General features: G+C 41.4%; 1 protein-coding gene across 5 annotated transcripts; it reads right to left on the bottom strand.

Moving 5' to 3' along the window:
• Positions 1–120,710: 120,710 nt before the first annotated feature.
• On the bottom strand, positions 120,711–489,921 carry NFIA (nuclear factor I A). 5 transcript variants are annotated; one of them, XM_044238346.1, is made up of 12 exons: positions 485,032–485,324; positions 484,298–484,355; positions 478,388–478,919; positions 297,263–297,328; positions 246,260–246,334; positions 228,698–228,815; positions 222,255–222,382; positions 199,376–199,504; positions 179,436–179,599; positions 176,875–177,040; positions 157,969–158,060; positions 120,711–128,205 (listed from the first exon to the last, which is right to left on the bottom strand). In XM_044238346.1, the coding sequence occupies exons 1-12, from the start codon at positions 485,133–485,135 to the stop codon at positions 128,188–128,190; spliced, it is 1,650 nt and encodes a 549-aa protein (XP_044094281.1). In that variant the 5' UTR covers positions 485,136–485,324; the 3' UTR covers positions 120,711–128,187. The 5 variants fall into 5 exon arrangements, with proteins under 5 accessions (XP_044094281.1, XP_044094280.1, XP_044094283.1 ...); XM_044238345.1 differs by having other exon boundaries at positions 179,421–179,599; positions 485,032–485,322; XM_044238348.1 differs by having other exon boundaries at positions 179,421–179,599; positions 485,022–485,101.
• Between the last annotated feature and the right edge of the window lie 86,795 nt (positions 489,922–576,716).

Genomic DNA, 576,716 nt, shown 5'->3' with positions numbered 1-576,716 from the left:
ATATCTGTTGCTCTATTCTACTCAGATGTAAGGCTACCAGCAGCAGTTTCTCCTGTGGAGGTGTGTCTGGAGTTCAAGGGAATTAGACAACTCCAGACCCTTTTAAGCCTTACTCCTGACTCCTTACCCTCCCCTGCTAGTGGAGTTTCTGCTCCTTTCTCAAACAGACTAGCTGTACTTTTGGTCAGTTTCTGTTGCCTTTTTGAGGAGGCTTCTACCCATCACTTGCATTGTTATATTTCTCTGAGTTCTCCAACCCAAATGACAATAACACATAGTTCATATTACTGTTCCCTGCACTCCCTATTTGTATTTTGGGGTTTGTTGGATATCTTATCACCTAGTTTTGTTGTAAATATTTGTCATATAGAAATTTTTCTGTATATTTTTAAGTGAGAATTCACAAGATTCTAAACTATGCTGTCCCCTGCTACTACCATCTACTTTTTTCAGTTTTTACAATTTTCCTTCCTGAATTACCAGAAGTTGAATTTTTTTTTTTTTTTTCAGGAATAGCAGAGGGATCGCAACTCAAGAAATGTAAACTGTGGTAAGCTACAGGTGAGACTCTCAAGTCTTTGATGGTGGTATTAATGTGTAATTCCCTCAGGGATGTGATACTGTTTTTGATTCGCTATTTGGTTTACTTCACTAGTCCCATCCCTTCATGACAAGAGAATGAATGTGAATACTCTCCTACTTGATGAAATGTTACTACAACGTTGTCTTCTGGAATGGGACAATAACTGCAGAATGGGTTTGTGGACTTTCTTGGCCCATTGCAAGATGGATTCTGGCCAAAATTGCATGTATTGCTTGATCTTCCTAAGCCCTTACTCTTACTAGTGGGTCACGTTTGTCTTTTTTGTCCTTAAGGATTAATGCTAAGAACCAGTGTCCAGTTAAACCCTAAAGGATGGGTATTTCCCTTTCCCAGTGCACAGTTACTCTGGCAATTGGCTGAAGTTTATGTAAGGAAACAAAGAAGAAATTTATAATTCATGCTTGAGACAATGCCACAGCATCCTTGCTCAGGGATACCTGGCTTCTATATTCAATAAGCTCAAACTGTGAACTGGATCCATTTCTGGGACTTGAGTAAGGTAATCTGACTTTTCACTGAGGCAACTCAAAACCAGTGCTCACATATCCCAGATTATTTTTTCTCGACTTTTTTGTTGCTCTTTGGTTCAGTCCTAGGAATCCAGCCATAAATAATCTCATTCTTGAAGGTCATTCTGATTACAGCTGTATTCTTGCTGCTTATATGGTAACTAGTTAGTACTACCACTTAACCTCTGCCACTCCAGAATTGTATTATGACCACTGAACTTAAGAAACCTATTTTATTTTATTTTTTTTTTAAAGATTTTATTTTATTTATTTGAGAGAGAGAGACAGTGAGAGAGAGAATGAGCGAGGAGAAGGTCAGAGAGCGAAGCAGACTCCCCATGGAGCTGGGAGCCTGATGTGGGGCTCGATCCCGGGACTCCAGGATCACGCCCTGAGCCAGAGGCAGTCGTCCAACCAACTGCGCCACCCAGGCGTCCCAAGAAACCTATTTTAATACCAGCATCTCCTGCATAAAGCAGCCACTGTAGTGTTTTAAAGGATATGGGTGCTTCAACCAGATCTATTTCTCTGTGTCTTAGTTAGGGAGCATCCTTTGGGTTCTCTTGGCAAACATAGTTAGATGGTCATAAATAGTAATTCCATTTTAACACTGTTATCTCCCTAAGACTTTGTATTTCCTCCTCCCTTTACATTCTGTCAAGGAATTTTGACATTTCAATCTCACTTGGGGTAGGTCTCTATTGAAACCAGATTTAAATTGATCAGCGGAGCAAACAGGTGCATTCTCTTGAATTAGTTTATTGAATTAAAAATCTCTAGTAAATGTATCCATGTTGATAATTACTTCTCATCGATCTACTCCTTTCCCCCTCTGAATCCATTATCACACATATTCATTCCCCAGGTTGTTTCTACAGATATAAGTAAGCAGGAAATTGTGATATTAAATGGTAAACTCTCTTTACTGGTCTCCTTGAGACATAATGGGATCTTTTTTTATGGGGCTAGCAGGAAACGATGAAAACGGTGGAACATAGCCATGGCTACGGTAAAACACAAGGTTAACTGACATCCCTTTGAAGGTAGATGCCTCTGGTAAGGTAAGCACAGGCTTTCCACAAAAGGTGGAGCTAACTTTCTCATGTGGGAAGGAAGGACTGCTTCTTCTACCAAGTAAGGCTCAGTGTATACTGAGGCTCCAGAGACTCATATTCATCTGAATTTATCCAGATGTTCTCATCTCAGTCCTCAGGGTTCCATTCCTTCCTTAATCAAAGTCAGTCTTGACTATAAAAGAGTGGGGGAAGCTGTGAATTTGATTTCATTTGTAAATCAAGAGTCACATGACCAGTCTTGGCATCTTACTTTTGGACATGTCATCTTGTTGGCTTGAAGAGATTAAAGATTGTTTGATGGCAGTTACAGAAATTTTCCAATCCTCTAATTTTGCCTAGAGTGTAGCATTTTAAAAAATATACATTGGCTCCTTTCCGTAAGCTCTCCAGGGCTTCAGAAGTGTTCAGGTTCCCCATAGTCCTTCTTTGCCTCATTCAAACCATACGAATCCACCGAAGACTTGCCTTCAATAGGCTCTTAATTTAAGTCCTCCAAAAAATGTGATGATTTAAGTAGTTCTATTTATGACTGTGCCATGGACTTTTTCAGTGGGAGCCAAATCATCTCTACCTTCAAAGCCAACCAAATCAGATAACCACTTTCAAATCTTTTTTTTTTTTTTAAAGATTTTATTTATTTATTTGTCAGAGAGAGAGGGAGAGAGAGCGAGCACAGGCAGACAGAGAGGCAGGCAGAGGCAGAGGGAGAAGCAGGCTCCCTGCCGAGCAAGGATGTGGGACTCGATCCCAGGACGCTGGGATCATGACCTGAGCCGAAGGCAGCTGCTTAACCAACTGAGCCACCCAGGCGTCCCTTTTTTTTTTTTTTTTTTAAAGACACTTTCAAATCTTTGTTGAGAGTCTGTTGTCTTTAAATACTTCTAATTTCACAAACTATATATTATTCAAGGCTCAATATAGGCAATGGAAAATATCCCAGGTATTTTAAACACTAAAGGATTTTGTATAAGAAATTGGATGCTTTAAGAAATAGCTAGAAATGTTATAGTAGTATGAATCAGGAGATCTATTAAGTTCAAAACTTATCATAGATGCTAATCAGAGATCAGGTAGCTGGGGTTAGAAAGCCACTTCCTCTGTCACCATCAAAACTTTCTTGACACCTTAGGTGTTAACAAGGCACTGAATCTGGTCATCATTCCCTCTGACCTGCTTTTTGACACTTGTGTTTTTATGAGCTTGCTTGTTAGCAATGAGAAGAAAATGTCTTCCATGTTTTTCTTCCAAAACTTTTATGAGAGTCTTAATTGGCAGAACCCAATTTGCATATAGAACACTAGCTGCAAGAGAGTCTGGAAAACACCATTTTAAACTTTCTAGGCTCTTTTTTTTTAATTTAAAGATTTCATTTATTTATCAGAGAGAAAGAGAGATCACAAATAGGCAGAGAGGCAGGCAAAGGAAGTGGGGGAAACAGGGAGCCTGCTTCCCTCCCAGGATGCCAAGATCATGACCTGAGCTGAAGGCAGAAGCTTAACCCACTGAACCACCCAGGTGCCCCACTTTCTAGGCTCTTTAAAGTAGGAATGGATGCTATCCAGTATATCAAAAAACCAAATTTTTCTCCCCCTTTGGCTTATGTAGATCAGTTGCTGTTGCTTTATGCAAAATGGGAGATAAACTATAGTGAGGTGAAGAGTTAATGTAAATGAAGCCCTGTAAACAGCAAAAATAGTATATTCTTTAAAAATTTGTATATGAAGAGAGAGATGAGATGGTAATTAGTGGGAGAATTCAGAGGAAAGAGACAATTTCTACTTAGATGTAAGAGATTTAAGCATTGTTATGGGTTGAAGGGGAGCAAAGAATAGAGAAGAGTTTGGTTGAGGACTTAGAATAGGACACAAGGGACAATGGATCATACAAGTTCTGCAGGAGGTGGGAAGGTAGGGGTCAGGGTTACAGGCATCAAGGTTGGCCTTAGAGAAGTAAGAGGATCAGCTTTACTCTATGGGGGTCCTGCCAGAACTTTGACCATGCAAGGACCCTGCCAGATGTGAAAAATCAGGGAGCATGATCATAGGCAACCTCATATCTAGATCAGCCATACAAGAGTAGTTTGTGTAAAATAGATGACTAGATGTGTATGTAGTTCCAGCTGTTTTCACATGAAGAACTTATTTGGGGGCATTTTATCTTTCAAATACTTTAAACCGCTTGCTGTCAGATATTTACTTAAGACAGATTATGTCCAACATATATTGTGTTAAAGAGGAGCACTGTGAAGCAGCATTCTTTGTTTTTGTAAATGTGTGAAACCAACCAACATGAGGTCAGTGTGTTGCTCAGGCCTCCACACTGCTCTGCTCAAGCCTATACAGAGTCTTCCATTTCTGCTCACCAGCCCACATCTCCATAACTTAACTCTAGCCATGGTTGTTAGCCTATGGTAAGCCCCAACCAAAGGAAGTTAGCTTTGTTTGGGGAAAAATAATGCAACAGTGAAGTTACATCCGCAGTAAAAATGTCTACCCTTAGAAGTCAATATGATTAGAATGGATATTTTGAAGTAGGTTATGCAAAAAGAGCAAAAGTAGGGGATTAGGACAGAATGAGATCTGCCTCTACTTTTATCTTCTGCTAGGGTTATTACATCTAAAACATTCCAGGCAGGAGGCTTTTGTGTGTAAGGGCAAATGGAAAGCAGAGAGAGTCAGCTCTCATGAGGTGATGTGATTGGGTCTTCCCAGGTGGCCAATAAGTAGGTGAAGGTTGAGAGGACTTCTTGAGAGGAGTGCTGATTTGGAGGCAGCTTTCTGAGAGAAAGTAACCTCTCTCCTCGTTTTCTTCAGTCAGTCTTGGGTCAAGAGGTCAGTTGGGTGACTCTAAACTGTCCCATACATTCTCACTCCTCACTTTCCCTCTACATCCATCATCCTAAATAAATCTACAATCTAATTAAAAGTGGTTTGTGCAAATGTAATGCAAATGTGCCCTGAAGAGAGTCCCCAAGCAACCCTTTCCCACCAGCAGAGACCCGAAGCCCTTGTGGCAGAGCTGGTCTGGAGCTGCTACCAGCTTTTGTTCCAGATGCGTGTTCTAATGTTTATTAGGAACACAAAGTGGAAAAACACTTTTCTATAATGTGTTAAAAATTCTGCCTGTGATTCTCCTTTCTCCCGGACACACCCACTGGAGGCTGAATGCCTTGTACTACCTTGTTGGCCTAGCTATCCTCTTCTCTGACCCACCCAAATCTAGGGCCCTTCCTCCCATTTTTGAGATGAATCCTACCTGTGTCCCTTTCTCTCAGGGCTCTGCAAGGTGACTGGTTAGTAGATTTAATTAACTAGTGCACAAGAAAGTCTCACCAGTTTCATGCATCACTCTTGGAGGATAACATTTGCATTTTAAATGAAGCTTCTTAGACTGTCAACTCAGCGAGTAGCTTATAGATCATCAGGACAAATGCTCTGATTGTACAGAGGAGGCTGCCCATGTTCCCAGACCCCACGGGACTTGCTAGAGGTCTGAGGGCGAGGGTAGGATAGAGCCGGCACTGAAACCCATTTAGGTTCTAGTCTACCATCATGACCCACAAGCTCTCACAAATGAGGAGGTTAAAAACAGAATTTTGAGGTACTAAGGGAAAAGATGTATTTTGAATTGTGTATTTACTTAACAGTCAACATACATTTACACACAAAGTGATCCCTCCTTACCTAGAATTCCTATTCTCTCTGTGGCCACTTAGCATAGAAAACTGCCATTGTTCCTTACTTGTATGTCGTCCCAACTGGATTCTGAGCTCCTAAGGACAGGGACTGGATTTTATTGGTCACTGCATCCTAGGACCCAAGGCAAGGTAGGGCAGAGTGGGGATTCAATATACATGGCTGAAGGAATGATTTTTTTTAAGAATTTTTAAAAAATTTAATTTATTTGACAGAGAGAGAGAGAGAGAGAGAGCGAGCGCACAGCAGGGGAGCAGCAGACAGAGGGAGAGGGAGAAGTGGGCGTCCTGCCAAGCAGGGAGCCTGATGCGGGGCTCAATGCCAGGACGCTGGGATCATGACCTGAGCCAAAGGCAGATGCTTAGCTGACTGAGCCACCCAGGTGCCCCTGAAGGAATGACTGAACAAATGGATGATTTAATTGACCAGGCAGAGCGGATATAGTCTTAGGTACTGTGCTTCCATGGTTCTGACAAAGTTATCCTAATGGTGAGGCATCTTTTCTAATATTCTTCAAATTATATGAATTACTCACTCTCCTCTTCTATCTCCTTGTACAGCTGATTGCTGTCTTTAACTTTTACTTTTGTGCCTTACACTGATGTGATTACGTCTCGAGTTGCTTCTACCTGTAAGATTTCTTTTCCTCATATGGTTATCATCGCCCTTTTGCAAGATTAAGAAATGACATGCTTAAAGAATACCAGGTTAGGGGCGCCTGGGTGGCTCAGTGGGTTAAAGCCTCTGCCTTCGGCTCAGGTCATGATCCCAGCGTCCTGGGATCGAGCCCCGCATCGGGCTCTCTGTTCAGCAGGGAGCCTGCTTCCTCCTTTCCCTCTGCCTGCTTGTGATCTCTGTCTGTCAAATAAATAAATAAAATCTTTAAAAAAAAAAAAAAAAGAATAGCAGATTAATCTGTTCTGATTTTTTTTTTCTCAGCTAGGGATAAAAAAAAGAGCCTTTTGAAGAGCCTTCAAATCAACAGTAATTTCAAATTTTCACAACATAAAGAGGCAGAGCACAAAGTGAATTTGACACTTTGAAAAATGCTGTAAGCCTCCCAGTAGAAGGATGAACATGCTTCCACTTCATGAATGCTTGTTTCATAAGTATTCCATAAATATCGATGTCAGGGTTGTTAAGTAATTAATATTAACCTATTGAGAAAGCGTTTCTTTTCGAGGTGGTTGATTTCCAGTGGGGAGACTAATGAAATATTAAAGACTGTGTGAGATGTTTTCTATAATTACAGTTTCTAGCTGTATTTACAAATGATGTGTCTACATGCAGTGAAATAATAACGAGGTTTTAACCTGTTTTTATTCCTATACAGAGTATATAGATTTTTTTTTTCAATCTGAACCTTCTCTGCCCAAGTTTGTTTATATTTATTACTCTTCACAATTGCCCTCATAGACTCTTTCCTGTTTCTACCACAATTTGAGAGGCTACCATTCCACATTTTTATACCTCTCTGTTTTCTGGTTCTTGACTCATCATGAGTTGTTTCTGTGGATTCCTATACTTATCTTATTTATAAAATAAACTCCTTTTGAGTCATCAATATGCCCTAGTTGAGTACTTAGATCTAGAGGTTTGGGGTAAATCATATCAGGTAAATGTTAACATAATTTGAGTGTTTTCTGGGATACTCCTGCCCCTTAACTTCTTTGTAGGATTAACCTGAACCACATTCTACACCCTGTAGGAAAGTCTAATGCCCTCTCTAGCATTTGTGCAGATTCTCAGGGACCTTAATTTCTTTCTTTCTTTTCTTTTTTTAAAAGATTTTTTTTGTTTATTCATGAGAGAGAGTGTGCATGAGCTGGGGGGTGGGGAAGGGATAGAAGGAGAGGGAGAAGCAGACTCCCTGCTGAGCAGGGAGCTGGACATGGGGTTTGATCCCAGGACCCCTGGATCAGGGATCATGACCTGAGCTGAAAGAAGATGCATAACCAACTGAGCCGCCCAGGTGCTGCTCTTTATTTCTTTCTTATTTATTTATTTATTTGACACTCCCCGCTCAGCAGAGAGTCCGAGGTGGGACTCTGAGATCATGATCTGAGCCGAAGGCAGAGCTTTAACCCACTGAGCCACCCAGGCGCCCCCGGCTTTTTATTTCTTATAGTCATCTCTGAGTCTTGTATTTCTAGTCTTTTTTTTTTTCCCATTCTGTCTTTTTGTGGTTGGTCATTTCTCTTTTTCACTTTGACCCCCAAAGAACTCAAATACACTCCCCCTTCCCAGATGCATATCTATCTACCTACCTACCTATCCATACATGTACATATACATATACATGTGTTTGTACATAATACATATATATGTGTGTATATAATACATATACGTATGTGTGTGTTAATCACCAAAGGCCTCTGTATATGTGGCAAACCGGGGTTCGGTTAAACAAGTGGGAGATTCAGCAGTATAGACAAATTAAAAGAAGACCTAGATGGATGTGTTCTTGAAAGTTCTTCTAGTCTTCCAGCTGCTTGCCCATTATTTCCCACCTCTGGTCTCTTCTCTCTTCTGCACCCCTTTTCTCTCAGAAACAAAAGGTCTTCCTCAAATTCTTCCCACTAACTCTCTCCACCCTATTCCAAGTCCCCATAATCCCTGGCTTTTCTTTGTAAATACAAGAACTCTGTCCAAGCTTCAGAATCTCTATGTGCAAGAGCTCACGCCACTGTATTTTTTGATAATCCTCCTCATTCTCTGTTGGGGCATGGGTCATGCCTGTTTTTGGCTCTTCCATTACACCTAATTTTCGAGCATGAAACTATTGGATTCCTTTCAGATTTTTCTCACTCCTCAAGAGCACATGAATAAGGCAGTTCTAATTTTTGCTTTTATTTTTATGTATTTATTTTTTGCTATAAAAAATATATCGCACTGACCATGATTTTAGATTTTTGACCTTAAGAAATAATTGAAAGGAAGAATTTCAGAAGCATCCTTGCTGACCTTGCTAAATATTTATATGACTTAAGTGGATTCAAGAGGGATTGTTTCTGATGCAAAGAACCTTGAATTGTTTTAGTATATGAAATGCTATGACTTTCACATCTATGTTGAAAGAGGATTAGATTTGCTGTGTTTAAGAAGGGAGAAATAAATTTGAATAGGACATTTACCTTATACAGTATGAAGAAAATGTTTTAAAAATCAAATAAAATTATGCTTATTAAAAGAAAAAAAAAAACTCCTGCTTTTTATTTTCCAAAAACCAAGGAAGAGGATTAATCTCTTAATGGTTTAGAAGCTCTACTTTCTTCCCTTCAAGGCAGAGTCTTCAGTAGCTACACATTTGAGGACTTACCCAATCAGCACCTGCAAGAAGGAAAATCAATCCTTAGACTCGTTCCCCGTAATCACGAGGCTCAAGCACACTTAAGTCAAGGCTCCTTTCACAAAGTCCGATGTCGGATGGAGAGCTCCTACATCTTTTGTTCAGTGAATTGGACTGGGCATGATGGCTCTTCTGGTAAGAGCTTTCTTTTCTTTTTTTTTTTTTTTTTTCTTTTAAAGATTTTATTTATTTGACAGACGGAGATCACAGGTAGGCAGAGAGGCAGGCAGAAAGAAAGAGGGGGAAGCAGGCTCCTCGCTGAGCAGGGAGCCCAATGCGGGGCTTGATCCCAGGATGCTGGGATCATGACCTGAGCCGAAGGCAGAGGCTTTTAACCCACTGAGCCACCCAGGAGCCCCTGGTAAGAGCTTTCTTAACTTTAGGTTCATTTAGTACTTTAAACTCGGAAAATAAGAATATAAACTGGAGTCTTGACAAGTGTTTACAGATTAATAAACATTCTAGGCACTGGCTAACTAGGCAAATATTGTTTAAGGAGAAACCACGTGTAGACACAGGGACTGTGGCCTCCGGATGTGAGAAGTGGGTATAGGGTTGATGAACAGTGGACACTATGCAGGTTTGGGGTTAGAAGGATTTCAGTTTATACAGAGGTAACTCCTAAACCTTTTGCTAAGTTATTTGTTTCTCTAGGTAAGATGTTTTTTATTGGGTCTTATATTCCAGTTATTGCGATTCTGAGGGGACACAAATTCCAAAGACGTATGAGCCAGGCTTCTCGGTTCAAGTATCAGAATGTAACTCAAATGCATTATGTTCAAAAGGGAATTTATTGGCTTATATAACATGGAAAGGCAGAATGTACTTGCCTCTCAGATACTGATCCAGAAGCTAAATTATTTGGGCTTTATTTCCATATTTTAACTGTGCCTCTCTAGGGTTGGCTTAACTTCATGGACATGTTCTCCTTTTGAGACGGGAAAGGAGAATGGTGGTGGTTCAAGGCCTCTATCATTATAACACTCAATCCAAAAGAAAAAGAGGGGTCTTCTCTTTCCAAGAGCCATATATTGATATCATGGAAAGGGTATCATAGAAAGGGCTAAGTAAGCATAGCCCTTACAATGCTTAAGGGCTATGCTTACTTCTTACTTGCATACTTACATAGAAGGGCTATGCTTACTTCTATCATTGTTGTCAAGAGGATATGGTACCAGAGGTTGCCATGCCTGGGTTACTGGGCTGAGCCTGCTGGAAACAGGTAGACAGAGCACTGTGAGGCCCAGTCTCAGCAGAATCACATAGAACAAAGCAGTGGCACTTCCACAATGGAAAGAATGGTTCTGAGCACACAAATGCAACTGATGCCCACAACAAAAGGCTGAGCCCATTCCTCAAGAAACTCCGAGTATGGTATAGGAGAGGGACATATGAAGAGCTGCAGTAGTCAGATGAAAGCTAATACAATTCAGACAAGCCCGGTGCACTATGTGACCACAGAGTGGGGGCCCTTAACTCAGGTTTGGACTCTGAGTGATGGTTCCTTGCTTGAATCTTTTTTTTTTTTAAAGATTTTATTATTTATTTGACAGAGAGAAATCACAAGTAGATGGAGAGGCAGGCAGAGAGAGAGAGGGAAGCAAGCTCCCTGCTGAGCAGAGAGCCCGATGCGGGACTCGATCCCAGGACCCTGAGATCATGACCTGAGCCGAAGGCAGCGGCTTAACCCACTGAGCCACCCAGGCGTCCCTGCTTGAATCTTGATAGACAAATAAATAGGGATTGTCAGTGAATGGGAGGTGCAGAATAGATTTTTTTTGGCATTAGACATAGCACAAACAAAAGCAGAGAGATGAGACTGCATAAAGGCTGTTTGAGGAACTCTACATATTTGGAAAAGGCTCCGGGGCAACATGTTTTGGGGGATTTTCAGGAGAAAAGGCTGAAGAGTATGAGGATCTACAGGACTTGCAAAGCGTCCAATGTAGTTAAAGTAGGAAAGTAGGAAAGTTACTTGATGAAGCTTGTGTTTTATGGCAGCAGGTGGAGAATAGATTGGAAGGCATGTGGACTAGAGGGGGAGAGCTTATGCAGTAAAATGAGGGAGAAATGGTAAAGACCTAATTGAAATAATGCAATTTTGGAGACGTTCTTGATAGGACTTGATAACAGATAGGATGTTGCCAGTGAGTGAAAGGGAGAGTCTGAGATGACTCCACGTTTTCCAGCTTTGGTAACTTGGCAGATGGTAATGTAAATCACCAACAGAAAGAACCAGAAGTTTTTGGTAGATCAAGAACTTTGGTTTGGAAACTCATCTTTATAAAGCAAACCTGAAGTGACTCCAGAAGCTAACTGGACTCATGAGAGAGACGGCAGAGAACATTGTTGTCTGCAGTAGAGAAAGGGACCAGGTGACTTCTCAGGACCCTTTGTGCCCACCCCAGGAAAAAGTCCATCCTAATTTTAACCATATTTACTTTCCCACAGTCAGAAGTTCCTGTGACCTTTGTTATATCTGTACAGCTTTGATACAGCTTATTCCTGTATCTGTGGACCTTGTACAGAAGGAGAAATTTTAATATTATGTTTTATTGATTTAGTCTTCATAATTTAGGGTTAGCAGCCTACTGATATGGAAAGTGGAGTGGTGCTTAATCATTCCATTCTACAGGATGGAATTAAAGGTTATCTTTAGGTTTTTTCCAGCAGGCAATTGCTACATTTATAGTTTTTCTTCATACTGATTACCTTTGACACTTCAAACCATAGAAGATAGCGTCACAGCTCTCTTGTCTGACCTACAAGGCAACAACCTGATCTAACCCATCTTTCCAGTCCCATTTTCTGTCACTCTTTCCTGTAGATAGTTATCTCTGATCAAGGTGGTCTGAACTTCAAATGAAACTGTGACAAAATGTCTGGCACATACCCGCTCTTAAAGACTTACTGAATTTTTTTTTTTTTTTTTAAGATTTTACTTATTTATTTGACACAGAGAGAGAGTGTGTGAGCACGAGCAGGGGGAGGAGGAAGGGCAGGCAGAGGGAGAAGCAGACTCCTGGCTGAGCAGGGACCCCGACTCGGGACTAGATCCCAGGGCGCTGGGATCATGACCTAAGCTAAAGGCAGCCACTTAACCAACTGAGCCACCCAGGTGCCCCGACACTTATTGAATTTTTGAAAGAAGAATTAGAGAAAATCAAGTGGCTCTCTTTCCCTCTTTTTGAAATGCTTGTTCTTTTTCTGATTAAATAACATTTCCATGGCAAAAATTAAAACACACAAAAATAAAAATAAAAAGTTAAATAGGGGCGCCTGGGTGGCTCAGTGGGTTAAGCCTCTGCCTTCAGCTCAGGTCATGGTCTCAGGGTCCTGGGATCGAACCCCATGTCGGGCTCTCTGCTCGGCAGGGAGCCTGCTTCTTCCTCTCTCTGCCTGCCTCTCTGCCTACTTTAACCCACTGAGCCACCCAGGTGCCCCATCATTGTATTTTTTCATTAGCTGCCTCTGTCACACAAGAAAACAGTTGATATTAAAACTTTCTTTTTTTTAGTCTCCTTCCTATCTTGTAAAGGAAAGAAAGAAAAAAAAAAGGGAGGAGATGCTCTGACTACTTTCCAAACACACTTTGCTTTTTATTCTCCTCTAAATTTTGTTCATATGGTCTGGCTCTCTTAGAAAGCCCTTCTAATGCTTTTCCACCTTGGAAAATCTTAACAATGAGGAAGAGACTGTGGTGGTCCACCTGAACCTCTCTGCATAGAGAATGCAGGTTCTGGGACCCCCAAGGGGCCTCTGCCAGAATTACTCAGCATGGTCACCAGTGCTGTTTCTCATTCGAGTCAGGCTCTGTGGCTTCCCTGCAGCTGCCAATACCAACCAAAGAAGGAGACAAGGAGACAGAATGCCTGGTCCTACCACCCGCCCCCAACAGGCGCCCTGTGAGCTACAAGCACTTATGCTTGCTGGCCCTCCAGCCATGGTACACCCATCTCCTTGTTTCAGCCCAAAGTTAAGCCCCTCTAGTCATCCATGTCCTCTGATACGTTTCTGGTGTTTATTTTCCTCTTGCTTGTCAGTTCCAAAACAACTCTTCTACGTTCTGCTCTGTGATGCTGAGCTCAGGGTCTGCAGAAGTGTATTTCTCAGAAACTCTTGCCAGTTGGCTTCCTATTAGTTGATGGACTGCCAGTGGGAAGAACCGGAGGGGGATTGGGAGATGGAAGGGAGGGGACAGGACTTGCTATTTCTAGTGTCCGTTGTCTACAGCAAAGCAGCAACAAGGTGCGGCTTCTTCATCTGGGGCTCCCCAAACCAGCTGTGCCCTTCCCCCTTAGAAGTGCCAACACCGCCAGCCTTACCCTTCCTCGAGGTCTGAGCCTACTCTCTTCCCCTCGCCTTGTTTCCTTCCATCCCTTTCTCCCCACTTCGTTCTCCTAGTTAGTGCTTAATCCTTCAGATCTCAGCTTAAGCATTGACTTCTCAGATCGTGATGCTTATTCAAGGCTCATCTGCTGAGGGTAGGGAAGCTGGCCCCTCTCACATGAAAACCAGCTGAGAACTAGTCAGGAGGTACTTCTTGGGCTTTATGAGTATGTGAATATGGGGCTTGGTGTGGGCTTTCGGTTCTAATTGTGCGCATTTTTTTTCTACCATCTCCAAACCTTAAGTCATAAATACCAGCTGATTTCATTTCCTTTCCCATTATTTATTTCACCCAACCTGGTTTTTCTCTACTGTCCACTAGACTATCCATTTTCATGGATGAAGGGATCATATCTATTTCACTCACCTATTAGCAGTAGATAACATGCGGTGAATATTTTTTAAAGGAATGAGTGAATGATTTGGCTAGAATTACCATTTCTGAGGCCACTAGTGACGTGCCATTTACGAAATGGACAATGGACACCTTCAGACTTTAAAAAAATTTTTTTTTTTTAATCTTCAGACCTTCTTATCTTACTCTGCTAGTATTCATGCTTTGATCCCTTGCATTTTGTGGCACCGTTCTTTCCTGATTCTTTTCGTACCTCTCTTGCTATTATTCCTCCATTAACCTGGTAACCTCTTCATGAAGGTCCCACCTTATCTTCATTTAATTCTCCAGTTTAGCCCCTTCAGAGACCAGGGGTTTCCCAGGTGATAACAATAGATTACTCCACTAATTTGGCCATCTTTCTGGAATGTGATATGATTTCATTATTTACTCTTTTGGCTGTACTGGAGGTAGGGCATTTTCAGAGACTTCCATTTGACTTTACCCATTATGGTAGCTTTTATCCTACAGGACAAGAACCCAATATAGGAGTTGGACCAAGTATATCAAACCCAAGTGAACATTCAGGAATGGGGAAATGACCACTGGGTGGGTTCATGCATCTAATGTAAACTGGATGTTGGTCAGGATTCCATTCATTACATGGTCCCTGTAGTTCCCTACTCGAAGAGACAGGCCAATGATGATTGTTCAGATCTCTGAGTATTCATGCCAAGTGTGTCCAAAATGAAATGTTTGAGTATTTCCTTTTCCTAAACATATAGCTCCTCAAGTACATGGCCATAAGTCCCTTTTGGAGAAGGAATGGGGAAGTCATTACCATGTGTATTTGCTTTGGTGTTAGAGGGTCCTTCCTCCTGGAGACCTAGCCTCCTGTTGAGTTAGTGAGTCTGGGTCTGAAAACAGATCAAAGTCCAGAAACTAGGGATTGTTACTTTTTTTGGGGGTGGAGGGTGTAACTGCTTTTGGTCTCCTATCATCCATACTTGATTTCTTAAGAGATAGAAGCTGATTAGGACCCTTTTTACCTGAGGAATGCCATGTTCCATTAGGTATCTTAATAAATCTTTATGGCTCAAACCTTTTCAACTGCCATATCAACCATGGTCTTAGGATACTTATGTCCTTTTGACTTCTGTAGTTAACACTACCCTCAACTTCTACTCTTATGTGTTTTTTGTTTTGTTTTGTTTTTTTTTTTTAAAGATTTTATTTATTTATCAGAGAGAGAGGGAGAGCAAGCGAGCATAGGCAGACAGAGTGGCAGGCAGAGGCAGAGGGAGAGGCAGGCTCCCTGCTGAGCAAGGAGCCAGATGTGGGACTCGATCCCAGGACGCTGGGATCATGACCTGAGCCGAAGGCAGCTGCTTAACCAACTGAGCCACCCAGGCGTCCCTGTTTTGTTTTGTTTTAATGCCCATTGCTATCTGATTCTATTTCTGAAATGGCCTACTCCTACTAATAGCCCTGGCCTACTGTATGGCTCTGGAACATTTTGATGATGCCCAGAAGAATGGGGAGTCACTGAAGTGTTTTTAAACAGAGGTAATAAGTTCAGATATATGTTTTAGAGAGGTTAGTTTGGTAGCTTTCTGACATCCTCACCACAACATTCTTTCTGATCTTTATAAATGGTGTATCTTGGCGTTTTCATGGAGCACAATCATTGGGTGCGTCTTCAGGCCTTACTTATTTTTTTTTTTAAAGATTTTATTTATTTATTTGACAGAGAGAAATCACAAGTAGATGGAGAGGCAGGCAGAGAGAGAGAGAGGGAAGCAGGCTCCCCGCTGAGCAGAGAGCCCGATGCGGGACTCGATCCCAGGACCCTGAGATCATGACCTGAGCCAAAGGCAGCGGCTTAACCCACTGAGCCACCCAGGTGCCCCAGGCCTTACTTATTATATCCATTCCCGAGTGCCTACTTCTGTGAACCTTCTAATCACTTTCTCAACCATCTGGCATAGCAATTCTGAAATTTTGATTTCACTTAATGTGGTCCACTGCTTTCCCCAATATATTTTTTAATTTTTTAAAAAATATTTTATTTATTTATTTGACAGATAGAGATCACAAGTAGTCAGAGAGGCAGGCAGAGAGAGGAGGAAACAGGCTCTCTGCCAAGCAGAGAGCCCGACGTGGGGTTCGATACCAGGACCTGGGATCATGACCCGAGACGAAGGCAGAGGCTAAACCACTGAGCCACCCAGGTGCCCCCCCCCCATATTTTTAGGAGCTGTCCTAGTGGCAAGTTTGTGTTATCTCTTGGATTTCTTGCTGGGATGTTAAATCCTACATTTTGGCAGAGTGCTCCAGAATAAATAAACTCATCCCTACCTATCTCGTGTTCTAGACATCTCGATCATGAACCCTCAGAATCTAGCCCACACCTACTCTCCATCTAGCTCCTGCTGGTACATATTGGTTATGTCTTGAACCCCTTTGAGGAATAGTGGGAACAGTTCCTTTCCTCCCTTATTAGACCTAGTATATCTCCAGCTGGATTACATGGTGACCTACTTCTGGTTATAGCATAATAACAAGGATGGGGGAGGAAGTGGGCAAAGATACTGCAAGGGGCATGTGTTGTCTTTCAGGGCAGAGATCTCTGCATTGCCTTCCAGCAAGAGAGGTTCTCACCCTTACTAAGGAGGCTGGGACATTTCTGAAGGCCGAGAGAATTCAGAGGAGTCTAAGAGCTCAACATTTGAGAGGACATTCAGCTGGATAATTCTGGGTCAGGTCTCTCCCACCCCCCAGTGCTCTGCCAAACAGAGCTTATCCCTGTGTAACAGATGTAGTTTGGTTAGTCATTTAACCTTTTCCAGAATTCAGCCACTTTGACTTAAGTCCTGGATCTGGGTCTCAACTTTCTCTGCCCTCCTGCTGTAGCAGATGGGAGAATTGTTAGAAGATACCAAGAGGAGACCCTCCAGCTTTCACACTTGGTTTTCAAAATACCTGTTGATCTCTCATTGTTCTTCAGTATCTTTTCCTAAGTCATCAGTAACACTTACCAAGAAGTATCGAATCCTATTTTCCTTATAATTCGTAATTACCCCGTACTTCTCAAATGTCTGATGCATTATACCCACTGGCACAATCCCCTTCTCTGATACACCATTCTAATTTCCCCTACAGGAGCATGTTCACGACTAGATCACTACCTGCTGCCAAGGTCCGTCTGTATTCCACCTGTCATGAGTGATGGAGTCCTTCTTGCCAGCCAGATGATGAATGATTCAGCTCCCAGTTTCCAAACTACATTCTACTCTTTTAGTCCATTCCTGGTGCCAGCTGTCACAGGCTGGGCTCTCAGAGAGCAGATGTTGAGGCAGAGATTGCCAATGCAGCATGTTTAGTAGGAGTCAACACCTGTGGAAGGCAGGCGAGGTAGTAGGATTAGGCAGAGAAACAATTCAACAGCAGTGCACGCCTGATAAAGCCTCAGCCAATTCTATCGGGAGTTCCAGAGTGTACATGATCTGTTGAGAGTTATCCCACCATGGGATGGACTAGCTGGGCCTTTATACCCCATGGGATTAAATATTGAACATGGACTTTCTAGGAAGGGCATGACCTTGGATGAAGTGGTTCTCTGCAGCTGAGGCAAACCTTGAAGGGACTGACATCTGGAGGCTGCCTGTTGATAGCACTCCTGGTTGCTGGGGCAAAAAGTTCTACCTTGAAGTAGGATTGGGGTGGCACACTTGCATGTCCACCACAGCATTCAATAGCAAACTCAACATCTGTATTCATTAGGGTGCTCCAGAGAAAACAGAACGTATGTGTGTATGTGTGTGTGTGTGTGTACACACACACACACTTACATCTATCTATGTCTATATAGAAGGTAGATAGATAGATAGATATAGACATAAAAGATTGGCTCATGCAGTTATGAAAGCTGAAAAGTCTCATGATCTGCTGCCTGTAAGCTGGAAAACCAGGAAATCTGGTAGAGTAGCTTTAGACCAAACCTGACGACCCGAGAACCATGTGAGTCAATGGTATAAGGAATCTGGGTCCAAAAGTCCAAGAGCCAGGAGCAGTGATATCTGAAGGCAGGAGAAGATGGATGTTCCAGCTCGAATAGAGAACAAACTCAGCTTTCCTCCACCTTTTTGTTACATTCAGGCCTTCAGTATATTGGATTGATGCTTACCTGCATTGGTGAGGGTAATCTTTACTCTATCTGTAGGTTCAAATGCTAATCTCTTCTGAAATCTGCAAAAGTAATATATTACCAGCTATCCGGGCATCCCTTCAGTTGACATATAAAATTAGACATCACAACTTCTATCTTCTTTTTTTCCTCCTTCACACCTTTTTTCTTCCATGTTCTTCATCAGTGGGGGGTGGAACTACTCCTCACCCAGGCATCTGGAAGCCATTCTGTTTCTCATCCCTCACAATTATCACATCACCACATTTTAATAATTTGGTATCTTGAATATTTTCCACATCTTTCCCTTTCTTTCCATGCTTCCCACAAGAGCTCAGAGTCTCAACGTCTTTCCCCTGGACTGTCTCAGTAGCTTCCAACTTCTCTTTCGAACTTCAGTCCTCAAGCTCAATCCATCTTTTAATAAACTGCAAGAGTGAGCTTTCTGAAATGTAAATCTGATCTTATATGATCTTAACTCCTCATTTATTCACTCATTTTCTCAGTAATAAATTCATTCACTCAAAGAACTGCTCAGGTCAAAGGTTTTGTATCAAATAAGTCTCTTCTTTTCCCCTCACATGCATTAAGTCTTGTGGGCACCAGCTTCAAAATATATTCTGAATTCAATCACTTCTCCACAAGTCTACCTCTGTGGTCCTGGTCCAGAGCTTCCTTACATTTCATGGGGACCAGTGAAATAGCCTTGAATTTGGTCTTCTTGTTTCTTCTATTGCCTCTTTATTGTGATTTTTCCACAAGAGAGTCAAAATAATTTTTTAAATGTAAATAAGATCATGTTTCTATAGCAAATGAAATCTGCCAACAATTTGACAAACCAGAGGAAGAATATTTCAGATAGAGGGATGCCTGGGTGGCTCAGTGGGTTGTATCTGCATTCAGCTCAGAGCATGATTTCATTGTCCTAGGATGGAGTCCCGCATCAAGCTCCTTGCTCAGCGGGGAGCCTGCTTCTCCCTCTGCCTGTTCCCCTGCTTGTGTACTCTCTCTGACAAATAAATAAAACCTTAAAAAAAGAGAATATTTCAGATAGAGGGAACCACAAGTACAAAGGCCATGGGTTGGAAGCAAATTTGGGGTGTTTGAGTAACAGAGGAGAGGTCAGAAGGACTGTTACAGTGAGCAAGGGAGACTATGGTGGGCATGGATTCTGGGAGGCCTTGCATATTTCTTTCTCCTGGCCTTCCCTTCCCTTCCCCTACCTCTCAGCTTGCTCTCCAGTTTCCAACTCTTGCTGTGAGTAAGTGGGGGAGAATGGAGGAGGAGATAAAGGTCAGGAATAACTGTATTTGAATTCCTTCTATCATAGCCTGGCCTCCTATTCTTGGGCTAGACAGGTGTTTAAAGTTGGAGTGTTTTCCAGGCTCTTCTAGAGGTTGCCAGCCCAGCCCTCCAACTGCAATTTCAACGTGCATCTCTCTTTGGCTTGACTATTCTCTTTCTGTAGACCCTAGCTTAACAGGAGCTGCTTTCTATGTGCTCACTCTTAGCCAGGAGGTCCAGTTGGACAGAACTTAACAGGTCTGTGGCTCAGCGCTCTCTTTAGCATTGCTATGTCTTTTCCATGGGAAATACTCTCACTGTGTCCCCCCAGACTAAGAGTGTGCAGGACTTTCCCCAACTCAACAGCCCTCTCCTGACTCCACCATCAAAGTGACCAGTAATTCCATTGCTCAGCTTCTAGATATCCCAGCGGAAGTCAGAATATAGGCCATGGTTGTACCGGCCACCATATTGCTTTCACCATGTAGCCCAATGGAAGCCCTCTTCATCTGGCTTGAAATGAAGGAGATAGATGCTTCCACCACCAGCTTCCCATCTTTCTCTCACTCACATATACCCCCTTTAGAGGTAGGTGTGGAAACTTAAAGCACTGTCAAGAAAATTCTAGATTATACATGCCAATTAGAAAAGGAGAGGCTTTTTAAAGTCACTCGGTATATTTTCTACTTAGTTGTTTCAAGGTTAGGAAGAATCACTTATCCGATTAGAGGGGATGTGAGACAGTGACAGCTCTTTCCTAAAATAGATGAAATGGGTGATGCTGGTAAAAGAATTCTGACCCTACGTTAAGAAACGGGCTATTAAAATAATGAGTCAGTATTTCAAACGACACACCTGAGGAGATGTCCCAGCCACTCATATACCTTTTGTTCTTAAGAGCGACCTCTTTAACACAGATCAACCGGGGGGGGGGGGGGGGGGGGGGGGAGGGAAATGCAAGAATGGAGAGGTTTTCTTGCTTCCAATCACCTCTATCTTAGAACTTTCTACTCTTCAGAGAAATTTCTTTGTCAGAAAAGTGTTAGATGAAAGAATGGTGGAGGTTACTAAGGCAGTAGTAGTTGTTTTTCTCCCCCTGTATAAATAAAAGAACGCTTATTTCCTCAACAAATATCTTTTGAGCAGCCCCATGTGTCAGGAGCTGAAAGGGGACTAGTAGAGAACTACATATTTACTATGATAAAAGGGGATTATCATCCAGAAGAATGTTGATTTTTACCTTGCTGTTAGAATTAGCGAAACCAGACGGTAAAAGAAATCTATAGCATGACCTATAGGGGAGATTTGCCTTGAGGAAGCAATTTTATATTTTACTACTTAATATACCAGATATTCTGAATTCAAAGGCAGTGAAAAAATGGAAAAAAAATAGAAAGAAATGGATAGGATTCATTAGAAAACAAAGATTTAGTAATAACGCCATAAATTATAATTGTTACAACAATTTTTATAAGTAACATTAATTGGGCACTTACTATATGTCAGATCCTATGCCAAGCACTTTCCTGGATTTTGGTATTTTTCATAACAAAACTTTTACTTTTTTAAAGATTTATTTATTTGAGAGAGAGAAAGAGAGAGCTAGTGTGTGTGTGTGTGTGTGTGTGTGTACGCAAGTGCAGGGAGGGAAAGCGGGAGAGGGGGAGGGGAAGCAGACTCCCCACTGAGCATGAAGCCCCATGAAAGGGAGATCATGACCTGAGCCTGAAAACAAGTTTAAGCGACTGAGCCTCTCAGGCACCCCCATAACAACTACTTTGGAATATGTATATTATCATCCCCATTTAGTAGATTTAGAATTTGAGACACAGGGAGGAGGTGACAGATTCAGATTTGAAAATGGCTGTTTGAGTCTTAACCATGGCTTCATGCAATCTGGGATGAGAACTCGACACCAATTCCCTCAGCTGTACACGCTCTGTTGGAGTCAGCTGTAAACGGGATCCATGCTTAGGGGATTACTGCAGATGAGCCCATAGTTTCTTGGTCCCAGGGGAAAGGCTCCTGGCAGTCATCTCTATTTTGTGATTTGTCATGTGTGTAATAAGAAGAATCTGCTAGATTTTCTCCTAAAACCTATTTATTCCATTAATATTATCACCCTCGCCTTCTTTGTGTTTGAAAACCAGGAATGTCCTATTGTAAAGCTTTCGTCTTACTTGTCATAAATGAAATTGTACTGAAAGGAGTAAGGCATTTGGAAGGGATGAGCTTCAGGGAATGAGTCGGGCATCTGAGAACATCAGAGCCTTCTCGAAGTCTTCGCAGTGCCTGTGGGATATGCGAGCCCAGAATGCCAGACACTAAACAACCGAGTCTCTCCCTTCCCCTGCAGAGCTGAGATCCTCTCTGAGAACATTTCCTCAACACTCGCCATCTCCTCTGGGTGCTCTGAGAGGATTCTGAAACCGTCTCTGTCAGAAGCTGGAAGAAGCCCATGGTTCCAAGAAGAGGTGCTGAGAACCCACTGCTGTGCTCTTGACCATGTGGAGTCGGATTTTTAGACTATCTGCTAGAAAAGAAGAACAGGACCTCCTGCTGAGAGAAAGTCTCCTCAGCTGAGCTGACTTTTTGGAAAACAACTGGATATGGTATTGGTCTTTATTACAGTTTCCACAGACTAAAAAAAAAAAAAGTTGTTTATAAAACAAAAGCCGCATACAATTTGGTATGGTAACATTTTTTAGAATTTTGTTTTTGCACTGCGGAAACCAGGGCTGATGTGGTCATGGTGGAAATGGAGCCAGTTCTGTTACCCCAAAGCACCTCTCCTAAAACATGAAACTGAGTAAGCCAGGCCTGGCCTTGCCAGGAACAGCCGGCATTGTTTGGCTCTTTGGAGAGTTCCGGGACACAGTGCTCCGAGAGGGCCCCGCGGAGCCCCAGGCAGCGCAGCAGCGAGGGCTCCGCACGCCTCAGCCCCCAGCGGTCGCGTTCTCAGGAGTAGAGAACACCGCTGTCCCCGCCTGTGACCTTCTTTCTTCCAGGCCGGGGGAACGGTCACGGTCACGGTCACGGCTGCCCGGCTGCCGGGTGGGCGCTGTGCTACGCATGGTTCTCGCCTTTTCTCTCCACCGCGAAGGCTTCCTGGGCAAACCGAGACACCTCTCTTGTTCCCTTGTTTGCAGTTCTTCAGTTCTCGGGCAGTGAAAGATGCCAAACGAAACATCCAAGTTTCCTGATGTTTCGAGCCAGATCATGTGAAAACGAAAGAAAATCCATGTTTGCTGGCTTTGAGAACAGGAGTTAACAAACTACTTTTTAAGCTCAAAGGAAGCGACTTACAACAGAGCCAGACTCACGATGAGAAAGTAGAACGTGAAGGAATTCTATTAAAATTTGGGCATCGAGAGACCTCCTATAGTGGTTGTGTCTCTACTTTCCAGACAACCAGAATAATTTATTTTCCCTCTTGCTGCCATTCTCTGGTGAAAAACTAAATTCAGGGCTGCAAACAAAAAAAAAAAAATTTTTTTTTGGAGGGGGGAGTTTCTTTTGGAAATTTTGGAGGTCACTGTACTATGGAAACTATTTGGATAGTTTTTATATGTATATTTTCCTAGGAAAATGAGAAATGGATACTTCATTTGTTTGATTCATTCAGTGGCTCGGAGACTCAGGGCTGGACAGGAACAGACGAGGCTCCTGCCCTGAGGAGCTCATGGGTGATAAGTGGGGGAAATAGATAGTAAATCTGTAAACTCTGAAATGTATCATGTAATTTTTAAAAGTGATAATGCTCTGAAAAATAAAGCAGGGTAAGGAGAGAGAAAATGAATGGTCAGGGTGGTCTGAGAAGGCCCCGGGGGAAGAGAATATACTTAAATTAGGACTAAAGGACTGGCAGGAGTGAGCCATGCACAGTTCTCAGGGAAGGGTGCTGCAGGCAAGGCTGGTGGCTGGAGCGGAATACAGGAGGAAAGTGGGGAGGCTGAAGTTGGAAGCTGGGCGGAGGCCAGGTAAGCAGGCTCCTGTTTACCATGATAGGGGATACAGATTTCATTCCATCAGTTTGGGGAAGTCATTGAGTGACTTTGCTTATTGTCATTTTTTTCCCCCTACCAGTTCCCAAAAGAGAAAGAATTTCATTCATTCATTCGATAGTTATTTATCAAACACCAACCATATATCCAGTTGGGTCCAGTGCTTAAAAAGTTGTGACCTTTAGGGGTGCCTGGGTGGCTCAGTGGGTTAAAGCCTCTGCCTTTATCTCGGGTCATGATCCCAGGGTCATGGGATCAAGTCCTGCATCGGGCTCTCTGCTCAGCAGGGAGACTGCTTCCTCCTCTCTCTGTGCCTGCCTCTCTGCCTACTTGTGATCTCTGTCTGTCAAATAAATAAAGAAAATCTTAAAAAAAAAAAAAAGTTGTGACCTTTGGGGGTCCAGGTACCCACAGCCACTCATGTCCTCTCTGCCTGTGTCCTCTGGCCGCCTATGGCCTTTGCACCCCTGCCCTGGGCAGCATGCTGGCCACGACCGAGCTGCCCAGCACCACCCTGTGCTCCACGAGGTGAGAACAGGCCTGGGCTAGGCAGCCGACCGTGGGGCTTGCATGGGTTCTAGGTAGAGTGACACAGTTGTGCCTCCAGCAGAGTCATACTACCCCTCTGATGTTAGAGGACATCAATTATACATTCTTTGCCCTTGAGACTCTGTGGCAAGATCGACCCAGGAAAACTTGGTAAATTCCCACTTTATGAAAGACGTGGGAGGATTAGAAGCTTTGGATCGAGTGAAGATTACCATGGCAGTGGAAGATGAATTTGGGTTTGAAATTCCTGATGGGGAAGCAGAGAAGTTCATGTGACCACAAGAAACTGTAGATTACATTGTGGATACGAAGGGTGCACATGAATAAAATATCAGGCTCCTTTTCTTCATCAAGGGAAGCCTCAGAAGGTGCTGGCGAGTGTCTGCAAGGGAGAACGTGTTTTTATTGCTGACTTTAACAGTGTAATTCTGCTTAGGCTTTTATTTAAATTGTCTAAGTGTTTTTGCCCTTTGAATATAAATCTAGAAAACGAAAAGGAAAAAAATAAGGTTGGGATCTCTGTCATCAAAGGAGGGGATAATAAAATGATGTGGAGGGGCGCCTGGGTGGCTCAGTGGGTTAAGCCGCTGCCTTTGGCTCAGGTCATGATGCCAGGGTCCTGGGATCGAGTCCCACATCAGGCTCTCTGCTCAGCAGGGGGCCTGCTTCCCTTCCTCTCTCTCTGCCTGCCTCTCTGCCTACTTGTGATCTCTTTCTGTCAAATAAATAAATAAAATCTTAAAAAAAATAGAATAAAATGATGTGGACAACCAGAACAAAAGTGAAATGAAGAAAATTCCAGAAGAGAGATAAAATACTACCATTAATATTAATGAAATAGGAACACAAATTACAAATATTAATGCTGGTTAATAGTAATACTATGCCCTAGGTGCCATTCATGTATTTTTTTCCCACAATGATGCAATGTCTTATGTACTATTATTATTATCCCCTGTAAATAGGAAACGGAGGTCACAAAAGCAAAGTAATAGCACAAGGTCAGAAATCAATTAGGCTCAGAAGCTAAGATTGGAATTCATGTTTGTTTGATTCTAAAGCACAGGGTTTACTGACAGGAAGGAGCTAACTGTGACAGGTCAAGTTTGGATAACTCAACAGTTATCTCCCAGACTTGGATCAGATTGGTTTCTGATCTATATCCCAAAGTTAAATAAGTAGGGCACCATAAATTTGGGTCTGAAGATCTTTAAAAAGCATTCCAAAAGATTGCAAAGAGGACAGCCCACAAATGACTTTTTCCTTCATAAAACATGTTACAATCCATCTGTAATCATAGTGTTCCATTCGTTCCTCATTTTTTTTCCTGTCTTCCCGCCACATCTCCTGCAGCCATCAGGGCAAAAACCACATCTGACTGTTCACCATATTATCTGCAGAGCCTAGCACAGCTCCTAGGACGCAGTAGGGCTCAATGAATATTTGTCGAATGAATGAATGAATGAATGAATGAATTAGACTTCATTTCATTTCTTTCCAGGGTCTGCCTTGACTGCCGTGTACCCCTCCAGACAGCCCACAGAGACGGCGGAGAGTATAATAAACAGCGGAGGTATTTTGCAATTCATGGCTGACCCACACTGACCCTTTATTTAATTAAATCTTTCACTTGTGAATGAATCATTTCTTCCATTAATTAAAATAGGATACACATATGTCTCTGTAAAGTATGTGTCAAAAGAAGGCATTCCACCTAAAATATACAGGAGTCGCTGACCACTGTGGCGAGTCATCCATCATAATCTGCTAAAAAGATCGGCTCTGGAATGGGAACTAGCACAATCATCTCTTACGCCCTCAAAAATATTAGTCGCAGCGTCGCGACCCATCTGTCAGCTCCTGTGTTCATGTGAGGAGGACGGCGGATTGCGAAGCCTGAGAGAAGCCTTTATTTTGGAGGGCGGCTCAAGCGGTCCCAGCACTCCAGGGATGCCATCATTCTCCAGTAATTGCTTGGAGCCGGGCTCTCTGGAGACCTGTATCTCGATTGTTGGAGCTGGGATGCAGCTTGGATTGCAAGGATCCCCATTCGCTCCTTCCGTTCCTCTGGTAGCCAGAGTGAGAGCCGCAAGGAAGCGGACCGTGCTTTTCAAGGGGCAAAAGCCAGTTTGTGTTTCCCTGCACCCTCTGGTCTCCTGTTGGAAGAAATGGGAGGCAAAATTCTATTTGCGATCTTTGGCTCCAGGAAACAGTGAGCATGTCCGGCTATTGTTGCAAATATTTAGCCTCGGAGCAAAGTCTGCGCAGCCTGAACCCCTAAGGGCCTCGATGGAGTACCTAGATGTACTTAATCCTCACCACGGATGATTTTCAGAGCCAGGTGAGAAGAAAGGAGGGATATGAGCAGGAACTCAGCTTAAAAGGGCCTCTGGTCTTCTAAAACAAGTTTTAAATATTTTGCAAGAATTCAGATGCAACGGTGTTTGAAGGAGTAAGGAATTGCAAAGCCGATTCCCTTAGTGTAGTGTCAGGCTCCGCGGGAGCAGAAATGACAAACACTCTCCCCGCATATTTAGGAACTTGTTTCAGAGGCCAAGTGATTGCTAAACCAGTCGTGGCCATCCGATGTGTTTTATTACCATACTTTAATGTTGAATATTAACTGCGCTTTTATTTTTTTCCTTCGCGTGAATCCTGGGAGGCAGGCGCAGAAATGTTGTAGGAATGGTAAGGACCTTTGCAATCACTGGGGTGACTTCCTGTGGTACAAAGGCCCCTTCCGGGGAAGTGACTTGTCCAAGGCCACAGGGCAGGGGAGCGGCCGAGCCAGGACTCCGAGGTGTGTCTCCTGTCTCATAGTCTCGGGCTCTCTCTCCTGCGTCTGTGCGGAGGGCCTAGTCACAGGTGGCGGTGTTCCCCAGCATGTGCTAGGTCGCTGCCGTGGATTGCTTAATGCACTGATTCCAATGGCGCAAGAGAGTCAGGATTACTTGACAAATCTCTCAGGCGCTCAAGAAAAGAATCAATAGCATTTCTTAGACTTCAAGTCCAAGTGATCTGGATTATCTCAGAGGTTAGTCTTAGTCTCTGTTATCTTTAAATTTTTAGTACTTTCTCCCGTTTTCCACACTGCTTTGATAATCTTTGGTTTATCTTCTGGATCACGATACAGAAAACTGAAAAGAAGCGGAAGGTGAGAGAATTAGCATGTACTGGAAATGGACAACAGCCCAGGACAATGTTTCTGTGTCACAGAGAAGTTATTAAGAGCATAGACTCCAGACTCATGTCCCCTGGGGTTCAAATGTAATCTTTGCCATTTAGAAGATGTATAATCCAAGATCACTGATCTTGGGCTTTTTCAATGGCTGAGGCTCGGTTTTCTTCTCTGCAAAATGGGTATTATGGTATCTACTTTGTAGGGATGCTGCAAGGACATCTATTTAGAAAATCTCTTGGAAGTCCCCTTGCTATGTGTCATTTTTGTGACACATATACATATTCAAACAGTAATAGTGGAACATGAGCAATGAAAAAGACCATTGATTTGCCTTATGTTGATGGAAGCCCTGATTACAGGTTATTTTTGAGAGAAGAGCATCCTCGTGCCGCGTGACAATGCTGGGTCCTCTCTCTCTGCCCCCCCATGCCGCCTCAGTTTAGATGCCCTGTGTCCCTTGTCTACATGGCTGTAGCAGCTCCTGCTCTCAGACTAGTTCTTCTCGAGTAACTTCTATAAAGCACATATTTGGTCATACCGTGCTCTGGCTTCCAAACCTTCCATGAGTCTTGTGACTCATAGGATAAAGCAGGACCATCTGGTCCCAACCTATTATTACAATTCATTTGACCAGCATCATCCCTACACCCTGCGTTCTTTTTTTTTTTTTTTAAGAATTTATTTATTCATTTGACAGAGAGAGATCACAAGCAGGCAGAAAGGCAGGCAGAGAGTGAGAGAGAGGGAAGCAGTCTCCCTGCTGAGCAGAGAGCCCGACGCGGGACTCGATCCCAGGACCCTGAGATCATGACCCGAGCCGAAGGCAGTGGCTCAACCCACTGAGCCACCCAGGCGCCCCCTTACACCCTGCGTTCTAACCAAGCAGGGCTTCCCACCGTTCCCTGAATACCCCTCGCATTTATTCACCTCTGTGCCTTCACTCACAATGTGTTCTTGGTCTGAGTTCTACTTTCCCCACTTCAGCACCTACTAAATTCCTGGTGATCCATCAAGGCCCAGCCTCAATTTCACCTCTCCAGTTAAGCCTTTCCTTACTCCACGCCCCTTTTGGCAAAATTAATTACTCCTCGCTTTGTGTTCGATGCTCCTTTGTTCTTATCTCACAAACAGCACTTACTCTATTAAGTTATATTTTGTTGTGTATATTTCTGTCCCCGGCTAAACCTGGATTAGCAAACATTCAAAACCACTCCTTCTTTCCATGCCTCCGGTTCTTTTCCCTGCTAAGATCAGTGCTGCTTTCTCTTGGGTTTAACCAGTGCTCTGGGCAGCCGTCTATATCCATGAGAGTTGGTTCCAGTGTGAAACATACTTGCCAGTCTGCTGCTCAACTCTGACCTGTCCTGAGTTCAAGGCCATGTCTTACTTATCTCTCTACCTCTAGTACCTGGTCCAGTACCTAGTATTTAATAAATGTCTGTTAAGTCTATGAAGAAGAAGAAGTATGACAGCACTGAATTATAGGATGTGAACTTGAAGGAACAATGCTGGGCACCTAGAACGTGGAAAGGAGGCATAGGCTGTTCATACTCGACACCACACTTAATGTCCCGGGCCCTGGGACATGGAGATGGCAATTCTGATTGTGAAAGGAGCTCAGACGTGGGAAAGTGTTGCAGAGGAACTCAAAACTGTCTTCTACACACATACACACACAGATAGTCTTGCTTGGTAGAAAATATGCCTCCCATCCACAAGAAAATTGAATACCATACAGAACTTATCAGCCATGTGGTAAGATATTTATCTTCTTCCTTCTTCACCAAGTATTTCCAACTAAGTCTTTGTATCCATTTTTACAGAAAAAATATATCTAGTGTTATAACATAGGTTAATTGGAAAGTGAGATCCATTTTACAGAAATTAAAATTATTATTATTGTCAATAACAGCAAACATTTACTGAATCTTTGCTCTGTACCAGGCACTGTCTTAACTGCTTAATAGATATTGTCTCATTTGGTCTATACAACAGTGCTGTGAGGTTGGTACTATGATTATTCCCATTTTGCTGATGAGGAAATTGAGTCTCAGAGAGGTAAAGTAAATTGCATAACATTTCACATCAAGTAAATAACAGCAGCGTGAGTCAACACAAGATGTGCTAAATTTCAGAAACCATGCTCTTAACCCTCAGGTCGTATCTCATGAGAATACGCATTTCATCCTGCAATAGTCAGCTTTTTCACAAGAATGTTGTGTAACAACCACTTTAAAACTCAGGGGCTTAAAATGGCAAGCATTTGTCTCTTGCTCAAAGGTCTGCAGATCAACTGTGATTCAGCTGAGTTAGGCTGAGCTCAGCTGGAAGGGCCCGTGGGTTCCGTTTATATCGGCTCCACATTTTTATTTTGAGGTCAAGGCTAAAGGGACAGTAGTTACTCAGGGCATCTTGTGGCGGGCAGCTCACCAGTGCACGAGATCAAAGAGAAACTGAGAAAGCACATTCAAGCCAAGTGTCATGTCTGCAGACATGTCATCTGCTAATTGCAGGACCAAACCCAACAGGAGAGGAGGAAGAAGGTGAAGGCCCATGGTGGGATGCACAGGGGAGTAGATATTTACTGAATAAGAACACAATGAGTCGCACAGTATTTTTTAAAAGAAATTTTAATTTTTTTTACATTTTTAAAAATTAACATATAATGTATTATTTGTTTCAGGAGTACAGATTTGAATCACACAGTACATATATTTATTTATTTATTTATTTACTTACTTAGAGAGAGCAAGTGAGAAAGAGAGCGTGAGAGGGGAGAGGGAGAGAGGGAGAAGCAGACTGTGCTGAGCAGGGAGCCAGGATTCCAGGATTGTGACCTGAGCCGAAGGTAGTCGCTTAACCAACTGAGCCACCCAGGTGCCCCTTATTTATTTATTTTTAAAACAAAGTCGAGGATACATAATCCTTTGCATTTGAGCAGGTATTATTTCATTTTTGTCCCTGTGCAAAGGCATAAAATTCTAAAGCTACTATTGAAGATGTTAGCCCCTCTATCCCTTAGGCAGTTCTATGCTGAACACTAAAATGTGGACTCTTGACCTGTTTGGAACGGAACCATTGTTGGCAGATCACAGACTCACACTATTCTTCACCTGATTGTTTGCCAACTTCATAAAGGTGTTTATATTTTTTAATTAAACACCTTACGATAAAGCTTTGATTTTTCTCAAGAGCGGTGTATTTTCAGAAATGCAGAAGTTCTTATGAACAGCTCTTAGAAAGCATCATAGAATAAGGTCAGAGAGTTTTAGAGCAGCCTTTGAGGGCCCTTAGTTCAACCTCCTCATTTTACAGATGAAGAAACAAATAGTTTCAGTTTCAAACTTCCAATTATTGTGCATACTGGGCTACATTTATTTTCTCCTGTAAGAAAAGCAATGATAGAAAAAAAAAAACAAAAACGAGGGTAACATTTACATGTCTTACTGCAACTGTAATTCTGTAATGGGGACCTCCCATCAGTTTCTTTTATGAGAACTCTCCTAGGACCTACTAACTTTATCACTATAATCAAACTTCCCCAAATGCCTATGAAAAACAAAAATCAAGTCTTTCCCTTTCTCTTTATAATTTTTATAATCTCTACTTTCAGAGCCAGCAGAACAGGCTGAGAGACACCTGGTACCCAGCTCCAGGGTCCTGAGGATATCTAAGCCTGTTTTCCACAAGGGAGAGAAAAAGAGAGGTACCAGGCCTAGTTTTCCAGAAAGAGAATTATGGGTATCTTTCCCGGCCAAACATGTTCGATCTTGAGCTCATGTTCTCCCTGATTAAAACTGTAGGATCAGAATGGAGAGTATGCTGGCATGAGGGTGGGAGCAAGATTAGAAAAATCAGAGAGAAAAGTATAATTAATTACTTTCTAGGAGACTGGCCTGGTGTGAATTTCCAGGGTTATGACGTGACCAAGGCAAAAAAGGATCCTATGTTCCTAATGCTTCTGGTCTAGCCTGGACATGTGAAAGAGTTAACAAAGCAAAAGAGCTGGGCGTCAGGAGAGTGTGTAAGGTAGAACGTAACCTATAGTATATGGGGAGGGCTGAGAGGTAGTCGGGAAGGTTTCCCTGGGAACAGGATGTTTTCCCATTAGGGTCATTGGGGGGCTGAGGTCGAGAGTGTTCCAGGCAGAGGCAAGAATATGTGCAAAGAAAGGCCTGATGGAACTGAGAAGCAGTCAAAGAAGCCGATGCTTTATCAGGGAGGGAAGTCTAATGGAAACCTGGGCAGGTAGTCAGGGCCCAGACTGTGGGCCTCTTCTAACACAAAAGTAGACCGTGGGACTTTATCACAAGGGCAAAGCTTTTGTAGTAGGGGAATGACATCTTAGTACGATTTGCATTTGTCAAAGGAACACTTTGGCTGTATTTTCAAGAACAAATGAGAAAGGGGGAGAAAAAGAAAATTGGAGAATGTAAGAAAAAGACACAAAGAACGAAATAAGAGTCTAGATCTAGTGAATCCCGATCTTCAGCCCAGGTTGGCCGCAGATGATGCAGAGTGGACGGTCGGCACGCGTGGGTACCTGCGTGGGCACGTGCACATGTTTGTGGATCCTCTCTTCTCCCTATACTCACCCACAGCTTCCAGATAGCCCACCAATAGGATCCCTCCTTTGAGATTTGAAAATATTTCCAGAATGTGATGGTTAAAGGACAAGAACAGCTTTAGTTAGAGCTGACCGACTGGACCCATACGCTTAGCTCCCTTTTGCCTGGTAACCTACTAACACAGAAACAAAGAGGATGGAAAAGGGGAAAACAGCAAAACCTGGGGATGGGAATGCAGTCAGAGTGGCATCTGATCTAGCAGACTCAGTCAACAAAGCCACGTGTTAAGCCTGCAGCGGGGAAACTTCAAAAGGGAAGCAGGAATTAGTGGCATCTGTTATGCCTGGATGGGAGAGTGAAGGTGGGGCAGAAACAGGAGGGTTAGGGAAGAGGGTCTAGAAGCAGGTAGGTGTCAGCTGAGTTCTCCACCCGCTCCCCAACCCTGGCTCCTATGCCAGGAAGTCGCTCCACTCGTTCTTCACTGCAGAAAGTGACAGGAGAGATTTATTTTCAAGAGTCAGTGAAGAGGGCATTTCTGAAGTGGAGATGCTGGACAGATTTGAGGGATGGGAGGGTGCTGTACTGACAACAGAGATACTCAAGGAATATTGATGGCCTGACTGAATATTTGGGCTCCAGTCTTCTTCCCACACTCGGCTCCCAGAACATAGTGGTCAGGCATATACTTGCCAAGTAGGGGCCTGCAGTGTCTTCTCTGGACATCTGACCAGTCCAAGAGGAGAGGCCTAAATTGAGGGTTCCCTAGGAAACCGTCTGGTCATGTGACATCCCCCCCCTCCCAGGCCAGGTTGGGCAGGTCCGAGGGCTCTGGAAGGGACCTCGAGAGGATGAAATCAATAGTTACTAATGTGTTTGAATGTCTTGAGAGGCAATGGGGCAGAATTTGGGTTTGCTAAGTGTTAAGTATATCAAAAACCAAGCAAGTGAAAACAAAACAAAACAAAACAAAACAAAAACCAAGTCATTTATTCCCTCTCAGTGGGAAGAGTTTTGCTCAGGAAAGGAAAAGTACCCTTTGTCTCCCACATGACTTTGCTGTCTACGGCATTTACAGTCATGGTGATGTTCACGTTGAATATCACCCTAACGGAATCACGACACCACTCCATTGGGTGGACGCAACACTAGAAGTGTGTGTATGTGTTAGTGGTGGAGTATATCTACAGAGAGCAGAGTCGCCATCTTCCATGTTGCAAAAACCAATAGATAATATTTGTAATTGAAAAATCGTGTAGTTACATAAATCTGTTACTTGGAAATTTACGTTAAATATTAACAGAAACAGAAGAGTGGAAAAAGCCTGCCTCTGAGAGCATGAAATGGAGGTGGGGAGCATTGCATGGCTTGTTGACTTGTATTTTTCATAATAAGCCTTATAAAACTACTTGACTCTTTCATATATATGTGTGTGTATAATGTTCATAAATATGAACATTAAATTTAAAAAGGAAAAGAAGAAAGTAGGCATGTTGATATATCCCATTATTGGCTTTTTAAAAAAGCTCTCTTCTGAGTACGACCACAATACCAAGTACTTGGTATTATGGGTTAAATTGTGTTCCTCAAAGATGTTGAAGACCTAACCCAAACTACCTAAGAATGGGATTGTGTTTGGATACAGGGTCTTTATGGAGATAACCAAGTTATAGTAAGGGAGGAACCTAATCCAATATGACTGGCATCCTTACATAAAGGGGACATTTGGACACAGAGAGAGACACGCACAAGGAGAATGCCATGTGAAGATGAAGGTGGAGATCAAGCGATGATAAGCCAAGGAGGATGAGAAACTGACAGCAAACCATCAGAAGCTGGACACCTTGATCTTGGACTTCCAGCCTCCAGTACTGAGCAGCAACATATTTCTGTTGTCCCAGACTTCGAGTCTGTGATGTGTTGTTACGGTGGCCCTCGGAAATGCACACACATGGTGTGCAATGGCTCACTTATGTGCACTCTGTAAGGGAAGGGACCATGTCTCAGACTCTTCCTCTGAAGGAAGAAGAAAAGGAAGAGAGGAAAGAAAAGGAGGAGGAAGGAAAGTAGAGAAGGACCAAAATGTGCCTCGATTGACCTTGACTCCGGTGGGAAAAATTGCTTTTGTGTAAGAGGGGTTTTACTTTTGTGTCTTTAATTCTTTTATAACTGGAACATATGTAGGTACTATGTTTGTAGTTGAAAAGAAAGTAGATAAAACACACACATATACCCACAAAAAATGGAAAAGAAAACTCTTCCTCAATTCTTCAAAATCTCCAAATGTGAGAAGAGCTAATTGATGATGTTGAAATTAATCAGTGGCATTGAGGTTAATAAGGAATAAAAATATTGTATTTTAATCTGTTCCTTTTCCCTACCAATGTAGGGTAACTGCATTTGGGCAGGCTGGGCTCTGTCTGACTTCTCCCTGGGAATGCACAGAGTCAGGGAGACACTGACTTGGGGCAGTCCTTCTTGGACTTGCTTGGGAACATTTAGGAAAATTTCCAACATTGACCCTTGATGGATACAGGAAGTAAGGTAATAGCTACCACTTCTACCCCTTGTCTAGGTTCCAGTATATGATACATAAACCACACACAGCCGCTCTGGTTCACAAGGTTAAAAGTTATTAATTGAAATCAATTGAAATAAAAAAGTCACATCTGCCATGGTACACAATTCACTTCTCCAGACGGCTTTGGCCTGCACTACAGGGGACACACACACACACACACACACACACACAAACCTTGGGGGAGAGCAGAGGCAGCTGCAGAAGCCAAAAACCTCCCCAGTCCTAATTAAACTCTCCCAAGTTTCCAGGCAACACAGCCAAGGAAAAAATCATTTCCAAGCTGAAGACCCCCAGCCCCAGCCCCCAGCCTCCACCCCAGCAAAGGAAACGGGTCATTTGGTTTAATCAGCCCACGTGCACATTCTCTCTCCCCAGGTTGCCAAGAAGGGGCCTGTACCTAGCAGAGGTATTTGTGTAATCAAAGCTTCTGGAACTTTCCCTGCCAAGGCTACCAATGTGAATAGGCTCCTGAGGTAAAAATGTTCCCCCTGCTGGGGACGGCGCCCTTGAAGTCTACATCAAAATCAAGTCAGGGTCACAGCTGTTGCGGCACCCCACAGTGGAAAACTTGCAAGAAATCCTAGCCTGTACTACTGTTTTGCCTCAGGTCTAGAGGAAACAGGCCGCAGTTGCAAGTGAGAAAGAGAGGAGGGATTGAGAGTGGGGGTTGGCGGGGAGAGAAAGAAAGAGAAGAAAGAGAGAGAGGCAGAGGGAGGAAAGAGAAAAGAGAGTCTGCTTTAGAAAAGGCAACACTTCTCACTAGTACTTTGGGGTGGAAAGACAAAGCCACTCAGGAACCTTGCCCCCTTCACCAAGGCAACCTCACCCCAGTCACAGCTCCCTCATTCCTCCTCTGTGGGCCGGGGGTCGCAGGTTGGCTGAGAGCCACTAGATGGCAGCAGATTAACTCTTCCAATGCCAGAATGGGCACAGAGCCGTCAGGAATTGGGTCGGAAAACTTCGCATCTGGTCATTTCCCTCAAAGGAAAGGAAACACAAATGGCTTTCTCTGTACTTACGGATCCTTGGCGTGCAGCGTAGATATCGCAGGAAATCCTATGAAGGGAAGATGGCTGCCTGGTCACCCATTCACGTGGAGGCTTGAGGCGGGGTGAAACGCAATTGTGTACGCTCCGGGTTTCATGACTTCAATGGCGCTTGGTTCAGAATTGGTTCAAGAGACTAAAAGATTCTTTGAGAAATTTATACTCACCTTCAATTCACTTCAACAAATACTAAATACGGTGAGAATTGAGTGCATTCCAATTTCCAGGGTTATTTTCCCTGCTGACGGCCGGGGCGCCTGCCCTTGAGGATTGGGGGGACGACAGGCACTAGAGAGTGGTCTTCTCATAGTTAACCACCGTGGATGAGTAAAGGAAAGGAGACTCAGATTTGCTATCCACAAAAGGGAACGACTTAAGTAAGTCTTAAGGGAGGAAGGGAGGAAGATAGACTCCTGAAGATCATTTTACACCGCATTTCTCTGATAGGGGAAGCCTTACGTTTTTAGGGTGAATAAGGCCTGAGATATGGGATCCATCAGAAAGAAACCTAGCCAGCGGGGGTTCAGAATGCTTGCTGTTCAGATGACAAGGAAAACAAATCATTCTCCTGAGTATTCTAGCCTCTGTAATGCAGCCCCCAATTCTGCCTATTAAACGTTTGCCACAAATATAAAAATACTGTGGTGTTGATTGGAGGAGCAGGGCTGGAAGGTGAAATTGATTTACTTGAGGAAGCGGAGAGAGAGGCACCAGCCACAGGAGAAATCAATTCAGAAAGGGGGAGGAGAGCTGGGGGTGAAGGACAAGGACTCTTGCAGTTGGGTTTAGGAGAGATTGGAGGCATACAGGGAGAAGGGGGAAAGAATGAGGAGGAGGGAACCATAAATGTATGATATATATGACTAGAGAGGGATGGGGAAAGGCAATTTTAAGATGTTTTGCTGTGCATTTGGGATTCTCTTTGAGAGGCTTCAAGAAAGCCCGGTGAAGATTAAAGTGCCTTTCAATGATTCTTAGTTCTTGGACTGGAGGGCTGCCGAGGCCCTAGCAAAGAACCATCCGGGTTACCAACCCTTCCCTTTCCTACCTAAGTGGTAGGACAGCATCCAGGTTGTAACTTCTTTCAGGAAAAGTCATCCCAGGATCTCCAATAGATTATACAAAGTTGCAGTGTTTATCATGTTAATCCTAATATGCAAATTCTCATTCTCAAATGGGCAGCCTCAGCATTTAAATTTCACCAAAAGGACAGGAAGTGTACTGTAAGACAAATCTCTAATTGTCAAGTGATTTTTGGATGGTGCTGTCATGCTGTTTTCTTGAATCATTACCATACTTATGCTGCGTACATGGCAGGGCAAGTAGGTGTTTGATGGACTTGGGGTTTACAGTGGTTCCCTAGCCTAGCTTCTCATCTGGGGTAAGAACTGTCACATCTTGGAGAACATTAAATGAGTTAGGTCCCAGGACACTGGTCATGCTCTCATCTTTTCCCTCTGCTGGATTCTCCTTGCCTCTACCCACCCCTTTCCCACCCACCCCTTTCTGGTCTGCTTCATGAATTCCTACTTGGAAGTGAAGACTGTTGCAATGTCCTGGCCCTTAAGACACCTGCTCTGACCATTCATCCATACCCTCTTGGATATAAGCCACCATCTGGTACTGCTGTAACTTTTTCATATCTACCCTCCTAAGTAGAGTGAAGACACAAACTGTCTTTGTATCTTCAATGCCCAGAACAGTGCCGGGCACACAGTTGTTGCTCAGTAAACCATCGGACAAAGAACCGTCATATACCTCGTCATCCCGTGCTGAGAAAGCCCAGGAAAGCTATCCTTTTCATGTACTTAACCTAGAACTCAAATTGCAGTCCATGCTAGGGAATCCAATTACTCATCCCTCTACTAATAAACTCTTTAAAAAAAAGTTTACTTTTTTTTTTTAAATATAAAAGGACTCCATGCTCATTAAAGAAAACATGCAAAAGAGAGAAAAGCAGAAAAGCACAAAACAGTTCTCAATCAGAGTCTATGTAAATAGTGAGTCTGTAACATTTTAGAGTATGAATGACTCTCTTACTTATGGAATTTAATAAAAACCAGATGACAGCCCACACTGTCTACTAAAATCCAGAGGCGGCTTCCATGGAAAATACATAGGTGGAATTCGTTGCTGGCTCCCGCAGCACACATTGGGGGAGCGAGTGCCTGCAGGCATGTTTTGGTGAGCAGCGCTGGGGGGATGGGGAGATGAGTTAATGGAAAGGGCGAACTTGCACACTTGGGGTCCTTTGACTTGAGCCAATGGAGCTTCCTACCTTGCCAACGTCTTTTTTTTTCTCTTCATATCTCCTGGAGTCATGACAAGCCTCAGGCTGTGGTTCCTTCTAGCTCACATTTGTGCATTACTGGTCAATTCTTCCAAGCAGCAGTGACAGTCACCGAGCCTTCCCAACAGCCCCGGGACCTTCCCTGCTGTTGCCTTGACTGAACCTGCCTGGAGCTGCCGTCATACTTGAACCAGCATGACACTCTTCCTTGGACCCTTAGTGGTCACCTTAGCGCCGTCCCTTGAGAGTGTAGTGGGACAAACATCTACCCAGAATTGAAAGGTCCTGGGAGAAAGGGGACACCTTGTTGATGTAAATAAACTGGTAGAGGCAGTTTTCCGACTGAGGACAGACAGTCCACCATCTGGATGCCTCGGCAGAGAGCCGGCAAGCCCTCATCTACATGGAACGACCAGCCCCTAGAAGAGCATTATGCTGACTTCTTGACTCAGGAATGGATTTTTGCATGTGCACATATATTTGTTTTATTTAATGTACAAAATGTTTCTAGGCCCGGAGTAATGAATCAGCGCTGTAACTAAACAAGATTAATTTGTACTCTTTGCCCTGTACCGAGTTAATTGCCGGGGACAAAAAGATTCACATGACAGTCCAGCTAGGGAGACAACTGTACACCTGTATGGAGGGAAGGGAATTAAATATTTATTGAGCGTTTCTCTGTGCTTGGCATTATGCTAGATATGTATCTAGATATGTTAGATATATGCCATACACACACACACACACACACACACACACATTTAATCTCAACTAAAAGTGAATTGGGTAGTATTTCTTTTCATTTAATGTTAGAAGAAACTGCGGGAGGGAGCTGTTTACTTCCCTAAGTGAAGTTGTTGGAATTTTGAACAAAAACTCAAAACCAATGTCTAGGTCAGTGTGATACGGTGGCAGGGAGCAGGGGTCTGGAGCGGCTGGCTGAGGCTGGGGGGTATGGCCACCTCGCAGCCTGCTTTGCTTTGCGCTCTGGGTGACTCGGGAAGTGACACTGTCACAGAGAAGCTGTTCACGTCAGCTGCAGCCGGACTGCCTTGCAGGCAGCTGGGACTATTCCTCGGTTTCGCAAACCACTAGTTTTGAAGGAGGCATTTAAATTCTCTCCATCCTTCCAGCTAAGCCTCAGTCTTCCCCCTCCTTCCCTGACAGTCCTGAGGAGGGACCAGCTGCCTGACTCTGGTGTGTAGATAAAGATGAATTTGTGCAGCAACCAGTGGTGTGGCCTCAGGCCCGTGTCTGGAGATTTTTGAGCTCTGGTGCCCCATCCATATGATGGTACAATCACTAGCTTACAGGGTTATAGTTCTGTTTCTTGAGTTATAAGAAGTGGTGGTTCACAGAGCACATGGAACATTTCGAAGCTCAAGAAACATTAGCTCTTGTCTCCTCACTGCTTTCTAAGCTCCACTATTAGGGATCTATATGGCCAGCACTGGTTCATGTCCTAAAATACTTTCCATTTTCCCCATATGTGGTAATCTTTTTTTTTTTTTTTAACATTTTATTTATTTATTTGCCAGAGAGAGAGAGGGAGAGAGTGTGAGCACAGGCAGACAGATTGGCAGGCAGAGGCAGAGGGAGAAGCGGGCTCCTTTCCCTGCTGAGCAAGGAGCCGGATGTGGGATTCGATCCCAGGAGGCTGGGATCATGACCTGAGCCGAAAGCAGCTGCTTAACCAACTGAGCCACCCAGGCGTCCCCATATGTGTTAATCTTTGTCCCCCAAACCATTTCCCTCTCTGCCAGCTGGCCTTAAGTTCTTTGAGGGAAAATACCATATCATATATTAACAAATTTCAGGGTATATGACCCAAAGCAAACATTTTTAAAAAAATTGATTGACTGATTGATTGATTGATTCTGTCTCGTTGACACCATGTTCTGACTGCTAAGTGATGTGTGAGCAGTGGAGTATTGGAGCCCGGTCACACTGGCTTGTGCAAGTCTTGTTAAATTCTTAGGAAATTTGCAGATCGGTTGTTAAACTGTGGCTACTTTAAATTTTGCTATGATAGGAGTATTTACACCACAGAAATTGGCAACCCCTACGCTTTGCTCCCTCTTTACCCCTAAACACACACAGAGAGCCTGTGGTGTGCTGGATGTCTTGATAGACTAATTTTTGGTGCATCATCATTTTTAAGAAGACTCCAGGGGATATTTAGCTTGGTTTTATCAGAGCAGAAGCCTGCAGAGCATCTTAGACTAACCATACTGATAGCAGGATTTCTAGCCTTAGAATTGGAAACTTAAAAGATGTCACTTACTTTAACCTCCTTTCCCATGTAGAAATATCTTATTTGACATTCCTGATGAATTCCAAATGGCCTCTTCAGAACAGCCCTCTAAAGGATAGGGAGCTCATTTGTTATCTTCCAGGCAGTCTTTCTCGTGGAGAGTGCCACAGTTATTCAAAAATTCTCCTTTGTAATGATCTGTTCCTGCCTTTCCTGTAACTTCCACCAATTGTTCTTGGGTCTGCCTGTTTTCTGTAGCAAAGCAGAATGTCTCACTCTCCAAGTGATAGCACTGAGCATACTCTCAAAGCTCCTCTTTGTCAGGCTGTATGGTCTTCATCTTCCAGCTGTTAAGACGTGCTTACCATGTCATTATCCAAGAACGGAACAAAATATTATAGAGTTGGCCAGTTCAGTACAATCAAGTGAGACTCCTATTTCCTGTGATATTTTCCCACAAGCATATGACACCTTTAGTTCGTGTTGTACTTAAAAAAAATTAATTCTTTGCATGGGCATCATTTTCAAGCTGGACCCTCTCTATGAGGTACCTAACACAATTCATTTTATGAACTTGACACTTCACATTTATGGACGTTACATGTCATAGTCCCATGACCGATGCATTATTTATTTTTTGAGTCCTTATTTTGGTATCCATCATGTTAAATTAATTTTTTAGTTTTGTGGTTTCTGTCCCAAAGGCCTTACTATAGATAGATTTTTCAAGACTAAATACAAATATTCAGCTAGTTGTAGTTTTACTCAATTACTATTATCCAATGGAAATTTCTGAAATTTGGCTAAAAGGGTGCCATGAGAAGTTTTATCCAATAGTTTGCTGAAATCAGGCATGCTTATATAATTCCCTATGTTTATAAGTCCAGTCACTGAATAAAATGTGGTAGTGAATTTAATGTAGTATGCCTCATTTTTAGTGAACTCAGCCAGTTTCTTGTAATTATCTACTTGTTTCCTAATCTGCTTATGAATCTTGTATTTAATCATTGATTCTAGAATTCTATCTTGAGAAAAAACTTACCAATCAGTTCTTTCATTTTCTTTCTTTCTTTTTTTCGAGAGAGTGCACATGCACTCAGGGGTGGAGGGTACAGGGGGAGAGAGAATCTTAAGTAGCCTCCATGCCCAGAGCCCGTTGTGGGGTTCGATCTCACATCTCTGAGGTCATGACCTGTCAAGGGTCAGATGCTTAACCGACTGAGCCACCCAGGCACCCCTTACCAATTGGTAGTTTCTGATAGTTATCTTTTTCTGCTTATTAAAATTCAGGGTATTTTCTTAACACTCCTTTCGATACCTATCCTAGTCATCCTGCCATCCTGTGGATTCCATCAAGGGAATCTTGCTAGTCCTACTCATATCCTGTTAAATAATTTGTCTGGTTCTTTAGTGCACTGCTGTCTAATAGAAACATGATGCAGACCACAGAGGTGAGTGGCTTATATAATTAAAATTTTTCTGATAGCAACATTAAAAAAATGAACAAAACCCTCAGGTAAAATTAATTTGAACCTTTTATCTCCAAATTATTATCATTTCAATATATAATCTGTGTAAAATCATTAATGAGATATTTTGCATTTTTTATACTGTCTTCCAAATCTAGTGTGTGATTTCCTAACAGTAAATCTGTGCTAGACATGTTTTAAGTGCTCACAGACCACACAGGGCTAGCAGTGATCAGAAAGAATCATGCAGGTATAGACGGGCTCATTTCCAGGGCTCGACATTATTGTTATTATTAGGCGTTATTTTATCTTGTACTGCGTTCCCATTTTCAAAATAGTTCTTCTTTCCTTTTCAGCACAAAGTTTTCGCTCACAGTCAAAAAGGGAGGGAGTGGCCTTGCTTTCTCTTTGTCTGTTAATATTAACGAGGGTCCCCTTTACAGTTAAAAACCATAAAGAAAGCTCGTTAAGGGCAACAACATCCCCTAGCCCACAACTCTCTCTAGAACCACAAAATGGGTATGTTACAGAGGCCTGGGAGCTAATTCTCTCCAGATGTTTGCAAAGCGAGCAAGACCAAAAGGTGGAAACTGAAATGACTACACACTTAATAAGGAGCTGATGGAACCAAGGCCCCAGGGTTGGCTCAGCAAGAAGTGAAACACAGAGACCCTGTTTGTTCAGAGGAACTTCAAAGCCCCCTATAAACTCCTAGGAAAGGTGAGAGGCAAAAACGCTACAGCGAATCCAGCATTCCTACAAAGTCAAACTGGGACTCAGTTGAGATGCTTTTCCTGGTGCTTCAGAAGAAGACCGAGGGGCAGGTCTGGTAAGCAGATGTTTGAATTTTGTTTATGCCCATTTTTACATACAGTATGTGCATGTTGGATGGAGGCATTTCTCTAGCTAGCCCAAAGGGAATAAAACAATTAAACATTCAGTTAAAAACAAATAGAAAGGGAAAATGCCTTTTCTGTACTAAGTATTCTCTACACTACAACCATTAAATTGCTAATGAGACGTAATCCATCCAAATAACGTTGGTTATATTTATCTTCATTTTATTCTTTCTTCCCTCCCTCTAACAGAGGGACAAACAACATGGAGTTTGTGCTGAGATTATATATAATTAAAGAGGAAGAAGAGAGACTAATTAATCAAATATGGCATCAATTGAAAGTCTGATACGTTCTCTTTCTGGTCACCAGTTACCCCGCAAGAGAAAGGCTTGTGGGATCCAATCCTGTCACTGTCTTTTTTGGTTTTGTTTTTGTTTTTTCATTGCTAATCACTGTGACCTGCCAGGTGTAGGCTGTTTGCTTTTTGTATCTTCCTTTGGGATTCAAAGAAAGAATGAAACAATGATAGCTCAAAAGGAAGACCAAAAAAAAAAAAAAAAAAAAATCGTCAGTGACCCCATGGAGGAAGCAGAAGAGCCACCACGGAGGTGGGTGGAGAATGGCTCTCAGGAAATAGTTGCTAAGAGAGAGCAAAACTGTTCTTGTAGTGTTAGCAACTGAGGCAAAAATCCCATCATCTCCTTGGAGAATCAACGAAGTGGGTCCACAAACTTTTTTTTTTTTTTTTTAAAGAACAGAATTATATAGCATTACATTGAGAATATAATGTTTAGTTAAATGCATAGTCTCTTTGGACGGAGGGACACCTAGGTCAGATTCCCAGCTCAGCTGCTCACTAGGTATGTAAACTTCTAGGTTTTTAACCTTTCTTGGATTTTAATTCCCTCATCTATAAACAGGGCATAAAAATAGTACATTCCTTTTTTTTTTTTTAAAGGTTTATTTATTATTTTAGAGAGAGAGTGGGGGAAGGGGCAGGGGAGAGAGAGAGAATCTCCAGCAAACTCCTTGCTGAGCATGGAACCCAAAGCAGGACTCGATCTCATGACCCTGAAATCATGACCTGAGCGAAGTCAAGAGTGGGACGCTTAATGGACTTCACCCAGGCAGCCCAGTACCTTCTCCTTAGGAGTGTGTTGAGGACATATTGAGTATGCATGCAAATACTTACCTTTATAGCCCAGATCCTGGCAAAAGGTGAGATAACTAACAATACCTGAGGTGATAGCCTATTTATTACTCTCCCTTCTAGGCTTTTGTTCAGTTTTCTTCCTGCAGAAATATAGTCTTTTGGTCTTCACAGCTTTTGGTAGATTCCATGATTTGCAGGCAGATCATTTTCCTTCATAATCTCCAGAGGGTGGGTTCATCAAGGTCTGCTCCTTGTTTTTGCTCCTAGCTTTCCTGATACAGAAAAAAGGCAGTCCCAATCGAGTCTTGTACTTGGTGAATTTCTTCACTCTGAGCATTTGCTGGAAGTATGGTTTTCTGAGATGGATCATGAGCTAAGGAGCCACATGACCCCCGGTACCCATGTTTCCCTCAGTTCCCCTTCTTAGTTCTTTTGTGCAAATGATCACTCAGCATAATAAAGCATTTCATAAAGTCACAATTTGACAAGAGAAAGATCAATGTAAATACCACACAGACAAATACCGTGAGGAGAAACATCTGGATGTCCACGGCTTGTTTCCTGTTGAGAGAGTTTGGGAATTTGGGGATTTTAACAGTTGGACAGGGCTAATTTTGGAAACTACTTCACATTTGTCCAAAATAAAAAAAAATTTAAAAAAAAGCACACATTTATGGCACTTCACTCATCAGATGAGGGAACTTGGCGGTCAATTTCCCAGGCCTCCCTGAGAACAAAAAGAGATTGGATTGGACAGGGAGCAGACAGTTTTCCTTCTCTTTCCACTCCTCACTGCTAGGACATCCCCTCTCCTTCATCACGGTTCAGGTGTCCTTGATTTACTCCTTTCCTGCTTGCATTCCATTTCCTCATGAGTTTCCAGAAATCTCAGCTTGGAATTCTGGCTTTGGCCTTGACTGGCTAGTTAATCTTACATAATCTCTTACTCTGTCTATACCTCAGTTTCCTCTTTTGAAAATAAAATTAATAATACTAACAGGGCACCTGGGTGGCTCAGTTGGTTAAGCGACTGCTTTTGGCTCAGGTCATGATCCTGGAATCCCGGGTTTGAGTCCCACATCGGGCTCCCTGCTTGGCAGGGAGTTTGCTTCTCCTGCTGACCTCTATCCTCTCATGTTCTCTTTCTCTCATTCTCTCTCTCTCAAATAAACAAAACCTTTTAAAAAATTAATACTAATAGTAATAATAATTACACTCTACACTCAAATTTCACAGATTTGTATAGCTCAAACCTCCTCCCTCTCTTTCTGTTCCCGGAATATTTAATGTTCTCTCTTGCTTCTGTTATTCTTTTAATACAAGTCTTTCCTTTCTGTCTCCCTAGAAAACTGTGACTCAGCCTTTTACACATAGCCCAGACAATCTGTGAGAGATTCCTGGTCTCCCTCTCACAGGTGATAGCGTTGTATGGGGACAGATGGCAGCTACACTTGTGGTGAGCCTAGTGTGATGTATAAACTTGTTGAATCACTATGTTGTACATCCAAAACTCATGTCACATTGTGTGTCAACAGAACTCCAATCAAAAAAAAAAAATTCAAAGCACTTTTAGTAAGACGGGATATTTTACTACACATCTTTAGTAAGAAGAAATGAGTTATAAAATAATGCAATCCATATCCGATAAAATATGGTATGTGTACATAATTAAATTTCTTTAACAGGATGATAAATGGGACTCTTCTTTTCTTGGACTCCAGGCTACAGCTGCACAGCTGAAAGAACCCTCACGTTCTAAAGAGGAGATGCTCGTACATGACTGCAGATGCTGTTAAAGGGTAGACCAGATAGTCGTGTAACATCCCACCACCTCAGTCAGTCTACATAAGCAAAGACACTCACAGTCCATCTGCTTAGGTGGGAACTGCATACCCATGAGCTATCAGTTGAATAGTGATTCTTGTGTCGTCTTCCTCTCCATTCCCCACAGGTTACCCACTTTTCAGGCTAGATGGGACTAGTTATAAGAGAACAATTCCTAGAAATTAGGGCTGCCTACAGGAGGGGAGCCTGGCTTTTTGCTCCTTGCTGGATGCTGGCGGAGGGATAGACATTTCCAGGTTCGTGGAGGTGCTGCTTCCCAGGCAGAGAAGAGTGAGAGGGTTCTGGAGCTTGACACAATACTTCCTTTCCTAGAGGTGGGGGTCCTATGTGAACCCCGAGAGTTGTGCTACATCCTGTCTGAGCACCCTGAAGGTACGAGGCCAGAGGAACAGTTTGCAATAGGAGACGCAGCAGCAGAGGGGGTGTGTGACTCCACTATTTAGCATGAAGGGATGCCTTCGTTTTCCACAGGGTAAGAGAGTATTTTGGAAGGTAACTGGATTTAAAGCTCCACGAAGTTCACCCCAGTAGACAATGGTTTAGGGTAGCTGCCAATGCTTGGTGTGGAAGATGGTAAGACATCACTCCCACTAACGTCAGGGAGCTGTGTACTGCTCGTGGTGCTCAGGGTGCATTCCAGTAACCCACATGCCCAGTGCTCCAAAGACCCAGGGGTGGGAGCCTCCAATCACAGAAAGGCCCTTATTAGCCAAGGGAGACCTAAGACCAAAGCAGGGGCAATGGCAGTGAGGAGAGGATGTTTCTCTCTCTCCCTCTTTCCCTTTCTTCCACCCCGATTCTGGAGAGCCAGTGGTGAGTGAACAGACCCAGACACACAACTCCTGCTTCTCACTTGGAGGGGCTGACCGTGACTCAGGCCTATGGGTTATACGTTGGAGGGTGCTGCGGAGAGCAGAAGTTCTCACTGAAAGCAAGAGAGAGACTTTGATTTAGACTCAGTGAAACTCACCGTTACAGTTGAAAGTGACATTTTCCTTGTGGATCCAGTTGGCTCTCAAGATCCCATTCCTGATGTTGGAGGGGGAACACATCAGAGTGGCCAATGAAAAATAACACAGCTTTCAAGGGAAGCTTTCACATTGTTCAGAGCCTCAGATCCTCTAGTATATGGCCAGTGTGCTGTCCTAAATTTAGCTCCTGCCTGTGCAGCCACTCCTCCTGCTGGGTGCATCACTCCCAGAACCTTCACTAACCAGATCCAGGCATCCCTCCAGGAGCCACATCTTCTGGTGGCTACTGACCCCGGGGTTGACCACCAGCCTCCCACAGAGGCATCTTAGGGTTACCTGCCAACCGCTGCTCTGTAGAACACAGACTCTCCTCTGTGCTATGTGAACACCGTCACCGTGTGCAACAACAATTGAGCTCAGTGGGTCTAACGTGCTATGTGATGACCGGGAAAGTTCTGTGCGTGTGTGCCAACTTCCCTCATGGACACCCATGGGAGCTCATGCCTGATCCATTCTGACGGAGACAGACTGAAAAGGAAGAGCAGGCCACTGCTGAAAAGGCCACAACCAAGGAGGAATTCAGGGTGAATTGACTTCTCCAGCCCAAGTAAATGGCTTGAGTTGACGGCTATTGATCCCAGGTTGCAGACGGGACTAAAACTACACAAGGTGGTCTCTGTGCCTATCCAGCAGTCCCCTACTGAAGACCAGAGCCCCTGGCCTGCCATTGAAGACTGGTCTGCAACTCCCATTGCTCAGGCCACTGAATGGGTAAGAACAACACTGAGTGGTCTTAAGCTGTTTTTCCACATGTTCTTAAACTGAACACAGAAATAAGGTTGATAAAAAATTAACAACTTATTGGGGCACCTGGGTGGTCCAGTGGGTTAAGCTTCTGCCTTCGGCTCAAGTCATGATCTCAGGGTCCTAGGATCGAGCCCTGCATCGAGCTCTATGCTCAGCGGGGAGCCTGCTCCACCCACCACTCTCTGCCTGTCTGTCTGCCTGCTTGTGATCTCTCTCTCTGTCAAATAAATCAATAAAATCTTAAAAAAAAAAATTAACAATTTCTTAAAAAAAAAAAAAGAGGGGTGCCTGGGTGGCTCAGTTGGTTAAGTGTCCAACTCTTGATTTCTTGTCAGGTCATGATCTCTGGGCCATGGAGTCAAGCCCCTTTTCTGGCTCTGCTCTCAGCAGGAAGTCTGCTTGAGATTCTTCCTCTCCCTCTGCCCTCCCCCACCTCCCCCACTCAAATAAATAAATAAATCTGGAGAGGGAGAGAGAAAGAGAGAAAGAAAGAGGGAGTGAGAAAAAGAAAGGAAAAGAAAAGTAAAGAAAAAAGAAAGGAAAGGAAAGAAAAGGTAATGCAGTCTCTAGATCTACAACAGTCCCCAGTAAATATTCAGTGGATTCCGTTAGTAGGAGTTCACAACTGTATCTCCTTCTCAGGTTGTTTTCTCTTTTCCTTGTTATTTCTGTGATGGTGTTTGAGTTTAGGCAGAACCTCACACGTCCTCTTCACAGTGGGAGGAGAAGTCTCTAATTCACGTACTCTGCCCTCATTTTGCAGAGGAGAATATAGATGTTCAGGAGCCTGTAAGGGTCCATAGCTCCAGCGGCAGAACTCCTTCTGTGGCTGGGCAGAGGTTGTGACACGGCAGTGTAAGATGGCCAGGTGAGAGGATTAAGCCATTGACCTGTAGGAAGAATGGGAGGCATGCTGTCTGAGTTGGGGGGCTGAGGTATCAGATCTTGATAACACTTGTCAGGACACACCAGCCTGACACAACTGAGTCACTTCCCTATTTCTGAAAGAAGAACATGGCCCAATAAAGGATATAGGATTTCACATGGCTCAAAGTACAATTTGCACTGTTTGTCCCATTCCCTTATTTCCCATTCATTTGTTACGTATGTATTTCATGTGTTTTACAAATAAGGTCATGTTTTAGGCACTAGAGATAAAGAACATAAACAAGACAGACCGCCCCTGCACCTACAGAGCTTTTATTCTAAAGAGGAAAGAAGAGAAATAAAAACTGATTACACTATTCATGCCTTATTATCATTTTTGATAAATACGATGATAGAGAAATTTTGGGTCCCATGAGACCATAAAATAAGGACATGGACTATTTGGTGGATCAGAGAATCTTTTCTTGAGGGAATGGCATTTGAGCAAAACTATGAAAGATGAACAGACTCTAGCGTAGGGGAAGGGAAGAGTTATAAGAAAGTTCCAGACCATATGTGTGTTATCCTATCGAGACAGAGTGTGGCTCACTCACAGACCTGAAAAAGGGCCGGGACGACGGGACAGTAGTGAAATCATCTGTACAAGATTTTTGACTAAGTAGCTGTTGGATTCAGTTCATGGTCCACAAGGCAGTGTATGGAGGAATATCCATGATCTCACTGGGAGTTTCCCGGCAGAATCCAGGAGTTGGAGGAGTTAGCTGAAATGTAGCCGTATCATTTTGGCATGCTTTCAAAAGATGTAACAGAAAACCCATCCAATAGTACTTAAAACTGAGGTTAGCAAACCTTCTCTGTAGAGGCCCAAAATGTAAATACCTGAGGCTTTGCAGGTTGTGCTGTCTTGGTTGCAATTACTCAACTTTGCAGGGGTAGCCCAAAAGTAGCCAAAGACAATATCTGAACAAGGGAGCATGGCTGTGCTGTGTTCCAATAAAGCTTTATTTATTGGCCCCTGGGCTGGGATTTGTGTGGTGGTGGTTGTTACAGGGCTGGTCCAGCAACGTCATGGGGTAAGGAAGCTGGAAAATCAGCTTGTGATCCCCTTATAGTCATGTGAGCAAATACAACAAAGATACCAGGTTACTATTTTTAGGTTTAGTATTAGGTTTACTATTTTTTTAAAAATACAAGTTTATTAAATTAATAACATTTCTTGAGGGGGAAATGTCAGGGGCTTTAAGTACTAGATGAAGAGTGAATCGTGCCGGTTAGGTTAACTAAGGATTGAAAGCTAGTGCTCTGGCTAAAGTGGGGTAAACCTGTTAGTTTGTCCAGGATTTGTCAAAACCAGTCTCAATGTTCAGCAGCCTGCAAAAGGTCTTCAGTTCAGTCCGGCAGAAATCTGATTCCTGGGGTCCCTCCACATTCACTGTCCTTCCTGAAGTTCCACTGCTTAGAATCAGTTGTGATGAAACACAACAGTAAGTTTTGATCTCTCCAGGCAAGTGCTGATGTGGATGGAAAATTTTATCTTATCTGGATCCAAGATGGCTACTGAAATCTCAGTCATTGCCTGTTTATTTTTTTTCTTTTAAGATTTTATTTATTTATTTGACAGAGATCACAAGTAGGCAGAGAGGCAGGTAGAGAGAGAGAAAGGAGGAAGCAGGCTCCCCGCTGAGCAGAGAGCCCTCTTTGGGGTTCAATCTCAGGACCCTGAGATCAGGGCCTGAGCTGAAGGTAGAGGCTTAACCCACTGAGCCACCCAGGTGCCCCAGTCATCCCCTATATAAAGGACAACATCCCATTGGAAGGGAGGGCATAGCCAGAGGAGCTTTGGCTCACAGCACTCCGTTTTCTATCAGGGAAGAAATTGTTCTCAGAAGTCTCCTATCCACAACTGCAGTCTTACCCTCTTGTTTCATTGGCTACAACTAAGACCCACGTCCGCCTGTCCTTCCGTCACTGGCAAAGACAATTGGGATCATCACAGCCCTTGCGGGGGGCTGCCTGATACCTGAGCAGCACTGGGGATGTTAGCAAGGAGGAAGGGCTTGCTGGCTATTGGGAAAGCCACCAACTGTGTTCCTCAGTAACCATTACCGCTTTCCTTCTCGTCAGCAGAAAAGGAAGTGACCGTGGAAGACCGGTGCTGCTGAAGAAGAGAAGCCATGGACAGAGTGATCGACAACAGTTCTACAAAAATGAGCTGCATCTTTGGAGCGCAGTTCCCAGGAACAGGCTGAGGGCTCTGACTGGATGGAGCTTTAGCCTCACTAGCTGCTTAGGAGAATAATCCTATCTTAACTGCTTGGAGATTTGGATTTTGTTTTTCTGGCAAATGCTCCACAGGGAACCCCGCCCTCCATGCAATCCCGCTTCCTAGGGACACACAGAACCAATCCCAGGAAAAACCTTGAGGACAGGAAACTCCAGTTTATCTATAAAACAAACATATTTATGGTTTAAATAATCAACCATAGGTTATTGGATTCCTTTTCTCTATTTATACACTACTTTTATGAGAAACCAGCAAAGTATATACACACACACCAACGTTAGGGATTTAGTGAGAAAAGCCGTTTCCAGGGTATGTTATAATTAAAGTCATACTAATTCAGCCCAACCCTTAAACACCTATTCCGCCTCAGTCTGCACTGTGGGGTAATGATATAATTATAACCCTGAGGCATTGCAGGACATGGGAGAAAGAATGAAGTCTTCTTGTCAAGTTTCTATGTTAATTGCATGTTACTGTTGTCTAATTATTTGTCGGGGAAAGGCAATGAATAATGATGAGAAAGCATGGGTTTTGCAGCTGGTGGACTTGGGATTAAATCCCAGCTCTGCCACTTAGTAACTGCCTCAGTTCCCGCATATTTGTTGGTAAGAGATTCGGGGTGTCTTCAAGAGCAGTTTTAGTGCACAGAAAGATTAATCAGAGGCTTAGTGTGGCTTTATAAATTCTGTCCTTTTCTTAAAGCTACAAATAGAAAACTTGAGTACTTCCTTAAGCTTTTAAGTTTGGCTTCAAATCTTATTAATCCATTTGTAAGTCTGGCAAATTTTCACCATCACTTTTGGGGTGGCTGTGACTAATGTTGGTTTCACTGACGAACTGGGTTAATTGAACATCTTCAAATAGTTTAGAAGTCCGGTTATACATTTAATGTATTTGCTCCCTTCTTTAAGGATTTCAATTTCCTGACAACAAACCAAATTTCCTTATTTAAAAAAAAAAAAAGAACCCTTACACGTCTCATAAATGAACCTTCTAAATATGGGAAATTACAGTTCTCTTAAATAAACTTAGTGAGACTTCAGATTTAAAAATCACATACTTAATTAGGTATTTGATTACATAATTTAAGTTGCAGTTCTAAGACTGTCACTCTCCTGGTCAAATTCGCATAGCATGAGAAATATAAAACACTTGCATAGATTCCTTAGCCTGACATCATAATATTAAACCCTTCTGTATTTGTCTATATAAACATCACTGAAAGTCCCCAAGGTCTACCTGCAGTGACCCCTCTCATACCTCACTTAGAAAACCATCGTATCTTCCTGTGTGATACAAGGGTTGGCTTTCTTAAGTCGCTTCTTGTGTTACTAGAGATTTCAGCCAGGATGCTATTGGACTCTTGCCATGGATGCTGCTTGGCTGTGTTGAACTTTGTAATTGCAGATCTACTTCAAGTTGAGGCTGTTTATGTTGCTCTCGTCCCCGGAGTCCATTTCTACACATTCCCATGTGTATAAAGGAAGCCTGTAACTGCCGCCCCCAGTAGTCTCTTGATTGAGTTTTGCATTTCGTTGGCAAAACCTTAAGATCTGTAAGTGCCTCCTTCCTTCTTCCATGTTCCTAGAGTCCCATAACACTTGTTATTGATATTGAATATATGCAATGGATACTGAAATGATAGCTGATTGAATTTCAGAGATCTCTCCTGGCTTCACTCATGGTCACAATATGGCAGGTCCACCTATACGCAATCTACACATTTGGAATTTTCATACCTGCCTGGTAGGGTTGTTGTGAAGTAGTATCAATTAATAAGAAGGCCCTACCCTAGTGATGGGCCATTACAAGCACTCAGTCAGCCATAGCCACGGCTACTGTTTTTACAACCCATTGATCCTAATTCATTTCCTTAACTCAGCCTGCTCATTTCCTCACTTCCCTCACTGGCCAGCTCCCCTGCCATCACTATGATAATTATAGTATCTTCACACCCCTGCGTCAACCTGTAACTGTCTTGCCCCTTCCTTTCCTTGTCCTAATGTGGTCCAGTACCCACCTGTGTAAACCCATCTCTCCTCCGCTCTATGCCTGCTCCCACCCAGCTGAATGTGGCTTGACAAAACCACACTACCGTGTTAATGGGTTTCCTTTTAATTCTTGTTCACTTACCTCAATGCTGCCTAGTAATCACCATATCATTTCCTAATCCACTCACTTTCTCTCTCTCTTCAATGACTATTCCATGCCTTCTCATCTCTCCTCAAATTGCCACACTTACTCTGAACCCATTTGCTTTCATCCAGGGTCACTAAAAAAATATCAGCTCTCAAATGATAGCTTCCACATACTCTCATCTCCACAAACAGCCACCTCCCTGCATCTACCCCTGCTTCTCCTGTGCAAACCCCTCGCAACGGCCATTCATGCACTAGGTCTTATCTTCTTTCGTCCATTTGAGGACATTGCTCTAGCAATCTTCCCACTCTCTCCAGCGTTATCAAATTTTCCTTTTTAAGGGCTCTGTCCCATTTCCCTACAAACTTGCCAGTAATTATCCCATTTGTTTCCCATCCTTCTCTTGACTTCATTTTTTTGCCCAGTACAGCTCCATTTCTTTACTTCCTTTTACAACAAAACTCCTTAAATGAGTTGTCTCCATTTATTTCTCCCACTAGCCCTTGAGCCGCTGTCCCCCCAGGCTATTGGCACATCACTCCAGGGAAATTCTTACCAAGGTTACAAATGACCTCCATCTTCTAAATCCCCCGATCCATTTTAGGCCTCATTTTTCTTGACATATCTGCAGAATTTAATGCTCTCTCTTCAACGTATTTTCATGTTTCTGTTTTTTTGTTGTTGTTTTTTTGTCTTTTTTTTTTGCTACCGTATTGGCAGCTCCTTCTCAGCCTAGTTAGCTGTTCCTTCTTTTTTCCCTGATCTCTTAGCATCCAATTAAGAAGCTCATTTCTTAGACTTTTACACCTTTCTTTTTGTACTTTTCCCCTTGGTGCTATCATTGAGTCTCATGATCTCAAATACTATCTATACATCAAAGGCTCCCAAATTTATGTCTCCATTATCAACCTGTCTGCCCTATATCCCTACTTGGAAATCTAATAGACAGCCCAAATTTAACACTGTTCAAAATCAGGGTCCTGTGCTCTCCCCAATGAATTTAATGGTTTTCTCCATTTCAAGAAATAGCAGCTTTATCCTTCCATTTACCTATGGGAAAAACTTTGAAGTCATCCTTGACTCCATTCTTTTTCTTCCATCCCATATCTAATCCATTGGCAAACCTTATCATCTTTCTATGATAATAATATTCAGCATTTGTCACTGCCCCCACTGCTACTGCTATAATCCAAGCGCCTCTCTTCTCTTACTTGGATTTAGAGCAATAGCCTCCCTGCTCCTATCTTTCGAAACCCCACCTCAGTCTATTCCCAACAACCAAGTAGAAGGTTTATTGAAGTCAGATAATGTGACTCCTCTTCTAATGACTGATCTCTCATCTAGAGAAAGTCAAAGTCCTGGGGCGCCTGGGTGGCTCAGTGGGTTAAGCCTCTGCCTTCAGCTCAGGTCATGATCTCAGGGTCCTGAGATTGAATCTTGCATCAGGCTCTCTGCTCAGCGGGGAGCCTGCTTCCCCCCTTCTCTCTCTGCCTGCCTCTGCCTACTTGTGATCGCTGTCTGTCAAATAAATAAATAAAATCTTTAAAAAAAAAAAAAGTCAAAGTCCTTACGATGGGACACAAAACCTTAAACGATCTGGAAGTCCATTCTGCTTTGGATTGCATTGTCTACTACTGTTGTCCTCATTCATTTGACTCTAAAATTCTTTAGGCCACTTTGAGGCCTTGGCACTATGACCCTTGCTGGGAGTGCTCCTCCCTAGCTATCCACACTTCTCAGTCCCCTACTCCCTTCAGGTCTTCAGTCAATTGTCCCCGTGTCCGACAGGATGGGCTATGTTATCCCACAGTAACAACCAACCTCAACACCTCACTCAGCTGCTGGAAACCAGTCATAATGTATGTCCATGTTGGGGTTGGCTGGGCTCTCTCCATGTTGTCCTCACTCCAGTTTTCAAGCTGAGAGAAAGGTCACTGCTGAAATATGGCTGGTGAAGGGAAAGAAAGAGCATGAAGAATCATAAACTAGCTCTTTTTTTTTTTTTTTTAAGATTTTATTTATTTATTTGACAGAGAGAAATCACAAGTAGATGGAGAGGCAGGCAGAGAGAGAGAGAGAGGGAAGCAGGCTCCCTGCTGAGCAGAGAGTCCGATGCGGGACTCGATCCCAGGACCCTGAGATCATGACCTGAGCCGAAGGCAGCGGCTTAACCCACTGAGCCACCCAGGCGCCCCCATAAACTAGCTCTTACTGCTCCCACACCAAAATAGCATAACTTACTTCTACTACCATTTCATCAACAATAGCAAGTCATTAGACTTCTCTAACTCCAATGTAGCAAAGAAATACAACCCTAGCACATGCCCGGAAGAAGAACCAGAAATACTGACTCCCAGTACCGTAACATTAATGGTTATCACAGTTCATCATCTGAGACCTTCTGTGGCCATGTAATAAAAAATTACATGCCTTCCCAAGTACTTTCTCTTTCCCCTAATCTCCTTACTTACTTTATTTATCTCTTTAGTATCTTTCGCTTTCTACACATACTCCATACATTGCTTGTTTATCTTGTGTGTTTTGTATCAGTCCCCATTAGAATGTCAACTTCAAGGAAAAAGAGATTTTAGCCTGTTTTATTCAGTCCTGTGTTCCCAGTGTCTAGAATAGTAACGGCTGTATAGAAGTGTTAGATAAAAATTTGTTGAATAAATGAGCAAATGACAAGAAAGATACAAGCAGTGATCGAAGTAAAATATACAGTGATTTTCAGTTGCCCAGGCCTGGGATTTGGCTTAAACCACAGTTGGTACTCTCAATTTATTCAATAAATTTGAGTATATAACAACTTCTGCGAGTCTCTATGCTCAAAAGAAGATCCCTATCCTCAAACATACCAGATACATGGGAACTTATTACCTTTCTTATTTTACAGTATTTTTGTCCACAGAGGAGGAACAACTTGACTTTCATGGAAATAAAATAATCTTCCTTTTTTCAACTAAGATCTGGCTGAAATCAAGGTTTTTTGGTTCAAAAATACTAGAAAGTCCCATATGTGACGAGCACACTCTCTCATTTCTCCTTCCTGATCCGTGTGTATTTCATCACAGGTGCGGACCTGTCCCCCATTGCCACCCCCACCCCCACCCAGCCCGCCGGTAAACAAAACTTATGTCAATAATGAAGCTCCCAGGATCTTAATTTGAAAAGTTTCATCAGCTTGAGGTCAGCCTCTTTGCATCATGGTCTTCTTTAATGAATCAAATAATGCATTTCTTATTTGTAATTAAATAATACCTTAAATGGCTCTGCCTTCCTCAAAAGCTTCATGTGGAATTCATTTTCACAGAGGGATAATTACACTGGGCACTGAGGCTAGACACTGTGGTGAGGAATATGGATATTCACCAGCTCCTTGAAGGCAAATTACAAAGGAACTTAGTGCAGAAGCTAAAAAAAGGTCGTAGTAGAAAACAAAGTTGCAGGATGTAAATATTGAATCCCAGACTATTTTGCTTCCCCCCTTAGAGAGATTATTGCTGAGTCAATTATTTCCACCAAGATTTGCTTCTTTTTTTTTCTTCCTTGCACAGACCACATCTCATTGTGTAAATATCTGAGGGAGCAGAAAGTACATTTGCATATGATATGTGCATAATTTGCATGAAATTATACCATCCTCGGAAGAATTCCAAGTTAAAATGAAATTAGTGATATTTTCCCTAATTATGCTTTTCCTAGCTTTTGGGCCTCCGTCTTCATGGCTCCTGTTGCCTACAGGAAAAACTGCAGTGTCCCCTGCCTGGTGCATCACAGTCTTATCCCATCTGTCCTACTGTTGCCATCTCTTTACCTGTTCCCCACAATATATGATGCAGTAGCCACACGGAGCTACTCACCATTTCCTAACACGCCATGAGAAGTCACTATCAATCGACGGTCTGTTAGGCACTTTCTCACTTTCCTCCTCCCTAACAAAACCATGATTTTCTTCCTGCTGGCATTCACAGAGCTTCTGCTTCAGGGGCCCTTACGCAGCCCCAGGGTAGATGTTTTCACGAGGGCTATAGCCAAACAGGTGGATCGCTTTCCTGGTAAGTGAGTGGTTTCGGCACCAGTACGGGATGGCATCCTGGCCACTGAGAAGTAAAGGGAAGGTTGCTAGGAGATTTCTTGCAAAGTTTCCTGCATCTTAAAAGAAGACACACACTGAAAGGCGGAGACCCATCTTTTCGGCTTTTGGACAGGGCTATGTGGGCAGTGATGCCTAGCGTCAGCATCACAGAACCCAGAGAGCGGGGGGCACTCATGAGACGTCCGGTGGGAGGAAGCTGAGAGCTTGAAGGTGGCATTGTGCCCTTGGCTTAAGCCATCGTAATAATAATTACAACTGTGACTTACATGTCAGGCCCTGTTACGAGCATCTTATATACGTAACCTCACTCAATCACCACAACCACCATGTGAAGTGGGCGTTTTAATTATTTTCACTTTATCCTTGAGGCACCTGAACCAGAGAGGGGTTAATGGGCCAAGGTCACTCTCCTTATTTATTTGTTTTCCCAGCTTTTTATTATCGAACATTGAAAGTATATGCTCAAGTAGAGACTAGGGTAATGAATCCCCACATAGCCATCAATCACCTAGTTTAAACAATTAGCAACTTCTGGCCAGCCTTGCCTCATTTGTGCCCCTGTCCACTTTTCCTCTGCCCCACATTATTTTGAAGCAAATCCCAGGCCTCATATTATTTCATTCTGGATTACATCATGCATGACAAAAACTGAAAGCTACTTTTATTTGGGTCTTCTGTTACAACTAAAACTAGTCTCTAAATATTAATAACTTTCTCCTCATAAAAATTTGAAAATGTCGATAAGCTGAGGGCAAAATGTAAAAACCACCAATATGATCGCTTAGCAACAACAACTAAGAATAATTTAGTAGCGCATTTCCTTTCAGTATTTTATATAAGTTTGCTTTGAATATAAGATTATATTTTTCTGCTTGTCCTGACCTGAGCACTTTCCATCCTCCTTCCAGCTCCCCCGATCTCTGGGTACTGGGCTCCCTCTATCCTTTTCTCTAGAAACTTGTAGAAGGGCTCCCTTTGCACTTTCTACCACACCCTCACTGTGGTACGTTAATAACATATGGCTATTGTATGTTTACCTGTGTTCCTGGTTAGACCAGGTCATAGCAAGAGCAGGGGCTGTTTCTGAGTTGTTCTTTTTATCTCTGGTGCCCATATTTTTACAAGAACTACCTGACAAATTTCACGATACGTATGATGTCGAACATGGGGTAGCCTGCATTACGGGACGTCTCCACTAGGATCCAGTGGAGAAACTTTCCTCTCATCCCATGGACAGGTAGAACCTTGTTACTCCTGAAAAACAGGTATACTTTCCTTAGTTCCTTAGTGGAAACCATAACAGTTGTACTATTAGTTTATGTGTCCATTTTTGTTTTAGTCTCTCGATTGCTCAGAGCTGAAGTCATGGTTCTAATTTTGGAAAGAGTTTCAAGTTTTCAAAACATTAATTCTCTCATGGGTTTTTTCTTTTCTTTTCTTTTCCCTTCACCATGAAGTATTTATGTTTGAAATAATCATATGGTTTGTTTTTTTTTTTTTTTGATTTGAGAGTTTTTTTGATTTGACAAGAACATTTTTGACAAGAGCATTTTTGATTTGAGAGTTTTCTCTTCCCTTTTCTGTGAAAGTAGCTTACAGGTTCTGTGTCTTCTTGCTTCAGGCGTGGTAGACTAATGGTTTACTTCCCTTTCTGGATTTGTTTAGAAAAGTCTAAAGTTTTTAGGGAGGATGAGCTAAGTGGCTTGCCTGGAGAGAAACGGCTTCTGGGGAGCCCTTTCTGGAAAGAGGAGGATCTCCCCAAGAATGACAAAAAGACTCTCAGAGTCTATTTGGATCTGTGGGTTTAGAACAAAGAGAGGGAAGCAGAGCTCACAAAGGTGGCAAGAACCCAGGTGGTAGGGTCGCAGCCCCCCTACCTAGCAGAAGTCAGTTTATATTAGAAATTAAATTTGATATATGTAAATTTGATATATATATGTGTGTGTATATATATATATATATATAAAGACAATATTTCTTCAATATTGCTTGTCTACCTACATTCAGAGACTAGGATTCATATTCACAACACTACTTTAATGAATTTGTGAAAGTCATTCCAAACCCTTTTTGGAATGAGAGTGTGTCCAAACAAACAAACAAGCAAACAGAAGAAAACCATCATTATCATGGAAAGAATGTGAGCTCCGGAGGCAGAACTGTCATTATTCTACTTCAGGCCCTTAATTTTGTCCCTTGGATCTGTCCAACTGTCTCCCAACTGTTCCAGCAGTACTGGGCCTTGCCTGCTTCAATGCACCCTTCACCCAGCTGTCAGAGATGTCTTCTGCAAATGCAGATTGGTTTGGGTCATTTCTCTGCTTTAAGTTCTCCGTTAAATCCCATTTGCCCTCAAGATGAAGTTCAAGTCAACAACGGCTTTCATCATTTTGCTTCCTGTCTGCTTCTGTAAGCCTCATCTTCTAAAAACATCTCCCATTCCCACTGAAACTTGACCGTCAAGCAGTTGTGGGCTACTTGCTATTCGACAAACATAGCGCTTCTCTTCTGGTTCATGCATGTGCTCTTCTGGCTCACATTCCACTGACTCACTCTTCCTCTTTCAGAACTCTGCCCAGGCGTTACTATCATCCAAACAACCTTCTCCAACTCTTTCCTTTCCATATTGTTTATGTGCGGTGTTTCAGCTCTGTGTTCCCAGAGCATCCTTAGGTTACTCCTAGGTCACTTAATACTGTGATTCCAACTGCCTGTATCACAGTAAGAAAGAACATGGACCCTTGTTTAACTGGCATTCTAGTATCTACAGATGTGCCTGATGCCTGGTAAGATGGGAGCAGGAAGACATTGCCGGCAGGATCACTGGGAGTCTAGAGAAAATCAGGAAGAAGTCTAGTACTGAGACCCATACGCAACAATGGGGCCTGAAGGCAAAATGGTTTGGAGTAAAGTGTGAGGACATACCCCAAAATGCCTGGGTAGAGATTGCTAAGCTCTGTCCCAGGATCCATTGTCTGTTTATCTTTGAGTAATAAAAACTCCAGGTTTTCAGGTGGTTACATGGCCACCCAGCCAAAGAGTATGTGTTCCCAGCCTCCTTAGCAACTAGGTATGGTCATGTGACTAAGTTCAGGCCAATAGGATCAAAGTGGAATGAAGTATTTTAAACAAAGAGTTTTTAAAGAAAAAAAAAATTGCTTATGCTGACTACTCTTTCTCCTTCCGGCAGGTGCAGGTGCAGACACAGAGGAGGAGACCTGCATTCCTCAACGATCCTGTGGGGGTGGGGCTTCCCATCCAGGCCAGAGAGCTCTCCTGGCTCCATTCTGTTGGTTAGAATGAAACAAACTTCTGTTGTGTTTGGGGTAGGGTGACATATAAGGCTTAAGCTCTTTTATAGGTATTCCATCCAGAAAAACATTTACCAGCGGGAGTGGAAACTCAGGGTAGGGTGGGGGATTGTAAGGAATCATGCCAGAGTGCATGTCCCCCAGCAAGACGTGTGCGGTGGGAAGATCTCAGGAGGGACTGGCCGTGAGCTCAGGAGAGATTCAGTATTTAGACTTTAATTGTTTATGGGCATTGACTGCCAAGGAAGGAGGGGCCAGACAACACTGAAATAGAAGAATTTTCTTTCCTCCCTTCCCCACCCTTCTTTAAAGTCCCAAAACACTGGAGAAGAAAGAGGAGGGAGGAAGAGAAGTGAAAGGGAAAAAGCATGTTCCCTTTCACAGTAGACAATAAGTCTCTTGAGTTAGGAGGGAGATAATTAAATTGGAGATGAGTTTGAACCTTTAAGCTGGATTGATTGTATTACATTGCATTTTTTAATATCTGAAAAATGGTGACAAGTTTTACCTAATATGTCATTTAGGGAAAAGAGAATGAGCTTTAACAGAGCTTTTTTAGGGGCAGCCACTGGAAGAAATAATATTTTTCATGTTTGAGTCTACCGAATTCAATAAACTGGCTACCAACTGGAAAAAGAAAAAATCAAAACGAAAATAGCTAGAGCAATAACTCTGACCCTCCTCTCCCCCTGCTTTGGCAGTGGCCCTCTTCCTTACGAATAGGGCAGGAGAAACAGAGAGAGGTGAATGCCAGAGGAACTTAGGAATGCCAGAGGAACTTAGGCCACTTAGGAACCCCAGTGGCCTGACAGGCCAAGGGCATTCCCAGTATTACCCCATAACCAATGGGGGCTCTCAGCCAAACACTGCAGGGCATTTGAGGGTAAATTCTTCCCCGCCACTCCTGATGTTTTCTTCTTTGTGGAATGAACCCAATGAGAGTAACACTCTTGGCCTTTTTCCGTTACTTTATTCACTCCCTCCCAGGACAGTTGGAAAAACTTAACTGATTAGTAATTTGGGGAAGAATAAATGGAAAGTCAGAGGACTCCTCCCTCATTCTCTCTTGAGAGTAAGCCGTCCCAAGGGCTATGTGTTCTATTCTGCCTCTCTGTGCCACAAGGGACACAGGAAACTGGTCCCACCTGTTCATAGGACTGGGTGGTGAAGGAAGGGATTAGCATTATTGGCCCACCCAACCCAATCCAGAGGACAGCGATGTGGTTGAGTAGAAAAACAACATACTAGACAAGAAAAACAACAGTCTGACATCAGGACTGGAGAGGTGACCACAGAGTGGCTCCAGCTGTATGTGCAACATTCCAACCTCACCTTGGAACTCCCAGAGAGATGCAAAAAAAGAAGGTCTGAGTAAGCCACCTGGCAGGTGAGGACTGGTAATAGAGCAGATTCAGGGGCCAACTCTTGAAGTGACTCAACCTGGTCCCATCAGTTAGAGCAGTGAAGGGAAGATGTGGGCTGCAGACATCATCAGCTACTTGATGGGTAAATAATACTGATAGGTAAATGATACTCTGGCAGGTGTTTTATGGAACTTAAGGGAGAAGCAATCTAACATCTACTAAGTTTAGAGTCTAATACAATTTATTGAAATGTCAATGTTTCTTCCTGCCATGGAAGGAAAAATCTCCACATTTTCCTCAGAGGGTTTCACTCAGATTCTTTCCAGTTTTACCCCTCCTTGTTTTATTGATTCTGCAGCTTGGTGGAGAAGGTATGAGTTTAGATTAGTTTAACGGAACCAACCAGTGAGATCCAACTGAAACACTCAAATCCCATTGTAGGGTTATAAGTGTCTCAGGAGGCAGGGTTTTGAATTTTTAAATCCATTTTTAAAAAAGTAGAGGTGTAACTGTGCTTCACCATCCCAGACTGCCCTTTTTCCCCCCATAGGAGAAAATTCTGAATTCAGCACAATTCTTGTCCTAAGTAAGTGTTTCATAATGATATTCATACAAGTAGTGCTTGTTACAACACAGCTAACAAGGGCCAGATTGGTTGTGGTTGAGTTATATTTGCCATTTTGTGGGCTACATCTTTGTAAATCAGCCAGATCATTGCCTTAATTAGGGTCATTTGGGGGTTTGAGGGTGGCGCAACAAGGTCACTCCTTTCACTCCCACAGTTCTTCATTAGTCACTTTGTGTGCCAAAGCACAGCACGCACCCAGAGGCCAGATCGCGTATTTGCTTTGGGAAAAGCAGCAGGCTTCCAAGTATGCAATGCTGTAGATGACTCAAGGTGTTGAAAACAATTTTTCTTGAACTCACTGCCATTCTCCTCTCTCAGAAGTGGAGAGGACTGACCTCAGGAAGGGCTGGTCTGGAGGAAAGAGAAATGGCCTTGGAGGCAGGCGGTTCTATGCTCAGAGAGCACAGAAAAAAGCCCTGCCACTTTACTTGCTCTAATGTTGGATAAATCCATTAACTTTTCTGAGCCTCAGGTTTCTCATCTGCAAAATGGGATAAGAATATTTTAGGGGCGCCTGGGTGGTTCAGTCAGCTGGATGTCTGCTTTCCACTCAGGTCATGATCTCAGGGTCCTAGAATGAAGCCCCATGTTGGGCTTCCTGCTCAGTGGGGAGTCTGCTTCTCCCTCTCCCTCTGCCCCCCTGAACCCCGCACTTGTGTGCTCACTCTCTCTCTCTAATTATAAATAAAATCTAAAAAAAAGAAGAATATTTTAACCATGGGGTTGAGGCTAGCATTAATGAGTTTGCATATATAAACGCCTCATGGACATTCGGTGCTGAGAAATCACTTTGATATCACTTTGAAATCACTTTGATAAATAAAAGAAAATCCAGCATGATTTGCTACATAAAGCCTCAAGGAAATGAGCACTTCAGAAAAATACATAGTTTTGCAAATGTGATGTTAGTCGAGTAGGGACATTAGGAAGGAAGGAATTAAACACCACTGTTAACTCCACAACCCACTTTTTGCCCAGGGCTGCGGAGATTAACAAGCACCAGATAGACGTGGCTTCTTCCAGTGAGGCTCTCTTCATCCTGTTGGAGGTGTGAGTGTTAAATACGTGTAAACCTGAAACAGTAGCTTAACAACGGAGGCCAGCCACCAGCAAAATCATTGCCTGCCACCTGACTGATACTATATAAATATTTGTCAAATGCATAACCAAATGAATAAACATCTCTAACCAAATGATTGATTGGATTTGAACCCTTCAGAATGGACAAGGAGCAAGTTGGGTACACCCTCTCCCCAGAAAAACAAGTTCTTTGGTGAAAATGATAAGCAACCATTCTCTAAAGTCTCTGAAAATCATCCTAAGGGGATACAGCAAATGGAGAAAGATTCTAAATCTTGGTAAGAATGAGTCTGTGGTGTTTGAGCTGGAACCTGCTCCTGGACCCCTCCAGGAGTCAATGCTGAACTCAGGAGAAATGTACCCATGTGCCAAGCTGCACCTGCTCCAGACAACTTGAGGTGCTGTGTGGGAGCTGTTAGCATGGGGGCAGAGAGTGCATTAGCACTAGTGCTTAAACACAACCTCTGACTGATTAGGGACAGAGCAGTAAGTGCCTCTGACCCCAGTGGGCGTGGGGGGAGTGCGGGGATCGGAGAGGAGTGGATCCCAAGAAGCCAGGTTTAAAAATAAAATCACACTCATCCTGGGCCATCTGGAAGGGTATGTGGACGCCCCAAACTGCACCTTCACAAGAGTGACCAGAGGGGGAACTTCCATACTACAGTACCTCACTGCATGTGGGGCAAAAAAAATGTACACTGCCTGAATTGTAATAGAAATCTCCAAGCCACATATACGTCCATCGTTAGAGGACAACCATCTAACTAGTGTCCTGGTTTTCTATTCCAGTGTTCTGTACTCTATTGTCACCTTTCTGGCAATCCCTTTGGATTGAGGATTTATTGGGATTTTGTCCCAGGACACTCTCCTTGGGATCTCGCTGGACTTTACACCTTATAAGTGTGGGAAGTTCCTTTCTTCCCGTGGTCCCAGACACTGAGGGTAAGCCTAGGTGTTACTTCCTGGAATGGGACCCACATGAGGGGAGCTCCTTCTCCTCTTCAAGTAGTGTGCTTCCATCTGACAAGGGAGAGGGAGCTTGTCTCTGAAGTCCCTTGGGCTGTGATGGCATCGACCATCTCAGTTTGAAGCTTGCAGTCAACCAGGAATGGGTGGTGGGAAAGGGAACAAGTTAGGAGAGAGACCAAAGCAAAAACAGGACCAATGAAATGCCGAAACCTTCTTTGGAATGTCTCTAAGGGTAGTGAGCTTTCAGTGCCAAGCCACCAGGAGCAAAGCATAGAGGATGCCAGTGTAACAATGGTCTCTGCAGTTGCAAGGTTCTGTCAATACAAACATGGTGGTCAGCTTGGGGAGAAACCCCTAGGCTCTCTCTGGGGCAAGGGGGTTCCCCAGGAGGGGATGGACAGGGGTAAGGATTAACACGTGGACATGGACCGAGATAGGGGTACCGTACCTCGACTGAAAACCAATTCTGATCTGAATGGTTACTTTTACTTTTCAGAGAATAGCAGATTAGAATTAAAAGAAACAAAAAGAAGAAAGTTGGGAGTGGACACACTGAAATCAGCACAAATGATATCTTGCATCAAGACAGCAAGAAGTTAAGAAAAACTGGAGTTCATTTACTCAACAAATATTTTTGAGCACCCGTTGTATACCAGCCTCTATTCTAGGTACCAAGAATATATTCAGTGAGCAAATCAGAGAAAGATCTCTGTCCTCATAAGTCTTACATTCTAGCAAGTCCCGGGTTGATACAGAAAATCCATGGGTACATCTAGAATGTTGGCATATCCCTGACAGATTTTCGTAGTTGTTTCAGGCTTCAATACCTCCCAGGTCACCCAGCACATTAATAACGATGATAATCATGAAGGGCTAATGGACACTTTCTGTTCATTAGCTTCTTTAACCCATACTGAAACCCTAGTGTTATTTTTTCCCCCCTGAAACCAACTGTCCCTGTGGTCAAGTTGCATAGTGTGCTCTGATTGGTCAGGCCCCTGGGACTGCCCGCCTTCCCCTTCCCCTCCCCCTGCCTCAGCCTCCTCACCTCCCCATGTCATGGGTCCCCTCAGAGCCATGTGGATTGGGCAGGATAACTAGAATGGGGCGAGGGCTGGCTCACCAAAGGAAGTGATGCTGGGCAGACAAGCCTGTATCTATTAATCAAGTAATAGGCCATTCTAGAAAGGCAATGGCTTCAGCGTTCAAAGTCCAATACTCAGGAATGATGCAGGACAAAGCAGAGTAGGGCTAAATGCCCCATTTTCTAAATGAGGAGCCAAGGCACCGAGAAGGGATGTAATTTGCGCAGGTTCACAAACCTAAAAAACACTTGAAGGCAGGATTTTGGTCTGACTGCAGAGCCCATGCTTTATTACTGCATTATTCTGATAAAATCAGAAAGGCAATTTTAGTTACTATAGTTCATGGATTCTGAGAAGCTTATCTTTCCCATTTTAATATCTCTGCAGTTGAGATGTGCTATATAATAGATATGAATGTGGAAATTAAGAAACAAAACAAATGAACAAAGGAAAAAAAGAGAGACCAAAAAAAATTCCTGGTTCTTAAATACAGAGAACAAACTGGCAGTTGCTAGCGTAGAGGTAGGGGAGGAGCGGTGAAACAGATAAAGGGGAGCAGGAGTATACATACCTTGAGGATCCTGAGTAATGTGTAGAATTGTTGAATCATTATATTGTACGCCTAAAATTAAGGCAAGACTGTATGCTAGGCATGCCTCAAGAAAAATAGGGGAAAAATAGATATGGTAAGAATATGTAGGATCAGTTTCATTGGTAGCATTTTTTCTTCCTTGGCGGTATTTGAAGTAATAGTGTGTCTTGCAAAAGGAGTCCTATTAGGGTTGATGAAGTGCTATATTCTTTCAACAGATATTGCTAAGCTCCGACTCTGCGCCAGGCACCCTGCTGGGCTCACTGTGCGCTGTGGTGCAAAGGGATACGGAGAATTAATAATTGCCCATGATGCGAAGTTGTGTGTGCGAGAAAGAGTCATGCATGGGAGGGTGCGGGAATACAAGTGAGGGGCCCTGGCCAGAAGGGGGAGTTTGGGGGGTGCTTCCCAGAGGGATGGAATATAGGTGGTAGAGGGAGGGGAGGAGTACAGTGGGGATAGAAGTGGCCCCCTCTTGATGGAGGCTAAAATATGAGACCGGGAGGGGATCAGGTTGAAGTTTGAGGTGTGGACCACGATTTGATGTGATGATGCCTGTTTTGGCCGGACTACGAATGTCATGCAGTATACAGCAAGCAGTAAGGATCCACTGAAAGGCCTGTGAGGAGGCCACGGCCAGATTGCATTTTGGAAAGTTCCGTCTAGCAGCTAGGTGCCTGATGGTTTACCTGGAGCCTGGCTCAGGGGCTCGGCAGGCACACAGAAGGGTACCGTCAAGCAAGGGCTTGCACTCCCAAAGTCAGTGTCAGCATGCAAAAGAGGAGGTAGGTCTGAAAATCTTTTGGAGAGAAAATTGAAAAGGCTTGTGATTGGATTTAGGGGGTGAGGGGGAGGGAGAAGGTTTAGGGATGATTTCCAGTTTCTGGGCATGGAGCCCAATCTCACCATCCTGAGATCATGATCTGAGTTGAAATCAAGAATCAGACGCTTAAACAACTGAGCCACCCAGGCACCTCTAGTTACTATCCTCTTTAAATGCTGGGCACTGTTCTCAGATGTTTATAGGTATTAACTCTCATTTATTTCTCAAAATAATATATGTGTTATGTACTATTGCTACCCCATTGTAAAGACTAGAAAACTGAGGCACAGAAAGGGTGACTCACTGGTTTCCAGAGCAAGGATGTGATAGAGCTAGGATTTAAAACTAGGTAGTCTGTCTTCGGGATTTTTCTCTGCGCCTTTGGTACAGTTATTTTGTCGTGGTTTTTGCTGTTGTTGTTTGTTTGTTTTAAGTAACATTTTCTTTCTTTTAACCACTGGTAAAAAATAAGAGTTCAGCACACAAAAAGTTAAGTTCCAGGTATTTAGAAATTTTATCTTTTTACTTGGCAAACACATTCATCTGGCAAGACTAAACCTCAGCCCAAACACTGCCATCTTTGTGATCCTTTCCCTGCCCCATGGCTTTTCTCCCAGAGTTAAGCTTACCTTCCTTTGGGCTCTCCTGAGATCTTCAGGATGCTGCTCTGAAATTATTTGCCTCCTTGGTTGAATTTTCTTTTTTTCTCTTTTCAACTTGTACTGTTCCTGAGGGCAGAGATGTATCAGACCTTTCCATATCCTCAAATAGTTAACATCACACAGGGCAGACAGTTAAGTTTGCTAGGAAGGAAGGAAGCAAGGGAGGAAGAAGGAAGGAAGGAAGGAAGGGAGAAAGGAAGGAAGGAAGGAAGGAAGGAAGGAAGGAAGGAAGGAAGGAAGGAAGGAAGGAAGGAAAAAAATTATTCCTTACTTCACTAACACTTGACACATCAGGGGTTACTGTAGACTACACAGGGTCCCGTTCTCTCTGAGCTTTCAGGGTCCCTGCAAGGAAAATCACACCAGGTCCATCTGCCCCCTGGGGACAGACCTTCTCTTAGGATATGTGGGCCAAGGTCCTTCAGTGGTGACCCCTCCCTGCCCGTAGCAAGAGCAGGGCCTAGTGTCCCAGTGCCTCCAAATCTCACGAGCTGCCGGGGAGAAATGCAGAGCCACCCACCCGCCACATGTGTGGAGGAGCAGCCCACGTGCTTTCCCCAGAGTGGGAGACAATTTGGATGCCAGGTTCAGGCTTCTGGTGCCCATGCCCATACGGCAAATACCCTGGGAGTTCCTTTACTGTCCAGGATCCTAATTTCTTCTTTCCATGTAATGGGACCTAGGAATGCCTCGGCACATCCCCTTTCCTCGCTGTTTTCTGAAGACCTATGTCTCTGAGTTCTTGCTGTGTATTTCTCGAGGAACACAATCATGGTTTGGAACCACGGCGGCATATGGTTAGTGTTTTGTGGGAGGGGTGGGGTATCCATTTCTCTGTCATGTGGCGGAAGTGAAGCAGCTGTAATATCTCATAACAGGACATCACTTTGTTTAATAAAAAAAAAAAAAGAAAGAAAGAAAGAAAAGAGTATTGCTCTACTTAACCAAATTATCCTCATGCCTCCACCCATCCCCAAAAACCTGATCTGTGGTTTCGGTGCCTCCTGCCGTAATAGCTTTAGATGGTTTGCATGTGATAGGAGTTAGCTTCAGAATCTGCTTTCAATTCGGTCGTTTCAGATTGTATTTTCCCTGTGAGCCATTAGTCACCAAATGTTGACAAGCATTTGTAAGGATGCCATCTCCCCCTTTGTTTATATGCAAGTGCGGCAACCGAAATGATTTATTTATGCTTTAATTAAAATTTGTGGAGAGACCAGTGATTTTTAGCAGTGGCTTTTCTAATTTGTGGGCTCCAGGAAGAAAAAAAATCAATAACCTGATACCATTTATGTTTTTATAGTTACCCCAGGCATTTATAACGTGGACCTGCCTGTCACCTGCAGTCTTACTCTGAGTGGAGTGATGCTCGCCACATAAATCTTCCCCAGAGGCCGAGAGGGCCTATATTTCAGTCACTTCCCTTCTGTGTCAGCTGTAAGTGAGATGTTACATGCTTTCCATTCTCATGATTTTCATGGCAAGGCACAAGGCTAAAATTAATATTGAAAGTAAATTGATGGACTGTAAGTTTTATAATACCTGACCCAATCCGTAACGACTGCTTAGAATTTTAATAATTTAGGCCCATTGGTTTTGGTTTCTGCCTATCCCTCTGCACACTGAAATGTACCCATAGCGTCTTCGAAAAGAACATACCCCAAATACCGAGCTTTTAGGGGAACCTAATACATTCGGCATTGCAGGTGCATAAATCTCCATGAAATTGCACCAAGTTAACATATTTACTGGTGCACACAATTTAGTAAGTACTTTATAAAAGTCTAAATAAAGATAGATAAGACAGGTAGATATGGAGAAATAATGAGTCAATGTTCCCGTGTATATTAACACGGTGAGTTCATTGCCTTCACAGGGCTATCAGCCTGACTGGAAAAGAATTAATTAATTTTCAAGGTGTTCGGGATGGTTTTAATTGCCTTTTTTCAAAGTCTGGAGAAAATGAACTGTTTTTGCCTCTTCTGCCAAACCAAATGATCTTCTCTCCAATAGTCAGGGTTGGCGGGGGGCGGTGGAGACAGTGATGACAAGGAGGGTGGGAAGAGAAACACTTGGTTTCATGTACCATTTTGGTCCCTGAGATAAAGGCCCGAGGAACAAGGAGAAGCTCATTGGTTCATTCAGGAAGTCCTCTTAAGAAGGATCTCTTTGTAGTTTCTGCAGCTTCTCTTCCTTCTTTCGGAATACATATCTTCTAAGGTCTGTGCAAGCATCCCTACTCACATGTCTGACTTTTCCCCCTTGCTCTCGTTCCTCCTCCTTCCCTGAATGTTGGCAGTTCAGCTCTGGGAACATTCAAGTCAGGTTTACAGTGCAGCATGTTGGAAACATCTGGTCGTTCTACCAAGAAGACCCCCCCGACACACACACACCCCTGCCTACCTTAGGAGGACAGAGTCTGTGTCCTTTCCTCGGGGCAGATATTCTAGTTTGTGAAGATAATAGCTCATTTCTTGGGAACTGGATAACTCAAATATGTCTCTATTTAATTTGGTGAAATCTTTCGCGGGAGTTCATTTTATAAATCAAGGAAATGTGAAACCACTGCTCTGGGGGAAATGGTGGTTTTCAGATGGATACCGAGGATGCAGGGTTCCAGTCTCGCATGGTCCATGGGCATCTCTCCGGAACTCCTGGGGCTGCTTGGAGCAGAGGTGGGGAAATCACAATTAATGCTACTTCAGTATCAGTCATAGGGTTAAAGTAAGTGAACAAGAAGTGAAAAGGTCAACCAAAGAAATCTCCATGTGGCCCTCCACCTTCCTCAGCTGGTCTCCCTTCCTCCACTCTTGGGACCACTGCTCCTGCCTTGTCGTTCAGACGTCCTGGATGTCTTTCTCCGCCTGCAGTACACATAGTTCTTTCTTACCTCTAGGCCTTTGAACATATTCTTTACTCAACTTGGAAAACACTGTATCCTCTATCTATCTCACCATCAAGCAGCTTAGTCCACCAACTCTTTAACTTTGAACTCTCAGCCCCCATGAAGCCTTCCCGGTCTCAAAGAACACGGCTGGGTACGTCCTCCTATAAAACTGACTTCTTTCACTGTCAGCACAGGACTCTGTGGTTTTATAATCTTACTTAGTCTCTCTCTAGTCTATGAACCTGAACACCCAATTCACAAATGAAATATGAGCAAAACCAAAGTTGGATTTATTCCACTAAAAATGTTGATAAAAATCCTATACCCGTTGATGATAATGATGAACAAAAACTTAGCAAATTAGAATTAAGAACATCCTCATGCATATAAATTCTTTTTAAAAAACCCAAAACAACTGAAAGGAGGTATACTTACAGGTACAATATTAAAAGCTTCTTCCTAAAAATGGGAATAAAAGGCCTGCTATCAATGGCTTTTTCAACATCACACTGGAGGTCCTAGTCTGTGCAATAAAACAAAAATATAAGAGGAAAATCCTTTTCTTCCTGTAAAGGAAGAAAACTGTCATTATTCACAGACAACCTGGATATATACATAAGCAAAACATTCTTGGATAAGAGCAAGTGTTGGCAAGAGTGTGGAGAAATTGGAAGCCTCACACGTTGCTGGTGGGCATGCAAAATAAGCTAGTTCATACAGAGACTTGTATAGAAATAGGACCTAGGACCATTATTCATAAAACCCCCAATTAGAAAGAGCCCAAATGTTTGTCAACTGATGAATGAATAAAGTGTGGTATATCCTTACAAGGGAATATTATTTAACCACAAAAAGGAATGAATTAATGATACATACTAAAGCACAAAGGCACATTGAAAACATTTATGCTAAATAGAAGCCAGACACAGAAGGCCACATGTTGTATGATTCTTTTTATATGAAGAAATATCTGGAACTGGCAAACCCACTCAGACAGGAGGCAAATTAATGGTGGTCAGAAGCTGGACAGAGAGGGAGGAAGGGAATGAATGTGAATATGTATTTGTATTTTTTGAGGGGATAAAGCTGTTCTAAATTTAGGTAGAGGTGATGGTTGCTTAGTTCTGCAAATATATGAAAAGTTCCCGAATTGTATACTTTAAAAGAGTGAATTTCATATGTGAATTATATCTCAATCTTTTATTTTAAACATCTCCCACTATGGCTATGCATTTGTCTATTTCTCCTTTTTTTGGTCAAATTTTGCTTTGCTATATATACATTGAAAGTATGTTATTAGGAACAAAAAATTGAATTTTTAGGTCTTCCTGGCAGAATGATAGCTTTATTATTATGAAATATCACTTTTTATCTTCAGCAATACTTCTTACCTTAAAATCTATTTTGCCTGGAGGTGGTCTATCTACATCCAGTTTACTTTTATTAAGTTTGACTTGCATTTCTTTTTCTACACTTTTATTTTCAATCCTCCTCTCTGCTTATCTTTACATTATATCTCTTGTAAGCAGCATACAGTATTTTCTTTATTTTACCTAGTCCTTAATTTGAATTTAGTTTGATTTATCCAGTCTTTGTATTTTAATGAGACTATTTAGTCCATTTAAATGTAATGTAATTACTGATTTACTTGGTTGAAATCTATTATTGTGTTATTTGTTTTTAATTTGTTCTACCTTTTCTATGTTGCTTTTTCTCTCCTTTCTTTTCTTCTTTTGGCTTAAGATTTTTATTGTTTCATTTTCCACTCTATTATCTCATTTGTTAAACATTCTTTTATTATAATGTTTACCTTAGAGATCACAAAGTGCATACTATATTTTGATATAAATAAAACCCTATATTTTATAAATAATATAAAATTTGACCTCACTGTAATTACATTATATGTTATATATAATTACATATACTATAATACAAAAAATGCAAGAGCCTTAGAACATCCTTATGCCATTTAATACCCTGGCAAATTTTGTGCTTTATTGTCATGTATTTTATTTCTTTCTGTGTTTTATACCTCACAAGACAGTATTGTTATTATTTACACAGTCGATATTAATATAAGATTTTCTAGAGTTTATCTTTTCTGGTCTTTCCTTCTCATATCTCTACAACTTGGGTGTGATATTGTTTTCATTCTGCCTGAAGAACATATTTAGCATTGTCTTCAGTGTGCATCTGTTGTCTCAAAATGTCTTTATTTTGCCTTTGTTTTTGCAATACATTTTTGATTCTAGGTTCCCAGTTATAGCTTCTATTATAATACAGTTTATTTTAAAAAGCTGTATGTGACCCGTATTGATTTCACAAACCATTACATTGAAGTGGCTTGAAGTCTGCCACAAACCATTGCAAATCCACAGATTGAAAAATGTTGCTACAGAATGTTCCCTGTGATCATCCAGCTATTGCAACCATCCTGAGAAGTGGGTGGTTCCCATAATGAAGAATGTCCAACAAGCTTGCTGAAGCACTAACCGTTCATACAGAGAAGGCCTTTGAAATAGTCATTCAGTCTTCAGCTTCTCAGACTCCACAGCCTGGGTCTGAGCCAGGCTTGATGAGTTACAGGACAGTTTCTATCCAATAAAGGGACCAGAAATCAGACTGCAAATGTTGCTACTCCATGCCCAGGACTGAAAAGATACATACTTAAGAAATAATAACTTGTAGAATCATTGGCCAAACTTAGCTCTCAGAACTTGAGTAGAACCATCTGGAGGCAGGCTGAGGCAACTATAAAATTCTAGAATTCACTAATACTTTAAGTATTCGTTGAATGCCTTCTCTATGCCAGGTACTCAACATAAAAAGATAAGCTATTGACCTCCATAACTGACAAAACTCCCATCAAAGGTGTGGCTTAAACAGGACTTGCTCTTCCCTAAGCTCTGGTAGGAAAACACCAACTTCAATTCCATACCTTTCCGGTTCTTCCATTGTCCACCAATAACCCAAGCCACTTTCTCCATGACCCCATATGTTTTAGTTACTCTAATACTCTCAGGTTTTAGTCAAGGTTTGGAGTATTGGGGGCCGTTTTACCATTCAACCCATATTCTTCCATTCCATATTAATTGTATGTCTGGTACTGTTCTAGGTTCTGGGATTCTACCATTGTAGAACTCTGTGGAGTAAGGATGACAAATAACAAAAGGATCTCTAATCTATATTGTGTAGTGGTAAGACTATGAATAAAAGTAATGGAAAAGAGAAATGGAGTGATGGGAATATCTAAGAGAGTGTGCTCAATGAAATTCTCTCTTAGGAGGTAAGATCTGAGCAAAATCTCCATGAAGTGAGAAAGCAAGTCAAGAAAAAACTTCTAGACAGAGGAACACTAGTACCAAAAAAATCTCATGGTTGGAGCTTGTCTGGTCTATTCAGAGAATAACAAAGAGGCCAGTGTGGCTGAAGAGAAGTGAGCGGGAGGGGAACTGCTAGGAAATTAGGTCAGGCAGGTGGTCAGGAGTCTGAGCATGGCGCAGGTGTCAATTCCTTGACTTTAAGGTGATTTGAGTAGATGGATTATTAATTTAATCGTTGTGAGTAAATGTTTATCTTTCTTTTTACACAACCAACATAGTTTTGTTTTTAAGGGTTTCTTACTCATTACTTCACAAGTCTGGACATAAGCAAATTTAATTCAAACTACAGACCTAGGAATAGCATGGGTGTTAAGGTCAAATTGCCTTGACTTTTAGACCCACCTGTGAAATGAGGATATGTAGCTCTGTCCCACCTGGTGGTTGTGAGGGCTAAAGGACATAATGCTTAAAACAAAAACGTTCAGTACAGTGCCTAGCACACAGACGGCACCCAATGGTTAGTTTTGTGTCATTCGAATACAAGCTGGGTGAGATGTGGGAGATGAGGCCTTCAGGGCCTCATCATGGCATCAGCTATCATGCTGAATAGATTAGATTTTACCCTGATGAGGAGGCCCCTTTAAGGGAGAATGGGATTACTCAAGAGAGGAGGGATTTGAGAGGGTGGCAGCAGAAGTGGGAAGATTATGGGAGAGGCGGGAGAGAGCCCTCTGGGTGAGAAGGTCACTGCAGGATTCGAGGTGAGAAAGGGGGAGAGGTAGGGTGGAATTGGTGAGAAATGGATTGAAGAAATGCTTGCAGTTCCCAAAGTTTTTCATGCATTGGTGCCACTGAGAGAACTTCTTCCTTCATCAAAATTGCTCTTCTCCTTCTGCCCTCTTCTCCCCTCCTCCTACCCCTCCTCTTGAGACTCTTCAGCTCACGGCAGCTCTCGCTTGCCCTCCAGCTGGCTCTGGATGCCCTTCTCTCCTATCATAGCTCCTTGACCCTCCTGGAAAGATGCTTTTCTTGTATCTCTCCCCACCTCCCTTCTGGGAGGACAGCATAGATTCTTTTTTTTTTTTTTTTTAAGATTTTATTTATTTATTCGAAGAGAAAGAGAGAGAGATCACAAGTAGGCAGAGAGGCAGGCAGAGAGTCAGGGGAAAGCAGGCGCCCTGCTGAGCAGAGAGTCCAATGCGGGGCTCGATCCCAGGACCCTGAGATCATGACCTGAGCCAAAGGCAGAGGCTTAACCCACTGAGCCACCCAGGGCCACCGCCCCCCCACCCCGCCCCCGACAGCATGGATTCTGATCCCCCCAACCCCCCTTTACCTTTAGCACCTTTAGGGATGCTTAGTCAGCTTTTGTTGTTCATATTCCCTCTGGCATTGTGATTTCAAAACCAAAGTTAGTTAAGCCCTGGGAATTCTTCTGTTTTCATTAAGACCCATTCATCCCTTCTAATTACAAGGTTCCAGGTTTTAAGACCAATCTACATTCTTTTAATTTTAGAACAGCATGTGCCCCATAACAAGAGTATGTCCTACTGCCCAGCCTTCTGGTTGGAGGATTACGGTTTCTAAGGAGAAGTTGGCTCTGGGGCCCAGTATCCAGGTTACTGTTTGGCCTTCATCCTTGAAAACTTGTAATTTATTGCTTCCGATATTTCCATTGTGTCCCATCATAAGATGGGCAGATAACAGAGGCAGAACCGTGATAAAAAATGGCCAGCAGAACCATGCTAATAATTAAATCGGCTCCTTAAGGAGCACAGTGGGCCCATTTGCACTGGGAGCCTATTGTATATAAATATACTTTAACAAATTACCAAACAGGAGCGCCTTTCAGGTTGTTCCAAGAAGACAATTACTTATAGCCAAGCCAGTGAGTAGGGAGGAGACAGTACATCAAACCTGCAACAAAGAAAAATGGGAAGGTCAGAAAAGAGGGGCCCTGTCAGCAGAGCTGCTGCGGTGGTTCCCTTTCACTAGAGATATGTGGCTCTCTGTTCCGGTTCCAGCATTCTGAGAGCAAGATGGGCTGGAGAAACGTCAGAAGGTGGGTTCTCATGTGGAGAAGATAGTAGACATGCAGGCATAGGCTTTGGAATTAGTATGGAATCCGTATTAATACCATTACTACTCATGGGGCACCTGGGTGGCTCAGTTAAGTTGAGCCTCTGACTCAATTTCAGCTCATGTCTTGATCTCAGTGTTACAGGATGGAGCCCTACATCAGGCTCCACACTCAGCACGGAGCCTGTTTGAGATTCAATCACTCTCCCTCTGCCTCTGCTGCTTCTCTCTCTCTCTGTCTCAAATAAATAAATAATTTTAAAAATACCATTTCTACTACTAATGCTAACATCAACTAGCAAACACTTCTGTAAAGTTACTATTTGTCAGTCACTGTTCTAAAGATTTTATGTATGTTACCTTAGGTTATTCTCACAGCAATTCTGTGAGATAGATATGTTGATTGTCCTCCTGTTACAGAGGAGGAAACTGAGGCATAATAGAGAGATTAAGTAACGATAAAGGCAGGAATCAGACCTGGGCAGCTTGGCTCCAATGTCAATTTTCTTAACTCCTCTGTTTATCTGCTATTCACCTTGGACAGTTCATTAAAGGTTTTTGAGTTAAAGTTACCTCCATTGTAAAATGGCGATATGGGAGGGTTATCTTGAGGAGTCAAACAGCAGTAATGCGAGAAAATAATTACAAAATAGTATAGTGGAAAGAATCCTGAACTAAAATATATCATAACCATTTTAAATTAATTAATTAATTAATCATTTTAGATTAAAAAATTTTTTATTTGACAAACAGAGATCACAAGTTAGCAGAGAGGCAGGCAGAGAGAGGGGAGGAAGCAGGCTCCCTGCTGACCAGAGAGCCCGATGCGGGGCTCCATCCCAGGACCTTGAGATCATGATGTGAGTTGAAGGCAGAGGCTTAACCCACTAGCCACCCAGGTGCCCCCTTTTTATTTATTTTTATAACAGTTTTTTAACTGAAGTATAGTCAACATATAATATTATACTAGTTTCAAGTGTACAACATAGGATTTGACAATTCTATAGGTTACGTGATGCTTACCATCATAAGTGTAGTTGCCGTCTGTCACCATACAAAATTATTACAATGTTATTGACTATATTCTCTGTGCTGTACCTTTTATCTCCACGACTATTTACTTTACAACTGGATGTTTATACTTCTTAATCCACTTCACTTATTTCACCCATCTTCCAACCACCTCCTCTCTGGCAACCACTGGCTTGTTCTTTATATTTATGAATCTGTTTTGTTAATGTCATCCGTTTTTGTTCATTCATCTCAGAACAGACGGATGACCTCTGAAATATCCTCAGAGAGAACCTCAGAGAGCTAAAATCTCTTTAGGTCCTGAGTTACTGAACTACCGTCACGTGAGGTTGGGAAAGTGATGATGGTGCTGATGGGGCTCTTTTAGATGATCAGTGAAACATAGGCTAAAGACCACAGAATAGTCCACAGAAGGCAAGGACACATAACTATGCCCTCTTCCCATGGTTACGATAACCTTCTGCACCATTCCATTCCCTGGGGATGCGGATTATGAATGCTTTCTTCCAGCCTGGGTTTTGTCATTCGAATCGGGACCTCCTTTCCTGTACATCTGCTTTTCCTTAACTGAAGGCAAGGGTGCAGAGTTGGGGAGGCAGTTAATCTCAGATTCCTCGCCACATCCAAATCCAAACCAGCCGTTATTTTTCAAATGAGGTCTGTGGCCCAGAATGAGCTGGTATGTGTGCGTGCATGTGGTTTTTTAGTTAGCTAATTAGTGGACTTTTTCAGTTTTCCAAGTCTTAGTAATAATTTTTTAGTTCTTGCAACATTTATTGGAAGCACATTATGCACCATGCATTATATCAGCTGCTTTCATGCACGTTACCTTACGATTATCCCCGTTTTCCAAATGAGGAAAAGGAGGCTCAGAGGAAGTGTGTAGCTTTTCCAAGGCCACGGAGCAAGTAAGTGGCAGACGTGAAACCAGTACCGAGGTTTTGAAGTCCCATTTAAGTATTCTTTGTCCTGTTGTGAGCAACCAACCAAACCAGGGACTTCTGCCTGGACTATGAGATCACTCCTATAGAAATATGGGAGTTTTGAGTCCACCAAGTAGAAGCAACGGATACCTAAAGGGAAAGAGAGCTTATCACCGATATCTGAGATATTGACATTATTACAAAATGGAACCATAGCTTGTGTTTGATAATATACATAGTCGATTTCATGTGGAAAATAAAGCTTTGTGTTTTATCAGGTCCCAAAAGCTACCTATATGCTTATACTTGAATGACTCAATCTCAAAGGGACACAGATCTCCTGAAGCCTGTTGATTTCAAAAGAATTCGGGGCTAATGTTTAGGTGGCAGGTACCAGAATAGGTATATTGGCTGTCAAATGTGGCAATAATTCCAGAGTTTGCCGAATGCTCTTGCCCTGAGCCTTCGGAATACTCACATACCCCTTCCCTAGCTCAGCAATCCTACACCCTCATCTGGGACCCTACACCCCCACCCCCGTGATCTAGCAACTCAAAGTTGAACAACGGGCCCACTAGGGCCTCTGGTAGCTGGCTCTCCACTGCTGGGGGACACTCTCTGTTGGCCCTCAACGCCGAGTGCTAACATTTCTCTAACATTACTTTTCTCTGCTTAATACAACTTGGCACTTTTGAAAGGGCTCTGATGGGGCTAGACCTGAGGATGGGCCGTGCGTGGCAAAGATGGGTGCACTTGGAGTTCTGTGTTCTGAAACTTTTTCTGTCTTTTTCCATGACTCTCAAAATCTACCTGTCTCATGTCTTTCCCGTTTAGCTCTCATGGTCTGTTTTCCATGGGGATAGGACCCATCCCCAGCAGAACACTAATCTTCTGAACAAAAAGATTCTGTGGTCATGGGAGTTGGTGAATGTTGGGAGCCACACCCTCATTTGACAGCTTCACATATTTACATAGCAAAGGCACTTAAAAGACCTTTTTGAAGAGATCTACCTTGTTTAATCCAACATTTCCTAACCATGGAACCCCATCTGCCCCTCCTCCATTATTCTCATTGAACTTCCACTTTCTCACGGGGTAGACCAGGGATGTATAAAAGCCTCGAGAAGGACGAATGAGGGGGCATGGAGGGGGAAGGGAGGATGGAACACGTTACTGACTTTGTACTTGGTGGACCAGAGAGGGATGGGAGGTGAGGTAGGGAGGGTGGGGGTGGGAGAACTAAGTGTGCAGGGGAGCATGGCCTGGGCCTTCCTGCCACCCCACTCTGAATCCTGGGCCAGCTCAGAGGAAGAAGAGGGCCAGCCTGCAGTTGGACTTTCCCAAGAAAATCTGGAAGGCCTCCAGGCAGATTCCGCTGTGCTGGTTGAGAGCTGGGTTCATGTTCCAGCTCGGTAATTTTCCAGCTGTGTAACTTGGAGCATATTATTTAAATTCCCTGGACTTCTATTCAGTTCTAAAGATTAAGTTAGAGAAATACATGAAAGTGACTTCAAACTTGAACATGCATGGGAATCAACTGGAGGACTTGTTAAAACACAGAGTCCTGGGCCCTACCCACAGGGTTTGATTAAGTAGGTCTGGCGTGGGCTGATGAATTCACACCTGAGACTAGTTTCCGGGTCCAACTGCTGCAGGTGGTGGGGACCACACTTTGAGTGGCATGGCTAGAAGCCGAAGTACTTTGCAATTTGTAAAGTCTATGTCTTAATTAATTTAAATTAATTCATCCATTCTGTGTAAAAATAATGTTGTGTTCACAGGATAAGGTTTATCTCTTATGACCTCTGTGCTTTGGGGAGGAAATGCTTTTATCTCTTTGCCAGAGGGGCAATTCCCATGATGGAAGTTTTAGGAAAACATCTGGGCACCCGGCAGCCTCTGTGACGCTTCATGGGCAAGCATCTGCTCTGACTGTGGAATGTCAGTCCCCCAGACATTCCCCTGATGGGACAGAGGTCATCTGTCATCTCCAGAGAGCAGACACTGACTGTCACACCCTGTTAGTGACTGTATTCTGTGGAACTCTGGTCCCTCAACATGTTCTATAAGAAAGCTTTTTTGTGGTGATATCCCCTCAGGCATGTTCTATTTCTTCTTTGCTTCACAATATTCATTAATGCATAAAGGTCTGTGAAGTCTTGCAGGAAAGAAACCTAGTCAACATTCCTCTGGTGGTGTAGTGGTTAGTAGCACAGGGCCTAGACCTGGGCAGTCCAATACATTTGCCACTAGCCACATGTGGGTATTTCAATTTAAGTAATAAAATGTACATAAAATAAAAAAAATCAGTTTCCCAGTCCCACTAGCCACATTTCCAGTATTCAATGGCCACATGTGGCTAGTGTCTACCATTTGGATCACACAGATAGAGCGTGTTTCCTTCACTGCAGAAAGTTCTATTGGACCCAGATGCAGGACTTCAAAATCCAACTCCACCACTTAGTACCTGCATGAACTTGGACAAGTTCCTTAAATTCTTGGTGCCTGGGCGCCTGGGTGGCTCAGTGGGTTAAGCCGCTGCCTTCGGCTCAGGTCATGATCTCAGGGTCCTGGGATCGAGTCCCGCATCGGGCTCTCTGCTCAGCAGGGAGCCTGCTTCCCTCTCTCTCTCTGCCTGCCTCTCTGTCTACTTGTGATTTCTCTCTGTCAAAATGAATAAACAAAATCTTTAAAAAAAAAAATTCTTGGTGCCTTAGTTTTTATTCTATAAAATGGGCCTAGTAAATTATACATACCTCAAAGTGTCGTTACAAGAATTAAAATCTTATATAGCTAGCTAAGTGTTTGGCACAAAGCAAGCCCTCCATAAATGTTGCCCTTTATCATAATTTATTTAACTTACTGTTCTTAAACCAATTTTGGAATCCTTTGTCTTTGTAGTACTATTCATTTCATGGAACTTGTGTTCTATGGGAACACAGTTCGGAAAATACTGCCCTAAATTTTAAAGCAGGTTTCAAGGACTCAGGGAGGTTCTTTACACTGTAGTTCTCAATATAGTCACAAAAAATCCCAAGGAAGAAAATGGCTACCTAGGAGATAGTTGAGACTCTTAAGACTGCAAGAAACAGAGCCCACTGAAACTTTCAAATAATACAGAGCCCACTTTCAGATAAACAAGGACATTTTTGGAAGGATTCATTGGTTTCTTGTGGAGTCCCAAAACAGTTGAACACCTATGCCTCAGGCAGGGAAAGAATAGTGGTAACTTCAGGAATGTAACAGCAGGAGTTGGATGCCTTATATTCCAGAGTTCTTCCGATGGTAATTCTCAGCCAATTCCACGATCTGTCTTTCAGATATATTTTTTATAAAGAGAATTTTGCAGGGCTAGCTTAGGTCAGTTTCCAAATGTAGTCTAAAAGATTTTATTTATTTATTGACAGGCAGAGATCACAAATAGGCAGAGAGGCAGGCAGAGAGAGAGAGAGCAGGGGAGAAACAGGCTCCCTGATGAGCAGAGAGCCCGATGTGGGGCTCGATCCCAGGACCCTGAGATCATGACCTCAGCCAAAGGCAGAGTCTTAACCCACTGAGCCACTCAAGTGTCCCTCTCTTACTGTAGTCTAATCAACTATGGCTGAGGCTTAGCCAGATGACAGAAATATGATTCCTTCTATGTGATGGGGAGCATATCTCTGGATATTTCCAGAGAAAGGGTGTCATCAAGCAACTCAGAGAAGTGACTTGCCCAAGATTCCTCCAGCTCTCTCTGACACTAAAAGCCTTCATTCTTAATTGCTGGGCAATAAAGAAATAATTGCTGAACTAGAAGATTCACATCTGGGGTTCATTTTGGCTTTCAAGCAGCATAATCCAGAAGCAACAGGCCTCTTGTATTGCTTGACAAAGTGCTCATCCATCTTTGGTATACCAAGCAAGGCCACAGAGATCAGACAGAGTGTTAGCAGACTGGAGGAGAATAATAACCCTATGCAATGTTTGATGATTTATAGGCCTTCCAAGTATGACATGTACCTTGCTTCCCTAGAGCCTCACACCAAGTCTGAAGTAAAGTAAGATGGCAGTTGTGTCTCCTATTCCACAGATGGACAAATTGAGGCACAGAAAGAATGAGTTCGTTGGTCGAGAAATTCAAGTTTTTTTAAAAAAGATTTTATTTTTTAATTTATTTGTCAGAGAGAGAGAGAGAGAGAGAGCAAGCACAAGCAGTCAGAGTGGCAGGCAGAGGCAGAGAGAGAAGCAGGCTCCCTGCCGAGCAAAGAGCCTGATGTGGGACTCGATCCCAGGGCCCTGGGATCATGACCTGAGCCAAAGGCAGTGGCTTAACCGACTGAGCCACCCAGGCACCCCAAGAAACTCAAGTTTTTTAACACACCTCAGCTCTCACACACTTCTACCTCTCAAAGAATACTTTCGCCATGAGTATCTCAAGTGATCCTGTGTTACAGGCACAATGGAGATTATTATTTCTCTTTTTCCAGTGCAATAGCATTTTGGAGCAGGAAGAGACAAATGGCCTCATTTTCTTATTTCACAGATGAGAAAATCAAAGTTCAGAGAGAAGGGGCTTGCCCTGAATCACAGTTAACATACACCAGTTCACTCACTGGGAGAGAAAGTTTGCTGGAAGATGTGTGTCTAAAGCTGTAATGGGTAGGGTGGTAGGTTCACTTGACAGATATTTATTGAAGAATTGCTATGTGCCGGGTATAGCAGATACAGTACCTCCCTACCTCTCATCTTCCATTATACCTCCTTACCCGCTCTGTTAGCCTCTGTTATGCCTCCAACAGCTCGGTGCAATTACACAGGGGGGTCTTTGCTCAGGTCCTTCTTTCTCTCTGGAAGACTTTTCCCAGATATTTGCATGGTGCCCTCTCTCACCTTCTACAACTCTTGCTCAGATTGGACCTTCTCTGTGAGACCTACCCTGACCACTTTGTTTATTACTGCAACCTGGACCCCCTTCCGTTATCTCTCCTGACCCCCTCACCTCTCCTTACTGTTCACCTGAGCCCCTCATGCTAAATATGTCCTGTGCCTTGTTATGCTGAAAGAGTCTGTCCTTTCTTCATCTTCACTTGAATTGCTGCTTTCCCTTGTCCTACCTTTGATAAGATCCAGGCATGAAGAAAGAGGTGAACATGGGCTAGGTTCCAAGAAAGGAGGTAGGGATAGAAAAGAAAAGAGCAGATCCTACCCTATCTTCTGCTCCTTTAGGCAGTAGGAAGTCTGGCATATTGGGAAGAGCTCTGTGTGACCAGAGCATGGAGGACAGAAGACCAAAGGGGAAAAGGGGAACAGATGGACTTGGAGGTGAAGATCATCAAGGGCAGGAAACTCACTCTCACCTCAGGTGAGACCAGGTGCCACAGGACAGTGCTCTCTGCACAAGGTCATGGTTAGATCTACATTTTAGAAGAACACATTTTGGCTGTGCTATGGAGAATAGATTAAGAGTTACAGAGAGATCTGCGAACTCTGGACTCAGGAGGCCTATTAGGAGGAGGCTGGGTAAGAAGTGATGATGGGTACCAGTGGAGTTTTTAAGTGGAGTGGAGTTTTTAAGTGGTTTTAAGTGGAGTATTTAAGAGATAAAATAGGCAGGACTTGGGGGTGATGTTGAGGGTGCATGAGAAGATGAGAGGAAGTTTGAGAGGGTGTTTTTTTTTTTTTAATAAATAGAAACTACACCACTTATTTTTTTATAACAAATAACAAATTGAAGGACGTAACTCAAGAAGGTCCCAGAAAACTTTTCCATCCACAGAAGAACAGAAAGGATAAGCACCTTCACCACCCCAATCTTCGGTTAATTTTTCCTTTTGATTTTTTTTCTTGCCTATGGCCACATTACCCTGAATGTGTCTGATCTCTTCCGATTTCTGTTCTCTACCCCCATAAAGCATGCTATTTCCAGAATGGAACTCTGCCTTCCAATTTTACGCTAGCCAGGAGGCTGGTCCATCATATCAGTCAGGAGAAGATGATGAGCTCAATTTTAGGGACCACTCAATGGGAAGATCCAGAAAACAACTGGATATATAAGACTTGATATCCTAATGGATTGACTTCTTCATACCTTGTTGTGGGTGAGGTGGGGAAGAGTCAGACAGGTTACAGTGGTTCTCAGGTGAGGAAATAGTGCCTCCCTCTACCACCAGGGGACACTTCACAATGTCTGGAAGCATTTTGTGTGGGGAGGGTCCAGCGACGCTAGTAGTCAGGAATGCCACTCATCTACGGCGCACAGAACAGTTTTCCGCTGTAAAGAATTATCTGGCCCAAAATGTCAGCGGTGCTAAGGTTGAGAAATCTTGGATTAGAAGTAGCTAGAGCACCAGGAGGTAGATGTGTAGTTGCTGCAAAGAGCACAAGCTAGAGTCTGAGAGTCAAGGTTTGAACTCTGGGCCATACTACTCACCACATACTCACCACATCGGAGTATTGCTTACAGTTCTGGAACCTCAGTTTCCTCATGCGTGGGACAGGGCTGGGAATCTCACAGAGGGGGAGGGGCACCGTGCCTGGATCATAGAGAGCCCTAACTTCATAGTAACTGTGCTGGTTGGGGGAAGACCCAGAATCCATGTATCCAGTAAAGAATTGTTGAGGTTCTGCTATGTGCTAGACACTGCGTTCAAGCACAGGGATACAATGGTGAATAAAGAAGAGTTCTGGTCTTCATGGTTTCCACTCGAAACATCACACACACACACACACACACACATGCACACACACACCCCATCCCCACCTCTATCAGAAAACATAATAGCTCTTGCTTAGTTCCTCCTCCTGGACCTCGTTGACAAACAGCCTCATCCCAAAGCAGCTCCTCATCCCTCTCTGCCAGCTGGGCATTTCTCTTCAGGAAAGAGAGAACAATGTTGATGTTTTGACCACAGACAGCCTAGAGAAGGAAGGAAGGAAGGCTTTCTTTCCCTGAGGACTTCAAGGCCCTTTCCTTCCTGGGCCCCCAATTTTGTCCCATCCTTGCAGTCTCCATGAGCATGACAAACTGGCACTTACCTTCTCTCCTGCTGGTTTGGGGGAGCTTGCTGAAATTTTGAGACTTTGGCTGTGAAACTGTAAGGGGAGAGAAACCTCAGACTTCTCTGGGGATAAGTGAGGGCCTCCTTGAAGACAGGGCTTGCCTTTCTACATCTGATCACTTAGCCATGGGGCTCAGAAACCTTCAAAGAGATCTGAGCACTCACTGTAGCAACACCGGGAAAATGACTCAACCTCATTCCCATGGCCAGATCTAAAAAAATGGTAAAACTTGCCTTATAGGGTTGTCACAAAATTCAATGGCAAAGGGCACAGTGTCTAGAACATGGAATGTGCTCATTTATTAATTCAACAAATATTTATTTTCTTCTCTATATCAGGCACTATTCTAGGCAGGGTGATCACTGGTGTGTAAACAGGACTATAACCTCTCCCTTCATGGAGTTTATGTTTTATTGCTCAAGAATTGTGGCTTTTTGTTATTCTTTGATAGGTATTATACCCCAGCTTGACCTCAGCCTCTATCTACACACACATATTACGTGTCTATATAAGGATAGACTGACATTTATCTCCTCTGTTTCTTACTCTTCCCTTTTATTTAGATCAAGAAATTGAGATTTAGAGGAACAAAATAAATTATTCAGATTCACAGAATCAGAAAGCAGGAGAGTAAGAACTGAGGTCCAGGTCCATCTGCTTCCCAGAAGATGCTCTCCCAGCTCTGCTGAAGTCATACGGTCAGACCCGACGACACCTCCAACAGGGGCAGCGATGATCCGGTCGTGACTGGTCCTTTCCTTTTTCATTTCAGTAGCTCTCGCACCACAAACTTTCTTTAAAGGAGTATTAGAGACACTGACTTCAGTGCTGCAGTGAGCCCAACAGAGCCCCACCGTGGGGGCCGTAATTAATAGAGATGCCAACTGCCAACTAACCAGAAAAACTCCAGCATCGTAAATCTGTCCCCTGGCTTCTCACGAGAACTGATGAATGAGGAATTTAGCTTAAATATTTAACAATCAATAATTCAAATACCTATCCAACCATTTGCAAGTTGGCATGTTTATAAATATAAAGGCTACACTTTCTTGCATTTTACATGAAACTTACTGAGAGTTGAATGGAGGGGGTGGAAACCTCCCCTGACTTTATGGGAAAGAATCTGGGGGAGGAGATGGAAATATCCTCCAGTCTTGGCTCGGCTCGAATCTACAAACTGTCCGGCTACAATCCCGTACCATTGTTTACGCCCTCGTGTTGCTGGTGAGCAAATCAACCACAAATAATGTGTTGGAAGGCCCAGTTGTGCAGCTCGAGTGAGATGCCAGAGGCTGATTTCCTTTACTTCAGCAGCTCTTGGGATGAAACCTAACGCACAGCCGACAGAACCATGAATTATTCACTTTGAACTTCCATGATCTCTCTGTCACTAGAATGGGTCATCTCTCAGGCTGTAATTCAACCTCCTTCCTCCTTTCCCACTTGCCCACAGATGGCCAGGAATGAGACCCGACTCTGGGAAGACATTTTAGCCCAGTGGGTGGGGGGCTGCGAGCCGCGTGCGTCTGCAGCCTGGATAGGAGTATTGCTGTTAGGGTTTAACTCTTTTGAATGAATGAAGTCTAAGTCAGCATTGACAGCTGTGATTTATTGGCCCTAATGGATAGACACTTTGGAGACACTTAGGGAAGCCATTGTTGGTAAGACTTAGTACCTCAAAGAGTACTCTGTCTCATGGTGTCTCTGCATGGAAACAGCCTCCATTATTCCCATCTTATTTCTTCACAGTCAATAACTCATCCTTTCCAAAGAAGGGTGGGGCGATTGGCAAAGGCCTCTGACATCGTCAGGGTTGAAGTGTCAGGCCTGAGCCGTGAGCTGCCTGCCACATTTGCCTCTCTTTACCCACACATCCCAGTTGTGTCTAGTCCTAGGTCGCCCAGGTCAAAGAAAGGTTTGAAGCCCCAACTACTTATTATACTCCTCTGTTCACAGGTTCTACCTTCCCTTGGCTGCCCCTAGAAATCATTGCAGCCAAGACCTTGACCCTGAGCCCCTTCTCAATACACTGCAGATTCTGACACCCACCTGTGGGGATGGAGAGGAGGGAGGGAAATGAATCCAGGCCTGGTATGCTCACCACCCTCCTCATTGGGGAAGGACTGTGGCTTCTCTATGCCACTAGTAATTGATGATTCCTAGTGTCGGATGGCCCGTTAGTGAAATGAATCCCAGGCAGCAGCATTTCCGGTGTGGAAGTCTGGCTCTACCCTGGGGAAAACAAAGCTAGCTGGTAATAGCGGGGAGAAAAGGACAGAGCAACGAAAGCCAAATTCTCCTTGCAGAGGCACGAGTTATGGGTCTGTCTTAGATTTAGGTTTCAAGGCCTGTAGAGGAATGGGTGAGGTATAGGTCAGTGATGTTTGAAAGAAGACTAAGGAGAAGCCAAGCTGATTGAAGCTGATGAATGCCATTGGCTTGTCATGTCCGAAGGTATGGGATGTAGAATTTCTGGAGACTCGTATAAAAGAACAATAATAGTAACTAACATGCGAACAGCTTGTGACAATTTTGAAGCCTGTTCCCAATTGTTCTTCTTGGGTGGGGGCGGTACGATCGGAAAAAAATTCTGGAGAAAGTCTCTGTTATGGGAAGAGGGAAAGATAAAATTTACTGATTAGAAGCAAAGTACGCTATTAATACTTTTAGGAGAAAGTGGGACTAGTCAGTAAGACCTTATGGAGAACATCTGCGGTCCTGTGGTTTCTCTCACTGACAGGAAGAAGTCAGTATGGATCATAAATCTTATGGCTGCGTGTCCAAGATTTCAGTCTGTTTTTCTATCTGTCCATGCTGCTGCCTAGAAGGAGCCCCAGGCAGAAATTCCTTCTCACCTGTGTACCTTGGCTTGGAGTGAGAGCAGTTGTAATGGCTGCCTTTTTACTCTTGCCCAGGAAACCTGAGTCTGCTTGGAGCGGAGTGTTTGAAGCACGACACAGAGCCAAACTTCTCCTGTGAGGCTCATGATCGTTCTAGGAAGTAAATATTATTGGTTCTATCTCTAAAACAAGCAACAGAGGCAGAGAGGGGCTGAGTCCCCTTCTCAAAGTCACACACATTCTTATCATTTCTTGCAGAGTAGAGATTTTAGTCTCTGTGTTTCAATCTCTACTCCTCCCTGCCCCCGCCACATCCTTCTCTCTTCCTGTGTTCTGCAGAGGAGACAATTAGGACCTGGGGGGAAAGAAGGCTAAGTAGGTTGGACCCAGGGCTCCTGCCTCTATATTAATTAGAACATTTTCCTCTTTTACACATAGTGTTTCACGTACAGTCTTTGACAAAAGATCCTGTGCCATTGAAAGGCTCTGAAGACCATAACAACAGACAACCTCATTTTCCTTTCATTGGCCACTGGATATGAAGACACGAAAAATCGGAACGTTATCTGAAGACCTGGTTCTTATATATTAGCCATTTTCCACATAAATAATGCCTTTCACTAACTCAATACTAACATAAATTGAAACATTTGGCTCAAACAGACTACCAAATTCTGTGCATGGTAAGGTTTCAGAAATATTGATTAAGCTTAATTGGAAGTCTCAAATACATTGGCAAAGGTGTTTTTTTTTTTTTTCTTTTTTAAAATTTTATTTATTTATTTGATGGAGAGAGTGACAAGAGAGGGAACACAAGCAGGGGTTGTGGGAGAGGGAGAAGCAGGCTTCCCGCTGAGCAGGGATCCCGATGCGGGGCTCCATCCCAGGACCCTGGGACCATGACCTGAGCCAAAGGCAGATGCTTAACGACTGAGCCACTCAGGCATCCCACAAATGTGGTTCTTGAGTGAAGGTCTGCCTGCCTCTCTCTCGGGGTCAGCAAAGACCAGCCAGACACTCACCTGGAATTCAATAGGAGGCACAAAAGGGCCTGATTTAGATTGCTACTTCTCGAAGGACAAAAACCTTTCAGCATTTTGGCAATTATGATTGAGAAACCACCCAGGGAGAAGGTAGTTTTAAACACAATTAGGATTCTATTTTAAGGAGAAATCAGAAACTGGCCATTTAACACTAATGTTTGATCTTCTGTGAAAGGGAGAAGGGAGAAGCTATTACAAATTTGCTAATACCATCAAAACTTATAAAGTGATAAAATGAGGCTACATGAAGAAAAGGCAGTCATCCCGAGCAGGAGGCATGCTAATAGCTGTGACTATATACGAGAGCAGAGAATTATTCTGAAAATCAGTGAGGAGATCCGGCTGTTTTATGGGAATGCATCACGGTGACCAGAGGACACTCCTGGTTCTTGACCTGTTGGAGTGATCTCCAAAGTAGAGGCCCACACGATGATTAGAACCTCTATTTGCATTTATTTTTATTTCTTCTATTAAAAAGGACTGTTTTTGTGTGATTTTTATAATGTCCATAATTATTAATGGAGAAGTAATGAATATAATTTAAAATAAATATATAGCTATCTATACCACTCAAACTCTTGCATTCTGAACACAAGAGTTGAATCAATTAAGCTAAATTTTAGGATGCTTTTTTTTTTTTCCCTCTATCCAAACTCAGACTACTTGCTGTTGGAAACTGGGGGCCAAATAGGTTTGGATAAGCTTGTATCCCTTGCTATTCAAATATGCTATCCCAACTCAGGAACCAATATTTGGATAGTGAAGGACTGTTGTGTCTAATCATACAGGTGTCGGGTTGTTTTTTAACTGAGATTTACTATGAAAAGAAGTTAGGAGAATCCATTGCCAGTGACCCTGTTGCTAGGTCTGACTTTAAGTCACAGGCCGACAGGTCTTTGCAAAACCCTGAGGTCATCTCTGATAATCCCAGACCAAACAAAATGCTCCTTTTGTGCCTCTGTGTAGAGTGAAGCTGTATCTTTCTAGAGCACTAAGTTTTGATATCAGAGTGTAAGGTGAAAGTTTCACGTAGTCAAAATTGCCCTTGAAAATAGATAGGAAAATACTGTTTTTGGAGGTTGAGCTACCGTCTAATAGTAAGTCCGATGTGGTCAGGATTTGCTTCAGTTTGGAGGCAGGGGGGAAATCAGTATTTCTTAATGGAACCCCCGTGAAATACTGAGTTGCACTTTGTGTACATGTGGTACCAGAAATTCCCATCTCTAAACATTAGAATCAAACTCAGTGCAGCTACAAATTCTGCAAGAGGCTGTGGAGAAGACAGGTCTTTGAGAACAAGCCAACTCCAGGCCCCCTCTCACACTCCCACTGGGTTAGACGTGTTGAGTACAATGAGTGCAGTTCCCCACCCCCCACTGCTGCAATGGAAGTCAACTGAGTGTGGTGATGGTTGCCTAACTCTGAATATACCAAAAGCCATTGAATTATATACTTTAAATGGGTGAATTGTACATACATAAATTATATCTCAATAAAGCTGTTCCTTTTTTTAAAAAGGCATAGATCCCTAGGCACTCATTTCTAGAGAATAAATTTCCAAGAGATGAGCTTGGTACTACTCTCAGACCCAAGCTCCTCTCCTGGGCGCCATGCATTAGAGGTCTCTTTCTTTGGCCTTCCTATAGCTACACCCTCCCCACAGACTGAGTGTTCCATAGGGTTAAAGGGACCTGCTCACCAGTCTCTCAGTACCCCGTATAACCCATGCTATTTGTTCTAGGCACCCTGGAATTCCTGCTCAAAAGGCCCAGTCTGCTCTCATGGCCTGTATAGACTATTCATCTGTCCATCTCCCAGTGACACCGGTAGACTTCATCACGGGTATGTGTACTCCTAATTTTGAGAGCGTAGATGAGAACTTCTCTTTGTATTTGGATGGGAGTATAGGCAGAGCTTGGGTATTCAGGCTGGGATGCTCAAACATGTGCACAAGACTCCTCAGTGCAAGGTTGAGTTGAGGATAGGAAAAGAAAGGGGCTAGCCATGAATCAGGGTCCCCTAGATGGACTCTTGTTCCAGAACCCTCAAATATTGAGACAGACCAGCCATGATGGAAGAAGTTCTAAAATCAGAGTAAATATCAACCTATCCTGGTGCTTTTCCAATACAATAAACACATCCCTTCTTTGTCAGAAATTCAAAAACAGCAATGGCTAACATGTATTAAATCTGCCAGGCTCTCTTTTATGCATTTAACAGGCATTATCTCACTTATTTCTTACAATGAAGTGGGTGATATTATCACCCCAATTTCTCCAATGAGAACACTGAGAATTGCAGAGGTTAAGAAAACAGTTGAGTCAGAATTTGGTAACAGGACAATCTGACAAAATCCCACTGAGCCATTCGGCCTCCCCAGCAATGGCTGACTCATAGATAAGATTGTGTTAGCAAGAAACAGGCTCCATTTTAGCTTCTAACAATTCCAAGAGTGATACAAAGGAAAAAAGAAAAAAAGTGTGTGTCTTCCAACAGAAGAGTGGGCTAAGTTTCTTTTGTTCGAATAAGACCGCATAGCATAGAATGTGCATAAGCATTGTAATACGAATCACATTTGTGAGGGACGTTTTCATCTTCTCTGCAGCCTGAAGCCATGGGTTGTCAGTTATTCCTTCTAAGATTAATCTTTCTGCTTCAGAGATATGGAGATTAAGGATTCAGGGCATGATGACTTATGCACACATGAGTATGATTTTCTATATGTTACTAAAAATTTGGTTCACAAAGCATTCCTTCCATCTGAGGTCTCAGTCCCATGGTTACTTGAAACTTATTGATGTGCCTAGCGTTGGTTTTCTCAAGGTTGTAAAGCAGGACCTCCGAATGTACCAGCCCGAACTCATTTTACAACAGCTGATTCAATTCTAGCATGGATTCAATTAACAACAATTTATAATACATGAATATTTGTGAACATGTCTCATTATTTGGTGGCACCACTCCTATTCTACAGATGGGGAAAACAAGTCTCAAAAAGTTGTATACATTGTCCAAAGTGGTAAGTTGGGCCAAAAATCAAATCATCCCCCTGAGGGCACTTTGCTTGTTGGAATGTGGAATTTTTTACAGGTATAAGATATGGCCTCTTTCACAATTTCATATGACTTATATTTATTTTCAAAGATTTAATTTATTTATTTAGAGAAAAGAGCAGGGGGAGGGTCAGAGGGAAAGGGAGACACAGAATCTCAAGCAGACTCCATGCTGATGGAGCCTGACATGGGGCTTGACTGCATGACCTTGAGATCACAGCCTGGGTTGAGACCAAGAGTTGGATGCTCAACCAACTGAGCCACCAAGGTGCCTCTGATATGACTTTTAAATTAACCTACAGAGTTGTGTAGGAATAAGAATCATTTGGTGGATGCTCCTCAAGTCCTCATTTTTCCATGTCTTTCTCCCAGAAAATGCATCCAAATCTTCATTTGGAGGGGAAGTTCCTTTCTAGACTTAGCTTCCTAATCTGGAGAGGATGGTATCTACCTCATCTCATAGGGGGCTTGGATTGACTTGGGTTCTTTGGCTCAGCCCACTCTAGGCCACAAGGATTTGTCAGGGTGGGTATGGGACCCAGTTTGGCTGCTGAGATGAGAGAAAATAGCAATGGGGACTTCCAGGAAAGAAGTTTCCTTTTTGATCCATGGTAACTACTGCAAGAGACCAACCTTCTTCCTCTGGAGCATAGAGCATGTGCAGGAGGGGACTGAAAATAGCACTGTCATTTTTTGCTACTGTAGGATGAAGCAGCGAGGGGAGGGGGTTAGGAGGAGGGAAATTGAGCCCTAGAGGAAGGTGGGTGAAGAGAATGGCAGAGAAATAGAGATGAAGCCATGATATTATGACCTCTAGATCATATCACACCTGGACATCTCATTTTTACTTAATTTTGATTGAGGTGTTGCAGTAGAGATTGTCTTTCTCAACTTTGTATCTGAGAAACTGAGGCTCAGATAGGCAAGTACTTCTCAGGCTCCCACAGCATGAGAGCTGTGTCTAGGGTGGAAATACATGTCCCTTCACTTCAAGTCTGAGGCTTCTTCAGTGTTTTCAAGGATGCTTTCCCCACACTTGGGTCAGAGCAATACTTTCTCCTCTTTAACCAGGAAAAATAAGCAAACACCCACTCCATAGAAGATTTATGGAGAAAAGGCCAGAGGAATTGAAAAGAACAATAAAGCCATTGTAACAGAAAAAGTTGTACCAAGGCCAATAGACCCAAGAGAATTGGAAATAGCCAATCTTGGGCATTCAGAACAAGCTCTATTAAAAATGTTGACTGATTTATTAGAAACCAGGGAGACCATTTAAAATTTTTATAATTAGTAGGAACCTCAAAATAGTCCTATTAAGATGCCAAAATGTGTGGAGCAAATAAGAAATGTAATAAAAAATAAATTAAAGCATAAAATATTAACTTTAGAACTGACCTTAGACATTATTTTATCCTACCTCCCACCAGTGGAGAACTTCCTTTTACTACACCCCTAACAGATGGTCATCCTGCCTCTGTTTGAATACCTCCATTGATGGAGATCTTACTATCTCATAAGGTAGACAATTTTGTTTTTAAATTATACTGTAATCTAGTCTAATTAATGAAAAAATTAAAAATATAGATAAGCCCAAAGAGTAATGTTGCAGAATATTTTGTACTATTATTTTAACTTGTATTTATTATGTTTTCACTTTCTTTTTCTTTTTTTGCCTCTCAGTATTTCCTGTTATTCTATAAACTTTCCCCTGGTTTGGCAAGCAGCTTGAATGTTCTATGGTTTCTGCCTTGGAAGAGGGAAGGCCATAAGTAAGACATAAGGAGGACATAAGTAAGAGAGTCAGGAATATAGATGTAAAGCCAGAATATCCAGTCTTTAGAACAAAACAACAACAACAACAACAACAACAAGAGACTCTCAGGATGGAGACATTCGGACAGTCACAGGAGAAACATGGGGAGTTTGGACATAGTGGGGTGTTGAGAAACATACCCTGCATCACACCTTTAATCAAGCCCTGGTGAGAAGGGACAGAAGATATTCCAGACAGGTTTGAGGAAGACAAGAGTCCTCTTTCCTTTTCTGAGGAGAATCTGTGAAAGGGGGAAATATACCAGAGTAGAAACAGATAGTTGTATTGTGTGGGAAAATAGATCTGTCATGTCCCCACAGACTTTCCCATAGCACAGCATGATAGTGGGAGGAAGGTAACCAAACACAGAGAGTGGAAGGGGCACAGAGCTCTTGTCTGTAGGAGGATGTGGATTCCATGGTGCCTGCATGGGCTCATAACATAAAGTCACATACAGGTGGCACCATCTCAGTGAGCCAATGGAGACGAATAATGACCAAGAGTCAAGTGCCCCCTGCATGCCCCCAACATTATGCCATGTAACACCATCCCACAATACTGACCCTTTGTCATTTTTTGGCTTTGAAACCAAACCCCTTTTTGGGATTTTGGTAGAAACCTTAGGAAGAAGTGTTCCCTCTCTCTACTACCTTCTCTCCCACTAAGAGAGAGGGTATGTGACCTGTGGTCACTAATTATATGCTTCTGCCCAGATATCTGACTCTTGAGTGAGTGAAGCAAAGGCAGAAGGATGATGGGACCAACCACAGGATGGCTGTTGTAACTGGTTGTGACCACATCCTGGCCAATTTTTCTTGCTGCCTAGTCTCGCTTGGTTCCTGACAAATTTCCAGACTGGTGAGTTACCCAATGCCTTCCAGTGAATTCCTCTTTTGTGAAAGGTAGTTAGACTCTCTTTCTGTTCCCTGCAGTTTCCTGATACAGGAATTTGTACCAGGAAGTGTGCCACAGTCTCTTCAAGTCAGAAGGCCTTAGGGGAGAAATCTGGGATTGATTATAATACCTCAGTGAGGAGTTGATGACTATGATCGATTTTTTTTAGAATTCAGAGATAGGAACCTGGAAGCCATGGTTCACAGCAACAGAGCAACTTAACTATCATCTGCAGTCATTTGTTTGAAGGGTTCATGAAAAGCAGGGTTTCAAGAGCCCCTAACCACTGTCCTGGGACAGTGTGAAAGACAGAAGGAGTTCAAGGGATGTGGGTTGGAGTGGCTGCTCCTACTGGCACTGGTTAGCTCTGGTTAGCTTGTTAAAAGAGAGTGATAGATTTAAACCCCAGAATTCTCAATTTAAGGCATATATTAATACCCAGGAACTTACTATGGGGATGCGCTGAATGGATTTCCATCCTCCAAAAGCCACACAGCTGAGAGACTGGTAAACAAATTTAAGTTGGATTCTGAGGTTTGTAGAATTACATCAGTTAAGTTTTCAACCTTGTCACGCCTCTTAGAAGATAATTAAGGCATGGCAGGGACAAGACTCGAGATGAGGGTATGCGTGATGACCCAGAGAACTCACCGACCGCCCCCCCCCATGCCGCCCAAAACAGGTTAACTCCCTTAACTGTTCCCTCTTTTTATTTTTTGCCTAAAGGTACTATAACTTTCTTATCCTGAAGAGTTAGACTGAAATAAAAGTCTATTTTTATGATCTGCATTGCAGCAACCCTCCCTTGTCTTTGGGATCAGACCTAGAAGACCCATGGGGGATGTGGGTAGTAAAAAGTCAAACCTGGGAGCAGAAGGCATAGGTAACAAGTAATTTGCAAAACCTTGCTAATTTACACCTTCAAAGATCTAGGGAGTATGTGTGGGAATGAATTCCGTGGGCTCTAGACCAAAGACAAGATGAGTATCATTTTAGACCAAGTTAAAGTCATTGATATGGATGCACTTAGCAGAGACCCCAGATTCTGTTGCAAGTTCGAGCAGCTGGGAGTAGACACCATTGTTTGTTCAGTTGGTTGACAGAAATCTGGACTCAGTGGTGGCCAACATTAAACAGAGTTGAGATGTCATAAATTCCTTGATATCAAGTAAAGGAAAGAATCCAAAGACTCTGAGAGATAGGAATGCTGGAGTGAATTTATCATGTGCAACTTGCCTCTCACTCCCCGACTCTGTCTCCCAGGAGAGTACAGAGGACATCCTCCTTGCCAAAGTCTTGAGAAATACCTTGAGGAGGGAAACACCAATGTCTTCACCATGGCCACTGTTATCTGGAGGTTGGAGATTATGAAGGGAGCTGCAGTTGACATGGGCTTCCTGGATTCAGTAGGGATGGGAGGAACCCGGGTCAGCCAAGGACACATGGTACCTTTTCAATGGTAGAGATGAAAGCTGAAGGGGGAATCCTTCCTGTTCTCTCTCTGGGGACACATGGCTTTAATTCAGCCAGTGAGATTTTCCAATCCAGAGCTCTGAATCTTTTATCAGGTGTTTCTTTTGCAAATATTTTCTCCCAGTTCATGGTTCACCTTCTTATTCTTTTGACATTGTCTTTTGCAGAGCAGAAGTTTTTAATTTTAATGAAGCCCAGCTTATCAATTATTTCTTTCATGGATCCTGCCTTTGGTGCTGTATTTAAAAAGTCATCATCGCTGCCAAGGTCATCTGGATTTTCTCCTATGTTTTCTTCTAGGAATTTTATAGTTTTGCATTTTACATTTAAGTTTATGATTCACTTTGAGTTAATTTTTGTGAAGGTCTGTGTAGAGATTCATCTTTTTTGTGTGTATAGACATCCAGTTTTCCAGCAATATTTGTTGAGAAGGCTATTTTTGCTCCCTTGTTTTGCCTTTGTTCCTTTGTCAAAGGTCAGTTGCCTATATTTACATGAGTTTATTTCTGGGCTCTCTGTTCTGTTTCATTTATCTTTTTGCCTACTCTTGTGCCAATACCACACTGCCTTGGTCACTGTGGCTTTATAGTTGCATCTTGAATTCGGGTAGCATCAATCTTCCAACTTTGTTCTTTTTCAAGACTCGGGACCTTGAGCAAGAAAAGCAACAGTCTGGATGATGAGATTGTATTGGAGGACCTAAGGATATAGACCCAACGACTCAATCCTACCTAATTTGACTGTTGATATTTTACAAAGCTCAACAGGAACCAGCTCCTACTTCTTCTCCAGTTTCATTCTGCTCCATTCTCCCGCTGGGCTCCAACCACACTGGACTTGTTCCAGTTCCTTAAACTTGTCTGATTTTCCTTTCCTCACAGCTTTCACACACACCGTTTCTTTTGCTTAAAATATTCTTCTTCCAGCCCTGTCCTGGAACTTCACTCATCCTTCCGATTTCAGGTAAAATAGCCCTTTCTTATTAGGTCTTTCCTATTACATGCTGTTGTATATTTTCCTCTCTTGCTCTCATCTGAATGTTAATTTTCTTTTAATTTGTATGCATTTTCTGTAATGTCTGTTCACAAACCTTTGGTTTTATACATTTCTGCTTTGGTCTTTGCTGAGTCTGCTGCTGCTAACTTCCAATGGTGGGTCCAACAGGGATGGTGCTCAAAAATTATTTGCTAAATGGATGCTTTACTTATGCTGTCTTGATTGCATTTCCTCACTTGTAAAATGGGAACACCTCATGTCAATAAATAAAACCTATAAAGTCTTTTTTAAAGGTACCATGGTGTTCTACAACAGGAATGATGATGATCATAATAGTAATGGCTATCTTTATCTGAACATTGTGGTCTATCAGGCCTTATTGCAAGGGCAGAACATATATTAATCATTTAGCTTTCCAAACTGATGAGGTAGACATTTGTATTATTCCTATTTACAAATGTATACACTGAGGCATGGAAAAATTAAGCAGCCTTTCTTAGCATTTTAGAACCAGTATTCTATGCAGTCAGGATTTGAATCCAGGCATTCTGACTCTAGATCTTATGCTCTTAATCTCAATGTTGCATTGCATATAAAATCCTGTTTCATAGGGTGCCTGACTGGCTCAGTTGACAGAGCGTTTGACTCTTGATCTTGGGGTCATGAGTTTGAGCCTCATAGTTGGGCATACAGCCTACTTAAGAAAATAATAATATAAAAAATTCTATTTCATTTAACCAATCCCCTTAATGATGTACATTTAAATTGTTTCTAACTTTAAGTCATTGCAAATGCCAGAATTAATTCCTATTATCTTCATACAACTATCCAATTATATTTGAAAATATTTGCTAAATTGCTTACCAGATTGAACATTTTTTCCATAATCATCATGAACAGGCTCTTGCTCACATCCTTTGTGCTTTTTAGTATTTATAAGTTTAACAGAAGAACTAGGGCTACCTGATTTAGCAAATAAAAATATAGGGCGCTCAGTTAAATTTGAATTTCAGATAAATAATGAATAAGTTTTTTGTGTATGTCCCATGAAATATTAGGACACATGCTACTTAGTATAAGTATGTAGCATGTAACATTTGGGATATACTTATAAAAAGTTTTTGTTGCTTAACTGAGACTCAAAATTAAATTCAAATTCCAACTTAACTAGGAGTCCTATGTTGATCTGAGAACTGTAAGGAGAAAAGAAGTATTTAATTTAAATGTGTCAGTCTACCTTCAGTAACTAATCAATACCAAAAGTATTTATTACAATAACCAAATTATAGAAGCAACCCAAGTGTGTGGATAAGAAGATGTGGTACCCCCCCACACACGGAATACTACTCAAACGTAAAAAAGAATGAAATCTTGCCATTTGCAATGACATGAGTGGAGCTAGAGAATATAATGCTAAGTGAAATAAGCCAGACGGAGAAAGGAAAATACCATATGATTTCATTCATATGCAGAATTTAAGTAACAAAACAAATTAGCAAAGGAAGAAAAAGAGAGAGAGAGACAAACCAAGAAATAGACTCATTTTTAACTCAAGGTTGTCAGAGGGGAGGGGGTTGGGGATGGGTTAAAGAGGGGATGGGAATTAAGGAGGGCACTTGTTTTGATGGGCACCAGGTGATATATGGAAGTGTTGAGTCTCTTTATTGTACGCCTGAAACTAATAGAACACTGTATGCTAACCATACTGGAATTAAAGTGCGATACAACACAATACAAGTATTTACCAAGTAGTAGCTAAGTGCTGGGTGTTTTGACTATAAGAAAGAATACATAGTTCCTGACATCAGCTAGCACACTGTCTAGTGAGGATAAGACACATAGTTAAATCTAATACAAGACCATAAGCACAGTGATGGCAATACACACAGGGGTGTTCATTAGGGACATCTAAGACCAGATGGGGAAGCAGAATTGTTAAAAGACTCCTGAAGGCTTGGCCACCCCCTAAGGGATGATGTGGGATTTCAGGTAGAGAGAAGTGTAGAGTCTAAAGCCAAAGCTGGCAAGTAGCATGAGTGTGTAGGCAACACAGCAGCTAATGTTGCTGTAGCCAAAGGCGTGAGGCAGGGAGTGACGAGGAACGAGCCTGGGAATTTGGGGGTAGGAGGTAAATCGTGAAGGTGGTTCATTGTAAATGCCACACTGCTAAATGGAACAAGATTTTGAGCAGGACAGACTTATTGCTCAGGCAAGCTTCTCCGTGAACCTTTTCCAGGGACCTTTTCTCCCTGAAGCTTTTCCTCGCAGCTCAGGAGGCTCTCCTCAACGTTGTTCTGGGAACAGAAACTAATTATGTTGTGTCGCAAATGCCTATTTACTATCTTCCCCATGGGACTTATTGAGGGCAGGAATCTTTATTTTCCCCCTCTCGGTACCCCCATCTTCCAATTCCACATTGGCTGTGCTGAATCCTAAATAGCTGGTCGAGTGGGTGCTGTATCAGTGACCTCCAGCCAGCCCACATTCTTACTGCTCAATCGCATCCGGTCTCCAAATGGTTGCCGGTGCTCTCCCTCTACTGCCAGGAGCTTCCGCACCACTTAGAGCCCTGTCCATTCTACTGCCTGGAAAGGAACTTCCTCTCCTAGGTCTTTGTCATGGTCCCCACCCATCTTCCTGAGACAGGATGACTTCTGCTTTAGAAAATGTCCAGCGAGAGTGACTTCTGCTCATGATGTCCTACGGCAGCCTCATGTGGCTGACGGTGGCCTGCTCACCCCCAGGAAACTCAATTTGGGATATCCCATGTTCACCCACTTTGCCTTTCTATCACCCTTTACCTTCCTTCCTCTCTGAGAGTATTAGGTTTCAGATGTGTATTTGTCAGACCTTTGAACTCGCTCAGGTTCAAGTTAGGGCTGTTGCTGTATGTAGTTTAATCCCAGGAACCATCCTTACTCGCCTGATTCTTAATTTGTGTGTGTGTGTTGGGAGGGGGCTTTTCTAACATTCCCATATGGCAGAGGCATACTAGTCTACCTTTAAGGACACCTGGTGGCTGACCTTGCTGTCACTTTTCTGCAGCAGCAACAGTTGCTCTGGCTTCGCTCCTGGACGAATCTGAGTCCCCACAGGGCTCCTGAGTGGGCCCTACCCTCAGTTCCCTGTTTACCCCCTTAAGGCCTCTGGATTGGGACCCTGCCTTGGCCTCTGTGTCTCTCCAGGATCCCAAGTTCCTATGGGTCGGTTACGGGAGCTCCAGAATCTGAGGAACCATCCCAGTTGGCTTTCATTATGTAATTTCACGTGCCTGAGAACCCCAGCATCCCTGTACTTTCATCTTTGGTGACAGACAAAAGACAAAATCAAAGACAAAGAAATGATGGGCATAGAAAAGTTAATTTTTTTTTTTTTAATTATCCAGCTAGTGAGTGGCCTACCTGGGATTCGAACTCTCGCTCTGTGATTCTAACACCCACATTCTCCCTGTCATTTGGTCTCTCCAGAAGCCTGATGCATGGGCCCCAGGGCAAGCCATTTAGGTTTATGAGTTTCAGCTTTCTCCTTTCCAAAACCGAGTTCATAACAGGTTAATTAGAACTACCTCTCAAGATGGTTGTAGAGATTAACAGGAATTATGTAAATTAGGCACCCTGCCCAGAGCCTGACAACAGCCAACCAAGAACCATCTCCTCCCTTCCTTGCTGTGTCCATCTGGGTGGACTTTTTCCATTGTCTTAGCAAGGGAGCAGCTCCGAGGAAGTACCAATGTCAGCCAAGAAGGCCTGGGAGGACCTGCTTTCCAGAAGCCCAGGTGCGTGAAGGAAGGCTCTTCCCCAGCTGACCAAAGTGGGCGGAGTCATCCTGATGGACGCCCAGATGCTCACGCCCCCTCACAGGTAAGGAGGCAGGACCGGCCGGAAGCCCCCTGCTCCCAGCACCGGAGAGGCCAGGTCTGCACCGACCTGGGGCATCCCAGAAAGATAAGGCTGGTTCAGCAGGGATTTGGGGGAAATGCTCTTTTGCACAAAGCTACTTTTTGGTATTTCTTATCTCCCCACCCCATCTGAGCATGCCCATAGCCCGGCTCTGAGTTACGAGCACATAAATCTCCATCACAAATTTATTGCCATCATTTATCAGCTCCTATTGCTCAATGGCCAAGCAGTTAATTTTAAAATGAAGTGGGGCTGTTTTCATTAATACCCTCACGCTAACTACCTATCAAAACACTCAAAGACAATTAATACCATGTTGCTGAAGTACTGAACCAATAAATATCTCCAGTCTTGGCTTGTCTCTGGCAGATAAAAGACATTAGACTCATCCCCTATTTCAATAATATTCTTCCATTCTCTTCCCCTCCATAGCATCCGAAACATTTACATTGAAGAGCGAGATTAAATCGCCAGATCAGTCCATAACATGAATTTAAAAGGCTGTTTTTTCATGACATCTCAGTAATGCCTTCAGGATAGAGTGGTAATAACAACGTGCCTGAAAAGAAGATGGTACATTTCTGAGGAAGCTACATCATCAATACCAAAGCCTTTTGACCTCAGAGGCTTTCTGGAAAGCAAATGCCTCGCCTTGGATGGGGGCTGGAATCCAGTTTGAGCAGCAGTCTGAGCAGTGGGCGGGAATTGGAATCCACATTCTCACAGGCTCACAGCCTTGACAGACAGAATATTCTAGATGCTGACAACTCTGGAGCCACATCAAGGATGGATGGCATGTGGTCATTTGTTATTTACTAAGGCATGAGTTTACCCCTCACATGGAGGGCTGGCCTGACGGTGATTTTCTAACAACCTTTTCTGCCCCTAGCACCGTATTCAGTCATTCTTTTTTAGCATATATTTGTGGGCCTACTGTCTGCAAAATGCTGCCCTAGGCCCCAGGGATGCTGCATGGGCATCTCGGTCTGCAGGATGCATGTTCCCATCTTCTTTATTATTTGCCATGAGCCAGCATCATTTATACAACAACTCTTCAGTAATAAAAAATTGGTGTCTTTGTAGAAATAGCCCTGGAAAAGAAATCTGGGTGTTGCCTTAAAAAAATTTTTTTTTATTGCCCCCCCCCACCCCATGTTGCTTAAATAATGTGTTCACTGTGGAAAAATTAGAAACTAGAGGTGAGCGGAAAGAAAATAATTAGCTCCCTAAATCCTACCATACAGAGATAACCACAGCTAACCTTTGCTTCCCACACACATGAGCTCTCTTTCTTCTTTTTGTATATCTACTGCCTTTTTAAAAGCATAATTATTCTTTGTGTAATTTCCTGCCCCTCATCTCCTTCTATAGAAGGCTATACTGTCCCATCATTCCATCTTAATAGGCATATTTGTATAGTTAATGGCTGCCGACACTCTCTGGGTCCTACTACCCTGTGTATTATATCAAAAAAAAAAAAAAAAGAATGTATACTAGCATGTTTAAATGTTCCTCCCTGTCTGAATGTTGAGGTGGTTTTCTGCACTTTTTAAGTCATAAACAACACATAAACATAAACAACTTGTCTAGTCTTTATTACTAGATCTTGGTGCACACCTCTAATTATTTCCTTGGGATCAACTCACTGAATTTCTAGGTCAATTTGTAGGCACATTTTTTTTTTAAAGATTTTATTTATTTATTTGACAGAGATCACAAGTAGGCAGAGAGGCAGAGAGAGAGAGAGGAGGAAGCAGGCTCCCTGCTGAGCAGAGAGCCCGATGTGGGACTCGATTCCAGGACCCCGAGATCATGACCCGAGCTGATGGCAGCGGCTTAACCCACTGAGCCACCCAGGCGCCCTGTAGGCACATTTTTAAACCCTTTGCTTTACGTGGCCAGACTGCCCTCAAAATGTTTCCAGTTTATGTTCCCAGATAAGCTTGTCCTCTGCCAGGTGAGGACTTCCCGGCTTCTCACAATCAAATTATAGAGAAACAGACTGTGCCTGCTCCTCCCTAATCTCTCCTTCCATTTAGAGTGGCAGGAGTCTCCCTTCTCCTGCCAACAGCACCCCCCCCCACAACCCTGCCACTGTATGTGACAGGGGGGGCTCTGCAACTCACCTGTCCCTCCCTTGGCCTCAGGGCTTTACTTCTGGGAGTTGTACTCTCTTTGCCTATGAGCTCTTTCCACAACACTTAAAAATACTGTTTCTTGGGGCACCTGGGTGGCTCAGTGAGTTAAAGCCTCTGCCTTCGGCTTAGGTCATGATCCCAGGGTCCTGGGATCGAGCCCTGCATAGGGCTCTCTGCTCAGCAGGGAGCTTCCTTCCTTCCCTTCCTCTCTCTCTGCCGGCCTCTCTGCCTACTTGTGATCTCTGTCTGTCACATAAAGAAATAAAATATATATATTAAAAAATACTGTTTCTTGGGTGCCTGGGTGGCTCAGTTGGTTAAGCATCTGCAGTCAGCTCAGGTCATGATCATGGGGTCTTGGGATTGAGTCTTGCATCTGACTCCCTTCTTCTCCCTCTGTCACTGCCCCACTCGTGGTCTCTCCCCCTCACCTCTCTCTGTCAAATAAATAAATAAACTCTTAAAAAAAATACTGTCCTTTTTTTTTCTTTAAAAGAAAAAATGTGCTTGACCTCTGGTATGGGCTGAATTGTGTGCTCCCCACTCAAAGTCCTATGTTGAAGCCCTAATTCCCAGTACTTCAGAATGTGCCTGTATTTGGAGATAAGAGCTTTAAAGAAGTGATTTAATTGTCATGAAGCATTTAAGGTAGACCACGACCCACTCTGTCCGGTGTCCTTCTAGAAGAAGAGGAACTTTGGACACACAATGAGGTGTGTGGGCACTTAGGAAAGATCGTGTGAGGACAAGGTGAGAAGGTAGCTCTCTGCAAGTCCAAGGGAGAGGCCTCCAAAAACACCAAAACTGCTGACCCTGGATCTCAGACTTCTAGCCTATAGAACAATGAGAAAACGAATTTCTGTTATTTAAGCCCCATAGCCTGTGGTGTTCTGTTACCCCAGCAAACCAATGCAACCTCAGTATAGAAAACCTTTCCTACAGCTGCCCTTATAAAAGCAAATTCCCGAGCAAATTTGCTCTTACCTTTTATTCTCTTGTCCCTTCTCACAGTGCAGCCCACTACCTTCTGGCTTCTGCCCCCAATTCTGCTCCTACCAAAGTTATAAACAACCTCCGCATTATTGACCCAATGAACACCGCGCCTGGCACATAGAGACACTGAATTCCCCTCGTAGGAGTTGCTGTTATAATGGTCTTGATAAGGGGAAAAAAGTCTACTCTAAGATGGTTGACCAAACCATAAGCGAATTCCAGTCCCTGTCTCAAAGCCCTTCTGGGTTCTTCTTTCCTACCCTGTTTCCCGCGCGTGCCAAAAGTACCAAGGATGAGGAAGTAGAAGGATATAAATTACCCTCCCTGCTCGTGCTCAGGCTCAGACCTTTGGAGAATGGTCTCCTCTGAGCCCACCGGCATTACATAAACCTCCGATCCTTCAAAGTCTCCGCGTGCCGCTTGGTTCTTCCATCAGGACCCAGTTCAGGTTCTGTAACAGTTTGAGTAAGAGGCGCCAACTCAGTCTGCCAAATTAGAGTACGGGATAATAAAGATGTCCATATTATTTCTTTATAGAATGTGCATTGGCCGTCCCCCCTGCCCAGGCCTAAAGGAACCAGAAGCAGCCGGAAAAGGGTCGGAGAAAGGACCTTTTAACACCTGAAAAGGATCTGTAAGTATGGAGAACATGTTCATAACAGAAAAGCTAAGGCATGTTTCCAAAATATCGCAGGGACAGGGAAGGGAGATTCAACAGAATATGTCTGAAGTGAGTCGTTGGCCAAAAGTAAGCCATTTTCTTTTTGAACCCCATTAATTTCGGACTGTTCCATTACAAAATGAATCTATGCACATACACATATTAGAAGGACTGCTGTTTTCATTTAATACTCCATCGTGAATATTTCTTATGGCATTAAACATTCTACATCAAAAGAAATATGCACTGGTAATTTTTAAAATATGGGTAGAAGAGGCATAGGGTCATAGATTTCTTTGGAAAATAGAGCAGGCATACACATTCTAGAATTTGGAAGATACAATGCGCTCTGGGTCAGTTTCCTCCAGGGTTGTTTTCGCTTACTTGTTTGTTTTTCTATGCAGAAGTTGTCTGCCTGCTACAGTCGGGCCTCCAACTCTATTTGAGTTATTGAAAAGGCGCATGTACTTAGTCACTGATCTTTCTGCTTCTCCTTTCAGTTTCTAAGAGTCAGGCTTGGAAGATTTTCTGATGGTGCTTTGGCCTCCATGCAAATGAAAAGTAAGTAGATAATCAAGAAGCAGCCTTTGGAAGGTAAGCCTGGTGTGTGCCCCTCCCTCCCCACCCCACCACTCCCCGCCCCCCGCCGCCCCCCACCCTGCCTGCTCCCAGATGTCCAGGTGTGCGTCTAAGTGCTCCTCAGGATGACTTGGCAATGATACCAAATGCCATTCAGAAGGGAGGGTAAGCCAGGCAAGAGCTCTTGTAGCAAGCACCTGGCACGGGGAAGGGCTCTGCTTGCCGTGATGTTTCTTTCATCAGCCGGCGGTTGTTTGCTTCTGGAAAGAGAGCTGTTAAGCCCTCTTTCACAGACTGGGAGAGAGGTGGCCCAAAGCATTTGAAAGCCCAGATTTATGGACTCATGGTGCAGAGACTCCCTGATTTGCTCCAGGAGAGAAGATGCAGCAGCTCCGATGAGAAAAGAGGCAGGATTTTGGGTCCTCCCTTAGGCTTGCTCGGATTGTTGATCTCACACCCTCCATGGGCACAGAGGGCCAGAGTGCTGGAGGCTGGGGTGGTAGGAGGTGGAGGGACTGTCCTAATCATCCATTGCTCCAGCTGTACCTCCTGGGAGCCAGACCCTGGAAGCAAGAGGCCTGTCTTGGACCTGATGATACCAACCTCCTCTTCTCTGAAGCCACCTCCAAGGTCCTTGTATTCCTCCTTCCTCAGAGGCTCCCCAGTTGACTCTTGCAAGGGCCCGTCTGTCTCTCCCTTAGCATATCCTGCCTGCTTTCCTAGGTTCACCTGCTTTTCCAGTCCTAGAGCCCGATGCCTCCCCTGGCTTCCCGCCCTTTGCCACTGTCACCAATTGTTTGATAGCTTGTTTGTAGAAATTTTTTTCTTGAGGATACAGAAATATTTCCTGCCCTGAGTTTAGACGGAAAGATGATCTAGATGCTGAAAATGCATTATTAATGGGGAGAGTGCTACAGTGGAGGGAGGCATAGCGTGCTGAGGGGTTCAAGCCTCTGAAGACAGTCTTTAAAACCCATTCAACAAGCCAGATTCCCCAGTTTCTGTCTCTAGGTTACTTTGTTTCCCCTGCGTTGCCCACATTTCACAACAAACTGCCTCCTAGACCTCAGTGTCTTACATGCATCTGTAGCTTAAAATTGAGTTCCTGATCTCCTGCAAACCCTAAACTAGCATGAGCAGTAACACCCAAGCCCTTGAACTTGTATGGGCATGAAGGTCCCCAATCTCCACCTGCCGGGCTCCCTGAGATTCGTTAGATGCTACTACTATGTTCTCAGTTTCTGCTGTTTCTAGAACAGGAGGATTTCTCTTTCTTCCTTGCAAGCTTAGCCCCTTTAAAAAATTTCATATTGACCAGTATCTCTAGTTGTAAAAGATGTACAAATTTTAAAGTAGCATCCTCTGTCTTGAAGGTCTTCATTATAATATTTTTTAACTTATGAAATATAACACAAATACAGATAAATGCACAAAATAAAAATCTGTAGCTCAATGATTTATCCCAACCAAACCTCCTTTATTCTTTTTTTTTTTTTTAAAGATTTTTTTATTTATTTGACAGAGAGAGATTACAAGTAGGCAGAGAGGCAGGCAGAGAGAGAGAGGAGGAAGCAGGCTTCCCGCTGAGCAGAGAGCCCGATGCGGGACTCGATCCTAGGACCCTGAGATCATGACCCGAGCCGAAGGCAGCGGCCCAACCCACTGAGCCACCCAGGCGCCCCCCAAACCTCCTTTATTCTGTTGATAAGGTAAATTACTTTGATTTTGAGATGCTAAGTTAACCTTGCCTTATGGGAATAAAACCAGACCAGTTGTACTGTATATCTTTTTACTTTCAGGCTGGATTCTGTGTTAAGGTTTTGTTTAAAGTTTTTGCATCTTTGTTCATGTGTGAAAATCACCTGTAACTTTTTTTCTTCCATAATATCCTTGTCAGGTTTGTTATCAAAGTGAAATAGTTAGATAGGTTTCTCTTTTTCTATTTTCTAAAAGAGTTATGAACTATTAGCATCCTTTCTTCCTTACATGTTTAACAGAAATCACTGTTGGAGACATTAGGGCCAGGAGTTTTCTTGGGAAGGTTTTTGATATCTTTCATTTTGATAGGACGGTTCAGATTTCAATTTCTTCTAATGATAGGATTTTTAAGGAATTTGTCCAACATCCATTTGGCTAATATATTTTAGTCATTGGGATAAAAGTATTCAATGAATTTCTCTTGTTTTTTTTTTAAGGTTTTATTTATTTGAGAGAGAGACAATGAGACATAGTGTGAGAGGGGAGAAGGTCAGAGGGAGCAGCAGACTCCCCATGGAGCTGGGAGCCCGAGGAGGGACTTGATACCGGGACTCTAGGATCATGACCTGAGCCAAAGGCAGTTGCTTAACCAACTGAGCCACCCAAGCGTCCCCTCTTATTATATTATTTTTAAATGATTATTTTATAGTCATACCCCTTTTTCAACCCTGACATTGCTTAGATGTATATCTAAGTTCCCCTTTTATGGGTCATTCTCTTCACAGTATTCAATTTTAATGTTCGTTTCAAGTGCCAATTTATGGCTGTGTTGACATCTATTGCACGTTTGCTTTGTCTTTCATGATTTGTCTTTCTGTTTATCTTTCCCTTTCTACTTTCTTTGGGCATAATTTAGCGGTTTAAAACTAGTTATTGAGTTGGATCCTTAGTCCACTGATTTCGTCCTTTTTTATTTGCTAACATACATATTCAAAGCTCACATATGTTATGTGAATATGGGCTAGCTAAATCCCTTAAGTTTTTTAAAATTCTATTTTAAATTTACAAATAGTAAAATTAACTGTTCTTTGTTGATGAAATGCCTGTTCAAATCTTTTGCCTATTTTTAATTGGATCGTTTGCTTTATTATTGTTGATTTTTGAAAGTTGTTTATATATTTTGGTCATAAGTTCCTTGTCAGATACATGCTTTAAAAATGTTTTCCACCTCCCTCCACCCTTCCACCACACTGGGCCTTCTGGGTGGCTCAGTTGGTTGAGCATCTGACTCTTGATTTTGGCTCAGGTCACGATCATGGATGGGCTCCACACTCAGCAGGGAGTCTGCTTGAGATTCTCTCCATCTCCCTCTTCCCCACTGCCCACTGCCCATGTTCTCTCTCTCTCTCTGTGTACAATAAATTAAAAAAATATAAAAAAATTAGTAAATAAAAAATATATTTTTCCCAGTCTGTGGCCTGCCTTTTCATTCTCTTAACAGTGTCTTTTGATAAGCAAAATATTTTAATTTTAATTTTAATGAAGATGAATATATTTTTTTCCATGGATCATGCTTTTGTTTCTGTATTTTAGAACTGTCCACAAAACTCAAGGTTGCAAATAGTTTCTAGTATATCTTATTCTGAATTTTTATAAATTTAGGTTGTACATTTAGTTTTACTTCATTTTGACTTAAATTTTGTACAAAGTGTGAAGTAGACATTGAGGTTGTTCTCCCTCTTCTCATTTTTTGCATGTGGATGTTCAGTCTTCTAGCATCATGTGTGGAAAGACTATACTTTCTTCACTGAGTTGCTTCTACACTGTTGTCAAAAATCAGCTCACTGTATTTGTATGAATCTATTTCTAGACTATATTCTGTTCCATTGATCTATGTATCTATTCTTTTGCCAATACTGTGCTGTCTTTTTTACTGTAGCTTCATAGCCTTGAAATCACATAGTGTGAAACCTTCTGTTTGTCTGTCTTTCAAAACTGTTTTACCTTTTCTAGCCAGATTGCCTTTCCATGAAAAAATCTGAAATCAGTTTGTTGCTATCTACAAAACATTGTGCTGGGATTTTTGTTGAGATCGAATTGACTCTATAGATCAATATGAAGAGATTTAATATTTCAACAACATTGAGTCTTTCCGCCCAACAGCATGCTATCTCTTTGCATTTAGATTTTATCTAATCTCTTCACCAGTGTTTTTTAGTTTTCAGCATATAGATTCTGAACATATTTGATTAGATTTATATCTAAGTTTTTTTGGGGAATTACTATTGTAAATGGTACTTTAAAAACTGAATTCTAATTGTTCATTACTATTCCATAGAAATATAATTGATTTTTATATATTGATCATATTGATATATGATATTGATCATATATCCTGTGACCCCCCCCAACCCCCATTCCAGTTCATATGTTGAAGCCCTAATTCCCGATGTGATGGTGTTTGGAGATGGGGCATTTGGGCAGTGATTAGGGTTAAATGAGGTCATGAGATTGGGGCTATCATGATGCGATTGGTGTTCTGATAACAATAAAAGACACCAGAGATCTTCTTCTTCTTCTCTCTCTCTCTCTCAAGGCTGCGCAAAGAAGAAGTCATGTGTGCACACAGAGAGAAGGTGGCTGCCTACAAGCCAAGATGAGAGACCTCAGAATAAAACTGACCTTGCTGGTACCTTGATTATGGACTTCTTAGCCTCTAGAACTGTGAGAAATAAATTTCTGTTATTTCAGCCATCTAGCCTATGGTATTTTGTTATAGCAGATTTATATTTATATTATAACAAATTTGTTGTAGGCAATTTTTTGGTGGATTCTCTGGATTTACCTCATAGACAATCATGCAGCCTGTGAATATAGTTTTCTTTCTTCTTTTTAACATCAGTAACAATGATATGCTGAACCATACTGAAGCCTGAAGCAAAAAGAAAAATCAGGAATACTGACTCTGTCTTCATTAAAAAAACTGATATTTTGTTCATTGTGACTATTTTTGTATTCATTTTTATTTAAAATGTATTTGCACTGAAGTATTACTTATCTTCATGACTGAATGTTTTGGCCTCTTCAGTTTTGTACCTTAGTAAGTACCCTAGCTCGCTGTGCCTGCCCCCGGCCCTTGGTGTGCTCTGTTTCAACGGGGAGCCAGAGTTCAGGGGTCTGTTTGTCAGACGCGCAGAGTAAGGGAGATGGGGCCGTACTCACATTAGGAATCTTTTACCCGCACACACTGGTGTCCAGCCGTGACCTTTTCTCCTCTCTTTAGCTGACGGGGACCATGAGCAACGAGGCTTTACCAGGAAAGAACAAGTGCATGGCAGAACTCCTGCTCCCACCTGAGCCACACAGGCCACCACCTCCCGTGCAACGTGGGCAGTGTTTGTGTCAGGTCAATAAAATAACACTGGTAATTGACTGGCACATCGTTCTCAATTTTGATAATAGTTGTTGCTATTATCTTTGTTATTTTTACAGGACGGTTCACTCGGATACAATCCATGGTTTGTCCTTGCTGCTACAGGAAAGCTGAAACAAGGAGAAGTTTCGGGGTTTTCTCTTCTCCCATCCTGCCAAGTTAGTCAGCCTCCGTGTTCAGGGTTGGAGCTCCCTAGACTCATGCTTCCTAGTAGCTGGAAGGTTCTGCGATGTCCCAGACCTCATTCTGGTGTGTACAAAATGTTAACTTATTTCGGATTCTTAACTTCCAAGCTGTCTTTCATCAGGCAACTCAATTTGAGCACCTTTGGGTAAATCCAGGCCAGCCAGTGATTTGTCTCACATTTACAATTATTAGATTCATGTCCAGTTTAAAACCATTTCTGGGGGTACCTGGGTGGCTCAGTCAGTTAAGCATCTGCCTTTGGCTCAGGTCATGATCCTGGAGACCCAGGAACAAGCTCTGCCTCAGACTATCAGACTCCCTGCTCAGTGGGGAGTCTGCTTCTCCCTCTCCGCTCGTGCCCTCTCTCAAATAAATAAATAATGAAATATTAAAAAAAAAAAAAACACCAAACTAAACCATTTCTTGTTTCTTCTCTCTCCTGCTCTGGAGTCTGTGCCAATGCCAGGGGGCACTGGGGCCACTACAGTGGGGCAAAATGGGTAAAGGGGGACAAGTTCCGGTCTCTCCTGTGTCTTGTTCTTACATTGCCAGAGATGCAGCTGTCCCCATGGTCTCACCTCCCATCACTAGGGATTGCTCTGTTCAGGGGCACCTCTGGTTCCTGGGAAGTCCCTGCATGAGTGATTCCCATGGAGGACACCTTTTTTTCCCTCATGCCTGTGACCCATTCATGGGCATCTCTTGTTGTGCCTCCTTTTTGGCCCAGAAGGCAGTTTCTTGTAGATGGCACAGGGGGACTACTGTTCCTGTGTCTGTGTCTCCTGCAGGGAAGCCTGGGGGTGCCACATTCAAATTTCTCTCCCCCTTCCCTTAGGACTTTCTTGTGTTTATTTTCCTTCTCCGCCTCCCCAGCAGGACAAGGGGGACAAACTCTCATCACCACTACTCTCTCTTCTAACATTGTTTCTGCCTCTCCCTTCCCAGAGCCCATTGACTATTTCTTCCTGGGACAAGGGAGGAAGATAGTTCAGTCTCTTCAAAAGTCTATACAAATTAGTTAAGTCAGATAATAGGGATGGTGCTCTTTGAGCTTTGAGGTCTTGGCTTTGGTAATGGGCCCTGTTCAGAGCAAACAGTTCACTTCCAGCATAAACCATGGATGTTTGTTTGAGGGCTGGGGGAAGTGACAAGAAATGATTGGCCCCAAGGACAAGATGGGAGCTTGTCATTGATACTTCCGTGGGATCTCTTTGTTTTCTGTTTTTTGTTTTTTAAGATTTTTGTTTATTGGGACGCCTGGGTGGCTCAGTTGGTTAAGCAGCTGCCTTCGGCTTAGGTCATGATCCCAGCGTCCTGGGATCGAGTCCCACATCGGGCTCCTTGCTCGGCAGGGAGCCTGCTTCTCCCTCTGCCTCTGCCTGTCATTCTGTCTGCCTGTGCTTGCTCTCTCCCCCTCTCTCTCTCTGACAAATAAATAAAATCTTAAAAAAAAAAGATTTTTATTTATTTATTCAACAGACAGAGATCACAAGTAGGCAGAAAGGCGGTCAGAGAGAGGGGAGAAGCAGGCTCCTCGTTGTGCAGAAAGCCTGATGCGGGGCTCGATCCCAGGACCCTGAGATCATGACCTGAGCCGAAGGCAGAGGCTTAACCCACTGAGCCACCCAGGCACCCCACGTGGGATCTCTTTGGATGCAAGGGTTATTTTATTATCTTCAATTCCAATGAGATAATAGTTGCAAATTAAGCCCATAGCACAGTGCTTGGCATTTGGTCTTCACGAATGCAGCCTAATTTATAGAAATAATAATTTGAAGTTCTCTCTTATTATTACATCACATCTGGAAATAAGGGAGTTTAGATTCGCTCATTCCAAGAAGCTAGCAGAGCCTCCATGATCTGAGCTCCTTTCCCTCAGAGAGTCATTACTATCTTTTGTGCTTTGAGGCCAAGTAACAACTTGGTAGGGATCCAGGAAAAAGCCCTCCATTCAACTAATTATTGGGAATCCACTTTCAGTAAGATGCAGTAAGGCAGGAAGGTGAGGAGGTGGAAGGGCCAAGGTAACTTTTTGTTCTATTACACTTGGGTGTTTTGCACAGAACTGTAAGATGGGGGAGGTTCTACCTGTGGTGCAGAGGGGCCTGGACTCTGTGCATCACAGCTCTGAAGTCTAAGCCAGGAGCCCCAGGACTAGGTTGGTCTGGAAGCAATGGAGATGCCCGCTTTCTGAAGGGACTTAATAGATATTAGCTGGGCTTGGCCAGTTAATATCTCAGTAGAAGTGAGCCAGATATAACAAAGAACAGGGCACTTGTTCTTGTTTTTTTTGGACTGAGTGAGCTGTGTCATTAGATGGGAGGGAGAGGGAACGAGGACCCTAACGGTGTCCTTCCCCCAAACAGAGCCTGACTAAGGGACATCACTTTATGTTCCATTTCTCATGGCCCTTAAAATCCAGTGGTCAACACTTTATGGTCTTCCTTTGTTTATCAAAAACTTTTCTCACTTTTGCGAAACCCCTACTTCACAAATGAGGGGTGCTGAGGTTCAAAGGTGGGATGGTGAAGATGAGTCCGCATCTGAGGCAATCAGAGGAGAGACTCAACCCCAGACCTGCTGAGCCTGGTAGCGATGCACTCCCCCTTGTCTCTGAACTGGATCCAGATCCCAGGAGAACACAAGGCTGGGTCGCTCAAGGGACAGTGGGCCACAGAATGTGACTCTCTGACTCCCTCTTGCTGTGCATTGGCAAACACCCCGCTTTCTGTGTCATTTGACTGAGGATTCACCCTGACTTAACTTCTACAGCTTGTGAGGATTAGGACTCCATTCAGCCTTGTAGTGGTGCTGCATGTCCTCAGGAGACCAGCTCCCCACTCTGCCCTCTGCAGACCCCAGCTACCTGGAAATGGTGCTCAGGGAAACCAATGGCTTCCTTGATGGTTCCTGTATTAACTGCCCACTCTGAATAACAAGACTTGTTAAAGAAGAATTTAGCATACTCAAGGGGGGCTAAAATCATTCAGAGCTCTCTTTGACTATTTTGGAAAAAAGTTAAGGTCTGTGAGACTCGCACAAGTCCCAAGTAAGAGCACTGTTGGGGTGTAACCATTCCTCAGTATTTGTTGCTGGCATTTGTCTTTGTCTAAATTGATTTGACTCCGGTTTCAGGGCTCAGAGATGAATGCTCACTAACTGGGTGATTTTAATCTTTCTGGGGCTTATCATTTCATCACTTATTAAATGGGACTAATCACACCTATCTTGCTGGGTCACTGGGAGAATGGAATGATGACATGGGATGGCAAAAGTCAAGCACCCACTTCCGCGTTGACGTTACAGTTTCATGGCTGGGCATCTAATTGAAGTAGGAATAAGTACGGACCAATATATCCATCATTTATGTCTTCGTGGGTTCAGTTCAGTTAGTAAAATTTATTTTTAAACCATGGTCTTTGGGCTTTGAGGTTTATCAGATCCTGGGGTGTGTTGCTGATCCGGGTTCCCGGCTGGCCCAGTTCAAGTGCAGGGAAAGCCCAGCTGGGTGGAGACTGACAGAGGGAAGCATCAGAGGCCTGAAGGCTAACAGCGGATTTCTGTTTACAAAGCAGCTGCTCTGTCAGAGCCCATAACTACCAGAAACTCAGCACCCTCCAGAATTCAGGGTCAGGATAACAGGCAGGGAAAAATGGCCAAGTGGATAAGTATATCAAAGGAGACGAAGAATTCCCTGTCACTCCTGTCAGGAACCCTGTCAGTGGTCTTTCAGCAGACGCTGGGACTCCATCTTCCCTCCCCTCCCTTGACAAAACTTTTAAAACTTATCCTTGTAAAAGTTGGTTATGGCGAAGTGTTTTCCTAGAACATCTAGGCTGATGACCTGAGACTTGCATGGGCAGATGATCGGCTTTCATTGATCTGCACTTTGGAACTCGAGGAGGGTAAAGACGATTTAATGCCTATTTTCAAAGAATGAAGGATCTTTTGTTCAGTTCTTGCCGGGGAGCAGACAAAGGAAATAGGCTTCACCTGTAACAGGAGGGGTTCGTGTTAGACAGGAGAGAGATTTATCAGGCTGGGAGTATGAAGACAATAAAATGAGTTATGGTATCTCCTTACCTGGAGATCTTCAAAGTAAGATATACTTCCCTCTGACAGGAGCAGTCGGGGGTGGTGGTGGGGAGGTGGCATTCCTAGCTGGAGGCAGGGAAATGGACTTCAGCGACCTTTGAAGGTTGAGTCTAGCCATCTGAATCTGGGATAAACTAAGATGGGAAAATTTATGGTTTTGACATCCATCAGGTGAATAAATCTGAGGCTCTGCTGGAATTTGAGGAAAAAGAAGATTCCAGAAGCCTGTGCTGGCGTGACCACTCTATCAGTCAGGGGTCCAGTGGGAAACAGATGGTACATTCAACTTGAAATTATTTGAGAGGGGTTTAGTAAAGAGGCTATTTACAAAGGCATGGGTAAGATGTAGAGAAATGACAAAGGACAGAGCAGTAACCCAAAGCTCTTACTATCCTTGTGCCTAAAGGGGTTCAGGGAGGGAGCTCTTAATCAGGACACAGAAGGAGAAATTAAGGTCTCGAGAGCCATGTTGAGAGGGACTGTGACCTCCTGTTGAGGTACATCACCAGTCAGAGAGGACCTGGGGAGGGAGCCAGGGAAGTAAATACTCTGCCATCACTTCTTCCCGATAATCTACTGCCACGGCTTCTGATGGGCTGATCCCAGCTGATAACCCCAGGCCAAGGAAGCCCGTTGACATGGTCCACATAGGTCAGCCTCCTGAGCACAGAACATCTTCGAGAAGGTGGGAGAGAGTAGATCTGGAAGGGCAAATTAAAGCTGACACAACTGTGGCTCATCCTCTGACAGTACGAAGTGACTTTCAGGTGCCTAGCACTATTCCAGGCACTGAGAAGAGGACAGTGAATCAGACTTATATTCAGACAAATTGTGATTTAGAAATGTATCTACCCCTTACACCCCTGACTGTTAGGGCCCCACACAGGTAGTTATTAATATGAGTAATAAGGAAAATTATTGAAACTCCCTGTGCCTCAATATCCTCATCTGCAAAATGGAAATAACAACTGCTTCTCTTTGGGGTTGGATTATATGTGATCATGCTTATAAAGTGCTTAGAATAATGTGTGTTGTGAAGGGCTCACTCGGTACCTGCTAGCTGTTATTATTACTATCATGACTATTGATATTTGTGTCTTCTCGCCAGTCTCTAGAACTCTTCCTCATCCTTGAAGTCCTAGATGGTGCATCTCCTCCCTGTGGCTCTCTCTCCCTTGGGCATAGTTGGTCCCCAAATTATCTGGCCCATGATGTCTTCCTGGTTTTTACAAAGCCATGGGGCAATGATTTGGTTTGCATGTCTGTTTTCCCTGCTAGATGCTATACTCTTCTGGAGTGATCTCAGATCCATCTCCTTTGCCAGCCCCAAGTTCTGGCACATGGGAGGTACTCAATAATATTGGTCTGGTTTGTTTTGAATGAGATTTTATATTTCTGTGGAAGGAATGTGGCTCAGGGCAGTGTTTAGGGTCCATGAAAGTGGATGTGGAAGTAGAAGATGAGCTAGATGAAGTGATCTTATGGCCCCCACAGTTGCTCCATAGAGCTTGATGGGGAAGCTCTTTTTCCCTGCCCTGGACTTTCTTTTGCCCCCCAAAGCCATGTATTCATAAGGGAAGAGGATGCCTATTGAATAAGGAGGCAAGAGCAGAAAGAGTTTTATCTGATCAGAAGACTTTTTACTGACCAGAATTATTCATCTTGCTCTCCTTTAAAGTGGAAGCTGGCTTTCCTTTTGTGTGTGTGTGTGTGGGGGGATTTTTTTGTTCTGTTTGTTTGTTTGTTTTTTGTTGTTGTTGTTGTTGCTGCTGTTGTCTGCACTAGGTAGTAAAGGAGATAGTATTCTTCACTCCCTTGACCCCATGGTTCCTGGAAGCGAAAAAGGCCAGCTAGGGGTGGAGTTGGTGAACAGCTCCCAAAACCTCTTCCACTTTGGTTCTGTTATTTTGCTTCCAGCTACCAGAGTCAGGGCACAAACACAAGGTGAATTCCTTGGTCCTTCCCATGACAGTGTGTGAGGGCAGTTTTGGGATTACATGCCATGGGTCAACTCCCAAGGTCAGGAATATGGTTCCAGTTTAATGGCAGAACAGGACTTATGCCACAGGGATGCAATCCACAAAACTGAGCCTGAATAACTCTTTAGGACATAGAGCCCAGTTTCTTTGCAAATAATTGCAAGGAAAATAAAAGAGAAGGAAGGGGACCCTATAGATTTAAAGGCTTAAGATACATAAAGATCAGTTAGTATATGAACTTTATTTGGATTCTTAGGTGGAAAGCTATTAAAAAAATCATATGATGGTTGGGAATACTTGAACACTAAGTTATTTGGTTATTTGATGATATTCAGGAATTATTGTTAATATTTTGGGGTAAGAAATAGTACTTTGAATATGTTTAATAAAAGTCTTTGTCTTTTAGAGATGTGTTCTGAAAAGTCACAGATGAAGTATAAGATGCCTGAGATTTTCTTCAAAACAATCTGGAGATGGCCAGGAAGTGGATGGGGTATAGTGGGCATAGGGGTTAGTTGTAAGTGATGAGTAGGAGGTGTAATGGGAGTTCATTAATCAATTCTATTCTGTACATACATGGTATTTTTCCATAATAAAAAAATTTTATACATGACAGTATAAATAAATGTACTTTTTATTAGTTTTACTAGGTGGGGCTCCCCGTAATGAACTTGAAATCCAAACTGAGTGTGATAGATGGAAAGCAAACGTAGAATATAGGCTTAGGTGTTTCAGAGAGGAATAGAAACTAGTTCATTCCTCTGAGGTCAAGGGAGGCCCTGTGTCTCCCTAAACGTCAACAAGACTGCTCTAATGTAGCCATGTTCTTTTACCAAAGAGCCAGAACTGGAGAGGTTAAAATGATGACTAGTACCACTTCCTTTGGCCAGCCTTCTCTGTCTGAAGAGAGTGGATTTCCCTGGCAGTAGCACTGTTGAGGGAAATAAGAACCAGAGCCAGGTGGGACCTTCCAGCTGGGTTCTATTCAATCGAGCCTATTGCCCAATGCTTGGAATTGTGCTTCCCAACACAACCTCATCCGTATTCACTGAGCCATTTGGGCCTTTCTCTCAAGTGACTCAGAGAGAGGTGTAATAACTTACTAATATCATACAGCCAATCAATGGTGGACTCACACATGAGTCCTCTGGTTTCAAACCCGAGCTCCTTTCCACCATGTATTACCTTCCCAGGTGTCAGCATTCTTCTTAAGGATGCACCAGCCCAGGGTTGCAAATGATAATAGCTGTCATCTGGTTGATACTGTGTCAGGTGTTCTACATACATTAATTCATTTGGCCTTCTTCATGATCTCGTAAGATAGGTACTCTCCTTATTCCCGTTTTATGAACAAAAAAACTGAGGCCCCAAATGTCAAGATTTAAACCCAAGTGTGCCTGTCCTCAAACCTACAACTATATTTTTTAAGCTCCCTCTTCCTGCTTCATTGAGGCAGATGTGGAATGGAAGTTTTTTCAGAGTTTATTCAAATAGAGGTCTGGAAATCACAAGAAGGCTTATGCCATCAAGGCACCGAAAGAATGCCATATTTTGGAACCACTTATCTACTGCTCAGTTACAGCACTCACACAGCACTTATGATGTACCAGGACACACCACTGACCCCTTTATGAACAGCAACGCAACAAATATCCAGCTCAGTCCTAGGAGGAAGATAGGGGCCGTTTTTATTATTCCCACCTTACCAATAGGGAAACTGGGGCACTTGCCAACACCACAGAGGTAATATGATGCACAGCCAGGATTAAGCCCAGGCAGTCCTGTACCTGAGTCTGTGCCTTTGACCTCTCCATTGTCTTCACCCCAAGCCCTATTATTTATATGCTACATACGGCCTGTTGATAACAGTCATTGAATGACTTTAATTCCATTTTCTTAACTCTGAATAATGAAGACCAAAGTGCCTACTATTGGCCAGAGTCCTCACCGAAAGGTAAAATGACTGATTCCATCAAACTTAAACCCCAAGCCATGTGTGTGTGAAATTGCTCTATTCACTTTGGTCGGGAATGTGTTTTGAGGACCGACTCTACCTTTTTGAGCTGCAGTAATAAGAGAGAAAATATGAAACTTAATGGGATAAATCACATTAAAGAGCTCAATACCCAGTAGCTATTAGCAGCCTTATTACTATCTCTGACCCGGCCGCTCTTTCGCAGGCCCCACAGCCCCAGCCACCATTTGCCACCGTTCTGTCCTGTCTCTTGCTGACCTTCCCCACTCAGCACCTTTCCCTCCTCTCCTCAAGTTAATCTATAAAATGCCTGGCCAACAAGCCAGTGGTTCCCAGAGGGGTGGCGGGCTCGCGGATGGTGAAAGAAGTGAAGGGAACCAAGAGTTCACCCATCACGATGAACACCGGGTGAGGAACGGAATGGTTGAATCACTGTGTTGTACACTTGAAACTAGTATAACACTGTATGTTAACTTTACTGGAATTTAAAAAAAAAAAAAGCATTCTCTAGGCTTCCTTGCGGGAGGAGTTTCCTTCCTGGTCCTGTCGGACCAAGGCACAGCCTTGGGACATGCTCTGGCTAATGAACCATGAGTGGAAGTGGTGTGGGTCATTCTAGATGGAACTGTTGAAAGCTAGGCCGGCCTTGCCATGCTCCTTCTCCCCCATCCACTCATCAGCAATGGTTGAGATGGTTGCTGCTTTGCACCCTGGGTCCTAGAATGGGGACAGTCTCACTGGGATCCCACACAACGCTTTGACAGACGTGCAAAGTAAGATGCAAGCCTTTATTGTTGGAGGCCGCTGAGGGTTTGGACTTGTGCGGATCACAGCATAGATCTAGCCTCGTCTGACTGACACATGTTTTATGATGCTCTTAGAGGACAGGACAAAGTTCCCTAATATGCCTGCAAGGTCTTGCACGGTCTTGACCGACCTCAGTGTCAAGCTTCATCTTGAACTGAATTTCCTCTCCACTTCACCCCTTCATCTAAAAAGGCCTTACTCCCCTCCCTCAAAGGTGCTCTCCTCAAGCCTGCTATGGGCTCTTGGTACGTACATGCTGTCCCTCTGCCCAGAACCTTCTCCTTCCCGCCTGCTCCATTTGCCTAGTGAACTTCTATCTATCCTACTAGTCTCAATGGGCTTTTACAGCAATAATATACCCTTTATAATCCTCATCACAACTACACGCTTACCTTGGCTGCTGTGTTTACTTGGATAGTGCTTATTCTGCCCACTGGACTGTATACTTCGTAAGAACACTGGCTCAGTTTTTACTTATTTTCTATCCCTAGCCCCTGGTATAGTCTCTGGCACATAATGGGTACTCAGTTTTTATTGAATAAGCAATTGAGTTGAGGGGAGCCTGGGTGGCTCAATTGGTTGAGCATCTGACTTCAGCTTGGGTCATGATCTCAGTGTGCTGGGATCGAGTCCCATGTTGGGCTTTGTACTCAGCAGGGAGTCTGCATGTCTCCTCTGTCCCTCTCCCACTAGTATGCTCTCTCTCTCAAATAAATAAAATCTAAAAAAACAAAAAAAATTGAGTTGATGTATTATAGGATGGAAGTTAGAAGAGACTTCTTGGATTTGAAACCCACCCTGCTACTTGGTTTTTGTATGACCTTGGGTACCTTACTGAGTCTCTTTCTGCCTCAGTTTCCTCGTCGGTAAATGGAGGTAAAAATAGTTCCTACAGAGACGGCTGTGAGGAATACGCGGATGAAGATGCATGTGTTGTATGTTTACTCCCGGGTCTGGTCTCCGGGCTCACCTTTCTATTCCCTGTGGGGCTGGCAGTTCTCTCGCTGTGTTTTCCATACTCCCTACCCAGATGCCTACGCTTTGATCAAGCCACTGAAAGACACCAGCGGGAGTCTCAGAATAGGAGGGCAGGGAAAGAGGGGGCTTCTTTCCGGTTTCTGCTCCCGTCCACATGGGACAGCACAGAGGATGGATGCGCCAACGGCCTCTGGCTCCTTTCAGTGCCCCAGGGAGGCACTGGATGGACCCTCAAGTTGAAGGAGCCAGTGGACCTTGGACCGGATGCAGCCTGTATATAGAGTGAGGGATTACCTGAGAGCTGGGTACTATTCCTCCTTTTCCTGGAGCCAATAAACCCGCTTTTACTCTCAAACAAACAAACAAAAAAACAAAAACAAAACCAAAACCCAAAAAAACTGATACAGCTGGCTGGGTTCCCCTCTGCAGTGCCAGCACCTGCCACCCCCCCCCCACCCCTCACTGCCCCACCCCGTCCTCTCAGAGGTCTGTGACCACCCATGTGGGGCCCCCTACCCCCCCTTCCTGGTGACCCCTCTCCATACACATCCAGGTCTCAGCTGTGTGGAGTTCCTCCCTGGAGCCCCGAGCTTCTGGTAGCCCAGCCTTTGCCTTCTGTGTCCCCAGCTCCAGCGCCGCCGGTGGCTATAATCCTACAGGTCCTCATCACGAGGCCACGGCAGAGCCCCCTCTTAGCAAACCTATCGGACCCTCTTCCTGACTTGACTGGGTCCCAGTACAACATCTAAAGCTCCTCGGACAGTATCAGGCACACAGGAAGCACAGGGGACTGTTAGGATCCGCATGGGTTGAAGTCGCTGAGAAAACCAGCAGCGCCCACCAGAACCGCTTGAAGGGCGCCAAGGGGCTTGGCATCTTTCAGGGATAAATGATGCAAATTCCACGGGGCAGAAAGGCCGATCCATCCCCTTCACTGTCACCCAAATACAACCACCCGGGTGTGATTTGAAGCAAATGATGACACGACTTCCAGAGCATTAGCAATTTTTTATTTTTCCTTTTTTTGTTGCATAGGAAATGCAGTACTTGCTTCCAGTAATTGTATCGTAATGTGAGAAGGTGGTAGCACTAATGGTTGAATACAGAGTTAAACTAATCCACACCAGCTCAAAAAACCTGTGGAGATTTCGTTGAATAAGAATGGACGCCCACAGTGATTCTCAACCAATTACAAATTTTCACAGAACACAGTAAAACTAAAAGGGTAGCTATGAGAGTCAATACAAGTATACGAGAGGCACAGGGGGCCCGGCTCATAGAAACCAATGTCAAACCAAGTTATTAACACGGGGGGGTATTTAGTTTCACAACAGATCTCTTTTCATCTCGGGAAGTGTTCGGTCCCCTCCCCCTGCAATTTGAAATGAAAAACCCGAGGTATCTTGAGCGGACAGACTGCCAAGGGTGGTGGGGAAAGGTCCCCAGGGAACTAACTTGGTTCTGCGTAAGAGGTCAGGGTGTAGGGAAGGGGAATCGTGTATTTGCCTTGAAAATTCTTTCTTGAGGACCTCCTAGAACCCGAGAAAGCTCCAGCTCTAGGTCTAGTATCTCGGGGTGACACCACCCAATGCCTTCACAGTGCAGACAGGCTGGTCTGAGACCAGGAAGAAAAAAAAATATGAAGCTGGCAGCGCTCTTAATACTCCCTCCCCACGCTGCATGGGGCCTCGTGACCTTCGGGGGAGATGTTAAAAAAAAATGCTGATTTATATAGACTGTTACTCAAAAAATAAAATAAAATGGAAAATAAGAATAACACAGATAGAATCAAAGGCGGGAAGAGCTTCTGTCATTTTGAGAAGTGGAGCAGAACAGCAGGAAAAAGAGCCCAATTCATGGGACACTACTTGTCCTTAAAAGCACTGTGGAGATAAAAAAAAAGTTCACATTGCATGACCTGGTGAGTGTTTTCTACCATAAAGGTGTTCTGGTTGGACTCAAGGTGGCACTTCCACCATGTATAGAAATATATATAGAAATATATATTGCTGTGGTCCAGACACATTTTGGAAATTAGTTTTTTTTTTTTTTAAATTAAATTGCATAAGGAGCCCACATGTGAAACTCGGGATGCCTGGCACACAGGCGAGGTCCTGCCCCCACACACAGCTGCCTCCCCGCTCCGGTGCGCTCAATGGCAGGTGGTCCCCTATCTTTCTGAGCATTTCCGATACCTACTCCCCATCTCCCCGTTCCCCTCATCTGGTTATGTAATCTTCTGGGGGCATAAAAGGCAGATGAGTGCTGGTTTAGGGGGGAAAAAAAAAGTGAGATGAAGCTGATTTAATTTGGGAAGCAAGTTGTTTCAAATTTAGACCAAAAAAGAGTAGATTTAAAAAATCCCGTGTTAATAGCAAACTCCTTTTTCTTATGAATCGGGCCCAAAGTTTGTACAGAGTTTTATTTTTGAAGAAAATATTGCAACTGTGCATGAAACTAAATAGCCATGTGATTTCTTAAAGATTTTTTTTCATTATTTTTTTCTTTTAATATGAGGAAGTCTGGTGTGAAGACGGATCAAGCATGGGTACCTGGCGGAACATTGTCCATTAAGAAAACGCTTCAGGGTCAGCATAGCTTCAGTCAAAGGTTAAGGAAAATGTCCCTCGCTTGGAAATGTCCTCAGAGTGTCCTTGTAGCACAGTTCTTGAAACCCAAATGGTCGTTTTGAGACAAAAGTCTTGCCAGGGACTGATTTCTGAAATCAACCACCCATGCTTGTCCCCTAGGAGAAAGAAAACAAAACAAAACAAAAAAACAAAACGAAAACAAAAACACAAGTAATACTGAATTTAAGTAAATGTATACCTCCAAAATACTGAAAACAGCCGAAATCAAGAAAGACAGAATTTGCGTTCTCAGTGAAATACCTTTAAACCTAGCTGACAAGAACCAAGTCAGAAAAAAAGACTAACATAACTTTGAGTAATATTCATACAGTTCACTAAGCATTATGGAATAGCATGCATTAATATTGTAGGGTTATTTTACATCGCCTATACCAGAAGGTCCTGACTGACAGACAGCGAAGGCTACCGGTGTAGAAAAATCTTACTTCAGAAGAGCAATATAATACAGATTTCACAGGCACTACATTTTAATATATCAGGTATTATGCTGGTTTTCTTATAATTCTTTCTGTCCTAAAGCTGGCATTTTAACAATGACCAAAAAGGCAAGGATTGAAGTAAACGGAAAGTAGATACCAAAGTTGATATAGGTTTTTTTTTTTTCTTCAGATAGATTAGTGCATAGTTCTCATGCAGATAAACACTGCTATGCATTTACACTGTTGGAAAGCAGAGTGAATTGAGCCCAAGTTGTCACATTGGTGTAAATCATTTTGTCAGCCTGTAATAGCACCATGTAATGGATTTGCATTAAACATTAAATTGATTTCAGAATTGGTGACACAGTATTCACTACAGTTAAGTGCTATGGAATAGCTTCAATGTTACCTGCTATCTATCAAAGCAATTTTCATCCCACTGCTTTTTTTATTGGAAAAAATAAAAGGAAAACATACACGACACTAATTAGGCAAATGCACAGCCTTGGACGTGGAGAAGGCAGAGCGGGTTTACTGTCAAACAGTAAATACATGCATTGACTTCAGGACGAACTTGGCCTTGGAAGCCGATTCGAATGAAAGCTCTGCCGGTGGGCAGTGCAGCTTTCTGAGACCGTCCTAGGACAGATCTCGGAGGGCGGGTGGTGAGGTGCCACTGAAGCTCTCCTTACATTACCATGCCAGTTGTGTTTGAAATTTGTTCTATGGAGGCCTGCTACCGGGGGGAAAAACACTGAAAGAAAGGAAAGAAAGAAAGAAGGATGGGGAGACAGAGAGAGACAGAGAGAGAGACAACCACAACTATGGACAAAAAGATATATCCAGAGACATGACGCAAAGTACATTAAATGACATTCCTAGAAATCCCTCCCCTCCCCCCAAAAAAAAATCACAAGGAAAAAACTGTTTTTCTTAATCCGGATTTCGTAAATACTTTTTGACAGAATTCAACATATACGGGGATAAGGGGTTGAAAAAGTAAAAGGCAAACTTCTTTGAGATGGGTTTTGCATATTCCTGTGGGCTGACTGAACACCGTGACTCTGGAAAATTTGGGTTCCCTTACACTTCGACTGTCAGAGAACGAAGACTGCAAGTGTGGGGAGGTGTACCTGTTGGCTTGTGGGGGAGGGGCGCCCACACCTGACTGTGGGGTGGGGGTGGGGAGGGGCTGACACCAATAACTGCCATGCCAGGGTGTGAAGAAACTTCTAGAAAAAGTTCGCTCGAACCTCAGAGGAAAGTAACAGGCTCTGGGATGGAGAGAGAGGGGCCTCCGCCCATGAATGATCAGAAAAGGAGCATTTTAGTGGCAAGGGGATGGGTCAGAAAAAAAAAAAAAAGCATATAGAAAAATGATCAGATTTAGTGTTTGTGCCTCTGACTTCAGTTCCCAAAGAAAAACCACAGAGAGTGAGTTGAGGGACTTCTCTTTGTCAATATTGTTAATGCCATTTGATGGGAGAGAAAAAATTCCAATGTGTCTCAGAATCAAGGGCAGGGCCTTTAATTGGCCAGCCCTCAGCCTGTCAGTCTACACACCCCAGGTAGCAAAGTCTTCCTCAAACATCTTCGCTTGGCTTTCATCTAAAAAGGTAAACACTCGGATTGTTGGTGTTTCTTTTTTCCTGCTTGATCACAACTGAACTACAGTTTCCTGCTGCTTTCTGGACAATGAAACATGAACAAAAATGTAACTTAGTGTATTTAATACTTGACCCCTGTTCGTTATCACCCTAGACTGCTTCCTTAATGTTTTAAAGCCTTTAAAACATTTTTTTTTCCTGCAAATCTGTTCAGAGTTCCCTAATTTTAGCTTCATCAAACTTAATACAACAAAATACCTTCAAAAATACAGCATACCTGTAACGTCCATTTACAATGGTTTTTCAGTAGACCTATACTTCTCAAGCATAGGAATATGCTATACCATTGAGAGAAAAAAAAATAACTGTATTTAAATACTTACAAAAAAAAAGGAAACAGGAAAGTTTTAAACTTAAATCCAGTTCCCAAAAGGGGGAGGGGCGGGAAAGAAAGAAAAGCAATTCTATGAACGCTGCCTTTATAATGGACAATCAGAAATTTCACTAGGCTAATTTGACAGAAATTTTTCCTCATTTAAACAACATTACAAAAGTCCTGCATTATAAAATAGGGTAGAATAAATCAGTGTAATCAATAAAACTATACAACAATACAAATTACATATCTTCTGAGTGGGCAGTTTATTCTCTCTCTTTGCAGTCATGACTACAACATGCTCACTAAAAACAACTAAAACTGCCCAAACTATTGCTTAGTTTGTTTTGTTTTAAAAAAAGGGTGCAATTTTATTGTATATACAACCAATTTACTGGTAATACCTTGGCTTATCGCAAGGTTCTGACAAAATGTTTGTCTAGGCTTTTTTCCCTTCACTGTGAAGCACTGAAAGCTGCTATTTTTTTTTGAGTTTTTTTTTTTGTTTTTGTTTTTTTTACTTTTTCTTTTTTTTAGTGCACATATGTCATAATAAAGTAATGCCCAGCTAAGTGCTATAGGGGAAGGCAAAGTATGCTGGCTGGCTATAGGAAGTGACACCATATACTGACAATCACACCATACAACAGCGCCAAACGACTATTCAACCACTTATCAGACACATATGAAAATCCAAAATGTTTTATTTTATTTTTTTTTCCTTAAATAGAGATAACCAGTAAACAATTTTCAGAACTTGGAAGTTTAAAAACGTGCATATAAAAATGGGCATTATATACTTTTTATTGAATGTGGATTGACTGCAGTCTGCTAAGAAAAATGGGGTGTGGGAGCTGAAGAAAAAGGAAGTTGTCTTTTTTTTTTTTTTTAAGGCTTGCTTGTGAAAGGAACAGTTGTAAAAACAAAATTGCTTGAAGCAGGGTCAGCTTAGTGCTTCACAGTTTGACTGCTTCTCTAAGAGGAGCCCTTCCTGCGCACGTGCATTCAAAAATCACAAAAAAAGTACAAAGACAAACACCTAAAACACACTGCGTCAAGTGCAGCACCGACTTTGGTCAAATAAAAAAAATAAAAGAAAAATTAATAATCGCTAAGCTTTTCTACACGATATAAGCAGGTATTGCATATTTTCATATATCTGGGGGGGAATAAAGGAAGACTCCAAATAAATTGTAAAATGCAGCAACATCCAAAATACTGATATTCTAAGCCATCTACAGATCTCAGAATAGCACTGCCACTGACCACAGAGGACAATAAAGACTACTCCTATCTGCGGAACAACTAACTCTCTATTTAGTTCTAGATGTTGAAACTGACGATGGCTGACATAAAAGTCACATTTACAAAAAGTGTCTCCAAATGCTTGACTAGGGAAAAACCCCTTTCAATAGAGGAGCATGTGCAACAATTCCACAAATAATCGCTATCCAGGGCAAGGCACATTGATATGGAATTTTTGTTTTCGTGCAAATTAAGGAAAAAAAACAAAACAAAACAACATTGTTTCGGGGGGAAAGATGAGGAGCAAAGTGTCTTCCCAAGAATTTCAGTTACTTGATTGTATAGGACAGTAGTAGAACCCTTCTGAAGGGCTGAAAAACATAGTTTAAAGGCAAGTGCCTAGAGTAGGGATTACAATATTGTGTCTTAATGCACTCTACTTTATCCTACATTAACTATATAAAAATTAGTTACTAACACTAGAACATGCAGAGACTTTCTCTGATCAGCAGGGCTTGCCAACCAGAACGTATATATATGTATAGTATAGGAAACCTTCTTGAAGTTGCATGGGAAGCAAAGGGGTGCTTCGCTGTCTGGTAGAAAAATCACTTGCACTTTTTTTTGTTTTTTTTGTTTTTTGTTTTTTGTTTTGTGTGTGTGTGTGTGTGTGTGTGTGTGTGTGTATTTTTTTTTTTTTTTTACATAAGCTACAGGACATTTGGGGGTGCAAACTTTTTTTTTTTCCCTAACAGGTACCCTTGATCTGAATGGGCACCCACCAGCATTTGTGTCAGTATTGGTTTATTATTATTATTGTTATTTTTTTTTCCCCATAGCCCAGTTCAGGGGCGCAAAGGTCTTGAAAAGTTCTGGACAATCTCTGGTACAATGAAGTGTCTGATAACTGATAAATCCTATGTTGCTGGATACATGTAAAAATTTTCAGAATTGGCATAATCCATTATAGTGACTTCTAGCTTATAAAATTAACAGATACCATGATTTCATTTTAGTTATGTGCTTTGATAACAGAAAATAATTAATTAGCATTTAATGTAGTTAACATATCGTGGTAAAAGCACCATTAGATTTGTTTTTTGTTTTTTTTTTTTTTAAATTTTCCTTCAGTTTTTAAAGGGATACAAGTTTAACAATAAAAAACATAAAAAGCAAAAATAGCTCCCCTTTTTCTTGCAAGGCTGTTTTTTACCCCGATAATTTAGAGTCCCGGGGTGGAAGGACTTGAAAAACAAAAATAGAATTTTCAACAATCTCTATCTTACAAAGATATTTAGCTATCCAATGAAATTGCACTTTACTCATTTCAAAATTCGATTGTTTTGATTGATTCCTGTCAGTTTCTGTCAAAACAGACCATCTTCCCCATTTCCATGTGAATTTGTGTGTCATTGTTGAAATTGTTGAAAAAAATGTTTTTTTTTTTTTTTAAATGTAAGTGCAGCATTTCACAACTTTTAAAAAACTGAATAGTAGTAGTAGTAGTTTGTCATTTCGGAATTGTTCTGCAATGTGAGTGGATTCACTGTCCTTGTGGGCCATGTTATATATTTAACTGCTGACTGCTGAACCAAACCAAACTAAAAGAAAAAATAAAAAAGGAACATAACTGCATTTTCTTTTTCCAATATGTTACAGAAAAACATTGCCCTTTGACTGTCCCATAAGTTACATATTGCAGATCTCAGCTACTACAAAAGATTTAGTTCTCCATGTGCCTCCTGATGACTCAAGGAGGCTCACACCTGTGTGGGTAAATTCATGAAATACTGTGAAACAGCCAGGCTCCGTAAGGAAAGTGTGTTACAATGGGAAGTCAGTGAGCAAGGGTAGACCTCCACTAACCACGTCACCTAATGCTCACGCTACCACAGAAAACACTCCAAATGTTACAAAGCCCAACCATTTCCAGCACCATATGAGAAAATTACAACAGTCCCTAAAGTATTTAAAAAAAAAAATCCCAAAAGGTTATGGCCTTTGCTGTTTGACCATAATGCTTGCTGTTTCCATGTACAAGTTGATTTGATTCTCCCCTTCCACTGACAGTGAAGTTGTAACCGCGCTGGGTTGAGGATGCGTCCATGTTACAGTGTTGAGAAGGGGTCAGGTGGTCTGTCTGGTGGATGGTGGGACGCTGCGACTTTTATCCCAGGTACCAGGACTGGAAGACAAAAGGAAAAGAGCGATTAGGGGTACAATTTGGAAAGTGACATATTTTAGAAGTTCCTCTCCCGACTGTGAAATTGGGATCTATATTAGGAATGAAGTGGGGGAGGGGAGAGGGTTTTCTGGGACTGGAAGAGAGGAGTGATAGACAGTAGTAAATCCTGAGTCACTGAAGCTGATCTTAATCCTCCGAAGTTGAACCTCAGTGTCTTCATTGGGATTTGCCAACATTCAGAGTGTGTCTCAGAAATGAAGTATTTATGTCCACTTGAAATACGCATATGGGTTTCACAGTCGGGCGGGGCAGCTACAGGAGGGTGAGAAGCTTGATCATCCTGTCACTGAATCCTCAGTGTCCAGCACAGTGCTTGGAGTAGAAGGTTCTCCACAAAGAAGTATTGAATGAATGGACAAAGGGTGAGGGAAGAGGCTTCTTGTGCTGATCAATGTCTACTTGGAGGTTTTTCACATCTCCTTTTCCATGAGATGGAGGCACTGAAATCAGTGTCATCACATTCTTTGAATGTGCACAGATGATCAACATTGATATTAAAATAAGTGGAGGTGAAGTATGAAAAAGTGCTGCACGCAGAGTCCTGGGTGACTTGGGCAAGTCCCAGTACCTCTTTGATACCCAGTTTCCTTGATGTGTGCCTGAAGTGGATTTCATGAGGTAAAATGCTCCTTTCGGTTCAATATTTGTAAGATAATTTTTCACAAATGACATAGAGGAACCCAGTGGGATTAAGATTTCACTCTATTGGGCTGCCATGATGTCCAAAGGATAAAAATGAGGCCATTGCATAGTCCTTATCTTGCTTTTGTTCATTTAGTGCTTACTGAGAGCATTCCATATGCCTGCTGGGCCCAGTCACAAGTCACCTTTTCCTTTCAAAAATCCTTAGGGACTGGCTTTGGACAACAGTCTGGTGATACATCACTTTATGGGCCAGCACTGCTTTCTCTGTTAGCTAAACAAAGTGACCACTTATGGTCTAATCTCAGAGTCGGTTTCTCAAGTGAAATGGGGAAGTGTTTGGCTTTCACCAACTTTTCCCTAGAGAGACCCTGTCAAATTCACCACATTCATCATCATTTACAGAAAAATCGTCAACTTCCAGCAAAAGTGAATGTCTCTGAAATCTCTGAGTTGGCAATGTCAGAAAGGGGCACCTTCCAGTGGATTCAGTCAGATGAAGGCTCACCGGTGCTCAAGAAATTCAATTAGGTAAAGGACGGCCTATGATCCCAGGGGTGAATGGCGAAATGATAGCTACGTGGATACCTACCAGGTATGAAATTTCCTGGTCACACAAGCTACCTTTGATTTCCAGAGGACTTGAAAAACCCAAGCCTAGCCTGAAAAACTACTCATCCTGTGGACTTTTAGATGTTCTTCTTTGACCACATGCTCTAGGGAACACAATAAAGCCTCTTGTGTCCCGAAAGGAAATCATCCTGGCAAAGACACGCGGCCTAAATCTAACTGGACAAAAGGAAGAAGACGGGAAAGAGAGGAGAGGGGAGGCAAGGCCTGAACTGTATTTCCAGGAGGCCTCTCCTCACAGCTAAGGGATCCAGGCGCGCCTCAGCTGGGATCTCTCACTCACAAAACAGTCTCCAAGTTTGGGTGCATAGAATAATGCTTACAGGATTTCTGTTCTCACACTTTCTAAGTCAGTTGTGAAATTCCAGCCTTCTTCAATCTGACGCTGCATAGTAGCTCTCGAAGCAAACACTGGGGACCCAGGGAGACGGCAGGGGGAGCAGTTTTCCATACCACAGTTTCTGGACACAACCTCAGCGCACTACAAAAATCTGCAGTGGCTCTGCACTTCTCTTAAAACGCAAAGCCAAAAAAAAAAAAAAGTTTCTTCACACATCTTACTATTCAGTGTGTGCCTTGCCGACAAGGTTACCCCAGAGCAGCTCTGTAATCCTTCACTGAAATAGGCTTTATTGATTGCTCTGGTCTATTGTTCTCTTTTCAAGTCCCCCAAGTTCAAGTTCATCCTGGTGTTACATCATGTCTGGTTGCTAAGAGCAACCAGACAGACCCAGACGTGACTATCATTAGCAAGAAACCCTCCGCTCTCCTCCCACCAACCTTCCAGTGGCTCTGACGTAGCAGGCCCACTGCAAACACATTGAAGTATTTATTCTGCCTAATTTATGACCTACACAGCAAGCAAGACCCCCACTCCAAAAACCAACACTGTTGTATATTTAATTAATCTGTCTTTCTCTGGCACTTGGGAAAGTTAGACAAAGGACTAATTATTGTGTTTCACTCTCCACACTTTTCTTTGGGGGGGGGTGAGTATTTGCATGGGAAAGAAAACTACAAGGCCTAGCATTGCCCCCCCCCTTTTTCTTTTTGCCCTATTGACATTTCATGAAATACTTTAGCTGCTTAAGGGAATTAGAAAAAAAATGCAATGTGAATGTTACTCCTTCTGAGTTGGTATTCAGTAACACAAATCAACTCATGACATGTTTAAATTTAAATGCTAACCACACACTCTCAGAGTTACTTTAAAGGTTAGTTTTTAATCAATAGAAGTTGCTGACTCTGGGTTTTTGAGCTGTGCACTGCAGCTCTTGGGCTTTTGTCTACCGTTAGAGCTTTCAAACTTTTTTTTTCTCCTTGAGATGATTTTAGCAATGATTTTCAGACACAGAAGGCTATTGTGCTCTGACCAGCAACATGTCAATAGAGAAGCGAGTTGCCCTGTGGTGTGGTGTCAATATGACTCCTGAAGGCATGGGTTGGGGGTCTTTAATAACCCGTGAAAAAAACTTAATTAACCCTTTCAGGCCCAAACCAAAACCTATTCTTAAACTTTTTCACTCCTGTAATTTGACCATTAGTACTTATTTCAACATCACACTAATCTTCATGACAATTAACCCAGCTACTTGACCAAGGCTTTCCCCAGAATGGGAAATCAATCGGTTAAGGGAAACCACACAGGGAATTTGTTTTTTGTTTTTTGCGGTTTTTTGGGAGGTGGGGGGGGGGATGTGGTCTCTTTGATGAAATCATTTATTTGCTGAGATGGCAGATAAACAGAATAATAATAATCCAAAAACTCATCCATTTCACTGCAACATCTTCTCACAATCAGTGTGTAGCTGAAGATGCTCCTAATTTCTTTATGATGAATGTGAGAGTTACACATGTAATATGCCACTGGATTTCTAGAAACTTCCATGAACTACTAGTAACATCAAATGGACAAGACAGTGTTTGGAAAAGCCCACTTTTCTCTTGTGATGTTTTCTTAGAAAATCTATTAAGCAAGCAGTGCTAGTTTCAAAACGTCACTTGAAGAGTGACTCTGGGCATTTTTTTTGCCTTGGGTCATACAAGAGAAATATAAAAATACTCCTGAGGTTGTTAAATTATTGGGGTTGAGTAGCAAATCACTGGGAAAATGATGCCATACTAAACAAAATTCATTTATGGAGAGTCAAAAAATTGTCTTCAGACATTTACTGACACAAGCTGACATTTCATATGGTTTCTGCCTTCGTATTTTATAAACCCCTTAATCTAACCTACTGTATCCAGATGGACTACAAAGGAATCTCTGTCGCTTATCTGCAGAGAGTTCCAATATTACAATACAATATAGGACGATGTTATCTTGATACATTTACATTAAGGAAGTAAACACAGAGCTTTGATCTATTTTTTCCCTCAGAGACTTCCAGCTATCGTTGTTTCGGAGATCCATAAATCCACACTCCCACAGAGGCTCCAGTTCAGTAAAATTACTCTGTTACAGTCACGGTTTCTACAGTTTGGGATGTGCTGGGGGGAGCAGTGGGGGGAGGTGGTAATTGTCCTCTCTCAGTGTTCAAGGTGAAACATCAAAAGAAACCTGCAGTCCAGGACCAGAGCTCAGCTTTCCTTTTCTCCAGTCAAATGAAGAAGTAATCTCATCAGGTTGGAAAGTGCTGACTAAGGATTTAATAAAGTGCCTGCAGATGTGGCGTCTCTAAGGTATTCAACTCATGTAATGCAAAACAGCTCCACACTGAATGTGCTTATAAAATTTCATTTAACCATTGCAGCGCGAAATTTTTTTTTGCACCGTTCTCTAAGGAGTTTTATCACACTTCCCGCCCCTTAATTTACAGCTCCATGAAAGTTCGAATCCCCTTCTGCGGGGATTCTGGAATCCTCACAGTAGTCAGGTTTTACGAACCATAAACAATATCCATCCGGCTGCATCCTAAACAGGAAGGCTGGGATGGCAGCAGGCACCTCTGACAGTGCCAGGCTCTTTCCTTTCTTATGCCCTACAGAAAGCAATTAGGAAACTTTTCCAAAATTTGGTCATGAGGTGGGCCCAAGACATGGTCGATGACGAAGATGGGATTCCTTCGTCAACAACAAATGTTCTACTGTGAATAACAACTTTTTTTTTAAGGGTCTTTTATATACTCTTCTCACTAAGAGGGCAGGATGTATATTTGAACAACCAAAGGAAATGCAAGTCTGTTTGAGATAGCTGTATTTTACTTTAACCAAAAAAAAAAAAGAGGGTGCAGGGGGTGGGGATGGGGAGGGTGGTACAGCCTGAGACGCAGCAGTATCTGTTTTTCAGATTAAAAAGTTAAACAAAAGGCCTCAAGGGCAAAGTTGAACACTGCGGAAGGAGGCTGTTAATGTGGAATCCAGAACTGGGTGTGACGCTTCGCTTTCTTCTCCAGGCAAGGTGGGTTATTTAAGGACATTCGCACAGATGAAACAGAGACGGGCACATACTGGAAGGCCTCTGTCCCCAGCAGGCCCAACTCCTCATCAGCCTGGAAGAGGATGCTACACACCAGGACTGCGTGAGCTGTGGCCACCATTTTGACTCTTCTCTTGAGGAGACGCTGTCTCTACTGGGTCGCGCTCTTCCAGTTCGTTGTTTTTGGATTCCCGCTCTTGTTTGGATGAGCTAAAGCCCACTGTTGAGCCCAAATGAGTTGCCCTTGGCAAATCAGCCCAAAGCTTGGTAGCTCCCCTGCACCCTTTCAATACAACAGAAATGGACAGCCCTTCCAGGTTTCTCACAGCAGTAGACACCATTCTAGAGCATTTCTTCACTCATTCTACAAGCACCAGGGGCCTAATGTGTGCTCAGTGCTATGTATGCTAGGCCCTGGGGATAGAATGGGGACGACAGACAGGTCCTGCCCTTAAGGAGCCATTGGGCAGAAAGATGGCAGTGAACTGCAGCCTTCTATAGCTTTCAAGATACGAGGTAGCCTGTTGTCCTCACAGTAGGATCAACCTAATGCTGACTGATGAGGCTGAGCATCTAATGTCCAAGGGACCCAGGACTGAGTCCTGCCTTTTCCCTTAACTAGTTGTGTGACTTGAAGTAAGCAGGTCTTTGTCCTCGGGGCCCTAGAGGACTGCCATGAGGACTGCTCTGCATGACAGGAGAGGAGAACAGGTTCTCATACACCGGTTTCTTCTGAGAAAGGTGGGCTGCTATCCACAGGTGTCAGTTACTGGTATTGCCAGCCACAGGCTTTGATCTCTGCCATCATTTTTCTTGTCTGATTTTGTTAATTAAAGAAAGCCTGTTTTCAATAATGCTAAACCAAGACTTGTTTATTGTACAGGAAACTATTAAAACATTAATGGGCCATGATTGGCCCCACTTACCTTGTGGCCTTATCTTTTCACTGCTTGTACTCAACACTTATGCTGTGTTAAACTTCTTCCAGATCCCCCAAAGCCAAATGCTTTCCCCCTGCTGGGCCTTGGCATGGGTGATCCCATTCTCCTTGGCTTTGCTAACACTTGCTAGCTCTTGTGTTCTCAGGTTAGCATCCCTTCTTCCAAGGGGTCTTTCTCCAGGCCTTTTGTCCTGGGGTTTACCTCTGTCACAGTCTCTGAACTGTAATTAACCTCTGTTTTCCCCAAGAAAATGGGTATCTTGTTGAATGTGGCATCCCCAGTGGCTGGGGCAGAGTAGGCACCTACTAAATACAGTTGAAGGAAGGAAGGAAGGGAGGGAGAAAAGAAGGGAGGGAGGGGCTGTCTCTAAGTTTCTTGAAGCCTGGTGTCAGTTACCCCAATAGGGTATTTAGATGGATGACTTCTAGAATAGCTGTGCTACATCCTCCTTCATGCCATGTGGCAACCCCCCCAACCCCCGCCATGACAGACACTCTCTTGAGAGACACACACAGGTCTCCACGAGCTGCCACAGGCAGTTCTGATGGAAGAGCTGCTGCAGTGGGGCCAACTGTGGCCAACTGCGTCAGTAGCACGTGCAACAGTTTTGTAACATGGACGGCTGCCTATTTACTACAAGCACAGAGGATTTGTCCAAACCACCGCTCCCTGGAGAGTGACTGGGCTGCTCCTGGCCAAGACCTCCGTTTGGTTCAAACCTCAAGACAGGAAAACACTAATCTTTTTACCCAATAAGCCATCCAGCACCTCCAAACCTTGAGCTACACACACAATCCAATTATTCCTACTGTAGTTCCAAAGTCTGAATCTTTACCGTCTTCTGACTTGCCCTAGTGTCTGCCTCCCCGTCAAATACGTTTTTCTTTTTTTATCTCCCTTTACATTTTCATCTGAGTAACCTTTTACCTCATGAAACTCTGGCCCGCTCAAGTTCGCTCTGCAGATTTCCAAGAGGGCTCTGTGCATCCTGGTGGAGCTCAGGTCCCAGAGGCCGAGTTAGCAGAATCCCATCGTTTAACCAGTACACAGCATTCTGTACTAGTTAAGTCATCTTAGGCAAGTTAGTTAGCACTCCCGAGTCTTAGTATGAGGCTCCATGAAATGGAAATAAAAACTTGATCAGTTTTTATGGGGCTTAGATGAGCTAATGCCGAGGTAGAGGCAAGCACAGAAAACCAGAAGGCCCAGATAAAGGGACTCTCTAACTCTAACATGTGTACGGGTCCTACGGTCCACGTAAGACCCTAGGAGGACCAGTTCCCTTGGAAAGTCATCGCTCAACAAGGCGGCTCTCTCTTACTTAATGATATAATTTCTTAGTTAAAAGTAGCAGCTGCATCAGTTCCATTCCCCCAGTTGTAAGAGAAAGTTCTTGAGAAAATAAAAATCTGTCTTTAATTGCGGTATTAAAATCAGAGCAGCGAAACCAACCACACAAAAGGAATTGGCTCAAGTTTATGAAAGGCATTTGGGCCCTTGCCTTGCAAGGCTAAACTGCACGCCTTGGAAGTTGGGGGTGAGGGGGGGAAGTGGGGGAAAGGGGAGGCAGGGAGTGAGGGGGGGAGTCGTCAGGCAACCAAGTGGGACAGAAACAATCCTATTTTGGTTTTTGTTAGCGAACGGCATACTACATAGATCAGAGACTTCTTATAAAATACAAACCCCCACTGTACACAAAGCACAGGAAAATGTGAGGAAAAAAGGGAAAAACTAAAAGCAGCTTAGGGTGTGTTAACGCTGCTATTCTGTCAGCTTAAAGAGTATTTTATGCTTGATCAACAGCTCTTTTTTATTGTGCTTTTCTTTCATTCATTCAAGACATCAAAGCCGGGCACCACCAGCGTACCTGCCCTTCTGGAGCCGCTTGTGACGGGGTTCTAATGAAGCACGACTCTGGGAGCCGGAGACCCCCGTGGACACGGCAGTTCAAAGGGAATATTTCAACAATGATTACATTTTGTAAATCTTTTTATGAAAGAGACAGCTTATTTCCTGCTTTTTCATGAAAAATAGATTCTATCCATTAAAGTGAGCCCGCGCCACGGAAGCTGCTTGAGATCTGAGGTGCAGCGTGGAGATTAAGGGGACAACAGCCCCAATGAAATTGTCCAGAGTTCCTATCTGTTTGGCTAGGATGGCACTGCCGGATTTTCCGGGTGGAGCCTCGACCGTGCGCTGGACGGCTCTGCTCTAGCGGAAATGCGGTGACAATGGCGCTTCGAGCTTGATTTTCAGCCGGGGGGCCTGCTGTTTATTATTTGTTCCTTTTTATTCTTTTTGATTCCACAAAGTCCAAACCAAATATCGGAAGGCATCAGGCCACCCCTTTTATGGCGCAGGGAAAAAAGATGAAAGATTTGAGTTACAGATTCATTAAATGCTGTTATTTTTAATGCCCCAAAATGGGACAGACCCTTTTTGCACGTGGGAAGTTAGCCATTAAAAAGCTGGCTCTGGCCTGAAGATACAATACCGTCTTTATTATTGGCTAATGTCTGCCCCAGGGGCAAAACTAAAGAAGGCAGGCTACCCTTTTGTAATTTTTGATTTCAGTATTAAGATAATCTTTCCTTGGGTCTTTCTTTTTTCTTTCTTTCTTTCCTTTTTTTTTTTTTTTTTTTTTGGTGGTGGGGAGAGTTGAGTACAGTAGGGACGGAGGAGAATGATTTTCTAGGGAGCTATGAAATGAAAAAAAAAAAAAGTATGTTTTCTGCACATCAGATTCCAACCATAATTAAATGCCTGTTGTCTAACAAGTGCAGACAGTCACACTTGGGGCTGGCCCAATGGTGGTCCAGGGAGGTAACCTTTCTTGTTTAAAAAGAGAGGCGTGGGAGTGGAGGTCAGAGCTCAGCAGAGCGTGGCCACATTGTAATAATCATTCCACCCAGTGCTTCTCTCCGGCTCCTACTCTTCCCCCCAAGCTAAGAAGCCCTTCCCAAACACCACTCAGGTTCACAGCACATCTATCATGTAGATGTAGTGTTTGGATTGTACAGGTAGAGAAACTCTGGAAAGGGGAAAAAAAAGAACATTAGAGTGAAAAGTCCAGTTATTACAAAAAGTCTCCCAGAGACATTCTGCAATAGAATGACGGAGGATCTGGTAGTTTGCCAGAAATCAATTCCCAAACTAACCTTTTTAGCCAAAGAGCCCTTTAGGCACCGGATGGCATCTGCCACCTTTGGACCTTTCCACCACAGCTGGCGCCTATTGGCATGGCCCAGAGCACAGGTCTTTGCTTCTGTCCCCTTTATTCACCCTCTGGTCACAGTCCGGGTTCCTTCCTCCTGTCCTTTTCAAGCCCCGTTTCCTGCCGCACCCCCCCCCCAGTCTCTTTCTCTCCCTCTCCACCTGGGTTTGAGCTCCCCCTCCCCCAGGATTTAGAGCAGACCCCTCCTCTCCCAAAGGCCACAGAAACCAACAGCCCTTCCTCCTCCATTCACCAGATTAAGAAAGGAAGCACAGACCACACTCAGCCACAGCCACAAGCACCCCCCACACCCCCAGCAGCAGGAATGGAGGGCTTCTTAGTAAGCTGAAGAGCCAAAGAAATGAGGCTTAGAGGCAGAATTGGGGCAGAAGGTGGAGGAGGCTGTAGCATCTCAGTTCTTGAAACCCATGAGAAAAGAGACAATAGTGAGGTGCACCTCAGCATGGGACTATGAATTGGGAGTCCCAGTTCAGTCACTGGCTGCCCTAGGAGTGTAGGAGTGGCATCCCAGGAGGCCACTCTGATTCTGCTTACAAAGATCCCATTCCTAAACTTCTTTACTTTCTGGCAACATCTGCTTTTCCATTTCACTAGTTCCAGGAGTCATCTTTTCCTTGTTCACAGCGTGGATGGGCTACTGGGGTAAGACTGTTCATATTCTACTTTCTGTGTCTTCGTGGGTCTGACCTGACTTATCTGCAAGGCAGGACTGGGTATACCAGTCATCATGGCATTGGCGGGAGGAGATAACAAACACAAAACACAAAACTTTCAAATAGTGGCCTAAATGACTTCGAAATACCAGCCAGGAGGGTAAGCATTATGGTCATGGGAGGCAAGGCGTTGCTGTCATCTTGATGGCTTGGGGTGGGGTCAAGGTCTCCCTACCCTGGATAGAAATGGAATGATTTCCCCAAACCCAGGCCAAGCTCCATGTGACATCCTTAAAAGCACAAACCAGGAATCAGTGAACAATGCTTTCCTCCTCCTTCTGAAAATGTGGTAGGATTTAGGGTTTTATGGCAACACAACTTGTCTTTGTTAAGACGTGACTTGCAAAACAAACCCACATGGGGGAGTTGGCAGTTTCAAATGACAGTACTTTTTTTTTTTTTAATGCTGAAACAGCAAATGCTTTTTATGTTCAGATTTATTTCCTTCTAAATTTGTAGATTAAATTTACAACTAAGCAATATTCATTACTACAAACGATTTGATTCTTCCTGAATATTTCTAGGGGAGGTGAGTGGGAAGCTTCTCTGTGGGGTCGGGTGGAGACCCCATAATGATCCCATAATATTAGCACTCTGTAGGAAGGGTCTTACCAACGGTTTGGCCATACACATCATACATAGGACCAGCAGAGCTGTTTGGTTTCCCTGTCAGGAATCCGTGCTTTTTAGAGAGAGGCAGTATCATTCTAACACAGAAAATTTAATTAATTCATTTTTACCTTTCCAGTCATGCCTTTAGAGATGGTAGAGATCTCCCAAGCAAAGATTACTGAAGACGGATTTAAGAACGTGTTTTATAAATTCAAGCACGGTAACAAAATCATCTACTTTGTTGTCCGATAAATCCTACCAGGTACGGCTTCCCTAGTAACTGACATTTCGGAACAAACTCAGAACTCACACACACACAGTGCTGATCTGGAACAGTTAACGCATCCTGCTATCGCTTTATTATATTTTAATGAGACCAATTACACATTGGACTGTTATACGTTCATTGACTCTTTAAATATCCTTTTCTCTTGTTAAATCACCATAGGGATGGGAGATCCTAGCGTTCATTTTGTAAGAATGGTGCTAAGTTCAAATGACACCTGTTAACTTTCACTGGAGTCTGCAATCACAGAACTCTTGCTGCTCTACCACCTTGTGCTATCTTAAAGGTGTTGAGTTAAAAAAACAACAACAACAACAAAAAAAACTGATGATTTTTCTTTCTCTTCGAGGAGTGACTTTTCTGAGCTAAAATATTGCTTCCTGTTGTATTCCATCAGCCTTTCTGTGTTGTTCTTCAAGAACCCGTTTACGAGTTCAAGTTCAGGTTTAAACTAAATAAAACACTCCTCAGGAGTTTAAAACTGAGCCTCATTTACATGTGTTCCCTCTGAGCTCTCTGCCTGCCTCAGTGTGTGAGTTTCCAAGGCTTGGTGAAGGAATGTTTTACAGTTGGAATCTGCACCACTTTCTCAGGCATTTCAGACTCCGAGGCTGGGCTCACAAGCTTCAGTTAGTATTCAAAGTTTCCTCAGATCTGCTATAAAGTCAAAGAAAGAGAAAGAAAGACAAGGCAGGGGCCAACCGTATCTTCTTAATTTTCCCTATCGGGCTTTCAAGTTAACATTCCAGTTGAAAAGTGAGTAACAGATTCTAGAAGTATGTTCTAGAATTTCACAGCCATGACTCTGAATTTCTCTGCAATCGTTTTCAGCATTTTGTGAAAATGGTTGGTATGTATTTAATCTCTTCAGATATAAAAACTATGGCTTCCCAAGCTGTTTTTTCTGCCTTGAAAACGTAAATGAAGAGTATTATGAAAATAAATGTCTTGCTCCCACACACACACACACAAAAAAAGGGATCCCATATTGCATTTATGAAAAAACCTAAGGGATTTTTTTTAGGTCAGAAAGAACTCAGGGATTTTCCCGACAACCAAGGTACAATGGAGAGGAAGAAATAGCTATTTTGGGTTGGGAACCAGGAAGAGTTAAAGTAGGGATTCTAAATGCTATTATAGGGAACCAATCTGGAGAGAGCTGACTCTCTCCAGTGACTCACTAAGGTTAAGGCTAAGCAAGAGAAAGACCAAGACTAAGCCAGAGAAAGCGGCTATGATCTTCATGGACAGAAACGGAAAGAAAACCAGAGAAACAGTATCATGGACTCTACCCCTCAGCTTCTCTCTGAAATTTGAGTTTATCTAGCGAGAAAGTAGGTAGAGGAGTAATACACCAGTGATGCCCGGCCTGAGAGCTACTTTCCGGCATCTCTTCACCCTGGGATGCTTCTCTCCTGATAGGTGAGCACATCCAGCATCACCTCAGGCTGTGGCATTCCCCACTTTGGTGGCTGCCTCCCTGCAGAGGCAAGTGATGAGGCAAGTAGTCCCAGAGACAGTAAGCACCGCTATTGGGTTAGACAAGACTCTGCCTGGCCCAGGGTGGATGGACAGAGTCCACGATGAATCTGTGTCTCAGTTAAGAAGGAATGAAGACCACCTTCTTAGCATGGTGGTTGCGAGGATAAAATGAAATAATATATGGAAGTGTTTTCTGTCTTAACGAGACTATGCAGAACTGAGGCTTGTTTCATGGTATTCTTTTCTGACATGGGGAAGACAGAAACCACATCTTTCTAGGCCAGGTCACACCTCTTCTTGGCCTAGTACAGTGAGGGGCAGTCCTATCTCTTGAATCAATACAGTAACAGCGTGTGTATGCTCGCCATATGCTTTTTTCCTCAATCCCCTGAACTTAGGTTAGCTCAAATGCTGAGAAACATCAAGGATTTTCTAGAAACAAATTAAATGTGAATACGCTTCCAACTAAAACTCTTCCCTGTGAAAATAAGAAGTTTCTTCTACTGCATAAGGACATGAATAAAAAGTGGAATCTTTAGATGATATTCTGAAGAAAGGGATGGTAAAAGGAGTATCTTTTCGGGTGGTGGTTTTCTTACGGTGATCGAGGAGAACCTGGGCTCTTAGGGAACCCTAAGAGTTCCTCAGCCTTTGGCCAGGAATGATTGGCCAATGTGGCAGAAAGATGAGACTCTGCATATGAGAGTCTCTGCTCATCTCACTGGTCAGTCAACCGCAGATTACTGAGAAGCATGTTCGTATGCCTAGGTTTTTTTTTTTTTTTTTTTTTCATTTTCATCTAATTTTGACTCATTCTCCACTGCCCTTTGGATTCTGCTGTTCAAGGCTCTTACAGGAAACAAATTAAAAAAAAATACTTTTTTTTGGTAAGTTCCTCTGGCAAAATGGTGGCTGGGAGGAATGTGAAACTCAAGACGGTCTGCAGAGTTTCCTGGGGATTTAATGTACCAATGTGTACCTTAATTGTTTTGAAGATGAAATAATTTCACAGTCGACCTTATAGTACAAAGGCTGTACATTGGTTAGTGTGTTGGGAGAGAGAGGCAGGCCTCATGTTTCTAATCTGAGGCTGAATCCTTTGGTAAAACAGTAGCCTTATTCTTCTATGATTTTCTTTAAGAGGCAGAGAGCCCCAAATGTGGACACACGCTTGCTTGACAAGGCTCCATGGAAGGCAGGGGCTGAACAGGACAAGCAATTTCCTAGAAGCTGATCGGACACTTGGAGAAACTGCCTTCTCTCTTCCACTCCCTTAGAGTTCGTTACTCAGGGCATCAATCCCTTACTTTACCATGTAGCTTAATTTGTGCCTGGTTCTTATTCCAAGCGAGCAGCCAGGAAGGGGTGCAAAGGGGCAGTCCAGATTTGACAGCACTGACCCCATGGCTGAGGAGCATTAGCGAATTCCATAAGGAGTATCAAGCAGCAGTTCTTAGTTTACAAAGGTCATTGTGATGCAAGGCCCAGGGGAAGAGCCAAGTGAGCAAGCAGCCTTCCTGGAAGATGGTGGGGGTGGGGGAAAGGGGAAGAATGATGTTTTTAGGAGGATGGGGGTGAACAGAACTTGGTCCATCTTTAGACCTTGACAGGAAAAAATATTTGGGAAAAGGCCAACTGTGAGATACAGCATGGCCCTAGCTGGATGGTAATGATGTAACAAATAGCAACATTCAGAGCTATCCAGATACCAGGGAGAACAACTGGCAGATATTACAATCATTATAAGATGTGAAATTATACCTCTCACTGCTTCATTATCACTATATTTCATAATATTTGTCTAGAAAGGCACACAAAGCCTATCAGGTTAAATTAATCCTAATGATCAATTTTAGTTTTATTCTAATTAAACAATTTCAATTTAATTAATGCGAGCACAGAAATTAGTCAAAATTACAAATGTAAATGTTGAACTTTAAATCAAAGGTCCTCCCTGCTCTCTGCCTCCCGTAGAAGCACTTTAAAGGGTTTGCCTGTGAAAGTGGATGGGAATTTTAACCTTTGTCTATACTGTGAAGGACAAAAGTTAGAAAACTGTGCAAGCAAAAGCTCCCCAGAACACTCACTGGCCCACGCCCACATCCACACAACACACACACACACACAAGCACGCACGCACACACACACATGGCACTCTCTGAAGAGAAATTCCCTGAGGTAGACTTTTGAATTATGTGCTTTTGTTCCTGAGGATTCCAATGCACTTGGGCCAGTCTAATGGATATTGGGCTTTTATAAAACACCTTTGTAAAATAGAAACCATGCATCCATTTTCTAAGGTACCTAAGGAAACCACCGGTCCCTTTTCTTTCTGGTGTCAGATACCTCGTGTTTCAGTTAAGCTTTGCCTCTGTTTACCCATGCACCCTTGGAAGTCATTCCACCTTCCCTGGGCTTTGGGTCTCTCATTTGGAGGTGCTGTTTTATCAGAACCATGCACACTTTATTTCAGAATGCACTTAAAGGTGAATCTGGAAAATGATGGCATCTAGAGTAGATAATCTTTAAGGAAATTATCAGCTTCAATATTCTATATTTCTATAACTTCAAAAAATTCTACCATCTTAAAATGGATTTTTGAAAATGGTATGAGGGATATGTGCCTGAATCATCCTGTAAAGACATTCAAATAACCTTTCTTCTCCCTTAATAAAAATCCAAAGGAGATGGGATCCAGAGTTCCAAAAATCTGAGGCAGGAAAAGATGCGGCAAATGAATTTTTTTCCTAAATGGAAAAAAAAGGCTGAGGGGGTGGCGGCAGGTACAAAAAAAAAAAAAAAAAAAAAGTGAAATAGGAAAAAAACTCGATGAAAAGAAATGCATTTCATTTTTTGTATTTAAACACTTCTGTACTGGTGAATCATATCTAAGAACAGGTCTGTAGTGTCACAGAGTCTTGGTCTTAGAAGAATGTTATATGTGACCTAAGATTCTATGTTACTGCTCTTATATTCATAAGATAGCCGCAACTTCTTTTCCCACAAGGAACCCTTCATACATGATCTTCCATCTTCCCAAATGCATATGAGAATTATTTGATAGCATTCAATCCACTATCACTGTTCGGGGACATTACAGGAGAACAGCAGAGTAATTTAACAATATAGTTGATTAGTGTAATAATCATCATTAAATGGTAGTAATGATAGTGGGATTCCCCTTACCTTGGTTAATGACCATAGACAATTCATTTCTTGACTGCCAGTGGTAGAAATGGTTTTTGAAATATTAACTTCTGCCCCATGGGAATGACACTTAGCCCACCACATTTAATTTTTGACCTTCACTGAACAGCATGATCCTAATCCCTTGATTTTATAATCTTAACTAGGAAACATTAAAATATGGATTGACTCCAGTTGGCAGGAATCTTTATGTTCTTTTCACTAAAAAAGCTATAAATCCAATGGTTGACCTTTTATTTCCAGGTCACAAATGACACCCACTCACTTTTGTCCATTCACATAGGATTTATGTTAGGGTCTACAGGTATAAGCCATGAAAGTTGAACTTTAATGAAATGTCTTTCAAAGATATGCACTTAACCAAAAATTTCCCACAAAAAAAATGAGCAGATAGCTTTTTAAAAATAGCTATTATATCCTTAGGTTCATGGCTGGCCCAAACTAAGTCTATTTTTCACTTGCAGTAAGTTTTCTCTAATACTGTTATTTTTCCGAGGGTAAAAATTAGGCGTGTGTTTGCGATGATAATAGGACCTTCATTCTCAATTTATATTTCTAAACCGAAAGATTTCTGAAGTGTTCTCTCTTGCCATCACCATAATTCATCTATCTCCAGCTGAAAAACATTCCCTGTCCTTTTTCACAAAATCAATTGTATTGATGGGAGGCGTTCTGTGTTGTCAATCAGGGAAATGCGAGTTGATGGGACCCCAAAGCAGTGAGTGAAGGTACGGAATACCAAACCTGCTCAGGTCCACACCATCTGAGGAAGATCAATGCTTCCCATAACACTCTTCCTGTCATGTAGCACCCTAACTGTCACAATTAATAATGTAGAAGGGGCTGATTAACTTAAGTAAAGTGCTCTCTGCTGTGTAAACACATAAAGATCTATGAGGCAATATGTAAATAAATACATAAATATAAAATAAAAAAGGAAAAAGGAAAAGGGGAAAGGAAGGAACAAAACACCACTTTTATTTTTCATGTGGATGCGTTCTCACTTTCCATTCTTCTCTTGTAACAATTACTGTACCAGCCTCTCTGACAGAGTCAATAAATTGATCTGGGTCTTGATGCAGCAGCAAAGCAGACTGATCTGATATGCCATTATATGCAGTGGAGGGGGAGGGGGGAACGGCCACTTGGGTGGCCGAGGGCAACGGGGAGAAATCAGCAAGGGCAAGCCAGCATTGCTCTGGATAGGTAATTAATGCTCTACGTGGAGTTTCTGGAAGAGATGATCGCATCCCTGGTGTGCTTGTGTGCCTGAGCATGTGCATGTGTGCATGCATGTGTGTGTGTTGAGAAGGGACAGAGAAAAAGACACCTTCAACTTGGCTAAAGGATGCAGCCTAAGTAATACCGTATGCATCACTTATTGAGGTCCCTGCGGTATTTCAGTCACTCAAACCGATCTGCAATTCAATGAGGATCACCACCCCATTAGAACTAATCATGTCAGCTGTGTATCTGACAAAATAAACATTCAGAAACTGTGCTCCTAGGTTCATAACTTGTTTTTGCACTGGGATTTTTTTTTTCTTCTCTCCCTCATCCAGCATAAAGTTTAATAGTTTTTTAATATGAAATTATAACATCCATACAAACTCTCCGTATGCATTCCTCAGTGTATTTTGCTTCCCAACCAGAAACTGCAGCTGTTAGCGGAGCTTTAACTTGCTCCTTGGGAGTATGCTAAGTATGTTCTTAATAAATAAATATCATTCCACTAGCTAATGAGAGAATTAATGGCACAACTTATGGAAAACGGACGTGGGAGGATGGTAGGGGTAGGGGGGAAGGGACTCAGCTTAGGGGGAAAATGACCAGATTACCTCTGGGGTTTTCGCCATATTAACATTTCTGGGTTTCTACTGGCAATCACAGGTCCCTGGTCCGAAAGATGAATGAGATGCTTCCTGCCTGACCTGGTGCTTTATAAAAGTTCAATTCTAAGGGGTGAACAAAGCAGCAGCACACACCAGCTCTCCATGCACCAGGGATGGGGGCCCAGGGCTTTCTAATTTGGCTGTATTGAATCTTCCTAAAGCTCTAAGTGGAATCCATGAATTGACTTATAATTTTATAAATATGACATCTGAGGTTCAGAAAGGCTAAAAACTACCCCTAAGATCACTGTACTTGTCTCCAACTGTCATAACAAAACATACTAAAGTAGGTGCCTTAAACAACAGATAAATATCCTAAAATCCTTATTTTCTCACAGTCCCAGAGGCTGGAAAGTCCAATATCAAGGTCCCAGCAGATCTGTACCTGATTTGTACCTGAGGGTGCTCTTCCTGGCTTGCAGATGGCTGCCTTCTCACTGAATCCTCACATGGCAAGACGGAACTCTCTGGTGTGTCTTCTGATGCAGGCACTAATCCCCCTGTGAGGTGCTGCCCTCACCTAATCCTATCTCCCAAAGTCCCAAAGTCTTCAAATACCATTGCAGTGGGAGCCAGGGTTTCTGAGTATGAACTTTGACAGGACGGGGGTGGCGTTGGGAGGAAAGGGGGAACAACACGATTCCACTGACATCAGTCGCATACAGAGATAAATCAAAATCAAGTTTGTCTGGCTCCAAGGCTGATGTCTTCTCTACTCTATTACACTGCCCAAAAGAGGAGGGTACCTGACGATCATGGGTCTCCAAACCACTACTGTCTGTAAAATCCTGTACCTACAGAGTGTTAATGCAAACATGTTTGAAGTTTCTTCACATAGAGAGGTCCCACTGCGTCCTTCATCTGCTTCCCACCTTCTGCAGAATAAAGTCCAACTGCCTTACCATTGTCTGAAGTCATGTATTTATTCATGACTAGACCCTAACTTCCAAGCCTCATTATTCAGCATCCTCCTCCATTTACATTAACAGATATACCAAACAGAGTAAAGTTCTTCAAACACACACTGCTACTCTTCTGGGTGTGCTCTTCCTCTTGCCTGGAGTGGAATGTTGTACCCACCAGGTAGGTCTGTCTCCTTTGCAACCAGCTCATGTGTCATTCTACTCTAGGATGTCTTCCATGAGTCCCCTGCTTCTCTCCAGACTTAATGACCTACTCTCTGTACTCCTTATAGATTAGGCATACTTCAATTGTTTCATTTATCACATCTTGCTACACTTTATTTACATTTTTCCCAGAAGTCTGTGAGCAAGGTATAGCAGGGATTGGATACAGATACACACACACACACACACACACACACACACACTCCCCTCTTCCAGCCCAGTGTGGTTCCAAGAATATAGTAGGTGCTCAGTAAATTCTGTTTGTTTTTTTTTAAAATCCTATCTCCACGATCAATCACATTGCTGATGAGTGGGGTAGATAAGCTAGGTATTCAAATATTTTGACTCCTAGTCTAGTGCTGCTTATAGCCTACCAAGATGCACAGATCCCTACTACGGTCAGTTCCCTTACTAGAATTTTCTATCATATTGTCCTTCCATCCCCCCTGACTATGCAATGCCTTCCCCATATGCACACAAAATGGCCAGGGATTTGTGGAAGGGGGATCGTACTTGAGAGGGGCAGAGGCTGTGTGCCATGAGAACTGGCCTTAAGTTTTCCCCAACTACTCAGGGCAACAGGAGACACTCAGCATATCCTGCCTTTTGGAAGGGAGCATTGAACACTTTCCACATTATTAAGGCAGCACAGAGGGGGTCTGAGGTTGCCCTTCAAGTTCAAGTCTGGGCTGCAGCTCCATTATCCCAACACATTCAGAGTGTGGGAGGGAGGCGGGAGGGCCAGGAACACAGGCCAGGACAGCCTGTCCTAACCCAGTGTCCCAGCCCCAACACAGGGATCCAGCTTATCACAAGCTCCTGTGATTCATTAGTTAATGTGTAAAGCATTTGGAAAGTGGAAAGCTAATTAGAAGTGCTAAGTTATTTCATCTCTGCTGTAAAAGAAGCAATGTGAAGCCTAAGGAAAAATTCTCATGCAAATATTTTGGGGAGGCGTGTGCTACGGAATGTAACTCAATGAATAGGCTCCATTGAGTGGCTATATCTCAAAAAGAGAGGCCCCAGATAAAAGAATGTGCCTCCATCCTCAATAAACAAACAGGAAGGTAAACAAGTGGGTGTGAGAAAAGTGGGCAGGAAGAGTCACTGAGAACTCACGTGAGAGCTTTGAAAAATCTCACTTTAGACAATAGGTCCTAGCCTTGAAACTGACCGTGGGACCTTCAAGGTCTTAGGCTCATGAGAAAGCCTGGGAAAGCCTGTGCCCCAAAGGAACCCCCTCCTAATGCGAATGGTTATTTTTTAGAGCACAGGAACATTCTGGAAAGTGAATTCCTCAGGCAGGGGAGTTTCCCAGGCAGGGGCTTTGTGGAAAGGGGGACAGTTGGCCACCTGTACTGCCTCTCTCCTCACAGTTCACGGAGCGGGGCCAATCAACTCATTTTCCTGTTCTCTGAACTCTGTTGACTCAAGCTCAGCAAAACCAGGCTCTTTTCTTTTGCAAAGGAAGCATCTGGTTCCAAGTCATAAAAGAGAAACCCAGAACCCATTGCTGACTGTTTGATAAGCACCCGGGAGGGCACGCGGAGGGCACTGTTTCACTGGGTTCCCTTGAAATTATAAAGGGACATGTCCTCCAACTCAGTCTTTTCAGAGTTCCAGTTTATCAGGAGAAAGTTGACCCAGCTTGTGGGAGCTGGTCAGCACAAAACTCCCATATGTCTGCCTGGATCCTGGACTCGGACGGAGGGCTGAAATGATCATACCTAGTGTGTGATCGCTACACACACATGCACTCACACTCACACGTGCATGTGCACGCATGGTATACATGTTTCTTAGACACACAGGGAGCACTGAGTGTAGAGGAAAGGCACTGTAAGAAAGCAGGCATTGAGGGATGAAGGGAGTCAAGTGCAGCAAAGGGAGTTAAAAGCACATGACACCTATCAGAGAGTGCGAATGAAGAACATGGCAAATACTGCTATCAGTTTGCCCACGATCTATGGCCCCTACTTTCTTGGGGCAGGTTTGTTTAGGGAGGACAACAAAACCATCCCAGGGTAATAAATCACTATTTTAGCCCATCAAGATAGTTCTGTGCTAGCTTTCCCAGCATTTTTTGCAGCTAAAAATTCAATGTAATCTAGTTTTAGTCAGTGAGACTAAAGAGAAATTTGCCAGCAGGAAGCAGGGGAATAGTATGGCACGGCTTTTGTTTCCCCAATGTAAGAGGAATAATGGAGTAGAATATGGGCATGATGTCTGGAGCTGCAACAGCCATTTTGCAACCAGAGGCACCAAGCATGAGGATGAACAGACAGCATGCTGAGGGTGGTAGAGCGAATCGTCTGCAAGAGCATGGGTTCCTGCCGGCATCAATAGCAGATGAGAGAAGACCAACAACCACACAGATTTCATGGGAGGAAAAGAACCCTGATTGGCTTAAGTCACACTTAATTAGTTCTCTTCTATCAGGTAGATGATACTGTGGCCTTCATTTCATAGATGAAGGGACTGAATTTTAAAGGGTAACATCCAGGATCACTCTGATGAAAGGCACAGCTACGATGTGAAAATAGGTCTTACTCTTTAATTCATGACTTTTCTCTTGTTTCCCCCAAAGAAATCAGGCTGTGAGTACCAAATATATTTTCCTTAGTATCCTGGAACATTCCCTGATCAGAAGCATCATTATCAAGATCCATCCTAGGACTGGAAATTTTGACAGCAATTCTGCAATTAATGCTGGGGTTTTCTGGCTTCATTGCACGGCTGTCATCAAACTCTGACCTCACTCCTCTTACTTCTCTACACAAATTCTCACCTTCTGTTTCCAAGCTTTCCTCCCACTTCATTTTCAGCCTCCTTTTCCCCACAGTCCCAAAGGTTAATTAAATGGATACCAGATTTTTTTTTTATCCTTCTTCCATAAGATCTAAAATTTCAGGTGCAAGCTCCCTCTTATCTTCCCCTTGTCCCTGGCCACTGATCTCATTTTAATACTGAGAAGTGGCAAGTGAGGAAGGAGACAGGATTATGGAGCACCTACTGTGTTGTCAAATTCCAAGTAGGCACCTCATTCTTTCACTAATCATCCATTTGCTTTAACTAAGAAACTTCCCCAAATCTTTTTAAAGCAAGGCAAAACCCAAACAAAATGGCTAAAACCAAACTAAAACATGTGACTTAAAGGTAATAGGGTTACAGAAGTATCAGAACGGAGGGAGAAGGCATCTGGGTGGCTCAGTAGGTTAAGCATCTGCCTTCAGCTCAGGTCCTGATCTCAGGGTCCTGGGATCAAGCCTCATGGCAGGCTCCATTATCAGCTGGGAGTCTGCTTCTCCATCTCCCTCTGCAACTCTCCTCTTGCTCTCTCAAATAGATAAATAAATAAAATCCCACTTAAAAACAACAACAACAACAAAAACCCCAAAATGTGCTACTGAATTAAAAACTGAAGGATGAAGTTTTTGATTATTGAAAAGTATATCTTAATTGTGTCTCATAACCTATCAGTGAGGCAGCTATCAAGTGTACCAGAAGAGAATGTATAGGTTGGTACGGGAGATGGGAGGCTGGGGGGGATTCACTCTAGCTCACACTAGTACGGAGGGAGGGGACGCACACTGCATGAGTAACTCATCCTGGTGAGGTGTTGCTGACTATGCAACACCCAGGACTGAAGTTGAGAGCAAATGAAAAAAATGACCAGGCACTGCCTGTCCCTTCAGGGTCCTGCCAGGGAGGTGTATGCATCTGCTGCCAGTCCTTATGACACACAGAGACGGTTTCCTCTTGGGGAGTCTCTTCTTCCTTGGGGCACAATTGAGCTGAATAGGAGAAATGGTGTGCAGAGGAATAGATGTGCCCAATCAATCAGGCTTTGAGGGTACCTTTCAGCCAGACGCTCAACAGAAGGATCTATGGGGTTATAATCTTTAGGGGAGGGGTTGTCCAAATTTGCTAGATGGTTGTTTGAGATCCAGAGTTTGGCAGGTAGGTTCTGGCCATAACCACATAGCAGCACAAGAGGATGTGCTGAAAGGTTCACCCAAGACCTTGCCTAATGGGGCACATTGAAGGGAGCCAGGGCTTGGGAATCAGAAGTGGGTTTGTGTTCTGGCTCTACAGATCCCTGGCTAGGTGGTTCCAGGGAAGTCATGTCTTCTCTCCAGTCTCAGTTTTTAAATCTGTATAATGGGATAACAATAATAATGGTTCTGCTTACTTCAGTGGGTTGCTCTTAAGATCAAGTGAGAAAATACTTTGTAATCCAGAAACTACTGTTTAAATATGAGTTTAATTACAAACTGAACAATAAAAGCTATCATTTGTTGAATGTTTAGTTGGAGCCAAGCATTTATTTTCTTTATACCAGTAGAATTTAAGACTTAAAACAACCATCAGAGATGATATGACTATTCTACAGTTAATAAGCCAAACCAGAAAATTGAAACACCAAGAAAAAAGAAAAGGAAAGGAAAGGAACACATACATGTTTCTAAGTGATGGAATAAAGCTCCACCCAAGATCTGAAAAGGAAGCCCACAATCCCAGCTGCTCTGCTATCTGGTCTCTGGGCAGAGGCTAGCTGTTCTCACAGATGCCGACTAACATCATTAGTAAAGGTCCTTTTTCCCAGGCAGGATGAGAGAATGAGCTCAGTCTTATTTTACAGATGCATGAACTAATCGGAAACTGCGGCAGGTCTTCAGAAGGACCAAACACAACATCAGTCCTATCCCACGGGACCCAATTTCTGGGCTTCTGATTCCTTGATGTAAGAGCATGAGTCAACCCTAGACCATCTTAAAGAGAAAATGGTCATTAACATTTCACTAACACTAACTAAGCATGCAGTTGCCATTTGGGAAAAAGAAATTTGAGAGACAAACTGGTTCAAATCCCGGCTACCTCTTTTGCTCGGGGTGATGTATTCTTCTGAAACTTCTGTTTCCTCACCTGTAAAATGGGGATAATAGCACCAGCCTCAGAGGACTCTGAGTACTATAAGCAAAGCAGGCAGAGTATCATTTTGACCAATAAGATTTGCTACTATTTCCAAAGTCAGGAGGAGATGAAAATTTCCTGTCATTGTGTGGGCTTGTAACCGAAATGCTCAAATCCAACTCTAACTAGAGGGGGAGGTTAATCTTTTTTTTTTTTCTTTTTCTTTTTTCATTTAAGGAAATCTCAGTTTGTTGCCTTTGCAATTCTCTAGCTGGTTCCCTGAACTTCTGTGGGTATCTAACTTCCTCCAGGCAGACAGCACAGGGCAGGGTGGGGAAGAGGCGGGGGATGGCTTCTGCTCATTGGAATGTGATCGCAGGTGAGCTTGGTGCTGAGGGTGAGGATGTTACACAAGGAGGGGGAGATTCTTGGAAATGAGGGGTGAGGGAGCTACCAGCTGACATGACTGCAGCAGGAAAGGATTCTAATTTTATCTCCTCGGTCCAGAGAAGATAGAACCCAACAAAAATGTCACTCTTCTTAGGCTGGGCTCAATAAAACCCTATTTACCAGCTCATGGATAAATGGGAGGACATTAAAGTTAGGAAGAAAAAAGGTAAGTGACATAAGAATCAGAACCACATCATCAGACCAGAGTTAGACATGGACAGAAAAAGGTCTAGCCTTTCTGCCCCTTTCATTCTTTGGAAAGTTCTTTAACCCAACTCTGTGGTCTCAAAACCTCTTAGACAAATCCCTTATTATAACTGGTATCACCCCACATTATTAATGTTGTTGTTGTCATTACTATTATTATGATTTGTTACATCAGTGTCCTCTACTAATCTCTGAACAACTTGGGAATTGTTACTCCTCATTCTGTAGGTATTGGCAATACTGTAAGAAATGATGAGAAAGCGAAGAAAGAAACTTATGAAGAATTTCATAGATTGCCTTTGCAGCTGAAGCTGAGCTTCAGGAATATGACACAGAATGACAACAGATTGAAATGCCTCCCATATCTGCCACCTCCCCACATTCCTATGATCCCCAACAAAGGCAGACAATGGGGCATATGTCTCTAATTTAGCCATGCAGGGACCTCTCCAGATCAGCCGATTTTCGGCATTGCGAGAAGTGTGTGGCTTGTGCCTACATGTGTGAATTTCATAAAGCAAAGTCAGTCACACTGCTCACAAGTTGGGCAGCTAAATGATTTATTAAGCAAAGGTTACAGCACCTGTGCCTTTTTTGTCAACAAATCAGGCCCATGCCATGCCAAGCGATTCTTCTAATAACCTAAATGGTAATTTGGTTTTAAATAGCATTTCAGATACCACGATTCAGTTGATGCAGAACAGTGATAGATTTGGGTGGCGGGGAAGAAATGCCTATTTTTAATATTGTTTGCACTCATTTTTCATTTTAAAGAATTAGTTCTCATTGGAGTTCTGCAGGTTAAGCATTTTATTTGAACATTCTGATTAAACTAGAACCTGAATCAAAATGAGTTCTTTGCTCAGTCCTTCTGTGTGGGAATTGGTATTTCTATTTATTACCTGGTGATGAAATATTAACTTTTTTTCTCTAAATAAATGCCTCCTCTTAATGGCTCTTGTTTTCTGGGATCAGATTAAATTATGGGATGCAATTGAAATGGCCATTGGCTTTCTGCTATTTGAGATGATAGCATGTCCTCTATTATATTATATCATTCAGTGGGTGTGCAGGGGACATTAATAGTGTCCAAAGTGAAGTACACACTCTATGCCCCAGAGACTTCTCTATATGTTAATATCAACCATCCTGGGACAAATTTGAAAAGGAAGAGATTCGGGGTCGGGCCAGGGGATCATGGTTTCTCAAAACACACAGGTGTTCTGTAAGCTATAGGGAGGTGGTCACCCCCCATTTCAATGGTGAGTTACCAAGTAGAGGATGCAGAGAGATAGGAGGCAAATGATGAGAGTGGCAGAGAGAGCAGAAAAGCAGGAAAAATAACTGGGCAGGAATGTTCAAGCACAGTCAACGCTGGGGTGAAATATACAATGCAATCGCAAGGCTAGCTTGGAAAGAAAGCTAGCTCAGGGCAAGGCTAAAAAGAAGGCAATTCTGTCTCAGTGAAGGGAGGAACTCTCTGGAGAAAAAAAACCAGACTGGAAGGGAAGGAGGAGAAAAAAATGGCTTTCAATTATCCACGTTATCTTTCCCTACCAATCATTACCGATGATGAATTGGTGCAATAAAAGCCAATATTCAATTTTTCCAATTTACATGGAAAGAAGGCTGTAATATATTGTTAAAGGGAAGAAACAGCAGGTTATCCAACAGTGTATATAATATGATCTCATTTTTGCAGTACACTTGTATGTGTAGCAACAGTCTGGATGGATTTATATGGAAATGTTAACAGTAGGACTACAAGTGATTTTTATTATTTCTCCCATCTGTATTTTCCCCAATTAACATGTATCATGACTGTAATAAGAAAAAGTCATTATTTTTAAACTTCCTTATGAATCATTTAGCTTCAAGCAATACAGTCTGACTACCTTCTATGGGGAGGGCATGAGAAACAATATTTTCGGAGAAGTCAGCACACACTCACAGTGGATTTTGTTGATAAACTGTCTACTTGTCCTGTCTGTTTTATAGAATTTTATGCTCTTAAGAGGGGAAAGGGCCATGAGAGTTTATCTAATGATTACATTTTAAAAGTTGTGGTGAAATTCACATAGCATAAAATGTACCATTCTTAACCATTTTTAAGTGACTTTGGAAGAGCAACTACCACTACACCAAGCATCTCCAGAACTCTTTCCATCTTGCAAAACTGGAACTCCATAGCCATGAAATAATGAGTCTCCATTCTGCCATCCCCACCTTCCATACCCCTCACCTTCTGCCCCCTCCCTGCCGCCAGGTAACCACCATTCTCCTTTTCCTCTCTATGAATCTCCAGGGACCTCAGGGAGTGGACTCATACAGTAGGTGTCCTTTTGTGACTGGCCTGTTTGACTTAGCACCAGATCTTCAAGTTTCACCCACACAGCATACTGCGGAATTTCCCTCATTTTTAAGGCCAAATAATATGTGCTATATATTGCAGTCACATGTGTAGGCCACATTTGGTTTATGCCATTTGCCTGTTAACGGAGACCTGGGTTACTTCCACCTTCTGGTTGTTGTGAATAGTGCTGCTAAGAATATGGACTCTGAAAAACAATCTGAGGGGTTTGAAGTGGCGGGGGGGGGGGGAGGTTGGGGTACCAGGTGGTGGGTATTATAGAGGGCACGGATTGCATGGAGCACTGGGTGTGGTGAAAAAATAATGAATACTGTTTTTCTGAAAATAAATAAATTGAAAAAATTAAAAAAAAAAAAAAGAATACGGATGTACCAATACCTCTTCAAGACCTTGCTTTCAATTCTCCCGGGTATAACAAGGATTAGATTTTAATGCAGTCTCTGGCTTTTTTTTTTTTTTTTTTTTAAGATTTATTTATTTGACAGATAGAGATCATAAGCAGGCAGAGAGGCAAGCATAGAGAGACAGAGGAGGAAGCAGGCTCCCCACAGAGCAGAGAGCCCGATTCGGGGCTTGATCCCAGGACCGGAGCCAAAGGCAGAGGTTTTAACCCACTGAGCCACCCAGGCACCCCTGCATTCTCCAATTTAAAAGCAGGGAGTAGCCCAGTAGTACTGCTGAGAGCTGAGCATCACCAGTCAGGGTTTGAATACCTGCAGGGAAAGGTGTTCACCAGTTCATGGGGCTGTGCAGCATAGTTAGAGAACGCACGCCCCGGAGTCAGGCAAACTAGGTACAAATTCTTGCTCCACGTCTCACTGCTTATGGTCATGGGAAAATGAACAATCTCTTTAGGTCTCAGTTTCTACACCTACAAAGTGGAGATAATTAGATCTACCCTATTGGGTGCCTGAAAAGATTAGTTGGGTAATGCACTTCAGGTACTTGGTACACAGAATTGTGCTCAATGAATAGACACTATATATCATTAAAGAATACTTCGTAGAAAGTAAGGTCTTGTGATATTAAAAAGTCTATGCAGTAGTTCAAATTCTATCTGCTAGAAAAAATAGAGACCATGTCTAATCTGTCTCCCAGAGGTTGATATTTAGGCATTTGAACAGACTTCCACTGGGAACTGGCCTTTTGGAAAAAGGGACACCATTTTACTTTGCATTTGTTTATGGATTTATGTGCAGGTTACTTCTTCTGCATTTGTAAAGCTCAAGTACCTGCTTGGGTGACTCTTCAATTTTTATTTCTCTAAAGGTAGAGAGCAAATGTTGTCCTCCCAATTAATACAAATTTCATGCTTTAGTAACAAAAGTATCAATATAGAATAAATGCAAGCTTGCTTAGAAAATTACTAATCTGCAGGCCATGCTTAAATTAAGTCTTAGACTCCTGTGGGGGAGAAAACCTCTTAAGAACTAAGGTCTTCTCAAAAAGGAGATTATTTTTTAAGTATATGACCATTTTTATCTATATCTATATATGTCTAACACTCTGAATGGTTCCAGAAAGTAGTTCCTTTTTTAAAAAAATAAGAGTTAATATATACACCTTAAAACTAAGATATTTTGAGCACATAATTTTTATCTCAGGATATATATGGTGCTGTTTTTTTTTTTTTTAAAATGACAATTCCATTAGCACAGTTTCTCCCAAGATAATTGTGGATGGCTTTGTTCAAGACAAATGTGGCAGGTGTCACTGTGATAAGAAACATTTAAGCTGTTGTCCCTATGATGCCAAATATTTAACAGAAACCAAAAAATTTTAGTTCCAGATGACAAAATTGGGTCTAAATGACATCATTCATCCAGATGCGTGGAAAATCTGGATTTTCAAGAATTGAATTTTTGTGGTCAACATCATGAAGACTCAGTTTCTGGGTTAAATAAGGCATTTGTGAAACAAAGCCATTTTGGAATAGAACACGTTTTCATTATAGAGAAACAAATTGAAAGGAACACGGGGTACCGTTTCAGTGCTGTGAATCACAGATTACATAAAAAAAAAAATACAATGTAAAAAACAAACAGGACATTTCCAAGCTGCATTTTTGAGGTTCTTCCTGAAGTAACCCGACCACACTGGGGCTTTGAGAAAAGCAATCATTCAACATAGAGGCCCCGTCCCCAGTTCTCCCTTCCCACTGAACTTGAACACATGCGCCGAAAGTACAAAATGGAATGACCGTGCCTTTGAGGTAATTATTCAACTTCAAACTCACCAGTTAAGCATTTGGAGGTATGGGAACATAAGCAATACGCTGGAACAACTTTACAGGAGGTCCTGAATAGATGTTCATCCCAGAAGCCACGGACACGCCAGTTTCAGGAGAAACAGCAGAAGTGGGAAACTCAAGAGTTAACCTTCTGCCCCCCGCCCCCCTTCTTTATCCCCTTCTCCCAGCTGCCTCCTCCCAGGCTGTACTTTCCGTGACCCTGCTTCCCGGTAAGGAAGGTTTCAGAAGCAGCGCAGTTTCACCTGCGCTGTCGACACAGCAATAAACTAAAATCCTTTACTGAGAGAGAGCCAGTGGACCCAGGAAGGCAAATCTATCCCGTTGATAAGCATCTGGTCCTACTCTTATAAACAAAGACGAGTAGTTACCAATACACACCCGGGCATATGCACAAAATATCTCAGAGAATTTATTTTCAAACCACATGCTGAGAACCTCACAAAGAAAATACTCTCTTTATGTTGATTATGATGGTACATGGTTACCGTCTAATTAGGAAATCAGTGAGTCGTTCCTCTCAAAACCTGAATCTAATTCCATTTCGCAAACTTCTAAACATCACCACACCCACTACCTTTGAACTCCAAAAGTCTCTTACTGTGTCTAACAGCAGCCATTTCAAAACCTTGGAAAGAGATTTTTTCTCTTTGACCGATACTAGCACAAAACACAACTGTCTACTGAGAAACAAGCTCTAGAGGAGCAGGAGAATCCCCTTTTCTCAATCGCCTAGCTCAACGTATGACATTATATTCTTATACCTCCCCTCTCCTCCGCTGCACTTGCTCCCTCGTGGCCAGTGTACCCAGTGACAAATACCACCTACTTCTGTGCCAACACCAGCAACTTAATAGGACTCACGAACCCTTTCTTTCCGGTTCCTGAGGACCCGATAACGAAAACAGAAGAGGGGCTGGTTCCCCATTCCTAGGATGCACTCTGCTTTCATGGGCAGCCCAAGCTGACTTTTCCAGGCAGGGGTGGACTTCTGTCTGGTTGCAAGTGGAGAGACATGAATTCCCAGATGAGGAAACACACTATCTAGCCCTGGGAAACCTTTCTTGCCACAGCAAAAGCAGTTCTGGCACAGAAGCCTTCCTCCTCTACCCCCTCAGTAGGTAACACAAAAATCGCAGACAGCATTTTTCCACGATTTCTGAGGACACAGGGAAATGTGGCTGAAGGGCCGGGAAGGTGGGGGTTGGGAGGAAAAGGGACCGAACAGGGGCTGGGAAATGCAGCCTGTTGTGCCAAAAGACAAGTTACAATGCACCTGGCGAATAAAACAAGCTGCACCACATACAGAAAAGATGAGAGCGGCCCACCTGTGTCTGTTGAGGGATATTTACAAAGCTTGGATCCCGTGGTCCAACACTGACGAATCGGTTTGCGGGGGAGGTGCTGGGTGTCGAGTAGGCTGTGAAGGGAAGGGACACATGCGTTCAGGAAGCAGCACGAGATTGCACACACAAACAACACCAAAACACACAGTCTCTGAGCCTACGCAGCTGATTAACAAGGAAATGTGCAAACATTGGAGCTAGCAAAGGGATTCGGCTAGCGGGGGCATTTTAGACAGTCATAAAAGGGAAGGGGTGTTGGGTTCTCAAGACTGTTGGAATAAAACGACGTCAAATTGGGTCTCAGATGAGTTCTTTTCTCTTTCCAGCATACAAATTTGCAAAATATACTTTTTGAGTAAAACATGAGCTCTGGGGCCAGAAAGAGATATCCTAGTCCTTAGAGCACAAGGGAGAAAGAAATGAGGTAGGAAGGGGAGGAGAGCAGTTCATTTTATAACCTTGCTTTTCACACTATGGCACTTCCAAAAATCACGAGATATTCCTGCACCTCTATAGCTAAATATCAAAGAGGAGTCTTTAGAGAAGGAATTAATGGCTTCTCCAGAAAGGAGGTGGAAAACCATTGAGAACCAGCTGACTTTATAGGCTTCGGGAAAGTATCTAGAATCTCTAGAAAGCAGCAGATGTGCTTAAAATATTAACACCTGTAGTCTTCCCGTCCTAGAACATTTCTGTTAAGGCACAAACTATCAAGAACCCATGAAAACCAAGATACCACACTAAAATCACAGTTCAGTTTACCATCCTTTCACAGTTCATGAAAGTTTGGTCGTTGGTTTTTATAGTTTCAGTTTTTATATTTATATTTGAGAGCTTCACTCCAGTGAGAAAAAAACTCGGTGGCTTTGCTGTTTCATCGGCTGATACATCCAAATGTGTATTTGGTCTTTTGGTGACCTGCAATTCACCTCTTTACCACAAACTCCCAATATTTATTCATATTCCTTCTTGGTACCAGAACTTTCAGATAGACTCTTGCTTAATTTCCAATTAAACAACACACTTGCAAAAGGCCCAATTTTTCTGGATTAACCTTAGACACAAGCCATCTAAAAGATAAAAAGGATCTGCAATTTTTAAAAACACAGATAACTAAGGGAATAATACCAAATTCCTTTTGCCAGATTTCTTTGTTTTCCTTTTTGGCATCATCTGCTTGTCTTTGATTTTCTGTCTTACAGAAAACAGCTCAGACTTCTTGCTTCCTTTGTTGAGCACATCTAGAGATAAAATTTCAACCAATCTAGCCCAAGTCCTGTTGGTCATCTTTGGTAAGAGCTAAGTCATCCACACAGATCTGTGATGGTCATGTGGTGTAGCTGTGTTAAACCAGCATGGAACAGAGGATGAACGTGAGGATCCTCTGACATCTATTAGTAAGAAAGTGTTGTCGTAGTGTTTGTTTTAGAAGGATCTGTCTGGGAATAGTTTTATATAAAACAATGTATATATAAATGTCTATATATAAAAATGCATGATGTAACGTATGGTCTAGCTACTTGAATACACTGATTTCCTCCCCACCCCATTCTATGTTAGACTAAGTTGAACAGATTTGAGAAATACCTCTGCACAAACACATTCTGTACGTGCCTCTCACTCACTGGTATGGAAGAAACATAAATTTTTAAAAATTCCGTAAAATACTCTTTGTTAATTGCTCTAGTCAGTCTATTGCTTTAGTTTAATATGGTTTAAAAAGTCTCCATAGAAAGTTAGGTATTGAAAATGATGGACCATAATTACCCAGTAGTGAATTTACCCGCTCCTAGGGCACAAAGAGGATGTGGGAGAGATAAGGAGGAAGCAAGTAGATGAAATAACCTGTCAAACCTCTCAATGGTTAGGTGGGAAGAGTGTTCTGTCACATGGGAATAGGTAGGTATGTCGGAAGGAACAGAAAAAGGCATGAAGAGTATGCTAAGGTACTAAGACTAAGTGATGAATGACAGATGCTGAAATGTGGGTCCTGGTGGAACTGTGCGCTTCGGGCTACACTAGTCATCACAGACACATAGCAGGATTTCCTATGATGCTTTTACCATACTGGGGATATCAGAAACATGCATGCTGAGTGAGCCTAGGGATCATGGCATTTTTGTTTGTTTGTTTTCTTTCTATGTGAAGATCGTTCTCCATTGACCATAGCAAGTTTACTAAGACCGAGAAGATCTGTAATATGTTCTGTTCTCTATTGTTTAGCAGACCTAAATTTTGCCATTTTAAAGGTGTAGCGTACAAATCATGTAGTCACCCAAAACTGCTAAGAGGCTAACATCTGGATATTTTGCCTTTCTTGGGCACAAGACAAACTCTGCCATCTTGATTTCAAAATATCCTAGGAGGCCTTTCATGCTTTCATAGGCTCCTGAAACTGCTTCAAAGTTCAGTCTGGTTTTTAAAACAAGGGCAACAGTATGTTAGCATTTAAAAAAGAGAGAAAGAAAAAGATAAAAGAAAAAAGGGATATTAAAACTACAAAATCCTGGGAGTCTTGTGAATACCCAAGTCATCAAATGGAAGAAATGGTACCTGGGGAAATTTATTCGATAGAAATGTAGCTTCTGGGAAAATTCAAGGACACAGGGAAAACAAGGGAAGGAAGAAAGAAAGTCTGACTCATCTTCCATTATGGTAGTTACAATAGGCACAGTGTTCACCTATAACAGGATGTAGTTCCAGAAATGATGTGACATTAGTTAAATTTTATTTTCCCAAAGAAAAAGTGGAATAAGGGAGTTATACTGTTGAACAAAAACCTCAACTGCAACTTTTTATTAAAACAACCACATATACCATAGCGAATCAATTATACATGCACAGTTAAGAGCTTTCAACATGAATATAAAATCAAGTAAAGGGGGAAATGTGGTAATTAATTATATACAACTGTATTTACTATGCTATTATATCATATTCATATCTTTCTTAATTATAATTCTGGCGTTATTTACAGCAGCAATAATCAAATGCCTCAGGAAAAACTTAGGAAATCATGAAATCCAGAAAATAATTTTCTGGGAAGATTATTATAGGCATTTTTTTGAGGATTCTGGAGGGGGAGATTCAGGGGCATATAATGATTTTTCTGATAATGTCAACAGGGAAATCATTTTGCTTATATAATCTCACTGTAAAAGTCCTCATGGCAAACACAACTATTAGAAATCAAATTATTGATTATTTGACTGCCTCTGAAGTGGAAACTTTTTCTTTTCTTTCTTTCTTTTTTTTTTTTTAACCAGGCATCTTACCTACATGAGCAATACCACTCTTGACTATTTTCCTAATGTTATGGATGAACTATTAGAACTACTAGAAGCTTCCACCATTTTATTTGTACTAATCTGATATTTTTTCCTCTTTCTACTTTTATGTCTCGCCATTATCCCATAGTCTTAGTATGGCCTTAGCTACAGTGATAACTATGAAGATCCCAGATCAGAATTTGATCCCATATCCAGAAAATCCCATTCTTTTGTGTTACCCACTTACCATATGCATGGCTAATCATAAAATCCTTTACTTAGACTGTGTAAGTCCTGCCCCAGTATGATCAGTTGGGAGATGGCTCAAGAACAGTTCTTGCTTTATAAGCAAGACTTTTAAAGGGCCTCTGACAATGCTAGAATCTATCTCTAGCAGGGACTCTCGGAGGAGCATGAGGGAGTCATCAGGGACAGTGGCAGAGATCACCCATTAAGTCTGCTCTTCACCACTATGCAGGTAGGTGTCCCCTGGGAAAACCTAGATTTTTTTTGTTTGTTTGTTTGGTTTCCAGAAATACATGTAACTAACCTCCTACAAGCCAAACAGAATTTCCACTTTTGTTGTCCCCAAGGTGTCACGTTTTGTTTTGTTTCTTTTTCTTGAAAGGAAGGAATAAGGGATGTGTCTGGATAAAGGAATCATGTTATTTTCCTATAATCCATTTTGAGTCTGTAATAGCCCTCACCTATAAAATCAAATCTGACCATGGTATTAACAAGGTGGTCACACTGTTTTGAGCAGAATGCTTGGAGCATTCCTTGTTTTAGGAAAAAGATGGAACTGAAGAAAAAAGATACTAAGATATTAAAATATGTGTACCATTGTCAGTTGATGTTTCTTTAAGCTGAAAACCATATCATTAAAATCACCCACATCTGACAAACTAGAAAATTAAAAGTAGGCAGACAGATTCAAGATCTAGTTCAAATGTAGTAACCACTAAAATATATGTAATCACCAAAGGGGAGGAAAGGGAGAACATTCAGACAGATGTTTTTGTGGGGAGTGAGTATGAAGGGAGAGCTGCCTTTTGGATGACGCCCCTCTGGGACTCACAGTGCCCTCAGGGAGGCTGAGGGGCTGGTTCCCAGTGCAGCTCCACTGCCGGAGGAGAGCGATGGCCATCCTCTACCCTGGCTAGGGGTCAGTGACACAGTGAGGCACCTTGGCAGAAAAGAAAATGTGAGAGACCTGATGACCTTTGAGGTTCTGCATTTACTTCCACATACAGGAAGCCATGAAGTCCCCTGAACCCGGGCAGCCTGACCTACATGCTGACAGGAAGCTTGAAGAGAGATCTGTGCTCTGTTTTGTCAGACTCCAGATGCATGAAGAGTGAACATCCCTTTCTTCATTCCCTTGAACTCTATCGAGTCTAACCTCTAGAGTGCATCATAGAGAGGTATTTCCATTATTTAACAGATTCGTATTCATTCTCTCACTCCTTCTGTCTGTCTCTGTCTCTCAGGAACGCTTGCTCTGTGCCAGGCTCTGGGCTGAGCACGACGGGAGATTCAAAGGTGAGGCAAGACACATTGCCATCCTAGAAATGATAGCATCTAATGATGGGAGATGGGTGTAGAAAAATGAAAATATGGGTGCTTAAAGGTGACATAAATAAGAATCCACGAGATGTTAACGGACAGAAAAGGGACATCCGGCAGGAGAGCAAGAAAAGCTGCACAGAGGAAATGAGGACAGGGTGGCTTTTGCGACAGTGCTGTAAAAGATGCGTGGACCGGCAGGTTCGGAGGGAACGGGGGTGCGGGGGGGGGGGGCGGGGTGTCACAAAGGAAGCAGCAGGAGCAAAGGCGTGGAGGCCGGAAGTGGAGGCATCAATCAGAGAGCGCAGGGAGAAAAGACAGAACACCGCTAATTATGTTTTGTCATACAGCACGGGAAGGCAAAATGTTGAGCCAGAGACCTGAATGTTTGAAAACGAAGGGGAAAAAGTCTATTGAAATTATTTTTCTTTTAAGAAGAAGAAGTAATTTATAAAATAAAGATATCGAATTTCCATTCCCAACACCTCTAAGACAACGAAGACTTCCTCACTCACGTTCTAAACCGCTCCCTTCATATCTTAAATATTAACATGAATACTATAAGTTCCCCCCTCGTTTTCAGAAACTCAGGCGTACTCACATGTGGGGATTTCCCTTCTAAAAAATATCTAGTTGAAAATTCAGTTTCATTCCAAATAGACTTACTGTGATTCTACCACCTGCCCAGGAATGTGCTAGTTACTGGACAGAGGTAATCCAAGCAAGTTCAGGAATGCAGACTTGAACAGATCTCTGTGTGTTCAAGTTGCAACTTTATTAAATGTTTATCAGTGACACCTGACAGTGAAGGAAAAGTGCATAAAAAAGCATTCAGTTGCAAACTTGGAATAGTGAGATGATTAAATATCTAACTGAAATAGTTTCTAGAATCTTCTCTTAACTGCACTATCACATTATTAAAAAAAAAAAAAAAAACCCAAACCAAAAAGCTCCGAGAAAACTTTCATCTCCAAAAAAAAAAAAAAGGCAGAAACTTTCAGGAAGTAGATTGGCTAATTTCTAAAGGAAACTCATTATAGTTGTTGAACTCATTTAGGAACTTGAACAGCATTATCTTCTTGCAAGGTCACAAAGAAAATGCTGGAGAATACTGTGGAGTGTTTTTCCTTTAGCGAAATCTATCAGTATCGACAAGTTATGGGGCCTGGGTTAGTGTTATTAAGATCATTATATAGCCAAGGAAACAGACAGCCTTTCTTTACACATGATCCAGTACTCAGAGATTTAGAAATTCCCACATGACTGAACGGATATTGTTGTCATCCAGATGTTTGGAATCTCTAAGATAACCACACTGAATTTCCATTATTTTGATCACATCTGTGCAGTCAGTTACCTCATTCTGTTATCTCTGTAAATCTTTTGTCTCTACAAACAAGTTACCAACAAAAAAAGACAGTCCTCAGGGCATGAAATTAAAACCTACTTATTACTAGTAAATTATTACAGAACAACATACCCATAAGCTTTCTCCCTGAAAAGCTAATGAATTCTAACTTTAATATATTAGCATTACTTAACATGTATGGTAGCAATTTGCATGACATGGCTAATGTGCCAGTAGTTCACAAAAATCTTGAGAAGAGGCAATTTAGCCAGATGGTTTTGCTCTGCTGGTATTTCTGTTTGTATTAAGGATGCTCACAGGGAGGTAGGGGCTCTAGCTACATCATGATTTGGGGTAAAATATGCAGAAAGGAAAGTATAAGACCATTCATGGTGCACACAGAAAGAAGGGGATCAGAACAACTTATAAACTTATAAACTTTGGCCTTATGTTACCCAGATCTGTGCCATAAGCAGGCACTTTGGACTGTTTCCTGTAGACAGGCTATTTAAACTGACTATAACATTGCTGTGAAGGATAAGAATAGAGGCTTATTTCAGTTCATTTAAATTTATTCCAAATTCTGTAACTGTCATTTATTTTTATGTAAATGCTGTGTGTTGTATGATTGGTAGAACATATATATTGATCAGAAGCAACAATGTATATGGGTAGGCACAGGTGAAAGTTATATTTGATAGCCACAGGGAATAAACCCATGGATTCAGCTGGGGTTTACTAAAAAAAACTTAGATCAATATATTGGATTGCTCCCTTTTGAAAGGCTTCTGCGGCCTCTCAAAAGGCAGTGTAACTCTGGAAACCTACTCCTGGGAATTTATCCTCAACCAATACTTAAAGGTACAGATAAAGATTTATGCTCCAAGATGTTCATTACAGCATTACTTATAAAGAGGAACAAACCCGAGCCATCTTATAAGCTAATGCTTATTTGTATGTTGAAATATTTTGCAGTCATTAGGCACATTTTTTTTTTAAGGCACATTTTCAAATAATAATGACATCACAGACATGCTGCTAGTGGGAGATAAAATTAATAAAATCAATTTATAAAACTGTATATATACACATAGACACATATGCACACATCATGATCAATTTTGTTTAAAATATGCATAGAAAATGACTGGAAAATAGGCACATAAAATGATTACCTCTGAAGAATGGCATTATGAATGATTTTTAAATACATTCCAGTAATTTTTAATCTTAAAAAAACATAAACAGAACCTGAAAACCCCCAAGTCATATTTTTGTTTTTACAGCACTGCAAGGTAATCAGTAGAAAATGAATTTTAGAACCAGGAAACCCTGGATTGAATCCATTTGATTGTAATCCTACTTGAAATGTGATCTTGGCAAGCCAACTAACATCTCTGAGCTTCTATATATAAAAAGTCCACCATAATAAATATTATGTAGTTGAATATGCATAGCCCTTTAAGGCTTCATCCCTCAGTGAATGTCTATGATTACACTCTCTACCAGAGCAGTCCAGAAAGTAAGCCCTAAGAGAGGCTTAGCCAACAAGATGGGAAATTCCCCCAAATTCCATTATATGTTATATTTAAACAATTGAAGAAAAATGCCAAAATCATCCAATCAGGGACTATTGATTGCAATATCTGATTGAGAGCATTATACTCCAAGACATCTGCCTTCCAACACTTACAAAAAATAAAAACTTAAACCTCTCCAGCGTTAATGTTGTGATCAGACTCATGTAAGTAATGTGTAAATTGGTGCAACCTTTCTGAAAAGCAGTTTGGTAATATGTATCAGAATGAATATTTTGGTTGGTACTAGTAATTCTGATTCTAGGAATCCAGCCTAATGAAATTATTTAAGCTGGGAACAAAATGTATTTTCAAAAATATGCTGGAGTATATTTCACAGATTGGGGCAAAGTTAATATCCAATAGAGGAATAGGTACAAATTGTTTAAAATCACATTTCCCAATTTTTTATGAAATGGGAAAAGTTATAAAATACTAATTAAGAAAATGGCATGCAAAATATTATTTTCAGCATGGTCACAATCATCTTATATGTGTCTGTGTACATATATACATGAATATACACATCAACATGTACTAAGGGAAAAATAGGCCAAAATGTTAATAGTAATTAATTATAGGAGCACATAATTTCATTTTTTATACTCTATATTTTCCAAGTTTACTACACTGTCATATATTACTTTTATGAAGAAAATCTTAAAACTCACTGGTTATTTCTGTCATCTTGAAAAAGTAACAAACAGAGGCAAAAACAAGACTCAAATGGGTTAGGAAACCTAAATGAGTGGAATCATCTATTGTCTGTTCTTTTCTGTTCCTCCTTTATAATGTCCATCTCTTACTGTGCTCTTGTTCCTCTGCTTTTCATCCAATGCAAGGTATGCAAACATATGTTATTCTTGGAATAATGTAAAAGTTCTTTATGGAGTGTCTTGGGATTTTCAGAGGATAAGTGTATGCACAAAATCCTATCTCTAAACGCGGGATGTGTCTTGGTAGAGTACAAAGCACAGGAGTCCAACAGACCTGAGTTTGAAGCCTGACTCAGTTTCAGTGTTCTATTTTTTAAAAGAGGGCTGACAATTCTAATTTTGTAGATGTATAATCATAATCAGATGAAATTAAGGTAATGCATATGAACATACCTATCAAAGTGACTGAGTTTCAATAATCCTTTTTCTTTTTCCCTTGCAAATGTAAACATAACAAAATTGGATTATATGCAGAGTAGTAATACTCTGCAAAAAGCATTTGTGAAAAATTATGATTTAAGACATATGTATTCAGTGGGTTCCTAAAGCAGAAATTGGGACCAAATACTGGCTGTGGAGAATGAAAATGCTAACCTTACACTAAGCTCCATGCTGTCTGTGAGGGAAAAAGAATATTATTCCTTACCAGAAAGATCACACATTTTCTGCTATGATATCCAAAATTTGGGTTAGTATAGCCAAAATCTAGATGCATAAAAACTGCCAAGAATTTTATGGGGACCCCCTCCAACCACAAATGAATTTTGGTCACTGTAGTAATTGAAGCTATATAAAGAAGAATTTTTAGATAATTACACACATATTTTTGAAAATAATTACATTTGTTATAAAAGGAGACTTAAAACTCTGTATTATTTTTCATTTTCAGTGGATAAGGTACCAAAGGGAGATTCTATGACAGACCAGTTTCTATCTTTCAACACACAAGCAAATGTGTATGTACATCCCCCAACTCTATGGTAGTGGTTTGTTTGTTTTTTAAAGATTTTATTTATTTGACAGATAGATCACAAGTAGGCAGAGAGGCAGGCAGAGAGGCAAGCAGAGAGAAAGGGGGAAGCAGGCTCCCTGCTGAGCAGAGAGCCCGATGAGGGGCTCTATTCCAGGACCCTGAGATCATGACCTGAGCTGAAGGCAGAGGCTTAACCCACTGAGCCACCCAGGAGCCCTTTTTTTTTTTTTTTTAAGATTTTATTTACTTATTTGACAGAGATCACAAGTGGGCAGAGAGACGGGCAGAGAGAGAGAGGAGGAAGCAGGCTCCCTGCTGAGCAGAGAGCCCCATGAGGAGCTCAATCCCAGGACCCTGAGATCATGACCTGAGCGGAATGCAGAGGCTTAACCCACGGAGCCACCCAGGCGCCTCTATGGTTGATAGTGTTCCATACACACTCCTAGGACTCTCCTTTGCTGACTTAACATAACTTGTATAGACTTGTCTCTATTTTTAAGGGGTACCTAATGTATATACTCTTGTTACATATTTAGGTTATTACTAATCTTTTATTATAATCGATGAATACTTGATAAGCATCTGTGTTTACACTTCCAACTATATTTATTACTTACATCTAAAATTTATATACATAAAGATATATAATATTCATATATATTTTTATATACTTGAAAAATTAAACTGTCTTCTAAGAGGTTGGACCAATTCACAGTCCTCTAACAGTGCAGATGAGTATGTCTTCCACACACTTGCCAAGAGTATGTGAAGTATTCTCTGATTTTTGCTGATCTGGTATGTAAAAATACCATGCTAGTCTTAATCTGTATTGTTTTTATGCTACATAAACAAGACATCTTTCAAATGTTCTCTATTTCTCTTTGTTTATGACCCTTTTCTGTCTTTTTATTGGTCTTTATATATTAGATAATTTAACCCCATGTTACATGTGTGACAAATATTTTTCCCACTTTCATTTTTTTTTTTTTACTTTATGATGGTTTTTTTTTTCATGCATAAATTTTTGATACTCTTCGAGTAGAATTGGTCAGTCTTTCCTTTCATGGTGTCTGAGTTTGTGTGTGTGTGTTATTTAGAAAAATCTTCCTCAGTCCAATATTATTTTAAAAAGTTATCCTATATTTTTATGTGGTATTTAAAGCTTCACCTTTGTATGTTTTTTTTTCCCCCCCTCCAGCTGGAATTTATTTTGGTGTAAGGAGTCTTCTTTTTTTCTGGACAGTTACACAGTTGTTCCAATAGACTTCACTGAATAATCCCTTCCCCTCCTCTAATACGAAATGCCACTCTTATCACATATTAAAATATTGCATGTATATAGGTCTCTTTCTAATTCAGAAGAGTATAAAACATTGAAATAGAATGGAGACAGCAGCAGAGGTGGTAGAGAAATTAAAACCAATGTGGAAAAAAACAAAAACAAGAACAACAAAAAATGATAGTAGTGTGGAAACAGATCAGCATAAAATGAGTTCTCAGGCACTAAGTGACATCAGACACTAACTTAAGACTGAGAAAGAACAAGAAGGGAGTTCTTTGGAATTGTTTTCCATCCTACCTGTGGAATTGGTTGCAAGGGAGGCAAACCATACAAGACTCTTAACTACAGGGGACAAACAGAGGGTTGCTGGAGGGGAGGCGGGGGTACCAGGTTGATGGACATTAAGGAGGGTACTTGATGGAATGAGCACTGGGTGTTATATCCAGCTGATGAATCACTAAATTCTACCCCTGAAACTAATACTACACTGTATGTTAACTAAATTGAATTTAAATAAAAAAATTTAAAAATCTATGATGTTATAAAAACTCAAAGAAGTGTACAGCAAAGAATGATTTTATTGTAATTTTAATGTAATTTTTAAAATGTAAAGAAAAAGAATAATGCAATAGTTCGGACATCAGTAATGAAAAAGTGTTTTGTGAAAGGAAGCCACTAACTTCTTTCTTTTCCCATTCTCTCTTGTAGTTATCCACTGCTTCTTCTCTGAAAGAGGAAACATAGTCCTTACGTCATCTAAAAATTGTGAAAAGTGACATATCATTCACTGGCTTGCTCTAAATCCAATTACTGATTCAACAATGTGTTATACATTTTAAGGAAAAGTGTTGGTGAAAGGGAGATGTGTCATTATTAGGATGATAACTCGGAAAATAATTCTTTGAAGCATTCATCAACAGTCCAAGTTCTCAGGAGTCTTGGCGAATAAAGGAAGTCTGCCTTTATCAACATTTCCTATTTTTTGCCTTTTTTGCTGTTTTTGTTTAATCTCCCTCCAAATCTTCTGTTCTCTTCCTTTCCCTGACAACCAGAGTTACTCTCAGCAACAGAAACCAATTCATACTAAGGTACAGATGACCCACTAACATCTTCTTCTGTATTTCTTGCATAGGGTTTTCACAGCAAAAACACGGAACCTTTGGGCTAATGCAAAGCTAGCCATAGGACGCGATGGCTAAGTGTATGAAATACAGGTTCAAGGTGGCTGGGTGTGAATCATGGTGCCATTACATGTGGCTGAGAAGCCTTGGAAATTAACTTAATTGGGTGACAAAGGTACTTGCTTCATAGGATTACTGGGAAAATTAAAACAAGATAATATATAGAAAAATACTTCTGAAGTGCCTGGTACATAAATAAAAGCTCAGTGCTTTGTTATGCTATTATTAATTTCAGATAAGCAGACAGTTGTGGCTTCCCAGCAACCAGAAATCGTGTCCGATTGCTCTGTAATTTGTATGAGGTAGGTATGGGGTAGTAGAAAGAGCATGGGAAGGCCTGCATTTGAGTCCCTACCAGGCTTCTATGGCAGTATTATCTTGGGAAAATCATCTGCACTTTCTAATGTCAGTTTCCTTGTCTATAAAATCCTGACCACACAGGACTCCTAGGAAGACAGAACAAGATAATGTATTCATGTAAAGAGTTTTGCTAACTGAAAAGCACTGAACATACGTTAATTATTATACTACAAAATTTCCATCCTGGTCATAGATTATTGCTATTTTCTTGGTTAACAGGTTCATATTCATTCATACAATGAATGTATGTAAGATTCATGGGAGATGTAAAAATAAATAATAAAGGAAACTTGTTATTGCGTGCTTCTACTTTAATACAGTTCTAGTTTTAAAAAATCAAAATTTCATGGCTAAGAAGGCATGGAGAAAAATGTTTATAAGCCTTTTATGCATTCTTAAATTAAGTTTTTATGTTCTTAATTAATTAAAAAAAGAAAATACACTTGTTTTATCTTCCATCATAATCCCAAAGCATTCTTTCTCTCCATTATAATTCTAGGCTAGGATGCCAATCTGTAATTTCTTTTCTGGAAAAGTCCATATTTATACTGTGATCTTGGTACTAACCTGTTATAAGAATTGGATGTTACAGTACAATTAAGAAAAACAATAGTGCATTTTGAATCCTCACACCACAAATAGGCCCAAACATAATGAGATATTTCTCCTATTCTTCAGCTGTTGTTCTTAGGACACCAAGGAATAACCACTCAGTGTATTACATGTTTGAAAAGGAGTCCCTCCCCAATTAATGCATGATGCACATAGAAAAAATCAGCAAGTTGCAAAGAGCTTTCATAGGTAGGATGCTGTCATAATTAGTATCACTGGTAAGATACCTAATGGGCATGTCAAACATAATTTGGTCAAACCAAACTCTGGGCCCTGCCCCTTGCCCAGAATGGCTCTTTCTGGAATCTTCCCATCTCAGTTCATGGGAGCTCCATTCTCCCAGTTGGGCAGGTCAAAAACCTGGGAATCATTGATGTCTCACTCTCTTTTCTCAACCCATATCTAATGCATCAGCAAATCCCATCAGCTCTCCCTTTCAAATAATTCTCATCACTGGCACTGCCCCATGTTGGTGTCTGGATCCCTCCAACGGGCGTGTCACCTCCCTCCCTGCTCTAGCCTTCTCCGTTGGACCTCCTGGTCCCTAACTTACTAATTTACTTCAACATGGATGACTATTTGTCCACAGGGAAGGGGACTGTGCCCTTTTGCATTCCTTCTACCTGAAATAGCAGCTAGCAGGTAGAAGACACTCATTATATTATTGATTTTAAGGGGAAAAAAAACCCAGCCTCTTAACTGGTCTCTCTGCTTTAATTCTTGCCCCTAGCAATCTGTTTTCAGCAAAGCCTTCAAAGTGTTTCTGTTCAAAACTAGGGAGTTATCACTTCTCTGCTAGCTGGTCTCACTCAGAGCAAATGCCCAAGTCCTTACAGTGGCCTGTTGAGAGCCTACGTAGATAACGTACTACTCCTCACTCCCAGCTCCCAGATTCTGCCCACCTTACCTCCAGCCTCATCTCCTCCTTTTGCCTACACATTCTGTTCTCACCACCCTGGCCAGGCATGCTGGCTGTTCCTTCTGCTTGGAAAGCACTTCCCCTACAGTCTCAGGAAGAGACTCACCTTCCCACTTCCATCAGGTCTTTGTTCAAATTTCCTCTTCTCAGACAGGACTTCTCTGGCCACCCTAGGGACAGTCACACCCCACCTCCAGGATCCGCTTACATGTCACCATCTTACATCATCTCTGTCTTTCACACTCACTGTTTTGTGGGTTGATTTTCTTCCTTCTCTACAACATGAGCTCCATGAGATCAGGGAATTATTGAAACCTCTTTCATTTCTTGCTGCATCCTAGCACCCAGAACATGACTTGGCATATAGTTCATGGTCAATTAGTATCTACTGAATGAATGAAAGAAGTGATAATCTCTCAGTGGGTATCTAAACTTACAAAGGCATTAGTCAGTGGGAACAGGATACATCCATTGTGAATTACTCTTACAGGTTATCTCTATTTATCACCATATCCTAAACAGACCTGGCATAGTAGTGTATCAATCTCTCTCCAAACAAATCACAGTCTAAAAGTACTTAACAGAGAGAGAACTGCTAACTCCACCCACCTCCTGTTGTTGTTGTTGTTGTTTTATGGCACTAGTACGGATTTTTCCCATTAAAATGTATTTATTTCACAGGCAAACTCTTTCCCAAATCTGCCTTACCCATGTTTTTCTGGCCACAGCTGCAAAGTGGGGTATTTGGTGCCAAAGGCAACTGATTAGGTTAAAAATACATCCTCTGCTGTAGGCTGGCATCCATTTGTATTTCATTATAAGATGGTATTAAAAATTACGCCTTGGACTCTTAACTGTCTACAGCATAGTGCATCTGTCACCCCAGTTTGTCCTGACAATCTGCCCGAGAGAGTGGGTATAGCAGTCAGTGGTGGTCCCGTTAACAGATAAGGGTATTTGAGGCCCAGAAATGTCGGTTATAGAGAAGACCCTTGGCAGGATTTCCTACTTTTATTTTTTAAAATCTTATTTTACTGCCAGTCATCTCAAATCCAAAATAGAAAAGGCTGTCCTAGGTTCCACAATTAGTGTTTTTGAAAAAAAAAAAAGGCCTCAATTTCCGCCTTACCATGGGGATGCTGTACATCGGTACTTAATACCTGATACTTCTTGCTAAAGTTGAGCTCTAATAAACTGTCAAAGATAAACAGGACCCAACCCCCCTGTGGTTTTAATTTCTAAGAAAGCACATAAATTATGAAACTGTATTTTTTGCCCTAAATTTTTATTCAGCGGTAATCTAATTTTAGACATCCCCTTCCCCCTCTAGGCTGGTTTCTGGAGAAAAGTTCTACCTTCTTTCTCAGATTTAAAATGCCAGAATATTATCCCTACTAAACAGCATAGAAGTCGCCATCTCCAAAATCATCTTTAGCTGAGTTTCCAGGCCTGGACCAAACTCCCTTCCAAGTGCTCTTGTAGAACCCATGCCTGTGTCCCAGTGTTGCCTCCTATGAGTTACTCATTTCCCAGCTCTGTCTCCCCCCACAGATCCCACATTTCTGATGAACAGGGATTAATCACCTCTGTATCCCAAGCAGCTAACACAGTCCTTGGCACATCACGGGTGCTCACTATATGAGAGCTGAATATGCAAACGGAAGAAGGTAGTCATCAAGATGAATGGGAAGAGAGGGGGAGGCGATTTCAGTCTATTTGTACCCTTCCACATCCTCTTGTCCCTTTCCCATGCTCACTTTCTATTCTTTAGACTGCAGAGTTTGGAAGTAGAAACCAGTGGTGACTTGTCCTATTCTTGCCATACAGCCATCTGGACCTCCATGCTATGGTCTCTAAACAGGAGAGTAGACCCCACCCCTGGGAAGGCCTGTGGTGGGGCGGTCCAGCACTGCCAGTGACTGGAGATGTGACTGTGTAATTTGGGGATTCAGCATTAGGAAGCAAATTTGTCTACAGTTATAAACTAAATTCTCTGATAACAGAAGTGATCATCTGGTCTTCCAACCTTGAGTTTTGCTTTTATTTTATTTATTAACTGGTTCAGAAATCAGGGCATGGAAGAGGATTTTGTGTTGGGGGGAGGCGTGGAAGGGAGGGTTTTTAAATCTCTTCCCAGTGTGGACCAGTGGGCTTTGAGATTTTTAATATGAACGGCTTTTCCTACGCTATAACTTATGGGTCCCCCAGCCTACCACTCTTATTAATAAAGGAAAAGACAATAAGGCAAGATATTGCTGTGAAATGACACATTATTGTGATTTCAGCAAACTCCAAAAAGCCCAGAAACAAGGGTTAGACTTTATGATGATAAAAGTATTTCTATGCCACAGCAGAACATTTTGTTTTGCCCTACATTCCTAGAATCATATGGTTCAAAAGTAAGTATCAGGGGTGTCTGGGTGGCTCAGTCGGTTAAGCATCTGCCTTCCGCTCAGGTCATAATCCCTGAGTCCTGTTTCCAGCCCTGTGCCCCTGCTTCCTGCTCAGCAGGGAGTCTGCTTCTCCCTCTGCTCCCCACGTGCTTGTGCTAGCTCACATGTGCTCCTTGCTCTCTCAAATAAATAAATAAAATCTTAAAAAAAAAAAAAAGGTAAGTATCAAATTACCTTATCAAACTTTTGGGCCTCTCTCTCCTGATATTCTCCTTCTCCCCAAAATCTTCAAACCTGTTCTAATGGACATGCAACCACATCAACTGGATCTGCCAGGACCCCTTCCAGACTTCTTCCCATAATGCTGAAGGAATGCTTGAGTCTGGTCATGACAGATGACAGACACCTTCTCATACAAGGCACTTGATTCAATCTAAGGCATGGAATCCAGATGTAGGGACCCAAAGCCAACAATATTATTTAGAGGCTGAGTCGCTCTCTGTGTCCTACAGACCTATTTCATCGTTACCCAAGCCTGGGGACCCTACTAGGCCAGAGTTTTGGCAGATAATAAGATGTTCCAATTTATTTGGTGGTGGTGCTTATCATGGCTGATTTCATACAACCCTGCCAGGCAGGGATCATCACTCACATTCTACGGATGAGGACACTGATCGGAAGAGAAGCACAGCTAGTGATGGGAAAGGTGGGGATCTGGGTCCTTATATTTCAGTCTTCCATAACTGCACACGGTATCCCTAGTCTTAAATGGTGCCTGAGGGGCCCCATCCCTTACTGGAAAATGCACTCCAGATGCAGGAGACAGTGGTAGTGGAGGGCAATGTGTAAACAGGATAGCTAAAGTATTACCACAAGGCTTTGAAAGAACTGTGTCATTGTCCTGCACAGATAGGCAGACGATGAACAGAAGAGTGGGACATGGAGGTAATTAGGTGGCTACCAAACTGTAGGCCGGTATTCCCCAGTGGCCAGATTTAAATAGAGTTTGGGGACAGTGATTTCTCTAACTTGCTGGAAGATATTACATTAAAGCACAATAAGCAGGATGCACCTATGAGCCTCTGTTTCTCAGAAGCTTCTTTTTCAAGCTGAGCTTCTAAGATCCACAGACCAGGCCTTCTTTGTTTCCTAAGTCGCTAGATGTTCGGTTTTCTCCTTTGTTGGAAAGGGCTGAACCACCTCTTATCAAGAGAAGTGGATTCCCATAAAACTGCCCCTGGACCCTCAATCTTTTTGTTGTGATACCAGAATCCAAGCACAATGCCACTCACTTCCATATGTGTTATCCAAATGAGTAAATACTAGATAACCCAAAGCTCACCCTCAAAGACATGTCCACGAGGAGCTCCATTTTGGAGTTTAGTGTCTCCAGAATTAAATCCAATGAACACAGTGTCAACAGAAGCTTATCTTTCCTCTTTGGCTCTCTACCTCTTACACCCAAAACCATCATGTCCCCTAAACTGAAAGTAAGGAACCTAAGAGGCCTAGAATCATCCTTCATTATAGTCAATGAAATGACTGTCCAATCTCAGAGCTTATGTCTGCAAAGCAACCCTCCTTGTGCTCTCGTCCATTCAACTTCTGTAATTGCTCTTCAAGTTCTTAACACTTCCTCCCTGGTCTACTCCAATCTTTTCTTCAGTACATTCCTTGCCTCCAGTCTCACTTTTGAAGAACTCCTTGGAGACCTGCTCTCGTTAGGATTACTGTCACATTTCCTACCCTTTCCTACACTTTGATCCTTCAGTAAAGCTTTAGGGAGGTGCTTATCACACCTTCTGTCAAGGTTAGGTCATCCATCCATCACTTCAAAACTCTGCCTCTGGCCATCACTCTTTTTGACATTGTTCCAGGTACTAATAAAAGTCAAATTTGTGTGTTTGAGCTATTTCTATTCCTTTGTCATCTCTGAAATATTGGGAACTATCCCTCTAATTCAGCAAGTCATCATTCCTATCATATAAAAAAGTTTGGAAATCTCATATTGTCTGATCCCATGTTCCCATACTATTTAGAGAAGAGCCAAGAATTCTTTTCTGTTTCCATCCAATTATACTTTCTACCTCCTCCCCACCCCCAGACCCCTCCCCCCTACCACACCTGGCCAAGCAAATTCCATGGCTACCAGCTCTGATCTTCTGCCAGACTCTTACTCTCGGTGGGCGGTGGGTGTTCAAGGTACGCACCTTTGAATTGTTACTTTGATTTAAACTTTTTTTTTTTTTTTTTTTTACCTATTTGATGTATAAAGTGAACAGCCTTTATAGCTCATCAAGTACATTTTTCTTGGATTGTAAGTTATGGCCGGGCTACACAAAAGGAACTTTTTGCTACTGGGAATTCATGCAAGTAGATGCCGTGTGATTATCAGGAGGAGAGCATTCAAAGCCACTCAAATAAGGTGCAAAATTTAATAAGTCACATCTTGAGTTTAGTCTTGGGCATGTAGCCACACCAAACACCCGGTCATTTCCACATGTGTTGTCACTGATACTACCCACTAGTGGGGTCCACTGTGATCTGGTCTTGGCTCTGCAGACTCAGGCTGTCACCATCCCTGGGGATCTGTCTATCGCTAGAGCCTATGCAGTTAGGGACCAGACTTAAAAGAGGATTCCAGTAAATAGAGCTTGAAAAGCGACCGGCGTCTCGGCTCATCCATACTTACTTGGTGAGGTTGGGGAGGCTGCACCTCCTTCTGTTGACGTGGTTGGAGGCTTTGTGTCTGGCACCGGCAGAGGCACAGGCCTGGCCATCGGTGGTGGCGGCGGCGGTGGCAACATTGGGGTGGGAAGGAATGGGTTGTGCACTTTGCCTTGGCTACTCCCATTGGGCTGTGAAGGCAGGAGCAAAAGAAAACACGCAGAGGGAAAAGAAACAGATATCAACAGTTAGCTGCTTCTGAAAACGAAAGACAATGCATTAGTCACCTCTTACGTAAAATTACCAAGTATTCTAGCTGCTTGAGTTCTTCCTTCAGAGTACAGAGATTAAAAAAACCGTTGGGTTGTTCCTGAGGCATTTCACAAAAGCATAGCGTTGGGCACACATGCTCAATGTATCCCAAACTTATCTCTCAATTACTTTGATAAGAGATCTCTTATCTCTCAGTTACTTTGACCTTCTATACACCCTGCTTCCCTAATACGACCTGCTAGCATTTGCCTGGAATGCTTCACTTCTGTATGAACTGCTACCTTCATCATCATTCTCACGATTAGTATTTATTTAATACACAAGTGTTTTGTTCGTTGTGGAATTATTCCATACTGTCTACTTACACAGATATAATGATGTTGCCCAAATACGCATTTGAAATTAAAAATAATATTTTATTTTCACTCCTCAAAGTTGATATTATATAACATTTAATAAATATGTTAAGTGAACATAAAAAATTTCTTTCACATATTGTATAACATCAGGCACAGAAACTTTAGAATTGAGCTGTCAAAATTCTGCTAGGGAAAAATATCACTTCTAATTTTGATTTAAATTATAGAAGCATATGCCATAACAGTCATATTTATTTGGCTGCCTGATGTTAGAACAACCAAATCACATCTCTTTGACAAAAGAAAGTTCCCCTCTGAAGAAAGCAATAAAATCCAGTTTATTTTCAAGTTTTTCAAAATAGTCCCACAAAGAGAGACCTGCCTTAAACCCTATAAAATTTTGATCAAAATGCAAAACCGGGAGTTTGACACTTATATAGGATAATGTCAGGACTATTTTAAAAAAAGTTAGAAACTTAAAAGTCAGATGCCTGATGCTGGTGATCACTTCAGATCTTTCATGGTCTCCCGTGTGGCCTTTCTGACTCTGGACTTTAGTGACACTCTACATGACCAATAATCACAGCTGGTATTTGGGCTGTCATCCCAAATCAAAATTCAGGTGAAGGAGAACCAGTTGTCCCAGGCTCTTAAGTGTAAGCCTAATAACTCTGCAGAGGCGGCCTCAGCCAGCCCCTCACTCACGTTCTCATGTGTGTATATATATACATATATATGTGTGTGTGTGTGTATATATATATATAAATATATATATATATTTAGTATTGTTCTTCAAAGACTATCTCGTCTGACAGTCAGAATGCTACTCTTTTTTGCCAGCAAACCTGCTCGCGTGTTATTCTGAGTAGGCTAAAAGTCCGTAAGTGAATGCTTTACAATAAGCCAAGCAAATGAATACACAAGCAAAAAGAAAAAAGGCCCCATATTGATTTGTTGTCTAGACAGAAATGTATCTGCTAACACATCACCAGACATTAGTCAAAGCTGCCGGTTCTGTCTCAGATATGCAGAATCAGGTATTTCTGCAAGGGAAGAAAAATCAGTGACAGGGCCGTGTGATATAATATTCTCAATTAGGCAGTAATAATGACAGCTGATCTGCAGCTTCAAGTGTAGCCCTTAGGAGAAAAGGAAGATCACATTTGGCTTTATGCTGGTCATTATTTTCTAGTCTTTATTATTATTAGTGGCCTTGGGACACCACTATCCAACTGTAAACACTTAGTTCAGCTTTGAAATAAAATTTGCCATTTTTAAAAATCACTTTTGCGTTTGGAATATCGTCTCAAGTTGTGATTATTTGGTTTACTAGAGAAAAGATGAAAACATTCATTTGACGCTGTTGAATGCTGTTTAGCTTTATACAAAGATAAGTGGGAGAGATAACTACTTGCAGAGATAACAAACCATAATAAACTGTGCTTCCAGCATCTTGAGTTCAAGTACTGGTCAACTTGATCTAAAGTGTTAGAAGACTATATTTTTAAAAAATATCAACTTAGTTGATCTGAAACATCTGTGCCCCCCTCGTCCCCCTGCCTCTCCCTACCACCCCAAACCATTATTTAAAATTATTTGGTCTTTCTATTTGGTTCACTGCGTGAGCCCGAGGGTTAGTGTACATGAGGTGGAATTATCAGCCCACAGACCTTAGAAGGTTATATGGTTCACCCTTGAGATGATTTATACCCATAAACTTGACAGTTGCGAACTTAACACAAACACTTTTTAAACCCTGGCCAATCACTCTTAGAGCAAGTTAACTTTCCCACAATCTAGAATAAATATGACATTTGTCTACAGTCCGTCAGCACAACATTAGAGCGCCCTGTCACATGGTCAGAAGGTCTCCCCTTGCTATTTTTACATTCGGGTACTATTTCTAAAGAAATCGGAAAAAATAAAGAGGTCTCCTTACATTGAGGAACCCCACCTGTCCAGCCTGCTGACCAGCATCAGGGCAGACAAGTTGGACAAACTCTTTCAGCGTCTCCTGAGGGTGATAGCGGATGGCTGGGTGAGAGAAGTAAGGCCCGGGCTGCTGGATAATGGGCGATGTCGGGAAATGAAGAGTCGACGGTGTTGCGTGCGGGCTTGCTGTAGGAAGAGAAAACGTCAGAGTCATGAAGAGAGAGTCCCCCCTTGCGACAGCGTCTACGCCCGATCCAACCTCCTCCTTCCTTTCCTTCCTGACCCAACTCACAGCACTGCTCACCTGGCTGAATTTAACATTGCCTAGGTCTGATGGATTTTCTTCCTTAAGGCTCTAAGACAAACATGGAGGTTAGATTAGCATAGGGTTTCAGGCTGTCTTTCCATTTTCAGGGGACATGAGTTATACAGGCATTAATAATCCTTGGTGAAGCTGAAGATTATTCATTACCTTAAGAGCCTTTTTAATGAAGCAAGCAATAAAAAATGTATTTGGTAGATTAGACCTGATTTAACTGACATTACATATGACAAATTCTAGTTTGCACGTATGGTTCCTCTTTCATGCTGAGCTAACCCATAGACAATAATTCATTGTTAAAGCTCTTATACCCCTTTCAAGGAAATTTCTAGGGACTCATACAGGATGAATTTTTTTTGAAGTATGTAGTAAATGATCACCTAATGAATCTGTGCAATTTGGATGCCTCGCTTTACATGGAAGGTTTACGCAACACCCCCTCCCATATTTTTTTTTTTTTTTGTCATTTCAAAGCCAAACTCAGAAATGCACAAATATTAGAGCAGGGGAACCCACAGGCTGAGTAGGCAGTGACCCTTGCTCAACTGTGAGCCTTCTGCCCATAAAAATTGATAAAAGAACTCAGACAACGATGACTCCTTTTTATTTGAGCCCTGCTAAATTTTATTTGTACAAGAAGATTACATTACATTAAAAAACTTATGTGAGCCGCTTGATAATGTCTCTGAGAGAACTTTTGCCCTTGAACTGGAAGGGTGATTGATGAAATCTGCTGGAGAAGGAGAGCAGCCTAGGGGAAGGGTTGGGGATACTCAAACCGAGGAACACCAAGGTAGCAGCTCTCACTTCTCACTGAGGGCCGGGGAAACAGCTCTCAAATAAAAGCAGATGAGAATATTTATCTTGCCTTACTCTTTGCAGTTAAGTCTTCAAACTCAGGGAATCCCTGCAAAGACCAAACAAAGGAATGGCCCAGTTTTTGGAGAGCAAGACTTTCCTAATACCAAAAGGGTCTTGTAGAGCAGACTAAGCAAGAGAAGCCACACTCCCTATCACACACCATAAGCGTGGCTGAGGACTATACAAATAATCCAGCCCCACTGACCACTGGGCATGGGTTCTTTGTTCCCTACTGGGATGGCTTTGGTTCTGGGGCACTTTCTGACTATTGAAATGGCTTGGACTTTCAGGTTCAGAATAGCATCTAGTTTTTAAAGAGTGAAAATGGGGGTTTGGAGTAGAAGCAATAGCCTAGTCCATGTCTTGCATCTGACGGGACGGGACCCCTTCATTCATAAAATGTTTAATCTATCCAATAAACACTTATGGGCTTCTACTCTGGTCAGGGGATACCACGGTGGGCCAACACAGACTAAATTTTTATCTTCAGTCATACAATTGAGGGCATCTTGAACACAGCCTATTGAAACCAGAATTCTCGTCCTCTTCCATCCTTTATACCTGTTCTCTTCCAATCTTTCCTGTCTTAGAAAATAGCTTTTCCATCTATATAATTATTCACTGTCATATCCCCAGAACACTGTTTGATAGTCAACAAATATTAGTTGAATGTTCAATCATTGATTGAATGCAAGAGTGGTACAGAAATCAAGAACCACACAAGACAACTTAAAACTTTGGTTTTGTTTTTTTTTTTCACCTGGCAAAAAGCCAGAGAGTTTAGGGATCTGTTATTTTCACTGAGTTAAACAACCCACAAGCGAAGAAGTTAAATGGCTCTGGTCATTTCTTACTTTGCAAGTGGTGCTTTAAGGAACCAAAGTTGTTTTGTTCATCTAATGTGGTATGGTTGTCTTTGCTGGTAGCAAGAACATTTGACCCGGCACCCTGCATTTGACCAAATAGTTTCTAGTCAGGGAGGGAATGTGGCATTTCCCAAACAAGGCTGGGAATGTACTTAAGCATAACAAAATACTACACTCCACTTGGGCAGCATGTCAAACACAAAGGTGGGAACTCCACTGTCAAGAGTCCCCAGCAAGCAGACCTTAATGATAAAGAGACAAGTGCTTCAGGTGCTCAATGGAAGGTGATAAATGATTGTTTGATTATGAAAAACTGTGGTGGCCAATAGAGAATGCAAGGGAACATATTCACTTGAGTAAAGATCAGGTGGATAAAAGTTAAAGTTGATAGAGGGAAGAATTCAACGGATCTTGGAATCTCTCCCTTTGACTGCTAATAAACAGCCTTTGTTACTAAACAGCTCTTTGTTACTAAAAGGATATCATTAGCAACTTAACTTTAGACCTTCGTTTCTTTATTATATTTTACTAAAACAATTCACCTTTTCCACCTTTTCCTTGTGGCAAAGAATTTAACACAAACCTAAGAACACATGGTACTATATGAAATTAATTCTGCAATGACTGACTTATAAGGACCAATTAATTCTTAATTAGTACCAGGAAATCATTTAGCCTGTAGTTTTAAATTAGGTAACCGTTGAGTCTGCATTTCCAAGGGTTATCCCTCACAACCCTTACTTTCTCATGTCTTGGACTTTCTGGTGTTCAGCCATTAGCTCATTGTGGAACTGGGTATATCAATCATTCAAGATCTTGAGCTTTAATTTCTTCAAACAGAAAATAGTTGTATTACAGACATTACACAGACATCTTAAAAATTATTAAATACATGCTATTTCTCTAGATAAACTGCTAGAATCACTCTTTTACTGGACGAGACCCATGTTCGTCCGTTCTCTAAAGCTCAGACTTCAGGAACAACTAAATTTGGATTTTCTTCTTTCCTAGTTCTTTCTTTTCTCTCTTTTAGCTTGACTTAGATGTTTTCATCGTGCCTACGTTTTTGCCGAAGTCGTCTCCAATCATTTTAGAAAGTTCCATTGGGGTCAAATCAGTCCATCACTCAATCTGTAAAATTCACTAAACGTACATTGAGATCTTCAGATCAGGGTCCCACAGAAGAGACACTACCACGTGGGAGAATTCTACCATTGCGAATCTGGCGTGGTGCTAATGCAATCCACAAAGAAGGGTCTCCGTCCAAATTTTTGACAGAGAAAAACATCTCTTATGGATGTGTGTGCTGTGAGTAGTTGACACAATAAAAAATTATAGCACATTATGTCAATGCATATTTAGCTCCTTTAAAATGTGCATTATTTACTTGAGAGTCAATAAAGGCTTTTCTCAAGTGGTTAGTTTATTGCGGTGCATCCATCTGTATCCATGTTGATGTTAATACAATTTTGTGTATTAAAAGGCACTACAAAATTGGCTGCTTCTGGGGTCTAATACTCTGAGTACCCTAGGCCAGGAGCAGCGGAGAGTGTCAGAAACACTCTGCTCTGGGTGGATCTCACTACCAGCTTAGACTTTAACCAGAGGCCAGACTTATTTAAAACAGCCGCTGGGCTTTTTCACAAACAATGCAAATGAGAAGGAAGGAAATTGGATCTGGTTTCTCTGGCTAGAATGGCACCGCCTACACCTTCTGAACAAAGTAGCCACAATTCAAGAAACAGGGAGCCAGAATTTCCCAAAGGGGGTAGAAGCTCAGTTATTTATTACAAAATGATCATATTACTGGATGCTTAAAAAGAAGAAAGCAGGTCAGGCAGGTTGGTTTACTTGTTTGTACTCTGCTCCTGTCCCTCGCCCCGCTTCTTTAAAAAGATTTTCTTGGTTTCAGTTTGAAAGAGAAAAAGCTAAAAATTCAACACAATATGTGTTTTTATTTTTAACTTAAAAATGCTTTCTCCCTTACAGCAGAATGAGGACTGGGGAAGGAGAAGGTCAAGGTCATTACTGTATTATTGTGTATTTGGGGAGACTTATTTGATCCAAGTGACTCTTGGTCTGAGTCCTCCGTAGGGAGGAGGACTTACAGACAAATATTCTAGCTCAAAAAAGATAGTATCTGGGAGCCATAGCCACATAGGTTCGGAAGCTCATACTTCATTCTTTTATAAATCTTGGGAAAGAAAAAGAGAGAGGAGAATAATCCTGCCTTATCATTTTTAGCAGTTTTGCCCAAACTCAACCTCCAAGAATTCTAATAGCCTTCCCGCATATTTCCTCAAACCAGAATTCATGGGTCGAAATATGTTCTAGTATTTAACCTGCGTATTGCTTTAATTGCTTTATTCCTTGTCCACGAACCATCACAGATTTCTCCCAGATTGGACAGAGACTTGGGTCCATTTCACGTGGCTTTCTGGCAATCCTAGAGTCTCTTGTCTGGGAAGCTCCAAAGAAAAGCCGTCAAGAGAGCAGCGCAAATAAAACCTAATCCCCTTCAGGTGCAGTGTGCTCTTAAGACAGCGTGACACACAGCCTTCTTCCCTCACAGGGGGAACCATCACTCCCAAGCCTTGGCTTTTGTAAAACTTCAGTCTTACATTCATCGACCCTAAGTCAGGGGCAACAAGTGAGAGTCCAAACTGTTTCTGTGTTAGTGCTGTTACCAGAAAAAGCCGCTTGTCCCTTCAGCGGTAAGATGTTCTTTAGACAAAAATAACCATTTCTGTAGAGCAATGGGTGGCATTAAGAACTCCTGACTACTCATATTTAGAAGTAAAGATTTTAATAAGGCAGAACTCTAAGAGGAGAAGTAAGTAGGGAAGAAAAAAAAAAAGAAAGAAAGAAAACCTGTACTAAGGGAAAAAAGCCTTCCACAAAAGCAAATGGAATTTGAATTATTTGGGTCGTCAACTACTATGTACTTGGCTTCTTCAGAAATTTAAAACCACCGTATATGACACCACTGTAGCTTACTTAAAGCTGAGAAATGTATCTTAATGGTCCATAGCTATAATTTATAAATCATACGTAAGTCAGACATGCCACTTACCAAAGTCCAGGAGTCTGGAGTTATGGGATTTTATTTTAACAGAGACACAAGGAAAGGGGAATTGGCAAAGGTTTTTCAACCTTGAGGAGGTGGAGCCTTCTCTAAATAACCAGACTTTGACTTGAGGCAAGCCAAGGTTTTCAAAACATATAGCACATATCTTCAACATTGCTGAGATGCACATCAAAGACCTAGATGTCATATGAGAGAACCATATCTGACATTGCATGACACCTGGTAAAGCACTTCGTATTTTTATTACTGCTAACTGAAGTAACTTTATGCTCCACTGCATTTCCAAGACAGTTGGTATATTCTATCCCATTTGAATTAAGGGGATCCTCAGGTTGGAGATCAAATTCCAATGTATCCTGGAAACACAGACAAAAAGGTGGAGGAGTGGGAGGGCAAGGTCTTTTATAGTTTTTATTTAGATCAATTTTATCTATTGAAAGACCCTTCCTGTGCTGGGGTCCTGTCTTAGAATCTAGACCCAGGGTTGGCATACATCTTTTGAAAGGGCCAGAGAGCAAAGAGTTTTCAGCTTTGCATGCAGTCTCTGCTGTGATTATTTGACTTTACTGCTATGGGACAGAAGTAGCCACAGATATCACACAAATAAACAAGTGTCGCCATATCCCAATAAAATTTTATTTTCAAAAATAGGCAGAGGACTGGATTTGACTTGTGCGCCATAGTTCGTGGGCCCCTGGCATAGACACACATAACTCCTGTTCACCCTCCAGACACTTGCCATGCTGTGCTCTTGAGCCTCTGGTGATCCCTGCTCTTTCCACTTCTTCCCTACCAAACCCCATCCTTGTCCCGGTCTGTTTTCTGCTGAAGACTCACCTTTTTGAAGCTTTCAAGGCAATCTGCTTGCCTTCTGTATTTCCACCAACTATCCATTGTCACTCTTTTTTTCTCTTTGATGGGAGTTTGTACTTTTGGACTACCTTCACCCACTCCTGGTCCCATCCCCCACTATAGCCCTTTGATTATCCCTCTTCACCATTATTTAACCTGCTTCATTCTGGGCTGGTTTCTCACACCTGTGTGTGTACAATTTTGAGTTAAACATACAAGTCCAAAAAAAGTAGAGATATAATATGAGGACTGTGGGCTTTAGAGTCCTACAGGTACAGATTTAAATTCTAGGTCTTTCTTACTTACCAGCTATGCTTTAAGTTTCTGAGCTTCTCTATGACTCAGTTTTGCTATCTGTACAGTGGGGCTAATAATACCTCAAGATTTTTCTTAGGATCCAGTGAGACAAAGTATGTAAGACACACGGTATAGTTCCTGACCATGTGGGTTAGTGATCCATAAATAGCTTCTTTTATTGGTAAAACTATCATAAGTAAGGATGGGGATGAAATAAATTGAAATTTGTTCCTATTTGCTAAGACCTGTTTGGATTACATAATACACAAGGGAAAAGGAATATTAAGTAAGAGTAAGAGGGGCCTACTGCTTATCTGTCACTTGGACAAATGGATACTAAATATTATTGAAAGAATAGATACTATCAGTATGGATATGACATAAGGGTCTTGAAAAAAAATCCCTTAAGTACCAAATGTAAAACAGCAACAGTAGCAACTACTTTGATCTAATGGTCATAGATACAATGACCTATAAAGACTGTTTTTGACTAAGTATACTTTGACCCCATATCTTTGCTTAAATCTCAAACTCTGACAATCCAGAAACTTAGAACTATGGGACTATCTCCCTCTAGACTCTATTTTTCACATAGATCTACAGTTTTTGAGTGTCCATACTGGCCTCCCCCTTAACCATGTGGACCCCTGCTACCCAGGCACACATCCAACCTAACCCAGAATCTAAGCATGTCTTCTTCTAGCCCCCTCAAACCCAGATACAATGGAAATTTCTATCATTCTATCTGTTTCTGGGAGTTCTTTATCGGAGATCTCATACTTGTTAATGCTAAAAAAAAAAAAGTTTTTAAAGACGATCTGGGGTACTTTAAAGAAAAAAATTTCTAATTATTATTAATTTTGGGGGGGGAAAATTTCTAACTAGATTAAAGGACCTTAGCTTTGTTTCTGCCACTACTTGGCTTATAAATACGGGCAACTTCTTTCTCTTCTAGTTTTCTCCTCTACAAACGTAGTTTGTACTCAAATGTTGATGCTCACCTAGCTTTGCATTCCAGTGGAACTCTGTCTCTGGGATTACAGTTACAAATACTCAGTAAAATTGATCCATAGTAGTAACACTGAAATCTAAAATACCTGAAACAAGGGGGCATGTACCCCTTAAAAGAAATTATTTTTAAAATGTTTCTGAGATACGAAGTTATTATTTCTGGACACAGTCTTTAAGACATCCTGGCTTTGGGAAGGCTCTGATTTTTAGAGTTTTAAAATCCCCGAGTGAGCCTGTTCAAGGTTCCCTGACACAGAGCTCCTGTCTTCGGATCCTGACAGGACCGCCGCTCTGAATATGCCACGCTTGCACACCACTTGCCTAGGCCGCCATGATGGCCGGTGTGAATTATGTTCAAGTACCACACAGCAGCAGTGATGATTGGAAATACAAAGAGGGACTGTTTAAGAAGCAAAGTGGACAAGAACCCCATTCCATGAAGAAAACCTGAGCTTCTATGTTACGGGCAAGCAATACTAAGAAATAAGAGATGAAGAATAAGAAACCTGGCAAAACGCTTGAGGGAAAACACAACCCCACAGACTGGGTGATCACAGAGGAAAACAGAAATAGGCAGGGAGTCCTCTCACAGCCTGCTGGAAGTGTACTGGAATTACAAACGCAGTCCTGCAAAAGAGAATTTCCAAAGTCAAGTCCGTGGAGATGCTCCAGCCTGTCAGAGAATTACTGGTAGTTTGTGAGCGTTTGCCGACATGCACAAAAAAAAAAAGGCAAAAAACCAAGCAAATAAACAACCACAAAACCCATGATAAACATAAAAGCACGGGCTGATTGGCAGCCATTCCCCCACCAAATCATCAGGTTTATGGTGCAGTGTAAGCCCCTATTTCTGAGAGACAGGATTACTGAGGCAGAGGTTATTTTCAAAGCACCCTTCTGAACTCCAAGTTATTTTCCTGAATACACCCCGTAGGATTGGAGCATTTATTCCTACTGTGGTAGATTTCACACAAGGGGAGGAAGAAAGAGAAGAATTAGTCCAGTGTCTGAAGCCAGGGGTTCAAGCTTTTATCCCAAGTTGGGTATCAGATAGCTCTGTGTGTCAGCCTCCTGGCTTCCTCTACTGCAAAATGGAAATCATATGTCACGTTTGGGTTTTAGAGCTCAACTCTTCTGTGCTTGAAATCATCAATCCCTATCCTAATCCATGCAAAGTCACTTAATATTTCTGAGTCCACATCTCCTTATCTATAAATTGGATAAAATAGCCCAGAAAAAAAATAAAGATTTTTCTCAGAATCAGAATTAATTCTACTTCCATGGCAGTGCTCGTTCTTTTAAAAAGTATGTGTTGAGAATCAGCTATGTGCTAGACATTATATTAGACTGTGGGTTATTTACTATTCCTAGACTTTTTTTTTTTAGGACAAATTAAGGTATGTGAAAAATAATCAGGATCATATAATGTAATGTGGCAGCATGAGGTAACTAGGAGTCAAAGGTTGACTGTTTTCATGGACCTGGAAGCCTATGCATGGGCTAACAGTCACTTTCTAGTACCTGATTTACCTGTGCTCTGCAAGTCCTAACTGCAGGAATCAGTCACTGCAGAAAGGGAGAAAGCTGAGCCCATTGCCCCAAGTTCAGGACAGCTTTGTTTTTATCTCCTGCAGTGTACAGCTAGTAGTTCTGTCTGTCCAGCAGTTCTTCACCATTCCCTCTGGAAACAGAGCTCTCATGGTTTTTGGGGGCACCTATCCTTCCCTCAGCCCCAGCCTAGGTAGTTAGAGTGGCCTCAACCCTATCCCTGGCTCGGCAGGTAGGTATGTAACCCAGGCCACATGAGTGAGAAACCCCTTTATCTTTTAAACATAAGGATTTAGAGACCCAAGCAAAGGACCCAGACCAGGACAATCAGAGCCATAAGCATCCAGTAGTAGAGCCCTACCCAGATCTACTGGGAAAAAGCTATTCTCTTTCACCCTTGGGGTTGTTACATTGGTGGAAATGAAGCCTGGAGCTGCCCACATCATTAATGCCACAGTCTGAGGGGATTCAGCCTAAGAATGAAGTTCACAGAGAAGAGAGCAGAGCTGAGGGAGAGAACAAGACATACAGATTTCTGAGGGTATCACCTGGATCCAGCTCTAACTGAAGCCATCCACCCTCAAACTTTCTAGTTATAAGCACCAGTCCATGATTTTCTTTTGGAGGAATAGAGGGATGGTGAAGGAATTTGGTTGGGTTTCTTTTACTCGTAAGAATATTTCACTTGAAAGAGTCTATAAGAACATATCTTCAAAGCATTCATGACCAGCTATGCAACAAGTTTGTAACTTTTACTGTAGTGTTCAGGAACTGGGAGATTTGGGAAGATTTGGAGATATCCCTCAGAGATGCCAAGGTTTTCTAAGTTTATATCGCATGCCAGTGGAAAGGACTGACACAAACTGACACACATAAATCCAACCCCCCACAAATACTTCAAATACTTGTGCTGGGTTATCCCTTTCTTGACTTCACTGTTCATTAATCTCATCATAGTGATAATGATTTATTTCCTATCTACCTGTTTGGCTAGACTGCAGGGGCAAGACTCATCTGGTTTGTTCATTAGGGCCTAGCACCATGCTTGGCAGATGGTAAATGCTCAATAATTACCTGCTGAATCAATTTTTATAAACAACAGACTCTTGTTAACCAAAGAGGTGCTTATCTTAATTTTAGCAAGACCATACCTGAATGAAGACAAAGCCAAGAGAAGTCTCTACCATGGCTGAAGGGCTATCTATCAGGGAAGGGAGCTATTTACTTGCCTCACTGAGCAGATGCCCCTGTTCTCCAACCAGGCAAGAGCAGTGAGATGGGGTAACCAGGCTGTCTCACTTCCCTGAGACCACATGTCCTGCTCTGGGCATCTGTGGCTCCTCCCAGAGAGGAGAAACACGCATTCCTTCCCGACCCACAGGAGCAGTTGGGAAGAGTAGGCGGGGGATGAGGATAGAGGAATGAAGGAAATGAGAACTCTCTCCCGAGAATCACATGCAAAGAAAGCACATGCAGGTATGAGGATAAAAGAAGTCATTGCAGAGGTAGGGAACATTTAGTCATTGTACTTATGACAGTTCCCAGCCCTTTCCATATGCCATTTCACTTCCTCTGCCTCTCATGTTTTAACGTTTTATACAGGTGGGAAAACAAAGGCAGGTAGAAGGTAAGTGAGTCGCGCAAGCATATGCAGAGCCCAAGTGGCTAGCCAGAACCCAAATTCTCTGCTGGCTGACCCTACAGCCCACACACTGTGCACGGTGCTCCATGGCTCCCCTCTGAATTCTTTCTCAGAGGTCAAACGGTTTACTTCCCCTCTGAAGTTTTTGTTCACAGGTCCCTTATTATTGTATCAGAACCTGGCAACTCTGAGGTTGTCCACGTTGTGTTTTGCACATCAGAAAAAGGAAGTGTTTGACTGGGGCCGGGGGTGGGGGGCCGTGGGGAGAGAAAGCAACCGCCATTTCTTATGAAGAAGTGGCACTTGACAACTGGAAATGTACCCTGGAAATACACATTTTAAACAACCTTCTCTATGTGTGATTAAGTACACTAATTTCAACAATACAAAGGAGGCGGCATGAAATGGGTGACTCTCTGGGATACTGCGACCACATTAATAGGGCTGTCCATTCCCATTTCAAGTGTCTATGCTCACCCTCCCTGTAAACCCCCCACCTACACAGATGATAAGCTGATACTACATAAACATTGTTAAAGCCACAGTTCTATGCTACAGTAATTCACTTAACTTTAACATGATTTATGGTTCTGTCAATAGGGGAGGTTGAAAACCCTGCCCTGAAGCTTCAATGTGAGCCTCATATTTAAAACAGCAATTGTTGAGTGCCTGTGTGTGTATGTGTGTGTGTGTGTGTGTTTGTGACGGAAGAAAATATTCCACATAAAGAGGAGATAACAAGTCCAATACTGACTTTTTTACTCCATTCCGAAAAGAGGAAAATAAAGAAGGAGTCCAAACATGGAATCCACATGATATTAAGTTAGACCAAGAAGAACGAACGGCGAGGGATTTATCTGATTATGTGATTTATAGGACAAGCCATACCGGGAAGTCTCATCAATGAGGCAATTTTAAAGAAGACTTGCTGGGAACCCTGCCTTCATCATATGTGCGTATGTTGGGTCTGTGGTGGGGGAGCTGGGGAAGGAGGAGAGGAAGAGAGGGAGGGAGAGACAGACGGAGAGAAAGAGGCCAGGAATTCCAAGGGAGAGCAGCTTCTTTTGTCAAGATGAGTTTAAATCTCGGCCCACGGCCCAAGTGGTGAATCACCCTATCTCTCTCTCTGGCACTCACCCTGGGTCATTTCGCGTCTTTAAGAGATTAAGGAGCCAACTGGACTTGTGGCTCTAACCTGTCCTCCTTGGGACCACATATTAGCACCATTCCCCTGCAGAAGAGCTCTCTTTAGAAGTTTGCTGCGGGGATGACAAATTAACCCAGCAGGGTGTCCCACACATCTATCTCGGTACAAATTATTAGTGTAATAGAGCTTTTAGTTATGCATTTATCTAGTAATTATTGAACGGTTACACAAAACCAAGCTGAGCAGCCACGGCCTTTATGAGGTTCGCTCAGTGGGTGGCCTTACAGTTAATTTAGGATAGTTTTCCACTAAGCAGTTCACTTGCAGACAAATTAGCTCAACAGCCTTCTCCTTTAAATATTTTCCATGTCATAGTGAAACTCTTTACAATACAATAAAGGTACAGTTTTAATTACACGCTTCCTGACTTTTGTTTAGTTGTAGTTTTAAAACATTTGCTGGCACTGTTTTTTCCTTTGGCTGGGCAGTAATAGCTGGTTATAAGTATCTGGCTAATGAATTTAATAATTTCCTGAACTGGGACTTAAAGGATCTTTGCTCAAAAGCTGCCTTTCCTCTTTGCCATCCAGCTCCTTCAAATCCCCATCGACAGCGTTTCCCACTGGGCTGGACACCAGCACCCGGGCTGACCCTGACCAACGTTCACAAGCCCTACTGGCTTGTCTTTCAATGCCTCTCAAAGGTGGTACTTGTTAGGTCTACGATGCCCGCACTTGGGAATCAATTCTGGCATTTCTTATTGTAGAGTGACAACGTAATGTTGTCTCAAATGACATACTCCAATAATAAATAAACACCTTGTGTCTGCTGGCAGATTCTTTCCGCACCTTGTTAGCAACAGGTACTTAATTGCTTCTCATTTCCCTGAGATGATTCAATTGCACTAAACCAGGAGAGACAAATTAGATTCAGCTCCTTGGAAAGGAGTGCCGGCGGGTTCTACAACTATGTTAAAAGCTTTCCTAAGAGGCAAAGAAGTTTGCAGACACCATGCGAGAAAGCTGCACACACCTATCACTTAGATGGAGGGGGGCCCGTGCCAAGGGAGGGGTGCCGTGGTGATGGTGGCGATGGAGGACTTCTTCTTGCAGGTCCTTAATGTTGACAACCAACTTTGTAACGCTACAGCAAATATTCTACAAAAAGGGGATCACATCCCCTCAAGCTTGGTATTTCTCCTAATGCCTGGCAAGGTAGAAGCTCTTCCTTAAGGCAAAGTGAGTATGTACTGAGCATTTATTCACGAGGTGGTGCGTCTCCCTAAATCCCACTGAAGACATGCACTTGGATATTATATTACCATTCCACACGGAGGATGGAAACAACTCCCTGTTATTCCCAGACTTTCAATCCAATCCATGAAGCCACTCATGTATTCAACAAATGTTTGGCGAGTGCTTCCCTTATGGCAGGCACGATGCTGAGGGATGCAGGTAGGAAGAAAATAACCATGGTTCCTGCTCCAGGGGGCCCTGCCATCTAGTGATAACTGCTGCCTTCATATTTTGCCTCTCCTCTCCTTCCTCCTCTATTATTGTCTATGAATCCACACTCCTCCAACCTTTCCTCGTGACCTCCACTTCCTGGAAGGTGATCTTAATTCTCATAATTCTCTAAAGTATGTTTTTCTTGGCCAAACTTGGAGATATTGTTAACCGCAGACCCTTAGATGTTTCATCACTAAGAGCAGTATCCCCGCCTGAATCACAAGGATCTTGGACTTAGAGAGGTTTATAGAGCATATAAACTTCTGACTACCTCTCCAAACAGAAAGGGGCATGACTCTTGGAAAGCCACACAATAAATCTTTGGTTTATGTGGCTATTGTTTCAGCTTATCTTATGTATATTTTTGGTACCGGGGCAATTTTACTTCTAAACTCCCTTCAAGGGTATATGTTTTTTGAGTTATAAAGAAATGGGTGGTTTAGCTTCGTGCTCACATGGTGTACATCTTTAATTCCGCAGTACCTAGTTATCAAAAAGCACAATTTGTTGCTGTTGCTTTGTTTTCCAGGCTTACAATGAGAAGGCACTCTGTGGGAGAAGAGGGGTTGAGTCATTATTATTATTATTATTATTTTTTAAAGATTTGATTTATTTATTTGAGAGAGAGGGAGAAAGAGACAGAGACTGAGAGAACGAGTTGGGGGAGGGGCAGAGGGAGAAGCAGACTCCCTGCAGAGCAGGGAGCCTGACGTGGGACTTGATCCCAGGACCCTGGGATCATGACCTGAGCTGAAGGCAGACGCTTAACAGACTGAGCCACCCAGGAGCCCAAGGCATTAAGTCTTATGCTTATTTGGACTCTTCGCGATGCCAAATGCCAAATGCTACGGGGGTTCTATATCAGGATGCCCTTGTCCCCAAAAGCACCCTAAGCTTCCCCTATCACAGCAATACACCTGCTGGCTTTCTTGCTCCAGCATCCACCAGGAGGTAAGCACTCTGAGGCCAAAGTCCCAGATCCTCTTGGTCATTCTATTGGGCAACTAATAGAGCACGTTGTACCGCTGTAGTGCTCCATAAATACTGGTAGAAAAAAGGAATGGATCCCTAGAGAGATGGGAGTGTGCAAATCAATTTTAATATCAAGTAAGTCACACTGACCTCAAAAATTATGCATTGAAGTGACTTGCATATAACAGAAAGCCTGCATTACTAGTAGCAAGGATTCACAGGCTAATAAAAAGAGGTCAAGTGATTTGTTTATGGCTGTTATTAAAAAACTCAGTTGGATAACATGGGTTATGTCATGCTTATCAAAAGATCTAAATGGCTATGTTATGTCTTCGACTAATAAAAAATGTGAAAACAAATTAATTGTTTAGATAAATACAGTTTATTTCTCCCAATGGGGGAGAAAAAGGTAGAACCTCGTGATATAATGGAAGAGGCACTGAATTGGAGACTTGATTTCTGGTCTCGGCTGAGCTCACTCATCTGCAGGAGTAATGCGGAATACATTGCTGACTGTTAACCCGCATATTCCCCTCCCACTTACCTGCTTATAAAGCCCTAATTTTATACAGAGTAGCTGTGTGTTCAGCTAAAAAAATAATGTAGACTTCCTCGCCTCTCTTGCAGCTAGAGGTGATCATGTGGTGTAGTTCAGACCATGCTGCACAACATTCTACAAAAGGTGTCAGAATGAGCAGGCCTTCCTTTCTGCTTGGAATGCAGATGTGAGGCAGGTGTACAGTGGCCACATTGTGATCAGGAGGTCAGAGCAGGAGGATGAACACAACGCACTAAAGCAAGGCTAAGAGATAAAATCTCAGCCCTTGGACTATCACAGTTCTGAATCACATACTTGTTTTTATTTGAGAAAAACACGACCTGTTTAGTCGATCTTCTGTTACTTGCAGTCAAACACATGCTTAGCTGATACAGGAAATGGATTAGACCAGATTTCCAGAGCACTATTCTCAAATTCTGTGGTTCTAGATGAGGCTCAGTGAGTGCTTACTTGCTAATTATTTTCAACCTCTGTCTTGCAATGTGTACCATTGTAGGCGCTTCCCCACTTCTAAATTCCTAAAGCAGAGTTGCTTTCCTTAGTGTAGAGCATTAAATTAAATGAAATGCTTAAATTAAGTATCATTCATTATCTTGTTTTTGAAAATAGCAAAGATTTCAGGCAGACACCTAAGTTTCAAGAAGACGAAATTCCAAGAGACCCTAAAATACCATGATTGCTCCAAATAATTCCAGTAAAAGGAATTAGACCTTCAAATCATCCAACAACCTTGTCACTTAAAAAAGCAAAGGGAAGAACAAAGATTTCTTTCAATTATCATGAATAAAGCAAACTGTTGTGATTAAATACTTTATTATGGTTGACATTTTAAGTGCTGATAAAAGAAAGTCTTCGAAAGCCTAATCTTTCAGCTTAGAGTACACAGTAATTTTAATAATGTATACTGACATACATGCTTTTATGGAAACATTATGTCTCCTCCACTCCCCAGGATATTCCAAAATGCTTTCACCCCTTTACCTAATTTTAACTATATAGATGGCCAAGGATTATCCCCATGATACAGATGGCCAAACTGAGGCCACAGGGTTAAGTGACTTATCAAAGCCTCAAAGAAAGCCAGTATCCAAGAGGGGATTTGTTTTAAGAAAGCAACTACCTTCACAAGGTACATAGAGAAGTGATAGAATAGCAGAAACTAAGAAAAAGCGTAACTTTTATATGAAAGTTTTACTTATATAATCTTAACAAAAGCTTTCTTTGGCTGGAAGGCCATTGTTCTTCCCCATCTTGGACATTCTTTGTAAAGAAGTCCTGCCTTACCTATTATACATTTATCACTCTTTAGTTTTTCTGAAGCAATACAATCTTGTCAATGTCAGGGAAGGGATGAATGCTTTCTGTGTACATTGATGTGCAATGTGGATACATTTTATTTATTCAACCAATATTTGAGCATAAAATTCATTGCATGATACACAATGAAGATAACAAGAAGTGTAAGTTATAGATCCTCCCTTTCAAAGGTTCCATTCTAGGACAGCGACAAGACACATATATTAACTTGCAAAGCAAGATGCTGGGTCTTGTGTGAAAGACTTTGGGACTTCGAGGAGTGTGAGGTGATGGCAGCCTGCATGGAGCTAAGGGGTCTTTGTGTAGAAAATCATACTTGAGCTGATCCATTGGGATGGACAAAATGTTGTAGGGACAGCAGGATATTTTCAAATCCTGGGTGAAAATGGATGATTCACTTGTTTGCATGATTTGAGTACATATTCTATTTCCAGGCACTGTGCAAACAGCTGCAAATACATGATTTCATTAGCTTAGATAAAATGAATCTCTTGAGGTAGAGATTATGATCTCCAATTTATAGATGAGGAACTTATGACTTAGAGAAGTAAAGCAATGTACAAGGTTCACACAGCCGGTAACAGTGGTGGAGACAGAGTTCCAACACTGGTCCGTTTGACCATGAGCTTCTATCCTTACCCATGGTGTAATGCTGCCTCCCTAAAAGGCCCTATTTCTTTTTTTTTTTTTTTTTTTTTTTGCATTTGCTTTGCAATTTCAAAGAGAGGTTTCTTTTGTAACAAGTGACCTCTGGCCTGGGTTTTGAGATCTATTACACAGTTACTGCTTACAAACTGGTGTTTGTCTGGTCAAGGTATTCCCAAAAGAAATTTTAAGAAGTTTTTAAAGGAGGCAGCAGAAGTCTTGTAATGTGGATACTATGCAGAGGTGAGCAACGGTGTAGTAAACAGCTTCCCCTGTCCCTGTGCCCCAGGACCCTGATAAAGGACACAACTTTCTCTTCTTCCAGGCCCTTTGAAGTTCGACGTCTATATGGATTCTCTAATGATTTACTGATTTGGGTTATAGCAACTCTTTACAATAAAAGGAGCATCGAGGTTGAATTCTCCTTTATGTACACATCACATTTACTCCACACTGGCTCATTCAGTCAGACTCGCTCTCCTTCAGTTTGGATCATCTTCCTAAAACATCAGCTTAACCTGTGATCTCATTCCAAGCATTAGCTTTCCATCTGGTTCAGAGAAGAATAAAGAGCAATATGGTGTCTGCAGCAAATATTTCTTAGAGAGGCTCAGTACCAACCTTAAAAAGTATCTTAGCCCCAAGATGTCTCGTGTTAGCCCATCTCCACTCTGTGATTCTTGCCACAAAGACACCAATGAAGAGTTTCATCTAAATTACTCCAACTCCCTTTACTGGACCACTAAGGGGGGGCAGGGTGCAGTAAGAATGGGTACCTGAGTAGATTTTCCAGAAAGGAGAACCGAGGATGCTGGGAACCATCTTGAATTCTGGTGAAAACAAAGAATCTTTGGTATTCCATAATTCTTAAACTAGGCACCTTTCTCTTTTCCTCACAAACATTTTTTTTTTTATGGTATGAATAGGAGATCAAAGCTCATTGATCTGAAGGCTAAGGAGGTCCACTCTGGTTCAACCCAGCACGGGTCATTTTGGCAAACGTGTTTAAGGATCCAGCATGAGGAAGCTCCCAATCTTGGCCCTCACAGGTAAATGCTAGAATTGCTATAATAATGTGCAGAACTGTGGTTTTAAGGCAAGACACCTAGAGGGCACTCAGTATTTATTGAATTAAATGATAATATATGCACATTGCTTTATGCTCCTCAAAGAGTCTGTATAAATATTGTTTTATCGTGTGTCTATGTAAGCATAGGATGTTGGGAGGAAAAGTTCATTCAGCAACAGTACTGTCCCATTTTATTGGTGAGGATATTAAAAAAATCCACAAGATAAATGGGAAGGCAAAGAGGCAGCTCACCCAGCTATCCTGACTGCTAACACCCAGCTATCCTGACTGCTAACATCCTTCCCAATCCTTATCACCTCATTACCCTGTGAACCTTTCTTCTGCTTGGAATGCCCTCTATTCATGTAAGTGACTTCTTAAGATTTCATGTCAATGCTGTCTAAACTTTGAAGTCTATATGATAAAAAGTAGTAACAGCACATTCCACATCATCTTCTGAATGCATCTTTTCTTGCATCTCTCTTCTGCCCTAGACTGTATGCTTGATGAGGACAGGAACCACTGAATTCCCAGTGACAGGCACTCAGGAAATTGTCATTTAATGAACAAATGAAACTTATGGTTCCCTCCTCTGAGTTCCCGTAGAAATTTCTATTTTTAACGCTCATTTTGCATTTAAAATGTTAACCTGACCATAGAAAGATGAGAAACATTACCTGCCTTATCTCCCTGAGACGAAAATCTTCTGACTAAAAGGACTTCATGTCTTTTATTTTCCACTACAGTTTAAGATGCTTAATGAATGCTGACCCTAAGGATAATATCAGAATACTACCCCACTGAAAGAGACTCATTCATAATCCAATTCAGATGCAAGGTTTCAAGTTAGAAAAAAATATATGAGTTGCCTTTCTGATTATAAGACACACACACACACACACACACACACACACACACGTACACACCACAGAAGTGAAATAATAAGGGGACGCCTGGGTGGCGCAGTTGGTTAAACGACTGCCTCTGGCTCAGGGCGTGATCCTGGAGTCCCGGGATCGAGTCCCACATCAGGCTCCCAGCTCCATGGGGAGTCTGCTTCGCTCTCTGACCTTCTCCTCGCTCATTCTCTCTCTCACTGTCTCTCTCTCTCAAATAAATAAAATAAAATCTTTAAAAAGAAGTGAAATAATAAGGAACCTTGAGAAAATTCTGTCAGCGATCACAAGATGTTTAAAGATGGAGGAAGTAATTCTTCATAAATGTGGATATAGTAATCGCTTCAAAAAATAGTCCAAATACTTATTTTCATCAGTCTGATTTCTGCATGTGTGCACTGGGTGCCCCTTCAACGGCCATTTTTCCCTGAGATGCTCAAGAGCATTCACAAAGGGATTCAGATTTTTGGGTCTCACATTCAGATCAATCAGTTCAGATTCAGATGATTCAAGAAATATTAGTTTCCCCAGGCGTATGTCAAAGTAGACAAGAGATCATAACTTTCTAGGATGTTTTATAATACCAGCTGGTAGATCACAGACCTACCTAAGCAACAATCTGATGGAAGAAAGTAAACATGGTTACAATTATTCATACTCCTACTGTGGGAGTTTCATAAACAAACTAATAAATATTTTCATCTTGCAGTAAGATCAAGTTAAGTGATTTGCTGACATTCTCTTGAGGTTTAAAGCTTGTATTTAATGTGAAATACAAATCATATTTCTTGTGGACACATTTTAATAATAAACTTAAAAGCACACGAGACAAAAATAATGAAAACATTGCAATGAAAACCAGACAAACTATCTACCACTTCAAAAAGAGTGAGTGAAAACTGCTCGTCAACACTGTGATGCAAACAGCCTCAGTGCAAAACGCCACATATTGAAATCAGGTTTCAAGGAAAGGGAATCAGCAGGGATGAGAGAATGAAAAACAGCTCTTACCTGAAAACAGGTAACTAGCTACAGGAAAATATACTCACCTAACACACACACACACACACACACACACACACACTCCTTTTGCCCAACTTGTAGGACAGACTTGATTTGGGTTCAGTTCAAATTACCTCCCACCTCTTTGCAACATCCCACAAGGAATGAGGGGTTTGGTCCCTCTTCTGGCCTGAGGTAGGGATTCAGGGTTTGATACCAAAGCTGTCCCCAGGGAGGAGAAACTGGAGCACTTACTGCCTTTAGGAGCATTCTAGGAGGGGCCTCCTTGTCTCTCCTTCTGCTACGCTGCTCCCAAGGCCATGATCTAAGCCCAAGCCAGGGTGCTGGGGAGTGGCTCACCTCTGGGTCCTGTGATGACAGGTCGGTGGTGCTGTGTGAATGCGGTTCCCAGGGAGGAGGTCTGCGAAGGGGAGGGGCTGCTGAAACCAGACTTCTCCGACTTCTTCAGTGTGGTTGGAGATGGCATTCCTGGCAAGAAGGATGGAGTGATAAGCACATTTTAATTCAGGGCACGGCAGCTTGTACTAAAAGATAAAACTGGAAGAATTAAAAAAAGAAATCCACCTGGGAGCGCAGAATTTGTTTGGAATCACTTTGAATTTGTCACAGGAACCAACAGGGGACAAAATGGCCCCTTGGTAAGTCCACCTAGAATTGACTTCAACTTACTCTACTCAGTCACAGTGCCTTTCGGCATGATTGAGCTTGTCTAATTATGGAGGGCTCCTGCCCAGAGTTTCCTGCAAGTTGTGTGTGCCTGTGGCCCATGGGAGCCTTCAGAAAGGAGGCTCTCGAAGGCACATGAAGACCCCATCTGCAACCATTTCATCTTGCCAGCTACCTTGCTGAAGCACGAAAGCACCTTCTCCACATTTTAAATAATTTAGCTATTTTCACATAAAAAAAAAAAACAAAAAACCCTCAACAAGGACAACTCAGTTGCTCATCCAATGAATTATTTATAATAGAAAAAAGAAATAAAAGGTCAAAGTAAAAAAAAGAAATCCTTAAATGCTCAACAATTGAAACTGGTTAAATAAATATGATTGAACCCATCCAAATCATACTGCTAGAGAATAAGGACATTCCATTTAATGACATGGAATAAAGACATGGAAAGTGATTATAAAATAGGACGTTGTGCTGGGAGGCCACTTAAAAATATAGGTCTCTGTGCAGAGAAAGAACTGGAAGGGAATGCATATAAACTTGAATGGGGGTTCTCTCTGTGTGATGGATTTGGGTGGTTTTCATTGCCTCTTTTTGCTTGCTTGTTTCTCCTGTGATGAACATATATTACTTTTATGTTAAGAAAATACAATAAAAACTTGTTTTTAAAAATAGTATTTTTATCATAGTTTCTGAGGTTTTCATAACATTTCCAGCATAGAAAATGCTTTGGGAGGAAAATAATGGGAAAATGGTCTCTTGTAATTACTGAGTTAGTATGTTCTCGGCAGCCACGCTGACACACACAACTGGAGGCATCGATCAGTTTGGTAGGGTGCCAATTAAAACAATGAAAACTTGGATATAGAAATAACAGAAATGACTCCTTATTCTCCACATCACAGGACAAATTTGGGCTCTCTTAAATTTGCAGCACAAAACTGGTCTGTATGCATGTCAAAAGAATCAGCTCTCTTTTACTCACATAGGTCTACATATGTTGTATTCTATGACCAGAGAATTTTTGGGGTGAGCTGGAAAACTAAGTAATAAAAATAATAATGATATTAGCAGGTACCTGTTATTGAGTAGTTACTAACTCGCAAGCACTGTGCCAAGCACTTTACAGGTATAGATCTGTCCCCAAACTTAGTTTGGCTTGTATCTAAATACGTCCTTGTTATTTATGTCCACAGATTTCCTTCATAGGTTCTACAACACAAGTTTTGAGTGCGACTTCAGGTTCTATATGGATAGAGTCTGTTTTGTGTTTCTATTTTCAGAATATCCAACAAAGGGTCTACAATGCAGTCAGTGGCCTGAAAAGATATTTAAACTAGGTGTCACAGTATCAACTTTATCTGTGGCTTTACTAACCGACATAGTAAAACTTGAGAGTTTGACCCCACGAAAGAAACAAATTGCAAGCTGGTAGGCATATCTGCAGGGTACCATGTAAAGACATTAGGAAGTGCTGTGTGATTTCACACCAACTGGACAGATCTAGATTCCAGCCATTCCAGATCAATATCTACACGATTTGAATGAAAAAGCACGTCACTCAGCAACTTAGCTATGTTTCCTTGCTCTTTGAATCAGTAACCAAAGTCACACCATACCAATATCCTAACACCAGTAGGATAGATTGGGGTTTGGGACCAACATTCGTTGCAAGTAACTTAGCCTAAGGTATAATCACAGAACTACATTAGAGAGAGGATTTCCAATTTAAAAATTAAAGGGAAGAAATAAACGTTAACCAAAATGTAAACAAACCTCTCAATTCATTCAAACCTCTCCTGCGCAAAACACATTTTTAGGCTGCCAACCAGTCCACTGATTTAAGCTCAGTCAAATGCCTGAATTATGTGTCATGAAACAGAAATAGAACAGAAGATGAAAATGTCAAAACTTTTAAGATGGCAGAATTTTTTTCAGACAATGGAATCACCGAAGAAATGCAGCATCTGAACTAACCTTATTAAAGAAAGCAAATGGTTGCCTTCACAGAAAAGGAAGCATTTCTTTGAAAAGTTCATGAGTTCCAACCCATGCCGTTCTAAATACGGCAGAGACAGTGACATGACTTAAATCCACCATTTACATTTACCCTTTTAAGAGGGGGAATGGAGAGGTAAGATTCAGGTAATCATGAACATGAAGAATGATGAAGTTGGTAAACAAATTCAAAAACAGCAAAATTCAAATCCTCTTTGAATTCAAACCCTCTAAGGGGTTAAAGAGAAAAGAAATACTGTCTGCATTCAAGAACAACAAGCCGAACTATGTATAATCTTCTAAATTTATCACAGTCAAGTAAGATGAACCCTAAGGCTGTCATGAATCTCAAAACTACTTTGTGTTTTCAATTTTTAAAGACTTACATTGAGCACATTTCCTTATTATATACTTTAATATTTTCTCCATATGCATAATGTATGTTTTGATTAATTTGCTTCATATACTTAATTGACAGGATAAAATTTCAAAATGGTAGTAAACTACTTTATGTTAAAAGTGAGAGAACATTAATCTTGACTTTTATTTTTGAAATCAAATTTGGATTTTGCCTGTTAGATTAAAAGTAAGCTTCTTGTTACAATTTCTCTTACCAATTATCCATGCACAACTGTTATACCATGGTTGTACAGATTAATGAACGATTGGCTTTTTAATAAAGCAAAACTTTGATTTCAATGTATTTTTCAGAAGCATCAGATTTTTTTTAAAAAAAGATTATAAAGTAATGCTGCTTTTTTTTTTCCAGAACAAATTATTACTCCAAAGTTCTTTTCCTTATGTAAAAATAAAGAATTTTATAGAACAAGAAGCAGAAATTTAGCAGGATGCTGTGTTTCAATGGGACATTTTCTCCTATTGATTGCTCTAAAAAAATCCCAATGGTGGTCAAGAAAATAGAAGATGGATTTCTTTTTTTTTTTTTTTCCTTTTTCAACCTTTTTTCAGAGAGAATTGAGAGAGAACGAGCACGTATGAGTTGGGGGGGGCGCAGAGGGAGAGGGAGAGAGAGAATATTAAGCAGTTCCTCAATGTTTGAAATAGTGTCCAGGGGACACAGGCAAACATGAAATTCTAGTCATTCAATGAATCTGTTCCTTAAAGGCAGTTATAAGTGAGAGGCCCAATAGGAAAACCCTGAAAGCACAGGCCAGAAACAGTACTCACAAATATTCCATTATAGTCATCATTAATATTTGTGGTAGCCAGAATTCTAAGATGGCCCCAGGGCTCCTGGTCCCTGGGGTACCTACTTTACAAAATCTCCAGTTGAATGTGGGCAGTATCTGTGAATATGATGGATGTTCTTCTCATGATTAGGTTGCTGGATTGCAAAGGTGAAGGGACTTTTGCAGATGTAATTTAGGTCCCTATCAGATGATTCTGAATTAATTAAAAGGTTATTATCCTGGGCGGGCCTGACCTAATCAGGCAAACCTTTTAAAAGAGAGACTAGAAGTCAGAGAGATTCTCCTGCTGCCTTTGAAGAAGTAAGCTGCCATGATGTAAAGGGGTCTATGAGAGGGCCATATGGCAAGGAAATGAAGGGACCCGTAGGAGCTAAGCAGGGCCCCTGGCTGACAGCTAGCCTTAAGAAAGCCAGAACCTTGGTCTTAAAGCTATAAGGAACTCAATTCTGCCAATAATCACGACAGTTTGCAAGAAGACTCAGAGCTTCAGAAGACTCAGAGCTGCAGTCCAGGACTACAAAATGCAGCCTGGACGAAATGCTGATTATAGCCTGGTGGGACCCCGAGAAGAGGGGCTACCTAAGTTGTGCCCAGACTCTTGACCCATGGAAACTGGTGATAAGGTAATAAGGTAATAAATGTGTTTCGTTTTAGGCTATGTTGTGGTAATCCGTTATACAGCAATAGCAAACTAAGGTGTTACTCAAATATGAGACTACTGTCCATGCTAGAAATGTATGCATTTAAAGATGTTTACTGGGAACTAATTATTCTCTAGAATTCCAGAAGCTTCTATCATTTTTAGCAAATACATGCTAGATAGCGAAGTTTGCCTCTAGCCTATACTCACTCAGAGAAAACAGTAAGACATCTTTTTGGAAAAGAGGCAAATAAGTGGTTATTTCTAATGGCATAAATTTTATTTCCAAATAAATTTGGAAACTTTCTATTTCCCCCTGATTCTTTTAAGAAATACCAATAACAAAATCAGATCCAATGACATGAAAAACCTCAAAAATAATTCTTGGGGTCTCCTATAATAAATCAAGGTGTGTTTGGTAAGTTTTTCTACAACCTGATATTACAGAAAGTGAAAAAGAAGATAGAGGGGAAAAATGCATAATTAATTTCAACTCCATCTGTCTCCTAAATTTTGAGACTTAACCAAATACTTTGACTAAGAACTTTATAGGGACAGTTATAAATCAAGTCCTACAGGAATGAGAAGAAAGTACAATGCTATACTTTGCTTAAGGAAGCTTCTTAAAGGGGATTTTTGGGAGTCAAGGAGGTACAATATTAATGGGAAGGGGGGGAAAGGGAGAGATCACAATAAACTGTAATTATTCCAGAAACAATGGCATAACATGCTGGATTTTTAAAAAGGCAAAACTGTAACAAGTCAGTGTGAGTGCTTCCTCAAAAACTCACTGTCCTGTTCACAGCGGGATCTTATCTTGTCTGTTGTAGAGTTTGGGTGGTTGTTCTCCAAACTGTTGGAAAAAATTTAACTGGTATATATTTCTTTCTTCAAAGTAGCAAAGTCAAGAACAGGAAGTTTTCAGTAATGCGCATTTAGAGTTGCAATCTGTTTGGGAAAAATTCTGGAAACAAGCAAACTCTGCACTTTTGTTTTAAAATCCAATATATAAGCAAGTTAGAGAGGACTACAAAATGCTGCCAGTTTGGCTTTACGTATTCTCCAGACCATTGCCCTCATCTAATTCCCAGTGACCTATCGTTACTACTGCTTTAGCAGAACAACTATTATACCAAATCTGAAGGCTGCTGCAAGGCTTCATCCATCCAGTGGCCTCAAGAGAGCTCGGAGGCCGCTAAAGAGATGGTCATCAAACCTTTATATATTGATCATTCCCAAACACAGACTGAGAAGAATAAAATGTATAAATTATGGAATACCTACTATGTGCCAAGTACTTACAAATATCTCAAATGCTTATATTTTCATTCTCCAATAGGTAGGTATTAATATCCTTATAACTAAATATAACTTATATTTAACTTACATATATATAACTTAATATAACTTATAACTAAATATTGTAGAAACGTGACACCAAGAGATGTCGAGCAACTTGCTTAAGACCACACAGCAATGAAGCAGTATTTCAGACCCTGGTCTCTGGTCCTAAAGCTTGTAGGTTCTGTTACATATCACACTGCCTCATGTAGTTTCCCTTATATATTATACAAACTGTGTCCTATTTAAGTCAATAAAGTGTATTTATAGTTGAAGTTTCTAATTTGGTTATCCAAAGAAAAAATTCAAAGAAAGGTTAAATCAGCTGCAAAAGAACATGCAAAAAATAAAAACAACTCTACAGTATACTAAGAAGCCTCTCATCTTATACAGCAAAGGTTTTTCTTGGCACTTGGAGAGATTAGTTAGGATTTTATTAAACATACCGCATTTATTATCAGTAGTTTTAAGACGGAACCTCCAAGGAGTAAGTATCGCCTAGACTTAGAAGAACATAATGACCCAAAGATCTTAAATTGTTTAACAGCAAATACGTACATTTAATATTCACAAGAGGTCTCTTGCCTGCTTAACAAGTTACTTCCTCTATAAAGCCTCAGGCAAACATAAGCAGGATCAAAACTCTTTTTTTTTTTAAGACCCACTGATATCTCCCAAGTCTTGTCTATGTCATAAGGCAGTCATACCTCACGCAGAGGTAAAGTCTAACACACACAATTATCTAGAATTCAGTAAGTCTTGACATCAAGAGAGGCCTCTGAGCTGCTAAAGTCCGTGTCAAAACAAGCAACTCAGCTGAGTCACCAAACTCATAGGAAAGCATCGTTTTACCGACTCTCCAAGTATTTCAAGGAGGAGGCTGTGATGGTGGGAGTCGAATGCTATTGAGGGGTCACGTATAATGAGAATAAATGAGCTCCAGGAGGGCAAGGCACAGGGAAGATAGGTGAGAACGGTTTACAAAATCAGGAAGGAAGAAGGGAAAACGGGCATAGTCCGCTCCTCCTGAAATGAGTCTGCAGAGGGAAGCAGACGGTAGGGTGGTAAGCTTTGGGCACTGGGGGGAAGCAAGGCAGAGCTTCTGGAAGATGGGAGGCAGTAAAGCACGCTTGCCCGCGAGGTGGGCAGGAAGCAAAGACTCAGGGAGGGGATCACAGGAAAGTCCCGAAGAAGGCCAGGGCCACACAAGCACCGCTTGGAGGGACGGGGCTGGAATCCAGCAGGCCGGAGCTCTTCCCGTTTCCACTGTAACGCCTTGCGGACATGCTTCTTCCTGAAAAAAGTTCCGATTACTTCTCTATCCTACTAACACGGACGGATCACGAGCTGGTTTAAAATCGAGCTCACTCATGATACCGCCATAGTTTTCTACAGCCTAAGTGGCGCGCTGACTGCCACTGTGGTTCTTCTCTTTCCATCCCGGCATTCCGATTCCCCTACACCCCGAGATCTAGGTGCAGGCAGTGGGTGCCCCAGCCACGTCTCTCAGACGAATGGAGTCAGCATCCATTTCCGCACCGTTTTTCAAGCTCAGGATGAAAGTGGGTAAGTCCCCGTACCATATTTTGCAACTCATCTACCGCCAGCAAAAAAAAAAAAAAAAAATTTTTTGAGGGTATAGAGAAATTGGAACTCTTTTTTTTTTTTTAAAGATTTTATTTATTCATTTGACAGACAGAGATCACAAGTAGGCAGAGAGGCAGGCAGAGAGAGAGAGGAGGAAGCAGGCTCCCTGCCGAGCAGAGAGCCCGATGCAGGGCTCGATCTGGACCCTGAGATCATGACCTGAGCCCAAGGCAGAGGCTTAACCTACTGAGCCACCCAGGTGCCCCCCACCAACAAATTTATGCTCAGACTCAACTCTTCCCGATGGAGAGAACCCAGCACTCCCTGGCAGCTGCTGAACAGGCAAGAAAGGACCTTCCTAGGACCATCTCCTCTGCACCTTGTGATGAGAGAATCACTAACCGTGATGCTAAATAAAGGCTGTGATTGCATAGATTAATCCCACAGTTAAAGCGCCATTCTGTTCCTCTGGGTAGAAACACACACTGTGTGATAGGAGGAGGTAGTTCAAGATCCTGCACTCATCTTTAAGATTTGTGTCCTAACGATAAAATCCATTATGGTTCATTCCAATGTGATTTATGATGATTAACGCACTCAACAATAATAAAAAAAAAAAGGTAAAACATTCAGACTATTTTGACTTTTAACCTTTTTCGGTGAATAGAAATGTTTTAAAATCATTTTTATGATGGGAGAATAAAATGGAAGTTAATATAGCTTCTGAGGTTTATCCTTCTTACTCTATAGGCAACCATTTAAGATGAGCTGAAAGGACCCCCCAAAGAATTAGCACATCATAAAGACGTTCAGGTAATTTAAAAGGCTTGCATACAAGTGATTTCTTTAATTTTTAAAAATGGGAGAATGGAGCGAAAATTATATGGATTATTCAGGAGAAAAGAAATGATGAGTTCTCTAATGTATTCCAAATGTTCGTTTGTGAGTGAAAATTTACAACCCGGGAGAATAAAGAATAGACACAAGAAAAATGTCATATAAAGATCTGGTTCCTGGGCCAACAATAAAGTTTCCTGAGTTCTAAGGGGATTTCCTCTCCTTTTAGGGCAAATACAGACACCCCAGTGTCAGAACTGAAGTTTAAAATGCTGTATTTCATCCTCCTCCTACTTATAAGTTGGAGACTCCTACCCATTCCAATCCTTCCCCTATCCATCCCATCCTCCCTTGTGTTTAGGGAAGGATTGATTTTGGCTCGACATAGCAATCACACAGCATTCACAGAGGACTGAGAATAAACAAAAAATTACTGAGAAAATCAAATAATTTCCTTTGCATGAAAAATAAATTCAGTATAGTACAGCATAATGTTTTATTCATCCTGCCTAGATACCCAGCTGAAAAGTAAAAAACTCAATCATACATATGTTTGGTTCCTATCTGCCCTATCCAATATGGTAGCTACTAGCCACATGTGGCTACTTACATTTAAATTAATTAAAATTAAATGAATTTAAAAATTCAGTTGCTCCAGCAAAGTCATATTTCAAGTGCTCAATAGCCATATTTGGCTAGTTGTTACAATGCTGGACAGTGCAGATATAGAACATTTGCCTCACTGCAGAAAGTTCTATAAGACAGCTCTCGTCTATACGCCACCAAGTAATTTTTCATGCTTTTGGTCCTACTATTATACAGCAGGTAAACCGCACTTCATTTTTTCAGCACGTATAGCTCTTTTGTAAGTTACGAAGCAAAGCAGACACACTATACAAATTAAAAATTATATATAGCCTGGGGGGGCAGCGGGGACAATAACACTTTCCTCCCCATTTCCAACAGGCTAGGGATAATCCAGTGCTCAAACCTGGTAAACATTTTCCTTAGATATGTTTCTCTATCTAGAATACCAGTTTCAGTGATGCGAAGTTAAGTGTTTATTAAAATATGCTCGCTTCTGTCAGAACGTGATCGAAAGCTTGGCGTTTACAGGTCTTATTGGTGAAATTTAATTTTAGAGATGTCGTCTGTGATGTTCCATGGTTGGGATATGCCTGCACTGGGGATCTATCCATCCCGGTGTTCCTTGGATACAAGCAGAAGGGCCATCACTTTACTTAAGGTAAAATCTGAAACTGACTGGAACATTTCATAGGGGAAAAAAAGAAATATAATTTTAGGCCTCTTCAAATTGCTTGAACTGTGAAATCAAGTAATGAACACTAGAAAAGGTTCTGTCAGCTAGAATCTGAGCTTAGCGTAGTCAGCATTTTCTTGCTAAACCTTATTATGGGAAAGCATTTGATTTTTCATCTCTGTACTGTGTTCATCCCCACAAATAAACTACTTTGACCTCCACCTGTTACTTAGTGAAATCTGCCCACCAACCTTCAATAACCCTATTCTTTGTCATCAAAGGCCTTTGAGTCTCTGAGAAAGTGGGAAGATAGAGCTGTGCAAGGAGCTGAACTGATACGACTTTATAACTATGCAGTAGTTCATAGTTCAAGCTGGACGCTACACGGCCAAAGAGAAAAAAAAAATTTTTTTTTTTTTTAAAAGGCTGGAAGGGGGCAACACGTTTCATCACTTTAACATGAAATTTTTCACAGAAAGAGAATCTCTCTTGAGTTCTTATTGAATGCCAAAAAAAAAAAAAAACAAAAAAAAAACCTCCTGGCCCTTTCTTTATAAGGGAAACCTCTCTCTACGAGAGTTCCGCCTTCATTTTCGATAGATGAGCCAACAGGTCCTCCTTTCAAAGCCTGAGAACACTTCAAGTTATGTTCATTATGCAGAACAAAATGAACCACGGACTTCCAAGGCAGCCTCGTGGATGCAGAAGGACCACACTGTTCTTCAACGCTGCTAAAACACAAAATAAAAATTTATAAGGGCAGTAGCTGTGCATAGCTACATAGATCATGTTCTGAAGCAGTATCTGACAAAACAGTTTCTTTTTTTAACAATGACATACCAGAAAAGAAGAAATTTCTGTGTAAAGTTGCACTTTGCCTGATTAACGCTACACTCAGCACTAGAGACAGTGTCTGTCTAATTACACTGTATAGTTATCTGAGAGGGATTAGCACCATGTTTTTGCTCACTGTCATTCTTTGTGACAACGTAATGATAGATCCGTTTACTTACGAGTGCCATGATTAAAAACCGTGCTGTTTTCTTAACTGTCTTCATATCCTGGAAATATTTTATTAAAAATTACTTATCTGACATGAAGGGTAAATACTTGGCAAAAGTTCTTCATATCAATTAAGTCAACAAGTTGGTTCCATTCAGTCACAGTCTTGGTTGAGTGTCTTCCCTTAGGTTTGGTGACACTTGATCACCAATCCAATATAAAAGCAAGTGCTTTTATGGCGTTAATGATTCACGCTTTTTTCTCCTTGTCTTATTTGTCCAAATCCTAAAGTTTGGTTTTCACTTAGACTAAAAACTGCTCGTGGCCGACATTTTCTCTGGAGTCATGATTTAGCACTTCTTCTTCATATTCACACCTTTTTTTTTGGAACCCAACACAAGGATCCAATTTTATACCGACAACTCCCCACAGGCCAATCAGGATGGGTTGCTAGCAATATACCATCTTTTGCAGCTTTTTCTACTTGTATAATTAACTTTATCCAGCATCTATTAGGAAAAGGTCTTTACACAAGATAAAAACTGAAAAGCAAACCATGTTGGGCTCTACAAGTGGGCTGGCTACCCTCAAACCGAATGACTATTTCCATATGTGTCTAAACAGACACAACTAGGGTCCTCTCCTTTTTTTCCCCTTCCACTCACCAATCTCAAATGACAGTTTTCACCAACTGGGTCCCTGAATGTAAAGAACAACCAAAGACGTATACTGAATGTAAGCGGCTACACTCCTCCCACAAGGCAGAGTTTATGTCTATGGTTTTAGTCAACTTCAGACAACTGCCAAGTAGTCCAAGTGGCAAATAATGACATTTATAACAAACTATATCTCTCAAAAAGTCTCCAAATGTGTGGTGAGGACATAAATTTAGGTAACCCGATATAATGATTATGTGTTATAAAGATTTTTTTTTAAAGCTAAAGCCATGTTAAGGCTTCAATGTTGATGGACAAACTCATAAAAATATCAAGCACATCAAAAGGAGAAAAATTGCCAGTTAAGTCTTTTGAGGATAAGATTTCTTTTCTGAAAAGGAAAAAAAAAGCACGCACTGAAAAAGAACTCTTAAAATTAGAAGCAGGTGTCACCACTACGAAGTGATAAATATCAAAGAATTACTGGCCCCGAAAAGCACTCTTATGCAACCCATACTACTTTTAATCCTTACATATGTATTTTGACATAAGAACATGAAGAGCTGCTTGTATCAGTCCCTACAGAGTGTTAGAACAGAAGAGATGTTGCACGGCCATTTTGATAAAGCCTCTCTTCCGTTGGGTTCACGAAATGGCTGAAAGGCAGATGGCAAATTCGGACTGGCATTGAGTCGTAAGTAATCTTGATATCCTAGAATTCATTCATCTTGGAGGCTAATCACGGTGGAGTGACTTCTGGGTTGGGATAACCTAACAAGGCAGAGTAATCTGCTATTCCAGAGGACATTTCCAATTAGAAATGTTTACTGGGCTGTCGTTCCTTGAATTTCTAATGCCTTGAGTGCATTTCCAACAACGCACACGAAAACTTTACCTCTCATTACATACGATCACAAAAAATTGGCACATTGCTTCAGAATGAAGGGCAGTGAGATGTGTGGACCACGTGAAAACCTGGGAGGGCTGGCGTAGCCTCTGGAAGAACACCGAGCATTCACAGCTGTCTGGAAAGCCTATTCTCCACAGCAGGCTGAAGGCACCGATCACAACCCAGTTCCTCACTCCAAACAGACCACAAAACCAGGAGCCAGAGTGAACCCGAGTAATCTGGCAATTTCAGAGGGTTTTAAACTGTCAAGGAAGGGAGGTCGGTAATTCTTGACTCTGAGGAGGCAAGCCCGTTCACTGTATTTCGACAGATTCAGTTTCTCCATCACGGTTTAATTTTTCATCAAGGTTAAGTGATGCTGTGACATAAAGTGACAAAATTTTTTATTCCTGACGTCTTCTCCTATTTAAGAGACACACTTTGTGATTCAGTGCTGGAGAGAACCCTCTCCATTTTAGGACTTGTGCTGTTCAGGAATCTATCAGGAAACAGTCCCTGATTTACTATGCCAATGTGAGCATTTCTCGTAATCTTGTAGGATGTAATTCACCCATCATCTTGAAATGGGTGCCATGTCTTTGATTAATGATGAGTTTATGATGTATTTGAAGGCCTTGGATGGATACAGTAGGATAAATAGGCATTATTGTAATCCTCTGCTGAGCAGGAAAGCGATTGGGATGTTCACAATCGCAACAGAAATGAACACATAGCACAGGCAGAAAAGCTACTGACCCTTGAGTTCTGCACAGGCAGGGAGGTTTCTGTCTTCTTCTTTCCCCATTCCTCATATAAAGCCCCTATTCTGGAGTATTAAAAAAGCTACTTTATTGAAGACATTGATGGACAAAAAAAGAGAAAACTTTATTCCAAACTTTATTCCTATATAGCTGATGGTGTTGTATTTTGTTGTTTCACATTTAAATAGAACAATCAGTATGTGGGAAAAATATAAAAACCTATGAGAGAGGGAAGTAAGTCTGAAAATAGATTTACTGTTGACCTGTATCATTTTTTACAAATTAGATCTCTCCCCCCCAACTCTCTCTTAGAACTATGTCTGGCCCATAGTAAGTGCTTAATAAATATTAGCTATCAGTTTTAAACACTTACATGTTTAAAATTTCAGCAGCATTCCAATGACAAAATATAGGTTAAATTGTCTTTCATTGTTAGTCAAATTGTGGTTATTATTTGAGTCTATGAAATATCTACATTTTGTTTACAGAAGAGAGGAAGTAAGAACGCTAAAGACTTTTTTTTTCCTTATATGAGGTTAAAATTGCCTTCTGTTTGAGTTCTACAAATATCTAATAATGCTAGATAAATAAAATTTATTAGATACAGGAAAACCAGCATAGCCAACTCTTAGGTAAGTCTGATCTGCCTGCCCATCTACCTGTCTCTTTTGTTTCTTCTCTTCCAACTATAACTTCTGGTTATTTTTCCCTTTGGTGAATTTAATGTAAATTCAGAGTAATTGTATTTCCTCTAAGTAAACATTTGCTTAGATTCTGCCCAATTTCATTCATTACCCACAGATCAGAACACTCTGTTTCGGGAAGGGGGATTTGAATCCATGGGTGCAGAAAGATCTTTGGCCGGAGTCAGATGACACTGCTTTGCACACTTCCTCAGAGTTTTCTAGCATACTGACTGGTTTTCTACAGGCTTTTTAGAGATAAAGAAAGAGAAGGCTGGTATTATGAAGGGAAGGAAATAGGGACTAGCCTTTACTAATGTTCCTTTAATAATGGAATGTTTGATGCACCAGTTTTTTTAAGCAGATACGGTGGAGGGCAGTGGTACAAGCCAATGAATAAACTCCTGACCTGGATGAATCCTAGTACTCATGTCTTTTTTGTGGCCACTAGGTGCTTGTTTGAGCAGTTAGCCCTCCTTCCTTTGCTGCCTGTAAACACTTTGAGGGCAGAGTCTGTCTTGGCTTATTTACTTATTTTTCCCTCTTTCACCTTGCACAGTGCTTAGCATGTAATAGACACAGATTCGTAACTATGTTTTCCATTTAACTTCATGTACAGGCGTACCTCAGAGATAAGGCAGGTTCAGTTCCAGACCACCACAACAAAGTGAATATTGCAAAAAAGGCAAGACAAGTGAATTTTTTGGTTTCCCAGTACACATCAAAGTTACACAATAGTCTACTCAGTGTACAATGCCATTATGTCTAAAAAAAAAAGAAGAGTATGTACTTTAATTTAAAAATACTTTATTACTATGCTAACCATCATCTGAACTTCTTGCAACTTATAACCACTGATCACAGAACACCACATCAAATATAATAATGATGAAAAAGCTTACAGTGTTGCAAGAATTACCAAAATATGACACAAGACAGGAAGTGAGCAAATGCTGTTGGAAAAATGATGCCAAGACACTTGCTTGATGCAGGGTTGCAACAAACCTTCATTAAGAACACAGTATCTGGGAAGGGGGAGAAATCAAAGCACCATAAAATGAGGTAAGCTTATATCTTAAACTCATATAGCACTTCAGAGTTTTCAAATATTTACCAAAACATAAAGATACATAGTACTTGTATAACGCTTTATGGTTTACAAAGTATACTTTACCTTTAAAAAAAAAAGATTTTATTTATTTGACAGGCAGAGATCACAAGTAGGCAGAGAGGCAGGCAGAGAGAGGCGGGGGGAAGCACTGAACAGAGAGCCTGATGCGGGGCTTGATCCCAGAACCCTGAGATCATGACCTGAGCAGAAGGCAGAAGCTTTAACCCACTGAGCGACCCAGGTGACCCTACTTTATCTATTTTAAAAATACCCTATGTTTGGGGCTATGCATAGTACCTTGCACACAGCTGGTACTTAAGAAATAGCAGCTCCTACTTTTATATACCTCTATTTGATCATGTCAGAGCTATACCATACACAGCCTGGGCTATTTTACTGTCCCCAGCCTTTACGTATGAGGAGATAAAAATTCAGAGAAGTAGTCTGCTCAAGTCCCCAGGCAGGCTGGGGTTCACGGCAGAATATAAGAATTATAGAGCTGTGATTCTTAATTTGTACTTTTCCCTCTTTATGATATGTTCTATTTCACTCCTATTTTCTCCCTCCTCAAGCGAGCCCGTAAGATTGGTGTGGCCGGAATAAACCTTGCCGTAGGGTTCCTCCCTACGACATGCTACACTCGGTCACGCGATGAGCCAGCACTTAGCTAACCGAGGCCGCTGGGGCTGGGCTGAAGACGGAGATGCGGACAGGGGAGGGCAGATTCCCCATCTCCATCCAAGGTATAAGCTCCATCTCTTTCTTTCTCCTTTCTGGAATATTTACACAGCCTCAATTTCAAACATGAAATTAACAATTTGGAGATGTGGATAATTTCTGCACTCAGACGAGCCCAGCTGAAATGCAGCATCTGTTTTCCGGGGCGCTTCTGTATTCACGAGACTGTGCATCTGGGTTCTGATGCAAGAGGGCTGCACTCATTCACACAGCAAATGTACGCAGCGCTCCGCTTCCTGAACACTTCGCCCCCCTCACGGGGCGCGCGCAGACATGTGTGGTCTCCAGCTTATTATTTATTTATTTATTCAACAAATATTGATTGAACGGAGAGCCTGTGCCAGGTACTAGACTAGGCTGCAGGAATATAACAGTCATTTTCTGGACGATGCTTTCTCGTATATAATATATGTATATATAGGTGAGAGGAGTATTTCTTTCTTTCTTTTTTTTAATAGGGAACCTTTTGGACTCCCAATTACAATTGGTTATTTTAGGCCCTTTATTTGGCCTGATGAAAACAGCTTTGATAAAGAAAGTAAGGACATTTGGGAAGGGTGGTTAGAGGGCTCGCTGTGTGACACAGCTTTCCTGCCATAAACCCTTGTTGGGATGAAATGTCTCTGAGGAAGGAGGGTCCCTAAACCACAGCACCCCGTCCCTCCCCCCTGCCTGCTACTGTACCAGTGTTCCCTGGTAGACCAGTCTCTAATGAGCTGGTGCCAATACTAAAGGGATAATGGAAGAGAATGTGGTCGCAGAATGATGCTTTCCCACTGCTCCATAAATGCAGAAGAAAAGCCAAGACATTGATCCTACGGCAGTGTTCTGTAACAGCGACTATTCCTATTACAGCGGGAGACTGTGGGAGATTTAATCATTGTCCCTAATATATGCTAGTGCAGCAGAGTGTCTGTGATCAATGTACTATTGTTACCAGTCTGCTGCCTTTTTATTGGCATTGATAATGGGCCTCCTCCTTTGAGTCGCAGCTACAAGTTTAAGTTGGTAAACTTCCCCCACTCTTACAATTGATGAATGACGGTTGGCAGGTCAAATTAGGACCAGCAGAGTTGGGAATCCAAGTGAACCTAATATGTGGTATTTAAAATGACAATGAATGAACAGAAGCCTGCAAAATCCAACTGTGTTCTCAGGAGTGGTGACATTGAACTCTGAGTCTGCAGGTCCCAGGCCAGTGGTTGACCAGATGTTTACAAAGATATTCTTTTCTTTACTTAATAATCATGAGAAGAACAGACCGCATGTTACTGCACTGCTTAATCTTGACCTTCAAAAATGAAGACCACTTAGTCTTTGGGAAGAAGTTTATCTCCGAAAGAAGTTTATCACTGAAAGTTTTTAAAAGAGAGAACTATAACTAAACTTACTATTTATCAAATCTGACTTTAAAAGCTCTTCATTGAACTGTTTAGAACTCCTGACATCTTGGCTGATGTAATGGTGTCTGCTCAGAAGGTCTGACAATCGTGGTGTGAAGGAAGGCATGCTATTTCTGAATATTTTTTTTTCTTCAGAAGAAAATTTCAGGAGTCTTTGCCTCCTGTTTTCAAGGAGAGTATTGAATCTCACCAAAAGTCCTACAATTTCATGCTTTTTCTTTTCTTTTCTTTCTTTCTTTCTTTTTTTTTTTTTTTTAAGATTTTGTTCATTTGTTTGACAGAGACAGTGAGAGAGGGAACACAAGCAGGGGGAGTGGGAGAGAGAGAAGCAGGTTCCCCACTGAGCAGGGAGCTGGATGCGGGGCTCGATCCCAGGACCCTGGGTTCATGACCTGAGTCAAAGGCAGACACTTAATGACTGAGCCACCCAGGTGCCCCAATTTCATGCTTTTTTACAATTAAAAAAAATGATCTGAGCCTCTTGTGGAACTTCACGGAAACATACTTGCTTGGTGCAGCTGTGCTCTCAAATGTAGTAAGTGGTGCCACTCGGTAATGTGTGAAGCGGGATGGACCCTTAACAGAGTCCACAGGGCAACCACAAAGCTGCCTTGCAACTCAGGAAGAAAGATACAGGAAGAACACTTGAATTTATATATACTAATAATTAAAAGACCAAGAAATATCAAGTTTCACTTTCAAGTCAGTGACTGTTTCTCCTCTGGGTTCCAGGTGACACCTCATTCCATGGCTGCCTTTGGAGGAAAGTGTCCTGAATTCTCCAGTTAGACAGAACAACTCTCCTCTTTTACTTCTAAGGGATTTAAACCTGTCTTCTTTCAACCACCATTAGCTGAATATAATCTTAATGCTACCTCACACGATTAGAGAACATTCACTTTAGAAAAGGACTTTGGCACTTGGAATGGAAGTTCAAATTCATTACCTCATTTAATTGTGACAACTCTGTGACAGAGAGGGACTGGAAACAACAGTTCCCACTTTCAGAGAGTGGCTGACAACTGAGGAAATGTGATTTGCCCTTGGAAGATAGGGACCTAATAAAGTCCTCTTTGTACATATCTCATACTGCACTCAGTCAGCGCTTAATAAAGATTCAGTGAGTTGGTCTGACTTGAGGTATACTGATCAGCACTTAGAGTGGAGGAAGATGAGGAAGAGAGATGGAGAACAAGCATTCTTTCATGCAGTGAAACTCAACACTGCACAAGTCAATGAGTGAATGTGCTACCACCTCTGATCTGTTTTAAAATAGGTTAGGGTTTCTAAAGATACAAATGTAGTGATCCAAAGGGGCACGTGCACCCGAATGTTTATAGCAGCAATGTCCACAATAGCCAAACTATGGAAAGAACCTAGATGTCCATCAACAGATGAATGGATAAAGAAGATGTGGTATATATATATACAATGGAATACTATGCAGCCATCAAAAGAAATGAAATCTTGCCATTTGCGACGATGTGGATAGAACTAGAGGGTATTATGCGTAGCGAAATAAGTCAATTGGAAAAAGACAACTATCATATGATCTCCCTGATATGAGGAAGTGGAGATGCAACGTGGGGGGTTTGGGAGGTAGGAAAAGAATAAATGAAACAAGATGGGATCAGGAGGGAGAGAAACCATAAGAGACTCTTAATGTCACAAAACAAACTGAGGGTGGCCGGGGGAGGGGGGTAGGGAGAGGATGGTGGGGTTATGGACATTGGGGAGGGTATGTGCTATGGTGAGTGCTGTGAAGTGTGTAAACCTGATAATTCACAGACCTGTACCCCTGGGGCTAATAATATATGTTTATAAAAAATGAATAAAAAATTAAAAAATAGGGTTTTATCTCTCTAGAAAAACATTAAAGGCATTCCTATATAAAGTTGGGGGAAATAAATAAATAAAATAAAATAAATAAATAAAATCTTTTAAAAATAAATTAATTAATTTAAAAAATTAAAAATAAGTATTATCTCAAAAAAAAAAGGGTTGATTAACTTAAAGGCATACCCTTTAAGGCGAACAATACTTGTAATAAAGTTTGGTACACCATTATTTGTCAATGGGGCCCATGGTCGAGCCTGAGCTGTCGTTGGCTTACTACTTGTTAATAATTAGATTTGACTAAGTAAGAGTCTACGGATTGAAAATACAGCAAACATCAATTCTGGGAGGATTACTGCTGGCAAATTTTGTTTAGGTTTATTGAAAACACCCCCAATTCCCTGCTTTGTAGGCTCCACTCAATCAATCAATATTTCTTGAGTAATATTATGTACCAGATGCTGATATGGATGCTGGGGATAAGCAGTGAAAAAGACAGACTAAGTCCCACTGCCCACGGAGTGTACATTCTCTAGAGAGAACACAGACGAGAGCAGTAGACAGGCGTATGAAGAAAGAAAAGCAAGGTTACGAATTATTGAATGATGGAAGAAAAACACCAAGTCTTTAGATCACTGGGAGCCTCTCTGACTGACATCTTATTTGAACAAAGATCGGAATGCTGAAGATTATTTGATTTTATGGGGGAAAAAAATTAACATTTTACTCAGTTAAAAGTTAACACTATTTGCTCATATATTGTGTCCTATGTGTGTTTAATAACCCACACTCCTTCTCTGGCTTTCGATTATACGACAAGGCTTTGGGATAAAGAAAAGTTGGGGGATTTTTCAGGTCTTTCTGTTGAGTTATTTTTTCATTTTTATTATTGTGTTTTTAATTTCAATACAAACCCAGGACATGAGATCTTCAATTATAAGCATAAGCATTATGGTAAAGAGGTTACTGAGAATAGAAGACAAAACTTAACCTCTGAACTCAGACTCAGGTTCAAGTTTGGACCCTGGATCCACAGGTTTACTATCTGTGTGGCCTGAGACAAGTCACCTAACCTTTTACAATTCTGTTTTCTTCTCTAATGAGGCAAGATCATTCCATTCTGTCTTGCACAATTCAGGGTAATTAAAAACCAAAACAAAACAAAACACAAAATCCTGGTATGCAGAAGGTACTCCAACAATCGTAACTGCAGTTTTTACCATGTGTATGGAAGCACCGTGCGCAGCGTCTGAGCCCACGTAGGCGCCTCTTGGCTTCCTATTTACTTGCATTATGAGTTTCTCTGTAATTATTCATTTGTACAGATAAACAAGAGTTGATGGTATGTGAGTTTTTCCTTGATAGAATTTCACAGAACTCATTTCATCAGTGCGTGATTAGCTTCAAAGCTTCGAATCTAACCCAGTTTTGAGATAACTGGGAAATGAAACTAAGTGGAGGGAACAAATGCAGCATTGTAAGAGAAGCAAAAGTCAGCTTGAGGTTGTCTGATGTTCTTAAACGAACATCATCTTTCATCTCCTATGCCCTTCTTCCCAGATAATAAGAGCTCGGCACCGAGGCTGCTGAGATAAACTAATGGGGAACAGGATACTACAAAAGACATTTGAAAGAGCCCATGTAATTTACTGCATGTCTGGTTTGTTTTACTTTCCAAAGCCTTCCTGTTGCTCAAGGAAATTTGTCTCCTCTGGCCACCTTCGGCCCTCTTTTGGCAGGGAGTCCTGAAAAAGCATTTGAGGGCAGGTAAACAGATGCAAAGCTCTCTGAGTGAGGAGTCGGGACAGGCCGTGCTTCCTGTGTCACATCGAGGCATGGACAAAGTATCCTTTCGCATTTGTTTGAGAGAATTATCCCCTCTGTCGGCAACCAAGAGGCTGCTGGTGCATTCAGTATAAGTAACTCCCAACATGTTCTGAAGGTAATTTACATGAGGGAACCACTAAAAGCCTCCTACTCAATGAACTGTACCCCCAGGGAAAAGCTACGCAGGCCCGGATCAGTGTGGGAACAACATAAGGGTGTTCTCTGTGCCAAAAAGGGGATTGGGCTAGATGGAAAATCCCCAAAAAGGACCATCTGGCAGCATAAATTATCCATTTAAAATGGCTGGTGTGAGTTAATGACACCAAAGTCACCAGGCACATGTACAACATCCTTCGGTTGAGTTTTAATGTCCCCTCAGGCCCTGTTTCAATTATGACTTTCTATGCTGAATATGGCCAAGTGTAAATGTATCCACTGTCCTCCTCCAACCCCAAACACGTACACCATGAAACTGCATTTTTCTGTGATGCAATAGAGAGAGCGGATGGACAGTCAATCCAAGAATACAGTATAATTGTGGGGGATTTCTCTATTATGCCACATATATAGTATCATTACCCAAAAAGAATTCGGCCATTAAACTTTCATTATTTAATGACTGCAAAGGATCTAGGCATTCAGATGTTAAAATTTATGATCATTTGACTCATAGGGTGCAAACTGGAAAAGAATTATTCTGAAAAAAAAGAGTCACTAGGTCAAAGTACCCTATATTCAACCTGCCTCCCTCTGCCTCCAATATGCCTCCCACCCCCACCAAAATACCTACTTAAGGACCTGGAGAAGAGTCTGGGGGGTGGGCGTGGGGCTTCATGTACATCAACACAGTAAAGCTTCACTGTGTATAAAACCTCATTAACACAATACTCAAGCACCATGTCCCAAACCTATATATCTCGATTCCGAGTTTCACTGAAGCAGGTAAACTGGCTAGAACTCTAATTAGCCTTTTAAAAAGGGTTCAAAGAAGTTTAATTTTTTAATAGCACATAAACTTTTCATTGGCACTATCCTGAGATCTTGCTGATGATGCCGTTGGCGGCAGTGGGGAGTCAGCATTTTCATCTGCATGTAGGCCTGGCTTTATTTCTTAGGCACTCTCAGGGAACCGGCGTGAGCTAAGACTGTTGCGAAGCAGATGTGTATGACCTTTCTAGAAGATCCACCACACCTTGACTGCTGTGACACATTCTAATGTGTAATCATTAGAAATAATGAGAAGACGGAGGCCAAGGTCCTCATCTCTGTACTTTCGCAACTATCACCGTGTAATGTTCTCCTGATACATCTGTGTCCCACCCCCAACTGTGAATTCCTTGAAAGCCAAAGCCAGAGCCTTCCCACTCACCCTTCGGATCCCAGGACCAGGCAGAAAGTTCCCAGTGAGGATGGCTGAATGAGTGAGTGAGAAAATTAAGTACAAGCAAGACAAAATGAAACTTGTGCATTTTAGTAGAAGGAGCAAGATAAAGGACTCGGCCTGTGGGGCCCGAGGTTCCTTTGTTTTTAATTATCATGCAATAAAACTGCTGGGGGATGGAAGGTATCCACTTCTGTGAATGTTAACACATGTATAGATTCTTGTCCCCACCGCCACAATCAGGATACACAACAGTTCCATCACCCCAAAAATCTCTCTCATGCCATTCCCTGTGAGGATTGTGTTTTGATATGTCAGGGAGGAGAGAGAGGTATTAAGATCTGAAGACAAAAGGGTTAGTTCCGAAATCTCTTTGGTGCTTGTCTGTTCTTGCAAGGAATCCCTCTGAGGCCTAGGTGGGGGCAGAAGGATCAGAAAGCATTTTGTTTCAAAGTTCCTCAGAGCTAGGTAGGTATAACTCTTAAATGGGTTGTGTATGTTACCTTACTTCATTCTCAAGAGCACTGAAACAGTTATTAGTATTGACAGATTATGAACACGGAGACACTTAGGCTCAGAGAAGTTGGGTCATTTGCCTATAACCCCACAGCCAGTAGCAGCAGCAGCAGCAAGAGCCAGGATTACACTCTGACTCTCTGTTCCAAAGCCCACACCCCATCCTCTCTACCCATGTGACTTTGCAGGTTGAAGAAGGCGCACGAGAAGATGCTCCCTTGTCCATGCAGAGGTTAGACACGGAGAAAGGTTTCCAAAAACTTCTGCTAGCTGAATTGCTCACATTCCTCTCAAGACTCAGAGCCAAGGCTAGACTATCCTGGGAGGTCAGGCTAGCCGTCAACATTTGCTTAGTTCACTAGAGATGGACAGAAAGATGGTTGCTCCGTTTCAACAGAAAAGCGCTCACGGGGATACCCAGTAACCCGAAAACACATTTAAGCACCTCCTCATTTTCTAAAAGTCCAAGTCTACACTGTAACACGGGGACCCTCCTCTCCTTTCTAAGATTAGCCATCCGGCTGAAAGAGTGGACAGATTTTTCTCCAAGATTATGAAAAGATAATTCCAAAATCCAATCCCCAGAGGCCCTTAGGGGAAATGCAAAAGCAAAGGCACATGCATCTGGGACTGTAGCGTAGGTGAGGATATGTAAGAGTCAAGCGCCTCGGCCCATTCTGACAGCCTCAGTTCAGCTGTATGTGCTCCAGGCCCCCCCTTTGGTGGAAGCAGCCGTCAGAGAGGAACAGGTGTTCGTGTGGAAGGCTCGGCCGCCGTGAGCCGGCTTCCTTCCGTCGAGGCGCACACGGCCCCCACGCGTGTTTTAGACGTGGGCGCGCTGGCCACACGCCCGCGCGCCCGCCCCGCTCACCTGGCTCCACTTCGTGCCATCCGCTGGACTGACTGCCGCTGCCCGGGGAGCGCCCTTGGCCTGTGTAAAATGGCTCTTCACCAGGACTGTCCATTTCATCCTCCACAGACTTGAGGCGCTTTGTGGAGCTGAAATAACAAATGGGGACATGTTTTAAAGCCATCCAAACCACCTCTCTTGGATAGCGCATCTCTGGTGGAAAGAAAGCCAAAGGAGGAAGCAATTGGGCAACTCGGGTGTAGCTCTAGGACTCTTTTTAGGCTCTTGTTCAGTTGAGTGAGTCACTGGATGTGGAACAAAGTCTTGGGTCTGTGTTGTTCCAAGTGTCTGGGATTTTGATTTTTATTGTCCCTCAAGTTGCTGCTGCCACATCCTGTTCCTTTCTCCTTTGAGGAACTGGGGGCCTGGCTCCTGCTCCCGTCTCCACCTGGAAATGTCTGCAGGAAGACTGCATTTCATGTCTCCTCAGGCAGCAGTGGGGACCTAGCCAGCAGCAATGTCCCAACACATCACTCAATCCCTCTGGCACCCCAGGAAGAATAGAGGTCTGGGTTCACAGCCCTCCAGAAGAGCTTGGATTGCTTCTCTCTCTCTTTCTCTCTCTCTCTCTCTCTTTTTTTCCCGAAGTTTTCTCACCTTCCACTTGGATCTGTTCGTTCAAAAAATATTTGCTGTGTAGCTGCCCTAGTCCAGATTCTGATGGAGATGCTAGAGACAAATACAATGATCCAAAGAGATAAAAATAGGGGGAAGGAGTACATTTCCCTCTGAGGAAGAATGGCCCAATCCTTTTTAGGCCCTTCCTCTTTTGATGGCTACACAGAGGTCACCAAAATGAAGTTCTGGGTATTTTTTTTTTTGGAGAGGTATGGCTGGGAAATTCCAGCGTTTCCTCTAGTTGAAGGACTGAGTTTTCCTCCCAAGTTGAGGCTTCAGGAGTGAAAAGACAGTGAAATGCCATGTTGCTAATATGTTCTAATTGTCTTAATTGATTATGTCACTAACATGCTACCAGAATGAATAGATTTCATACCTAGTGGGAGTGCCCACTGGGAAATCTCTTCCTCGTGTGTCAGGGTACAGACTTTTTAATATGTTTTCATTTATCAAACACCGTGCTGTGTCCCTTCTATGTGTTAGGTGCTGTGCTAAATGCTGGGATATAGAGATGCATCCGACATGATCCCTGTCTCCATGGAGTTCACGGTCCAGCAGATAGAGATGCAGAGGCAAATAAAATTGTGCAAAAGAGAAATATAGGTATTATGATGAAAGCACATACAGGACACAGTAGATTTCGTGATGAAAGAAGGAAACAATGATATGCCTGGGAGGTTGGGAAAAGCTTCCTGACCGACAGAGTTCCTGAGCTGTCTGTATGGGTGAGTGTCCAGAAGACAGGCGTAAGGAAAAAGAGGGCACGTAAGGAAAAAGAGAGGCTGGCTTTTGGTTGAGGCACCACTCAGGCAGCCATTTTTATTTCAAGATTCTAAAATACTTCTTTATCAATTGGCAAAGTGTCACTATCTCACGTTTCCCCACCCTTGCCATACCCTTGCCACGCCCTCACGATGCACAAACTAAGGACTAACGTTGTGTGCATCTGGGGCGTTCCAGGACTCAGCCTGAGCCCGGCGGCCGGGCCGCACCCGTTCTAATCGAACGCTCGTGCCGCACGGGTTGTCAGATACTCTGAACATGGCTCCCAGGAGGGAGGTGCGTATCAGGCAGAAGCAACATCATGAGGAAGGTACGAAACATGCAGAGAATTGCCAGCTGTGTCAGAGTGAAAGAAGGGGGCGGAGGTGATAGAAGATGATACAAATCCGGATTTTATCCTGTCGGTCACGGAGACTCCCTGAGAAAGTGTCAACAGGGAGTGACATCAGAGCTGATTTCAGGAAGGCCACTCTTGTAGGCGTGCAGGTGATGGCTTTGGAAAAGCAAAGCAAAAAGGAGGAGATGGATCCCAGGAGCAGTGAGACAGTGAAGAGGCGATGGCTGCAATTCGAATAAGCAAATGTGGAGGGCCCAATCTAATGCAAGAAATTCTATTATTAAAGTTGGTATTCCAGTATGCTTTGCCTTTAAGTTCTGGTCTCATTAAAGCCAGACCACAGGAAAGCAACATATCTGTAGCATGCTAGCTTAGTGCCCAAAGGAAAACCTTTAATAGTGTATTTTATGTTCTTTGCTTGGCTTTCCTTGAAGTTCAATGAAAAATAGCCACTTGGAGAACTTTTCTATAATTTATGAAACTACTTCGAATAGAATTTTTTTTAAGATTTTATTTATTTATTTGACAGAGATCACAAGTAGGCAGAGAGGCAGGCAGAGAGAGAGAGAGAGAGAGGAAGAAGGCTCCCTGCTGAGCAGAGAGCCCGATGTGGGGCTTGATCCCAGAACCCTGGGATCATGCCCTGAGCCGAAGGCAGAGGCTTTAACCCACTGAGCCACAGGCACTCCCTAGAAATTTTTTTTAACAGTAGGATGTTCACAAAAATTCCTTCCAATACATAAAATCAGAAAAAAATACGATCTCTTTGCATGAAGTTCCATTCTTTCCTTTTATCAGAAAATGCTGCTTCTATAACCTCATGCTTCCCCTTCTTGCCTTGGCAACCAGGAATCTCAGGATTAAATGTAAGGTACAACTCTTGGGTCAGGCTCCTGATAAAACAATCTCTCCCATTTTCCCATATGGTTTCTGGCTTCTCTATCTATATTTAATATAGTACCTGATGTATTTAAAACTTGAAAGCCACTTTAAACCATTTTGGAAGTTGGTAGAATACATGTTAAAACGAATATAAATATTTCCCTTATGTTTCCTGGCAAATAAAAGGCAAGACCTCTATGTTCTGATGGGACTGTGAGCTCTGTAGGGAAATCACCTTCTTCTTCTTCTTCTTTTTTAAAAATCTGTAGTGCCTACCACAATGTTTGGCAAATAGCAGATACTCAAAAACTGCTGAACTGGGCTATTGACTTAGAAACAGCCATATGAGTACTTGCGACAGGCATTAGCCCAAGTGTCATGATTCACTGAGATCCAGCACAAAAGGCCAACTCCGTGGCCTGTAATTCTTCTGTTATTAATTTTTTTTTGAGTTTCTAAAGTTTTTGATTTCCTTGGTGTCCTCTAATAAAACACAAATATTCCATGAACTTGCTAATCCTCAAGGTGAGAGTCTGTAGATATTAACTCCCATCTTTATTTGAAAGCAAGGACTTTCCTGAGGTTGATACCGGATAAATGTCTGGAGGGTGGAGGTACAGTGTGGAGGAGAGAAAAAGATCCAGGAGTGAAGGAAGTTAGAAGTGCCAGGATGGACATGTGAAGGCTTCTAAGACAAAGTTTACCTCACAAACCTGACAGGTGATTTATCTTGATCAAATTCTTTGGGATAAAAAAGTCTAACTTTATCCCAATTTTTACACAACCCCCTCTGTGATTTTAGAGATGTTTACCATCAAGGGGAACAGCACTGAAGTTAATGACTATCCATCTCCTTTATTTTTTTTTTCTTTTAACTTAGAAATGAATCAGTCATTGATTATGGTTTCTTGCTCTTGACTTTCTAACACACTGATTCCATTCTCCCAGAAACCCTGGAGGAAAATAAGAAAGTACTAGTAAGATCTCTACCTAAGAGAAAGCGAAGTACTCTTTTGAGGAGAGACACACCATCTCTTCCTGCATGTGGAATTGGTTGTATTCCTAGCAATTGTACCCAGAAATTAAGGTAAACTATCACCTCCATTCTAAATACTTGTTTAATTCTGATGATAGGCAAGGCATGGAAGCCTTACCTTGCACCCACAAATCTGCAAAATGGCTCTTTCCTGAGTGTTTGTAGTACCCTGAACTGAAAACTTCTATTTACATGTCAGTCTCTACCATTAGACTGTAAGGCTCATCTTACCTGATGTTATACTCACAGTGCCTAGGACAATGTCCCTGTTAAGAAATGTCTGTTGTGGGAGGGGAGGGGGGTGGGGGGTTAGGTGAGCCTGGTAGTGGGTATTATGGAGGGCGCGTATTGCATGGAGCACTGGTGTCATGCATAAATAACGAATTTTGGAACACTGAAAAGAAATAACATAAAATAAAATACAACGGAAAAAAAAAAAAAAGAAATGTCTGTTGCCAAATTGGAGCATTTACGCACTGTCCTCTATGGGAATTACCGTCCAGATGGGGAGGCAGGACATGTGCAAATCTTAAAGATGGTAACAGTAATTCAAGGTAGCACACCCTAAGAACCGAGGAAAAATAGGGATAATAGATATTCCTTTTAGGGGGCTTCATGTTCTATCATTCCTTACTGAAAGAGTAAGCCCCATTCCTAAGAGGATTGAATGCGAAAATATCATGTTTTTAAAGCCCCAGCACACCTGAATTTGAATGTAGACTGTGCCATTTACTAGCTCTGTGACCTTGGGCAAGTCACTCAACTTCTCTGGCCCCTGGGTTGATCCACTGTTAACTGGTGACACCGTCTACATGGTAAAAGTATTGTGAAGATTAAATCATATCCGGGATATAAAGCAGCTAATACAGTGTCTGCTACAGACCACGTGACCGATTAATATTGGCCCGGCATGAACAAATATTGATTAGTTGATGAACTTTTCTATATGTAAATCTGCAGTATTCTTCTGGGCACATTTTCTAACCTGTACACAGATAATTCTGCTGAGTCTATATATTTAGAGAATAATTAAAAAAAAATAAAACCCATCCTAGGAGAGCCTAATGAGAGTAAAACAAACATATTACCAAGTTATTAACTACTGCTGCTGTTTATAATTAGCTCCTTATCAAGATTAGTTATTTGCAGAATATGAGAATGACAGTAGCCTTTTAAATGACATTAAAAACCAGGTTTCCACTCACAGAATCACAACACAAGGCAACAAAACAGCTGGAGAAGTCAAAAGGATGGGGATGGGGGGTTGGGAGAGGAGGGGGGAGACATGGACTGTTTGGGATGTCCATGGTACATGCGCAGCACACATATGAAAAACAAACAGCCCATCAACTTTTAAATTAATCACTGCCCACAAGTATTTGCAAAGCTTTTTCATGTTGACTGAGTGCAGTTACGCACAATGTCCCCTCCATCAGCAAACATTAAAAATCCTCAAAATGTATTAACACCTGAATGTGTTCACAATCTCATTCTTTCATTATAAATGTACTTTGGATTTCAGACTTTTTTTTTCCCTGAGGATCCGATACTATAAGGAACTAAGGGGAACCCTTAAACAACGTGAAAGATAAGCGTATGATCTGGCGGTTATATTTAGGGAATAACTGGTATTTAACTGTTTTCAAGGTATTCGTCATGACGAAGTGGATTCTCTCTTTCTGTAATGCTGGTTAAAATATATAAAGTCAAGGTAAGACGGAGTCGCCACCAAGGAAAATTTCTATAATCTGGTCATTGTTTTAAATCATAAAACTCCAGGGCTTGCTTGAAAGGAGAATATACCTTTGTGAAACGTTTTTCTGCAAAGTACACAAACATTAAAGATCGTTCTGCACCATTCTTTTCTTTGTTGTCACAGTCCAGTGCTAAAGCCAATTTGTAAAAGAATACTGTGGGTTTAATGCCTAATCCCTTTCCTTCTGGTACCGGTTATCTAGAGGCAACAGGATCTTGCAAAATGCTTCATTTTGATTTGGGCTTTGTGACCTCAAGGGGATCCAGAACCCCGGAATCCTTATCTGGTTGTGCTTTTCCAGCTTTACTTTTTTTAAAGGTCTCCTGGGGCAACAGACTTTATGAGCCAGCCCCGCCCTGCCGCAGGACTGCATTCACTTTTGTGACCACACACCTAGATATCAAGTATGTTTCGTGTCGAAGGACAGCTCCAATAGCCTGGATTTTGAGATCTGCGGGGGCAAACGCCCTGGGACTGCACTGTAACGTCTGCTGTAGGCACCGGGACCGGAACCGGTGTTGCCAGTGTCGACGTTTTGCCACACAAGCCAAAACACATGCTTCCTCCCCAGTCAAACTTGTCCTTAATGTGCTGAGAACAGGCTGTGTTTATCATGCATCCTTTCTCTAGGCTTTGCTCCTGGCTTCACCCCACGCAGACACTATTCCTTTTCCTTCCCACCTTGCCAACTTGAAACCAACCTTTACAGCTGAATGCAAGTCAATATTTTTTGATAAAGCCTTCCTTAACTATTTGTGGCCTATGCCATACAATTTAGCCCCTTGTTTTCTACTGTCCAACACACACACACACACACACACATATATTTCTGCAGCAGGTGCATTTGCTTTCTCTTCCCAATAAGACTAAAAGTCTGCTGGGGTTGAACACACTTCTCTAGTAACTGCTACCAGTACACTCACATTGCAAGTGCCTCCAGGCTCAGAGTCAAAATGAAGGTGTGGAACTATAAGAGCCACCCATCAAATTACCTGGTAGAGGATGTGCTGGGTAAAGACCTCCTCATTGCTCCCGGACTCATGCTGTAGTAGGAAGAACTTTCCAAATCTGAGAGAGAAAAATTTGGGCCAGTTCCTGCAGCTATTGGTGCTAGGGAAAAAAAAAAAAAAGTTCTGTGAATAAAAGATCAATGACAGCACACATTAGTGTTGCATATAACACATTTTATTTCTGAATTTATACAGGAAGCTTGTCCAAAATAATCAGTAATGAACTCTGACCTCCAAAGAATGTTGAGAACAAAAACTGTCTATGCCAGAAAGACTCTGTTTTATAATGCACCTTTCGTCTTTTCTCTTTTTGTAATGGCAAACTGTCACCAAGGTTGCAACACTCCCGGAGGCTTTTAACGAAAAGACCTCCGAGTTTTGCTCTGAAACTTTTCTTGCACGACCAGCCAGAACATTCTCTGGGCTTTCCTAACTTTGCTTGATCCTGACTGCTTTTGCTCATTGGTATTTTGGAATTCATTCTGAACTGCAAATTCATCTTTCCGGGCTACCCATTCCCAATCTCCTGCGATGAGAAATGTGCGATCTCTCCTTACTCTGAACTGCCTTGGTGCCTACACACACCTCCACTTTATTTGGGAGGCAGGGTCCTCAAACCAGGGTTCCTGAGCCACACGTCTTCTAAGTAAACTTTTACTGTAACATGGCCATGCCCACTTATTTCTAGATGGTCTCTGCTTCCACACTGTCAAGGCAGAGACTCGCAGCCACACAGACACTGTAAGGCTCACCAAGAAGATACTTATACACAGGAATTTTCCAATGTCTGGCTTAAGAGACTATTAAAGATAATTGATTATATGTGATTTTCAGAGGTGACTATTGTATGAGATGTCATTCCCTGTATTATTTTTTTTAAGGCCTGGACCCTCCAGAGACCTTGTTGACTATAGCAGCTTCACAGATATTTTTGAGTGAATAAATAACACCTACCAATCTGATAAAACAATGCTGTGTAAAGTTAGTGGTACAGCTGTAGGAGTGGAAATAACCTCGTCCTTTGAAAGGTTATGCAAAAGCAGGAGCAACAGATTCATATATTATATTAAGGCACTGGTTTCTGAGTTAAGCCCATATAAGTGGATATATAAATAAATTAAATAGAGGCTAATATCCATAAGAAGAAAGGATAATTAGGAATCTCAAGAACCAGGGATTTTCATTCTTTCAGCAAATGATCACTGCTATTGCCAAGAACTGTGCTGGGTGCGGAAGACGCTTAGATGGAAGACATGGTCCCTGCCCTGGACAGCTCTGGAGGGAAGGTTGGCAGGTTATTTTCAATACAATGTGATAAGTCCTTTGCTGGAGTTATTCTTAAATTGATATGGCCACATAGAAGTGGGTATCTAACCCAGCTGGGGAGTGAGAGATTCTGGGAGCAAGAGGACCTCAGAAAACATGATGCCTGAGAAGATGTTAAAGGGACAAGTTGGAATCACCCAACGGAGAGGAACAGAGGCATGCTAGGTAGGGGGGACAGCATTTATAAAGGAGAGAGAAGATAAAATGAAAACTGGATTCCTGATAACTCGGTGTGCTGAAATATACAGTACATGGAGAAAAGATGGGAGGGCTCAGGTCAGGTTATAAAGGGTCTTTAGGAACATGAATTTCTTTAAGGAACCTGACTTTAAGTCCAGCAGATTCCCAAGTTTGTGAGCTACTGAAGTGCTTGTCACACTGTACTAACTGCAGACCATGGGGGTTATACTGCCAGCACCTACTATAACCCCTGACACCAAGAGGCAGGCAGTAAGTACTGGTCACATGGAATGATTGGTAGTTGAAGGAGAAGCAGCAAAACCTAAGAACGTATTACCAAACTTGCCTTCATAACCTAGAAACATCATCCTCTCATGAAGATAGGCATGGGGGACAAAGGAGTGGCCGTTGAAGAATATAATCAGTAAAACCACAGAGACCAGTGGAGTCAATTTAAAAAAGGTAAGCGGGGGATGGGTCTGAACTCAAGGGTTGCAAAGGGAGAGCCTAGTGTAAGCAACTTAGGAGATAAACTCAGGGAAATGTGTTGACTTCTTGAGTGTAGTAATAACAGAAAAGGAAGCGTATGGGATGATTCTCAGGATTACTGCTTGGGCAAGTGGGTGAATTGTGGTACCATAATAAGAGTCTGGAATTGAGGAAAGGTAGGAAGGGATACGTAATACCTAAGAATAAACACTTAGTTGTTTGATTACTAGCAACAGCTAAACCTTAATCATAGCTGTCATTGTATAAAAACAGTCACTGCTAAGAAATGGAAAGCTCTGAAATTCACAGACACTTTCTGAAATTCAAACCTATCTCTTAATGATAGGCTGTAATGGAAGAAGGGCCTTTAGGTCAAAAACAAATGGTTGAGCTTGACGAAAAGTGTAAACAGAATTCCAGTGAATGATTTTGCTAGTCCTTCCCTAATTTACTTTTTCTACAAAGTTTATTTGCATAGTTTCCCCCTTTTATTTCATAGTATTTTATGGATGCAATAGGCTGGGGTGGGTGGGAAGGACACGTCAGCCCGCATCCCTCTCCGCAGCCAGCGTAGAGGAGGCACCTATTAATGTTACAGACTGATGTTTGTGCCTTCATGGAGTGTACAGAGTCACACCCCTCGTTAACTGAGGAAGAGGGATGAGGCTGATAGGAGTCGAGGGTCTGGATTTAGATGTTCTTTCTAAGTTCTAGGATGAGGTTCGGGCCTCAGCGAAATGGCACAGCGGCTTCATTCCCGAGCACCAGCAGAAGTGCACAGGCCTTCCTCACCCCCTTGGAAGAAAAGATAAAGGCAGGTGTGAGTGCACGACCTGGCTGCACTGAGAGGACAAGTCTAGGGCCCTGTGCCCAGCTGCACTCACACCTCACATTCTCCTGACCACGTTGTACCACGGAAAAATGCCTTCTGCCTTAATTATCTTATTAAAATGTCAAAGGGGCCAGAACCAGTGAAGAAAGGAAAATACAGAGTAAGTGCAGTGTGCACATCTCTCAGAGAGATTGAAAAACGTAGTGATCCGAAGGGGCACGTGCACCCGAATGTTTATAGCAGCAATGTCCACAATAGCCAAACTATGCAAAGAACCTAGATGCCCATCAACGGATGAATGGATAAAGAAGATGTGGTATATATACAATGGAATACTATGCAGCCATCAAAAGAAATGAAATCTTGCCATTTGTGATGACGTGGATAAAACTAGAGGGTATCATGCTTAGTGAAATAAGTCAATTGGAGAAAGACAACTATCATATGATCTCCCTGATATGAGGAAGTGGAGATGTAACATGGGGGGTTTGGGGGGTAGGAGAAGAATAAATGAAACAAGATGGGATTGGGAGGGAGACAAACTGTAAGTGACTCTTAATCTCACAAAACAAACTGAGAGGAGGAGGGAGGTGGAGTTATGGACATTGGGGAAGGTATGTGCTATGGTGAGTGCTGTGAAGTGTGTAAACCTGGCAATTCACAGACCTGCACCCCTGGGGATAAAAATACATTATATGTTTATAAAAAAAATAAAGATAAAAAAAACACCAAAAAACAAAACCCAACCCACAGAAATGTTCCTTCGTTTGCCCCTATGTTTACTTCCTATGAAGTTCTTAGCACCCTGGGCTTGTAATCTAGCAAAATGCTTATCGGGTGGGCCGGCGTTATTGTTCTGCTTTCTTCTCCAAGTGTCCATTGAAGTTATACTGAGTAACTTCAGGGCTTCACAAACTGCTTATGTGCGTCTCCGATTTTAGGACATTGTTAAATTTCTGAGATGAGAAGGGGTCTCACAACCTGGGTTAAAAAATCCTAATAAACCACTGACCCAAACTCCGCATTCTTCCAAATGTTCTTGTCAGGAAGCACTCCCCGGTACTGTCCATGTGTATGCATCGTATGAAGGTCAGCCGATTGCAATGGAATCGGAGTCAGTGATTCTGTGACAGTTACAGAGAAAGCCCCATGCCTGTGGGGAGGGGTCACTGTCAAGTGTCCCCGCAGTGGCCCGGGTATTCTCAGGCTCTCTCATCTGGAGAACTGGAAGAGCCTGAGGGAGATATCTGAGAAAGATGGGCTTTCAGCAGATTTTCTTGAGCATCAAGGAGCATTTAATTTCTTATATCTAACTTCATCCTCAAAACAACCTCAAAAGTACCTCTCCTAAATGAGAAAAACGAATCAGTCCCCAGATGAGGTTAAATGGCTTGCCATGGACTGCAGAGAGGCAAAAAGAGGGAGGGTCAGCATTAAAAGTCAAGGGTGTCTGTCTCACCCCAAAACCTGTTGCTTTTCTTATCCTACTAACCTGCCTCTTGTATTCAATATATTTGCCTTAAACGTCAGATGATAAAAAGGTAGAGTGTCTCTGTCTCACAGGGTTTACTACAGAGTGGAAGGATAAAATAATACTTGAAATTCTAATTCGATGCTGAATGTGTTCACTCTCATAGGCAGAATGCAAAGGGTGTACTAGAAAAGTTTAAAGGAATGAGAAATCCTATTGGCTTGTGGGATCAGAAAAACATCTGATTCCCAGGAGGGGTTGGGCAATGACGCGAAGGCTTCCAGGATGGGAGGATTTAAAGAGGCGGGGAAGAGGAGGAGGGTTTCTACGCAAATGACAGAGTATGTTCATAAGTTTGGAGGCAGGAAGTACAGTTAGGGATCTGTGGGCTCCATGACGGTTTCTGAGGAGGGAAGTGATCATTGCTGAACCGGAGCAACATTAGTATGACAACAGGCTACAGAACGCACTAAAGGGAACAAAGGTGGGGAAATCAGTTGGTAGGTTGATGGTGGAGTTTAGAGAAAAGGGAGGCCTCCACCATGGTGTCTGGAAAGAAAAAGGCATTTTCATGGTGGGTATCTGTCACCTTCGGAAACAGGTCCCAAAGATCTATGTCCGGTTGTCCAAACAAAGGGCATACACAAGCAAATATTTCCTACCATCCCAACAAATACGAAATACCCATAAGATACATAACCCGATGTATAGAACCCAAGGTGCTTCTTAGCTAATAATGGTAGGAAGTCCTTTTTGCAAACGAAGGAACTAAACGTTGTCAAGGGTTAAATGATTTAACAACATCTGCCCAGGACATCACGCTGGGCTTCTGAAGCCAGACTAACAGCCTGCCCGTGTGTTCCAGAGGTTGCGTAGCCACTGCCCAAGGTGGTGATGTTAAGGAAGGACTGGACCAACCAGGCTTCCTGTCTATTCCATATACTGCAAAATCTGATTTTGTTCCACTTGTACTTGACTCTAGGCTCTATCGTTCTTAAATTATCTCATCCATGACATATTCTCCCCCACCAGATTGAGTGTGTTTTGAGGACTGTAAAGACAGACAAGACATCCCAGGGCACAGAAAACGTGCTGGTATGGGCCTGGGCATGACCATCTAGGGTTTCAGCCTTGCCAATAACCCCCATGTAGCTAAACTCTTTGGGCCTCAAAATTCCCATAATAGTTGTCATAGAAACGCAAACTCACCACCAATGCCAGGGCCATCACCACCACAGTAACAAGGACCAACATTTATTAAGCACCATTTATGGACCAGATGCTGGCCTGAGTCCCCTAAACACATCACCTCATGTAATCCTCACTATGCTACCAGGGAGGAATTGAGGCACCAAGAGGCAGAGTAACGCCTTTAGGCCACAAAGTCAGACAGTCATAACAGATGACCTTTAGTCCTCCAGATCTGACAGCCTTTTGTGTGTTCCTAAATAGCTGTGCGGTTTTGTATGATGATCAGTACAACACAACAGCTGATGATCCATAAATATGCTCTGAATGAAGGAGAATCTGTAATCGCCTTCTCCGCTTGCCCTCGGCCCCCCAACTTCACACAATGCAAAATGTTACTCAGAAATCAACAACTCTGCATGGGCAGTGAGGACTGGTACCTGGCGTTTCTTAAGCAGTATTACAGGGAGGTACACCTGACGTTTTTGTGGCTCTTGTTTCGCGGAGGAGTTTTTCCTCAAAGGATAAACTTTGGGGAATGGTCTTGGTGGATATGATTTCTAAGCCATTTGTCCTCCCACTCCCTTCTTTCCTGTCATGAGTAGAATGCAGTCTTTGTGTCATTTCTTAATAAATGGTTTGCTATTAAGGCATCATTATTGTAATGTGGGCTATTGGAAGAAAGGGGTTACTGCAGTAGCCAACCCTCTTAATGACCTGCTCTTCTGTACACATTAGTAGTTGGATAAGGTTGTGGTTATTGAACTTCTGCCATCCACCAGAGACAATCTGCTCAGGCCTGTGTTGTTGGAAAGAGAGGGTGATGGAAAAAAAAAAAATCTGTCCAAAATTTCAAGCTACTCTGCCTGGGAAATGACAGTATACCGAGTTTACAACTTGTCCAACAGGAACCAGCAGGGAGCATTAACTGAATGACTAGTGTGGCCAGCCTTCCGCCAATGGCACATATTCTCTGAGAGCCTACGTCCAGTGGAATCCGGCAAATATTCACGGAGCACTTTTCATGAGCCAGGTGCTGGAGATCCATCAATGAACAAGACAGATGAGGCCCCGTGCTCTCGTGGGGCCCCCATTTGAGAGAGTAGGGATCTGTGGGCTCCATGATGGTTTCTGAGGAGGGAAACCTCCCTCAAATTCCACGGCAGCTGAGGAATATGACCACATGGCCAACGGGTATCCCTCAAAAAAGACGACTGGGATTTACTACTTTGTTTTCAGTTTATAAAGTGACTATGAAAAAATAAGAGAAGAATATTTCTCTCCAATTATGTAATCTAATGCACTCACTGAGACTTTGGGAACTTGTACTTTCAGGCTTGGGCAAAAAAAAAAAAAAAAAAAAAAAAAATCCAACAACAAGCACACAGTTCTAGGGGCCCAGCACAATTTAGTGTTGTTTTGCATTCTGGTGGCAAAGATCTCATAAGAAAGTCCATGTCACTGGCACAAAAGGAGTGAACATGGGAAAATACTTGGTCTTCTTTCTATCAAAGGCACAGTTGTAAAACGCACAATGCTATGAAAACTCAAGCAAATCTGGAATCATCGTTAAAGGGAATTAACTTGGAAAGTAATTTATGGCAAGAAAATTCAACTCCTTTGTTATCTTCCTTTTACTGTAACATGCTTCCTGAACACTGCCTATGAGAGAGGGCTTTTAGGAAGAAAAAAAAAATAAGTATAGTAAAATGAACTCATTTTATCAATTTGTGCTGTTGGCCAGAGTTTCCTGACTGTGGCTACGAGGGGCTGTAAACTGATGAATTTGCATGGGAAAAGAAACCAGTGTAAGTAATTTGTGTAAGAGGTACCGCGGACATACACTGCTATAATTCAGACACCCTGCAGATAGCAGCCTGCTGCAGCATGAGCAGTTATGGGTTAGAAAAATGACCACACTGCAGTCAGTCTGACTTGAATGGAAATCAATCATAAAGGTACTTTCTCTGCAGCTCCCACACCACAGTCTTCAGCAACTCCTTTGCCAAGCAGATTTCTGGTCTGTAAACCGCGTGCTGATCTCCTTTCTCTACCCTTCCTTTCTAAAAGGTCTGACCTAGTGCAGGCGAGGAGTCTGGTTTTCCAAAATGGAACATAAAAGAAAGGCACTGGACCAAGACGAGGATTTCCCTCTATGTGGAAATGAACTTCCCCGCTATTATGAGATTTAAGCAATGCTTTTTATGAAACGTAGTATTAGGTGCCAAAAGCCCAGCACAATGTTTTAACCCCATCAACGGCATCTGCTAATGCAGACACGGCACCGTTTTCGCACATCCACGTTTGTGGACACGAGTTAAGAAATACGTGGGTTTGTGGTGCCAGGAGGGGGAGGAGGATGTGAATATAGAAACTGTGATTTCTGAAGAAATGTTTTCTTTTATTAAAACAAGAACAGTTCACTGATACCCTCCTCCTTCCCACTCTGAGTCTTAAAGATGGTTTACCTTTGATAATAATTGTAAATGCAGTTTGTGCGGTGAGTCTATTCAGGCATTTTCCTGCCTCGAAGAGAACTCAGTCTTGGATATCAAGAAACTTTGATTATCTCCTCTATAAAGGAAGGAACCTTTTCCACTTATCTTTGCATTCTCAACACAGCGTGAGATGCTTCGTCTAGTACACGTGCAACACATGTTTACTGAGTTGAACTAAAATTCTACGAGTTTGTTAGTGAAAAATAGCAAAGAACTAATATTTAATGATTATTTATTATATGTCAGGCTGAGACGCTATGTGTTTTACCCAAATTATCTCATGTCATCCTTGCAGTATCCCCACAGAACATGCATTTGTTTATTCTCATCTACGAATGGGAAACTGAGCTGCAAAGTTAAGTCACGTGTTCAAGATCACACGGCTGGGTAAGTGACAGAGCAAGGATTTGAACCCGAGTATCTCCGGGTACCAGCCCAAGGAAACAGAGGTGAAACGCACATTTCCAGACTCCCGGTCCTTCCTTCATCGTCAGTTATTACAGGGACGGATTCAACAAGATTTATACAGAAAAATAACTGTCACCCATCCATGACGTGGGAAAACTTCTGTCCGCTTCCTTCTCCCTTTGTGTTCTCAGGTCTTTGGGGTTGGAGTGTGAGTCCGTGTTTCCCTGGACAGAGCGCCTGATACTCGGTCGAGCACAGCCATCCGCGGTGGTGTCGGCAGTGCGGACTGGTCTCCTACATTAGTGGCTTCTGCCTTGGGGACCGAAATTGATTTTCTGCATTTTAGAGTATCATCTCATCTCAGCTTTTGGTTGAGGTCAAATGTGGCACCCGTTTAGGACCTGATACAGTGTCGGCCTGGGGATTAAGTCTTCCGTGACAGGGGACGGAGTTGATGGCCTGAGGCGTCTTTTTACCACAGTGATCTCTAAACCAGGTAAGGGCTTCGAAACAGAAGCCCCTTCACCAAGAGGGCACTGGGACTGGACCATTAGCTGTCAGGAGACCGAACTGTATGAGCAGAGTCTCGTCGCAAACACCTACACGTCCCGCTGTCTGGGTCCGTCCTAGTAAATCTCCATAGTTTCACGAAGAACTGTTTATTTATTTTTTTCCCCTTCTTCATTCTCTGAAAGATCCTGGATGTTAATGATGTACTCGTATCAATTACATACCGCACTGACTCAGTTCCCGTATTGGGCTCAGTTCCCGTATTGAGTGTGGACTCCACTGATTTCATCCTGGACCTGTCTACTGTGTCACCGACAGCAGTCTTTCTAATCAGCAGGAGTTAGCTAGGATGAGATATACCAGCCAAGATCTCAATAATATTTGTGGTCTTATTGTGGGAGTAATATTGAATTTCCGTCAGGCTTCTGAAAAGCCCAAAAATACCTTTTAGTTTTCTAATCTTACCCATCAGATAGGAATATCTCCTCTTAGGAAAAAAACAAAACAAAACAAAACTGAGGCTTATGAGTGTATAAATAAAAGTTTACTAAAAATCACACTGCTGGTAATGACCTCTAGCATATACCTGCTACTCCGAGGAATTTTTATGCCCATAATATAAAAGAAAGGATCAAATAGTAGAAAACTAAGTGCTGATTTAAAGCAGTCTGATTAAAAAATAATCAAGGTGTGGCTTTTAATGTGTCAGTGTTAGACTGAGAACTTTTTAAATGTCTCACTAGCCATTAGATATCCTGAAGAGAAACTTCTGGAATAATGCAGACATATATAGGCTTTGGCTGCAAACTTGAGGAATAAGAATTTTCTGGTTTCTTAAAGCAGATGAATTAGCTCTAGTATTGGCATGCTCTTATTCTATCAGAATTATTAACTTTGAAGGGGTCACGAAAATAGTCCTCCTACTAAATTGACTTCTAGAAAAGAACTTGAATCTCAAATCAGTCCTTCTTAATTTATAAATGCACACAGAGTACATACAGACACATACACACACATTCTAATAAATTTGTGTGGCCACCTCAAGGATCAGCTCTGAACACAGAATGAAAGACCAGGGACGGAGGCTTTGTTCAATGATGAGCATAGTAGTTAACCATTGCTAAGCATTTACTATACACTAGACATGTGCCATTCTCTCACTGTATCCTCAAAGCACTCCTGAGAGCTATTACTATTTCCAGCACTCTGATGCAGGCCCGGCACACAGATGGTATTTAATAAATATTAGTTGATTGAACAAATGATGGTTACCTATGAGAAAAAACATGGCTGGGAGGGGTTCAGTATTGCCCAAAGCCCTTCAGTTGGAAAGGGGCAGAGCCGGATCCCCAATTCTATATCCTGGACTCTGCTACCATGCCGCCATCTTAAATACGGGTTTTATAGAATGTTTTACCCTTAGGAAACATAACCCACGAATTAGCTAGAAAAGATGACAAATAGATGAAGATGTGAATAGAGATCATGACAACAAATTAGTATGGACATCAAGGAGTTGTTTTGCTTCTCCCCGAGTCAAAAGCCCCATCCCGCTGCCCCAGAAGCTGCCACAAGAACTCTTTCCACCGACTCCAACCAGGAAGGTTGTAGAAGATGAGTGTAAAAGAAAAAACAGGACTTTCAAGCATCAGGCTGACTAGTGCATCTGCTGATATAATAAGCCTCTTGTCACCAGAGTTTTAATTTCAGTTGGCACGGTGGTCATAAGGCCACTGCCAGGGCCCATGCTGAACACGGGGTATACTGTCCATTCAGTTTGTAAGTAAGAATGGGGACACCTTTCCCTTTATGTGGCTCCTTCTCTACCGGGTGAGGAGAACAGAATGGGGAAAATCACACGTGGCCACCCATACTGTGAGCTGGGATTCAGGAGAAAGAGTACGTTTGGTGAAAATTTCTCTTACCGCCAGCCCATCCCATTTGCCGCTGGCTTTAGTGTCCAAATCGTGATCCCCGCATATGTCCAGAAAATTAAAAGAAAAAAACCACTAGGCAACAAAACATCCTTCTGAACTAATTCAATTTCAAGATTTATTTTGAAAATTTATCGAATTATAGTAGAGGAAACCCACTCAATTAAGCCAACCAGACTGATATTTTTCTTCCTAAGAGTATGGCAATATTTATTATTTTATCTCTGTACGAGGAGCTGATTAAAACTAGGAAACATGTGTGATGTCATCATATATTCAGAATAAGGTGGCTGAGGCAGGCAAAACAGAAAAAGATTACAGTATTTGCTAGTCTATAACTAGCTAGCCGATCAGTATTTGCTAGTCTATAACTTAACAGATTTCCTTTAAAAACTGCATTTTAAGGACAGGCATTATGATTTTTTTTTTTAAAGGGTCTCCCGCTCTTTTGTCTGCAGCACACCGTACCCTCCGTCTGGAAGAGGTGCCATTGACTTCTACAGACAGAAAATGTGTGATGTTCATTTTAAAATTACTAGTAGGGCCTGCTATTGACCATCTAATTATGCTGAGTTCCATTTATAAACATAGCTAACCACTAAGTTTATGGAGACTTTTTGTGCTGCCTTAATAGGATATTGATCGAGAGCATAGTTTGAGTGGACTGCCATTGAATTGTGTAATGGCAAACAAAAGGCAAGGTCACAGCCACTGTTCCTGTGAGGGCTGCAGTCTATTTTTTATTATAATCTTTTTGTTTCTTCCTTTAATGCTCAAGCCCAAATGGTTTCTTTCGAAAGAAGGGCTTGCTTAAGAATATTAATTTTACAGTTAATGTCCACACCACGATCACAGACAGCTCTCACGTTCCTTCGCCGAGGAGCAGGAACAGGCCACTTGCTCAGAACAGCAAGTTTCAGACCTCCTGTCCTGTAACCGAGATCTACACATCCTGCAACCAGTCTCAAAGGCACCCCAAGGGACCGGACGTCTGGCCTCCCTCACCCTATACCAATTTCCTCGTGAGTCCGTCTTTGCGAGACCCTCTTGTCATTTCCAAGTTTGGGCTTGTTCCGATCAAAGAGCTTCATCTCCTTGTTTTATACCCTGGAGCCGAGTTAACTCTGTTGTCCTTGCTCCCACGTGTCAGGAGAGACGATCTGCCAGTTCTTCAGACTGTCTGGAGGGCCCAGAAAGCCCAGTGCGTGGCCGTGGGTACTCGAAGTCCCACAAAGGGGCCTAGAGACTTCAAAAAGAGGTCGAAAAACGAACCGTGCTTTGGATCCTAATGGTGACTCCTGTGTGAAAATACAGAAAGCGTGCGCATGTCGAAGGCAGAGAACAGCCACTAGGGTGCCACCTCATGCCAGGCAGAGGCAGACGCCTGGCTCCATTCACTGTCCCCCCCCACCCCCCACCCCCTTCTCCATTGACAAACAACTCGGGAATCCTGGAGCCACCCAGCAGCCCGGCTCTGTGGTACAGCCAGGACAATTCAGCTGCTGGATTTAATAGCTCCTGCAGCAGGGTGACGGGAACCAAAAATTCAGTCTGGGTAACTGAGAGTGGTTTTTACACCCAAAGACGCTGAGCGAACTGGGAACCCTGGCTTTTCAAAATTCCAGGGCCATGAAGTCATCCCAAGCCACAAAGTTTACTTAACCCTTGCAGCCCGCTCGGGTGTACAAGCCACTGCTCGAAAATTAGAACCCGCCAGGCCAGAGTCACAATGGCCCGTGTGTATCTGCGGTTTTCCTCTCTCCCAGCGAAGTATTTAAGGTTTCAGAGTCACCCCACCAACTTCAAGTAAAACAGTCAGCACTTTAGAAGGAAATGGACACAAGGAGTGCATTTTTCGGGAGGATTTTTCTGGGTTCATCCCAGGAAGGATATCGGACAGCCTCAGAGCACACACTTTGAGGAAAACACTGGAGCCAGATCAACAGGCAGTGGGTGCCGACGGCGATGACCGTCGAAGAGGGTCATGGAGCAGCCGGTCGTGGGGGCTCTCTCTTTGCGGCGGCTTCATGGGAAAGAGCCCCATCTGAAAATGCTTCTTGAAGGCTTTGTTTGAAAATGCAGCATCATGTAAGAACCCTTCCAGCAGATGGTTCCTGTCTTTTGCCTCACAGTATTATGCGAACACAACTTCAGGGATTCTGAACCGCATTGTTAGCACTTGGAAACCCCCTCCCCCAGAGCAGAGAAGACCTCGCTTTCCCTCTGGCACAGTGTCTAGTGGTTTGTGTTCCCCCTTCCCGACCCTCTCCTGGAACAAAGTAATAAATAACAAGAACGACTTTCAGATGGCCCTGTCAGTGGGGGTGAGGGGGGAGGTAGGAGGAGCCAGAACAGATATCGACTCTTAGGCTATGGGACTTTTTTTGCAGTGAGGACAGACAGACCTTTCGTGGACTCTAGATAATGCAAAAAAAAAAAAAAAAAAAAGAAAAGGTAGGTAGGCAGGGGACCAGGGTGAGAGGGGAATTAGTGAGACTGCAGCAGAAGCCCTTGTTTCTAACAGCTCCATGCATCTGATCAGTATAATTTAATGACAAGCAACCTTGCCGCCTGACCCTGACCTCCGAACGTGTGAAGCTAAGCCAGCAGCTTTCTCTTGAGTTTCTCTGCCATTGCCACCCTGTAGTAACACGATTATAAACAACAAACTTAGCACGGAGTTAGTTCAGTGAATCCTCATGAGGAAATGCTGAAATCGCACCTCCCTCCTCTATTAAATTTAAAAGGAGGAAAACGAAAAACAGAAACTAACTGGAAACCCGAGGAAAGTAAATATTTATATTAGCAAATTTTCAAATTGCATACTAAAGATTCAGGAAGAGGGAAAATGTTCAGACTACGGCCACCATGCATTTGACATTTCCAGGCCAGATATGTGGTCGTCAGTGTGACTGGGGGAACTGGGTGGGGCTGAGATAAATGAGCGGGGGGTTAAGAAGAAATGTGCAACAGAGTGGGAGAAATTCAAAGACGCTGGGGCCATTAAAAACAACCTGATGGGGCGCCTGGGTGGCTCAGTGGGTTGAGCCGCTGCCTTCGGCTCAGGTCATGATCTCAGGGTCCTGGGATCGAGTCCCGCATCGGGCTCTCTGCTCAGCAGGGAGCCTGCTTCCTCCTCTCTCTCTCTTCCTGCCTCTCTGCCTACTTGTAATCTCTCTCTGTCAAATAAATGAATAAAATCTTAAAAAAAAAAAAAAAAAAAAACAACCTGATGAAGGCTGAACTCTTCAGAGAACGAGTAAGAATTTGGGGGAGTGGGCAGACGACCGGCGGCTGTGCAGGTTGATTTTTCAGGAAGCGAGCCTGTTCTGTGAGGCACAGCAATCTGGATACATTTGTCCACACACACAGAAGCTACAACACAAAGGATGAACCCAAAGTAAACTGTGGACTTCGGGTAACCATAATGAGTCAGTGTCCATGCCTTCCTTGTAACAACCGTACCACAGTAACAAAAGAGGTTAATGAGTAGACGAAACTATATTGGGGAAAATGTTAAAATTCTGTACCTTTTGTTAACCTAACGCTAAGAACATAGAGTTGCTCTAAATCATAAAGCCTATTCATTTAAAAAAAAAATCGTAACTGAAGACAAATCCAGGGGGAAAACATTTAATTAAGTACTTTTGGTTGTTTTGATTTATAGAAAAATAGTTTTAACCTTTTTTTATTTTAACACACAGATTAATAATCTAAAAGTTTATCAGCTCTAACAAGAAATGATTTTTAAGAATCTTTGGATTCTTTTAGTTCTGTAATGCAGTTATAGGAGAGGTCATGACAAAAATGTCTGCAGTCAGCTAGCTGAGCACAGCCAAGCAAAAAGAGCAAGTTTCTTAACCTTTTTGAGCCTCCACAGTCTCCTTCTTCTATAAAAAGTGAAGATAACAGCAACCGTGGGAGGACTGAATGAGATTATGGTTACCAAGTGCCTAGTACAGTGCCTGATACATAGTATATGCTTGAGAAAGGCTAGCTAGTGTAATTTTTCATATGAGTGTTGTGCTCCTAACAGGGCTAACTTTATGCATTTAATCAAATTATGTGCCAGTTAGCTTACTGCTACTTTAAAGTTGCTGAACGCACCCCCTGGCCCCACTCATTTGTAAAAAGTGTCCACTGCACCTCTAACATGAACACTTAGCTCTTCCAATTAGGGGAATGGGGCAGGGCTATAAGAAATGGTTAAGGATTTTGACTCCTCCCGTGGCTTGAGCGGTCAGTCTTTCGGAGAGGTGTGCAAGTGAGGAGACCTGAGCTGGGAGATGGACCCTTAACCCCCGGCAGCCAAGGCGGTCCTGTGACATGGACCCCAATAAACCTGGATTAAAGATCGGCAAGGGGGGGCTGCTCTGGACAGCAGTTTGGCTTGAAGCCATGATTTAGCTGACACAGCCTAGTCCCACTCGTGCCAAACAGTTTTAGTCAGCACGAGGCCATGTGTGAGTGAGTCCTACAGCGATTACGCAGCAGTGTGCAGAGTCGAAAAGCATTCAAGAGCCGAAGGACGCTCATGATGCCAGGCATCAGCAACATAAGCCCCTAAACGGGGACAGGAAACAAAACCAGGTCCCTCTGCAAATTCAATCTGTGGTCTGCCTGTACCCTCTGGCAGTCTTGAAGGCAGGTTTAGAATTCGCTTGGCAACTGTGCTATGTAGACTGAATGAAGGTCTAATCTAGCTTGGAACTGATAGGCCTTGGGGTAGAAAAGACCTTAAAGGGACATACGGAAAGTGGAAGAGGGACATGATTCTGGGGATGGTCCTGAGAGCAGCGTGGGCCTTCTCTACACACCCATGCCTAGGGACAGCGATGGTAATGAAGACAAAATATAAGCATTACAGCGGCCAGGGCAGAATAAAAAAGGTCTGGTGCTCCCACCTTAGAGCTAAAAGGATTTTATTTTTACTCTTTAAGGCTATCTATGTTTAGTAAGGGCTCAATGAGCGTATTTCCCTGTAATGCCATTATGACAAATGTATATATAAAATCTATATCCTATTACTTTTATTAAAATGACAAGAAAAGTGTGGGATAGCAATCCTTTTAAAAAGTCTTACAAAGTGAAAACAATTTTTTAAATCTATAAATGTATTATTTGTCCCTGCGTGGCAAATGACTGGCTAGCTAGCTGTGCAGTGGCAGGCGGCATATATCCTCCAAGGGAACAAGGTCATCTCATCTCTTCTTCCCTGGTTGGAACTTTAAGCCCACTTGTTAACATACCAGCAACTTCTCCATTCCAGCTCACACCCTCCAGCTCCTAATGCCTCAACCCTTATGTTTCCGCCTCCCTAACACCAGAACACCCTGGCATCAACGAAGGATCCCTGATCCCGGAATTCCCGCACTCAGAGTTACTTTCCCCTCGTTTCCCTGCCTCATCCCACATTGTACATTTCGTCGAGTCCCCTGGAGCCCGTGGAAGAGTACGCTTGCTAGCACTATACAGGCTTAGCTTTACAATCTACCCACTGTTGGACTTTGGGTGGATGACTTAAATAGATCCACAGTTTAACTCATTGGTAAAAAATGAGACTAATTACTTATCTGACAAGTTTATTGCAAAGATTAATTTATGCAACATACATGAAAACATAGCACAGTGTCTGGCAGATAGTAAATGCTCAACAGGCATTAGATTTTTTTGTCTATCCCTCAGACTCCAGATCCTTGGCCCCTACCTTATATCCCACTTTCTGGATTCTTAATAGTCTTCCGGCTTTAAGAAATAAGAACAACCAGAAGGTGAGCCTGTGAGACTCGGATGGCTTGGCTTGCTTGACCGGACACCTTGTCAGAGATGGACTGGTGTACTCAGTCCATCTTGCAAGACTGTAATGCAGTGAAAGGGGGGTATGAACTTGAAATGAAAATATTTATTTTTACTCCACCTCATTCCACAAAGGATTTGATGCAGCTTGAAACCAATGTTAACCATATTAAGTTTATCTACAAGTAGTCTTTTGAAGTGGGAGGAGAGTAAGAAGTAAAATTTAATATCTGCTATTTATATTTCCTTCTTGTTCTTGGCACCTGTAACACCATAGTCATTGTAGGTATGCATTTAAATTTAAAAAGAGAAAGAGATGTTTTTGAGGGAAGGCAAGTGTGTGTGTGTGTGTGTGTGAGAAAGAGAGAGAGAGAGAGACTGAGAGAGAGAGGAGGGGAGAATCGTATACCTTCTCCTTGGACTGCTGGACTATGTCATAGCAAAAATACAATCGATGACTCCTTTGATCAATGCAACAGGGTGGTGACAGGTACTTTTAATTCATTGTTGCTGGTGATTATTGACAAGCTGGTAATGATCAGGCTGTACTATGTCACTCAGACTGAGGGCATTAGCATTCTTTAAAGGTCAAAAACAAATTCTTTTAAAATGCAGAATTTCTCAGGAACCAGGGAAGCCTCAGAAATGTTTTCAACCAGGTTCACACTACAAAGTAGGGAATATGTGAGACAGTCAGGATTTCAGTTCTTTCCCTGTGTCTCACATTAAAATGATATTTAATTTTTCCTGATTTAAATTCTTGGCTGTCAAACAAACTGCGTGGCGAAATTCTTCCAATGGGTGAATGGAGAAGGGATTCTGAAAGCTATTTATGTCTCTCGGAGGCCTAGGCAGACAGTCAGCACAAACCTAAGGCAAATCTGTACCAAATCAAAGCAAAATTATACTTACTCTGTGACACTCTTACAAGCTCAGTCACACTAAAAACACCTGATGTGACAAAACTGTCTTGGAAGCCCAAATGTCCTGGGGAAACAAAAACAAAAGAAAACAGCGTCATAAACAGAAGACATCTGACAACAGAATTCTAAATATTAGTTTCATTGTGATTATAAAGAGCAATGTCTAATTTCCTAATCTGCTCTATTAAGAGTTGACGTGGGTGGGGACAGTCATCTGGTTACATAGCTGGTTTTCTGGTTTGAATCTGGGGGCTACGGAAAGCTCTGACACAACTGGGTGATTTCTGATATGGCTTTAAAAAAAAAAAAAAAAAACTCAACAGGAAATCTGAAACAAAAGAAGATTTAAAATAAATGGTTACCTTGGCTGACCTCTGAGACCTTAACAGCTGAGCTGAAAACAGCCTACCTAGGAATCAGCCAGGGTACCCAAATTCCCTAACAGTTTTTCACCATTATTCTCTAAAGAAACATCTGATCAGGATTAGCTCTCCATCCATTCAAATCAAACAAGATTTAAAGATGTTCTCTTCATTTTCAGAGGCACCACAGGATGAAATCTTGAAAAAGCCAAACCAGAAAAGCCAAGCCCCATACCTTAGAACATGAAAACAAATACTTTCGAGCACAAATAAAAATTTAGATTTGTTTTGAGAACAAGAGGGTTTTTTGTGTGTGAGTGGGTAGATTGACTCTTTGCTTTTTTTTTTTTTTTTCCTGAGAGAAGATAATAAACCAATGCTTCTACATGACTCTCTCTGAATTTTGCATCTGCTTTATTTTTGCTGGATATAATTAATTCCTTTAATATACCTACTACTATCTCTCTTACCATTTGCTTTTTTATTTTTATGGTACATTCAGGAACATAAAACTTATAAATAGCAAGGAATACATAGTTTATGACATGCTGTTTCCTTCTCAGCTTCTCAAGTTTTCTGATTCTGAATCTCAGATAGATAAAATCTAGTTGAGACGCATCTACAGGGTTAGCACAGTCACCTCCTTTAAAAGAAGGCCAAAGGAGAAGCTGGCCAAAGGAATTTTTTAAATATAAACTCTCCTTTGAAACGAGAAACATACTTTTAAGAAATGCAAAATCAGAAAACAGGTCCATCTGAATCTATAACAAACAGCCTACATATAAGATTAATGTTATTGACAAAAAATAGATTTTGCCCAGTACTAAGGGGAGGCAAGTTTACCTATGGTACAGTCTACCCACCAATAGATTCATTAAATGTCATGAACATAAACACATGTAACAAATCACTATGTTTTGGAGACTTACAAAAGTACCTAAAATTATTCTTTTTCTGGTAGCATTAGAATTAAGAAAGGTTTTTTGGGGTATAATTTTTTGGGTAAAATTTTTATACCCAACACAATCTATGATGTTTTAGATAAAACAGCTCTAATTTTTAGAACATGCAGTAACTATAAATTGCTTTTTTAAAAAAGGCATTTTATTTATTTGTCAGAGAGAGAGAGAGAGAGTGCATGTGAGCGCAAGCGAGCACAAGCAGGGGGAGCAACAAGCTCCCCGCTGAGCAGAGAGCTGGATATGGGACTCGATCCCAGGACCCTGGGATCATGACCTGAACCAAAGGCAGATCCTTAACCAACGGAGACCCCCAGGCATCCCTAAAAATTGCTTTTAAAAGTAAAATGGCAAACTTTCATTTGAAGACGTGCTTAAGAAATTTCACCTGTTAAAACAACCCCCACCCGGGTCTCTGGTTGACTCTAATTTGGTAAGTGCCTAAGGTGTTGTCTCTTGGATAAAGAGACCTGAGAAATAAAAATAAGCAAATAAATAAAAATTCTCTAAAGTGGTATTGGCAAAACTGACTGGAACATCTCTTTCTATTGTGACGTTGACATCACATCAATCCCACAGACTATAACAAAGGAAATCCAACCACAACATACATTAAGTTTGACTTAAAACACATCTAGTGAGAGCAAGAAAATGCACATTGAATGGGAAACTCGGGGCTGATTTCCAACTCTTATTCATTGCTGTCTGCAGTCTTGCTTGCGGGCTGACACTTGCTTCGGTTCCAACCTTTGACATTCTTTACTTTAAGGACAACTTCACAGGAATTTCTATACAGAGTGAACGGGAACACGTGTACTTTAATCTCGCCACCAAAAAAGCAAGCACCGTATTTTGAAAACTAAGTTTAGTATGGCACAAAGACTCAGGAGGGGAAAACACTGCACACATTCACTCCAGTATCTCCTCTGGATTGCCCCTTCTTGTGTGTCCACCTTCTAGTGGCGTCTCCAGGGTTTGTGCTCAAGAGCACAGATTTCCTAGTTATTTCCTCTGCTTCTATGATCAGTTACCAGTCTTGACTCTGATGTCTGTGAAAACCACAATAATGTTTGTTTCATTCACCATTGTATTTAATGGCTGGGACTAAGTAAGAGAATATTTGTTGAATGAGTGGATGGATGATGCTATAGGCCAATGACTCTCAAATCTTTGTCTTTTGCCAAGAGTGCTCTCAAAATATTTATTGGATATTTCTATCCAGTTAGCCATGGGAATCCTCACACCCAACGTGTCCAATGCCAAGCTCATTTTCTTCTCCTCCCCAAACCTGTTTTGATGCTATGGAATTCCCTATTTCAGTGAACCATCCACGACCAGCTTGTTTTCTATGTTTTGGTGCCATCCTTAACTCCTGATTCTTACAAAAACCCACATCCAACCAATCTTGACTCCAAGTATATCTCCATTCCCCCTCCCTGCCTTTTCTCCTCAAGTCTGTGGCTCAGGCTCTTCCTAATTCTTGCCAGTCTGGTGGGGCAGCCTTCTAGCCATGTTCTCAATTGTCAGTCCTGGCTTATCCTTAGTCCACTGTCTACTCTGTGGCCAGAGCTGTCTCACTAACAGGCAAATCTGAGGGCTCATTCATTTATTCAACAAATATTTACTGAGCACCTACCATGAGCCAGGCATTGTGCTACGGGTTCAAGATACAGTCTCTACATTCAGGAAATTTACAGTCTAGGATTAGAGATAGCTGACAACATAAAACAAATGAATTATCTTAAAAATTATAAATGTTATAAATGAAATGAAGAAAATAATTAGGAAACACTTTAGAAAGGGTGGTTAGTGAAGGTGTCTCTTAAGAACTGACATCTGAAAGATACTAAGGAGAGAGCTAGGAGAAGAAGGGGAAATAATTCTTCATGTAGTGGGATTAGCATATGCAAAGGCACTGGCTAGGAAAGAATGAGATGCTGGAGAATCTGCGATAAATCCAATGTGTTCAGAGTTCACTGCCCTGTCAGAAATCTTGCAAGAGCCCCACAGACAGCTTGGGGAATAGTACAAATTCCATCACATGACATACCACCTTGATGTAGCCTCTATTTTCCTATCTCATTTTTTTTAAAGAGTTTATTTATTTGTCAGAGAAAGAGAGAGAGCACAAACAGGGGGAGAGGCAGGCAGAGGGAGAAACAGACTCCCCACTAGGCAAGGAGCCCAGTGCAGGACTCGATCCTAGGACCCTGAGGTCAGACCCAAGCTGAAGGCAGATGCCCAACTGACTGAGCCACCCAGGCATTCCTGCTCATTGGTCCTGGTTCTCTCCTCTCTCCACACTGTTCCCTCTTCCTGGAATGTCTCTGTCCTCCTGGCTCTTTGCTTGGCCAACCTCCTACTTGTCCTTTAGGACTCAGCATTGCTGTCATTCAATCAAAAGTCTTCTCTGGTTGCCTGCCCTGCTTGCAAAGACTCCTTTTCTCTTTATTCAACACTGACCAAGTATACAGAGTATACCTCTACTCTAGGACCCAGCACCGTAACTCTGTCTTTTTCTCACATTAGACTGTGAACCCTTTGAGAAAGAACATCTTCTGTGCCTCCAGGTCTTAACACAGTGCCTGGTCTGCAGTAAGCACTCCAGGGGTGTCTGTAAGGGAACACAACCCAATTTGGGCTCAAGGATGTTTATTTTTCTTTTTATAGAAATGTTGACAGAACTTTATTTTTGTCTCTCCCTCTCTCTCTCATCTCTAGCAATATAGTTTGAACTAAAATGGAGCCAATGTACATCTGAAAACTATTAAAGTGAACAATCCCAATAGTCCCTCCAGACTAAACAGGACAAGGACCGAAGAGACAATCCGTTTAGAATGCAGCTTCCAATCAAGAAGGTGACATCAGGGGTGCCTGGGTGGCTCAGTGGGTTGAGCCTCTGCCTTCAGTTCGGGTCGTGATCTCAGGGTCCTGGGATTGAGCCCCACGTTGGCCGTTGGCCGGGCTCTCTGCTCAGCAGGGAGTCTGCTCCCCCCGCCACCACCTGCCTGCCTCTCTGCCTACTTGTGATCTCTGTCTCTCAAATAAATAAATAAAATCTTAAAAGGAAAAAAAAAAAAAAAAAGAAGAAAAGAAAAGAAGGTGACATCATGTTCTCTGATGAGAAATGCCCGAGGGGTTGTCCTATTGTTGTGACTGTGGTTCAAATGTTGGGGGACTGAGTTAAAACAGAATTAAAGGGCAGCATAATTTAATGGGCAAAAGGGGCCAAAAAAACCCCAAAGAGTCCAGTCCCAAACTTAAACTAGGACCTTCTGTGATCCCAAGAAAGTCTCTGTAAAAAATCATGACTGGATCCTCCTTGTCCTCTGGGCAACCTGCTCCCTCAGGCTGATTTTAATAGAATGTGTTTAATTTAGAAGGTAAACTATATGTGACTGTATAATAATCAGAAAAGTTAAAATAAAAAGTAGAATGGTTTCACAAGTCCTGATGTGGCCATCTCAGCTGTAATATGGCCCCAGGGAAAGGTACATGTAAACATTCCATGTAACTTTAAGGGACTATGAAACTGGTTTTGTTCCTTCAACAATTATTTGGAAACCCAGTGGTGAACTCTAGAGGAAGAAAGCAATGAGAAATGAAACTTGAGAAATGATGGAAAAAGTGACACATCTAATGTAATTACTAAGCAAACTCGAGCAGATTAATATTTCATTCTCGCTAACACAAACCAAATCATAAAAATGACTTTCAGGGAAATAACACTAATCTGGGTGTTCTACTTTATTGCAAGATGAGAGAAAAATGGAAAAGAAAATAGAAAGGTCAATTTCAGTAATTCTGAACTTCGATGTTCACATTAAAAGATCCACAGTTGGAAAGCTGATTAAAGGTCTCTGAAAGGTCCCAAGATTTACATTTTGAATACAGCCTCTCAGAAATGAGTGCAAAACAGACTTTCTTGTTAAGTAGGCCTTAGCTGAAAACCCAGATTTCATAGAGATCTCTCTCTCTCTCTCTTCAGTTCTGAACTACTTCAGGAGCAACTGCATCATAGCTCAAAAGGAAGAGCAGATCCTTTCTTGTTTTATGGAAAATGGCTAGAAAAGTTCCTTCATTGAAATTGTGTTCAATGAATTGCCAATTAGAGTACAGATTTCAATACCCGTGAGTCCGTCGTACTCACAGTGGGGAGATGAGGCTTTCTAAGAGAGGCAGAAATATAAAAAGCCAAATTCTTTTACGGGTGGTTAGGAAAAGCAGTTCTCTTTACCTCAATGATATCAGCAGTTATTATGGAAAATGCCATTATATGGGAACCCAATCTTATCTCACGAAGGGACTGAACATCTATCTACCTCTTAACAAGCAGAGAAGAAAAAAAAAAGTTCGATTTCCAGAGAGACAGGTAACCTTGCAGAGGTGTTCAGAGGTCGAGGGGAAGTAATAGCTCGGGATAAACCATCCAGAGGGTTGGCCTTGAGAGGAAGCTGGAGTGTCCATGGAGCAGAGAACATAGAAGAGGAGGCACACTGACACACTGGATGGTATTTTTGTTTGTCTTTTTGGGATAGCCAAGGGGTCTCAGCTCTAAATGATTAAATCTCATCTGGTTCATGTAACAAACTGCAACACACAGGTCATTTCGTCAAAAAGAATGCATCTCTATCCTATTCTCTCCTTGGCAACTATGGTTCCATTACCAGGACAAGCCAAGCTAATGACCAGGCCTTTCCATGCTGGTGCGTCTGGGTGACTCAAAAGGAAAAGGGGCCCCTTGTTCTCGTGTACTTATATTCCATAAGCCCTGGAACCTGCCGTGATGTGCAGGCCGCATGCTAAGTCCTGCGGACGCTGCTCTCCCAGAATTTACATGCTCATCCTTCTAAAGAAAAGTCTACCCTAACCGCACCTCTCCTCCCTGGAACTTTAATTTCTCCTTGAGAAAACTCCCCACTGGCGGATGTGGCCCCAGGAAAGGGAATGTGGCTCCTTCGCCTTTCCCTTTGGCCACAGTCAACACGTTAGGTGTGCTCAGTCAATACTGCTGAGCAGAACTTCTCCGTCTACCTCTATCTACCTGATGGGGGAGTTCTTTGTTTATCTGTCTTAGCTCTGCCCCCTACGACACACCCAGCAAGGGCACGATTGTATCTCACGATCTTACACTGTCCAGAGCCCAGCACAATCACTTGGTCTATGTGTGTAATAAATATTTATTTAGTGATCTAGATGAGTGACTTGAGATCCCCGGGATTTAGTAGACTTCTACCGCACGATGGGAACGATTATTAGCTTACCTCCAGGAATGCCTTACTTCCGTCATCTTAATTTGGAATATCTTGGAAAACAGGTTTTTAAAAGATGGGGTGGGGCGCCTGGGTGGTTCAGTGGGGTAAAGCCTCTGCCTTCGGCTCAGGTCATGATCTCAGGGTCCTGGGATGGAGCCCCACATGGGGCTGTCTGCTCAGCGGGGAGCCTGCTTCTCTCCTCTCTCTGCCTGCCTCTCTGCCTACTTGTGATCTCTCTCTGTTTCAAATAAATCAAAACTTTAAAAAAAAAAAAAAGATGGGGTAGCCCATTAAGCCCACATTCTAAAATTTTGGTCCCATTTTTTCATGACTATACATTGACTATTTACTCTGTCACTCATTGACAATGAGATAACATGTGTTCTTAGAATAATTCCTACTATTACAGCAAATGCCCCAAATTCCGGCCGCTACTAAAAAGAATGCAGTAGCAATGAAAATAACATAGTTGTTCCATCCGTGTGATTAATCTTTACCATAGTGGAGTTTCATTCAGTAGTCTGCTTATAGTAAACATTAAAAGACTGACATACGTTGCCGGACTGGCAGTGAATGAGGCTGTAATACTCCTGTATCTAGAAAGTTGAGTCTGAGAATCTGTCAAACCAAGAAATGATATTTGTCAAGCAATAATATGAAAGAGGTGTTTTGAGATTCTCAGATGAAAAGGGTTGTTACCAATGCATTTCGACTATGGTTATGAATGTCATCCTGGGTTTTCACAACACATCAAGGAATGGTGTCTAGTATGGGAATAATGTAGTCTTAGCTGAAAAGGAGGATAAGTCAAGAAGAGCTTTTAGAAGTATGTGTCATGGGACTCATGACCTCTTGATTTCTTCTTTTTGTTGCCCCTAATTTCCCTGCCTAGCTCAGGTATTTATTATGGAATACAGGCACCTAATCTATGTTTGTAGTTTGTTTGTCCTGCCATAGCCATTAACTCAACGTTTGGTTTACTGCTTTCATTCATCAGATGCTTACTGGATGCCTCTTTTTTTTTTTTTTTTTTTTAAAGATTTGTGGCAAGCACAGTCCTAGGCCCTGGGGATTTGGCAAAAAACAGCACAAAGTCTTTACTGCTGCAGGGGAAGGGGGGCAAGACATTCTCAGTTAAGAAAGATGTTTACACCAAGATTTCTGGTAATGAATTTATCTAAAATTGGGTCTTTATAAGACCTTTCTAGGAAAAACTACAGTGGAGACTACAGCAATGTCCTGTGCCAACTCTGCTGGTTGTCCCTATGTATTCACGATTGGCAGCTACAGACCAGAATTCCCAGCCTCTTTCAGGAGTGAACGGAAGTGCTGTGATCAACTTTCACCCGACCTGCCTGAAAAGAAATTCCTGCCTGAGGCATCCTTCTTCCTCTTTTTATGGACTAGAGCAGTTTCCACCATGAAGACAAAGACAGTGCCCACGGGATGGCAGAGCAGGAGGACAGAGGGAGCGTGGGACCCTGAATGGCAGTGGAAAGAAGAACCACCTGGCCAACTTAGCCTGCTTATCTGTAAGAGTTATCAAAAAGAAAGAGATCTTAGTGTACTTAAACCACTGTGTTTTTTCTGTCTCTTTGTTATAGCAGCCCACCACTTACCTTAACCAACATAAGAGCCAACCTTTCTCTTTAGAATCTAAAATGTCACAAATTAGTAGTCCACAGACCAATTGTAGTCTGCCAACATATTTTGCTTGGCAGGCAAGGTACTAATTTTTTTTTTAAACATACGGATGTTTTTAAACTGGACATGAGCTAAAAAAATGTGCCACACTCCCTAGTACTCTTTATTATATTTCATTTATGTAATGATCTGTAAGACCCCGGTAGGCACATAAATCTGTGATGCCTGCTAGGCATTTTCTCTCCACGTTAATCTACCAGCATGGTAGGGAGAAAATAGATGGATGGTCGGTGTCTTTTGTCTGATAAAAAAAAGCCAAGAGTATTTCATGATTTCTTTGAGAATTAAGTTTAGACTTCTTTGCTAGGTATTTACAGCCCTTCGAAGTCTGTCCTCTAGTACACCTTTCCAGCGTTCAAGGCATATTTCCAATACTACCTAAATATATACATTACATGGGGCAGCTAGGAGGTCCCAACTGCTCTTCTCCAAATTTTGATATGCTCTCTCCTCCACATTAGAATTCGTATCAGTGCTTCCCAAAATGTGTTATGTAAACAGTCCCCCCCAAATGCCCCGCAACAAACAAATAAAAAAAAGATAAAAATATATGTAAAATAAATTAGAAAACACCATCACACCCACCCTTGGAGAATGACAAGAAATATTTACACGTTAAAGCCTCTGAGAGTTCCTGCAACAAAGAGAGTTTCTTAATATTTTTTAAAATTTTTTGAATATCTGTTTGAGAGAAGGCATGAGAGGGAGCATGAGAGAGAGCAAGAGAGAGAGAGAGAACATGAGCGCACAAGCAGGGGAGGGGGTCAAGGGAGATGCAGGCTCTCTGCGGAGCAGTGAATCCAATGCAGGGCTCCATCCCACTACCTGAGCTAAAGACAGACGCTTAACCAACTGAACCACCAGGCACCCCAAAGTTTCTTACTATTAAGATTTCCCAAATAATTCGACAATGATGCCATCTGTTTTTGGCACATATTCTTCTTCAGATAGATTGTTCTGCTCCTTTTCCTATTTTCCCTACTTGGTTTACATGAGAATGTGCTGAGGGGAAAGTAGAATCTGAACCCTTCAAGGTAATTCACATGTTCATGCAAGGCCCAAGGGCACTCCACATCTTTACTTGCGATTATTCTAACACATGTACATTAGGAAAACGGATCAAGCCAGTAACAGGTGTTACAAAGGCAGGCTACCTATCTGAAAAATTTGTCCCCAGAACCTCTCTAGTATTAATTTTCATCAAAAGTGTAGCTTTCATTCATCCGCATTTATGTGTTTGGCACTATGTTATGCACTTTAGACATACTAGCTCTAATTCCTGCTGTAACTCTGTGGTTGGCAATAGTCTGATTTTGTAGACAAGTAAGCTTACACTCAGAGAGGTTAAGTGACTTGCTGAAGGTCACACAGCTAGTGGCAGAATTCAGGATTCGAACATAGGTTCGTTTAGTTCTCTTTATAAATGTTATTGCATGTTTATCCATCATATTTAATACCAGAGACTTGATTTATTCAGTCTAACCCAAAGACTCTATCGCATCTTTTCACCAAGTCCTGCACTTAATAAGGGAAGAGTAGTATTTCATTAAATTAAATTTGATTGCTCAATGACTTTACATAAAGAGGGTTTATGAATTTGAGTTACAAGGATTAAGCACTTAATTAAAGGATGATGCCTAAAAGATAGCAAAACATCTAAATAAAAAGTGAAAAACTATTTTTACTTATTTGCATGTTTAGAAACACTGAATGCACGACAATATGGAATGAACTGGAAGCTAAGAGATCTTAAAGATCATCTAGTAACACACTAATCATCATTGTGTTGTAACAAAGGATTTTAATAAAGTAATGAAGCTTGATTTAAAAAATAACAATTCCTTTAATATGCTTGCCTTCCTGTAACTTCTCTTCTTTACCTCAATTTTACCCTCTGGAACAGGTCAGAATAAATCTAATCTCTCTTTGCTACACTTCAAGTATTCGAAGATAGTCCCTCAGCCCCTAATTTTTTCTCCTCTAGACTAAATATCCTTTCTTTCATAGTTCTGTCCTGTCCACGAAGTAATTTTCCCACTGTCTCTAAACATATAGAATCATACGTTTATAAGGGCTCACATAAGCAGAAACAGACACTGTGCAAGTGGACCCAATTACAAATTAGTTTTGTGTCCAAGAACACAGAAATACTTGCTTCACAGAATGTTTTTTTTGAAGCACTATAAAAAAAACTTCAAAAAAAAGAAAGAAAATTTTGCTTCATATTAGCGAAAGTAAATTCCAGTATCACTAGCATAATAAAATTAGTATTTTATAAATATTTTAAGATTAATTTTGTTGTTTTTTAATGGACTTAGGAATGCTTTTTTAAGGGATTTTTAAAATTAATCTGATTTTTAACTAACGGGGTTTTTAAGCACCTTGATTGTTTTTATGTTCTCAATCAAAGTTTTCTCTAAACTCGGACAGTAATAACTGGTCATCTACAAATAGATCACACTACTTATAACAGCTTCAGTTTCTATTTACGAACTTACACATGCTGGAGAAAAAAATAAGGAAATTTATTCTCCGAATACATCGGAAACCGATTACCTTAACTGAAACAGACAGGAAACTGGATCACCCGAAGGCCACCCTGGATTATGGATGTAAAACAGCAAAAAAACCTTAATGTGCGCTGTCCTGTTCTTCATTTTTAGGTTTAATTCACCTGGCTCTGAAACATTACTGAAAGTCCTGGTTGCTAAACCACCTGAGGACACATGCAATGACAAGGAAAGAAGATGACCAGGAGCCATGTGCTAATTTTAAGACACTGATGCTGGTTCGCCAAACGTGGAAAGGAAATCACCGAGGAGTTGAAGCAATGTATTCTAAAAGAATCCTTGCATTCCTTGCCCAAGACCATAAAAAGCGAAAGAAAACTACAAACAGGTAGATGTCATTTTCCAAATACATAATAAAAGTAGTTAATGTTTAGAACCACAAAATACAAAGAGCTTTCATCTTTTAAAAAGCCATTTGCTTCAATGCAATTCTTGTTCTCTTATCCGACAATTACTTAATTACCAATGCCATAATTCGCAGCGTTTATTAAATTATAGACTCTATATTATACATTTCTGCAGATACTACAGCATGCCACAAATCATGTGGGCCACTATACTTTGAAGTTTGCTGGCTTAGCACAAACACAAAGTATTTTAGAAGTACCAGAAAATTCTTTGTGAATATAACAGAATGAATTACACTGTTCAGGCCATGTCATGTTAGCACAATGGAGAAACACTTTTAAGACTTTAAAGTCATGTAATACAATTCTAGGCTGGATTTTTCTTGTTAAAAAAAGTAGAATGGGAGTGATTGGAAGAGAAAAGGGCCAATATTTGACAACAGAAATCAGCATAACCTTTTAACTGCAGCAGCCATGGGTGACTGCCCTTTGACCTTGAAAGATTATGTGGGATTTCAATGACAACAGCTGGAAGTGAGCATGTGTGAATAGAGAACACAGATCTGAGGCCTGATACAAAAGACTGCACAATCTCTGCCCAGATCCGAGTGCTGATTAGAAATTGTTTCCTGGTCCTGGCTTAATAGGGTGTGATAATGAAAGTTCGGGTTTTTTTTTTTTTTTTTTTTTTTCCTTTTAATTCTTCCAGCAAGAAATCATAGGTAGATTTCTTCCATAGCCACTATCCCTTTTAGCCCCTCCAATCTTCTGGGCTTTCATATGTTAACAGATCCATCCTTAAAAACCAAACTTTGTTTTACAACCTACTCTTCACAGGCAAAACTTCAAGCTCTTGAGTTCCTCTCCTGAGTTGCAAAATCACTTTGGTGGCATTACACACCCGGTATGATTATTTTTTTGCTTAAGGACGTGTCATACACAGACACACACGTGCACACAGACACACAGCTTAAATGAGAGCTCGGTAAGAGTGGGAACTGTCTCTCTCATCTTTTTAATTCCACCATTTGTAGGGTGCATACCACATGGTGGGTCCACACCCCATGTAGGACAAATAGACATAGAGATGAAATACTGATTCTTATCCACTCGTTCTTTTTGTTCCTTTCGAGAGGCACAGGGAGACTCTTACACGCACATTCAATAATTTCAGCTTTTCCATCATCCAGTCTCATATATTCATTAGCAATTTTTTTAGGGAAGACGACAGGTGTGTTTCCCCAACAAGAGCCTATGAGGAAGGTAAGTTAATTATTTCCTTTCGCAGATAAGGTAACTCAACCCAGTGGCTAGAGAGATTGGACTGCTTGCTGAACGTGGCCATTTCAATCCAAAAGACTCTCAATGAATGACCTTCATTGAGCTGACATGCACCTACACGGACACAGATGCAATCTCCAATTCCTACGTACAATACTCATTACTTGCTGACATTGCTCTTGAAACCACCAGGATGATGCCACATGATTACTGAAAGGACACTGGGTTATGACTCATAGGCGTTGTTTTGGTTTTACCATACACGCTGTCTGAACTTCTATTGCTCCAGATTTTGCTAACTCCTCTAGCTCTGGATTTTGCTAACTACTCTAGTTTCTGTATCAATTTAGCAACTCCTTAGCTTCAGTAGGAGGTGGCCTTTCTTTTAAATGCAAATAACACCTTGAGTCAGGCAGAAAACCAACCTGGCTGCGTGGTGTGGGACAAACAGAGGCTGGTGAAAACTGGCTTCCAAATCAGACATGGGTTGTCTACTCACATCCTTCTATAGCAACTTGAGATGTTATTCCAAACAAGCCATGGGACAGATTGTTTTTCAGAACAGAGCAAATCCATTTGCCGTTTCAAAATTCTATAAACAGAGTATTAAGGAATTCAATTCCCACAGCAACTATATGAGTGTTGGCTTTGGCTTTACGGGAGTTTCTGCCAAGCTGAGATATTTGTAGAACTATTGGTTTAGGGTGTCCTTTGCAACTCTGAGCAGAAGGGACCATGGCTTGTGATCTCAGTTCACTTTAAGGACTGGGTCTTGCTGGTGACAGGTATACATGATAAATGTTCCAGAAGGCTGACCTAATTTCCGTTGAAGTGAGTGTTTTGCTAAGAACATTCCCTCAAAGTGTCAGCTTGCAACCAAGGATTCAGCCTGCCAGTGTCCATTCTTTTCAGCGAGTTATTACCATTGCTTATGAAAGTTTGCTCAAAATGAAGCTACTTCTGCCTCACTGAGCAAGCTTCTCCAGACTCATATTGAACTTAAATAAGTTACATATCTAATTTTAAAATAAGAAATTATCAAACACATTCAGTTTCATAGTTTTTAGTCATTTGTGATCAGAAAAAACAAACACTCTAGGCTTAGTACAAATTGAGGCAAACCAGCAATGTATTTCTTTTCTCTTACAAAGGAATTGGTATCTCTACATGTTCATTTATCTTGTCCTTCAAAAATTATATTTGCAAGATATTATTTACATACAATACAGCAGGAGGGACAGTAATAAGGAAATTAGGGACCTAGATATCTTAAGTCTCAGTTTTCTCATCTGTAAAATGGCACTGATGATTGCATGTACCCCAAGTTTATTAGGAATAATGGGATGATGCACTTAGAATGCTTAGCAAAGAACCTAAGACACAGAATGTGTTAAAAAAAAAATGTAGCTACTCTTACAAATAATAAATATATTCTTCATATCTTAGATCTTGAATTCTGCAGGAAACCTTAAGAAGATATAAGAGGTAGAAATAACTACATTCTTCTGTCATGGAGTAGCCAATAATGTAACTGTTCACAGAGAAGTTGTGTAGATAAATAACAAAAGTTGATAACATAATTTTGAGCAGATTTTTGAGTAAAAATAAAAGTATTTTCTAAAGCAAGTAACACAAATTAAAAACAAGTCCTCTGGCATTTCTTAGGTTTTTCTAAAGTGAGCTGTAACAGTACTTAAGATCTATTATTTTAATAGAGTTAAATTTTAGAAATCAAGTTCTATATTTATTTACAAATATGTTAATAAAAACACAATTATTTATAATTCACAACATAATTTTAAATATACGTCTATTTTTTAACTCTAGATCTACCTGGCCAAGCATCAGCCTACAGATGGAGACACAAATTTTGGCCTTATATTTTTGCGGTAATAACTATAGATACTCAACCTAGGTCAATCTGTTTTTCAGCAGATCAAGTTTTACCTCGTTTCTCAAACAATGTACAGGCATATTTAGAGAATGGGGAAATTTTTAAATGGCAGTGTTTTTTTGTTTGTGGGTTTTTTTGTTTGTTTGTTTTGGGCCTTTATTAGTCAAAGAATTTCGTGGGCTAAAAAATCTAAATGCATGCTGCCTGTTCTAGAAAATAGATATTTAGAGGTCTGATTTTTTTCAGTATTTTTCAAATGAAAACTATTTAAATTTTTTTAAATGTGAAAATATTTGGGGTGGTATAAAAAACACATACAACATAAGCAATATTAACATTAAATATAGAAACACCTCCTTGAAATGAACTACTCTTGAGTCCAGAGTCTCCCCATTTTAGCTCCTTGCTTCGATATAAACAGAGAGCCATCAGCAAACATCATGAAAGAAAGGGTCTTGATTCCTCACTGCTTTAAATCAATGCTAAAAGAATTTGCCCTTTTAGGCAGAAGAATGATTGACATGTTTCACTTTACTGACTTTGATCACTGAAGCCCTTTATCGTGCAGGCCATTTCTTTCAGTTTAGGGAATGGAATCTTTGTTTGACTCACAGAATGGACCAAGTACATCTTACACTCAGCGTTAGCTAACTCAGAGCACTGGAGTTCTCGGAATTTCTTCTGTGTTTCTCAACAGAGTCATCAGCATTTTGAGGGGGGACTCCTTCCTGTGCTCAGACCTCCCTTGTACGCTGTAGGACACTCAGCATCCCTGGTCTCCAACCACTGACTGCCAGCCAAGATCCCCTCCTTGTCCAAGAGCGTCCTCACACATTCTGAACACCCCTCCAGAAGGGGTCCCTTGGTGAAAAACACGTTAGAGTAGAACACTGTCTTACGGATCTCCTTAGGTATTTAATAACACGCAATTCTGCCCACAACTGAACTGGCTTATTGTCTCTGTAATTAGAATGCAAACTCTTACAAGCTGGATTATTACAATTCTTTCCAAATTCCTACTTGGCCCCAGTCACGCCCTCTGTCCTTCACTCTTACCCAAGTATCAAGTTCAGATATTACAGCTAGATGTTGATGTTTAAAAGTTAATTCTATCTGAACTACTCTCTGTTTGGTTTTGTTTGAAGGAGCGGGGAGCGGGACTCATACATATATGTCTATGGTCCATAAAAACAAAATACACCTTTTGGACTTTCTGAAAAAGTCTTGGTTTCCAGTATTGGCCCATCAGTCTATACACGTACGTGAACATATTGGCCTCTTGTTGCTGAGAAGATATGTTCACTGTCAATAAACTCTTGGGACTCGCGAAATAGGACTTTGTTTTTTCACAACATTATTGTGGATCTAAAGGTCCACAGTCTAGGCAGAAGTAGAAAATAACATGGAAAGCTTGAACAGAAATATCCATTCTGCTCTCTGTTCTCATCGAAAGGACAGAGGTGAAATAAGAAAAGACTCAGGGCCCACACGACCCAGGTCCTTATTGCCAAAACCAGACCAACAACACTCCAAAAATAAACAGGAAACAAAACTAAGCAACAAGAGGCAGCACACTGTCAACCAACCAGGAATTCAAATGAACGCCTTTGTCTCAACTGCTTGTTCAGAAGGAGGGCCGCTCCTCCAGCTCGCTCTCATTTTTTTTTTCCCTCTAATCACTCTGATGCTTTATTGAATACCTGTCATTTTTCCAAAAGTAAGAGACAAGGGCTGCTCCCTGTTGCACCAAAGTCCTTCTGCTTTGTGATCACCAATTGCTCCGTTTCTATCCTTCCCAGTAGGAGATCTTCCAAGGTTGTAGAATGGGCCCAGACCAGGTGAGAACCCCGTGTGTACACATACGTGTAGGTATGTTAATTTCGTTTACTTGCTCAAAGACTGAGACAGAGGAAAGCACTATTTCGTCAGATGTGAACAGTCAGGAGCACTTGAAATAAAATATTTTTCATGAACATAGGCATTTCTGGCCTTCGGTGTTGCCATTAACAACAATACCACGAGGGGCATGATTTGCAGCTAATTTGGACACGGAGCCCTTCTGGACACAGCTGGCAAAGCCAATAGCATTCTGCTCTATTCTACAGTAAATCGTCTAAAAATGTCAGTAAGCTCAATGGGCAATTCTGTGGCTCCAACCACCATCAAGAAGGTGAGGGAGAAGCTAAATGTGTTTTTTTAAGGTGCTCTAACTATAAAGTTCAAGTTTTGCTCTCCAGCCTGATTTATTCATTCAACAAACATCTGTTGATGCCAGTCTATGAGCTAAGTAGGTATAGATGACAAGCTTGGAACAAACTGTGACATATCCCCTGTCCTCAAGGGCTCACAGTCTAGCAAAAACATCCTTTAAGGAACTAGTGAGAAGACTTGCTTCACCCCTGCAAGAGCCAATTCAAATGTCACCACCTTTTGATTTCATTTCCATATCCTCAGAGCATCACAGACCTCTAGGCTGTAGGCTCAATAAATATTGATGACTGCCTGAGAGAAGATGAAAGTGAGAGACGCACTTACCGGGATCAACAAGGATAATCCTATCTCCGGGAAGCCAAGTGCATGTGTTGGGGGAGGGGAGAGAGCAAGTACTTGTGCTAGATGATAGCAATAATGGATGACGGGGCCAAACGGGATTCAATAAATTTGGACAATACTTGGTAAGAAACAGTCAGTCCTGAGTCATAATTTAATCTGTTATTATTAGGGGAGTACTTTCTATAGCTTATTATTTATTTTTGTAAATTAGTCATGGCTCTCGTTCAATTTTATGATCTTGAGTAAGTTAACTTAAACTTTTTCACTAATTTATCCAAAAAATAGCTGTTGAACACCTATTCTGTTCCAGGCACAATGGGAGGCATCAGGGTGCACCTCTTTGACCTCCAGGTACTTATAGTCTAGTTGGGGAGGAAGGTCAAGCATAGGGACAATTATTATCCAACATGATAAAGCTCTGTAGTGGAAGCAGGCTCCTAGGGCACAAAGTCTAGGAGGGTTAGGGAAGGCTTCCTGGAAGAGCAGTGATGGCAGGTATAGTCCCCAGTGACCAGCAGGATTAGCACTGAGAAGTGGAGGAAAGTGGTGGTTTCTTTGTGGGTATAAGCATAACAACAAAGTGACAACAGCTAATATTTGCTGAGTCCTTACTGTGTGCCAGCTACTCTTCTCAGCCTTTTCATGTTTTATGTTCCTCTAACCTTTGAAGTGCTATGAAGTTGGTACTATGATCTCCTCTTCTGACACATGAAGCAACCAAAGCACAAACAGTCTGAGCAACTAAGTCAAGATCATACAATGACGGGTGCTTGGTGGCTCAGTCGGTGAAGCATCTGCCCTCGGCTCAGGTCATGATCCCAGGGTCCTGGGATCAAGTCCCATGTCAGGCTCCCTGTTCAGCAGGGAGCCTGCTTCTCCCCTGCCTGCTGCTCCCCCTCTCCCCCGCTTGTGCTTGTTCTATCCTGCTCTCTCTCTCTCTGTGTCAAATAAATACATAAAATCTTAAAAAAAAAAAAAAAAGAGGATCATACAATGAGTCATTGGTAGAGACGGGATTTCAAATCAAACAATCTAACTGAAGAAGCCATGCTCTTAACTATGGCAATGTCTCTAATGGCACGGTAAAGAATATCTATTCCAGTGGCCCGGGCACAGAGGAAGGGCTCAGGAGATGATGATAAGATCACGAGAACCAGTATTGACCTCATTATATATATACAAATCCCTGATTTGCAGATCTAACTACAGTACACTATTTTCCCCCACCAGAGGATGAACCCAGTGGATTCTACCCAAACTGAAATTCAGTTTTATAACTCAAAGGGAAGTATCCTCACCAAACACCCTGGGGAAGGTTATTTCTTCCATATCAATGCCACTAAAACTACAATGTATCAAAAACAATCTGTATCCTTCAACACTACTTCTCTTCCACCTCTTCCTCATACATATGGTTTCGATCCATCCCTGCCTTCTACTTGATCTGCAATATTTTTTTTCATATGTGCAAACTTAAAGCTGTACCAACTAAACAGTGGAAGCTGTGACTGAAAACTTGGGGAACAGAATTACTGAAAAGGTTTTATTTTTTGTTCATCAAGTGAAATTCTGTGTAGAATTAATCTTATTATAAAGAAATCGCAATTTGAATTTTCTTTTTTCAAAGCCAAATGTTGGCCCTACCTCCGTGAACTCTACTTCCCAACACCCAAAGTCTAAGCCAGTTGTGTGCCCACGGTTGGGCTGCATCGGTAAACTCACAAATCCACATAACTGGGCTAATTATAGGATATTTATTAGCTCACCAGTGATATAAGGAGTACAGATATTGCTGCACGGAAGAGTTAACAGATGTCTCTCCGCACCTTGATGGCAGCCAACCTCTAGACAGAAGTGGGCGACTTCTATTCCCCACTGGGTAAAAAAAAATTTATCTACGATGCGGGCAACATGAAAGAGCCCAGGTCTTGTGGCCAGGCAGATATTCACTGGCCACAAGATCCCAATTCTTGCTCCTTAATGGCTGAGGACCTTGGGCAAACGATGTAACCACGTTGGTCCTCAATTTCTTATTCTATTGCTGAAGTAGAGAATTCAATAAAATCACGCACAAACCCAAGCACGGTATCTGGCAAAGGCTGTGGATATGGAAGACCAATGTAGTGGGCACCATTTCCTAACATTTCTGGTGCTGTGTTTAGGTCCCCAAGAGGTTCGTGATGACTCCAAAGGGCTCTTTGCCACGTACAGAGGGGATACAAGCATCAGAGAAATTGCTCTGTGATATTATCATACTCAAATTCTGCCAGTAGTGGATGTTCATAGAATACTCAAGCATTAACCGTTAAGACCACACACCCCAATAATTTGGAGAGAGCTCCCTATGTGTTTACTAAATGGGTTAATGAACTACTGATGCCAGGAGATACAGACACTTTGCTTATTAAATGGAATATAATGCACATTAGTTCTTCCTTTACCTTAATTCAGTGGTTCTCAGTTGGGAGTGATTCTGCCTTAAGGTTGATACTTGGCAATGTTTGGGTATGTTTCTGGTTGTCACAACCAGGGAGGGGGGCTCCTGGCATCTAGTGGTAGAGGCCACGGTGCTGCTCAGTATCTCCCAATATACAAGACAGCGGCCCAGATGAACCAAGCATCTTGCCCCAAGTATACATAGACCTGATGCTGAGAAGCAGTGACCAAATTCTTACTCCACTCCAGCACAGTATGCATATTTTTAATTACTTTCAGAAAGTGTAATGCAATACTAACCGAACACCTCCTATTCATTCATTCCTTCCTTCCACGGAAGCTTACCGAGAGCCTGGCCAGGACCATGTTAGGACTGGCAACACAGATGGGAAGACACAGAGGGGAAGACAGTGGACACATGACCCAGCAAGCAGAGCCCTCCAACTACTGGAGGCCTGTTTCATAAAGGGCAATGCAAAGCACAGAGGAAGTAGTCCCTAAGAATAGGTGGGGGTGTCTGGAAGGCCTCACAAAGAGATGGGGAGACACCTGTCTCTCCCAAAAGAGGTATATGAGATTCAGGGGAAGGAAGGAAAAAAGAGAGGACAGCAGGGAGGAGAAGAGGCGAGCAGGGGAGGGAAGAGGAGGGGAAAGAGGCAAGAAGGAGAAAAAAGAGGAAGGGAATAAAGAAGGTCGGTCAGTGCTGGGGAGGGCTGGAGCTACGAGCTGGGAACACTGATGTGACTGCAGAGTCTGGTGGCACCCTACTTGATGGGGACTCTCCTGGCATTTTGGGCAAGATCAATTTCTATCAAGCAGGACTATCCAGAGCATCACAAGATATCTAGCATCTCTAACTCACCCTTCCTTTGTCCCCCATACACTAAAGGGTAGTAAGACACGTCCTCACTGGGCATGTTGACAAGGAGGGGAGCCTCTACTGACTTCCAATACCCCAAAGCAGCAACACTACCCCTGAACTTGGCTGGAGCATTGCAGGGCGCCTGAAGGGTAGCAGGCTTACAGTAATGGGGCCGGACAGAAGGTGAAAATGACAATCCTAACCAGAAGCAGGCTGAGCCACTCCATTTCCAATGGTCTTTTCCTATTGTTGCACCACGATCTTACACTTGCCAAGACAGACCTGTTGAAGTCTAATACCACATCTGCACTACCCGGGACTGCGGCCTCCAGCCCAGCACACAAAAGAGGTTGCCGAAACACAAAAATGCACTCGGCTGATTAACATTTCACCCGAGACACATCTCGAAGGAGCAATTCCAACTCGGTCTTACTCTGTAAAAGATCTCGGCTGCAGTAAAACTCTCCAGGTATTCTTCCGTATTCCCAGCAAACAGATTGCAAAATAGGTTTCCACTTTATTAGAAAGTAAAGGGGAAGCAATTGCTTCTATTTTGTACCATCACCCTACCAAACAGAAAAAGAGAAGGAGAACGAAACTCCTTTACTCCTTGAACCGAGAGGGACCTTCTAACCAAGTCTTTACATACAGGAGTGCTCATGTGAATTACCCTGTTTTTCTCCCTTTGTTGAAAGCGAGATGAAAAAAACAAAACAAAACAAAACAACAAAACAAAACAAAACTGGGAGAAAAGAAAGAGAGAAGCTTGCCCAGACACATGAGAAAACTTAAGTAAGGAAGAATCGTATATAGACTTGCAGGGTCAGGGATCTTTTCCTGGTGAGGTGATAGGGAGGAAGTGCTCACATTTTTCCAAAAATGAAAGATAATGGATATTGATACTGAAGGAAGAGATCAAGATTGCAAGATTCACCGGAAAAAGTGTAGGGAACATGGCTCAGCAGCCTCTTTGCTTTCAACTCTGGCAAAGCCCCTCTATGTGGATTGTTTGGTGCTGGGCTCTAAAGAGTTAACATGATGTACAGAGTACTAGAGCTCAGGTGAAAATTACAGGAAAGAAGAGGAAGAGGAGGAAAACTCCACAGAGCATTGGTCTCTGTCTCTTCTGATGATTGGGCCAATGGCAAACGGTCTGAGAGTTCGGCCCTGCCGTGGAGATTGCTAAAGCAATGGGATGGATTCTTTGCGGCTCGCGTAGCTATGCTGGGTTGGAGGAGCTTTACGTCAATATTGATTTTCAATCATTCAAAATAATTAGGTTTGGGTCCTACTTGGAATCTAGCATAGAGTATCACTGCCAGGGCTCCTGAATCCAGAGGGTCATGGCATCAACAACAATGGCAGGAATGCCAACAAGGACCATTTACTGAAGACTCCTTAGGTACTTGGTGCTAAAGCATACAGAAAAATGTGAGTCAGGTGTCGCCCTCTTTGCTTCCTAACTGGGAAAACTAAGATAGAAAGTTGAAGTGATTTACTTGAGGTCAAACCCTAAGGAAAGGGCAAAGTCAGGATGTAGACCGAAATGATTTTAAGCCTACCTTTGTCCCATCGGGACGCCTGTCTCATTATACCACAACTTGCCTCTATGCAAAACTACAACTTACGAGCCCCAACAGCTCACCAATACCCGACGGCCCTGTGTTTCATACTGCCTTTAGAGCATGACCTCAGATTATACACACTGGGACGGGAACCTCATCTCACTCATTTTAAAAATAAATCTCTGCTCTTTTCCTATAGTGTAACACTCAGTGAGACTGCCAATAATTTTTATTCCCAATGATGATGATGATGTCCTACGTTTTTTCCCCACTCATTTAATCCTTTGACTCGAGCCCTAAAATGGCAAAGCATATGAGAAACTGCATTCATTGTTTTGTTAAAGAGTGTGACTACCACCTGCTTTCTACCATTACCGGCAAGAAAATGTGAATGCCTTCCTCTCTGTCCCCCTCTGCAACATTCATACAGAGATAACCTGGCTGCTATTGCATTTTTCCAGCTTAAAAATTTAAAGCCAATAAATTCCAAGTACTACTAGGTTATTCTGCTAGACTTGTCCTTCATCCAGTTCAGCTCCAGAAGGGGATAATGATCTGTCATAAAGGTAAATTCATTACCCCGAGATAATATCATCCTACTGCTACTGCCCATTTCCACTACAAGGCGCACTCTGTCTGCGATGCTGTATCTCAGTTCTCCAGGGAGCCCTTCACCGCTGACATAAGAACAACAACAACAACAACAACTTACATTTATAGGGAAGACAAGACTGCCTATATTTTCTAACTCTTGACAAAGAATAGCTCCCAGTTCTGCTTCCGACGCATCAGCTATTACCACAAAAGGCTCAGGAAAATCTGGAGTCTTTAAAAGATGCCCGCAAATGGATCTGCTAAGGGGTTCATAAAGGCTTGGCGATCGCAAGCAGGTGACTCAACTGCCAAATTCGTTGTGCTGGGGAAATGCTCCCACTGGTGTCACTCCAGAGCAGCTTCATAGGAACACAAAAAGGAACCGCGACCATCCCCGGATACAGGAAATGATTCTTTAGAGTCATGGCCGATTCACTTGATCACCCAACACACTTCTCCAGGCGACTGATTTTCATCATGGGTTTGAAAAAAAAAAAAATCACATTTTCTGGTGTTCGATTGCGGCACGGTTATTGCGGAATGCACAAAACCTCTGGGGGCAGACCCCACCAGAGGTTTTTCCTAAAGCGCTGCTTTCGTCTACAGCGGGTAATCCACTCTCTGGAAACACCCTAATACTTTTCTGAACTTCCGTGTGTATGGTAGCATGCCCGATATGGTAGGTGAAGATAAGATGAGCTAGAAAAGGATGATACCCAGAAAGACACCTGAGGGGTGGAGTGTTTCCTGAACATTGGCATCAGAGGACTTTTCTCACAACCTAGGAGTTCTGCAAAGCTTGATGTGACACGACAGACAACGCTGGGCTGTGCCTGGCCTTGCCCATCCTACGGGACAACTCCTCCGGGACGCCCAGGCCAGAACGTGGGCATTCCGTGTGTGTGAGGCTGCACGGGGCCAGGGAAGAACCTCCCCAAACCCAGAGATTCAGGGGCCAAGGTCACTGTGTGGGTAACCTAAGTAATCAATAATGGGAAGTGGTGGAGAAGAGGTTGGGTAATGGGGAGAAAGTGCTCAAGAAACAACAGGTGAGGGGAAAAAAGAAACTCGGCACCAAATCCTACAGTTTCTATTCAAGAACAATTCCAGGGTGTAAGAGTGAAAGAGCCAAAAGGCAGGCAGGCAGAGAGCCAGAGAACAGAGAGAAGCTAAAAGGCTGAGTAACGAGTTCCTGAAAACCATTGGAAGACCATTTCTTGCTAAGAGAAAGATAGTCCTTAAGAGCCAGGCTCCAGGTTTGAACTCCCGCCCTCTACAAACCAACCTACTGCAACTAACACTGCCCCTCTGAGCATTAAATAAGAAGGTGGGCCCCGAAGGCATGGTGGTGGTTGTCTCTGTCATTTCCATCCATGGGAGGCCCAGCTCTAGGATGTGCAGAAGAAGGAGCCCTGGTCCTCATGTGCTCACATGGAGACCGGTAAAAAGTGCTGGGTTCTCAGCTAATCTGCCCAAGAGGTCTGCATAGATACCAGATGTCATGAGTCTACACGTCACAGACACCACACCTAAGGAGTCTCCAAAGTCTAACCTGACTTTCTGATCCTTGTCTTGCTGTTTTCCGCTGCCCCTCCATACTGCACAGACTTCCACAGCACCAGCCGATGGCCATCCTGTGTGTTATGGAGGCTCCCGAAGGGACATCTGCCTTGACGCCAGGAGGGGCACGGTACTGACTTGCCTCAGGGTTATGCCCTGCCCTGCTAAGCAGTTTCATGACCATCTGATGCTTCCCACCTTGCCATTCTTTCTCATTCCCCTCTTTTTGGATGTTGCCTCTTCTGGTTCTCTACCTTACCACTGCTTCTTCCCATTTTCCACCGTATCTCCACTTTCCACCTCTTTTTTCCTCCGCCCTTCTCCTTCATGGGGGTTACAGTTCCTCCCTCTCCTGGGAACACCACACATTTTAATATCTATGGCATTTCCACTGTTTTCCCCTCTGTCCCTAGTTTTACGTTACTCTGTGCCATTTTTGTGTATAGTGTGAATCTTGGTAAGGAACCATGAAATGAAGTGTCGGATATGAAAAGCCAATGGAAATCTCCTTAAATTTCATGGTGATAAGGATAGCTGCAGCTAACATTTGATGAGATAACATAATGTCGACCTCTCACCTGGATATCTATGGCCGCTGCTGTAATCGGTTTCCCTTCTTTCACCCTGGTCTGCTACACTGTGCCCTCAGTAGCACACAGACCTGTCTCTCTTGTTCTCACAACCTGCTCACGACATTCACGCAACTTACAGGAAAAGCCAGACTCTTACAACAGCCCCAGTGGATTTCAGAGTGTGAGCCCTGGACTAGCAGCATTGGCATCACCTGGAGCCTTGGGAGAAATGCAAACTTCTCAATCAGAAACTCCAGGACGAGTGCTCAGCAATGTGTGCTTTAATAAGATTTCCAAGGGCCGCCAGGGTAGCTCAGTTGGCTGAGCTTCCCACTCTTGATTTTGGCTCAGGTCACCATCTTGGGGACATGAGATCAAGCCCCTTGTTGGGTTCCATGATGAGCGCTGAGTCTGCTTGAGATTCTCTCTCTCTGCCCCTTACCCTTGTCGTGCTCTCCAGCTCTCTTTCAATAAATAAATAAGCAAGCAAGTAACTAGCTAACTAAATAAAAAAAATCCTTAACAGGGCTTTTAAGTAATCCTGGTGCTGTTCAAGTCTGAGAACCACTGTCTTCCATGACCTGCGTCTTCCCCACAGCCCTTCTAGGTCCCTCCTTACTCACTGCACCCCATCTACTCCTCCCCCACAAGTCCGCATGTCTCACTCCCTCACCTCCTTCAGGGCTTTGTTCAAATGTCAACTTCCCAGTTAACCTATCTGCGGCCATCTTTTTCAGAACACAAATGATCCTTAACTCCTTTTTTCTCTTCTTTTTGTTCATTGTTCTCCACAGCACTTCTCACCATCTGGCACACTACCTTGTATTTTGATTTTCCGTCTTCCTCAACAAGACTGTAAGCTCTTTGGTGGGCAGGGAGGTTAGGTACTTTATGCGCGCTGATGTAGCCTATGTAACTAGAAGGTCTCTGGCACCAAGTAGGTGCTCAATAAATATTTGTTGCATGTTGAAGGAAGGAGTGTTTCTGTTCTGCTGCTTAGTAACCATTGATTTATGTAATATATTGGATATCTCTGAGCCTCAATCTCCTCATTGATGAAAAGAGGATTAAGGAAGATAAAAAGCATACCCTGTGCTCAGCTCATTTTAGTCACTCAATTAATGGTAGCAGTTGTGATCATCATAATAAAAAAAAAACCATTTCTTTCCTTTAAAGATTTATTTATTTATTTATTTTAGAGAAAGAGTAAGAGTGCATCGGTGGGGGAGGTGCAGAGGGAGAGGACAGAGAGAATCTCAAGCAGACTCCCCACTAGTGTGGAGTCTGACACAGGGCTCTGTCTCATGACCCTGAGATCAAAACCTGAGCAGAAAATCAAGAGTTGTACACTTAACCAATTGTACCATCCAGGCACCACAGAAGAAACTTATCTCAATAACACTAGAACCAAATGAAGAGTAATGGTTGGAACTTCTAAAAGTGTTTTAAAGTTGAGAGAAATTTGGGGGTAGGTAGCAAGGGTGGCAAAGATACACCCCCCTTTCTAGGAACACACTGTTGGGGAAAAGGATAATCTTCCTATGCTGACATGGTTTTCCCAAAAGGCAGCATTTTGATGAATTAAGAACTAAAGAATTATAAGCATTCGCTTAATTAAACCTTCAAAAACGAAATATGAATTGAATAGGAAACACATTGAAAACTTAGCTTTGTTTGTAGATGTTTTTTCCAAAATATTGCAATAAAATGTTTGGGAACATCTAATAAAACTAATATGCAGCCAGATTTTCCTGCCCCAAAACTAATTTGTGCTGATTACAAGATAGGTCACAAGGTCCACATACTTTATTTTTGATGCATCCATTCTAATTGTTACTATGGACAAAGACTAAACACAAAAAATAAAACATCCTGTTGGGGAATGATCTACCCAACACACACCACATGTTTTCTCTTCTATCATTAGTCTAAGGGGGATTTCCACAAAAACAAAATTCTTAGAAACTAAGTTTTCACTCGTCATTGCTGCATATTCCCACTTAGTCACTGTCCTGGGACCTCCCAGCTGCTCTCCAGTGACATCAGTCTGAGCTTGCGTATTAAAAAATAACCATAGTGAGGAGTTAAGATATTTGGAGAACAAAACCCTCTTTTTGTTCTGCTATGCTTACCAATACAATATCACGTTACTCAGCTCAACAACTTAACACTGCTGCGTTCCCTATGGTTTTTACTATGAACAAAGACTTTTGTAGCTTCCCATCCCTAGGGATCCAGGACTACGTGAGGGTCCGGGCACCAGCATTCCTCCCTGCAATGGATGGACAAGGTCAAAAGAGAAGCTGATCACTGCATGGAGACATGGCAGTTGTTGAATCACATGCCTTCACACCTACCACACTTTACCGTTTGTAAATGACCCTTGGGGTCCTTAGCAACAGTAGCACATTCACGTAACGCTATAAATGGGAAAGTTCTTTTTTGGAGGAACATTACAGATGGAACTCAAAAAAAAAGGTCACCAGGCCAGGAGAGTCTGAGAGCTGGCAGCAAGCACCTTTGAAAGCAGCACTGGTGTTTGCTTTTGTAGGTGAACTGGCTTGGACAGAACCTACCTTTTCACCCGCCTTGAAGAACCCGAAGTTCTTTCCACTTGGGGAAAGTGCTTTCAGACAACAATCTGCTATCAATCATTTCTATTTGGAGAAGAATTAAATCAGCATGTTCTCACCCTCTCTCAAAAGGCTCTGCATTCTGAATAATGTTTCTCTTTAGCCAACAATAGACTTTAGTCACTGCGAAGGGGATCTTCAAGCAATTGGGAAGATACTTCAGAGATGGAATTTTTAAAAATAATCACAAGGGCAAACACCTGTTCTCCCCATGCTCCAGCAAGACCCTTCCTAAAAAGCCACACAGTTTCCACCTTGTGAGGCCAACTCTGCTTGTCTACATTCTAAAGTATATGGATCCAGTCTCTAAGCAAGTATTGGTTATTTAAAAAAAAAAATCAATGGGAATTGTTTATGGCTTAGCTTTAATCAAAAGTCTAGCTGTGAGAAATATTTAAAATCATTTGAAGACTATGAGCTCTACTACATGTATAGACTTTGTAAAGATCACGATGTAAATTTCTCTAGCTCTTACAAATTTCTTGATGGATTAGGAGCAAATCACCTTCATGGGTCACTCAAGATTATTTTCATTGAGCTACACATTTGCATCAGGTTCTCAGCTTCTTGTTAGTGGCCCTAAAAAGACCTATTTTACCAAATCCTTTACTGCATTAGCCTCAACAGCTTTGAATGCCACTAGACCCCTTGGTGTTCTCCTGTTGAAGTTCTATATGAAAATATCAGAACTGCGTGCCAGAAAACATTTTCTTTCCTGGAGGAATTGCTATGTATCACCTTATGGTAATAAGAATCACATAAATAGTCATGTAGATTTCTCTTTTTCCTTTGGCTGCTGGGAAATTCAGAACCAAACATGCCTCAATGTTATTAATCAGGTAGATCCATATGGTAGAATCTTTGTTCAAGTCTTTCCTCTGATTTCACCTTTCTATGTTAATTTATATATTTCCCAACCCTCATTTTTAAAAACGTGTTTGCATTTTCCATTCTGCTTTCCTTATTCCTTTTTTTCTTTAAAGATTTTATTTATTTATTTGACAGACAGAGATCACAAGTAGGCAGAGAGGCAGGCAGAGAGAGAGGGGGAAGCAGGCTCCCCACTGAGCAGAGAGCCTGATGTGGGGCTCGATCCCAGGACCCTGGGATCATGACCTGAGTCAAAGGCAGAGGCTTTAACCCGCTGAGCCACCCAGTCGCCCCTCTCCTTATTCTTTATAAGCCATCTGATCTTTATGAAATGGAGCTGTTATATTATACACACACAAACAGATCATATACATATGAACTACACATAACACACACCTTTAAGTAAACTTGGTAATCAGAAGGGTTACCATTTGTTTTTAATTTTGTTTAAAGACTTGTCATGTATTTATTTGAGAGAGAGTACATAAGCAGGGGAAAAGGCAGAGGGAGAGAATCTCAAGCAGACTCCATCCTGAGTGCAGAGCCCTACATGGGGCTCGACACAGGGCTCCATCTCACAACCCTAAGACCATGACCCAAGCCGAAATCAAGAGCCAGATATTTAATGGACTGAGGAACCCAGGCACCCCATAAAGATCACAACTTAATAGTATATTTCTTTTCATGGGAAAGAACTACTATGAAACAGAAATAAAATTGGTTGTACTGGATTATTCCTTGTAGAGAATTATTTTAACAAGTTCCATAAATCCCTGTGGGCTATCTACCAATATATAGAAATAGCTGTATCCCACTTCAATAGCATTTTCTGTAATATTATTTCATCTAATTCAAATGAAGATTTAGACTTCACGGAATCTAATTTTTAATGGACTTGTTCTCAAAATTTCAGATGTGTTGATTGTTTACAATTCACTATGTTTATTCCTCATGCTCCAGTGAAGTGGGGAGAGATCTATTTGAATATCATATAATTACACTTAGAAGAAGATAGGCACAAAGATAATGCATAGGGAAGTGTTTTGTAAAACTCCACGGTATAATACAAATGTTAGCTATTATTCCCACTGCCTGTAATACAAAACATGATTATCAGAGATGCACTGGATCTGCTCATGAATTCAAATTTTCCTGTGAGTTCCTTTAACGGATCTCCACAAAGCAGGGATAAACTCAAGAATCCTCAGATATCTGAACACTCTTTGGTCTCATGAGATTAGGACTCAATATCTAACTTTAAAATATTTTTCCTATAAAACAGAAGTAAAAGCCTAAGAGATGAGAGATATTTTTAGTGGAGTTATTTGCCTGTTTATTTTTTTTTCTTTTCTTTCTGGTTATTAAACACAAAGGAGCTATTCCCTAATAATCCAGGAAGCACAGAACTAAGACATTAACCAGCTTGTGTTCCAAACTAAAAGGAGGTTAAAAACACAGCATTGTAATACAAACACAGCTTATAAGTACAGCGTGTGTACCTACTGTTCTGCCATTTAAACTTTGAGTAGCTGAACAAACAAGTCTATCTTGAGGAAACAGACTCGGTAATTTTCCATTTGGACTGTTTGAAATTTCACCAAGAGCCTCAAACTAGCCGAACTCTGTACTGCCAGACATTTTCTTCCAATTTGTTCTCTCTTCTTCTCCCCATCAAGATTTCCCTTTAACAGAAATGCTTTTCTTAAAGGTTGTACTTGGTGGCTCAGTGGTTTAAGCCTCTGCCTTCAGCTCAGGTCATGATCTCAGGGTCCTGGGATCGAGCCCCACATTGGGCTCTCTGCTCAGTGGGGAGCCTGCTTCCCCCCTCACTCTCTGCCTGCCTCTCTGCCTACTTGTGATCTCTCTGTGTCTGTCAAATAAATAAATAAAAATATTTAAAATAATTAAAAAAAACAAAACAAAACTTCAGTTTCACAGACACAGAGATTAAATTTAAAAGAGAAATTATAGAGGTGGTACCCCAGTTTTAGGACCTACGTTGATACTCTTCCCCGTGGCCTAAGAGAGATCCAGGTCAAGCTTTTATACTCTCGTGTCTTTTCAAAGTTCAGAAAAGAATTAAAAAGTTCTCAAAGGAAGGCAAAACATAAATCAATGAAAAGATCCATATGCAACACTGCTGCAGGAGAGGCAGTGAACCCTAACAGTGATGTGAGGGGGTCTTTAGAGCCCTTCGACACAGGATGGGAATAAGCACGAGGAGGAAAACTTCAGCACGGGGCACCTGGGTGGCTCAGTGGGTTAAAGCCTCTGCCTTTGGCTCGGGTCATGATCCCAGGGTGCTGGGATTGAGCCCCACATCGGGCTCTCTGCTCATCAGGGAGCCTGCTTCCTCCTCTCTGCCTACTTATGATCTCTATCAAATAAATAAATAAAATCTTAAAAAACACACACACACACAAAAACTTCAGCACTTAGTATTGAACTAGAGAAGACTATCTTCTCATAGCTTTCGTACACTCACCGGAATACTCTGGAGCAAGTGTCAGGCAATGAGAAAGAGCTCTATTATATGATTATCTTGAATATGCACAAAAGCCCAATTTCCAAAGCCTCGGATCTCAAAATATGCAAAATGCTTGTTCTACAAATATACCCTTCTAGGGTGCTTTTTATAGAAAAAGAAAGAAATAGGATCTTATTTCCACATTAATGCAACCACTCTGAACAGAGGGATTCCCCCACCCCAACAGTGTGTTATAAGTTATCCATAGCAAAAATAAAGTCCAGTTCATTTAAGATGGAAGATGAGGTGTCAAAATATTATTTAAAACTAGTAGTTTCCATTTTGGGGGGCACCGGCTATATGCTCAGCATACAGCTGAGTGCTAAAATGCCTTTTATGCATGATCTCATTTAAGCTCTTAACAGCCACGAGGTAGGCACTATCACTACTCTGATTTAAAGAAAAGGAAATAAAGGCTCATCAGAGAACGGTCACTTTCCTGAGATCACAGCTACTTCACAGCTGAGCCAGCAGTGAAACCCAGTTTTCTGGGTTTCTAATCCAGTGCTTTTCCTACACTCTGGTTGAATGATGGGGTGGGCTCAGTACTTGAACTCTGAAGACAGTGACTTTACCACGTGTGTGAACTGACAGCATCTTTGATTTATGTTGCAAGGAGAACCTAACAGGGAAGGCTAAAACATGAAGGCCCTCCTCGTGGACACTATGCTTTCCTGTTATTCCCCCAATGTCCCCTTGCACAAGTCATACAGCTCACTTGGCTATTTTCTAAGCACACCATGAACTTTCAGATCCCACAGAGCCTTTGGGGGCTATTTCTACTGATTTGGGATGTGCTTCCTCCTCCACTGTCCTCATTCCTCTCAGCTGGGCTGAAATCTAACTCTCCGTTCCCTGTCCCTGAAGTCTGAATTAAAGCGTTCTCTCTTCTCCCTTCTCAGGGAGCTCTGTCTGTTTCACTCTTGGAGTAAGCACTTAGCACATTCATCCTGCGTTATTATTAGGACCACAGCTGCCCATCACCTGCAGGAAAAAGTATGTCTCTTAAAGGACTGCCCCCAAACCATTTTGGTACCAGCCATGGACCTCACGCAGCATCCTGAATGTAGCAGGGTCTCGATAAATGTTTCATGTGTAGTTAAAAGAGGAAACTCGGGGTCTACTACTGCAACATTTATATCGAAGAAAGGACTATTCCCAAAGGAAGAAGGAAGTATTTTTGCTCACTCTTCTTTCTGAAAGGATTTTTCAGACAGGCTATTGCCATTCTAAGGAAGGTAATGGGGCTATTTTTCTGTTTAGGAACCAGTGGTTTAAGTAATGTAAGCTATGGATCAGTGGTTTGCAATGATGGGGCTGATCGAAAGACAATCATACTCAGCATTGCTAAGGTTAATGGCATTGCCTCTGATAGGGGAAATTTAAAAGTGGAAGATAGGGAAGAAACCAATAAAAACATTTACACACACCTTTAATGGTATGCAGCGTAGAACCCACTTAAATGAATCCCAACTAATGAAAACATCTTGAAAAGAGAGTGATTTTTAGAGAAACCTTTTATCTACAGGTCTTATATTTATAGAGCAAACCTTTTAAATGAATACAGGGTAAAAAAAGAATTAAACGAGTAATTGTTGTGATTCATTGTGGCTCATGTAACTTTCATCAGGCCAGTGAAATGAATGAACCATTTAACGAAGAAGGCTGTTCTCCACCAATTTCTGTCATATATGTCAGATTATACATAGCCTTCTCGGCAGGCACCACAAAGCAGAAACAAGGTCTGGGGAATGACTGAATCTTGCTTGTCCGCTGTACCCAGAGGTGGGCACAGTCAAAGACGTTTCTGTGAAGGAGAGGTGAAAGAATTTGGTTCAACCAGAAGAATGCATAAAAAGGCAACTGTGGGGGGGAAAAAAAGGCAATTGTGCCATAGTCCTCCCAATATATATATTCGACATTTTCTTTGAAACTTACTATCTTTTTCTTTTTCAAAATGAGCTTTGATGCTTGAATACACAAGTGTTTGGTGAACAGAGATGCTCCCCCCCTTTTTAAAAGATTTTATTTATGTATTTATTTGAGAGAGACAGAGAGTGCGCTGCACATGCGCTGGGTGAGGGGCAGAGGGAGAAGTAGACTCCCTGCTGAGCAGGAAGCCTGGAGCCAGAAGCAGGGACTCCATCCTCGAACTCCAGAATTATGACCCGAGCCGCAGGCAAACACTTTGACTGAACCAGCCAGGCGCCCCTGGTGGGCAGAGACTCTAATGGGTAGAATTGGAGGCTCAAAAGCAGAAATAAGAGCTGGAACCAAAAGGTGCTCAAAATTTCTAAAACCGTAGATATGATTTCCCAAAGATTCAAATTCTCACTTCACAGTTCTTTCAAACCAGTGGCATAGAAAAGAAGACACTAATATTTCCATTTAAAACCACTAAATACACGTAAGAATTACTGGAAACTGTATTCCTATAACCCTCACCATCTAGTGAAATATATCTTCTTGCCAAAACAATAAACGTGCTGGGTTCGAGCCTATTTTGTCTCTAAGCTGATTGTCCCAGAGAAAGAAAAGCTTAAGAAAAAGTCAACTAAAAGCGGATCTAAATGTCACTGGCGTATATTCGGTACAAACAAGAAAAAAGGCTGTGGATTTAAGGGAGTTTAAGAATCAAGTCATACACTCATATGCTAACGTCTTCTAAAGATTCCTTACATACATCCTGAATCAACTGGAATATCATTATTAGAAACTGTGGGTTTCATTCATTTATTTGTTTGGGCTATTTGAGGTCATTCTAGGTGCTTACATTTTTAAAAAATTATCTTGGAAAATTTTAGAATTCTAGGTCAGTTTGGAATAAAGGGCAAAAGTGATAAATATGGAAAGAATACCTTTCAGTATCCTAGGGACTCTGTGGGCAGGCGGGTGATGTTGTGGGCCAAATGGTAAAAGATGCTGCCCCAAAGAGAGCAGCATTCACTTCCCATGAAACAGCTTTGTAATCCTATCCACCTGAAAATGAGTACTAATAGGTTGAATGAAAAAGAAAGAGAGAGAGAGACAGAGAGAGAGATACAGAATATCCTCATTTTGCCTCCTAGCATTTGTCAGGAGACCAGGGCTGGAAATGAAGGAATTCCTGACACCCTGAAATTATTGCAATAGCTCACTCTAGTTCTTCAAAAGTGCTTTCAGATATCTCATTGTATCTTAACTAAATTCTTGGGAGGAAGAATGGCAAGAATCAGCAGTCCCACTTCATAGACGAAGAAGCTACGGCACAGGGAGGGGAAGTACCTTCTCCAAGGTCAGTTATAGTTACTGGCTCTGAATGTTTTAAAAGCATTTCACAGCCAGGCAAGTGACAAAGTCACAGTTCTGGCCCGGGTTTCCCACTCCTCTTCTACCTGTGTACCAGTCGAAGATCAAATACTTTTATTTATTTGAGAGAGACACAGAGAGAGACAGAGAGAGAGAGAGCGAGAGCGCACACAAATGAGTATAGAGAGGGAGAGCCAGAAGTAGACCTGACGCAGGGCTTGATCCCAGGACCCTGGGGTAATGACCTGAGCTGAAGGCAGACACTTAACGGACTGAGCCACCTGGGCACCCTCTCAAAGTTCAAATTAGAGGACTATCCACTCTTCCTTTCAAGAAACAGTTCCTCCAGTAAGAAAAGTTATCAAATTCATCACTTCAAATTTCACCCACTTTCTGGACCCTACAAGATCATGAAAACGAAGAGTGAGCAAGAAAGATACCATGTCTTACATTTATGCTTTCCCATAAAGTACAGGTTGAGTTCCTTGTTGAAATAACATGGGTTGGCCTTTCTTTTCACACGTGTATTTGCTTAAATGCTTGCACAGAGTCCACTTCTATTTATTCTTGTGTTCCTTTCTACTGCTCAGCCTCTTACCGTGCAAAGATCTTTTTACGTCCAAGTCAGCTCTGCCACAGAGCATGCGTCTTCTCACGCTTGGACGAGTTATACCTGGCTCTGCCCCACACACCGTCTTCTGGCAGAGCGTTGTACTTGGGAAAGCCGGTGATCATGGGCAGATGAGGACAGAGGTGGTGGCAAAAATGAAAGGCTATCAAATATGCAGCTTAAATTCCTGCCAGTCCCAGCCAAGACCTAAGGAAAGCCTTTCCTCCCTGATTGGCAGCAAACTTCTTATGCCTGGCCCCAAAAACCTCCTTGCTGGGCTGCCTGCTGACCTCCAGTTAGCACAGGCACCCCACAATCCAGTAAAGAAGACTACAAGTGGCTGGACTGGCCATCTAGGCGCTGAATAAAGGAAAAGATGGGCCGGGAAATTCAGCTCCTAGCAGAGGCCCACTCAATGTGGACGACATCATTTATGATCTCTCTTGCAGCAGGGCTTTATGGAAAGCTCATTCTGCATACACACTACCCCAGATCAATAGAGATCCCACAAGGCACAAGAGATGCATTTCACTCTGCATGGACAACAGAAGATCGTTGACCCAGACTACATGACGGGCAGAGTGCTACAGAAAAAAAATAGCAAGTAAGAAAGAACAGCCCTTACCTTCACAGAGTTTACTTTCTACTTTATGATAACCTTGGCCTTTGCAGACACTATTCGGAGAATCACACACAAGAAGATGTCATATTAAAATGGCAATTGTTCTATTCAAGATTCTAAGTAAGTGACTTTCCAATCAACTTGTTGGCAAACTGAGGGAAGGATTTCGGTAGCCTTTCAAGTAACTTTCCCATTTCAGGTTATTTGGGGTGGAGGATATATTGTTTGAGTGAGTGAATATAATGTGTTAAGATTCAGTGTGAATATTTCTGTAGTTCACAGTAAACATGAAGAAATTAGAGATAAGAACAGTCAAGTCACAGAAATTCATGTAATGTGCTTATGCCCCAAATGAAACTGTACTAGTAAATAGGGTCAGGGTGGCTGTGTGCCAACAGGAAAATGTGGGACTGTGTCTGCCCAGTGTGCTTCTCACTGCGTCCCTCAGGCTTGAATTCTGTAACAATTTAAACTCAACAAATGGATTTTCTCTGATTCCAACCCAGCAGGCTAGTACCTTGGCTAGCAAATTCACCAGTGCCATGCTAAGCCTTCTTTTCAATATTTACAGAATAAAAGGCAATTTCGGTTTTAGCCTTGAGCACATCAGATTTTGACAGCTTGGAAATGTCATCCTTAGAGCAAGGACTTTTCACATTCACAGAGTTCTGGCTCTAACTATGCTCTAAATGCAAATGCAAATATCCTTGACCAGAAAACCTTGAGCATCATGTTCTAAGAATGTTAGTGAGATTACATGAAGTTCTTTTTAACTGTATTAGTTTCCCTCCAACATCTCCTAAATTGAATTAGAGTAAAGTAGGGAAGGCCTGGGTTCGAAAGGTGGATGCCAAAGAAGTCACATTTTAATTTTGTCTCCATCTCTCCCTTCTGGATGTTTTCTATCTACCAGCCAGTCAGTCAGCAAGCTTCATTCCAAGGAAGGCTTGCTGGATGACTGGCCATTCAAGAATGAGACAGGATACAACTGGTGTGTTGGAGGCTCTTCAGAAACGCCATGCCTCACCCAAACGGAGCTGTACGCAATGGGTCCAATGCTCTTTTTGCTTAACAAGGACCTTGTGTTTTCCCCTCGCACCCATAGAGAACCTGTGAATCCCATTTATTAATCAAGGGATGCCTGGGTGGCTCAGTGGGTTAAAGCCTCTGCCTTCGGCTTAGGCCATGATCGAGCCCCACATCTGGCTCTCTGCTCAGCAGGGACCCTGCTTCCCTTCCTCTCTCTCTGCCTACTTGTGATCTCTGTCAAATAAATAAATAAATAAAATCTTTTTAAAAAAAGAGAGAGTACTAGAACTCACTGATCAGGAAAGTACATCAATGGTACTTTTTTTTTACTGACAAAGCAAACTCCCAAGAAGATAAATGCGCAAAATCGAAGGAAATAAAAGATGGTGAAACTCCTGCATTTGCAACTTAACAAGAGCAAGAAGACGCTCAGAAAGGAGAGGGTAGGAGAGAGAACGGACAACTGAGGTAACATGGCACAGTGGCCCAAGTGGTTTTTAAGAACATGATTGTTTAAAATCAATGTCGAGTGGTTCGTGTTCTGACACATAAGCTAGGTGCTCCCTCCCCAACCCTGTTACCCTACAACTTCACCAAAATCAACTACCCACATAATTTCTCTGTGGATACAGTACAAGCCTGTAAGAGAGGGACTGAGCCCAGCACTGAGGGCATGGGGCCTGGAAGAGAGCAGCTGTGGAGAAGATCTATCACTTAAACTAACTCAGCAAATGCAGGAACCTAGGGCTACAAGGGAACTTTAGCCTGAAAGCCCTCTCGGAAATATGCAAAAATCCTGCCATAGACTGTAGATATATTTCTTCTGAGTCTGGGATGGGGGTTCTGAGCTCATTCTAAGGGGCCAGGAGACTGTAGGTACCATCTGGGAATCTTCATACACTTCAATATTTAGATTAAATATCTAATAAATCACTTCCACGAACACCGAAGACTTAACTACTGCTGTCTCTTGCACGGCCTCCAATCACTCGCACCTGCCTTCATCATGGGCTCTACACACTGTCCAAACACCTTCAGGAAAACACAGTCCACTTTTGAAGGCAGATATCTGTTTAAATATCTGTCTTCCTTGCTAGAACGTGTACCCAGTGAGGACTGCGTCTGCACCTCATTTATCTTCATATCCCCATCACCTGACACAAGGATTAGCACACCTATTAACAAACACAAGTATGATTGGGCAAGGATGACCTGGAAGGAAGAGAAATTACCTATAGTTACGTATTCTTTTTCCCTTAAAAGACATTCAAATCCGAAGTTGGTGGTTACCAGGATGGGGGCTGGGTAGGAGAGATGCTATTTGAGTGTGCATCTTTGCAATTAGTAGGTAAGGAAGTTCTGAAGACCTAGCACACAATATGGTGATTATAGATAACAAAACTGAATTATGAACATTATTAGGGACTAATTTTAATTGTTCCCAACACTAGAAAACATGGCAATTATGCCACGAGGTAGAGATGTTAGCTAAGGCTATCTCATAGCCGTAAGAAATGTGACATGGGAATGTAGTGGCCTGCAAGTAATCACTGTGTCGCATACAGTAAAACTTACACAATGTTGTATGTCAAATATATCTCAATTTTAAAAAAAAGACTCTGAACTCCCAAGGACAAGATCTATTCATTCACTCATTTACTCACTTATTCACTCACTCTAAAAAGACTTCTCGAGTGCCAGGCATATGTTTGGAATACAACACAAAGATGAGTTTCTGCGCTCATGGAGCATCCAGTTAAAATCGTGATCTCCTTGAAACACGTTAGGGGTACCTAAAGAAAACCCTGGGGCTTCTATTCGGATTTATTTTGCATCCTTTAAGAAACACTCATGAACTGGTGATTAATAATGCCACCTCTGTCACTTGGTACCTAGGTCAGATGGTGACGCGTCATCTATAGCACTCAAGGTGCAGGAAAATTCTGCACACCCACTCTCACTGGTTTCACTTTCGGCACACTCTGACACATTACTGTTTTCAGGGGCCAAGATTTGGTGGGAGGGACTGACAGGTCATCTCATTTTAACTAGTTAACCACCATCACTAACCGCCATCGGTATGTCATCACTGTTGTCACTCCCTAACCTCAGGTTTGTTATTTCCCTGGGAAGAGTGGAGAGAACAGATAGAAAACACACTGAAAACCTTATGGTGCAAGTGATTGGAGATTCTGATGATTGCTCCAAAACATTTCAGGGCACCTCACTATCCACTCATTATCTCTGTTTCATCTCAGACCCTCCCTGGGAAGATGGAGTAGCACTTTCTTTACCCTTACTTGCTGTTGACCATGGACTTGTGCCTCAACATCCCTGAACCTTATTTCCCTTGTCCTCTCAGAACTATTATGCCAAATTAAGATATCCAAATGATTTAAAGTTTCTAGTACCTAATATTATTCAATGATGGTCGGTTCTCCTGCCTCTCCTATCGAGGCATAGGAACAATCCATATGGAGAGATCTGAGGCTGGAACTCAAATGTTCTGCACAATTATGGATGATGTGGCTACCCAAACTTTCTCTAGCTCCTGTATTCCAAAAGTGTGCTTTCCTGACCACTTTATGAAGAGAAGTGCCGTCTCAGTCTCCTGCTTTGAACTGCTTTCACCCTTGACCCTCACGATCAATTCTGCTCAGGTAGAACTGAATTCGACAATATTTATTGAAAAAAAAATGAGCAGAGGAATACATTATAAGGGATGATGGGCAGCCCATCTAGACTGACTCTTACTGGCATCTGCTTTTCTCTTCTTCTCTCTCCTTCCATAAGACAAAGGTTAAGGGCTATTATTCAACCACTGGTCTATAACTGAGGCTTCTGTATCTTTTTTCCACTAGGGACATCTTATACATAATATTTTCCCATCATGGAGCCTATTTCTCAAAGTATTTAACTTGCTATCTTTATTAAATAATGAATAATTCATCTCTCCCCCACCTTTTATCTAATGAATCTAAACTATGAATCTCTGTATGTGTAAGATAACCAGTAGGTTCACAAACGGTGTCAAAAGCAACAACCTTCAGCCTGCCAAGCTTTTTCAGGCGGGGGGAGGGGGCATAATTTCTTTGAAGATTTTTCTTTTTGCCCCCTTCAGGGACCACCAGTTGGCAACCACTGGTAAAGAGTATGTTGGTGTGTGCTGAGTTTTACTTATATGGATTTCGTGATATCAATTTGCAAATCCACTAGAACTCAAAGGACATGCATGTTCTGAACACTGCTACTCTTAGAACTGGCTGGTGCTTTGACAACAAGGTACTTCATTGTCCCCTTCTCTGTCGTTAAGGATCTTACAGTCCAAAGCTGCAAGAATGCATTTAATGGAAAAGCTTTCACTTTGGGCAGCATTTGCAATTTTAAGAGAAGATAAACCTCTCTATGGAGTTAACATGATCTGTGGATACGGGACATACTAGGAATCAGATATCCTAATGAACTTGGTTTTACTCACTCGAAATGGAGAATTAACTGATTCCTTTAAATAATTCAGAAATCTAAAATCAAAGGGATGAGGTACAAGTTTCGATTGTACTGCATAAAAAACAGGGAACAGAAATAAACATTTTATGTTTCAATAAATAGATTCCTACATCTATTGCCACTGAAATACCTTCAAATTTATTGGCAACCATAATGGTTTTATGCATTCGACAAACATGATGGCATCTGGTATTAATACCTTACAACTCATCTCATTTTATACTCTCCATCTCCAGCAGAAAAACCAAGTGAAAATTTAGTCCACTGCTGAGAACTCTGCCTTATAGAATCAAGGACTTGTAAGACTTGAGATGGTAAGGCAAAAGAGTAAAGAACCTTCATAAGAAAAATAAGAATGTCATTTTGTCCCCCAAATATCTGAAGCAAGGGAAAAAAAAAAAAGTGTGTTCTGGATTGCCCCCTGGCATATGGCTCACGTCTATGAGGCAATGAGGTAGATGAAAGAGAAGACGGGCTGCACTTGATTCTACTACGGATTGCGACGAGTCCTGGGTACTTCACATCCCTGCATAGATGCATACATAAAATCTCCACAGGAACAGTCATGCTAGTTCTGAGGACATAATTGAACCTGTGGGAGCCTGGGCAAGGCTGAGGCAGATACCTGGGAGGATGAGATAAGGAATAAAGGAAGAGATGACAATCCCAGATGAAAGAAAAACAGGAGGAAGGAAAAGGAACCAACATTGTGTAAGCTCAAAACAAAACAGCGGCGAAAACACATTTCCTGGGAAGGTGATGACATCCCACCTTACAAAGGAGGAAACACAAGTCCGAGACTTCAAATTACTCGCCCAGACTGACATAATCAGTAAGTTATGGAACCAGTGGTTGAATACCGTTCTTTCTATGATACAATGTAATGGATAAGCAATGAGACTCAGCAGTTGGGAGTAAGTTTGGATACACTTTCCACCTTCTGGACGGTGGACACACTATTTAAATTCTTTGTGTCTCTGTTTCCTCCCATGTAAAATGGGCACGCCAACAGTACCTTTTTCCATAGGCTTGTGGTAGGATTAAATATGGAAGAGAGAACTTCCAGCGCAATGCCTTGCTGTGGTGTCCATGAAAATGACCCATCAGATCACGTGCTACAAGGAGCATGATTGCCTGATGACCCCAGCTGCCATCCCTCTGTTCGAAGGCCACCCTTCCTCCAGGATATCCTAGCCAATGACTAGGGGGGAGAATACTAATGCAGACCCATTCCAATGGGACACAGAACTTTTTTTGAGAGAGAGAGCAAGCACATGTGTGTGAAGGGGGAGGGGGAGGGGCAGAGGGAGAAGGAGAGAGAGAATCTTAAGCAGGTTCCACGTTCAGTGCTGAGCCCATTGTGTAGGGCTCAATCCCATGACCCTGAGATTGTGACCTGAGCCCAAACTGAGAGTCAGACACTCAACTGACTGAGGTATCCAAGCCCTGCATGGGACACGGAACCCTTAAAATAGGTGCCTTTGGCTCAAAGACTCTCCACTGGCCTGTACAAAACTTTCTTGGAAGTTTAGTGCTATGTGAGATTCTTTCTACAAAATCCTCCTTCCTTTCCCATCTCCTTCCACAGGTATCATGTCAATACTGTGGTGTGAAAGCTCTCCCAGCTGACTCTTGTTCCCTCTCTTTATATTTAATAGGCTTTACCCCCAAATAAATCCGAGCACCAGTAATTCTGTCAGGGGATATTCTTCTTGGAAGATCCAAAATAAAGTAACAAGTGAGCACACAGCAAGTCCACAATGAATGTAAGCTATAATCATGATTATTATCACCAAAACCATTATTTTTATCATCGTCTCGCTCAAAAGCCCAGTAGAGTTTAATCCTAACTTTGGAAACTGTTTTCCTTGAACCTGTGAGCATTATTCTATATTTTGAATGGGAAGATTCAAAGATGCCTCATGTTTTTATAACATATTCTGACAGTGTTTTGTCACACCTTGCAAAACAGTCCTCAATTACAAATGAAAACATATATTTTTCATTTCCCGTAGAGCCCATGAAAAATATGGTACCTTCTATTTTCAAGTCTGTCTGAAATGCCTTTTGTCTATTTCACCTTTGAATGTGGAATTTCCCGGTACTTTATTATTTGACTGATTTTCTCCTTTCATCATCTTTCATGAAGCAAAGAATCTGCTGATAACGAAATCTTGTAACAAAGTATACTTCCTCCGCGTTTGTTCTGAAGAAGTGACTCACAGACTGTCCAATGGCTTACTCAATTGCTATCCCACTAATTAAACTTAACAAATTTACTTGCTTCGGTTGAATGGCTCTCAACTACCATTCTCTACGTAGTAACTGTGCCTTACAAGAGGTTTAGTGTTCCAAGATAACTAACTACAGGACCAGGGACCAGCAGATGCAGAAAGAATGGAATTTAAGTAGTCAGCTCGTTAGAACTTTGTGGTCCTCTTCCCCCGGGGTTCATTTTCAGGGGCTGAAATTCCAGTGATTTGACCCTTCATGATCAGTGACATTACCATCGACTACTCAGACCTTTCCACGTGCTGCTGTTAGGACCGCACACCAGGCTGTGTGGGGAATCAGGACCGGTGGCCAGATAAAATATAGGAGTGAATTTAGATAAACAAATACTTTTAAAAATGTTAAGTATACCTATTTAATACTACAAAATTAGTCATTGTTGATTTATATGAAATTCAGATTTAAGCTGGTGTCTTCTATTTTTATTGCTCAATCTGGTAACTATTAGGGAGAAAAAGAAAGCTTCATGGTAAATGTACTCAAGACCTGGGGGCTTATGATCTAAATGGTGTCATGAGATAAGGGATAAGCTGGAAGCCCGCAGATTTAGATTTCCATTAAATGAAAAAGGAATCGTTTGCATGAGTGGGTATGTGAAGTCAAGTATCCCATGTAAGTAACTCAGCTTTTAGTATTACATGCATAAGGAAAAAACCTTTGGGGATACTAAAGGATGTTGCCATGGTAGATGAGAGAGTCTCTCTTTGGCAACGTTACAAATCAGGCCTTTGTCTACAACTCCACGCTAGACGCTATGCTTGCTCTGCTCTGAACATTAAATACATTAAGTATCTCACAGATTGTAGGGGCTGGGGATATATTTATTGTATCAAGAAATGAATGGATCTGGTACGTGCATTCCGCTGTAGAGCATATCACAGCTTACCAAGGAGTCTGCCAAGTCCTTTCCTTGGCCTCGAACGCCCAGTACCATTTCATTTCCTGCTTCCCCCATCTCCAATTGCTCTTTCCTTCCTTCATGCCCCTTAAGCCACACTGACCCTCTCACTGTTCCCCCAACCTCCCTCAAAGCCTTGACATTTACTGACCTCTCTTTCTAGGCAAAGGCCATAATGACTGCATCATTCTCTTCTTCACCTTCTTCAGGTCTGAACTCAAACGTTGACAGTTAAAGGCCTTCCCTGACCACACTATGTAAAATAGCTCCCATGTCCTCCACTGTTCATCTCCTTATCTGTCCCTGTTTTTCGTTGTAATATTTACTATCACTGGGCACACTGCGTATGTATTAGTTAGTTCATCGTCTGTCTCCTCCCACCAGACGGTAAGGTTTTCTCTGTTTTTGTTCAATGTAGTGACCAGTTCTTAAGATGCACTAGATAAATGTTTGTTGAATGGAAGGATGAATTAAGCCTTTTCCCCCTCACTAGACTATCGAGTCTTCAAGAACAGGATGTCTCATCCATTGCTATATTCCCTCCAAGCATCCAGTACATTGTCCAAAGGCACCTAGCAGATTCTTAGTAACTATCTGTTGAATTACATATGAGAAAATTGAAGTACAAAGTCTTTAAGTGACTTGGACAACTGATTTTCTCCTAACAGATGCTCCGTGTCAGGCCTGTTGTGGCAACTCTCCTTTGCTAATGGGACCTATTCAGAAGCCGTGATTTGGCTTCTCCTTGCTCATCTCTAGAGTTCATAAATGCTGCTTGCTGAGAAGCTCTCTGGTTGCAAAAGATCTACAGAGATCTAAGAAAACACTGACTATCCTTCATGGAGAGACTGTGGGAAGCCTACTGCTACTTGGTTGGGCCTTGCCACAACATCCTTTCCACCCCTCTCTTTTGCTATGTACCATCTGATGCCTGCAGACAAGGCATATGAGATTCTCCTGCTCCCTTTGGGTGAAAATCAACCATGGAGAGCAGTGCACAACTGAGATGGGGCCGAGTACTCTGCAGTAAATATTACCCCTCCCCTCGCCTCTATTTGAGCTATCCCAGTAGATTTCCTTAACGACAAGCTAATGCCAAGGGAACAGAGTTGCCTGGAGCTGAGTAAAACCTGAAGAAGAGAAAAAGAGTGGGGAACCTGTAGGGAAGAAAAGGTGCCAAAAATCCTTGTGGCCACATGCATTTTTCTAGCAGACAACTAATCAATCTGGATTAGTGACTCCAAATCCCCAAATAAATTATTTATATTACATTCAGTTTTCTAATATTATCCACAAATGGATAATTCCTTCCAAAAAAAATAATGTACAAGCTTTAAATCAACAAATTCACACTCCAGTGTCAAATCAGACCCTATTATTTATGGCAAGGAAAGCTCATACACTATTCCTGACCCGAACAAGCCTCCCTTATAGTTCACTGTGCTGATTTTTAATTGATGGAGAGGTATGCTAAAGTGACCATTAAAAGTACCCTGCAGGTCCTTCTAAGGTCCTCCTCTGTCAAAGGGTTCTCTCCGAGTTGTTGGGGCTCAGATCACAGGGAAAACCGAGCAACAGCAGATGGGACCACAGATAAACACCAGGTGTACCTTCTACCACACTGTGACTTGATGACGGCTCCTCATTTGCTTTCTTTTCTGAGCCCAATTCAAATACTACATGAGTTCTATTGCTTCCCATTTTTGGACTCAAGATCTATGGACAGCTTTATAGAATCCCATATAAATTATAAATAAACACTTAAAAATGCCTTTCTACTTAGAATGTGACATCCAATAGGCACTCAAATGGTTGTGTCTCCTGGGATTAGAGTTACAGGCACAAATGATTTTGAGGACCAGAAAGAAATCCCTTTATTTCTTCTTTCTTCTGTAACTATTTGTGTGTGAGGAACAGGGTGGGGAGGGCAGGTGGCGGAGAGAAGATGTCTAAACTAGACCACCCATCCAGTCCATTTGAGAATTTAGACATCAGGGAACGTGGTCTAAAACACTCCCTATTTTGGCCACTAGCCAACCACTTAAAGTCTATTCAGCTAGTTATCCTCTATATGTAGACAATAAAATACCCATAATGTGTGAGGTAAACTACTTTTTAAGAACGACTACAAATTTCCTCTTTATTTTTCAGTTGAAAGAGCTCCTTATTGACAGTGGGTCCTGTGGTAAAGTTTAACCTGGTCTACACTGTGGGATGCACGTGGGGGTGGGGGTGGGGTGAAGCCTGCAAACCTCACTGGGTACCTCATCTTTCAAAAGCCAAGATCCAAGAATTTCCTTTGTCTGGAGGCATTTCTAAAGAGCCTGTGCAAATAATGATGGGTCACATCTGCTACCAATATTTAAGAAAGCACGATTCACCTGGACTCAGAATGACATTTTAGATCAAACCAAATTCTGGTTCTCCAGTCTCTTAAAGGAGAGAGACCGGGTTCGTCGCATTGCTGAAAATTCATCAGTCTGAATTTAATTATTCAGATCTGGAAACCAGAGGCATTTAGGTTGGAATAGCTCCCTAAGTTGGGACCTTTACATGGTTTAGAATATTGATCATTACTCATCTACTGCTATTCTGGGGGTCACTCCACTGAGTCTGTCCCTGCAGTGTTTTTGGAACAAACACTGTGGAGAATAACTGTTGCTAGGTAATTGTCAAAGAAATTCATGCAAATGATGAAATACTGATAAATTATATTTATAAGTCAATGGTGCTACAGTGCTCCTGCTTTCCCAGGAAAGTGCGAATTATAAGGCTGTATTGCCTCCAAAATTCCTAAAACGATCCCATTAATCAAAACGGTTCCTAAAATGGGCAATCCAACCAGTAGTAAGTAAGAAAAAATGCTTACAGTTTGGAATTATGACTCTTATTTTGCCTTTCTGCTACATATTAATATTGTAAAATGGCAAGATACCCCCTTTTTATTTTAGGAGGTAGTGAAAAAAACGTGAAAGGACAGGGCCTCCAAGGTGTTAAGAGCATATTATCAGACAAAACAGTGTTTATCCGTAAGAGAAGCAGAAATTTACAGTTCTCTTCTCTCACCCCCAAATTACAAAGTGGATCCCACACATAAAATCTAAAGCCAGCAAGTTAGTAGTTTTGACAGTTATTTCATAAGTATTGAAATATTCAAAATACTCACAGAAATGGGTTAATGGATAACTAGGGAGATGTGATTGTGGTTGGAGTACATTCCTTGTTCATCTAGCAACATTTAGCAACAATATCTAGCATGGCAATACAAGATGGAAATGACACAAATGACGCTGGTGACCAGGAGAGCCACACTCAACCAATTCTCTAGGGTGATTTTCAAATTGGCAGGTAGAGCTGGAAATTTTCAAAATCTGGGGCAAGCATCATGATTAATGGCTTTCCACTGACTGCAAAGGCCCATCTGAGGGTTTATGCCATCAACATATGGGTGACCACCAGACAAATGAGGAAGAACAAACATGATTAAGTCTGAAGGAAATAATCCAAATACCAACACTGCTTTCCTGTTATAAATATCACATTTTAAAAACCACGAAGATGAGGTTATTAATAGTAGTTGGTGCAGGTGATGAGACAAAGTAAATGGGGGCGGGGGGACGGGGACATGTGAATGTAGCTTTCCTTTTTCTGGCAAGGGAATCCCATATTTTCTTCTTTTTTTCAGTGGAGGGTGTTTTCAAAGCAAGTCCCAGCAGGGAGTGTGCTTTGAGCGCCAAAGCTGGACGATGCCATTCCCTCAGACAGGGACTCGGTGTGGCCCTAGAGATGCATGACTTGAATTTAGGAGGGTTATCACATGAGATTTTTCCCTCCTTAATGACTGACCTGAAGAACCACAGAACCCAAGCTTTAGGGGACTGTTCACAGGTCCCATAAATACTGTCATTTCAAATGTTCTGTTCCTATAAAAACTGTTAACAGCAGCCAAAGTACCTGTCGGGAATTCGTGAAGGTGGCTTGAGTCAATGTTCTAAGCTGAAGCCTAACCAATAAGGCTCACCGCCTTCAGAGTCTCTTGCAAAGCCAGAGAGGGAGTTTCGGCAAGAAGCAGAAGAACTAAATGTATAATTCCCGTCAGAGCTGAGAACTCTGTCAGAATTTCATCGCCTATGGTAAGCAAGCATAAGCGAACAGTATAGTACTTCATAGCCTCACCTGCTCACGCGGGAGGGGCAGAGGTACCACCTGATCTACTGTGGACATCAGCAAAGCCTCTGGCTTTGGCTTCCTAGCACCATCGGTCCTATCTGCGCATGTGCGCCCACATGTCCGTGTGCGATTCTCCCCCACAGCCAAGTTATATTTTTTGCATCTCCATTTTTCTTTGCTTTTTCTTTTTCTTTTCTTTTTTTTTTTAATTTTTGATATTTGTTTCTTTAAGAACGTTTTGGTCAATCAACAGTGAGCAGACACTCACATAATATTTGGGGATAATGAGAACATATTCATCTACTTATTAATTCTATTCATTAAGCAAATAAATACCAGGTACCTGCTGAGGTCAAGGCACAGAGCTATATGCTCTGCAAGATTGTTTTAAAAGGAACTGGTCATGAACCCAACCCTTAATCAGCTTATAGCTTTTAATAAGCCAGATTCTACGTGGTTGGTGCCAAGGAAAGACAGCTAAAATTAAAGCCATCTAGGGGGGGGCCCTTCTTTCCAGAATCACCTTCTCTGGGAGCACTCATTCTGAAGGTCCTGGCAACTCTGTGACTTCTGTGTTAGTCAACCAGGAGATGAACAGACCGTGAGGAACAGTCCACACAATAAAATAGATGTGGCACTGTGGGGACTGTAGACAGATAAAGGAGACTCATATCTGACACTTCAGAACAGAGTAGGTACCTACAAAAGGTACCTCTCTAATAAAAGTCTTGGTTTCTTTCTGACACTATTCCCCTTCTGTTCCAAACCTCCCAGCTTTTGGCCTCTCCAATATGCATGCTCTTCACAGATATGAGCTTTAACTAAGAGTAATAATGGCTACTTTTCTTTGAGTCCTTACTAGGAACCAGACATGATCCTGTTTCATGTACATATTCTCCCTTTTAATACGAAGTATGTTCTTTTAATATTCCTATTTTATTGATAAGAAAACTGAGTTTGGAGCAGGAGTTGATTCCAAGTCACCCAGCCATTATTTCATCTGAACTCAGGTCTGTCCGACTCTAGAGGCAGAGTTTTTAATCATGATATTATACCCATTTTGAGTTTCAGAGATTCTGATATTTTATCTCTGGGCTTCAAATAATTCCTTCAAAATTCCCATCTAATACTCTAATTGGACAAAGATTTGTTTCCTTTTACAGTTGAATCTTAAGGGAGTACAAGAAAAGAAAGCAAAAATTCCACAGAAAGAAACAGACTAGCTGGACCGGGAAAAAACAGCTGCATCCACTTTAGGTAAAGTTACATGGCCTAGTTTATGGCTTTGGATGAAACGGCATGTTGCCATTTGTCTATTCTTTCTCCATGGTTTACTAGGAAAATACCATTCGTTTCCCATTACCTTTCTCCTCAAGAGCCAGGATAAAAAGAATATAATTTCCCCTAGCATATATACATAAAGATGTAATACATTCCCACTTTAATTGAAGACCAGAGTCTGTCACTTCTTCACCCACCAAGATTCCCAAAGTTCTTAGATGTTGGTTGCTAAATTTATGAGAGTTGCCTTTTTAAAAACAATAACAAACAAACAAACAAAAACCTTTTAGGAACTCATCATCCATAACCTGGGTAATGAAAAAGAAAAATCACTCTTGGAAGTTGTAGAAAGTTCTAGTTTATGGATTTGGAAAGTTCTCCTCTAATGCACTAGAAAGTTCTCTAACGCACTTAAATACCTGGTCCTGAACTCTTCATTTCTCTTCCTTTAGGGATTATATGTCTTTAGAAAAGAGGTAAAAATCATGTTTCCTCCAATCACTTCATCTGAGATCGACAAAAGGCAGGTAGAGGAAACTGAGTGGGCTGCCGTTCCTCTAGTCTAAGCTGCAATCAGAGTCATCCAAGACTAAGCAGTCTCTACGTCTTTTTCTTGGAAATAAAGAGAAGTTTGAAACATAGAAACCTATTTCTTTCTCTCCCAGATATTAATACTTTTTTTGAACTTACACAATCTTACCCACCCCTTCTTTACCCTCAAATAGTATCGTGAATCCTTGAAGTAGCACCAAGTAATCTGGGGTTAAAAGTGAACTTGGCTAATAGCTCTGCCTTTGGCCAAGAAATCCAGGCTCCATCCTGGTTGCTTTTTGGAATGGGAAATGCACAATATCGGTATTACAGGCAGCTCCAGAAAGGCATGCCAGGCCTCTCTCTTGCTCTCGATTTATATTTGCATGTGAACAGCTTGTCGGCCATTTTATGAAGACAGATGAATCGCAGGCCTGCTAGAGGGACGGCCAGCCCTAAATACACGAACCACATACCCGTACCACCATGAAGTTTTAAAAATGAAACGAGAGTAAAATGAGTATCTCTAGACACAACTTCAGGCAGATTATATAGAAGTATGATCGATAAATGAAACATGTAAGGTATCACCTATAAGGTGGAAATGAAGGATGAAACCAATGTATAAATATATCCCTTTAAAATTTCAACAAATAATAAGATGGAGCTATTTATGACACTAAAGACAAGACTTCGGGGGGGGTCTCTCTTTTCTTATGCTGGCTTTGAAGAGACACCTTTGATGAGGAAATTACCATTAAAACACTAGAATAAGAAGAGGGATAGCCAGAGAGTCCATATTTAATGTCAGAATCCAGCAATGAAATCAAGAATTTCCCAGGCTTGGGAAATGAAACAAAGTCTGTAGTGAGAGGATATCTAGTGTGGTAAATATCCTCCATCCCACAGCACTGACATAATTCAGTTTACCTTATCTGTTTCAAAAGATCAGACGGAGATCAAAATGGAAAAATATATAGCACAACAAAGGAGCGACTAGAGGAATGAGATCATTCTAAGTAGATGAAAAACCAATATGGGAACGGATGATACGGACAAGAAAAATAATAAGTAATATTGAAGAGCTAACCATTCTTTATAAGCTACATGAATATGTGCATCTTATTTAGCTCTTCAACAGTTAGGCTCTTATTATATATTATTACTGTACTATTTTAAAGATGAAAAATAACTTTAAACTTTAAAGAGTTTGAAGTTTAAAGAATAACTTAAAATTTTAAAGATAAGAGGTTAAATAACCTGATCAATGTTACAAAGGTAAGAAATAGCAGAGGCAGAATTTGAACGCAGGCCTGATGCCACAGCCTGAGCTTTTAACTACGATGCCATGCGTCCTTCACATGCCCCTGAAGGTCAAGCCTTCCCATTAGAGCCTTTAGTTCTATCACTGAGGAAGAGCACTTTGGAATTTTATGAGATGGTATCCGGGAAAGTACATAGTACAATGTTCAGTGTATGATAGGGACTGCCAGTTCACTTTTCAGTTTTTACTGAAACTGATAGTTTTACTCCATCTTAAATTCCAACGTATAACAATCTATTCTGTACTTGGAGCACATACCACAGATCCAGTACTTCACTGGATACTCACAAGAGTATACATAAGAGTATATATAAATTTGTATATAAAATGCGCTTTCTATGTTAATCAAGTTTCTGCAACTGAAAATTTATATAATTATACAATTTAGAAATTTAATACTGTCATGTACCCTTACAATTTTATTTCAGACAATTTAAAGTGGAAAATCCTTCAAAGGTGGCAATCATTTTCTGAAAGCAATTAGGAAAGGGCTGAGCTCTGAAAGGCTACGAAAGTATTTGTCAGTTGATGACCTTAAATCACCAGTGAAGAAGGTGGTGGGGCATTTGCCACCTTAGAAGGAACTAGAAATCAAACAGAGGCGGCGGCTCCTCACTTGTGCTGTAGAAGATTCGGATTTGGTAAATCAACCCTACCTCTCACAGCCATCAATGTTCCTGGAAACTAAGGTTCTCATGAGTACCCTGATGGTGTTTGGGAGAGGAATGGAGGAGGGCTCGGGGCTGCTAGAAGGATCCAGAGAACGCCTGGAGTCATCAAAGTTATTCCTAACTATGAGCTGCCCATAGGGCACACCCCACAACCCTTGTACTTGGTTGGCTCCTGGCTACAGCTGGACTCGGAAAGCAGCAGCTTGAGTCCCCAACTAAACTTACCGTTTTCTGGCTGGTCCTTAATGTCAGCGTCACTTGGCTGGCTGGGACTTTCAGACTGACTTGAATCTGAAAAACATAAAAATACAGCCAAAAATTACAGGGTCTGTGAGGGAAAGTGGATCAGAGGTGCCAGACTTTCTCAAAAGGTTCAGCATGTAAACTAGGAATGAGAACGCTATTGGAATGACAAGATGAATGAGGGGGGAAAAAGTGGGGGAGGGGGAAAGAGAAGAAAGGGGGAGAAAAGCAGCGGCGGCCGCAGCCCTGTGTCTTTGGAGAGGAGGCTCCGTTCTGGGTACACCTCCACGGCGTCTGGCTTGCACCAGATCAGAACTTGAAACACTTCAGAAACCATTCTCTTACAGAGAAACCATTTCCAAAACTGCTCTTCTTCATTATTTATACACTAGAGTCTGATAAAGACTTCATCCTTCATTACACACATCTGAAGCTTGATTCAGAACATAATAAAGTGTCAAAACATATTTTGAAGCTGGTATATAAAAGCAACCCAAACAACAGTAACAAGTTCTGTTGATATTTAGCTCTGTACTACAGCAACACACTAGGCAGACTAACGCCACGAAATACGAGAGTCCTAATACTCTAGCACGTTCACTTGAAATCACAGGATCACTCAAAGGCATCTTTCCGAAAGAGATGTGTTGCCTCCACTTTACAAGTATGATTTTCCTCTGGTGCTGATGCCTTTGGGAGCTCCTAAGAGGACTCGTTTGCAAAAACAGATTCTTGCACACCTTCGTTGAATTCCATTAATTTTTTACTTAAAAAAATATAAGCATTTCCAAACTAAAAAAAAAAAAAAAAAAAGCTAAACGGGACCATTTTTGGCAAAATAACATTTAATTTTAAAAATGAGATCAAATTAAGTGAGAGCAAAAGAATCTTACAGAATTAGAAGTAAACATACTTAGACATTTTTTGGAGGGAGGGTACAAAAATCGGACAAAATATTTCAAGGGTAAATTTTTGGGCTGTGAAGCATATTCTGAGACTTTAAATGGTATAGAACACTATCTAAACACAAACAGAAATTTTTCTTTTAAATAACCTCTATATCTGTGTAAAGTCTGGCTAGTAACCTTACCTTGGCTTCACAGGGTTAGAACTGGCTGTCTAAAACTTGACCACATTTCAGCAAGAAGTTCAGAGCAAGATCAAAAGGTCATGACACTTAACTGTGATTAAACTGAAAATATTACTTCTATTTCAACAGAGTTATAGCATTATTATTCTCTTTCTTGGAGATATTGCAAAAAGAAGTAGCACTCCTAGTGACCCTGGGTCGAGAAATGCTAATTTATTACTTTAGAAAGGCTCTCTGCTTTTAAGCAAATGAGGATTTTAATTATAGGGAAGTGTTACAAGGAAACTGTCTATCTCTAAGTTTTCAGATGATCTTAACCTGGTGACTATAGCAAACATTCTACGCCGATCCCAAAGTGCAAATAACAAAAGATGTGAAAAGTGAATTTTTATTTAAGTCTGGCAAAAGCGGTAGCTTTGATCGTTTTGTAACAATCACCATAGTGAAAACATAAACAAAAGCATGATAGCTCAAAAATAACTTGAGAGAAATCCTTCAGAATGATCCCTGAAATCAAATACGGAGCCGGCACTGAAAATTGGAAATGCAAATTCATACTGGTCCATATTTGAAATTTTAACTCCATAAATTAACATTACTTTTATAGCAAGCAATTAAAAAAATACGGCATGACTACCTTCTCTTTTTCTACAAAAAGATCCTCTAATTTTGCCTTTAAAAATTATAAATTAAATAGTCTGAGAAGCATTTCAATATGTTTTATGAGAACGGCATACTTTATTATTTTTGTCCTGGAAAATTTTAAACCATTGATATTTATAACTAAAATTTTTAAAATACTTAATTTTGTTTTAGGGGAAGTTAAAATTCTTCCTGATCACATCCCAAAAAGGATACATAAAATTCTGCCAAACAGAACATTTATGCTGCAGTAATACCAGCAAACCTAACTGGTGGAAATATGAGAGCTTAGCTGATGTGCTTCCTCTAGGTATAGTATCTTCAGGATTAATCACCTCATGAACAAACGGAAAAACATTTTTCATCTCAATTAATCTAAATATACAAAAGCCATTGCGCTTCTGATATTTATCCACTAACAGTAAGGCAAGAAGGATAATGATATCAAACCAATGTCTTTAATAATGTAAAAGTGGACTTCGTTCTCTTGACTTTTCTTTTACACTTGCTTCACCACCTTCCCTTCATGGAAGCATGAACAGCAACAGAAGATGGCCGTAGGTGTATCAAAGAAAGTTTAAAATTCCAAGCCACAGAAAGAGAAACAAGTAAACAGTAAATGACTGAGAGGCAAGAAAAGACTCAGAGTTGGTGTGAAAGGGGCCACAGAGTTCTTCTGAAAGCTCAGATACTTCCAGCCAAATTGAAAACGGAATTTAATTTCTCCAGTTTTATTCAAAAGCTGGAGACACTGTTAACTATTGAGGACAGCATACTAAAACATACTATCCTGGTTAGGGGTAGGCGGAGCCAAAGACCTACAAGAAAATTTAAATGATCTAAAAATTTCCGTAGTTACTTTCAAACTTGGGCTGTTGAATGCCGTTTTGTTTTTGAACCAACAAGGAGCAGAACTACCCTATCCCGGGCCTATGTTCTCTGCTGAAGATTCATGGACACTTTCCCTGGCAATGCAAATGGTCACCCATGCTGTTAAGTATGGAGCCAACCAGATGACCAGAATTGCAAATTAATTTCTACCCATATATAATTGACGTAAGTAAATGATTGCTTTCTTAAGCATGTACACTGAAATACTATCATAAAGGTTACCAACTAATTTACTTTTCTCTTTGATACTTGGTATAGAAACCTAGGTGAACCTCATAGTTTACTTTTTTTTTTTTTTTTAAGATTTTATTTATTTATTTGACAGAGAGAGATCACAAGTAGGCAGAGAGGCAGGCAGAGCGAGAGGGGAGAAGCAGTCTCGCCGCTGAGCTGAGAGCCCGATGTGGGGCTCGATCCCAGGACCCTGGGACCATGACCCGAGCTGAAGGCAGAGGCTTTAATCCACTGAGCCACCCAGGCACCCCGCTTACTTTTTTTTTTTTTTTTGAACAAATATAAAATGGTCAGTTGATTGTCACCACCTGCAAGAATTAGATGCCCCAGAAAACAAACCCAACAGCATGGAATCGGATGCTGTATCTCATAGCTTCTATCTAATATCTGGCATGACTTCCTCTGGTTCCCTGGTTGAAAGCCAGAAGATCTGTATATTACAATGAAGAGAATATTATTTAAAATGTGTTTAAATGATGGAGTTGGAAATGCTATTGTGAGGAAGTACATTAGGGTCATCAATTTTTTTTCCCATCTAGGGACTTGCTTTTTGTTTAAGGAATCTCAGACTTCAATGTAACCTTGAAAAGCAATGTTTCTTTTGGCTTCTAAAAAATTTATGAGCAGAAATTTAAACCTAAAATAGACAGGGTTTGCATATAGGAGGCTGGGTTGAGACCTCTTAATTGAACTGGCAGCCATCTATCTATGCATTTTTATGGCGCCTACAGATATATTGCTGGAGTCCTCAGACAAAGATATTTCACTATCAATACAATCACTGGGGAAAGGAATAAAATAAATCCTAATGCCTACATCTCAGTCTCTGCTTCCATAAGCTTGTGCAATGCAGGAACAGAAGCCTTGTGCTAGATTTGCTACTTAGGCACACATTCAGTTGCCCCAACCTCAGTTCTGCTCCCCCCCAAGCATGGACTTTCGGAGAACACTCCCTTTGGGAAGGGAAGAATGAGAAAAACATGTCAACAAGGCAAATAGCAGGCAAAAAACACAGAGATCACCTTCACGAAGTTTATGTTCTTTAGATATGAAGCAAAGATGGAACATTGCTAAATCTTCCTCGTGCTCAACTTTCTCCTCTCGGGTCCCTTCATTGTACATCCATCTCTTACGGTGTGATTTATACTACGTTATACTAAGGGGCTCTTAAATGATGTTCTATGAGAATCTGAATTCCATAAGAAAAGAGTTCCTTTCTCACTCTTTTCTTGTCCCCAGTACCTTCCAAGGGTGCCTGGCCTGGCCAAGGATTCACTAAGTGCTGAATTCAAGACATGAATTTTCAATACGAGTAACTTGTCATTTCAGCTTTCTAACACTGGGCCACTGCCAGCGACTGGAAAACATACTAAAGTCATACCTAAAGGGGACCGAGACTCACAAACCGAGGAAGGAGGGCAAATAAAAGGCCTTTATTTCTGCCTGATGTTCCCCTTCGTGGGGCCTGGCAAGGCAGAGACAGGTTCATTGGCTGGGAAATCTTGCTCCGTGGTTAGCAGTCGCAGACAACCACCTTCCATGACGCCCTGGCCGGCACACACCACAAGAGGCTCCCTGGAGGAACAAGAGCTGAGGACAGTGTCTGACCCAGAGGAGGCCCCCCAGAAATGTGTGCAGTCTTCAATGATGGATGGCGGAGGGCCTTTCCACACATTCAAAATATACAAAGCTGAGAGAAATATGCCATATTCTGACACCTGAGGAGTGCCTCAAAATCCCAACAGCTGCTGTGGTGAAAAATTGATAAAGGAAGAACAGACATGACGTGGTAAAGAACTCTTCTCACCCTGACACGAATCAGTGTAATTCCTATTTGATTATCATGATATCAACAAAAGTCTGTGGACCATAAAGGGACAAATTCTGGTTCCACCAGAAAAATAATTCCATCTAAGTTTCAACCTCCCTCCCTGCATTATGATTTGGCTAAAAATGAAGATTCAAAAGCCTCTGTTGAACTTCCATGTCCAGTTCTACATCTCCCCAATGGAAAGGGAGATAATGAAGAAGCCAAAGGCATCCAGGAACATAAATGAGTTAGTCAGCTGAGAGAAAAAAAAGTGAAAATTCCACCAAAAAAGAGTTTCCAGTTGTTTGTGGTGTGAAAAGAAAAGGCAAAGACAGGAATGAATACTCTGGTGCAAATAAATGAAGAGTTAGGAGTACTTCTGGAAGAAAAGAAAATAAGGACTAGGGGTAATTATACTCTGAGTATAATAAACAGTCACACTCCACAATTGTAGCCCTTAAGGATACTCAAAATTCAGGTAAGTTTTGTTTCTCATGGTTCAGGAAGACAGAGTTCTTTGCAAAAGAGGCCAAAACACACCAAGATTCATTTTTTCAACATCCATGAAGTTATGACGGAAAAACAGTTCTCCCTGTGATTGCTAGTATAAGGTTTAGAATTACTCTACTGGGACCCTCCAGTATCACAACATGTTATGATAGTAAAGAAATCTGGAAGGGCAAACGGTTATGATAGTCACATTTGTTTATTAGTCATTAGAGCTTAGTTACAAAAGAAATATTCTAAAACTTTAAATGTTTAAGGCGATTATCTATTTTTCCCCAGTATCACCATGACCTGAAAGACTGAGGTGTGAGGAAATTATCTGAAATACCTTTGTCTGAGAAGGCAGAATGTCAGTGTCTAGGTGCACAAATGTATACAGTTTGTAGCTTACATGTGAACACTGATGAATACAATACCATCAGCTAACCCTAACATTATCCATCATGGTCCGGTGAAGAGCAAACAGATTTATAATACCATCATTCAATCTGGGGCCACTAAATGTATTCAATTATTATTAGCTTTTCAGAGAATAGATAAAATCCTTTAAGCTCAGTGAATAACCAAACCAATATTTAATGTCAATTAATGTGCACAGTTGTGACCCACTTAATAAAAAATTAACATACAATAACCTAATTTTTAACACAGATAAATCACGAGGTGACTCCCACCAACCAAGTTTTCTTAGCTTCCAAAATGGAAACACTCCACAGGTCTTTAAATGGAAGTCTTCTCTTGATTGGCTATAAAATACAAACTTTGATCTCCGTAACTTTCCCAGTAAGCTAGAAGGGAGTGTTTATATGGATAAGTGTGTGCTTAAGATAATCGCAGTCACGAAGTTCTTCACCAGAAGGGAGATGGGGAGATGTAGCAGAGGAAAAGCCCTTGTTCCAAAAGAACGAGGCTAGCGTGCACATGTGGGTCTTCCTCCCCTCTAATCCGGACTCGGACAGAGGAGGAAGGCTGTGTTCATGCAGCAGGAACTTGGAAGGACTCCACCAGACCACCCCGGGGGCTGCCAGCTGCTCGGGAGTTCTACCTCTTAGCCATTCCCCTGGATTGTATTTTCAGGGCATACTTAAAAGAGTGTTACATAATCTAGGTTACTACCATTTTTTTTTTCTTGAAAAAAAATTTTTTTTTTAAATGTCTTCCTGAAGAAGAATTTGTGAAATATTAAATTTGCAGGAATTAGAGTTTTTGGCATTAGTGCTGGTATTCAGAGCCCATCTGTTTAGTCGGGACTGTGTATGATGATGAGACCGTTTAGGTTGAAGAGTGAGTCAACTGTCTTATCACCTACTCATAAATGTGTTATTTTTCTGTGTGCACAAGGAGGTTGTGGAATGATATAGTCTTAACACGTTGAGAAAAAAAATAAAATGGCGTAACTATTGTGTTATGACAGTGAGGGGGAATCATATCTAAGCTTTAAAAATGACAAATTCAGTCACTCTGAAAGTAACCACGAAATGACTCAATCGTAAGCCTTCAATCTTTGAACGAGGCTGATTTCAAGTAATGATCAGGTTTTTTAGTGAAGTTCTACATGAAGTCAAGGGCAAGAAGGTGGAGAGTATAAAAGATCTGCAAGCACGATGCTAAATTTATAATTTCTTACATCTTCTTTGACAAGGGTCTGTGACTAAAATAAACTATAGTATTCAGGTAATCATTTTGAGTTTTGTTTTTCCCACAACAGGAAATATGATGGTAACCTGTTGATCAATTCAGAACTCCAAAGTTACTGAGTCAACCTGGTCACCTACCCACTCGTGTATAAACAAAGATGTGCTTTAAAAGTGATCACATCTGGGGCGCCTGGGTGGCTCAGTGGGTTAAGCCGCTGCCTTCGACTCAGGTCATGATCCCAGGGTTCTGGGATCGAGTCCTGCATCGGGCTCTCTGCTCAGCAGGGAGCCTGCTTCCTCCTCTCTCTCTCTGCCTGCCTCTCTGTCTACTTGTAATCTCTGTCTGTTAAATAAACAAATAAAATCTTAAAAAAAAAAAAGTGATCACATCCCCTTTTTAGTCACTTTTTTCACAAAAAAATTTTAAATAGAACAGTAAGTTGTTAGAGTTCTTAAACAGAAGTATACTTGACGATTACTCAAATAATCATCTACACAAATTAAAATAGAAAACTTCTCTGTATACTTTCATGTTATAAAAACAAATGTGTCAATTGAAAATGATGCACAGTTGAGTTGTAGTCTATATGCATTATTTTCTTGTGTCTGAATATCTATAAATTTATTACAATAACAAAGTGACCCCTGTTATAGGGGACATGTAAGCTCAGGATATACACTAAATATTAGCTTCTCTTGCATTCATATTTTACTACTGATAGGAGTATGAAATGACCAAAAAAAAAAAAAAAGGTGTTAAAAAAATCTCAACTATGTAACTGCTCTGGAGCTCAGTTTCCTCATCTGTAAAATGGGGACAGTAATCATCATGTTACCTAACTTAACAGGACTGTTGTAGAGATCAACTAAAATAATACAAGAAAACCTGGTTTTAAAACTATAAGGTCCCCCCCCAAAAGAAATGTACATTTACCACAGCAATATAAATCTTTTCATCCAAATGCAGTTTTTTGTTTCTTTTTTAAAAATCAGACCCAACCCATATATGATGTGATTCTGGTATAAAACATTAGTATCATAGCCCTGATTTAAAAGTAAAGGTTCTTAATTCCCATATACTGGGCAAGAGATTATCTCTGATAATGGAAATGTAAATCTCAGCTTGCCGTTGTTTATTCCAGACAGACATTTGTGTGTTAAGTTTATCAGGCAACACTTTGTCTAAGCCAGGAAGTAGTCAGTCTTTGTAACAAGATGTATGCAAATGAATTTCCCATGAGTCTCTGCAGCAAATTGTAGCAGGGGAAAAAAAAATTCCTTGTTACTTTACCAGCAAGAAGCTACCTCAAAAGTAGACTAGAGACAGAACTATGAGCTAGACTATGCTGATTAGTTTAAATGAGTCCTAAACATGTGCTCACAGTCTGTTGCTCTTTATTCTAAGCAGACTGGTGCATTACATCTGTTTATCAGACAACACTCTGTCTGGGTATTCAGGCTTTGTAACCTGTGTGAAAATGAACGGTGACCATAATCCCATGAAATAACCTGTCTGTGAAACTCCAAACCTCCTTTCGCTTTAAGAATCCCCACCAACAGAGTTCCCATGAAACCTTTGTAACTTTACGGGAGGGGGGCGGAATTCATAGAGCTCTAACTTTTTGCCCACCTTCTATCTTAAATAACTTTTCTACATTCATTGGTTCTCCTAAGGGCATGACAGACTCAAGGCAGAATGGTGAATTTTATCATTTTATCATGCAAATTGGACTGATAAACTGAAAAAACTGCTAAATATGCCCTACCTAACCATCAAAAAACAGGTATTTTTTTAAAAAAGAAAATACTTTTCTATCATAATAAAAAAGTAGTCTTTAATCTTACTATTATTTATCCTTATCCTGGGATTTTTTTTTTTTTAATCCTACTATAACCAACTCTTTAAAAAAAACTCTGTACAGGAAGAATGCAACAGTGTATTTCTTTTTTTTCCGTTTTTTCTTGTTGGTTTTCTACAGGGTTTGAAGAATCTTACCAGAGGAATCGAATTGGTTTAAGCTTGTCTTCCTAGACAAAATAAACACTTTAGGACTCTACTTGTTTGTATTCTCCTCAGCAGTGCTGTATGCATCAGCAGCTAAAAACAAAGAAACTTTTTAGCTGCTCAGACAAAATGCAGAAGCTTCCCAAACAAGGAGGCAAGGGGGGCGGGGGCGGGCTGGAGAGGAGGGTGTGGGTGGAGAAGTGTGTGGAAAGTCTGACAGTCCATTCAATATAGGGATGATGGCTATAATGCATCCAGAGTCCCCTTGCTAATTAAATATGCACTGGCACAGTTTTGATCGATGCAGGCCATGGATCAGGTGACACACCTGTAAAATCTTGAGTCCAGAGCTCCCAGGAAAAGGGAAAATACAGTCTTGTCTCCTTATCTTTGTTTTCAAAGGCTCTCAATTTCTGTGCTTAGATATCTAATTTAATTCTCTCACCCCTCAGCAAACTGGATTAGGGAAGTCAATACTGCCTTTGTGCATCGACAGGAAAACACAGCTTTCCTTTTATTCAATTTAGCTATGACCTTTAGACAAAGATAATGACAACTGTCTAAAAGTAAGGGTAAGGCCTCAAGAAGACCCCCAGAGCTCGGGCTCCCACGGAATTTGGGATGACAAGGTGGTGGGGTGTGCCGTGACTGCTTCCCACTTGAAGAGGCAAAAGGGAGGAAAGGGGACTCATAGGGGAGGCCAGGGACGAGGGGCACGGAGGAAACACAAGTGGAAGAGATTCGAATCCACTGACTACACAACCGAACTCTCAAAACTCAAACGACTGGACCCGTGTCACATCCATAACCAGAAAACAATTCTGTGAAAGAACAGGAGTGAGAATGGCCTAGTAATAATTTGCCTAAGAAATGAGAAGGTTAAAGATTCTGTGGCTGGGTAAATTAGGATATTGGGGGAGGGGGGTTGTTTGTTTGTTTCTTTTTGGTCTTTATCCTGAAGCATTTGAGAAAACAGGACCATCCAGTCAGTGTATTATGAATTAAACCCCTGGTGAGGACTAGAACTAGATATTTTGGACAAGTCTGGGTTTCTGCAGTGTTAGCAGTGTTCACACCACTACTCCTAACCGAAGGGGAAAATGACCCAGGAACATTTTGCCGAAACAGTTAACTGCTTTCTTTTTAATTCCTTAACCTTGGGCCTACTCATTCCATTCATGAAGTCATTGCATTCATTAATGCACCTACTGTGTGCCTCTGGCATTGTGTACCTAGAAACACAAAAGTTTAAAAGGTAAGGTCTCTGTTCTCAGGGAGCTCTCCATCTATGCGGCTAATAATAAATGATCAAGATTCTGGGGCATCTCCTCTTGATTGAGTCCTATCTCCTGGTAAAATCAAAGTACAGCAGCACAATATTGTACACACACACCTAGTTGCTTTTACTCTCTGTTAGCAGGAATCAGTGCCACTAAATGTAGCCTCGTAACAAAATTTACAGGAGCTGGGATGCTAACTGCTGGCGGTAATGGCGGGGAGCCACTTTTCTAGGGAGCTATAGGAGGCTGAGACAGAGTCCTTTTAAGAGATATGGGGCACTGTTATTGTATAACTGGCATTGTTGGGCATGGGGGAAAACTATCAAAATAGCTTTTTTGAATCAGATTTTCCCCACAGAAACAATTTCACATATAGTGCCGAACGGTATTGCTGGTCAGGCCTGGTGTCCTCCCTGTGAACAGAAAGGACAGTTCTAACAGAAGCAGCTGAGGTACAAGCCAAGGAGGCAAAGGTATTATTAGCAAGCCTGGGTCTGAGGCCTCACTTGGCCACTGGGCAAGGCCCGTTGCTTCTTCTCATCTTCTAAACGCCTGAGTTTCAAGATTATGAGGACTGAGTGGCGTGATTTTAAATGCCTTGTAAATTATAAGAGCAATAATTCTCTAACAGCCCACTGCACAGAAGCAGGTTTTCAGAAGTATATAAACTGGGGAAAGAACTGCACTGACTACCTCCTTTTATTTCCTGCCTCATTATTTTTATTGCCAGATAGCACAGTATCTGGAACATATAGGTACTAATAGATGTTTGTTGAAATGGAATGGAAATCAAAAAGTGAAAAAATACCTCTCTTAGGGTCATGAAATACAACAGGGCCCACCTTGGGAGAGGTTAACGGATATTTTGGGTGGATTCTCTGGCTTTGGGGACACTGGAAGACAGGATAGTGGTCTACTCTACATGGTAAGGGAAGACCCTACAGAGGTCAGAAGGCCTGTTTTCTGGACCAGAATGAGGGGCATGTTAGGTAGCTTTAAAGATTCTTCGTAGCCCTAGAAGTCTAATTTGAAATAGATTATGGGCAATTCAGTGGTTGGTCTTTTGGGTGCATTCAAGCCCAGGACCCTATCCCATCCAAAGGGACTGGTTGATATTTTATTTACTGCCAATTTTAAGTGCAATTAGTAAAACATGAGTGCAATAATCATTATAAGTCAAAGACTGTCTCTTCTTTATAAATGACCGCAAATAGCCCACTAAGAGTCACAAATGTTTCTCTTCGGTGACTTGGCCAACACTGACCACTGAAGGCAACAAGCAATGTTTTCTCTTTAGACCTTGATCCACATGTATCCTTAAAGAATTTAGTCTAGGTCCAAAGTCCTAGGATTTAAAACAATACTTGTTAAAAAAAAAAATATATATATATATATATATATGCATACACACACATATATATATTATAGATACATGATAGCTATATAATATATATTTTATATATATAGGATTTATATATACATATATAGAGTCTTTTTTTTTAAAAAAAGCTTCTACCCTTACATTTAAAAAAGATTCTATTTATTTATTTGAGAGAGGAGAAAGGAGAGAGAGAAAGCACAAGCACATGAGCCAGGGCGAGGGGCAGAGGAAGAGCCAGAAGTAGGCTCCCTGAGGGACAGGGGACTCCAACCCAGGATCCTCAGATCTGGCCTCAGCTGAAGGCAGATACTTAACCGACTGAGCCACCTAGGTGCCCTTTATAATCCTTACACACTGACAATAACTTTTCCGTAATAACTTGGTTTTGAACCTATAACAAACATGCATGAATATGGAAAGTTATCATTTGCCCAACTGAAAAATGATTCTCAGACTTCCCAAGGGATCATCACAAAGCTCAAGTGATATCTGATTCTCTACCAATTCACCCAAGCCTTTTGCAAGTAAAAATAATCATGTATGTTTTGCTTCTATGTCTTTATGATAGATAAAATGATTTAAATGTACTGAATCATTTCACTTTCAGGAGTTTCCATTTGGATCCTATCATGGCTTTCTCCTTGACATATGCAGTGCTAAGTTATTTAAAATTAATTGCAGTACAATATTTTAAAATTTCTTCACATGGTGCTAATCTCAAGTGCTTTGGATGTTTGAACCACACTTGGAAGCCATCAGGTTCTGTGTATCTCTCATGGAGCAGTCGAACATGCTAAAAAGATTAGTCAGTGAACTTTAATCTATAACCAAAACTATACTGAATTATAAAATTTCAAAAATGTGTGAGTTGATACAAATGAGAAAACTCCAAACATTCTACATAACAAGAAAAAAAACAAACCTAGATAATTAAAATGCATGAATTGACTCATATTGCTTTGAAAACCAGAAAAGCTTTCAGAAATCCACCTGAGTGTGGGGTCCTGCTACTTGAACACAATTAGGGACAAGTTGGGCTCATGTATTCATTTAAAGTTCATTTGTCTGCATTTCGGTTTTCATTTTAGGACACAGTCTACATTCTTTTCTGTGGTGACACTGGTGTAAGGGATACGTATTTCCCACTTTAGGAACTCAGTATGGACAGATAATTTGCTTAGTAATGATCCTACAATTCAACTGTCTTCCATACAATGCCTAGTGGTAGTTTGGGTCAGAGTAGCCAAACGAATTCTCTTCAGGATGTGTTTTTATTTGCTTATTTATTTTTAAAGATTTTAGTTATTCATTTGAGATAGGCTAGCGAGCAGGGGTCAGGGGTTGGGGGAGCAGACAGAAAGAGACAGAGCAGCAGACTCCTGCCGGAGCTCAGAGCCCCACAAAGAGGACAACATGGGGCTTGATCCCAGGTCCCTGGGATCACAACCCGAGCCAAAGGCAAATGCTTAACTGACTGGGCCACACTGGTGTCTCCAGGATGTGCTCTTAAAATAAGAGTTTCTTGTCACCTGGATTTATTTTGATTTAAAAAATCATGTGTTCTGAGAAGTCTAATATAAGGTGCTATTTCGACAGCTACTCCTCGTCAAAAATTCTAAGTGGATGATTCGATCTTTACTCTGATCCTTTTTAAGGCTCCTTTATAAAAAAAAAAAATCATTGGTACTCTATGCAATGACTGGTAATCAGTCATTCTTAGGAAGAAGAAGCTTGCTTATTTCAGTCCATCAAACTTTTACCGATCACCTACTGTGTGCAAAAGCACTGTGAGTTTTTTATTCAGTCCCAAGGTAACTCACAATGTTGACTAAGAATTCCACTCATTTAGAAAAGTGTACATTGCTTGTTTTTTAAAAGTAGCTACTTTCCCCATCTCCACGGGTGGTAGTAACCCAGAGTTAGAACCCCTTCCAAAGTTTATCAGGGGAGGATGGGAGGAGGTGGATGTTTCTATAAATAAGAAAGGGCTTATCTGTTTGTTTTCTAGTCAACAAAAATGACAAATCCTTGGGATACATGATTTTTCCAATTTTTTGTTCATGGTGGAAAGCCTATAGGGAGGTGCAGGGACCAGTGAATACAACAAAAACCAGCAGTTCTCCCTGCCAATCATGCCCCCACGTTCACACATCCTCACCTCTCCTCCCTACCTCAGCTGGGCTTCACGGGGCACCATTTCAACCCCTGCAACATTCCCACAGCCAAGGCCCTAACCTATGGTTCTCAGTGACTTCAATATTGCCACCATTTTTCAGATGTACAGTCTTACAAAAAGCAAAGAATAAATAGTGGCTAGACCATTTTTGGTTGAAACCTATGACTGTCCTTTCCAAACTCTGTCCTGTTGTATTTTTTGGTTACCAAAATAGAAAACACAATGAGTGGGGAGAACAAAGAAAAAGAAGAAACAATAGAAAAAAAAAAGAAAGAAAAGAAAGAAAGATTAAAAAAAAGCGGTAACAAAATTGATATCATTTGAACCGGGGTCAGAAATAGCAGTTCTTCCAGTGGGATAGGAAATTTTAGTTGGAACAGACAGAGGGAAAGTTACAAGTAAAAATCAGTTTTTTTTAGCGGTGAAAGGTAAAATAAGTCCCCGCAGAGCATCTCTGAAATTGTCAGGTTAGTCCTGGGGAACGGATGGAACGGTCTCGGCATCCCCTTAACATGGGGATGATGTTTTTCTTTCTTTTCCTTGGATGCTGGCTATCATCTTCACAAGCAGCACATCATTTCGTAAGACTTTTCCATTTAGTAACTTGGGGACAATTCTTTCTTGTTAACATCTCACCCAAATGATTTCAACAATATCACTGGGTTGGTTTCCATTTTCCACTTTTATTTTCTACTTTAACAACTAACCTAATGATGTAATGATTTCCTTTTCCCCTCTAAATGGAAATCCTGTAGAAAGGGAAAAAATGTCTTGAGTCTTAGTCAACAAAGCTGTGAGTCTTTACCATACAAAACTGCTTCGTGTCTACCCCCTCGCTGCAACCGCGTATTCTCCCAACTGGCCTGAAAAAATCAGAGAGCATTTTGTTTTAATACCTGCTATTGTGGTATTGTACGGACATGCCTTGACTTCACAGGGGAAGACTTTACACGAACATATTTGGAAGGAATTGCATTTGAAAAACAGGCCAAAAGAAAATTCTACGTTAATGGAGAGTAACATCGCACCAGTAGTAGATAGGGAAATGAATTATTCAAAACGATACAAACACTGATGTCATAATGAATAGAGGCAGGCTCTCAGGAACCTTCCCGAGAAAAGCTGGTATTTACACAGTAATTGGAAGCAAAACACAACAAAATAAAAAAGATTTCCACATAAAGAAAATCTTATACATTGCTTTTCATAACCCCATCAAAACTCATTCTGTGGCACTCTCCAGGTGCACACTCTTGATTTCCGGGAGGGGAGAGAGTACAGAACAACAAGACGCCCGGAGAAAAAATTCATACAGAACATCCAACGTTACTCAACATTTTCAAGTAACCATGGTATGTCACACAGGCCACATGATGCAAGTACGTTTAAATATAAGTTTCTATATCTGTGGAAAAATAAAAAAGATCAGAAGTCTGAATCTGGAAAAAGCAAAATCTCTTGCAGGTTTAGAAAGCATATACAAAACCTGGCAAAGGAAAACACTGTTCACTGCCACCATCTGCTTTCTGGCACACTGAGGAAACTTTTACTAACAGCAACATTTTCTTACATTAGAAAATCCACTAATTAGTTTTGTTGTAATAAGAGAAATAACCTTTGCATGGAAGGCAGATCACCAGCCTGGTGGTTTGTTGTTTGTTTTTTTTTTTTTTTTTTGTCATTGGCTGCCCCTTCCAGTATGGCCTGGCCTGTAACATTTCCACGTGCCGTTCACCTCTGAGTTCTCCTCTACTGGAGTACTTTATTAGTCCCTGTTTGGTATAAAGAAAGTATTCACAAATGAGAGATCAAAAGTGAGAGCAACAGAGGGGAAAAGCTTTCAGGTATTTGACTTAATATTAAAAAAATAATAATAAAAAAATAAAAGAACACTAAGTTCAAAATCAGGAAATCTGGGATGCAGAATCAATTGTGAAAAGCTTGGTCCACCTGAATCCCACTGACCTTATCTTTAAGGCTATTAAAGACAAGGAGACCTAGTTTTTCCCTAAAATTTCTTAATTAAGTCTACATCATGTTTTCCTCAGAACTGGGTGTCCCCAGAAACTACTGATTGCAGAAGACTAGATAGGGCTTCGGATGTCACTGATAAGTCTGATCTAATTTATGAAATGTCATCCACGGGATTAAAATACTACCAAGGCCGCAACCAACGAAATGAAAGAGCAACTAAAATTCCTCAATGATACAGTCTAAGCATTCTGTCAGCTTATCATTCCATGAATAAAAGCAAGTATGTATTGAGCACTTGCTGTGGGCTAAACACTCTTGGGAACCCTGGCGACAGAAGAGTGAGGAGAAGGCTCGCAAAGGCCTGTGCGCCTCATCTCTGCGCTACGCCAACCCTACAGTCTACACAGTTAGGAACGTGCCTCCGCGGCAGAATTCAACAGCAAATCACCATGCCGCTCCAAACCGGACAGCACGAGTGCAGAAAGAAACATGGCACCTGGGGCGCACAACACTGAAAAACCTTTTTTAAAAAGTTTCTTGAGAAAATAAAATAAGTGGGCACAAATCTTTACTGAAAAATCATATGGGAAAATAGGCTGCATGCCTTTAGAATGAGGAAAAGCAAAGCAGAACACTGGGGCGATGACCATGAAAGTGTAGATGCGGCCTTTCCGGTGAAAGATGACTCTGGCTTAAATTGTTCAAACTGGGGTGCCTGGGTGCCTCAGTGGGTTAAGCCACTGCCTTCGGCTCAGGTCATGATCTCAGGGTCCTGGGATCGAGTCCCACATCGGGCTCTCTGCTCAGCAGGGAGCCTGCTTCCCTCTCTCACTCTCTCTCTGCCTGCCTCTCTGCCTACTTGTGATCTCTCTCTGTCAAATAAATAAATAAAATCTTTAAAAAAAAATAAAATAAATTGTTCAAACTGGACCTCTGCCCTGATGGAACAATTCCATTTTTTAAAAGATTTTGTTTGTTTATTTATTGATCTATTTATTTATTTGGAGAGCATGAGTGGGGGGAGGGGCAGAGAGAGAGAGAGAGGGAGAGAGAACCTCAAGCAGACTCCTTACGAAGTAAGAGGAGCCCGGTGCGGGGCTCTGTCCCATCACCCCTGAGATCACAACCTGAGCAGAAATGAAGAGTCTCCCTCACTTATCAGTCTGAGCCACCTAGGCGCCCCACACTCCTCCCATTTTTTATACAATTTTTTCAGTAGGCTCCATTTTATCTAAATTTAAAACCAAAACTGCAACACCAGATGATCTATTGCAAACTCGAAAGTTCTTCTGCCTCAGGAATGAGTGACAGCCTTGCAAAGTTTAATGAGCCCACCCATATCGCACAAACAAGCCCATACTGCTGTTTTCAACTGTATGGCCACAACACGTTGATAAGTAGAACAATGTCCATCGGGTTCATTAAACTTCAGTTGCCATTAAAATACATTAATTAAAAATGTAGCACTTAACCCAAGGCCTTCTATCAAATATTTGAAAAGATTTCAGTCAGTTTGTACAGTTCTGACTTTGCTTTTACCCTGTTTTGGCCAACACCCTACTTAGGCACAGAAAGCAGCCACATTCTTTCCCGAGCCCTGTTAGTCACATTTGTACAGTGAAGATCTCTGTCCTGAATTTAGAAGGTAATTCAGTACAGAAGAGGATGAAGACGGAATCCTCTCCCTTCCTCTTGGCAGAACTAATCACTCCCTTCCTCTGGCTCCCTACAGCCTGGTTACTAAGAACAGGGCTCGGCTCCTATTTCATTTCTCTGTGTGTATAATCCCCCATCTGCCTTCCCAACAAGCTGTAAACCCTTGAGGGCACAAGGCTGCTACTTGCCTAAAGAAAGTGTGCACATAGTAAATGCTCAGTAAGTGACCCTGAACAGAGGAATAAAGGGGAGGGGCCAGACTAGGTAAGACTTTTAAGCAAGGACTATCCCAGAGATGGCTTATAGACCTTTCTATAGCAGAAACAAAATCCAGTTAGAAAACATACTAGGTTGTTGTTGCCTTTTTTTTTTCAATTAAGGCTATAATTCATGAAACAGTTACATATGAGATAGCAACTTCCCCATCTCTACCAGCAATGGCCAAATGTCTCCCCTCGTGCTCACAATAATCCTATCAATGCAATATTTGAAACACAAACCAACAAAAATAGGACTCTAAAAGGGAAGTAGATTACTCAAATCATGAGACACTTCTGACAATTCTTTGCAAATATCTTGGGACCAGCCTTTAAAAACATTTCCTGTTATCTGTAGTAGAAGGAATAAAGTTAAGTTTAAAATGTTATTTAATGTGAATCCTTTAAGATCAATCCTATAGAAAATTTCTGTAGTATACAATGATGGGCTTCTGCATTTCTGGTTTCATAATTACTGATGACTCTTTGATAAATACTGAAGGCAGTTAACACTTTACTAAGTATATGAAGGCGTAACATAGCTATGTTTGGACTGGTGTATTAGTAAAGCTGCTGTCAATGAAAATAGCAACAGCATCAAAAGGACATCTTAGGTTACATTTAGATCATTAAAAATAAGATATGAGAAATTCCTTTTTAGTTTTCATAGTATGCATTTTAGGAGATGGATATAGAAACCATGTTGAACAAGTTGTGAGATAAGAGACCAATTCCAGTGTGTAGCCTGTTTGCCGTGCCCTATTTCCACTCAACAGAACAACTTTTACCTTTGACTTGATGTAGACAGAATCTCAGATACTCTTAAAAGTCTTCTTTTTTTTTCCCCAAAAACCTGGCCTGAGGTTGAGAATGCTATATCTAAAATCAGCCAAAAGTTGTGAAAATGGCCTATTATACACACACACACGTGTGTGTGTATTGAGCTTTTATTAGGTGCTATTTACTACCAGACTATATTTAGAATATCCATGAAGTGATGTGATTTTGTACACATGATCAAACAATATATTGCATACTTTCAAGGGAGGTAAGGGCATATAATGAAGGATGCTGAACTGAGAATTAAGATTAAGTACTTAAATAATACAATGAGAGGGAAAGAAAGCTTCACATAAGAGGCTAAGTAAAAAATGGAAAATTCATGAGCTGGGACAATTATCTGCGTGCTTATATTGCTACAGAAATTGATGATTAGCTAGCTAACCTTAGGCAGCACAGACAGACCAATTTCTGTCACATCCCTCTGACCTGTTCTTCTCTTATCTCTCTGGGTAACTGAGGTAAAATTCTGCTAAGGATAAAATTCTGCTAAGGTTTCCCTCTGGCTGAATAAAGAAATGACCTTGAAAAATATAAAGAAAATAATTATTTTGCAATTTGCCAAAAATGGGTGGACAGTAAGCAACAACTGGTAGGCCCTTAATAACAATACTTGAATGCTGCACTGAAGTTGGACAGTTTTCACTTATTTACCACATTTATAAAAATGGTGCATCCTTTTCTCTCAAGCCTTGCAATTCCCTTCCTAGGCTAGCATGAGCATACACATGCACTCACACACAAGCATATAAATGGTAACTATTCCCCTTCTTGACCAAATAAATAAATAAATAAAGCACACAGAAACCAGAGTCTGTGTTCAGAGAATTCTTATTTTCTGCTTTAAATTGAACAACACTTAGGGAGTAAAAGGTATGGTAGATAGATACATAGGGCTAGAAATACTTGCTGTGGGGCTTAAATTCTGGTCTTCCTAAAGGCAGACTAGCAGAAACCACGTCAAATTCATGTGGGGAACTTGAGTCTCAAATTCGAAATCAACTACCAAAGGATCTGCATTACCACAGTTCAGCAGCAGAGTCCCATAGTTTCCACTTCTGTGATGGTAAGAAGCCGATGATCCCATCTGAGGTGCCAAGAAAAAAAGATCCCCCTTTTCTACTCATTCCAGCTACTTCCAGTCAGGTTCCAAGGTGACTAAAGACCAAAACCTTCCACCAAAACAAAAACCTTAAGGGAGGGTCTGTACTCACTGAGGGATACAACAAAGAGCTAGTCTGAAAAGGTTCTGGGCCCCTACAGTAACATACCTTTAATGGGACCACATTTCAGATGGTTTACCCAGCACAGTAAGATTTGAAATACATATGGCATGTCTCCTTGGTCTGTTTCCTTCATTATTCATGGGGTTTCATCTTTTTAAATTTGGATTTCTATCCCATTCTAGAAGGTGAGGAGAATGTATTCCATAATGTGAAAGTAAAGAAAATCATATGATATCTGTACTTGATAATTTTTCATGGTTTGATACCAAAATAATCACTGCCTGTGGAAGATGAGACACTTTTTAAATGCTAGAACACTGAGCCTTCCTTTCATACGATTCAAAGCAAGGGGCATATTGCTGACACAGCAACACTGTGGTCTCAGAGAGACTGTGGGAAATGTCAAATTTATGGTCCTGGGGGTGATTGGTGGATGGTTTTGTGGTGTGTATGGTGTTTTGTTTTGTTTTGTGTGTGCTTTTTCTTTTCTCTTTTGAGCCTCTGACAGAAACAGAGCTCTACAAACTTTCTGGCGACCTCCCAGGAAAACAGAAGGAAGCTCTATCCTGTACTTCCCCTGGGATCTAATGAAATATACAGCCTCTGGGCTTCTTTCAATTTGGACTTTCAGATTGCTAAGCCAGTGAAAAGGGGATCCTAGCTGTCACCAACGTCACATGCCCGGGGTCACCTGCTGCTCGGGAGTTCTCATGCCAGTTGTTGACATAATAAGCACCCCTTACACTTTAATTACAATTCACAGTGTGCAAACTATGCAATCTGCTTTAAGGCAGACTGTCTTTGAAATCAACACTAAAATTCTATTACTAATATGGCAATGAAAAGTAGCAGGGGAAGGGTGTGTCCAGATGACTAACTCTATGCAGATATGTGCCATTTGAAGAAGATACCGGCAATGTTTACCAAAAAGACAAAATGGTGCTGCTGTTCTTAATCCTGGAAGATGGGACTTTACCCTAACTCTGATCTGAGATTTCCTAGGCACGAACCACAAAAATGCAATGCAATACGCTTCATATGTAGCATTCTGACATTTGTGTAACTAGTATGTGGGGGCTTAGCTATTCCATGTGATCTCTTTTTTTAAGATTTTATTTTAAGATTTTATTTATTTATATGAGAGTGTATAAGTGCATAAACGCGGGAGGGACAGAGGGAAAGAGAGAAAGCAGACTCTCCACTGAGTGCTGGCCCAAATGATGGAGGGGACGATCCCACAATCCTCGGACCATGATCTGAGCCGAAGGCAGACGCTTAACCAACTGAACCATCCAGGAGCCCCTGTTCTATGTAATATCTTGCCTGTCCAACAGAACCAACCAATTGTTAAAGAACAAGGGATTTCTACTATCCCCCTATCTTCCCCTCAAACCTAGAGATGTTAAACCAATGCTCTTGGGAGTTGTGTGGATGCTCTATCATTTACTAGATCCTTGTATTTTGTTAACTACAGACCCGTGTAAGCTATAGTCTTGCAATCAAAACATGAAAGGTTATTTTAAAACAGAGCCTGTTTGAAATAATATGACAATGCAGGGAGCTGTTTAAAAATTGCTAACACATAATTATAGTCTACTGTTTTCTCCAAAAACAACAGTGGAAATTAGTTACAATTATATTACAGAAAACTACTATAAACATAGGTGGGCTGGCCTTTGAATGAACTGTCCCAACCCTCTGGTTGAGATTGTAATTACAATCTCACTTGCAGTGCCACAAATGATGTGAAAAGAAGGACACGGAATAAACTCATGCAAAGTACATTGATTATGCAATCTGACTCAAACATCTTAGCTGAGCCCCAGGTATGCCCCATTGTAAAACACCAGCAGCTTCAGCAACAGCAAGAATAGAATAGTCAAACAAAATAGAAACCCAAGTTTACAGAAATAGTAAATGAATTTTTTTTTAAAATTGCCTATACTTATTTTAAGGAAGGCTACCAGGATAAAAATCAACAGCAGCAACAGTAAAAGACAAAGAGTTTATCCCATTTAGACATGGTTAGTCTAACACAGGAAGCAGACACATCTTCTGCTGTCCTTTCAAAACTACTAGTTTCTTTGAGAAAGCTTTCAGTCATTCGGCTATTGAATTTTTTCTTCATAAGGCAATTTTGTCTTCTTCCCTATTGGAACACTTAAGTCAACTGGTTCTCCCCAGATACCATTTGGTATCTAGCTGCAGAAAAGTCCCAATCTTTTTTTTTTTTTTTTAAGATTTTATTTATTTATTTGAGAGAGAAAGTGAGAGAGAGCATGAGCAGGGGGAGTGGGAGAGGAAGCAGACTCCCTGCTGAGCAGGAAGGGCAATGCAGGGCTCCATCCCAGGACTCTGGGATCATGACCCGAGCCCAAAGCAGATGCTTCACCAGCTGAGCCACCCAGGTGCCCCAAGAGTCCCAAACTTTAAGCACATCCATTCTCTGCAGACAGGAGGGGCTATGAGAAACTTAATTTCCCTAGAATTCAGCCACCCCTAGCCTCTGAACTGACTCCAATTTTGATTCCAGTAAATTTGAGCCATGCTCTCCAACCAGTAAGCTCCATTTTAAGGGACAACTCCTTCCTGTACCTGTGTTTGGTCAAGTTCCCTGCCTCATCTGGAACTGGAGACACTGACCTGGTCTTCCTTACCTCCTTCCCAAGGACAAGATTCTGACACTAAAACTCAGGCAAGCCCTGGAACCCCCACCACCTGCTGACAGACTTCTCTGATGCTAGCTTCCTGCCTGGATTAGTGTCACCTGCCCATGTGTTCTATTTCTTGGGTCTGCCCAACGTTTGGAATGCTCACTGTCCGCCAGCCAGACCTCCATGTTGTCCGCTGCTCCACTAAACTAGCAATCCATTTCTACAATCCGACCATCTGAAATCTCTTTTGGCTGCACTGAACTTTTTTTTACAGAACCCCAAAACTAGACCAACTTCAGAATATCAACTCCCACTAATAATTTCAAGTCTTGGTCCTTTACAAATCTAATATGCCAAGGGACAAACTCCCTCTGTCAATTCCCTCTACTTTTCCTTAGTAGGAAGGAAACAGAACATCTCTAAAACTCTGAAAAAAATATAAACAAAAAAGTAGAAGCATTCTTATCCAATATTGGTGGGACTAGTATTTGGTTAGCTTAAAAAACGGGATAAAGACAATTTTTTATGAGACATACACACTATAGGCATTTTAACTTTGGACATACATATAGACACATTCCTTAGTTGATCTTTTTATGCAGAGAGGCCTTGACTTTAATGTCTATTAATTGCAGCATCTTTTTTTTTTTTAAGATTTTTATTTATTTGTCAGAGAGAGAGCACAAGCAGGAGGAGGAATATGAAGAGAGAGAAGCAGGCTCCCTGCTGAGCAAGGAGCCCCATGTGGGACTTAATCCTAGGACTCTGGGATCATGACCCCAGCTGAGGGCAGATGCTTAACCGACTGAGCCACCCAGGCATTCCTGCAGCAACTTTCTTAAATAAAACACATCCATAATGCATCATATACGATTTCTAGTTTTATTTTTAAAGTACTAAGACAATCTAAAAACACTTCTAAAATAATCTGAGTATAAAATCCTTCTATAGGGGCACCTGGGTGACTCAGTGGGTTGAGGCCTCTGCCTTCGGCTCAGGTCATGATCTCAGGGTCTTGGGATGGAGCTCCGCATTGGGCTCTCTGCTGGGCAGGGAGCCTGTTTCCTCCCCTCCTTCTCTCTGCCTGCCTCTCTGCCTACTTGTGATCTCTGTCAAATAAATGAATAAAATCTTTTAAAAAAATAAATAAAATCCATTTATATTTTCCTAATTTCCCTTTACAGTTGAGACTTCTCAACCACACATAATCTGACAGAAATTTTTGTAACTCATCTTTAATGAGTCACTTCCAAAGCACTGACTTCATTCCATAGAAATAAAACTTCCTTTTTCGTTTTTGAAATTGCATGTCACCAGTTCATAATACATTTAATTGAATTACATAATAACAATACCAATATAGTAGTATAAACAGGTCTGGTGGTAACTGACTTTTGTTAAGCACACAACCAGTAAAAACAATGTTCTAGGATGTGCTGGTAGGTAACTATTGGCCATGAGTAATAACATGCTATAGGCATCAGTTAGTATCTGATAAAGAAAGTAAAAAGATTTAGTTAATCTTGCAAGTTGCTCTTTTTAAAAAGATTTTATTTATTTTGAGAGAGAGAGATAGCATGAGTGGGAGGGGTAAAGAGGGAGGGAGAAAGAGAGACTCCACACCGAGCACAGAGCCTGATGTGGGGCTCATCCCAAGACCCTGAGATCATGATCTGAGCTGAAACCAAGAGTTGGACGCTTAACCGACTATGCCACCCAGGTGACCCTTGCAAGCTGATTAATACAAAGCTTCTCCTATGAGAGTCTACCTAAAGAGAATAAAATTCAAGCAGTCATAGAGTAGATAACAGGACCAGGCACTAATGCTATATCCATGATGCCTGATGGCGGGACACATTGCTGAAAAAGACATCTTTCCTAGCATTCTCACATACCCCTAATTTCTAGCAGCATAAGAGATAACTAGAAGAACATCTCAGAGTTACTGTATTTAAAATGGTAACAAAATTATTACTCGTTACAGAAGACAGTATGTAAATTGATCTGAATGTATTTAAAAACAGCAACAAACTTACTTGGACAGCTTAGCTCCTAATACAGTATTTTTGAATTGTAGATTATATTTGTATTTTTGTTATTTTATACAAATAACAGATATCATTACTTCTGTTTTTGACTTAAAATTGTGATTGGTAGGACATTTTTAAAAAAAATTATAGATGTGATAATGGAAACCTTTAATTCCCACTTTAACATCATTTGGTTTGACACCTGAAAATAGTCACAAAGACAATACTGTCATAACTGTCACTTTTCATGTAATTGTACTCAGATAAATTTTTTACCAGCAAAAAGCCTAATCTCAACTTTCTGCTTATTATTAGTTAACTTGTTATTATCAGTTTATTAACACCTTTAAAATAAATGGATCACTTGTGTCCATACATGATGACAGTGATCATAACAGCAAGTATTTATTAACTGCTTAAAAATAATAAAAATGGCCAGCACCGTGAGCTAAGTGACTTACATACATGTAACTTTCCCAGCAACTTTTGCAAGGCAAATATTGTTATTCTTATTTCAGGTTGAGGAAACTGAGACAGCCCTAAGGAAAAAATCAGGATCTCAAAACCGGATTGACTCCAAGCTTGGGCTTCTCACTTCAACAAGTTCTGCGTGTGTGTGTGTGTGTGTGTGTGTGTGTTTAAAGTAAACCAGAGATCACAGACTTTCCTTTCCAGTGAAATTTTTATTTGCACAGATGTGTGTGTGCATGTTGGCATGTACACACACACACACACACACACACACACACACACTTTAGTAAATCAATTTCATATGCAAAAGAAAAGTGAGCCAGGGCTAAGTTATTAAAAGAAGCCTTTGAAGCAAGGAGCGATGATGTGTGAAAGACATGCCACAAAAGTTTATTTAAACAAAGAACAAGCACAGAGGGATGGAACAAAAGTGAAAATAAGGGAAATGAAAGCTCTCCATCTTTTCCGTCTTTTTTTTCTGTTGTGTATGGATTTCTCATACATGGGAAAGACAGGAAAAGACATCTGGAATTTATGGAATATCCAAAAGGAAAATAAGTTCAACCAACTTACAATTCAGATGAACCAAATCGACATATTTTCAATGGTTTTTCCTATGTTAAACACAATTACATTATCCTCTAGCAAAATCCATAATTTTAAACATAATTCTTACTTGTAAGAGAAAATTTTCGAGGTAAGATGTTATAAAATATTTTTATAGTATCTTTTGCAATGGTATGCTATGAAAACAAAATCTTTGACTTGGCTTTAGAAAAGAGATAGAGACACTTTTCACTTTACATTTTCTCCTCTCCATTTCAATATCCCAGGGTACATTTCAATAGCACACTGAATCATTTTCTTAAAATTTCAAATTTTGTCTGGTATGTATATATAGCATCATAAAAGTTTAAATTAAAATCTTAAAAAGAAATATATTATATGGTATAGGCTGTTTAATTTCTAAACCTATTTCATGTATACACCTATAAACAGATGATGGAACTTTATAATTGAACTGTTAAATCTGTATTATCAGAGGCACTCTTAAAAGTAATGCAAACATTCCCAAGTATTAGCCTAGAGAAGACATCGCAATATAAAGGTGAAAAATTTGACCAATCATACATACATTGTTTTTATGACACACACCATCCAGAGCAAAGAAACTGACTGACAAGGTACTTGTAGAAACAAATATTCCCTTTTTGGCAAAATAAAGAGTGACTTTTAAATTGCTTTTGAGACTAGAAATAGAAAGAGTGGCCGAAACATTGCAAAGGAGAAAGATGAACTTGGTCCTCTAATCTAAAGTTAAAAATAATTTTTGTTTGCTTGCATTTAAATAAACACTAAAATAAAAGTCTTATAGAGACTCTATGTTTATGGAAGGCACTTTTGCCTTTACATATAGGTGGAAGAACATTTCTAGCACTTAAATTATTGCAAATATTGAAAATGGCCTCCAAAAGCTTTTAGCAATGTACTCTTTGTCTTGTTTCCAAAGAAGCAATCCAATTAAAATGCTCATTTTCAGCATAAAGAGTTAGGACAAGGACCCATACACCATACCCAGCATCTTACAAACTCTGTGGAAAATAGATTGAAAACTTCCATATGCTTTCCTGTGTGCTTGCACGAACCAAGCATAATTTACGAATATTTTCCTAGAAAAGGAATTCCATTTTTTTTTCTGTCTCTTCTAGTAAGTATCCATTCATGGTGATTCTAACCTATATTATGCTTGCTTCCTTGAATTCACAATTTCACAAGCATATGTTATGTGTTCAAACATGTCAATAGGAACATGGTAATGAATGTTTTTCAGTTTTGAAACATTTCCTCCATATCCTCCAGTCATACTTCCCATATCAAGCATACAGAAGACACTTAATAAGTGTGTTGACTGAATTCATTTTCTTACAGTGGGGTTATTTCATGGCTTGTCCTAACAATAACATTTGTTTTCCTTCTAAGAAGAATTTACTTATTTATTTATCATGGTCTTATGTTCTTTTTCCCTCACTTAATTTCATAAAGTTAATTCTTGTGGCCATTTTCTTTCAATCAAAAAAATAGTTATTGAGAATCTTTTATAAGTTGTACTTTTAAATGGGTTGCACTATAAACAATATTAGTGAAGTTTTTAAATAAAAATGTGTTTTATATCTTTCAGTATGTCTGTCACATAAAAGATGGATGCCTTCCTTTCAAGATATTTGAACGGATCACCAAATGATTGCCTACTTCTCTTTCATAGCTCCAATAAATAATTAAAAGGAGATATACACAGATTGGTTGCATACTTAAGAGTCAGAATCAATTAAAACAAAATTGTATGAACGCTCTTCCAATAATATATCACTTCAGGGACTACGAAATGCTACCTTTACATTTGTGAAATCACTACAGTTAGATTAGAGCCTTAATGTTATTTCTCCATGAGCACTGAGAGTGCGTATGCACAGAGACTGGCGGGAAGGGCGGGGTTTTAACTGGTAATTTTTTAGTTACTAATATCTTTATAATTAAGTGTTTTAAAAGTGCCTTATAGTACCCTAGAAATGGTCACTGAATATTTATTGAGCACACCTAGAGTCGAGTTTCTTGTTTAAGCTGGTATTTAAGTTAGGACGGCACTGTGGGCATCTTCTGTTGCGAAGAACTTCATGGTGGGTTTTAAATAAACATCCAAATCCTCTTCAATCACTGTCTCAGAGCTTTCCTATGCAATTTAACCACTTTCAGCTCCGCTCTAAATAAAAGAGCACAGACACCAGGAAGATGGTACTTTTTTTGAGAAACAAAAGATCCCAAGGAGAGGTACTCACTTTCAATTTAGTTTTGTGGGCAAACTCCAATCTAGGGATTCCAGACAGTGGCAAAAACTCCCTCTGAAGAGTGTATGAATATTGGGGCACTGTCTCGCTTGTGCATGCAAAGTTTTCATGAAGTTTTCTAAAATCCGTCTCACCAAAGCTTTTACAAAATTACAAGCACTGTGTTGCCCTGCTGTGCACAAAGACTAATTGTCCTCACACTGTTACACATTTTATTTTATTTTTAATTGAATCACAGTCTGCCTAATGTTACGGTTCATCACACACAGGTCTGTCTCTCCAGAGGGACTGAGAGCCGGTTGAGGTCTGGACTTTAATTTCCCTGCACCTAGTTCAGTGGCTGATACAAAACAACTTAGCAAGTGCTGGCTGAGTAAGATTTTTCAGAACTTCCTCTGATCGAGGTTTGCTTATCACCCTACCTACATACAAGAACTATTTGGAATTCTTCGAGAGGAAATCTAGTCCTTTACGGTTTTGATAATCATGACTTAAGATAACACTCTCGCCAACAACCCAAAAGTTCAAAACCAGGAAACACTTAATAAAGGAGGTCCTGAGGATATGAATCTCTCATTTAATAAATGTTAAGAAAGTTCTCAGGGTCCTGTTGGCAGTAGATTGTTTCTGGCCATAAGATAAATGCCCCTTTTCCACACTAAAATCATTGCCCAGCTTTGAAAAAAGATGGCTGCCAGGAATCCAGTGGTGGCAGCAAACTCAACTCAGAGGTCCAATATTTGTAGGCACCGCACGGACACCGCAGTGAAACAGCAGTGGTGACCAGATGTCAGTAATGGCCTGAGGGCATCCTTCTGCCTCCCTTCACCCATGATGCTGCCTTCTTCCCCCACCCATTAAGGGTGGCATCAAGAGCAATTACAGCATACCCCCAATGGGCTGGCAGCCGTTACACCTGTCACAAGGTCTGCATGACATTAACAAAGACCCGGAAAGTAGCTCTAATGAGCTGACCCTCCACCAGACAGAGCCCCATGTGGTCGTGTGTATACTGCTCGCTGCTTGACAGAGAGGACCATTTCAGCAGCTAGGCACTCTCTCCAGCACCGAGGACTGGGCTCAACACAAGCATTCGCAAAGCCCAGTGCTTCCCAGCACCACCTCTTATCTGGCTATGGAACGTGAAAATCTGCAAAGCACACACTTTGCTCCATGCCAGCTCCACGTTTTGCCCACCCGAAAACATTTATCAGTGCCATTTAGGTGATGAATTTATGCATGGAGGTGATGAACTTTAGGTGTGACGTGACGCTCTTTGTGTGGTGAACCTGTAACTTTGGGAATTGGAAGCTCTCAAAGATAGACAGCATTTCTCTCTCATCTCGCTTTCTCCAGGGAGCACAAGGCTGCGTGAACTCAAGCGGATGGCTAAGCAGATCAATGTAGGAAAGGTACTGAATCCTCCCAAAACTGATAGGGTACAAACAGTGAAAAAAGTGAAATGGGTATGAGATTGAAAGACAGTCCTCAGGGGTGCCGGGGGCGGGGCAGGGAGTGGGCTCAGTTGGTTGAATGTGCAACCCTTGATTTTGGCTCAAGTCACGCACGATCTCTGGGTTGCAGGACAGGGCCCTGCATCAGGCTCCGTGCTCAGTGTGGAGTCTGCTTGAGACTCTCTCCCTGTTTGCACTCACACTCTGCCTCTTTCTCTCTCTCTGTCTCAAAATAAATAAACTCTTAAAAGAAAAAAAAAAAAGAAAGAAAGAGAGAATTCATTTTAGTCAAGTATTAACATTTACAGACAAAGGGAATGATTTCAGGTTACCAGTATCCTCGAGGACACTGGGCTATAACGACAGTCAGACACGAGGTGCATGGATCGCTCAGCTTACAGACCCTCTCATCTTTGATTGTGGCTCAGGTCATGAGAGCCAGTCCTGCTTTGGGCTCCACGCTCAGCAGGGAGTCTAGCTGAGATTCTCGCTCTCCCTCTCCTTCTACCCCCCAAAACAGTCATACAAAATGCTTAGTCCAGTCAGTAAAATCACTGATACACCATGAAACTAAAGCGACTAATGAATAACCACAGAAGGACCAGTAAGCTCATTCATGGAAAGAGCCCAGCACACAAGGTCTAAGACAGAGGAAGCTCGGTATGTGGTAGCTATGATTATACTTCTGATTATGGTGATTAGTAAGTGAAGGCTAGTGATTTATAATGAGTCCTCCACGAATCAGTCACCTCATCTTCAAAAGGGATATAAGGAACAATGACACAAAAATGGTTGGCTTTCGTAACCAACAGCAACAGTATTTCCAGATCTTTTTTAAGAGTTGAAAGGAATCTAAGAAGTCATTTTAGTCCAATCTCCCCATTTTTAAAAAATTATTTTTATGAACAGATAATGCAATCTCCTCATTTTTCAGAAGAGGAAACCACTCTACTACCACCCCCCCCACCCCTGCCAATCCATGCATCTATATCTGAAGTCATGTAACCAGGTGGAAGCCAAGTGACTTACTGATCAGTGCTTCTGTTTCTCTTTCTGTCTACAGGGAAAAAAAAATACCTAGTGCCTATCAACTCCTACTATCATAATAAATGATATATCAAGAGTTTTATTTTAAGTATCTGGCACAAAGGTCCAGTATGAATTTAAAAAAAAAAACACACAAAATAATATCAGTGAAGATCTCTACTGTTAATCCTATTGCTAACACCCCCACTACGACTACTCTATTTAAGTCTTGCTGATTTTGTAAGAGATGCTGGGAATATTAATCCTTGTAAAGAGGTTCCCATTCTTTCTCTGAAACAGCATTCTGATCTGAGCTTCACAACAACATAGCTATGGCTAAATACTTGGTCGCTTGTGATTCATATCTTCCAAAATAAAACAGCTCACTTCCAAATTCAAATTTTGTCTTCAAATTTCAAACACATAAAGCAGCCACGAGAAAACAGTGGGTTTTAATTGGATGTACTAGGTTTAGTGATTTTCATTCTTTGGGGTTCACACAGGGTTTATGGGACTTCATTCCATTTATGGGGTTCAGACAAGGCTCAAAGTCAACTTCACCTGGAACTTCTCACATGGTTTGAGCATTAACCAGGGATTGAGTGGTTTATAGATCATCCAAAAGAATTTCTATCCTGGAGTCTTGCCGTGAACTCTAAGTATTTAAATTCCAAATGAGTTTACATCACAAAATGACTGTACATTTTTAGTATCTGTTTCTGTTTTCTTATTTTTGCTCTTCTAAAATGAAAACTGTAAGGCAGATAAGCGTCTGATAGATAAGGAGAGAAGTGTCTGATAATTCGAAGTTTAAGAAAACAAAAAAATAAAAATGTAATGTCTTAAAATGTATACAGTATTTTACACTTTACAAAGGGCTTCCACATGTATTAATTTGTCTGAACGCTAAGCACTGACCTTTGTAGGACGTGACTGGATCAACTTTACCCCTAATATTCTCTCAGACTCTTCACCTATGTAATTATAATTCTCTAACTGAAATATTTATAAGGAATAATAATCAATTATTAATAGCATTTATTTTATAAACAAAGTGTTAAATTAAGTCAGTTTATAGCATTTTTCCTCCCTGAGGAACAAAAGCTTGGACCATAATATATGGAAAATATTTTGGTGCCCCACAGTCAGGACTCTTTGAACTTTGAAAAATATACTTTATATTTACAGAAATGTTTTCAGGGGATGTTATAATGAAGCTGTACTATGTATACCACGGTTAAAGATCTAACACAATGAATGGGTTCTTTTTTTTTTTTTTTTTTTAAAGATTTTATTTATTTATTTGAGAGAGAGAGACAGTGAGAGAGAGCATGAGCGAGGAGAAGGTCGGAGAGCGAAGCAGACTCCCCATGGAGCTGGGAGCCCGATGTGGGACTCGATCCCGGGACTCCAGGATCACGCCCTGAGCCGAAGGCAGTCGTCCAACCAACTGCGCCACCCAGGCGTCCCTGAATGGGTTCTTAAGAAAACAAAAGCCTCAACCCTTAATTTAATTCTGCACACACTGTTTGTTAGATTTTAGGACGGTGTCATAACTTTGGTCAAGAAAAGGCCATCTGAATTTATGAAGCTGAAATCATCAGCGGTCTAAGTACTCCTCACAGGAACGTATGAAATGCTATCTTTGCTTACATTTTGAAGATCCTAGTTTATTATATATTATATATATGTATATAATGTATACTTGAGTTAGAAGAACCTGGCACAAGAAGACTTTTAATACAAATTATTTCAATCTATGGAAAGTATCTGATGATGCAAAAGTATTCAAATTTCTACTCTATCTTAAGTAACAGACTAGCAATTCATATGTCTGAGTCTACTTCAGTGACAATTTACATCAAGACAGGTAGAAAATAAAATCTTTTAGGACTAGTCCTTGAAAACCATTAGGGGTACGTAGAAAACAGTTTATGTGAGGCAAAATACCAGGACATTTTAAAGGAGGAGACGGGTACTCTTTTGTTTGAGGAAAAATTCAAGATTTGGGCCTATAGCCAGAACTCATGAATTATCTAAGGTTTCTAAACAATCAATTACAAAAAGCCCTAAAACACTGTCACATTATCCGAGTGCTACTTAAAAGTAAGTAATAACTACTCTTCTGAGAATTTCTGATCCAAACCCAGGTGACTACGGTATACTAGATTACCCGAGTCTGTCATTTTATTTATAATTCATAACTGTATAATTAAACTCACATTGATTCAAGGTGCACCACAGCCAAACCCCTAGCCCTTCAGCCTCACTGCACACTGGCGTGTAATGAAGGGTGGCCAACTTCTCTCACCTATCCTGGCAGACCCAGGCCTCTGGCTGTGAAGAAAACCACAATGTGGGGAGGAAAGCCTACAAAAGAATGAAAACAGAAAGTGTCTAAGGCCTTGGCAGAAGGACACTAAATAAAATAGAGAGTGGTGACTCATTTTGGCAGTGAATCCACCTCAACCCCTTCAAAGCCTTTGGCAAGAGTCCTCAGAGGAGACCCCAGCCTTTTGCCAAGCCACAAAACACCACAATTATTATCACAGCAGCCATCAACAAAACAGATTTTGTAAACTGACTTGTTGGCACATAGATTAAAGAAGCTATAAAAAGGAATAACAGCTGTTTGGGTTGCCCTATGCAGAAAGCTACTATATAGAAAGTAAAATTTATATCTCTATACATACTCGGGTAGACACGAGCACACACATACACCCCATGTACTAATTATATACATATACTATGTACGAAAGGGTACACCGCCAAACACGCCGCGGCATAAATTTAAAACACAAACAGCTCTTTTGAATTAAAATACTCACTTTGGAAGGACAAATAGATAAACTTCCTGAAGAGAAGATTTTATAATTCACCAATTTAAAATATGGACTACATCAAACAATGGCAAAATAAATAGAAGTTTTTCTGAAAATACTGAAAAAGTCATTGGCCTTTCATGTAAGCAAGAATGCTGATGAATTCTTTGAGAAATTCCAAAAATATCCCTTTCTCTACCTCCCTAGACATTGCCTGATTGGCATTTCATACTATAAAATTTAGAATTATCTCATGTTTCCAGCAATTTGAAACAATTCCACTTGCTTATATATTCATAGATATAATTCATCAAGAACAAGGTAAAAAAAAATAAAATGATTTAATTTTTACCTTAGCTACAATAACATTACTCACCTAAATAAACTGCCAATGAATAACATGTAATAGGATAGGAAAAAAAGGACAGGTTATAATCACTACTACTTACATGTTCCTAACTTGAAGATTAAAAAGGTACTTTGAGGGGACGCCTGGGTGGCTCAGTGGGTTAAGCCACTGCCTTCGGCTCAGGTCATGATCTCAGAGTCCTGGGATCGAGCCCCGCATCGGGCTCTCTGCTCAGCAGGGAGCCTGCTTCCTCCTCTCTCTCTGCCTGCCTCTCTGCCTGCTTGTGATCTCTGTCTGTCAAATAAATAAATAAAATCTTTAAAAAAAAAAAAAAAGGTACTTTGATTTACTACTATAAAGAGGCATGGTCTCCTGATTTTTAATTTAAAAAGAAATATTCGAGGGTGCCTGGGTGGCTCAGTGGGTTAAGCCGCTGCCTTCGGCTCAGGTCATGATCTCAGGGTCCTGGGATCGAGTCCCGCATCGGGCTCTCTGCTCAGCAGGGAGCCTGCTTCCTCCTCTCTCTCTCTGCCTGCCTCTCCATCTACTTGTGATTTCTCTCTGTCAAATAAATAAATAAAATCTTTAAAAAAAAAAAAAAAAGAAATATTCGAGGGGCCCCTGGGTGGCTCTGTTGTTAAGCATCTGCCTTAGGTCCTGGGATCGAGCACTGCGATCGACGCCCTGCTTGGTGGGAAGCCTGCTTCTCCCTCTCCCACCCCCCAACAGCTTGTGTTCCCTCTTTATTTAAAAATAAATAAATAAATAAATAAGTAGAAAAAGAAATAATTCACATTCCTTGTCACCAAATCACAGTAAGAGGTAGAAGAATCATCAAGACTCTTAATCAAATTACCTGACATTTGTAATATCACACAGCATTATGAATGCACTCTATAAATATGCACTGAAAGATTTGCCACACAGCTTCCATCACACACGTTTGCCCAGCTCACCTCTAAATGCCTATGTAGCTCTATGTTGAAATTTCCAGAGTGAAAGCATCTTAATGGCATTGATCTTTTACACTGAAGGATGCAGAGTTCAGATTTCAGCATGGCCAGTAACGTGTTTTCACCTACTGAATGAGCAAGTCTTGATTGATAACTGTCTACCACGAGAGAAAGGACTAGAAATGAACTTACAAGAGTCTTAGCTGCAAACACTGCCGACTAAACGGTAAGGGAAAATAGGTTAAAAAAAAAAAAAAAGTGGGGGGTATTGAAAAGTGACATTTCTTGGCTACCTCTTACTATAGATTATACGCCAAGGTACGTCTCATTGCCTGAGGGCTCCATAACTGAACCCATCCTAAAACTACAGATTTCCAAGAGCTCCAACTATAGACACTATGTTCTACAATAATCTCACTAGCTGGTTCTCCAAAGGGACATAAAATCGCCACCTTCCTGACAACCAGCTTTTTTGAAGGACTACTTAAGAATTAAATAAAATACTCTTCCAGTTCAAAACCCTCATTAGGAATTCAGGTTTCGGTCAGAATGGAAGACCTAGTCCACAGCTCATATGAAACAGAAGACCTATGCCAGGCATTCACTGAGAAAACCACCTGCCTGGAAAAGTTACCTCACCAGTATATTTTTTTAAGTGTCACACGGAGAAAAATTTTAACGAGTTGCAGAAATATATTCTCTTCTAGAGCATTCTTCAAATTACCACAAACTCTACAATTCTTCAACTAAGTTTGGCATTAGTTGTTTGCGCCTAATAACCAAAACACACCGTAAAAACTGCAGGGAGTTTAATTAAAATCCCTTTCTTCAGGCTTTGTTTTTAAGTGCAAACTACTTTCCTTTATTATCATTTCCCCAGCTTCTCTATCTACCTCAGAACCCAAGCACATTATGCAGCCAGCACAATGAACTAACACGCCAGCAGAAGTAGTATGCTCCACCTATCCAAGAATTTTAAAAGCATCCAAGTACACACACACTGTCTCCTGTGTAGCCTGGAGATCCCTATTGAGCTCATGCCAAGTGTCTGAAAAGTTGGACCCTGCATCCGGTATTTACACTAAGCTAAAATTCTAATCAGCACTAACAGCAGTATGTTTTAATTCACCCTTATGATTTTATTTCAATCTGCTAAGTAGCACAACTGCCAGAAAGCAATTGCTATAAACTTAAGTAAACAAATGCAAAACTAAAATAAATCTTAAACCTGTTGTATATAAAGTTTGTGCCACTTTAGGCAAGCAGTACAAAAAGGCACAGCCTGAAGTCTTGGTTAACGCTCTCTCCGATCTCATTTAGAAAGCTCTTTGAAAGTATTGCGTTGTCTAGTCTTCCCCCAGACCCCTGTCTAAGTAAGGATTTGGTGCATATTAGATCAGGTAGAGAAAATGGCCATGCTATTTGATGGTGGTGTTTTCACCTCACGTATTCCCCTGAATAGTCTTCTGCCAAGCATGTGAAACAAGTAGTACACGGTGACTACTTGAATCTCTGGATGACACTATAACCACTCGTGCCAAGGAGTTGGTGCCAAGTCTTGCATCTTCGGGTTTTTTTTCCCCCCTTCCTTTTTGGGTGGTATTTGGGTGGGGGGAGAAGGGGGACAGTAGGGGAATGTGACCAACAAACCCTAAGAAGTTGGTCACCATTTTGAACCTGTTCAGTGTGCTCAGACCTTGGCAGCCATCTTACAGCTTGGCAACCATTTTGAGAATTTGCTTGGCAAGCTCTCAGAATTCGCTGACACTGTTTAAATAGAATGCTAGTTAAAAATAGTCCACGTTAAACAATACAATGTGATATCAGGTAGAATAACCCTCAATAAACCTTGCCAACAAAACAATTTATAACATCTTCACCAAGGTAAATGACATTCGAATTTTCTTAAATACCTCGCGCTAAAGCAGCTTAAAAGCTGACTCTTTAACCCTTTAGCAGACAGTTTCTTAAAAATCAATACAAGAGGGGCACCAGTGACTAGGAAAGTGGAAACTATCAAGAATGAAAGAGGTGGCCGAACACATAGTCATAGCTGACATCAAAACATTCACAAATCCATTCAAATTAAAGATAGAAAACAGAAGGGAGAAGTGCTGTCATCCTGCTGCATGGAGTATAATTCTAGAAAGTGATTCCACAACTTCAGACTATGTCCCAGTTAATGTTTTATGAGTTCATGGAAACTATCTTAAGGAGTCCTGTAGTACGGGACTCTCCCTTAGACAAGGAAATGATGTGTTTTTTTTAAAAAAAAAAAAAAAAAAAAAAAAAAAGGACCCTTAAGAACTTGTATAAAAGAAAACAAAAAGAAAAATTTGTACATAATGACACTTTTCCAAAATCATATAATATGATGCTGTTATATTTATATAATAAATAATAATAATGCTGTTATATTTAACCTCACCTCAGTTTCAATGGTTATAACTTGATCAAAAATAAGTTCTGTCCCTGAAAACACTTTTTGATGACTACAAGTGTGAAATACAAATGATAATTTTGCATTGGTGTAACTTTGGCATCATCACCAGATTATATAGTTTTGTAGAAGGTCAAATTAACTAAAATGATATTGGATGATGATCTCCCCACTGAATGGAAAAAGAAAATGATAATCTAATAATGGGAAATACCTTTTCCTTACTGAAATAAATAGCATTTTAATATACAATTTAGTATCTTCCCTTCAGCATCATGAATATTTAACATATTAGTATGGGGGAATGGTTTATGGTCAAAGGCCATATTGTTTATGGCTTTATGAAAAGAAATCTAAATGAACTAACCTTTCTATGAATCCACTATTATAATTAAATCATAAATATGAAGATAAAGCCTAAATAATTTTGAATATTGTGATGATAAAAGACAAAAATTTGAAGCCATTAAATAATATCCCTAGCCAAACATATGTCATTTAAATTTAAATGCATCTTGGGGCAAGAGGGATACCCAGCTTGTATTCTATTCCAACTATGACATAATTCATAATACACCTAAAAACGCTAAATCCATGCACTATTTCCAATGTTTATAATGTTGCAGTGTTTTTTGAATTTGAAGACTGAATTTCTAAATTTCTACTGAAATTTAAGTCAGCAAATATTTCCCTTCACATAATATCATACAACTGAAACAATTCACTAATCCATGATCAAAACTAGAACATGACATGGGAAAACATTATGCTGAAATGGATCAGTCTTAAGTCTTGATACTATTAGATGTCTCTTTATTGAATGACAGTATCTGCAGTAGGTGACGTAAACGATGCTAGCACACTTTAGAATGCATTGATAAATTGCTCTATTGATTCCGTTCTGCTTCACTTACCATAATTATAGCACAGTAATGGAAGACATGAATGATATATTCTTACTAGAGAGGAAAGCCCAGAGTTTGCCTGTTTCTTTATGAGATTATACCAAATCCTTTCAATTAATACAGCATGATGGACATCTAACACGGTCTGAGAGGAAGAGGCCTGATTCTAGTATTCTTGCTTAAATATTTTTGTTCAAATATTTGACAATATTTCAAATAAATGAATTTAGTATTATAAAGACCTAGCATTTGCACATCTGAAATGCTGTTTCAACACAATTTTACAGAAACATTTTCATTCCATTTAGGCATTGATCTTTCAAAACTTGAAGACATTTTACAGATGCAACTTGATTATCTTGTATTCACTGAATAGACTAAAGGTTACCTTAAAGCTTTTCAAGAACAATTTTGATAAGAGTTACAGTGTTGAAGAAGAATAAATATTGGAAGGTGAGAGAAAATAGGTGACCAATTTAAAATATTATTTTCAGAAGAGAAAATTTAATGATTTGCTAACCCAGAGAACAAGACGTTTAACAGAAAGGACTCTAATGAAAATTGAAACTTTGTGGCAGACATCATTTATAACAATTCTTCACCATCCATAATTATTCAGTATCCACAAAGGCTACCATATTTTTTCAAAGAAACCCAAACCTGCATTAGAACCACACAAGTGTTATAGTTGACACTGTGACATTTCTTCCTGATATCACCATTCCAGAGTATTGCTAAGAAAAGGACACCAGGTTTTCCCAAATGGATACATTTAAAATTAAAAGTGTCATTCCAAGTCATGCAAAGAGATCTGAGAAATTCTGAACAGGACACAACTGGGCCTTAACAATTTCACTAAAGGTTTGAATTGCTATATGTATTTTAAAATATTCTTTAACGAAAAAGCATTTTTAGTAGTTTCCGCTGTTTAGAAGAAAAATACATAAATATGGTGAATTTGTAAAAGAATAATCAATTCATGGAAGAAAAAAATTTCCCCCAACAACTAAGTGGTGTAAAAATTGATCCGTACTTCCCCTTTCACATTACAAAGGCTGTCACAGGGAATAAAATGTAACCCAGGAGGGCTGTGGCAGCTATCAAGCCTTCCCTGATACATTATAATGTCTGAAGCCCAGACACCAAAGGTTTACATCAGAAAAACTCCATCACATAGTGAACAACTCAAAACCAACTATCGACCGCGCTATTGATTTTTAGTGGGGAAACCAGGAGGGGAAAAGCACCAAAAAAGATAGAATTTCCCTTTTCCTTTCTCTTCCCTAACTTAGTGGGCTGCCAACGTTGGGTCTTCCTGGGCATCAGCCCTCTGAGTTTTGCACTGCAGCTAGCCAGGATGTCTGCCTGCGAGAATTCAAGGTAAAGGCGTACATTCTTGCAGTAGAGGCCAATTCTTCATTGACCCGCAACATAACCTAACTCAAACCCAAATGGGTTTCTTGACAGAAGAGTAAAGAAGGAGACAGGGAACTGCCAGAAAAATAAGACCAGGATGATCTTTTTCAGGTGTTATTTGAAGATCTCTGACTTCAAGAGTTCACAAATTAAATTTGACTCAACAACTGATAAGAAGCGAAGCCAATCATATTTGAAACAACTTATATGTACATTATAGACCAGGTGTGACAGATAGACTTATCTGACCCACCCACTCCCAAATTCCCAACTAATTACACAGAAAAGCTCCAAGTTAATAATTTCAAAAAGCTAATTTTTCCCTTTCACATAAATTAACACAAAATGGGTTATTCGAGAAGCTAAAAGGTAACAAAGCAAAGTGCTTGCTTTAGCTCCTTGGGGTCTTAATCACATAATTTTGAATTGGTTGAGGATCATTTACTTGGATCATTATAATCAGATCCTACAAGTATTCTGCCATTTAATTTGTGAAATGCATGACCACAGATCATGTACATGGAAAGAATTATTAGATGCATTCATTTTACTATTAAATTTAGAGATGGCTCTGAGCCATTTAAAAATAATAACAATAATAATAATGATTAATCACAATGCACTTACATTCTGACTCCCAGAGCTATCTCAAGGGGTTTTCCAGCTGTTTGCTAATTAAGTCTCATACCCCCCTTGCTAGTAGATGAGCACTGTCAGGCCAGTTTTACACCTGGGAAAGCTGAGGCATAACAAAGTGATAATGGTAAACGGAGATCCTACGGCAAACACAAGAATGAAAAGAAGAATGTGGGAAACTTACAGAATATTCCACCCTTTGAATTTATATTGGACAACAGTGGTAGGAAAGAAAATAAAAACTTGTATAACTAACAAAAGAGTGATCTGGCTTACTTCCTGTTGATTTTGTTACTTAAAAAAAAAAAAAAAAAGATCAAACAATGAATCTTATTTATTTGGTAGCTTTTACCCGTTCTGCCTATAAGACATTTCTGAATTTTCTGAACTCCATTTCTAATATATTTAAGCATAATATTTTGCTCATTATAGAGACTTAGGAATTTATTAGCTGATTGTCAAAATAATTGATGCTATCACTAGTAAAATCCAACAAAGATAAGTTTCTTTTATTAGCTATGGCTTAATAAAATCACTTAGAAATTATAAAAGTAAGTATACATATTTTGTAGAATTATGTAAATGTTTTTACTTGAAATGTGGCTATGTGAGTCTGAGGTTCTCAATAATCTGGATTAGGAATGACCACATCATTGATTGTTTTGAGGGTGAAGGAATGCTTTTAACTCATTCATTCATTCATTCATTCACACTGGGGATGGTGAGGAAATGAGCATTTACCACACCACGCACCATGCAGTATTCTGGGTACTATGGGACTAGCAGTAAACCAGAAAAAACTCTTTGCCCTATGTGATCTTATATTAGACTGGAGCTGAAAACGAAGACTTTAGATATATATTATCTATATGATAATTAGTAAACATCTTGGACACCGGGATACAAACATGAAAAAGTCACTGGCTATGGCTTCAAAGATGTGGATTTTTGTTTTCTTTTTTTAAGACTGAAGGTTCTTTAGGTTTTCTCCCCGGTGAAAAGCAGGAGTGACTGACATTGCTCACTGAGCTGGACCCCATGAGAGAGACAGACACTAGCTACCTGTAGACTAAAAAGCAGAGTCTTGGGCTGTGCCCTTCACACATCAACACAGTAAATGAATCCACAGAGTCACTGTCAACTAACCAACAACAGGGAAAAGAAAGGAGTTACAAAAATAATGAAACTGAATGATGAGAAACAAGATATAGGTCCTTTCTAGGAAAATTCCTTTCTGGGAACAGTTAAAAGGCATCCAAGTTTGACTAGTAGACCAAGGGATGGCATAAAGGTGTTTGTGAGCCCTAGAACTTCTGGCTTTTCTATGCCTTTGTCTAGATGACATTTTTGTAGGTAAGGATCACAGCTCATGGCTTAGATGTGATAACTCACATCAAAGAAAGAATATATCACATTTTTATGATAACTCACATCAAAGGACGAACATAGATATTATATATAACAGCTGCCTTAAAAGCAGCACACACTGTTATTTTGTTCCAGGATCTCTTGTGCCACATGTCTGGGGACCCTACCTGGAGGCACACTCAAGATACACCCTCCACTTCACTCCTGTTTAACCAAAGAACTGTCTCAGATGATGATCGAGTCTGAGTCTGTCCGTTCTAAGCAGAAGAGCTTTTATCATGTTGACATTGACCTAAAGACAATTACTTCTCTTCCCCCTTTTCCTACCTTTTTCTTAAAGGTGGATCTTTTCTGAAATGGTAAGTATACCCTGCATTGGAGGCAGATGAACTGGCCATTTCAGGATGTTTTTAATGTTTTCGGAATCAGCATTAGAATGTAAGAGCAGCCCCAGGGTTCTGTCCCAAGGCAGGGAGAGGCTCAAGGGAGGGAAGGGTTCCTGGGTGGCTCAGTGGGTAAAGCCCCTGCCTTCGGCTCAGGTCATGATCTCAGGGTCCTGAGATCAAGTCCTGCACTGGGCTCTCTGCTCTGCAGGGAGCCTGCTTCCTCCTCTCCCTCTCTCTGCCTGCCTGTCTGCCTGGTTGTGATCTCTGTCTGTCAAATAAATAAATAAAATCTTTAAAAAAAACAAAAAAAGAAAGAAAGTTCAGCAGCCGTATGTGTAAGAGAACATCCTTCCCCACTGATCTATCATTTACAACATCAGAAACTAATCCTAAAAAAGACAATGACTCTACATAACTGTGAAGCAATCTTCAATTGAGTGGGGGTACCCAGTCCCCTTCTGTTCTTACAAATGAAATTACAAGCTGATAAATGGACTTTTTTCACCGTTTTTAAATCACTGGTCATGGAGTTGTTCTATCCCTTTATTCACTCAACAGACACTGGTCCTCCTGTCTACCATATCGCTAGCACGAGTTGTGACTTCCGTTAGTAGGAATAGCTTCTTTCTTGTGAGTAGAGTCTTATAAAGAGTATAAAGGCTTGACTCTGTTTAAGAGCGGACCCACCAGGGGGAGGGAGGGACTCAAATCCTAAGCCAGGGAAGCCAGAGACAGATGTCATAGCCTTCACAGGTTTGCAGGAACCTAGTGTGGCTGTCCCTGTTAGGGCTCTATGTCCAGGAAACAACCCTGTTGTGGTCATCTTTAAAGACACGGAAAGTACAAATATTTTAACAGAAATGTGTTTCTTCTTGTCTTTTAGTGAAAATCTCATTCTGGAAGTACCGGCAGTCAAAATACATAGTCAGTCTTCTTGAATAACTGGTAATTCACCAGCTCTCTGACTATTTTTTAAAAGATTTTATTTTTATACACTTATTTGAGAGAGAATGAGAAGGGAGAGGTCAGAGGGAGAAGCAGACTCCCTGCTGAGCAGGGAGCCTGATCTGGAACTCCAGGATCATGACCTGAGCTGGAGGCAGTTGCTTAACCAATCTGAGCCACCCAAGCACCCCTCGCTCACTCACCATTAAAGCAGCACAGCTAAAGACGCAGGAACAGTGACAGCTCTCTGGTAAAATGAAAAGCACAAACACTGTGGTTTTTTTGTTTTGTTTTGTTTTTCATTTTTTTGTTTTTTATACTAAAGTGATTAGATACTGCTTCTATGGCGGGGACAGCAGCCAGCAATCAGAGGTCTCTCTGAGGGATGAGTTTTGTTTATCTGCCAGTATTTTGAAGGGATCATGAAGGGCAAAGCACCATGATAGATGTGTAGAGACAGAAGGGAACAAACATTCTAGCTCACAGAAGAGAACAGGGAACAGAGAGCGCACACATGTCCCCACAGAATGGATCAGCATCAAGTCCTCAAAACAGCAGAACGAGGACTCGAATCTGAGAAATCCCTTTTTCTGCTAGGTTTCTGTGGAATTAGCCCTTCAAAACACTAGGAACAAGGGCAGACTCTTCTTCCCCTTCTGCCCACATTGCTTAAAATGAGAAAAAGTTCGGAGCACAAAGACTGCTTCACAGCTCCCTGTGCATCTACCTATGGATTCTCAGAAGAAAACAATCCATTATGCCAAGCAACTACGGAAACCAATTTAACGGAAATGGCACTGGGGATACACCACCCTACGGTCACTTGGGCTTAGGAAAGTCAAGCCCCACGATTTCAACCACTTCCGTCGAATTCTAAATTCCAGTGTTCCTTCATTTACTTACAGAGCAAGTATTATGACATTGCTCCTCTGACTTCTCCAGGTCCCACAGATGTCCCTCCACTGGGCTCCTTCAAGAGCCGGGCCACGTTGTTATCACAGGACTTTTTAAAGAGTAGGGCACTATGAGGGTCTGTGTACGGAACTTTCTCCCATCACCTGTACACTGGGGTTTCTCCAAGTCTGTGGTCTGCCTGCATCTGAATCTCCTGTTCTTGACAAGTACAGATCTTTGTTTCCCTGGCCAAAACCTCTGGGCATGAGGATTGAAAATATATCTGCTTAAAAATTCCCTCCAAGGGACTGTTATGCACACAATAGTTTGAGAATCATGTCTATATGCTCTTTCCTCGATGGTCTTTCATCTCCAGTATCCAGCATGTATATAGCTTAGACATGAAAATGGTAGGCACTCAACTGACATGTGTGGAAGGAAGGGAGAAAATGAAAAGAGAAAGTAAAAATTAACAAATAAAACAACTGCCTTAGAGCCCAGGGACAACATAAAAGCATAGAATATTATAAGAGCTAAGAATTTATTTAGGAAGATAGTATGCATTCAACACTGTAATAATGGTAAGTTGTAAATTAATCATTTAACAATAAACTACAACTAAAAGTGGTTAAAAAGCAATTAAAAATTTTTGCCAAAGGAATTTACCAACAATAAGTGAAAGCAAGCATTCAGAAAAATGAGATTAAGCAATCAGACTCAGGGGTAACACTAGCTACAGAGAGCTCCTCGGACACAGGGCTTCAGGTGCTTTTTGAAAAGAGGAAAGGATTTACATAAAAAGGGAAGAGAGAAGAAAGCATTTATACCTAAACCCAGAAGAACTGGACTAAGACATTAAAAAAAAAAAAAAAAAAAGACCCCTATCGTGAATGTTTTTTAAAAATCTGTGCATTAATTTTTGCCACAATTAATGGAACTAATATTTACGGGCCAGCAGTTTGAAATATAGTGCCAATAAAAACTTTTACAACTCTGGAAATTTCTAAAATTGGTTCCCTTTAAATTTGTAGCATAGGCAGAATACCAGATGATGTGGTACAGTAAAAACATTTTATTGGCATTTAGTTGAGATGACCGGCATAACTCACTTGTGGCTTTCCCACTTACAGCATGTCATCCAAACTCCCGGCCATAAAACGTTGATGTAATAGTGCTCGACTATTCTTTACATAAATATGTACATATATAATATATATGGATTAATTTCCCTCTTAGTTAAAATGGGTCTAGCCCAATCATTCAGAGGAATATTTTTGAACTGAGATTAATTAGTGTTTCTGGAATGCCTACAAAATGAAGAGCCACCCAAATGCTGTGCTGCATGATTCAGATATAACCTACTCAATATTCACTCCTGTAAATGCATAAATAAAATAGGGGAGAACAATTAAAAAAATCATGAACTGCTATTCTGTTCCTTGATCTTTGTGGACTTGCTTTACATGTTCCTAATTCACTAAATTAATTTTTAGCACATAAATTGTTTTGAGTCCTTCATGAGGCGACTGAGAACCCAGGTCCCAGCCTCAAGCCCATCATTAACAGCTGGGTGTAATGCTAGTAAAATCACCAAACTTCTTTGAAACTCAGTTTCCTTATCAGTAAAATGGGGATGACGATTTTTGGCTTCTCAGGCGGCAATACCCTTTTGGTTTTGTCTTGGTTTAGCTGGCATGTAAGCAAGTCTTACTTCTGTACAACCTTCTTAACGATGGAGCTGTTTCATACCACTCTGAAATGTAACAGCACCAAATTCAGTCCAAAGTGCAAAAAAGAATTGGAATATTTTAAATGGATCCAAATTTTACATATCTATGATTTTGTGTCATTTATTAGCTTAAATAAAACATTATTATATGATTACAGCAAATGAGCTAATGACCTCAATCTAGGCATCTAATAAAGAAATGATTAGCACTGACAATATAAAGACAAATTGCAGCCTAACGTATAAAACTTTATTATTTATTCCTGAAAAAACATTAAATATCTGTCAACTTTAGCTGTGATACAAAATGTGTGTACTTGTATTTTAGGTCCAGTTATTATTTAGTTCCCAGATGTTAAAAAACTAAGAAATTTTAAAGCAATTGTCCCAGAAAACAATTATGTAACTATAAAATTATGTCAGAAACCTAGAACTTCGCGAATTTCAAAGGTAAGGGATTTTTTTTTTTTTTCATTTCAGCAAATAATACGGGAGTGCCCATGTTTCAGCCACTGTGCCAGATGTTAGAGACACAAAGAGCTTCGTACTCTAGTACACTAGCGGGGGTTCCTAGCTACTCATGGCTACTGTATAGTGTGGTAAGTGCAATGACAGAAGCATGTAAAGACACTAAGGAACAAAGAAAGTCAGTCTCTTAACTTTGTAAGAAGATATCTGCCATGGTTTTCCAAATGATACAATTCTTACAATGAGTGTTGCAAGAGGACCTGGAGTTTTACAGGCTGTAGAACCATCGGATGGAGAGAATTCTCAGCAGAGGAACTAGAATATTCAATGGCACCATACCACTACTGCTACACTGAGGCACCGATGAGCACAGAGCCTTAGAAAACCACAGCCATTTCAACACAGGTGGATCAGAGAGTTGGATAGTGAATCCAGGTGTGAAAGGTGGGGTGGCAGTCATGACACCGGAAGGGTGAGGAGAAGCCAGACCATAAAGCACCCCGTACAGAATGCTGAATTTATACAGCAGGTGATGGAAGCCATTGGAGGGACTTTGGTAAAAAAGGGTAAATTTTTTTTTTTTTTTGAAAAATTATTCTGGCAGTGGCATCATGAATGGGTGGGAGGGATGGTTGATAAAGAAAGAATAGGAGCAAAGAGAGGAAGCTACAGAGAATAGTGTGGGTTAGACATAATACGGGTCTAAAACTAAAGGGATCGCAGGGCAAGATGAGAACCGATTTGCATGCTAATAAGACTGCCTTGGCCGAACTTTGTGGCTGATTAGACATGAGGCATGATGAAAGAGGAGTAAGAGATAATTTCCAGGTTGCAATAAGGGAGTGATCCATAAGAGGTAACACCATCAGATGTCACTCCTTCCCATTCCTTTAATCTTCATAATTCAGAACACTAACTTCACATAGCTGGCTTTTTCATTAAATCACCACCAAATTATTTTAAGACTATTCCTCGATATTTTGTACTCTTTTTATTCCTCTCCTGAACAAGATCTTTTTCCCACCCTAACTTCTTAGTGGAGGCAGCTGAATGATGAAAATACATGGCTTTATATTTTACCCAGAGGTATTTATGTTTTAACCAGATATTCTACTAAATTTATATTTATGTTTTAACCAGATATTCTAAATTTTCTTATTAATTCCACATGGTTTTGGTTGAACCATTTTGTTGGTCTAAGTAGATAATTCTATCATTTGCAAATAGTGATGTTTGTCTTCTCAAACCATTCTCTTATTTCTGATTCATATCTTATTATATTTGCCTCAACTTCTAGAAGAACATTAAATAATAATCTTGATAGTGGTCATCTTTGGTTTGTTCCTGCTTTTAGCAGGGATAGACTCCAATGTTTCATAATTCAGTAGGATTCCCTCTGTTGATATTATAGATAATTTTATCATGTTAAGGATACTGTTTTTTGTTGCTGGTTAGCAAAGAGTTTCTAAAGGTTTGGAATCACTGTTGAATTTTATCAAATCCTTTTTGTCTAAAATTATCACTTACTTTTTAAAGATTTATTTACTTATTTTAGGGGGAGGGACGGGGGGAGAGAGAGAGAATCTCAAGCAGACTCCATGCTGAGCTCAGAGCCCTACGTGAGGCTCAATCCCACAACCCTGAGATCATGACCTGAGCCAACATCAAGGGTCTGATGCTTAACGGACTGTGCCACTGAGGTGCCCCTGTCCAAAATTATTTTTAATAAGGTTTTTGCACCTGTATCCTAGATTTCAATAGAAAATTCAGCATTGAAGAATTTTTTAAGGAAATTAGATTGAAGGGCTAATAAATCAATGTTGGGGGGTAGGGAAAGACATGTGGCTCTCAACTCAGTCATACACTCCACAGAACAAGGGTGGGGTTTATCACACCTAACATAGTAGCACTCAATAGATAAATCCATAAAATGTTTCCTCATTGAGATGAGGTTGGTTTAAATTCCACTTCTGCTGGATAAGCTCATGTACTTCAGTGAAATCAAATAAAGGAAATTTTTAAAAAAATGCTGCCCATAGATCTTGCCTAGGACAGCAATGGTGTTTTGGGGCTCACTGAGTATGGGAAAATATTTAAGATATGGGGTCTAAATTTCACTGTACTGTAAATACATAACAAAATTTTTAAGCATAAACATAAAAGAATATATGGCTGTGTAACTGGTTTGGGAATTTGTACTGGGGAAAGAGCATAGTACAGTTGACCCCTGAACAACATGGGGCTTAGAGGTGCCAACTCCCAAGCGCAGTCAAAAATGCATGTATAACCTGACTCCCCCAAGCTTTACTAAAATAGCCTCCTTTTGCGAAGCCTTACTGATAACCCACACAATATGTTGCACCTTATATACTTTATGTTTTATATACTTTTTTCCTATAATAAAGTAAGCGACAAGAAAGATCATAAGGAAGAGAAAAATATATTTATAGTACTTGATTTATTACAAAAAAATCCACAGGTGAGTGGATCAGTAAAGTCAAAACCTGTGTTGTTCAAGGATCAACTGTAATTTATATTTCCAAGAATACTTTCAAGTGATATGCTCTTGAATTCAGTCTAATTTGTATATTGGGATTAACAATTTTTTTATCCAATAAGAGATAGAATCCTGCCAGGTTTGCTTTTTATTTGACTCTGACCATTTTAATAATTTATTTTAGACAATTTCAGATGAAACTATCCATACCTGTCTACATCAAACATAAATATAATATAAATGATAGGTATCATTTACCTATACAAAAAAAAGGAGGGAATTTAATATTATTTGGAAGGAATATTGCACTCTTGGTTATTCATGCATTCTTATGAGGTTCTTTTAAGGTTTTTATAAAGAACCTTAAAATATACAAATAATCAACAACCTTTTCTTTGTCCAGAATCACAGAGCTCACTGTGTTGTACACAAGGGCTTTGAAAAGAAAAATGGGTATTTCAAAATGAATGAAGAAATAATAAATGCTCAGGAGCGAAGATCTGTACGATGACTACCTAATACAGAAAGCTTAACTCATAAGCTAAAAACACGAATCAGGGAAGTCAGTATGAATATGGCCATTGGGATTCTTTTGGATTGAACATTATGCCGGAAATCTTCATGTACATGTGAAAAAATAAACCGAAAGCCCACTCTTTCTTTTTGGTGGGATCCAGGAAAATAACCAAAGGAATAACTATTGCAGAAATTTCAAAATTTTAGAGATGCCAAAGGGCTGAATCGTACAGTGTGCGGAATATAATAGTTTTCCTCTTTAAATGTTACCCTTGTCCCATTTTGGTCATTATTATCTGAACCATACCATCCGTTCTTTTTGAACATCTTTCTACAGGCTAAGTGTTCAATGCTGAAGCCCAGTCTAAGCCAAGGATGCACAGATGGGTGGTTACAGCTGCAGTCCTCTGACAGACTGCAAAAACCCGCTGGGACACGTCCCCCAGCTCTGTCTATCCATCTTGTGAGCTGGTGTAACTCCACCTTGCTCAGGCCTTTGTTGAGTGTGTCACAGGACTTTGGCCAAAATGTACCATCCTAAAGGGTCTTATTAATGGAATGAAAAATGGGCTCCCCAAACACACACACACACACACACACACACAGATCACATGTGTCTCCTGAAATGACTGACAATTCTAATCAAAAAGAACATTATAATAGTTTTTTTTAAACCCTCAGAAATAGTGTATTCAGACTCTCTTCAGCAGGGTGAATGAGTCAAGTTTCTCAATAGGATCCATTCAGGCTGATTAAATTGGAGCCAGGCCAAAACAGATCTTCAAGATCTGAGAGATAGTGGTCATTGAGCCAGGAAGAGGGAAACGGCACCAAGTGAGAATATACAGACCATGACACTGATGGAAAATAATAAATTGGCCAGTCCAAAAGCTAGCATGGAAATTTATAATGATGAAAGTTCTAGGCCTAAATCATCACAACCCTCCTTATTTAAGACATGGGATAATTAACCTGAGGCAGCTGCTTAATACACCAGAAAAGTCCATGTAAAGATTTTAATCAGGAATAGACTAAAGTTTCTATACTAAATTGATATTTGCTTCTCAGTTTTCACACCCACCTTACGAAAATTATCTGAGATGGTTCACAAACATATATTCAATGCACACATACATACACAAACACAGGTAAATTTCAGGCCGTAAAAGAAAAACATAGGAACAAAAAACAACAGGGGTTAAAGAAGAGAAGTCACCAAGGCAAAAACCTAGGCTGATGTATTTACTGAGGTTACTCATGAAATTTATTGTGGAGTTTCTTGCAAGCCAAGGCAAAAAGGGACAACATATTATATGTTCCTTACGGTCTGCTAGAAGGAAGAATACCAACTTCTAGGAATAAAACGTTCTCTATTGTGCCTTTTGAAAAGAACCAATCAGTCTTCAAGATTCCATCGACAATTTTAAGGCTGCACAATTCCTGGTCTACACTGCCAAAGATTATGAAATCAGCCTTGATAAATAAATTATGAGACAGCACAACCCATTTCTAAACTAAACAAAAAGGGAAAACCAAATGAACAAATGTTTCCAAACACTTAAAAGTTAGAAGCCACCCAAAATAAAAATCGAAACCAGTGGCAAATAAAGTCAACCTAAATCTCAGCAAAGCAGAATCACAAAACCCTGTCACTGCAGGCTTGGGAAAAAATACTGCTTGTCACTCAAAGTGTCTGTCTATGGCATATGCGTAAAGGTTTCAGTCTGCTATCTCCAGACTCATCTTATGGCACCGGTTCAACACCAGTGAATGGTGCTTTAAACAAAAGGAGAGCTCATTCAAAATGGGCGTTTGTGAGTTCCTGGTCAGTGTGGCTGTGCAGTTTGTCTGAGCGAACACTATTGGCATGGGAGAAATGAAGTGCAGCTCCCAGGCCTTTGGAGTTTCCTACGCGCTGAAAAGCAGCCGGGAGGTTAAAAAGCTGGCTGGTCGGAATGGCACACTCGGCTGAGTGCACAGCCAGGTGGCTTGGGCATATTGGCAAACAACTGGCAACCTGCCCAATGCATATGGCTCAGATTGCTTCGCTCTTCCCATGAAGCCTTCTTAGACTCTTGAGCAAGCATTCGTTTTAGAACAAAATGCATGTGAGTGTTAAATAAAATCTTTTAATAATATCTGCCTGATGTAAAAATCCTTTTACCAAAAATAAAAATAAAAAGTTGGGAGGGGAGGCGGTTGCCAAATGCATAAATTAAGCCTTTCTTTTTTGGGGGGAAGACTTTGCAGATCCCTTCCCAACTGTCTTTTGGACTCCATTATTTGGAACTTTCGGTGTCACAAGGGTGAAAACGACCCCTGCCGTCCCTGGGGAGCAGGGTTCACGTCGGGTGTTCGGAAGGCTGCCGAGAGGTCAAGGTGACCGTGGATTCTTAACGAATACATAAAAATATCAACTAAGGAGGGTAACTCAATGGAAATGAACACCAGATACATTTTATCAAGGAGTGTTATTAAATCTTGATTGACAGATAACACTAAAAGGTGTTAGTATGGTCTATCATGTAAATACATATCTGGAAACTTGTTAAAACCGTCTCTAAGTGCTAACTGTTGAGGTACATGTTACTCTCCAGGCTTTACCAAGTGGCAGCCTACTGTCAATAGCATGAGGCAGCCTTGAGGTTTAATAACTCCAGCTGGTCACTAATCTTCCTGTAATACTACTAGAGCACCACATGAAACATGCCACAAATACTCTTTTCCTGCTGGAGTTGGATTCTCTTCTGTCACACGTGTTTGCTGGTGTCCAACATTTCATTTCAGTTTACTGGATATCTTAAAAGTCTTAGCAACTGGTACATTTGCTAATTAGATTATATGACTTATTATCAAGGTCTTGTTTCACTTGTAAGAATTCTTGAATGTATGCTAACCGTCTCTTATAATTACAAGTATTTATCTAATAAAAGGTGTTAAATCCTCTGGAATTAGTATAGTCTACTTGGTAAGAAGATTACAGAGTTGGTGTTGTATATATGTGGTTGCTTTTGTGCATGGAAGTGTGCGTACCAGTGTGTGTGTGCGTGTGTGTCTTCAAGATTGTTTAGCTGGTAACAGCTCAAACACTGACAAAAACTCATCTCTCATACTGGTGAGGCCTCGGATGTTAACAAATCTAAGATCCTTCAGATAGATGCAAACATACACATTATGATATAAAAAAAAAAAATCACTGGTGCTTATTCAGCACACTAAAGATGAGGACAGTCTAGATGAGGACAGCAAACTTCTTTCTGGTGTTAAAAAAAAAACAACAACCCAGAATTTCCAAGTATAGTTGCTCCTTATCTTTCCCACATAAAAAGATACTAAGTAGCTAAAATTTCATATCTGGGCTTTATATTAAACATTTACTGAGTTTTATGTTAAAATCTTCAAATCAATTTCCTTCTTAGAGACTTTTGCCCCCCTCCCCAAAATTAAGGTGGTAAAAACATTTTTTGAGGAATGGGGCAAATTAAAGCACAAGTGCTTAATGGATTCCTATGTCATGAATCCTGAAAATAATGTTTTTTAAAAGTCTTTTTCTTGGTAGGCGTAACAATAAGAGAGCGTCATTAACAAATCTTTGCAATACTCAAAATTATGGGGTGAGAGGAAAGGAGACCTTTCAAAATGGACTTTAGAGTCCTATGAAATGACCTCTGTGCCATCAGACTGTCACCACCCTTACCCTCTCCTCTTGATCAGCAAATAGTACCACTTAGAGCTTTATTAGAACATCCCACTGCCAACTTGGAACAGCTCCAGGCAAATCTGTCTTCCAAGGACACAGTCTGAAAGTACTTCAAGTAAATTGTAATGGACTAGATGAGTAGCAGAGGTGGGACAACTGAAGCCAGTAGCCTTGTTTCTGAGATGAAGTCCCCCTCCAGGGGGCACTTTGGTACCCAAATGGAGGCTGGAACATATTCATTTTTAAGGGCTCTTGCGGAACAGAAGGGTCAGCAGGAAGATAATTTTAATACCAAAAGGGACTGAAATCCTGGGTTTCCTCACTTAAACGCAGAGGAAAGGTGAAAGGCTTAATTTCGCAAAGTGTGTTTTGGGGGGTTAACAAGGGTTACAAGCAAAAAGGGCTCTCCTGACAGATAAATTTGGGAACTGCTAGGTTAAACTAAGTTCTCAGATCTTTTAATATACTAATACACACTATGACTTTTCAAGAGGGACAACAGTATACATTTATATTTTAAAAGTATTTCACACACACACACACACGCACACGCACACACAATCCTTTTTTCCACAGAGCATGTCATAAGATGCAGATATTGAAAAATGGATTTTGGTTAGTATAAACTTGAGGATTTTAATTGGAATAAGTATATTTTCTTTTACTTAAACCTATTTAATTTTACTTACATTTATTAAGTGAAATTGTTTAAAATTAAAATTAAAAGCTGAATTCAAGGTAATAAAATAATTTAAACATTTCTTAAACTAATTGAAATTCTTTAATAATTTCCATATTTTAAGTACATCCTCTAACTAATTTTACTGTTTTACACCTCAATTAATAAAATGCCATTCTGCTTAGCAGCAGTAAAAATCCCTCCACCTCCCCACTAATGTCCAACTCAAGCCTTCCTCCTCCTATTAGGCAAGAACCATCTGGTAATTTGTAAGTGGAGAGGCCAGTTTTCAAACAGGCTGGTTTCTGAATATAGGCTTTAAATTATTTATAAAAAAATTTAAGGTTAATGTGACTGGAAGGTTCCTCTGATAAAGATTTAGTTGATACCCTCAGAAAACCTCAGAGTAAATGTTTAATACAGTTTAGCATCCCCGATTCCCTTGATTTTGACCACAGGGTTGTCTGATAAAAAATGTAAATTTGAATAAATGGAAATACAGAGGAAGGGGTAAGGGATAATAACCATCTTTCTAAATAAAATTACAGCTTACTATCAAATAAGAAATCCACACTTTCAGACACACAGACAAAAAAAAAAATTACAACAAACAATTCTGGCGTTATGTGGAATCTCAAAAAAAAAAAGAACCATCAAAGAGTGATGATAGAGACTTTTTAAAAATACAATTTGAAATGTTGATCATACATTTTAAAAATAAGTTAAATTTTATGGAGCTTCCAACCAAACATCTCATTTTATATTCTTAATTCCCACAAACTTAAAAAAGCATAAGCTTGTAACAGGTCAAAATTCAAATTGTGTTTCCTTACAGAAGTATGGGGAGAGGCTCTTCTGCTTATGGCTGTATTGGGCTCCTTGCATAAAAGCTACTTTTAAAAAGAGATACAAGAATCTGCCTGGATCACATCACACTTTCTTGGTAAACATTTGTTTCTGCTTTATTTTTGCTTCTGGACTCTGCCTAGTTCCTGCCCAAAGTCTCACCTAATGGTAACGGGATTTATTTCTTGGTTCAAACTCCTGATGAAAATGTCCTTTAAATGGTGTAATTTTATTTAACTTAATTTTAAAAGAACTGTAGTTTAAAAATTCCAGTTAAGAAGAAAATCAAACAGTTCTAAAAATAAACAATATTTGGTTAAACAAATACACAGATTTAAAGCATATGGGTAAAAATGAATGTTAGTATAAACATACGGCAACATTTTTTTCCCTTCAAAAAATCTCAGAGAAGAAACACCCGCCCCCCAAAAAAAAGTTATTTTGGTTTAAATTATGAAGCCATTTTTAATAAGTAATCTTTTTTACTCAAGAAAAAACATTTGTATAGCCCCAGAAATCTGTTTCATTTCAGTCCTTGTGTAAAACTGCACATGGGAAGTATATTTATAAAAGAAATACCAGACTGTGAATTATTTATGTCATTGTAGCACGTATACAATAAATGAGGGCTCACTGGAAATCGACTTATCTTACATACATAAAGGTTGAATTCTGTCCCAAAACTTACTCTAAAACTTTTCTAATTGAATCAGATTTTAGTCTCAAAAAGCATTATTTCGATGTAATAACACTGTATTACCTCTACTTTGGCAAAACGGAATCTAGCTCTTTACCAGATGTGCGACCGACTCTAAGAACCTACCCGGAAAGTTAGTTTTAAAATACACTGCTCTTGGACTGGGGATCAGTTATCTTCTATTCAAGTTAAAGGAAGGCTATGAGGACTCAAATATTAAGCTTCTGGTAATGTTCACCCCAAAATGGGAAACTAGAGCTGTATAAATCTGCAATTCTCAGATGTTTCAAGAACAAAAACAAACAGGTTGAAAATATACTAATGAGGAGAAAAGCCAAGGTACATAGAAACCCAGCTGCAAGGCTCTTGAGGGTGTACTGGAAACCTTAGGAACAAAATGCAAATTACTTCACTTTCTTCGCAATCTGACACTCTTGGTTTTATATTTAATATTTTACGTCATTGCTCTGTACGGGAGTGTTCTTTGAAGGTGTTGCGTCTGCCAACAAAATTGAAAAGATGTGTAAAGAAGAAACACGTGAAAGTTTTAAACGTCTCTGTAACGAAAAAGAGCCCAAGCTATCGATTTCTAGAGTGAAAATTAAACAAGCAGATCATTTTAAAAACTTCTTACAGTGATGGTGTTCGATGTAACTTTCAAAAAAGTATCTTGTTTTAGGAAAAATTTTGATTAAAAATGTTGTACTGAGTTCAGAGTGCTTTTGAAGCCCAAAGACCAACTGTTCAGTTTTAACAAACCAACAATGTCTGTTCATTTTGCCCAAATCTTTTCAGCTTAAATATTCACAATGTGCCATTATTACTGAATCATTATCTGCCTTTAGCTCTGACAACAGCATCATACGGGCTATGAAAGGCTCCTTTCTTCTCATGATTAGGCCCTAAAACATTTCCTCATCTTACAGTGCTTTTCGACTTCCCAGAATGCATTGCTCAATCACAGTGCTGAAATTAACTGTATGCCACTCTTATTTATCGAGAAAAGAATAATCAAGTACTCCAAACCATGTCATGGGTCGCCCACAATTTTATATCAAATTTCAAGTAATAAAAATATTAACCCTTTCTGGGCACTAATTTTTTCAAAATCTCCTGTTTCTCTTCACTTTTTAGGCTGTGTCTCACATACAAAAAAAATCAAGTTTGGATTTCTGATGTTCTCTATAATATACAGCTTTCACAATGAATTCTAAATGTCCACGGAAGGGCTATTCTTAAAGACCTGTCTGAATTTTTAAAGTAAGTTTTTAGCAGAACCCTCTTCAAACTTAAATTCCTCTCTTCTTTGCCTAGGAAAGTAGGCTTTCCTTCCACTTCCAGAAATGTGCAGTGTGGAACTACTGCAAATTGTCTTTCTGAAAGCAGGAAAGAGAAAGAAATAAAAGCCTCAGGATTAAAACATAGAAATGTTCCAATCCCAAAGTAATTTTGCTTATACCACTAGATAGCACTTCGTCCTCAATAATAATTGTAATCTTATTAAACAGAGAACGTGAGTAATCTTTTTACATATGCTCTTCAAATAAGTGTGATTCCAATAGGTATTCTTTGAGAACACAACATTATAAATTGAACTGGCCAATCCTCAAATATTATTAAATTGATTATTTTTATATTTGGGGGAAGCTATATTCCAAGCACTTTGTGAATTTAAAAACGGATTACATATCAAATACTACAGTTACAATATAATTAAGGGATATACATCGGGTAAACAAAAACAGAAAGCACAGAAAATAAGGAAAAAGCTATGATTGTACTCACATTGCAAATACTTCTATGAAAAGGGATGGGGATATTTAACACATGTGGATTTGTATTTATTTATTTTATACCTTCAGCCAGCAGAAGAATGTAAATAAAAACACTTTTTAAACCTCAAAGATACTTACTAACCCATGCATACATTAATCATTCATACTGCATGATTATTGTTCAGTATTTTCTGCAATAACAAATTGGAGGGTGTGGGGGTTATTGTGGGTTTCAGCAAACCACATTCTATTTAGGCAAAGCCAAGTATTAAAGAAAGGCCTAACTTGCCAAACCAAGATAAATACATGCCATTATTATGATTACATAAAAGCCACTGTTCTCAGCGTTACAATTTCTCTTATAATTGGCACTATTATAATTAAATGGATTCATATGTTTACAATTCTTCTTTGAATTGTTAAGTGATTTAGCAATGATAGTGTCTCTAATTTCTTTTAACTATACTGACAGACTTCACTTAATCAGTGGTCTAAAGACCGCATTGCCACAATAAATTAGGTAAATACCCAGTAAGGCCTGAATTGCTATTGAGTTTAAGTATGTTATAATAAGGTAGCAAGTAACTTCTCCAAAGCCTGCTGCTGGACTAGCCCACAAACCCACAAATTGGAGGGGACAGGGTAAAGTATTCCAATGGCATTTAAGATACCCTATGAGGGATAGAGAGGCACAGGAGCCGGGAAAAACACACACATACAGTTAAAGCCTCATAGGTTTTAAAAACAAACAGCAAGTAAAAGATGATTTTAAAAATATAAACACAATTATTGTGAATTTCGTGGTCCCTCTTCTTCCCTAAGACCCAGAAATTCACACTTCTCTCCAGGGAAACAGTGGCATAAACATGCTCCCATATACTGATGGAAATGCCAATGGGATATCCCTAGTTTACCTGCCGTCCCAAAACGGACACTATTATACTTTGTTCTATTAGTGAAAATAATGTGAAATCATTGGTATTTCTTTAACTATAAGATAACCATAAGCTTAAAAACTAGATTACTCACGCAACACATCAAAACTATATAGCTAATAAATGTTTTTAAATTGCTTTAATTAAAATAACTGAGGCTAGTGGGGCACCTGGGTGGCTCAGTGGGTTAAAAGCCTCTGGTTTCGGCTCAGGTCATGATCCCGGGGTCCTGGGATCGAGCCCCTCATCGGGCTCTCTGCTCAGCAGGGAGCCTGCTTCCAGCTCTCTCTCCCTCTCTCTCTGCCAGCCTCTCTGCCTACTTGTGATCTCTGCCTGTCAAATAAGTGAATAAAATCTAAAAAATAAAAAAAAATAAAAAAAATAACTGAGGCTAGTAGTTTGTAAAATTGTTTTTACAAAGTGTATAAACGATAAGAAAGTATAAAAGGGGAGAACTGACCGATTCCATACCCCTCAGTTTTGTCTAAAAGAAAAAAACCTTCAATCACAAGTAAATATTGCTTTTTTATAAAGATGATCTATAAATACAAAATTGGGATTGTGCTCTGTTGATATTAATTGCCATGTTAGTTATAACAGCAAAACCCAGCAAACAAACTCAGCCTCCAATGCAAAACTGATTTCAAAAATAAAGGTGTATCTATATTATGAAACATAATGCAACCATTAAACACAATGTTGTGGGGAAATGTATGCTGACAGGAAAAGGTGTTTGTGGTATAGTATTACATTTTTAAGAAGGATTTTTAAAGACACACACGTATATCTGGAAGCCTAAACCCCAAAATAGCAAAATTTTAATAATGGTTTTCCCTAGGTGATCTTTACATTATTTTCCCCTAGGTGATTCCATTTTCTTCTCTTTACTGGATGTATGATGCAAATTATGACAATGGCAGATAAATCTTGTAATAATAAACAGAAGTAAGTTTTTCTTGTTCTTTAAAAAGATACCATGATACAAGGCATTTGTGCCTTAGGCATTTAAATCACTCCTGTCAAATTCAATCCTAATAGTAGGTGCATTTAGGAAATGTTCATAAGTTTTTTGGTGTGTGTTAGTGCTAATCACTACTTACTAAATTGTGCTACATTTCTAAAAGAAACAAGGAAGAAAAGTTCAGAGACAAAGTAAATGCAGACTATTATTAGATTAGTACCATGAAATTCTCTTATAGAAAAATTAAGTAAAAAATGACTCTCAGAATTTAAAAACTGCCAAGAAGTAGACTGAGAGCCATAGCGCTTATGTTACTTCGTTCAAGGATACATAATTTAGATAAAACACCTAGTTGAAAAGTATACGATTTTTGGGCTCGGGTTTTCAACTGCTAGTTGAAAAGTATAGAGTAAGTGGACTCCGTTCATAAGAAGCAAGCGAAATCAGTCTTATTCAGTAAAAACTGAAAATAAAATATAATGTATATGCAGAATTAAAACAAAATTGGCTTTTTCACTTTTACATTCTTTGACATTCTAAATGATGAATGAGAACCCAAAGCTGTCTGGTTTGGTTTCCAGGTTTCAGTGGAGACACCAAATTTCCAGCCAAAATGAAGTAAAATTCTTCTCTATCTCCTAAAAATTCAAAATCCTTTGAGAAAATCTTCTAAAGATGGCTTTAGAAAAACAATTCTACTACACATACTTCATAATGCAGATTAGATGTAAAACTGTGGGGGATCATGTGGTGAGGAAACAGAATGCCCAGACCTGTATTTCTATTTGACAGTCATCATTTTTGATGCTTGAACACTGACAAAATTACTGAATTTCCTTGTTCTCTCTCACCTCTTACTCTGGACAAAACACAGCTAATCATTCTAAAACAATGTCCAGATGTGTACTCTTAAAAGCAATGAACTAATACTTGGAACACAGAACAGTATCTTAGACAGACTAGCTGTTCAACACTTACACACTGGATAAATAACGTGAGGGAATGAAGTTTGAGGGCAAGTTTACAGAAACCATAAGAAATGCACAAGAGATGAAAAGAATTGCACCAGACATCTGAATTGAGCTCAATAAAAAGCAACCAGGTAACCACTCAAACCAACCGTGCAGCAGTACTAGGACTGACTGTATTTTTAAACAATGTTTAAAATACAATAGAGATAAACCCCCGATACAAAAGAGCTATTGCACAAGAGGTCCAGTAAGGCTGACAAGTCTAATAAAGGCAAACACAATCTTATGTCCAACTCACAAGCCTTGATAATTTCAAGCTATGTATGTGATGGATCAGTTCAATGACAGACTAAGAATTTGCTAAATCTCTATATTTAAGATTTTCTCAAACTGGCCAGTGTCCAAATATTTGGCAGTATGTGTTATTCCCAATTTTCCCAGCTTTAACTGGGAACTTCACAGCAAAAGACTCCTTGCTGTGGGTTTTCTAACCCATGTGAATCTCCCATAGGTTATCCCCCCTCTCCTCTCCCATAGAGGGAATGAAAGACAAGTGGAGCTAATCTTTTGGGCAATGGCATTCCTCATGCCTAGGTATATAGATTGATTACTTAATTAGTTAATTAATCAATTCCAAATAAACAGAGGTATATTCCACACACCACAATTCATGAAATGATCATTTTGACATCACACCCTTTTAATGCTTTTAAAAAACCTCTAATATCTTTTACACATAGTATGAAAACATAACACTGTTATTATATCATTATAGTCACATATTTTAGAAATTATATGTAATGTGAACAGTGGAATTAGGTGTCCCTCCCTGGTTTGGGTCTTTCATAGTGTCATGGCAAAGCGTGCCTTGGCTTCCCATTCCTGAATGTGCTAAGGAGTCTCTGAGAGCTTGTGGTTCATAAAGGCCCAGTTTCCATTAGCATAAAATAAATAACAATAAATCTCCCAACAGATACCAATAGCAATATGTATACTCTTGGACCAAAAAATGCAAACAGAAGGTTATCATTAAAATCAATATTAAACTTCTTGTATCTCTTTTGGAAATGATGAAAGTCAAAGTCATGGCCCCTCTTCCCAAGAAAACATGTACATTCACAGAGTTCTCAGATATTCTTTTTTTTTTTTTTTAAGATTTTTATTTATTCACCTGACAGACAGATAGAGAGCACAAGTAGGCAGAATGGCAGGCAGAGAGAGAGAGAGGAAGAAGCAGGCTCTCTGCTTAACAGGGAGCCTGACGTGGGGCTCGATCCCAGAACCCTGGATCATGACCTGAGCCCAAGGCAGAGGCTTAATCGACTGAGCCACCCAGGTGCCCCAAGTTCTCGGATGTTCTGAACGCGGTACACAAATGGAGGTAAAGAAGCCCCATTTCAATCAGAAGGCTGCCAGATGAGGTTATAAACATATCCTAAAATTGTAAAATATTCAGAGGGGCAGAGGTAATGTAAGACTCCAAATGTGCTACCAGAAATGAGTGGTCCCTTAATTACAGAATATGTATTTGTAGAGTTAGATATGTGTTTTTCTGTTTTAATTACTTAAGCAACAGTGAGGTAAATATGTTTGGCAAATGCTACTGAAATAATGAAATCCATAAACATCCCCACCAGCTTTCTCCTTAAGCTTTTGCTGAACAAGAAAGAAACCAACCTTTATTAATATCTTCTATGTGCCAGTGACTGTGTTAAACACTTTCAGACATTACCTCATTTCTTCTTGGTAACAATACCATGATATAGATATTATCATTACCCTTTGCAGAGTTTGAAGAAATTGAGGTTAACAGAAAATAAGAAGCATGCCTGAAGTCCCAAAGTTCTTAAGTGGTAGAGCTCGGATTGAAAGCAATGTTTGATCTTAAGCCTTTATTCTGTTACATTTATGAGTTTATAAACCACTGAAGTCAGGTTTGTTCTGATCTAACGCTATTTCAGTAAGCCTGAGAAACCTTTCCTCTCCAAAATAAAGGTTAGTCATGTATGGGGTTGTGGGGCAAATATTTCATATCCCCCTTTGACCTGTGTCTCCAAAGTTCTATTTCCCAATCTTGAGTTTTTCCCAGCAAGATCTAGCTCAGGTCCTATGGGACCATTCCTTCCTGACTTCAGCTCTGTCATGGATTATTAACCAAAGCTTGTCCTCCAGAACAGCTCTTAAAACACGGCTAAAAGAAAGCCAAAGAGAAAAAAAAAATGTATAGATCACCTGTTCTGACCATAAGTTTTATAATTACTTATAATTCTCTTCCAGGCATAATTATGCATATTAATAAAGTTCATACAATAGATACAAGCTACTTCATAGTTTAATCAACCTCCTTTAAGAGAATATATACAGACAATTAAACAAAATAGGACAGTGAAGATTCTTGCTACACACTGATACCAGTGATAGTACCTGAATAATTATTCCAAACATTTGTCTCTGAAGCAATTAATTTGCCTGAGCAATCAATCATGTCTTGTTGAATTGATCAATTTTTTAAAAACTAAACCGAGTATCCAACTCAGCTGAAACCGTGAAACTTTTTCAAGTTTCAAGAACCAACTGGAATAACTTCCATGTTCCGCCATGACATTTTATCTACTCCTGGTCACCAGAATAAGAAGTAAACGTCTTTCTTTGAAGGTCCTATACTCATCTTAATTTTTTTTTTTTAACTTGGAGGTTGTGGGGGTGGTAGGGAAAAAAAAAAAAAAACCTGGAACCCACAGTACTGAATTTGGCATCCCAAGAAGTTAAAAGTTATCGAGGCTATGTAGATGTATCTTTTACCCAGAAAAGATTATACGATGACAGCACAGGATTACTACTCAAACCTCCGAGCCCTACTAGAAATGAAGGCTATGTATCACCAAGAACTGCATACAGTGATGCTCACTAAAGGCCTAAAGGCTGATGGAATGAAGGGACAATAAACCATGAAGGTTTAATGATGCCAAATAGCACTATCAGAGTGCAGCAGCACTGTGCAAACCATCAATATTTCTCCTTGCACTTGGCAACACTAACACTCTGGGGGGGGGAGATTATCAAGTTCTCAGTAAATAAACAATCAAGTATAGCAAAAGGTCCCTTTAACCAAAGCAAGGAACATTCGTGATGACCACACGCGCCTAACCCCACATGTCCTCCTGTTTATTCTATCCGTTTAGGGTGGGAATGAGCCTGGCCAAGCACAGGGCAGAAATCTGATTCTGAGTCACATGGAAAAGGGACGGGCAAGTCGGGAAACACTACAGACCATCACATTATTGAAATAAGGTAATAAATAGCTGTTTTTGTATGTAGTGACCTGATTTGCACAGGGAATAAAAAAAAAGTCATATATAAGTCAGATGTTATCATCCTCATTTGCTTACGGCTTGATAGAAGGGGAGTTGGTTCATCTCACCTACTTGAGAAAGTTGCACTTCTACACTGATGGTGAGATGTACTTTAAAAGCCTGCTATGTTCAGTAGTCACTATTGGAAAGCACCTCCTATTGACCAGCTAGAGTAACTGAATTTTTATCAGTGGGGTTATCTTCTGATTTCTGATCTAGTTTTGATGTGTTACTCATTCTAAATGTATCTAATAATATCTCCTAAAGAAAAGTTATAGTCTTTTCAGCGGGTGATTTTCATGCTTTTAACAGAGGAAAATTTGGAACATGCTTATCAAAAATTTATAGCATTACACAATCAGTAGTTGCAGGGACATGGTCCCATTAGAATTTCCCAGCTGTGTTACAAATAATGGAAACATTTGTATGTGATAGGAAAGATTTTATACCTCAAATAATGGTATAATCGCTTGTAGAAGTTTGGCATTGTGGAAGAACCTATCAAATGTAATTTGTAATTCTTTGCATTAAAAACACGTTTTAAAGCAATGCTATATATTCTGTCTAGATACCATTTTTTTCAATTTTAAAAGAAATTTACTCACTGAAAAACACTAAATTTTAATAAATACATTACTGCAGGTCCAGTCTTTTGCTGAAGACTCCAGACATGTCATAGTACTATCTGGTGTTAGGAAAGATGAAAAGTATGTCTCTTAGTATTTGCAGTGCTTTGCAAACTTTATAATATAGAAGTTAAGCCTTAAGGAGCTAAGAAAATTAAATGGAGTTTAGGTCAATTTCACAGGTGTGCTGATTTTAGCAAGCAAAGTATATAACTTGGGTGTCATTTCCTAAAGTGGCTACAGAAGAATTAAATAAAATATGCATTAACAAAACATCTTAAGCTCTGCTAGAATGCCAAATATGAGATAATAAAAGACAGGGAAGTCCTCAGAAAGCTAGGCTTAGCAAAAGTATACTTCACAGATGACAACACAGGGTCTGGGGACAGAGATCACATTGTATGTCCAGATTCAGAAGTGACAGTTTAGAAATCTGGGGAAAATCTCTTGAATTCTCAGAGCCTCAGTTTTATCATCTGTAAAATGGATTATGATGCTGGTGATCATGATAAAAGTACTAATAACAGCTTATTTTCCTCTGTGAGCAATTATAACACTCAGATAAGATATGTGAGCCAGTTTACAAGCTGTTAACTGATATACAAATGTAACTTATTATTAGCCCAACTTCTAACTTCTATCAGCCACACACCACTCCCTGGCTCCTGGTCCCAATTCCCATCACTGAGATCCTACACAAGATATTAGCATAACTCTTACTTTACAGGATTTTTTTTTTTTTCACTTGCAAAGCTAAGGGTGGGGCTCCGATTAACTCAAGTGGTTCAATCCAAACAGAAAAACAACTTCCAGCAAGAAATGTCCTGATCAGCTCTAGTAGAATACAGGAGTGGGCCCCACTTCTGACCACAAGGTAGAATTCTTTCTCTGATGCCATCCACAAATTTGTCTCTTTTAATCACCTGTCCACTCAGGCCCGGGTAGAGTCAGGAAATGATGCCCTCTGTACACCTGAAGAAAAAAGCCCAATCATGCTTGACCACCTGCAGGCTGAGGTTTGACCTCCAAACTCCCTCCCATACTTCCGATGAAATGTAGTGGTGCCATCTTCTAATCAGTAGTTTGATTCTTACTTTTCCGGCCTATATCCTTCCCCGCTCAAGTTATGAAACATATAATCAAGCCCTACCCACGCCTGACACATCAGATAGCCTTAGGCTGTTTGACTGGCAGGGGGCAGGGGGCATCATCTGTGGGCAGTGTGAAAGAGCAGGGGCAGCTGGGAGAAATTGAGTAATGTGCACTCTGACCGTGTTTCAAGCCACCCAAATTGCGAAGCTCTTGGTAAATGCTAAAAGGAAAAGTGGACTTTACGGCCCCTTTATGAAACCCCTGATGTCCTTTCCAAGAAACTATACTCAAGCAATAATAAATATTCAGCATACAGTTATTTGGTTTCAAGGGCATTTTATCCAAGAAAAACAATAAAATAAGATCACCACGGAGCTGAGGTCCTTCGAACTCAGGATCGACTTGGGTAGAAAACAATACCCAGATGACAGTGAAGATTTAAATGACATATCATCAACTTGAGATGAAAATGGAAAAAGGACACATAAATAAATAAATAAAACCAGAGGCCCATCAGGAACAAGGTTATGTACACTGACTCGTCCTTGGAGATCTGGATTTGCAGTCCATCCCACGGGAACACCTATCTTCACAGCCTTCCTCTCCTGATGACATTGAAACATTCACACGTCATCTGTGGCAGGCAGGCTGGGTCTCGAAACAAATTGGTCTCTGAGTCTGGAGCATCAGGACCGACACCTCAGTGGACTCAAATATCAACTGCCCACCTAAAATTTCTAAGGGTCTGTAATAAAGTACGTGAAACGCCTAGAGGAACCAGAAGCATTTTCACCTGTGGTAAACATCTGCATACAGCCATGCTCACACCATGTTAAATTTAAAATTTCATTACTGTTGTTCTTGAGATTATGCTTTCCTGAGTTTTTTTCTTTCTTTACCTTCTTTTGCACTCACTGAAACTGATCAAACTCCCCTATACCAGAGAGCATAGCAAAGTCAGGGAAAATGCTGGAAAGGGGGAAACCATTGGGGAAGAGCCGTGGCGAGCCTCCCCAGATGCCTCTGCCAGGTTACAAATGGTGAGCAGGCCACAGTGTGAAGACAGCCAGGGAACACTGCACACTTGAGGAAAAAGCTAATGCAGCTGCCAAATTGAAAATAAGTATGGTCGACTTTCAATTATCCCAAGTGGTTTAACCACACAGCTTCCTTCTTCCCACTGCCCAACCTCAGTCTGGGCTACGACCCAGACACTGAGCAGGGTGGGGGTCTGCAAGTCTGAATGGAGTGTCTGTGTCTGAAGGTGTGGTCCCAACTCTTTGGAATTGTGAATTTTCTTTCATGAACCAAGCCACAAAGTTCTCTTTTAACAATAGGGACACATCGCAGTATCTATGAATGGATAGTGTTAATAAAAGCTATGTTACATACCTTCTCTCAAATGTTAAATAAAATTAAGTTCTGTAACATGACAGGCAGATGCTTAGTACATGAAAGAAGAAAACTGTAAATTTTGTTCATTCATTCCTTCACTCATTCATGTACTCAAAAAGTTGTATTAGATCCTTACATGCTATATGTTGGACAGTCTCAGGCACTCAAGACATAGAGATGAAGACAATTCAGTACTTCCTCATGGCTCACAGTCCACACTGGGGATGAAACACTGAGAATTCAAAAATCATGATTCCTAAATCTAAAACATCCTTTTCAACCAATATTTTACTGTCCTTGAAGGAAATATAATTTATCTGGTAGCTCTAGAGGACAAGAAGTTTTACTGTGTGTGTCTCAAAGGTGATATTTAAAAAAAATTTTTCATTGGGGTAAAAGGGCACATTTTAGCAGTAGTGGAGTCTGTGTTTGACGTTCTACCTCACCTATGCCCTTGAATGCAGAAAGCCAATTTGCTTGCGTGTCCCTCTTTTGAAAACCGACTTCTATGTTAAAACGATCACCCCTCCTTTAAATCTCTCACAACCAACCCCCATTCTCCTACAACATATCCAACAGCCCAATTTGCTCTTTCAAATTCACACCTGAAGTGTGTATGATTAACAAAGACTAAAATCCCCACTGGGGTTTTCTTTTTTTAAAAACAGGCCCCTTTGGGCACCTGGGTGGTTCAGTGGGTTAAGCTGTTGCCTTCGGCTCAGGTCATGATCTCAGGGTCCTGGGATCGAGTCCCACGTCGGGCTCTCTGCTCGGCAGGGAGCCTGCTTCCTCCTCTCTCTCTCTCTGCCTGCCTCTATGCCTACTTGTGATCTCTCTCTGTCAAATAAATAAATAAAATCTTTTAAAAAAATAATAAAATAAAAACAGGCCCCTTTTCCAAAAAATCTCTACCTTATGGAATAAGTAGGAGAAAACATGCTTAGTGGGGGGAATATTTCCTGGTGTCACTCACTTACTCTGGATATTTATAACCTACATTCTAAAAGAAGTTAATTTAGGCTCTCAAAAAATTGGATTTTGGGCACCTAGGTTAACCACCCAACTCTTGATTTTAGCTCAGGTCATGATCTCAGGGTTGGGAGATCGAACCCCATGCTGGGGTCCATGCTGGGTGTGGAGCCTGCTTAGGAGTCTCTCTCCTCTTCCTCTGCTCCTCACTCTACCCTCTGCTTGCACAGTCTATCTCCCTCTCTTGAAAAAAAAAAATTGGGGTTTCTTCGTTTATACAATGGGAATAATGATAATAAGACTTCAAAGGTTGTTGAGCAAGTTACATGAGCTCATTCATCATGAAAGCATTTAGCTTGGTATCTGTCTTTTTAAAAAATAAGCTGTTACTATTTATCATCATTTAAATATTATTGCTGTTAAATAGTAATTTGGCAATTTCTTCTTTAAAAAAAAAGAAAGATTTTATTTTTAAGTAATCTCTACACCCACCATGGGGCTTGAACTCACAAACCCGAGATCAAGAGTCACATGCTATATCAACTGAGCCAGCTGGATGCCCCTTGGCAATTTTTTCTAAACTGTAACTAACCGCTGACTCAAAGAGCGAGACATACATGGAACCAAAATTTTCTCAATATTATTAAAGCTTCTCAATGACTGGGAAACACAATTTTACTACACCACTGTAAGCTTCTCATCAATAAATGGGTACTGTTTGTTTTTTTCAGTTAACATACGCAGTTTACTGCAAAACCTTAGAACCTCCATGTTCTAAGCGTGGAGGCAGCATTCAGGAAAGGAGATCTTCAGGCTCTAGAATGAGAGGAGTGAGAAGGGTTGTGATGGTGAGTGTGTGCGTGTGTGTGTGTGTGAGAGAGAGAGAGAGAGAGAGAGAGAGAGTGAGTGTGTGTTATGGAGTAAGTTGCTTACAGGAAGTCACAAATAACCAAGCACAATAATTCTGGGACCCCAGTTTAGTGAAGAGGTTAAAAAAAAGTCTATCCCTTAACCAGCCGGACATGCAAAGAACCAAAAAGTCTCTGAACTTATCTGTTTCAGTTCACTCAGCCAGGGAAGTGGGAAGAAGGTTCTACTAAGACACCAATAAGCCACAAAAGTGTACAAACTTCCTTCCTAATACAGCATACTCCTTGCAATCTATTTCCTTGCTTGAAATTTATTGCTATAAATACAGAGCATGAAAAATGTGAAATGATGCCAGTTCAGCCATCACTTTGGCCCCAATCCTTTACTAAATTTATGCATCTCTCTAGCTTGTTTAAATGCCAAAGAGCTAGGCAAACTAGAAGAATATTATGTTCTTCTCTTCGGTAAAGAAGTCCACCTGAGTAACGCATGCAGATGGAGAAAGGGAGCCCAGGGAAAAGGAATAAAAACATACACGTTGCAGACAAGAATAACAGGGTTGTTATAACAGGAAGGATTACAATAAAATCATCTCTTACTACAATCTTTGGAAACCTTGCACATTTTCCAATGTCGTATCCATTCTTCCAGTCTTTGTACAATAAGGGATATATATATATACACACACACACGTACGTAACAGAATAAGGTATGATTCAGCAGCAGAAAAGCCAGGGATGCACGGACCACACGAGAAAGCATCTATATATAAAGACAGAACTCAATAAAAAAATGGTTTTTCATGATTCAGGACTGTGATAGATGCTACAAAAAATTGTATATGCTATTAATTTGCAATTTTCTCATGTTTATGTGCCTCTCTTCACATTTAAAGTTAATGATAATAACTTAAGCCCTAATGAGAAATGCTCAGGAGGAAAACTTACATGCAGAACTTAGGCTTGTGCAAACTAATCTTTTTCCTGAATACAGGAACATCACAATACAGCACGACTGGGTTGTTTTCTTGTCCTTGTTACCTGCCTGTTACGGCAATTGGGAGATTTCTTTTCAGTTTGCCTACCTTCCTTCTACAATCTTATTCCACAGGAGAAACCACATTTCCCACTGCAGAAAGGAGGGGGCCCTGGGCTGAGGAAACCAGAGGTAGTCCAACCTTCCCTGTGATTCTGTCATCCTTATTATCATGTCTATATGCTTTGCCTGGCTACCATCAGTTTCTGTCCAACAACAGCTGGCATCAGCCTGAGAAGGGCTTTGAGGATCCTATATATATATTTATAATTGGGAGTATCTACCATAGTGCTCTGTACAAATAGAAAAGATCTGGAAGGAAATACATCAAGGTATTAATGATAACTGTTTTTAGCTGACGTAACTGTGTATGATTTCTCTTCCTTCTATTTTTCTATGTTTTCCAAATGATCTATAATAAGCTCATAGTACTTTTTATAATGAAAGTACTTAAAAATAAAGACATTAATTTTGAGCCTAGGTATGTACTATCCCTATACTTTGAAGGCTCCTTGATTCTTGCTCTCGAAGAGATTCTATGGAAAAATGAATTTTTAAAAAAACGACTAATATACAAAGACCTCTGAGGTGAGAGAAAACTATTTAATCCTAAATGAGTAATGATGGATTCCAGAAGAGGAAATCTGGACACAAATATCTACTTGTATAGAATAAACAGGTTTCAGTTTCACCAAATCAGATATATAAATCTGACAGACAATGCAACTCTCTCAAGAGAGAGCTATTTTCCTCTGGAAAAACAACTTCTACTTAATATCTTTAGAATGCAATATGTCAATTTCTGAAAAGAAAAGAAATACTTGTGTTTTTAGTTTCCAAGCTCTCTTAACTCAGGAATATTCTGGGGTCCTTTACCCAGGGCTACTCCAAATGCAGCAGGAAATTCACCCCATTCCTGGACAGCACTGGGAATGACCTTTCTATCTGGCCATCTAATTAAGGGACTGTTATCATTACGAATCTCATTCAGTAGTTTCTCATAAACATCTCATAAAATAAGCAGCCTTCCACTGTCCACGACTAATCACCAAGAAACCAATCATATAGGAACCCTTTTAAAAGTCTTAAATCTTTGACTTTAGACATGTTTATTAAAATTTTTACATCATATTCAATCATAAACTTACTATGTATTTTATGAAAATGAATAATGGGAAGAAAAACCAGGGCAGCTTTGTTAACACAAGAATAATAGCAAGCCACCTATCACATGCGATAGACCCTCCATGCAATGTCTTATTTAATCCTCCTACCAACCCTACGATAGACTTCTATTAATTTACAGACAGCCAACTTGTCTAGGGTCACAAAGCACAGCTCCCACTCAGATCTTCTTGACTCCAAAGACCATGCTTCTCATATGTCAAACTGCTTCCCTCTGAATAAAAGAGTGGGAGTCAATTGTCATATGGTTTCACTTATTTTGTGGAACATAAGGAATAGCATAGAGGACATTAGGAGAAAGAAGGGAAAAATGAAGGGGGAGAAATGCCAGGGGGAGACAAACCATGAGAGACTATGGACTCCAGGAAACAGAGGGTTTTAGAGGGGAGGCGGGGTGGCAGGAGGGGTTAGCCCCGTGATGGGAATTAAGGAGGGCACGAATTGCATGGAGCACTGGGTGTTATATGCAAACAATGAATCGTGGAACACTACAACAAAAACTAACGGTGTGGGGCGCCTGGGTGGCTCAGTCGTTAAGCGTCTGCCTTCGGCTCAGGTCATCATCCCAGGATCCTGGGATCAAGCCCCACGTCGGGCTCCCTGCTCTGTGGGAAGCCTGCTTCTCCCTCTTCCGCTCCCCCTGCTTGTGTTCCATCTCTCGCTGTCTTTCTCTGTCAAATAAATAAATAAATAATCTTAAAAAAAAAACAAAAACAACTATTGATGTATTGTATGGTGACTTATATAACATTAAAAAAAAAAAGAGTGGGAGTTTGGATCTTCTTAAAACTAAAACATAAAGCAAACATGAAGACAGAAAAGCCACCAGAATACTCTTTTCCTTTTCATGCTTTTAAACCACTACCTATTTCTCCTTCTTCTGCTGAGCTCATTCTTAGTCTGGCATGGAGCAAGCTGCACGCGGGCAGAGCATGGCAGAAAGAACAAGATGGTCAGAATGTGCAGGCCACAGGGTCTTCAGATGCAAGATCTTATTGATGTATAAGAACAGGAGTTTGATCAAAATGTGGTGAATAAAAGAAGAAAAAGGGGTTATCAGTTGTAAGGAAACCTTCAGAATAGCTAAGTGGTCTCCCTTGGCTAACTATTAGAGAAAAGAAGCATTTGACCTGCTCCTGCCATACCATGATTCTATGAGAACGCTCACGTTTTAGAAAGAACTTCACGCACTGGAGATGGTGCCTTAACTTATCCTTTTGTGAAAAGCTGAGTCAAGGGCACCTTGGTGGCTCAGTCAGTTAAATGTCTACCTTTGGCTCAGGTTATGATCACAGGGTCCTGGGATCGAGTCCAGCATTGGGCTCCCTGCTCAGTGGGGAGCCTGCTTCTCTCTCTCCCTCTGCCCCTCCCCCACTGCTTGTGCGTGCACGCTCTCTCTCTCTCTCTCTCTCACACGCTCTCTCAAATAAATCTTTAAAAAAGAGTCCAAAAAAAAAAAGGTTTAGTAATTTACAAGGCATACCACCTACCCAATATACTGAGTGAAACTTTGCTCAATTCTGTTTTCCTCAGCAAAACCCCACACCAAGATGAAATGTGCACCTTTTGCCCAAAAATGGCAACTCAAAAACTAGGATTACCATGGAAGTATACTCTAATCTCTGAAAAACTCGTGTGTGAATCAATAAAAGGCCTATGCCTAGCAAAAGCAAAGGGCCGCAGGACAGAGAATGCAGTGGGGACACCAGAGAATGCTTTTCATTCATGAATCACTTTGCTGTCGGTGCCACAAAAGTCCCACTTCACAGAAGAGAGAGTCACAGGAATTCCATCTGGGCACATCTTAACAGCGTCTCTGTGGCCAAACATGAGCGCTCACGGCTACACAATTCCCTGGGCTCTCTCCGTACTTCGAGGCAATCAACCGAGCTTTCCAGGGCATAGGAGCACCCAGACTGCTTTTCAAGGACAGTTGTCAGGTTGGGAGGGGAGTCACAGGTAAGTGGAATGAGTAAGTTTTCCAGGACAAACTCATGATGCTGGAAAGGAAAGACATCACAGCTCAACAGTTTAAGTTGTGGTCCTGTTTTTAAATTTTCATGGGAAATGGGGATGCCTGGGTGGCTCAGTTGGTTAAGCTGCTGCCTTCAGCTCAGGCTATGATCCCAGAGTCCTGGGATCGAGTCCTGTATCTGCTCCTTGCTCAGCAGGGAGCCTGCTTCTCTCTCCGCCTCTGCTGGTCTGCCTGCTTGTGTTCTCCCTCTCTCTCTCTGACAAATAAATTAAAATCTTAAAAAAAAAATCATGGAAAAAGAACACATTAAAAATTGCACAAAATTTTGAAGGTCATCTTAACCAACTCTGCAGTCCATTTCAGCTACAAAATCTCTAAACCACTTTACCAGATATATGGTCCCCGGCTTATCCACAAGTCTAGTCCACTGTTGGATTCCTTTGGTTATTACAATGAGCTTCTTCATACTGACTTGATTTCTGTCTGCCCCTAACTCCCAGGCATTAATACTAAATATATACCTGCAGCAAACAAGAATTCACTTATCTTTTATAGGACAGCGCCTCAAAACAACCGGGATTCTGGTCTCAACACAAAGATTTGCAAGAGCAACAATAGTGTGTGTGTGTGTGTGTGCGTGTGTGTGCACGCGCGTGCATGTGTTTTGCCATAGGTTTGGTTTGGGAGTATCATAATGGACAGAAAATAATAGTTTTGAAAGACAAAGAGGAAAAGAACCACTCTGTGATTGCCTTCGTTCTTTGCAAAAGTTAGTATCTAGTTAACTTGTATTTATCTAGAACACACCTTTCTAGTAACATCCAAAGTAGGAGAGAGGTCAGAGCACACACAGCAAAGGAGGAAATACTTGTCTCCGAGGTCACCCTGACAAGAATGATCAAAATGGGGGAAAGAAAATCTTCAGACTGGCTTCTAATCACACTTAGGACTGGAAGAGATAACATGCCAGTCACTGGCTTCAGTTTAAAGCCCACAGAAGCCCAACCAGTTTTCTCTCCTGTCAACAGAATGAAATTGGGCTGATCTCAAGTCCTGCTAGCTGCCAAGGTAGTATCCGCAGCTTTTCTTCCTAATAATGGCTGATGCCGAACTCTGAAAGTCTCAGCAAGAAACTGTGCATCTACTAGGATAAGATTCCATGTGTTGACAAAAAGACTGCTTTCAAATGAATACAAAATAGTGAAAAATAAAAAACTTTCTCCCATGAAAGTCTTACATATATTATGAATTTGGAGCCTAAAAAAATCCTAAAAAATAAAGAGTAAATACTTGTTGTAGGATGTTCATTGAATATTGTAAAACTGTGAATTGATATAAAATATTGAGACCCATGTCACCAGTGAAACAAACACTGGACCACTGAACTTCTCAGTTCATTTGCCAAACCTCTTGGTCCCACCTTTCTAATAACCGAAGGTTTGAGCTGTGCCTGTCTCACAACTTCCTGACCTTCAACTCCCACATTTTTAGAATAAAGAATCCAGTGGACACATCTTCTGGGGCTGTACATTTGCGTGATTCTAAAATTTTCTGTATTTTGATATCATCACCGCCATACCTATGAGAAAGCCTCCTTTCTGAGAGCTAGCTTTTCAGAAAATCTGTTAAATGAACTTTCAGAGAAACTGAAATGCTGCATTACATTTAGGACAAGTCTTCTGAAAAGCCTTAGACAACTTGGCATAACAGTAAGAGTACCAAAAAAAAAAAAAAAAAAATAGAAGAGTATAGACTCGGAGTTGAAGACTAGCTAGGTTCCAATCCAGTTCTCTGACTTCTGTACTGGCAGCATGACCCGGAGTAAATGGGTTCAGCTGTTGTGTTCCAGTTTCCTCAACCATTGAACAGGGATAATAATGGTGTGACTTCATGGGGTAGCCACTAAGGACATAACCGAACCGACAGCAAAATCAATTTATTTTTTTTTTAAAGATTTTATTTTATTTATTTGAGAGAGAGAGACAGTGAGAGAGAGCATGGGCGAGGAGAAGGTCAGAGGGAGAAGCAGACTCCCCATGGAGCTGGGAGCCTGATGTGGGACTCGATCCCGGGACTCCAGGATCACGCCCTGAGCCGGAGGCAGTCGTTCAACCAACTGCGCCACCCAGGCGTCCCAGCAAAATCAATTTATGACTGATTGGCAATAGCCTTGAAACCAATCAATGTGTCCCAGCACTAAGCAAAATGTGTTTGAGCTAGTAAATACCACCTCAGTGCCTAGGATAGTGGGTATAGAGTACACAACTGCTGAGTGAATGAATGAGCAGACTCTGAGAGAAAACAGCTCTACATAAATGTTTTCAGTCTCATCCAGTATACACCAGAGGAACGCCAATCACAGAATCACGGGCTGCAGCTGTCCACAACTCACCACTCCTGGTAGGTAAGAACAGCAGCTGAGTTTGTTCTACTAAAGGGAAGGTCAACATCCATTCTCCACATAGCTTCACTATCTTCAATATCTGCATCAACCCAAGGGGGCCCTGAGGTGGACTAAGGCAGACACAGTACAGTCAAATATCCACAACTAGAAATTAAATAAAATATTAGTGCTTTTTTGCTTCTTTGTCTTTTTAAGAAATGAAGATAGATACAAATAAAAGAAAAGTCACTTAACACATCACCTAGAATTACACTGTGAGGGCACTTTTTTAAAAAGATGGTCCTCCTGCTACGTCTTATATCAGGTATGATCCTTTAGGGTCCTTTCCACACATGCTCCAAATCCAAATTGATGCACGGGTCAGACCGACCATGGAAAAGTTCTGTGGCCCAGGACAACCTCTGAAGATCTCAGTATGAATCAGCTCAAGCCTGAATAACTTGCAGCACATCAGCTAACCAGCTTCAGTTCACTGATCACAACTTAAATTTCATCCTGATCCTTTGAGCCTATGCCTAAGAAGATAAAAATGTAAATAGATAAATTAAGGAACAGAGAAATAGTTAAAATAGATAAAATGCAAGTAGATAAAAAAAAACCTCATTAGAGGTTCTTCTAAACTAGGTCCACTTTGAGAGGACCATAGGAAAAGTGGAGATCACTTTGATGGGAACGGTTTGAAGAAAGGTCCTTGTTCCAGTTCAACATTTCTTAAATTGCTGGGTAGCCAGTGGGATTGTGGTGGTGGTGGGGGGGTCCTTTAGAATTTACAGAAGGGATAGTCACAGGAACATCTGTAAAGAAACAACTTCTTCTTTGGTCAAAAATGAGTAGTCACAGGCCACAGAAAATACACACACCTTAAACTCTACCCTGAGACATGAGGTCAAATAGCACCATTGGATCCTGGCAACTAGCCATGATGCTGGAGACGTACAGATTTCCCTAAATGTTTCCTCACCGCTTTTCAGCCTGGCTCCTCCGGAGGTAGATTACTCTCATTTTTACCCCCTTTCAGTCCGCACAATAGTTATTGGGCATCCGCCATTACCAAGAGCTGTCACATGCACTAAGAAAACAGGTCCAGCGTGGAAGACTGACTCTCATACGTTTAACAGCAAATGCAAAGCAGACTCTGCTGCCATAAGGCAATATAAGCCCTGTGCAATGGGTCAAAGGAAAAGGAAAAAGGCCAGTCATGGCAGGTGGGGCAGAAGAAGAAACATGTATTCCTTATTTCACAAGAGACTGGCAGCAGCTTGAAGCCTGAGCAGGAAGAACTGGGCACCTCAGTCACAGAACAGGCATAGAAAAAGGGGAGGGGGCCAAGTCAGGTACAAAAGATCTATCTCTTTTGTAAATAAGGGACCATGGTGAGCGGTCTCTTGTAACTCCATGCTTTAATTCTGACGTGTCCTCTTGAGCATTTGAAATGTTAGCATTTATACTCTATCTCCATTAATAATATTACTGATAGGTTCAAAGTATTCCTGAACTCATTCCAATATAATTCCCCTGCCTCCAACATCTTTTCTACCCCCTGACTCCTTCATTTAGATGGGGCAGGCTTTAAAATGTGGCTCATGGAGAAAAGTGAAACCATAGGCTCCAATGGTTCTCAGAATAAAAAACACATTTTGAAATAGAATAAAGGTTAAGCTCTCATACCAACAGACCTTGCTAGATCAGCAAAAATGTAGGTGTTACAGGAAATCGCTATATTGTGTAATCCCCATTTCACTCTCCACAAAATTGCACTATAATTCAAAATAAGTGAAGCAACAATTGGATGGATGACCAGTTTTTGTTGTTTACATAGTTTAATGCACAAATGTGCAGTTTCCATGACTTTCAGAATGACGTGATTTACATGAGGCTTTAACAATAAATAAACTTGAAGTGCTGTATATAGTTAGCATATGGTGGAATTTTTAAGCAAAACTTTTTCTTCCATTCCCTGCAAGACATTTAAAATATTCTCCCCTATTAGGTTTTTTTTTTTTTTTTGGTCTTTAATTCACACCCTGCTAATTCTCCTGTGCGAATATAAAATTTTTGTTTTATAAATAAAATTTAAGGGTGGAAAACAAAACAAATGTTCTTTAACGCATTAATGCCAAAATAAGCAGTAACAACTGCACATAGACTTTCTAGATATTTGTAATTTGGCCATTCTAAAGTTAGTCATGGATACCACAAATTCTTATATTATTATGTAATAATTTATGGCATTTCCATAGATCTGTTATGTATCATCCTTCTTTAACCACCTGGCATGCCAAAATACCTAGAAAAGATGAACAGAGTTTCTTGCACTAAATCCCTAAAACATACTTTCTGAGGAATAGACAAACAAATCCTATTCTATTGTCAATTTTTTTAAAAAGGCCTTCTCCCTATGAATATTAAATACACACGATATTACAGAGTCTTACTGAACATACTTTGACCAAGGTTAAGGTCATGTCTTTATTGCATCCTCCTCCTTCCCTCAATTTCACCAGAGTGCTCTCCTTCCTTTTCACCTACGTGAATTTTATTTAAGAGAATCTTGATCAAGTTTATGACCACCGTTACTAGAGGGAGATAAACACTTTACGTCCCTCTTACCAGAAACCGAAGGTATGGCATGGAAGGCCAATTCTCGATCTAAAGTCCTCACTGACACCGATCCTCCTGGAATTTCGGGACAGACAATGAGTTTCCAATGCTACGTCAGGTGTGACCTATTACATGTCCAACATGGGAGTCAAGCAAGGACTACAGTTTGATGTTCACTGACAAACTCAAGAACATGCTGGCATCTGATTTAAAAAAAAAAGGATTATTGGATTATCTTGCTGTGATAGTTGTTGACTAAAATCACCATTAAGGAACACCAATATCCAAGTATTTTACTGAATACTCTTAATTCAGAAATTGCCACTGGAGCCACTTGACAGTTTCTGCTTTGCGCTACATTTCTATTCCCACCTGCTACAAATCTTTTACCTGAAATACTTTGTGTGGAAACTCATTAAAATGCTCTTGTGACAGGAGAGTGCAACACTACCGCCTTCCCTTTGTCTAATGGCACAGGACCTCTCTCATAAATTCATTCTAATTAAATTACACTTCTCAAGGTGCTCCCTCTCATGCAATCCTTATGTAATTGTACCTAATATTTTCTCCACAATTGATGTTACATTAAACAGGCTTTTACTACCTGCTATCCTCATAATGGCTCTCACTCTCTTTCTTTACTCTCTTTTTTCTTTAAAAAAAATTTTTTTTACCTCAAAGGAGACAGGAATTTGACATGATAAATTCTATTTTAAGAGTTTGCCTTGAGCTTTCATCAAATTCTTTATAATTTTCTTAATGATACATAATACACACAAAGGCTCATACAAATATATCTCTTTGAACACCAGAGAGAGAGCATTACATTTTAAAGCTCAATGAAAGAAAGAAAACAGGTCAGCTAATGGGTCATTAGCCAGTTTTATCTGAAGGCAGTGATGCTATAGGTGGGACGATGTGTGGATGAAAATGAGAATTATGAACCTTACAAAAATTATCAGCAATCACTGTCTTTTCCATAGAGGTAGTAAAGGATATTGATTCCTTCAGCTATCAGGATGTACTTCCCTCCATATGATACTTGGGGTTAAAAAAAAAAAAAAAAGAGCCAAATCTGAGACCGTATGTGAAATCTCAATAGTATATCTTGGCTTATGTTGCAGACTGTCATCAGAACTTTCTATTTTTAAATAAAACATAGAGGGAGTAGTTGTTTTCCCCTTCACACTCTGCTGTGTTTCAGCAACCCTGTGGAATACATGGGAGTTTTACAAGAAATGAATAGTTTGTGGTTGAAAAGATTATAGATGATAGGATTTCATAACTTTGCTAAGTATGTAAATAACTTGCCAAGAGCCATAGGAAAAACTACTTAAATGCGTCCTGCCACCTTCTACTGCTACAATCATTGTTAGAAATATCACTATTAGCATTATGTAGATTATCAGCATTTCCCAGCTTTTTTTTGTTTGTTTGTTTATGTGTTCAGCTTTCCTTCATATCCATTTTTGTTATGACTGGGAGATGAGTATACATTTAATTACATGGTTGTGTCCAGTGTACAGAATATGTGAGTACTCTACAGCACTTGTTAAAACATAAGTAAGTGGAGAGATCTTGTCTACTCAACATGACTGGTAGCTTTTCAAGGTTTGTGACAGTATTTTTTATTTTGGAGATTCCATATACTATTTCACAACAGAAGCGCCATCTACATGTGCCGACTGGCAGATAGAATTAAGAGGGTAACTTGTTTTATTTAGTCAGATGCTTTCAAAAACTTTATGTCTTAATATTAGAATTTTTGATAGACTAGATTGATTAATCTTCCTGAAAAATAACTTCTCTTTCTGTGTCAGGTGTTAAATGTGACAATGAGTTGTAGCCAACATTTGTTGAACACCTCCAATGTTCCAGGAGCAACATTTTAAAGTGTCTGACGTGGATGAACTCCTCCTGTTATCCCTCTTGCACAGATGAAGAAATCGAGGCACAGAGAGGTCAAGTGGCTTGCACAAGATTGTAATGCTACTAAAATGGTAAGGTGAAATGTCCATAGTCGTCAAACTGTGGGAAGAACCAGGATGCCCTTCCACGGACGAATGGATAAGGAAGATGTGGTCCATATACACAGTGGAGTATTATGCCTCCATCAGAAAGGATGAATACCCAAACTTTTGTATCAGCATGGACAGGACTGGAAGAAATTATGCTGAGTGAAATAAGCAGAGAGAGTCGAGTATCATATGGTTTCACTTACTTGTGGAGCATAAGAAATAACATGGAGGACTTTGGGAGATGAAGAGGAAAAGTGAGTTGGGGGAAATCGGAGGGGGAAACAAATCATGAGAGACTGTGGACTCTGAGAAACAAACTGAGGCTTTTGAAGGGGTGGGGTGTGGGAGGTTGGGTGAGCCTGGTGGTGGGTATTAAGAAGGTCATGTATTGCATGGAGCACTGGGTGTGGTGCATAAACAATGAATCTTGGAACACTGAAAAAATAAAATTAAATTTTAAAAAAAGGGAAGCTGGGATCTGAATCAGCAATCAGGCTCCAGAGTCCATACTAATGACCACCACGCTCCCTCCTTAGGTAGTCACCATCCTTGTAGGTGGTAGAAAGAAGACCTCTTAATGCTTATTTCTACAGATGAATGCCCTCACCATTAACCACCAGTTAGAAAGTAAATAAATAAATTCTATGACCTGTATTTGATCAGCTACATACACTTGAATAGTCAAACCTTTGGTAATAGTGTCCTCCTAGAGCTTAATGTTGGAGTTCATCAGAAATTTAAAATATACCACAGGTGCATTTCCCATGAGACAGCTATAGGTGAAAATACCCCGGGCACATCGTCATTGCAAATGGTGGCTACAATTCAATGTGAAACGAATCACATAATTCCAGCTCAAATTCTCCAGCATATCAGCAGAATTTACCAAGACTACACACAAATGCTTACACTTGGAGGTACACCTCACACAGAGGAAAGCTGGATTAGGAAAAGCCAGAGAAAAATTTCCTTCTTCCCAGGGAGGAGGCAGTATAATCTGCATGGTTCAATTCCTGAAATCCTGCAGATCTGGGTTCAAATTTCATTGCTGCAGCATACTAAGTGTGTTAACTTGGAAAAGTTCCCTAAGCAAGCCACAGTAATCCGTTACTGCAGTGAGGGTGCTAGTGGTAGTGATACAGGAGGGACGTGGGATAATTAAATGAGGTGACACAGGCATGCTGATCTGCATTTCCCTTAGCATGTTGTAAATGATCAATAAACAGTAGCTATTCATAAATGATGTCTCCAACCAGTAGTATGTTTTTCTGTTCTCATGAGAGGGACCTACTTCCAAAGAATTTTGCTGTTATTGTTTTTCAGTTGAATTTAATCTAATCCTTTCTTAAAATTTCCAACGTAAACAAAGAGCCACATGTAGCCACAGAGGGAGGCCAGCACAAAAGAAATACATGCATTCACTACCACCACCTCACACTGTCCAGTTCAAAGGGATAAATATTTAACACAAGAAACAAGCTTCACTTAACAATTTTTATACTATGTTTAAGGGATAGTAATATTCACTTTTTTTTCAATTGAGAAAAGAAAGGCATAGACTGAAGCGTAATCTGCACAAAAGCCCCTGGTAAAACAGAGACCACATTTCTGGTCTTTAGAATTCTCGTAGAGGCCACCAGCCCCGTTTTTTTCACACCCCTCCTTGTCTCTTAAAATAGGGACTCTCCTCACTTCAAAAATGGGAGGTGAGCCAATGACAGAATGATGGGTTTTTCGTGGGGACAGGCCATTCCCCAACCCATGCCTCGGGATGGCAAACATAATAACCCCGAGTGATGAAGGAGGGGGGCAGGCTGGGGTGGTGAGGTCTCTGCCTTTTAAGCAAGCCAGCCAGCAAACACAAATGCATACAATTTGAAATTTTAATTAGGGTGCCATGTGCTGGTGACATATGGCGACACACTGACAGCTGGGCATCCAGGTTCAGGAACAGACCTGGGTTCTGAAGTCACAGTTGGCAGAAGCAAAGTTCTCCGCTTGTGCGCTAGGTGCTAGCATGCCTGGAAAGTGCTCTGCCAACATCACCCCCTGTGCAGCACTGCCTTCCGCCGCTTGTAGACGCTGCCTGCCAGGGGCCGCTGCTGCAATTCAGAGAGTGAAGAGCAAATAGAAAGAAAGGAAAAGATTAAAAACCCCACACCCCATTTGCAGCTTCAAGCCAGAAAATATCCCAAACAGCACAGCCATTGGTTTTGTCTGTGTGTGTGTGTGTGTGTGTGTGTGTGTATGTGCGCGTGCGCGCGCATGCGCGCGCGAGTTCTAAGTTTCAGAGACCCTGGGATCTTCACACTAAATCACCTTTTAGCAGGAGGGGCTCTGTGTGTTTCTGGGATAGGACACATCAGGGCAGGGCAATTAAGAAGCATGTTACCTGCTCCAAAGTCCATAGCATTAAGCCCTTATATAAAACCAAATATGATTTAAAAGTCACATTTACATAGATTAGAAGATGAATCATGTTAGCGAAGTATCAAAATGGAATAAAAACATTCTAAGACAACTTGTTAAGCATTAAAGGTCAAGTTGGCTAACTTTTTTCTGCTACCGGAATTTTTTTCCATGATGAATTAAATGCTGGTCAGTCTGACCTTTGAAGCTGAACAAGTCATCTGAAAATGTCTTAAAATGGGTTAATGAATTGCCTTGTGGCTGCTGCTTCTGCTTTTCCTTATCCCACTGTGCCTATGTAGTCCACCTGATATGGGAATAGTCCAAGTCGGCTGTTTCTAAGCAAGTCTAGGACCCACAAGAAAGAGAGTTACAAGAGGGTTTCCCTGCCAATCCATGTAATATTAAGAGAATCATTCTTTAGATCCTTCTTTACCTACCAACTCTTTCTAAGCTATAAATCTTTGACTATAAAGAACCAGAGTAAGTAAATGTACGTGCCAAATTGCACCATCTACAACTCTGTGGGAAGTATGAGTTTCTAGCCAATAAGCAACGAAATTCTTCTGGGATATTACAAATACGAGGGCCAAATCCTTATCTCTTCCTTGCATTCCAAATACTGCTATCGAATCAGCCAAATGAATTTAAGGTAGAACTATCATTGAAGTGGAAATTCAAAATTCATCAATTTGATTAAAAGCCAGCAATTTACTGTTTCCTCCTATTCAATTAAACACAAACACACGCATACTGCTTTCAAGTTTTTTAAACAGTGTTGACATATAGATTTCACTTTATTTTTTACTACTGCTATTGTTACTATTAGGCAGAGCAACTGATTTACATCACATTTTATTCACGTTTTATTTCTACTTCAACTTAATTTTTGGAAAGCAACAAAACAAGCAGAAGATTAACATCAGCCGTTTCAGGCTTCAGACGACACTGCTGCAAGCTGGAAAATACAGATACTAGAATTTACACCCTCTAGTTGTAAGCCCATTAACTAGTTTGGACAGCAAATATGCATTCTGCATACAGCTACCCTTAAAAAAATAGAGCTTGCTGATAAAACAAACAAACAAAAAATACTGTAGTCTCCTGTATATTAGCATGAGCTCTGTGCAATAAAATACTACTGCTCAGTCATAGTGCCTATAAAATTTGTTCTGCACCAAAAAAAAAAAAGAAAGAAAGAAAGAAAAAAAAAAAGAAAAGAAAAGAAAAATGCACTCAAGTGTACTGTTAAGAGAAAACCAAAGGCAAATATATATTCTCAATCCTAGATCCCTTCCAAATCTATCTTAAACTAGCTTTAACTCGTTCAAGTGAAGATTCCTTTAACCTGAGGAAGGGTTCCACAGCTATGACCTTGGAACTTACTGAATAGTGCTGGATACTACCTTGGGGACACAAATTTTCTGTCCTGCTAAAATCTTCTATCAAATAAATACAAATTTCTTGTCCAGATCAACTGAGTACTGATTCTCAGCCCTAAGTTTTCAAGAGCACGCAACAGCTATAATTCTCTCAAAAGATACCACTAAATTTCATTTAAAACCCACCTCAGCACCTACGCACAAAAGAAGAACACACCCGCAAAGCAAACTTAGTTTTAATTTTCTTTATAAAATTAAAAACTTATAGAAGTGTGAACTAGTGAGTTTAAAATACACTTTCCAATCAATATTAGTAGAATCAGAACCTACATGCAGAGAAACAAAGCAAAATCTATCCAAAAAGATCAAGTTTCTGTTAAAGAAAAATTCATTTACTCTATAAGAAAAATCAGGTTCATTAAACACTGTCAAATACAGTATGTCATGCAGCTTTATTTATACATTAATTTTTTTCTAACACTACAACTAGATTAATAAAAAGTGAAACTGAATTTCTAGTCTCCGAACTTTTATAAAGTAACATTTAAAACAGACACTTCTTGTGGTTCTAAATAATATCTAGTGTTAATTACATGTAAGTTTTCACCAAATCTCACAGAATGGCAAACTACAGAACATTTACAGAAAGTATCACCTTTCAATAGGCAAAAAGTATCAGGATAAAAATTCATAAATCTGATGCAAAAGCAAAATGTTTACTGCTTGAAACAATTTAAATACAGATAATATGGATAAGGCCATAAACTTTTTTTAATTTCTTAAACTTTTAGTGAGAAAATACAACTCAAAATAAGAAAAAGATAAACCTACAGAGGCAAGTATGCCAGGAAGATCACAAGAACGATATTGTTTATAGGGGTAAACTATGAATTAGCTCTTAAAATACAAAGGAGTCAAGAAAATTGAAGTTTAGGTGAAAGCTCTTTGGGTTGCATTTCACATACAAATTGCATGTATTTGTCATTTTCTTACATGGTTAAGATGATATTAGCTAACAAGGGAAGGTATTTGTGATTACATAAGACCCTGTGATCAGAGCAGTTTTAACAAAGGAACCTCAGTAGAACAAAATTAACAACTGATAAAATAGAACAAAAAAGGAAAATCTGTGAAAGCATGCCTAGAAGCCCAGTAACGTCCAGAGAGCAGGCTAAGTAAGAATTAATGGCAAATATTTCAGTCTAGATTCCTAGCTAGCATTATCTTAAACGTGGCAGCTACAGTCAGAGGAGCATATGTGACAAGCAGTGGTGATAGAAGGAAACAGAGGTGTACTGAATTGATTTCTCAGAGGGCTACAGAAAAAGAGCCAAGATTTTTAAAAGAGGAAATTGACAGGAACTTGTTATGGATTCCATGCTGTACTTGCTGAGGTGCCTCTGAAACTGAAAGGAGCTCTATATGGTCAGAGTATCTGGATTTAATCCAGATACACTCACTCAACAGTTTTGAGAACCCTAGAAATTAAGAGCTATGAGCAACTCATCGATAAGAGGCCAGGAATAGGGCATTTTTAATTAAAAAGAGGAGTGATCAGCAGGTGTAGAAGAAAGGGCACTGAATTCAGATCTGCTTCACCAGCTCTGCCACTAACTACACAGAACTCGAACACAGTTCTGCATCACTTACTGAAAAATGGTGGAGCTGAAGCCTTCCAGCTCCAAAACTCTGTATCTCTATGACCTAATCTCTACCTTCACTACCTTACTGGGTTTCTGTAAGAATAAAGCAAGCTTGTGTAGAAATTATTAAATGCTATTTTTTAAAATATAGGAACGATTATTATGACCTGAAGTTGACATGAGTAAGGGAGGGAGGAGTGCTTCAGCTGCCAAAAGGTGGACACAATTCGGAGACGACGTGACGTTTGGGCTACTTATGTCTTCAAAAAAAGAAGGGACTCTGTCATTCAGAGAAGTCCTGACAGCATTCTGAAATGTGGTGTCTTTAGGACACACATTTTAAAATCCTAGAACATGATGAAAGGTACCATGGTCCACCAGTAACTTTGGGCCAAGTGTGCTAAGCACTTTACATGACTGATTTCACCAGTCCTCATGCCATTCTCATGAGGTGTTATTTCACCATTTTAGTAGATGAGGGGAAATGACACTTAAAATGTTTAAGGCAAAGTCATCTAGCTAATATGGATTTGAACCCAGGTCTCTGACTGACACTAAATTATCTTGTTAATCAAATTATCAAATGAATTAATTATCAAATCAAATCAATCTTGCTGATCTAACTACCACATTATACTAATGCTGTTCCTCTCTGCACAAGCACTTTCCTATTTTAATTAAATTCATCAGGCCAATCAGTTAATTGGGTCAAAAGTTAAGCTGACTTGGGATGTATATAGACAATATTCTGAATAAAAATGTAAGCATAAGGGTAATCTTAAGGATCTGTACTAGAATCATAAGTCTTATAATAGCAGGATGCTTGCCTTTTGGTATTTCCATTAAAGGCAATAAAGACATTAAAGGGGGGGGATTTTTAAAAAGAAAGGCTGGCAGATGATGAAATAAATAACATCAGCCATCAGAACTTATTTCTGGGATACAGCAGATTTATAGCTTGTCCAGTAAATGTATCACATTTGTGTATCATCTTTGGTAGAAGCAAAACACAATGACTTTGGATGATGATCCTTCATCATGTCTTTTGCACCACATGAAGAGAGAAAACATTTATAGAATAACACTGGAAAGCCCCGACTGCACATTTTTTTTTCAACAGAGAAAGAATTAATTTTGACTATATATTAGAAGCCACTGATATGCCACATCTAATTCAGAAACTGCTCTTTCTCTGGATGGGGGTGGGGGAGAGGGGATCATGGAAGACAGAAGAACACCAGACAGAGTAAGTTCAGTTACCACTCGATGTAACTCTAAGAGACTTAGCAACAGTTGGAAATGAAAAAGACTGCAGATAGCACTCAGTGATCAAAAGAGAAATACTGGAAGTCACAGAAAGCTTCTTTTCTTAAGCTTGTCTGCCCAATTTTATACCGAACTATTCTGAAGTGCAGAGATTAAAATTTTCATAAACACATGAACATTTTATAAATTGGTCCAAACCAAACACATGGTCACCTGCCAACTTTGGTAGGTTTTACAAGCACATTCAATGATAATAGCCATGGTTTTTTTTCCCCATATCAGAGGATTCTGACAGTGCCTGCCAGTTTTGAACTCTACTCTAGGCTAATCTGGAAAATACTTAAAAGAAGATTTTAAGAATCCGAATATAAAAGTTTTCAGGAGTGAGAAACACAAATGTTCATATTTTAAAATCCAGGTTAGGGCCAGGTATGTGGTCAAAAGCCAGGACCCATGATGAAAATGGCCAACGCCTCCCTGGAATACCAAATGAGACACATCACCATGGATGATTTATGGAATTTCCTCTTTAGATCAGAAATACTTCCAAAACCACCTCCCACTTGGTGCTTTAGCACTTCCAGTAAATGAAGTCAAAAGTGAAAATATACACAAATCCCTCCTTATTTTGACATTTCAAACCTCAATAAAGGCTCGGTTCCACATGCTGGCTTAAAATTAGACAAAGTTTAGTAGAATAAAGAAAGAGAAGGAAGTTTTTTGTTGGGTTATTTTTAATATGCTTCAAAGCTTGTTCAGCCCTTTTTTTTGGTAAATTTTAAGACACACTTTAGAAAGAGGAAACAGGTCCCTGCAGGGACAAACTCAATTCCAACCTCACATGCTCAAAAGGGTGTTACTGCTACTTAGCAGCTAGAAGAAAATTAATGGCTTCCTGATGATTTACCAATATGTGTGAACCAAGACAGATCTTGGGTTCGACCTCCATTTTTTGTGATGGCGGGGTGGGGGGGAGGAAGAGAGAGAGGGAGATGGGGAGGGAGCAGGGTTGGCAGGAGAGGGAAAAGAAGGGAGAAAAACTGAGTGACTGATTTGAAAGTCATTAGGTCAAGTAGCGATCAGAATCCAGAAAGATGCAGCTCATGAAGTTTTCCCAAACAGCTACTTGCCTACACACCAGAAGCTGATGGAATCAAAAACCTTCAGCACTATGTCCTGCTTAATTGAATTGGTACATGTAATGGGAGGAAGCTGTTTCTCAGAACCGAAATAAATGGTGCCAGGAAAAGGAGGAGGCCAACAAGGCGGGCTGGACACAAACAGGATTGGTGGAACAGGCACCCACATTCTCCAGAAAGCAAATCTTGTTGAGCCTTTATCCATCCAGGTCTGTAGCATAGCAACCTGCGGGCTTTAAATACTACTATTCATTTGTTCATTGCTTTCTCTTGGTTCCTTTCCTTTTGCCCATATTTTTGATAGCCAAATCCTTAAATGAAAGCAGAGGCTATGAGAATGTTGTCAAATTTCAATAATGCTCAAGGCGGGGGGGGGGGCAGGAATTGGCGGGGGATCCACTGATCTCCTAATGGTTCCGTCTAACATTCATTCTGGAGTTACCCAGTAACAGATTAATGTAGCTAAGCACTGTAACATTGAGAACTAAGAAAACATGCCTGAAATTTACAAGTAGGCCCCACTTGCTAGTTTGGGGGAAAAAAAAAAAAACCACTTCCCGCATTTTCACTGCCATGTTTCTTTATTTATTTATCTTTAATTTATTGTGGTGTCAAAACCCATGTCTGGTCTTGGAAGAATTTTGGCACAAAGTTGGCTTTTTATAGTACCAGACCATTAAAACTACAAAACCTCAATTAAAAAAGTGCCAGAAGAGTTTGGTGTTCAGTACCAAAAATGATATAAAGCCTACAGATGGGGAAGGAAAGAAAAGGAGCTACTCTTGCAAGAAATCCAAGTCTAAGTCATATAACTAAAATCCTTGGTGCTGGAGCAACCAAATATAGTCTTATGTTTTAATATACTATCCAATTCATATTCCTAGGTCCTGGTTTTGCACATATTCTAATCCCAAACTTTGTAACTCTCTAAAGGTCAGAAAGTGTTTTATTTGCTTTGTTTTGGTGAATGCCCTACATCTGACCAAATCTGTTACATCACAGGATATTTAAATGATAAAATTTGCAACAAATCCTGAGACAAATTAACTACCACTCTGCCCTGCTTGTGTCTGATTAAATGCAATTCGTTCTTGGGCTACAACCATACAAATGGGATAAGCTATGTATGTAGGTTATACAAGCATTAAGACCGAAAGTCATGAACTTGGACCTTTAAATTGCAGTTCTGACAGCAATCCTGCCCAGGAGAATGATCTAGCCTCCCGGAGTGAATCCACATTCTACTCCATGCCCAGTCCAATAATGGTAGCACAGAAATAATAAATATCTGGCAGATGAAAGAATTCACCAACCACATGGTGCTGGAGTAAGAATTAATTAGTCCAAAATGCCATGAAGATGGAATGATTCTGAGTGGAGACAGTGTCATAGGGTGATTTAGGGCCTCTGGAGTCCCCTAACTGGTGCCAAGGTCCTGGTCACTGAAACGGGAGGAATGACAGTACCTCATTCAGTACAGTGAGGATTAAATAAGATAATGGACACAGAGGTTTAAAACACTGCCTGCAGGGCACCTGGGTGGCTCAGTGGGTTAAAGCCTCTGCCTTCTGCTCAGGTCATGATCTCAGGGTCCTGGGATCGAGCCCCACATCAGGCTCTCTGCTCAGTGGGGAGCCTGCTTTCTCCACTCTTTCTGCCTGCCTTTCTGCCTACTTGTGATCTCTGTCAAAAAATAAATAAAATCTTTTTAAAAAATAAAATAAAATAAAACACTGCCTGCTTGCCACACAGCAGCATTCAATAAATGCTATTAATATTATTAAAATCCAGTAGCATTATAATCAGAAATAGCAATATGTGGCATTTTGTTATCCCAAGACTAAATATGAACGAGGCTTCCCTCAATCCCAGATGTGATCCAAACCCAATCACTCCATCAGCAAATGGTTAATGCCCACTTGTGAGTAAACATCCTAGCACTCCTGTTAGCCAGCTCTCCTTAAAGGTACGAAGACAAGGAAGTCTTCTTTAATATAAGCAAACCATTCTAAGAAAACATTGGTAGTAAGCTTCCTGATTTAGATATATGATACTTCTTGGAAAACTGGGGAAGCGACCTATGGCACATCTTTGAACTACATTTTAGAATCTTCTCTCTATATTTGTCCTCTAGCTCCGAAGTCCTGTGTTACCCTATGCAGAGAGCAGAAAGAAAGGCAGAAGCCCAAGAGCTGCTGCCGGGAGATCAGGCCCCACGCCTCTAATGTCAGGAGACCTTGTCTGCCTTGGTTTCCAAATCTGCTTTTTCTCCATTTGTGCACCCTTGCCCGGCCTTCTCCTGACCACAGACGACTACTCACCTTTTCTACCACCTAATCCTGCCTACACTACCTGACTCTAGGACTTTAAAGTGATCACAGATGATCTGTTTGGCTCCTGACTAGCTTGACTGTCTAACCCGCCACGATGCCCCCAAATTTTGGAAAAGCACCAAATTGGCTTTTTTTTTTTTTAACCTATATTATGTGTCATCTTCACAATGGGCCTATTATGAGCCTGTTATGTAAGTATTACTATCCTTATTTTATAGACAAGGAAACATTTATTGTACTTAACTTAAATGACCTACCCCTGGACAGAATCAGACCTACAGGGCTTTGAATACAAGCTCAGGCACCAATTACTATGACTTCAATGGATTTATATAACTTGGAAAAAACACCGACTAGGTATGGCCTGGTAGCAACAATTAATAGTAAAATGATGACTAAAACTGGCCCACGCTGTTAAAGAAGGAAATTTTTAGGTACGGTGAATGATTGGCCACTTAGAAGAGATTTCTATCCATCGTAAATGCCCCCAGAAGCTTAAAGATGCACCCAAATAGCAGGAACAATAACAACAGCACAGAATTACCTAGTTCGTCTAATATCAAATAGCTGCCCAGTAAACGGCCTAGGATTTGAACCCACATTATTAAATTACCCTGTTTCAGACCCAAGAGTAAACTCACTATACAAACGGAGAAAACAAATTTTTACAGCTAAAAGCAAAAAAAGAAATCACCAGTATTTTGTTCTTAGTTCCCAGTTTATATCTTGCTATGTGGTACACCACACAATGGTCACTTTTGTTCGGCTCAGCTGGGCTATTTATGTGTTGTAACTCTCAGTGCTTTGGGGGACTGTGTTCCTCCTTCTCTGAAATCTAAAGATGGGTGTGTAAGAAAACTTCCAGGATAAGCTAACTCTGTTTTCAGTTAAACAACTAGCCATGCCAGGCCCACCACTTCTGGGAACACAGACCCCACCTCCACCAGGAAAGCAAAGGAAGAGGGAGGTCTGCTCAGCCTCCTCCGGCAGAACTGCCTAGTCCTCATCACAGAGAGAGAGGGGGCACACCCCCTTCTCCCAGAAACCCACTTTGACAAAAAGAAACCAGAAATTGGGCTATGATTAGCCTTGCCCTAGTTTTTAGCAGGCACAGGACATGGGCAGTTTGAAAAGTCTTGAAGGGAGAGAAACATTCGATGCCTTTTGAAAAAAGTGCACCAGAGAAAGAAGAAACAGAGGCAAGTGGTGGGCAATCAGTACTTCCCCAGTGCTGTAGATGCGCAAAGTCACGGAGGATAGGCCAGTCTGTGGTACCAAGTCTGGGAGGCGAAGGAACAGATCTTTCCGAGGCTGTTCTCTGACACTGCTGAGGGAGTGGGTGGCAATATTGAGTCTAAACCGAGCGCGTCTCCATACCACCACCGCAGCTCCTTACACTTCCCCAGGAAAACAAACTGCCTCACAGATGCATCGATTTTGGAGTTGAAATATAAAACGGGAAGAGTAATTTTTAAATACTAAGGCAGCTATGGCAGTTGGAGAGGCAGCTGAGGGACGATGCTAGCAACCTGGGTAGCGTGCCATTTCAGCTGCGGGGAGCTTGCTCTCTTTGGAGGCAGATATCCCAGTACGGAGGCTAACCCGGGGAGACAGGCTGGCCGCAGGGGATCACGGATCTCCTTTCGATATGGCTAAATAATAATAACAATAATACTTATGGGGAACATTTGTTCAATGTCTGCCATATGCCAAGCAATATGCTAAGCAAATCACCTGAATTTTCTCATGTAAGCTCATGATCACCCTACAAGGCAGGTGGACCTTTTACCAATAGGGCAAAAAGGCTGACGGGGTGAAACCGGCTCTTTAAGGAATCCTTTTGGGGCTTCCATACACCATGAAACACTGGAGAGCACTCCTGGAATGCCAAAGTGCCCAAGTAGGCATGGTGCCAGCGTTCTGACAACAAAAATGTACGTGATTCCAGGACAGACATTTAATAGCTGTGTGACCTTGGCCATGCCACTTGCCCTCTCTTTGGGCTCAGTTTCCTTCTCTGTAAAATGGGGTTGATGATAATAGCGCTGCTTCACCCGGTTGCTGAGAGGACTCCATGAGATAATAGATATAAAACACTCAATACTCAGCAGTATTAGTAAAAGAATGACATGGGTGTAGGCTGTTATAATTTTCTTATTGTCACTCTGGAACATATTTTACCTAAAGGGCTACTTAATCTGGCTCATGCGCTCCTTCCCAAAAAGCACCTTCGCTGTCTACTGAAAGGACGCTGCTCCCCCTTCCGTGCTGAATGCTCTGTTCACATATTGTTAGAGCTGCTGGCACACAGTAAGTGTTTCACCTACAGTAGGTAATTTACACCTATGCCTCCTCCGCTGACTGAACTATTTACCGCAGAGGACTGTTTCTTACTACAGTTGCACTGTGCCTGCCAGGACCTAGCCCACCACACTGTTACTAATTAACAGCAGCAGCAACAACGGGAGCAAAAGTTAACATTTTCGTGACAAGACTTCTACGTGTGAGATCACGTTTCATCTTTGCAATAATCCTATAATGTAGGCATCATTTGGAATACTACTTTAGAGCTGAGGAAACTGCGGTGTAGAGTCTGAATCACCCGCTTTAGGTCACGCAGCCAGTCAGTGGCAGGGCCAACACTCAAGCCCCGGCCCTCTGAAGATCCACAAGCTTTGTCCTCTCTGAACCGACGTGATCTACTGACTCTCAGTGGGGAACTGAAAGCATTAGTCTCACGAGGCATTTTATCATGGAAGTTTTCTGAGTATAGGTAATAAAATACAGGATTATTCAGTGAAATTAAGGAAAATGAAGTATATTTTTTGGAGTGCCCTAACTTGCCCCAACATTTCATTCCCACTGTGCTTAGGTACAGTCCAAAAAGCAGAAAACGGAGTGGTACATAGGATTCCTGTCATTGCGGGACTGAAAGCAGGTATAAAATGAGTGATCACATAAATCAACAAGACCATTTCAGATTGCTAAAAGTGCCATGAAAAAAACATAAATACAAAGGCCAATTTTAGATAGAATTTTCTTCCACAGATACATCATGGGAATGGAGACCTGAAGAGTGAAAATAAAGCCAGCCATAGAAAGAGCAGGGGAAAGTGCATTCTAAGCAATCAACAAGTAGTAAAGAGGTTGGCAGGTTCCAAAAACCAAAAGGAGACCAGTAAGGCATCCAAGGAGTGAGTGGTATACAGTGAGGTTGGAGAGGGAGACCATGTGGTATGTGTAGGCCATGGCAACAAGCTGGATTTTATTCTAAATCCATAGGAAACCATGAAAGGTTTTTAGGCAGAGGAATGATTAAAAACTAATTTAATTCTTTAAAAACCAGTCTGGCTACTGTGTAAAGGAGTAAGAAAAGAATAAGGGGGAATACTTGGGATTACTGAAGTAGTCTCAGCAAGGATGATGGTGGCGAGGACTAGAGGGGTCCTCTTTTTTTCCCCTTTGGATTGACAAACTTTCATACAAAAATGAGACATGTGTTCTATACGTATTCTAGTTATCTATCTACATTCAACTTCTAGTGTCTTCAGAGTTCAAAGAGATCTTAAATTTCTTCTCTATTGTCTTCATTGTATGTTTGTGGAAACAGAGGTACAGAGAGGTTACCCCACCGGGTAAGGCCATGTAAGTAATTTTCAGCAGATGTCGCTCAAAGTCAGATGTCAGGGGGCAAAGGCATAATAAAACCTGTAAGTTTACAAACTTTTCTGTTGTCCCTAAAAAGCCCTCCAAGATTCTGTATTTGAAATCTGCACCTACCCTTACATGTCAAAGCCTTTTTACAGTGTTTAAATCTCAAATTAATTCTCATTTGGATATTAAGTAGTCCAGCATTCGGTTCAGACACATACATGGTACCTACAGGGTTAAAAGAATGTAAGTAGAGTCACGTCAGAGAATTGTGGGTTATGTCTGGGAGAAGTTCATAAAAGTAATTTTAAACGCCTCTGTTTTCTTTCAGTTCCTTCCTTCGTGTTTATGTGTAAATTATACCTTACTCTCTAGGTTGCATTTTGCCATTTTCCTCTCATTTCCCCCAAGAAAGCTCCCCAATGTGACAATGCTTTTTTTAAAAAAAGGGGGGGGCAGTATGAAGTTCCTCTGAGTTCCTGCTCTCCTCGAGCACGGCTCCTATCACACAATAATGTGTTATTTTGTTGAATTTTGGCATCCATCTAGCTTGTTTGGTCAGAAGCCAAAAAATTAGAGTGTGTCGGTCCACCAGTTTCTCAGCAGAGAAGCTCTCTTCTCACCCAGCGAGTGTGCTGTACCCTTGGCCTCTGGCCAAGAAGGGAAATCCATTTTACATAAAGAATGCACAAAGCTCAAGTGCTCAGAGACTTTTTACCTACTAAAATAACTTTATGGACAAATGCCAGTCTGCTAGACACATTCTGCAGGAACATTTGGCATGCAAAACAAGGTAAAGTGCTCTGTGGAGGTAGCAAGTTTTTTAGAAACAAGGAAATGGCTGTGCGTGCCCTCGTGGCACGTCACGTGGCTTGGCACGGCCGGCGTGATTGGCTGCGGCCGAGTAAATACAGCCGCCATGTAAGGAGCGGAACGTCGCCCTTCGCTGGCTTCTTAAAATGGCGGCCTGAGTCCGCACCAGGAGAAGCAAGCTGAGTCCCACTCTCAATTTCCCCCCTGAAGTTTTTTGTTTTTGTTTTTGTTTTTAAATAAACCTTAAGGATTTGAGTAGAAACAGATTTCTCACAACTTGCTTCTCCGGCTCAATTTCACAGTTCGGCATACACTCAGGCTCTGTCAAAAGCTTGACAATGTTCCAGGGAAAATATTAACTGTAAACTTTCCAAGAGGAATTAAAGGAGCAGGCAGATATGTCAGGAAGCCCTCCCTTTTGAAAGCATATCCCAAGTTTGCTGCCTGTATACGTTTTGCAAAGGAGCACATGCAGCCCGAGCTCAAATGACCTTCCAGGATGGTCCCACTTCACCATGTCACACAGTGGAAAGGGGAAGGAAAAAAAAAAAAAAAGGATACATCCTCTTTGGCGAAAAGGCACGGAGGTCTCTCCCTCTCCCTCTCAGGCCTGACCAGTTGAACACTGCACACTCCGATGTATAAATATTTGCCTCTGGCTAAAGTTCAAGCAGCCCAGTGTGGCTGCCAGACACAACAGAAAACCAACATCCAAGGGAAAGTGTTTACTGCAGTGGTGGCCAAAGGAGCAACTGCCAGCAAAAGATCGCATCTGATTGGCTGGGCCTGCGTGTGGTGTTATCATAAAGCACCTGGCTACTGGCCACTGGCCACTGGCCACTGGGGTGTTCCCACCCTTTCAGTAATGGTTGGGTTCTTTAATGCACAGCCTTGCCACAGTTAATACAAGACCAAGAGGCATGCCGATGGTTTTACATGTGTTTCTGCACAGCGAGGGGCCTGAATGAGCCAAACCACCCCCATACCTGCTACCACTACTGCAAAACAAGGATTTGCTCCTTGAAATTACCTAGGTAGGGCCTGTGGCCTTTTCACACACTCCTGCCTCACAAAGCCACTGGCATTTCTCAGAACCGACACTGCCAGCACACCTCCAGTTCTCCTCCCTATATGTTCTGTAATTAAATTCCCCATATCATCATCATTTGATGAATTTAAGCAGCCTTGAAATTCCTGCAAAAAATAAATTAGGTGACCTCTGATAGATAGGTACCATAGGCTATTTTAAATAATTCTAAATTTAAATATTTCAAATTCTCTCTCCAGAAACCAAAACGTACACCATGCTCTTTTACTGGTTCTATAGTTCTGAAATAGGGAGAAATAAGAGAAGCTGCCCATCAAAAGATTAAGATCTTTAATAGGGATAAAGGAGCTGAATGAGAAAAGGATCTTGAAGAAAATCTTTTCAGGGAAGTTATGAATTCATAGTTTATGCTAAGCATGGAGCCAGCAGGGCAAAGTCTTTCATGGTTTTCAGTATTCAGGGCAGTTTGAATGCAATCAAGATAAGTCACAAAATTTTTAAATCATTGTCATCCACATAACATTTCTATCTTCATAAACAATAATGAATGAATCAAATTTTTCCTTAATGTTGCAAATGAAATGCTTCTGTTCAGTTGAACTGAAAAGTTATGCAGAACACAGGACAGAAAAACCAAGGAATATGAAGGTAAGAGATCCTTTTAAGTAAAATTTTTGATGTAAGAGAACAATAATTTAGGTAAAGCAAGCCAAGCTGTTATGATTTCATCTGTTTCAAATAAAATACACATTCGCTTAATTGAAACATTTGCTGTTTGTTGAACATAAAGCTGATGTTACAACCGTACACAATTCAGAGTTCTAACTTTGAAAATTCCAGGTCCTGAAAATTGATTGATCTTGCTTAAATTTCTGCATCTGAATTTGTCACAAAACTAAAATAACATGCCCAATAATTCCATTTTTAATTGTCTGTAAAACTTTAACAACTACATCGGTCTTGTGTAATCTAATTCTTAACCAAATGTGTCACTAAGGTTGATCTGTGTTTGACCTTAGAAGCCCAGGACTTATAGTATCAAGTTTGGCTTCCAAGAGATCCCAACGAATCATGGGCAAGAGAATCACAGAGGAATGTTCTGTTCCCAGCTGTGAACAAGACAGAATTAACTCTGAGACGCTTCCTCCTGCTGCCCTCATGGACAGAAAGGTCAAGATGGTTAGCTCTTACAGTCTCGGTACCAACCGTCAAAACAACATGCATGTTAAAAATAGATTGTCTGTAGGCAACTAACATATAAAAGCAGAAAAATTTTTAAATAAAAATAGTTTTAATATATTTAAATTTCAGCTTCAAGTATTTTAAAGACTGTAACATGAAGCCAAGGAGAAAAAGGACTGAACAATAATTTTCCCAAGCGTATTAACTTCACAAAACTTTGAGCCTTAAAATTTTAAAAACAACCATTCTGACCCATGGATGACATTTTTCTTAGGAAATTCCTTGGATTCACAAGCAATTCATTGGGAATTAAAGCACAAGAGGGAAATTTACCACTTTTATTTGTTTATATTTTGATAACTGCATTTTTCTCAGCTCAATTTCTATGGAAATAAAAATTCTGTTTACTGTCAGAGGAATTTCTTTATCTATCAGTGGGGAATAGAGTTGAAATACTATGAGGTTTTTTTTTTTTTTTTTTTATGCCATGAAATAATCAAGACATTCCAAGAGGCTATGATACATCAGTTCTATCATAACCACGTAGAAAACCAGGGGCAACTGCTGTTTTATATAGAAGTAGATACTTAAGACTTATCACCAAACAGCATGTTTAATAAAGTCTGCGGCATTTGTACGATAAAATGTTAAAACATTAATAAAACGAAACTGGTGATAAAAGTAATTCTATCTTCAAGACTTGAGCATTGAACAAAAAATGTACCTTCTAAATAAAAATGTTGCAAATGTAAATATTCCTTTTAAAGCTGCTGAATGCATCACTTTACTAGGAAAGGCTTAGTTATGTTATTTGCAATTCCCTCATTGCACAACAATGTACATTACTGTCTGTAAGCTCTAATTTGGCATGGCGCATCATTAATGACCTGAATGGTGGCTGTTTCACACATACATATTTAATTACAACAGCTGAACAAATTACATATTTATGCTTTATAAAGGGGATTGCCAGTCTAATTCATTTGCTATGCATGCAGGTACAGGACTCCATCTGCAACAGCATCTGCACAACAAGAGCTAACAATTATCCATTGTACAGCGAGTAAGCATATCTGGGGAAACCTGTAAGGGAGGCAGTCATATTAACCATTTCACTGCCTTGGGCCCTGTATTTATTCTAGGGGTCAAAATCTTTTAAAACAAAAATTGTAGCCCTTACATGCCTGCCTGGTCATTTCTCAGAACTGACCAGCCCTCTCGCACATTCTGATTTCCAGTGGGTTTAAGATGAGAGAGAGAAATTAAGAATCTACATCCTATACTACAGTGAAGTTGGAGTTCAAGTGAGCAGATGTTTTCTTATGAGACCTGCACCTCCAGAATTCAAGCACTGGTCCCTAATAGCCCCAAAATGGCCTCTGCCATGACATCAATGGGGCTTATCTTCAGGCAGGACAGAAGTTCCATTTTTGTTCCCACATCCTCCATCCCACTACAGACCTGGGTGTTTAGAGACGATGGGCCTGAAGAACTTTCTTAAAAGAAAGCACACTCAGAGCCCCTTCGGAGAGCCCTAAGACCTCTGCTGAGCCATTCTTATCATCAATATACTTTCCAGCTAAGCCACAACTAAAAGCTACTATTCCCTCTTTTGGTAATAAAGTCCTATTCACCAGTGCTGCAACCTCATTTTAAATGGCTTCAGGACTTTCATATGTTTAATTTAATATATCCAATGAGTAATATAAATATTCTGGACCATCACTTCTACTTCAAAACCCAAAGAGGAAGAATTAAGAGTCAGCCAATCAATATTGAGGTTTCCCATTATCATTTAAGGCTCTTGCTAGGCAGTCAAGAGGCTCCATGGTGATGGCCCCTAAAAGCTCCTCACGGCATCTTTGCCTCTTTAGGCCGCAAAATCAAAGCATGAGTCAGAGGTGTGGGTTTTTTAATGTTCCCTCTTGAGTGATGGGAGTTCAAGCCAGGGTCTGACTGGGTGCGCGGGGTGAAGGAATGGCAGTCCCGGGCATGGCACTGGCTGTGAGGGTGTACATGCAGGGCCTGCTGCCCTTCTCCTCGGAGTGTGACTCCTGATGAGCCAGGGGGTACTGAAGGGTGGGTGCCCAAATGTGCTCCCAGCTATCCATGCAGCTCTGGGCTACGTGAGGGCCAGGTTCACATGGGGAGAGAGTCCTGATTCACTTGACATCAGCCACCTATGCAGAAGTTGGCCTTTGGTCAGAAACCAAACTGAGAATGGGAGGTGAGAGCTTCAATGACATCTTCTAAAGCCCAGTAGAACTTTAGAAGAACTTTAGAAGAACCAGTGCTTTATCTGTGGGGTTGCAAATCCAAATCAATCATCACGAGAAGAAGAAGAAACACACACAAACACTCACACACACACACACACACACACACACACACACACACACACACACACACATCTGCACTCCATAGAGAGCTATTGGAAACACAATCTCACTAGGAGGCAGAATTGGGGCTACCAATTCTCAGCTGGCCAGAAACCAGAGTACGAACTCCCCCATGACTTCTGAAGTGTCAGAATATCAGAGGACAGGCTTCCTGAGGTGTTGAGATGGTACTCTTCCAAGAGTTTCACGTAAAGCAAACAGTAGCCCTCAAAATTCTACAAGCACCCAATACTCCACTGGAGTCCTCAATCAGGAGCTCCAGTGGGAACAATATGCAAAAGTTAAATAGTTTACGAAGGCTTTTATGAACGCTATAAGGCAGCTAAGTCCACTTTATAGATGAGAAGACTGAGGTTCAGAGAAATTAAGTGATTCACCCAGCACAGAGCTAGTAAGTGGCAGAACTGGGACCGAAGTCCAAGATTGTCCTACTATTCCAATTCCTCTGTTCCTTCTGTAAGTCTGATCTTATCTTCACTGCCCCCCTTGCTGCCTTGCTTTGTTTATATAAGGCTGTCAACCCCCCCCTGGGGGTCACCAGTCTAGATGCATCTGGATCAGCCCTAGTGTTGGCTTCAAAAACAAATGTAGCAGAAACTACTGGCGCCCTTGCCACATGCTGCCCCCCCACCCTAAAGGTCATTTGCAGCTCAGCTGGACACGCTTTCCAGTCTCAAACACAAACACCTCAATCTCTCTGCCTTGGGGCTTTCTCTGTCCACAGGGCAGAGCGGGACAGGCTAGAAGACTGAGAAAATTAATGTACCTAAGAGCAACCCTGAACCAGTGAAGGACACGATCTGGCCTTCGGTGAAGCAAGTGTGAGGTATGTTCTATAGTCTCTAAGGGGGAGTAGAGGTGGGCAGAAGGATTGAGCCTCAGTTGCTCACGGCAATAATCTGCTCATTACAATGTCTTTTACTGGACTTACCTCCTTCCCATACTCCTTGGGATCACCTCCCAAATAAACTATTTGCACTCAAACCTTTGTCTCAGGGTCTACTAGCAAGAAAACACAAACTGTAAAAACAAACATTTAGCACTATTAGCAACGTGAGCTTGGCTTTGGGGTCCATGGTTAACTGTAACCTAATACTAATATTCTGCCTTGATTAATTTGTTGCCAAAATGTTATGTACAGTTTGCAGCATCCTTCAGACAGTGGGCGACTCTGATAAAGCCACAGCTTGCCAAAAGGATGGTCCTACAGGCAAACATTGCAGGCACTTGGTTATGACTCCTGACTCTGCCCTTGTGTTTGTGTGTTCTTCAGCATGTTATTGACGCTTGGTGATGATCAGCTCCTCATGTGAGCAATGAGGATAATGATTCCTACATCAGCACAGCATTGTAAGAAAAAAAGTAGGGCAGTTGTAACAACACCTAGCATACAATCTAGGTTCATAAAAGTTCATGGTTATCATTGTTACAGAACTACTAGAAGCCATGTGATGTGGAGAAATGTTAAAGAAGAAAACATTCTCTAATGGTAAGATACAAGGTAACAAACTTTCCCTCCTACTGTTTTGTCTATCATCTAAACCACCTTTAATTAGCCAGGAGTAATTTAAATGCTTTAGCAAACTAACTCCTCTGCTGGTGTGGGTGATATCACCCTAAAAGTTATGGGTGATACTCGGCACCACTCTCTGTAAGTCAATGCTAGAGGCACCTCGGCTGACCTTGGCAACTTTCAAAGCACAAAGCCATACTCTAGTGCACTTCAGCCTTGATCTCTGGCGATCTAGGGGAAGTGGGCAGAGGGAATAACTAGGGACCCACGTAAGATAAATGAGCTCTTGTAAGGTGCCACATACCAATTCATGCGCTCGAAGGAAGAGATGAATGGTGCCTTGAAAGAGCTGATTTACTGTCTAAGGAGAAAGTCTCCTATAGATCTTCATTAAGAATGCTAACTTCCCAAGGTTGATTTGCAAGAGTGGCTACTGTGTGGGACAAAAGACAAAAAATAAAAAATAAAATAAAGTTTGCAAACGTCAAGGTCTTACAGAACCAATAACAGAGGTGGTCTATTAAAGCTCCTCTTTGTTCAGGATACCTTAAATTTGAGGAGGAGGATTATGGAATGGGGAGTCTGACTAGCTCAAAATCAAGGGGGACTTGTATATAAAGCATGGTCTTCCAAAAGATATCCACAGGGGATAGAAAACATTTTTACCATAAGCACTATACCAAAATATAATATAACCTCCTTTAATGATTCAGAACATACCTGAGTTTTACAAGAGAGGATTAATTTCTCAACACTTCAAAATTTCCTTGTGTTTAGGATAGTGATAACAACAATGAATTGTTAACAATTAAATGAAATAATGTATATAACATCACTAGGTAAATGATGTTATATAAATATTTTTTAATTCAGGGTTATTATTATGACTATCATCATGAATTCACTAAATACTATTTAACATATATAAAGAAGGTATGGGAAACTGGAATCACTTAGCCCTGTGACATACATTTGAATTTTTTTTTGAATTAACTCCCGATCAGCTTCTTGTGAATTTTCTCATAAATACAGAAAGCTAATGAGGAAGAAGGGAAATACAGATAATTCTACTTTTCTCATTCTGATATTCCCAATAATTGTCAGAGTTTCCTGTAAATGATTTAGAAGGCTTGTTTTGTCACAGAAACATAATAATACAAATATCTCTTGAATAAATGGATTTTTAATATTAATTTATTAGAGTATGATCCCTCTTTTATTTAAAAACGCATAGAAGGAAAGAAGGGAAAAAATAGGGGCAGAATTAATTTTAATATTCACCTATGGTTTTCTATACTAGAAATATTACCTGTTTAAGAAAGAAGTTGAAAGAAAATGAAATAAGTTTTTTAATATCAACACATTTTACATGAAAAAAACTTTAAGTAGAAGTAAATAATTAGGGGGGAGAAAAATTCACTCTTTCCTTTCTATCCTATAGAATAGTCATTGAGATGAAAGAAGGAACTTGGTAGGACTCCTTTAATAAGGAGATTTCAAGGCCATTACCATTCATTAATTCATGCCTGCCCTCCTCACCCTGCAAAGTTTATGATCCACCTTGAAACAATGACATTTGTAACAAAAACAGCAGCAATATTTAAAAAGGGGAAAAATTTAGTATCTGACAAAGTGGAAGTCTGGCCCATGTGGTGGCCTTTACCAGCCTCTAGGTAGCTTTCCGCTCCTGGTGACACAGCAGTTAACCAAAGGCCTTAGAAGGGGACATGGGCTTTCACAAGCCGACTCTTGCTTTCCCCTTGGGCCCCATGCTGAACCGCCAAAAGGGCTGGAACATACCCTCTGATCTTCTGTGTGCTACCCTTCCTCTCTCCTCACAACAGCCCTTTATGCCTGGCAGCTCCCACTCAGCCTCTCCAACTAAGCCAGGGGAAACCTCTTACAGAGAGAGCCCTGAACACTGCATGTAAGTCTGTCACAGGCCACGCTTTAGGAGTCCCTTAGAAAAGGGACTGCGTATGAGCTCCTCCATGACAGGAGCGTGCCTAACACAGCACATGGCACACAGAAGGTGGGACAACAACCCTGCGGTTACAGGACATTTCCCTCCATCCTGAAATAAACAAACGACACAGAAAGGGTTAGTTTCGAAGTCAAAAAATGAATGATGTTTTGGCAACCCGTCTGTGAATCCCCAATAAAGGTCAAGCCTTGTCGTGTATTTTTTTCTTTTAAACCCTTTACACCATCACCCAGGAGGAAGCCACATTTTTAACAATACCAATATTTCAAGCCTGTTCTAGCCACAGAGGACACTCTTCACCATGGGCCAGGGTACCCCTCAAAAGAACAAATCCTCTCTTATCGCAGCCCTATCAAAAGTTCGTCCCCAAATCCTAACTTTTACAATTCAAGGCATAACTTCGGCCTCATCAGATGTGGCTCAAACGCATCTTCTTGAAGACAAGATCTGTGTCTTCCCTTCTTACACCTGAGGCACCTACCCGTGCCTACTCCATCAGAGGCACACAAAGGTCATCAGACAGAACCTGCCCTCCCGCTCGATCGTGTGGGATCCCGTGGGGCCAGAAACACAGCCCCCTTCCCTCTCAGTTTCCCGTGCAAATGGCAGCTGGCTTTCAGCTAGTGCTGCACCACACGGGGGCATTCGTCCACTCTCCTCCCTTTTCTCATCTCCCCACCCTGCACCGGAGTCATAATTGAGTGTGGCATTCCCCAACCCGCTCCATGAAAAGCCCATTTCCTTCTTAGACCGCGTGGGAAAGAAAAGAAACCCTCCGCCTCCTGCAGTGCACAGAGGAACGCACATCATTTCCGGAGGCGCACACACACACAGCGGCATGCACATCACTTCCGGAGGCACGCACACGTCACTTCCGGAGCAGGTAACAGTGCCTGGGGAAAGCCTACCCAAGAGCTCAGCAAACTCCCCCAGATTCCCTGGCCCCGCCAGGAGTGCACATGTTTCCCAATAAAGGAGGGCTGTGAAGAGACCCAGGCCAGAGCTTCTGGAAGTGCCCTGAGCCCTGGACTCCCGAATCTGCACCATGCCTTCACCGCCCAGTCTGCCTTTTCCTTTAAGTCACCTCACATCTGGGAGGAAGAAAAGATGAGAGACAAAATGAAGGCTGGAAGATAATATAACTAACACTGCTTAAAGTGGAGAACATGGCCAGATCCCCAAGCCATCCCTTTCTCCATCTACCTCTCATCAGCTCTGCCCCCTGTCATCAATCTTTATTCCCTTGTCCCTAACACAGAATAATATTTACTGAGAGCGTATTGAGTGGCGGTCGTCATGCATCCATTACCTCACTTAGTCCCCTCAGGTATCAACCTTGTCCCTCTGCCTGAAGGAGCAGTAAGAGGCTGAGGGCAGTGAAGTCATTTGTCCAAGGTCACACAGCTGCAGAGTACCCCTCAAAAGGGCGTTCCTTCTGTGGCACACCCTCACCTCTCACAGGAAATACTTAGGAACGTGTCACAGTCCTGTCCAGAGCGGTGAGAGAAATAAAACACCAGAGAATCACAAAGGCAAAGAAAGCAATCATTTTATCCTTCCCTTGGGGGTAGATTGGAGGGTCCTGTAAATGCAAAATGGTGGCTTCTCCACCTTGCCCCTCAAACGTAGCACACAGATACCACCTTTTACATTCTGATGTGCATCTTCCCAAGGAATCCTCCTAGAAATTACTTCTTTATCATCTTCACCACAGATATGCAGGATGGCTGGGGCAGGCTAGAGACTGTCATCTTGGAGAAACTGCAAGAGAATTCTCAGCCATGGAGAAGTTAAGTGACTTACACACAGTCACATAGGGACAGACCCACGGAGAGAACCCAAGTACCTTGACCCCTGTGATCTTTCCTCGATTTACTTATTAGCCGGTATGACTGTCTCAGATCTGTCCTTCCCAGCAGCCTTCCATGTTTCTCAGCAAGAGCTGCCAATTTTTCTTTCCTAGATGAGCAATGAACCTTCCAAGGGTATCAAAACAAACAGTGGAAAGAGCACTGGCCTTTGCGCCAGAATAAAATCTAGGGGGCTCAAGTCCCAGGCATTTACTGGTTGTGAAACCCTGGGCAGGATTCACAGGCAGTTGGGTTTCAGGTTCCTCATCTGCAATGTGGAGGTAACAATAGCTGCCCTCTCCACCTCATAGAGTTGTCAAGAAAATCAAATGAGAGAATGGATGTGCAGAGTTCCTTATAAAACTGCAAATACTGTACAAATAGAAAGGATTATTATTTTTGGATTCAATGGACTTTCTCAATTGAAAGAAGCCCTGTTGTAGCTGGATGGTCAAGTTATGTTATAAATAACCAAGAAAAATGTTCTGGTTCCTGAAACAATTTTACCAGCCTGTACACTCCCATGAAAGGACACTGGTTGTAAAATGAATTAAATCAGCACTCTTTGCTATCTTCGGGACATAAATTGTTACTAGATGAGGATAGGTAGGGGGATGGCTATTTTCAAAGGCATACAGACCTCGGGCTATAAAAAGCTGACCTTCCTTAGTCTAGAACACAGGGCACGGAGCATGAAGGAAAAACAAAGGGGCTTGCCTGCTGGTTTTACAACAAGAATTATCCAACATGGACTGCCTTATCTCCAACAATGGTTGAAACAGCTCATATGCTAAACTCAGCTTCTTGTTAAATATTTCAAGGATGCTAATGGAACCAAAAGATCAACTCCGTTATGCATCAACAGGCTGGCTTTATCCTAAAACCAATTATAAATAAACTTCTAAATACAGCCTGCTTTAAATATGCATTTAAAAAAAAAAACACATCCAATCTTCATGCCATCCGTTACCAGCACATATCTGACTCATCTAAAACGTACTGTCTTCAGGGACCCAGTCCTGTGCCTCTGTGACCATTTGCCTTCAGAATCATAGCTAGTACAGCATTATTTCTAATAACTTCTAAAGGTTCCTTTCTCTTTAGGAAGCAGAAATTCATTGCCAAACACACTGCTTCCATTCACAAGATTATTTATGGCACTGATAATTGAATTCCGGTCACATGACTAAGGAAGACTGGGTTCAGAGGGAAAAGAACCTAACCATAATTTCTAGAGAGATCCATAAATTACTGCTTTTCTCCCCTGGAGGTTGAAGTCCTTGGAGCTCTATGGATTCTTCCCCAGCATTTATGCTAAGTTTGGAATCATCACAGAAATTCCTCTCTCTGCACTCAGTGTCAAAGCTCCTGAGGTAAATCCTCTGAAATTATCCTTTGCATCAACCCCTGAGAACCTCTAAGGGGAGCAAAGGAAATCCCCCTTTTTTTGAGGATCCCATGTTGCTGTCTCCAGTAGAGCACATTGTTCCTAAGAGGTACAGCGGTTTAGAATTAAGGATGTATGAACCTATTCCAGTGTTCTCTTTCCCCTACAAAACCCACATCACATCATACCCATACAAACACAGGACTGTGGGCATGGCGGTGGCAGAGGGTGATTCTCTTACGCCTTCCGAGATTAGATCAGCAGCACACTTCCTTCATTTCTTTAAGCAACCTAGAAAAAGTCTTTCCTAAATAAGCCACCCTTCCTCCTCCCAAATCCGATATTCAATGTTTTAACAAAGATGGGGCTTTAATGATTCAATGTAGCCTGCATTACAGATAACATTTATCTCTTATTATCCTTTGGCTCAACCAGAGAAGAAATGTCACTATAGTTACTTTCAAAATATTTTCAAATTATGCTTAAAATAAAAATACAATGAATAATGTCAGTCTAGAAAGAACATCAAACATTTTTTTTTCCCTCTAAGAAATGTCCTCTTAAATATATCACATTTCCATGTGCTTGGCTTCTTATTTCAAATAGATAGGTTAAACAACATCGTCCTATTGTAATACTTGGAGCCTGGAATAAATTTAGCATTTTGGAATTTTTCCACAGTCCCTTTTATTTAACATCTCAGAGATCATAATAAACAGTATTTGATAAAAGATCAGGAATAAAAGAAATTGAGAGAGTAAATAAATCTTCCAAGGTTACACGACCAATCTGGTATCCATTCAAGAGCTTAGACTAAGTATGAACTCAAGCAGTCACATGTACGTATGCACGTGCAGACCCCACTCGCCACCCCCCAACACACACACACATACACACACCCCAGAGCAAAGGCAAATGCTGTGTTAGTAGCTGAGGGATTATTTTCTGTCCTTTTCTATTTAGGAAATAATTCACTCATTTTTTTTTTAAATGAAACTGAAACGGAGTCCAGTAGCTATTTAAAACAAACAAACAAACAAAGTCTGCTTCTTTAGAAGCTTATCAAGACCCAACACCTTTGCGGGTGCACCATCGCTGATGTTGGCACAGTGTGGTGATAAGTGTCCAGCCGTTAGAAAGGCAGTGACATTAATTTTTGCTCAGCTCAGACCCTCTTCTGAAGTTCCAAAGTAAAGAAATAATACTTCCCATTAGATTCAGCAAAGAACCTCATTTTGCAGGAATGTTCCATTGTTACTGATACTATCTTTGTCATTTAGATGGCAGAAAGGGGTTGGGGGGTGGGGGAGGACGGGGGTGGGGGGTTGGGGGGGGTGGGGGGGTGCAGCATATTCCCAGGCAAGAGTTCAGGTTAGGTTACGGTCCTAAACACGCAGAAATTCTACACTGGCTGGAATACAGGGAAAGTGCCAAATGCTACAGTCAGGCTGTAAGCTACCTTCACGGACCATTTACCAGCAAGCTGGGTTTCTGGGGCTAGCTTAGCCATGTAGGTCTTAGCCATAATTTGCCCAAGATCCCTACAGCTCCACAGAGGTCATCTTCAGTTTTACTATCTCCCCACATTTACAGGCCCTCCTCCTCCCCTGTGCAGGGGAAGGAAATTCTGATATACTGCTATGGATCAGAGCAACCATGAACCTGTCCAAATGCCACCTACATTTTCGGTCCTTCAGGGAGACAATTGTGAACTTACTCATTCACTTACCCTCTGTTGTGTCATGGATGCTTTTGGGAACTTGATGAAAGCTACAGCTGATGATATCCAGGAGCTGTAGACAGACAGCTGTCTCTGCATAAGAATCCCCAGGGTCGCCCTGTGGGGCCAGATGAAGAGACCAACATAGTGCCTACTGGTACACAGTAAAACTTGGATTGCCTGGCCGATGCTAGCTGTTACCAAGCCAAGACAGTGAACATCTAAGAGTACATGGCAGGGACAGTGGGAAAGACTTCCTTTATATACCTCAGAAAGATCACAGTATAATTGGAGATGGCATAAATAACATTACTTTTATTCCAATCCCAAAGGGATTGCTGTTAGAATTCAATCAGAGGGAAAAATTAAAAACTGGTTTAGTCAACTAATTTGACTAGATGAACAATTATCGAGGAGTTACTATGTGCAAGAAGCCAAGATTGACGGAGAATACCAAAGAATCACAAAACTGTTACTACCCGCTGGAAATTCGAAGCCGAGTTGGGAAGAGAGAAGAACAAGAGGTTTCTGACATCCCAGGCCATGTTTTTTTAAAATCTTTTGTTTTCTCCAGTAAGTAATATAACATCTAATAAATACCTGTTGACCACTGAACACTACCAAAGACACAAATACCTAAAATACAAGGCAGAAAAAGAATACTGTAGAGCTAATCACAGAGTAGGTAAGGTAATTGCACTGGAAAACACAGACCCTCTTTGAAAAGGGAAAGCTGGGGAGTCTAGAGACTTCAGGAAGAAATTGCATTTACAATGGAGGCTGGGGATTCCTTTAAACAGAGAAGTAAGGGTAGGAAGAAGGGTATTCCTGGAGGGACTGAAAGACCACCACGGAAAAAGTGTTCTGGAAACACACAGCAAATAATATCAAATTGATGGAACACAGAACAGATTAGGGGACAGGGATGGGGAAATACATATTTAGAATCTCTATTCTGTGCTTGTTACACAGTTGGAAAAACCAGGCTTCAGACTGTCTATGTTGCTTTTTAAGCTTGCAGCAGCGGGGGGTGGGTGGGGGGAACTTATAGTATTTATCTAGAAGCCATCCAGACCCACTAAAATTACTTTATTTTTCTTTCAGGAGGAATCAACTCAATCTTGTAATTAAACAGAGTCAGGGCTAAGTTTAATAAGTTGCTATTTTATCCATTCAGGCTTCCCATGAACAGAGGCCCAATACAAGGAGCAAAAGATTCACAGGTCTGTTCTTTGTTTTATTTAGCCACATCTTGTCTCCAATGAAATTATGATAAGACAGACTTTGTTTTCTAAACAAGCATGGGGCCTTCCATAAGCAGAGGAAGTAAGTCTTGCTGCAAAAAAGGAAAATGCTGATAATTGGGCGGAAGAAAAAATATTTAACCGTCATTCATAATGAAGCTTTTGAACACTTGTGATCGAAGCTCTAAGCTTATAGGAAAACACCAAGACTGTGACAGCCAGTGCTTATGGGAAGGAGACATGTAACCTCTATTGCAAAGGCATGAAACTGTCCTAGGATAACACAAATATAATGTCATTTTAAGGAAATACAACAGAAGACGTTTTCATTGAATATTTTCAAGAATCACAGCCACTGAAAATGCTAGTGTCCATAATCTCCATTATATCGTTTGGGAAGCTAAAACTTAAGATTTCCTAAAGGGATCTAAAAAAAAAATTTTTTTTTAAAGGCTCACCCAGCTGTATATTTAGTTTGAGTTGATGCTATAAATAATGCTCTTTTATTTTTATATAATCTTTCTTCAACACAAAAATAAAAGTGCAATTTACTTCGGTATTTTTTTGTGTGTCAAAAACTATTATCTCTTCATCTCTCTCTCTGGAAATATACCTGTAATCTACATGCACACACAGAGACAGAGCACCTGGGCAGAAGCTGATGCACCTGAAATCAGTTGTTACAGAAGAATAATGTAAATATAACTCAATTCTTGAACCTCAACAAAAGCATTCGTTACAGGTCTTGCAGTTGGCACTTGCACAACTGGTTACGAGCTTACATATATCAGTATGAGATCATTCCACAAGCTTGTAGGACTGTTGATGCCTCAGTATTTAACATAAATGTATTTGTCAAACTTGGCTTAAACATGTATACATAGGGTAACACAGGAGTCTCTTAGTAAAAAGCCCTGATAATGTCTCTGTAATTAAAGCTCAGACCTGTTAACACTTCCGTAGTCCTTTGTCTGATCCATCACATAAATGAAAGGTATCAACCGGCATGAAATCTTCATACCTTATTAACTTTACATCAAAATCTCTATGTATGAAGAGCATCCAATATTGGAATTTAAATACCATTTAAGATTTGAGCTAGGGGGTTTTCCAGGCACACCCAGAAATCTACTGGAGATAAAGATAAGCTGTGACATGCTTTTGAAAGACTGGAGGTAGAGGAAATAAATTTAAAAGAAAATGAAAAGGATCCTAACACCTAAAATCTGCGAATGTTTTAATGGGAAATAACACCATTCCTGGCTTACAGAAATAAAATGATTAATCACTGCAGATTTGTCCCTTCTACTGAGATCCTTTTCCAAATTATTTCAAATGAATACATGAAGGATTGATTTTTAAACCCATGTAAAATTCTTAGAGACAATGCAGACTGACTTAATTATAATCAATAAAATCTACAGACGTTGATGCAACCCAGCAGAAACATCACTACCAAAAAGCATGGCATAAAAATCACTCCAGGCTCCCTTTGTACACAAGAGTGATATGACCTTAATAAATATTTCATTCCTTTCAGCGAATAACCAAGCTTCAAGATGGCGAATTTTAATAGCAAGGAAATAATAACATAATGACTCTACTAAGAAAACGCCTCATTTAGATCAAAGCAAACTTACTCTAACTTCTAGTCGTTACTCTCTGAACCCGTTTGTCATCCCACATGAGCATACACTTACCCTTCCTTTCCACATACAGAACGATGTATTGCCTAAAGAGGTTTTACTGGGGACTTTACTCCTATAGCAACACTTGAAAAGTCATATGGGAAAAGACGTAAGTCCAAGTACCTTTTCTCTCCATCTTCACACAAAGAAGTAATGAACAAATGTCCTTTAGCTAATTGCCTATAGGGGAAAGTCAATGGTCAGGTCCAGCAATGGCCTGTACAGTGACTTTCAGGTTTTTTTGTTTTGTTTTGTTGTTTTGCTTGGTTTTGGGGTGTGTGTGTATGAGTTGTAATTAGCAGCTAAGAGCTTATATCCTACAAATAGTTTGGATTGTTTCTTTGTTAAGTGCATTATTTACCCACATTTAAGTCCATCTGCTATTTCGCATCTCACTCGGGCAAAGTGGGTGAATCCTCTGATGGAGGGGAAGGAGACTGCATTTGGATCACAGACAGAGCTGGGTTCAAAGGTCAACTCCAAAATGTATGGTCATATCTCAGGCCAGTCACTTTAGGGCTCGGAGTTTTGGTATCCTCATCAGGGCAACGGGGTCATAATACACAATTTATGAAATCACTATGAGGATGAAGGAACAACTTAGACACATCTGGCACAACCCCGCTCACATTATGGGTCCATACTGAGTGGAAACAATATATTCCCATACCAACAACTTTTCTGTCCTTCTCCTTGTCTCTAAAATTAGGGTCCCACTTTATAACTCCATTCTAAAGTAGACTGTGATACAGAATCTGGACAATATTTTATTTTTAATGCTAAATAGATTACTTAGGGTAGTGGACTAGATCACATACCTATTTACTTCCTTCCGTAATTCATAAGGATTGTCTTGGCATAGTTTCCCTAATAAAAAACAGTTTTGCCTTTTACCTTCTAGCTTATGGTTACTGAAATATTTAATTATCCCAGCATTATGAGAGATTTCACTAACTTGCTGGGCCTGACAAAATGAATACATGTTGGAATTGTATGAATGTTGTAAAGGTCTCCATGCTTCAGTAGGCAGCCAATTCACTCTACAATACCTACCTATATCAAGGAGTAACCCTTCAGATTATCCAGAGCTGCTGTTTGGATTTTGTTTGGGTTTTGGTTTTTCCTCTTTTTTTTTTTTTTTTAATTAACATCTAGATCATGAAAACCCAAATTTATAATCCTGAGAAGAAATGATCAGGATCAAGTAAGCAGAAATCTTTTGTCTCAACTTACAGACATGTGGAAGCTTCCCGAATTTGTCAAGGACATTAAAGAGCAACTAATCACTGATAAACTGCAAAAAGGAATGAGCACAAAATTTTACGGTGAGTCAACGGGCTGGAATCAAACAGATACCACTTTTCTTTAGTGCATGCTTTCCTATGATTAAGAGTTCTCCAAACTTCTATAATTCTTGAGTTTAATTAACTAAAATATATACATAGCTTGGTAGCAGTTCAACTATACACATCCATATAAAACAGGCTCTTTAATCAGTGTGAAATGGCTGCTTTTTGTAAAGCATTTTTGGAAGAGTCTCCCAGGGTTTGAAGAGTTAAATATACAAATAAAGAGACAGAAAAGAGCTCCTTCCAATAGAAGTTATTAAAATCAGATGCGAATGACTTGTAAAACAGATTTACTATAGACTAAAAGTACTTTTTTTTAAAAAAATGCAGTTTATCCATAAATTTTAAAAAAGGAAAATATGTAAGGGTTAACATCGTTATTTTACTGTAATGCAGTAATACAGAATGAACATTAAATGGCATATTCTTTTCTAACTTTTCTACTAAAACTCTAAATAAACTTCACCAAGAATGGCATAAATCCATTTAATGTTCCCTCAACAGTTTGTTCATCGTTAACAATGACCTATTCCATATAATGTAATAGCATTTGACCAAAAAATAAAGCACTGGTCTTGCCCCAAGTGATACTTTTCCTTTATGATAGTCCAATCGGGAAATTTCTATATGTATTGGAGGTCAAAGGATACCCAGGCCCCGCATCTGGGTTTCCTGTTGAGTTCGTGCCTGTGGCAGGCCCGTTCCTGGCAAATACCGCAGCCATTTACCACCTCCTCATCGCTGTCTGCTTCAGGGACTAGAAAGGTGCGTAGTCATTTCCCTGAATTTTCTTGCAGCAAGGGATCCAGTTTTAACCACTGAGTCCTAAAGAGATGCCACCTGTGTAGTTTCTGGAAAAGTTTTTCCTTCTCTGATAAATGGAACAAATTAGGTTAGCATGACCCAGCTCCCCCATCATCTTGCCTTAAGCATATACATGGCAACTGTAACATGACAAGAATTACAAACTCCAGGTCAACAAATAAGCATGTCAGGACAGAAAAATGGAAAGTGCCTGGATTCTTACCAGTATGTGTAAACCAATGAACCACTGCTAGCTACTACCTGTGCCCTCACCGTTGGGTAAGAAACATCAATCTTTAGAACTGGGACATGGGGCCCAAGTTTTCACAAAACACCCAGCACTGACTATCTGGAACTAAGGGGTGTTTCAAGGGGATTCACCGGCTTTCAACGGGATGTGAGTTCTATCTGTCCAGAAACTACTTTGCTCCTTACACTAGCTGTTGGCTGCTTCAACCATGTGAACGTGAGACCCTACCCATAGCATACGTAAATGTATACCATGCACTACAAAAACAAAGTACTATTATAATCAACAAAAAAAAAAATTTTTTTTTTTTTTTTTTTTTGCTTCCTGGAATCCAGATACCTGGCATAGATAGTCATAGTCAGACTGCCTATTTTCTTTTCCTGACTACGAACTTCTTCAGTAGGCACTGGTTTTGAATTCCTAGCACACTATAGAGAGAAGAGGAAAGAGAGCATGTCACCAAGGGGCTGTATATTACCTGGGGGAAGTGGGGTGGTTAATATGAACTAAAGACAATATGATAGTGATGATGATGGTAATAATACCCACTATTTACTGTGATTTTTATGAGAGTCTAGCCAGTGTGCTAAGTGCTTTGCAAATACTATGCCACTTAATCCTAAGAAGAAGATATTAGGCAAGTACTAGTACCTTTTTTTTTTTTAAAGATTTTATTTATTTATTTGACAGAGAGAGATCACAAGTAGGCAGAGAGGCAGGCAGAGAGAGAGAGGAGGAAGCAGGCTCCCTGCTGAGCAGAGAGCCCCATGCGGGACTCGATCCCAGAACCCTGAGATCATGACCTGAGCCGAAGGCAGCAGCTTAACCCACTGAGCCACCCAGGCGCCCCAAGTACGAGTACCTTTATTTTAAAAATAAAGAAAGTGAATCTCAGAGAAAGTAACTGTTCCAAAATCACACAGTGGAAGGAAAATTTGAATCTCAGTCTTTCTGACTCTTAAGACACAGGCTATTCAACCACAGGTTATATATTGCTTTACAAAGAAATTCAAAAGGATCTGACTTCTTTGAGAAATATTCAGTATGATTTTTTCAGAGCCTACAGCTCACTCCTATGTCACTACATTCTAACATGAACATTATGCCAAAGATTTGATTTTTAATACCCACTAGTATAAGTCTTAATTCCGGTATAGGATTTTTTTTTTTTTTCCACAAGGCACTTCCTTCTTAAGTGTAACTGACCTGGTACAGTAAATTCTCAAGATTCAAAAGTGACTCATTTCCAAAGCTCCACACATTAGCAGCTGGTATTATTCAATCTGAGATTTAAATTTATAATGTACTCTTGATAATGTACTCCCAATACATTTTTCACTTCTCTATCTCTTGAATGACACAAGATAAAAGATCTTTAAGGTATAAATATTTTATACAAACTTTCACTCTGTTTTTCCTCAGCCATTTTCCATTTGCAAACACTAGACATCATGCAAAAAAAAAAAAAAAAGGTTGAAAGAGTTTTATGGATTATGCTTGGGGGTGGGTGGGGGGGTGCGCTGAGAACTGCTTATCCATTCTGCTGTGGCAGCAGACACCACAGCTATCAGCCCAACGGCCCTTGCTGGCTAATCAGAATGTTCCACCCTAAATGGGGTCTGATTCAAAGTACTGTTTCTCCATGGGGCAGAGAGTGGGCTGTAAGGGAACAAATTCTCAGTATCATCTACAGTGATAAACTAAGTTTGGGCAGGGCACTGGGGGTGCCAGTGGAAGCCTGAGGTATGAGATACCTCATCCAACTGGATGAGTCAGGACACAGCCATGTAGAGGAACAGAACCTTACTAGAAAATGGAAGACCTTCACGAGGCATGTGGCAAATCATTTATTAAGTCTAAGCCTCTCTTTTCACATTTGTAAAATGAAGAGGTTGACCCATCAAAGGTTTTCAAATGATCTGCACAGATCCCCCAGGGCCTTGCTACTCAAATTAGGGTCAGTGTATGTTGGACACCTCAGGGGTTTATTAAAAATGCAGAGTCTTGGGCCCCATCCCAGACCTACAGAATCATAATCTCCTTATAAAGGGTTGCCTGAGTGATTCCTTGCTCTAGGGATCAACTGGGGGTTGCTTTAAGAAGAAAGAATAGATGGGCCAAGCTAATAGGGATCCAGAACCCCCACCCATTTTCATCATATATATGTGTGTATAGATATGTGTGTGTGTGCGTGCGTGTGTGTATGGCTCTCCCATGAATTTGGTTCTGAAGATCCCTATTTAAAGAAAATCTGGGGGCGCGTGGGTGGCTCAGTCAGTTAAATGTCTGACTCTTGATTTCCACTTAGGTCATGATCTCAAGGTCATGAGCTTGAGCCCTAGACTGGGCTTGGCACTGGGTGTGGAGCCTGCTAAGAATTCTCTCTCCCTCTCCCTCTGCGCCTCCCTGACCCACTCACACTCACTCTCTCAAAAAAAGGAAAAAAAAAAAAAAAACTGGATAACACAAGATAGAAGGTCCTTCATAACCACAGCTGTCCATGAGTTTACAAATTCACAAAAGTACTCACGTTTGTCACTCTAAGGACTCTGTTTTCTACATTAACTCACTGTGGAGAGAAATCTATAATTTGTAGCTAATCTCCTCATACACAGAAATGTAATTTGATCTTTTCCTAAAGATATCATTAAGAACATGAGTTCCACAAAAGTACTGAATTACTGCCAACACCCCAAAAAATTACTTGGGAATGTCAGTATAGAGGATATGTATGTGTAAGCACATATAACAAATAAATATGGGTATGTAAATAAATACACATAGAGTCATATACACATACATGTATGCCTATATAGGTATGTATATATGCATGCACACATATGTGCACTATGTATTCCTATATATGCACATATATACGCATATACATCTATCAATATTTGTTTTTATATTGCACATACATATACATATACTTATGTGTGTATCTGTAGAGATGTTCTCAAGCTAGTAATCCTCTCAGCCTCGTATCTGCTCTACTGGGACAGCATCTCCGTGTCTTCGCTCATTGTTCAAGCTGTGGCTAACACCTCTTGTTCATTTCCACTTTCTACACTCAAGCACCTGTCCATTAGGACTTTATTGGCCGCTCTGGAGTGAAAAATCAGACTTGGGTAGAAGTCCGGCTTCACCGATGGTCTCCTCCAAGGATAAGGGCATGTGCTTGGACTAGATAAACTCTACTCTGGACGACTGGAGGCTGGCTGTGCTTTTATTTTTCTAGTTATCAGATGCTTTTCCAAATATAAAAACAGAAAAATAAAGTCATAGGTACAGGAAGCCTGACTGGAAGTGACTTTAAGAAAAAGATGTATTTTATTTTCTCAGTTCTCCTCATCTCATGCCAATCTACCCTCTGCAAACAGATTGTGATCATCTTTGTGAAAGCGCCTAACATGTCTGGAAAATGGGAGCTGGTGCTGCGTCATGCTGACAAGCATCAGGGGGACTGGAGGGTAAAGAGAATGGGAGAGCACCCCTCAGCCTGCACGATCCGCTCAGGCTTAACCCCCTGCCACCGGCTGGCCACTCACTCAGTCCCAAAGCTGGGCTGACTTAGGAAGGTAGAGCCCAGGGTGGTCATAATCTGTTCTGACCCCCAGGGAGGCGAGGCTTAAAGCCCGAGATGTTCGTTCCTCCTTCCACATGCTCAGAGGGCACCTCTGGAGAATACTTGACTCCTAATTTGTCTCTGCCTACGAGACAGGAACCTCTCTAGACGGCACAAGAAGGCCTTCCCATGACTGAACCTATCAAGAGGGTGCTTCCAAACCCCATTTCGAAGTTGGGTGACACTTCACAGTGGTTCTCAAAATGTAGTGTATATCAAAATCACCCGAGGGACTGGTTAAATAAAGATTGCTGGGCCCCACCCCAGATTTTCAGATTTACTCGGTCTGGGAAGCTACTAGGCATCCTCTCTTCTAGCAAGATGCCAAGTGATGCTGGGGCAGCTGGACTTGTGACCACACTTGGAGACCCTCTAATCCCAGTCCAGCGCTTATTTTAAAGAGGAGGCAGCAAGGGACCAGGAGGGTGGAGTGGTCTGGCCAAGGCCCCGGAGGACCAGGGAAGAGAGGACTCTTGTCCCTCTCCCCCATCTACCGGCTCAGGACGCTTCCCATCACAGAACCAGACTCACACGGATCCGACGAAAGGTATGCCAAGAATGTCTTTATCTATAAACAAAGATCCTTGGTGTCTTATACGTATGTAGCCTTTTAAAATTTCATCTACATTATCTCCCTGGAGTCTCACCACAGCCTAATGAGGTAGGCAGAGTGAAGATTAACCTCCCTATTCTAGAGATTAGGGAACTAAGATGCAGAGTCCTTAAACACTCCATCCAAAGCCACCAAGTGCCTGCCGGCTACGCAGGGTGCAGTGTGGGGCCCTACAGGGTGGACGTTGCAGGAAGCCTGTCAGCAGGGCAGAATTCCAGGCTGCACCACAGAACTACTAAGTCCGAATCCACCCCTTAGCAGAATACTCAGTTGATTCACATGCATTCATGTAATTCCTGGTACAGAGAAGCCTGCAAACCAGGTCAACTAACTCCAAAATCGATGCTTTCTCTTCTCTCTCTCTCTCGGAAAGTACTGCTCACTATCATAGTCTGACTTGTCTTCCAACATAACCTAATTGAGAAGTCAACTCTTACCCGGTAACTCTTACCAGGTTAAAAAGTTAAGTTTTACCACAGAAAGGGCACTTGCCGTGTTTTGCCCTTAAAAAAATCAAATAAATAAACAAACAAACAAACAAACAAACTAAACCAGGTTAAATTACCTTGATTACCAGTCTTGGTAATTCCTCTGTAGTCATTTTCTTGACTGATGTATAGACCCCTATGAAATGAATCCTCTGAGAAGAAGATGGGGAAAAAAACAAGACAGTGATCAATGGATTCAATTAGTTACAGTATAATTCTACCGAGATGAAAAAAAGATCAAGATGCAATGCATCCACTCCGGGGTGGCTAAAATGCGTTCCCCAGAAAGTACACCATTTCTTTCCCACATCCTTCAACTACTAAGTTCAGAAAAGCACAAAACAGCTGCTCCTGAGACACCTGGGAAAATAACCAGCCTAACTGCAGGGCTCCTCACAACTGGAAGTGTTCGAATACTGTTTTAATGGTCCAGGCAAGATGACAACTGCATTTCTTCACATACAGGAAGTGTTCTCCAGACCGATTTCTCTAATGACAGCAAATAAACCCCTCTCACGATGCAGGGTCCACCGATAAGTAGCTCAGTGGTTACGGTAAGACCGGAGTTGGGAAACATGTATGCAGGTTTTTCCTTCAACTTTTCAAATCAATTCTTTCGATTGAGATTCTTTGAGGAACAGAAACCAGAATGCTGATACAGGGCACCTGTGAAAAGCTGCTGGCTTCAGCATGGCAAAATGTAAATTCAAAAAATATATATATTTTTTTTAAATATATCAATCCTAGGCATTCAAATGAGTGGCTATAAATACGAACACACAAGGGTTCTGCTTTGTTTTGGTTTGGGTTTTGTTTGGTTTTTGGTAATTTCAGAGTTGCTCTGTGCAAACACATAATTAGTTAATCAGGGTAGTAAGAATCCAATCATTAAAATTAATGCTCAGGGCACACAAACAACCATTTATAATAGCTGAGTAGGTCAGCATATTAAATTACACCACAGCACTGTAAAAATTATTATTTTAGAAAGATGCGAATCTATTACAAGGAAGGCTTCTTCCCCAGTTTAAAAATAATGTGATGAATTAATAAAGTTGATCAAGTGATTAATAGAATCCACAATCTTAATCTTATTATTTTCAAAGAGGAAAAGGCTTTTCTGCCAAGAGCCAACTGTCTCCATTTGCTTAAGAACAATAAAATCTGATTGACTGTGATCTTACCTACTCTCTCTGAGATAATTTGGCATGGGCATACCTTTAATGCTCCTTGCATTTCTTTATCAAGACACACAAAGCTGTTGGTGGTTTATCCCTCTGAAACCCGGGGATTTGTGTAAATAACTTTTAACAGTGGGACTGCACATAACAATTTACAGAGCACTGTGGCAAAATGCAGTTCAAAGTTGTTCTTGATTTAAAATGTTTAAAGTCCAACCACAGTGTCAGTCTGCCCAGAGAAATCTCTTATAAAAGTTTTCACACTCTGTTGGGTTAAGAGACAGTGGGTATTAATCCTATGGCTTCTACGCCAAACTTCCTTTTTGTGGTCAGCAGAGAAGCTATGTGGTTGGTCTGAAGGAGTCCAGAGTCTTTTTTTTCTGTGTTAAAACAAGGGAAAGTGGGCCGGTTACAGAGTAAAAGAAAAACCACAGCCAGTTTACCCTGCTGTAGCTTTTCCCTTAAATGTGGCCTAGAGCTATTCTGCTTTCCAAAAAAAGGTTTAATTTAAACCATACACAGTGCCGCAGGCTGCCACGTTTCCAAACTCAACATTCCTTTCTAATCTGTGCACTTGAGAACCAACACACTCTGTTTCCCGTGGTACTCAGATGAGCTTTAATAAATAAAATATCACTGCCCATCCATTACTTAATTTGATAATAATACACCCTTTTCTCCCCCCCCTTCCTCTATTGACATTAGTCTAAGTGCTTACTCACGTGTTGTAAACATCCCCTCTTTAAAAAAAAAAAAAAAAAAATCAGTTCTGTTCTCTTCTGGGGAGTGAGGGGAAGGAAAAGGGGAACAGCAATGTGAGGGAGCCACCGAGTGTGAACAAGGGGTCCAGGGCTCAAGAAAACTACTGCTCTGTGAAAAGGTGGCAGGTGCTCCACATAATGTATTATCTTTCTATTAAAAAATAAACACTTTGCTTATTCCTTGGAGAGGGCACCGGGTTCTATGCTGTTTTTCAAGATGTCACCAGGAAGACCACAGTCACACCAGCTCACAGCTACGAAACAGCCCCATGACCCATCCAGGTCTCTCGGTCGCTGGCCTGGTGGGTGCCGATCGCCACACTGGCCAGAGCGAGCAGAATGAACACCCCACAGTTGGGGCGCTTTACGTTTCTGCCTCTGTGCACTCACTTGCATGTTCATCAGGAGCTCCGACCCCAGCCGGACGGCCGGCACACGGTTTTCCATGGAAGTCACCACGCTCCATTATATGTGACACTTGTCCATTAAAGAGGAAACCCTTTTAAAGCCAACTGACGTTAAGCTGGTACTTTCTTCAACATCTGATTTACCTCTGCGGTGATGGTCCGAAAGGAAGTTTGTTTTAGAACAATGATAGCGGTAGTAATCCTCCTATTTCGGTAGTGAGGGGCTTAAACACATTCAGGGCACTGGGGACCCGTCAAAAGATTTCTTTCCACAGGACTACGTATTTTCGATAGGAAAAGGAAGGTCTTACTGATGGGATAACTGCCAAGATTAGACAATTTTTCAGCCTAACAGTTTAGAGAATATCATTTTAAACTACCTGGTATAATACAAATGTGGCACAATAGATCAATGCAATGAATTCTCTATAGTCGGTAAAATGCTCTCCCAAATAATGGAATCCATTAATAATGATTACTGCCCCTGTGCCTTTGCCACAAAAGTAATGCCCAATGCTACATCTCAATAGCCTCGAATAAATACCTACAAGTCCCACAATAAACACATAATCACAACATGGCAAATAAGTGCAGATTCCAGGGAGAGTGCAAATTAAAAAGCCATTATGTTCAAAACTTATTTTACCTTGTAAAATACACTTTCCTGATCCGTGAAATGGGGCTTCGGGGACATGATCTCGCAGGTCCCTTCCAGCTCTATGAGTCCATGAGGGTTTAAAGTTTTCTCAAGGGCTTTAATTCTTAATGCACCCACTTTAGGATTCCTACCAGCACACCAACAATAATTCATGCTAATAAGGGGCCATGAAACTTTTGCAATGAAACTTTAATTTGGATTGATCTGGAGGGAAAAAGGGAATGTAGGAAAGAAGATTTCAGCTTTGGATTTTTAAAGTCAAACATGACTCGTTTCCTGAAAAAACTGAAAGCAGCACAGTTGGATGCTAAAACATGCCATTTCCTGGAAATGCAGATAAGTGACCCAGCACAAATGGAAACTTGTAAGATAGTAAACCTTTAAGTATATCTTTAAACTCTTAAAAAGACAACCTCAGGGGAGTCTGGGTGGCTCAACACCCAACTCCAGATTTCAGCTCAGATCATGATCTCATGGTCCTGGGATTGAGCCCTGCCTTGTGCCCAGGTCAGTCTCTCTGCTCAGCGGGGAGTTTGCTTGCGATTCTCCTTTCCCTCTGCCCCTACCCCTGCTAGCTCATATGCATGTGTGCATGCTCTCTCTAAAAAATTAGCTACTAAATCTTGAAAAAAAAAAAAAAGAAAAGAAAAGAAAACCTCAAAGCTCAAAAATACGTTTCAACTATGTCCCAGCTAATAACGATCATTAATATTCATTGCTTATTCTACGACCAACATGACAAATCCTTCTTCTGAATGACTCTGTTACTCCTCACAACATGCTATAATGATTCCCAAGTTACAAATGAGAAAACTGAGACTTATGGTCAGTTCAGCGACCTCTTCGAGGTGAGAACTGGTAAGGAATCAAGAGACAACTAAACCCAGATGAGGGGAACCCCAGAACCTAAGCTCCTAGCCACAGAATAGGCACAGCCTCTTGTTACACTGTAGCTATGTGAGAATCTGGGGGAACCAGGCTGCTCTCCTCAAACACCCCTCACTTTTGTGTGATGTTGACTACTTCAAGCCCCAAAGCTCAGGCCTCAGACTGGCATGCAGATTATACATGCAGATTATTTCTATGCCACACATCTTTAATTTGCTCTGTTTGAATGTGTCCTTTTAATTCCTCAATTCACAGGAGTAACCAACAGCCTGAGCTGAAATGGAAAGATAATCCTTAGCTTGGGAGTCAACGGCCCAACTGTCTCCTGCTCTTCTTTCACCAAGTTCCAAAATGTCCTTGACTAAAGGGAGGACAGGTAAGAGGGGCTTGCTGGTAAACTTGTTCCTCTCAGCAAATGTAACAGCCAGCTCTTACAGGGACTGCCTTCCCAAAGGGGACCAGTAAGGCCACACTTTGAGAGACCTGGACTGTGTATGTAGACAAATAATTTGCTTGAGGCTCTGAGGACAAGAGTAGCCCAGCGGCTCCTACAGGAATAAACCAAGCACTCACCTACAGTCTTTGGAACCTCACATGTCTGAAAAGGCAGGAAGATCTAGGAGCTATTTTTAGTAGATCAAAAGCTCAAACAGAAACTATACACTTACTTGTGAAACAACTGCACAAGCTTGCTAAAACACCAACCAACTCATTACACAGAAACTATGTCATGCCCTTACTGCTGATGGCTTGTTTGTGTCTCTGAGCTCAGTTACAGATGTCTGTTTGCTTTAAAAATAGGAAAACAAATTAATTATTAACCAAGGCAGTTTGTCTAGAAGACACAACTTTTCAAAACAGGGAGTCAAAAATAATGGTTGAGGTTCTTGATGATAGAAAGAATTGGAAGTTAAGAATTAAAATGAATCTCAGATTTAGATCCTTACAATAACGACCAAACAAAAAGTCACATTATAAAGGTATAACTTCAAGGAATCATAAACACTTACAGACCATGCAGGCGAATGATGGAGGCGGGCTGCGCATACAACATAACTGAGAACGGTGAGGAAGATGGCAAACTAGAAAGCCCAGCCTCGACTCCATCACAAGGCGTTTCTATCCAAATGTTTGAGAACACTGTACAGGCAGCATTCAACTCACGGAACGCCAATTTACCAACCCTGAGCTCAACACACCCATTTCACCCATCAGGTAACTTGAGAAGGCAAGTGACTTGCCTAAATGACTTGCCTGAGTTTACTCCCCACCTTAAACAAGTCCAGCGGGACTGGGAAGGATGTTTCCCGATGCTCATTCTTGGGTGCATTTACTGAACAAACCCAGGGTTTACACATGGGGCTCTCTACTCTGGAAAAAGCAGGGCTTGAAAGACAAATGATTTAAGATGCCTGCCCTCACTCTCCTTAGAGTAGGAAACACAGACCAGGAAACAAACATTACAATACAGCATGAACACTACGAGGATTCTCTGTTCTCCTGTGTGCAATGGAAGTACAGAGGAGGGGACCAGAAGCCATGTCAGGAATGCAGTCCTCAAAATCTGAGTGTCCAATATTTGCAGGTATGCACTACTGTGTGATAATGCTTCTGGGCTTTCTATCTTTAAAGAAATATATTCTACAGAAAAGGGGGGTGGGTCTCAGACCATGACACTCTCAGAAAGTCTTAGCCTAAGAAAACTTCAATGGCCCCGTTATAAATCTTCCAAAATGAGAATTTGTAATAGAAATACTGACAGACCTTTAATTATGGCAGCATTATGGGGCTTTGTATAATAAAGCCCACATATTTTCAGCTTAGATCATTATTTATAGGATGCCTTGCAAAGGATTTTATTTGCAAGTGCTTGCCTGAATCAATGAGGTGAAGTTTTGCACAGGGAAAGGAAGTGCAAAGTACACTGTGTGAAAAAGCAGGGATTTACCTCCTGGGGTTCAGGAGGCCCGGGGACCAGGGGCTTCAGGCAGTGAATGATGATTTTGACTCCTCCAGTTTGTATAAAAGGTTGAAGTTCAGTCTGGCGCAGTGCAGCATTCCTCTAGACCTGCTGCCTCTTTGAGCAGGCGATTAATCTCATGATCGATAGACCATATGATTAGGCACTAATAGCTGATAGGAGGAGAGAATAAACAACCATAAATTTGCTTTGTACCGAGTAATCCAAGTGTAAGCGGGGTCATTTAATGGCCACATTGGGTCATGTTACCTAAGGGGCCATATGGAATAAAAATGGAAGACACATACATTTTTTAAGATCTTCCATTATTAGCTCAGGGTTATGGGACCAGGGTGGGGCTATGTGAGCGGCACCTATTGGTTTAGTATTCTTTGGTGACAGATGCAAAGGTTTCCATGTTCTGGGCATGGAGGGCTGACTGCAGAGAGAATAATGGAAAAGTGCCATTGTTGAAATAATTCCTCTATAAGCACTATCGTCAATCACCCTCTGTATAACATGAGTGGCCCTGGGTGGTCTGTCTCATCAGTCCGTGCAACGCCGGATTCTGTGACTACAGGACAAACTAAAGGGAAGCAGGGCTCAGAATCCAGGATAGGACTGTGTGTGTCTCTCAATCAAAGCAGTTGCTGGACTGTTTAATTTCGCCTTTGCATGCAGATCACCGCTCTGAGTTCCAAGGCTGGTTCTCAGGGTGTCATGAACTTCCAGTATTGGGAATGGTTACACGACATAAAAGCAGGGATCCAGAAGGCCATAAATCTCATTCTTTCTTTTCTCCTTTTCCCTGGCTTCTTCCCTAAGACTCTGACCTCCTCCATCAGCCTCTTGAAAGAGAGAAATCAATCACCCCCAGACTAAAATGAAAACCTGGGCCTTCCCTAGGCATTGGATGGTTTTCCCTTGTCTGTGACAAAATTCAAGAAAATCTGAAAAATGTCAATTCCCTCTTACATGCGTCCTTGTCTCCACCCGACTCAGCCCTGGGAAGCAAAAAGTCCTTAAGTTCTTACTATCAAGGACCATGAAAAAGAAAAGGAAGACACTCTGTTAGCCCAAAAGGAATGTGCCAGAGAAAGTAATTGTTGGATAAAAAAAGAACATCAGCTCGGCCTGCACTTCGTTCTCAGCCCCTCAGCAAACCTCACGAATCTCTTTCCTTTGAAAACTATCTGGGAAACAAACCCCTCCAAATCACCCTCTCCACTTCTGAACTGTTCCTCCCAGCCCCCATCTCTCCGTCCCCTCCCTCCCTGGTCCTACTAATATGGCCTTTGTTAGTTTCCAAGCCTTTGCAGAGCAACCGTTCACCACCGTTCCTCACAGTCTAATTGTTCAATACTGCTGATAGCTCTCGAACGGAGAGAAGAGCATTCGATCGGCTCTTTTGAGAAGAAAGCAGGAGCTTCAGACACCCTGGGGTTTGTTGGGGGAATTTTTGTTATTATTGTTCCCAGAAAGCGGGGAAATTCATTCCCCCTTCAAATGCAAGCTTTATCAATGCCCCCAAAGAAGTCCAGTGTGAGAAGCAGTTGCTACAGCCAGCCCACATGAGAATTTTTCGGTTTACCCTGAAAATCCCGTCTTGGTTTACATTTATTCAGAGTTTCCATTCACAGAATTTCTGAGCTGGAAGACTTTTGGGCCAGGTATATTTATACCATTAAAGGATGTCCCCAAATGTCAAATCACAAGGGAGACTCCCAAGATCCAGCCATTCCTCTGCTGACACTTTTCAGAACAATAAAACTAGCCCAGCCAGGGCCACCCAGACTAACTCCCAGTCAGGAAGAAGGACTTGCCTGGGAAGGAAACAAACCAGAGGGCCAGGATAATCGTCTGCTCCGATGTGCTCCCAGGGGAGGGATGTAGAGCACAGCGATAGAAGGGGACTTGGCAGAGAACATGGAGCTAAGCAGAGCAGAGCCTTGACCCCGGGGAACATGGGTCAGCACGCTTTCCTCTACACCACCCTGCCTCCTAACATGTGTATTTTTTAAAGTTCTTCCTTAGTAACTATCAATTTTTAGCCATCTCTGAAACACCCAGAACATAGGGAAGACAATCCATTCCCTTCTTAAACTGATCTGAATTCTCCCCAGAAAGGTGGGTGGGAGTGGGGGGAGACATTTCCTTTGCAAACACACAGAGTCTGCTTAGATCGAATTCAGTTGTCCTGCCCTGATCTTGGTGGCTATCTCTAACCATGTCCTTGTGGAAACCCTGGAGAGCCTCTATCCAGACGGACTCCTGGCAGTAATAGTGGTCATAATAATACCTCCCGTTTATTGAGCATCAAATAGATACTAGGACACTGGCAAAAAAACAAAATCGTCAGTTAATACTGTTCCCCCATTTTGCAAATGAAAAATAGAACAAAACACAAACAAAGGAACTGTGTGAGTTCCTGTGTGAGTGAAGGAACTCAGAGAGGTGGAACAACTTGTCCACAGTCACACAGCCCTTCAGGAGCAGAGACAAGGTTTAAATCACATCTATCTGTCACAAAGGCTGATTTGTTTCCCAGTAGATGATGTTCTTTTCCACAGTGGCTTAAGAATTTAAGGGAGATACTGCCCTATAATTCTCAGGAATTAGATGGTACCGGTACCAATAGCTGGTGTTTCTGGTTAACATTTTTCCAAGCACGAAAACACTACAGTCTTACACCATTCCCATGGATACCGGAGGCTCATATCACTAAAGCAATCAGAAACAAGATGAGTCAGTCTCAGCAAAAGCACTAAGTATAGATTGAGGCCAGTGCTATGTGGGCAAAAAGGAGTGGAGTGAAAGAGACTATCTAAAAATTTCTTAAATCTTATTATAAAGCCTCACACCATCCGCTTCACCCCCTCTCCCCCCCCGCCAAAAAAAAAAACATAGGAAAGGGGCAAAAAAAAAAAAAAGAAAAAAAACACACAAAAAACCAAAAAACTTGACTCATTTATTCTTTTGTCCTCAGGAAATGTTGGCTGGGCACCTACTATGCACAGAACTTCCCTAAATTGAATTAGAAAGGAAAGGGCTCCGTTTCCCAACTTCTATTTGCCTTTGGACCCTTTGGTATTAGGCACAGTAATGGTAATTCATCAATCATTCTCCTTCATCAACCCATTTTACCCCAGTGCTGACGCTCTCTGTAAACACAAGAGAATCTGCTGCTCACTTGGCTATTTCTGTTCCTGTTACTATACAGCCATATTTTGCCATTCCTAAATGGAAAGTCCTAATAGAGTTTGGGAGATGTAATCCAAATGACTCAAGCATCTGACGATGATCCACATTCTCCTAAAAAGAAGGTGCAGAGACACAGATTTCAACAATTCCACTAGCCAGTAGCTTCCTGCTAATATCCAAGGGTTCACAGAGATATGAAAAACAAACCAGGCCTTCAATCAGATACTAGCAGGGATGCCTCCTGAAAGTCTTCTAGAAGAACTAAATCATGAAGAACCAACAGGAATTCACCAGACAAAGGGGGATGGAGGTGCCTGGGGTGGGGGGGCGCAGAGGTAGGCAGAGAAAGACAAAGACAAGGTAGGCAGAGAAAATGCAAAGTGAAGAGGTCTGTAGGCAAGAAGGAATGTAGAACATTTCACAAGCTACAAAGTATATATTCTGGCTAGCAGGTAGAGAAGGCTTGAGAGGTAAGCAAGGTCCAGTATTTTTTAAAAGACTTTGTAACGATGATAATTCTTCCATTCATTTCAGAAATGCTAATAAGCACCTACTATGCACCAGGCATGACGCTCAACCTCAGAGATACGGACATGGGTCAGCAATGTCTCAGTATACCTGTTACCACCATTCAATGATGAGCTGTACCTTACACAGCTGGTTAATGTTCACCGTGAAATGTAAACTGGAACACAAGAAAATACCCCCTTGCTTTTTCTAATCCACCTACTAAATTAAACTATTCACACCTACAGGGGAAGGACTCACTTGCATTGGTTGACAATGAACATTAGCCAACCCCCTAGGATAACATTGGACTTTTGCCCACTCATCAATATTAATTGCAACATATATAGATGCCCCCTGTGTTCTCCCATTTCTCCAATTTCAGCCCTCACACCAAGGTAGGTTCTTAATCCAAAGGAAGTTTCAGGGCACACACTTCGGTGCAGCTGGGACCATAAAAATTCACATGGTATCATTAAGCACCACTAGGTGAAAAAAAAAGCAAATGAAAATTACATGCTTTCCAACAACATAGAAAGCCCAAGGTCTACTTACAAAGAAAAAAAAAAATCAGTCTGAATGCTATAAAAGAAGGCAAAATGATTTTCCACTAGCAACCATGCAGGACTCACATTTTTTTCCCACATAATAAGATTCTAATTTTAAAAATAGAAATAAAAGAAAATATCTCAATTACCAGAGACCTGACTCCATGGGAGTAACCCTAAAAATTATTAAGCCACAGAATCTATCCTTTGGTGATGGAAATTAATGTTAGTATTCAGCCACTCACCTTGACTTATCTCATTATTTCCCAATACTAGGAATCTACCTGGTTTACTGTAGATTTAGGGGGACACTGAGGAAAGAAGAGTACATAGATTCAGTCACTTGAAAAGAACCGTCCATAAGATTCACTAACTCACCACCCAGTCAGGTGTCCTAATCACATGAAATACAATTTACGTCAGTCACGTAATGCCAACCACCTGGCCACACTCCACTCTCAACTACTAGTGAATAACTTAACAAGTGAAATTCAGTGAAACTCACCTAGGACGGTTTTTCAAAAATGTGTGAGAGAAAAGAATCCTTTCATTGCTACAGAAACTTTTACCAAGTATCTTCTAGAGACCACAGAAGCAGTCCCTTCCTGTAAAGAGCACACTATTTTGGGGAAGAGGATGGGATGTGGGGGCAGAGGGTAGCATGTAAATCCACACAATTACAAAGCAAAGGTGCTGTCCCTTAGTCACCTACACAGAGAGGGGCACAGAATCACAAATGGGGAACACTTTACAGGCCCAAGGTAACCCAGGAAGGCTTCCTGGCAGCAGGGTTTTTGAGCTCAGTCTTAAAGAAGAGGAATCATTAAGGAGGTTTTCAAGTAATTATGTATGTATGATTGACTTCCTAGGTTGGCAATATTTGCATTGTAGAGTGTGCTCTGTTGGGTTGGGTTTTACAGAATGGAAGAAATTACTTTAAAAACCCTGCCTCTCTGGTGCCTGGGTGGCTCGGATGGTTAAGCGTCTGCCTTCAGCTCAGGTCATGATCCAGGGGTCTGGGGATCAAGTCCCACATCAGGCTCCCTGCTCCTTGTGGAGCCTGCTTCTCCCTCTGCCTCTGCCTCTCTCTCTCTCCCTCTCTTTCTCTCTCTCTCTGTGTGATGAATAAATAAATAAAAACTTTAAAAAGTAAAAATAATAAAATAAAAATCCTGCCTCTCAGCCAATGAGCCCAAAGACGCTGGAATCTCTGGCAGAGCGTAGTCAGCTGAATAATGACTCCACCACCACCACCACCCCCCCGCAAGGCAGCTATGTCCTAATTCCAAATCTGTAAAAATACAGCAAAAATTCACATTAAGGACCTCAAAGTGGGGAGATTATCCTATCATCCAGGTAGGCCCAATGATGTGATAGAAAGGTCGGTTACCTGTGAGAGAGGCGGGAAGATCAAAGGCTGGGGGAGAAGGAAGCAGAGACTAGAGTGACAGAGCTACGCGCCAAAGGGGGCCCACACCAGCGTCTGGAAGCTGGACAAGACAAGGAACAGGGTTCTTCCTTGGAGCTTCCAGAAGGAGCCAGCCCTGATGACACCAGCCTGGTTTTTAGACCTCCAACCTTCAGAACTGTAGAAAATAAATTCATGTCATTTTAAACCACTAAGTTTATGGTAACTTGTTACAGCAGCAGTAAGAAACTAGAACATAGGGCTTGCAGCAAGAGGAAGAAGAGCTAAGTTAAACCCGCACTAACCTGACCTCACAAATCTGGGACACCAGGATGCGGCCCCAGTGAACAAACCATGTCAGTGGTCATTACTGAAGGAGTTGAACTTCACACATAAAACCTAAACCAGGTGGTTGTTGACAGGACTGCAAGCGAGCAGTCATCCAGTGTCTGATGATGAGTATTTGAGGACCTCTGCCATGTCACCCCTCCTCCAGGCTCAGCGTCTGTGTAGAACACCCTACACCAAAGACATCTACATCCCCTCCCACGTGTGAAAAAGAAAGCACCTGGACAGCAAGTGTTTTTGTCCCATTTGTTCACCAGCACCTAGAACAATGCTTGGCACACGATAGTTACTCAGTAATATTTAGTGAACTAATGAAAGTCTGGAAATAAAAAAATATATACTCTATTTGTGAATAACAACTAAGTCTCTGGTGGGTAATATTTCTTCTGAAAGGTTATCTGATTGGCAGACTCTGCAGATTTTGAGAACACAGCCTCCTCGAAATTGTACTTCTGGTTTTAGCCATACAATGCGATGTGTGATAAAAATGGCAAAACAAAAATTCGGAGAGTCAGTGAAACCAGGTTATATGGCAATATGTTAGATTCTTGTTCTTACTGTACTTGAGGGAAGCATTAATTTCCTTGAGAGTTGTTCTCCTTGGCTTAGTGCTGAAATGGCATAAAAGAGGCAGAGGTTTGATTCTCTTAGATTTACTATTAATGCCCTAGTATTCCAAGAATAAAATATCTGCAAGCAGGTACGGAAGACCCTTAATTAAATAACATTTTATAGGCATCTGAAATATCCCAAAGTTAAGGGCTAGAGGGCAAGGCAGCATGACTTAGACAGGCGAGGATTAAGTACCGGCAGGGAATAAACTGGGGCAGGTCAACACACATTTCCAAAGGGACTTCGTGTGTCAGGTAAGCTCCAAAGCTCGGTCTCATTATTCTGGTTTCTTCCACCAAAGACAGACACAGGGTAGGAATTAAATGGCTGCAGGCCTTAGGCTAATGACTAACACAAAGGAAAACAAATATCCATCCATTTTCTAAAGAATGTTCTCTGAACATCTACCCTGTGCCAAGCCCAGTGCTAGATCCTAGAGATAAAAACACAATGATAATTAGTTATTGAGTATATTCTTGGTACCAAGCAGTGGTGCTAAGTATGAGGTATGGTCTCATTACTAATATCCTCATTTTCATGAGAAAACCACGATTTAGAGAGTTCTTGTAATTCTGGAGTTCTTGTGGCTAGTGATTGGCCAAGTAAGAATTTGAATCCATGTACATGTGACTCTAGGGTCCATACCCTCCTGTATAAATGTCCCAGAGTCTCTGCCAGCAAGGGCCCCTCACTGAATGCCATCATGAAGTCAGACCTCAACAGACACACAGACACACACACACAGAGTTGGGATAAAATTGGCAACAAAATTGTCTACGGATCTACCTGCCCCAAGCATACAAAAATGTTGTTTTAAGCTTTCCAGAACAGTGGTTTTCAAACTGTAGCATACATCAGCATCACCTAGAGGGTTTGTTCAAAAACAGTTTAGGGAGCTTCAATCCCCAAGTTTCTGGAATGGGGACCAAGGGTTTGCATTTCTAACAAGTCTCCACATGCGGCTGCTGCTGCTGGTCTGAGAACCACAGTTTGAGAACCCCTGATGTCTAAATGTGTCATGTAATATAAGGGGACGATTCGGTCTTTTTTGTTTGTGGTCTCTAGAAAAACACTTAGCACATACTAGGTATTCTGCAAATATTCACTGCGTGAATGAATCTGCTGTGTACTTGAAAAACAGATCACCAACTTCATTAAAATTGTGTGCAAATTTAACGTAGATGGGATCCAACTGGGACCCAAGAGATTATCTCATGATTAAGGGCGTGAGCACCTTCGTGAATGTTGTGATGTATCCTTCCGCCACTGAGAGGCATGGTGTCACTATATGGGGACTGTTACCACAACCTTCCTCCATTGTGGTGATGTGGTGTACTGGAAGGAACATGGAGTCAGTGCTAATTCTCTCATTACCAAGCACAGAATCTACCCAGCTAATTCCGTATAGCTGAATCTCTCTGGGCAAGGTCCTCACCTAGGAAAGCCGAGTTTTCTCTTTTATAAAATGGGTTCTTGAGAAGATCAAAAACAACAAATACGAAGTTTTTAAATAGCAGTCTAGCACACAGTAAGAATTCTTCCACAGTAGCTAGGATCCCCTTAATCACAAATATACCTCTGTCAGGGTCATCACAGAAATCTTGATCTTCAGTAAACAGCCGTTCACTCAACAATATAGAGCAAATATTTACCAAGCGGGCCAGTCACTCTGCGGGGCATGTCTGATTCTCACAAGCCACACTGAGTAACAGGTTAAAAAAAGAAAAAAGGGGAAAAAAATTTAAAAAAAAGATCCCCTTCCTAGATTTCTTGCCACCCAAAAGGGTTGTTCGAAAAACCCTGGGTGGAAAGGCCCAAAGGAGCCGTCTGGAAGAGCGTGGAGGCAAGAATCAACAAGAGTTACGCAAAGAGGTGAAGCCAGGTGTTCCTCCTCTCTGAGGAGGCACGAAGAAAGTTGAGTCAACAACCCTCCTTGCTCTTAGGGCAAACAGGCACCTCGCAGGACGGTCCCCTGGCAAGTGTGAACGGATCAGAGGAGGCTACACTGTCCCGTAAGAACAGCTGGGAGGTTCTATCCCAGGCTCTCTCAAGCTCTTGGCACACAGGCACTTGGCTTCTCCAAGCCTCAAGAGTCTCGGTCTGCGTCTTCCAGGCTCCTCACCTGAAACACAAAGGGCAACACAAAAATGCCCCTCCCCTGAGTGACAGTCCATGTCCACCACGGAGAGCTGCGGCAAATTCCATGGGGCAGAAAACTAAAATGACGAGAGTAAGGCAACCCGAGAGCAGAAAGTAACCTTTACAATTTTGTATTCCTGTGTTCATTCATAATGTAAAAGACTTAGAAAGGTACCCATTTGGACTCTTGGGAACAGGAAAATCCCAAAACCATAGTTTACTATTTTCAAAGGAGTTTCAATATGGGCAGAAATCAAGAATACTGTTCTTCAGGCTAAGTTTATATCCTGAAATATGCTTCTTGTAAGAAATAATTTAAAAATGTGGAATCTAAAATTAAGCAAAAATAACATACAGTATGTTCAGCTTTGAAATTTGCCGGGACTCAGCCAAGTTTACCATAAACAGAAGGCAGAATTGTCTATTTTTAACTTTACAGCCCTTGGGTGATTAAAATTTTGAGCCATAATAAACAACTTTTTTCATCTTTGCAACATAATTTCTCATTTGAAATTGCAGTCTTTTTAGTTGTTTAGGAGATATGGATTGAGCACTTCGTGTTTTTAAATTCTTTCTTAAACGGAAATTTTTTGCAGAGACTAAACGCATTCATTAGCATGCCAAAAGCACAGATTTAAAAAAAAAAGAAAGAAAGAAAGAGAAAAGGAAAGAAAAGGAAAAGAACCTCACAAAGGCCAGAAAGTAAATTGCCTTCTCTTCTTCTGTTTCAACTGTTGAACAATTTGCACCTTTGGCCGGTTGCATTTTAGAAGAACACAGCAACAGTTCCCCCCATTCTGCCTATGCAAGTGGAAGCACTACAAACACCTCACCATCGCTCCCCAGATTATCTGGCAATTTGGCATGTCTGCAGATCTATTATGTCAGCAGAAAGTGTATCTTCCCACCAGGAGAGACGGTTGCATATGCAATAAACCAATAGCCTTTGACACACCAGTTAATTACATCAGTTAACTACTATCTCCTGTGCATGATCATAGTGTTAATGAAACTATTTTGGTGTGGAAATGAAACAGGTCAGGGCAAGCAGATCAGGAAACAGAAGGGATTTAGGGTCATATAGGATGATAATGTGCTGAGTCACACAGAACTTAACCTTGGCCCCCAAAAAGGATATTAAATTATTCCCTCTGCTGTTGAATAACGCTCATATTCTTTTCCTTTGGCATCACTTAGCACTAAGTAGCGCAAAACTCTTTAGAAATTATCCAGTTTAACCCTTTTGCTTCCCCATCAAGAGCTATTAGCATCTGCGTGATTGGAGACCAACAGAAGCCCAGTCCAGAGGTGCTGACTTTGAATGCAATGGGGTTTTTTTGCCCTGAGAGGGATGAGTGAAAGATAATGCCCGATTTCTGGTTTGGATGACAGGGTGAAGAATGGTGACAGCCACTCATTTTGAAACACGGGAAGATGAGCAGATTGTTGGAAAAATGGGTCAGGCAGTGCAAGATGTTAACTCAGGTTTTTGTCTCTCTCTCTTTTTTTTTTTTTTTTTCATGTCAAGTGTGGTTTTGAGGCTCCAGAGAAGGACCTAACTCCTACTTTGGTCTTCTAGAACAAAAGAGACTATCCCACCAAACACCAAATATTTAAGCTCGTTCTTAATGTCATTCTAAAGAATCCCTCCTCCAGGCTAGCCATTGCTTTCCTCAACCATCCCTCCCTATGATATGATTTCCTGATCCATTAGCATCCACCCGGGACTCCATTTTGTTGGCGTTCTTTTTAGCATTTATACCAAAACTGGGCAAAAATATTCCAGCTGTGGTCAGACCACAGCCCAACACAGACTTCGCCTTTTGAACGGCAATGTCACACTGCTGGCTTCTATTAATCTTGTGGTCAACTTACACTCTTGGGTTGTTTTCCCATCAACTGCTGTCAAATTAGGTTTCCTCCACCCTGCCTTTGTATAATGAAGTTCTATTCTAAAGGCAGAATGCCCCATGCCTAGCCTGCCTGTATTTAACAGAAAACAGGGATTTTCATCCCATTTTCATTTCATTCCTACCAGTTTGCCCCCAGTTTTGCCAGAATGCCCAGAGGTATAGCCTTTAGGAATGAGCTTTCTCATGCTACCTTCCAAGAGTAAAAGAGTGGACATGTTCTGTCCCTCTTATCACTGGATTCTCCATATCCCAGGCCACTTTATAAATAATACTTTGCACTATAGAACACATGGAAAGCCACCGAGGGGTGGGGGGGCGCCACACACAAGAAAACAAGATGATTTTTTCCGCTGGTCTTAGAACCATGCAGATCTACTGTCAATTACTTCTTTCTTATTGTAGGGTACAAAATTTGTATTTCCATAATATAAATTTAGATGCTGTGCAGTGCTCTACCCACCCACCCCCCACTCCGCCCCAAAAAGAACAGCCAGATTATTTTCCAACATCCTGGAGGCCAGTAAACAATTTAGGTCATTTTTGTGGACAGTAGTAAGGAATGCTGATTGCATTTACTTAGCTATCAGTATGTAACAGGCTGTGCAGCCTTCAGGGCAGAGGTACAGAAAAAAGTGTAAAGGAGGGGGCTACATTTAAAAAAAAAAGAAAGAAAGAAAAAAAACACCCTGGCCAATTTTCAGACTTATCTCCCTTCTGCAGCCCCTCCGCCTGGTTGTCTCAGGGTCATATAAGGATTCGGTAAGGGAGTGGTCTCAAGGCTTCTGTCTTCCTGGATTTTCCTATCCTCGTTTATTGGGTACCCCTCGAGTTTGGTGGAACCTAACGTCTGGATTTCTACCAGGTCATGGAGCTGCAGTAAAAGTTACTCTTTGATGAACCCACACCAAAATTTCTTCGTAGAAATCCCTGAGATGGATAAACGCAACTTCATACCCCTGTGGAAGAGGGCGAGAGGAGCAATAAGCTTATCAATGTCAGAAATCAGAATGCACTTCTTAATAGTTAAGCTCATTACATACTCTCTTAAAGAAGAACGGGACTACAGCTGTTGGGGGTAATTTAGATGTAGCTATGCCTGAAGGCAGGAGGAAACACAAGATCACTTCCCAGTAACTGTCTGAGTTCATTAATAATGCCACCAGGGCAGGCACTGGTGACTCAGACCGGAGAGAGTGTTATGAAATCTCAAGTTAGGGAAAGTTGATTCTTATCAGCAACTCCCTCACCAGACCACCATTCAGGGAAGGTACCCTAACTTTTTTCCTTACTTTCTGGTCTGTAAAAAAAGAGAACCCCCAGGAATCTCTTAGGGAAAAGAAAAAGGTCTCTGGGAATGGAACCATCCAGGATTAAGAGTCAACTACAGACCTCCTTGCTCTGCAGAACCAACCAGCACCCCAGACCCTCACAGAAAACGCTCAACCTGACCTTTATCCAAAGATACTTCGTCTTGGGAACCTGGCAAGAGGAGCTACGCAGGTCAGGTTCTAGGCTGTCCTCGACAAACTGTTTTCTGCCTTTCATTTTCAGAGTAACTAAATGAGCTAAGAATTATTTCTATTTTACAGATTAGGAAACCGAGACTCCGTATGTTTAAAATGATTAATTCTTTTATAAGAAAGTGAGAGCTCGGGTTCACCCACAAATCAGTCTGACTACCCAAGGTTCTTTCCTTTTCTAAGGGAGCAGGTGTAAGGTCATTATTTTGAAATTAAGTTTTGTGTGACTAAAAATGAACGAAAGAACGCTCTTGCTCTTAGGCTCTCTGAGGGGCAAAGGTGCCATAATCGCATTTCTTTCTTTTTTTTTCTTGCCATAATCTTTGCTCCACTTAATTTAGCCTCCTTCAACTGGTAAAAGCATAAATGAGCAAACAGTAAGAATAGGGAACATTTCATTTTTATACATTAATTAACACATAAGCAACATCTATCACAACTGGAGAAGAGTTCAGGGCTTCCCTATTTCCTCCTCTAAACAAGCAGGAGGATCATAATCAACTCTGACCAATCACTGTTGATGTTTGGGCTTAAGACGACCAAAATACCTCCGGCTGTCTGAGGTAGATGTGTCTGAATGCAGGCTCCTGGCCCTGGCTGCACACCAGGCATCACCAGGAGAGTTCTAGAAAATGTTAATGCCTGATCCCATCCCAGGTCATGCTAAAAGGGCCGCCACAGCTGACACCCATAGTCCAAAAGCAATGGACCTGAGGGTTAAACACAATAGAAAATAAGTTTATTTAGCAGTCATCCAAGGATGAAAAAGGAGAGAGAACCGTATATCCCGTAACTTACATGGCTTATCTGATTCTTAAAGGGATACACACATCTGCCCTAGCCTGCCGTCCAACCGCCCCAGTGAACAGGCATTCTGGAGCTGGGCTCGTGGCTGAGTTCCAATTCATGGTAACACACAACTCAGTCCCTCTGAATCTCTTTTTCCTTGTCTATAAAGTTGTGTCAGGGGGTGCCTGGGTGGCTCAGTGGGTTAAGCCGCTGCCTTCGGCTCAGGTCATGATCTCAGGGTCCTGGGATCGAGTCCCGCATCGGGCTCTCTGCTCAGCAGGGAGCCTGCTTCCCTCTCTCTCTCTCTCTCTCTCTCTCTCGCTCTGCCTGCCTCTCTGTCTACTTGTGATCTCTGTCTGTCAAATAAACAAATAAAATCTTTAAAAAAAAAAAAAAAGTTGGGTCAGTAACACTGACCTTGCAGAGTGGTCTTCAGACAGTTATATAAGGTGCTTAAGACACCATGCTTAACAGATGCCTCAACCTTCTGAAATGTCTCTGTTTGGCAGCTCTAGGCCCCAAAGAATTCCTTTAGTATGTGTGAGTCATCATTCATACTAAAAACTACAAGCTTCTGTCCTCTAGCATTTTCTCTTAAGAGATGATCTTGATCCATAAGATTAAGTGTAGGATATTTACGTTCATAATCTAACGCTCCCATATTTATAGGATCGTTCACTTAAGACCACCCTTGCCTAAGTGGAAGTTTCTTTTAAATACAGGGCATCTGTTTTTGAGCACCTATCATGTATCCGGTATTGTGCCAAGCATCCTAGACACACAATCCAATTTCATTGAGCTCTTATAAAGCTTCTTCAGGAAAAGAAGTATCTCACTTTAGAGATGATGAAATTGGGTTTCACAGAGGTGAAGTAACATGCCTGCACACACACAGACGGAGCTAATGGGGGCACGTGTAAGAATTTGGATGCAGGTCTGTCAAAACTCCCAATGTCAGGCCGTAACCGCATCTCCCAGTGTATAACACAGTTCATATATAAAGTATATATGAATAATTTATATACAAAGTATTCATAAAACACTTTGTGCATGTGTCTACATGCCAGACTTCAAAAGATTTTATAAGCTGTATTTTTGTACATAGAATGGCACCATAAAATTAATTTCTAAATCAATGTTGAAACTCATCTAGTTTCTCTGCTTAGCGGTTGGTGTTAATTTACCTCTCGTAAGTGTTAGAAAGGTTCTACAGCACCTCCCACCCCAGCCCTTTCATACTATTCAAGCTTTTTATTAGCCCTAATGTTGATTGCCTTCCCAGGGCATCTACTGGTTTTCGTATAATTTGTCTAATTAAATTTAAAGAAGAGATGTTTCAGGGAGCACCATTTCATCATTTCCTCTTATACTCCATTCTCTGGGCTTTAATGAGCACCTAAACCCCATCTTAACTCAGCCTTAGTTTCAGCACAGATGAGCTGTGCTTGTTAAGACAGTCTTCAGTTGTCAGGAAAAATAGCTTTATTAAGGTCATGGAATGCGGAGGGTTTGATTAAAGCTAATCAAGGAAGAAAGCCAGGCTGCAGCCCTGTGAAACCAGTCTTGGTACATGTTTAACGTAACTTAACCTAGCCTATCTGGTAAAAGCAGACATAAATAAGATCAGGTTTCCAAAAAGAATGCATGAACACATGCAGGCATATTACATGGTGTAATATACCTCCTTGCATGTGAGCTCAACAGCTCTTTCAATAAGCAGTATAGATTTTATAAACCACATGGACGCAAGTGACAGTGGAGGGATGTCAATAGCCCCTTGTCATGGGGGGGGCGGTGTTGGAGAGGAGAATTACTTACACTCCTTCAGATTTAAAATGTGTTATCTGTGGTTATGACCAGCCGAACTGGCACATAGATACCACTATCTGTCTCATTACTAAGTTGGGCTTCCAGCTCAGTAAACCTGAGCGGCCATCACTAGCAAATGCAATGCTGAGGCATTCAACATGAACGATATTGAGGAAAGCTCTTCTAAATGGGGTGTGTAATATTGTTCTGGTTTTTTTTTTTTTTTAAGATTTTATTTATTTATTTGACAGACAGAGATCACAAGTAGGCAGAGAGGCTGGCAGAGAAAGAGAGGGAAGCAGGGCCCCCACCAAGCAGAGAGCCCGATGTGGGGCTAGATCCCAGGACCCTGAGATCATGACCTGAGCCGAAGGCAGAGGCTTAACCCACTGAGCCACCCAGGCGCCCTATTGTTCTCGTTTTAAGAAATCTGACAGCTGGGTATCAGGAAAAAATAGTTGGAACTGGAAATCTGAAGACCCAGGTCTCTAGTCTAGCTGCTAAAGTAACTGGTCACATGACCTTCCAAAAGATTCCTGGTCTGAGCTACCTGGGCCTCTGTGCTCCTAAGATGCAAATGAGTATTAACAGTGAACTAAACAGTCTCCTAAAATCGTAAAAGTCCTATGGTGCTCTAACAGTCTACTTCCAAATCTAAGTTCTGTGACGCTGTTAAAATCTACTTCAACCTTCATGACAGTTTTCTTCCTAATTCAAGGCAGTATGTTAATATGAAGGGCCACTAATTGGTTACCCGGTACTTAAAAATTTAATAAGAATCCTAGGGCGGAGGTGCCTGGATGGCTCAGTGCGTTAAGCCTCTGCCTTCTGCTCAGGTCATGATCTCAGGGTCTTGGGATCGAGCCCCAAATCAGGCTCTCTGCTCAGTGGGGAACCTGCTTCCCCCTCCCGCTCTGTCCGCCTCTCTGACTACTTGTGATCGCTCTCTCTATGTCAAATAAATAAATAAATAATCTTTAAAAAAAAAAAATCCTAGGGCATCTGAAGCATCTGCCTTAGTCTCAAATCATGAACCTAGAGTCCTTGGATTGAGCCGCATAGCGGGCTCCTTCTCTGCAGGGAGCCTGCTTTTCCCTCTCATTCTCCCTCTGTGTTCTCCCTCCCCCCGCTCTCTCTCTCAAATAATTTTTTTTTTAAATCTAAAAAAAAAAAAAAAAGAATGCTAATTCAAAGAATACCTATGGAGAATGAATGAGAGTAAAGCCTTGAGGAGTTTCAAAAATGAAAACCCAGCATCCTGATGAAAATCTCTTTTCTCTTTGTTGATATCTTTCCACTTACTCTTTACTTTCTATCCTTTTCCCTTCCAGATATGCAACTTCAGGACATATTATCATTAACACACACATTTTTAAAAAAATCTTTACAGCTAGGGGCACCTGCGTGGCTCAGTCGGCTGGACATCTGACTCCTGTTCTCAGCTCAGGTCTTGATCTCAGGGTGGTGAGTTCAAGCCCTGTATTTTAAAAAAATATATCTTTACAGACAATTCCATGACACTAATGTTAGGCAGACTCTGTAAATTCATGATTACCAATCTATAGTAGTAATAACTAATACATATTTTAACCTAGTCATCAAAGAATCTTGCAGTGGTCATCTGTAGGAGTCCCCATGTCAAAATTACATCCTGTGTGACTAAAACAGGTAAGAAAGTCCATGAGACACATGCACTGGAGAGTTTAGAGTTCCACACAGTAAAATGGTCATGAGAAACAGCAGACCTTGCCTTCTACAATAGCCTGACTCACCACCTTTTTCTGATTTACTGGAGGTAATGGAATACAGAGGCTTAGGAAGAGCAGAGGAGAGCTGTGCATAATGGGATTTAAATAATCTGATTTTCCTAAGAAAAGAAATTGAGAAGCAAAGAGATAAAGGAGTTTCTGTATACACACACAGACACACACACACACACACACACACACTCTTTAAAGCACCCTGTAGTTTCCAAAGCACTGTTGTATCCCTTTGGTATCATTTAGTCATTATAAACACAAACACACACACACACACACACACACACACACAACACGAAGGCAAAGTTTCCAGTTTTTAAGCAACAGAGGAGCAAAGAAATAAAACGACTTCAGCAACAACTTCACACACTTTGTTAATGGCAGCGGCAGAAGTAAACTCCAGGTCCTCTGAATTCCAATCTAATGTTATCCCGCTATACTTTACTGCCTACTTTTCTTTTTCTTTTTCTTTTTTTAACCTCAACAAATATTTATTGAGTGCTGATTACACGTCAGGCACTGTTCTAGATACCAGGAAAACAACAGTGAACAAGATCAATAAAGCCTTTCCCCTGCTAAAACATTCTAGTGTTCATATGCATGTATTTACAATACATATAGTTTAATATATATGGCTTCTCATATACACTTTTCTATACCAGCCAGTTTATGAGACTCATTAAAAATTAAGATCACATATAAATATTTATTATTTTTTAAGAACTGCACTCATTAGGTCAACATAGAACAAATAAACTCCAGCTACTCCAGCCTCCTTCCTTCTCCATTCCTCCACACAGCTAGCCTTTTAAAACAATCTAAGCAAATAGCAAAGTAACATCTATTCGAGTTACACATTTGTTCACATGCTGAGAAAGAAAAAAAAATGGCTATAAAAGTCTTTAGAGAAAGGAGAGGTTCAAAATTATGAAGAGAGCTTTTTTTAAGGATCATTTTAAGCATACATACAGGATCTTAAAGAATGCACATGGACATCTTGTTTGGAAAAAGTTTGTTCTTTTTTCTTTCTTCTTTTTAATCTACACAAAGCATAGTCTTAAAAAGCCTGGGGTTGGGGAGGGGGTGTCTGCTCCCCATCTCTAGTTCTGCTGCTGAATGAAAGATCCACAGGAAATTAACACAGTGGTAGGGAGTTTCTGGCCAAGAGTGAACTCTGAAACAAAAGACCCACTATTGTGTAAGAAAAATCTGACATCTACACCCTCAGCCATGTTTTAAACTTCAGTAATCCTTTAGGATGATCTATGATTTGTTGTAAGTTTTTAACATATATATCTAGTGTGCTGTATTACTCCTCATCTTCTAACTCCTCCTAAAAATAATAAAAAGATTTTAGTTTCTTTGTTCCCTCCTCTTCCTGTTTGTCTTTTTTAGCCAGCAACAGAGCAAATGAATGTAACTCTCTTCCTTCTTTTACCATCCATGTCAAAAGCACACTACCTTCAAGGTTTATAGGATTTCCATTACTACCAAGTTACCTGAGATTATAATATTAGTGTTTGTTGTTTTGAGCTGATGTTATAGAAAGTGATCATTTCTTGGTAAATTGGTGAACCTGACATTGTTGATATTTCCCCATTTCTAATGTCCTTTACAGTAGTAATACCACAGAAAGAATACTAAGGCATGACAGTGGGAGTCAATAATCTAATAATTTAAACTCAAACCACGTGCTACTCAGAAATATCCACAGAGCATGATCCATTTATGGGATGAAGTTAAAAGGTGAGATTCTTTTAGTAATCATCATGGATTGCCTTGTTTGACATTCAAGGCCAATCTCTCAGAGAACTTTTTAGATGGGTTTTCTTGATCCCTTTTTGGTCAAAAAATGGCATTAGCAAATGCTATCCTGCAAAAGCAATTGGGTTTACTTCATTTCTAACAATACTAGTTTCCCTAGATTTACTTGCTTGCCGGGAAACATATAAAATTGTGACCTACCAACACAAAATCCTGCTCCTCATCTATTTAAATTAGTGCTGGTAGAGCCAGAAGTAGAACAAGTCACCAAAGTATCAGCTGGAGAAGTTTTCTGGGCACATTCCAAAAGTCTACATCTGCTTGGCAACAGCTCAGGAAAGAGATACGGTTACTCTTTTTACAGTAACATAGCTTTCCCAGGCTTCAATGTATGAAAAACAGCTTGCTCTCTATCAGAAGAAAATCCAACCAGATTTGCAAAAATCACATACTCACTATTCTACCCCATCAACTTAAACATCACCGCCTTGTACTAGACCAAAATCATCAATGACATGGTTATCACATACTGTCCTATTCATGTGGGCTGAGAGTCCAAGTGGGATTTTTTTCCTTTCCTTTTTGCAACATAAACACTTAAAGCATTTAGTGATAAAATATTAAAAGCGTGAGGCTCCAGACCCAGTGAGTACAAGTTGCTGATATAGCACCAGGCACCAAAGAAAGGTGTCAAGTATGTTAAAATATGGCTCTAGCTTAGACATTAGGGGCCCTATTCTTTCCCTAATATGCTTGCCTTGTTCCTACTGTCCACAGTTAAATGCGCACATCAGCATAAAATGCATCCCCTTAAAATCTAGAGAGGAAATTCAACACATCTATGTCAATGAACAAAGTAATTGTCACATTTGTTCACCACAAACAACAGATCTAGACACTGTTTTTAATTATAACATTAATTGATCTTTTGTCACCACTAATTAGAGCAATAACATCACATTTAGTTACTTTACTAGCAGGAGTCAACTTTGAGTTGCTAGAAAATCCATACCAGTGGGGAAGAGGGTGAAGTGGGCAGAAAAAGAAGAATTTAGAAAAAAAAAAAGTCACATTATTTTTTAAAAAAGAAATGTTTATCACAGCTGGGTACATTTTTATATTCTAATCTTACCTCTTGAAAAACTTCATTTGATCTCTTTGTGATTAGGGTTCATACTCTTATAATGTAAAGCATTCCCTCATTGTTGGGAAATTACAGACAAGGAAGAATGGCTGATGACCAGAAAAACTACCTTTGTGCCTTGAAAAAGAAGTCACATGAACCTGTCATAGCCCTGGTCTGTGAGAAATGTAACGGACTTTAATGGGTGTTTTAGTAGAACCACTTAAAATTAAGTGATGAATTGGAATGGGGAAAGTTATTCCAATAAAAGCAAACAAATTAACTAACCTGACCTTGGTCCACATAAAAGATTCATTTTCTTAATGGAAACAAACTCTTTGAGTCTAGCTCAAGTTTAACCACTGAAGTGTATGTGGAACCTAAATTAAGCTATAGAAATGTATGCCTGCAGAAACTCAGGTGTATACATGCACAAGTAGGTAAGAGTTCTTATAGCTGCGGGATATGCTGCTGGCATGGTCTAGTATGACCCACTTCTACAATGATTACCACGTGAGTCAGAAACCTGTTAAGACCCAATTAACAAAAATGTTATGCATCACTGATGCATGTTTTGTCCAGAGCTTAATTCCACTGTTTTCCTAAGTAAATTCTGTCTTTTCTATTCATTAACTTCCTCTTCCCTTGAGTACAAGCAGCAGCTTCTCCCATTTTGTTTAAAAAGGTTACAGAAGATCTGAAAGTTACAGGGCAACGGGCATGTCTTTGCATCCATTACTCAAAAAGAGTTAAGATAACACCTGTCTTCATCACACATTTAGCATCTCTGATGTTATAAAAACCAGGAATCTTTCTTATTTCACTAGCAGTCTGAAAGACACCATCAACATAGCCCAAGCAAACTGGAAACGGACTGGTCTTTTCTCTTCTTCTTACTTCAACAACCAAAACTGTTTTAATAAAAAGTAAAAGTAATTACTGAGTAAGCCATTTTAGGAGGTAAGAAAAGCTGGGAGCCTAGGCTGATGAGACAAGACAATCACGTTTGCAACAATCGAAGACACGGACTTTGGCTTCTTGAAGGAGAGGCAAGAAAGGTTCATCCTAACAATGTCAGATCCATTACACTGAGTCAGTTTCTTTGCCTGTCAAGCCAGGATTCTAACTTGAACGGGGCCCTTACTAGACAGCTTGAAGGAATGCATGGCTGTGCTCTGAAAGTCTCTCAAAATTCCTCGCTTCATTAGTGATCTTCAACACATTCATTATCTCTAAACTCCCCTTGGAAAACATCCCTAATGCGATATACAGCAAAGAAATAGTAACCTCAGGTAAGAAAACATGACTGCTTTCTTTCCGTAGATATATTTGACTTGCAAAGCAACTGTCCCTTAAAATCAAGTTGAACGGATTTATGCTCTTACTCTACACAACACAGATATACATACAATAAACTAATTCTGGTCTACTTCATATGGTCAAAAAATGACCTTTACTTAATCTTGCACTTTTAACATTAGGGGGATTAACGGAAAAAAAAATTTTTTTGTTGGGAAGAGTACTACTGTCCTGAGTGAGCGACGTTTGGAAAGTCACTTCATGATCAGAATCTGAATTTGCTTATCTGGGAAGTGTAAGGGATTGTATCAGCTAACCTCCCTAAGGTTTCAAAACTTAAAATTCTCTTTTTATGTATGCAAAATCATCAATTTCCTTTTCCCGCAGGCCTGTGCTCATCTTAAACAATACATGAAGGAATATGTTAATAAACACTTTTACTCAGGGTACATATTTTTTACTTCACACCTAGTAAAACTCATCTTTCTTAACTGGACTCTTCACATCTCATTATGGCCCATTATTCTTTCTCTTCATTTTTTATTAAATTCATTAGGTGCTCAGTACAATTGTATTACTACACCACTCACCCAAAATAAAGGCACATGAAATAAGGTTGACTAAAATAAATGGCCCAAACCTAAAACACAGGCAGTTTCATCTGAACCATTCCATTCAATGCGTAAACTTTAAGGATCTAGTATTTGCCAGAGGCTTAGAGCGTGAGAGCAAGGACTTGCAAAGGTCCCTGACCTTGAGCATCTCCCAGGGCATGGAGGAAGCCAACACCTGTCCTACAACCGGTAAGTGCTATGGATACAGGATATTCATTGGGGTCCCACACATTCTGAAAGGTTCCTGCAGAGTGAAAGGTAAGGTTCTAATGAATAATACTTGGGCTTATAATTTAAGACAAAGAAAAATGGAGGAAGCTCTCTACTTGGAACAGTTCCTAACTTTTCAAGATAACAAGTTCTTTTAAAAACTTGGCAATCTTTACCAACCCAACCCTCTTCCCAGAAAAATTCACAGGTGGTCTAAATTTTGCATTTCGTTTTCGTCACTAATATGTAGACCACAAGTTCACCTAGCCTTTTTATCCTGTCACTATTAACGAATGGTTTATTAATGGCTCAAATGATGGCATACCAAAAACTGGCCATGAATCAGGCAGGGCGAGATGAAACTAAGATATCTTCTAACACTCATGTTCTTCTGAGTCTAGATCTCTCAAGATTCCAAAAGAACTCCATATGTTGGAAGATGAACGAGAATCAACAAGCAGACACTGGTGTGTATGTGTGTTCATTGTCAAAAAATAAAAATCAACAAAGTGCAAGATGGCAGAGACCAAATGGGCGGCAGTGGTTGTTAACATACCTGCAGGAGAAGAGAGAACTCCATCAACTCTGTGTAGTTCCTGAGGTGGAATCAGGGTCAAGGAGAGATGCTAATGAGAGACAGCATTTTTAAACAATGTGCATTATGACAACAGAGGGGCTGCCCCACGAGGAAGAGAGCTCCCGTTCTACTGAAGAGGCAGTTTAGTGTAGTGCAGAAAGAGGAAAGTAGGCGCTGGTTTCAGTTTTGCCTGTGGCTAGACACGTGAGCTGAGGCAAGTTTCTCTACTCTTATATAACTTAGTTTCCTCACCTGTAACCTGGAGGTTATAAAACTCACACGTAAGTCAAATGAGATGGTGAGAAAGTGCCTCCTCCAGTACCCTGTAGATATTAGGTGTTCCATATAAGTTCTTGCCAACCTTCGTTCCCCCAGTCCCTCCCTTCTTTTCTGCAAGTATTTAAGCAGAGGCTTTTGGGATAACACCCAGGAGGTTCCTCCAGAGGAAGGCAGTTAGACAAAATGGCCTTTAATACCCTTTCAAGTGTAGGGTTTGGTTAGCAAAAGTATTCTTAGGTGCTACCTCCTTTGCCTTATGGGTACAAAGTGGAAATGATTTACTTCCATCCATCTCCCTTCCTTAAGGAGCCACCTACAAAAATCAGAATAAATGCTCTTGTTCTTCTTCTTAGGTATTATATGCTTGCTAGTTCATTCCACTTTATTTCAAAGAATTTTCCATAAGCTCTTAAATGTTTCCATATGACACCATATTCAGCAGGTAACCTGAGTTCATACCATTCCCCAAACACGAGTCCCTATAAAACGTTCCAGAATCTCTTTGTGTGCTCTGAATAGAATTTGTTAGGCTGCCAAATCATTCGGTCTTCTCCAGATAGCCTTGTCGTTCCTAACTTGGTTATCAAATTCTTTTATCAGCATATTTTAATCAAAGCTTTTCAAAACAGTCTGAGGGTGAGGAAATACCAGAAGGTCTAAATGAAAAAGGCAAGAGGGCAAAACACAACTACGGATGGGGACAAAAGCAAAGGGCTACTCTGACTTTGCTTCAGGATACAACAACGGCGGAAGCTACTGTCATCTTTAGAGGAAAAAAATGCCAGCTCAAATGTCACATGTGAATAAATTATTGGCCGTCCGTAAACAACAACAAAAAGAAGGTATTCTCGTTTTATTCCTAACCCATGAGCGTACACAAGATCTTGAGTTAAAACCACCTCAAAGCAGGGGCGAGGGGACTCTCTTTTGTCAAGAAAGCATCAGCCACCCCTCAAGAGTTTTAAAAATAAAATGAAAAATTAAAAAAGGAAGAAAAGTCCCAGGCTCCATGCCTCCTAAGGCAGCAGAGATTCTGCTCCTCTTGTGGTGGGAAGCAGAGATGGTGGGCGCGATCCAGAGTCACAGCTGCTTTGGAAGCTGCCGGGCTCTCCTGTCATTTCAGAAGCCTTGCTGCATACAGACACATTTGAACATGGCCACCTGGATTCCCTCCTCTCATGGCGAGAGGCCAGGTTACAGTGGTTCCATCCACGGCTGCTCCCTAGAAGGAAGAAGGAAGGCCTCTACGCAAAGTGTTTGCCACGCTACATGGGGGGTGATTTTTCAAGTGGGGCAATAATTAAAAAGAAAAACACTGGCTGCCTCCTCCCATCCAGCCCCAGTTTTAGAACTAAAGGAAATCAGTGTTTCTTTCATTATTATTTTCTTTCAACCATGACAATAAACACTCTTCAGCGAATAACTCATCAGTGGAAAGCTATTCAAAGAATTTTACATTGATAACACCACAAATGTGGAACTGGAAAGAACTTTGGTGATAATTTGTTCTGAACCTCTCACTATTCACATACCTGGGATGTCTGCTCCTCTGCTGGTCAAAATAGAAAATCCTTATGAAAGATTTGTAATACACATCTTCCTGTATATTCCACACAGAATTAATCTTTCCTTCCTTTGTCCTATCTCATATATGACACTCACTACATAATTCAGTTTTAATGTCTGTCTCCACTGTAAGACCTTAAGCGTCTTGAGAATAGGACTCATCTATGGATCCAAGATGCCAAGCATAATGGTTGGCTCAGAGAAGATTCTCACGGTTGCCTCGAGAAGTAGCTGCTCAATTAACCTGGCTCAAAGGAAGGACACTGAAGGATCAAAGAGGCTAAAATGACTGCCCAAAGCTCACACGGCTAAAACAAGAACCCAATCCCCTCCCAGCAGTGTTCTCAATTCTTCCATGGGGACTCTCCCATGCTAAAGGGGACGAAAGGACTGGCTCTTTATTTTATTGGTCCTCAAAACCCAATTATTCTTCTGTCAGCATTGAAGCAACTCTTCCTCCAATAAGTCTCTCAGATTCAAAAAAAAGGATTCTGTTTTGCCTCGTATTAAACAATTTGATAAAAAGCTAGTAAACAGAGAGGTTTTACACATGCAAATCTGCCCTTGCACCCAATTTCAATTCTCTTATTTTCCTGATCTATATTCCTGCTCTCCAGATGGACCATCAGCTTTATACCAATGCCAGCAACAGCTTGTGTATTGTTTGTTTAAAACAAAGATGATGGATTAAATATCATATGCAATGTGAGGAAAGAGGTTAAGGCTAATATTCCTGTTCTGAAATATATCATAAACCCAGTCCATGTAGCTTTTTTTCCCCAGTGGATTCGTATAAATAAAGATTTAATTTTATTTTTCAGACTCATAAGAGGAAGCATGCATTCATCTAGAATATGGAGCCTTTCCATCGCTCCAGATTTATTCTCGTTCTAAGGCATCATTACCCTCCAAATTATACAGACTTATGTCATTTCATTGAAACACTCATTCACCCATCACATGCCCAGATCCAACAGTAACACTTTTGTTTTAAAATTATGCCAAAATGAGCAAACTTGAAATTCTTTCACCTATATTTAAGTACTCTGCAAAATGTCTTTAATCGTCTCCAATAAATTCCAACAAAAAAAATCTACAATTTCAATGCAAAATATATAAACCAAAGAAATCACAGCAGAGGTCTCTTTTTGTACCCTCTGCATTATTATCCGAAGCTGCTTGCAAAGCGCTTGCCAGTAGGGTGGACTGTGTATGGGAATCAGCCCTACTGTATATAGGTTTCCTGCCATGACTATGGGCTCTGCCTGCCATATTTACATGCTGTCCCCATTAGAAAAATGATTAAATAAATAAATAAATAAATAAAACCCCTTCAGAAGCCAGAATGGGAGAACAGGTGCACAATGCAAAGATAATTCTATAAAGGGATTCTGATGATAGGATATCATCTAAGGAGATTATCATCAACAAAAGAATACTGATTAGGGTGTAGGAGTCCCTTGGGGAAGAAGATCTCCAGAAGAAGAAACCAAAGGTAGTACTCTCCATTTCCTCATGGCTCCAAGGATGTGTGTATTGAGTAGAAATGAGGAGCCCATCTGGGACAACCCCAAACCTACAGTCTAACCCCCAACACAGCCCAGCGTCATGACCGTAAATTCCATTACAATGCCACTGCTGTCAACTCGTCAGGTTGAGGCTTTACTGAAGGCTGGAATTTGGCCCTCCCCCGTTGCACCATGAAGAGAAAATATTTAAAGAAAGGTGTTTTGCAATTCCTATGTTTGGAACGAGTGATAAAAATCTGTAGTGCTTTCTAGATGCCAGTTCAATGATATCCGTTTTATACGTCAGGACAGAACAGCAGGCAGATTGTATGTCTAATGAGACACTCAATGACCTTGTATAAACTCTGGGATACACGGGAGTTAGCCTAAAACTTTAAAATATGACCCTCACTGCAACTTGCCTGTGAAAAGCACACGTCCTCCAGTCTTTCTGCACTGCAACTTCACTCCAGGTCTTAACCCTGGACTGCCATCTGCTCTCGTGTGTTTGCACACGTGAGAGTATCACTCGACTAACAGGTGTACACAAGCACCCAGACAAGTAAAAAGATACTTTACAGTACAGAATGTGTTCCCACTAGTAATGTGAAAAAATAGCCACAAATGTACCAAGGGTAAACAAGCAGACACAGTACTGAATTTAACTTTCAGGTACAGAAAAATGCCACTCACAATCACAGGATATACATTCTTTTCTAGAGCCTTGAAGCTAAAATTTGGGTTAAATGAAACCTAAGGTCCCTTACGGCTATACTATTCTATGATTCTTTGAGTGTACTTTTATTTATTTGTTCCGCTGAATTTTTTCTTGTCAAGGAAGGTAGCTCTAGCCTCCCTTTAGAATATCTTTCCACCTACACATCTTCCTACTGCAATAACACGAGTTAAGCTGAATGCACAGTTATGTAACTTTAAGATCAAGAGAAAATGGAAAAGAGAGTCTACCCCATACCCACATACTACCACCACCAAGGCCCAGCTGACGAATGCTGAATTTCACCTACACTAAAGGCTACCCTGCAATACTCCCCGGCAGCTTAAGTTAAAAATTCTCCTTTTTTTGGATTTATTGTGGGAAAGATGGGGACCAGAATCACACCATTGAAAGCTACCTGACGGATGGTATCTACTATTAAAATTTCCTTCACCGTTCTCGTTAAGGACAGCAGAAAGGGTCTTTTATTGTGCACATCTACTTATGGAGTGCAAATTCTTTGCCTCATAAAGTGAACTCTATTTGTGCTGAATGTATATTCACCATTTCCTGCTAATGAGGTAAAAACTGATTCCAGATGAGTAGGAAAAAAAAATGTCTTCGTTTTCACTGAAATTAATTCCAGGACAAAAAAATGTAAGAAAGTTGTGTGTGTGTGTGTGTGTGTGTGTGTGTGTGTGTGTTTATCTGTAACTCTGTAAATCAATTTCTGGTGTCTTGCTTATATGCTTATATATTTTACTCCCTAGAATTTTTTTTTTTTTTTGGAGGAGAGTCAGTTTGTGATAACACAGTATACTTTTACATTCTGAACATAAGGTTGCTAATTTCCATCCAGAATCCAAAGAGAGCCTATACGTTTTCTTGCCGAAAAGAGAACACTTTTTTAAAAGAGCAATACAATACAGCACAAAATATCACCTGAAAACACAAGGGTTCAAAAACCCCCAGAGAAAGCAGAGTTAAAGATGATCATCTAGTCAACCTTCACTCACCAGAATGTTTAGCTGATTGCGTCATTTGCAGTACACAAGTCACACGCTGTCCTCAGTCCACTCCATTGAGTAACAGACAATGCAATGCTTTAAATTTGATTTCCTAATGTCCAGGAGGTCAATTTAAGACCTCACCATTTGTTAATACATTTATTGTAAACATATTTGAGCTTTTTAAATCTGGACCTGGTGTTATGGCTGAGAGACACTGTTAACAAAATATATTACGAGGCCCCAAGTACCCATAGTAAAATGCAAAGCATTGCTGCGTGCAAGTTAAATCCAGTCTGGGCAGTCACAAACTTAAAGGCATCATCTGCCCCATAGTCTCCTTTAACTATTATTTTCCAGTGTTTTCATTCTTCCTTAAGTTTAGAACGAGTTACAGTCTTCGAAGAGCAGCCTGTGTGAGCACTTTGTAATGTACATAATTGTCAAGTCACTACTTTGAATCACTACCTCTGAAACTAATATGATACTGTGTATCAACTGCACTTGATCTGTGTAACTGAAAATGTCACTGTCGTAGCAGATGTGAAGTAAGTGGACATAACAATAAGACCATTAGAGACGACCGGAGTTTGCCTGGAATGCCCAACCCTGTGTAGCAACAAACATTGATTTTGATTCTAACAATATTTCCAAACAATCCTTAAATCTGGCAGACAGGAAGAATACTAATCACCTAGATAAATGTGTTTCTTCTACATTCTGGAGAAGCGCCATAAGAATATATCAAGTTTAGTAAGCTTATGTGAGTGGAGCACTGTCCCACTTGGCATTACTCATTGAATTTCATATTATTTTATTAGGATCTGGTACAAATACTATGTAAAACTCCACAATTAAGTTAATCCAGTCTTGTCATCTTACATGATTACAAATATTACAGAGACCAAACAAACCTACAGCCAAGTGTACACTACATTATTCAAGCCAAAGAAAAATCTAGTTTAACCTATATAAACCAAAAAATGTAAATGGGTGGAGGAGACTTCTTTTCCTTGCTCTTGATGAGCAAAATTTGCTATCTATATGGATCAGGTTCCCTCTGACGTGCATATACCCATGAAGGGAATCAACAACGAAGCGTCTAAATGTGCAAACATTCTCCTTCCAACCCTTACTTTTAAAACAATATCAAAGTGGACAAGGATCGCAGATTAGATGGGCAGAGGCAAAGCTGCTAAAATTGAACAGCATTGAGGACAAATATCTACTCCCCAGATATAAATGTGTTACAGGATTAATAATTTTTCATTAACTATTTATAGATTCTCATACATTTTTTCCCCAACAATGAGGTAAGCAAACACTATAATGAATATATATTTCCACAATAAAGATTTTCAGTTATAATAAATGGGTCAAACTTTCAAACCTAAAGACTGAATTTTTTTAACTTTCCAGAGTTTTTATTCCTGACAGATGCAAAAATTTAGCAAGAATTATCAAAAGAATTTTTTTCATCCATACAAATTATTTAATGAGTACCCATGTAATCTATGCCAAATAAAAATGAATAACACAGTGCAATGCCAACTTCTCTGATTCATGCACCCTTAGTTTATATTTCCATACAGTTTCTCTTCATTAAAGGCAAACAGAAATTTCCTCTCACTAAACACTTGAAGGTTCACATTTGCTTTCTAGAGCTATTTCTAAAAGTGTATATCATTTGTTTTGCTGAGTAAGTAAATTACCTCATATGATAAAGCATTAATTAAGTGGACCTGGCAACAAAATAAGAACACCTGGCCCAGGAACAGAGATTGGGAAGTTTGCAAAGATGTGGACTTCGGGAGTTGGGTAGGAGTGATTTTCTAAGTGTCACTAGGGAGGGAAGATACCTAAACAGGAAAAATCATCACCAAAAGACATGGATAAATTCTTGAAATTTCATGGAAAAAGATTACCCAGTAAAAAGGGTTTTAGGTACATCACATCTTTCAACCCAAGATCATAATGTCTCTGAAAATTAGCTTGAATAACTTCCTGCCTATATTATAGGAAGAAACTACCTATAATATCTTTCATATGCTATATACATTTTCTCAGAGAATCCCAATGTCTCCTCTAGATCAAAGCGTCTAGGTGCCTGCAGAAATTATTTCTTCCACTACTCAGAAACAATTTTTTCGACTACTCTTTTGACACTCACCTCCAGTGCTTGCGTCACATGGTAGTCTACTAGCAGGGTCTCGAGTCAAATGCTACCTTCTCCCCCACTGACTTGCTATGTGATCTTGTGGCAAGATCTTGTGTTTCCTCCCTGGAGGAACTTAGTTATCTCTTTTTAGACCACTCTCTCCACACCACCATCTAACCACAAGGGCCTTCCTTTCTTCAGCCCTGGGAGAGAGAGGAGACACACACACACACACACACACACACACACACCACCAAATTCTTTGCCCTTATTCTTAGCCCACAAGAAAGAGCCTTAAATACTGGGTTCAACTTGCATCATAAGATGACAGGCAATTTGAGATAGGGACCGTGTCAGATGTATTAAGCTTAGAGGCTTATACATAGTAGGTACTCAATAAGCACAGCTGAGGGCTTTATTACTAAATGATAAGCTGCAGTCTGTCGGAACAATGAATTATTAAGCAACTACTATTAGGGAAGAATATGGTGATCTCTTAAAACATTAAAGTTATGTCTACCAAATACTGTTAAGTAAAAGGAAAACATAAAATTATATATGAGCTGTGTCACTGCATACCCCAAAACATGCCTACCCATGAATCTGCTTTTTGGTTTTATTTTGTTTTCCTGCTCTTAACATTATTGCAGAATCGACCACAAAAGATCAGGGTGAAGAGAGACGAGTTCCTAAACATAACACCTTAAACTTTTAGGAAGGAAAAAAAGTATTACGGAGACCACGTGAATCCTGTATCACAACCCAGTGATTCATTATAAATATTCTTTTTTCTCAAGGGTTCATTCTTCCATCATACAGAGGGAATTATATCTATGACCTCCATTATCAGTAATAGAAGGTAGCCATGCAATTGCACCAGAAGTCGACCAGAGAATCAGGCCTGTAAGAGAAAAAGCTTTCATTTATTAATTTTATAAAGAATTCCTAACATAACACAAATAGCAGTGCCTCTGTTAACTGCCATGATGGGTGCAATCTTGCTGGAGAGGGTGAAACAGAACAATTAAACTAATTCTGCTATAGTCACAGAAAATACAGTTCACGAAGCTACATGCCTCTAACACCTTCCAAGACCCTCCACTCTCAACTACAGACTCCCCTTCGACACTCTACTGTAATTCTAAAAGCAAACGGTATTTCTGAAGTATTTCTCATCGTTAAAAAAAAAAAAAGCATGTTTTAAAATGGAATGTTCTAACAAAATACATTTGCACATGCTGGGAATAAGGAATTTACAAGACAACACGAGGTCATTATTTAATTTTTAATTAGGTTTCACCTAACAATGGAAAACTAAGTCTTCCTCCATCCGTTTAACAAAATGCTCATTTAGAATACTCCATGGCTTAGAAAGCTTCTGAACAGATGTCTAAAATGAGAATTTAAGGCTCAGGAAAATATGAAACTCACTTTACTCTCTTCTCAAGTGATCTGATAAACAAACAGCCTCACCCACTGCAGTCATGGCTGATAATTTATTTCTAGAGTCTGATGACTATATGGCAATTCACTTTGCTGATGAAACATTCTTTATTTGGGTGGGATGCACACAGATACCAACTTAACGAATGTCATTCCCACAAGATAATAGACCATAGAGAAGATGCATGCCAGGCAGCACCGCATTGAAAAACCACTTTTCACCTATCAGAAGATGCCTTAACAACTGACAGTGTTTATCATATCCACAAAACCTCTTTCCTGCTAGGCAAAGTTCCAAAGCCAACTTTGTTACTTCATTACGGTCATCTGAACTCTCTAATATCCATGTTTTCTGCATATTTGCAGTTATTAAAAATCCTTACCTTTGCAATTATTTGTAACAGCACTGGCAGGGACAGATATGTCCTGTGAAGTTATTTTAATTAACTCAGGGTCTCGTCTTCCCTGTAGACAAGGGTTTCCTCAAATCCATAAGACAATTCCACTGATAACTAGAGAATTCTCCTTCTCCAACATTATTCTTGGATTTCTAATTTGGGCCTTGCATTTATGCCATTGAAATCTGTTATAACTGGGCAGTTCCAGAATAAGAAGAAATCAGCATCAGACCCAAACTCTCTTACAGGAGAAAGAAGGGGACTCCTCAAACCAAGGAAAGGACAGAAGATGTGGCAGATACTCCTCAGATCATCCTTGGAGAGAAGGCAGAACAAGCTGGCTCTAAGTGAAGAAAGAGAAGGAACATAGGGACCAATGATCTTCACCAGCTCTTTATATTTTCGAAAGTTTCATACTTTAGTTAGGGGAATGTGAAATTTTAAATATGTTCTTGAACCAAACTTTAAATATGCCAAGGGATCATTGTCAAAGGTACCATACATGGACCTTCTCTCTCTTTGGGGTGAGGGCAATTGGACAAACCCTTTCAATTTTGTCCATCAAGAAGCTGGTGAATTCCTGGTGGGCAGCCTAGCTCCATGGCTGGCACCAGGTAAGTGACAGATGTTTGCCGACTGAATGAGGAAAGAAGTGAAGACACTGCATATACTACAGACCCTGTGCTTCATCTCAGCCATGGGACATTTCCAGAACCCATGCCATTCATTCCCATCCGCATGCTCTGTCCCTTCATTTCCCCTGCCAACCTTCAAGGAAGCCCTGCTTTAACGTCATCTCCTTGACAGAAGTCTTTCTCATTCTCCACAACTCAGAATCAATATTGTCCTCTCTTGGGTCATATGGGTCCTTTGTATTCTACTATGAAACATACCGCTGAACATGTTTTGCCTCTTCCCGTACCAGTCTACAAACATGTGGAAGGGAAGGAAAGCTTCCTGATTTCCTGTTTCTCTACCAACATACACCACATTACCATATTTCTAGTAGAAAATTGATATGTATTTGTTGAATGTTTAAAACGAGCACTTCTATCTGTACCAATCCATTCTACCTTTCTGTCTGACTACAACACCCAATTTTCTCCTGATTACAAGCGGTGCCTCTGAGGCCAGATGTTTTCTAGTCTCTTGAAGCCACTCTCAAATTATATACTATGAATAAGGTAAATATAGGAAAGTGACAAGAAGAATGATAAAAGTCACCATGGACACACCATGTCCAACCTTATGAAAGGTAAGCCTTTAAAAGATAAGAAGAAGGGGCGCCTGGGTGGCTCAGTGGGTTAAAGCCTCTCCCTTCGGCTCAGGTCATGATCCCAGGGTCCTGGGATTGAGCCCTGCATCGGGCTCTCTGCTCAGCAGGAAGCCTGCTTCCTACTCTCTCTGCCTGCCTGCCTCTCTGCCTACTTGTGATCTCTGTCTGTCAAATAAATAAATAAAACCTTAAAAAAAAAAAAAGTTAAGAAGAGAAGTTCAGAATGTTCTCCTGAGTAACTCAGACATGCCTGCAACTTCCAATAAAGATCAAATATTGACAATGAAGTGATTAGGTCATACTCAAAAGAAACAGAATTGAGTTCTCTTAAAAACCAACTTTAAAAAAAATAAATGGGAAAATACTCTGGAAATCATTTTCCTTTGAAAGGAGAAAAGAACTAATGTTCATTGTTTTCCTTAGATACCTTTCTAAAGTATAGAATTAGTCACTATTAAAAATAAAGAAAATTTGTTTTGTTATATGGAAATACATCTTTTAAAGTTTTAAGCACCACGTGGAATCAGAAATTATTTTTTTCCAAAGCACCCTTTCATTTCAGATATTTAGCTCATTATATTACTCAGGGCATAGGAAATGAAAACCACTACGATTTATAATCTTGTGCCGAGACAACTACAAGAGCTGCTGCTCACGGCCCCTAACTTCACTCTGTTGTCTTTTTCAAGGCTCTCTACATTTGTACCTAATGATTAATTTTGCCAAAACATTTCCTGAAACATGTCATACTCGTGTTCAAAAACCCTACAGGACTTTCTATTGCCTAAATCTTGAACCTGGCACTGAATACCATGAACTGAATGAGCCCCTCTCCTAACCAAACTTGTCAGCTGACCCCACCTGGAACAAATCTTGCATATTCCAGTTTCTGCATGCTCCCTCCTGCCTCCCCCCTGCTCTCCAGGTCTTCTGTCTACTAATCTCTAGCATCACCCCTGCTCATCCAATCACTGAGAATCCAAACCATCCTTCAATCCACAACTCGAATCTCATTTTATCCAAAAGCCTTCTACTATCCCAATTCTTCAGAAATTCTCTTCTAAATTTCTACAAAACATGTTTTCACTTGGTATTTATTTACACAGACCCAAGAAAAATGTATGTTTCGTACAAGCAAGGACTACATTGTACATGTACAAGATTATATCCTTCAACAAACCTAGCATAATGGCGTATATGCAGGTGACACTCAATATGTATGTGTAAATAACTATTTCTAAGACAGTAATTTATAAACTTTACATTTAAGGATCAAATGAAAGACTATCGCAACTAAATTAAGATACACTATTACAAACAAAATGCTTTCCAGGCCTACAATTTTAAAGTAAAACTTTCATTCTAATCTTATTTCTAACCTTGTCACAATTTCAGAGCTAATAAAACATTGGAAGTACTAACTAAGCAGGATAATTTAAATTCCTCAAACCCAAATGACAATAAAAATTAACAATAAAAAAACTTAAACTCTGCCAGTGACATTTTATTTCCATAGATGCACAATGTTATTAATGCAAACTCACTGGTAACAATAACTACATATGAAATGAGTGAATGAACGACCTACAGAGAAGAGCACAGAGTTTGTGGGTTAGTATGAAAACTTCATTAGTCCACTGTATGCAAACATGTCCCTAATTTTAAATGGGTCTTAGCGAAGAAGACAGTTTACTGCACTAAATCACCGCCCAGGCGGCTAACTGCATTTGGGTGGCCATTAAAAAAGAAGCTTTCTGGGGCACCTGGGTGGCTCAGTGGGTTAAGCCGCTGCCTTCGGCTCAGGTCATGATCTCAGGGTCCTGGGATCGAGTCCCGCATCGGGCTCTCTGCTCGGCAGGGAGCCTGCTTCCTCCTCTCTCTCTGCCTGCCTCTCTGCCTACTTGTGATCTCTCTCTGTCAAATAAATAAATAAAATCTTTAAAAAAAAAAAGAAGCTTTCTGACCCAAGATGTGAGTTATCACACACGTGGAAGACCTGAGTAAAAACTACCTTTAACGTACCCTCATTCACCACGATGCAAAGGAAAAATACTAGACATTGGGAACACCTGGACAATCTGAATGAGCTTGGCCTACCCAAAAAAATGTTAGCTGACTGTGGATAAACGACAGGGATATTTTACAAGCTCCTACCTACAGGCATGCATGCACATGTGCACACATACACACACACATGTACATACATACATTCTCCATGAGCATTTAATGAGTCGTGTTACTCTCCACTACTACATGTAAATGGTACTGTATCTTGATTTTAATCTCTAGTTATTAATGATTTAGGAAGCAAAATACACTTTTTTTTTATTTTAAAAGCATACTATATATGAAATATCCTAAAATGAATAGAGAATACATCCTTAAGCAAACAGAAAGCATTTATTTTTTTAAACCGCACAGCTCAACATACTAGAGACATAACCAAGCTGCCAATTTTTAGAGCATGGGTTTTTTTGTTTTTTGTTTTTTTTTGTTTTTTGTTTTATTTTTTTAGAAAAATCTTTCTATTTTGGACAAATAGGATTAAGCTTCTTAGACAATTCTTTGTTGTTTTGACTTCAACAATTTATGCAAATGAGATGTTAATTAGTGTAATTGTAACTTAAATTATGCTTGTGTAAACCTCTCCATTGGTAGAAAAGTGTGGGAATCTACACAACTGGTATTTAAAGTAGCTGTACCAACTCCCTTCTGAAAGCCCAGTATAGCAAGATCACTTTCATGTCTTTACAATTTGTTTTTATGAGGTGATAACATTTTTACAAATACCATCATTTTTGGTTTTTTATATTGTAAGTGACAGTCTGACATTTTACAACTGGCTTATTGAAAACAAGAATTGAGCACTCTAGCAGTAACGGACATTAACTGCTGAATAGAGATTCAGATGCTAATGAGGTGAGAGGGGCTCCAGAAAGTTTTGATAAATGCTACACACACTCTAACTAGCTGTGAATGTGGGTTGACAAAGAACATCTACACCAGGGTTCAATAAAATGTAACCCTTTAAATTAATCATACTGGCAGTATTTAATAGAATGCACAACAATCTCCTTTTCTGTTGGCTATAAAGCTGAAGAAATGCAAAGTCTTCACAAATGAACGCTCCCACATTTCCCACTCCACATTGCTACTTTCATTTGAATGTCTACAGCTGTTTCAAAAGTACTTACTGTAAATAGCAAAGTATAAGCATAATGCAGAGTCTGACTCTTTCACATTTTTATGTCTAGATTTTCCCTCATTTTTCCGTCTAGATTTAAACAAAAACTTGTAAATAAGAAAAAAAGTCAAAGGTTTGAGTGCCTTATGCAGAACCCAGCACATAGTAGTTTCTCAATAAACGACAGTTATTGTTATAGGAAAGATCTGGCAACTTATAAAAAGAAAAACCATCTGCTCGCACAGGAAAAAATAAGAAAAATCAGGAAGTAAGGCCTCTGTCTTCCAATTCACAAAATTAAAGTAGACCTTTGTTCTTCAGGGGCTATTGGGCAACCCATTTTATAGCTTTGGTGAGGAATTCTCTTCATACAGAAATAATAATGTCCTATTAAGTGAAACTATAATGAACCTTATTATTACAAATGTCAGAGAACCTCAACTTATTTTAATTTTTGATGTGCACACTCATCAAACTCTTCTACTGATTGCAAACTTGTAGATTTCAACAGACTACAGTTCAAGAGATCAACCTTCTATTTCTTAAGCAAATGCAGAGCATTAACATGTTATTTCTCCTTAAAGTGACAATCCCTAATATCCTTTTTGGTTTTTGCCAATTTTAATCTTGGCAGGAAGTGGAAATCTGTGCACTCAGCAACACTGCAATCTTGCTGGCTGTCAAAATTATGTGTCAGCCAATGCCTGAGTGGTATTCTTGTCATTTCACCATGGTAAGAAACTTATCAGTCTGACATATAAAGCCTCTAAAAGTAGTAATTTATGCCAAAATGTAGATGCACGTACCCACCACCTAAATTTCATTTTTATAATTCCCACAATTATTATAACTTCCCCCAAATATATATCCAGATTGTAGTTACAACTTTAAGGAGGCTTTTAAAAATTCAAGGGATAATTATGACTCAAAAAGCTTTAGATTAAGGGGCGCCTGGGTGGCTCAGCAGGTTAAAGCCTCTGCCTTTGGCTCAGGTCATGATCCCAGGGCCCTGGGATCAAGCCCCACATCGGGCTCTCTGCTTCGCAGGGTGCCTGCTTCCTCCTCTCTCTCTGCCTGCCTCTCTGCCTACATGTGATCTCTGTCTGTCAAATAAATAAAATCTTAAAAAAAAAAAAAGCTTTAAAAAAAAAAAGCTTTAGATTAAAAGACAATTAAATTTTAAAACATACATGTCTCTATATTGACACATGTATGTATACATTTTGTAAATATGCTTGCCTACAGATATTGCATACTTTTTGAAAGGATCATTTTCTCCCAAACTCTCTATGCAACCTACACATTTCCAAGCCAACAAACTAATTGTTTCTCAATAAACTGCATAAAAATGATACCTTTACCCTTCAGCAAGCACTGGTTACTCTTTGACTTTTTAAGAGTAAAAACTCTCACTTAAAAAAAAGTGAACAAGTAGAGAAATGTGTGCTATGGTTTAGAAATGGCCATTTAGCCAAATTGCATACTTGTGCTGTGTCAGCGTCCTGGCAGAGTCATCTCATTCCACTGGTCTAATGGATGGCAATTGAATTTAATTAACAAAACTCCTTTGACTTAGTTTCATACTGTGCTGAATGTAATGGAATCTCCTCTCTCCCTCTCCCCCTTTCTTTCTTTCTCTCTCTCTCTTTCTCTCTCACTCTCTGGCATTCAACTAAAAATGTCCTTAACTGCTGTCCACTTTAAGAATATTAAAGGCTATACATTATACTTAAAAGATATAATACAGTCATCTCCTTCCCTATGACTTAAATTTAGTTACTGAATTATATAACATAAAATAATTAAAAAGATACTTTGATAGTGATACACAGTATAGATTCAATTACCACAATGTATCCATTAAAGGTACTTTTATAGTATGAATAAAATGCAAATCCTCTTTATGGATCAATACCAGGACATAATTCTATTCTTCCACCTAAAAAAAGGAAGTTAACCATTATAAATCATCTTCACATGAAAATGTTAAAAAGGTGTTCCTTTAAAAATGTTCAGTTAATCTCAATATATTAAGAACGCTGCTTTCTCTATCACACTCATTTGGGAAAACTGTACACCTAAATTCCAGCAATATGTGATAACCAATAAACAGAAAACTTATCTACCATTCTTCTTCATATTTAATTGAAATGCCTGACACTAAATTCAGAGACATTTCTATTAATTAAGTAATCTTTCCTAAATAAAATCAAGAACACACCAAAAGAAAAAAAAAAATGCTCCTAAGGGATTCCAAGTAAATACTATTCTGCCTAACTTTTGCCTGGCTGGGCACTCCGAGACAAGTTCCTATGATTGATTATTGTGGTATCTCTGAATCTTTGACTTTGAACCATAACCTTTTTTTCGAACAATGACAGTTGGGACCTACCATTTGCCATCTGTAGAGAGATGGACGGGGGAAAAGGACTTCACGTACATTAATCAACCAATTAAGAACAGACTTAAACAAAACACTAAAGCATAATAAACCCCTGACTGTTTAATAGCTTTCTACTTTTAATAGTTGTCTTCCTGCAGTCTGCTCACAAGATTAGGAGTAATCTGTTCAAGTCTTAACAAAAAATGCATGAGCAAAAGGGGAGAAAGTGAACCATTCAAACCAGGCATTTTAAATTGTGAAAAATGATACTTAAGGATTCCACAGTTCAAATCAAAATTTAGGAGGCTGATCTACATACCACCATATCAAGGAATATCAAGTCAATATAAATACAGTACTGCTCTTCACTGAAAAATCTAAAATTATTAGTACATATAATTGAGTCCCTTATTTTAAAATTTTAGGGCACTACAATCTTAAAAACACCACTCATTCAATAATTTACAATATATCACTTGGCATAGAGTAATTTTCCAGTAGAATTTAACACTTCAGCTATTGGTAATAAAGGAAACCTATTAAGAAAAATTGGGAGAAAGTTGACAAAAATAGGTAAGGTCTTGCATTTTCTCTAATTAAAATGGGATCAGCAAATGTAATATTAAATAGTAAGGCATTAACTCAGTCTCATTCATGAACAAAAAATAAATAGGAAACTGAGGGAATAAGTCGAGGATGCCTACCCTCACAGGTTAGTTCAATACTAAATTGGAGGTATGAGCTAATGCAGTGAGAAGTGTAAGGTAAATAAAAATGTAAGATTGGAATAGCATAAATGAAAATGCTATTGTTTGCATTTGATATGATTAGCTACACAGTAAACACAAAATAATTTACAGACAAATTATTGGTTAAAAATATGTAAATATAGCTGGATGTAAGATCATTATACAAGAGGAGTACCTGGGTGGCTCAGTGAGTTGAGTGGCTGCCTTTGGCTTGGGTCATGATCCCAGAGTCCTGGGATCACGCCTTGCTTCGGGCTCCCTGCTCAGCAGAGAGCCTGTTTCTCCCTCTCCCTCTGCCTGCTGCTCTGCCTACCTCTGTATCTCTCTGTCAAATGAATAAATTAAAAAAAAAAATCTTAAAAAAAAAGATCATTATACAAGAATTAACTCTATTGCTTTACGAGAAACACATAATTAGAAAATATACTTTTAAAAATACAGTTTATAAAAGCAGTTTCAAATAAGATGTTCAAGACCTGGGTGAAAAATATTCAACTTCTTGAAAGATAAAAACTAAATAAATGGAGAGGCATACCATGTTCATAGACGTGTAAGATTTGATAATAATATGATGTCAATTCCCCTCAAATTCAAATTCACATGTAGATTCCATACATTTCTAAACAAAATCTACAAAGGATTTTTCATGAAATTTGACAAAATGATTCTATCACCTCACATGTATTAGAATTGCTATTACCAAGAAGACAAGACAAAACAAGTGTTAGTGAATGTGAATTGGTATAGCCACTATAGAAGTTTCTCAAAAAATTAAAAGTAGAGGTACCATCCAGCAATTACACTTTGGAATACTGATCCAAAGAAAACTAAAACACTAACTTGGAAAGATATATGCACCCCCATGTTCACTGCAGCATTTTTTACAACTGGCAGGACATAGAAACAACCTAAGTGCCCACCCATAGATGAATAAATAAAGAAATGGAATATTTCACATAATGGAATATTATTTAACCATAAAAAAGAAAGAAATCTTGTCATTTATGACAACATGAATAGACCTCGAGGGCATTATGCTATAGGAGATAAGTCAGACACAGAAAGGGACATACCATATGATCTCTCTTATATATGGAATCTAAAACAAATAAAATAAATCAAGCTCACAGATACAGAGAACAGACTGGTGATTGCCAGAGTTGGGGAGCAGGAGATAGGAGAAATGGGTGAAGGGGATCTAAAGGTAAAAAGGAATTCAAGGGACGCCTGGGTGGCGCAGTTGGTTGGACGACTGCCTTCGGCTCAGGGCGTGATCCTGGAGTCCCGGGATCGAGTCCCACATCAGGCTCCCAGCTCCACGGGGAGTCTGCTTCGCTCTCTGACCTTCTCCCCTCTCATGCTCTCTCTCACTGTCTCTCTCTCTCAAATAAATAAATAAAATCTTTAAAAAAAAAAAAAAAAAAGAAAAAGAAATTCAATACCAGAAACCTATTTGGGTGTACATCTCTGTGGCCCATCTTGATGAATATAAAATAACAGAAAATAAATAAAATATATATGAACTAGTGAAGGATCAAGAATAACTAAACACACTCCGGGGGGCGGGGGGTAGGGGGGAGTGTGCAGGATTTGCTTTATCAGATATCAAAACTAACCGACACAGAATGTTGTCAGTATAGCATAGACATATTAATCATTAGAACAGGACAGAAAATCCAAAAACAGACCCACACAAATATAAAAACTTAACAAATGATAGAGCTGGCATTAAAGATCATTTGGGGAACAGAGAAACTATTCAATAAATGATGAATGAAAACTGTGACTCATATAGGAAAAAAATGAAATTGGATCCCTACCCCACACCATACAAAAAAATAAATAAATAAATTCCACATGGAATACAAATGTAAATATGAGATGAACATTTAAAGCTGTATTTAAAAATACCATGTATTTAAAAATACCATGTATTTTTAAATGCAAAGTAAATGCAAAGTATTTTTAAATGCAAAGGTGTTTCAAATGAGACACAAAGCACCAACTGTAAAACAAAAGATGAATAAACCTTACTATATTAAAATTAAAAATTTTTGTTCATCAAAGATATCTTAAAGATATCTTAAAGAATATGAAAAATCAAGCCACAAACTGATTTGCAAGCACCTAACACAAAAGAGTAGAATCTAGGATTTATACAGAACTCCTAACAAACTTAAAAGAAAAAGACAAGCAAAAAACAGAAGAAAAAAAAAAAAGAGTAAAAGACCTGATAATTTCACAGAAAATATAGTTGCTCGTAGATATACAAAAAGATGTTTCGCCTCATTATTAATCAAACTAGAAATGCAAATTAATACTGGAATAAAATATTTTATAGTCACCACACTGGGAAAAAGTAAAAATCTGGCAGTGGCAAGTATTGGAGAGAAAGGAATCTTTTGTACAGTGCTACTGCTAGGGAGATGTAAATAGGTACAACTACTTAATAAATTACCAGTATCTTTCTATAAAATGTAACACTGACACAACATGTGATTCAACAATTCTACTCTTGGGCACATACCTTAAAGAAACCCTTACACACATGCTCCACAAGACACGTTATAATTCATAACACTCGTTAGTTGCAAGAAACTAGAAATATCCCAACAATTCACCACAAAATAGCATATTATACAAGAAAGAAGAATAAATTTCAGTACCTGTGGCAAGACTAGAAACATAATGTTGACTGAAAATGCAATTTCCAGAATCATGTATGTATTTATGTGTGTGTGTGTATATGCATATACATGTAATTTTTATAAAACTTAATAGCAAGAAAAACTGAACAACATATTTAGTACACATATATGTGATGAAAACATCTCTTTTATAGGAGGGGAATAGTATACAATACTCAGGATAATGGATGATATTTTCAGGGAATATAGAAATAAATACAAGGTACTGGTAATGTTCTCCTCGGCAGGGGTATAGATACACAGGTCTCCATTATGATGTGTTATCTTACATATATTCTTCTATTGAAAAACAAAGTGAAAATAATGAAGTCAAACCTGTAATGCTCATCAAAACCAAAGCATTTTTCACAATATGTTAGAACCTTTCAGCAACAGACCTGAAAAGGTTTAAAGAAAATACAACTGAATTTCCATTTTGAATTATTTTAATAATGCTGCTCTCTTTCTCCCCCAAAAAACTGTATGAATAATGAAATTAGCAGGGAAAATCTTCATTCTTTCATACTTGACTGATGTGAATAATTTGTATTTTAAATCCAATCTCAGCTCCCTGTACAAACAGGGTAGATGCTATGATAAAGGAGGTAAACTCTAGTATCAACAAATCCAAACAGCAGATAATCCACATTTCTGTTTGACTTAAAATGCATCATTCAGTCTTTTAACATTGCATTTCAGGTCCTGATTATACTTGGTTTGAAAAAAACCTCTATTTCTGAGAAGGGACTAAGAAAGGATGACCCGAGTTTACAGTAGATAGCGGAGCAGTAATACAAACACACACACACACACACACACACACACATCATATATCATATATCACATACCATATTATCATATATATGTGAGAAGAAATCAACGGGGTGGTATTTTTGTTGCTTGGCAGAGGGGATGACAGAGGAGTACAAAGCTTCCTTCCAATGGTAATATTTAATTATAAATAACTCAGTTAAAGAACTGAGTTTCTATGAATTATCTCCACGATAAAAAATGTAAAAACCTGACTGAGCATGAGTGGCATGCAAAACTCAAAGATGAATTTAATTGAAATGAGGCACTCCCTATCTCACCAGGAGCCCGGTCAGAATTTCACCACATCCATTCTTATAGGTGCATCAATTCTACTATTCTCTAAAAGATGCTCGACTTCAAAATGCCTTCCCAGCCCTACTGAACTAAGAAAATGAAATAGCAATGTCTTTCCACCCATACTTTGCCAGAATGAAGGCGATCATCAGATACAAAAATATAAGCAGAGAATTAAGTAATAATTAAATAAGTTAGAATTTCACTGATAAGCATTATACCGGCTGATATAAAGTTACTGTCTACCACTCAAGATCTCTCCACTATATGCCATCTAAGCACACACTTCTCACAACCTGAGAGGTGCTCAACCAGCGACACCAAACAAAAGAAGATGAATACAAGAAAGGCCATGAATTCATTGTTATAGCATCAACTACAGAATACAATTGGAAAATAACCAATTTTTTCCAGATGCTATAATTTCACTAATTAAATATCTCCTTTAGAAATCAGTAATGCTCTAAGGGAGAGAAAAATTAGAGTGCTTCCTAATTCAAGCTCTTATTATTTAAACTTAGTTTTTAGTATAATTTTAAGAAAGGAAAAATAGATATTTACTTCTTCAATACAGTCTGGAACAGGGTTTTGTCATTTAGGTTTTTTTTTTTTTAAGATTTTATTTATCTCTTTGACAGACAGAGATCACAAGTAGGCAGAGAGATAGGCAGAGAGAGAGGAGGAAGCAAGCTCCCTGCTGAGCAGAGAGCCTGATGTGGGGCTCAATCCCAGGACCCTGGGACCATGACCTGAGCCAAAGGCAGAGGCTTTAACCCACTGAGACACCCAGCTGCCCCAGGGGCTTTTGTCATTTAAAGATAATTTCTAAATTACTGTATGGCCATCTATAACATGGCAACAGATCTCTGTCCCTCCTAAGATTCTTACTCTAAGCAACTAACTATACATTGACCTTGACCTGAATCTTCAGAAACAAGAATGGAATTGCAAGAAGATTTATATGAAAATGTAAGTTTTCTCATTAGTTTAACAGTTAGAAGATGTTCCAATCCTAGGAAGTGCACTGGGAAAATCCCATACTTTATACCACTTTGCAAAGTGCAGGCTGGCACAGTATCCTCTCTGCAGCTTTGAGATCCAATTAGGATGAAAGTGAAAAAAATTACAATCTAGTTTTCATTCCCCACTGGAATATTTTTGGTGATTGCTCACCTAAAGAAGATGGCCAGATTTTGGTCCCCTTTAGCATTCTATGAAAGCACAAAAGAAGATTTATTTTCAGTCTTTTTCAAGCAAATTAATTTTCATATGATAAGTTTTTGTTTCTCATTATTTTTAATGTTTTAGTAAAAAAAAAATGGAAGAAAGAAATGTATATTCTGTCAAAATGCTTCCATTATCCTTTGCTAAAACCAGTAGGAGCTTTTAGATATGAAAACGGGGCCAGACGGAAACACTTTATGGGAAAATCTGCAGTGGAACGGTTTTGATAATGAACATGCCTAGAGAAATAAAATCATGAATGCTGTATGTGTTGGGGGGAAGAAACTCTTATCTTCAGTTGGGTTCTGTTTCCCTTAGAGAGGCTTATGTTACCCTACAATCAATAGGTCTCCAATTAAACAAAGAAGATTTACATATGCTGGTGCATTTTGGAGCTAATGAAATTGGTCTAACAGTTTTAATGAGAGTACAGCTCTGGCGAGGAGGAGAACTTAGGAGTCACCACACATAATCGGGCCCACCTCCTTAATTCTGAACTTTCACTTCTCTACTCCTACTGCCTTTGGCCTCTCTAAACATAGGTTAAGTAGTAACCATGCCAAAATGTATCCTATTTAGGAAGGACAGACAAACCCACAAATGCTCAAAAGAACTAAGGGTATGATTCACAAATGCTTTCCCTACAGAGCAAGACGCTGTGGGGTTCAACCCCCTCCCCCCAAAAAAGGAAAAAAGAAAAAAAGTGTGCCATCCTGAGGAAGAGGTTCCATTTTTAATCAAGATCACACTTCTTAAAAATTCAAGCATGAGATGAGAATCCTTTATTACCCCTCTTAGCAGGATAGCTAGCACACAGTAGGTAGTGGGTAAATGACTGCTGGTATAAAGATGATTTCCTACAAAGAAGCTGGAGCAATGGATATATTACCTGATCATCTCCAAACCACCTTTTCTAGCTAAGCAGGACACATAAAATGTCAAGATCAGGATCTTAGAGAGGAAAACAAACAACTTGAACATTTTCTATAAATAGTAGCATCATAAAACCTTCATTTTCAGAATAATGATTATTCACATGTCAATAACTCCTTTAGGTTAACATGAAACTCTAGATTTGGGTGAAGAAACAAAAGTCAGTTAACATGATAAAGTGAGAAGAGAAAAATCATCCTAACCAAAATAAATAAATAAATAATTCAGGCATAAATTCAGTGTTCCTGAGTTGAACAATAGCTATATTATTATACATTACCTAGTTTTTAAATTCATATTACGAATGTCTCACATTTTTTGTTTTATTTTGTTCAACACAGATTTTCCATTCAGTCACCAGATCAACAACGGTATTGAATACATGCTAGGTGCAGGGCCCTACGAACCCCAATGGGGAACACAAAAATAAATACAACCCAGCCTCTGCTCATAAAGAAATCACAGCCCAGTTTGGAAGACAGATCATTTTATTATGATAGATGGAGGGCTAATAGTGAGTACTACCACAGTGCTAGCAAGACACTATGGGAAGGCAGGGAAGGAGTCCTTAGCCCAGTGCTGGGGTAAAAGAAGACCTAAGCGATGTTCACCAATTAAAGGTGAGTGAGGACAGTGTCATCAGAAGGAATAATACAAGGAAAAGAACGGCAACAGCAACACCACCACGATATATATGCATATACTATGATATAAAGCGTGGCCAGAAGCTTAGGGGAAACAGGCAGGAAGACAGCCTGCCCCTGTGTTTTCCATGCACCAAAATTCTCATTTATGTCCTTGCATGTGCTCTCTCCAGTGTCAAGGGCAGCTGTATTTGCTGATAATATAGAAAAGTAATGTACTCACTTTACCCTACATTTGTCTAAAGACACCTTACCCTTATTTAAATACTGCAGCTAGCTACTCTCCTGATGACAAACAGGAACATTCAACAACGCACAGCATCGTGAAAAGGGGCCTCGTCAGACGCATGAGTCATTCCACACACTAAGTTCCTGACATCCTGAAGCCCCCGCTCAGAGGTCAGCACCTACCTCTACAAGTTCAAGGATCCAAAGCTGTCACATTAGAGTTTATTGAAACATCACCCTGGTGGGAATCTGTAGTTGGGGATTCAGTCCAAATTTAAAGACAAACAATCCCATTTCCAGATGTTGGCCTCAGACAATGAGAATACTCTGAAACAATTTCCTTCCAAATAATGGATTTAGAAACAGAAAAGGGTGTTATATTGCAGACTCACTATTCTAACCTAAATATATGTAATTTCAACTATATAACATTAATGAACTCTGCTGATGATTAATATGTTCAGTTTTATTCATATTTCACCAAAAAAAGGGGGGGGAGAGTAAAGAAAACAGGATAAGGCCCGATCTGTAAAATTGCTATTCAAGATTACAAGAAAAGAAGGTGTGGGGGAGGAAACGAGAGGGGTGATTCTCGAGATGAGTAGCAAAAACAGAGAGATTTTCAAACTTGTTAAATCTTCATTATTTGGAGATAAAACACTCTTAGAAAAAAGGAAACATCAGCGATTGTTAAAATCATCAGGTAAATTCTAACGTCTGTATCCAGGTGGCTTATTTCCTCTGAAGACAACATGGTTCTCCCTGGAGGAACTAAACCGCTAACATCCCAGGAACTCTATCAAGTTTGCCTCACTTCTCATACTGACTGTAAAACAAAGAAACCTGTCTTCAGCTTCATGATGTCCCACATGGTACTGTGACTAATCCCCAACCATTTTTATGTACAGTGTCCAGAGTGAGTTTCTATGACAATCCCATGCCATTCTCAATGTTAGACACAGATTTTCTGCCTTTTGAAAATAATTACGGAACAAATCATTTGTTCTTCAGTCTGTTCAAAGAAAAGCACACATATTAATGGCCGGACAAACAGATTTCACTTTCAGATTAAACAATAAACAGATAGAAGGAGGGGGACAGAGGGAGAAATAGAAAGACAGAGAGGGGGAGAGAAACTTCTGCTATACACTGGGACCACCAGATTTGGGGGTTGTTGTCCGTGCTTCATTTATCAGACATGCGATAGTTCTTCTCCTTCCTAACACCATCTGTACACACTTTCCCAGAAGACCCTCACAGCTGTCCCATTAACACACTAACACACACTCACACATATAGGACCTCTGCCGTGCGTTCTGTCTGAATGTAATACGTATCTGTTTTCTTTTCACAGGAGAGAGAAAGGCAAAGCAGCTTGAGACCTCGGACAACCTAAAATCCACTTCAGTGTAAAAGTCTCAAAATTGCTAACTTTCTTCGGAGACAGAGCAAAACAGAGAATTTAAGTGGCTATGCTACTGAGACTTGGCTGTGTTTTAGGAACTACTACCAACTGCCAAATGAATTCACCACGGCTTGCTCTCCAAGGCCTTCCTTTCCTTTCTGTTTGTCACTCCCTCACTCTCCTGCTGTTTAGTTTTCCTATAACTCTGTTTTATACTTCAGCATTACTAGAAGGATGGCCTCCAAACAAGGAATAGAACTTTTTGGTGCACCACCAGATTTCTTTAAAGAAAACATGCCACGGTGAACTATTAAATAATAAAACACCTGTGCCCTGTCCTGTATCTGCCTGGGTTTTCTTTCCATTTACATCGATATTTTTGACACAAGAAACCAAAACACATACCACTTACTAGAAGTACCATCAAATGACAGAATTCCTCTACACATACCTGTACAGTAAGACCTTACACGATACTGAGAGCCAGCTCTGCAAAGGTGTAAAACTTCCTACGGGCTATTACTTTCTAAGGATTCTAATTCAAAAACATCAAAAGCTTTTAAATCTTAATTTCTGGGGTGCTTGGATGGCTCAATCAGTTAAGCCTCCAACTCTTGTTTTCGGCTCGGGTCGCGATCTCAGGGTCGCGGGATGGAGCCCCCACATCAGGCTCCGTGCTTAGCACAGCGTCCCCTTGTCCTCTCCTCTCCCCTTCCCGCCTCTCCTCAAAGGTAAACAAACAAACAAATTTTAGAAGTTGTAATTTCTGAAGAAATTTTATCTGCATTGGCATCGACCTATCTCACAGTCTTTTCTTCAGTGTTGTATGCTTGGCACTCAGCATGGTGCCTACCAGGTAGTAAGCGCTCAAAATGTTTGCTGAACCAAGTCGCCAATGACATGGCGCAATCTGTCAATGTAGGCAACCAAGGTAGATTTTCTATGCCAACACCAACCAAAGAGCACCCACCTTGATGCACGTGATAACAAGAGAGCAAACCTGCACTCTGCTTTATACAAGAACGTTCTATCTTCAGAGCGCTGGGATGCAGGCGCTCAATGTCCTCACCTTGTAAAAACGAAGGTTTCCTCTCCGTTTCCTTCAAGGTTTGAAACTCTGAAATCTATTAGCAAAACAGAGAAAGCTCTAGCGGCTCACTACTTTTTAAACTTCAGAGAAACCCATGGCGTTCAGCGCTATTCCGTACTTCCAACAAACACCTTATACTCAGTCCATAAATTCAGGGGCAGAGCTGAGAGAGCCTGATACCTTGGGGAGCAACTTGGAGATAAAAAGCCCTAACCACTAACTAACCATCCTAGTGTGGACATATTACTCAGACCCTCTGCTTCTTCACCTGCACAAAGGCAATTATAAAACCTCTCCTACCTAAGTCTAAGGTTTATATGAAGAGCTAATGATATGTATGAAAAGCCAATTTAAATATTATAGAGGTTAACCACAAAAGTCCAGGTTCTGATGGATCTGGCTTTAATCCTGGCTTGGCCACTGACTACTGGCAAGACCTTGACTGAGTTCTGAACACTCTGTGAGCCTGTTTCCTGAAGAATAGGAGTAACTCACGAAAGTGACTCAACAAAAGTCTTCTACTCCCCCCACCACCCAATATGAACAGTTCTCCAAAACTTGGAGAAGTCCAAAAGGAAAACAAAATAGAAACAAAGAAACCCACATAAAACCAGAGAAACCCATATCCACAATTTAGGAAAACCAACAAAGCCAGTCCTAAGAAATGGCACCCAGATACATAAACTCCTTTAAGGGCCCCAAATACTTAGCGCCTATCACAGAATGCTTTGGTACAAAGCAAAACGCACTGTTCCAGCTGCCTCGTCTTCACTTTCAAACAAGGTGATGGGTAATAAAGGGCCAAAAATGTGCATCCCTAGACGTGAATCTATGATCCTCTCCAATCTATCTGTTTCTGTCCCATTCTGCTGACTCATGACACGGCTTCCCTTACTCAGCACTGCCCCCACCCCAGAACCTCTGAGGCTCAACTGCAAATGAGGTAAAAAGCTATGCATAATCAGGCTTTATATAGGAAAATTGAAAATGTCTCTCTTTGAAGAATTACAAAGCATTCTGTCTGAAACCTCTGACCTTTCTAGAGAAATCAGAGTCACTGTAGTTTAAAAATGTAGGTGGTAAAAGTACAAAGGATTACATTTATCCATTTTGCATGTTTGCCATCTTTTCTGAGATGAGGAGCAAATATCTTTAGAACAATTAGTTCTTCAGCCCTAACATTTCAGGCTGTAATACCTCATTCTCCAAAGAGTTGTATACATCCTGGGCCCGATGAGATGGCACTTTTCTGTTAATTACCACTCCCACTTTATTTTACAGGAAATCTAAAGGACATGAACTCCAGAACCTTTTTTTTTTTTTTTAAATAAGACTTGTCCATACAATGAATCGACCAAGAAGATAATAAAAACTCCTATGACTCGTGTTTAAAACCACTGTAATTCCTGACTGGGTGGGGAGGAGGAGGGACTTCCAAAAGGACATTTAAAAGAAAAAAGAATTCTTAATAAAAGTCCTTGTCACATATTAAGAGGCCATACAATAAAAGTATTGCAATGACTCTTTTTCCCTGACAGGAACATACAACAATAGTTATGCTGTTGAACAGCATCAAGTTACAAAGACTTCATTCTCAGAAGTTACTTGAAACTACTCTCCAAAAGAGAACCTCTACCATTTAAAAGAGGGGAGGAAAAGCCGACTAAATGAATCAATCAGCGACTTTAGTAACCTAGTGATTTTTTTCTATAATATGCATCCATGCAAAAATCTCGCTACGGTCATACAAAGATACTGATCAGCTTTTGCCAAATGCTTGCCCAGAATCCTGGCTTGATCTTAAACGTCTGTAAGCCACTCGTCTTTAACTTCCTATTACTTAATGCTACAAATGTTCTCTCAGGTATACACTGTTTTCCATCGACAACATTTTTAGTGTCTAGTATTATTTATGAATTGTATTCGGCATCAAATATACTTAGGATTTTCACTGGTGATCTGCCACTATGTCTGAGCACATGCAGCTCTGTTTAATAGTATGCGATGAAGGTTTACATGCAGATACATACGATCTTAATTACTCATTCTATAGTGAGCTCTTTAAGCATCTCCATTCCTCACTCATTTGGAATGTTTAAAAATGCCACGAAGAAGGGCTTGATGTCATCTTAACACTGAAATCCATCTGTCTATGGCCCTCTTTTGACTTTACTCCTTCTGCAGCCAAATTTTTCACAAAAGTTGATGAGAATTTGTCAACCTAAGGACTTGTAATGTCAGCTCTTTTGAAAGGCAATGGAATATTTGAAAGTGACAATGATGGGATCCTGCATGTAGAATATTCACTTTATGTTGGAGTTTAAAACTAAATAATCCCTTTAAAATTAAAACACGCAGAGTTCGAAATGCTTCCAATAGGGGAAGAGGCAGGCACGTAGTTCTGGGCTTGCCATAATAAGTGGTATGTCCCTAATTTTAAAAATTAAATGATGATTAATATTGTAGCAACACAGTTCCTATTACCCACTGACAAATACCTTTCCATACTTGAAATTACCACTCAGAGCCAGCTATGTAACTCACCACAGACACGTCTTCTCCAACAGCATGAACATGTTGCACTACCCAATCATGGGCTGGCAAAATTACAAAGGGAAATAAAAATCCCCCAAACCATAGCAACAAAGACAACAGCCTGATAATGGCAGATGCTAAACAGGCATACATAGACATTTTTAAATAGTATTCATTTTTTAAAATATTTTTTATTGTTACTTTTCTTTCATGCCATGTTTTCAACCTATAGAGCATTTAAAAATACCCATTAAAGCATGTTTATGAATATATATGCTCTGAAAATTATTTATGTCTGGAAACTCATAGATTATTGGGACCACCATAAATACTCATCACAGACATCAAAAGGTAGGCAGTATAGAACAATGGGTGTGAGTCTAATTTTTTTATTCCAATCCTCTTATTTCCAGCTTACGCTTTTATTTACATACTTCAGTTTTCCCTTGCTGGCATAACTGATACTCTGCAACTTTTAGATTTATGAGCATTTCTAAAAAAGAAACTTAAAAAGAAAGCTACATTTCTATTTTAGTCAATATAAGTTCAGTTTAGCAGCTTATTTTTTAAATAAACCCTAGAAGACTTAATATACATATAATGAATATAGTATAAATTATAATTACTGGTCTTTTTTTTCTTTTTACAATTATAAAATTCACACTGAATGGGGCTTTGAATTTTTGCACTGAAGTCATTAAGAACTAATCTTGCTTAAAGAAATGAAAATAACGGCATTAAACAAATCCATCAATAAATCAGTCATTTAAGGAGATTAAGATGAACCCTGTTCCTACTTTCAATTTTTCTGCTTTTTCTTTTAAATTAAAAAAAAACAATTTTAAACTAATAAAACTCAATTTTTGCTTTCTTTCAAATAATTATGCACAAGGCCAGAATCGAAGGTCTTTTTGGAGTAAAGCAAATTTTAAAATTTTCAATCTAATCATTAAGGGAAGTTAGAAATATACCTCCTGTGCACATAAGAAAATACGGACAGAAATTTACCTAGTAAAATATTACGTGCAATTCTGATTTTTAAACTAACACTTGCTTTAATTCTCAGTGGCTTCCCAAAGCATCTAGAACCAATTCATCTATCTTACAAACAGGAAAAAAACATTTTTTAAACCTGTGTAATAATGCTTCTATTCACCAAACTTCAACATTTTTAGAACCAGAAAAATCAAGTCACTCCAGATTTTTAACCCCCATCCTGACAAAAGCATAAGAACATTTTCTCCCTCTCCTAACCAGGTACGGCCTCAGCCTATGCCTAGGAACTGGATATCACAGTAGAATATCTCCAAGGGAAGGGTCAGGATCTTGATGCTTTTTCCTTCCCTCTGATTCACGCTGGTGCGTAATACCATTTAAATGACATCTAACCCCCAGACAATAGGACATAGAGAGGGATACAGAATGGATCTAAACTGCATGGTGAAGAGTACTGGGTTTGGAATCACAAACTTGGCTTTCATCTTATTATGCACCAGTCACTTGGATACTCTGAGACTTTATTTTCACCTGTACAAATGGAGAATGCATTACTTATTTGCAATATTACTGTGTACTCTTTTAAAAATGAGAGAGAGAGAAAGAAAGAAAAAGCAAAAAAAGAGAGAGAGAGAGAGAGGGGGCTACAATGTATGGCAAAACTTAGTATAATGCTTGCCGCAAAAGAGACAACTCAATAAAAAGTTATCTGTCTTCCTGCCTTCCTGTCTTCCGTCCGTCTCCCTTTCTCTATTTTCAATTGATCTAGGTCCAAAATATTTACCACTAGGAAAGCATGCGAAAGCCATGAAGAAAAATAAGTGTAAAGGTCTCAAAGAACACTAAAGTTAGTCCACTTCAATCTCTAGCTATTATGACCATCCTGATCAGGTCTGCATTTGGATTAGCAGTATCTTACACATTAAAGAAGACCAACGCTCGCCAAAATACACAACTAAATAAAAAGAACTTCTTTCTCTCAATTTTATCTTATTTGGTTTCTTTGACAAACAGAACAGCAAAAGCATCCTCTCTACAGAGTTGTCGCAATTTGTCATGTGTGGACTTATTTTTTTGCCTTGTGAGCCATGTTTATTTAACTAGAACATTAACAGGAGGGCTAATTCCGTTAGAGAAAATATACTCTTACACTGTGAAATGATCGTAACAAAACATGAAAGTGCTGTTTTCTAATATTTTGGGGAAAACCGAGAGTAAAAGTCATTTCTGCCTAAGCAGTAGCTGGAGAATTCTGGTAAGTTTACAGGGACTCTAAAGTTTGGATCGATAATTTGTATCTTACAGCTGCCTAAGCAACAGCCAAAATTTTGATGACACTGTAAGTTATCACCTTAAAAAGCAAAGTGGTAATAATAGCAAATATCTCAAATAGCCCCTTTTCCAAGTTTATGTATGCCACAGTATCCCTTACTGGCCAGACCCTTAAACGATACAAAGAATTTTTGTAAAACTTTTCTTTTCTAAAAATTTGATTAGAAACTCCAAAAGCCCCCAAATAGTCTCCTTGTCTCAAACAAACTATGCAATAAAATGTGGGGAGATGGATTATAAAATTCTTCACTTGATATCTTCTGCTCAGGATCCTTTTACAGTCATTACTTAAACCAAAACACTTTTGAGAGCATCTCCATTTGCGATTAAATTCACGGTTTTACGTTTCTCTTAACAAAGCATGCCAGTTCATTCATTCTCTTGCTCGTCCACCTGACTTCTTCCTTCCCCTTATCCCACCTCCCAAGGATTTACAGTTTATAATGTATTTAAAAACAAAATCTGATCTCTAAATAAAATTGCGGAAATGATTGCTGAAATGGTAAGAAACCAGTGTTTTGCAGAGTTAGTGAATTCAATCTGTATTTCATGTTTTTTCCTCTATTCTAACCTCAAAATTGCTTTCAGTAATCTATATTAACATTTGCCAGCAATTAGAATTGTTGCTGCTTCTGTGCAAGTTTTAAAAAACTGACAGGCCATTCTGTACCCTCTGGAAGCAGCTTGAGGCCTTAACCAAGTCAAACACCCAGTCCTACTGTGTACAGCAGTGACCACAACAAAGGCTGTGGTTTCTCCCACACCAGCCCTAAATAGGTTTAAATTAATGCTATTCATCACTGGGGTGGAAAAGAAGACAAGGCAAATCTAAGCCAGCAGCATTGGGAAATTTTTTACCAACACTCAAACCTCTTAGCCATAAATGAGCTGACCTCCGTTCTTAAGTGTACTCCAGAGCAACCCTTCCCCCTATTCCTATACCCTGTCTGCCTTTGAATTTCCATCTTTTTCACTACATTCTAGATAAAGGATACTGTTACTACATTCTAGATAAAGGATATTGTTACTACCCTCAAGTTACGCCTAAAAGTCAAGGATACAAAAGCCATATTTTCTCAAGTTTGTGGACTGTTAGTGCTATTTTCTTAAAAGAATTAAAAGAGAAATAGAAAGATAAATGAAATTTTTTAGAACGGTGCACACACCAATGATTTCAAATGGATCAGTCAGCCACAAAATCCACCTTGAGTTCAGTTTAAGGTTGGAGTAAGAATTTGAGATAGGGTGGCACTTAGTCTTAATTTTGAACATCACTATACGTTAGTCTTACACCTTCTTTTTCTAAATACAGCTTACTATTATAAATCACCAGAACTAACTGCAGAACTTTCTATTAGGGAGTTTATTAAGGTACTGAAAAAGTTTAATAACATAATGAATGTATAGCCTTAAACTTGAGCGTAAACACACATACACAGGTATGCCTGCTAACAAAATATATTGAACATATTTTAGATATGCAACACTGCCACAAACTAACATGGTAAGTTAGCCCAAAATTAAAACATCACCATAACTCATTCAGCATAAAATTATAAACTGTAACAATTTAACATTTTCATTTAAAATTTTTTACAATAATGATTCTGTATGCACGGTTAACCTTACGCAGAGAGTTATATGGTATGTAAAGTACCAGTTTTTTTTTTTTTAAAAGAAATCATTTGCACTGCTCTCAACAGCCCTGTGTGTGCAGCCCGAATGTGCACACACATGCACACGAAGCACACACACGCTCATACACAGACACTCCCAATCTTACACCTGCTCTGAAGCAGTAGGAAGTGAATTCTCAATCTGTCAACATGACCATCTGGTCTATCTGCATATCACGGCTTTCTCTATTACTATATGAAGGAATGGCAATCACGGAGCCAAAATAAAACTAAAATGCACCTGAATGGGAGTATCTCTGTCTTTGTTGAAAAGGAATAATGCGTGGCATATCAGAGCAAAACTAGCAGAATGTAAATAATTTAAAATGAGCATTTCCAACAGCATAATTAAAGAACAATATGGTACGAGTAATGTGGTAATCAGTAATACTGGCTGTACAGGTTTCTGGAACAGGTACCAGACTTCCAAAACACTGCAAACAGCTCTTTTAGTGAGTGGCAGGACTGTTACTATTCCTGGTCCAAGCAAAACTAAGGGTAGACAGTAACGGGTAGTGTGGAAGCAACCAGTAGCTACTGTACTAAAACATTACTGTGCAAAAATGATCACTCTCCACCTTACAACTAACACTCCTCGTGCTATCCTTAGGACAAATTCAATCACTCTGTGTCACTGGAGAATTAACAATGACCGTCGTTACCTGACAAATATTGGTCATTTATTAGTCTCTCAAAGCAAATTTTAAAGCCACTAAAAAAAAAATTTCCAATCTTAGAAAAGTTTTCATCTGCAAAAAGTGAAGATGCTTGTGGCGATTTAGCTTTTGGGCCTAATGCCGCTGGAAAGTTAGGCAAAGGCTTTACTTAGTTAATTTAAATATAATGCTACTTATTTAATTGTACTTTCTACCTGTCTCCATATAGCTGCCTCGTTGTTTCATTCCATCTTGCAGCAGGTAATAACTATCAAAAATAAATTGTGACTCTGTCATTCTGGGGTGTAGACACAGCAACTTACCTCTATCCAAGAGGTGAGTCCTTAAAAAAGTCTAACCTCTTACAAAACTTAACTAAACTGAGAATCTTTCTAGAATCTGATTACCTTACCAGAAGTATACAGACGCAGTTAAAAAAAAAAAAAAAAAAACTCTCCAGAAAGTTCTCGGTTGAGTGCCTACTAATGAACAAAGGTTAACTTTATCTAAAAGGTCAAATGCCTGGTGGCTAAGGTTATGACCTTAACAACTTAAATTGTGACCTTGCCACGTGCCGGGTATATTGTAGATTCTGATACAGATCATCTGGTAAAGACTGGTCATAAATTAGCTTTACTGTTACACGCCCACAAAGAAAACCATTTGCCACAATTCCATAATATCTTCAAGTTGTCATACGATACCTATGGAAGGACGATTCAAATAAAGACCAAATTAAGGGCATAAAATGGTTTTGCTTTTTTATACTTTTAACGAGATGAAATTCTCAGGCTTATGGAATCACTCCAATTTCATTACACTTGTTACTGTTTATCAGTCACAAAATTCACACTGCCTGAATGCTACCGGATTTAGGAAAAAAAAAATCAGAACGTAGTTTAGGTATTGTATTTTAGCATCTCAATAAGTTTTAGACTACATCACCTGCACTTTTAAAAAATGACTGATTCTGCACCGGCTTCCAATATTTACAGTGTGCCCTAAGATTTCAACCTCCTACCAAAGAAAAGGCCGAGGCATGAAGCAGTAACTATCGTACACATTTTTGGAAGAGGAAAAAAAAATCTCATTTGGGGGGCTATCTAGAGGGGAAAAAATGGCATTTTGAAAGAAAAAAAAAAAATACAAGACTATTGTGGAGGAGGGGTGTGTGGAAATCCACCATAGGTGAAAAGGCCACAATGGTTTTGGCATGTTTCTTGAAGCACGTTTCAGAGTCTCTGCCTCTTGCCAATACTGGCAAGTTCTCAAAACTTTTAAGGAGGTAAAAACATTGTTTAGTGTTTACAAATCTTCAGTATTATAACAGATGCTTGTCAAATCAGTTGTATGTAAGTTGACCGATCCACCTCCTATTTGTATTGGCAACTGGCTTCCCTTCCACAAATCACAGGTCTCTAAATCAAATTTGAAATATTTTCAGACAAAAGGCCCTTAATATTTTCTGGTGCGAGCGCCCTGTTGCGTGCACCGAGCTGCAGCCGTCACGGCGCTCCGTGAAAGCCAATGGCCTCACACTTGGCTCCCAGTCAGGCCTACCGAGGGATTCTGGGATACCTCAGGAAAACCAAACCGAAAGGTAGTCTGATCCACGTTGCTGTCCATAAATCTTTCATAAGCAAGAAGGATGCTAACTCTCCCAAGCAACCTGCTCCCTGTCACTTCACCAACATAACCCCTTCGGGTACCAAAACCACCAGCAGCCCCGTCAGCTCAGGGATTTGGAGCCACGGCCCAGTAACGAACGGTCACCGACGGAAGAGAAGACACGTGATGACATTAGCTCCGAAGGCTGCAGCTCTTTGAATGGAAGGAAAACACTTAGACCTAAAATTCAGAACGGGCGCTGCTCCCACCGACAAAATCGTAACCCGTGTTCCGTTTGGAGATACCTTGGGAGAAAGCACACACCAGGATGTGTACCACCTGTTGGCACCCTCATTTTTCTCTATTGGTTCAATTAGAGCATTTGTTAGAGTTGATAAATTATTTACTTTTCTAAATACTGAAAAGATTAAACACAAGATCTTAAGCAGTCCTCCCTGAAAGCACTGATTAACACCCATCCTTTTTTTTTTTTGTACCTTGCCTTTCTGTCAGAACCTCCACTTACACACGCAAATAATTTTTTAAAAAATTTAACTCTGCTTTTTCAATAGAGAAAACAATGTAACAATAGGGTGAAAAGGGGATTAAGAAAGGGATACTTGTTCCTGTCTAGAGGTCAATGGAGAGGTGGTGCCTTTTCATTTCACTAGGAAGAACAGGCTACAGCAACAGGCACTCCTTACAATTAAGTATACATTCTCCAAAACCCAAATATTTGAAACACTTACAGATCACATCCTCTAAAATACTCATCTATCCCCTGCCAACAGAATGCAAATGATAATGTGACATGCTTGCAAAGTTAATTTCTCCAGTTTCTTATGTAAGGACAGATGGATAACAAAAGTTCTCTTTCTAAAACATATATTGAGAAAAATAATAGAGAATAGGCTATCAGCTGACTTCTTTAAAAAAAAAAAAAAAGCTCAGTCTTAGAATTAAAAACATTTTGCAAAAACAGTACAGCATTGACTTTACAGGTAGCACCTTTCTCCTTTGTGAAAAAATATGTAAATATATGAACCCCAAAACAGCCTACTGGTAGGATTCAACAATCTTCTTTCCTCCATCTGGCTCAAGGAACCGCCATGAAGGTAAAATCTAGCAAGGCCAATGTGTACATATAAAAAGTCAACAAGTTACACAAGACCTGAGCTTTCCCATAACACAATGAACCTTTTGTCTAAAACAAGGCAAAAGAAACAAAGTAGAAATGCATTCTTTTACTCAGTGCTCAATAGTTTTAGCCTGAATGCTATAATATACACAGGTAAAACATGCCTTGAAAACAGCCTTGAAACAATAACGAATCTTATCACCAATCAAAGCAACTCACTAAATCAATGATCAATATCGATTTCTCAGTGTGTTCATGCACAACCCAGGTTGGTTACTTTTAAGATTAACCTTGCCATCAATTACTTAGAGAGCTGGTTTGTCTCTCCCTCAGCTATCCTAGACAACAGGAATTCCTAAATACAAAGCTACTACGTTTGTGAATCTTTTTCCTTCATAAATGATCAGCAATTTGATAGTACTCTCACCACCTTTTCTTAATTAGCAGGGGGTTCAAGAGGCCCCAGCAGGTTAAAAACACTCCCAGAAGATAAGCAACTAAAAATACTGCCTCACCAACCAAACTCCGTGCTTTTTAAACGAGATCATTGCCATTTATAATATCCCCTTTATTCCAACTGTTTTATGAGGCGTCTCTCACCCATCACTGAAAATTGGGATTTAAACATATCACACAACTACCAGCACCTTTGATAACACGACTTGCCAAAAGACCTTAACTTGGTGAGAGTCCTCTCAAAGCTATGCTTTTCCACCTGAATGAAGCTGTGCCCTCGGACAAGGGGGGGGAGGGGGGCTTCTGGCAGTTCTGACTCTGGTTTACCTCTGAAAGCACACGGTCTCTCTGCACGGTGGCCTGCAACCCAGACGGTTCGGGGCGGCCCGGCCCATAGAGGACATCAGAAAAGAGACACACAAGAAAGTGGAACAACATCTCACCATCGCACTTACCTGCTGCATGCACAAAGTATGCCAAATATAAATCGAGTTCCTTAACAGAAACCCCTATGTGGTGCGGCTGCACACAGAGCCCGGGGTTCGAGCACTGTGGGGACTTTACCAGGCGCTCACCATCAGTACTTTCAAGCGGAATACCTTTAAATAAAATCACCATAACAAGGTCCAACCTCCAGACTTTATCTGCCTGGCGAAGGCAGTCAATTCTTCGCATCTTGCCTTTCTGGTCTGGGTTGGAAAGAACACAACATGGAGGCTTTTTCCCCGTAACTGTAAGAACAAAATCCTCTCGGTACTCAGGTCGGATGTCTTTCCGTAACTTGGCCAGGAGTCGAGATGCCCACTTCTGCTTGACCTCTGGTTTTTCACTTAGCAACTCATCCTTCACGGCTCTCTCTTCTTCTTTTGACATACGCTTCTCATGTTTTTTGAAGTATTTTCGTTTTCGGGCCTGCAGGTTGAACCATGTGTAGGCGAAGGCTCGGACGTGGGGCAGAAGTGCTTCAATGAAAGGATGAAATTCATCCTAGAGAAATGAATGGCAACAAAAATATAACTATAATGAAAACAAAAGAGAACAACTTTTCTTCAGATGGTCATTTTAAAAACAAAACAAAATAATGCTTATTTCACTTGAAAGCTGACTCGAGCATTACAGTACCAAAATTACACAGAGGATGCCTATGGGAAGTCTGAGGGGGGAGAAAAGGAAAACTGTCAGTATCATGCCTCACGATCTCAAAAAAGAAAACGGCTAAAAATTAAAAAATCTGTTGGTATGTTCACCAATGTGCACCAGGGTCTACTGCCAAGCCTAGGTCCCAAGTCCTTTAGATAGTAAGTGAAATGTATTGAAATGCTTATAACAATATATAATCTTAACCCTATTTCAAGAAAGGCATATCTAATTTTGCTCCAGCCTTGACCTCACTACTTGTAGTACACCCAGGGCTCGGCCGCCAGATTGGCAAATCCTAAACATTTAGATGCCAGTCAATGTTTATGGAAGTCTAGGAGCAAAAAAAAAATCATCTCCCCGATCAATGAAAACAAAGACTTTCCCTCTAAAAATACTGCATGGAGACGCTAATCTGTTTATCATAGGCATTTTGGTAACATCTTAATTCCTTCTTAAGGATTACAGTTGCATATAATTTTTTTAGTCAAAAACTTAGAAAAATCTGGCATATGCAAAAGATGAATTTCATATTCTTCAGGCTGAAATAAAAGATCTAGTTCCAAGACATACTTGCTGATACTATGGGAATGAAACAAAAAGAAAAAAAAAGGGTGGGGGGACAAAGAAAAGCATACATGCCAGAGAGTAAATAGAATGCGTCATTGTGACAACAGGGTTGCAACAAAATACAGTTAATTTTGTAAAATGCCTTCGGTAATAATCATCCCTAAAAAAGAGAATCTTTACTTAATTTTTGAAATTAGTATTTCAGGCTTTTTCTCACAAGGAAATAGAGAACCTGGTACATTTAATGTTTACGAGACTCCAGGAAAACCCCCACGGTTGCCTCTTAAGATTCAAGTAACCCGAAAATAAAATTCAATTTAAAACATTTAAATTTTTCTTACTGTCTTATGAAAATGTTTGATTCTTTAACTTGATATTTGCTTAGGAAATATAAATATAAAATTAAAGAAAAATTAAACAGTAACCTCCACAAAGCTTTCTGAGTACATCTAACTTTTGATTAACCAACCCACACTAATCTTACATAACTTCTCTCTGCCGCACAAACCTCCAGAAGATAAATTATTTACTTTCAGATAAATGAGGATAAGAACACCAAAAAGATATTTGATGCCTTTTTTAAAAAGGGTGTAGGACAGACAAATATTATAAAATGCATTCTTTTTCAGTTTGTACTATTCGCCTAAATATATACTTTGGAGGCACAAGTAACTGTAATGTCCAAAATATTATTACTATAAAGAAATTATTAAATTTTCAAATGTTCAAATGTAAACTGAGTGGTTAAAATTGGAGAAATATTTTGTCAAGTCTGTTAAAATATTATAAATTATAATCAATCATCTGAACACTACATATGACTATTTTTTGAAGTACATATTAATGTAATATATAATAAATCACTTCAATAATTGACATTTATCTTTTTCCTCTCTGAACAAATTTCAGGCTCTGCATTTCAAATTTAGCTTTGAAAACTGCTCTTTTTCAATAAAAATCCAAAAGAGAAGTAGCTTTTCTAACATGTGTGCATTCTTCAAGTGGAGAGGGAGCAGAAAAAAATACAAGAATTATATTATTCTTTACCATAAACATTTTAAATTTCTGATGTTTAAGAATCTTTCTTATTGCCATACTTTAAAAGAGAGAAATGGTGGTGGGGAGGGGGGTGTTTTCAAGTCACAGTTTATCTAATAAGGTATACGCCAAACCGCAAAGCATTTAAACATTACTAAATTCTGAGCTCATCCTTGAAATGTTCTAAAATACATAAAATTAGGGTTTGAAACAGTCCTTCACATTGACTTATTTTCTTATATACACAGAACATGCTAGGGACCAAGGCTCTGTGGTATTATGTTAAGAACTCCTGGAGTCTACCTTAACTACAAAGTGAGCTTTCACCAAAAAGAAGATTTCATCTTAAAATCTCAGGCCTGTTTTATAAAGCAAAGAACAACTAAGTTCCAAACAATTCACATTTATGTTAAAATGGTATCTTATTCAAAAGCTTCATTAATAAGAATAAGCCTTGCCTAAAAAAGACATTCTAATATGGCATTTAAGTGTCTGAAGAGACTCCTAGTATGCTTCTCACAGAACTGCGAACCGCGTTCATTCCTGTTCATTTTGTTTACCTGCCAACCAAATACCTATATATCTCATCATAAAAACATAAAAACCCTCAAATGAGGACAACCATGTCAACTAATCATTAAGAATAATCTAAGTCCCCAATTGTGCATCAAAAGTATTTACAACTTATTACTCCCCAAAGGTTTCAAGAACGTGCCAATAAAAGTGCACAACATTTTGTATAACTTTACTCACATGTACTATTAAAGAGCTAGTCATCTTTCTCAACTCACAATTAGAAGTAGTCCAGATCATCAAAAGTAAAGAAAATCATTAACTTGCAGGAAATGTTGAGGCCCAGCATAAATTAATTTTTTAAAAAAGTAAGCCCCTATAAATCATGTTGCTGCACATACTGCCATAAGCTACGTACTATTTCAAAATATTCAGGAGATAATAAAGAATATTCTACACGTGCACTCAGTGAGAATGTTATAGATCATCAATGAAAACAAACCTGAAAACCTGTTTCAAAAGCAGTATGAATTTGAATCAGCACTTTAAATGTTGATCTGTTTGTAAGTAAGCCAAGTTTAAGAACCACTGAACGTTGATATTGCTGGAACTACTTTTAAAGATTCACCTATAAATTTCTACCGGGTTATCATTCTATGGCCAGGTAAACAATTTGGTTATGATACACTTGTATGGACAAAAAGAAGATGCCTGACATTTTCTTGATCAAGTTTTAAAAATTGCATACACGTAGATGGAGTTTATTCTTTCATTTAGAGTATTTCTGTCACTGTGCTTACTGGACTTTGTTCAATGACCAATAAACTACCCAAGTTTTCTTTCTAAAACTGGCTCTACAACTTTATAAGTATTCCAGCAAGTTACATAAAATTGTTAATCAATTTTTAAAAGAAGAACCCAAAATACGTGGCTCTCATTCACTATTTAAAGTACAATTTCTTCACCAACTGTTACACTAAGTGTTTCTTTTACTGGTGTTTCCAGAAGAAGGCCTAGTGAATGTATCAATCACACTGCCAAATATGTTTAAAAAAAAAAAAACAAAACTTTCTTAATGTGATAATAGCTCGTGAACCAAGAGAATCCGGCTTTGTCAGGTACCTGACTATGTCCTGGGCCTGCAAGGATACACAGGTATCCTCATATATGCACCAACACAAAATATAAATTTTTCTCTGCAGAGCTCACTTGAGAAGACACTCATGTGTCTGCTAAGGTCATGCCCCACCATTGCAGCACCCTGGTATTGTCTACAATTCTCTATGTTGCAAACTTCTGCCAGCAAGAACTTCAGCCTTTGAATCTCAGCATTTCCACTGTAGTCATAACTCATTCAAATTCTCTTACACTTTGCATCTTATCCATATGCAATTGTGAACCTTGCCAGAAGTGGTTGGAAAAGTTTCATTCCATACTTCCACAAGTTCCTAAAATAGGAACTTTGGAAGTTTGTTAGGGAAAAATAAAAAACTTTTACAGTAACTAAAAGCAACTGCTATCCATTACTAATGCTAGGCCTAAATCCCAAACAGACCATTTCTACATAAAAGATGCATTTAAGAGTCTTCTGAGATCAAATAACGAATATTATTCCTGTTAGATATTGCAATAAGGCTGTCATGTGAGAAATGAATCCAGAATCTAGAGAGAAAAAGGAAAAAATTATTGATACTTTCTAACCTTCCATAAAGTATTCCAGTTAAACCGTTATCTCCTGCTAAATGAAAGGAGTAAGTGGTAGCAGGTTTTTTAAGGGAGTGGTAAATAAACATTTTACTTGAAGCATACAACTTCATGTAGGTGATTAATGGTCAGATCGCAATGTACCATAACAGTATGAAAGCTCACACTTTTTTCCAAAAATTTTCTTCAGCGCAAAAAACACTTTGACTACATGCCTTTTAGTAAAAGAAAATAAATAATATATTCAAAAGGGACCAGATTTGGAGCCGTGAAGTAGCAATATTTTGCCTAGGGGTGGTGCAGACAAGAGAGGGATGGAAAGGGAGGGCATGGGAAGGAGGGGCGGGGGTGGGGGGGCGAGAGAGACCCACGCTCGGAGCAGAGTCGGAGGGGAAAAGTTGCCCCCGTCCTGCGCGCGGAGCTGCCCGAGTCCCGCGGCGGCGGTGGCGGGAGGCGGCGGGGGGAGCGGCGTCCGGCCCGGGGTTGCTGCTCGGGCTCGCGGCCGGGAGCCCAACTCCGCCCGGCGCTCCCCGGCCCGCGCGGCCCTCGGCCTCCGGCGCTCGCCGCCCTGCGCAGCGTGGGCTCGTCCCGACAGCGAAACTTTCACTCGGGAAAGCTAGCGGGCGTTGAGCGGCGAGGACGCAGGCTCCACCCGGCCGGCGCGGGGGGACGCGCGTCCACGCAGCCCCGCTCCGCCGAGCCCGGGGGCCGGCTCGCCGCCGCCCGCCCGCGTCGGAGGGGCGCTGTCCCGGCCGGGCCCGGGACGCCGGCCCGCGTCCCTCCCGCGGCCGGACCCCAAAGGCTGACAAACAATAAACAAAAGTAAGAGTTTGGGGAGGCTGCCGCGGCGCGGACTCCGCGCGCGGGCCGTGGGCGCAGGGTCGTGACTTCTCCCGCACCCGGGGCTTTCAGCTGCCCCGAGCGTGCGGGGTGTGCGGTGGGCTCCGTCGGCGGCCCCCTCCCCGGGAGCCGCGGAACTACAGAAACCGGCCTGCCGGCTGCAGAAACGCTGAGTCCAGATTTCAGCGCGTCATGGGCTGCAACCCCGCCGAAACACGTGCGGGGCGTCCGAAAACACCGCCGTTCCGCAGTCAGTCGCCCCGATATTAATTAACGCATTAATAAGAGGGCGCCATTAGCCATGTGCCCACACAAATGGCCGTGCAAGAGGAATGCACCCGCATGGAAACAAAGTTACTTTCTTAAAGCTGTATTTCTCCCCCCCCCCACGAGCACACGCGCACACACACGCCGAAACACGCGCAGACACGGGCACACACCAAGACACATGCTCCGGGCCCGGCCGGCGCGACTGTCCCCCGTACCCCGCGCCCAGCCCCAGGTCTACCCCCGCAACCCCGGCCCCCCCCCCCCAACCGCGCCGCATCCAAACAGCTGCTTACCTGGGTGAGACAGAGCGGAGAATACATAACTGCCGGGCGGTGGGGTGTGCGTGTGCGTCTGGGTGTGCGGTTTGGAGGTGTGCGTGAGTGCGGGTGAGAAAGGAGAAAGAGGGAGAGAGGAAGAGAGAGAGAGAGAAGGGGGGAGAAAAAAAATCAAGCCTGCTTCTTGCGTTCACATTTCCAACTCGGCTCAACTGCAGCCAGCCAGCCAGCGCGATTGCCGCTCCATGAGCTGAACTTTAACCCCGCCTAGAGTTTCCCTACACTCCACTATACATGTCTACTGTACGCGGGCGTTAAAGGCATAGCGCACCCTTTCCCGCTCCCGCGCCCGCCCGGCCGGGTGCCCGCGAGCTGCCCGCGCGCCCGCCTCCGCCTCCGCTCTGCACCGCACCGCACAGCCGCCGCCCGCTCGCGCCGCCGCCGGGGTGGGGGGGGTGCGTGGGGGAGGGGGCGGCTGCGGCGCCGCGCGGCCAGCCGGGTCCCGAGCCTCCGCGGCCGCTCGCGCTCGCTCGCTCGCTCCCTCTCTCGCTCCCTCGCTCGCAGGCTCTCTCGCTCCCTCTGCCCCCCCCCGCCCCCGCTTCCCCGCTCAGCGCATTACTGGGTAACGCAGTGAGGAGCAGTTACAGTCTGTACTCCCGGGCAGCTATAGGCTGCCACAGGATGTGCTTAAGCAAACAAAACTACTTTTCCTCATCCCCATCCCCCAAGCCCCGCCGCAGACCTTCGCGGACCTCGGTGGAGGACTTGGGCAACTTTGCCAGGTTGCCCTGCGCTCCCGGTTCACTGTGTGGGGCACGGAGAAAACCGAGGAGAAGGCCAGGGGGCAAATTTGCATGTATGCAAATTTTTTAAAAAATCAGACCTCCTAGGTAACTTTTTTTTCCCCCTCTGAAATGCGGTACGGCTCAAAGCATTGTAATCTCTCCAACGGAGCTTTCTGTGGGAATAGATCGTCGGTAGAGGTAATTATGCACAAAATCCTGCAAACTTTGTGCAGCTTCAGTCCTATGGCATTCAGAAGCGGGGGTGGTGGGGAATAATTTCACACAGAAGAGTCACCGGATTTGGGGGGTGAGGGGGGGTTGTCTGGAGAAAAGGAGGCGGAGATTAATGAACGTTCTCCCTCCCAGGACTGTGAAACTAGTGGGTCTGAACACAGACGCCATAGAAAAAGTTCTATCACGTTCAGAAACAACAGTGGTTTAACTGTGACATCTTTTTTCTTTTTAGGAGAAACAAAAAATGTGAAAGGGATGTCCCCTAAGGGAAGGGAGATATTCTGGTCCACAAACGCGTGCCCAAAACTGGACACAGGCTATCATTACCGTCCCTGTTCCTGGGACACCTCTGGAAGGGTGCCTTTTAAGAATCCCCTCTTTTTTCCTCCCCCAGGTAATCGTTCTTAAAATGGAAAAGAGCTTCCTGCAATTATTTTAGGTTTGGTAAAGTATTGTTTTGGCAGAAAAAAGGGGTGGTTTTTAGGGTTTGGCAAGTTGCCAATAAGCCTGCTTTTCCAGTTTTTTTAACCTCATATTTTTTTCTCCAGGCTTTCCTCCCTGATGGAAAGAAAGAAAGAAAGAAACCAAACAAACCAAAAAACCCCTTCTTCCTTCTGATCCCCATCCCATCCCCTCCTCCTCATCTTCCTCACTCTAGTTTGCAAGCCTGCTGCATCTGAGAATCCTCAAAATTCCGAAAGGAACGATCAGGGTGAAAGGCACTGGCACACAGACAGGAGAATCTGCACCTTGGGAGAGGTTACATAGCCAGGGAGCCTCTGAAGAGAGGAAACTCCTGTAGGAATGCCCACTCTGCAGGTGAGTGTGAGGTGACATGCTAAGGTCACTCTCATCCAGACTATGCTCCCCCACCGCACGCCCTCCCCTTTTTTAAGTAAGGAGCAAGAAATATGTTACTGGAGAAAGCAAAATACAGTCCTCTGAAGTATTCTGCATCTGTCTAAAATCATTTGATGCTTCTTCTCCAGTTACTTTATGGCTAAAAGAATTTCTGAATGCTCAAGACCCATGTTCACATACTCTGCTCCTAAATATCCTTGGAAGTCTCTGAAATTATTTATTAAGGGACGAGGGGAGATAATGACTTAAATCTTTAATGAGAGAGTCCCATTTTCCCCCAACTAAACAACTGCTTTCCCTTGGTTCTTCTTTAATTTCAGTAGAAGAGAAACGTCCTAAAAGCTAAGCTGAGTTACAGAGACAACCTCCCTGGCCACAAAAACCTTTGCTGGGATCTATAACTTCAACTCGCTCCAAGTTTCCTCGATAGAAGTTTCTGGCGGACGGTCCCAACATGTAACTGAGGCACAGTGAGAAGTTATTGTTCCGTGTATGTTCTTGGGAAGCTCTCTTCCAGAGCAGATTAAAATCTTTTTTTTTTTTCTGTATTAAAAGATAGACTTCACATCTGCCTCTTTCCAAAACAAGAAAGATTCTTACTTTTAACTGAATCTCAAGAAAGAGAAAAGGAATTTTTTTAAAAAGACTGGCACATCGCCCTGGTTTTTAAAAATAGGGGAAAGTAATTTAATGCTGATATTTCTAGTTTAAAAACTTCTTTTGTTGCAGCAGTGAATGTGCCCGCGATTTCCAGCTTTCTGCGGTTAGCAATATTATCTTAAGTAACTTTTGGCGCCCTTCGTAAGACTTTTGGATATGGGACGATTGTTTGCGCCCTCTAGGCAAGGGCTGGATCCAAGTTCAGCACCAAAGCCCTTCACATCCGCTCCTGCTTTCTCTCCTATCTCCGCCAGCTCCCGCTCCCTCCCCCGCGAGTTGGAGGTGGGGGGGGGGAGAGGCGGGGGAAACACTACAAAGCACAGTTCCAACTACAGCCTTTGGAAACAAGACTGAGAAAAATACAGTAGAAGAGTTACAGTTAAAGAAAGGCTTCTGGTAACTTTCTCTCCAACAGGCATAAATTTAAACACACACACAAAGAAACAGATGTTCCTCAAAGGGCAGTCTGGGGGTAAAAAACATTTCCAACTCTTTCCCCTCTTCCCAAGTTGCAAAAGTAAATCCTTGTCCAGAGTTCACAAGGATACCAAGACACTTGAGCGAGAGCAGGGGTGGAAGGAGGAGAGAAGGAAGAAAGGACAGTAGAGAGAACAGTTGTAGGAAACAGGTGAAGTACAAAAGCTAGTTTACTGCAATCATATAAATGACCCATTGTTAGGAAGGATAAACCCCTTATTGGAAATAACCGCTCCAATCATTTATTTTGCAAGTGCTAGGAGGCTGCCTTGAAATGGGATTGTCTTTGCGCAAAGGAGCCTCCTGTCATGCTCTCTGCTATCCATATTCTTCCTGGCACAGAGCCCAGCCTTGCATTTACTGTGTTTTATTTGCAGAAATGTTACCTTGCCAGCTTTAGTGAAATCCTCTTAGATATATAAATTACGTCAATAAGGTTTCACTTATATGTATAGCTCAAATACTTCTCATTTTGGAGGTTACTTGATAGGAAGATCTTAATATGATTTAGATTTTAATGCCCCAAGCAGTAAAGATAAAATTGGGGTTCATAAGTGACAATGCCATTAACTCTGTAGTTCTTACCAGGACTAACTTTATCACTAGCATTTTCCAATATTTTTCTCTAGTTTTTTGACCTGCTGGTCACTTGTCTGCAGATTTTTCTTAGATGCATATAATACGAAATTGAATAATGTTGCTCAACTGAGCATCCAAGTGGATTTTAACATCAAATTTCCAAACCAGATTTGATTAGAAGGCCGAAAGCCTTGGGAAATAGCTCGATGGGAATTTAATCCAAAGATGAGAAAGAGCCCATACTATTTTCCATTCACTTCCCAACAGAATTAGGTGTCTACAATGCTCAGAGGGAAGGAAGAGATGGATGTACTTTAGTCAGAGGCTGCCAGTTACTGTCTCCAAGACAAGCTACTACAGTTGGTTTCCACTGGATTGGTATCAAAGACTTGTCCAAGAGGCCAGTCTCCAACTAAGAGTTAGCAAGTCAGCAATCTTCCACACACACCCTCCACAGGGGTTGTTGTGGTAACAAGAACAAATGTGAACTTGGCCAGTTTTAATATCCTATTTGCTACTGACCATATATTTAAACAGCAGAATTCAAGGAAAGTGGAGAAAACACACACTCTCTCTCCCCCTCTTCCTTTCAAATGTATAAAACAGCTGTCAGTCCACCTGTGAAACATTCTCTCTCTGTTAAAACTTGTTTAGAGTTCAAAAAGAGAGGCTTTCCTATTCCTTCCAAGTACTTGAAAAGTCAAAGCTTCTAAGATAACCAGGGAAGTTCAGCAATGCTGCGTATTCAATATGTTACTTCCCAGAGCTCAATACCATCCTGTAGCTTAGGAAAGTTTTTAAGCCACGCATTTTTAAAAGTTGACCCTCCCCTTCCACAACAGTCGACAGCTTCCCCGAATTTAAAAATAATAAAGCAAAGTTAATTTTTCTCTAGAAGAATTTTTCTAACTTTTTCTGAAAGCCAGTTAAGGAGGCGTTACACCTTATGCAAAAATTCCCGTGTTTTTTTTTTCTTAAACTCAAAAACTTTCCTATTGTGCTTGCTAAATCCGGAAGAGCTTGTAGCTTTGACAGCTTGAACCACACCATCCCCTTCAGAGCCGCAGAGAACTTCAGATCTTTTCTGCCCCGCCCCCTCTGGCTACTGAGAACCATTGTACACCCAAGCCTCCTCATGATTGGATAAGGCTTTTGTCAATCTCCCATGTTGTCCCATTGATTAGAGGATCGAATCGTCAATTATTCTCCGGGTCCAGACATTTCTTTTCGAGTTAGGTTGACTGCTGAGGCCAGACGTCTTTTTACAGAACAGAGCACGTACAGGATTTTTCCCCCCCTTCTGGAATCGAGCAAGCGCTAGGAGGAAAAAAATCTGTCAAGCTCAGCAATTTTTTCAAATCTCGGGGTTAAAAAAAAAAAAAAAGGAAACCCGGTCTTTGATGCACATAGCAAAAAAGAAAAAAGAAAGAAAAAAGCCATCCACAAAGCTACGTCTTTAAAACAAAACCATCACAATAGACATTCACCCAGCAATCACTAAAACGCATATGCAAGCCAGAGAAATTTTAAAGTCTTAGCCATTAAACAAAATCATTCTGCCATTATTGTTGTTTATAAAACACACATCGTATAAACGCAAAATAGAAAGTTTAAGATGTACCACGTACCATTGCAATGTAAAAAGAGTACGTGAGAAACTTTAAAATGTTCAGACGAATTGCTTCATTTGTTGTCCCCCTTTTTATGCATTAAAAAAAAAAAAATCTAAATAAACTTGGAACCGTTGAAAACCCGGAAGAGATTTTTTTTAAAGCTGTTGGCCAATTGCAGGCTTCTTGGAGATTTTTTTTTTTTTTTTTTTTTTTAAACTCCAAATCAGAAGGCTTTTGCAATAGCAATGCGCTCTCTCTGCCTCTCTCACTGTCTCTCTCCTCTTTTGATAGCAATCCAACCCGGGCTGGCTGGTTCTCAGATTCTCTCTGGTTTTGTCTTGTGTGCTTTGGATTGTACGAGACTTTGCAGAAGTTGCAATCGATTCGCAGTCCCTCTCTCCTCTCCCTACCCCCTTGTTTATTTCCGCAATCGGTGCAATTTGCATAGTAACCACGCACGAGGCGCCGGGCGGCTGCCTGCGGAGGGGGCCAGGAGGGGGCAGGGAAAAGGCCTTGCCCCCTTCTCCCCTCCTCCCGTCTCTCTCCCCGACAGTCTCCTCCTCCCCCACCGTGCGTGGCCAATAGGAGCCCCGGCATTCAGCGCAAGCTCCGGTCGGGACACCGTTCGGAAGAAAAGCCCCTGTGTTACTAGGCCCTGCTCGCAGGATCGTGTTTTTTTGGCGCGGTAGAAGTTCCCCTGCTTGCGGACCTCGCCGCCGGTACTAGGGGATGTGTGAGGATAAAGTACATTTGCCTGCGGTTGTGCGGGTTTTGCACGTTTTAATCAAGTCTGCACACCTGCTTTCTCGGTTTCTTTTTCCATAGCCTCTCGTGAGTTATTAAGCTAGTTCATGATGGTTAGTGAGAGATTTAACCTTTATTTGCACTGGTGTAGACCAAGAGTTAAAGATCCTCTTTGGTGCATTAAATCACGAGAGTGCAAAATGTCACAGAGAACTTGCAGTGAAATAAAGCTTCTACTCCAGATTCTGAAAGGAAAAGACTGGTTCTGCTCACTGCAGATGACTGGCCATAAAATTGTTAGGTGGGCTCCGTCAAGAATAAAGTTGTTCCTTTAAAGCAGGAGATGCAGTGAAATTCTACCTTAATTGCCAAGCATCTACTATGTCAATATCCTTACAAAACCAGGATTCACAAAGTTTGACGCCCCCCCCCTTACCTCCCATCGCCCCAGGAGAAGGGTTGTGTTCAGACGTTTGAAATGGGGAGGAGGGAGGCTGTTAATGTAACTATTGGAACATTAAGCACCTCATCTAACAGATTCATCTTGTTTCCTTAACCCGGGCTCTTTAAGACCATTTCAATGTCAATCTTTGATGTGTTTGTTTTAAACAACAGACTAGCCCTTGGTGCAGTGGTGGTGCGGGAAGACGGCTCTAAGGGAAGGGAGTGTCCCTTTAAATGGAAAGCATCACACCAGGGCTCTAGCGTTTGTTTGCTTTGCGTCAGTTAAGTAGCTTTAGACGTTTTGCTGAATAACTGAGTTACAGGAAAATGTGTGCTTAGCTCACTTGATAAAAATTATTCAATAAGAAGTCAAGAGGAATAGGAAGCAACCTGGTGGTTGTCTGATTTTCTTAACTGTCCTTGGTGAAGGTACCTATTAATTAATAACAGGACCTCGCACAGTTAAATTAGAGGTTAGAGAAACCTCCTATTTTGTTTTGAACAGCATTTTTGGCTTTAGGCTTGCACTTTACGACAAGCTAACTGATGCAGCATTACTGAAAGGTATGGTTCTGTGGCCACCGGTGGTGGTAGACAAGCTTTGCTGTCCTGGTCTGCCTCTTACAGATTCAGATACTGTCTTGCTCTAGAAAGTCTGTGGCATTTAATCCTGGCCCCCTCTCCTAAGGATCCATTTCAGCTTGGCATACTGCTTTCACTCTAGAAGTACTACACTTAATGGGATATAGTAGCTTAAGTAAAAAGAAAAAAAAATGTTTTTAAGGAACTCAAAAAACTTCTAGGCTTGTTCAACTGGTGCCAGGCTGTGTGACCTTGAGATGGTTTACACCTGTAAAATAGGCCATCAACCTATTGTGAGAATGGAGGATTGTTTTGTCAAGAGCCAAGAGCCTTTCAAATGCACAAGAGGTACCAAGGTTTGCTGCATTGCTCTGTAGATGCCATACTGAATAATCTCCAATGCTAAGCAAATCAGGCTTTTGTAGATGGTAACAGTGAGTTTTGTGTCCCTGTCTGTAATTCATTAACTCAGTTTAATGTGGTAGGTTAGCACCGTTTCCAAAGTGACCTTTTATATCTCCATCTAGTCAACAGCAACATAGTATAGGCTTTGGAGTCCAACTTAGGTATTAATGTTGGTCCTACTACGTGACTTCAGACAAATTATTTGACCTCTGTAAGATTTAGATTCCTCCTATGGAAAATGGGAGATACTCAGATAACATGTAATTTACCTGGTACATTAGGTGTGCTCAGTATATCGTACCTATAGTAGAAACACTGTTTCTGTTTAATATGGACCATCCCACAGGCACATTGAATGTGCTAAGAGCTGGAGACACAGAGAAGAAGATGCCATCCCTGCCTTCAAAAAGGTTTCAGTCCCATTGAAGAGACAAGACCCCAAAATAGATAATAATGTAATGTGATAACTGCTGTGTTCGATATACATAAAGGGCAATAGAAATAGAGATGAAGGAATAACTGATTTTGCATGGGTGTATAGAGAGGGAGAGTCAAAGAAGGCTAAGAAAGAGAAAATGACATTGCATTGGGCCAGAAGTATGCATTTGTCAGGTGGACAAAGGAGAGGCAAGGCATTCTTGCCCAGGATAGCATGGTGATGTCAGCGTATGCACTGGGCCAGAGAATGGGGATATATTCAACTGTGGCTAGTTGCTCTAGCTACTATTAGCTTGTATCACAGTAACTAGAGATGTAGTAAGAAAATCAGGCTGAGGCAAGATAGTGGGAAACCTTGTGAGGTGTTTAAACTTTCACTTGATGGACTAGGGAGACATCAAAGGTATTTAAATTAAAAAAAAACACAAAGTAAACTTTGCAGATTAGAAAAATCATTCCAGCAAAGGAGACAAAGAGACCAATTAGAGGTGAAAGAAGATGAAATCCTGAACTGTGCACAGCAGGAATGAATGAGCAAGAGAGAGAAGGAAAGGGAAGAGCAGAGGGTGTAAGAAAGGAGAAAAAGCAAGAGAGACCCACCATTAACACTAGCTTTTAGAGGCTTCAGTTAACAGTACAATTTAGGAGTGCAGTTTTTCCAGACTATCTCAAGTCCAAATACCCACAAGATATGAAATAAGAACTATTAATGAAAGATGTTTCCTTACCTCGCTTCTATATCCTCAAACCTACCAATGTTAAATAATTTTCAAATAATTCCCATAACAGTAACAATAGCACACATGGATTGAGTATTTATATTGGCTTTTCTCACCCTGTGAATTTGCATTCCAGGAACATCAGCCCCACCATGCCATGGAAAATCAGCTGCACATCCAATAGGGCGACTTTGGATTGCCAACCCCATTGAGAGCCTCATGTTTCCACGTAGGCTGGCTTTATGCCTTGAAAATAGTAGGCTCTTCCAGGAATTCTGCTTTGTTGACCCAAATAAAAACTTAATCCTCTTGCAGGGCATTGATGTGGAGACTACAACATCAGAGTCTTACAGTAGATTTAGCAACATGATTCGAAATTGCAGTATTTCTCTAATAATGTATTTTTTAACTTGTGAACTACGTTGAATGTTGACCACAGGGATACATTTCACATTTTCTTGATTTGACTGGGTAAATCCTAGATCATCCAAGGCACTTTTTAGGCTAAGTAATCAACACTGGCATTTAGAGGACCGACATGACAATATAAATGATAAATACTAGAAGCAAATGTAAATATAGGAATTGATGAGGCTCCCTAATCAGCAAGTTTCAGCAGACTATTGTCCCCCCAAATCTGTCTCTCTCTATTCTTGGATGCATAAATGAATAGTTTAGAGCCCATAGCTCCTAAGTGTCCTTGCAGACAGGCATGACACATGATTAAGATCACAATAGAATAGAGAGAATTATTGAATCAATGTTCCATGTCATTTGCTTAAAATAAATTTGTCCTAAACTTGTGGCCTTCCCAAAGGCTGCAGTGAGGTCATGTTAGAGATTGAACTTCAATTACAAAGACCAGGGACAATGACTTGGGAGACAAGGGAGCAGCAAGGTGGAGGGAACCTGGGCTCCTGAGTGACCTGATGGAGCAGAGCTGCTTCTGTAGCCTAGATCATATTTAAGCCACTATGGTTGTTTTTTTATTTGTTTGTTTGTTTGTTTGTTTGTTTTTGTTTTGTTTAGTTTTTAAAGATTTTTTTTATTTATTTGTCAGAGAGAAAGCACAAGCAGGGGGAGTGACAGACAGAGGGAGAAGCAGGATCCCAGCTAAGCAAGGAGCTTGATGTGGGACTTGATTGCAGGACCCTGGGATTCTGACCTGAGCCAAAGGCTGACACTTAAGTGACTGAACCACCCAGGCGTCCTTAAGCCACTGTGTTTTGAGATCTGTGATTCAGCAGCTCAGCCTTGTCTATAATCACCACCACCACCACCACCATCATCATCATCATCATCATCATCAAGATTATAAAATAATTTTATGGTACCTTTGGATCATTTCCTCTCTGAAAGCTTATGACTTTTCCCCAGCTTAATAAAAAATACGTCTGGGTTTGGGGTTTTTCTTTTTTAATTTTTAAAAATCAAATTCATTTAAACTAAAAAATCCAAAAAAACAAAAAACAAAAAAAACCCAGTTTACCCATTTCTCCTATTGATTTTCTTATCAGCTTCCTTTTCTAGTCTTTCCTCCTGCCTAATCTCTCTTTACTACCCCTTACCCCAGACACACTAAATGAGTCACTTTTCTTTTTTTTTTTTTTAAGATTTTATTTATTTATTTGACAGACAGAGAGCACAAGTCAGCAGAGAGGCAAGGAAGCAGGCTCCTTGCTGAGCAGAGAGTGCGATGCGGGGGCTCGATCCCAGGACCCTGGGATCATGACCTGAGCCGAAGGCAGAGGCTTTAACCCACTGAGCCACCCAGGCGCCCCACAAGTCACTTTTCTATTTTCACTACTCTATGGACACAGCATGCATGTTCATCCCTCTCTTTCTTGGTTTGTGGATTTTTTTTTCTGCCCAAAAGCCCCTCATGTTTTCTCCCTGTTCCATCCTTTATTTACTTTCTTTCTTTCTCTTCTTCTTCTTCTTTTTTTTTCCCCCCAAGAACCAGTTTAATGCTCCCAACTCCCCCACGCAGAATTGGCCAGTCCCTCCAGGGTGTCCTTTAACTGCTTATACTCATCTCTAGGACAGTTATCTTCACATAGAGGGCAGTTATTTCTTTGTGTGTTTGTCTGCTAGACTATGAGCTCCATGAAAGTGCAATGCCTTTATTCACCCCTGTGTCCTTACAAGCCAACTTCTATAACTCTCAATAGATGTTTGATAAATTAATTGGTGAATGGAGAGATGAACAAATACTTACCTTTTCCTGCCTTGCACTCTTGTCTAACACAGACTCAGGAGCATGGCTGATGCAAGGCACGGCATTATCACCAAAGGGAAATTTTAAGTATAAATAGTAGGATGTAGAGCTTCCTTCCTACAGACCTTCCACACATGTTATCACTGTTAACCCTTCTTCTGGATCGGTGAGTCAGGCACTGTCTTTCTCACAACACAAATGAGGAAACTAAGACTCGGAAACTGTAGGGAGTCTACTCATCATTCACTTAGTGAGTGGTTGACTAGAATTCAACTCATTTCACATTCCTCCCCAAAGCTCTGGCTATGTCTGGCTTCAAAATTTTTTAGGCACCATTTTAATGTTTAGCTGGCTCTTATCATAATCAAAGGTAAACAAATGGGCCCATTTCTTTTCAACAGCTTTATTGAGGAACAATGGATAAACAAAACACTACACATATTTAATATATACAATTTGATAGGTTGGGACATACACAAGCAACTATAGTGGTTATAGTACCATAACCACAATCAAGACAAAAGATATATCCACCACCTCCTAGAGTTTCCTTGCCCCTGCCACCACCATTTTGGAGGTAAGAATATTTAAGTCTACTGTCTCAACACTGTATTATTTACTAGAAGCGTTTTGCTCCTAGAGCATATCACTAGAACTTATTCATCTGGCCGCGCTGAAACTTTTCACCCACTGAATGACAGCTCCCTGTTTCCTCGACCCCACAGATCCATCCTTCTTATCTTGGACACACCCCACAATCCACTGCAGAGGTGCCTGAAGACCACAGATGATGTCATGCAACTGAGCTGCTAGGATAGTCAGAGAGAGGATGCCTGTATCTGGACTGAAGCCAGGGGTGTAAGGTATGGATTTACTGTTTACAGAAGGAAAGCTAAAAGGGAGCTCAGAAATCTCCAACCACCATATTTTACAGATACAAAACTGAAACCAGCAAAGTGAAGTCATAAGCTCATGACCACATGGCTGGTGAAGAATGAATCCCTAATCCAGAACTAGTCTCGTTCCGTTACGCAGAGGGGGTTTTGGAGGAATGGGAAAAGAGGGAGTAACTCTCTCTGGTACCAAAGTTGAAAAAAGGCCTGGGCAAGTAAAGAAATTGTGAAGCTGAGAGGAGAAAAAAACCCAAAGGGATGGCTATAAAATCCAAAATGGTTCCTGAAAGATGGACCCAAACATGTGCAGACAGTTAAACAGTAATTTTCAGGAGAAATGAGGGAGATTGGGGATAAGAGCAATGGTCTAGAACTGTAACTTGGTGTAAAGAAATGTGAGCTGAACTGTTTCTCTATTCTCTGCTGTCTGTAGTCTTGGGCAGTTCCATCTCTTCCTCTAGTTTCCTTCTCAGTAAAATGTAAATATCATCAGCTCTACTTCTTGAAGTTTTGATAGGATTCAATGAACTCATGAATGTGAAACTGTTATAAATGTGGGTTTCTTTCCCATGAAGGCCTATGCCACAACCAATTGTTTCTAATACAGCACAGAATGAAGAATATAGGTAGTTGTATGTATCCAAAAGTTTTAATTTTTTATTTATTTTTAAAAAGATTTTATTTATTTGAGAGAGAGAGAGAGATTGAGAACAAGAGAGATCATGAGAGGGGGGAGCGGTAGAGGGAGAGGGAGAAGCAAGATCCCTGCTGAGTGGAGAGAGCCTGATTGGGCTGGTTACCCGGACCCTGGGATCATGGCAGATGCTTAGCCTACTGAGTGACCCAGGCATCCTAAAAGATTTGAGAGTAGAAATTGTGTGTGTGTGTGTGTGTGTTTATCTATATCTATTTCTACATCCATATCTATAATGCATACATATATAAGCACACACACAAAATCTTCACTCCAAAACCTCTTCAAATTGAGGTAGGATAAATATAACTAACTAAATATATATAGTTATATATAGTCATACACACACACACATATATATGAAAGAAAAATACTGTTAAGATAGAAATAAGGTGAAATCAAGACCCAGATTAGTATCCAAAATGCATGCAATGAAATTCTATATACTTTTTCAGGGTTGACTTGCAATTTGGCTTTGAGTTTCCTAGTAACCAATTCTAAAAAGAAAAGGTAAAAATTTATAAAATATATGATATTCATGATTATAAAATTGAGATTCAAGAAGGGTTGTTAAAAAGCAACACATTCTGAGGTCTGAGAAAACTGAACCCATAACCTCCTGCCACACTACTGCATACATCACTACTGCATATATACAAGCAGACCAGAGTTGTCATGAAGAGGACTAATCTTTCCTATGAGGCATTGAACAAGTACTCAGTCCCTGGATGAAATTCCAGCCAGCATAAGGACAGAGGGAGTGGGAAGGATGGCAGTTGCTAAAATTACTATTTTAGGAACTCCTCAGCTATATCTTTAGTGCCCTGGGCTAATGGTACTAATGCTTAGTACCTGGCAAATTAGATACGTGCCTAGTTTGACCACAGTGTCTATAGACCCAGAAAACCAGCAACAAAGAAAGGAAAGAACCAGTTGAAGTTGACTCCTCTGATGCTGGGGTTTTTCACACTCATTGTAATATTCCCAAGATCACATCCCACCCCCAAAACATAGCATGGAGAGGAAGGAAATGTGAACTGGAAAACCCAGTTGGCATGGACACTGAGTTCAGACTCTCTTTTCCAGCCCATGTCCTTTAGCTCTCCAGCCTCTCTTGACCTCTCTCTTTCATAAGGTGACTCAAAATGGGATCAGGAAAGGGAACTCTAGCAAGGGAAGTTATAGAATTGGGATTGTTATTGTGTTGGACACATAAGCAAAATCAAGCAGGTAGCTTGTCTCAAAGCCTAGTTGGTAGGCTAAGAAACAGGATAACAAATTAAAACAAAACAAAACAAAACAAAAAGATTACAAGTCAACCAAAAACATTACAAGAAAAAAAAAAGGTGGGGGAGGAGGAAAAGAAATAGAAAAAGAAGAATAAAAAGAAATGAAAGAAAAATCCTGTGTGGATCAGGGTAGGGAGATAGGGAACTATACTGGTAGATCCCTTTGGAAATGGTAATCTTTTATTGTTTTTTTAAAATTGTCATTAAAAGTATGTAACATTTAAATTTTATTTTATTTTATTATTATTTTTTTTAAGATTTTGTTTATTTATTTGACAGACAGAGATCGCAAGTAGGCAGAGAGGCAGGCAGAGAGAGAGGAGGAAGCAGGCTCCCTGCGGAGCAGAGAGCCCGATGTGGGACTCAATCCCAGGACCCTGAGATCATGACCTGAGCCGAAGGCAGAGGCTTTAACCCACTGAGCCACCTAGGCGCCCCAACATTTACATTTTAATCATTTTTGATGTACAGTTCAGTGCCATTAACTATATTTACATTGTTGTGCAACCATCATCTGTGTCCATCTCCAGAATCTTTTCATCATCCCAAACTGAAACTTAAAGTCTATTAAATAATAACTTCCCATTCTCTTCTCTCCCCCAGCCCTAGCAGCCATCATTTTACTTTCTGACTCTGTGAGTTTGACTAGGTACTTTATATAAGTGGAACAATTCAGTGTGCGCCCTTTTGTGAGTGGCTTATTTCATTTAGCATAATGTCTTCAAGGTTCATGCATGTCGTAGCATGTGCCAGAATTTTCTTCTGTTTCAGATTGAGAAATACTTCATGGTATGTACATACCACATTTTGTTTTTCCATTCATCCACTGATAGGTACTTGGGTTGCTTTCACCATTTGGCTATTGTGAATGCTTCTAGAAACATGGCATATAAATATCTGTTCAGATCCCTGCCTTCAGTGTTTTGGGGTATGTACATCAGAAGTGAAATTGCTTAATCATACGGTAATTCTATTTTTAACTTTTTTGGGAGAAAATAGCTATCTTAGTTTATCTTTGGAGAAAAAAAATTGAACACATTCTTTAATGACTTGTTTCGTTTATGGAGTTGATTTTGAGAACATCAGGAATCTTGGGTTCTAATCCCAGTTCTCCTATTAACTGTGTGGTCTTTGAAAGTCACTTGAATTATCAGGACCACTCTCAGTTTCCTCATCTGAAAAATGCTATCTTTGAAAGTAGTTGGTATCCAAGGTCTTTGAAATTCTAAAGGTTTATAATTCTGTGTATTTCCTTTGGTGTGCAGGTTCTTCCAATTATGTCTTCATTCATTCATTTGGAAAAAGTTGTTTGAATGCCAGAGCAGGTTTTTCTTCCCCCTCAAAGATAATGAAGAGTAATGGGGGGAGGAGTCAGAATGGGAGGAGGATGGCTGTGGTGGTGGTTGAAAGAAGAAATAAGCCGGTAGAGTAAGATGAAGCTAAAGGTGGAAATATGGGTTGGGGACGTTCTAGGCCTGGTGACCAACTTTCAGATTTTAGACTTTATCCTGACACCAATGGGGACCATTGAAAGGCTTAAAGAAGGTGGTACAAGATCAGTTTGATTAAAAAAAAAAAATTACTCTGACAAGAGTGTGGAGAATGAATTGTATAGGTTCAAGACAAGCTCTCTATCTTTTCTTTACTCCATTGTCTCATTTTTCCCTTTTGCTTTGAAAGTGGGGAAAATTAGTCAAGATGTTTCAGAAGCTAACCCAGAAGAAAAGATAGTTAGATCTACGTTATTTCATCTTGGAGAATAATACTATACTATACTTCTCTTTACAATAAAAAAATATTCAGTCACCATTTTCCCTGAACTGGGGAAACTACTTACCATGGTTGGTGGTATATTAATACCTCCAGGTCATTAGTTTGCCAATTAATATTTTAAGACCATGAAGTTATGGTAATTTTAAAAAGTTTTGAAAGGAGATCATTATCCCTTTATCTACAATGGTAAGAAATTAAATATCACATATTAATATACTATCTTATATGAGAAAACTTAAAAATTTGTATTTGATTAAGTGAAGTTTTTCCTTAACTGGGATGCAAATAATCTAGTTCTGGCTTTTATAATATTCTTTAGATAAATAATGTAGTATTATAAAATCAAAATTACACAGTGATGCTTTTTTGTTTTTTTATATACCTCTCATTTTCTTTACTATGAAAGTAATGAGTTGTGCTGGGTCAGCAGATTTTATACCTATGAAAACAATGAATGATCCCTCAAGGACATTATTTTTAATGGGTGAAGTGAAGAATTAATTTCTTAAGTCATATGAGTACAGAAATTAATTATTTGGAAAAATACTCCAAAGTTTTAATATACAAAAGTAATACCTTGTTTGCCGATATTAAGATTTATTCAACTATTAATGCCCTGTTCAGTAAAATAGTGTTGGAAAGAATGACATTTATCTCGAATAATTTTTGGCATTTTGGCATAGTTTTTACTTTGTTTTTACCAAGGAGAGAAAACCAAAATGAGAGCAAGGAGAACCAATTATAAAGAGTGGTTTAATTTGTCAAGGGTGCTTGAAATGGCCAGTTGGTACAAGCAGGGCTAGGCTGAGAGCTGAAAAACTAAAGTTTGTGCAGTGCTTCGTATGTGTTTTGGGTATATTGAAAAAATGAGTGCTTTTTCAAGAAAGAAGCCAAAGAATGGTAAGTGTTTCTGGTTTTAACATTATTCCTCTGAGTTTCATAGTCCTCCCAAGAGCTATAAAGTAGACAATAAATCAAACATATTTTAATTTGTCATGAGATAGCAGATAGAAACACAATTTTCCCAACTGGTCCTCTGCCAAAGGATTTCTACTAGTCCATTCAGTTCCAAAAGTTACACTTACTATTAAAAATTAAGAAAAAAATTGAACTATCAAGTAAATTCAAGTCTGGAAAACATTTACTGAATGCCCCCATAGCCAAGCACTGTATCAGCTTCTGGGGTTGCAGGAAAAGTAAGTGATAATCTGGTCTTCAAAGAGGCAAGTGACTCTAGGCAAGGCTGGGTTACCTTATATGCCAGAAACCAGGGCAGAATAGCCTTCTCCAGGTCAGTAAAAACACAAAACACATTATGTTATACCAAATATTGAGGCACATCCTACTTCACTGCTCTCCTTCCAAATCCAATGCCTTATATTAGTAGGACTATCTTTGGAAAGTCTCTATTTGAACATTAGATGCAAGAAATCCTGTGTCCTTATGGGACAGTATAATATTTGAGCTAATTTTGAAAATATAATATATACATGAAACTTGCTTCAAAGTGTCTTTAAAAATATAGCCATTAGTGTTCGATTTTGTTTCTTGAAGTCAAAATTTGAGAAGACAACTGAATTTTATGTTACAGGAAATTGAAAGACTCATCACAGTATCAGTGTCAGTATCAGTTGTCATATAAAATGCTTCTTAAAAAAATTTTTTTTGGGGAGTATGACCAGGTGAGAATTTTTCTCAGTAGATAACAATGATACATGCATCCATATTTCCTGAGTGAAATGTTCCTAATTGGAAAGCTACTGAAAAGCTTATAAAAACTCATCCCTTTTCTTCTTTTTCTTTTGTAAATTTGAATATAAATAAAGACTCAAATCCATAGTTTTACAAGTGTCTTATTTTGATATTGTTACTTGATCACTCCAGTTATTTCAATTTGCTCGTCTGTTGATTTAATTTTTTAAAAAAAAATGTGTAACATTATGTACTGTTTGTCTTATAGAGTATGCTAGGTACAGTAATAATAGGCTTCCATAGACTGCTGATAAAAGAATTGTATTAACTTTGAAGTGCCAAAAAGAAAAAAAAAAAAACCTCTCCATTTTCACAGGTTATGATATGAAAGTTCAACATCACAATCTTCAATTGAAAATTTAAAAAAAATTTCACTGATAGAATAATCCCAATATGAGAAAATCTGAAGTGTTTTACTATCACATGTTGTGGTACTTTAAAAATAAAAACATGATCAGTTAAGAAAACACCATAACTAATGTTTATAGTATTCAGATATTTCTTAGTATCATCACATGAAATGCCTGTTCACTTTAGTTTTAAAGGAACAACACATGATCAGTTTTACTAAACATTTCCCATAATAAGAAAGCTTAGTTGTTAATTTTTCCCCTTAAAAAAACTTTAATACCACAAAACTTTTAAAAAGCTAACTCTCCTGCCCAAATAGGTCTTTCCATGTGGCAATTCATAGTTATATAGAAGATATTACAAAAAGTATTAATTCAGATAATCTTAGGGGAGCATTTCCAAGTTTAGAGCCCTGCCTAAGGGCCAACAGTCTTTGTTAGTTTTAATATGTTCACATGTGAATTAATACATTTTGGTATATCACTTTTATATTTGTAAATCAGATTTATGCCCAATTGAGAGGCCCTGGAATCTGGGTCTTTAAGAAAAACAGACAGTGGAGGTGTTGATGCCAGCGAAAGTGTGGGTTTCCTCTGAGTTGGTAGGCCGCTGTTCTGTGGAGCTGGATGTTAACATACTTTCATTTGTCTCTACTCTAATGACTGAATTAAAATACCCCTCTATCTCCCAAGTCATTATAATGTGGAAATTGTACACTGTGTACACATCATGGGCTGTGAAACGGCAACTCAAACACATGACCAGCTTAGTATGTTTTAAACATTGGAGCAAATGGGGTAGTTGGTTTTGAATTCATTTGCACTCATTTTTACTACGCAGACGTGCTCATTAAAAAGCTGTATTTCAACTTTGTTATATGTTCACATTGAACTGAGCTGGATTTTCACTGCACTGCTGCATCTGCCTTTTTAATTTGCCTTGAACAGGAATATTCTTTCATATCATGGACAATTCAGGCAGGCACTATCAGGTAAAGTCAAGTTATGGGCTTGGCCTCTTTCTTCTCGGTGTCTCCAAGGAAAATGGGGTCCTTTTCCACCACACCCCTGGTACCTACAGGTTGGGATTGCAGATAAAGATAGGAAGTACAGAACCTCCACCCACACACACTCCTAGGACGGGGTGGGGGGTGTTGCTGTATTAAATTCACTTTCTTCAGGGCAGCTACTCATTTGCAATCAACTCTGCACTTGAACCCTTTAAGGTTACAACCAAACTTCAGGAAAGTTACATCACCATAGACAAAGTTGCTTAAATTATTATTATGCAACACTGTGTCATTACTCACACATGGACATTGCAATTATCTTTCCAATTTGGCAAATACCACTACAGCTTTGAAGGCAGCTTCAGAAGAAGTAAAAATTGTGGATAAATGTGTCAGTTTCTCCTTTAGGCAGGGAAAAGTTTTCCCACCCCCTCAGACAAACTCTCAGGTTTTATCTTGCAAACAAAGTGAGACCGTTGTCTCCTAAATCTTTGGAATCCCCTATTTTAAATGTAAATTATCAGTCTGGTATAATCCATATGCTTGGCTATAGAGAAGAGCTATACAATAATAAATAGGTGAAAGTGAAATTCTGGATCTGTTTTTGTAAAACTCGAAGGCAGCAATACACATCTGGTAATCAATTTGGTAATTAGCTGTATCCCTCAAAAAAAAAAAAAAATGTGTAACCACTGGGTTGTGTCTGCCCCAGGTGATCTCTACAGATCTGGTAACAAGATTGTCCACATTCCCACCCCAAGTTGCTGTTCAGCCGCTGGATCGCTTGGTGTCTAAGCAGAACACAGATCAAATATATTCTGGATACATTTTTTAAAAAATTGAATCCAGATAAAAACGATCAGGTTGTAAAAAGAAAAAAAAATTGGTAACTAGTTGTCCACGATGGAAGCGAGAGTGAGAACAAATGACCCGCACAAGAGCCTATGACCATTTTTCTCCCTTGCTGGCTGTCGCAGAGCTGACGGGAGGAGGATGTGGGCGAAGGAGGGAAGGATAGAGGGGAAAAAGACAAGTTAAAGCATCCTTTCCCTGACTGCTAAGGTTTGGCCTCCCCAGTACTGAGGAAGCGGTGATAGCCATTTTCTTTTTCTTTTCTTTTTTTTTTTTTTAAAGAGCGTAAAAGGAAAATAAAGCAGAATAGGTATATCTCCCTTCCTAAACCAACTACAGCTCGGCTCCTCCCTCCAAAAGAAAAAAATAAGTATTTAAAAAATCTCCGGTACAAAACCCAATCCACATGCATCCAGTGAGGCTTCTGCAGTCAACTCGATTCGATTTGGCGAGTTGCACTGAAGGAGTCGTGATCTTGAAAAATCAATCCGTGCTCGCGCCCCCGCGCCGCCGCCGCAGCCGCCGCAGTGGCCACAAAATTAGCGGCTCTGAGGACATTTTTGCCGCAGTGCACGTCCGCCGTAACCACCGAGCACTCGGGTGAATAATGGAAGTACAGTGTGGAGACAATCAAGTTGATTTATCACGCAAAATAATTCACTGCTCCAGTCCAGCTCTTGGTCCTGTCACTTTAAATCACAAACGCGCGTATACACAGATCCATAGGCCCCACACATGCATGGCACACGTGTGTGTGCGCGCGCGCGCGCGCGTCTCTATGCGCGCGCGCGCAGAGCCAAGTGGAACGATTCCAGATTGCTTCGGTATAGGAGGAGAGGGGGGAGAGCAAAAGGGCCCGTCACCCCAACCCGCTACCCCCACCTTTTGCAGCGTGGACAAGTGGCTTGTAACGCAGCTTGGAGCAAAATAAAGTCTGAACAAAACTAGACTGTAAGACTAGCACGTCCCAGAGTGAAAGTGAGTGACGTTAACGCAGACTCTGTAAAGACTCGGAGCACTTGCAGGCAAAACTAAAATTCCCTTTTTTATAAAAGAAAGAAAAGAAAATCATTAACTGGGTTCAGATCTAAAATGCTGCTTTTAAAATGCATGCACATGTTGAAGACTCAGCGACTGTAATTTCTTGGGTAAACATCTGGTGAAGACATTCCAGGAGCACATCTGAAAGGAAGAAAGGCGTAAGACAGCCCCTTCTTTATATATCTTGGGTCAAAAAAGGGTTGTTAAAACTTTTTTTTTTTTAAAGTGTGCTCTTGATCTAAATACCTTTATGAGTTCTAGAAGTCAATTTAGTTTGAGAGAAGAGGACCGAGCTGGGACCTGGGAGTCCTGGGTCCCAGACACAATGGTGTGTGACGATGGGCAAGTCACTTTTCCTATGGCCTTCTTTTCTCTCTTGTAAAATCACAGGCAGCAAATCATATATGCTTTCTAAGTGTTGTGTTTTTTGTTTTATGTCCCTACCCCCCATGGACACTCCATGATTCTACGTAGGAAAGAATGATGATGGGTGGGGGACATGGTAATGAAGAGAGAAAAAGAGGTCACATTCTTCAGGTGGCATCTGTTGAAATTGGCGGTGATGAAAGTGATAAGTCTAGTATGCCTGAGTCCTTAACAATAAAGATTGTGTCTATATTAAGAGCTGCTATTGTCCCAACTCTGAAGTATATGTAGTATAATGAATGCTCTTTAAGAATGGCAGTGTAATCCTGTAATTACATTTGGGGGGGTGGAGAGGAAAGGTCAGCCAAAAGTGTTTTTGGATTGGAACAATTTTCAGTATTCTTATTTATTTGTAGTCTAATATGAAATGTATTTAATCATTTGGATAATTCAGAGAACATAACTTTTTTGGGCATAAGAGTTCTTCTGTACCTGATTGGCTGTCTAGATGGACTGAATTAATAGGATTAATTACTCCCTATCAACTTTTTCAGAAAACAGTTCCAAGCAGGGACAGGCAGGGGCCACTGTTTGACAGCCCTCCCCCCCCACTGCTTTATCTCTGTAGTGAGTAGTGAAGAGTGTGGGTGCTAGAGCCAAGCCACCAGCTCCTTTTGACATGCACTAGCAGAGTAATCAGACAAATTATTTGCTTTAGTTGTGCCTCAGTTTCCCACATTTCTAAAATGGGGATTATACCAGCAACTAATTCATAGGGCTGTTGTCAGGATTAAATGAGTTATCATATTAAAGTGCTTGGAACAGAGCATGGCACATGCAACAAACAGCTCAATAAATGTTAGAGGTTATTATGACTCCAATGTAAACACAGGGAAAGCAAGGTCAGATATAATAGAGGAATCTTTGAGCTGCTCCTGGATTTCAACTAAGGCTTCTAAGCACTTTATTTTATCTGGCTTTTATGTCAGCTTAAAGCAAGGAGCTCAGCAGTCTTTATTATTATTATTAAGAATAGGCCAGAACATTCCCTACCCAAACTCCATTCCCATACATACAGTAGTTGTGAAACTGGAGAATTCTCCACTTGACCAGAACAATGCAAATATATAATATTGGCTCTATATGTTGAGTGCATACTTACTGGTGTGTATTTTGACTCTGATGGTGGGAGGAAGCCAAGTCCCCCCCCCCCTTTTCTTTCCCCCTTTGGAGAGAAGTTTCCAGGGCTTCCTGACTGTTTCTGTTGTGATACTCTTTTTGTACACAACTTGTTACCTTAGGCCTAGCCTCTGTCATTGAATTATGAAATCAAAACAATCCCAGATCTCTGGTGTGTTCCCTTTGTGTCCTTATTAGTTTAAAGAGGAAAAGCGACATCCTGAATTTCTCTCCTCTCTTAATGACCCCCAGAGTGCAGACTTGAACAAGGCTTTAGGAAGGGTCATAGGCTTGGAATGCTTAAGGGAGCAATTCCACTCAGTGTTTGCAATTTGGGATTGGAAGCGAGCTGCAGTTAAGCTTTATAGAGGAAATGGAGATTAGGTGTTTTTCCAGAACAAGATAGGTGCTGGCGGCTTAGTTCCCTGCTTGTTGGAAAGCAATGTCCCACTTCTTTCCTTCACTGGCACCTGAAGCCCAGGTGCACTAACCATTCTACCCGGCTAGCGAAGACACCAGGCCGACGGGCCTGGGATGCCCGGGGTGGCGTCTGGTACCACGTTTCGAGGTCTGCAGGCACCGGGGGGTTAAGTTCAACTTGAGACAGAAAGCGTCTTACTGAGAGCGGCGTAAGAAAAGTTGATTTGTTCCGAGTGCTCGAGATACACTTGGTCAATTTGATTAACACAATATCCTAAATAAATACATCAGTAAAAGAGGGCGCGCTGCCTTCTACTCCACCTGCTTGCCCTTCTTCCTTCTCTTTGTGGGGGCGGAATGACACTTTGGCAGGTGAAGACTCCCGCCGCCCCCCTCCCCGCCATCGTTAGCACAAGCGCATCTCCCTTCTTCTACAGAGTCTCTGTAAGGTGCCCGAGAGGAAACTCAAAGTACCTACACTTTCAAAAATTTCGGGTGCCAAAGGTGAGAAATCTGGCGAGTTTCTTTCCTCCCCGCCCTCCGCAATTTACCATCCAGAAGCCCTGGCGCCTGGCCTCGCAGACTTTCCAAGACTGTCCGGGGGACGACTTCACTGATCCCAGTCAGTCCCTACAAGCCCGCTGACTTTGCCAGTTTTACAGGTACTGGGGAAATTGAGAGTAAGTAAATCAAACTGTATCCTCCATCACCACCAACCAGGACGACGGGGATCCCCCACTCCAGGCCTGGAGAGAGATTGGGGCGAGGGCAGGTAGAGAGACCAAGCGGGAGGCGAGGAACTGTCCGGCAAGGTCATGACCGTGAGGCCGCGGGAGAGGCTGGGGCGCGCAGCGGCCGGGCGCCGCCCTCTGGCCCGGGAGCTGACCCCGCGGCGCTCCCCTTCTCGGGAGCCTGCCTGGCACAGCCCTAGGAGAAGGAGGGGGCGACGCGGCAGAAGCGACCCTTACTTTCGTGGTGGGAGCCGAAACCCGCGGGGCTCTCAGGCGAGTTGTCCTGGAAGGAAGATCAGATGCCCAGCACAACTGAACTTTAGAAGGGGCTCTCTGCATTGGTCCCCTTCCCTAGTGGCGACCTGTGAGAAACTTTTGTCCCCTCCCCTCAGTGTCTTCTTGCTCTGGGAACTTGGCCCTGAGGGCCTAGTTCTCCACATTAATTCTTGGTTCCACCAACTCAGCCGCTCCTTCTCTCAGACGGCCGTCTAGGGTGTCTTGTAATGAAGGGAGCAAGTTCAATGTGTTTTGTTTTGTTTTGTTTTTTTCCTTTTGGGGGAGTATTGTGTGATTTTAAAATCTCCTAGGCGTTAAAAAACTAAGCCCAGACTAAATAACAAAACCCAAAACAAAAACCACTGCTTTCACGTGAGTGTGGAGTGGAGTCAGTCCAAACCTTCCCTGGGCTGGTCCGAGCCCTTGGTCAGATAGTCGAGCTCCTGCATCTTTCAGGAAAACAGAGCCCTTTTCACACACTTCTGGAGGAGACTTAATAAGACTGCAATATATTACCACCACGTTTAAAAGGTTTTGCAGAGGCAAGGTTTCCTAAAAGCGACTTGCCAGCGATGCATGGAAAAGCAAATCCGCTTACGGAGAGGAACCGCTGAAGAGGAAGGGGGGAAAGGCGGGACCCAGCCCCAATTAAAAACCGCAGTTTCCAACTTTAGAACCGCAGCGCTGATCACTGTGGGGCTGTGAGGCTGGTGGAATGTAGTGGCTGCCTCTGAAGCGGACAGGTTGTAGACCTCCAAGGCTCTTTTCACTGCTTTCTGGAAGTCCCCAGACTTTCTTTTCCGGTGGCCTTTCCCCTTAACAGCCAAAGTTAGGTCTCCCCTTTTGTATTTTGTTGGTGTGTGTCTGGATCATGTTTTGTGCATGTGGGAAAAGCCTTGCTCCTTACACACTTGAAATGCATCAGGTCTCATTCTTTAGCTAGCAGCCTTTGGGGGGGGGGGATGTGGGGAGAGTGTGGGCATCCTTGCAGGTGAAGTTGTGTGTTTGTGCCAAAATTGCTGTCTGAACCCTCACCCCACTGCTAAGGAAGAGGCCTAACACGACTCTCATCTCCAGAAACTTTTGCTGGAGTTTCTGAGAAATCACCACCTTAATTATTTTAAGCTGAAGTTTTTTTTGTGTGTGTTTTGTATAATGAACTCAAGAGAAAAATTGCAGTATGTTAGTTTTGTGATTTCTTAGAGCTTGTAAAAGAGGTCTTGGACCCTAAAACTCTGAGTGGGGGGCGGGAATCACAGACTCTTTTGCTGGGAAAGTATAGCCTTCCAGCTTCATGAGGGTAAGGATAAAGACTGCTTTCCATAAACTTTAAAACATCTAAAAACAGTGCACCAAGTCTCAACTACCATGTCTTTGGGAACACACATGCATCCCCCAAGTATTTCCGGTCCTCTCTCTGTCCCCTGGCTGTTTTGCGGCACCTTCTCAAACTATCTCTTTGAATGGCCACTCTAACTTTTACAAAGTTTCTTGCTGTTTACCATGATAAAGTTGCACTTGCCCTGTGTGCAACACAAGCTTGCCTTTGAGCCCTTGACATGCTTTCAACCCTGTACTGGGAGTGTTTTAAAGGCTACATTTTAGCCTTAAGGGATAAAAATGTTGCTTTCATCCTGTCAAGGAAGGATGTTGGGGGCAAAGTGGCCAAGTTTGTAGGAAACCGGATCTCTTAGCTTTGCTAACATCAGGAGGATAGTTTGGACATGCCAGTCCTTGCTTGCTGAAATGCCAGGGCAGGGTACTCAGGACACACTGCACGCGGGTCCTCTGTTTTCCTGGACCAGCAGGTCCGGCCTCCAGAGCCAGCGCCGGGGATGCTGAGCGTTGGTTGGGGATGTTGTGCACACCTGCAGATTTTAAAGCAGCCCAGCGAGAACGGGAGGACCCCCTTTTCCGTTAGGGCTACTTAATGAAGCAAAGTGCTAGACCTTCACAAAAGGGGAAACATATTGTTTACATCTGTCCTTTCTTAAGAAGTGCTTAGGGACGAGGCCCACCAATATTCCGGATAAAGTTTTATGCTACCAGAAATGTGCGGTACATTAGGGCTCCGACTGGGGACTCACTGAACACCAGACTGTTACAGTTAATCTTGCCTCTCTTTTTGTTTCCATTGCTCTATTTTTCCTTCGGTCTCTTTCCTTCTCAGTGTTCCCTACCTCCTGAAGTGAGTTAATAAAAACCTCATCCTAATTTTTATTAAAATAACGTAGACACTAAATTGGAGAGTTAATGTTGCAACTAAACTCTTCGGGAATCTACCGTTCTGTTCGCTACATCTTTGGTGCTTGTAATGACAGCCGCTATTGTTCTTAAAATTCACCAAACTAATTCTTTCAAGTTCTTTGAGAAAGTGTAATAAATGGTAATTGGAAAAACACCACCACCACCCAATTTTCCTGTTTTTATTTTCTCAGATCAAGGAAGACGACTCGGAGGAAAAGAATAAACTTGCTGTAGATTATTTTTTAGCTACTCTATTTTCGGTAGCTATTCTTCTAACTTAACTAAATCACGCAGCTTCATGCGATTCCATCTCTACCTCTCCCCTCGTGTCCTCACTGACTCACTGGGCAGTGCTCTTCAGATGAGTCTGCAGGTAGTGGAAACCCTCCTAGAGGGACATAGGACCTAAAGCGCTCAGTTTCAAAAGTTCTGAGAAAATGTCTTCCTCAGAGACTACGAATGGAGCAAATCATTTACCTAATTCATTCAAGAGCCTCTATAGGAAGGACTTTGGAGGGTGATATTCCCCATAATGCGGTACTAATGAAAATCCCCTTAGTCCGTCTCTCTTGGCCCCGCGAGGGCGGGCGTCCACTCTCCGTCTGCGGTGGAGAGGCCCTGGCCAGCAGCGGTCCGGCGGCGCCTCCTCATCTGCCCCCAGATGGCACAACCAGGGCGCAAAGCGACAGCAGCTACTCCCGACTCTACCGGGGCCACTCACTGTCTGACCCGCCGCTGTCACGCGACCCTTGTTACCCCCTCCATACGCCCCCCCTCCCATGCGGGCACGCCTCCTGCTCTCCCTTCCTTTTCATCCTCCCCAGTGATTTTTATGGGGGGGGGGTGTGGGTTGGATGGGATGTAAAATGGGAACGTTCTTTACCCGCTTTGCCCACTTGCTCAGCCTCCTCCTACCCGGCTGGATTGGAATTAAAATCCGGGAATTCAATTTTGCTGCGAAATCTCGGTTTCCTAGGGAAGGAAGACCCTGCGGAGTATGCGGGCCAAAGAAACCCCCCTACCCCGACCCCGCCGTCCTGCCTTCCCGTCGGGAGGATGAAAGCGAAGGGTCCCGGGTGGGGCCCCAGGCTCCCCCCACCGAGGAGGCGTGAGCTTTGGAGAGGAGGAGGCCGAAGCCAGGCGGCGAGGGAGGGGCGGGGGCTTCAGGGCTCGCGGGCAACCGGACCCCCCCTTCCCAGGCAGGGGCGCTCTTGGCCCTGCAGGTGCACCCCCGCCCCCTTTTAGGCCCCTCCGAGGAAACCGCCTTCCGGCCCAAGTTCTGTTCTTTGAGTCTTTGAACGAGGCCTTTCAGAAGTTTTTAAAGCTGCCCCGCCCCGCCCAGCACTCATGGGGTCATACTCTCCCCCATCCCTCCACCCTCACTCCAGCTGCCGGCCTAAGGGGGTGCGGGAAGGGAGCGGAGGGGGCAGGCCCGAGGCCCCCGCGATCCAAGCACCAACCAGGGGTGGCTGGCTCGGCCTAGAGCGCTTAGAGATCCGGCGCCTGAGCCCTACCTCGGAGGAAGCGCAGGCTAACTGCTCGCTCGGCGCGCCAGCCCCGAGTGGGGGAGGGCGGAGAGGTGGGGAGAAGAGGAGGGACAGGGCAGGGGGGCACGGCCACATTGCCAAGGTTCCTTTGCAGAGCTCTAGCCAAGGGACTATTTTAATTGGCCTTTAGGGGAGGTAGCTGGTGACCCGTGTCCACGTTCTCCAAGTTCCCCTGAGCGAATCAGGGCGCCACCTACAGGCAAGCTCCAGGTAGCAGGAGGGGAGAAGGGAGCCGCCTGCCAAGGACTGGGGCCCCTCCAAGCAGAGCCTGTTTAACCCAGAGCCATCTTTCAGCTCCGGAATCGGAGTTCTGCACTCCAGAGTTATGGGTCAGTCGGCAATAGCAAGCGTGCAGAGGGCGCTGAGAATGAACTTTTGGGGAGTGGGCAATTGGGGTTGTAAATACAGGGACTGGATTATCCCAGTACCAAAGAAGTACCTCCTATAGGCTAGCCACTTGGCCTGCAGTGTTTCTTTGAGGAGAGTAGCCTGTGGCCTTGGGCAAGCTACTTCATCTTTCTGAGCCTCAGTGTCCTCCTCCTTTAAAAGAGAAATAGTGGTACAGGCATCCTTCGCTTTGGAAGTTTGAATCAGCCACTTAGCTTTTATGAAAGACCTAGCTTGGTACCAGTTTTCGAAAATAGAAAGAAATGGAATAGGACTCTTGCTTTTAGGAAAAGCAAAAATAGCAATCAATGTTTGTGTTGCTCCTGGTGATTACAGAGGCACCCCCCCTCACCCAGCCCCCACCCTTCCCAGCAGCCAGACTAACCGGCCAAGCTCCTGCCCCCAGAATTACATTCAACATCTCAGCATCAAGCCCTCAACGTTTTGAACTGTCTGTGAGCATCTGCACTTTCTGCTTTTTTTGGTGCATCCCATACCAAGATGTGCAGTAAGGTATCAGAAAAGCCTAGGAGAGCTTATTTTCTGGTTTGGGAGCACTAACATGTTCCCATAGACTATCGTGATAATTGCCACTTACAAAAGCTTTCATAGAAATGCTCTACTTTCAACAGGGTGGGGGTAGATGTATCTTTTGGGGGGGTCCTTGTGAAAATTAAATGACATAATGTAGGTGAGAAACTATAGGTTCCTTGTAGGGAGTTTTCATCTATTTCTAATACGAAAAAACGGTCTTTATCCTAAGAAATCTAACATGCAAGACTTTGGCTAGCTGCTTTCTGTTCCTTCAAGATTAGGGCCTTAGAAGAAGATAAAGAGAGACACAGAGGCTTGAGTTTCTGATTAGGAGAAGGATGGGTTAGTGGAGGTTTTAATAACTACTCTCTAGCTAATCCCCTTCTCACAGACAAATAATAACCTATTTGTGGATTACTTACTATTACCATTTACTAGTTCCTCATTTATACATTATCTGCATTTATTTTGTTTACTTTTTTAAAGATTTTATTTCTGCAAGAGAAAGAGAGGGTGTGCAAGCAGGAGAGTGGGGGCAAAAGCGGGGGCAGAGGGAGAAGCAGACTCTGCTGAGCAGGGAGCCTCTTGTGGGGCTTGATACCAGGACCCCGGGATCATGACCTGAACTAAAGGCTGAGGCTTAACCGACTGAGCCACCCAGGTTCCCCCTTATCCCCATTTCCCCACCTTTAAAAAAATTAACGTATAATGTATTATTCATTTCAGGGGTACAGGTCTGTGATTCATTAGTCTTACACAACCATTATACCCGATTTAAAGATGAGAAAATAAAGACATGAGGATATAAAGCAGAGTAGGTTCATTTTATTTTTTCTACTTAAAAATAATTTCCTATTCCAGGAGCACCTGTAGAGCATGTGACTCTTGATCTCTGGGTCATGAGTTCAAACCCCATGACAGGCATAGAGATAACTTAAAAAAAAATCTTGTTTCAGACTTTTCAGAATCTGCCTTTAACATGAATTTACTAAGCAGCTCCAATGTGCTTGGTTATTATATTAAATAATCTTACATGTGAGGTCTCATGTAATTCTCACAACACCTCTGTGAAGTAAGACTTCAAGTTCTCTCATAACAGAATAGGAAACCTCAATCCACTTCAAAGAGAAGTGATGGAGTCAATGTCATGGAGAGCCCAGATCTTCTTTTTTTTTTTTCCCCAATTTATTTATTTTTAGAAAAACAGTATTCATTATTTTTTCACCACACCCAGTGCTCCATGCAAGCCGTGCCCTCTATAATACCCACCACCTGGTACCCCAACCTCCCACCCCCCCGCCACTTCAAACCCCTCAGATTGTTTTTCAGAGTCCATAGTCTCTCATGGTTCACCTCCCCTTCCAATTTACCCAAAAGCACATACCCTCCCCAATGTCCATAACCCTACCCCCCTTCTCTCAACCCCCCTCCCCCCAGCAACCCACAATTTGTTTCGTGAGATTAAGAGTCACTTATGGTTTGTCTCCCTCCCTATCCCATTTTGTTTCATGGATTCTTCTCCTACCCACTTAAGCCCCCATGTTGCATCACCACTTCCTCATATCAGGGAGATCATATGATAGTTGTCTTTCTCTGCTTGACTTATTTCGCTAAGCATGATACGCTCTAGTTCCATCCATGTTGTCACAAATGGCAAGATTTCGTTTCTTTTGATGAGAGCCCAGATCTTCTGACTACACTTCTAGATACCTTCTGCTGTACCACGACTTAGAATGGTCCCAAGTAGCTTTTTAAGGGTACTTTAAAAAGTTATTCAGGAGGATCAGGCAGGAGAAGTGGACACCTGGGTGTTTTTGTTGCATTGCAGGTATAGTAAATGGAGTTTAGAGCCTTAGTAATGGTAAAGCATGATAATATTTCCTAAGGAAACACTGATGGTGGGGAAAGGGGGCAGGGGTATGATGGAAGAAGCGAAAAAATGAGCTGATTTTTATAAATACATTTTATGCATACTTTTATAAATATGAATAATATTAAATAAATAAATATGACTGAATCAACCAAATCTCATTACAACAAACACTATTACACTGAGAAGTTTGGTATAATGTGGTTATTGCCTAATCCTGGCATTTGGCCTTGGGAGATAGTGCTTTGTTGATTTGGCTATAAAATTTATTTACAGTAAGTATTTTGTACATTATATATTTTTGCTGGTTTGTGTCCATGCAGTAGCAACATTTTATGTTGAAAGGGCTGGATTGTTTAGGGAGGAGAATTATAGTCCTTTCATTACCTTTGTTTTTCCATTGTGTGGCAATTACTCATTAGTCCCCTTTCTTCTTACCTACTGAAGTACCAAATCAAACCATCATTCCTCCCTAGAACAACTCCCTTTCATACCTCAAAATAACTAAACATACAAAAGGCCTGAGAGTTAAATGATAAAGTGCTTTGGGTTGGGGCCTTGGATGTAAACATGTGCATCCCACTTTCTTCTCTTTCCTACTGCATCCAGCCATGATGCCCCTGCTTGCTGATGCATTATCAGGACCTCAGAATTTAACAGCATTTCACCTTCAGCTTCTTTACATTGTTTCTAATAATATAATATATTTTCATTTTGAAACAGACATGGCAAGAGATTCTTCAGCAGGAAAACCCCACTGTGTAACTAACAGTATAAAGGTACCAAATTCAAGGTCAGATGGCTTTGGATTGTCAGCTTCTGGGGACCAGTTGTTAATTAGGTAAGAAGTAAAACCTGTTGAAACCAACACATATTTGTGGAATGTACTTTACATGCTCCATAGTGTTCTAGGTGCTAACAGATATTAAAGTTTATATTTTAAGCTTTAGGGTAGAAACTTCTCTTTTCCAGTCCCTAGAGCTATGCCTCCATGCTGTTATAATAAAGCAATGGGCTTAAAGTTCAAAGAACATATACACTAGCACAAATGTTGAGCTGAAATATTTCCTTCTGAAATTACTATCTTCATCCCAGATTAAAAAATATATATATTTCTTTATTTGACACAGAGAGAGAGAGAGAGAGAGGGGCAGAAGTGTGAGATGGGGAGGAACAGAGGGAGAAGGAGAGAGAGAATCATAAGCAGACTCCCTGCTGGGCATGGAGCCTGACATGGGACTTAATCTCGTGCCCTGAGATCATGACCTGAGCTGAAATCAAGAATCCACGCTTAACCAACTAAGCCACCCAGGTGTCCCCATCCTGGAATTTTAATGTTACTCATTTCATCATCTGTAGCTATAGTTATATAAATGAATGAACTGAGAAAAGACTTTAGGAAAGGTGAGAACTATGGCTTATGGACTCATTTTGCACAATCACACCTACACACATTTATAAGAGACTGCATTGTACTTGAGACACCCATTTTATTCTCTGAGGTGGAGTTATGCTGCTATGTCACAGAAACACATATCGGTCAGCCCCGATGTGAGCTACTTCTTTTTTGTATCCTTCTCCCAAAAGTGAGCAACCTAGGGCTTTTTTTTTGTAAATGAAAGGGCAGGTTCAATCTATCAGTCACTTTGAAACTCATTAGTGTTTACCTTCCCCAGTCCCAGTATTATTAGGACTTCTGAATATGAGTATCTTCCCAAGTCAGTTGTAGGTCAGGGGTTGTTCTGTGTAGGCTTAGCTCTGGGAAAGCATATATTTAATAAAATTGAGTGGCTCTTTACAACAGACAGGTGTGGGGGGTTGTTTGAGAAGCTGAACTACTGCTCCTGATCATAGGGGACTGAGTTTTTTGTGAAAGCCATTGGTGAGAGTCTAATAAGCCGATGTTACATATTATTGGCATTAGATGGCCCAATCTGATGGGACACTTGCTCAGAAAGTCAATTACTAGAAGCCTGGAGTAAAAAGCAGTATTTCCAAAGAACTTAGATGCTACAAAAGACAGTGGTATAGCATGGTCTCCTGAGTGTCTGGAATCAACAGGTCTGAATATAGACAAGAGGAGCATAGTCTCATGTTTATTTGAAGAAACTTTGAAGATACCCTGAAGAAGTGTAGAGATCATGGGAGCAATTCTGAAAAATTTGAAAGAGAAAAAGGGGTTATAGTAAGAGTGAATGTATTTAGGCCAAGGACATTGTCTTATTTGACCCACTCCTCACAAACCACTGCAGCACAATTCTCCCATTTCACAGAAGGGAGCCGAGACTTATAATTAGAAACGGTGAGGACAGATGAGATTTAGACCTAGTCCAGCCTGGTTTGAAAGCACATTTTTCCTACTTTATTCACTCAACTTCCAGCCCTTCAGCCTTCTCAGTCTGGCTTCAATTTACTTGTCCAACTTTCTTTACCAACGGAATGATTGCCTCTTTTTCTTGGTACCATCATCTCAAACTTTATTAAGTATCTCTTTCCTGTCCTGAGCTTACACACACACACACACACCCACACACCCACACACACTCCTCTAACCTAAGATTCACTTGCAGGGAAACCCAGGTACAGAAATTCTGAGACTAGGCAAGTCAAATTTTACTCGCCCTTTATTTGTACACCCAGCCTGGCTGCACCATTTGAATATTTGGTCAAACCAATTTAACCCCCTTTTTTTGAATTTTGCTCTCTCTAATCACCTTTAAAATTCCTATTTTCATTCTCAATAACTGCTGGCCCCTGTTTCAGTGCTTTGCAAATCGTTGTCTATGGGGGAAATATCTGTTGGTTGCTTAGTAGGCGTCCAAACTGTCCTCACGGCTTTCTCCCTCCCGTCCCCCGCAACAAAGGCTGGGGCAGAAATAGGGCAAAAAGAGCAGGTTCAGCCAAATTCTCCTCCCTCCGTCTGTCTGTCCGTCGGTCCCGTCGTCCCCTGCCTGTCACCCTCTGGCCCCAATATAAAAGAAAAAAGTTACCTCTGCAGAGTCCCCAAACAAAAGTCTTAAGGAGGCTAACTTCCTGGCTCAGCTCTAACAAACACACACTTCCCGGCGGTCAGAAGGTCCTTTCCCTCCACACCCCCTGGAGCTGAAACTAGGCTCTTACCGGTACACGGGCTGGGAGAGAGGAAACCCGTGCGCGCTGTGGGTGTGTGTTGGGTAGGGGGCAGGGGATGGTAGCAATGGTGGTGGGGAGGGTGGGGAAGAACGTTTCTCAGGGACCCCGAGAGCCACATTACTCGCCCCTGGCGACTCCCAACTCCCCCAAAGTCAGCAGCGGGCCTAGCTCGCAGTCAGTTCCGCATTTCTGCGGCAGCGCTGGCCGTCTGGGCTTAGGTGCCGGCGCGGGGTCCGCCAGCCTTCCCCGGAGGCCTCGGCCTCTGCGCGATTTGGACGGAACCAGCCAGAAGAGCCTCGACGGCAGGCAGCGGGCGGGGAGACGCTGAGAACGGCCTTCACGCCCCTGCCCCTCTCGCAGGCCCCCTACTTGCCGGAGCTCCGCCGGCCGCGGCCGAGGGGCAGGTGCGGGGCAGAGTCGGGCCGCCCGCATCCGCTGCCGTCCCGCGGTGGGGTTTCTCTCTTTCCTGCCTCCGGAGAGCGGGGTCCCGCTCACGCTCCATGCTAGTCCAGCGGCGGGTGCCGCCGGGGGGAGTTCGGCACCCCGGCCTGGGGGGCGCGGTCGCCGCGGGCTCTCCGCGCGCCCCGGGACTCTGTCCCGGTGCCCGGGGAGGGGACTGATCCCTATCCGCACCCCAGCTTTGTTCAGCTGCGGAATTTGCGCGCAGCACGTCGGCGCAACTGCAGGACACTTTTTCGAGTTGGACTTTCAGCATGTGAGTGGGGTGAAAAGTTGATACGGCCCCTAAACGCGTCCCTTTTTACCCAGAGGCCGCTAGCGGACACCAGAGGGCGCCGTTTTAATGCGCTTGGGTCGGGGACCCGCGCTCCGGGAGAGCCGCGGTAGCAGGCCGCGCCGGGACGCCGTCTCCCCGGGGGTAGAGCTGCGATCTCTGGGACACGCCGCGGCGCCCCCTTTCCCGTCGCGCTTCCCCTGTGGGGAAAGAGCGCGCGCGCGCGCGCGTGTGTGTGGTGGTGGTGGTGGGGTGCTGACCCGGCATGGTGCAGAGGGCCCTGCAGCGAGGCCACCTTTCCTTCTTGGCCAGAGGCGGGCTACCGCAGCGGCTCACGCCCTAGCTCTTGTTACCGAACGAGGGTTCCTTGCAACCATCCTTGTGAGGAGCAGGAGTGGCCCCCAACTGAACCCATGCCCCCCTCTAACTGCGAAGGAACATGTCTGCAGGCGTTGTTCAATTGCAAACGACTAATTAATTTTCCAGCACTTGTGCAGAATACTTTAAAATGGAAAAATGAAGGTCTTCAATGAAAATGAAGCTTGATAGTGTGCACCTGCCGCTAATGTACGGTGCACGGTAACTTCCCCTCATTAGAGAGATGACTTGGGTTGAGAACAAGTCATATAGTGAAAATCACTTCAACACGGCCTGTTCATATGCATAAACTCCTGTGTACCAGATGGCAAAATATAATGACATCTTAAACAGCTAATTGCATAAACCTTGTAATGCAGATAATTGCTGTACCAAAGTAGGAGTTAATAATTTCCCACTGTATTGCCTGGCTTCAGAGTAATCCTTAAGGAAAGTTGTGACAATTCTAACACACTAAAAGTTCACCAAGCGGTAATTAAAACTAGCACTTAAATCATTTGACTTTCAAACCCTTAATTATGATGCAAAAGAACTGCTTTGTGGAAATCCAGAATTTATGGATAGTTACGTGATAACATTTAAATGTCTGTATTTCATCAAGTTTTCCTTCATGGGCCTCATGTGGCATAATATCATAGGGAGTCAATGGGGGGATAAATTATATTTTTCAGTTGTTTCAGTAACAGGAGCTTTGCATTTTGGAGCATGAGTGGTTAACCTTCATTTCCAGATGGGTCCGTTGATTACTTTTAACTTAACATTTATTTATAGAACCCCCACTACAATAACTAACTCCAAGCCATAGCTCCTGCCTTGCATTGTTCTAAGCACTTTACAAAGTATTATCTCATTTAACCCTTAACACAGCCAACTGACACATAGATCGACGTCTCCATTGTCCAGATGAAAAACCCAGGTACAGAGATGTTAAGCATTTTGTTCAGTTATTTGAAAGCAGCTGGTCCATACTCAAGGCAGTCTGGCTCTAGAGCCCATCCTATTTACCACTATACTCTACTGTTCCCTGGGCCAAGCTGGGACCTTAGTAATACAGTATTTCTTTTCTTTTACAGAGATATGGAGAGAGAGAGAACGCAAGAGAGCACACAAGCAGGGGGAACAGCAGAGAGAGAAGGAGCAGTGTTGGGCTCCAGCCCAGGACCTTAGGATCATGACCTGAGCGGAAGGCAGGCAATTAACCGACTGAACCACCCAGGTGCCCCCATAATACAACATTTCTTGCCCTCCACGCTAATAATATTTAGAAAAATACTAAAATTACATAATTGGAATTATAGAGAGAGTTGGCAGGTAGATATCTTTGTTGATTTGAACTTATCAGCTTATGCCATGATACACTTCAGAAAAAGATTATCTGCTCTTTTCCACAGGGCAGTTCTTTAACAGTACATAAGCCAAGAACAGTAACTCAGTTTTGAAACACGGTTTTGATCACATCAACACCTAGTTTGAAAAGCATGTGTAGCTTAGTGTTTCTACTTCTCTGTCTTCAAAAAAACTAAGATTAAGTTTCCACACCTTAATAAGGATGTACAGTATGAACAAAATCCTATTTACAGAATATACAATGAATCATAATCTTTTTTCTCCATGTTAATATTGCAGAGTTTCCCTTTCCTTGGTTTGGGTAGACATACCCAGCATAGGATTAGAGATGCCAACAACTTTCCTAGTATGGGAGGCCATAGCATTTGAACATTCTACCAACAGAGATTCCTTTCTGTGGTTAAGCATTATCTCCTCTGGACTACTGCTCGTAAGATCCTTAATTCAGTGGGAAGCATATTTATCTAGACATCAGAAGTCTGGTATTCTCATTCTAGTTTGGAGTTGCAGTATGACCTTGAACAAGTCTTTCAGCTCCCTGAAATTCAGTTCCTTTGCTATATAAGTAAAGGACTTGGCTTGTGATTTTTTATATTCCTCTGAATTTTATCATTTTATTATCATTTTTTAAAAAGAATATGGTTTCTTTTTAAGATTTTATTTATTTATTTGACAGACAGAAATCACAAATAGGCAGAGAGGCAGGCAGAAAGAGAGGGGGGGAAGCAGGCTCCCTGCTGAGCAGAGAGCCCTATGCCAAGCGATGCCCCGGGCTGGATCCCAGGACCCTGGGATCATGACCTGAGCCAAAGGCAGAGGCTTTAACCCACTGAGCCACCCAGGCGCCCCTGAGTTTTATCATTTTAGAATGTTTTGCAACTACATCCCACTATTATCTTAATCGGAACAAGATTTTTAGGTTGATTTTCTTTCTTTCTTTTTTTTTTTTAGGGAGAAAGAGAGGGAGAGAGAGCATGAGCAGGGGTGGGGGGCGGAGGGGCATAGGGAGAGTGACAAGAAATCTTTACGCTGAGTGGGAAACTGGACATGGGGCTTGATCCCAGGACCCTGAGATCATGACCTGAGCCAAAGTCAGATGCTTAATCCACTGAGCCACCCAGGTGCCTCTGATTTTCTTTAATAAAGAAAACGAAATTCCTGGACTTGGGGAAATGAATGGAAGAATGTCTTTGGGGGAAGAAAATAATTTAATGAGCATTTTCCCAGGTGCAGTGCTCAGGGTGTTATTAGGTGAAATAAGACAGAGTCCCTGACACCATGAGTTCTTAATGTAGCGGGTGACACTGACAAGTAAGCAGAGGAGTGCCATGTAGAGTGGTAGAGATGAATTATAGAGAGTACTGGGAGATCGGAGTGGCTCCTGTACCAGGCTGTGGGAGTCATGGGGAATTTTCTGCTGGAGGTGACTGACTCCTGAGCTGAATTTTGAAGGATGAGTTGGTAGTGAATAGTAGAAGGGCATTCCATGCAAAGGACACTATATCCACTATAGGGATCTATCTGGGAATTGAAAGGAGGTCATTACTACTATCTGTTAACCTGTGAGGTGGAGGAGAACATCTAAACAGGAGAGGTGCGCACGGGTCAGACCTCAAAAAACTTTGTTAAGCAGTTTGGACTTGCTCTGCTAGTACAGGGGAGTTCAAACAAAAGTTTCTGTATTTTAGAGTGTTGCTTAGGTATCATATTAATTTCTGAGTTACCGAAAATAAGATTTTACTCATTTAGTTTGTCTGCTTTTTATTGGAGAGTATGTGAGTACCCACCAGAAGGAGGAGCCCTACTTGGGCCACAGGTGGGCTGGTAGTCAATTGTCATTCCTGTGATTCTCAGTAAACCGGCTTTTGCACAGCCCTCTCCCCCAGCTAAAAATGGTTGGTTTCCAATGTTAAGCCCCTAAATCCCTCCAATCCCCAAGCAGGTGGCTTATTCTACATATCAAAGAAGAAATCCAAGTCAAAATGATAGCAAAGGCAGGATGGAGAACATTTAGAATCCTTTAAAAAATGCTTTAGGGGCGCCTGGGTGGCTCAGTGGGTTAAAGCCTCTGCCTTTGGCTAGGGTCATGATCCCGGGGTCCTGGGATAGAGCCCCACATCAGGCTGTCTGCTCAGCAGGGAGCCTGCTTCCTCCTCTCTCTCTGCCTACTTGTGATCTCTGTCAAATAAATAAATAAATAAATAATCTTAAAAAAAAAAAAGCTTTAAAATGACAGATCTCACGTATGTTGGCAAGGAAATAATTTCTCAGAAGTTCTAATCTGATTGTCAGAATTGAACAATATTGATTGCAAACACTGTTGGTAGAAGTGTACATTGAGAATGCTCTTCTGGAGGACAATTTGGGATTACATGTAATGCTTTCTATCTTTTGAACAGTAACTCCACTTGTAGGAATTTATCCTATGGGAATAATCATGAACTGTTCAAATACGTGGCAAAATAAGGTTTGTGGTTGTGGTTTTATAATAATGAATAATTAGAAAAAAATTTGGTATATACTTTTAGAGAATTGTTCAAATGAATTATGGTATATATATATAATAATGATGAATTATTAGAAAAATTTTGATATATACTTTACAGAATTGTTCAAATGAATTATTATATGTATATTAGAATGCCATAATTCTATCAAGATACTGTGATATATTAAATGAATAAATTTTATTATGAAATAAGCAGTGTGATCTTATTTTTGTTAAAAATGTATATATGCATAGGAAGAAAATAAGAAGGAAATGTATTTCAGAATGGTAAACTTATAAGTGATTTTTATTTTTTTCCTTTTCATGTTTTTCTTTTCTTTTCTTTTTTTTTTTTTAAAGATTTTATTTATTTATTTGACAGAGAGAGATCACAAGTAGGCAGAGAGGCAAGTAGAGAGAGAGGAGAAAGCAGGCTCCCTGCTGAGCAGAGAGCCGGATGTGGGACTTGATCCCAGGACCCTGAGATCATGACCTGAGCTGAAGGCAGAGGCTTTAACCCACTGAGCCACCCAGGTGCCCCATTCATGTTTTTATTTTCTAAATTTTTGCCAGTGGGAATGTATAACTTTTTAATAAGAAAGCAATCATAATAAAGCATTATAAGAAAATATGTAATTCATTATGAGGCCATGTATATTTACGTGATATAAATTATGACTGCTTATATCCTCCCAGCTTTATCAAAGCAAGTAGAACAGACTGGTATGTCTAACTAATAATGGTGGACAAGCGAATTTGAACTGATTGTCTTGCTGAGCACAGTATCTGCTTTAAGGCACTAGAGAACTGACAAGGTGGTGAAGAATGACCTGGGTAGGATCTAGAGGAGAGTGAGGCCCAAGAAGAGAGCTCAGCATTTGGGTCTACCTTCCCACTAGGGGACTTTGCCATTCTAGAGAGGGGAGCTAAGAGATGGGCCCAGGCAGAGAGAGACTGGCAATCGGAAGTGTGAGTGAACAGAATTAGAGAGGCCCGCAGGGATGAAGACTAGTTTTGAATAGTCTTTAAATTGGATTGAAGTGATTATGGCTTGAAGGCAGAGATAAATGTAAATCCTCTGTGGGGAAGATAATGTCATCCTAGGCTACAGATTAATTCTATAAACAAATGCTCAATTACAATGACTATTAAGTAATAAAAGAAAATAAGTAGGCATATGAGGAGATAAGATGACAGGAATGGAAACCAACAAAACCAATAGGCAACAGAAACAGACCCACAGAGATTCCAGAAATAGGAATTATAAGACACAACTTTAAAATTATTAAGTTTAACACATTTGTGAAAGATATACCTAAGCGTAAAAATACAGAAAAGTTGAAAGGAGAAAAAAAATTAGACATAAGCCCTAACCAAACATAAAATGTTATAGCTACATATTTTATAACGCTTATAAAAATTACCAGACATGAAGACACTTCATCTTGATAAAAGATTTGATTCACAGGTAATGACTATGTTCCTAATAATAGGCATAAAAATATATAAAGCAAGAATTGACAAAACTTAAAGATGAAATAGACTAACTCATATTTTTTTTTTTTAAAGATTATTTATTTATTTATTTGTCATAGAGAGAGAAGCGAGAGCAAGCACAGGCAGACAGAGAGGCAGGCAGAGGCAGAGGGAGAAGCAGGCTCCCTGCCAAGCAAGGAGCCCGGTGCGGGACTCGATCCCAGGACGCTGGGATCATGACCTGAGCCGAAGGCAGCCGCTTAACCAACTGAGCCACCCAGGCGTCCCTAGACTAACTCATATTAATGGGAAATTCTATATATTATATAAATATATATATATAATAGACAACAAATAATGGCAAAATATGAATTTTTTCCAAACACATGCAAAATTCTAGGCCACAAAGAAAATATCAAAAACTTAAAAGAATTTTCTCCATGCAATTAAGCTATAAATCAATAACAAAAAGATAAGTAGAAAACCACAAATACCTGGAAATTAATAAACATAGTTTTGTAGTCTCCTAGTTCAAAGAAGAAATGACAATGGGAATTAGAAAATAATTTAAACTAAATATTAATGAAAAATATGTATGAAGTCTTGTGGGATTCAGCTAATGCTGAGAGGGAAATCTCTGGTTTCATATGCATATATTAGAAAAGAAGAAAAACTGAAAATCAATGAGCTGATTATCTATTGCAATAATTTAGAGATAAAGCAGAAAATTAAACTCAAATTAAAGAGAAGGTAGGAAATAATAAAGACAAGAGCAGAAACAAGTGAAATAAGAAACATACATAGAGTAGAAAGAATGAGCCAATCCAAAAGTTATTTTGGAAAGTTTAATTAAATTGATAAGTCCTTCATGAAGCTGATTGAGGAAAAAAAGGAAATGGAAAACACAAATAATATGTGTCACAAATGAAAAAGAGACATGTTAACAGACAATACATACTTTGAAAAGTTGAGTTAAAGGAGTATGAAGAAAATACATTTGAAAATACATACAAATGTATGAAAATACATTTGAGAATTTGGATGAAAGACAAATTCCTAAAAAACGCAACTTACCAAAATGGATAAAAGTAGAAAGAGAAAGTATGAATAGTTTGATAATAATTATTAGAGAAATTGAATCCATACTTAAAAACCTTTTTTTACAAAGAAAATCTAGAGTGATGTGGCTTTCCTAGCAAATTCTACCTATCTGTTGAAGAAGGAATATTGCTGATCTTCCAGACTCTTCCATAGAACAGAAAAAGGGGATTATTACTCTATTTGATTTATAAAGTCATTACCTTAATACCAAATACTGAGGACAGGTTAAGAGAAAAAAATCATATACCAATATCTCTTATGAACATAGCTATAAAACTTCTAATAAAAAGATTAACAAAGAAGTTTCAGCAGTAAATGAAAAGATAATAAATCATTATCAATTTGGGTTTATTCCAGGAATTCAAGGTTGATTTGCTATTTGAAACTCAACAAATATACTGCATTCACTGAATAAAAGAGACAAAATATGTGGTCATCTAAATACATGCAGAAAAAGTGTCTGATAAAATTCAACATCCATTTATGATTCAAGAAAAAAACCTAGTAAGCTAGGAATACAACAGAATTTCCTTAATCAGGAAAAGGGTAGCTACCAAAACCCAAAAGCAAACATTATACTTAATGATAATATATTTAAAGTTTTGTGATTGGGCAGAGAATGCGATGACTACTATCATTAGTCTTCTATTCCATTTAATATTGTACTGATCCTAGCTAGTGTAGCAGGGCAGCAAAAGAAATAAAATCTGTAAGGATTAGAAGGGAAGAAATCAACTATTACTTGGTATATGATGCCATTAGGTATGTGAAATCCAAAATATGTGTGCATTATTAGAATTAACAAATGAGCCTAGCAGATCACAAGATACAAAATCAATATACAAACACATGGCATTTCTGTATACCAGCTTCAATTGTAAAATGAAATTTAAAAATGTGTTCTTTTTAATAATACTAAACATTTCAAATATTCAGAAATAAACCTCAAGAAAATAATAATATTGTGTAAAAGTTGCATCAACAAAAGGAAGGAGATACCATGTATGTAATTGGACAATACACTTTTATAAATATGTTGTTTCTCTCCAAAATGATCTATAGAATGCGTAGATGTCTTCTCATTTAAAATCTCAACAGAATTTTTTTTAAAGATTTTTAAAAATTTATTTGACAGAGAGAGAGAGAGCTCACAAGTAGGCAGAGAAGCAGGCAGAGGGAGAGGGGGAAGCAGGCTCCCTGCTGAGCAGAGAGCCTGATGCGGTGCTCTATCCCAGGACCCTGAGACCATGACCTGAGGTGAAGACAGAGGCCCTAACCCACAGAGCCACCCAGGAGCCCTCCCAACAGAACTTTTAAAATGGAACTTGAAAAGATTATTCTAAATGCACATGTTAATGGAAATGGCCAGGAACAGCCAAGGCCCTTGATGAAGAGGAATAGTGGGAGGGTTTGCTCCACGGGATGGGAAGACTGCATTGCCACCTGAATAAAAAGACAAAATAGGGATCCCAGGAACCTGTACATACATGGCCATGTGATTCAAGAGAAAGACAATGCTTCAGAGGAGTCCTTTTCAATACTGGGTCAGTTGGCCATCCTTTCAGAAAGAATGGGATGATTTACCGCATCACAGCAGACTCCAAAGAAAGAAATAAACAAATGAATAAATTCCAGGTAGCCTTGGCTCTAAAAGTGAGAGATAAAACAATGAAATCTCTAGAAAATAATAGAGCATACCTTTACAACCTTAAGATGGGGAAATGTTTCTTAGAGTGGACAAAATAAAGCACAGCCTTTAAAGAGAAATATTGACATAAAAGGTGACGTAAAATTAAGAATTTCTTTTCCTCTGAGTATACCACTGGGAGAGTGGAAAGGAGGACCTCACTAGGAGAAAATGTTTATAACAGAAGGTCTTTATAACTCATAAAGACTGTGTCTAGAATAGATAAAAATAACTCTTATAGGGGTGCCTGGGCGACTGAGTTGGTTAAGCATCAGACTCTTGATTTTGGTTCAGTTCATGATCTCAGGGTCCTGAGATCAAGCCCTGTGTAAGACTCTGTGCTCAGTGGGGAGTCTGCTTGGGATTATCTCTCTCTATCTCTCTCTGTCTCTCCCTCTCCCCCTGATCACTCTCTCTTTAAAATAAATAAATAAAATCTTAAAAAAGAAAAAAACAACAAAACCCCAAATCCTATAATTTAAAAAAGAAAATGACGAACCTGACACATGGACCTGAATTGGAACTTCACAGAAGAGGATATTAAAAAATTATATGAAAGATGCCCATTAGTCATTAAGAAATAAACATTAAAACTGCAAGAAAATACCGTGCAGATTTTAGAGGGCAGACTACAGAAAATGAACAGACTACGAAAATGAACAGACTACAGAACCAGCGGTGGGTGAGGATGTGAGCAGCTGACCTTCTCATTCATCGCTGGTGGCAGGGATATAGATGCAACCACTATGGAAAGCAGTTTGGCATTATCTACTAAGGTGGAACATAAGAATACCTTATGACCTCACGAACAATTACCCTCTAGGCATAGATCCAACAGAAAATTGTGCTCCAGGAAATGTGTATGAGAAAGTTTGTAGCAACATTATTTAAACTAGTTAAAAATTGATAACAATCTAAATGTCTATCACCTGTAGATTGGATAAATAAAATTGTCATATAGTCACACTTTTTAATGTAATGGTGAAAAATGAATGAGCTACAGCTGCCTGCAGCAAAGTCGACCAGACTCACGAACATAATATTGATCAAAAGAAGCCAATACAAAAGAATGTATAGTATGTGATTCACTTCGTATAAATACCAAAAAAGGAAAGAAACAAAGCAAAACCAAATTCTGGTGTTAGGGAAACAAACTTGGGTGGAGGGAGATGTGAAAGAGAGTAAGGAAGTGATATCCTTAAAAATCAGGATAGTGGGGTGCCTGGGTGGCTCAGTGTGTTAAAGCCTCTGCCTTTGGCTCAGGTCATGATCTCAGGGACCTGGAATCGAGCCCCGCCTCGGGCTCTCTGCTCAGCAGGGACCCTGCTCCCCCCACCCCCCGCCTGCCTCTCTGCCTACTTGTGATCTCTGTCAAATAAATAAATAAAATCTTTAAAAAAAAAACAGGATTTGGTGGGCAGGAGGGGACAAAAGAGAGGAGTCTGTAAGAAACTGATCATGTTCTATTTCTTGACCTAGGTGGTAGTATCACACACGTTCACTTTGGACAAATTGTTAAACTGTTTATGTATATCTTACATATTTTTGTTTAGTAATATGCTTTAGATATGTGTTTCATTTTAAAGAAAGTTAAAGGATAGAGTCCCATACACACAGTTTACAAGGTGAAGGACCACGTTGAGCATTTAGTCTGTGCCAATAATCTTTAAGAAACCCACACTAAAGACAATATCTATCAGGGATGGTGGATGTATGGTTCTTGTGTCTTCCAATGACCACATCTTTCACCTGTGACCAATAGACATCGCCAATAGATTGTGTCCCATTTTCCACAGAGCCCAGACAGCCATTCTCAACCAACCATGACTTATCATGGAAGTTCCTATCTATTCTCCATCTGGTGTCTATGTATCCTAACTTATTAGATAAAGTAGAATAATCAAACCAGTTTGGGTATAAACGGAGCTTGGCATATCATCCGAAGTATACATCGGCATGGGTAAAGATGTTGTGCATGAAAGCAACACCAGCTCACAACCCAGGAACCTAAACAGAGGGCTCCAAAGGCATATTTTGTCCTTCGATGTGCATCTGGGGTTAATCTAGTGCCTAAATTCACATCCTCACACTCAGTCCAGTGCTCTATTCTTTTTATGAAAATCCCTCCTAAAGGGCACCTGGCTGGATCAGTTGGTAGAGTATGTGACTCTTGATCTTGGGGTTGTGAGGTCAAGCCCCATGTGCGGGGTAGAGTTTACTTAAAAAATCCCTCCTCTCTGCTCTCTGTACTTGGCTTGTATAGTTCAATGTTTCTATCAGTTTTTTGTATGAGAAATGGATGCTTCATTTAATAAAACCTACAGATGACAGAAAGCTGGGAAGAACAGTTAATACTGCAGATGATAGAATCAAGATTTAACATAATCTGGATAAACTCCAGCATTGGTTGGAAACCACAAGATGAAATGCCAGAGGGATATATGCAAAGTTTTGTATTTAGATTAAAAGCAAAGCAAAACAAAACAAAACAACAGGGGCACCTGGGTGGCTTAGTTGGTTAAGTGTCTGCCTTTAGCTCAGGTCATGATCCCAAGGTCCTGGGATCAAGCCCATGACAGGTTCCGTGCTCAGTGGACAGTCTGCTTTTCCCTCTCCAGCTCCCCTGTGCTTGTGTTCCCTCTCTCGCTCGCTCTCTATCATAAATAAATAAAATCTTAAAACAAACAAACAAACAAACAATAGCACAAGTATACAAGCTTAGCTTTCTATCAGCAGACTGGAAAAGTATTCGGGAGTTTTAGTCGACACTTAAAGGAAGTTGTAGACATCAGCAAGAGACCCTCCCTCTGCCACAATCTAAAGATTTAAGCTATAGAATCAACACCTAATGGATGGGATTAAATATATGCAAAAGTATATTCGAGAGGAGACACTGGGAAAATCAATGGAATTTTGTTGTGCCATGGTCTAGAAAGAATCTAGAGTATCTAGAAAGAGAGGGTGTGTGTGACGAGGGGAATTGGTCAATTAGCCTGAAACATAGGAAATGAAGTCCAAGTGCAGACTGACTGGTCTGGTGTCAGAGAATAAGAGCCTTTCACTACGGTGTAGTCAGTGGGTAAGTACACAGGTCCTGGAGTCAGCCAGCTGCCTGTGCTTAAAACCAAGTTTGCAAAGAACCAACTATGATGATTTGGGCAAGTTACTAATGCTTTGGCAATTCTCCTTTGTAGAATGGGGAGGTTCGTGATCCCCACTTCCTGAGTTATGGGTATTAAATGAGATAGTGTGGGATGGACAACACATGGTAGTCACTATTATCATTATCTTTATTATATGTAGATCAATACACTGGCTTTCCACCCCCCCCCACAGGCTTTTTTTTTTAGTTTCTACATCAGTCTTTTGTGGCTACAGATGATTCTTTCCATAAAAATCTACTTCATCTTGGTGAGCTGAGAAAAGAAAAATCAGATTCCTGAGTGGTTAATCCCAGAGATACAGTCATAGTTATTTTTATTATTTCAATATAATATTCATGGGGCGCCTGGCTGGCTCAGTGGGTTAAGTGCCTGCCTTTGGCTCAAACCACCCCCACCCCGTACACCCTTCCCACCTCTGCACAGGGCTCCCTGTTCAGCAGAGTCTGCTTCTTTCTCTGCCCCTCCTCCCCTGCTCTGTCTCTCAAATACATAAGTAAATAAAATCTTAAAAAAATTAAATAATATTCATATCCTGCAACTATGCTGAACAGACCATAGCAGAATATTTCATTAATTTGTAAAATATCCATCTTCTAACGGGCGCCTGGGTGGCTTCTCCCACTCCCCCTGCTTGGGCTCCCTCTCTTGCTGTCTCTCTCTCTGTCAAATGAATGAATGAATGAATGAATGAATGAATAAATAATAAAAAATCTAAAAAAAAATCCATTCTCTAAAAATGGCATGGATGAACTTCAGGTCGCCATGGCCTACGAAGGGTTAAAAAGCTAGCATGCTGAAGGGAGCCTCTCAGCTGTCTTTAATCCTTGGAGGAGGGAAGGCTGAAAGGAAGGCCTCCACATTGGACGAGGCTGGCGCAGGCTGCAGGGAACTTCCGGGTCCTGAATGCATGCATTGCAAGCTCCAGACAGGACAGCCAGGGAAGCTCAGCTCTTCGCTCTGTATTTCTGTAAGTTTGGGCATAAGCAAAGAACTTGACCAGCCATGATGGCTTTAGAGTCCTCCTGAAAACCCTGGGAAATGAATGGGATCCAGAACTTGGTCTTTGGCCTCTAAATCCAGTATTTAAAAAAAATATTTTATTTCTTGATTGGAGAGAGAGCACAAGCAGGGGGAGCAGCAGGCAGAGGGAGAGGGAGAAGCAGGCTCCCAGCTGAGCAGGAATCCCAATGTGGGGCTCGATCCCAGGACCCTGGGATCATGACCTGAGCCGAAGGGAGATGCTTAACTGAGCCACCGAGGTGCCCCTATCCAGTGTTTTTAAAAAGTGTACTCTGAAGTCACCTGCATCAGAAGTACCCACTTGTGGTGTCCATTACAACTTTAGCTGCCTGACCCACATCTGTAGAGATTCTGATTTGGTAAATGTGCGGTGGGGCCCAGGAAACTGCGTTGGCACAGTCCAGCGTGCTTTCTTCTACTAAACCTTCTACTGTAATTTGAAGACTTGATTCCTTTGATGGATGTTTATCATTCCAACTATGTACTAGACCTGTTTCAGAGACCGGTGGACACATTAGTGAGTAAGACTCTCGAGGTGCCTTCTAATTGAGACTCTCTCTAGTAGGAGGACACATTTGTCCAATAAGCAAGCCAGTCAAAATCAAGACCCCTGCCAGCCAGTCAACATTGACTAAATAGGATGCCATTGCCGAGAGTGATCCGTGGCTCTCCTGGATTGGGGCGCCTCTTCCAGAAGGGGAGGTTAAGCGGAGAGATGCACCATGAGATCGCCTGCAGAACGTCAAGGGCAGCGCGTTCCAGCCCAGAGGCTGCCTAGGTCCCTGGCCCCAGGAGGAGAAAGCGCCTGTTGTGGTCGAAGGATTGAAACAAGCTGACGGTGGTCAGAGCGTCCTGATGAGGGGAAAGTCCGCTCTGCCAGGTGGACGATTCCCAGATCTCACATAGCTTTCGTTTTATTTTAAGTAGGATGGGAAGCCACTTGAGAGCGTAAGCCAGAGAGGAAATCATCTGATTTTCATTTTAAAAAGGCCCTTCCTGCTGTTGCACAGTCTATAGGTGTGTGACATGTGGCTCTTCAATACAACATCATGACCCCGGGAGAGAACTTGTTCTTTAGGGATTTCCCTGTTAACACCTGTTAACACCAGTGCTTTACAGCTTATGAAGCATTTTTATATACTCTTTCTTTTGTTCTCCTGAAAAACCCTAGGAGACTCATCTTCCTATAATCATCATGTTGCTGATGGAGAAACTGAGGCTTGTAAAAGATGAGATTCTTCTTAGGCTGCTTGTTTTCTGAGGCAGACGTTTGAAAAAGGGAGATTTTACATAAAGCTCTGGATTCTTTTGGTTTTAAAAAATGCGATGTGTCTTCACATCACAGTGATGGTGAGCTGCTGAGGGACGGTCCCCTCAGATGACAGCTGCTCCCTCCCTTCCTGGGAAGCCAGATCTGCTTCAGTTCTTTCCTTCTCTGCTGACCCAGGCTGTGTGTGTCTGAATTCTAGACTCCAGCTCTCCTGTGTCTTCAGCCTGCTCTTGTGGCACCTCTTTAAAAGCCATTGTCGAGCGCCTGGGCTGCTCAGTCAGTTAAGCGGCTGCCTTCAGCCCAGCTCACGATCTCAGAGTCCTGGGATTGAGTCCGCATCAGGCCTCTTGCTCAGCAGGGAGCCTGCTTCTCCCTCTCCTCCCCACTTGTGCTCTCCCTCTCTCACTTTCTCTCTCTCACAAATAAATAAATAAAATCCTTAAAAAAAAAAAAAAAAGCCATTTTCCTCCTCCCCTATCAAATCTGTTTGCAGAGAGGGGGGCGCTGTTGCAACCTTATTATCCCCAGCTGGGACCTGAGCTTATTCTCATGGGGGTTTAGCCCAGCACAACCTGTGTAACATTGAGGTTGTTTGGTGTTTGGTGCTTTAGCTTGGAAATCCATGCCAAAGTTGCCTTCGCCCTCCAACATGGCTACTTGAGATCCCAATAATAGGGAGAAAAATCCATGTTTATTCTGTACTTCCACAGTACTTTATTCTCTAGAAGACTGGGAGACCCCCCAAAATTATATATAAAAGCTTGTGTTTGTATGAACTTTTCCAGGGAGAGGATTTATAGCTTTATTTAGACTTTTTTTTTCAAAAAAAAAAAAAGGTTTATTGGGGGTATCTGGTGGCTCAGTCCGTTAAGCAACTGATTTTTGATCTTGGCTCAGGTTGCGATCTCGAGGTTGTGGGATCGAGCCACGTGTTGGGCTCCTTGCTCAGTGGGGAGTTGGCTTCTCATCCCCTCCCTCTGCTCCTCTCCCTAATAAATAAATAAGTCTTTAAAAAAGTGGGTTTGTTAAAACTGAGCTTATAGAGCATTGGGTGAATGAGATGGTAGGCATGGAGTGCTTAGCTCAGTGTTTGGCATACAGGAGGCGTTAACTAAAGGGTAGGATTTAGAATTGTCATTGCTGGTGTTGAATCACTGTTGTTCCCATTACATCTAAATGCCTGCTGTGGACAGAATTGTGTCCATATATTGAAGCTCTGACCCCTTTAGCCCCCAGTGTGATGATTGTGTTTGGAGATAGGGCTTTTAGGAGGTTGTTAAATTTAAATGAGGTCATACGGGTGAGGGCCTTGCTTGATAGGATTGGTGGTCTTATGAGGAGAGGAGGAGAGGCGCCTGGGGGCTCAGCGGGTTGAGCAACTGCCTTTGGCTCAGCTCCTGATCCCAGGGTCCTGGGAGCTCCGTGTTGGGCTCCTTGCTCAGCAGGGAGTCTGCTTCCTCCCCTCCCTCTGCCTACTATACTGCCTGCTTGTACTCTCTCTCTTTCTCTGTCTCTCTGTCAAATTCAGGGCATGGAGGAAAGGCCATGGGAGCATGCAGAGAGAAAGTGGCCATCTGCAAGCCAGAAAGGGAACTCTGACCAGACCCCATCCATACTGGCACCCTGATCTCAGACTTTTTACCTCCTGAACTGTGAGAAAATACGTTTCTATTGTTTAAGCCGCCTGGTTTATGGTATTTTGTTGTGACAGCCTGAGCTAAGACAACACCCAACCCTCTTCTTTCCTGACCCAGAACCTTCTAGAACAGGGACAGCGAGAGACCCTAGACACCATCTCTGGGGGTGAGGTTAGTTTGGAATTGTTTGCTGTTGTAGCATCTAGACTCATTGTGCTTCAAGTGTCCTGCTTGTTCACCAAGATGTAGTTTTTATTTGTTTGTTTGTTGTTATTGTTGTTGTTTTTAATGACATAGGCTGACCTAAGCATTCATCTGAACTTATGGCTGTTTCTCTCATTTAGTGCTCCACTTTCCCTGGAGCTTTACCCTTATCATCAGCCTTCTGAGGAAGCAATGTGATTTAATGATTAAAGATGTGGATTCTAGAGTCCCTCTACCTGATTCTGAATCTTAGTCAGCCTTTCACTATCTGTGTGACCTTGGGCAAGTTACTTAACCCCTCTGGGCTTTGGTTTCCTCATTTGTAAAATTATGTTAATAATAGTGCCTCTGTGAAAGGGCCACTGTCAGGCTTACAAATGATTTAATACATGGAAAGTGTTTGGAACAGTGCTTGGCCCATATGAAACCCTGTACATGCTAGCTGTTATTATAATTACTTATCTTGGGCTCTCACCCAAGTTGGGTTGGTGCCTCATCAGGTGAAGGGGCCAACTTTTTTCCTATTAGAGCAGCTATTTGCTGGAGTCCTACTCCGGCTGGATGTGTCGGGTGCTTGATACTGAATATTGTCTTGCCTAGAACCTCCAGCCATGGTAACCCACTCACTGGATCCGAACACTTTGTGTACTGACTTGAATGTTGAATTACTCTTCCTTATAATGTAATGCTTGACTTAACTCAGATCAGAGGGTGAAGATGTGACATTAATGTTGATAACTTGAGGCCTTTTCTCTGTTCCTAAATAATGATAATTAAAAAGGGGGCAGTATTTATCCCATCTCTATATAGGGGCTTTTCTGCCAAGGGGCCTTATGCATCATCCTGACTGAGGGGTGAGGGTTGGATCAGAATTCAGTGGTTCCAACTGTGATGGTTAAGGATCAAAATCACTCGAGTAACTTATTATTAACATGGATTCCTAGGTTCTACAACCAAGGCTTTCATTTTAGTAGGTCTGGGATATGGTCTGGAAAACTGTATATTTTTTTAAACTGTATATTTTTTTAAAGATTTTATTTGTTTATTTACTTGAGAGAGAAAGAGAGAGAGAGTGCACGCAGATAGGGGGAGGGGCAGAGAGAGAGAGGAGAAGCAGATTCACCACTGAGCAGGGTACCTGGACCTGGGGCTCAGTCCCAGGACCCGGGATCATGACCTGAGCCAAAGGCAGATGCTTAATTGACTGAGCCACCCAGGCGCCCAGGAAAATTGTGTTTTTAATAAGCACTTCGGGTAATTCTTATGCAACTGTTTGGCTGACTTGTATTTGAGAATTACTTGGCCAGATGTTCTCTCAAGGTCTCTTTGAGCCTTTGGCATGTGAGCTTTCAGAATGAATGTAAGGACTGGGGAGGATAAGGTGATAACTTAGAACCAGGTCCTACTTCTTTAAAAGCATTTCCCAAGTCAACACAACCAGGGTGTGACCACAACCAAGCATGCTTCTGTCAGGTTTTGTCTAGATTTTAATCTAAACAGGGAGCTAGACAGTGATCATGTGAGAAAATGGAATCTCACACTAAGTTCTCGTAGCTCAATTTACAAATAGCCATTCTCCAAAGGCTTTTAGCCAGGCATTTTGGGAAGAGTTTCTGGAATGGCGGTCCCATTTAATGTACTATAAATTACCTTCCGGGCAAAATAGATCGCTGATGGCTGTAACAACATTTATTTGCAGGAATATCAGTGGTGGCTAAGCTCTTCTATGTACTAACTAGAATTTCGAAGTCGTTCGCGTAAGAAGCATCCTTTTAGGGAAGACTTAAATCTTAGAAATGACCGCCTAGGAGACGAAATGCCATTCTCATGTATTCAGTGAAGACAGTTGGGGATTTGTTGAGAAAGCTAGCTGGTGTCGGGGAGGCCGCAGGCATCGTGCGCGAAAAGCCGTCTCCCCTTTGACGAGCGTTTAATTTGGCCTTGTAAAGTGTCTGAAGTGCAGGCATTTAATTTGTTTGACAGAAGCAAGCCCAAAGCACGTCCTGTAATTCCCTGCCACAGGGTTTCACGAGTCTTACCACATGGCAGGCATAGTCTGAGAGTCTGTATTAAATCAGCTTCAAGTCAAAACACTAGTATGACAAAGGTCTGTTTTAATTAAAAAAGACACAAACCTCTCTCTTCGGAGCTAGGTGGAGGGCCATAAAAGAGCGTACTGTCCACCGTCCAGTCCTACGGAACACTTAGCTCTTGCCTGGGAGAGGACCAAGATGCTCTGGGGCAGGCATGTAGGAAACCGTCAGGGGGTCCTGCAATGTCTGGTGTGGCTAGCCATGTGTCACGGTTTCTTTCCTCCAACGATGCTGGCTTGCTGCCACCATATCAATTATCTCCAGCTGAGACAGTAGTGATCTAGGATACCACTTTTTTAATATTACATCTTAACAAACCAGAATTAGGAAACTCTACCCAATTCACACACTTTGACATCCCCATGCATTAATATCCACCTGCTCATAAATCAACCATAGTCATCAAGCTTTTCTGCCTCGAGCGTGTGAAGTGACCGTATTTTAACAATATATGAAGTATTCCCCTCATCTGAGTATTCTGCTGCTCCCTGTCCTCTGCAAGCTTGGCTTTTTCCTACGAGGAGAGAAGAGCTCTGAATTCTTAGAGAAGTATAAGAGACAGCAAAGTCGGCTAGCTCTAACGTGAAATGCACGTATGCTTTCTGTTTGGGGGATTGTATACTGTGACTTCCCATTTTCTCATGACAGGGCCCAGTCTTCCCTTTCCACCTCCTCTTCTGCCAATTCCCCCCTTATTCTGCTTTCAACGTTCCAGACAGCCTTCTTGAGTTTCTTCAAAATCTATTTACCCACACAGGACCTTTGAAAGAGGGATCTCGGGGCGCCTGGGTGGCTCAGTGGGTTGAAGCCTCTTCCTTCATCTCAGGTCATGATCCCAGGGTCCAGAGTCCCGCATAGGGCTCTCTGCTCAGCAGGGAGCCTGCTTCCTCCTCTTTCTCTCTGCCTGCCTCTCTGCCTACTTGTAATATCTCTCTCTGTCAAATAAATAAATAAAATCTAAGGGAAAAAAAAAAAAGAAAGAGGGATCTCTCTACTGAGCTACTCGCCCCTCCCCCTTACACTGGTCCCTATACCCCTGGGCCCCTTCCCCTAGTTCCTTCCTCCACTCATTCATTCAACAAGTATTTACTGAGTGTCTGTAAGTGCCAAACACTTGAGCTAATGAAACTAATTAAAGAACCCCACAGACCTTACATTCTAGTTTAGAGAGGGTTACTCAGACCAAAATAGACATAATGAATGAGTAAATTGTATGCTAGAAGATGATAATTGATATGGAAGAGTAGAAAGTATGGAAAGTGCTTGCAATTTTACATAGGTTGGGAGAGAACTCCTTACTGATATGGTGAAATTTAAATTTATCTTCAGTTATTCTTATAATTTAGCTCAAACTAACTTCTTTAGGGATGCCTTCCAGACCAGATCAATCAGTGAGATTTTGAATGTATAACTAGGTCATGCTCTGTTACGCGCTCCCATAATGCCTGAAAGCTCTTAGCGCCCCTTGTCATTACATAGTCATGTGATTATTTCCTAAGGAATGTCCTGTCCTCTATATTGTAAGCTCCATGAAGGTGAGGATGAGATCCTTTCTGATTACTTCTCTATCTTGAAAGGTAGCACAATACAATTTTGTTAAAATGAATACAAAACTCTGCACAGTATGGATAAAAATGCACATACAATGATACGAGAATCAACTGTGATAATGAATAATGACTGGATGATATGAACAATAATGAACAAGTCCTTTTTTGCAAACTGCAAAGTTCTGGAAACATGCAGGCATTGCTATTTCTGTGAATGAAAGACCCTTGTGTATCAGTGTGGTTCTGTGTTCATTGATATTGTAGGATCTGGGATCCCCTTTACAGAGGCAGTGTGGGTGAGTGGATAGGAGTGTGGGAGATGAAACCAGATTGCCTGTATTGATTCTTAGCTCTGCTGCTTACCTTGTGACCTCATTGTGTCTCTACTTCCTCATCAATGAAATGGGATGACCATGGTACCAACCTTTCAGGGATGTTGCAAGATTAAATGAATTAATATCTCTAAGGTGCTTAGAAGAAGGCCTAGCATATGGGAAATAATAAACATTATTGTGATTATGGTTGTTATTCGTATCTTCTTTCAACTGCAATTCAGGGTTTTATCTATTGGCCAACATCGTCCTTGGTTTCATCTTAGAGATAAGCTAGTAATTCCTAGTTCAGTGATGTTTTCTTTAACATAAGTCAGAGAAAAAGGATGACCCTCAGACCACATCCTGTAGGTTTTAACATGTGTTTGGGTTAACCAATGACTTATTTTATTTTCATGCTCCTTTTCCAATGGTCTTGGCAGATGGCAGTGAAACTAGAGCCATTGATGGCGGAGAAAACCGGGTCCAAATCTGACTCTGTCACTTACTGGTGGAAAGACCACTGGCAAGATATTAAATGTTTTGAGGTTCACACCCTCATTTATGAAATGGGGCTCATAATTGTTCCCTTGTGGGGTTGATGTGAGGACTGAGTGAGATAATGTCGATGAAAGGCCAGCTCAGAAAGCAGTCCCACAAATTCACTTCTATCTCCTTTTCCCTTTGCTCAGGAACAAATGTACATTTTAGGTTCTTTGTTTGTTTGTTGTTTAAGTAAGCTCTCCACCAGAAGTGGGGCCTGAACTGACAACTTGAGATCAAGAGTCACGTGCTCTACTCGCTGAGCCAGCCAGGCGCCTACAACTGTACATTTTAAAAGGAACCTTCTGGAGACAACAACAACACTGTGGTCTGTGATGAAGGCTCTGACAAGCGTTCTAAATCAGGAAGCCAAAGTCAACACATGTGGAACTCGCTACCCATGAGTGTAAAATGATTCACATCACTGGCAGAGAACATCAGTGCAGTAAGCACAGTGTCCGTGTGTTATCATATAATGAGGAGGAAATAGTTATTTAAAAAGGATTATTTTTTTAAATGTCAAAAATGTATCAATTTATGTATAACTAACCATCTAACTAGAAACACCATGCCGAAGGTACTTTGGTGGGTTGCGGAGAATTTTACAAAACAGCTTATTATTGATTAGCAAAAACGAGTTAAGAATATTTGTGCTGTAACAGTCATAGGAATGAAGGAGACTTATTCTGAATGTTCAAAGTTATTGCTTGATGACCATAATCATATATGACTACAGGTTTTGTGTGTGTCTGTGCGTGCGTGCGTGCATCAGTGCGTGTGGTTGTGACAAAAATGAAAATAAGTCCAAAATGTTCCCTTCCCATGCTCAAAGATTTTAGATTTTCTTTGTTTCTCTCCTGGGTGTTTTTTGCTGATTTTCAGTTGCAAAATACGATTTTCAGTAGGGTCACAGTTAAACTCTTCAAATTACGTTCCACTCCAAAAGACCTCGTTTAGCTTCCAAATCTTCTTTTTCCCCAGGTTTGGGATTTCTGATCAACAGATGTTTATTGAGGCACCATTGTGTCAGTGGCAGGTTCCCAGAATGGCTTTTCCAATGCCCCTGGTGTTGCAGATGTTGGATAAATTGGAAATCTATGAATCCGAAGTTAAAGCAGAGTTAAAATTATGTGTGAACATGCACTGAACGCTTAGAAGACAACATGCTGTTCACCACTGGCAGCAGCAGAATTGGGGGATTTATTTCTACTTATTGGCTTAAAATGTGAAATCTAGATGTGAGGAGGCCTAGCATTCCTGTCCTTAGAGAATCGTCATGCCAAAGCTACTCATTCTAATTCTTCAGACATTCTTGCTTGCTTGGTGAATGTTCAAGTTCACTGCCATTCCAGTCCATGCCTTTGATAGCCCTTCATGTCGATAAAATAAAATTTGGCATTCCAGGCTCTTCACAGTATGGATTCTGCTTACCTTTCAGGCTCTATTTCTTTTGGCTCCTCTGCTAGCTCAATGGTGTAGATGAAACCAACTTTTTGCTCTTCTTCATTCACTGAGTACCTAGTCTTGGCCAGCTACTGTTTTATTAATTTAAAGGAATATTTTATCTTCTCAATTTTCCAGGGAGGTTGTCATTGTTATCCCTGCTACAGATGAAGATACTGAGGCTCAGAGACATCAAATGATTTGTTCAGATTCATGGGCAATCATGTGGATGAGTTGTTGTTTGCTCCCAGATCTCTAATTTCAAAACCACAAGGGGAAGAGCTCTTTGCATCACACTATAATGCTTTCCTCCTCAAAATGCCTAACACTGGCTCTGCACCCTTCTCCCATGTGATGGTAGGATAATGGTCTCCCAGTGATGTCCATGTCACAATCCCTGCAACCTGTAAATGTGTTGCCTTCCATGGCAAACAGGGATTCAGGTTGGCTGTCAGCTTACTTGAAGATAGGGAATTGACTCTGGATTAACCAAGTAGATCCAATGTAATCGTGAAGGTCCTTGAAAGTAGAAGTGGGGGGTTGTTGTAGGAGCTGAGAAGACTCAGAGGAGGAGAGCTGAGGATGGGAGGACAGAGATGAGCAGGGTTGTTGACTTGGAAGATGGACGGGGGCCAGGAGTGGAAGGCTAGAAGTAGCTTCTAGACACAGGAAGTACAAGGAATGGACTCTCATCTAGATCCTCTCTTCTAGGGATCACAACTCTGCAAACACCTTGATTTTTAACCCGGGGAGACCCAGGTTGGACTTCTAACCTCAGAACGGTAAGACAATAAATTTATGTGATTTTAATCCACCTTAGTTTTGGTACTCTGTTACAGCAGTGGTAGGGAACAAATCCACTCTAAGCAGTATTCCTTTTCTGTATACTTCAGCTGCTACATGTCATGCCCAAGGTTGAAATCCACCATCCCCTCCAACCCTCCTCACTATCAAAGCCTGCTCTTGGGGAAGATGAGAAGGGGACCTTGATGAACTGTCCTGTCCCAGACAGAACTGATAGAAACTGTCTAAACCAGGCTCCTCAGCTCAAGAGAGGTGGAATGACTTGTCCAAGGTCACACAGGTAGCAGTGTTAGGGCAAGAGCTCCTATCTACAACTCCTGATTTCCACTTCGAACAGCTTACAAAGGAAACTTAATTTAAAAGCATCAGGACTTTTCTAGGGATCAGTGCTCTGAGATTTAGTTATTAATCATCTGTGTCAGAATTTCCAGATCTAGCAAACAGATTAGATCCTTGCAAATCACACTAAATATGTCTATGAAAAAGCCTATGTCTATTGGAATTAACCAACCCACCACCATCCTGTTCACTCATTCATTCAGCCAGTAGGATATATTTGCCAGGTACTGAGCTAAGTCCTGAGAATTGAAAATGAGTAAAACACAGCCCCTACCATTAGGAACTCATGGTTTAGTGGGAGTGGGAGAAGGACAGGGATGGTGAGAATAGTTAAAGAGAAACTACAAAGTCTTGTGATAAGTGATATGATAAAGTGAAAAAGAAGAGACACTGGGCAGCCTGAAAAAGGGGGTCTTCACTCAAGTTTAAGGCTTCTGGAGAAAGTAGTGTTTTGGCCTTGGTTGGCCTGTAAGGAATTAACTTACAGAGAAGCAGAGAGCATTTCATCGTGGAAGGACAGTAGAACTGGACTGGTCAGGTTAGATGAATAAACCATAGAGGCTTCTTATTCTCTACCAAAGTCCCAAAGTCAGCTCAAAGAGTCATTTGATAGTTCATTGGATTTCAGAATGGTTCAGTCCAGCCTTGGATGGTCAATGCGTAGGATTAGAAGGCACTATTAGCCAGGGGCATGAATTTCAACTCTACTCCTTCCCACTGTGTCGACATAGGGTGTCCCTTTGTGCCTCAGTTTTCTTGTCTCTGAAATGGGAAAGCGAATTCTTTCTTTGCATGGTGGATGTGAAGACTAGAGGCAATGCATGAGACAGCGTTTGACATGGAGTGTTATGTAAAGGGCAACTGTCAAAGTCAGGCTTAAGGATCGGGCTCAGTTACTCTCCCCTCAGTCTTTGTCCAATTTTTTGGTAAGTATTGTGTTGCTCCATACTTCTTTCCAGTCTGTGGGTAATTCTCACTGCTGGTCCATAGAAGGTTGGGGAAGGAGATGCTGGAGTGGTCTGGCTTCAGCTAGGAGTATGAAGTCTACCCACCATCCTGTAGCCATTTCCCTTCCAGCTGCTGGGGTCCTTGTCCTGACGTGTAAGACTAGCTGTACCTATTACACTCAGAAGGCCTTTCCTTCCTGGTGACCGGCTCCTCCTCCACCTCCAACACACAGTGCTTTAGCTGGTGTTCACCTGCCCTGGTGGATGGATCTACTTGGGCGGTTATAATGCCGGGAATGCCCTTAGCCCACCTCTTTTGTCTGACACATTCCTATCGCCTTTCAAACTCAGCTCACATGTCATTCTGCGAAACCTTCCCTGACTTCCCTTCCATGAAGCAGCTCTGTCCTCCTCTGGGTTATCATGGTGTCTGGTACAAATCTCTTAACTCATTGTGCACATTACACTAAATCAACTGTTCATCTGCCTCTCCCTTCAGACCAGATGTTCCTAGAGAACAGGTGTGTATATTCATCTCTTCATTTCTAGCACGTAATAGGGACTCAACAAATGTTTGTTGAATGACTGATTGACAAAACGAATGAAAGGCAGAAAGGTGTTCAGAATTTTCCAGAAGCTGATGCTTATGAAAAGGTGGATTGGGAGTCCTATAAGTAATTACACTATCACATTCTGTAATGGATTGGTGCTAGCTGGGGAAGGACAGTATGTCCAAAAGGCAATGAATTAAAACCTTGCTTTGGCCTGTTCCCTTTCAGAAATGAGAGCAGTGTTTCAAGTGACTTAAAACATAAGGCTTTAGTAAACGTGTAAGAAAATATATGCAATTAGACTCAATCAATAATGTTGTCCCTGACTAATGTCTATATTTAAGGTAGTTTAATTAAATTATGAAAAAGACCTTTCTGATTTAATTGTCAGTCTGCTTTATCATGTATGTACACAAGCTGTTTATAGGGTTTTCTTTCAAGATTTTCAGACTCTCAACCAACACAGGTATAGAGAAGTAGCAACACACTACTTAAGATGGGAGAGGCTGGTAGGTGATTTCAAGTAAAGCAGGGAAGCCAAAGCAATTCATCTAGGTAGGCCAACAGAAGCAGAAATTCTGCAAAATGCTTTTTCTCTTCTCATTCATTCATTCATCCATTCAGAAAACATTAATTCAGCACCACCATATGCCAGGGACTGCACTAGGTGTTAGCAGTTCACTGGAGTAGAAAAGACAGACATCAAACACAAATATATATATATATATATATATATATATATATATATGCATTATGTTTATGTCCTCCCCACACCCAAGCTCAGAATACCTTATGTTTTTTTAAATTTTATTTATATAAATGCAACATCCTTGCAATAAGCTAGAAGTAAGGAATAATATAAAAAATGTAACTAGACAGTGTGCTGGGTACTGGAGACACAAAAGTACCTTCAAATGGCTTCTGGCTTAAAAAAAAATTTTTTTTTTAAGATTTTATTCATTTATTTGTCAGAGAGAGAGAGACAGGAAGGGAGAGAGAGCACAAGCAGGGAGAGTTGCAGGCAGAGGGAGAAGCAGGCTCCCTGTTGAACAGGGAGCCCGGCATGGGGCTGGACCCCGGCGGAAGTCAGCGGCCCAACCCTCTCAGTGCTCCAGGTACCCCAGGAGAGAGAGTCTTAAGCTGACTTCATGCTGAGTGCGGAACCCAATGAGGGGCTCGATCTCATGACCCTAAGATCACAATCTGAGCCAAAACCAAGAATCAGCTCCTTAACTGACTGAGACACCCAGGCGCCCCAGAGCTTCTGGCTTTAGTGGGAGAAACAAACACAGGAACAATAAAACTAATAATGCAGAATGAAAAGTATAGCGATAGAGGTAAGCATATAGTTGCTACCAGAAGAACGGGGAGCAGCAGCACTTCCTTCCTCTCTCCCATCCCAAAGGCACAAAGGCTGGGCAGGGGAACTGTGGGGAATCAAATTATATCACTAACAAATTTTCTTAAGGAGAGCCAGCTTCAAATGGAATCTGCATCTCTGCCTTCCTTTTGTCCTGGGCAAGCAGAGGAAGGGTGAGGCCAGCAGGCAGGGCCATCCTCCTGGGGGATGGGAGAGAAGTAAAAACTTTTGCAAGGAGGAGCTCCTGGACAGGGTGGAGGAACTGCCCAGAGCCCACGGTCCTGAAAGCCGCCCTGGGGGGCTAAACCCTATGAGAACTTCTAGAACCCTCCTGCCCTGACTCCCTCACACATGGTTGGTCCTAGCCTCCCCCCCCCCCCCCCCCCGGGCAGAAGGGACTTATGTCCAAGGCAGCCGCTGAACCAGTACCAGCTAAGGGACGCTCAGCTAAAACTTCACATTTGAAATTATTTAATTTCACCAATTTTATTTAAAACACTCTCAATCCTTCGGAAATAAAGGGCACCTTAAATAAAATAAGCACTGAAATTCTAGCAGTATCCTTTTAATCTAGGGCTGTCACCAATAGCCAGAGTTTGCAACTAGTAGTCACAGGATGGATTTAGACCGCAGACACATTTGCAGTCCGAGCACATTTTTAACTTTTAGAATACAAATGCCTCTGTAGTGGGGCTAACTTTCTCTGTTGTGCGTAGAGGCAAACATTCCTTGATGGCTGCTCCTGTGTTGTATGTCTGCCTGGTCCCAGAGGGCGGCTGAGGTGGCCCTCTCTCAACGAGGCTGACCCCTTCTTCTTGCAGACAAGGAAGCTAAGGCTCAGAGGAAAAAGTGCCCAGAATACATCAGAGGTAGGACTAGAATCCCGGGTCCCAGACCTCACTAGGCTCTTGCTATGTGAGGAGCTGCCTCTCAGAGAAGCACTTTGGGAATGGAGTGTGCCTAGGCTGTAGGACGCTGCCATACCGAGCTGCCCTTTGCAAGGGAAGAATCCTTGTTAGTACACACGGTGGGGGGTGGCGGCGGCGAGGGTTTAAGGGGAAGGCTTGAGGAGACTTAATGTCAAGGTCTCTACAATTTAAGCATCTGCTTGTCCTTGCACCCCGAGATAAGTGATGGGCTACTCTGGATGGGGTGGGTGCATACCATGTCCCCCCTTAGGGTGCCCGTGCAGGTGAGAGATAGCAGGGTAGCCTGGGAATGAGACTCAAGGTAGGGCTTGGCGGGAGCACAGCGCTAGGAAAACCCTCTGAACCAGGGTCACTTTCCAATGCCTCTTCACAGACTCAGATGTGGATGGGTGGGGAAGATTATGCATTAGGGCTTATCTCTCCCTCTCAGCTGGGTTTCTGTTATTCCCAGGCGTGGAGGGGGCTGGCAAAGGCCCTGACCTATTCACTTGGCAGGTTGGATCCGCCTGTGTGCGTCTTTCCCACTCTTGAGGAACACGCCTGAGGATGGCTGAGGGTGGGGGAGGTGGGCTGAATTTGATCAGAAGCCAGATGGGAAAAAGAAATCAAATCTACCAATCGAAATACGCATTTACAAAATACAGAATGACTGGCTAGCTTTAACTGTTCATGTAAGCCAGGCCAACATGTTTAGGAAGAATGTGCTTCCTGGAGGAAGGCGGATAAACAGCATTTCCCCAGTGCCAAAGCATGCCATTGCCCAGGGAATTTTTAATTCAGCTGACACACTGTTCTCTCAATTGGTCCATTCACAGCCACCACCCATGGGTGGTGGTGGTGGGGGGCATTGCTGGCTGGGCTTTATAAGGTTGCGAGTCCTTAAAACTGGGTGCAAAACTCTAGAGATTTCCCTCCTCCATGGGCACCCTGGAAGGTGACAGGGAGTCAGCCAATCTGCTGTCACTTTTCTCGGAGGATTGAGGCAGACTGTCACCTACCTTGCAGAGACCTTGTAAGCCTCTGCTGAATGGATCTCTCCCTTCGCCCTACTACCTGGATTCAGGGACATCTGGAGGGAATCCTCAAAGCCCCGTAAAAAAGTTGGGTGTCTGAGTCCATGACAGATGGCTTCTGAGGCAGCCTCTTTTGTACGGGCCCTGGGCCATGGAGTCTGGGGACATGGATTCTACTCCAGCAACATCTCGCTTTCTCTACAGCGAGGTTTCAGAGTTCCCCTTAGCAGAGGAACACAGGACCTTGTTCTAGACTAGGAAAGAAAGGATGACTCTTAAGCAAAGAAAGGATGACTCCCATATACACAGTTGTCTTGTGGAACTGGGCAGTGTTTACCACATGGTTGGTACCTGGCAAAGAATTCTTTTTTTTTTTCAAATATTAACTTTTTTTTTTTAAGATTTTATTTATTTATTAGAGAGAGAGACAGAGTGAGAGAGCATGAGAGGGGAGAAGGTCACAGGGAGAAGCAGACTCCTTATGGAGCTGGGAGCCCGATGAGGGACTCAACCCCGGGTCTCTGGGATTATGACCTGAACTGAAGGCAGTTGCTTAGCCAACTGAGCCACCCAGGTGCCCCGCAAGGAATTCTTAATTCTGAAATAAATTGAGAGTGCTAACTAGAGAGTGTGATATTATTACATGGGATGATAGGAAAAAGAAGGTGTCTGCTTCACCCACCAACAGCTTACAATTACATGGGGGAAAATATGCAAATGAGAATTTCCAGGCACCGAAGAGAAGAGGTGGAGATCACCCTCTGTTGAGTGGGAGAGCTTAAGCAGAGGTATGGAGACAGACAACGTCTCCTGATGCTGCCCCACAGCAGGGGACCTCTGTTTGACTTACTTGGAAAGAACCAGCACAAATCTTGCCCTTCAGTTTCCTGTTTCCCCCGCAGAACTCTGCTGGGTCAGTTTGTAGGTGGCGTGTCTCCTAGACCTAGGCTCGGGCCCATTTGCTCGGCCACCTGACTGGCTCCTGATGATCGCGTTCACTTTGAGAAAAAGTTTTTCAGATGCCTTTTAGAGCTCATTTTTGAAAGATGGTCCACCTGGTGCCTGCTCCTCGGCGCTGGATGGGGGCCAGAGGGTGACAGCGGCATGAACTCACTGTGGATAACAAGTCCTCTGTTATGACTGGGAGCGTTTGCAATGCTATAAATAACTCTATCAATATTGTGATAATGGCACTTTAAAGAGGTCTATTTTACAAGTGCTGAATGTAAGAGAGACCACAGCTGCGCTCATTAATTCTGAAGTATGCCTCCCTCTATGTACGACTTGCAGGTGTAACAATAGTCGTGTTGACTCAGTGGCAGTCTAGATAATGTTTAGATTAAGAAAAAGGTTAGAGTAACGTTGTTAGTTTTTCCATTGTGTTTGGCATAATGAAAACAAATTATACTAGCTTAATTGGAAGTGGGAAAAAAAAGGGCAAAACATAACTTTGGTACAGATTTCAGATGTTCACGGATAACTCCTCCCCCTTCTCCCCCAAGAGCAAGTATCATAATTGACAGCAGTAGATCTTTTGATAATTAATTGCAGTAAATTATCACTTGGCACAAAGAAGGCATAATTGTAATTAATTTGCAACCTTCCCAGCGTAACACTGAATTAGAAATGGCACTGCCGTCATTTTTCCAACAGAGGAAATCGAGGGTAAGAACAGGGTACCCTCTCTCTTTGATGTGCGTTCAGAGTTTTGAGGCGAGCCCCAGTTGTAATTTTTCTGGTGTGATTGTGACATCTCTGTGACTCTCTTGGGTTAGGGGTGTTTAATTTAGATTGTGACTGTTGGCTCTGGGCTATGATAGTTAGCAAGAGGGGTCCCCTGATGAGTTCTGTCAGGGCTTCCCACCACTTCAGTCTCCACTTCCTCACTTAACCTCTGCGTCTTCCTGTATCCATCCCATTCGCCAGGGTCTTTGCTGAAAGATCTAATTGACTCAGATAATAGGCATTGTTTCAGTGCAAAATATTGCGTTTGTAATCGAATGAATTAAGAAAGATTGGCCCTCCAAGTGTTTCCCTCTTTCTCTAGCGCATCTTACTTTTCGGGGGTCATGCAAGATCATTATTAAGAATCTTGGTCACAGTGCAATTTTATAGTGATTGCCGCAGATGAAGTTTCAATCTAATTGCTCAACAATTAATTAGAAACAGAAGTGAGGAATTAAAAACTACTTGCACTGGGTTCTAGAGGGCTGTTTCTATTTCATCAGAGTGCCTGGGAGAACAAATCATTACACTGTGAAAGTGTCCATTTGGGTTAGAATTAAAGTCAAGTGGATGCATTCGGCCAAATGGTGGCCCCCAGATTACTGCCGTGGCATGCCACACTGGTGACCAAGGCTTTCAAGGGGTCACGGAACTTTCCTTCTCTTGCTACAGATGTCTGCGTGAGAGAATGAGGAGAATCATACTTTTGACAATAAGGGCAAGAATTCTCTCTGCCTAGTGGTCGGTCATAAAAAGAAAAAAGTTAAAGATCATAGCCCTATTCTAAGCAGACCCATATAACAAAAATAAGCTTTATTAAATTATTGCAGACACTCTTCAAAGTTCTTCTGAGCCCCATTGTTATAAATGCTGAAATAAAGTGAATTTATAGCCAGAGCCCTTCACCACCGCTGCCCTGCCCATGAACTCAGATTTGACCTATATGTAACACCTTCTCTGGGGGTTAACAAATCATTCAATCTTCATGCAGCTCTACTTTCTCAAAAAGCAACGCTTTAAGTCACCCCTGCTACCCTGCACCCTGCCAATAACTTCCTCCAGTTGGGTTGAATTAGTCATGATAGTTTTACTGTGTGAGCTAATATTCACAAGTGTCGGAGTTCAAACCACCAAACATATTTTACAGGAGACTTCAGATTGAACTCAAACCTTAGCCCTGGCTGACAAAGGTCCAAATGTTTATTTTACTAAACTCCCCATATGAAGACCTAGAGCACATATCAAGGACATAGAGACGCCAACTACGAGTGCTGTGTTTTGTGCCCATGAACCTGGGATGCTGGCGTTTTCACTGGGCATAGAACTCCAAGTTTCCAATCTAAAACTGAAACAAGATTTCCCTGGAGCAAAGGGAGGGAGAAAATTTCTGACAGACTCTTACTTGAAAGAGGAAGTAGACTTAATCTGTATATCCTCGGAGGAATAGAATTAAGGCTCATGAATGGATGTTTTGGAGATGTAGGTTTTGGCTTAAGGAAGAGTCATGTTAACATTTATGGTTGTCTGAGAGGCGAAAAGACACCGATTGCAGGAGGAGCTGGGGTCGAGGGTGGAGATCAGTGGGTGGGGGGTGGGGGGTTGAGGTATGGGGTTTGAGAGAGGAAGGTGAAGGCTTTTGACATGCTTTTAAAAGCCTCTTCTAATTTAGAAACGGTGTATGAATGTTTGATTTCATGACATATGAAAACAAGTTAAAATGAAAGACAAGACCCGAAGCCCAGCGATCCCCCCTCTGCTGTGGAAGTTGGGGTGGCATGTGACTCTGTGGCTGAAGCTCTAGTCCGATGCCTAGCGACTTCTGAGTTCGTTACCAGCTCTTTGGGTGAAATCACTGATAAGCTAGCAGTTAAACTGAAGGTCTTCCTTTCCTTTTTTTTTTTTTTTTTTTTAAGATTTTGTTTATTTGACAGACAGAGATCACAAGTAGGCAGAGAGACAGGCAGAGAGAGAGGAAGGGAAGCAGGCTCCCCGCCGAGCAGAGAGCCAGATGTGGGACTCGATCCCTGGACTCTGAGATCATGACCTGAGCCAAAGGCAGATGCTTAACTGACAGAGACACCAGGTGCCCTTTTAGTTGTCTTTTATAGCCTCTAATAATAGTTTAAAAATATTAGAATTTCTTGAAGAATTTAAACGTGATTTCATTGTTTACAGAACTCCTGAAACATTAACTAATTTATGGTTTGAGATTCATTGGCATAAAAGACGGTACTAAAATCCACAGCAGGGGCGCCTGGGTGGCTCAGTGGGTTAAAGCCTCTGCCTTCAGCTCGGGTCATGATCCCAGGGTCCTGGGATCGAGCCCCGCATCGGGCTCTCTGCTCAGTGGAGAGCCTGCTTCTGCCTCTCTCTCTCTCTCTACCTGCCTCTCAGCCTACTTGTGATCTCTGACAAATAAATAAATAAAATCTTTAAAAAAAAATTTAAAATCCACAGCACCTCTAGGAAGATGTTGAATTTAAAGATAATAATAATGCAGTAATAATAGAATCTTGAACGATATACCTGTCATGGTTGACATATATTTTAACACAAACTTCTCTTCTGTTCATCAAAACAGACAAGTACAACAGACGTTTATTCCTTTTCCATTTCATAGGTGAGTTATCAGAGGCTACACCTCTGGTGTGTGGTGGGAGGGGTCTGAGGAATTAGATCTCATTCCATACATAGTGGCAATCTCCTCCTTCAGGGTGTTTACATTTGTTTGTTTGTTTATCTAGAGAGGGAGAGAGCGCATGAATGCAGGAGGTTGGGGGAAGGGGCAACGGGAAAGGGAGAGAATGCTAAGCAGGCTGCATGCCCAGAAATGGGGGGTGATGCGGGGTCAATTCTCAGACCCTGAGATCATGACCTGAGCTGAAATCAAGCTGAATCAAGATGCTTGGGGCACCTGGGTGACTCAGTTGGTTAAGTGTCTGACTCTCAGTTTCTGCTTAGTTCATGATCTCCGGGGTCGTAGCATCAAGCCCCGTATCGGGCTCCGTGCTTAATGGGGAGTCTGCTTGGGAATCGCTCTTTCCCTCTGTCCCTCCCCCATCATAGTACTCTCGCTTCTCTCTTCTCTCTCTCTCTCTCTCAGAAAAAAGACAAACAAACAAACAAAAAGAGATATTTAACTGACTGAGCCCCCCCACCCCCAGGGACACCAGTGTGTTTTACCTTTGAATCAAGGTACTCACAACAAATCACTTAGATGGACCTTGGTATTTTTTTTTTTTTGAAGATTATATTTATTTATTTGACAGAGACAGAGTGAGCACAAGCAGGGGGAGCAGCAGGCAGAGGGAGGGAGAGAAGTGGGCTCCCCACTGAGCAGAGAGCTTAACTTGGGTCTCAATTCCAGGACCCTGGGATCATAACCTGAGCCACCCAGATGCCCTTTCTTTTCTCCTTTCATCCACAGTTGCCCAGACTCCAGTCTCCTGGGGTGCAACCAGATCAAGCTGGGGCAAAGAGAACTAGGATTAGCCCTGTGGCTGGACCGTTTTGGAGTAAGTGTATCCCCATAGTCTTCTGGAACTGGAGGGTGAATCTGTTGTCGAGGGATGTCTGGAGCTGTGCTGCGTGGAGCTTCAGAGCTAGGACTGCTCCATTGCACAGCTCTGGGGGCGAGGGGGTACTCCCAGGTGACGTTCTAGGGAATGGTGCCCTGCAGCACTGTGTGTCTGTGGGTGACTCAGGGAAGGCCATGGTCACCTTCACTTTCTTCCAACCACCTCCGCTCTGATCTCTTTTGAATATTGGAGCTTCTGAATCAGATTTTACTTGAAGAAAGGATTCTGTTCCTTAAAAAAGGAAGTACTGGAAACCTCATTACTAAATAATATACCAGCTGAGGTTTGGGGTTGAATAACCTATTCGTGGTCCTACAATCAGGGAGGGCCAGAGTTGGGCTGGAATCCAAAGTTCTGGATTTGAGGCTATCTCTGTGGTCTCTACCCAGAGCTGCCCATCTAGAGATGTGGTAGATTGGAGAGATGTCATGGTGGGGAGTGAAATTGGGTTGCCTGTTGGAGGAAACCTTGGGCAGTGGAGGGACAAAGGTTGCGATGCTTCCAACTAGCCCCACTCTGGCGCCCTACCTGCCTTGGTTAGACCATGCTCATTCCTTTGATCTTTCCTGAAAATAGGTAGCTTCTCTACCCTCATCCCAGCCACCTGCTAACCCCTTTCCACCTCTACCCTGATGTCTTCTCAGGGAAGGCTTTTCTGTCTCAACTTTGAGAACATGGTGTGGGGGGAACACTAAGGTCCTTCCTCTAGTTCCCCAAATTGCTAGGGGGTGCAAATTCTCCCTTTTCCTCTGGATCGGATCTGACTTAGACCTCACACTCAGCAGCGGCCTGCATCTGTGTATAATTGTTGTTGTTCTTGATCATGAGTAATAGGAAAAAGGCAAAATATTCTGGCAGTCTGTTTTATGCTTTTTTGCTTTGGAGTGAAACAATCCGTTTTCCGCGATCATGACTTCACTAGTCACACATGGCCCTTGTCAGCACTTAGAGGGGTTGGGCTAGAGAAGGATTTCTGGTTGTATGCAAACCCAGGCAAGCACACATATACCACACAGAAATGAAGATCCTTCCTGTGAATGCATCTCGTTTGCAGTGAGAGTCAGCAAATGTGGCCAACTTGAATGAACCACTATTACTTTGTCCTGACTTGCCAGGTCCATGCCAGCAAGATCTGTGTTTCTATCGTGTTATATACTATGGCTGGAGGATCTATGAACTAGACATCAGATGGTTCCTCCCCATGTACTAAAATGGAAGCCAGGCAGACTCAAACGCCCGCTTCGTGGACGGTAATCTCTACCGAGGAAGAGGGAGACTTGCTGGAGAATTGTTCTTGTGGTCGGCTCTGGCGTTGAGCTCCAGCTTTCATTTCATTACCTCCCTTGAGGGATTTTCTCACTACCCTGCTCATGTGTCTGGTTCCCCGTTGTACCAACTGAGATGTAAATTCAGCAATTTCTCCTGATTTCTGCCAGGAAAGCCACTCACAACAAGGCTTTGGGTGAACAGAAAGCCTTCCTGTTTGTGGGGAAATGGGAGGGATTTTGGTTGTAGCAGTGTAGATAACTTAAAAGTTTCCTGTGAGGGACTTTTGTTTTTTGAAATCTTTTTAGTCAGTTTGACAAAGTGAATCCCAGGCTTCTGCCAGATGCAGAGCCTCCACATACTCGACCCTCCCTCCCTTGTCTCTCTCCTGTCCACTCCCTCACCTCTAGCAAACAAAACCCCCCAAACTCATTCCATTGTCTTAGGCAGTGAGGTTGAGGTGTCTTAAGCCTTTTCCCCAAGATTCAGACCTAACTTCATCAAGGGTCTTAGCAGAATGAAACACCTTTGTTGGTAACAAGGTGCCACTCTCCTCAGAAATAAAAAGCATAAAAATAAACAAAAATTGCCCTTGGTTTGCTGTAGAACCAGTGTGGGGTAGTGGATGCAAGCAAAGGTGGGTGCTGGCTGGCACGGGGTACCCCCATTGCAAGGGGAGAGTCCCGGACTTTCAGGCATGGTGAGGACAGACAGAGGGTGTGGGTCCCCGCAGGGGCCCGTGCAGGTGAAGTGGCTTCTCTTTTGCTGATTCAGCATTCTGGGCTGCTGTCACCATTTGCTCCTTGGAAAGGGGACTGCAGAAAAACGTGCCCTGCTTAGAAATGGAAAACTCCCCAAGCGATGCCGGAGATCGAGGATGACTGCTGAGGGGCGGCATGTCCTGCAGCTGTCCCTGCCCAGAGCCTGTGGCCCCGTCTGCCATGATTATCCTCACTGACACAGAAGAGTGCAAATCTGTACTATGTTCCTGAGCGGGGCTGACTCTTCACACTCCCCTCAAGAGATGGGAACATGAAGCATGGTTGACAGTCTATGTTGTTATGGCAAAACCAAGGGCAAGAAGTAGCTAGAGCTAGTGAGATCTAGACAGATGGGGTCAGGAGACACGGGTCTAGCCCTGCTTCTGCCTCATATTTGATGAACAGCCTTGGCAATGGCGTTCTTTATCCTCTGCTCTCAATTCTTGGACCGTGAAATGAGGGGTCTTGGTTTTCAAAGTGTGTTCCTTGGGGGTTCTGTGAGGCTTGGCATGAGGGTAGACAGCTGAAGGAAGGAAGGAAGAAGCTCCAACAAGAGCAGCCCTGGTTTTTCCCTGTTTTATTGCTACTGGTACGAGGATTTTCTTTGCATAAAGGATTTGCCTATAAAAGAAGTCGAAAACCCCCGGCTCTAAAGGATGGCTGTCTACTGGCTCTTCCTGTGCTGACATTCCATGATTCTAGACAGAGGCAGGAAAGAAGAATGTTTGCCAGGAAAGACGCAAGCGTAAGAAAAAGAAGTTCCTGCTACAAATAAATCCCCGGGCGATCTCTCTTAATCTCTGAAAGTTTAAAGATTTAAAATCTACTTTTTTTTTTTTTAAAACTGCAGTTCTCAGCAAATAAAGACTCCTTTAAATTATTCAGGTTTGTTACACCCACAAATCACCCGTAGAGTACATTCTAAATAAAAAACTAATAACTCTCTATGCGAGAAGTGTCCCTTCCAGAGGCCATGTAGAAGGCATTAACCTGCACTGGGAGAAAATAATACTAGTGATTTCCAAATTACACTCATTTTAGGAAATAACTTAAATAAATGAATTTGGCCAAGTGCAGCCTGCTTATTTCTCCTGCATTGAGATGCAGAGGTAATATTTTTCTGCCAGCAAGTATTAGAAACAAAATCTCTTACAACCGTTCTTAAAGAACATTTCAGAATCTTCCACATGATTAGTTTAGTTACATTTCCAAAGTCTTTGCTTTTTCCAATGCTCAGGAGAGTGGGAGAGGGGTCGAGGTAGGGAAGGCAGGAAAAAGAGGACCCCTAGAGCTATGGGGGGTAAGCGCCAAACTTAGCGACCTAGCAGATACCTAAGACTAACCCCATCGAATGCTTCTGCCTCTAGACAGAAGACAGAGCATTCTGTCTCCAGACAGAAGCATTCTGTCTCTGTCCTCTAGAAGCAGGTGCTTACCCTGCTTCTAGAGGACCCCCCTCTCAGCATGGCCCAGTCTATTTTCTTTTCTGATAGATGTAGTTATTGGGAAATGCTTGGCAGAGTAAACGTTCAATATTTGTCAATTAACAAACATACTCTATCCTCTGGTTTTCATGCATTGTCCTGGTCAGCCCGCTGAGGAAGTGCACAGAGCAACATTCCTCCCAAGGTCACCCACAAACATCCTTTCCAGAGAGATGGTGGAGGAGTGCTGAGTGGAGGGAGTGAGAAGCCAGTGGCACACTCCTATTATCCTCTGCCTCGGGTGCACGGAGTGGAGGGGACAAATTCAGTGTGTAGCTCGGATTGGAAAAGCAGGAGTCAGATGGCACATCCGAGACCGAGTAAGGCAATGGGGAGGGGATGCTGGGGGGAGGGGTGTTGCAGTGTGGAAGTTGGGAACTGAGTCCTAGTCCAAGCTGCGGACCCTCCTGAAGGACCAATGGTGACAGTTACTCAGGGGATATGAGCCTCCATTTCCTCATTTTTTAAAAGATTTATTTTACTTATTTGAATGAGAGAGAAAGAGAGGGGGTGTGAGAGAACGGGAGAGTAGAAGTGGGGAGAGGGGAGAGGAAGAGAATCTCAAGCAGATCTCATGTCAAGTGTGGAGACTGACCCGGGGCTCAGTCTCCTGATTCTGCGATCATGACTTGAGCTGAACTCCAGAATCAGATGCTCAGCTGACTGAGCCCCCCAGGCTTCCCTCCATTTCCTCATTTGTAAATTTATAAGATGGTAGTGAGGATTCAGTCCAGGAACATTTATTGAGCATCTATTTGTTTTCCCTGAAGCTGTGTCATACTCCTGCCTTCAAGCGCTGAGAGGAGACGGGTAAAGATCAGCAGGAATGCCCTTTGGAATGACAGGTGCCCCGGAACACTGAGCCAGCGCCTTATCCAGCAGGGTGCGGGGGGGTGGGTCAGAGCTGACCTCCCAGAGGACAGAAAGATGAAGTGAGGCTTGTCATCTGTGCTGGGAGGAGTTGACGCCAAAGCGATAGGCAGTGCCAAGATCATTGTACATGACGCTAAGGGACTGGGTTTCAGTTTGGGGGACGGGAACTGCAGAAGGGTTTGGTGTTGCCACACAACTTGCTGATGTGTTGGAAAACACCTGGCATGCGGCAGAGTCTCAATCAACATTCATTTCAAAACTCTGAGCTGACATTACCTCCCCCGTTCCCCCCTCCTCCCCAGGAGAGTTCCTTCACTTCTTTGCTTTATGCATATGAAGAAATTCGTAAGAGCCACTGAACGCTGCAAAAAGAGCACTGGAGCGGGAGGAAGGAGACACGAGCTAGCCCAGGTTGCCCTGTTTCCTGTCAGTGTGATCTTGGGAAATTCACTTAATCCTTTTGAGACTCAGTTTCATGATCTGTAAGCTGGGATTCACGGCACCCACCCTCCGTGCTCAGAGAGCTGCCACGGGTCCCTAAGTCTCAGGGGCTCACCTTGGACTATGGCTCTGCAGAGGAGGCTGGGGACCTAGGATCTCAGGACAAGGAAGGAGCATGAAGACAGGGTTGTGCGCACTGAGTTTTGGGAGGGGGTTAATACATCTCTTCCTTTGCTTTGTCAACTCGCACCTCCCAAGTGAGTAAAATGTATGCTGTGTGCATCTCGAGTCGGCTGAGTGGAGTGGCTGGGGACAGAAATAGCCCTGCTGATTTATGAGTGGGAGGCAGATTTGCTTTAATATCGCAACACAAGAAAGTCAGGTCTCTTAAATAATACGGCTCACAGATTTACAGCTGTGTTGCGTGCTCGCTTCGGTGCTGTCTCTGACCATGGACGATGCTTTACTCTGGAAAGGCTGAAGTCAGCAACTTCCATGACGCTGGGAAATAGATCCAGTGGCAGAAGCCAGTCTACCAGGTCAGCTCTTTTGACCAGGGGCCCCGCTCCCTCCCACCACTTCATTATATGTTGTCAGGACTTGTCCTGGGTTTCCCTGCAGGCTCGGGTCTGGTCTGGGACTTGTGAAGCCAGAGGTGGAGCACAGAGAAAGGGCTGATGATTCTGGGGTGCTATCTGGGGGGATACCAGCAGGCTCTAATATGACCTCTAATATCGTCCACGTCCATGGGTTTAGGCTGCAAGGGTAAGGACTGCTGTCCCCTTGGGCGTTTTGGAAAAAAAAAAAATTCAAGTATCTCAGGAAATGGGGACACAGTCAGCCCTGGGTTCCTTAAAAGAATGATGTATTTATTCCACAAACATTTAGGTAGCATCGATTATAACCCAGGCACTCTTCTCAGTGCCTTATAGTTACTGACTCATCTTCCTAACAACCCTCTGAGTTAAGTCTGTTATCATCTCCATCACACAGGTAAGGAAACTGAGATAAGTACCCGAGGCGAGTGAGTTGTCCAAGGTCTCGGGGCGAGTGACAGGTGAAGACAGAATTTGAATCTGACAGTCTGGCTGTGTTCATAACCATTATGCCATGAACCAAAGCACAGCACCAATTCCAGTAGCTGAGCATTGTACAACAGTCATTGTACTAAACGCTTTTTACGCAGCTCCAGGCATCCTCACAGAGCCCTTCCTGGTAGAGGAGAAAGCTGAGCAAACAACTTGCCAGAGATCACGCAGGTAGCAAGTGGCACCGCCGGGATTTAAATGCAAGCAGTCTGACGCAGGAGTCTTGTTGGCGAAATGTGAATGTGGTGACTGGGGTTCTTGCCTTGCACGTTTTGGAAAGGAAGTGATAAAAAGAGGGAGAAAACTGTGAGGGCAACGATGGGAATAGAACGGTACCTGTTTTAGTTTCTGCTGAGGGGACGGCTGCCCGTTGTGAACCCACGCACGTTTTGGTGGATGAAGGCTGGCACATGCACATCGTCGTGACCGGCCAGGCTCCTTGCGCCTTTGTTCTCAGCAACAGGGGCAATTTGGCTCTCTGTCCGTCGCCCACCTCTTCTCCTAGCTCCATCAGCTGTCAGAAATCACCCCCGTCTTGAGAGTCTTCTGTCCTGCTTTTGAAACCAAGCCCATCTGTCTTCCTCCAGTGGTGGCACCCGACTTTCTGACCTCTTCCTTGTACCCCAGCATCCACTTTGATGACCTGGGCATGGTCCGTGTCTTGTGGGACCAGCCCCTGCTCTGCTTTCGCCAGCCTCCCGAATGCCAGAGTTTGGCTCAGACCTCCAAGCCTGGGGATGGGGCTTGCCCAGTAGCTGCTGTCACACCAGCCCCAGTTGACAAGACACCTGCCTTCATTCCTTCCTTCAATTTGGTGCGTGTGTATGGAGCTGAGAGAGCACCTACTGTGTGCCAGGCACTCTTTTAGACGCGAGGGACACAGGCATGTGCAAGATCAGCCCCTGCCAAGGAAGAGCTCACAGTTTGGCGGGGATAAGCGAGTTTGTCACGACGGCACAGGGGACGAAGCAGGGGGGTAGTTGTGAGCGCGCAGCGTTAGAGGAGCAGAGAGGAGGGGGATCTTAAATCACGTGGGGTGTGTGCATGTGGGTGTAACATGTGTGTGGACGGGGTTGAGGGAGGCATGGGGACATGGATGGAAGTCTGGCTTTGCCAGAAGCTGATTTTTTAAATATTGAGGGAGCAATGAAGAAGGAGAGGGATCTGTGTTTTGTGAAATAGCGAATGTGACGGTTCTAGTATGGAACTGGTTTGGGGACCTCTGAGCAGCCTGGGATGGGTGGCTTTAGGGGGACCCGGGAGGGGACCTAGGAGCACAGGATGGCCTGAACAGGAATCAGGGGAAAGAGCAGGATGGTCGTTGGGCACTGAACTCATGGAGATGAGCTCATCTCTGTCGGTAGAGAGCCAGTAGGAGATCGGCCTGCTCACTGTCACCTCTCAGTCCTGCCTGCCCAGCTGTCCATGGCTTGCTTGCTCAACATCCCTGCTCTCTCCAGAGGCACCATATTCCTGTACTCCATTCACTGCAAGTACACTGTGTCACACCCACTAGACCAGACTTCCTGAAGGTGGATACCCTGCCCATTCACAGCCCTGGCGGGCTCTGCTCCTGTGACCCCCTACTTCTGGGTCATTTGAGGAACAGCAAGAAACCAAGGGGGCAGGTCCAGAGAGAGTGGGGAGGCGGGGAGAAGAGGTGGCATTCATGGTAAGGTAGGTAACGGGGGCCCACCATGACTGCATCGAGGGCTGCTGCAGATACGGGACCTGGAGCTTTCATTGAGGGACAGCCATGGGAGGGAGGCCTTCAGCAAAGACATGACATAATCTGATTCATGTCTTAATAGGATCATGGCAGCTGCAGTATCGAGAGAAGGCTGTAGAGTGGCAGGGACGAAACCAGGGAGACAAGTTAGGAGGTTGCTGCCCAGTTCAGATGAGAGATGCTGGCAGCTGGATGAGGGTGACAGTGATGGAAATGGCTGGGTCCTGTGTGTCTTTAGGAGGCAGAGATAGCAGAATTTCCTGCTGTCCTGGGAGGGGGTCGTGAAGAAAGTGAGGAGCCAAGATGGCTCCCACATTTACGGCAGGTGCAAGGGAAACCGTGGTCAGTGATGAGCGGGACAGCTGGGTGTGCAGCCTGTCTTTCAGAGGCCTCGACATAAGGGTAGGGGGGACCAGCAGACCAAAGGAGAGGCCCAGGAGTGACAAGGGTGTGGAGGGGGTGACGTCATGGCCTGGGCTCCCATTGCAAGGTCTAAGGCTTGGAAGTTCATTACAAGGGGTGCCTGGGTGGCTCAGTGGGTTAAAGCCTCTGCCTTCAGCTCAGGTCATGATCTCGGGGTCCGGGGATCGAGCCCCGTGTCGGGCTCTCTGCTCAGCAGGGAGACTTCCTCCTCCTTTCTCTCTCTGCCTGCCTTTCTGCCTACTTGCGATCTCTGTCTGTCAAATAAATAAATAAAATATTTTTTTTTTAAAAAAAGGAAGTTCATTACAAGAAACTTTCATTTCAGGAAAATATAAATAATGTATTCAGTGTCTTCTCTATATTTAGCTATTTCTGGACCTGCATGCTGCGTCTGCAGCCCCATTATATCTCTGAGAAGGTGCTGTCTTCTCTTGCCTTTTGCTAAGCGGCAGGATTTACTGTGGCCTCTTGTGTTCGGCTTAAATCAGGCCTGGGGATGTGGACATTTTGCTAAGCAGAAACCTGGGTGTAGGGACTCAGTAAGGAATGGGTCTTTCCACAAGCCTGGTGCATTTAATAACTTCCAGGTTATCCCCACGTGATTTCCATGGGAGTGGACCAAAGATTGCCCGTCAGTCCAAATGAAGTGTGCCACCATTTCCCCCGCTCTCCGGTTACTGTTGAATTTCAGCACCACCTGCTGCTCGTTCTACCAGGGCCAGCTCTGCCAGCATCGTCATTTTGGGTTTTGTCTTTCTGGGATGTGTAACTCATCATGTCCTAGGCCTGTTCCTGTTCAGTGGCTAAAAGAAGTATTTGCCAGTATATTAGCATCTCTGGCCAGAGATGCATAAAATGGGCTGCCCTCCTTATATCCAGATGAGACTTTGAACCCATTGGCAAAAGCATACCACATCATTACATTGTGTGTGTGTGTATGAATTATTCTTGGCATCAAGGTAAATTCTACCTAGGCCTGGTGTGTGGAAAGAGCAGGGGTTTTAGTACCAGAAGGAACTGGGCTCAAATCCTAGTTTTATGGCTTATTCAGATGGTGACTTGGGGTAGATGAATTATGTTCCTTGGGTTTTCCCATCAGTGACATGGGTATGGTACCTGCTTCATGGGATTACCATGGGCAGTAAGGCAGTATATGAGAAACAGCTTGGCACATGGTGTGCTCCCGGTCCCTGTTTGTTGCCTTCTACTGCCATCCATGTGTGGTCTCATGAGTTTTCTCATCTGTAAAATGGGGATACATTGAACATCACTAGAAGTGACAAGTGCCAGCGTTGGTGTTAGGGCACATGGGTCTGAGTCTCTTACTATGGGGCTGAGTCTCTTACTAGTTGGGTGACATTAAGAAATTACTTAATCTCCTTACAATACTCAGTTCTTCACTTGAAAAACAGAGATAAAAATAACACAGGCTTCAGAAGATTGTTGTAGGTTTTAAGCCAGTTAATTCCAGGAAAAGCACTTAGAACCATGCTGGGCACAGGACAGGCCCTCTGTGGAATGTTAGCTCTCATTCTCCAAGGTTCCCTTTCCATTAAGGGGCTGTTTAGCTTGCGGTGAGTAAGCTCCCGTATCAACTTTGCAGAGTCAACATAGACAGTTGGTTTCACTTGATTCTCATAATACTTGGGAGGTAGGAGAAAAGTTTTCTTTTTGCTGTTTTTAAATTTTAATTTAATTTAATTTTTAAAAGGATTTTATTTATTTATTTGACGGATAGAGATCACAAGTAGGCAGAGAAGCAGGCAGAGAGAGAGGGGCAAGCAGGCTCCTGGCAGAGCAGAGAGCCCGATGTGGGCCTCCATCCCAGGATCCCAGGATCATGACCTGAGCTGAAGGCAGAGGCTTAACCCACTGAGCCACCCAGGCATCCCTGTTTTTTTTTTTTTTTTTAACTACCATTTAACATAAGGGATACTGAAACAAAACAAAGAGGTAAATTGCTCAAGGGCATAGACTAAGAGCCAAAGCCTAAATCAGACTACATCTCCTTAAGCCCTATTCCCCACACTGTTCAGTCCAGTGGCCCATGTAACTCTTGAACCTGTGAATCCAGTCTCATCTGGAAAGATAGAATCATTGCGCATCTATTGTGAGGGTGCTTACTACATATATTATTTTGTTAAATAACCCCATGTTCTTTATATCCTTGACAATGATGTATTAAAAAGACTTCGCAAAAAGGGATATGATTAACAACCCTAATTTATTTTTTTAAAAGATTTACTTATCTATTTGCTTCAGAGAGAGAGAGAGGGAGTGAACGAGTGAGCAGGGGGAAGGGTAGAGGGAAAGGGAGAGAGAATCCTTAAGCAGACTTCCTGCTGAGTGAGGAGCCCAATGCAGGGCTCGATCTCACAACTCTGAGGTCATAACCTGAGCTGAAATCAAGGGCTGGATGCTTCACCGACTGTGTCAGCCAGGTGCCCTCTTAATCCATTTTTTTTGAGAATTAATTCACATACTATAAATTCCAGCCTTTTAAAGTATGTACTTCTGTGGTGCTTGGTATATTCACAAGGTTGTTCTGCTATGATCATTATCCAGTTGCAGAATGTTTTCGTCAGCCCCAAAAGAAACCCTGTAAACCCTAGGAGTCACTCACTCATTCCCTCTTTCTACCCTCCGGTAGTGACTCACCTACTCTCTGTCTCTGTGGGTTTGTCTATTCTGGATTTTTTATATAAATGGAATCTTACAAGATGTGGCCCATGTGGCTAGTTTCATTCGTTTAGCATAGTGTTTTCGAGATCCACCGGGGTTCACCAAGAACGTATTAGTATCTCATTTCCTTTTTTTTTAAAAATTTTAAATTTTTATTTTTTTTAAAAGATTTTATTTATTTGTTTGACAGGTAGAGATCACAAGTAGGCAGAGAGGCAGGAAGACAGTGAGATGGGGAAGCAGGCTCCCTGCGGAGCAGAGAACCCGATGTGGGGTTCAATCCCAGGACCCTGGGATCATGACCTGAGCTGAAGGCAGAGGCTTTAACCCACTGAGCCACCCAGGTCCCCTTTTCGTTTCCTTTTTATGGCTAAATAGCATTCCACCGTGTAGATCAATAATATCTTGTTTATCCATTCACCAGCTGGTGGACATTTGTGTTGTTGTCACTTTGGGGCTATTATGAATAACACTGCAATAACACTCATACATACATTTTTATATGAATAGATGCTTCCTTCATTTTTTATCTCTGCTTTTTTTAAATTTTTTTTTAAAAGATTTTATTTATTTATTTGACAGAGAAAGATCACAAGTAGGCAGAGAGGCAGGCAGAGAGAGGGGAGGGAAGCAGGCTTCCTGCTGAGCAGAGAGCCTGATGTGGGGCTCGATCCCAGGACCCTGAGATCATGACCTGAGCCGAAGGCAGAGGCTTTAACCCACTGAGCCACCCAGGCGCCCTCTGCTTTTGTTTTTGAATATAGGTTTTATTTATTTATTACATACTTATTTATTTATTTTAAAGATTTTAGTTCTTTATTTTAGAGAGAGAGAGGGCACGTGAGCATGAGTTGGGGGGGGGAGGGCAGAGGGAGGAATCAGACTCCCCGCTGAGCACAGAGCCTGATGGGGGCTCAATCTCACCATCCTGAGATCAGGACCTTTGCCCAAATCAAGAGTCAGATGCTTCACTGACTGAGCCACCCAGGCGACCCTGAGTATGTTTTAAATTCTCTTAGATTATATACCTTGAAGTAGAATTGCTGGGTTATCTGGTTAACTGTATTTTAACTTTTAGAGGAACTGCCAAACTGTTTTCCAAAGCAGCTATGCCATTGTACATAGCAATGTTTGAGGGTTCCAATTTCCCCGCATCTTTACCGATACTTGGTATTGTCTGTAAGGTATTCACTTTTAAGGCCATATTTTATTCTGAAAACTTTTACCTGTCTTGGATACCATTAAAAAGATCACACTGCTTGGGGCACCTGGGTGAGTCAGTTGGTTAAGCGTCCTACTCTTGATTTTGGCTCAGTTCATGATCTCAGGGTGGTGAGACCCAGTCCTGTGGCCGGCTCTGCGCTGGGTGTGGAGCCTGCTTAAGAGTCTCTCTCTCCCTCTCCCTCTGTCCTTCTCTGTGCCATCCCCACCTCACCAAAAAAAAAAAAAAAAAAAAAGATTACATTGCTCAGTTAAATAGATAAGAGAGAATCTTCAAATTTTATGGGTACAAGAGGAAAATGTATGTTTGCTTCCCTGAATTTTAAAAGCAGCTTAAGTGGAAAAGAATACTTTATTATTGGCTTATGTGATATCTTTCCATTTACCATTTATTTTAGCATTTCTCCTTTGTACTTTCCTGTTTTAAGACATCATTTTCAAGAATGTGCTTTATCTTGGAATAGATTAAACCCCATGACCCTTCGGTCCACTAGACGGCCTATGGTAGTAGCAGTATATCTCTGTGATGTGCCTGGCATTATCCTGCATGGTTTAGGTATATTAACATAGTCTTTGCAACAAGTTTATGAGATGATCACTCTTGAAATCTCCATTATGAAGATGAGGAGATTGAAGTACAGAAGGACTGAGTAACGTGCCCAAGGACACACAGCAAGTAAGTGGTAGAGAAGAGACTCAGAGTGTAAAGTCCATGTGGTCCTAATTTGTACAAACATCGTGGTCTCGACCTATTCTGACTGATACACTCTCCTATTCCAGATCTTTGGGTACAGCCTTGATTTGTTGAAGTACATTCTTCATAGTACCAGGATCATAAGGTTACTGTACATTGGATTAATCCTAGTAATTGAAACAATAGACATAAAGAATATGCCAAGGTAAGACTTTAAGTCTTCTTCCAAGAATTTTTTGATCCCCTCATTCAGAATCATCTCTCATTCCTTAGTCATACTTTGTATGACAATTCAGTCCAACAAATATTTTTGTGCCAGACATAGTAATAGGTGTTGGGATGCAGAGATAAATAAGATAAGGTTCCTTCTAGCACTTAAGATACTTTGGGATGTATTATTTACATGGTTCTGTCTTTCCCCTATTCCCTCTCTCTACTCTTTTCTCCAGGTGAACTGAACTAAAATGAAAACCTAAATTTTAGGGTGAGATTTTATAACCTTTTTCTTACATGTCCATGATAAAAGTTCCCCTTATCTCTCTAAGAGGAGAAAGTATGGGGTCCACATTTCTTATCCTTCTTCCTAAAGAATGACTTACCTGACTGGAGAAGAGAAGGAAGGGAGCAGGCAGGTTTCACTCAACTCCCTTCTCTCCACCAAATGTAACACATTGCCCTCCAGACCCTGGACTTCTGCTGGTTTCCATCTGGGGAAATGGAATCACCACCTACCCAGCTGTTCAGGCCCCAGACCTAATAGTGTCCTCGATTCTTCTCTCTTCCTTATCACCCACTCTGAATCAGAGACAATTTTGTGCCCTCTGTCTTCAAAAATAACTCCATGCCTGTCCATCTCCCTATACCCACCTGTCCTGGAGTCTGTCTCCCATGCCACTATCCCCCCTCTCTTAGCTCCTCCTGGCCCCCTGAAAGGCATTCACCACACAGAAGCCAGGATGGTATTTTTAAAACAGTCATGCTACTCCTTTCCTCCAAAACAGGCAATGGCTTATCATGGTACAAAATAAAAACCAAACTCCTGATGAGGCAAGAGGCTCTTTGTAATCTTGCTCCTGGCAACACCTTCCATTTTTTCTTCTTCCAGAGGTTCTGTTCTCAAGATGGACACAGTTTTTGCTCCTACACATGGTAAGCTTTCAGGTAGCTTGTTTGTTATCTCTATCCTACCAAGGTCCTTTGCCAGGGAGCAAATTGGCATCCATCAGGTCTCAGCTTAAATGTGGACTCTTGAGTGGTGCCCTCCCTGGCTACCAAATCCAGAGTAGATCAGTTTTACTGAAGATGCTCTCTTTCTCATCATCCTTTGTTTTCTTTCTTCATAGGGCCTATATTTCCTCAGTTATTTGTTGCCTTCATACCACAGCCTCTCCTATGACTACACAGCTCCCTTGTGCCAAGAACAAGGGAGATCTGATGTGGTCACTGCATTCAAATAGCCTTCCCTTTAATTGAGGGGCAGAGAAAGCAAGACAGACAGACATCACTGCAGCAGAATTGTGAAGCATGGATGTCAGAGAGGGAAAATTGGTTGTTGATGTTCATGCTAGCTAAACTAAATTCACTTACAACTGCAAGAAAGTAGAAGGCACAGTTCTGCCAAGGACTCACTCCGTAATCCGCCTCCTTGTCTATAAAGACTACAGTCATGCTTACCCTACTGGGGCTAAGGTGAAATGAAACTGTTTGTGGAAAAACGCTACAAAGTGCTGCGACTAGGTAAGATATGTTTTCACTCACAACACTTGTTGTTGGACACAGAAATGCTTGTGACTTCAAGCAGAATTTGATTCCTTTGCTTTCTGCTATTGGTGCTGCCAGTCTCCTATGCATTTGCAGCTGATGCGTGTGGGGGGCAAGCCAGGCTGCTGAGGAAGGCACAGTGTGCAAAATTCCTCTCCTTCCCCACCAAGATGTGCTCACCCTTCAGCCTGCCCTGACTTCTTGGAAAGCTGGCCCACATATGTCCCCTGTCAGAACCAGAAGGGCAGAACCTGCTCTAAGCTCTGACCAAGCTGGGAAGAGTCACTAGAATAACAAAACTGAAAGTAGAGCATGTTGGTCTGGGGGAGGGATTGCATAGGTGGGCACAGAGACCCACAGAATTAGGCATCTCTTGCAGGCTTTGTTCAAGTAGTTCCAGAAAAGTGGTTTGGAAATTCAGGTAGCATTATTAGTCATTCAGTAACTACACAGTGTCATAAATGAGAACTCTAGTCAGATAGAAATCTATCCTGTCCATTAGAAATCAAGTTTTCACTTCAGTTGGGCAAATATTGGGTGCTTGTTCCATGTCCGGCCCTCTTCTTGAAACTGGGGTACAATAAAAAAAACAAAGATCCTTGTCCTTACGCAGCATACATTGTAGTGGGGGAGACAGATAACAAATATAATCGATAAGTTAGATGCAGTTTGAACTAGTCAGGGACAGTGCAGCTTGAGTAAAAGGAAGAAGATGGGCAAATGACATGCATATATTCCAAGCAAAGGGCATTCCATACCAAGGGTGGGGTCAGAGCAAGACTGGAGTGGGAGCATGCCCTGGGGGCGTGGGGAGCAGCAAGGAGCCTAATGAGGCTGGAGGAGCATGAGCAAGGTGGGGTGCAGTGGGGAGGTCAGGGAGGAAATGGGCATCTGATTATGCAAGGTCTTGTCATAGGAGAATCCTGAGACTTAGGCTTTTACTCATGTGATATGGGGTACCCTTAGAGGGTTTTAATTGGAAGAGTAACACGACATATTTAAAGGATTCTGCCTACATGCTGGGTAGAAAATGGGTTAGGGAAGAGGGGCATTCCTAGAGAGAATGATTATTGGACTATTCCAACAACCTGGGTAAAAAGATGGTACCCAGAAGTAGACAAGTTATAGATGTATTAGGAATATACAACCAACAGGGTCTTCTGCAAATTATTGTGGGTTAAAGAGTTAATGTGCTGAAGAATACTGTCTCTTTTGAGGATTAAAAAAAAAAAAAACCCAAAGTTTTGGTATATTACCTCATGTGCTTCTTGTGACAATCTTGTGATGTAGGAGTGCTGGCCTCAGTCCCAGCACCGGGGATGAGATAGTTCTCCTATGGCCAGCCAGCATGGTCATCGGCAGAACTGGGACTCTTAGCATCTTGGTCCCAGGCTTCTCTCTTTTCTCCCTTCTACTGTCTGCCTTTGCCTCTGAGCTCTTATTTAGGTCTTACCCTCTATTTTCCAAACTCCCAGTAGACCAGCACCATCTTTAATGGCCTCACTCATATCCATCCAAATCTCCAAGCAGAGTGATTCAACAAGGACAAATGGGAGTCAACAAATGCTTTCTGGCTCCCAGGCCCTGAACCCCTAACTCCCCCTTTGCCTTTCACGGCCCCCTCAGGTGTCTCCCCCTCTGACACTGCTCGTCTGGACTGAATTCAATTATTTCTCACACTCTCATTACAGTCTGACCAAGATTTATGAGTTGATAATTGTCTGAAAGTAAGACCACAAAGTATCATTTGTGTTTGGGGCTAACCTTCCCAGTGACCTTTAGGATTAAAGGCAAAATGAAAAGTGTGATTTCTGCAGAGTCAAACAGGGTAACGTGATCCAACCCAGCTAATGATCCAAAGCCTCAGATTTCCCTGGTGGAGGACACATTAAAGCTGGCACAAAGGGGGACAGCTAATCCCGCAGCTTCATTTCACAAATTAATTTTCTGAAGGCGTCACAACCTCCCCCTCTCACTTCTGGGTGCATTCTGAGTGACGTTTTCCAAACAGGATGATGACAACAGCTCACACCTCTAAGGCCTTTATTGGATTATTTTTACAGGCTATTGAAAAACACTTTTTTGAGAAGCCCTAATTGAAAACAGACCTCTCCCCCTGCCTGAGTTAGCCAATGGAGCATCACGAAGGGTGAGAGGAAAATGAATTCATGGAAACTTTCCTAGGTCGGTGGGTGAGACCTGATCACTCACTTCCCCGAAGCATGGCGTGTGCAATGATGGCCCTTCCTGACAGCCCTTCCTCATGTGCCCCAACGATCCAAAGACACAACTGCAAAGAAAACACTTCTTGAGCCTCAGTTTGAATCTTCCAGCCAGGCTGAAGCATTTGGGAGGCATTTGTGGTTCTCTGTCGGGAATGAGCAATACTGGGTCATTCAGTTAGAAGGCCACTTCCTAAGGGAAGAGGGGCAGTTGGCTTCCGTCCCATGCAGTGAATCATAAAATGAAAAGGCCTAATAAATATGAAACTGTGATAATGCCTTCCTTCTGCTCTGGCAAATATGATGTTCAGTTTAAGTATTTATTGTATCAGGCACCGTGCTAAGTCCTCTGAAACAGTTTCTGCACAACCTCAAAGAACTCAGGGGCTAGAATCTCCCCTCGAGGCAAGAAAGGACCCAAGACTCTGCTCCGGGTGGGGCTGGGAACAGGTTAGGCTCATTGGCAGGGACTGGTCTCAGATTAAGGGAGACCAAAGCCACTGTGCTTGGAGAAAGAAGACTCAGGAAACAGACTGCTTATAGCGTCAGATCCAAGCGGTTGGGTGTGGGGGTAGAAGAGTGAAGACTGGAACATTGTGAGGGCAGTGCCATTTTTGTATTTTCCATCCTTGTACTCACAGCATGTCTGGTTCACCAAAAGGTAAGAGCAACCGTTGCTTAATTTCATGTTCTTCTCCCCCCCCGCATAGGCAAGGTGTGATTATTGCTCTAAACACATATATCATTTTGGAACAACTGTTCAAACACTGTCTTGAAAATGTGTATTTATTCCATTTTAAAATGTTTCTTCATTGTATCGTTTGTTTTCCATACAGCATTAAAAAATTTTTTATTTTAGAGAGAGCATGGTGAGACAGAGAGAGTGCACTCGAGAGCATGAGCAGGGAGAGGGGCAGAGGGAGAAGTAGACTCCCGCTGAGCAGGGAATCTGGCGCAGGCTCAATTCCAGGACCCTGAGATCATGACCTGAGGCGGAGGCAGCTGCTTAACTGACTGAGCCGCCCAGGCGCTCCGTCATACAGGATTTTAAATTTTAAACCAGCCTAACACAAACATGTACCTGAGTTGCATGGCAGAGACCACCAGAGATTCTGGAGTTAGGCTGTCTGTTCCATCTGTAAAATGGGGGTATCTGTAGTGGCAGAAAGCATGTAAAGCAACTAAAACAACACCCAGTCTATGTTAACTGCTCTATAATAATTATCAAGTACTCATGAATGATTATCAGGATTATTTATTAATCAACATAAGCAATGCAATCTCTCAGATATCTGTGATACCTTCCAGAAAACTCCTCACTCTTTCCTGACCTGTTTGTTCTCTTGCTGACCATGGCTTGGCCTAAAATCAACTCTGCTCTGCACCTTCCTTGTGGTCTGCTGTTGGTACTTTGTCTCATCTGTGTTTGGCTTCCACTTCCCCTTAAATATTGGCTGGTCCCCCACCTCTGGCTCTTGCCAATGCAGATGGCTTCAAGTAAGCTCTCAGCTCACAGTCTGGTTTCTTGAATCCCCACCCTGGTGTTGGTGCCCTGGTCACCCCTCTGTCCAAGTGATGTCCATCTACAAGTGCACTAAAGTGGCTTAAAACCACGTTAGTGGTTTTCAATTGTTAAAAGCTGCAGGAATTTTGTGAGTTAGTAGCCACTACTAAAACTTAAATGATATTAACTCACAATCAAATAAATGATATTTAAAACAGAGTTAATAAGTACTCAAAATTTATTGCCTCCAAGGTATTTATTAACTTTCACTCTGACTCATTTTAGGGATTCTTCTGTCCATCGTAACTAAAAGGCAGAAGTGCCAGGTAATGGTGTATTATTGTACACCTTTTTCTAGCTCTCTGTTCTGTGATGTCATGTTGCTAGTTTCAAATTGGTCATAGTGGGGTGATTTACACTGTGGCAATCGGCATGAACAACATATTAAGACTTCCTTTCCCATGGAGAACTGGTTGTTATGCACTGACCTTGCACCCCGCTGGGTCCAGCTTCCCAGCGTGGCATACTGAGGTTGCTCAGGCTTCTGCTCTAGCAGTGACCACACTGTTCGTCGTTGCTGGGCTATCATTGTGTCCTTTCCTGCTCTATGGCCAGGTCAAGGGTAGGGACCAACTTCTATTCATCTTTGGAACATAGTCTCCCTTTCTCTATGGCGCCCTATCCCTACCCCATTTGCAGAATGAAAACTTGAAGGTGGCTTACAAAAAGTGGGTTTCTGGTATCATCTGTCAACCTTTCCCAGCCCTTCCCCTTGACTGGACCTCACAGTGTGACAAATGGAGAAAGGGTAAATAGCACCAAAGACTGTAACCCCATTCATTCTTGTAACTGGAAGAGTTGGGTTCCAGTTGATGGTGGAGTTCTTGAGGGCACCTCATGTCGAATCTTCTGGACCAATATGTTTTGTGCCAGGCTGTTTCTATCAGTAGTAATTATGTTTTCAAAATGGGTTAATGTGTATGTGTGTGTGTGTGTGTGTGTGTGTGTATGAATGCATGTGCACGTGTGTGTGGTATAGACAGGAGGAAGGGTCACATCATTGAGCTATAGGAGGAAGAAGGTAATAAGGTGGCTATTTAAATATTATTTACAGACGTTCAACATGTTCCAAAGTTAGAAGAGTTTTTGGTGATCAAACTATTGATACAAACATTTGCTTTTAAGGTTTTGCCTTGAATTTGGTGCCTGCATTGGGATGTCTAAGTAGTAAATACCAGCTCCTTGTAACTGGGAATTATTGAGGAGCCTCGGAAATAATATATAGCACTGGGCTTGGTACATTCATAAATTTCATATAATGATAACTAGTTAACACTTTTCAAAGAGTCCCAGGAAACAGCCCATTTGAACCTTCACATTTAAAACTCAGCGTCATACATTTTATAATTAAACAGGCTTCCAAGGGACTTATAACCTGGGGTTTTTCTTCTGCCCGAACAGACTACCTTGCATTTAAGCATTGGCTGTTAACCTGGGTGCTTGCCTTTTGGAAATAATCCTGAATTTTGGAGAATAAAAAACCATTGCTTGTGCTTATGCAAAAGGATAATCTCACAAGGGAGACCCAGGGGGCCTCTCTCCCCAGTAACCTGAAACATGGTGTTAGTTAGGAATTGTTAGGAATGTCACCTGCTCAAATTTCTGACTCTGGACCCAGTAAGGCACAGCTAGAGACGAAATTGTCCTTTGGTTGAAAAGTTGTCTTCTAACATACAGTTTGGAATGATCTGTAGGGAAAAATAATCTGAATTTGCTTTAAAAATTGCCTCACACAATATGTTGTTGGTTTTCTTTTTTAAATAGTCATCTGAATCCTGTAGCTCCAAGACCTTGGACACTCTTCCTAGGTCTGAGGTCCTTGCATTAAATCAGAGCCAGGCATTAAAGGACCTTAGTGAAAATTAATGTACATTTATTGTTATTTCTACTGAAAATAATCACCATGCTAGCTAACGTTTCTTGGAATATTGCTAGATGTCAGGCATACTCTAGGAATTGAGTATGTACAACCTCATTCAGTCCTATATGAGTATGAGCTGGATGGTATCATTATTGTTTCTATTTTTTACTGGGAAGATAATTGAGCCCTTCATGCCTACAGGAAGGGAAGTTGCTCCTTCTGAAAACTTTTGTTTCAGTTCTATGTATATGTCTTTGTAAGTGCTGGGTTACCACGTAAAATGTATTTTTTTTTTATAGTAGAACAGTAGAAAAAGAAAAGTTTGAGGAGCCTTTTAAAGACAGTAGGGACTCCCGGGTGTTTCAGCAGGGAATGGACCGGATGACTGGATCAGATCTGTCACTTAGGATGATCGGCCTTGGCTGTTTTGTGCAAGAGGGGTGGACCAAGGTCAGCCAGGTGAGTTAGGTGGCTGCAATTGTCCAAGTGCTGACTGACTTCCTCCTAATTGTGGGAAGATTGTTCATTGTGCATTTAAAAAAATCTGGCCTATTCTATTCTCTTGAGAGGATGGCATGGGCCCTAGAAGCATGAACTCTGGCTCATTGGTCCTGAGCAAGGTCTCTAATTTTTGCCTGCCTGTTTCCTTATTTATATCAGGGGATACTAGCAGTACTGGCCCTGTGGGTTTATTGTATTAACTGAGTCTGAACATTTAAGCCCCTACACCGGGGCTCAATCCATGACGGCTGACATAATTTTGAGATTGACACAAATATGGCAATGTTATGGTTATGGATTCATCTAGTCATTGTCCATGCAAGGGCTGTTGACTGAAGAGCCATTGTGTGCCTGGAACTTTACCAGGCCTGGAGATACAGGTCAGGAGGGGAGATGATAGGTGATACTATAAACTAATTATGAAGACCAATGATATATATTTAGGGCAATGTCCCCACTTGGCTATTAGCCCCACGAGGACATGGATTTTTTTTGTGTTTTTTTTTTTTTTTTATTTGACAGAGAGAGATCACAAGTAGGCAGAGAGGCAGGCAGAGAGAGAGGAGGAAGCAGGCTCCCTGATGAGCAGAGAGCCCGATGCGGGACTCGATCCCAGGACTCCGAGATCACGACCCGAGCCGAAGGCAGCGGCTTAACCCACTGAGCCACCCAGGTGCCCCTTGTGTGTTGTTTTTATCTGCTGCTGTTTTTTTTTAGCAATTAGAGCAGAGCCTGACACATGGTAAATATTTGTTGTTAGGTAAATATACCAGCCACTATTCTAAATAGATTTACATGCAACCAAGCTCTTAATTTCACAACAGCCCTAGGAAGTCCAAACTTTTCATATCCTTATTCTAGCAATGAGACTGCAAAGTCACTCAGGTAATAAGAGGTAAAGCTGGAATCTGAACCACAAGCAGCCCCGTACCCATGGTGTCTGCTCTTAACCACTTTACTATACAAAAGAGATAGTGCATTAAAGACCTGCAGATATTCCAATGGGATCCCATATGGGGCACAACTGATGCACAGGCAAGGTCCACCGTGGGTTGCCATGTTTGGATCTGAGCTACCATGATGGGAGGGGATCCTGAAAGGATCCCACTCTGGATTGTCTGCCATCTAGGAATCATCCAGAAAGAACATTCTCAGGACCATATTTTGGAGACACCTCCTTTCCAAAGCACTCCAATTCTTAAAATAATTTCTTCACCATGTACCAACTCTGTGTGAGGAGGTATGGGAAAGAGGGAAGAATGAGATGAAGTTTGTGCTTTCAAATTCCATAGACTTCCTCTGAGAACAATCTCTGCACATGGGAAGATGACTAAAGACACAGGTGTCTGTGATGAGCTGTCAGCGCTCTGCATGGAGGTGCTACTGCCATCTAGGGGGTAGGTAAGGCCTGAGATGGAGCTTGTGTTATTAATAAGACAATAGGCCTGAAATGAAGTCACTTATGATAAGCCCCACATCTCCAAACCGAGACTTAACTTAATTACAGTTTTGGCTCTCCTAGAAATGGAATCTTAAATCGGTCAATCAGGAAGCCCCTGACTAGCACAAATTAGGTAATCTGCTTGATAGACCCCTGCCAGCCACAAAGGAAAGTAGCCTTGTCATAACCAATCTGTCTTTTTTCTCTTTTTTCTTTTTTTGGCCAATATTTCCTTGTTCCTGCTGCCTTCTGCCTATAAAAGTCTTTCATGCTGCCTGATTCATGAATCGTTGAATAAAGCCAAGAAGATCTTTCAAGTTTACTCAGCTGAATTTTATTTTTTTAACACTTGGAATCACAAATCTCCCAAAGTACCACGAGATGTATGAAGCCCCTTCTCCATAACTCAATTAAGCGGTTGCCCATTCTTCTTCTTGGCCATTGGTTTCTACTCCTCAAAGGGCCCCCTGTCATTTCTGGGCAGCTTGGCTTCTTGCAAGTACTTTCCTACCAGCTGGAATCCACCTTCTCCTGGTAGGTTTTGGTTGAGACTAAGAACTGGAAGAGTGGATGGGGAACCTCAAGGGAGGAGATGGCTTGAGGAGTGGACAGCCTGTGGTACCTGGCAGAGAATACTTCTTGACTGAGAAGTGGGTTTCCCGGACGGTAATAAATGTGAGCTAATGTCTCTGCTTAGCCGTGTGCCTTTGAAAAAGAACTATTACGGATGTTTTCCCTTCTTATTACACACACTAATTTCTCCAGCAAAATAACAAATCCTGAAGGCTGACATCTGCTGGAAACTGTATCCTCTGGGACCATTTTCTAAGTATAAGTTCATCTGGAGTTTTCCCTGTGTTGTGGAGAGGGCCAGGTAACTCAGCCTCTCCGGATTCCTGGTGATTCCCTGAACAAAGGCTAGAGCTATGTTTGCTCCTTTATAAGTTTCAGAAGCCCCTCATGTTTCTGGCCCCTGCTCTGTGCTCCCCTGGGTGCAGGACTCACCGAGATGTCTTCTCCCCTCATGAACCCCGGGAAGCCCCGGCTGAGCTGAGAACAAGCTGCTGAGTGGCTTGTTTTGGTTCATGGGGCCGACCCACCAGTCATCGGGCCCCATGATTGATGCAGGGTCTGTGCTCTGGGTTATGTGAACTCAGGCTGTTTTCAAGGGAAAGTTTTGGTCATAAGGCAAAGCCTAGCCAGATTTGAGATAAGTGTGAAAAACACATTGCAAAAGGAAACAGACTCGAAGTTTCCTGACAAGGGAAACATTTAACCCTATGTTTAAGGAGTGTGAGAGACACTTACACAGAAACCACGTGTCTCTGTGTGTGCGCACGTCCCTGCTGGGGAGCATGACTGAGTGCGTGTGAAAGGAAGTGTGTGTGTGTGAGAGGGTGTGAGTGTGTGGTGTGGCTGCGTACACATTTGGGAGGTTGGGAGAGAGAGACTGAGAGAAAGAGAGAGAGAGAGAGAGAAACGAATGTGCCTTAGGGAAGGCAGGGATATTAATCATGCTAAAAGCAATCTGGCCCCATGGGAATTTATAAGGATCCAACTAAAATCAATGAGAAGTTTTATGAGACAATTTTCTTCTCGCTGGCTCTGGGGATTGTTTGAACTCTCATCGAGCTTAGGGCGGCACTGGCTCAGAGCTCCCCCAGTTCTCACACCTGTGCGTGAGACAATGCACATTTTCCACGTTAGCAGCTCTGAGCTGACTCATCTCAAAGGGCTGCCGTGGAGGGGGCCCTGGCCTCCCAAACGCCTGGCTCTCTAGATCAGGGCTGCAGCATCTGCTAGAGGTCAGGAGATGTGTGAGGAGGAGAGCGGCAAGGGGTGGGGGTGGTCGGTGCACTTGGTGGTGTCTAGAGATTGGGAAAGGCCAAAAGGAAACATACATGCCCGGCAGCAGTTTCCTACTGGTTTCAGAAGGTAGACCAGATACCTTCACGGCTGGTTCCCATTTACCTTTTCCGTGCCGGCTTCCTTCACTCTCATCAAAACTATGCTACGTGCCCCAGCCAGACCAGCCTGTGCTTGCATTATTCTGTGCTCTGGCCATGCTGCCCTCAATTGGGAACGCCAACCTCTGCCCATTTCTGAGCCCGATTTGGGTCTTCTAATTTAAAACAGGATTGATTATGAGCTAGTTCACATTTCATCCAGAGAAGAACAGAAATTGTTTGCCAGAAACCCATGCCTATCATTGAGCTTGAAGAGATGTTGACATTAACTAAAGTCCTTATTTTTCCCCTCCCCAGAGGTGAGCTCCATGGTGAAGTCAGAAGTAATTGTTCCCAATTTGCTTTTACTATATTTAAATGCATCCACAAATAATACACAATACATACCATTGTTCATGTGATTTTATATTTTGCATCATTGTATTAATCTACCCATGTCCTTCAAGAAGCTATTTAGAGATACCTAGTAGTTATATTCACAGTTGTCCCGGATAAATATCTCACATGTGCCCAAAGAGTATGATAGTCAATCGAAAAGTTCACAAGTATTGAGGGCTTAATTATCCCTTAGTAGGCAAATAAAAATATGCTGTGGTTCAAAGAAAAAAAAAAAAACCCAAATACTAGATTGGAGTTAAAATACATAAAACCTGGGTGCATTATGAATGAAATGTTAGGTTAAAAAAAAAGACAAGTTGCAAAATTGCTTGTTTTCCTTCTCTTTAATGAAGCATTCTCTGGCAAATCCCATCTATGAAATTCAGTGTTCTTTTTTCCCCATAGAACTTTCTTTCTTTTTTGGTTTAAGGATCACTTGTTGCCCTCCACTCTCCATTACATGTACACTGTGAATTTCTTACATGCGGAAGTCAAATTCTAGCCATCTTTGTATTCCTGATGTCCCAACCTGACAGCTTATTTATTGTTGGAGCTCAGTAAAGAGTGGTGCAGAGAGACAAATGCACATGCATGGGGTTTCTGGATACTTCCACATTTTTCATGACGTTCTCATGTCATGAGCTTGTTAGCTCTGTGTTTCTGATGAGGAAACTGACTGTACTACGTTGTATCAGGTACCTTGCCACTGAGGCCACTGAGGACAGGGACCAACGAGATTCCAGGTGCCCCGTCTCCAATGTCATCGCTCTTTGGAATAAGTTAAAATTTATGTCATTTGCCTAATGTGTTTGGAAGAGATGGTGGAAAGCTTCCTTGGAATCAGGAGAGCAATACAGAAAGACCCCTAGAGACAGGGTGAGAAGATATCCCAGGGAGGGAGAATGATTTCATTTCAGCTCAGCATCATTGACTAAATAGAATTGTATCTTTTTATTTTTGGAAAGCGATTTTTCTTTCTTTTAAGTAGCCTCGAAACCCAATGTGTGGCTTAAACTCATGACTCTGAGATCAGACGTTGCATGTTCTACAGACTGAGCCAGCCAGGTGCCCCTGAATAAATAGAATCCAATATGTGTTATGTGTCAAGCAATTGCATGAGCTCAGCCACATTGAGCAAATGGAGAAGTCACTGGGGAAGACCCTAGCAGAGCATGGACACAGAGTAGGTTTCAATACTGGTTAATTCCATTTCTTTCTTTAAGGGCGGAGTCAGGACCAGACCCCAGATCTCCCGATTCTAAGGTCAGCATTCTTTCAAGCGTGTCA

The sequence above is a fragment of the Neovison vison genome, chromosome 2 (genome assembly GCF_020171115.1).
Source record: "Neovison vison isolate M4711 chromosome 2, ASM_NN_V1, whole genome shotgun sequence".
Lineage (NCBI taxonomy): Eukaryota > Metazoa > Chordata > Mammalia > Carnivora > Mustelidae > Neogale > Neogale vison.
The sequence above is the reverse complement of the archived record's forward strand: the minus strand, read 5'-3'. Positions and strand labels throughout refer to the sequence as shown.

Coding starts and splice junctions, on each gene's coding strand:
- NFIA (XM_044238345.1), bottom strand. CDS start 485,135: ATGCAAATTTGCCCCCTGGCCTTCTCCTCGGTTTTCTCCGTGCCCCAC. Junction 297,329..478,387: donor ATACTTTGTGCATGCAGCAG/GTAAGTGCGATG, acceptor TATGTTTTTCAG/ATTCAAGTCAGTCTGAAAGT. Junction 179,600..199,375: donor TGTCATCACAGGACCCAGAG/GTGAGCCACTCC, acceptor CTCTTCCTACAG/CAAGCCCGCACGCAACACCG.